Here is a 512,569-nt window from a genome sequence, read left to right as displayed (position 1 = left end):
TGAACACATCGACGCATGGTCACATGAACTGGAAGTTGTTTTCCACCTTGTCTATCCCTTGCAAGCGTCACTGGAATTCTAATATCCTGTGCGAAATCACTGACGGCTTCTCAGACCTTGAAGGGTGGTTGGGGGCGGTGGGCCATGCTGACGAGTTGAAAGTTGATGAGGTCCTCGCCGTCTGTGGCAGAGTTTTTATCATGTTTTTCGGGACATATGGCGCCTGCCATGTCGTGTATCGCAGACCACACTAAAACTTCCCGTGTTAATCACTGGCTCCAACAGGCTGCCCTGTATAGTTGTCTCACGCTAGCGACACAGCAAGCTACCCCACTGGTCCTGTCGATAGGAGGTAGTCCCCGTTTTGGCAAGTGTCTGTTATGTACTGGAGCACCAGACGAGGTCAGGCCCCGAATCGTATCTCCAACCTAAGAGCCGAGGTACATTACAAGCGAAGAACGGGAATCTGCCCCACAAGTATCATTCTAGTGGTCAGTGACTGGAGTGCTGGTGGCGAGGAAAGCAGAGTGCACGTGAACATCTTCTGCTTGCAAGCGGCGGCCATTTTGGTACAGCCGTGACGAACGGTTGTAACCGTGCAACGGGTGCCCTCGATACCTCCAGACACGACTCGGAATCTGAAAGAATTCTTCAAGTCTACGGTTCCAACAGGATTCCGCCTGTCCAAAATACCATGCTTCAAGCTCATCCGAGTAGAAACGCAGTGCGAGCAGGTGAGTGCCACAACCACCGCCGAATCAACCCGGTCGTGTGATTATCACATGGGTGGTGAGTGTCCTTGACATCGCATGAGCCCCGTGGGATGGTGCTGGTGGTGATGATGATCCACGCGTTCCGCTGGAATCGTGTTTACGATAACAAAGGTCCGCCGACGCGCTAGCACGTAAGTGCCCACGAGGTACGGTCAGGTGATTGTTATCTCGGGATGACGTCTCTGCCAGTTGAGATCAGAAATCACGCACAGTTATCGAATGGGTCTTCTACGTTGGTCATGACTCTACGTACTTGTGCGGTACTTGTCAGTAGTGGCTTAGCGAGGCTGTGAGAAGAATTTAGTAAGCCTGTGCCTCCTTGGGGTCGCTATGCGTGGCGATGGAAGGGGGTGTCTGGTTGACTGCATCACTTGCCCCCTCCCCGTAACAACAGTCGCACCGTACACCGCTGTTCAGCATCTCTTAGGACACACACAGCACCACAGGGCATAACAAACAATTGGCAATTGGGGTCCCGGCACTACAAACAACAGCATACTACAGCGTCAATATGGAAAGAGGAAACTACGAGAAAAGCGACGCGAGGACGAGGTTAATGCACTTGTCGTCCTGGTGTTCTCCGTGCTTGTTCAACGCGTAACCGTATGCCTCGTCGTGGGTAAGGGGGTCCTCTGTCGGGGGAGGAAAGTGGATGTCGGCAATGGAGCCATTGTCAAACGCTGTCGTTAGTGGATGGAACATCCGGCCACTTGCGTGCTACGACGGTCTCCAACCAGGAATCAGGATGGGCCTGGGCCTGCCATCGGCCTTTGTGACTGTAATGTAGTCAAATGCTTGGGACTGGATTGTCAGGGGGAATTACAAGGGCCTGAACATACCTTGATGGTCCGCTCGATTGATGGCTTGGCCGCTGTCACATCAAAGCCCAATTCGACCACATGGTGCTCGGCTGGGGTGAGGGAAGGGGCGGACGCACAGGCGAGTCCTCACGGTCCAGTAGGCGGTGACCAGGCCACCCATCATCAAAGTCTCAAAACGGTACCCCGCCTCGTTACGATACCGATCTGAGCAGACAACACCACCCATGTTGAGGCGCGGCGGTGTAGTGTCGGGAACCGTACCAGGCGGCACAAGTGGAGGACCAATGGAGACGAGACGAGGATCCCCCAGGACAAACTCATTATATGACGTCGCCACTCGGTCTCGTGATTTGAACCTCCACTCTCCACAACCGAGTCCCATTCCTCTGCCTGACGCGTCTCGATTTCCATTCCACAGCTTCTACATCGTTCAACCCTCAACTCGCATTCCCACATCCATCGTTACTCTTCTCAACCAGAAACAGATATCCAGAAACACAACAGAAAACAGAGAGAGAACCAGAAACAGAGAGAAGTAGAGTCCATGAACGCCCTCCGACGTATCCTCCCGTCGGCCCACCGACGCGCCGCTAGCACCATGACGATCGAGACGTCCAAGCTTAGTGGTGCGTTCTAGAGGCTGGCTAGGTGCATCCTCTCGCTCGAGCGGTGGACCGGTTGCTGCCAGCCATTCGTCAGTCTTGGCGAGAGGAGACACATTCCCAGTGGAGCTTCGCATACACGATCCGTAGCAACAAGCCACTGACTCCAGTCCTGCACGGCCCCCTCCAGCCCAACACCCGCGCGGGGGACGCGTCCCACCCGACAGGGTTCTACCGCGACGGCTACTGCTGGGGCTCAGAAGACGACGATGGCAAGCACTTTGTCGCCGGTGTGGTGACCAAGGAGTTTCTCGACTTTAGCAAGGCCAGGGGTGAGTCTCCAATGTGGACGGAATGTGGTTGCTGTGGAGCTGCTGGGCTTCCGTGTTCGCTCCGCTCGTCTGCACTCGGTGAATGCCGGAATTCCAGGACTGGGGAACACTGCAAAGGAACAGGCCGCGAGGGACTCGCTCACTGGCGACCTGATACCCATGCCCTGGTGCGGTGGTACTGTGCTGCCGCGAGTCCCGTACCGGTCACGCGACCCGGCAACCAAAACCAAAAGCTTGCTGCAATCTGACATTCAGGCAACGACCTCTCGTCTCCACGCCCAGGGTTCGAGGGGCTAAAGGAGGGCTGCCGGTGGTGTCTCTGTGTTGAGCGGTACGTCGACGTTCAACAAAGCTGACAGAAAAAGGTGGAAGGAGGCGCTCGTCGCGAGTGAACGTCTCGGAGAGCGCGTCGTCCCCCGGTGAGTGTTTACCACCTTTTCAATTCTGACGATCCAAGAGTCGACCTCGCGGCAACGGCGATGGATACCCTGCGATACATAAACATGGACGACCTGCTGCGCTTCAAGTGGCGTCCCGCCGAGCCCGAGGCAGCCGCGCCCGAGAGAGCGGGTGAGGGAGAGGGAGAGGGAGAGGGGGACGACGGCGCGCCCCCCGGCGGAGGAAACTGGGGATACCGCCGCGGATACGGGTTCCGCAACATGCTGTAGAGAACTGGCTATGCATGTATCATGTCGTATCGGTATCGTCTGTTGACCATCTCGCGAGCGAATAATGTCGATTTGTCGGACATCGGAGCAACTTGGATGGAGGCAACGACAGACCACACTTTCTTTGCTGTCAACGTGGTTGGCTGCAGCAGTATAGTTATTAACGTACCTCCGTACGCGCTTGAGCTAGCATCAGATGCAGTGGAAGTGGAACGCGTGCTGATGTCCCATCGCGCACGGCATGGACGGGTCACCCCCAGACAACATCGACGGGGTGTTACGCACAGAAAACTCTAGCATCATGGGTGGCGGCCCGATTAGCAAAAGCATTAGCAAAAGCTAATGCGCCCCCTTGGGCCCCCATTTGCTCTTGTCGAACCCTAGCAGTCGAGTTCCTCACGGGCGGTCTTTTGTTTAATGACTCTGGCCTGGCTAGTGACGCTACAGGCTCTGCCCTCTGTTGGAATCGAACCCCGGCAGGTGCCGGGGAGATTTATTAAGTGCAACCCTTATAGCAGTGTTAACGACACACGCAGCGACTTGGTGATTGTTTAGAAATTAACGCCCGTTATGAACCGCGTCGCGGAGGCCAAAACTTTTGAGATTACGTAACCACTTGCGCCACTGCAGTGTGGCACCGAGCTGACCGGAGAACGAGGGTACCGCACCAATGCTGCTCTTTCTGCTTCTTCATTGTCCTCATGCTTCTCTGTAGTGCTCGGGCCTCCCTTCTGTGTGCATATAAGCAGCTCTGTAGACGTCTATGCATCCCCATCCTCTTCTGAAAGACAAACTGCCAGCTTAAGACCATCGGTCTCGGGCGCTAAACGGCATCAAATCCCAACACAAAACAGGAAAGTTTACAGAATTCCGACGTTGATATCGGGCTCAAGGCGACGTTCATTGGGACCCAAAAATATGCGTCATCCATGTTGGCGGGAGGAGTGTGGCCTGTGGACATGAGTCAAAGGCTACTACGCGACATCCTGTGTACTTGCCACAACTGAGCGGGGCGCATGTACAGAATGAAGCGGCCGCGAGAGGAAGAGGCACAGGCAGCGAGCGAGTGAGTCGTGAAGGGCGGCGCTGCCAAACAGCCGCCATTTCCATCCACCGAACGCAAAGCCCTCTCACCACCTCGAACCTCCCGCAGCCGCCACATCCAGCCGACACTAGTATAGCTCTATACGTGTGCAAGTGCATGTAACAGTACCAATCATTGTAGATAGACCAGACTCTAGCCTACATAGTGAGCGTCTTGCCCTTGAGCCCGCTCGGCTTGGGTGCCAGCTTTGGCGCACTGGCCACGGGGGATGTGGCCGTACCTGTACCCGTGCCCGTGGCCGTTGGGCTGGTGGGCGACAGCGCAGCCGGCTTGGCGGGCACGATGGGCCTGGCTGGGGGCTTGGCTGGCGACGTCGCCGTCGACGTGGTGGCGGCCGATGACGTCGTTGTGTTTATGCTTGTTGTCGACGACGACGACGTAACAGGCCCTGATACCGCCGCCGACGACGCTGACGTCGCGTTGACGCTGCTGCTCGGGCTAGTGGGCTTCGGCTTGAGGGGAGGAGGAGGGTGTTTGGCCGACGCGGGCGCGGTAGTCGTCGCTGCAGCGGGTGCAGGTACGGACGCGGGTGCAGGCGCAGGGACACTGGCCGATGGAGTTGCCGCCGCAGTGGCACCGACGGGCGCCGGCTTGTTCAAGCGGTTGGGCACTGCGGGCTTGACGTTATCGGGCTGGGCGGGGATCCAGAGGCCCGAAGGAGGGGGGCGCGTCCATGTCCAGCGTGCCCTGCCTGCTGGGCTTGCGCGGCGGCAGCGTCGGGCGCGGTGCCGTGGGCAGCGGCGGGGTGGGGCTGAGACTGGGGCGCGCGGGAAGCGCAGGCGGCGCCGAGTGGGTGGACATGAAGCTCGAGCCTGACTGCTGGCGCATGGGGAGGAGCGGGGCGGCTACCCGCTTTGGCGAGGGGACGAGGACAAAGTCGCCTGTCGCGACTGGGGTGATTTCAGGACTGGCATCCTGAGGAAGACCAATCTTGCCAAAGTCGGTGGGACGTGGGGGAGGTGGTTTCCTGCGCGTCTCATAAGGCGTGGCCTGTTGCGGTGACGCCGGGGTGGTGGTGATGGTAGCGCTGGCGGCGCCATTCCTAGCGGGCAATGGTGGCGGTACACCCAGACGTGCGTACGCCGAGTTGAGAGCGTTGAGGGTCGCGTCTGTTGATGACGCTTTGGGCTTGCCAGGCTTCGAGTCCCTCGAGACCAGTGGTGGGACAGGCCTCGGCGACGGTGTCGGTGTAGGGTGCAAGGAAACAGAGGTAAACTCCTTGACGAGCGACTTGACGCCGCCCTGCGCGGCCTGTTCGACCCTAGCGTCCAACTTTGCACTGCCCGTCCTGCTCCGCGCCTTGCGAGTGAGCTCGTCTGCGATTCGCGCCTTTTGGGCCTCGTCGACCTCGGCAATGGTTACTTCCAGCACGGCATACACAGGGCGATGGTCGGACGTGCGCAGATCCGCACAGCTGTAGGCCCTAAGATGAACCTGGGGAGTGTCAGTACCAACAGAACACGGGTTTACACCGCAACCGCGCGGTGCCACTTACGCCAGCACCCTTGTATAGAACGCGGTCTACGTCGGTCAGCGTCTTCTGCGGCCTGCGCGGATTGGTTCATTGGTGACTCACCTGTCCAGGAGGGGATGCGCTGCTTTTCAGACGAATCGTACACGTCGGTTCCGTTATCGCTGTTGCGTCAGCACTGCAAAAAGGGTGTTGCGGGACTTTGGCAGCTCAGGGGGAGAGAATAGGGGCAGCGCTCAAAGACGTCATTCGAACACGACGAGGGTGATGACGACGACGATGACGACGGCGACGACCGCAACAACAACAAGCGAGACCCCACTGCTGCCAGTGTGGAGGGACTCTGGAACTCACTATTTGTACGTCGGGCGGAAGGTGAGCGGGCCCTCGGAGTAGCCGTTGAACACCTCGCCCTCGTCCCGCGCAAACGTGAGCTGGTCGGCAGAGACGAGCGCGTCCAGCTGGTCCGTCGTCGCGAGCTCGCGCGCCTCCTCGTTGGAGAGGTCGATGCGGTAGTTCTGGGGTCAGCTGGAATTCGGCGACGACCAACTAACAAAGTCTGCGGCCCACACAACGATACTGGCATGTCAGCTAATGTAGCGCTACCCAGCCGACTCACTCGTGGCTGTCGATAGTCTTGCCGCGGAGGAAATGCAGGCCATTGTCGATAGTCCTGTAATCCGCATTGCGGTCGGCATAGTTGCTCTGCCCCGCTGCCAAATGACAGGTCATGAGGCAGATGGTCGAGTCGAAGCAGTTGAAGCGGACGCCGACGCCGCCCTTGTTGCCGCTGAGACCTTGGAGACCCGTCTTCTTGTCTGCATACTCTACGTTGCGGATGGCAGGGAGGAGGGCCGACTTGACGACGACCATGAGCGCCGTGCCGACGAGCTGCTCGCTGCGCATGAGAATGTACTCTTGCGGCGCGCTGTTCTGGGCAAACGTGTCCATGATGTATCCCTCCCATGCGCGCCTGGAGCAGTCAGCTAAGCGTCTGTACGCGCCCTAGCTCACTTCTTGGCCGGGTCGGTGACGACGATCTGCTGAGGCGTCAACTCGACAATCTCCTGGAACGCAATGGCGTAAATGTCGGCCTTTGGCGTGCCATGCGGGAAGAGCCACGGGTCGAGGGGTTCGTTGGCGGCCTTGCCGTTGACGTTCCACGTGCCCGAGAAGATGACCAGGTTGCGGGGCACGGAATACTCGCTCTTGCGCGCGACGAGGGCCGAGTGGATCGAGTCGCCGACGGGGTCGAAGAGAATGACGGGCCGCTGGCCGGCCATGAGGCCCAGCAGCATGTCAATGGCCGTCTGCTTGCCCTTGTCCTGGAAATTGTTAATGTACGCGCGGCCGACACTCTTGGTCGCGTCGCTGAGCAGGCCGGCAAACGTTTTGCGGCCCGTGCGCGTGGCGCTCGTGTTGAGCGCGCCGGTGCCGGCATACGTCTTGCTGAGACGGTCGCCGTTGTCGGCCCACAGCTCGCGGTGCGCCGACCACAGCGTGGGCGAGTTGAGCAGCACGCTCCCATGTGCGGACAGGAAGCGGCGGAGGGAAATGGTCGACATGACTTCCTGTACATAGTTTGTCCTGTCGAGGCAGTCGAGGCAGTTGGTGCGGAACACGCCGTGCTGGTACTCGACGACCTCGCCCGTCGTCGCGTCAATGGCGGTGATGTCAAACTTGTCGACGGAGCGGTTGACGGCGTGCATGACCGCCAGGTCCTGGCGGACGGCATCGTGTCCGCCGAGACGGACGACGGCGTGGAAATCGTACGAGGTGTACACGAGGTCGTCGGCCGTCGGGTGCGTGTCGGGCGGGGCGCTGCCGGCGATAGCCTTGAGCGACGAGCGGAGCGCGCCAAAGTGGTCCGAATACGCCGACGACAGCATCGCCTCGGCGTCCTTGGTGCCCAGGAGGTTGATGGCGTGGACCGCCTCGTACTGCTCCAGCAGGCCCATAAAGTGCTTGTCAAACGCCGGCTGCGTCGCCTGCGGCGGGCGCGTAAGCTCCACTTTTTGCTGGAGCGTGCCGAGCCCCTGCTGCGGCTGCTGCCAGAACAGCGGCACACTCCCGCGCACCTGCGTGTACGACACGCACATTGCGCCGACGGTCAGGATGGTCTCGGTCTCGACAAAGTTGGCCACGTTGCCGTCGTCGTCTATCCCGCGCGTCCGGAACCGCGCGCCGGCGCGTTTACAGCTCAGGCGCGAGATGAGCGCCAGCGCGCCCGGGTCGGGCTGGCCGTCTGTCCACGACCCCATTGCGAGCGGCGTCGAGCCGACATAACCTTGGATGACCGGGAGGAGGAGGGCGTGCGCGTCCAGCTCGTCGCGGACCGAGGGGACCAGTCCGCGCCGGAACGCGAGGAAGGGGGCGAGCAGGGACGCGTTCCACACGAACCGCTCGTCAAACTCTTCCAGCGGCGAGTGGTGGTGGTCGCCCAGCGGACTACGGCCGTGCTCGGCCGCGATAAAGTTGTTGGTCCCGTCCGACCCCAGGCGCTTGGAGATGTCCCACCGACACGCCTCGGCATGGAAGAACCCCCCGTTCTCGAGATACTTCTTCATCCCCGCCGTGGGGTTCTCGATACCCTCTGCAGCGGCCTGCGAGAGCTGCTTGCCCGTCACGCGGTACGGCGAGTCATAGTCTTCTTCCTGCACGTCGGGGACCAGTCCCGGCGCGTCCCAGTACGCAGACGTGAGCGAGTAAAAGTCCACCTGCACGACGCGCGACGGCCGTAATGGCGAGTTGGGGAGGAGCGGGGGCAGCGGCGTCGAGGCCGAGAGGACGAGCAGGAAAACGTCCGGGATAGGTGAGCGGTCTGCGCGCGGAGCGTTGTCAGCAAAAGGGTGTTGCACACGACCACCGTACCCGTACTCACCACTCGGCACGCTCGTCACGCCCAGAACGCCCGCGACGCTGCGTCCGCGACACACATCAATGAGCCCGACCCTGTCCACCTCGCCAATGGGCAGAAACTCGGCCACGACAACGGACCGCGACGCCTTGCCGCCTTCCTCGGCGCCGGGTTGGCGAAACACCAGCGCATGCGTCTCGCTTAGCAGGAAGAAGGCGCGCGGCTGGGCGCGCAGGTACAGTTGTACAGGCATGGGGGTAGGTGGGGTGGGGGTAGGGGTGGTGAGGAGGAGGCGAAGATCGTGGAGAGCGGCGAGGGGGGGAGGGGGTGGGGTAGGGGAGGGAGGGAGAGGGAGAGATTGAGGATTCAATATGGGATGGATGGAGGCGGGAAAAGGCGGTGGCCGGTGGTGGACAAGAGGGGGCATTTGGTTGCGTCACCGAGTCTCAGGAGCACTGTCTCACTGTGTGGGGCACCAAAATGCAGCACACGAGGGTGCTGCACTTTATTCGCCACTGCACACTGCTTCTGGCCTCTGGCCCACGGCCGAATGGACTATGATAGAGTTTTGCATATGTGACTTTTGTACAAGGCAGGTGAATCTATCACCCTCGACATCCCAATCTCCCAAGTTGATCTCTCTCTCGTTGAAAAAAAAAAAAAAAGGCGGGAATCTCTATTATTGTTGGTTTGGGTTGTGTGTGGTGGTGGTGGAATGAGTGTGAGTATGGTTACAGCCGCTGCTTGATTGCACGGCTGATCTGGCGGGCGTACAAGAGACAGAACCCAGTAGCGATTGGGAGCGCGGTGACAAGTAACCAAAAGCCGACGAAGAGGAGGACGGGGAGCCAGAACAGGTACAGCATGCGGTCCTGCTTGACTTGACGGACCACTTCGCTGGCGCTGAGACGGCCCGAAGACGACTGCGAGTCGCTGCTGGAACGACGACGGGCGGGGCGCGCCTTGGTGGGCGTGCGTGGGGAAGCGGTGGTCTTCATGTGCGACGTGGTGGCGCCAGACTGGACGACGGCGTTGAACGCCGCAGCGGCCATGGCCTGGGTGAAGAGCTTGACCTCCTCGGGGCTGGTCATCTTCTGCAGCGTGTCCCACGACGGCGCCGGGAATGCGACCCAGCCAGGAGGAGCCTTCTCGCCGATAAGCGAGTGGATGCCGTGCCAGTCGGGGATGGGGTGCGGAATGTTGGACAGGGTGCGCGACATCCATGACTGGTGGTCCGAGGGAGCGTAGGGAGGCGGGTCGTCGGCTGGCGCCATGACACCACCTTCGAGCGAGAGACGGCGAGCCACATGCCGCGGGCTGGTGGTACGCTTCTCCACTGCGGCTGGGCGCTCTTTGCCCTTGCCCTTGGGGCGACGGGGGACACGACGGGGTTGCTGCAGCAGCACGCGGCTGGCGTTGCTGATGCTCTCGCCGTCGTCGTTGTCGTCGTGGTCAGAGTCAGAGCTGGGATTGTCGTCGTCAATCTCGCTTGACGACTCCATTCCTGAAGCAACGGACGGGGCATCGCGGTCGGCAGCCTCGTCGGGAGTGGTGGACCAAACGGCAGACAGCAGGATCGTCTCCACCTCGCGCTGGTCGTCGATCTTGGCCAGGTCAAGGGGCATCTCGCCAAAGTTGGTGGCAATGTCGTAGGACGCACCAGCCTCAAGGAGGACGCGAGCGGCAGCCGTCTGGCCGCACAGCGCCGCAAATGCCAGCGGTGTGAAACCGTTAATGTCCTGCAAGTCGAGGTGGGCGCCCACAAGAATCAGGCGGCGCAAAAGACTGTTGAAACCCATGACGGTGGCAATGTGGAGCAGGGACTGCTGTGCCTTGTTGCGATGGTTCACAACGCCCGACCGGCGCAGAGAACCCGGTGAAGACTGGTCCAGAGACTCGAGGAACGCAATGAGCGTCGTCTGCAGATCCGTCTCTGCCGGTGGCGTCGACGAACGAGACACTGGCGCCGAGCCCGCGGCGTCGAACGGAGACGAGCCATTGCCGCCGGCGGGACTCATGCTTGACCGGTCGCTCAGGTCCGAGTTGTGGTTGGAGCGCGCAATGTGGTCCACAAGGCGCACAGCGGGGTCAGACGACTGGTGCAACTGTCTCACTTCGAGCATGAGGCGCATCCTATAGGGTTCAGTCAGCTTATGATGTCACAGAAGAGAGTTTCGTTTCGGGGAAAGCTTGGGTGACGTACATTTCCTTGTCCATGCCAGTGTACTTGAACATCATGGCAGGAGCGGTCAAGTCGCGAGGCATGCTCTGGACCGTCACCTCGACCTCTCCGGGGTGAGGGCTGGGCGGAAGAGTGCACTGCAAGAACGAGTCGGAAACAAAGGAGGTGACGGCAGGGCGACCACCAAAGCAGATGACCGTCTCGGGAGTGAACAGACGACCGGCAATGGCAATTGGCGTGCCGCCGGCCATGTCGCCTTCGGCAGGAATGACGTGCGAAACAACCGGCACAGGCTGCTGGCGCTGCTGGCGTTGTTGGTGCTGTTGCGCTTGCTGGTGTGCCTGCTGTTGCGCCAAGAGGGCGAGGAGCGCCCTCGTCTGCGCGTCCGCGTCGGGCTGTTGCTGCTGTGTTTGCTGCGGTTGCGGGAGGCCGTTTGGGCCGAGACCGTTCGGGAGTCCGTTCTGGAGAGCCTGCGGCATACCGTTGTTCTGTGTGAACGGCAGCGGCGAGTGACCCACGCCGGCAAGGTCGAGCTGGCCCATGCCGACGGTAGGAGACAGGTTGAGGTGCTGCATGGGGCTGAGCGCACCCGTGCTCTCGCCGCCAGAGTAGTCGATCATGTCGTCCAGAGTGTTGTCGGGGGGCAAGCCGCTGTCGCTGAACAGACTGCTCTGCTGGAAGCCCGAGAAGACTGACGAGTCCTCGTGGAACGACGAGGCGACGGAAGCATGGCTGGAACCGCCAAACAGCATGTTCTCCAGTTCGCTCGCAACGCTAGCAACGTTGGACATGTCAACGTCCTCGCGTGGCTCGTTGCCAAACATCATCTGGTGGTTCATGCCGCCGTTGAGCGCGGACAGGTCGAGGGTTCCGTGCGACAGGTCGCCGTTGTAGAGGTCGTTGGCAGAGTCCAGCGTGCCGTTGCTGGCACCGATACCGTTGGACATGCCGTTCATGTTGAGACCGGCAAACTGCTGGGCCGGGCTGGGTGCGACCGACGAGTTGGCCGACAGCGCACTGAGGTTGTTGAGCGCGTTCGTCATGCCGCCAAAGTTGGGTCGACGAAGCGCGTCAGGGCTGACGGTCGACGAGCCTACGGGGTCGTTCCAGTTGCTAATGTCGGGCTGCGACGTGTACGATGACGTGGACTGCTGGCGGGAGAGACGAGGACGTTCGCCCGCGTTGCCGCTCATAAAGTCAAACGGCAGGTTGGCGGTAGACACTGCAGGCGACTGCGACGGGGGACGGTCGTATGGCTTGCCCTGGCGAACCTGTGGGGTCTGTTTCTGGACCACTGCTCCGACCTCGGAGGTGACGCTCATCTCGCTCTCTGAAGGAGCGGGCGACTGGCGCTGCGACGAGGCCGTGCTCATGCGGCCCTTGCGGGGACGAGGCTGGGGAGTGTTGGTAGACGTGAAGCGGTCGATACGCGGCTTTGCCTTTGCGTCGGTCTTGTGGTCGTCTGTAATCTTGATCGGGTGGGTCATCTCCGTGGCAATGATCTGGCCATCAAACGTGCGGAGGGTAAACTTGATCCGGAACCCAACCTTTTCGCCGTGACACTTGCAGTAGCAGATGACACGGAATGGCAGCCAGAAGCAACTGCCCTCCTTGCAAGGAACGTCCGGGGGCGAGTTGAAGAGGACAATCTCGTGACGCCAGTCGGGCAGTGTCGGGTCCCAAGGAGGCTCCTCGACGACCTGGCCCATGCGGTGTGGGTCATACTGGGCCGGGTTCTCGCCCGTAACATAGTCCTCGGTCGCAGGTCGCAGGCCCTGCCTGGGTGAAGGCGTTGCCGACGGCTCAGTGTCCGACGCAATCTGTTTTTTGCGGGCAGCGTCCTTGTTTTGACGGCGGCGTTCTTCACGGTTGCGGCAACGCTTGCAGGCATACACTCGCTTGCCGTTTTCGCCGCTCGTGTACACTGCCGTCTCCACGTAGGCAAGCTGGTGCTGGGGGATGGCGCCGGCCGCGAGCTGTTTTTTCGAGCTCGTCTTGGTCGTGGTGCCAGCCTGCAAACGCAGACCCTTAAAGTTGGCAATACGCTCAAACGACGCGAGAATGTTGCCCGCCGCGTCGTGTGGTGCCAAGCCGATGCAGCTGGAAGGAAGAGGGTTGGAAGGGGAAGGGGGGATGGTGCGCAGAATGTCAATGATGACTCGGATGGCAGTCTCGACGCGCTGCTTGTGGATGACCTGTGGGTCGCCTTGCAGCATCAATTTCATGCGACCACTGCGGGTGTCACGTCAGCGCATGTTGACGGTTTGCAGTATAGAGTTGCGCTCTACTCACTTTTGGTACGACATGTGCAGCTCGTCGAGAGAGGGAGTGGACGAGGTCAGGTCATCAGTGTCGTAGCTGCGCTTTGGTGGATCCGTTCGCGACCCGCCGTGGCCTCCGGCACTTCCACTGGTGGACGTTGCCGGACGCGACGCCTGCGCGACCTGCTGGAGCGCCAGCGGCTTTACATCAGCCGCTGGGACGGCGGGCTTGACATCTGGGGGAGAAGTGGGTTGGCGAAGAAAGTCGGTGTTGTTGAAGCCTTGTGCGAACGACGAGCTGGAGTGGGTTAGAAAAAACGAGAGAACAGTTGGTCCAGCGCGCGCGCCGCGGGCTTTGTCATCGTGTGTACTCACGCTCCGAGGTTGTTAAGAAGGGCCTGCATCCCCTGCATGAGGTGACCCGACGTGGGGTTGAATGCAGTATGGCCGCGCTGGGCGGTGGAAGGCGGCTTGTCGCCGCTGGAACGTTCAGGTGAAGAGGGGATAGTTGAGCGAGTGGAAAATGGAGAGGATGTCGACGATGACTCCATGCCTGCCTGCCTGGGCGGGGGCGGGGGCCGGGGGACAGGTGACGATGACGGTTTAGGCGAATGTATGCACGGAGGAGGGATGGAGATGTCCAGGTGGTGGGAATGGGAAGATGTCGCTTCGGTAGATCAGAGAGACCTGGGCGGAGATGGGTTGCTTCGCACCGTGCTGCGGGAGGAGCTGGAACGGACAAGGGACAGCGGGTGGAAAGGCTGTGGCGACACTCGGTGACGGTTGGAGTGGAGGTCGCAGCGGGGGGAGACGAGGCCGCGAGGGCGGTCTAGTAACGAGGCCGCGGCGGGGGGAGAGGTGACAGAAGAGATGTCGGGGGAGAGGAGTGGGGTGGTGCGAACACGCTGGAATGCAAAGGATGTACCAGGAATAGTGTGATGGAGAGAGGATGAGGAGAGCGCGCGCGCACGCGTGAAGGTCTCGGCCTCGGTGCGGTCTGTCGGCGTGGCCCCAGGGTCCAAAAAATGAGCACGGGCAGACGAGGGGGGTGGGTGGGCAGCTGTGCGGGCTGGAGGAGGGGGGCGGTGGCGGGTGTGGGTTGTGGAGAGAGGACGAGATGTGGTGGATATGGATGTGCGATGGAAGAGGAGGGATGAAGGACGGATGGAATGGATATGCAAATGGGAAGGGAGCAAACGTCAGTCATATGCACACAGGCAGTAGCCGGACGGAGGGGGGGGAGAGGGGGGGGGGGGTTTGTCTGTCCCAGCAATGAGAACACGAGCGTATGAGCAGCGGGGCAGCCAGGCGCGCGGGCGGGGGCGGCGGGCGGCGGGCGCGGGGCGGGAATGGTTTGGCCCAGCCAGGCAAATGGCTCTCTGTCTGCCGGCTGCCAGCCAGAGCGAGAACGCATGGTAGTGCGTATGGCACACAGCGACGACGGCCTCTCTCTCTCTCTCTCTCTCTCTCTCTGCCCCTTCCCCTCCCCCCGGTGCGCTATATGCCGTACCCCCGATCTCGTCCTCCGACTTGCTCTCACACACCCCGCTCTCCCTGGACCGGGCAAGTGCGTACATCCCACATGCATATGCACAACTGTGCGAAACGCCAACGTCGACCAGTGGCCAGTGGGTCCTTGCTGCTCTCGTCGTCGTCGTCGGTGTCTAGTCTTGCTGCTCGTGCCACCAGCTCTCTCTCTCTCTCTCCTGACATTATATCCTGGACGCCCCCCCGGGTCTCTCCCTGCATGTCGGTAGCTCGGATCTGGCCACAGGCCACAGTCTCTCTCAGGAGCAGTGCGCACGATGGGTACACGCTGGGTACTCTCTCTCTCTCTCTCCTGCCTGTATCGGTTAGTTGCGGGCACAATGCATATGTCAGCTTGGGCAGCGAGAAGAGAACGAGAAAGACTACGGGGCGCCGGGGGGTGGCGGAGTGGGGCGCGGCCGGCGCGGCGTGTGGTGGCGCAGCGGCGGCGGGCAGGTGTGGGAACGAGGAAGGAAAAAAAAAAACAGAGTTGGAAACGGCCGCCCAAAAAAGGCCCATACAGAACAGACATGAGAGAGCCATGAGAGAACCAGGCCACGGCCAGCCAGCAACGGCCCGTTTGAAATCACACCGTTGCTGCTGCGGCTAATGCCTTCCAGCAAGGCACCCAGCCAGGCAAGAAAAGGACAGCTCAGAGCCACCCCTGTGTTCGGCCTGGTTCCTTTTAGCAACATTGTCTCTCTATAACGTATCTGCCCAAACGCATTAGGTGGGAGGCAAACAGGCACAAGAGTCACGTTTCACACCACACACACATGGCTTCTCTCTCAGTCTTTTCTTTTTTGAGACTCGTTTGTCTCTGTTTTTGCCTTGGCCGTCTGCAAGAGATACATGCAGCATGCAGCATTTCGGCACCCACATGGCCCATTTGTGCACACGCGTCAAAAGAAAAACGAGTTGCAAGAATGCGCGGCGTTGAGAATCCGCCATCGGGAGCGAGGGAGAGCCTGGAAGCCACGCACTGACGCCGTTACGCCACACCGACGGCGCGACTGCCGGGCAGAGAGAGCGTGTCGCCACCACATGCAGCCTTTTTAAGCCTTTGCCGCGCCTCTCCAGCTTTGAGCCTTTCCTGGCGCCCATGGGGCCAACCGGCAGCAGCAGCGGGCAAGCAGGCAAGCAGCAGGCCTCTGGCGTCTGGGTAACGCCGCGTCGCATTCAATCGCGCAGACGGTCCAGCCAGGCAGCCAGGCCCTGCCTCGTCTGCCAATGGGTTCGGAGTGCCAAGACCCAGCGCGCTTGTGCACACCCATAACTGCGAGGTTTATCCCTCCCAGGCTTTCCCACCTTTCAGGCCCCGCAGTGGGTTTCTGCATTCCGCCACACACTCACAGGCGCATCTGTAGGCACGCACACCGTACAGACGTACTGAACCGTCGAGGCAGCAGTGCCGCCTGCCGCCGACCCAATGTTCCTCCTTTCCTTGTCCTGGCCGTGTGGGAGGCGTTTCCAAAATGCGCAGCTTGCGTGGCAGACGACGAGAGATACCGAGATATCACGATACCACAGATCCCAGACACATGTCTCGCAACACGCGGCGCACAGCAGGCGCGCACTGGGCAGAGGGCCAGAGGCCAGAGGGCCAGAGGCCAGAGGGCCAAGAGGGGGAGGGAGCACGAGGCCACGAGGCCACCATCGCCGCGGCTCACTGGTCCCATTCTGAATTCTGCGGCGCTGCCAACAACACAACAGAAGAGACGTATCAAACGTAAACAATCCAACGCCCATAATGCCCATTTTGAAAGCCCTCTTTTCATCACCCGTAATTGATGCCTTTGGGACGTTGCAACGTTGGAATCTCACCCGCATGAGGAAATAGGCGTGATCCGCTGGAATCCGCGCACACACGCACATGATGTTTGTGTCAATGACGCACCTGGCAATTTGATCTCCGTGTGGTGGGATGTGCGAGACCAAACAACGCCCACAACGATATGCGTGTGCGTATAATAAAACTGGAGCCGGTCTTGGTCACACATCCCGTCTTTGTTCTGTTTTCACACACTTGTCAAACCCCACTCACACATCCTTGTTCTCCCAAGCTGGCCTTGGCGGTCGCTCGCTCTTTACGACCACACAAACCACACGAACCGTGTCGCGCCAGGCCCACGATTAACGACCCAAACTAGTCCATTCTTTTCCTTTTGCCATCCGCAGCGTCCAGCCGCGGTCGACACAACACACACCCGCACATGGTTGGCGTAAACACATCCCCAAACGGCGACGACGCTAGCGCTGTGCACCCTCTGCACATGTCCCACGCCACGATCGACGAGGCGGCCCATGTCGCGTCCTCGGACGAGGACCAGACGCCAACGCCGCCCAGTACGTGCGGCCCGCATACGCCGGCCCGCTCTCGCACGCGTGCCGTCCCCCGTTCCCCACTCAAGCTCCTCACCTGGGACGAATACCGCGCGTATCGCCACTTCAACCAAGAGGACATGGACCACGGGGACGACGGGGACGGTGCGGACGATGCAGACGACACTGCATCGAGCTGCACACAGGACACCACCCCGTCGCACCCGGCGCGTCGTTGCGTGAGCATGGGTGCTGTTTTGCACGACCCCGTTTGGTCAGGCGCGTCGGATGACAGCGACGAAAGTGACCAGGAGGAGGAGTACCACACCGAGGAGGACGCGGTCGTCCCTGCTGCCCTTCGCGAGGCGACCGATAGCCCGACTTTTATCGTTCCTCGCCTTACCCCCTACCCAGGCCCGGACCAGTTACCATCGACTGCGCGGAGCCTTCACGCCGCCATCAACGTGCCGATGTTTGCCCTCGTGCCCACCAAGGCTTATCGCGTGTACCAGGAGGACTCGAGCACAAACAACAACAACAACAAGCCGGCCGCCGGCCCCTCCACGCGATCACGCATCGTGTCCGCGCCAGTGGTGGCGTCTTCCTCGTCCAAAAAGGCCGTGGTTGGCGTTGGCTCGGTCACCCCTGTTGCAGGCCACAAGCACAAACGCAATGACACGCCGGCGACCCCACGTACGCAGCACCACCAGAAACGCCGTCGTCCTCTCCTACAAACCAAGGACCAGAACGCGGCCTGAGAGGCCGAGCCCGTCGTCTCCAGAGCAGGCCAGCTGCAATGCTCGAGACGTATGTCGCTCAGAATCCGTGTCGCCAGGTCCCAAGTTTCGTCTTGAATCCAACATCCATCAACCCAACCCCAGCACCCCCTCAACCTCTGAAGCAACAGCGCTCCGGTGCCAAACCCTCCTCGGTGCCAAACTCTCCCTCCGTCCCCCTCTCAACCAGCGATCGAGCGTCGTGCCGGCAGCTGGGCATGACAGCAGACAGCAAATGCAGCACGCAAAAACTTTGAATTTCTGCAATTGCCTTGCCCGCAGATTGGCGCAAAAAAAAAACGTTGTCGTCGTCGCCCAAAAGAACACTCCCACCAACCCAACCTTGTCCTTGTGCTGCCACGTAAGCTCTGGAACCGGAGCCACGCCCCCGCCGCTATTCACGTGTACCATAACCGTCTCCCGCCTGCCCGCCCCTCCGCGTCTTGCAGCACCTCTTGCCTCATTCCCAATCCATGCACCCACCCATGCGCATGGTTGACGACCCCCCTGTGCCTCGCCTGGTCCCCCGCTCCAGCCGAGCGCCATGTACCCAAAAGAAAAGAAACAACCAAAACAATCCCCTCGGCACCACGGTCCACTGCCCAGGCCACACTCGTTCTTTAATGACTCGTTGTATTCGGTTTCTCCTCCCCACGTCACGCCCTACGCCGTACGCCTGTCCTCTTGTCCACCTATGCAGAAAATATTGTATTGTATCGTATTGCACCACACTGTACACTGGGCTTTCATCTGGAGCCACCACGAGCAGGCGGAAACTGACGCTGGAACGATGGCGTCGTTCGCCGCACATGCACATGCACTTGCATGCTATATCTGTGACCGAGGCACCTTCCGAGGTACACCCCCCCCCCCCCCCCTCCCTCGCTCGTCGCAGCACCTTGGGCGGCCGATGGGACGTGCACTGCACCGACACCCGACCTCCAGCGGCGGTTGCGGCGGTTGCTCTCCACGGCCTGATGTGCCAATGACGTCGGTCTCGTGTGCCGAGTGCCACAGCCCAACAAGTGAACACGGGCTCAGTCGCGGTCAGTCGTCCAGTAGTGGCCAATCTGTAGTAAGGACCCACGTCTGTCGATTGCGTGGCGGCTCCCGGCACCCGTTGCTTTGGCGCGTTCATAGTCGTCCACACGGGGGATATCGTACTTCCTGGACGAGGGTGGGTGGTACGTGGTGGGTGGTGGGTGTGTCTATGTCTGTGTCTGCCCCGCACTCCCGCCGCCGGTCGTCGGAGCGAGCGAGCACCGTCATGAACGTTTCAGGTTCGCGATTGTCTGCCGGCCGCTGGCCGCTGGCGGGCTCGTATCCTGATGTGGGGGGAGCAAGCGAACAGGACCCGTGCCGCGTACATTGTCCATGTCCATGTCGCCTCTGATCCCTCTCAGCCTTGGGCCAGTACGCCGCGTACATCCTGTACTCTTGTCCGCTTCTCTTTGTGGCAGTGACAGGGAGGAAGGCAGAGAAGAGAAAGAGAGGAAGACGCCAGACGGAAGAGCCACAGCCAACGCCCAAGAATACACACGGCACCGGCGTGTGTACGTGTTGCGTGTGCTCTGAACTGTGTGTGCTGGGGGACAACGGGGGTCCGCAACGCGGCTGGCGGCTGTGGCCGCTGCGGCCGCTGCGGCCGCTGCCAGGACAGGCACACTGCAGGACCGTTCGGAGCAACCAATGCCGCCGCCCCCGGCCCAGAAAAGTACACGTTGGGATTTCCTGCAATTTCCTGACACGATACCTACTTACATACGTGCTGGCGGGCGGTAGGTAGTGGAGCTGGAGCCACGAGAGGCCAAGCCAATGCGCACCTAGGTCCAAGCCAAGGACGCCGAGGAAGCAACAGCCCAATACGCTATGATGACGATGACGACAGCCGCGGTGAGACGAGACGGCTGGCCGCTGGTTGGTGGCACATCCATTGCGGCCCTCTAGGAAACCATCCAGGCGCGGCCTGGACCTCGGCGCAGCGGTGTCTGTGTTTATGTCTGTGTCTGTCTGTGACATGTGCTCTGTGTGGCGTTGACCGGCCCGTGTTGCTTTGGCCCAGCCTTCACATGTGGCGCCTGACCAGGTCGCTGTGTTGTGTGTTGTCGGCACTGTCTCTCGCTGTGCCTCCATCGGCCCCATCGGCCCCATCCCCACCCCCATCCCCATGCCCGTCACCACACGTGCGCCGCCGAGCCAGTGTTCGCCAGTGTTCGCCAGTGTTTGCCAGTGTTGCCAAGTGGGAACTGAGCGGACTAATGAGGGGCGCCTCCCCCCACCCCGCTCTCACCCTCGGACCTGTGTTCTCGTCCTCGGCGGTGCCCTCGCTGCCACTCGGCGTCAATAGCGCAGTACCGGTCCTCCCGGTCGACGCCAATTGCCACGCCACCAGCACTCCTGGGAATCCCGTGAGACACACAGAGTTGTGGACGGCGCGGACCGGAGCGCCGGAGCGTCGGAGCGATACCGGAGCGATAAGAAAACGCACACATCCTCCGCACGGCATCTCACACGCACTGTCGTGCTCTGGCCACAGCGCTCTGCCACAGTGCTCTGCCTCCCGTGTCCATGCGGCCCTCTATCCACATTCCTGCTACAAACTCATTGTGCTTCACGGCACGCGGAGACGGTGCACATGCAGCCCCCATTAAAAAAGCAGCGTGTAAACTGTGGGTTTCCGCCGAGGCACGCCCACGTTTGTCGCTGCCAAGCACCCAAAATGCACAACATGGTGGTCTGTTGAAATCAAACGCAGCGGTAAAACGATCGCGCGATATGCAAAGCAAGTACGTACGTAAGTACATGCCCTTACGTTGCGCTCTCGGAAGCTCTGGGCTCTGCATTCTGCACTAGCTCTACTGTACTGTAACTGTAACTGCAGCTCCTGGCCACGCCATTTCGCCGTCGGCACAACTCTTGCCCTCTTGCTGCGTCCCCCCATGTTCTGCGCACCGTCCCGTCCCGACACCCGTGCTGTGGATTCTATTCGCGTGTCTCTAGATCTCTGGATCTGATCTCTGGATATCTGGACCCATTTGCTATGGACGAGGGTCAGCGCGTGTGCCTCGCCCAGTGTCTACTGCGCCGCGCGGGGTCAAGGGTCCCCCCCGATGTGAGTGAGTGAGTGGCACATTCCCACGAACTCAGGTATCCTTCGGCTGGTGTGTGGTGCCCGACACCACAGTGCCCAGGAGCAGTACCAGTGGCCAGCGGCCAGAGTACCAGAGTGGCAGTGTGTGCGCAGCGCACGCGAGTGGACGGAGGGGAGGGCACGGCCGGCCGCCGGTCCTCCGAGACAGCATCTGCAGACAGTCGTACATCAAACGTGCCTTTACGGTTCTTCGGACCCCAGATACGGCGGCGGTGGGCCAGGGAGGATAGATATGGGGGGGGACAGACAGGGGGGACACTTTTGGTGGCTAGATACGATATGCGGCAACCTGCGATCCTGCGATAACACCCAGTGCGCACTGGCGCGCTGGACCCCATCGCGGCTGTAGACTGCCACAGGCCACAGGCGACAGGGCTACAGGGCCACAGAGTCGAGGCCGAGAGTGGGGGCCGGTGGGGGTGGGGGTGGTGTTGCAGGGAGGGTTGGGTGGGTGGACGCCGACGCCGGCTCGAGGCGTTCGTTGGGGGTACCTGGGAATTGGGGAATTGGGAACGTGGGTGGGGAGGGGCAAAGGGTGTGGTTGATGGACATGTGCGCAGTGGCCATGCCGAGAGAGTGAAGCACGAGGACGAGCACGACGACAAGCACGAGGGTGGACGGCCTTGGCCTTGGCCTTGGTCCTGGTCTTGGCTGCGAGGGATATCAAAGGGAACGAGGAGATAGGCTAGCGGCGTCGCGGTTGGCATGTGGCAGGTGCGCGCCGCCAGCCAGTGGGATGAGCGGCAGTGAACACCATTTCGGCCAACTATGGTGGTGGTGGGTAGGAACGTGGGTGAGGCGGTCAGAGTCACACGAGGGACGTACATGTGCCAGAGATAGTCCACTAGCCACGATCAATAGAAGGCGTGTGGTGCACGCTACGAGGAATGTAGACGGCGGCGTAGCTATCATATCACGTTGCCTCCAACCACGTCCGTACGTACGTCCACCAGCGACACATTTCACTCCTTTAATGGCGAGTTAATGGCGACCACTTGTGTTTACAAACGCCATCGCTGCCGAGGTCTAGACACTGCAGGATGCAGGAAACGACACTGAAAGTACAGACCGCCCGTCTCGGAGTATCCCCGCTTGACCTGGGCTGCCATCATCCTGACTGTGCCGCCGAACTGGTTCCCGGTTCCCAAGCCTCCGCCACCTCTCGCTACATACGATAAATACGATAAGACGGCTCACGAAACCGCGTTTTGACGCCACTGTCCAGACTGCAAACCATTGTCTCTGCGCCTGGAATTGGAATTGAACTCAGGAGTGGTAATGATTCAGACTGCGTCGGCGTTGGGATTGTTTAGCTGCGCTGGTATCCGGCGGCATACGATTGATTGGGCCGCGGCGACCTTGGCGACAAAAGGCCATAGTGAATCGTGGCTCGCTTGCTGAGGACTGGTCACTTTGTGTTGAACGTTCATTCCAACGACTGATCTCTGAGTGCTGTCTTTGCACGTTGCAGCTATACTTGACACGTTGCTTTCGGTTCCCAGCAGAGGGTTGGCCAGTGCCGCGGCACCGTGCCCACGCGGTGATGTACGACGACACGTAGCAGATGGCGTTGGATCGCGACTAAGAATGGATGGGGACCAGATCAATCAGATCTGTAGATCTGCAACATGGACTAACACAAACATACGCGTCCTTTGGGGTCACATACATACACTAAACATACGGTTGAGCACATGCCTCAGACACGTGGTTGCATATCTCTAGGAATTTCGCTGCACTGTGGCCATTAAAGGGGAATCCTGTGTGCTACGCGGCTGTATCGACGGCGATGGCGTCGATTAACAATGGGTAAATGTTGGAGTTGTGGTGGGTTCCGAGGGTGGTGTTGGGTATCGGTCCATGGTGCTTCGGCTGTCCATATGACTAGGTGTTGCCAAGCAGTGTCGCACTTTGGCACCCCGGTTCCTAAGACGAGATTCTAGCGCACTGCTGTGGTATCTTGCCAAAGTACCGGGATTACGACGAGCGCTCTATGCGTTGAAACGTGTTGCGTCCCAAGACGTCTCGCCAGTGTACGAGTAGCTAGTTGGTCAGCATTTTGGGTCGTCCGGAGTGCTGTTGGTGTCTCGGTGCGAACGTGCAGAACGCAGACGTGCGGGGACACGCGACGTGCAGACTGCTGGCTTGCGCGTGAAGAGTCTTGTTGCACGTTTGATCACACACGGTCACGCATACACGTACTTGAACGTCTGGTGCTGCAGGTTGTAGGTGGCAATTCGCCTCAACGGGTTCGGGTCCGGTGCGGGGACACCGCGGTCCACGGAAAGGTCGAGCGTGAGGTCGTAAGAACGCGCATTGTTGACCTTGAACCGAACCGATCCGACAACGAGCTCGCCACGGTTGACGGCCAGAGGCTCTGGAAGGAGGAGACGGGCTTGCCTGTGAAAGGTAAGTGGTGTACAGGTGCAACGACAGGTGTAGACTTACTGCCAGTGGGTGCGGGTCGCTGCGTTGTCAGCTTCAGCGATGTGGAATAAGCTCACCGTTGGGGCCCGTCGACAGTGTCACCTTGACACCCTTGCGAGGAGCGTCGGGAGCAGCACCCGGGTTGAGAGGCTGCTCAGCGCCGAGCCACGGGTATCCGGCAGTGGGGACGGGGAATGCCCATTGCGCCTGCTCAAGGTCGTCGGCCTCAGTGTCCTCGTCGGTAGGCTTGGTGGACTCGTGGGCGTCAAAGTCGAGGTCAAACCAGGAGGCGAGACCGTGCATGATAGCCGTGCGCGACGCCACAAAGTTGATGGGCACAGAAAAGTCGAGCAGGTCCTTGATGGCGCAAGTGTAAAAGTCAAACGTCGTCGGCTGGCATGGCGCCGACATGAGTGTTGTGGGAGGGAAGATGCCAACAACGGGCTGAGCAAACGCCTCCTCACGAGCTGCCTTGAACAACGCGTGGAAGTCGGTGCCGAACAGGGTCTGGTTGAAGAACGCTGCCTGGATCATGTTAGGACAAAGACAGCAGCTAAGCGGTGCAGCACCTACCTTTTGCTCGGTCTCGTTGTACAGCCCTTCGTCGGAGAATGGGCAAAAGTGGATTTGACCAGACGAAGGCAGAATGCTGCCGCCTGGCTTGAGGAACAGGTCGCGTGCGAGGAGGAATGACTCGACCATGCGTTCGTGCAGGAGCATAACACCAATGGGCTCGGACACGATCGTGTCCACCTTGCCATTCTTGAGCACTGCTTCCTGGACGTACTTGTCCTCGACCATACCGCGCACAATTCGCACCTTGTTGGCGAGATGCGGGTTACCCTCGCCGCGGTTCGCCTGGTCAACGAGCTGAACGTTAGTTAAGCATACGGCCGTGCCAACTCACGATCTGCATCTTGTCCGCCATCGATGACGCCTCGAGCGCGACCACTTCTTTTGCGCCCGCCTGTGCCGCCATGTACGACAGGATGCCTGAGCCTGTGACGCGTGTTAGTTGGGATGGCCACGGGCCAACTGATGCAGCACGACATACCCGCGCCGACGTCCAAGACGACCTTGTCCTTGATTGCCACGGCGGCATTGCCCAGAATTGCCTTGCGGTATGTGCCTGTCCTCGACACATCTCCAATCATGTTGGCCCTGTGAACAGCGTCAGTACGCACAGCCGTGTACATCACGACGGAACGCAATCGTCGTAACGTACTGGTTCTGGAGGTTGGAGTAGAACGAGAAGTAGAACGAGTCCTGCAGTGTGTCAGTCCAGTACACCAGTACGGTGAGGTTCATCCGTCTGCTACCTCGTCTGGCAGGATCGCACCTTGTCATTGTCGGCCATGCTCTTTTGCTCCCTGTACGATCAGTTACACTGTCCTCGGACATCCGCCATCACTTGTCGACAACGTACTTGGGCTTCTCCTCTGCGGGCATCTGGACATCTTGCTGTGGTGTAGACATGGTTGTTTTGTCAATGAACGAATCGAGGGGATAGGGGAGAAGATACGAGGTTGCGTCTCCCTTTGCTATAGCAGAACGAGAGCGATGCGATGGAGAAGTGTGTAGGACAAGCAGATCTTGGCACCACTGGGAGTTCCAAACACGCCCGTCCACGCGAGTGGCCCTTGCGGGGTCCCACAGTCGTCATACCTTCGTTGGGGTTTAACCACCAGAAGGGCACTTCATATTGAGTGCGGTGGTGTGCAAGCCGTGGACAATGCTATGCATGTGCTATACTTCTCATATTCACAGACGCTTGCTCAATCCATGGGGAATGTCGTGAAGTACCCATGTAGCTGTCTGTCGCCGCCGTATGGAGTGTCAGAAAAGCGCGCTTGGAAGCCCGGTTTACCGGCCGCAGCCGTCATGACGACATTGCCCACACCTCTGCCGTTTCATAGCCTCACCTTCCTACACATCCACTCTCCACCTCATACCCGCCATGGTCGTCACCGAGCAGCACACTGCGTACAGCTACAACACATTCAACATGTCCACCCAGGATCCCACTACATCGCCGCCGCCAATCCATGTCGCGACAGTGAACGTGTGCGTACACCGTGCCATACGGCCTTCCTCCCACGACTACCTGCGCAGTTCCGTGCTTCCCACCCAGCCTTTCTCCTCCTTCCTCCCACACCATCCCCTGCATTCACTGACACTGTCCAGGCGATACGATGGCCGTCGTAACAACCCAGTCCCTATCCCACCGTTGGGGGCTGTGGATGCTCCCCGCCGTAGGCCCGGAGAGAGCCCCTACCGCGAGCAGCCGTGGGCGGTGCGCCGCAGCAGGCTGGTCGACGCACTCTTGTCGACCGGCGAGCTCGACATTGTCGGCTTCCAGGTGCGTGGGAGGCCCTTGGAGTCTTGCTGACCCGCCAGGAGGTGTACTACTCTCAACTGCTCGACCTCGGTGCTCTCCTCGGACCCAGGTTTGCCAATGTCGGCGTTGGCCGCGATGACGGCAAGCGTGCCGGCGAGTACAGCCCCATCTTCTATGACAAGTGAGGTTGCCTCCCCATCGCAGAATGAACCTGACGTCCAGGGACCGGTTTGAACTCGTCGACTGGAAGACGGTGTGGTTGTCCAAGACACCAGATGTCCCCGGCTCGGTCGGCTGGGATGCAGTACGTTTCAGACCTCGCTTTTCCCTAACACCCCCCCGTTTGTTGACCCTTGTCAGAGCCAGACACGTATCGCAACTTTGCTCAGTCTCAAGGACCGTCGCGGTGGCACATTTGTCCACGCCGTGTGCACCCATTATGATGATCAAGGTGTTCGTGCTCGTGGCGAGAGCAGTCTGCTCATCCGCCGTGCCATTCGTGAATGGGTGGACGGTGTCGAGGCCAACGCCGGTCTGGCGTCCATGAAGCTGGCCCCGGTTATTCTGTTTGGAGACTTTAGTGCGCCTTGTTGAACTGGTTGTTTCCACGTCCACAAAGCTGACTGTCCAGACTCGCCTGCTGAAGAGGACGGATACAAGAACATCACTGCTGACAAGCCTCTCGCTGGTGGTGTTTCGTCGTTCACATTCCTCGACGCCTACGTCAATCTCCGGGCTCGCGGACCCAACCAACTTGGCGTCCAGTCTCGGCCGTATGGTCCGAACAAGACGTACACTGGATTTGACGCTCCTGGCCGAACGACAACGACGCGCATTGACTTTATCATGCTGGCCGCAGAGGACAATCCATCTTTGGCAGAGGCAGCACCTTCTTCCTCCACCCGGTCGGCTCCGGCTGAAGGCCGTGGAGGTTGGCGTTTTACTCAGTACGCTGTGCTTGATAATTGGGTGGAGGAAAGCGATGCGGACGGCTGGGAAGGCAGGTGGAGCGACCACCGCGCTGTCAAAGTCACCGTGGAGCGTGACTAAGGTCTCGGTGGAGGGCTCGTATCTTGCTGGCAGGGTCCTTGACAACTCGCTAGGACGTACCGCGTACAGAATGATATGGACACGTGTGAGCACCATGGCCGCCGGCCGCCGGCCCCCTCGCCAGCCGCTTTGTCACCTGTAAATTCATGGAAGGGACTGACCTGACCACATGCGCAGCACCCAGTTTAACCAGTTTCTTCATTCTCGCTGCAAAAGCTGGTGCAGGGGGGTTGACCCTGGGTTTATCCGAATGACGTACCGGTCCCTCCGCTTACCTCCTTCTAGATGCCGGCCGGCCTTGTGCGATACAATATTTTTGCACTCTCGCGTCTCACTCTCTTACACCACAGTGGATCGCAGGATAGTCCACCACGGAATGACGCTCTAAACCCCTGTCGCGGGCGGGATATCCTGCACGACCTTGAAATGGCCGTAGGGCTGCAGATGGAGGGCCTGCGAATGCTCAGCTTTGCGCGATTGACAGGGGAAGAGGATAAGCGATACCTCCACCGGGACTCAGCAATCCTGTTTTTGCACCTCCACTTCGTTGCGTCCCGACAAGATAAAAACACCATGCCGCCATTCTCAGTTTTGTTCTTCATCACCCACTCCCTCCTTTCATCGTCGTCACTGTCAAGGACTGCTCCTGCACCCCCAGTGAACACACTACTCTCTCAGACCTCCATTTTCAATCACCCATAATGTCTGCCACCATCCCCACCCAGTTCACCGGCCAGGCCGCCATGTCGAAGCAGAACGAGGAGAAGTTCGACCTCAAGGAGCACTCGTACACCCCTCGCGCCTTCAACGAGGACGACGTCATTATCAAGATCGAGTGCTGCGGCGTGTGCGGCTCCGACCTCCACACCATCACCTGCGGCTGGCAGGCGCACGACAACTTCCCCGCCATCGTCGGCCACGAGATTATCGGCACTGTCGAGCGTGCCGGCGCCAACACCACCCACAAGGTTGGCGACCGCGTTGGCTTTGGCGCTCAGTGCTCCAGCTGTGGCGAGTGCTCCAGCTGCAAGGCCGGCCAGGAGAACTACTGCCTGAAGGGTATGGGCGTGAGTACTGTTTCCATGACATGGAACTAGCAGCTGACAATGATAGGGCACCTACCAGGGCAAGACTGGTGACAAGGTCCAGCCTTACACCCAGGGCGGCTACGCCGACTACTACCAGGTAAGTACACGCTGCACGAGCAAAAGTCCAAGTCGGCATTCACAGGTGCTAACTGGTGTCGCAGGGCCCCGGCCACTTTGCCGTCCCCATCCCCGCCGAGCTCGAGTCGGCCGTTGCCGCCCCTATGCTCTGCGCCGGCGGCACCGTGTACGCGCCCCTCGTCCGCTACGGCGCTGGTCCCGGCAAGAAGGTCGGCATCATCGGCATTGGCGGTCTTGGCCACCTCGGTGTTCAGTTCTCGGCCGCTCTCGGCGCTGACACTTTCGCCATCTCGCACTCGGACAGCAAGCGCGCCGACGCTGAGAAGCTCGGTGCCAAGGGCTTTGGTGAGTAATAATATGCAGCACGCCAGACACAGCAGCTGACCTCTCCAGTTGCCACCAAGGACGCCAAGACCGCCCTCGCTGAGCACGCCGCGACTTTCGACCTCATCGTCTGCACTTCCTTCCAGGAGGGCATGCCTCTCCAGGAGCTCTACCTCCCCCTGCTCAAGCCTTTCGGCAACATGGTGATTGTGGGCATTCCGAACAGCGGGATCCCAGCACCTGGTTGGGCTGTTCTTGGCAAGAGCATCACTGGTTCGCTCATCGCCTCGCCCAGCGAGCTCACCGAGATGTACGCCCTCGCCGTCGCCAAGGGTGTCCGCACCTGGGTCGAGACCCGTCCCATGTCGGAGGCTACCCAGACCCTGCAGGACATGCACGAGGGCAAGGCCAAGTTCCGCTACGTCCTTGTCAACTAGAATGTGGACAGTGCTGCGTATAGAGGCGAGCTTGCTGTAAGAGACAATTTTTAGATGTACTCATATTTTTTGTCCGACTGGTTTTCATTCCGCCACACTCCGATGCCTCCTTTCTGGCCTCTGGCTACACTGACGGACACCAACAGAGACAGTCTACCTCTGGTTCTGACTTTTTCCCTTTCTAATTCTCTTGCATTGCGTCCAGGCAATGACAAAGCACGCGTCCATTCAGTGGACCTCAAACATCTGCTTCCTCGCTTCGACGCGTCGGTGGCTGGCTTTCTCCGACAATAAAATCAATAAAAGCCCAGGCGTCAAACAAACCCATAATCGCGATCGTTGTCATTACATGGCATAATAAAGTCCAATGCAACATATATCTGAGCTAAGCTTCTCCACAACATACGACCTAATCTAATGAACATCGGCGACGAGGGAGTGGCTTGCATGCCCGTGATCTCCGTCGGCAAGTCGATAACGCGGCCTTCGAGGAAGATTGTGTACAAAGAGCCGGAGTCCAGCGCCGTACCAATCATCTGTCGAATAACAAAAATGTCCACCGAGAACTGCTCCGAGTTGTAGAGGCCGTTGCACAAGTCCGCGAATATACTCCCATTGGCCTTTTGGTGACCGTGGCGCGTGTCCTTGATTCTGTCGACGGAATCGAGCACGAGGAATTCGTCGCCATCGTCCAGCAGGCGCTGGAGGACAGTGGGTAGGGCAGAAAGCGGAAGAACAGCAGCCGCCGTGGCCATCCACACACGCTTGGTATAGCGGGAGCCCCAGCTCACCACCGTGCCGCGCTGACGGTATGTACAGTGGGTGTGCGTCCCCCGAAAGGTCCTCGATGTCGACAGTGGACTCCTCGTCTTTCTGGGACTTGACATTCGGGGGAGACTTCATGTCGGGAGGGGATGGGGGTCTGGGGATCTTCTCTCCCGGGTTGCCCCAACCTGGTGGTGGAGGCGGAAGTGGTTGAATCCTACCAAGTTGGTGCTGGGGATCCCTGGGAGCGATGCCTGCCAGGCCAACCGCGTCTTCTCCGTTTCGGCCCGGACCCAACATGCATTCTCCGAGATCCGCAAAGCGGTCAAGTGGAGCACCGTTGTTGCTTTGGCGTACATCAGCCTCCCGGTCGACTAGCGCGTCGAGCACCTTCTGCGGGAGAACGAGGTTGCGGCGGCGAACGGAGGAAGGGAGAGGAGGGATCGCGATCGCCACGGCGGTGAATTCGTCCTGGACGTCATCTTCGTCACCATCCATGCAGAGACCGCCGTGCCGGACGAGCTCGTGGTTCTTGGGGTCATAAACCAGGAGGCGTGCGCGAGCAATGGGGTCGATGACGTCCACTCTTGAGGTAGCTGAGGTCGAAGTGCTCGAGGATGTGGCTGTGGTTTTAAGTCAACCTGGGTGTACCATTTTCGTCATGTGGTGTAATGTATGCCTACTGGGTTGCATGATGTGACGGATGGAGAAAGAGAGGGAAATAGAAAAGGAGGAGAGAGAGCTTGTCTGTTGTATTCGTTCAAGAGAAGCCGATGCAGGTCAACGGATTGTGTGCGTATGCTAAACGGGATGAGCCGATCAAGTATGGGTGTTTGTAATAGAAGCAAACCCCCGAGGTTCCCTGTAGGCTGCTGCAGTCTACATGCAGCTGTGAGGTTGCCAGGAGGCGCACGGGGCAATGGCGAAGGGAGCTGGGCTACAGCGGTGACATGGGGAAAAGAATGGTGGACAGGAAAAAGAAAACAAATCAAGCCAAAGTCAGTCGCGAACCACATAGACGGAATCAGTTTCTACGACGCGTGCAGAGTGCACCACTGTTCTTGCATCTTAGCCGTTGGACCTACGTTGCACAGAAACGAACCTGTTTCCTCAATTCCTCATGGCCTCATCGGTGCTCACCACATTACGCGCCGAGTCATTCTCAGAGAACAACGCCAGGGCGGTCCAGACTCCGGCGGGCGGTCGCGACCAGACAACACCCCAACTCAAGGGTCCAGTGCCATCATCACCAACAACAACAACAACAAGACTCAACTGCCTAGCGGAGCAACTGAGATCCTCGGCTCGACTCGGCTCACTTGGACCACCGCATCCAGCGCGAGCAGCATTGTTGCCGTTCAAGCTCTCTCAACCCCCGCTTCCTCCGCTGAGCATCACGATGACGGCAGCTGTTCAGCCCAACAGCAGCGCGAGCTCAACATCTGCGACAGCTGTCCCTCGCGGCGTCCCTTCTACGAGCTACGATGACAACGCCAATCTCAAGGGACTGGCTTGATTCCCAGACAAACTCGCCAGTTCTTTGACCCCAAACGGACACTCCATAGACCTTGAGAAGGTTGATTTCGGCAACAGCATCCCTGTGGGTGCCATTCGTTCCCTCTCGACTTCGTTCTGGTGCGCGATTAAAGATTTGCCGAACAAGCCATGGAGTATTGGAACTAAAGCAACGTCGTCCAGCGAAGGCCGCGCGAGGCAAATGAACACCCTTCTTCCAGCGTGTCGAGCAGTCAAGAGGCTGCTCACTGAGTCTAAGCAAACCGGCGATCCCGTCAAGTTTCACGTCGGTGGCGGCCGTGAAGCTCGACCGGGAACGATCATTGCTGCCGGCTCAATCGTGAGTCATTTTTATTCAAAATCGCTCTGCTCTGCTCACACATACAGCTGCGGTCGGCCACAGATGCTGTCAGCTTACGCGGAGGATATCGCTTGCGGTGTCTATGCCGCCTACGCCCACTTTCGCCTCATCCCCATCTCGACCTTCAGGCGCAATGTTCCAGTACCTCCCGCTTGCACAAGTCCAAAGGGACGCTTGCGCACCTCGTTGGCCTCGTGCGACTGTGCCAATCGCAATGCTGAATTGCTCGGGACCTACCTGTCGCGCCGTCACCCACACGGCAAGGTCGTATGGAGGGTAAGTCCTTCGCAAGCAAACCCCAGCTAACTGAACCGCAGTCTGTTATCGTCTGCTTCCGAACGGTGCGACGTGATTTTGGTCAACCAGCTCAGGAAGTCAAAGCGACTCCCTGCCTTGCTTGAGCTGCCACAGCCCCGGAGGCCTCTTGCACCCTGTTCGAGGGGCGAGCAGAACTTGGAGTGAGTCGCTGCGGCGTCCTCAGTTGACAGAGGTGACGTTCCCTCCAGCGCCTACCGCTTTGTGCGCGAAGTAATATATTCCCCCTGACAGCAACGGACGTTGTGGTGGCCGTGGACGAGGTGCACGAGCATAGCGTGGACCAGGACGTGGTCCTTTGACTTCTGAAGGAGGTAGGTGGGCCAAATATCACAGACACATGTGGTTGACTGTTCTCGAGCTCTTCCGGCGCCGCCGTGATTTGGTCATCTGCATGTACGCCACTCGCGACTTGACGGCACTCAGCACCTACTCCGAGCTTGGACCCGAGACTGTGGAACTTCCAGGAAGCCCGCAGGCAATTTGTGCAGAGTCACCTTAAAGGACGCCGAGTGCTGCTACCAGGCGCTCTTTCCAGGCATGGTCGCCTGGTTATACGTAGATTGTTCCATGTCAGCGAATTCCGACATTGTTTCCTCCTACTGGGCGCTGGTGGCTGTCATCTACCCGATTCATTACGCAGAGGCGGCTCTGCTCGCTTGCAACAGTCCACTCACTCCACTGAGGCAATGCTGAAGGTATCCATACTAGAAATGGGGCAAGAGGCCGAGGGTTGCAGGAGGTCAAGAAGAACATGGATGTGGTTTCCGTCTAGACTGCCGCGGCACATCTTTCTGCCGAGGAGCCCTGCTCACTGGGCACCCCATCAACCAACTATTGCTCCCCGACATTCAGTCCCCGTGACCGCTTCGCACCCGGCAACAAGGACTTGAGCGGTGTTCTTCTGGGGTGGTTCCTAGGTATGAGGCGAGGACTGGCCGGTTGCCCGTTGCTTCTCTCGGTCGCTTACTGCTGCCGGGCTGGGTTGGCTTCCTTTTGGTGAGTAACCGACGAGGCGGAGTTAGCCTGGAATTGGCCACTGCCCGCTGATCCGGTGATCCGCACGCTGTGGAGCAAACGGACATCGGACTTGCAGAGTTGATGGCCTCCTGGACGCTTTATCGAGTGTACAAGTACACAAGCTCGATGGGCACATGCACGTCCGTATGATTCTGGTCGTGCGAGCACACTGGTGGCAGAGAGATTACCGGGGGGTGACCGGGCTGGCCCGATTAAAGTGCGGATTCCCGAGATCCCGACCATCTCCGATCGCCGTTGGTGGGGGTGGATCGCCTACTGGTGAACGGGAGAAGGGCCAGACTGTGGAGATTCCAAGTCGATATTCCATCTCTTGTGACAACCCTCCCTCCACCTGTCTCTTGACACCGTCTCTCTTGACCCTCCCCACAAACAGTCCTCTCCAGCCCAGGTCGCCTTCGCCAGCCTCCCTCCTCGCCACCTCGTCTGCTCAACAGCGCCCGCGCGCGCCAGACTCCGCCCGAGGTACGGGCCTGCGGCATGAACCCCGTCCCCATCCCCTCCACTTGTCGATGCACTTTAACGTCTCAACGGCCGAGGCCCCCAGCACGAGGTTGAGCGAAGCCGCCGCCGCTGCTGGTGTGCCCACTACCGAACTCGCCGCCGCCGCCGCTGCAGCTGTACCAGCCCCCTTGTCCGCCGTGGCCATGAGCGTCGCCGCCAACCCTGCCCCCGTGGCCAGCGCTGCCGGGCACGCCGCACATCAAGTCGCCCACGCCGCTGTCAACATCCACCATCATCCGCAGCACACCTCAGTACCGACCACTGCACTCCCCCTGCATCCTGCCGTCCCCGCACCGCAGTATGAAGAGGCATACTATGAGGACATTGAGCGGGAGCCCGCGCTCACGTTTAGAGAGCGCGTGAGCGACTTTGTGCAGGACAACCAGACCGTCATCAACACGTTCTGTGCTGGTGGTCTGGCCGGCGCGGCTAGCCGAACGGCAGTCGCACCGCTGGAGAGGTTGAAGATTATCTTGTGAGTACACCACCACTCCTCCATGGCGGACTGTCGAGGGCCATGAGCCTGCGGCGACATCGTCGGTGTCGTTTGTCGGAGCAACCCCACGCCGGCGGAGCCGTAACCCCAGAGGCAATGGCAATGTCGTGCCTCGGACCCACCGGTCCGAACACGATGTCCGCGACGACGGATAACCGAACGAGCGAGCAGCATCAATCTGCCGACATGCCACCTACGAGAGAGAGAGAACAAGCACTGACTCTGCAAACAGGCAAGTTCAGAGCTCCACGCCTGGAGGCTCGGGACAGGCATATGGTGGCATCGGGCCGAGTTTGGTGCGGATGTGGAAGGCTGAGGGCTTTGCGGGATTCATGAAGGGCAATGGCATCAACGTCGTGAGAGTGAGTACCTTACAGTGGCACTTGCACGCGCAAGGCCTCGGCTCTGGGCACCCTGCGCTGGTCGTGTGCACCGCAGCCCTCGGATGAGGGTCACACGACCAGTTGGCATGCCCGCCCATCTATAGCGCAAGGCTAACGGCCAGATCCTGCCCTATTCGGCGTTGCAGTTCAGCTCGTACGGCGTATTCAAGACGTTGTTACGAACATGGAGCGGTGAGGAGACGCTCTCGGCACCCCTGCGACTCAGCGCCGGAGCAGGTGCTGGTATCGTCGCTGTTGGTGAGTCACGGCTGGACACCGCTCGCAATGACATCCGGCAAGATCTGCATTACTGACCCACCAGTCGCCACATACCCGCTTGACTTGGTGCGGGCTCGTCTGTCAATTGCGACAGCAAACATGGCCCAAACGGGCGCTGCTGCTGCGGCGTTTACAAGCGAGGATGCCAAGCTCGGTATGGTCGGTATGACCAAGAAGGTGTACCGCACCGAGGGCGGAGTGAGGGGTCTCTAGTGAGTACAGTTGCTTGATAGCCTTAGGAAGACCTAACTGTGCTAACTCTTCAGTCGTGGAGTGTTGGCAACAGCGGTCGGCGTGGCACCGTACGTGTCACTCAACTTTTACATGTACGAGAACCTCAAGAACCTCGTGTTGCCGGCCGACCTCGAGATGGGCGACGCAGAGTTTGCCGCGCGCAAGCTGCTATGCGGTGGCCTCGCGGGAGCCATCTCGCTCATCTTCACACACCCTATGGACGTGGTGCGCCGCAAAATGCAGGTCGCAGGCCTCGCGGCTCTGTCGCCGCAATACAGCGGCGCGATCGACTGTATCGCCAAGACGATCAAGTCGGACGGGTTCTGGAAGGGCATGTACCGCGGACTGGTGCCCAACTTTGTCAAGATTGTGCCGTCCATGGCCGTGTCGTTCTACACCTTTGACACGGTGATGGATCTCCTCCAGGACTGGCAGGCGCGGGATGACGACGATGACGACGACGTCGTATAAGTGTAAACAAGTATCGCATCGCAGGCCCCATTACCAGAACATAACCATCTGCTCAACCATCTGCTCGAGAGAGGATCGCCCGAGAAGTATATCCGCCATCTATCAACCCATCTACCCCCCTGGTCCCACACATTCGGCCGAACCCCGGTTGTCTCCCCACCCGCCCCCACCCAGGATCTTGTCACCATTATTCATCGCATCGTGACTGCACATGCATGGCATAAAGAAAAGAGAAAGAGAAAGAGCAGATAATGCACAATGAAAATAAGAAGTTAAAAAACAGGGGCTACTAAAAACGACTACTATGTGTTTACTCGACGACGGCGGGGTCCATCAAGAACCTCGCGGTCAGTCTCGTTTGTCTACAACTCTACTATGGGTTTTCTGACTCCGTGGTCACTCCACTGCCTCTCCCCTCTCCCCTCCCACCCCTCCCACTCCCACTCCCACTCCCACCTTGTCGACCCTCTGCGCTCGGTCCCTCCCCTCCCCAGGCAAACGCCAACGCGATCCTAGATCGGTCCGTGACTAAGGCTGAGGCTGAGGGGCTAAGGCTGGAGCAAAAGCACAGGTCGCCGCTGGCGCTGTCCCTCGCCCATCGCTTCTCACCCTGGCCGGCCCAGTTCCCATCCTAGTCTTCTTTGCCTCGCTTCCTGGGTGCTTTCGATAAGAAACGAACCTTTTTTTGTTTGTTTCGTCGTCGTTGTCGTCCGCTCGCTCTGGCCACGTCGGTTGGTGCCTGCACCAAAAAACGCGCGTAACGCCTCCCGCTGGCTGGCGCGCCCGCCGCGCCACCATGTCGACATCGCTTCCCTTCGTCCTTCAGCTTATCTGTGCAAGCGAAGTGATTCGCGTCGCCATATAGGAACGCTTATCGCCGTTCGAGGAGCGAGGGCCTGCTCAGATCCTGTCACCGATTCGGCGATGGCCAGATGCTCGGCCCGGGTATCAGTGCTTAGCGGCCGGGACGCCGTTGCCGTTGGCATGGCCGTTGGTGTGACCGTTGGCGTGGCCGTTGGAGAAGCCATTGGAGTGGTGGTGTGCGTGGCCGTTCACGTGGCCGTTGGCGTGGCCATTCTTGAGGCCATTGGCGTGATTGGTGTGACCGTTCGCGTGGCGGTGGCCGTTCGAGTGCGAGTGCGAGTGCGAGTGCGAGTGCGAGTGGCGGACACGAGTGGCCTTGACCACCACGGGGATCATCTCACCCGTTGACAGCGGGTACGGCTGGTGTCCGAGCACGGCGAGGAGGTTGCGGAAAATGGCGCCATGGCCCGTGATGCTCACGTCTGTCGTCGAGTCAGCACAGCACAGCGCACATGTTGGCCGCAGTCACGGAGAGTCTACGAGTGTGTGGCGGTCCGTGCAGCCGCAGTCACGATAATAGACCACGAAAATGAGCCGGCCGGACCGTGAGGTCGCCGTGGAATGGGACGCGTCACGGCAGTGGGCAGACAAGGCCGCAGGCGATTGCCGCGCCTTGCTTGCGCACAGGATAAGGGGTGTGGAGGTATCGCGAGCAACATTGCAAAGGTCCATTCTGGCGTCCGGACCAGAACGAGCCGAAGCAGCCTCCAGAGGCTTTTGGGGGGCTTTGGGGACATTTACTCACATGTCTCGGGAGCGGCGCCGTCGAACACGCGGTCCAATGCACGGCGCATGCGCTTCTGCATGGAGGTATCCGACTCGCGCTGGTCTGGGAACCACAGCAGGTCGTCCTCCTCGAAGCCTTCTTCAATGATAATGTTGGGGAACCGAGTGGCGATCGTAGACTGGTAAATTAGCATCAAATGTCTTGGAAACACAATGTAATAAGAGGGGCCGGGTTGCGCCACACATTGTGGCGTTCACGCCGTCGCGTGCCGTTTCAACGCGCTGGCGTGCGTTTGAGCGTGCTGGGCGCGCACTTGGCGCAAGCCTCAACGTATACGACCCGGCACCCACTGCCATGGTACCACTGGCACCACCCGGTTTAGCGCGAGTTCTGCTCACCTTTGTGCTGCGCTTGTCACACGTGTGCAAACCGACGATCTCGCGCCAGTCCTGTGGGTTCAGCCTTGTTGCCCCAACGCGCCATCTGGGCACCATTCGCCGTCGACTCCCCCCCCCCCCCCTTCTCCACAATATTGTGTGGAGCAGACGGGCCGCGTCGGCCTGTTGGGTCGCCGGTCACACCGCAGACGAGGACCACCGCGAGGAAGCGGCGTTGACCGCGACACGGTGAGCGACCAACGTCAGCGGCCCCAACCATGCCTGCGGCGCGTGACTGGGTACGTGGGGCGTGTACCACCTGCCGCCACTGGTACTGAATACAAGGGGAGACGAGGAGGACCGAGGGGGTTACGAGGCGCACGACTCTCAGTACCCGCCGCGGATGTGGCCGCCGGATGGCGGTGTGTACTCCGCCACGGCGCGACCTGTGCACGGTGGTATACTTCCATCGGGGAGAATGGAGGCGTGAACACATCCGGCGAGGCAGAGTGAATGTGTGGCCATGCGGCCAAGCAAGTCATGCACACTCGTGCACCGGCCACATCCGTTTTGGCAACAACAGACAGACGTCTCCCCTGGTAACCCCATTCACCCTCTCTCTCCGACTTGGCTCACGGCTCGTCACACTGAGACAGGGGTCTCAATGCGAGTAACCGTTTGCGGACGGGTCGCTACTGCGTCGACGCGGTCGCGGACAAGCTCGGGGCTGTGCCCATGCTCGCGGGGGCCGAGCACGTTTCCCCATGTGTAGCAAAAGCAAAGACTAGGAAATGCGACTCACCTCCCAAATTTCCGGTGTGGCACTGATCATTTCACCCCAGCTGTTGTACATGGTCTGGCAAGTGCGTTGCAGCGGCGAGACGAACCAGCGGATTTCTCCAGGGTTGATGGGCGCGCCGTGGGGACGCTCCTTTTGCCATGTCTCGTAGATTGCACGTGTCTGCTTGTGGCCCAGAGGGGTGAGCTCGGGGTCGGGACCCCATACCAAGTTGCCGTCGCCGTTCTGGCACGTCCAGTACGTCTCCCAAGACTGGAGAAGACGAGCCTGTCAGCAAGCCTGGTCCTTGTTTCTATCTGCGACGCCTCTGTTCCACCAGGCTCAATGAATCAATGAACGGGGCCTGGAGAGCACGGTCGCGACCGACCCAAAGACCCATGGCCCCTGGGTGGCCGCCACGGTACGGCTTGGTCGGCGGTCACCGGTACAGACCGAGAGGGTCCCGTTTCACAACCCGCGGCGGCCGCCCTGGCTACCCAGATGACATTCCACCCAACTTTTGGCGCACAAAGCCACCTCCTTGTGCTCCAGACAGACAGAAGAAACGCGTGCTCACCTCGACACCATAGCGCTCCGCACCATAGTTGTGCCAGCCCTGGCCGTGGCGGCCGAGGAAGAAGACCTTGTAGTGGACTCCCGCCGGCGCCTCGGCCTGGAGACGCGCGACGTCGGCACGCAGGTTGTGCCAGCGGTCGGGGGAGGTGTCCATGAGACCAAACGACTTGTCGAGCTGTGTGGGAGGGTGCCAAGCATTCAAGAGGGACACGGTGCGAGGTGTAGAGTGGGAAGAGGGGAAGAGGGGTTGCGTCAGCGTGCAAGGTCCGTGGAGCCACCGTAGCGTTACTCACAAGGTCCTCAAAGTCGTTGTGCTTGGGCTTGGGGCCAGTCTGGACGAAGAAGCCCTGCACCGACTCAAAGGTGAACTTGTGCGCGGGCTCGAGGAGGCCAGGCGACCTGAGGGGACCGCCGTCCTCAGTGTCGGCCACAGCCGGGAAGTCCGGGTGGGGGTTGATCTTCGGTACTTGGAGGGGGGCGACGAAGACCATTGTTGTTGGGAGTTGAAAAAGGGGTGAATTGGCCGATGTATGAGGATGGGATAAAGCAAAAGACAAGTTGCCTGGGGGGGGAGGGGAGAGGGGGGTTGCTGTTATAGCTGAATTCGTGTGTGCTGATGGGGCTCGCTGTGGGACGTGGTGGGTGATGAGGACGTAGTGCGAGTGTGAGAGGTGGGCCTGGGGATGATATGTGATGCGGAATGGGCAAGACTAGGGGGCCATTGAGCGGTGGATTCTTAGCACATTTATTGACTCGCTCTGTCCGTTGCTCTGGGCGACTGCGCGGCTCGCGACCGGGAACGTGGGTAAACGTGTGGGGCACCTGATATGCGCGCTTCCTGCAGTCAATGCCGTTTTTAGGCCCTACAACAAGGATGTCGCGGGCAGAGTCTGCCGTACGCCGTCCTGCAGGACCCAATGCATGGAGACACGCTCCGCTCCACCACGCGTGCCACCAGCGCGCGTGGCGTGCGCGGCGCTGTGGCATGTCGAAAACATACTGAGCACGGAGCAGGGCACGGACGCTTTGCGCCACAACGTCGCGCGCGTTACCCACAGCCAAATGGGCCATGACCTCGAGATCCCCCAAACTCCCCCCCCCCCCCCCCCAACCAGTCGGCTAATCACTCATGTATGGGCTGCGCATTGTGTGCTATCACAAGACATGTGCGTTTCAGGCTATTGTATAGCCCGTCGCGCAGTGCACATGACAAAGGGAATGGGGCAATGGAGCGATGCATAGGCCGCATTGGCTCTCGGCACATTTCTACGCCCACACGCTCTGCCTATCGTTGGACGACGACGACGTCGACAGGTTGCGCATGGCATCCGAAAAGTCCTTGTTGGTGGGCACATTCTGGCAGCGGTCCTCGCGGAGCTTTGTTGCCTGTGTCAAGGTGTTAGCACTACTAGGAGGGGGGTCTTTCTTTCTTTCTTCTCTGGGCGCGCGTGGAAGCAGGGTTGCGTACCTCGGGCTGTTCCTTCATAAGGGCCTGGTAATTAGCACGCAGCACAGCACAGTACACCATGCGCCATCGACGCTATCGTTGACGTACCTTGATCCGCTTGGCGTTGGCCGGATGAGTCGACATAAAGTCCAGGTTGCCACCGCCGCCGTCTGCGGCCGACATGCGCTCCCACATCCTGCCCCCATTAGCAAGTAACAAGGCAACGACACGACACCGTGCTCACTTTGGCGCCTCAGATGGGTGATAACACGCCTTGGCCATGAGGTTCAACCCGATAGTGTCGGCCTCGCTCTCGTTGGTACGAGAGTTGGGCAACCTGACAGTCAGTCCTGATTTCGTGATCGGCGGCCTTCAAGACAGGCTAAGCCATTGTTGTGTCGGCTGGTATGTAATGTAATGAACACGTACTGGAGTAGAAATGTCACCAGCAGCCTAGTGAGCCCCACATCGAGTCCAAGTGACTCGAACAAGAAGCTAATTCCAAAGAGCACCTTCATGGAGCTCATCCGTTCGGCGCCATGGCGTGCCACTGTCGTCAGTCGTGTCTCGGACCGAAGGATCCACTCACCGACGTGCGCAATTTCATGACCCATGACGGTGGCTAGGCCATCGTCGTTGGCAGACACCGGCAGGATGCCGGTAAAGACAAAGATCTTGCCTCCTGGAATCACAAACGCGTTCTTGGTCTTGGGGTCGTCGACCACAAACACTTCCCATTCGTTCTTGGTGCTGTTCTGGTCGTCGGCCCTGTCCCCGCTATAGATGTTGCCGTTCTCGTCGATGCCCCATTGGGACATTCGGGCCTCGACAGCACCGAGACCGGGGGCCGACTTCATGTGGCCAAGAGCGTTGCCCTCGACAATGCGAGTCGCGATTTCACGGACGCGCCTGGTGATGGGGTGGTTGGGTGGCAAGCACTTCATGCCAAACTGATCCATGGTCTCGACAAAGGACGCCTTGCCAATCTCCTGCTCCTGCTCTGGGGAGCAGTCCATGAACCGCAGACGGCCAGTCTCAGGAACACGTTCGAGGCTGGTGTGGCGGGCAGTTAGTCACAGTCTCAATTGACACAAACAAAAAAGCCACCACCCAAACGTCGTCAGTGGCACGCGCGGAAGACTCACTGTGCAATGTAGTAGATTACGCCAAACCCAGTAGCGACTCCAAAGACGATCATGCCGCGGTCTCCCCCCAAGCGCCGGCGCAGAAAGTTGGTGACATTGTTGCTTCCACCAGGCTGCCCTGAAGACGGAAAGTCGAAGCGTTCATAACGAGCGCTCTTTGGTGGGCTAGTCGTGAAACCACGCCGAGGGAGCTGCTTGAGGACGGCTGGACGCACTGTGCGTGCCGCAGGGATCGATGCCAGCGACTTGGCGGCGGGGCGGGCGATACGCGTGGCGGTCAGAAGGGGCCTCATGGTGAGATGAGTGAGAGGAAGAGTGGGAAGCACAGAGAAGCAGATGGAATCGGCGGGCTCTGCGATCTGGAGTGATGGCAGCGAATGTCGAGCGATCAAGCGAGAGGCCGAGAGGGCCGCCGATGACGACGCTGATGCGGGGCACTCGGCCCAGGCAGCGAGAGCGATAGCAACCGGCCCATCCAGCGCGCCTTTTTGATTTCAGCTCGCCTATTAATTTTTGGGTGCCCCGCACGCCTACCAAAACACACCCCGCCGGCTGCTAGGCGCGCACAGCCTGCCTCTGCCAGCCGCCGCTGTCCCCTCCCTGAGCCCGCTGTGACGCACGAGCGATGGCCGTCCTCTCCGTGTCGACGCCTCTATCAACAGTATCGTCAGTCGAGCATCGCAACACTGGCATTCATCCAAACATGCCGTCTGATCTCTCTTTCTGGATCGTATCGGTCCCCCTCCCCGACGGCGACCCCAACAGCGTCGTCGAAGACGTCCGCAAGGCTACTGGCGGCACCGTCCCCGTCGGAGGCTGGGAGATTCCCGAGCTCAAGGTGTGTCCTTCTTCTCCTCCTTGACGTGCGCCTTGACATGTCGTTGGCGTCCATGTCTCGGGAGGCCAGCTGCAACTGTTCTTACCACAGCTGGGCCACATGGACCTCGCATTATTACTGTCCCAAAGACTAGATGCTGACCTCTGCCAGGCCGGCACTCTCTCGTCGCTCATCACGCTCTCGGACTCGCTGCCCAAGACGGACGCTCAGTTCACGCAGACCGTCTCCAAGCTCCTCGACACCCTGCGCTCCCTCGTCAGCGAAGACAAGACCCGTCTTGCGCAACATGCCCGTGTCAATGACCGCGCAACAGAGGCCTACGTCCTCCCGGACCCCACTGGATCTGGCGGCTGGCGCTGGGACAAGGGACGCTGGGGCGACGGCGGCAAGGTCGGCGATGTCGTGACTGCCCTCACCGAGGTACGTGTATTGAGGTTGACGTGAGAGACAGAGAGATAATCGTGGACACTTCACGATGAAAGCAGTCGTGGCTGTGGCAAGGTGCCTGTTGGGCAGGACCTTTGGGTATGGTGGTGGTGAAGACCACGTTTCTTCCGTGGTCGCTGTCAGATTGTCTCCTCAAACCTGCCGGCCATCGTCTATCTCACTCAGCATCCACTTGACGCCTTGTCACTGACAAATTGCAGGAGATGACCACCATCGAGACCTCGCAGAAGCAGAAGACCCAGACGTACAACCTCGCCAAGGGCGCCCTTACTTCCCTGCAGAGGAAACGGACGTGGGTGGTAGTATGTCGATCGGCGCTGACCCACCAGTGGAAACCTCTCGCAGCGCTCGCTCGTCGATGTCGTCAAGAAGGAGGACATTGTTGAGAACTCCGAGTTCCTCGAGACCCTTCTCGTTGCCGTGCCCAAGTGGGTTCCCCTGTCTTGGATAGTGCTGACCCGCCAGGACCCTTGTCAAGGACTGGGAGTCCAAGTATGAGCGCCTCACCTCCATGGTTGTTCCCAGGAGCTCCCAGTGCGTATTGTTGAGCACGTTGAATGAGACACAGCTGACAGCGTTTTCTTATCCGCTTGCGTTTCGCCTATCTATCATCGGTTGCTGTCGTCGTCGACCTCGACCCAACCCCAATAATATCGGCCGCGCTTTACTGCACACGTTTCCTGTTTAATTCAACCCTTCAGCCAAGTTGCCGTGGACGACGAGTTTGCGCTCATGTCCGTTACCCTCTTCAGGAAGGTTCGCGACGACTTCATCCACAAGGCCCGTGAGAACAAGTGAGCTCCACCATTGACCCCGCCGCAGAGCGATTCTGACAAAGCAGGTTCATTGTCCGCGACTTCAAGTGGGACGACGCTGGTCTCGATAACCAGAAGAAGGAGCTTGCCCAGCTTGAGAAGGAGGAGAAGGAGCTCTGGGTGAGCTAGCGCGAACCGATTTTGAGCTGACACGTTAGACCGAGCTGCTCCGCCTGTCGAGGATAAACTTCTCCGAGGCGTTCCAGCTCCTCGCACACCTGAAGACCGTCCGCCTCTTTGTTGAGAGCGTGCTGAGGTACGGTCTCCCCGCCGAGTACGCCGGTGTCATTGTCAAGGTGAGTAGCAGGAAGGACTCTTTTCATTGGCCCATGATACCAATAGCTGACAACCTGCAGCCCGACCCCAAGACTGCCGTCAAGACCATCAAGCAGCTTGCTGCGCGCTACAACTACCTGGGGTCCGGCAAGAGCAAGGACACCAAGGCGGCCGCCAACGACGATGTGGTTGGCGAGTGGGCCAACGTTATGGAGCAGGAATACTACGACTTTGTGCTGTTTGAGATACCCAAGGTGGAGTTTTAGAGTAAGAGAAAGGCGATGCATGTTGTCCGTGATTTTTACAGATACACCGAGATACCCGCTATCGCTGTGATGTGGAGCGTTGCGACCATGAGCACGCGAGGGCAGGCCGTTGAGACTAGCATGTGTGGACGGCATATTCCTGCCACTCACCCGAATCTCGCCCGCAAGCGCAGACAACCGCCAGTTGCCGAGGTGGGCCGGCATTAGTCCACTCGGATACCGGGCCGACGTCCCGCCGGCCGTCCACATGAGGCCTACAACAGCAATGGAGTACGCTGTTTTCTGCTTGCGTTTCTCCCCACCCTCACGACTCTCTACTTGGACATAGACACCTCGCCGTACCCGCCATTCACAATGTCGCGTTATCACCAGCTCACAACCGAACAGCCCGCGAGCGTCGTGGACCTGAACCTGGCCCCCAACACGTCGTGTGTCCTCGTCAAGAAGCAGACCATCGAGGTCCGCCCTACCCCTCTGCCCATCCTTCAGCCCGATGGCATTCTCGTCAAGGTCATGGCATCGGGAATCTGTGGCTCAGATCTCCACAACTACCTCGCTGGCGGCGTCGGTGGGCGTCCTGTGACTGAGCCACTGGTCATGGGCCACGAGAGCTCTGGCGAGGTCATTGCCGTGGGCGAGTTTGTGACCACACACAAGGTCGGAGACCGCGTTGCTAGTGAGTGATATGTGCGCCATGGGCTGCAGGGAAGGTGTGCTTGTTCGCGACCCCGCCTACTTTGGGGGAGCCAGGGTAACGACAACTACGCCATGCCCCGCATTGTGGCCTTTAAACCCAAACTGCCTGAAAGCTGACCATATCTCAGTCGAACCGGGACTCCCATGCCGCAGGTGTGCCAACTGCAAGGCTGGCCGCATGAACATCTGCCTGGACGTCAAGTACTGTGGCGCCCCCGGCTCGGTCGGCAGCTTGATGCGTTATTTCGCCTTGCCAGCGGACATGGCCCCGCACCTCCCAGAGAGTCTGTCGTGGGAGGAGGCTGGTTCGCTCCAGCCTCTGGCTATTGGTGTCGCAATCGGTATCCGTGCCGACCTGCGCGCCCACCAGACCCTGGCCATCATGGGCTGTGGCCCTATTGGTCTCATCACCGCTGCCGTCGCGCACGCAAACTCGGCCAAGCTCATTATCGGCTTTGACATCAACCCCAAGCGCTGCGAGTTTGCCAGGAAGTACATCAGTCCCATTACTGGTCGTCCTATCTTTGACCGCGTCTTCCAAGTCGACAGCCTCCCGACGACTAGGAAGAGCGCCAACGGCGCCAATGGCCACGACGCGCACGACGAGAACGTCGGCGACGTCAAGTACGACGCGGCCAAGGAGCGTGCCAAGGAGTACCTTGCCATTATGAACGTCGAGGCAGATGGCGTGGACCGTGTCGTCGAGGCGAGCGGTGCCGAGGACGCCGGTCTCTTGGGTATTGCCATTGCCAAGCAGGGTGCTACTTGTGAGTCCCCTTTCCGTCTCCGTCCTGGCTAGGGACCTCCCCCTGCACAGCTGTTGTCACATTCACCATGCTCACACCCTCCCCAGACCTCGCTGTCGGCCTCGGCCACCACCAGACCAACATCTTCCCCACTCTGGCCGTCACAAATAAGGAAATCGATGTCAAGGGCATCACGCGCTACACGTCCACTTGCTTCCCCAACGCCATCGACCTGGTCCGCCGCGGTCAGGTCGACCTCAAGCAGCTCATCACCCTCGTCCTCCCGCTTACGGAGAGCAAGAGGGCTTTTGACGCCGTGGCGAGTGGCGAGGAGATTAAGGTTATCATCAAGAACCAGGAGTGTTGAGCAACGAGTTGAGAAGTCGACGAGATCCGGAGGGGGGAGGGGGCAACAGCACCAGCACACGCAGCTGGGGCGCTGCCGCAGACACGCATAGTAGGGATTCGGCTTTGTAACGCATATGAACTACTTGAGACAACCCGACAAGCGGCCATGACACCGACCTCGTGGACGATAAGCTCGAGATAAGATGCACAGACGCCACATGGTTGAGAGTGGCACAGCACCAAAACACTGGCTGACATGGCTGTTTTAGTTGCCGATCTGACCACGTCAGTCTACGTGCCTCGTCACCTACTTCTCACACTCCCCTTCCTCTCTCCTTCTCAACCGGCCGACGAGGTCACTCTTCACCCTGTCTCACTTGGCGTCACCTCGCGCCTTTACCAGCAAGGCCAAGAGCGGGTGTAATCGGTCTTTGGTCTTTGGTACGGTTTGTTCTTGGCGACTCGAGTTCCTCTGCTTGCAGCCTGCCACCTTCACACGTGCCTCCATCCCACGTTTGCCGTGTCCCGGCCGCCGTCGTATCCACCTACACCCGCCATCCTTCACTACTGGTCCCGGTTGCTAGTCTTATGATGTCAAGAATGATGTCACTGGGGTCTTGTTGTTCCCATATCGAGACAGATCCGGCTGGGCCGAAGGCCCCCTTCGTTGGGGAGGGGAGGGGGGGGGGCGTTGCACTACCACCTTCTTTGCGACTCTCACGGTCCACACCGCCGGTGCACATGTACAGACGGTGCTGCGTTGCCACTCTCACCGTCTCTCTGTTCACCAGTGCACGTCTCATTAGCTAGACCACAACTGTCAAACCGTCTTAACTCGCCCTTTCCCGTACACCTCACAAGCTCCCCATTCATAACAGCAAACATGTTCGCTGCTCGCGCCGCTCGTCCTGCCCGCCTCGCTGTTCGCGTACGTCCAGTTGCTCCCTTGGCGACAGACACATACGAGGTCGCTGCACACAGTGCTGTACTGACCTGACCCACAGCGCTACGCCACCGGTCCCGGTGCTCCCCCTCCCCCCGCGGGTGGCGTCGGCGGTGCCGCCAGTGGCGAGAAGAAGCCTGACAGTGGGTACTGATTGTCGCCTTCGACGCAGGTCGGCATTGGCAGCACGAGCTCCCTCGTCGGCAGGCCTCCTCATGTGCTTCCCTGCAGCTAACCGCCCTCCCCCACAGACACGCCCCTCCTCATCGCTGCTGGTCTCGCGGCGGCCGTCGGAGGCTACTACTTTATCAACAAGAAGGACGACAAGTCGGACGCCGAGAAGCTCAAGTCCCAGGCCAAGGACCTCACCGGCACGGCCCAGGACGTCGCCGCCAAGAAGGTGGGCGAGATCTCCAACCAGGTGCGTGTGGTTGCGGTGGCTCTAGCAGCATGTGGACGCGGGAATCCTCCCAGTCAAGTATTAACACAGCTTCAAGGTCCAGGCTGCCGTCAAGAAGTGAAGTCCCCACCAAGCGTCGTGCAGGGCTGGCTCCATCTGAAGAGACACGGGCCGCAAGTTGAGGAAAATAAAGAACCAAAAGTCGACCAAAAACAGAGAAGAGCGTGCAAGCTACTTGTGCATCATACTGTACATGTGATTGTCCGTGTCTCCAAATTCAAAGGGATCCTGCCCGTGAGGAGTGCTGCGGCACTCTGACAAAGTGGTGGTGGTGATGATGATGTGCGGTCGTTGTCGTGGGAAGCTCATTAAAGTGGGGGAGGATCCTGTACATCCTCCAGTGCTCATGGTGCCCGCATAGGGAGAGGCGATGTCTCCGGGTCGAGCTGGCTGAGCAGCTTGCTGAGCTTCTGCACATCCTCGGCGAACGGGACGTTGCTACCTCCTGTCGAGTGCGGTGACAAGGTACCATTGCCGTTGGTCGCGTTCAGGTCCTCCATCGCGAGCCAGCTGGTACAGTTAGACTCATCCAGGCTCGTATTCACTCACTGATCCAAGTCGCGCCTGAGATTCTTCGCCTTCAGCCTAAAATGGCTAAACATGGCCTGCTCGTCTGGTAGAGGTCAGTTGCAGGCCAACGATCCCGAAACTCACAAGGGAAAGGAGGCTTGGCCTTGTCTCCACCCTGCAACTCCTGCAGGCGCTCAAACATAAACTCCTTCTCGTCCTTGTCCTGCTCAATCTTCTGTCGCAAGCCCTGGATCTCCATCTCAAGCTTGCTTATCCTCTTGCCCTCGGGAGATGTCGGAGAGCCCGTGAGGTTGGACGGGATACCGCCACTAATGCTCAGGCTGCCGCTGTTGTGTCGCCGGGACGGCGTGAGCGGGGCCGTGTCAAGACGGCGGAGCTGGTCGGTCATGTCGCGACCGAGAGCTTCGTGTGACTGTTGCAATCCGCGGAGGAGCTCGGCACGCGAAGTCTGACCCTTGATGGTAGGCCCTCCGCGAGTGAGACCCCTTTGGCCTGCACCCAGCTCAGCTGCGAGGCGCTCATTCTCGGTGAGGAGCTTGTCCTGGGCCTTCTGGAGACGGGTGATCTCGTCCATGGCCCGAATGAGCTTGCCATCAGACGACCCTGAGACGGTGCGCTTGGGGCTGAGAACAGCAGTGGACATGCGGCGGCGGTGGTCCTGGAGGTCACGTTCGAGAGACGCGACCTTGGCCTCGGCAGCCATGCGGGCCTTGCGCTCGTCCTCGAGGGCCATGATGGCCGTCTTGTCCTCGGTGCTAAGCGATGCGCGAGCGGTACGCGCCTCCTTGCCCTTGGTCTTCTTGAGCAGGTCGTGGGACCGTTGGAGGTCATCCAGGTCGCCCTGGAGACGGTGGCGGTGGGTCTCGAGCGACTTGAGAATCTGGTTGAGACGCTTGTTCTCGGCGACTTGCTCGGCGAGCTGGCGGTCTGTCATCTTCTTGGCAGACTCGAGGACGTGGACGTGCTCCACAATTGTCTTGTTCTCGCGGCTGCGGAGAAGCGCCACTTCGTCGTCGCGAGCCTTGATGTCACCAGCAGCAGAGGCGAGCTCACGCTCAAGCTCCTGCATGTCATTGCGGTAGCAAGCGAGCTGCTCCTTGGCGTCGAGAATGTCGCGCTCCATGCGCTGGCGAGTGGCAATCTCATCCGAGAGCTGCTTGGTGGTCTGCTCCAGGCGCTTGCGAAGCACCTCGCGCTCTTGCTCGAGAGGGAGAAGGGCGTCCTCGAGGTCGGCAAACCGCTCCTCGTTCTCGGCGACCTGGCGGTTGAGACCTTCGCAGGTGGCAGTCATGTCCTGAAGCTTGCGCTCGGTCGTCTTGAGCTGGTTGACGATCGAATCGTGCTCGGCCTGGACCTGCTTCCTGGACTTGTCGGCATCGGCGGCAGCAGCCTCGAGTTTGACAACCTCGGAAGCCTTTGCCTTGAGCGTCTGGTTGGCGGTAGCCAGGTCCTTCTCTGCCGACGAGTGACGGCTGCGAAGAGCATCAATGTCGACACGAAGCTTGTTGGCGAGCTGTACTGCGCTCTCGCGTTGCTTCTCCGACGAGGCCTGCAGGTTCTCGACCTTCTTGCGGAGGTTGGTCATCTCGTCATCGCGGTTCTTCTCCACCTCGCGACGCTTAATGTCTTCTGAAGTCTTGGCGTCCAAGGTCTTGCGCAGCTCGTCGAGCGACTGTTGCAACTTGGTGCCCTCGGCAGTGCTCTGCTGGAGCTCCTTGTTACGCGCAGTAATGTCGGCAGTGAGACCGTCAATCTTGGACTGGAGGCGAGCCTTTTCGGCTTGAACTGCCTCATTGGCCTTGATAGAGGCGGAGCCCTTGGTTTCGAGCTCAGCAATGACCATCTGCTTGGCTGTGATGGTCGTCTCATGGGCCTTAATCATCTCCTTGAGGTCCGAGAGCTCGCTCTCCCGACGTCTGAGGTCCTTGGTAAGAGAAGCGACCTGGGTGTTGCTATCCTCGCTGACGGGTTAGCCCAACAACTTTTCCGTTTGTTCACCCACCTCTTCTTCTTCTCCTCCTGGATGAGCTTTTGGAGATCAACAACCTCGCCGTCCTTCTTTTCCTTGCTGCGACGTGTCTGCTCCTCCTTCTTGGTCATGTCCCGACGGAAGTCGTCGAGCTGACGAGACAGCTCCATCTTCTCATTCTCGAGCTTGGAGTGGGTAGCGGATTTATCCTTGGACTGGCGCAGAAGGTCGGCCTCACGCTCACGCCAAGCGGCGTTGTCCTTTTCAAACATGCGCACCTGCTCGGCGAGCTGGTCGTGCTTGTGCTGGAGCTTGGCGAGGTTGTCGCGGTGGCCCTCGGCAGTGGCGGCAGCCTCGTCGCGCGCCGCTTCGAGCCTTTCGAGCTCCGCCTCGAGCTCGGTGACGCGCTCCTGGAGCGTGGACTCGGCCTCCTTGGAGCGAGTCAGGAGCTGCTCCTTCTCGAGGGCCAGGTCACGCTCAGACAAGAGGTCTTTCTCGACCTTCTCCTTCTCGGCCAAGAGAGTGGCACGAAGCTCCTCCAGGCGCTTCTTCTCCTTTTCATCGCGCTCAGCACGCTCTTTGGCGATGGCCAGCTCGGCCGCCTTGCGTGCAAGCTCGTTATCGGAGCGGGTGGCGGCAAGCAAGGGGCGGACCTTGACGTAGAGCGACCACCAAGGCCAGTCACGAAGCTCATTGTAGGCACGAGCGTTGCGCTGGATGGTGCGGACGGCCTGGGCGCGGTTGATGAGCTTGTTGATTCTGCGGCGGCAGATGTGCATGCGCGCCGCCGCCTGGAAGCGACGGAAAATGTCCGTGAGGAGGCTGTCGCGGCGCTCCTCGAGCTCTGCGAGGATGCCGGCCTTGAAGAAGATCTTGGTGGCTCCGATAGCGTAGAACTCAGAGTCGAGCTCGAGCGCTTCGGCAATCAGGCCGGCAGCCTTGCGGCCATCCATGTAGCCCTGCGGGATGACACCAGGGGCCAGCACTTCGTAGCGCTGGCGGAATTCGGCAAACGACAGGCGGTTGGGGAAGCCAAGACGGGCAATACGGATACCTTCAATGACACCGTTGCAGCGGAGCTGGTCGAGGACAAGGTTGACGTTGACCTTGCCAGGTTTCTTCTCCGAGTTGGGGACGATGCAGCGCACAAAGTGGGGCTGAGTGGCAGCGAGTTGGGTCATGAGCTGACCCAACTGCTCTTTGTGGCGCTGACCGACAGTGCGGAAGGCACCGCGCTTGATACGCTTGCCACCGACCGGGGCGTTGACGTCCTCTGCGTAGTCGGCAAACATGATCTTAATCTTAGGAACCGAGGACGCGGAGAGGAGGCGAGCGACGGCATCGTTGATGGGGTCCTTGTTCTTCTGGAGCCAGCCCTCGGTAACATACTCGACGTCGCCGGCGTAGTGCTTGATAACGAACCCACGGCTGAAGCGGGTGGCACGGAACTTGGCAGAACCGGCGTGGACCTGCCGGTTTGAACCCTTGGGGGGTTCCCAGATACCTTGCACCTTGTCGGTGAACGTGACGTCGGTGGCCTTGGGCATGATACACTCTTCATCGAGTAAGGAGAGAATGCCCACAGGCTGGGTCGCCTCGATGAGGTCGATAGTGGGTTGGAGGTCGAGACCAAAGTTGACATAGTCCCACTTGATGCCCTCGCGGGTGTACTCTTCCTGCTCGAGGGTGAACATGTGGAAGTTGAAGAACTGCTGAAGCTTTTCGTTGGTAAAGTTGATGAGCATCTGTTCGTAGCTGTTCTCTTCAAAGATTTCAAAGCCAGCGATATCGAGGACACCAATGGAGAGCCTGTCGGTCAGCTCACAACTCATTGCCTAGCGTACTTACGACTTGGTGCTGGGGCGATCGAGAGCCTTGTTGATACGGTCAACCATCCAGCCAAACGTCTTCTCAAACATGAACTTGGACAGAGCGGCGAGCTCGTCCTCTGCCTGCTTCTTTGACCTGGCGTGGGTAACCCACTCGCGACCGGCGCGGACCTTTGGTGAAAGGACCGACTTCATAAAGTCTTTGACGGGGATACCAAGGAGGTGGCAGACCTTCTCGGCCGTTGGCTGCGACTCCGGGGGCATGAAACACTGGTCGGCCGAGCCGCCAACCAGGACAATGTTACCAATGTGAAGGATGGTGGCGACGACACGGAAGAGCTCAAACTGCTCGTCCTTGGTGAAACCGACAACGCCAAGAGCCTCCTTGAGCAAGCGCCACTCGCTGAGGTCGTCCACACCGTCAATCTGCTGCCTGGTCTTGTTGAGGACGTTGTAGTCTTCAGGGCCGCCTTCGATAAGGAGAGGTTCGCTCAGACCGGCCTCTTTGGCACCCTTGAGCAGCTGGTAGAAGACGTGGAAGGACCGCTCGCCAGAGGCCCGGGCAGTCACCCTGCTCTTCTCAAGAAGGTACCAGTCAATGTTGGCACCGGCAATGGCACCGGCAGGCGAGAAGAAGATGCGAACAAACTTGCCGAAACGCGAAGAGTTGTTGTTGCGCATGGTCTGAGCGTTACCAAACGCCTCGAGGATGGGGTTTGCCTGGAGGATCTGGCGCTCAAGGAGACCAAGCTCGGCATCCTGTGTTGCGAGAGATGCCAAGTCGATCTCTTCGGCGTCCCTGCCCTTGTAACTTGATGAGCGGGGAAGGCCAGTGATGGGTGCTGACGCGGTGGAGGTCGAGGGGTCGGACGCGCTCGCGATAGCGGCGAGGTATTGGATGACCTTCTTTGTGTTCTCTGTCTTGCCGGCACCGGATTCACCGCTGGTACAGGGTCAGCGCCGCCACAGTTCCCAAAGCTCGTTTGACATACGTGATCAAGATGCTCTGGCTCTCACGCTCCTCGCCAATCTGCTGCCATGCGCGTTCTGCAATGGCAAATATGTGTGGAGCGTTCTCTTCTCGCCTCTTTGTGCGGTATTGCGAGATGATCTTGGGGGTGTAGATGGGGAGCGGACGGTATGGGTTGAGCGAGATGAGGAATAAGCTGTAGCGTTAGGACACTGAAAGAGGCGACGTCACGAACCCTGAATAGGTCTAACCCGTCAGCTCCAGCACGAACGACAGACACTGCTTGGCAAATCATCTCAAGAGAGAGACGGAGATGGCCTAGCAGTAGGAAAGGTGAGCACTCACATAGATGCTTCCAGATCCGTAGCGTTGACGAAGGTCGTTCACCACGCTGGCCTCGTTGAGGTGGGTGAGCTCGGCAATGTCTTCAACGTTGTCAAACTGTGGAGGATTCATGGGCGAAAGCGTGTCCACTGGCACTGTGCGCATCTCGTTGGTGGTCGTGATGACCACTTCGGCAGTGGCATCTGGGCCAGTCGAGCGCTGCGCAGGCTCCGTCTTGATCCATCCCGGAAGGAAGCCCTCGACGGTGTCGGGGATCCAAACGCGCCTGTGCGTGTCCGAATTTCAAGTGGAGCCAAGCGAGCGGGCCATGAGTTGACGGGGAGATGGTTGGTAGTTGTGAGAGTCACAAACAAGGTTTTGGTCGAGAGGGAAGCGTGCGATGAGAGACAAGGAAGGACGTCGTCAGCACAGACCACGATCAACAACAACAAACAACTCACTTCTTCTCACTGAACTCTGCCTGCGCTGCAGCGTCGACCGCCGAGTCCTTAGAGGTCTTGGTCAAGAGCTTTGAGGGGTCCATGGTAGCGTCTGAGCGCCAGGGCTCGAGATGCGAGGTCGCTCGGGCGTGTCAAGGTGGCGGCCTGGCCAGTGTTTGCTGCTGTCTGGGACGACGGTCTGGGAGTTGGGCCCGGATGTGCCGTCGGGTTGAGCGTGTCGAACTGAATGGGTGGTGTCGCAGGAGCGTCTGCGTGAAGTGTGGTGTGATTCAAAAACACGACTCAGAAGATGAGTCCCAGAGATGGTGTAGTGGGATGTTGGGAAGTATGAGGGGGTCGATGAGAGGAGGGTGTGTGGTGTTGGTGTCGCTGGCTGATCCCAGGGGCGCGCGGCGCGGGGGGGTTGGTGGCTTGGTGTTGTTGACCCCGGACGCGTTACGTAAGATGGAAAGAAATCAGGCTCCACCCTTTGTTTATATGTGTGGCACTGCTAAGCGCGGCTAGCGCGGTGTTTGTGATAACAAGAGAGGCCATGTGGATTCTGATATACACGTCATACACGCGGCGACAGCGAAAGGCGGTAAACCGGGATTAGAATACTGGAGAGAGAGAGCCACAGTGCCCCCGTGAGCGCCCGCGCTTGTGCAACCTGGCCTGCGCCAACCGCCTCGAGAACGCCGTCACCCAACCACCATCATTCCCTCCCTCTCCCTCCTCATCACCTCAATCTCCACCTCTTCCTCAACCCCCCCCATCTCCCACCCCTCACCACCAACATCCCCATTTCTGCATCTCTAGAGGGGCCTCCCACCACAACAGTACTCTGTATCGGGGCCATCTCGCAACACCGCAGCAATTCCAAACCAACATAAACTCGAATACAACGTCACACAACCCACGCACCCACCGTAACCTCAACCCCCCCACTCCCCCCCTTCTTCCTTCCCATCACCATGGCGTCCACATCAACGTGAGTGCACCTTCTCTCTCTCTCTCTCGCAATTTGCCTTGTGCTAACCCTATGCAAGGCCCCAACAGGGCGACTACCGTGTCGGCCTCGTTCGTCCTCCAAAGGACATGCGTCCTCAGACCGAGGTAAGTTTCGATCGAGAGAGGATGCGCCTGCTTCTCGCAACAAAGGACCGAGCTCACCGCGCGCCCAGGACGTCACTGCCACCCAAGGGTCTTCCTTTGACGACTTTGGCCTGAGCCGCGAGCTGCTCATGGGCATTTGGGAGGCTGGCTTTGAGAGGCCATCTCCTATTCAGGAGGAGGCAATCCCCATGGCCATAACCGGCCGTGACATTCTTGCGCGTGCCAAGAATGGAACGGGCAAGACTGGGTCGTTCGTCATCCCCACCCTCAACCGCGTCAACCCCAGCATCAACCACATCCAGGCCGTCATTCTCGTCCCCACTCGTGAGCTCGCGCTCCAAACATCACAGGTGTGCAAGACCCTTGGCGCGCACATTCCCGGTCTCCAGGTCATGGTCACCACTGGCGGCACCACATTGCGAGACGACATTCTCCGTCTCCAGGAGCCCGTCCACATCCTCGTCGGTACCCCCGGCCGTATTCTCGACCTCGGCGGCAAGCGCATCGCCGACCTGAGCCGGTCCGGCATCTTCGTCATGGACGAGGCCGACAAGCTCCTTTCCGAGGAGTTCACCCCCGTGGTCGAGCAGCTGCTCGCCCTCTGCCCCCAGGAGAGGCAGGTCATGCTCTTCTCCGCCACCTTCCCTGTCCACGTCAAGGACTTCCGCAACCGCAACATGGTCCAGCCCTACGAGATCAACCTCATGGACGAGCTCACTCTCAAGGGTGTGACCCAATACTACGCCTATGTCGAGGAGAGGCAAAAGGTGCACTGTCTCAACACTCTCTTCTCCAAGCTCCAGATCAACCAGTCTATCATTTTCTGCAACTCCACCAACCGTGTCGAGCTCCTCGCCAAGAAGATCACCGAGCTTGGCTACTCGTGTTTCTACTCCCATGCCAAGATGCTCCAGTCCCACCGTAACCGTGTCTTCCACGACTTCCGCCAGGGTATGACCCGTAACCTTGTGTGCTCTGGTAAGTCGTATAGCTGTATTTGCCTGGAACATAGCTGACCGTTTAGATCTCCTTACCCGTGGTATCGACATCCAGGCGGTCAACGTGGTCATCAACTTTGACTTCCCCCGCACCGCCGAGTCGTATCTCCATCGCATTGGTCGTTCGGGCCGTTTCGGCCACCTGGGTCTCGCCATTTCGCTCCTCACCTACGAGGACCGCCAGAACCTGTACCGTATCGAGACCGAGCTCGGTACTGAGATCCAGCCCATCCCCGCCGTCATCGACCCCGTCCTCTACGTCGCCCCCGCGGCCATCGAGGAGCCCGCTCCCCCAGCCCGCTCCGCCCCCGTTTCCCGCCCCCCTCAGCAGCAGCAGCAGCAGCAGCAAGCCCCCGCACCGGCTCAGCCTGCCCCGAACGCTCCTGTGCATGCCCCCATTGCCCAGCCCGCCGCCCACCCGCCACCTGCCGTCCTTGCCGCTCAGCAGCAGCAGCAGCAGGGCTCGGGCTCTGCCACTCCGCAGGATGGCCAGGCCCGTTCGCAGAACAACTCGCGCCCCAACAGCAGCAACCGCACTCGCGGCGGCCAGCCTCGTCGTGAGGGTGGTGTCGGTGGCCAAGGTGGCCAGCAGCAGCGTCGTGGAGGTGCGAACGGCGGCGGCAACCGCGGTGGTCGCCAGCAGGGTCAACAGCAGCCCGGCGGTACGGGCACCGCCCCTGCTGCGCCGACTGCGGCTGCTCGTGCGGCCTAGACGCCGAGAGAGAAGTAGATCTCGAAGACTATCAAGACTGCGAGAGAACACCACAAGAAGACCGAGAGAGAGAGAGAGGTGGACGACGACGAAGACTGTCAAAGAGTGGAGTCAGAAGTCGCGCTTGAAGGGCCTAGGCTTTCTGCGCAAGTGACGGACGCGATTCAACTCGCCCGTTACCATAAGAGACACGAGGGCGCGAGGAGTGCGTGTGGCGGTGGATGTTGAGAGATAGGGGGGCGACTTTTCTTTTTTTTTTTTCTTTTTCGTTTTTTTTTTGGAGACCGACAGTAGACGCGTAGATTGCTCTGGAACCACTCGAGTGATGCATGACGTTTGTTGGTTGAATGCAAAGGGGCCAAAGGCGTGTGGGCAGCGAGTATACCTGATTACCTGAGCAATCAGCGCCTGGCCTGTGGGGGGGAGGTTCGTGTTCCCTGCAAACGGGGCTGGCTGGGGATGGCACGGTCACCGCCAGCAAATGAAAAGTGAGGTCTGATCGGGGGTCTGGAGCGATAAAGGCGCGGCGTGTAAGTGGCCATTAGGGGGTCCAGAATAGGGGAAAAGGTTCCGCTAATGAATTTTACTAATGTGACTGACCCACCCGTGAGTCGGATCTGAATCTGCGCGCTGGCCTTGGGTGAATCCCATATTGTTGTGCGAGCACGCTAGCCCCGGGGTGGATTGACGCCACCAGCGAGCGGTCGCAGTGTCCCGGGACTCCGCGAGTCACAACGGGCGAGTGAGCGAGTGGACTGATTGCCCTCGTCGGTCCAGTCAGTCCCCCCGTGCTTCTCTCTTGTCGTCGTCGTCGTCGTCGGTCTCCTCCTACTACCAAGTACACAACACAGTACACAACACACAGGCAATATCCCTCCCTCCCACCCCCATCCACCTTGTGCATTTCCCCTTTTCCTTCCCTTCCCATCTTCCCCTTACTTCCACGCGTCATCGTCCACACTCGCCCCATCCCGTCCCCCCCTTTCCAGTCCACCGCGACTCGAGCAAAGTACCCCAGCCTTCATCCTCGTCACCTCCCCGCGCGCGACACCACGCATACCGCGTCCTTTGCGTTCCACCATCACACCATCGCTCATTCACGCTGTTGTCGTAAAGCACGAACAACCCCGGGGACACTGTCCTCCTGATACCAGCACCAGCACCACCACCAGCACCACCACCAGCACCACCACCCCACCATCCACCCGAGACACACGCGTCCAATCGGAACTGCGGCCCCGCAATGAGTGTCCCCGCCACCTCGCCTTCGCCGCTGCCCAGCGATGCGGCGAACGCAAAGCCCATCCCAGCGACACGCGCCCGCCCGACTCCAATCGCCGGCGCCGCCGACTCGCCGCGCGGCGCGTCGCCGTCCGGCTCGTCGTTTCGCCGTGCTGGCCGCAGCGTGACCGGTGTCAGCCTCGGCATCGACGCCAACGGCCACAGCGCCGCTGAAGGCGACTCCAACTGGCGCACACGCGGCAGCGAGGTTGGATCGCTGCCCAAGGGCCGGTCTGCCGGCCCGGAACGTACAGTGGGCGGCTTTGAGAAGCGTGAAGTCCGTGGCGCCGCTGCGGCAGCCAGCGCGCTCTCGGGATCCAAGGAGAAAGGTGAGTGTACACGCGTTTGGATGGGTGGCGACGGGACGAGCAGTGCTCGTCGTCGCCGTCGTCGCCGCCGTCCACTTGCTCCGACGAGAGAAGCATCTGACACTCCACGCAGCCGCGGCGCTCAGCCACGTCCCTTGCCGCTTCTTCAAGGCCGGCGCATGCACTGCTGGATCTAGCTGCCCATTCTCCCATGACCGTGAGTGTTGAGATCTACACACAGAAAGAAGCCACACATCCAAGCGATCTCTGCTAACCATTCCTCCCTTTGCAGTCGGTGGCAAGCGTGAAGTGTGCCAGTGGTTCCTCAAGGGCGATTGCAAGTTCGGTCACAAGTGTGAGTGCAAGGCGGCTGGCAGATTGCGTGCGATTCCAGGCTGCGGCGTTTCTGGAATGGGGTCTCGCTCGGTCAATGGGGGCGTCGTTCGCTAACGCCCGCCTGCAGGTGCTCTCGCTCATGTCCGCCCTGGTGAGCCCATGTCGATGGACAGACGGAACAAGAAGGACCAGCAGCGCGAGGCTCGCGAACGCCATGGCGATTCGCTGGGCCGCTCGATGGGTGACGATCTCGGAACGTCCCCGGCAACCAGCTTTGGTGCCCGCGCATCGCCGATCCCTACCCCCATCTCGCACCCGGTCCCTATCAAGTCGGCCATCTCACAGTCGCTGCAGTCGGGATCGATCCAATCGCCGAGCCGCTTTGCCTCGTCGCCGTTGCGCGAGCCGTACGGGCCTCCTGCGGCGGTGGTCGCAGGGTCGCCATCGGCTGGGTTCAACCAGAACTCGCGACCCCTCAGTGGCGCCGCTGGCTTTGCGTCGTCGCCGTCGCGTCCGTCGCCCCTCTCGTCGTCGTTCAACGCCCGTGCCACCTCGGGCATGTCGCTCAAGGGCAGCTCGTTGGTTGCAGCCCACTCGCCGCTTCGCCCGCCCGCTACATCGGGCACGTTCTCGAGCTCATTCTCGCACACGTCCGCGTCGGTCGACAAGTCGAGCGGCCAGCTTTCGGCGTCGTTTGCCGGCGGTGCGCGCAGCATCTGGTCGCGTTCCGACACTCCCGACGAGCCCCTCCATCCTGGCGGTACCAGCGCTCGCCGTGGCGTCCCTTCCGTCTCTGCCCGTCTCATTACCGACGTGTTTGACGAGCACGATGACCATGGCGAGGACCTCTTGCCCTCTAGCCTCTCGGAACTCCTCACTCCCAAGGAGCGCGCCCGCCGCATGTCCCGCAACGACAGCCACGACTCGTACGTTGGTTCGCCGGGTCGACAGAACTTTATCAACCCGCACCAGTATGTCGGTGCCGAGCGTCTTGCCCAGTCGGCCAACGCCGCTATCCCTGCCGGTGGCTTCTTGCAGGCCTTGTGGAAGGAGGACGGCGGAGACGCCCGTGCCGGTGCCGATGGCGAGACCGTCACTCCCCCTCCTGAGAGCGTCAGCACGCCGACCGGCACCACCCCTTCGGACCCGCTCTCGTTCGCCCCTTCGCAGCCCCAGCCTCAGCCGGCACTCCGCCAGTCCCTCCTGTCGCAGCAGCGCACGACGCCTGGCTCGCCCGGCGTCCAGATCCGCCAGGTGGCCCCCGCTGTCGACGCGCCCTTCCTCATCCGCGGCACCGACCCCAGCTCGCCCACTGCCCGTGTCCTTTCCGAGCACGCTCCGGGTCAGTCATTGCCCGGTGGCCTCGCCGCGGCCCTCAGCCGCATGCACATGCAGCCCCGCGTTCCCTCGGGTCTCAGCGGGTCGGGTGCCCACGTCGCCACCCCGCCAGGCTTCAACTCGGCCGCTGCGCGCCGCGAGGACCACGACGAGGAGGCCCTGTTCCACATGGACGGTTAAGTTTGAGAGAGCATCCCACACTTGCACGCCGACACTACCGGCCAAAATCCACCACCACCACCACCGCCACCCACCTCTCCACCGCCACCCAGCATTTTCACTGTAACGCGATTCGACCGAACAAGGACCGAATAATGGCCACGACGAAGGGATCTACACAGAGAGAGATGAGAGAGAGAGAGGAAGAAGTCAAACAGAAGAAGAGACCAAAAAAAAGACGGTTCACGTTCATTTTCAGAGAAAGATAAAGAGAGAGAGAGAGAGAGAGACACTGCCATTTGAGTTTTTTTTGAATCCCCACCCCAAAAGAGAGTCTGTACTGTCGTCTTTCTGTACATCGCGAGCGACTATTAGGCTATACCCCCTCACCTTGATTTAGCAAGGCTTAAAAAACAAGTATGAATTGCAATGTCGTACCCACCCACCCACCCCAACGAAACAGCGGACACGGTACTGTGGCAATAACATCCTTGAAGCACCACTAATAGGCGCCTTGCGTCCTCGTCTATCAACAAGCCCCACCCCTTCTCCTCTCTCTGCTCTCTCCCCCGCCCAAGAAACGCCCTTGTCCGCGTTTACTCGTCGTTGACCCAGCGCTCGGCCACCTCGCCAATGTACGGCAGCCAGTACCTGCCCAGCCCTTCCTGTGCGTCCTTGTATGCGCGGTAGGCCGCGTACAGCGTGACGCCGATGCCGCCCAGGACGATGATCGTCTTGAGGAACGCGGGGAAGGGCAGGAGGAGGTTGGTCAGGAGGATAAACGTCACGAGCGGCGTGGTGAGCAGCGCCGACTGGTATGCTGGAAAACAGAAACGCGAGCTGTCAGCTGAGACTGCAGAGGACTGGTTAGCAGACACCACGTACCGTGGAAGCGGACGTAGTCGTTCTGCGTCTCGAGAATGAGGAACAGGAGAGCTGTGGAGTGTCAATACGGAAGCACACAGTCGCCATGCCGACGCCAGCGCCAACGCCAGACCCGACGCGCCTCCCTCCCCTCCGTTCCACTTACCAGTCACAGGGCCACCCAGATACGTTGCGGCGGCCATGAGGTCGATGCGCCACCCAAACCTGCTCTCCCAGGCATTCACGCGGCCCTCGTCGCTGCTGCCGCCCTCGATGCCCTGGCTGCCGCCGCCGCCGCCGCCGTACGCGTACGCGCCATTTGATGGGCCCGCGCCGCCCGACGACGACGAGTACGAGTACGCGTTGCCGCCGTACCCGCCGCCGCCGCCGGAACCGGAACCGTACGCGTCCGCCTCGGGGTCGTTGGTGAACGCCGTGCCGGCCACGGACGGGTCGCTGGCGCTGCCGCCGGCCTGGTAGCCCGACTGGTGGGACGCGTCGCGCGCAAACCACGGCCGGCCCTTGCCCTTTGTGTTCTTGGCCGCTGGGGGCTCCTCGAGGGGAACGTCGGGCGGTGGCTGGTCTGGACGATGAGTGTGAGTAGCGAAGAGGTGCAGGCCGACTGGGGAACAGAGGGGAGGGAGGGGGTGGAGGGAGGTTGGGGGATGTAGAGTGCAGAGGGAGAGCCCGGGGAGGGAGGACGTACAAGGAGAAAAGTTCATGTCTGGTGGGCGGATAGTGAGTGGTAACAGCAACAGCAAACGAGCCGACGACAACAGCAACAACGTATACCACACCACGGCGTAGACGATTGCGAGGCGAGCGTCACGGTGAGGACGGAAGCAATTTCTGGGACGGGAGTGACGTAGGGAGCTGGGGGGTTCCTGGGTGGAAGCGAGCGTCGATCACTGCCACTTTGGTGGTGGTACTTGTGTGAGCTCTCGACAAGGCGCGTTTTGGGGCTGGGATTGCTTGGAAGAAGAGTCCGTGTGCTGTAACCCATAGGACCATTAGCCATGAAGGAGGGGGAAGGTGCAGGACGAGCTCCGCCTATGGTCCATTGAGGCGGGTGGGAAACACCCTTTGTGTTCTCAGCCTCGCTGCTCCCCGCCCAGCATTTATGCAACGGCAATAAACGCGCCACCCCTTTGTCCGATAGATTCTGTGTCGTACAGTTGGATAGTTGGCAGCAGGTGCTAGGGCGGCGCAGGTAGCTATGACATGAGCCAGCTTCTCGTCTCCATACATACACGACGTTGTTTCTCTCTCTCCAGCCGTAAGCAAATACCCTCCGGTCAGAGGCTGTGGCGCCACACCGACGCTCAACATGCCAACAGGCCCCACTGGAGTCCGTTTTGCAGCGTCTCAACACATTAAGCTGCCATAAACGCTTGTTCGTCGTTTGTTGGGAACTCTTCTGAGGCTGTGCATGTGCTCAGTACGATTGTATTGGGCAGAAAAGACCGCAGCGTGGATTCGCCTAAAACGAGCCATGTCCAATATTACGTAACCCCGAATATGGGTGCGTGCGTGAGCGGCCTGCGAGGCGATGACGGCGATGACTGACAGCTGCGCATCACCGGCCAAGACAACTCTCTCTTCTCACTCTCGATCTCCTTCCAAACACCACACCGTCACACAGAGAACGCGCAATCGTCCTTTCTCTCTCCATCTCACTCATATATCGCTATTGGACCATCTCTAGCCCCTGCTTCAACTCGAGCAGCAGGTTACCGACAAGCGGATTACAGCGGACCCAGTGCCGCTTCACTCGATCACTGTTGCCTCGGCGCACCGACCCACACGAGTGAACATTCATCATGAACGCGGCTCTTATGCAACAAATCCAAGGTAAGCTGGGATTACCTGGGGCATCAGCTTACAATACAGCGGGAAAGGGCCTTAAGAAGACCCAGACCAACGACCGCTCGGGCCCGACCGTCGCCGGTAGTGCTGGTGGAAGCAGCGGGGGAGGAGGTGGGGGAGGAGGAGGTGGTGGTGGTGGTGGGGGCGGTGGTGGTCGTGCCGCTGGACACACTGCTTCGACCCCCATGTCGGGCTCTGACGGACCTGCTCAGCAACTTGCGGGAATGTTTGCTGGAGGGATGCCAACACTGAGGAAGACGGGTGGACCAGGACGTACGTCACCCCCAATGACTTCTCGGACTCGGACTACTGCTGACAATCTGTGCAGACGCACCTGCGGCCAACCTGGCCAAGCCGCCGCCCATCCCGGGACTCAAGAAGCCTACAGTTGCTCCACCTGCTCCTCCTGCACCGAGTGCGCCGAACCGTGCTCCTCCTCGCCCGCCTGCGCCGCCTCCTGCACCCCCTTCGGCGCCGAGCCGCACAGTCCCTGCCCCTCCCGGACGTGTACCCCCGGCTCCTCCAGCTCCTCCCCCTCCTCCGCCTGCACCAAGTGCGCCGGCGCGCGCAGTTCCCGCGCCGCCTGGTCGTATGCCGCCTGCCCCGCCAAGCGTTCCCACTCGCAATGTGCCGACGCCGCCTGGCCGTGTGCCCCCCGCACCCCCCGCACCTCCTCCACCTCCCCCACCCTCTGCTGCACCTGTTCGTGCTCCTCCTGCACCTCCTCGTCCTCCTCCCGCCGCACCCCCAGCGCCCCCTCGTGCTCCCCCAGCACCTCCTCGCCCAACGCCGGCGCCGCCTGGTCGTGCGGTCCCTCCGCCGCCGCCGCGCCCCGTCCCATCGGCGCCGAGCCCCCCAGCTCGTGCCGTGCCCACGCCCCCCGCGCCCCCTGCTCGCCCGACGCCTGCTATTCCCGCTCGCCCGACTGGTGCTCCCCCACCACCTCCTCCCCCAGCACCACCTGCACCTAGTCGTCTGCCGCCAGCTCTGCCAGGTCGCGCGCCACCCGCTTTGCCCGGCCGCGCACCTCCCGCTCTTCCTGGCCGTGCGCCGCCGGCTCTGCCAGGCCGCAGTGTGCCGACTCCTCCCCCGGCGTACGGCAACGCTTCATCTCCAAGCCGTAGCGTGCCACCACCCCCATCGCACAGTGCGGCCCCTCCGCGTGCTCCTCCCCCTCCTCCTCGTCCGACTGGCCCACCGTCGCTTCCCCAGCGAGCCGTGCCGGCGACTCCTGTGCGCTCCGTCCCGGCTTCACCGTCGACGCCTGAACCACCAGCGCCGGTCATTCCTCGCAGGCCAACGCACGCGTCGCCGGCCGCTCCCCCGCCGCCACCTCCCCCTCCCCCTCCTGCTCCACCAGCCCCTCCTGCGGCTCATGCGCCTGCTCCTAGACGCGCTTTGCCTCCGACAGCGCCAAGCGCACCCCCTGCTCCTCCCCCGGCGCCTCCTCGTCAGACTCCCAAGTGGACGGTCACCAATGCGGACGAAGGAGACAACGGCGACGCTCCCCCACCTCTTCCCTCGGGAATGAGCCCTGCTGCTCGTGCCATGCAGGCTGCTGGACGTGCCCGTGCGCCTAGCAACCCCCCTCCACCCATCCCGTCGGACGACGATGACGGACCCCCTCCTCCTCCTCCTGGAATGAGCCCCGCCACACTCGCGATGCTGGGCCGCTCGAGGTCGGGAAGCAACCCCCCGCCATCGCGCATGACCCCGCCCCCGCCTCCCATCAGCGCAAGCCGCACCCCGCCCACGTCGCGTCCCCAGTCGTTCGCTCCCCCGCCTCCTCCTCCGGGTCTCTCGCCCGCGGCCAAGTCCCGTCCCACCTCGATGGTGTCGCCTGGCACCCTCAACGGCGGCCACTCGATGGATGCCGACGACCACGACCGGTCCGGCACGCCCGAACCCCCTGCCAACGTCGGTAACTGGACGTTTGCGATGAAGGGCATGTTCCCCGCGCCGCGTCCTTGGAACGGCGGACACAAGACGTACGCGAGTGGCAACGAGACTGGCGGCGGGATCGGATACAAGGTGTAAACAGGATGAGAGAGACAGTTGCGTGCGATTAGGAGATAGGACCGGTGTTTTCTGTGATATCGATATGGCGCTTGTGTCTGGCTGTGCTGGGCAACTGAAAGCTGGAATGAAAAGCAACCTGGAATGAACCCGCGTGTGAACGTGATTGATCCGTGACTGAACCGAGCTGCAGTTGGGAATGAATAGGTTAATCACGCGAGCACACCTCCTCAATGAGGGCATTATTCGGGAGCGTGCCATGACGAGAGGGAGATGCATGCCGAGAGTAGCGACGGGAAGTGAGTGTGTATACGTGTATGGTGCATGTGGTTTGCCGGAGGAAAGCAGTCGCCGTCGCTCTCGGCGTGCGGGCCGTGTGGGGTCTCCACCCCCGTCCGATTTTGGGAATTGTTTGCCAAAACGCAGTGGCGTGATGACGACCAAAGATCAAAAGAGAGAGAACCAGTCGCCTGCTCCGTGATTGAACTTTTCCCGCGCGCATCTAGGCCTCTTTACCCCACTCTCCCATTGCATTTACCCCAACAACCTCGCACCTGCTCTCTCTTTCTCTCATCAACCATGGCTACCAACATCACCTTCCACCCTGGTGAGTCTTTCCCGCCTTTTGTTGCCCAGCTGGCCTCGGCTCGGACGCTTCGTCGGCTGACTTTATCCAGGCGCGGTCACCCTCGAGGAGCGTTCCGAATTCATCGGCCAGAAGGGCGCTACTGTCTGGTTCACCGGTCTCTCGGCTTCGGGCAAGGTGAGCACCGGTGTCGGGGGAGGGAGGAGTGAAGAGGTTCTGCTGGTCGAGGCCGAGCTGCGGTGTGGTCGTTTGTCCATGGGCGGCCGTCAATTGCCATGTGCTGGGTGGCACCATGCCTGGCCTGTATGGCGACGTCAGCCACCAACAGAACGTCTACAGCCACTGCCACTGCCAAGCAAAGCAGCCACTGGACTTGCTCTTCCCTTCCTAAACAACAGACTGTGGCACTGCTGACACACCCCAGTCGACCATTGCCACTGCCCTCGAGCAGCACCTCCTCCACAAGGGCCTCCACTCGTTCCGCCTCGACGGTGATAACATCCGCTTTGGCCTGAACAAGGACCTCGGCTTCGACCCCAACTCGCGTGTCGAGAACGTGAGTAGCAGAGCGACAGGCCAGCTGTATTATTTGCCCCCTCTGGTGGGAGTGTAGCTGGATCTAGCTGCCTTCTCCCGTCGAGCTTAGCTAACCTCCCACCCCAGATCCGCCGCATCGGTGAGGTCTCGCTCCTCTTCGCCTCGTCGTGCTCGCTCGCCCTCACCGCCTTCATCTCGCCCTACATCTCGGACCGTGACCTCGCGCGCGACCTGCACAACAAGGCCGGCCTCCCCTTCATCGAGGTCTTTGTTGACGCGCCCCTCGCCGTCGTCGAGTCGCGCGACCCCAAGGGCCTGTACAAGAAGGCCCGCGCCGGCGAGATCAAGGAGTTCACCGGCATCTCGGCCCCTTACGAGGCCCCCGTCAAGCCCGAGATCCACATCAAGACCGACGAGGTCGACGTCGAGGGCGCCGTTGCCATTGTCACCCAGTACCTCATTGACAACGAGATCATCAAGGCCTAAGCTGCGCGGGTTTCTTGGGTGTTGGGAGTAGGACACTTTTAAAACAAAAACGCAACAAAAACGCTCAACCTTGCGTCGTAAAGTGGGGTTAGAGATAGAGCATATGCATATGGTACAGTGCTAGCAGTCGGGCTCGGTGACTACAGCGATGCCGCTTCCTTGGTGTACTTGATTGACCTCCCTTTCCCGCGACGGCCCCATCCATCTTCACTCTTCCTCGCCCCACGCACACGCCGCGGCCTTGACGCGCCCGGCCATCTCGACAATCTGGCTCATGGACGCCAGAGCGTGCTGGTCTTGCCGGACAATCCGGCCAAACGTCTTGTCCATGCAGTTCATGGCCTCGTCCTCTGCTGCCTCCTCGTACTGTTCCTCGTCGGCCCACAGCCAAAAGTCGGCGCGCTCGGGACGAGCCGCCTCGGCCGCGCGCTGGCGACGGCGCTCAAGCACGCCCTCGAGCCATTGGAGAGTTGCCTTGGCGAGGTGGGTGGTGTTGGTGTCTGGGAGCGGGGTCTCGAGGACGCGCAGCGAGTCGCCGATGGACTGGTACAGCTGGCCAACGCCGGACGCCTCGAGCTCGTGTGGGATCGCGTTGATTAGTGTGCGGAACATGCTCTCGAGGTTGGATGCGTCGGCAATCCAGATCTTGGCGTCCTTGGCAGCCTGTAACAGGCCCGGGATGAGGTAGCAGGCCGACTGAGAGTTAACAAACCGCCGTCTAGCTGCAACTCACCTCGCGCACGCCGTCAGACCACTGGTACTGGATCGCGTCAAGGGCCACGCGCATAGTGTCGGCGAGGTATGGTGCGTAGGCAGCACGCATCTCGTGGACGTAGACTGTGAGCTGGCCAAAGGCCTCCTCCTTCTCCTGCGCCTCGGCAGACGTCGCTTGGTCGTAGCCATTCTCCTCGGGCTCGTCTTCCAGAATATCTGCAGCGTCAGTTAATTGCGTTCCCTGCCAACTCACTGGTAGGCGTCTGCGTCGGGGTGTAGCTTGCCGCCTTGATCACAGGTGGGACAACAAACTGGAGGAAGGGGGCAAAGTCACGACCCAGGACCTCGGCAATGACGATCCACGCTGATGTCAGCTACAATAGACAGGGGACATGCAACGCACCATCTGCAAGGTACCCCTTGCGAACGTCCTCGGGCGTTGTTATTTGGTTCTGGATAACCAACAGCGCCTGGCTGAGGGGGATAGCGTCTTTGAAGAAGGTCTGCGTGGTTAGTTGCTATCGCGAATGATGCTGTCGGCAGCTACTCACCTCCTTGCCCACCGCCTGTCCTATCAAGCTTGCACACCGCATGCTACGTCCCACCACTTTTTGCTCCTTCTCTGTCGTGTTCGTCGCCGTCAGGATCTTGAGGTTGATGTCCATAATGTCTCGGTAATAGGGGAGGAATACCTCGTGCGAGTGCGTCGCGATCGTGGCTGTGCGTGTTAGCAGTGTCGACTGCGGTCGAAGGAATCGTGAAGCCGACTTACAGATGGCAGAAAGCACCTGCTCCTGGATATACAGCGGTCCGCGCTGGAGGAAGGCAGTGACAAGGGCGGTGAGGATGGCCTTGAGCTTGTCCTCGAACAATGGGGTATCTGGGTACTCGAAGAAGTGCACGATGGCTGCAGCCGCAGCTTCACGCACTCGGGCAGCATCATCGCCCAGCAGCTGAAGGGCAATGTTGAGTACCGCGTCGGCGTACTCGGTCTGGATCACGCCCTCGAGGTTGGAGGACATGCGGCTGATGCAGTAGAGGAAGCCGTACCGCACTCGGGGGTGGGCATCGACCGCCGCGGGCGAAATGAGTCTGAAAAGTCAACGAAGTGTCCGCGGTGGTCCAGTACTCACTCGAGCAGTCCTCTTGCCTCGGGCTTCATCACCTGGTAGCAGCCTACCGAGACGCAGGCCAGCGCTGTCAAGCTGCAGTACTTTGCCCTCCATTCTGGGCGCTTCATGAGCGCGGTGGCCACTCCGCCCACGGCATGGATCACATAGTGATCCTCTGTTGGGTCAGAATAAAGTAGTGCAGGCCTATACCCACTGAGGATCTGTGACAGGCGGCCAAGCATCTCCTCGGCGTATGCCGGGTACGAATCGTCTTCCTCCTCGAGCTGATGATGTCAGTTTAACGACTTGGCAGGAAGGACAAACTCACATCTGTCTCCTCGAGCCATTCCTGGCAGTGGTCGTCCTCCAGCGCAAAGGAAGCCACTTGACGGCCGATGAGCGACCCCACAACGTCGCTCACAAAGTACCCGCCCTCCCAGCGCACGACGTCACTTGGGTCGGCAATGACGAGCGAGAACAGTACCTCAAAGGCCATGTTGCCCATATCGCACCAGCTGTTCCACTCCATTTCGCGGTGAGCGTAGCGGGTGAACGTGTGGCCCTCGAGTGTTGCGGGTGGGGCGATACAGCTGAGTAGATAAGGGACGACGGCATGGAGGGAGGGACGGAAGAGGTCGGGGAAGGACGATGCAATGTCGATCATTGGCTCGAGAGCGTGCTCCAGGACATCAAGAGGTAACACTGGAATAACCTGGTGGGTGAGCGAAGAGTACATGTCAACTACCCACCTCAAAGGCCGCGCCGACCAGACCCGAGCCGAACGCTGCGCGGTCGTCGGCCGTCATGCCGTCGTGCAGCACACCACGGGTCGCCTTGAGCGCCTCGATGCGGACGTCGACACTTGGGTCGTTGATGCCGCCCAGAAGCAGCTCGGCGGCCTTGCGCGCACCCACGGGCTGTCCCGAGTGCTTGTCACTCAAGAGAGAAGGTGCGGCGTCGAGGATCTGGAAGGGGGTGAAGCGATGGAATGGGCGGGGCGAAGCAGCGAGCTTGAGGAGAACGTCGGGGAGCGACACGGAGGGACCTGGACGTTAGCTGTGCGCTACCCATGATAGGACAGCTCGCAGGTGCGCGAGGTCGTTCACATGCCCGCCACCCGACTCACGTTGCCTGCGCTCGCTCGCATTGACCCACTCGCCAACACACACGCCAAGCCCCTTTCGGAGGCGGGTGTCCATCTCGTCTTCGAGACCCGCATCCAGCACACGTTCAATACGCTCTCGTGTGTTCTCTGGGATGACATCGAACGGGGCTGTCGGCGACGGGGCAGCTGGGTCGAGCGCGATGCCCGGGTGTTCCCGGAATGCGATGCGTCGAAGGAGGATGAGCGAGAGGAGTCGTTGCTGTTTGTGAGCTCATGCCCGCGCGGAGGGGAATAGGAAGCTCACATCGACCTGAAAGCCGCCTACACCTTGTGCACCGACTTGTGCAAAGAGGAGGAGGAGCTCAGCGGGGACGCGCACCGTGAGCTCGGAGAGTCGCGCCTCGGCACTGGAGGTGGTCAGCGTGTGGTCATTTGTTGGTGCGTGCTTGTGTCGTCGCGTGGGTGCGACTGAGACACTTACGCATGTCGGGGAGCGTTCTCTGTGCCTATGAGGGCGTCGAGGATGACACTGATGTCTCCAAGCAGGTGCTCGGTGGACATTGTAAAGGGGGAGCGGGATGGAGGATGTTGTGGACGTGTCTTGATGGACTCTTGAACTCTGAAATTGGATTCCATTCATGTCATTTCGTCACCCATCCCATCCATCGCCGCTCCGCTGATCCGCGCCCGTTCTGGCAACCTCCACACACAAATGTTTGCGCAGTTCACAGCCGTCACAGGCCTGTCAAGACGGGACACTCGTGTCCATTGACTCTATGAGTTCTTACAAGAGCGTCTTGTGGTCCTTACCTTACACCCCCCATGCATGTGTATACATACAGGCGGAAGCTCTCAACGATAGCAGACGACCAGGAACCGCCCTTCGCTCTCAAAGTGCTCACTGCCACGACCGCCGCCACCCCGCCAGACCAAGCCACGTCGATGGGGCAAGATCCTGCTTCTGTGTGAGGCGACTGGGCCTGTGCAGCTTGACCCCAGCATAACTGTGTGGTGCAACATGCACTCGCAAGTGTCGCGGCCAACTCGTCCAGCAGCTTTTGGTAGCTGTCAAGAGTGCTGGCGGAACCCTCTTCTCAAGCCTCCACTGGGGACCCGAGGCTTTACGACAGCGAGCCCTCCGTATCATACAACGCTACGGTATCTTCTTCACCCACATGACCTCATATGTGCGTTCTCTGATCTCTGACCGTCTTACCTGGCGACACGTGAAGACGACGGACAACGTCTCGGACATCTGCCACACATCGCCGCCAGGCACGTGATCCTCCACCAATGTCGGATGTCCGACGATGAATTCCGCGTCTTTGTCGATCCCAACTTGATTTCAACAACAAACCCACCACCACCCCTCCCATGCTCCTCACTCAGCTCCCCCGGGCCGTGGCGGGCTCCAGCCGCGCGGTGTGGGCCACTCGTGCCGTCCCCCGCATGACGACGCCGGTTTTCCGTGCGCAGGCGGTTCCCCTCGCAAGGCGGTTCCAGTCCACCAAGCGTGAGTCAAAACGTCGAGCTATCGTGCGACCCCTGTTGGGCAGACTTGTAGCTCGTGCTCACGATTCACAGCCGAGGTGACCATCTTGGGCAAGACGTACCCGCGCGACGAGTGGAGCAACACGCCCGCTGCGATCCAGGAGAAGCTGGGGCGGAACCTGCACTTGACGCAGGGCCACCCGCTGTCGACTCTGCGCGAGATCATCGAGGGCCACTTTGCGGGCTACACGGCCGTCCGCCCCGACTCGCCAGTGGTGACGGTGCACCAGAACTTTGACGAGCTGGGGTTCCCGCCCGACCACCCGGGCCGCTCCAAGACGGACACGTACTATGTGAACGGCACGCACATGCTGCGCACACACACGTCGGCGCACGAGGTCGAGGCGTACAAGACGGGCGCGGACGCGTTCCTCATCGCTGCAGACGTGTACCGCCGCGACGAGATTGACTCGTCGCACTACCCCGTCTTCCACCAGATGGAGGGCATGCGCCACTGGACGCAGGACCAGCTTCCGGGGCTCATTGAGGAGAACAAGCGGCTGGAGAAGGAGCTGTCGCAGATCCCGATTGTCATCGAGGACACGTCCACCATCGGCCCCGAGAACCCGCTGCAGGACTGCCATGACCCCGTCATCGCGACTGAGATGGCCAAGAACCTCAAGCACTCGCTCAACGGCATGATCTTCAAGCTCTTTGGCGACGCGGCCGCCCGGTCCGGCGAGCCGCTCAAGGTGCGCTGGATCGACGCGTATTTCCCGTGGACGACCCCGTCGTTCGAGGTCGAGGTGTGGTACAACGGCGAGTGGCTCGAGATCCTCGGCTGCGGTGTCGTCATCCAGAAGACGCTCGAGCGCGGCGGCGTCGGCCACAAGAGTGGCTGGGCGTTTGGTCTGGGTCTCGAGCGCATCGCCATGGTCCTCTTTGGCATCCCCGACATCCGGCTGTTCTGGTCCACCGACCCGCGCTTCCTGGACCAGTTCGCCACCGGCGACATCACCACGTTCAAGCCGTACTCGCGCTACCCGCCTTGCTACAAGGACATGAGCTTCTGGCTGCCCGACTCGGTCAAGCAGGCCTCGGCGGCGGAGATTCTGCCCTGGCACGAGAACGACTACTGTGAGATTGTGCGCGACGTCGCTGGCGACCTCGTCGAGAACGTGTCCCTCATCGACGATTTTACCCACCCCAAGTCGGGCCGCCGCTCGCTCTGCTACCGCCTCAACTACCGCAGCATGGACCGGTGAGTTGAAGTTGGCCGATGCCAAAGCTGGAAACTCGCACTGACACAAAACAGCAACCTCACCAACGAAGAGGTCAACGTCCTGCAGGACCAGGTCCAGAAGCGCGTCATCCAGGACATGGGTATTGAGATGCGTTGAGAAGGGATGTTGAGAGGAACATAGAGGAGACAATAAAAGGGATAGGCAGAGCAGCATGCAATCTTCACTCAGCAAAGGTGAGAGGGAGGTAAACCAGAGGCTTGGGTATCAACACAAGGCCGTTGAAGCCCGGTGCTCTGTGGCACAGCAAGGTCGCACAACAGTGTAGCTGGTAGGGACCTGCTTACACGGGCCCACAGCCGTTGTCGTACCGTAGAACCTCGCGACGCCGGAAAACACAAAGAGAGCCGAGAAAAGTGTGCATCTACGTCTAAGCCATGTATCCCTTCCGTCTGGTGTCATGGACTCTAACCCTGGCGCTGAGATCGTTAGCTAGCCGCCATCAAGAGACAACTTGTAGCTCACCTGCTTGTGCTTGGGGTCCTTGGAGCAGACGATATAGATCCTTCCCTTGCTGTGGAAAGCGTCAGCACAATGTTGAGTTGACGGTGGGACGCCGGACATTTCGGTTTCCTCCTCCGCCTGCCTGCCTGCCGCCTGTCTTCCCCTCTGTTCTCGTCCGCAATCGCCAGCACCCATCACACTCTGGGCGCTCGGGCACGGGTTCCTCTGGGTCGCCCACTGTCTCTGTGTCCCGTTCACACGTTCACGGTCTCGTCGTCGGCCCTCCTCTCCATCCACCCGTCTCTCCGCCTTCCCGTCTCTCCTCCGCTCTCCAGAACCCGAACCACGACCACGACTCACCGCCTAACGACCGAACAGCCATCACAAAACTTCTTGACGCTCGAACGGACCTTCATGCCGCGCACCTGGCCCAGCATGCGGAGGGCCTGGGACGAGGCGCCGACGGCCGCGCCGCGCGGGGCAGCGGCAAACGACAGGGCGGCGCTGGGCGCGGCGGCAGCGGTGCGCGCCACGCCGGCGGAGGGGCGCACGAGGGCGCGCGCGTGCGTCGAGCACATGCGCGACGGGCCTGCGATGAAGCGCAGGACGTTGGGGAACATGGTCGTCGCGGTGGGTGGTGGGGGTGGTGGGTCGTTGGTGGTTTTGTGGACAAAGTCGGGACTTGGACGAGAAAGATGGGAGATGAGAGGATGGGGTGAGCCTGAAATGCTCCCGCTGGAACGGGGTGAGCCTGACAAAAACGGCGAGATCTCCATTCAGCCAACGTTTCCCAGCGTTTCCCACTGTTTGTGGTCAGTGTCCCGACGGGGTGGACGCTGCCAGTGTCCATGTTCTGCATATCTACGCTTTGCTTGCATCAATCACTCGGTCTTTACGATCGTATGCTCCTCTTTACTACTACTAGGGTGGGGGGTTTGGGGTGGGACGAGTCCGCATATCCGCATGTAAGGTGAAAAAAAAAGGAATAAACCCGCCGTCACCGCCATACTGGGCCAAGGGGGTTGGAGACAAGGACGGGGGGTGGGATGGTACAGAGAGCCCGACCCACGCCACAGTGCCAAGCTGCTACAAGGTGCAGTTCATGGCACAAGGATGGCCGGGTCAACAGTGGCGGGCGGGGAGGCAGGTATCGGGGGACGTATCGGGGAACGCGGGGCGCTTAGGCCACGGCAGCAGCGACGGCCTGCTCGCCGGTCACGGGGCCCTCGGCGTCCTGTTGGGTCATGTCGCCGAGGTTGTGGAAGTCGAGAATGTCAGAGTACATCATGACCTTCCAGGTGTCGACGGGCAGGTCCGCGTCGTTGAACGACCAGTCAAAGACCTCGGCAGCGACGGGCTCGTCGGTGGGGTCGTGGTACGGCGCCAGGTACTCGTGCGCCAGGCCCTCCGTTGCGGAGATACGTGTGCGCGGGTCAAAGACGAGCATCTTCTCAAGCAGGTCGAGCGAAAGCGGGTCCGCGCTCGGGAACTTGGTCGCAAACGGCACCTTCTCCCTCTTGGGCAAGCTCTGCACGAAGCGGAGAGTCTGCAAAGGGTCAGTACGCGTGGCTAAAACTTGAGCACACTCACGTTCTCGCTAGCGATGGTTTGGATGACGTCGTCGGGGGGAGTGCCAAGCAGTTCGGTGATGATCGAGAACTGGTTGACGTCTGGCAAGGAGGTCAACAACACAGGTCACATGGACAAACACTGCGGTCAACTCACGGTCCTTCCCTGGGAACAGCGGCTTGCCCTCGAGCATCTCGGCAAAGATACAACCCGTACTCCAAATGTCCACTGCGGAAGTGTGAGCTGTGTCCCATGGCTGCCTAGTTACTCACCTGCAACGTCGTACTTTTGCCAAGTCAACATGATCTCGGGCGCACGGTAGTAACGCGTCGAGACGTATCCGGTCATCTGGGGGTCCTGGATGCGCGCAAGGCCAAAGTCACAGATCTTGAGGTCACAGTTCTCGTTGACGAGAATGTTGGACGGCTTGAGGTCACGGTGGACGACGCCGGCCGAGTGCACATACTTGAGGCCACGGAGGATCTGGTACAGGAAGTACTGGATGAACTGCTTCTCAAGTGGCCGCGACGTCAAGAGACGGTGCAGGTCGGTACCGAGGAGCTCGGTGACAAAGTAAATGTCCTCGAGAGGCGAGATGAAGATGTCGCTGAGAGAGATGATCTGTGTGTGTGACGGTGGGTCAGCGCTCAGTACAGATAGACAGACGGATGGTGCCTACGTTTTCATGGCGAAGGTGCTTGAGAAGCTTGAGCTCGCGGTACGTCCTCTTGCTCAGAACCGGGGTCGAGAAGGGCTTCATAATCTTCTTGATCGCCACCGACGTGCCAGACAACTGGTCCTTTGCGGAACTGCAGAGGGAGAAGCGTGTGAGCTGTGAATACCACGATGGGGGGGACGGCGGCGGCCGAGCCCGCGACGGACGGGGAGAGGGCGCGCAGGCAAGAAAGACCACAGCCTTGGACTCCCCGTTGAGAAAAACACGTACCAGACAAGGCCAAAGGCGCCCATGCCCACAGGCTGGAGGTCGACATAACGCGTCGTCACCTCAAAGACGGTTCCGAAGATTGAGAGCTTGACAAAGTCCGCCATGGTTGTGGGCTGAAAAGGACACGGCGATGGATGGGTGGAGCGAGGCAAGAGGGAGAGGGAGAGAGAGAGAGAGAGAAGCACCAAGAATAGGGAACGCGAGCCGGTAACGATGGCGGCGGGGTGGCGGCGGCGGCGCGGCGTTGGTGGGTGGGGCGGCGGGATGGGTGGTAATGTGGGTTGTTCAATTCAGATAGCAAGGGAAAACGACGTGTCAGCCGGGGGGTGCAATGTCTTTGAGAAACCGAGGCGGCGTGGTGGGCCGTAGAGAACGAGTCCTTACCTTGTCGAGGATGCGGGGGGGCGGCTAGCCAGAGGAGTGGGAGAGCGGGGATGCAAGGAATGAAGCGACTCGCACGCGGGTGGAGGAGAATGAGATAGTGTCCGGATGGATAGATGGGACGGGGGGGATGGCTATAGGGGACAACGGTCGTTGGCGGGTGACGGGGTAGAGGAAAAGGGTGGAGAGGGGTGGGAGCTGGTATGTGTGTGTGTGTGTGGAGTGCAGACGTGGGCGGCGGCGTTGGCGGCGTCGGCGTCGGTGTGGTTGGGAGGCTAGGAGGGGGGTGGGGGGCCAAGGCGGGGGGGGGAACGCTTGGATGGGGTGTGTGGGTGACGAGTGGTGTGGCTTGTGTTGAGGGATGTGTTTTGAGGGATGGATGCCAGTGCAGATGGATGGAAGGAAGAGAGAGGTAACGATTAATGAGGATGGACGATGGACGATGGTGGGATGGTGGGATGGTGGGATGGGATATGGGGCTACTGGGAATCAAACCCGAGAGAGACCAGAGAGGACAGGACCGGAGACCCGGGGGACTTGCGACTGCGCACACACTCGCTCGCTCTCACTCAACAGTCCCCCGATAGAATTGGGTGCATTTTGGCGTTGCTTTTCCCTCTGGCCTCTTGGGGGGTGGGGCAGCCCCACAGGCTATCACAGGCTCTGGACGCTACCAAGGTGTTCTGACCTCTCTCTGTCTCTCTCCCCCTCTCCCCCACACACACCGTGGCCTTGCATGCATTGCTCGAATATCGTAGCGCTCAAAAAGTAGACAACACAAGCCACCCAGGTCATCTCAGCTTGTCCGGCGGGGAGTGGCCCGGTGGTGCAGGAAAAAAAAAAGAGAAAGTCCCCGAATCTGAACCATATGGGCCGGCAGAGCCACGGCAAGCAGTGGGTGGTGGTCGCTTGTCTCTGTCTGTCTCCTACCCGGAGCGCGCGCCGAGGGGTGGGTGCGGATTGAAATGCGCGGTTTCCGGCCTCCGGCCTGTGGGGTGTTGTTTGGAATTGTTGCTGTGTCCCCCCGCGGCCCCCTTCCTGTTGTGCCCCTTTCGTACCCACCGACACGCAGGAATAACAACGGGCAGCTCTCCTGTCCCTCGCAAAACACACAACGCAGGAACAACAGAACCCCCCACATGACGTACGTGGCGTGCCCACACGCGCTCCAATCGTCCAAGAAGGTCCCAATGGATTACTGTATATCCCTCTCGACTTGGCCAGCTCGGACGCTTCGATACGTTGGCTCCAAGATAGCCATCCCGCATTCCACGACCCCAATGGGCCATGTTGCGTTAGACATGGAAAAAAGTTGCTGCGATTACTGAGTTGCTGAGCAAAAACGCGTCCAAAACATGCTGATGCATCTGTACTGTAGTATGTGTGCTTAGTGCCGTGTCTGGACCCCCCCTGTCTGCCATACACACCTGAACAGACACACAGGACCCACCCAACCCACCCGCACCCACGCACCCCCCCCCCCCCCCACCTTGCTCCGCCCCGCGCCCATGGGTACACCCTGCATCTGTACTCATGGGCCATGGGCCGTGGTCTCGGCCGCAGCGGACGACCCCGCAGGCCCGCTCGACACTTCAGGCACATCCACATGGCCCACATCCAGACCCAGACCCATGGGCAGCTCGTCGGTGGCCAGAGACGACGACGACAACGAATTATCGCTGCCGTCGGCGGCGCGCAGGGCTAGTGGTTGGCCGGGCAGCTGGCCAAGCAGGCGCAGCACTTCGCTGTCGTCATGCCCGAGCGACATCCAGCCTGCCCGCAGCCCGTTGTCCACCACCGTCTTGAGGGCCCGTTCCAAGCCAATGCTCCTGTGTGTTGGGAAAGAAAGAACCAGAAAGAAAGAGAAGACAAAAAAAAGGATCACCAGGGAGATCAGGACGGTTACACACCCCATGACGCGAGTGGCGGACGGGACGGGAAGTTGGGACCAGGGGACATCCAAGGTTTGTTCCAAGACAAAAAGAGGAATGGACACAATTGAACCCGACGACCCACCGATGTGAAGGAGTACGTGGTGCCAGGAATTGCCGGTGCACCGAGGGAGTGGAGTAAAAACGAGCCACACGTTCCATGTTTTGCAAGGTGGGAGGGCAAGAGAAAGCGAGGACGGGACACGTCAGCCTCAGTTCCGGACCCCACGAGAGTGCAAAACACCTAGAACGCGCAATCGACAACAGGGACAACAGCAAACCGCACCAGTTCGATTGCCCCGACTGCGCGAGCTCGGTGGGTGACTCACCGTTCTTGGAGCGCCTTGACCTGCTCGCTCTCCATTCCACGCAGTTGGTGGATCTCCTCCTCGAGGCTGTCCAGGCGGTCGGCCACCTGGTCTCGGCGCTTCTCATTCTTCCGCGACGTGCGGTATGTCTCGCCGAGGACAAGTCCCGCGCCGACCACGAACAGGAACGTTTCGGCCAGGTTGGACGCGCCGTTCTGCACAGCTCTGCACGTGTCAGTGACGAGCGGCGCGAAATGGGGGGGGGGGGGGGGGCAGAATGTAGGGACATGCAGGGCGCGCATGGCCCAGCACTAGAGTGATGGCCATGTGTCGAGAAGATTGGAGCATCGATGATAGGGCGGTGGTGGATATCTGGAACACAGGGACGAACAACTGTACAGCCTCGTGGTGCGTCCACCATGGATCTCTTGATCTCTTACTCACTTTGCGTCATTGAGAGGCTTGATGTTTTTCGCCTCCTCATTTAGCAGCCCCATGCGCATGCGCGCCTCGGCACGGTGGACACGCTGTTATCGAGAGGTATCAGCTACACTCCATCTCCCCCGCTGCATGGTCCTGGCAAAAATGACGTACCTGTGCGATACCAATACAGAGGTTGCGGAAGCTCTCGTGTCTGTGATACGCCAGTAGGAGGTGGGGGGGGGAAGAGGGGCACACGATCACAACAGGACGAGAAGAAAGACACAACGTCAGCGCCCTCGTTCTCACTTGCTCGCCACCACATACACAGGCCACTTACTCTGCTGCCTGCGCCTTGATCTGGTTGGCAATGGGTTTGGCGAGGGTCTGCCCGGGTCAGCTACTGCGTCCTCGTGTGTGATGTCAGAGGAGGGAAGGGAGGGGTGATGGTGGATGTCGGGGCGAAACGGTGGGAAGGGAGGGGAGAGGAAGGCGCACCTTGACGGCCAAGCTAAAGATCTTGATGGACGCCATCGTGTCTATGCTCGAGTGGTGATGACGAGGCGAGAGTGGAAGAGGTCGAGCAATGCAGTGTGTGTGTTGTGTTGTCAACAATGTCTGGTCGCTTGACCTGCGGCAAGGACGAGGTGTGCAAGATCGCCGCTCGCGCGTCACTTCGGCGCGCGGAATCAAAACGGCCGTAATCAGCAACCTGGGTTTCGGCTGGCTCCGGCAGCGTACGCGCTGTCAGTGTTACTCCGTTCATGATAGACAGCAGCGAGCGGACACTGCGGACTGGGGGCATGCTGCGTAGCGCTCTCTAGGACGACGCATATACGCTTGCAAGACCATGCAGGGAGGTGAAACCGCGGTGGAAGGTGTGAAGAGAAACGTGCACCAGCGTCTCTTCCCTCAGCCGCCGCCACCTCGCTTAGACCAGTACACACCATCTCGCCTTTCAGTCACTGCTGCATAAAACTGTGAGATGAACGCTCCCGCTGCTGCTGTACTGCTGTCCCTCTCAAGGATGTTGTTGTCAAACTACAATTTCCACATGGCCGCGCATACACTCTAGTATTTGCGGCTCGTTATCTTATCGAGTAATCTAGAAGCCATTGCCGCAAATAGTACCCCCAAGCAAATGCCACAGCTCTCATGATGTCACCGCTAATGGGAGGCACTGTTGGGCCTAACATCCGTTCTAGTGGGTGAGAACTGGCTCATCCAACTTCTCTCACCTTCTCGAACATCTCACCTTCTCGAACATCTCTCCTTCTCTACTCGGCCCATCCACAACCATGTCGACCCGGGCTGGGCTCCTCGTCCATTACACCGCACGCCAGATTGGCGCCACCCGCATCCGGACCTTGCCACCCGCCCACCGCCTGCTCAAGACAGCGACATGGCCTTCGACGCACTCGCGTTCTCCCTTGCCCTCCGCCGCCTACCCGTATCCACGAGCTCTCCACGTCTCTGTATGCGTAACCGACTCCAACGTTACACCGCCTGGCTCAACTGCCAAGCACCACGCCGAAACACAGGCGCCCGTGACGACGACGCTGCGGCCTGGACTCGCCGGCAACCCGGACAACCAAGCTGGCGTGGGCATCGCCGGGCATGGTGCGGAAGGCGCACATCCCGGCGACTCCCTCACGCGCGGCGCCATTGTCCCGGCGCCTGACCATGCGTACATGCCCACCTACACGCCCGAGGAACTGGATGTTGTCAAGGTCGTCGTCCGTCCGCCAGAGGGATTGGGAGACAAGACGGTTGTGGGCTTTGTCACGCTTGTTCGGTATGTACACATGTGCTAGCGACAGGACCCCACCTACATGAACTGACTGGTTCCAGTAAGACATTCGACTGGTTCTCGGGGTACAAGGCAGAGGTGATTCCCGCCTCGGCACTGGAAACCACCACGGTTGAGCAGCTCCGTAACGACAGCCGGCTGCTGAGTGACAAGCAATGGCTCTTTCGCATCATCTTGCTCGAGTCCATCGCCGGCGTGCCAGGTATGGTTGGCGGAGCGATGCGGCACCTCAAGAGCCTGCGGGCACTGCGCCGCGACGGCGGGTGGATCCACACGTTGCTGGAGGAGGCTGAGAATGAACGCATGCACTTGCTGTGAGCAGTCGCCCCACGTCGCTCCTCGCCTCTGACCTCGTGCACAGCACCTTCCTCGCCATCCGTCAACCGGGCATCATTCTCCGTTCCTTTGTCCTCGCCGGACAGGGCGTGTTCGGTACCTTTTTCCTCGCGACCTACATTGTCAGTCCGAAATCTGCCCATCGGTTCGTCGCCACGCTGGAGGAGGAGGCGGTGAGGACATAGTGAGCTGCCCCTGTCCTACGTACGTGCGTGGCCAGCCGAACTCACACACTCCCTACAGCACACACTGTGTACATGACGTCCAGTCAGGCCTGGTGCCCGAATGGACCAGTCTCGACGCCCCGGCCATTGCCAAGGACTATTGGCGCCTGGCGCCGGACGCGGTCATGCTCGACGTCCTCAAGGCCGTGCGTGCCGACGAGGCCACACACCGGTTCGTCAACCACACCCTCGCAGACTTGGACCAAGCCAAGGATTTTAACCCCTTTGCGCTCGCCGAGCCGGCGCCAGAGGTGCGCGGTACCAAGTGGGGTTTCACGCGCGACGAGAGCCGCGAGTTTGTGCAGGAGATTGGCAAGCAGCTGGAGCAGCAGGAAAGGCACAGCAAAGTGCATGGGATGAAGGGGCTTGAGGTGCCAGATGAGAAGGGTCGCGGTGCAGGGTAGAGAAGGAAGGGGTGGGGGTATGTAGCTGCTCTCAGAACAGTTCATGGATGGCAATGACGGTGGGGCTTTGGGTGCAACAGATAACAAAGTCGTTGAGGTTGGGACCGAAATAATTCGACATTGTGGTGTTGCGTTGCAAGGCGAATGCCGAGATGAAATCTGCATCAAAGGCTTCTCTTACCTTGTGGCTTGCATGCTGCACCTTGGCACATTGACAAGGGAGGAAAGAGATGATTGTCGAGTGCTGATTGTATATCGCGATAACACAGACTGGGGCGGGGGGTGCACACGCGACGGCCAAGAACCGGTGCCTGGGCCTGACATTCCGTTGCCCCGCATTTCGCACACCGTCAACCATCTGCCGACAACAACCGCAAGCGGGGGTGGTTGCTTCTTGCATCACATCCATGTCATCCGTACATATATCAGCACATACAACCCGTCCTCACTCCATACCACTACATCGTTGTTCCCCTTGAAGGGCTCAGTAGATAGAATAGCTCCAGGCCCCACACCGCCCGCCAAGGCACAGCGCAGGTATCACCAACCTCCCCACTACCACGCACAGGCCCAGTACCCCGTCCGCGCCCGCCCCAGGCCGTTCCGTTCCCCTCGTGTTGTTCGTCCTCTTTGCTTTAAACGACATACACGCGTCTGGAAACCTCGATGATCCCCCTTGTCCCAAACGTCTGAGTGTCGCGACCGGAATCACTCATGCCAGCCATATCCTACTACGCCGGCGACGCTCGCACCATTGAGGATGCGGTACGTCTCAGACTCTTCTCATCCCAACCCGCCCTCGCCATAGTGTGGTCACTGACAAAGTGGATCAGTACCGTGTCCTCATTCACGATCTCCGCATTCCCCTCTGCCTGCCGCAGGAGCGCGCCACGACGGCTCTCGCAAGTACCTCGCGTCAGGTGCATGCGGACCTCAAGTGTTTGCTGGACGAGTTCCCAGCCGAGCTCAAGGCGTTCATTGGGTCTGAGCCCGACGCCAGGCGGGTCTCGGCGGCTACCCAAGCGGGACCAAGGCTTCTGTGCTGTGGGAGTTCTCTCAGAGGTTGAAAGACTTCATCCAGGACAAGCAGCGCCATCAGGAGCGGCTCACGAGCGTGAGCGATCCCGACCTCCTCACCATGTCCCAGAACTCGCGGTCCACAGAGGCGACGTTGATCGAGGACGAGAAACCAGACGCCAAATGGCTGGAGAAGAAGCTCCTCGTTCGGCCAGGCTCAACAGGCCTGCAAGGCAGCACAGTCATCGACTTGGATGACCTCGACTCCCTAGCGTCCGAGTCTGACGATGACGACCCCAAGCGCGGTAGGTATTATCGGCCATGACGACTCTGACGTCGCAGAACCCTCGCCCACACCCGGCCGCTCCAGGGCCATATCGTCTCCCAAGCGCCCGGCGAGTGAGAGCAACCTGCCCTTGCACAACATGTTGGATCAGAGCCCCAGCAAGCGCCGCGTGATTGACCTCGGGCGGTGTGCGAGCGACGACCCTTCCGCCCAACGGCGCATCGCCCCTTTCCGGCACTCTGGCAGTGACGACACTAGCGAGCAGATGTCGCGAAGCCCATCCATCGAGTTCACTGGCGGCACCCAGCCAACGACACCCCAAAGGCGACCAGCGACCGGGGAAACAGGGATGACTGGTCCACTGGGGCGTCTTGAGCTCAAGACGCCAAAGCTTGGCCAGGTTGCCCCCTCTCCCTTCTCTATCGCCAAGGCCGCGCCCGAGGTCGATCTAAGCGGCTATGACCCAGCACACCCGTTGGTCGCCCCCGGTCTGGACGAGAGGTATCTCGAGGTCATCCCGCGCAACCCGTACCAGGCGCAGATGAACAGGAAGGGTATCAACTATTACGTCCAGTGGGGATTGTCGCTCCAGATGGAGTCACACGAGGCGGTCGACTGGCGGGACATTAACGTCAGCGACCTCGACTTGTTGATCGGCACGCCCAGCAAGATCTTGCCCAGGATCAGCCACGTCCTCGACGCAGTCGCTGCGCGCAAACGCGGCGAATGTGCTTCCGATGGCCAACTGCATCCAGACTTCCCTTCCGAGACGTCGTCCAGTCGCATGTTGGCGGAGATGGATATGGAAGAGGTGTCTATCAACGATGTCGACCTCCGTGGTGTCGGCAACGACAGTCAGACGTGGCCCTACGGAGGAAGCCTCGTCTTTGCCGTGGCAGTTCGGCGCGATAACGTGGGCATACGTCCAATGCAAGTCACTGCCGTTGACCAAGAAGCGGCCGACAACCCCTACCGCCGCTCTCCGACAAAGGCGATGGACCCTCCCAGCAACCCCTTCGGCGCTCGTGCTGCAGCCAAAAGCGCTCCCTTCCCTTTCCGCTTCCAGCTCCTGCCATTCGAGCCGCCAAGAAGGTCGACACGCCTCGCCCGTCGCTTTGGGTCACGTCGCGTCCTTACCATCCGCTTCTCCGATGTCCCGCGGGACCAACGCCCAAGACTTTTTCGCATGCTCCTCGGTCGCGCACTGGTTCTCTTTGGCCGCGTGTTTCGAGTCATTCATGCGCCGGCTGATGCCGACCATGCCACTGCCATACAGACGAACGAGGCTGTGCCGAACACCCCGTCGGCGGTCGTAGAGTCGGGCACCATGTCCTTCTTGGAACTACTGTCTGGTACGTCCAACAAGTCGATAAAGCTGACTGTGCAGCGTTCAATGGGCTGGAGGCAAAGCCCAACCAGGCCATGGCGAAGTGGGCCTCTCGCATGCAGCTTCTCCTCTCCGACTCGGTCCCGGCTGTCCGGGTCGACCCTGCGCGCATCACCACTATCCCGGACATTGTGTGCGACAGCGCCAAAGATCCAGATAACCCGGCGACTACTGAGATCTTGACCGATGGATGTGGTCTGATGTGTGAGTAGACAACTCTCTAAAGCACCTATGCTTACCTTCCAGCCGAGGACCTGGCACGCCAAATCGCCCTCCACCCCAACTTTTCCCAGCGACTCACTGGCCGACCGTACGTCGTCCAGATGCGTTGCGGTGGTGCCAAGGGTCTCCTCGCCGTCATGAGCCCCGAGCAGCGTCTCCAGTACCCAAACATGGATGTCGTCTTGCGCGACTCGATGGTCAAGTCGTACCCAGATGACAAGTCCAAGGCACACCTCGACCCGGCCCTGTGCACGCTCGACGTGTGCCGTGTCGACGGCCTCAAGATCGGCACCAACATCTCGTCGGAGCCAATCATCATCATGGAACACAACGGCGTCCCATCTGACTTACTGCTCGCCATGGCTGAGGAGAGTATCGACATGATCCGTAGGGCCTTCATCCCGAAGATCTGCGCAGATGTTGGTGAGGACGAGCGCGGCATGCGGGATAGGCTCATTGCCGCCATCTGGCGGTTCGGTGGTGTTGGGCAACAACGCAAAAGGAGAGAGTGCATCGCGCAAGGCCTCTCAACCAAGGTCGCCGGACTTTCGATCGAATCGACCTCGGTGTCTGTCTCGGGCTCGTCGGATGTCTTTGAGTTTGGTGACCCGGATGTGTCCAAGGAGGAGCAGTGAGTTTTGCGGTACAATTACAGTACTGACGGTCTCAGACTCTACAACACTTTGCTCGCGGGCTACACGCCGACGCCAATGGGTGCATCCTGGGCTGCGGGCATGCTGCGGTGTGTGGTGAAGTCCTTGGCCGACAACGCCGTCACAGACATCAGGATTTCCGTCGACCAGAGTGCTACCGCCATGATCGTGCCGGACACGTTGGGCGTCCTGGCCCCGGACGAGATCTTTGTGTCGTTCTCGGCCGATCAGCCCGTCGACCCTGTCACCTTGCGCCGCATCAACTTCCTCGAGGGCGACGTCCTCATTTACCGCTCGCCATGCAAGCTGCCAACCGACGTCCGCAAGCTCAAGGCCGTCGTGCGGCCCGAGCTCTTCCACCTCCGCGACTGCATTGTGCTGTCCGCAAGCAGCAAGCTGTGCACTGCCTCCCCTGCCAGCTTCCTCGGCGGCGGAGACTATGACGGCGACACAGCGACGGTGATCTGGGACGAACGCCTTGTGACGCCCTTCACCAACGCGCCCGATGAGATGGCGTTCCCGCCAGAGACGTTTGAGCAGGACAACTTCGTGAAGAAGACTGTCAGCGTTCGTGAGATCCTCGATGCGGTCGGCACCGAGGACGAAGCCGCCAAGATCATGAACGTCCAGTACTTTTTGCTCGCCAACATGCTGGACCAGCACTTGACGGGAATCTGTAGGTTCTTTGGATCTGTGCACGATCACTGACCTGTACAGATTCTGGACTCCATGACAAGGCCGTGTACCATCTCGGATGTGCCCATCCCGACACGATCCGTCTCGCGCACATGTTCTGCCACGTCCTCGACGCTCGTAAAAGTGGTCTCACCTTGCTTCCTGACCTGTTCAGCAAGGACTCGCGTGCCATTCGCGGCACGGTGTGGTGGCGTTGGACCAAAAAGGGCATTGACAAGACCTGTCAGGATAACGTCATCTTCGTCGAGCGTGCAGGTCCCAGAGCGTTCATTGTGAGTGCTTAACGCAGTGCTTGTCGGCCTTCAATACGGCGTTGACATGGTTAGATGGACAGGCTCCTCGAGTCGGGCCGCACCAAGACAACGGAGATTATGAGCGACTTTCCGGATCCCGCGAAAGGCTTCGTCGGCGACAACGACCTTGTTGGCTTGTCAAGCGACTTTACGCGCATACTGGAATTTGCCAAAGCGGACCAGGCACGACGACCGCAAGACGACCAGCACGACGCCGAGCTCAATAAACACATCAATAACCTGGTCGGCCACGTTCTCGCGTGCATCAAGCTGTGGCAACGCGTCATGTCAAACGATACCACGCCCATGTTCGAGAGCTACCGGCGGTTGCGGCTCAACCTGAACGACCCACAGCCGACCGGCGGCAAGAAGGGCGAGGTGCCCAACAGCGTCGTGGCGGCGCGCAAGCGCGAGCTCGCTGCAGTGTGGCGCACCTTCCCCGACATGGCCGACGTGGCGCGCATCGTGCCGTTTGGTGACCCCGACGCGTTGGCCACCCTCAAGCTGGCGTGTCTTGTCCACTACGAGCGCCATGGAGTCGGGAGTGGGCCGGTGCGCCCTGTCAAAGTCGCGTGAGTGCCGCCTGACATTTGGGTTGGAGGCCGTCCTAGATAGACGCTGGCTGGCTGGGCTGACGCTGACGCTTCCAGGTTTGAAGTCGATCTCGCGGGCGTGTGCGCCATGAAGGCCAGGAGCCTCGGCGCAACGACCATCTTGCCTGCCAGAGCTGCTGCGCGTCTCAAGCCGACCTGGAGCTATGACCCGGCAGTACGCGGTGGCGGTGCGTGAATGGTGGGTGGTAGGAGGGACTATCGGAAGCATTATGTCATTGTCATTACATTACAGCATGTTACTAGCTTGTGGTCAGCGCAGCGTGTGCAGGTGGACAGTAGGTGGACAGGGCAGGGCTTGGGAGGGAATGTTCGTGCCGTGTAGGCGGTGACGGACCAAAGGGAGGGAGCAAATGAGATTTGGTCAGTGAGGCGGTGAGGCGGTGAGTGAGGCCAGATAAGTCAATGAGTGCGGTGGGGAGACATGGCTCGATGACGTGTAGCAGGGTCACCCTAGTGTGCTTCTTCTTCATATCCTCTACTATCTTATCCTACTGTCGTGAAAAAGCGTCGTGAATAAAAGGCGTCGGAAAACTACATTACTGTCAGTATCAGTAGCCATACAGTGCCACGTACCTTAGAAGCGCTTCTCGACCTCGTAGAGGGCAAAGTCCTCGGCGGCCTTGACCTCGTTGCCCTCCATGGCGTTCATGACAGCTTGGCCCTCCATGCCCTGGGCGCCGCCCTGCATGAAGTTGCCCGCGAGACCGGCGAGGCCACCGCCAGACTGCTGCTGCTGCTGCTGGTTGTTGTTGTTACCGCCGCCCATGAATTCGCCAATGAGGCTGGCAGCGCCGCCAGACTGCTGCTGCTGCTGGTTGTTGTTGTTGCCGCCGCCAAGGAACTCCTGCTCGAGAGCCTGCATGATGTGTAGGTTGGTTTTGGGGGGTTGGGGGGGGGGGGGGGGGGGGTCGTTAAAGCTAGTCGAGAAGTCGAGAGTTGGGCGAGGACGTCGGGATACCGACCTTGACCTGCGCTCTTTATACGCGTGTGAGGCTCGCCCAGTTAATGCCACGATACACGATATCCCGCAATGTCGATCACCGTTCCAGAACGACCACCGCCACGACCCTCGGCCCTCGGTTGGCGACAGCCCATATCCCGCGCCTCGCACACCAGGCAGGTGGCTGAGTCTATTCTCGACCACACCTTGCCCACTGCCCACTGCCAGCACCAAGCTGCAATTCGCGCGATTGGTGTTTCAGTAGGATCAGTTCTAAACGAAGCGCAAATGATGTCATTCAGGCCACGCCAAAATCCGGCTTCGAGGGGATGGTTGTCGGTTCGCCCACACGTCCTGCCCAGGATCGCCAGGACCCCATACCGCATACCGGTCGCTAGGAGAGCCTTGATCAGGATCCGGAGTGTAACGGTCGCACGTCCCACATGGCTCGCAACGCCGCGCAAGGATACGACAGACAGCCTGAAAGAATCCTTGCTGGCCAAGACGCGACGCGTTTAATCCTGACCCTCGCCGCCAGGCGGCACCCCACCTCAACCCATCACACAGTCCTGTTCGGATACTGAGCGTTAATTAAACTGGTTACACTGGGGGGCCTGCGTTAATATGCTAAAAATCACTCCATGTGTCACGCTGGCGTTGGCTAGTTGGCTGAAGCCATGGCTTGCGGATGGGGACGGCCAGTCCCGAAATAGACGGCCACCCCCGTGTTTTCTTGTGCTGGATGTGACTGGCAAGACATGCAGACGACGGCCACATGGGGTATCATTTCGCTGCGACCGGGACAGTATCCAGTGGTCCCTGTCCAAACTAGTGACTTACTGCCAAGGCATGGGATTGTGATGCGAGATGCTTGTCAGTCGAACAGTGGTGAGCGTCAGTGGCGCCGTAGAGATATTTACTCTGCCGGGCCTTGTCGACTGGTAAGGACAGGTTTCGGTGGTGAGGCAGGGGAGAGTCGGGTGGAAGTCGGTTGCAGTTAGAGTTCATGTAAGCGGTAGCGTGTGTCACAGGATGTACACGAAGTCAAGAGATGGTCAATGGGGAGCGAGACATGTGAGAGCAGGTCTGTGAGTAGTTGTCAGGCAGGGGGGAGGAGTGCTCAATGACGGCATCAGCCCACCACCTCCCTCCGACTGACGACACGACCACCGTCTAGAGATGCAGCTTTCACCAGCAACTCAGTATGTACATGTCCTAGTCACACCCATGGTACTTCTCACTCTCTCACTCTCTCACTCTCTCACTCTCTCACTCTCTCACTCTCTCACTCTCTCACTCTCTCACTCTCTCACTCTCTCACATGGTACTTGAATCTCTCCGGCGGGACGTATCTGAACCCTTACTTGCTGGACTCCAACTCGGTCTACTTGAAAACAATGTTGAGAGTGACGCCAGTGCACAGCCTGACGGTGCCTCTGCTGTCAGGGAGCTTGTCGATCTTCTTCTGCACCGCATTGCCGATACACAGGCAAACGTGGAAGTCGCAGCAGTGTTCGTGAGCCCACTGCTGACCTTTGTCGTTGAGTGCTAAAATCGTCGACGTCTCGAATTCAGGTCCGCGTCCGCACTGCGGCCAGCAGCGATCTATGGCAGCAGCCATTGGTACCTGCTGGGGGAAACGAGCGAGTTCGAGTCTAGCCTCACCGCCGCCTCCCTTGTCAACATGGTACTGTCATCAAAGACTTACGATTCCAGGCTCTGGCGAGGGTGCGATAAGACACGTAGCGCATGCTACCAATGATTTCGGCAGCGCTCCAGGCAATTCCGAACGCGTGGTGAGAGTCGGGGAGCAAGTGGCGGCCAATCTTGAGAGCGGTGACAGAAATGTTACTCCACAGTGCACCCTCACTGCTTGTCAGGTTTTAAAACTCGCATTGTCGCTTACAGTTGAGCAATACCATACTTGACCGCATCGGTCGAGGTGAAGAGCAGAGCGGTGGCATTCCACGGGTACATCTGGACGAGTGCGTCGCGGTACATTTGCATTGCCGCCATCAACTTGCCTTCGCCATAGCTTACACTGTGCTTAGCTTTATACGGCCAAAGGAGGCGGATCCGGGGTACACGGTACCGAGAGTCAAATACACTTACAGCTTATTGGCGGTATCTTTCATGATCCCGAGACGTTCGATCAGGTCGGGGAGGGCCTCAATAGCAAGGCCGGTCTTGCGTGCTTTGAGTCCCGCCCAGTCCAAGCCGGGAGTGGCCTTGCCACCGATACGGTCGAGCACTCGGTCGAGCTGGAGAAGAAACCCGAGTTGCTGAGCATGATGTGCATAGTGGAGGTCGGTGAAAGTCGAGATGAGGCGAGGGCGATCAAATGTCTCTTCGTCGGTACTGGTGGGACAGATGAGTACATAAGTGTTTGTTGCGGGTAGGTCAATGATTGCACGATTACTTACAAGAGAGCCACAGACATCGCAAGCATTGAGGAAAAGGCGGCTTCAATCTCGGATGGACCGAAGATGGGGAATAGTTCCCAGATCTTGCTGTTCATGCTGGTGTCTTGTTGGGTGTAGTGCACCTCGGTGAGGGCTAGGCGGGGGACGGGAAGGGAGTCGCCGCCAGACGTGAATCCGGTCTCCATCAGCAGGCAGGCGGGTGGTTCATACTTGCGATTCTTGAGCACCAGGGTGACGGTATGGTCTGACATGGTGCAAAAGAATGGATGGTGGTGGTGAAGTGAATGGAATGCAAGAAGGCGGAGGAAGACAAAATGACGATGGGGGGAAGACGTTTTGGCCTTTTGGCAGGGTGTGGACGTTGGGTGGCGGACAGTCCAGTCACTCGCCGTCAACCCGAGGAAAGATCGGCGAGACACCACACTGCAGATCCACAGACCACACCCATCGTATACATTCAATTTACACTACAGGTCCAAGCATAAAGTGGTGACCAGAGGTCCTCCGGCCTCCATGGCGCTCACGCAACTCAGACTCGCAGACTCCCCTGTCAAGCAGCATGTTTGGTGACCATTTTCTGCACAATTAATAACATTTCGCTTTGCTACTACGCTATGCGCCTACAGTACCATGCAGAACGCTAGCAGAACTCCAGGCCTCCCACTCGAGCTTTTGGTTGCCCACTCCTCCCTTAGATTGGCTGGCACTCTGGATCTACCTGAAGCTGATCTTGAGAGTCACGCCAGTATAGAGTTGGATGACGGCGCCTCTATCGGGGAGGGCCGCAATCTTCTTCTGGGCGCGAGCAGTGGACTCGCAGATGTGAAGGTCGAAGCAGTCCTTGTGCACCCACTCTTGATCGCCACCATCGCCCAGAGCGAGCAGATTCGAGAGCTCGATTTCGGGACCGACACCGAGCCTCCAGTTGCAACTGTCGAAGAGCCTCAGGTCAGGGCGGAATTGCCCGATTTCGTGCGTAATCTCGGCCACGCCTGTTACTCAGCACAATGTCTCGACGGCTGGTGGCTGAAAGGTATGGCTATGGCTACTGCTACTCACGAGCTAAAGCGCGTGCCAGGGTACGAGACGAGACGTAACGCATGTCGGTGACGACTTCGGCGCAGCTTTTGGCGGTAGTGAACCAGTCGGAAAATCCGCCTTCCAGGCGACCGAGTTTGAGTGCCGTGGTCGCCATGTTGCTCCAGAGAGCGCTTTCGCTGCCTGTTAACCTCGAGAAGAACAGTGTAAACTTACAGTTGAGCAATCCCGTACTTGAATGCATTGGTAGAGTTGAACAGAATTGCAGAGCCAGTCCATGGGTACAGGGCGTACACTGCGTCACGGTACATCTGCATCGCGGCTCTCAGCCTGCCTTCGGAGAACCTGGACGCGGGTGAGTTGATTGTTTTGAGAAAAAGGAACAAACTCCAATGTTCAATGCTTGATTCCGCATCAACTCACAGGTTGTTGGCTTTGTTCTTCATCACCTCGAGACGCTCGACCAGTTCGGGGAGAGGCTCAACGGTGAGGTTTGCCTTGCGGATGCGGAGGTCCCCCAAGACCTGGGGAGCAATCACATGTCCAAGCCTGCGAAGGCCACTGTCGACATTGGTCAGACACATCAGGGTTTGCACCTGGTGTGCGCTGTCGAGTCCCAGGAACTCAGAAGCGAGGGCTTGGCGGTTGTAGGCCAACGACATACCACTACTGTAACAGATAACGTGTAAATGGCAGTCCCGAGTCAGCCGCTGATACAGTACTCACAACTGCGAGAATTTGAGTGTCTTCTGGGCATGGTTCATAGCGTTGTAACCTGTAGGGGTTACCTCCCCCTTCGGGCCCAGAGGGATGACGTTCCAGATTTCGTGGTTCAGGCTCTTGTCCTCTTGGGTATAGTGGGCATCTGTCAAGGGGAGACGGTTGACAGGGAGGGAATCGCCACCAACGGTGAAGGGTGTCTGGACACTTATCGGGCCGAAAAGGGAACGCAGTTCGGAGCCCGGTTTGACAGTAAGCTTGCGGTCGTGAAGCACCATGTTGATGACGGGGCCCGGCATGCTGAATGAAGTGCGTTGACAAGATTGAGGACGGAGAGGACATTGCTAGGGGCGCGCCAATTGTTCTTGTAAAAGGGGCGAGCTTTTCATGATGCACTGGTGCGGGCGTGAGAGGCAAAGCAGAGGCGCGAGCTGATGGAGTGCAGTGTCAGACTCTAGGGTGACTCACATCGCGTCCAACCCAGCTTCTCTACTTCCCATAATGTGCAAGCCTTGCATGGCAGGGGAAGCCAGTCGGCGCGTCACCGCTGCCATTTTCAGATATTTTCGTTCATTTATTAACGGGACGCTCACCAGTTGCAAGTTGGTGGCGTGCATCCATGCGGTGTTGGTCATATTATTTACATTGAAATCACATTGCAATCACAGAGACGCAGTCCTCGTCTACTATGTGGCTGTCCGCACAAAGGTCTGCTGTTGCACAACGCCTTTTCCCGGCTGCTCGCCCCTCGCCCTTCATTGCCGGAAGTCGCCACATCCCATCCCCGATTGCACCGTCCAATGTACACCTGCCATCTACTAGGGCGTGCATGGGTGCATCTGCTCACGATGTAGTTGCCATGGACACACTTGCCGCCTTCCAACACCATGCCATCCCGGTTGGGGGTTCAGAGGCTAAAGGTTCTCACGAGATTTTCAACCGGCCCAAGTGGACGTAAAACTTCTTGCGTGGCCGCACCGCTGGACTACCATGTTGTGTGTGATTCTCTGCCCTCGCCCCAACTCCCGCAACCCTTCAGCTATCACTATAACACTGGAGCACAGTGCATGTGTTCAGCGAGCCTATGCCACCTAGGCACTCGCAAGACGTTAGGGTGCCTTCCACCACGTGATATTACGTAATTTATTCATTTGTTGCTTGGCGCCTCCACCCGTGTGTTTCGAGGTCGGAACTGGGCACGCACCTTGTTCCTTCTGTTCCGTTGACCTTGCACTGCGCGCGTCCTTGGACGTGTTCACTTACCGCCTCTCAACGCTGCCAACGGAACTTCACCGACACTCAGGACCACGCCATTCCCTGGCCACAACATGCTGCCCACTTGGATCCAGAATGGACGACCAGTGGTACGTTTCATATCTCTGCAACCCATGCCCAGACTACATGGAGCTGGTGGTTCACTCGACCGTGTCGCTAGCTCGCTGACGTTGTCGCAGACGGTTCGCGTCGCCGGTCGCCCAATTACGATCCACGCCCTTCCTCTTGTTCTCATCGTCCTCGGACTGGTATACCTCGTGTACCCCTCAAAAGCCCCATCGTACGGCTATCTGCCTCGACAGAACACAGACGATACATTATGGGGTCTGCATCGCACCAAGTCGCCGTTCCTCGTGCCGCCACGCGACATCTTGCCCTTCCATCACAAGCTCCCCCAAATACCTGACAACTTCCCCGAGCCTGTCAAGCCCAAAACGTCGGGAATGCGCGTGCCCAACTCGGTCCACTATGTGTTCGGCTTCAAGGATGTGGCAGAGGGCCAGAGCCCCGACGAGCTGCCGTACTATGCCTACCTCGGCATGCGCAGTGCCCTGCTCAACCTCCGCCCTACCAAGATGTACTTGTGAGGATCTCGTGGGCAGGAAAAGTAAATATGACGGTGCTGACCGTCAGCCACTACAAGCACCTCCCCACCGGACCGTGGTGGGAGCTCATCAAGCCCCATCTGACTTTGCGAGAGATGGACCCGCCCGAGGAGATCTTTGGGCACAAGATCCACAAGTTTGCTCACAAGGCCGATGTCGCGCGCATGTACGCCATGAAGCGCTCGGGCGGCATCTACCTGGACATTGACATGTTTGTGTAAGTGTCAGCTGTCTCCGCACGCTTCAAGCTGACGCGCACCAGCGTCAAGCCATTTGACGACTTGCTGTACTACCCTACTACGCTGGGTATGGAGCTTGCGACCGACTCGAGCCGGTCCCCCTTGGACCCACAGGGTCTTTGCGTAAGCTTTCTGTCGCAGGGTTGAGCTGACGCCAGAACGCGGTGATCATCGCCGAGCCCGACTCGCCGTTTGTCGACCGCTGGATTGCGGCGTACGAGTCGTTTGACCCCGATGACTGGGCGTACCACAGTGTCGCCAAGCCGTGGCAGCTTGCGCGCGAGCACCCCGAGGAGATCCAGGTGCTGAACGCGACCGCCTTCTTCTGGCCCATGTGGCACGGTAACGAGGTCGAGAAGGTCCACGAGCGCGACGAGTACGACTTTATCCGCAGCGGCCAGTACGCGTGAGTTACCGGCTGGAAGCCTTCCTCCCGCAAACTTTGCAAACTAACTCCATGCCACAGTTACCACGCCTGGGAGTCGCTGGCGATGAAGTACCTCCGCGAGCTGTCGCCTCATTCCATCCGCACCGAGGACACGAGTTTCCACCGCCTTGTGCGGCCATTCATCGGTCCCGAGGACGACGAGACGTACCGCAAGTGGAAGCAGGGTGAGAAGTAGACACACCATCGCATGTACCATCACTATATTCTAGCCACATCGTTTTCTACACTAGGGATACCAGATGAAACCGTCGTATCATTAAGACGCCCTGTGGCATTTCAGTGGCCGCTATCAAGACAAGCTACCGCTAATTAAGAGTTTTGTTTTCTACGCGCACCACTCCTCGGTCATCACACGTGCCATACGACGGATACCCTCCTCCTGGAGGTCCTTGGGCTCAAACGAGAATGCGAGACGGAAGGCGCCGACGCCAGGCTGGCCATAGCTTGAGACGCCCTCGCCTTCAAAGGCGGTAAAGTACCATCCGGGGGTGAGGAGCACCAATGCCTCGACGAGACGGACCCAGAACTTGGCCTCAAACGCCTGGGTCGCGTCGCCGTCCTCTGGGTGCTCGGGCTTGTAGCTGGCCGCAAAGGACGCGAACTGCGGGTGCGTGCGGTAGTACATGCGGCACCACACGAACATGCCGCCGGTGGGGGGAACAAACGACATGAGCGCAGGGCCGGTGTGGGCCTGGCCCTTGGGGTAGGCGACCAGGCCGATGGCACCGGCGACATTGGTGCTCTCGGCGGGCACGAGGTCAAAGGACGCAGAGAGGGCGTCCAGCATCCAGTCCCTTCGCACGCGGTACTGCTCGCGCAGGTTGGTGATCCAGAGGAGGTAGCCGTCGAGACCCCACTTGTTGAGCAGCTCGCCAATGACAACCTAAGCGATAGTGTTAGCAGTGGAGGGGAAAACGCCTGAGACAGTCCAGCTCACAGAGGAGATACCCGAGGGCATCTGTGTTTGAACCTCGGTACCACGGAGCAGACGCTCAATGAACATCTTGCTGCCTGTGAACCAACCCAGGCGTGCACCGGGAGCGAGCGTCTTGGAGAAGGTGTCCAGACGAATCACGCGACCCTGCACGTCAATGGTCAAGAAACTCTTGACCATGCTGTCCAGGAAGGCGGCGACATCCTCGTTGGTCTTGGCCGGGACTGGCGGGTGGCTCTTGGAGCCCACCACCCATGGCTCAAACTGGAGAACAGTGTACGGGTCATCCTCAATGATCACGACATCTGTGAGAACAGTGAGTATTGAATCAGTAGCTGATAGGCAAGCACTAACCGTACTTGACGCAGACGTCGTAGATGGCCTGGCGACGCTGAGCGCCCATTGTCGTGCCCAGTGGGTTCTGGCCAACGGGAACAAGGTACATGACACGGGGACGGCGGCCGCGCGACTCGTCCCAGCCTGCAAGAGCCGCCTCCAGTGCGTCGGCACGCATGCCCTCTCCATCATCTTCAATGGGGAACGCAGTCACACCCATGGGAATGAAGCTCGCCTGAGCAGAGGGATACACCTGCGTTTCGGTGATGACATACTCGCCGCGTTCCAGGAGCATTGTAATGACCTTTGTCCACGCGTCGGTACCACCCGAGTTGACAAGAATGTCCCAGTCCGAGTACACGGGCTCCCACATGCGTTCCGTCAGGTCCTTGCACAGCTCGGCAAACTTGGCCAGACCACTGCCACCGGTGTACTGCAGGCCGCCTGCGATATCAAACGCCGTGTCAGACGTCTTGTGGCGGGGGATCACGACCTCGACCGAGTCGGCCGGCGGGGTTCCTGTCTCGGGGTCGAGGACCGTCGAGGCTGGGTACGCCGACGCCGACACCGAGTGGAAGGGAAAGTACGCGGCGGGAGGAAGACCGCCAGCCAGCGAAATGATGCCCGGCACCGCCATGTACCGGATAATGTCCTTGAGCGGGGACGCACGGCGCGAGCGTGCAAGCAAGGACAGGTGGTGGCTCAGGTCGAGGGCGGTGGGACGTTCATCTGTGCTGGTGCTGGTGCCGTTGGTGGCCGTGGCCTTGGAGCTGTGGCCGTGGCCGTTGCTCACGATCGCGTCGGTGGAGGCGGTCATGGCCGAAGTGGGCATGGAAGGTGTAGATAGAGGTGTTGACTTTGGAAGATGGTTGAGCCGAAAGGTAGCTCACAGCCTCAATGTTGGCAGAAGGGTACGACGTTGATAGTGCTGCTGTGTGTTGTCTTGAGCCCCAAGAGTGATGAGTAACAGTCAAGAGTGAAAAGATGAAAGCAAGCGATATTTAAACGACAGCACAGATCCACCCCTGTGTACCTGCGTGTTGCTGACGAAGGCCCCTCGACTCGAGGGCTATCGGCTGCGATGAGATGCGGGGTCTCCATCGGCTACAAGCGCCAGGCACGCACCACCAAAATATGAACACATGCTCTCGGACCCGAAAGCCCCCGCCACGGCGCAGCCGTGGCGGCTACGCGCGGCGGCAAGCGCCAAAGCGTCGGATTATGTAAGCCTAAAACGTTAGGTAATCTTTCCTTTTATGTAATCTTTATTGTTATGTAATCCTTTCCAATTACGTAGGCACTTTGCGCCCCGCGCGCCCGTTACCACTTTCTACGTTGTTCCTGGGGGGCTGAGCCATTTGATTCCGAAGGTTCGATGCGCACACGCCGCCTTCCTTTTTGTAACGGGATTTGTGCATTTGTGTCCCTCCCCTCGTTGCGGCGTGTCGGACCCTCGGAGCAACCCAGTGCTTATTTCCCGCCAAGCAGACGCTAGTATACGCTAGCACTGTGAGTATGCAAACGCAACACCGGTGTGGCCGCAGCCCAGCAAGAAGCCACCACCGGCCATACGCCACAAAGCACAGGCGGCACAGCGAACCGAAAGAGGTCGTGCAGGGCACGTCTCAAACGCAGCAGTGGTCGGGCCGGGGTATCACAGGCTGTGGGCGGTGCAGATTGACAAAAGGGGGATTTATGCTTCTCATTGAACCATGATACATTGATGCCTGAGGCATGAGAGGCGATGTCATGTACAGAAAACGGACCAGCGGGGCTGGGCAACGGCAAGGCTGGAGAGCTGTGCGTCTTTCTGATCGCGAGTGACTGACCTGGCGCGCTGGGGCGGAGGGGGCTGTGGACCTGTGGACTTGTGGACCTTGGGGTCTGGTGCTGGCCGCTGGAGGTGAAAACGTGCTGCTGGTGGCGTGTGGTGGCCGTGGGTGGGCGCCGTGTTGGGCTGTGATCGTTTGTTGAGTCTCCGTCGGCTGTGTGTGTGTGTGTCAAGCCACAACGTTCTCGGTGGGTCCCCAGTGCCAGCAATCCACATCCTGCATCTTGGAACGGCCATCCTGCGCGGCTTGTGCGGGAGGTGTCAGGACCAGCTCAGGATCGATAGGGGGGGGGGGGGAAGGCGACGCACCTCCATAACCAAGGGATCCCGCGTCATGTCACTGTCACTCTGTCCCAGCCAGCACCACATACAGCCAGAGACGGGGAGAGACGGCGACGGCTTGCCGCCGCTGGCTCTAGCTTCCTCTCTCTCTCTCATACCGCCAGTCCTGGCTCGGCCCCCATTGACTCAAAGGGCAAGCTGTGCCTATTGCCGGCTGTCTCATACCGTTCTTCATTCACTTCCACCGAGGTACCGGAGGTCGTGGTTAGGTACTCCTGTCAGCGTCAATATTCGTAGGTTTATTGAACAGGGGTTGCAGCCTGTATATCTGTCTCTGATCCTCTGAAAACTGGGTGGTGTGTGAGTTGAAGCAACGTAATCCTAGTTGATTGCTTGACGTTGAGCGCGGAACGGGGATGTGCTTGAGGGGACCCGCCACGGGCCACGGGTGCCTTCGGGTGCTGGCCCTTTGGGCGTCATGGCCTGCCGCTTCTGTTGCATTCCGCAAATGAGCGGCGTACATGGCACAGCCGGGGGACAACACCCAACCGATAGAGGCGGCAATAATGTATCGAGGGACGGCCTGGACAAAAGCTCAGAACCTAATGATGCGTAAAATGCGTGTTGAGACGGCAGCAGCGGGGCAGCGCAGCCCAGGCAAAACAGGTCTACCGCGGATGGCGCGGACGCCAAAACGTTTGAGCCTGGGAGAGCCTGTTGAGCCTTTTGGGCCTTTTGCTCCGCGGTGTTGCTGTTCTGCCGTTCTCGCGCCGCCCGCATCCGTCTGTCGCACCGCATATCACCGTCCTGAACAGTCGTTGCTCGCTCCAGAGCGCTCCAGAGCGCCAGAGCCCAAGAGCTCCACTGCCTGTGTGATGTGGAGGATTGGGAGCTGGCTGGGGCAGTGCGCGGCTTGCTCGCCTCGCCTCTGTGCCTATCAGTGCAAGAATCACACCTGTGGTGTGTGTGTTCCTCGTTCATTGTGTGTTGGGTGCAGGGCGTGCACCGACTGTCGTAGATATGCAAGAAGCCAGCCTGATGGATCGTCTTCTCCCCTTCCATTTCCCTCATCCCCCTTTTGTGAACGCACACTCGCACACTAGCACACTCTTCCTTCACGACCACACCTCTTGACGGCCTCACGGCGACACATCAAGCAACACCCCCAAACCCCTCTGAGCCCCACAACATGCTGCACGGGCTGGCCAAAGCCGCGGCGTTGGCGGCGCTCTCGCTCACCCCCACGGCGCTTGCCGCGTTCACCCCCAACGCCTATTTCAATGTCAGTTTGAACGCAGACTCTCCAGCAATCCAGTACGGCCCGGATGCCCTTGACCAACGCTTCAACGGGTCGTACTGGTACATGCAGTACACCAATTCGTCATGGGACTCGTACCAGATCAATGAGGTTGGCCAAGGTACGGCTCAGGCCGTCGCCAACCCCCCTGGAAACACCAGCGTGAACCAGTATCCAATCGTTGCCATCCCCTTCACTGGTACTGCCATTTACCTGTGGGGAACCGCCATCCCGGACTCGACAACTGTCAAGGCGCCACTGTTGTTCTGGGTCGACAACCAGTCGCCGACCAACGTCCCCGGCAATGGCGTCAACGAATCAATCTTTACATACCAAGAAGGCTTGGACTGGGGCAACCACATCGCCTACCTTGGGATCGTCGCCGGAACATTGCTGTTCGAAGGAGTCACCTACACAACGGCCGCGTTGACCACTGTGTAAGCTCAGACCAGAGGTGAACAGTGCTAATGGAGAGCTCTGATGCCGAGCAAGTCTTCGGAGACATTCACCCACTCATCGTCGGCAACTCGCTCAACACGGACATCTTTGCCTACGCTGGCAACTGGACCGTTCAGACTGAGGTCGGAGGCGGAGGTGGGTGGTCGAGCCTGGCATCACGGGCGCAGCTCCGCACCGCACAGCACAGCACGGCACTGACAGCTCGTTTCAGGTGATCAGACCGCCTACCCCTACAGCACGGCCATTGGCACAAACGGCGCCATTCTGCGGTTCAACGTGCCCCTCAATACCTCGTACATTATGATCAACGGCACCGTCGGGCCTGACCTCGGACTCATCGACTTCAAGGTGGAGCCCACGCCTGTTTATTCTCAGGTCTCCGTCATGAACCAGTACGACCCGTGGATCCAATCCGCCAGGCTGTACTACGTTCCCCTCGACCCCACGCTCGAGTACAACGTGACAATCTTCTCCGACACCGTTGGCTCTGGCTTGACGGCGATGAACAATGACAAGATTAGTCTCTACTCGGTCGATTTTTTCAACTATAACCAGTAAGTTGGCCCGGTCCTAAACCAGCTGACAGCCAGGGGTGGTCGCTCGGACAACAGCAACAACGGTACCTCGACTGGAGGTTTGGGCATTAGCAGTGGCACCAACGGAACCGATGCTACTGGTAACAGCACTACGACCGGAGGAGACGCAGCGTCATCGACCGCTGCCGTTACCAAGAAGAGCAGCAACACGGGCGCCATTGCTGGCGGTGTTGTAAGTTGTTTCTGGCGTTCTTTGAGAGACAGCTGACGAGTTCCAGGTTGGCGGTGTCGTTGCCCTCGCGGCAATCGCGGCAGCCCTCTTCTTCTTCTGCCGTCGTCGCTCGAAGAGCCGCGAGCAGGGGCCTGCTACTTTCGAGATTGACGAGTCGGCCGTCACGTCTCCTTATGTGCAACAGAACATGTCGGCGAAGCGTGAGCCCCAAAAACACCCTATCGTTTGTGGCGTTTTTGCTGACCATACTTAGCTATGACCCAGCAAGTGTCCAACAACAACCCTGGCGGATACTTCCCTCAGCAGGACTATGCCGGCGCGCCCCTTCTCGTCGGCAATGCTGGTCCGATGGCCAACCGCGGCTCGGTCGGCCAGGTCTCGTCGTCCGCCGGCTACCCCACGTCCTCTGGATACGCCTCCAGCGACATCATGGCCAGCAGCGCTGTTGGCGGCATCACCCCCTCCATGCTCAGCCCCGGTCGCGAGAGCAATGGCTCGCACTACGCCGCTGCTGGCGCTGCAGGCGCTGCCGGAGCCGCTGCTGCTGGCGTGTATGGTAACGAAAAGTCGCAGCCGATGCGTGAAATGGGCCAGACGCAGGTCGCTGCTCCGGGCGGCCCTTCGTCTGTGGGAGCCTCGCGCGCGCCCGCCCCCATTGCCGCGGCCATCCCGTCGCGCGTGTTCGCCCAGGAGGAGGACGCCGGAGGCGTGGAGCTCATCCCGCCTTCGTACCGCCCCGAATGGGCTGGCTCCTCTGCTGCGGGATCGAGCTCGGCTGGTGTTGGTGCTGGTGCTGGTGCTGGTGCCGCTGGTGCCGCTGCTGGCGAGGTCGACGACCGCCGCCCCTCGTACGCGACCAGCACAGGCACGGGTAATGAGGACTGGGCCACGCCTCGCGGAAGCCTGGAAAAGCGCTAGGTTCGTTCTGGACCCCCAACCGTTGCGGTGAACCGAGAGTGGAGCAAGTTGGGGAGAGGACGATGGGCGCGTGTGTGTGTGAGACAGAGAGAGAGAGAGAGCTTTGTAGTCGACATCCGTGATAATGCCGCTGTGGCGTGCCACGCTATAGGGTTTAGGGCAACTTTGTCCATCTACGTAAATGTTTTATGAATGTTAGTATGTGCCTCTGGTCGGCAGACGGACTCTGACAGGAGGACCACGGAGAGGGGTATTTTACCGTATTTTCCTAGATTTATCGGGCTCGTAGTCGGGGTACCGTACCTAGGTACAGTACAGTACTGCGGATTTCACTCGGTTTCACTCTCGCCCCAGCATTCCTTGCCCTTTTGCCTAGAATCAGCCCGCAGCAGTGCTGTGGATGTGGACAGGGCCAAGACAATGGTGGACGTAACCGCCGACATGCATGAACGGTGGCTTTGAGGGTGAAACATAGCACACACCCGCCCGCGTTCAGCCGCAGTTTGCATGTTGGAGACCCGTCAGGCTGTCAACCGCCAGCCCAGAGGCCAGTGGGTATGCTCAGCGCGTGGCCCACTGGGATACACCTTCAGCCATCTCGGAGAATCTGTATCGACATGGAAGAGCACTGCACATGCGCTGGCGAGCCGACCGAGCCTCGAGGAAGGTCGTTGCCGTTGTCGAGTTTGGTCAAACTTGGGGGTCTGACAGGGCCTTACTGCCCTCCAAACCAACTTTTCTGCTTCTCAGCCATCCCTGCTACTCGGTAGACGTGTTAATGCCTTTGATATCAAAAGGAAAGACCTCTGGCGAGCTCAGAAGAGGCCAGGATACACCGTAAGGGAGTCGAACCCCTGCCGCGTCGAGGGTTGCACTTGGCAACGACGCATGATACCGTTTCACCAACGGTGTTTTGATGTTGCTCGCCATTGCCCTGTCGCCGCTCGCCGGCCTTGGGAGCCTCAGGGAAAGCGTAGAGGCAGAGAAGGTGTAGCAGGTGTAAAGAGGGCAAAAAACTAGGTCGGAATGTGGAGAAGAAACTTGAAAGTGGCACTCGGCGATTTTCGTGTCCTCCTCCGTCAACAGCTCATATTCACCTTCTCAAACGACTGTCCGCGAGTTGGGTGAGTTAGGAACGCCTTCCACACCTTCCCAGGTGTCATAGATGTGTCCAGAGTAGCAAAAACTGGAGATGCGGTGAATCGAACACCGGTTACAGACAGTCTCATGGCCTCACCATCCGTCCAAGGACGAGGGGAGGAGATGCGAAGTCTGTGTCTTACCACTAGACGACATCCCCGTTTTGGGGATAGTGGACTGACTGTTCGCGCGCCGGGTGACTTTATAAAGGGTTGAGAGGTATAGTTTATAGATATGGGAGGTTCTGGGACACTTATTACGAAGGAGGTTAGTTGTGGCGGCTGTGGCGGAACCCTAATCCCTGGCTTGACGCACGCTCCTTCTCTCAGACCGGCTGCTGCTGCATCTCCAACACAATGTGGGAGTAACTTTGGCATGTATGTGGAAGGGCAGGCACTAATGTGTGGACTACTCTAGAGCACAAAGACGAGTGCCATTGCCACAACCGTAGGGACAATCATGTGCCCGTTCCATCCTGTTCTCCCGGCGGAGCTTCGCTGGTAAGTACGGAGGGGTTTCGTGCCAACCGGCTCGATAGAGAACAGGTCGGATACCGCTAGAACGTTGGACGTGACTGCATGTCAGTGTGCTGTACAGTAAGAGTCTCCTCACCGCAATTGACGTCGTTTTCACCACTGCCGTATCTGTCACACTCTGTTTCCCGAACCATCACGTAGTAGGTTTGACCCATGGCCAGGTAAGGTGCGGAGTAATACGGCCTGTGAGAAGCAATCAGTCGTCGTTACTTGTAGTTATGTTTTGGGACGCACATGTAAGGAATGGGAAAGACTGTGCTCGTGGCGTTCCCGGCTACTGTCAGCAGAGGAGGACATGAGTTACTTACTAAGGTTGTGGCCTGACACTCCTATGCCATTGAGGGTCAAAGTTGACGACATGTTCAGGTTGTATAGTTGATACGCCAAGGTCTTGTTGTCCAAGGGAGTGTTGGCAACAACGTTGTATTCACCCACCACCCCTAGTTCTGTCAGTACCACAGGATTATGCGCACACTCACAGTAATCTCCAGCGACAGGGAAAGTAATCTCCATTCCTGAGGAGGAGGCATTGGCCTTGGCAGCTTCGTACGTCGCGTAGCGTGGCTGAGCGGTAGCGTTGACGCTAACTGTTGTAGTCGGCTGGGAAGGGGGGCTATAAGTGGAAGTGGGTTCCGAAGGGGAGTACGACTCGCTGTCATCGCCCGCTTTGATCTCGAACAAGTCGGAGACGGCGTAGATGCCTGGCGTCAGTCGCGACAGCTGTACCTGTAGACTCACAGCGATCAAGCGAGGTACAGTTTCCAGAGGTGGACAACATAAAGTAGTGTCCAGTGCTGGGTCCGAGGCTGAGGTCAGCCACGCGACGACGGGAATACTCACTCGTGCGGGAAGGAGCTGTAGCTGAAGCTAATTGTGGACGTTCCGTTGGGAACTAGTTGTCAGCTCATACAAAACAGCCGGCTTACTAGAGCTGTTGAGCGTAACGGTCGGCGTCGTGGAAGAAATTAACATGAGAGTGGTCATGTCGTCCACCGGCTCCACTTGTACCTCGTGCGATCCGTTCAAGGTGACTGTAAAGTGTTACAATGGCCGCACGGTTCGGAAACACTCACTGTAGTCGCCTGATTTGGGGAACATGAACGAAGACCCATGGGCAATGCCCATATACGTGTTGTGATTATCGAGGAAGATCTGAGTGTAATTGGTTGTCGCAGCCGAGCTGCTCGCCGCTGGTGCAACTGTCGAACTGATCGCCGAAGCTACACTTGTGGCGGAAGTTGAGGAGGACTCCGAGGTGCTGTTCTGAGCAAACGTCCCAACGGCAGAGACCGCGAGGAATCCTAGTGCCAGCCTCATGATCGCGGGAGTGAGTATAGTGAGTATAGTGGACCAAGAACCGGACCCCTTCCATGACTTTATACAATGTGTCACGAGCCAAATCGAAATCGGGTGCTCTTCTTCAAGGCTTGGCAGAGGCGATGCGAAACCACTATCGAGGGGTGCTCAGGTGTTGAGGTGGGGTGCCTGGACACTGGAGAGCCGGGGGCGATGTATCAGCTTCCCGAGATATGCTACTGACGTGACAGTAGAGTCATGTACGGCAAGTTGGGAGACAGGGTGTTCACCCCAGCGGTCTGTGGGGTGCCTCAAGATGCACTTCCAACGGACATGTGCCTGAGCTTACCCCAGCCTGCTTAGACCACCATCCCCGCTTGTCGGCACTCCCTCCCCTCTCAGCCACAGAGATGAGGCCCCTCTCGGCTCCATCTGTGATACAAGGTCCATAGAATACGATTGCATTGGTTCTCTTGTTCACCTGGTCTGACTCCACGAGCCACCAGTTTGATTGCTGAGGTAAGATTGGAGTCAGGACACCTCGGTTGACCGGTGACCGCCACAATCGAGCAGGGAGCAGGCCATCGCCTCTGGCATAGTGGTGAGGAAAGCTGCATGACCCAGTACCAGTATACCAACAGCTATCCTTCCTCGCCGTGCTGGTCATCTGACTACGCGGGCATGAGTCGTTCTGTTTGAATTTTTCAATGGTGATGCGTTTCTTCCCTAACGGCGCCTCTAGATGTTGTCGGCGCCACATGTCGTTGTGGTACTTCAGCATGGCTTTTTATGGGTTCTTTTACAGCGGTACCAATAAACATAGCTCATGCCATGACGTCCAAGGCTAAAGAGAAAAAGAAAGAGGAAGATATGGCAAGATATGACAAGAAGGTGAGTTTGTTGCGGGCATCCGTCGCATCTCCGTCAAATGAGCGGGACCAAATTGCCACTCGCGGCGCCGCGTGCGGGGCGTGAGGTGTGCCATCATCATCCATTCGAGTCGCCCGTTCCAGCCAACTCCCAACACCTTTCTACCAACCTCCCACCTACCCCTCTTCCTACCCCCGCCGCTGGCCGTGCGAAGCGCCTACCAGTACTTCCAGTCCTTTATCTGTGATACCCGCCCGCCCGCGATATCCTCACAGCATCGCAAGCAGGCACAGGCATTGTCTCAACATTACACACGCGTCCACCAACGTTTCTCATAGCACATCCAACAAATACATCCCAACGAATCAAGTTCTCTTCATCCCTTGTGCTTGTAACGCTATTGTAGCTACTGTCCATCATGGGTGAGTGTCCGCTGCATTGAACAGAGCTGACAACGCAGGTGTCCCTAAGGTTGGTCTTTCGCCGCTGGGACGCGTCCCAAATGCTAATGTTTCTAGTTCTTCAGGTGGATCTCTGAGAGGTACCCCCTCACCTCTCAATTGATCACCCCCAACTCGATCCCAACATTTGACAACCTCTAGTGAGTAGCGTGCTTGTTGGCAAGGATTGCCCGCTGATATGACCCCAGCCTGGATATGGTGCGCTCATTCAACAGTTGATACCCGCTGGCACCAACTGATTTGCGCAGAACGGTATCATCCACAACTGTTCGCATCCCCCTTCGTCCGAGAACGACCCCCATTTCCGCATCACCGAGGAGCAAATGATCCTCGCCATTTTTGCGTACATTGATTTCCTGTTTACCAAGATCAAGCCTAAGAAGATCTTTTACATGGCCATTGACGGTGTCGCCCCGCGCGCCAAGATGAACCAACAACGCTCCCGTCGTTTCCGTACGGCCCGTGACGCTCGCGAGCAGCGTGAAGCCGCCGAGCGCAAGGGAGAGAAGCTCCCCGACGAGAAGGCGTTCGACTCCAACTGTATCACGCCTGGTATGTCTCCAACGTTCTGCAAGTTCACATGTTGACAATACACAGGAACACCATTTATGGCTCGTCTTTCCGAGCACCTCAAGTACTATGTGCGCAAGCGTATCTCCGAAGACGCCGAGTGGCGCAACGTCAAGGTCATCTTCAGCGGCCATGACGTTCCCGGAGAAGGCGAGCACAAGATCCAAGAATTCATCCGCATGAGCAAGGCTCAGCCGGACTACAACCCCAACACTCGCCACTGCCTCTACGGCCTCGATGCCGATTTGATGATGCTGGGTCTGCTCAGCCATGACCCCCACTTCTGCCTCCTCCGCGAGGAAGTGACTTTTGGCAGGAAGTCGAAGAAGTCCACTGGGTGAGTCAATTTACCAACTGCACTCCAGGAAGCTGATGGGTACAGTCTTGCCAACCAGAACATGTTCCTACTCCACCTGTCTCTCATGCGCGAGTACCTCGACCTCGAGTTCTCGTCCGTCGCCCACACTCTTCCATTCGAGTACGACCTCGAGCGAATCATCGACGACTTTATCCTTATGTCGATCTTTGTCGGAAACGACTTCCTTCCCAACCTCCCAGGACTTCACATCAACGAGGGTGCCCTTGAACTGATTTGGAAGATCTACAAGGAGAACCTCGCTGAAATGGGTATGTTTACATGTGAAAGCAACACCAAGGCTGACGTCAGGCGGCTACCTCAACGAGCACGGCACCATTTCGCTGCCGCGTCTCCAGATTATGCTCAACAAGCTTGCCGACTTTGAGAGGGACAACTTTGAGCAGGAGTTTGCCGATGCCAACTGGCACAAGGGCAAGCAGGAGAAGGAGATTGCTGCCCTCGAGAAGGCCCGCAAGCGTGGCAAGCTTAGTGAGTCATGGGACCCAATGCGGTAGCTGACAAGTCACAGTCATTACCAAGGACCAGAAGAAGCTCCTTGACCAGATCAAGACCTTTGTGACCAAGCACCAGTCTCGCCCCAAGGCCGAGGACCGTTTGGCCATTGTCAACACCTTCCCTGCCCGCGACAGGCGGTTCATCCAGGAGCTTGCCGACTCGCTCCACCTGCTTTGCACCTGGGACGAAGTCGACGACTACGGGCAGCCCCTCATTGTCCTCAGCTTCAACATGGACGGTGTCAGCGAGGACAGCCATGGCGAGGACGAGGAGGATGAGGGCGAATGGGAGTCTGAAGAGGACCCCGAGGGGAACATTGCCATTCAGCGCGTGTTTGGCAAATACGACAAGGCCAAGGTTGTCGACAATGCGCTCGAGGACTTTGAGGAGTCGTTCGAAGAGAAGGTTGCGCAGAAGATGGCCGAATGGAAGCGCTCCTACTACAAGGAGAAGATGGACATCAACTGGGACGTCCCCGAGGAGATGCACCCTCTCATCTACCGCTACGTCGAGGGTCTCCAGTGGGTCCTCAACTACTACTACAAGGGTGTATCGTCGTGGGGCTGGTTCTATGACTACCACTACGCCCCCAAGATCTCGGACATTAAGGACTTCGCGGCCTGGAAGTTCCCCTTCGAGCTTGGCAAGCCTTTCCTGCCCTTCCAGCAGCTCATGGGTGTCCTTCCTGCCGACTCCATGGAGCACGTCCCTTCCACATACCGGGACCTCATGACCCAAGAGACCTCGCCAATCATCGACTTCTACCCCAAGAACTTCGACCTCGACATGAACGGCAAGAAGGCTGACTGGGAGGCTGTCGTCAAGATTCCGTTCATCAACGAGGAGCGCCTGCTCCGTACAATGGCCACACGTGAAAACGGGTTGACCCCCGAGGAGAAGAAGCGCAACTCGTCAGGCAACCTGCCCGTCCAATTTGTGTACGACGAGTCCAACGAGACCAGTTACCCGTCGTCGCTGGCCGGCTTCTTCCCCGACCTTGTCGCCTGCCACTGCGACGCAAGCCCGTTCATCATGCCTACCCTCAAGGACGGCATGGAGCTGGTTCTTGGCCTCATGGACGGCGTCCACCTCGGTGCCGCGGCGCTTGCCGGCTTCCCTTCGCTGGCCACTTTGCCATACCACGGCACTCTGGGTTTCCACAGCGTCAATGTCTTCCAGCAGGACAGCAAGAACCAGTCGATGGTCATCACTGTCGATGCCAAGCACGACAAGAACAGCACCGCTGAGGTTGCCAAGCGCCTCGTCGGCCAGCGCACCTTCCATTCGTGGCCTTACCTGCACGAGGGTATTGTTGTTGCCGTTTCGGACGACATGTTCAGGTACGAGCTTCAACGTGTGGGCAACTCGACCAAGATCGTGTCCAACCCTCACGGTGACGGGTTTGCCGCCATCAGGTGGAAGAAGGAGGCCGACAGGCTCGAGCACCACTACTCGAAACGTTACGGTGTCCAGATCGGCAACGTGGACGTTGTCGTTCACATTCTGCCTCTCAAGGGTGAGCTTGGAGTAGGACGACCTTTTGCTGACAACCATAGGCCTCAAGCGTCTCGACACTGGTGCTCTTGTCAAGGACTACGAGGGACCGGACAAGGAGCTTACCCAAGCCTTGCAAATGTCCGTTCACCAGGTCACGTTCGAGGACGAGCGCTTCCTTGAAAAGGATGCGCCTCCCATGGAGCAGGAGTTCCCCCAGGGCGAAAAGGTCTTCTTCCTCGGTAGCATGGCCTACGGTGTTGCCGCCCAGGTTACCGCCACCACCGAGAAGACGCTCAACATCAGCCTCGCCTACTTCCCTGGCGAGGTCAACGAGACTCGCGAGTTTACGCGCCTTGTCCAGACCCGCCCTGCGGGCCACTACTACGCTTCCCACGCCCTCGCTAGGCGCCTGGGTATCTCGCCGCTTGGGCTCTCGCGCATCACCTCGTCGCTCATGGTCGCCTTCACCAGTGGTGGCCAGAAGACCAACATTGGCCTGTCGCTCAAGTTTGAGTCCAAGGGTCTGAAGGTTCTCGGTTATTCTCGCAAGGCCGACCGTAACTGGGAGTTCTCCGAGAAGTGTGCCCAGCTGCTTGAGCAGTACAAGGCTGCCTTCCCTGAGCCGTTTAGGCACCTCGACTCGCGCGGCGGCGACATTGTCTCGTCGGCTGAACTGTGCCCGAACGCCGAGAACCCCGACCAGGTTATCAAGGACATGCACAAGTGGCTCAAGACCAACGGTGTCACCGACCTCGAGCCCGTCTCCCTGTTTGCCGAGCAGCTCGAGAAGGAGACGGTTGGCCAGATCGAGTTGATGGCCAACCACATCCGTGAGAGGAAGACGCAAGAGTCCATCAAGCGCGCCGTCATCAACGGCATTCCCCGCCAGGCTGTCCTCAAGCCCTCGCACGCCATCTACCGCCTGCAGGGCCAAAAGTTCTTCCTCGGCGACCGTGTCATCATGGTCCAGGACGCCGCTGCCGGTGGTGTTCCCCTTTCGATGAAGGGTGTCGTTGTCGGTCTCGGCACTCGTGACATTGACGTCGTCTGGGACGTCCCCTTCATGGGTGGCGAGACCCTCTCTGGCCGCTGCTCCGACTACCGTGGCTCGACTGTGCCGTTCTCGTCGTGTCTGAACCTCACCCGCCCGCAGTTTGCTGTTGGCGCTGAGACTGCACCCAAGCCTCTCGGCCAAGCCCAACCGTTCCGTCCTCAGATCGGTCCTCGTCCCGTCGTTGCGCCCAACAACTACCGTCCGTCCATCCCAAGCAACAAGCCCGTGCAGATTATGCAGAACCCTCAGCGCCAGCGCTACCCTGCCCAGCAAGCCGGTGCCATGCAGTACGGCAACGCCGCCAAGGGTATCCGCCCCCAGGCTGCACCGGCGCCGAACCTCAACCACCGCGATCGTCTTGCCACCGCCCTCGTGGGCCAGCAGCAGCAGGCCCTTCCCAGGCAACACGTTGCCAAGACCCCGCACATTAAGCCCGTGTCGCCGACGCAGGCCCACCGCGCTCTGCCGCCCCAGAACGGACACGCCAACGGTGGACACGTTAACGGTGCCCCCGCTGGTCGCGGCCGCGGAGGACGGGGTGGTCGTGGCGGGCGGGGTGGACGGGGACGTGGCGGCGCGGCTCAAGGAGGAGCTGCCGCCGGTTCCGCTGGCGCTGCCCCCGCCGCTGCTCCTGCTCCTGCTCCTGCTCCTGCCCCAGCTCAGGCATAAACACCACTTTTTTTTTCTTAACAAAAGACAGGTCGACAGTGTTCACAAGTGTGTAAGAAGAAGAAGAGAGAGCGGGGCGGAACGGGCATCTTGCGAATATTACAGGCATTGTGAAGAAGCTAGCTGCACTACAGTAGTAAATGTATGCAACGCCACGAGCATCATGTAGCTGTGAATCGTGTCGAGTTGTGTGTGGTACATATGTGGTACATGAGTCTCTCTACTAACCACTACAACTACAGGACCCGTCAAGGGGTTGTTTTGGCGCTCTCCGCAGTAGTAGACATGTTGTTGTCCTGCTCGCGCACTCGTGGCGGCACGTTTAGGTGCAGTGCCATCTGCAGCATGTCGGTCCGCAGCATCTCGGTGCGGTGGTCAATTTTGGTGTCGAGGCGTCTGAACTTGTCGTCAATCTTGGCCGTCAGCCGCCACAGCAGCAGCGTGAGTGGGGGAGGGGGCCAGTATACAGCCTCGTCTGGGAATTTCCTCACCTCTTGCTTCAGGTCCTTGAGCTCTCCGTCCAGCCAGAAGAGCACGCCGGCGGTAAACGTCAGGATTGCACCGACCGCCGCCGCCACGGTTGGCGCGTGGAGGACAAAGTGGACCTGTTGCGGGTCCACTTCGTCCACGACGTCCGATGCTGGCTCAACCCACCCCTTGGGTCCCGGGGGTGATGAGAACGAGGTGGAAGAGGTGGAGGAAGACGGTGAGGCTCGAGGAAGGGACAGTGGCGACGATGCTGCAACGGGGACGGGAACGCTGGGCCTCAGTGCCCGCGTCGGCTGTGTGGTGGTCATGCGCCTGCTGGCCTGGACGCGGTACATGGAGGCACGTCCAGGTGCTGTAGGTGAAGCGAGAACGCGCTTCATGGATCATGGATGTTTCAAGTGTTGGAGAGACGCAACACGTCTCGGCTCGCCATGGTGTGTTGTGACAGGCGAGAGGTCGAGAGAGAGACTGGAGTCTAAACACACACACACACACACACACACACGGTTGCGGTAGACGTGCCGAGTGCATTACGTCACACAGAGCCGGATCGACAACGGCGGTGGGCGATCGACGCGTGTGAAGGGTGTGCCACTCTGGCGGAAATAGCGGGAATATGGAGCGCGCGTGGGGTCTGGTGTGGTGTGGTGCGTGCGATCGCCAGCGGCTGGGCGCTGGCGCTGGTGGTGAGAGGCCGTTCCAGGCATTTTGCTCCCGCTCTGCCCACAACCCACCGCCGCGCGCGCTCGCTCACCCACCACACACCGCCAGCCCCGCCAGCCAACGCCCCGGGACGGGAGACTGCCAGCACAGTTGTTCTCTTGGTCACCTCCTCTCCATCACACACCTAGAGACGGGTATAGACTCCCCACCACCACCACTGCCTCAATCCCCCCCCCCCCCCCCCCCCCCCTTACACCTGCCGGTCATCGCCTTTTCTGCGCACACAGCGTAGAACACGCATAACGAACACGGCGTAGAGAGAAAAGGAACGCGCCAGTACCCAACGGATCCGTTTACTCAATTACCTTCGCTCCCCTTATCCCCCCCTACCCCCTTCACTTCCACCACACACACTCCCGCATCCGCGTCGTGTCGGCCCAACATGTCTTCCAACGACGAGGTCGACGGCTGGGTTGCCCAGCTCATGCAGTGCAAGCCCCTCAGTGAAACCGAGGTCAAGAAGCTCTGCGACAAGGTGCGTCAGCTTGGGGTTGCACCAGGCGGGGAGGCGGGTTGGTAGGACAACAACTGCAACGCGCGTCACCAGTGTCGTCTATCTGCCAAATGACAAAGGACGGGTGCTGGTTGCGCGACGCGAGTTGATATCGCGAGCGCGCACCGCGCTGCTGTGATTGTCATCACCATGCCAGTTACGCGCTCGCGTCCCGTGCCAACGGTGCCATCTCCCCTCGCCCCCACCTGCTCTTCAACCGTCATCTATGTCCGAGTTCTCTCGCTAACACTTTCACAGGCCCGCGAGGTCCTTATGGAGGAGTCCAACGTGCAGCCCGTCCGCTGCCCCGTGACGGTGTGCGGTGACATTCACGGCCAGTTTGTGAGTGGCGTGGTTTGGATTGGCCTTGGGTGGAGCGAGCAGAGAGCCAAACTTGTCGCGCACGCACGCGCACTGAGCCTCCATGCATGCCGCGCGTGTGCAGATATGCGCTCCACGGTGTACCCTTGGCGCTAATCTATGTGTCTTGACTGTTCCAATGTTGACGCGATCAGCACGACCTGTCCGAGCTGTTCCGCATCGGTGGCAACTCGCCCGACACCAACTACCTGTTCATGGGTGACTACGTTGACCGTGGCTACTACTCGGTGGAGACGGTGACGCTTCTTGTGGCACTCAAGCTGCGTTACCGTGACCGTGTGACTATTCTGCGTGGTAACCACGAGTCGCGCCAGATCACCCAGGTGTACGGTTTCTACGACGAGTGTCTCCGCAAGTACGGCAACGCCAACGTGTGGAAGTACTTCACCGACCTGTTCGACTACCTCCCCCTCACCGCTCTTATCGACAACCAGATCTTCTGTCTCCACGGTGGTCTTTCGCCGTCGATTGACACCCTCGACCACATTCGCTCGATCGACCGTATCCAGGAGGTGCCCCACGAGGGTCCTATGTGTGACCTTCTTTGGTCCGACCCCGATGACCGTTGCGGTTGGGGTATCTCCCCCCGAGGCGCGGGTTACACTTTCGGCCAGGACATTTCCGAGGCGTTCAACCACAACAACGGCCTCACTCTTGTTGCCCGTGCACACCAGCTTGTCATGGAGGGCTTCTCGTGGTCGCAGGAGCGCAACGTTGTCACCATCTTCTCGGCTCCCAACTACTGCTACCGCTGTGGTAACCAGGCAGCCATCCTCGAGGTCGACGATGCGCTCAAGTACACCTTCCTCCAGTTCGACCCTGCGCCGCGCGCTGGCGAGCCCCTCGTCTCGCGCAGGCCGCCAGACTACGTGAGTTCTACACAGTGTTGTTGACACAACAAAAGTGCTGACCCATAATCCCAAAGTTCCTGTAAACTGCATCTCGCATCACTTAGAATACGAGTCAAACAAGCAAGATCCCTTTCCGACCAGTCTCTGTTTCTCCCCCCCCCCCCCCCCCCCGCCCCCTCCCCGCCCGTTATTCTCTATCTCGACCAGCCTCGACCATCATTCCATTAGTTTACCGAGTCTCGGTCTGTGGACGGACCGTAGAGGCTGTACCGGGGCTCGTGTACCAGGTTTCCCGTCCATGAAGAAGAAGAAAAAAAAGACAGTGATGCCCCCGTAGACTTGGCCGTCCTCCATGCCGTGCATATGTGCGCACAGTGTTTTGAAACGGCCTCTATACCCCGATTACAGTAGTCTGCATAAGAGATGTAGTCAATGGCAGCAGCATTATTTTTTACGTAATATGATTTTGTGGATGCGCGATTGCCTCCGGCTCCAAAAGTCGGGGGACGGCGAGCGAGATCGTCTTCGCTAGATGGCCGTTTGTCTTTGGACTCGCATTCCGACTCCACACACATATACCCAATAATGTCTTTCCGCCCGGGCCTGCTGGCCAGCACGTCGCGCTTCGTGGCGACCCCCTTCCACCCCGCGGTCGCGCCTGCTGCCTTTGTTCGCTTTGCCAGCACCTCCGCGAAGACGAAGAAGCCGTCCCAGAAGGGCTCGTTCCAGGCCGCCACGGAGGAGGCAAAGAAAGTATCGCAGCAGGAGGCCGAACGTTCTAGCACGCGCATGCCCGTCAACATGGACACGTCAACCTTGTACACCGACTTCGTGTTTGGTAAGTCTTGCACTCGCCTATGAGGCCCGACATGTCGGTGGCTAACACCATCGCCTCTCACAGACTCCCACATCGAACCCCCATTCCAATACAAATGGCTGCTTCCCAAGTACTGGACCACTGTTCTCAAGTTGCGGCTGCAGCGCCATGCTACGTCTGGCGACTCGTGAGTCGTATGGCCGGTGGTTTGACCAAGGGAGTGTGCTAATTCCCCGCTCCCAGGCTGTACCATGCCCTTGTTAACCCGTGGATGGCGACTGGCATGGTCCACGGCCGCATGAAGCAATACATGACGCAACTCAAGTGGAGGCAGGCAGCTGCCCAGTACCTCACCGAGTTTCCCGGCCTTTACAGCTCTTTCCAGCGTGCCCAGGCGGAGGGCGACGTCGCCGAGCTGAAGCGTATCGCCATCGGTCCCGCGCTCGCCGAGGGCCTCAACATCACCCGGAATGTCCGTGACGCACAGTGGTCGCTCGTCAAGACCCTCACCGCGCCCGAGTTCATCTCAGTCCGTTACGCTCCCGCCGAGCAGCTTCTTCCTGCGCCCATCTGCCAGGTCCTTGTGCGCTTCCACACCATCCAGTCGCTCACGACCATGACTCGCGGAAAGCCGAACAAGCGTCTGGTCGAGCTCAAGGAGGCCATTGTCTTTCAGCGCACCATGAGCTTTACCGGCAAGTGGCAGGTCAAGGCCAAGGTCAACCCCGAGGCAGCCAAGGAGGAGGTGAAGGTGGAGGCCAAGGAGGAGACCAAGTAGGAGCTTGGCCTAGCAAAATAGATTGGGTTATCACATTCATAGCATGCAACCTCTCCGTGTGTGTCACTTTGAGGCCGGAGCGAGCACACCAAGAGTGTCGTGTTCCCTCGTCCGTCCGGCATTTTCGTGACATTGCCGTGAGGCTGTGCGTGACTGGGCATGTGCTTGTGCTCTGCTCTGTACCAATGTGCGAGGATGTTGTGCATACGCAGCCCTCGAGAACAGAACTCAGTGCGCACCGAGCGGCAACTCTCCACAGCTTACGTAATGCTAAAAGGTCCATGTCTTCGTTATTGATTTCCCTCTCGCGTCGGTGACAAAGTGACGCGTTTCAACAACAAACCTCACTCACCACCAACAATGGCCGTCACACCGCGTCGTTCGACGCGTGGGCAGGTATTCACGCCCGTCTCTACGCCGTCGGTGTCCGTTGTCGGCGGCGGCGGCGGGCCCAACGTCAACATCCGCTACAGCTGGACGTCGTCGGCCAAGAACATTGCGTCGTCGAGCAACGACAAGCGCGTCTACTACAACTCGTTTGCACGGATCAAGAGCGCCAACGCGCCTGGCACCCCGTTCAGTCTCAGCGGGTCGGTGACGCCGTTGGGGGCTCTGACGCCCAAGAAGAAGAAGGTCAAGCCCGACGAAGAGGCGCGCTTCGCCCTCGGAGACGGTGTGGTGGTCACTGTCGAAGGCGGGAGTGATGGCATCGGCATGCTCACTGCGCTGTGGGACGAGCCCGTGGAGAGGGACGAGGACGCGAGCGAGAGCGGGGGTGAGAGTGGACACGGGGACGACGAGGTGCCTGCCATGCGCAAGATGGCACAGGTGCACTGGTTTCTACGTCGACAGGACTTGCCTGGCGTCATGCGCAACCTCAAGCTCGAGGACGTGAGTTGGCTAGTGAGCTAGAGTAAACTGACATCAGAACGAGGTGCTCCTCGCCGCCTCCCCCAACAGGCCCGTCACGACCGACCTGCCCCTGGAGCTACTTGTCAAGACGATTCCGATCTACTCCAAGGCCGTGTTCCGCGAGCAGTTCCCGGAGGAAGAACGCAAGACGAAATGGAAGGGCTGGGCTGTGCCCCTCGACAATGTCTTTTGGTGCTCGCGCGCATACGACAAGGGAGCCCGGGGTGGACGCGTGTGGAAGATTGACGTTGACGCGTGGAAGGGCCGTGGACGCGCCGGCGAAGGCTGGATCGTGCCCACCGAGCCCGACATGGACGACAGCGAGGCGCCCGACAGCGACGACGAGGGTAGCGGTAGCGAGGCCGAAGTGAGCGAGGGGGAGGACGAGGACGCCAGCAGTGGCGAGGACGAGGGCGAGGACGAGGACAAGGAGGAGGAGGAGCAAGTCGAAGCCACACCCAGGAAGCGCGGACGGCCCAAGGGATCCAAGAACAAACCCAAGGTCCCAGGCCAACAGCCTCCTCCCCGTAAACGCCAAAAGAAGGGCAAGGCAGACAAGGCGGACGCGACTCACCGCCGCCGCCGCCAACCGCACGTCAAGGCCTCGGCTTCCCACCTGCCCGGTATCGTGAAGATTGAGGACCTGCCCGCCGACCCATACGAGCGCGCCCTGCGACTCTTGCACGTCGGCGCCACGCCCGAGAGTCTGCCGTGTCGCGAGGAAGAGTTTGTCGACGTCCTCGCCCGCGTCGAGGAGGGTGTCGAAAGTGGCGGTGGAGGTTGCCTGTGTACGTCCGCTAGACACCGCGCGATTTTCATGCCAAAGCTGACAGACACAGATATTGCAGGTGTCCCCGGTACAGGCAAGACGGCAACTGTCCACGCCGTGGTCAAGGAGCTCAAGCGCAAGGCTGAGGACGGCGAGATTGCCCCCTTTTCCTATGTCGAGATCAACGGCCTCAAGATTCCTTCTCCACAGCATGCGTACTCGGTGCTTTGGGAGACCATCTCGGGCCAAAGCGGTACGAGCGCCAAGACGGCGCTGCGCGGTCTCGAGGCGCATTTTGGCCGCAAGACGACAGCGGGCGGCGTGCATGGTGTTCGCGGACCGAGAGGACATACTTTGTGAGTGTCAGCTGCAGGGTCACGGCTGCAGCAGCTGGACTTTGTCCTCCTCCACGTCGTCGTACTTACGCCCAGCGTCGTTCTCATGGACGAACTCGACCAGCTCCTCACGGCCAAGCAGGACGTGGTGTACAACTTTTTCAACTGGCCGACCATGCGTGACTCGCAGCTCTTTGTCATTGCTATTGCCAACCGCATGGACCTGCCACAGCACCTCGCTGCCAAGATCAAGTCTCGTCTTGGTAAGTTGGAACCATAAAGGCCCAAGCTAACCGCGCGCAGGCCTCCAGACACTCCTCTTCCAGCCGTATGACCGCGCCAACCTTATCGAGATTGTGCAGTCGCGCCTCGTGGCCCACCCGCTGTCGACGGCAGACCACAAGGTCCTGCTTCCCGACGCCATCGCGCTCGCCGCGACAAAAATGGCCGGAACGAACGGCGACGCGCGCCGCGTGCTCGACGCGTGCCGCCGCGCCGTCGAAGTGGGCCTCACACACACCCCGCCGCGGGCCGTGACGGCGCGCGACATGGTCGCGGTGCTCAACGCCATGTCGTCGTCCCCCGTCGCCATGTTCATCCGCCAGTGCTCGCCACAGCAAAAGATGCTGCTTGCCGCGCTCGTCCGTTGTGTCCGGCGCGAGGGTCTGCCCGAGATTGCGTGGCGCGCGGTCCGCGCCGACCACGATGCGCTCACGCGCAGCCTGCTCGAGAGCAACGACCTGCTCAGTGACGCAGAGCTCAACCTCGTCCGGTCGAGCCTGCTCGCGACGCACGCGCTGACGGCTGCTCCGGACGTGTACAAGGCGCCAGACGAGAGGCGGTTGGCGCTCGGCATGGAGATTGGAGAGGTGGGGCGCGTCCTCATGAACGAAGGCGAGGAGTGGTGCCGTGCACTGGCCGGCACGTAGGTGGATTTTTTTTTCTTAATGCAACACCCATGTACATGCAGACGAGAGCAAGACAGTGTGCGCAAAGGTCATTAGGGTCGTCACATTCAAGCAGACAGTACAGTACTACTGGCTACTGAGGAGTAGGGGAGGGAGGGAGAACGAACAGGGTGGCGGCGGGAGGGGGAAACATGTATGTGTGGGAGGGAAACAGGGTACGAGATCAGATGCGGTGTCCGTGTGTGTTGCGCGCCAAAGTACAGTTCCGAGTCTAGCAAGAAGAGAAGCCTCGTTTGAAGGGGGGCAAGGCAACTCTGTCTAGAAGATGGTGGCGAGAGGCTCGCCCTCGGGCTTGAGCTGGTTGCGCGACTGCTGCTGCTGGGGGCCAGCGTTGCGACCGAAAGTGAACCCGACCCAGTTGTTACGGTTACCCAGTCCCTTCTCCTCGACGGCCTCGACGTCACGCTGCTTCTTGAACACCTCGGCGTACTTGGCCATGTCCTCGGGGTTGGTGAACGAGTCAAAGTAACCGACATCAGTCTCGCCGTCGAGGACGGGGACGAAGGGTGCTGGGATCTGGCGCAGCTGGCCGAACGGCAGAGACGAGAAGAACGGCAGCGACTGGACGTCGGCGAGCGTCTGGATACGGTCCTTGGGGTGCGCAATGAGGCGGGTGACGGCGTCCCATGCAGTGTCGGTGAGGTTGAAGATGAGGTCCTCTGGACGGTCGTAGACCGGGCGACGGAGGACACGAGTCCAGTTCTTGAGGTTGGCCCAGGTCTCCTCTGGGGTTGAGCCCGAGAAGGGAGGGAAACCACAGAGGAACTCGAAGAGGATACATCCGAGCGACCAGTAGTCGGCCGAGAACGTGTACGTCTTGCCGCGCAGGACCTCGGGGGGCATGTAGTCGGGCGAACCAACGACCGAGTCGGCGTAGCGGGGCTCGGCCATGCGGATGGAGCGGTAGATGGTACGGCGCTCGAGGGTGGAACGGAAGACGAGGTCGTCGTCCGAGACCTGGTCAAGCTTCTGCTTCATCTGTTCAATCTTCTGCGGGTTGAGCGCACCGGTGGCGAGACCAAAGTCGGTGAGCTTGACGTGGCCAGTGCCGTCGACGAGGAAGTTTTCGGGCTTGAGGTCACGGTGGATGTAGCCGAGCTTGTGGAGCTCGTTGACACCGGCAAACATTTCGGCGGCGTAGAAGCGCGCGTGCTCCTCCTTGAGGACACCCGAGTTGTTGAGGAGGGTACGGAAGTCACCGCCGGGAACATACTCCATGGCGAGGTACACATGCTCCTGATCCTGGAAGGCGTAGAGCAGACGCACAAGCCAGGGGGTCTTGACAGCGGTGAGAATGTCACGCTCGACGAGAACGTGCTTGACCTCGTCCATCTTGGCAAGGGTGCCCTTGCGCATCTTCTTGAGAGCGCACACCTCGTTGGTGTCGACCTTGCGGGCGAGGAAGACGGAACCGTAGCCGCCCTGGCCAACCTGTGCAATCATGCGGAACTGGTCCACACGGAGCTTGGTGCGGCGCTTGCGAAGAATGACACGCTCACGGCCGTTGTAGCTGGAAAGCTCCTTGGCGTGTGCGTCACCGGTCACCTGCGCGTCGTCAACAATTGAACCCTAAAAGGGGGGTGGGTGGGTGGGTGGGTGGGTGGGTGTCGTGTTTACATACGTTACGGCGGACAGTGTCCTGCTTGAAGTTGTCGAGACGGCGCTTGCGGTCAGAAATGTAACCGAGCAGGTCAAAGTAGTAGTCGAGGAAGTCTGGGTGATGGGTCAGCCCATGTGTCCTTGTTGTCGTGGCGACAGTAAACACTCACAGATCTGAGCGACAGTTGCCTTGCGCCTGACCTCGGGCGACTCGAGGAGCTCGCGCTCCCAGAGCTCGAGGCCACGCTCCTTGGTGGTCTCGGCCTTGGCGGTGCGCATGCGGACGTCCTCTTCGTTGAAGCGGGCGCCGGGGACACCAAGACGCTGCTGCTGGGCCGGCTGAATGTAGTGGTACTGGTGGGGCTTGTCTGCCTTGTCGGCAGTTGCGAGGGGCTTGAGGCCGCTGGCGCCCTTGTACGTGGGCATGGGGACGTCCTCGGTAGCTGCGGGAGTGGCTGCGGCACCCTTGTCCTGCCAGAGGAAGGAGAGGTAGCTCGAGCGGTCGGTCTCGCTGGGAGCAGCATTCTCCTTGGTGGCGGACCCACCGGCTGGGCGGGGGATCTTTGAGGGGGAGGGGGGGATGGCCGTGTTGGGCATGCTGGAGGCGGACGAGGAGGGGTAGTCTGCCTGGGACGACTTTGCGGGAGACTGGGTGGCTGTCGACGCTGACGAGGACTGTGACTGGGTTGACTTGAGGACTCTTGCAAGCATGGTGGTAGAAAGCAAAAGAAGGAGAAAAGGAAAGAGGAAAAGGAAAGGCTAAGAGACAAGGGGGGGCTGGCCGCTGTGACTCTGTGATGTGGATGTTTGTGTCAAACAACGCTCGCTGGCGCCAACTCCTGACTGCCCCGGTTGTCCCGTCTCTCCCGCGCGCGCCTGCGGTCTGTGCGCTCCAGCCACTCCACAGACCCCAAAGGCAGTCGCGCATCACAGTCATTTTTGCTCCCGTTGTTGTGTGTGCAGAGAAAAGTCACTCTCCCACGGTCACGCCATGCCTCCCCTGCTCTCCTGCGCGTCGAGCCAAACAACCCACACGGTGGACAGCAATAACACACATCCCTTTTCCATCCCACATCACACATCACACATCCATCACCATGCCACCAGCACTCCTCCCAACACAGAAGGTGTCGCTTCACGACCTAATTGACCAGGCGAGGACACGCAGCCAGGAACCAGGCTACAATGCCGAGCATGGCGTGCTCGACCTTGGCTGGGAAGACTTCCACGGCCATGTCGACCGCTTCCTCAAGGCCGTGAGTTGGCTGTTTGCGACACATTTGGAGACACACTCACACCCTCGTTTTTCAGATTGACGAATACACCTTGCGCGCAAAGAAGGAGATTGCCGCCCGTGCGTCCGACCACACGGCCTCGGTCCGCGAGTTGGCGGCCAAAAAGGACGAGACGGAACGCCAGATCCAGCTCGAGCAGCAGCGCGAGCGTGACATGCTTATGAGTGGGTTTTTTGTTCCACCCACGGACGGAAGACTAACTCCCTCCAGCCATTGAGGTCGAACGGCGCACGATGACGGACATTACATCGTCTCTCTCGCGCCTGAACGCCGCTCTCGGACGCGTGAGGGACCAAGGCGCCGCGCTCGACAGTGACATTTCGGGCGTTCGTAAAGAGTCGCGTGCTGAGCGCGCGACAAAGGACCGCCAGGCCAAGGTCCTCGCCGAGATGCGTGCCCAAGACGAGCGTCAGCTCCAAGTCATCGAGGACGCGCTAGGTTTGACCATTACTGGTGTTGGAGGTGGGTAGACTTCGTCTGGGGTGCTTGCTAACCCACCAGCCAACCGCCTGTTACTCATGTTCACCCTCATCGACCCGGCCGCGCCCATGCGCGAGTTTAGCTTTGTCATTGACGTCTCGGGACAGGACTACAGCGTGCCGCAGTGCGACCCGCCCGTCGCCTCCATGCCCGACCTCGTCGCGCAGCTCAACGCCGACCGCGACCTGCACACGTTCATTAAGCGAGGTGAGTGCACAGTTGCCTGGTATGTCTGTTTGGGCTGCAGCTGACATCTCCAGTACGCAAGGCGTTTGTGGCCCTTGTTGGCCCCCCACCGGGCAAGTTTGACGACCTCTCTGGACCCTCCAGCCGAACACCACCTATTCCCGCAGCTGAATCCTCCACCCCGCCGTCCGCCGCCTCTCGTGCACCAGAGGCCACCCTCATCGACATTTAGCAAAAACGGTGAAGCGTTGTGAGGGTGGAGCTTGGAGGTCTGGGGACGTAGGCGGAAAGGAGAGTTGTCTTGGGTTGTCCTACACTTGTTGTATCCGTGTATTGTCGATAGAGAGCATGCGACGCGCATATAATGAGTCAAACGGCGTTGTGAGTGATTACATTCCCGGATGGGGCCTGGTAGAGCTTGAACTGGTCAGTCTCGGGTGGCCGGGCGGGATTAAGTTAAGCTCGATCCGATCAGTCAAATGAATTGGGCCAAAGTAAAGTGGATGGACGGGACGAGCCACTTCCCACAGCGAAACACCCTTTTACCTCGAGAGACATGCTGAATGGGGATGCAAATGTTCATAAATACAAGGACAGGGCGCGGAAGAGGGCGAAGGGAGTGATGTGGGGGCAGTGCTTCTCTGCTTCTGCCTCTGCCTTTTGGATAACGCATAGAGGACCTGGGACCTAGGTCGGCTAGGGAGCGTACTCGATGTCGCCGTTCATGTCGACACGGCCCTTTGTGATCTCCTCGCCCTTGGCGCGCATGAGGTCCTCGATGGTACGCAGCTTGCCGTCCTCGGTGCTCTCCTGTACCCAGCGTCAGCGGTGAATCCCAGACGCAGGATATGGATGTATTCGGTCCACATGGGCGGCTGAGGGCCCGAGTAGGGTGCGACCTCCCAGCCACACACGGGGGGGTACTCACGTTGAACCAGCCCAGCTGGTCGGCAATCAAGTGACGCGCCTCGCACTTGGGACACTGGACGATAACAACACCCTTCTCATAGCTGCGCTTCTTGAACTCGTGCGTGCTCCTGTGCCCGCACGTGGGGTTGCCCTTTTCGGCGCCGGCGGTGCACGTAAAGGTCATGGCGAGCATGGGCTCGATCTGGCCGATCTGCTGGCGCTGGGGCGCGCCCTCGGCGGGAGCCTCGATGGCGCTCGCGTCCGACGCGGGTGAAGAGGAAGATGACTCGGGGGTAGCTGGGGTAGAGGACGACGACGACGACGAAGACGCCGATGACGACCAGCGCAGCGACATGGCAGGCATGGCGCGGGGGACGGGGCGAGCGAGCGCCAGAACGGCCGGGCGCGCAGCCACGGGCCGCGGGCGTGCAGCGATAGCGAGGAGACGGAGGGACCTCATCGACATGGTTGTGGGTGTTTGACAAGAGAGATGACGATGGGAAAGGAAAGGAATCGGATTAAAAATCGATGACGAGCGACGGTGGCCGGTGGAACTTCTGTCGTCAAGTGGACCGCCAGTGTGTCGCCACCCAAAAGAACGGGTTGCCGCGCGGTGCCTGAGCGGTGAGTAATGACTTGGGTGGGATTCGGAACCGCTGTGACTTTGAGCGATGGGCTTCAGTGCGGACCGGCCCGATGTTGAGACTTTCTCCATCGTCCACCACTCCCTCTCGTCCATCTCTTTGTCGCCATGCACGCCCCGCTCGGAGTCCCAGAACGTCAGCTGGGTAAGTCACGCATGTCCCCTTCCATGCGGCTGCAGCGGCGCAAGCCGCGACTGTGCGGGTGTCATCCGTCGAGCTCTCGGTAGTGCTCCTCTGCATACTTCCGCCATGCCAACTCGTCAACTCCACTGTCCAGCTGCAGAACCCACTGACACCACCCGCAGCCTGCGCCGACCTCATCAAGGCCCTTCACGAGTGCCACAACGCATCGGTCTGGAACCGCTTCATCGGAGGATGCAACGACCAGAAGCAGGCGCTCAACATGTGTCTCCGCCAGGAGGTGAGTTGCGAGTTGGCAACGGGAGGCAGACAGGCGGTACTGCAACTTGTGTTGCTATGCACCACTACTGCTGGCATTGCGCAGTACAGTGAACACGCATATGTGTCGGTGTCGGACGGTGCAGCTGCCCGCATCTTTGGCAACGAGCTGCGCCGTCCCTCAACGCCAGCGTTCCTCTCTCACTTCGCTCCCCAGTTGTGCCAGCACGATCCCAATCCTAACGCCTCCAGCGCGTCGACCGCACCACGCGTAACCGTGAAGACTCCAAGGACCGTAACAAGAAGAAGTACGACGCGTGGGACAAGCTCAAGGAGGAGACGACCGCTCCCGACGCTGCTCCAGCAGCCGAGCCCAAGGCTGAGGCCTAGGGCTCTGGAAGAAGACGAGACCATAGACGAGGCAGGGGGCCTGGGGAACACTACTCTACTACTGTGCATTGCATTGATTACATTGTTTTTCTTTTCATCCTAAAATGTCGCATACCAACCAGACTCCAGCTGGCTGGCCTGGGACGGCGCTCGTTGCTCTATGCCCTTCCTGTGTACCTGGCCTCTGCGAGCTGCCCGGCCACCGCGCTCGGGGTACTCAGCGCCGCGGCCGTGCTGAAGTCATACTCGGCGCGAACCATGTCGTGGAACTGGCGGTACACGTCCACAATAGCCGCCTGCGCTGGGGGGATGAGCACGCGCACCGTCTCCTCGTCCTGGAGGTACAGCATGAGCTCGCGCTTCCACTTCTGGACGGCGTGTTCGGCCGTCTGGCGGAACTCGTCGTGGACGGCAGCGACAGCCTGCGGGCTGGCCCATTCCTGCGCCGGCAGATCGCCGCCGCCGCCACCACTGGCGCGGCTCGAGAGGTGCGCGCTGCACCGGTCGAGGAAGGCACGCAGAGGCTGCGTGGCCTTGGAGGTACATTGCGCGATGAGGTCCTCGCACGCGTCCTTGAGCTCGCGGTCGAGGTCGGCCTTGGCGTCTGGTGCAAGGTCACGCGCCGCGCCGCCACGGCCGTATCCGAGGAGCAAGGTCGCGTTCTCGAGGAGAGAGCGGAGGAAATCGGTGACGCCCGCCCAGTCGCGGTGCTTGCTCGCGCGCCCAAAGTCCAGTCCGGCAGTCGTCTCCTTGAGAATGAGCAGGTGGCGGACGAGGAAGAGCTTGGCGTCGGCCTGCTTTTCCTTGTTTGCGCCAATGAGGCCCGAGGCTGACGACAGCGACCGGCGACACGTGAGCACGGCCTCTTGTGCCAGGTCGGCAAAGACCGTGTTGTCAATGTACGTGTACAGACACGAGAGGACCCAGAGGGTGACGCGAAGTGTGGGGTACCACGTCTCTTGGGAGTCGAGGGGCGGGAGGGTAAGGAGCGCAGGCTCGTCATCCTCGTAGTCCAGCGAGATGGTAGCGCCGCGCTTGACAAGGGGTTGACCGGCCGCTGAATTGTTAGTTGAAGCAGCCCACTACTCCCAACTCACCTCCTTCGTTGAGCTTCTCGGGATAGTCGAGGTCTCCGGGCCTCGGGGCATAGTACTGAACGTCGGCCTGGATGAGGGCCTGTGCACGGAAGACGAGACGCGTCTGCGCGTCCTGGAGCACCATCTTGAGAAGGAGCTCGGTATGGAGGCGCGAGAGCGGCTTGCGTCCGCGCTGTCTCCTGCCAACGCCAGATGCGTTTGAGTTTTGGCGGTACATTGACGATGTTGCGCTTCCAGGACGCAGCAGCGGCGAGTTGCCACCAGAAAAGAAATAGTCGTTGCGGTCGCCAAAGGGTGACACGCTGAGTGTCGACTCGGGCGAGAACACGAGGGCCTCGTCGGGGTCGTCGTCGTCTGAGATTTCATGCACCATGAGCGCCTGGAGGACAGTGCACACCTCTTGCAAGACGGTGAGAGACGGTTCGTGCAGGATCCGTGGGCGGATATGGTCATACAAGTGGTCGCAGAGGCTCTCAAGGAAGCCGTACAGTTGGGTCTCGCCCGAGAGGAAGAATTGCTTGAACAGGTTGAACTCGTCCAAGCACGTCTGCTTGAGGTAGCTGCACCCGGCACGCGTGAGGTCGACGAGGTCACCCCGGCTGGGGTTAAGACGAGCAATCTCCTCGGCAACACGGGGACCCATAAGAGCCTGACGGGATGTGACCCAGGCGATGTGGCAATCCATAAGAATCTGGGGCAGCTCGTCCTTGTTCGACGGGATGCGCTGCTCCAGCTCGGCAAGAAGCGGCCGCAAGGAGGCAGAGAGCGACGAGAAGCGGTTGTACAGCAGACCACGGGTGGTCATTTCAGACAATGACTGTATGGGTTAGGACCTCCTGCGGGGCTCCCAGTACCTACCTTATCCGCCAGTCTCCTGCCGACCTCGACGGCGAGCGCCTTGACTGTGGCCACAAAGTGCAGACGAATCAGGGTCATACTACGGGTCATGCACTGCTGGTAGCGAAGACGGTACAGCTCAGCATCCCTAAAGTCGCGCTTATTGTCAGCTCCGATCGTCTGGCCGATAGCTCACATGTTCTCCCAGATAGCTGATACACTCGTCCAGGCGTCGAACCATCGGTAAGAAGTCTGGGCTGAGGACCAACTCGCCTCCGGGATTGTTGAGGATGCGCTGGGCCGTCTCGAGGAACGTAAAGTAGCTCAAACGGTGTGCCAGTTGCGCCGTATGCGTAAGCAGGTGCGTCTGAGAGGTTAGCACGAGGCATCCAAATGCGACCTCACCTGTTCTTCCAAGAGATCCTCGCAGGCGCCTCGCAAGCTCTCACTCCTCTCCTCGACATACTCGAGTGCCTTGAGCATCTCGCCAACCTCGCCCTCACCCTGTTCGAGCAGCTCAATGAGGCCATCACACTTCTCGCGCAAGCCCGAGATCTCGGCCAAGTGCTCGCGATACAGGCTGTCCTGCTCGTGTTCAGCCGAGAGCGCCAAAGCGGCAAAGTGGTCGTGGAACTGCTGCGGCGTCACAATGCTCGTGGGGTGCAGAGGGTCGGGGCGGCTGAGACCCGACAAGCCGGGCTGAGGAGATCCTGGGACGCTGGGCATGCCGCTTGCCGAACCTGTACGCGAGTGGACGTTGGGGAAGCGCATTCGGATGGGTGTGGTGGGACGCGAGCCTTGGGCCTGGGCGGATGACTCGGCATCGGTAAACTAGACGTGAGCTAGTTGCACAGGACATATAGCTCTTACCTTTTCAGGAAGTGGACGCTCGCCAAAGCGCTCCTTGACCACTGCAATGCTCTGGACCTGCTCGTCGGAGAGAGGCGACTTGGACTCCCATTCCTCGAGGGAGACGACCTGCCTTGGTTGGATGGGGGTGTTGGCACGGGAGGCGGTGGCGCTGCCCGATGTTATGGGCGCCCGTCTGAGGTTGAACCCTCCCGGGGTTGCCGGCCTAGACATGGTGGGGTGAGGAGGACGAGATGGATGAGTTGGCTGGTGGTTTGGATGGTGTATCGCTCGCTCTGGCTGTGCCTCCACAGCAGCCATGACACGCGTTGGACCACCAATCTAGCCATGTGCTAAAGTGGGGGCCATGAACAAACATGCACACGTGGCTCTGGTGGGCCCGCGCTGAGCGACGCGCTCTGATCCCCCCTTGCACCCTCCTCTCGCTCGCGTCTCGTGCGTGTGTCGTGTAAGGGGGTGCAGCGCAGAGAGGGCCCTTCCCGCGTTTCCCTTGCGACACCATCCACCCACACCCCCACCATCGTCCATTCGTCCCTCCTCTCACCACCTCTCTCCACCACCACCATCCCCCCTCCCCACCTCTCACCACCAACCCCCCACTCGCCATCCAGCGAACACTCTCCTTTGCGCCGTATCGCGCACTCACTCAACTCCCGTTAAACCGCACCACCTCGACCTTGACCCGTCGGACCGTGCACTCGAACTCTTCCACCACCACCACCCACACTCCACGCGTCTCCAACATCCGCCATGGTGTACCGCGCGTCTAGGGGAAGGAAGCAGGCCAAGAAGGGCGTCCAGCTCACCATCATGGTGGTCGGTGAGTATCATCTGTCCTGCAAAACACACGCGCGGATGCACACTACGCAACTGGGAGCTCCCTCAAGTTGGTGGACAAGACGAAGCGCGCGCGCACTGTACCACTGGTGCACAGACCCGCACCCAGCGCGGGGGCCGCGGGACGTGGAGGGCCCGATGGGTGGCCAGTTTGCAGAGTTTCCCGTCCCGCTGGCGAGCACATGCAGCGCACTGCTGGCATCGGCATGCACACACGGCGCGTGATGGGCGCGAGGAGCGAAAGCGGTGTGCGAAGCAGGATTCTGGATGTGTGCATGGGACTCGGAGAGAACTGACACTACAATTCCGCAGGCTCGTCTGGTACCGGTCGCACCACTTTCGTCAACACGCTCATTGAGCAGCCCCTCCTCCCGCACAGGTCTCAGCAGCTCCTCCGTGACCCCGAGAACCCTCGCTCCGAGGTCGACCCCACTCTCGCCCAGCAGGCCGCGGCCGACGCGCACATTGAGCGCAAGGTTGAGATCAAGCAGCACAATGTCGAGCTTGACGAGGATGGGATGCGCATTGCCCTCACCGTCGTCGACACCCCGGGCTTTGGCGACGGCATCGACAACGAGAACTGGTGAGCCTGGTCCTGTTAAATACACATCTCTCGGGTGAATGCTAACAGACAACCTCAGCTTCCAGGAGATTTCGTCCTACCTCGAGCGCCAGTACGATGACATTCTCGCCGAGGAGTCGCGTATCAAGCGTAACCCGCGTTTCCGTGACAACCGTGTTCACGCGCTCCTCTACTTTATCCAGCCCACTGGCCACGCCCTGCGCGAGATGGACATTGAGCTCATGCGCCGTCTTTCGCCCCGTGTCAACGTCATCCCCGTCATTGGCAAGGCCGACTCGCTTACTCCCTCGGAGCTCAAGTCGTTCAAGAAGCGTATCATGGAGGACATTGAGTACTACGGTATCCCCGTCTACAACTTCCCTTACGACCCCGAGGAGGATGACGAGGACACCATTGCCGACAACCGCGAGCTCCGTGGTCTCCTTCCCTTCGCCATTGTTGGTGCCGAGGAGGAGATTATGATCAACGGCGAGGCCGTCCGTGGCCGCCGCTACCCTTGGGGTATTGTCGAGGTCGACAACGAGGACCACTCGGACTTTACCCCTCTCCGTCGTGCGCTCCTTGCCTCGCACCTCACCGACCTCAAGGAGATCACCCACGACTTCCTGTACGAAAACTACCGTACCGAGAAACTCTCGCGCTCGGTCACTGGCGGCGACCAGAACGACCAGGTCCTGCCCGAGGACATGGCCACCCAGTCTGTCCGCCTCAAGGAGGAGCAGCTCCGCCGGGAGGAGGAGAAGCTCCGCGAGATCGAGCTCAAGGTCCAGCGCGAGATCCAGCTCAAGCGCCAGGAGCTCCTCGCCAAGGAGGACTCGCTCAAGGTCCTCGAGGCCCGTCTCGCCGCCCAGGGCCAGAACCACGAGTACTGAGTCGTCGGTACAAACAACGACACCTACTAGTCGTCGACCACCACCCACCTATTCGCCTTCGTCCCTCCCTTCCTGCGAGAAACCCGTGCGCCTCCCGTCGCGCGCGCGTTTATCGCAGGCTGCTATCTCTGAAAGCTCCAAGGAAATGTCCTTAATGTCCTCATGTCCCCCCCATGCCGCTCCTCAAAGTCGGACAGACCCCTCCACATCCCCTTTTAAACTATTTTTCTTTGCTCCCTTTCCTCTCTCTCTCTCTCTCTCGCTCTACTCGTACCCAACCCCCTCTCCGGTGTGCCGGCTGTCTCGGGCGCGCGTTTGCAACGCACGTCTCTCCCGGTACCTTCTATACCAAAGATGAATGCAAACGGCTGTTCCTAGTGCTCGTGCTCTACAGGGTCGCATACTTGACAGACTCGACTCGCAAGGCATGCTCGGTGGTTCAAAAAACACACAACGGGTGTTCAACGATATCGTTGAAACCTCCGGTAGTCTGTTTTCACCTCCGAACACACCGGTACGTGGTACACCGGGCCAGACCCATCCAAAGTCGAAAAACACATCACTGCAAGCAGCGGCTCCTCTGAAGGGGCGTAGTGTTTCTCGATAAAAGCCACAGTCAAGCGTGCAAGGGATCTGTGCAATACCATCCAGACAAGTCGTCTAGCCAGACTGGGCACTGTGTGCAAAAAGGAAACGAGCGCCATCACAGAATCGCACCTTTCATATCCAGTGGCCAGTGGCCAGTGGCCAGTGTGAAACCACCCAACACGTCCAAACCCAAACACGTTAGCACGTTCCGCAGGGCGCACCAACGGGTCGGGCCGTCCGGGATCCGGGAGGTCTCCTGGTCGCACCGAGCCGGGCGGAGGCATGAGCTTAAACCGGCAATGGAGCAAAAGGGGAAGCAAAGGCAGGCTCGCAGGCGCTAAGCGGGAGAAAAGTGCCACGAGGAGAGCGCTTTCTCATATTCTCATAATATCCTGTGATGGAAGAAATGTACTGTACTGCGTCTCGCGTCTGGTTCCCCTGCAGGTCAATCATGAATCAACAAGCAATGGCAACAGCCCTCGAATCGACTGGTCGACGTGCCGAGGTCTCTGGGTATATGAACTCCAACCGCATCAAGGATCGATCGAGAAGAGGTAAACAGTCGTAAACTAGGGCGAGTCATGAAAGAGTTCTGGGCTCACGAACAACGACAACAAAATGGCTGCCGACTTGACGAGCTCTCGAGAGACAAGCGAAAGACACGCGTGACAAGCTCGGTAGCGGCGTGGTCGGCACGAGGAGCACCTTGAGCAGCTCGGGGCTCGAGACGACGGCACCGCGCGTTGGTGGGCCAGACAGCACGGCATTTCGTATCAGACGCCCACCAGCTGGCCAGCTGCCAGCGCGCTTCTCCCCGTGGCCCGTTGCCGTTGGCCTGTGAGTTTTGAGGCACACAGGTGACGACGTTCCACACTGGCCACACTGCCACAATGGCACGCCGCCGGATGTCCGCTGACACTGACGGGGGCGACCTCCAGGTCACTCACTCCAGCCTCCAGGTCCATGGGCCATGGGGGCCTGACCTGGAACTCGTACGCAAGCGTTTCGGTGGATCGGTGGGTTTCTGTATTTTGCGTTATTTGGGCCACTGGCCACTGGCCACTGGCGTTCCTCGGTGTCCCGCCATTTGTGGACTGGGTTGCCTCTGAACTCGCTCACGTGCGTGCATGTGCATGTGGTCGTCATCGGTATGACCCATAGTCCCATGACAGTTGCTAGGAGAGGAGGAGTGGCGAATGGCGAGTCTGCTCAGTTTCACTGCCGTCCTGCTGGCCTGGCACTCGTGCTCGCCTCCTTGCTGGCCATTGCTACCCATACTATATACTGGGATGCGAGCGTGGCGTTTCTGGTTTCTGACTCACACATGCGTACCGTGTGGACACGTATCCCGCCGGGCGCTGCGCGCTGTGCAGAGGTATAGATGTGCACAATATGCGTAATGTGCGTAATGTGACGTTTGACGTGGGAGCCACGCGGCGGCGCGGCGAGGTGCCATCAAATATCAAAAGATATAGCCTCCAGCTTCCAGCACTGCTGGTTCGCGCTGAATGCCACCGCTGTGGCAGAGTGCCGACGAATCCTTGATCGTTGATGACGCTTGGCCTGGTGGGTTTGTACTACCTGGTGTATCGCTCGTCTTCGCTGGCAGTGGAGCAGTGGCAGTAGCAGGAGTGGACACGTGGTGCTCCAATGCACAACTTGTAAAACACATACAGCACTCGCTACAATGCACAATTTATAAACCTCTACACGTATCGGGTGGCGGCGGGGCTAACCCATCGCGGACACTTGAGGTACCGAGGCCATCCACCCCGCCGGCGGCAGTGGCCTTCTCCGCGGCAGTGGTCGTGTGCCCCATGTCGCGTGCCCCCCCCCCCCCCCCCCCCCCAGTCGTGTGTATCCTTGTTTGCGCATATACAATGCATACACTACGCGCAGTCCTCGGCACCCTCCGTTTTCTTCCTACAGATCCTGCAATGTTGCGGCGCCCGATCAAGCGGGGCTCGGTACAACGACAGCGCGGCTGCCTTACTGGCTCCTCGTCAGGGGAACTGGTATCTACAAGTGGGCATCTCGTCATCATCGCCTGCGTCCCCTTTGCTGTTCTTTTTGGGATTTTGGGATTTCGTGGTGTTCTGTCTCTCGACCTACGCCGCCACGCCTACTCCCTCTGGACTCCTTGATTGTGGTGGGGTGGATTGTTGCTACTGGTTGCGCCGCCGCGCCCGTTTCGTTTCGACTGCGCTGTTCTCGTCTTCCTTCTGATTCTCGCTTCTGACTTGTTGGTGACAACTTGTTGAGGGGCACTTCTGACAGCTTCACTGCTGCAAACGACCGGATAAAACGCCTAGAATGTGTTGTGATTGGGTGCGGTTGTGGTTGGTTGGTTGGTTGGTTGGTTGGTGTGGTGTGTGTGGTGTGTGTGGTGTTGTGTTGGTGTGATTGGATGTGGAAAGTGTTGCGCGGCTTGCTTGTGGTTGATGTGATGAGGATGGATTGGGGGTGTGCGATAGACGTGGTCACGGCCGTGTGCGTGACACATGATGACACAGGTGCATCGCACTGGCGCACTGGGAATCGGTGGTGGGTGGAAGGGTCGCTCGTTTCGATGGTGCGGATCGCTGACCGAGATCGCTGACTGGATCGCGGCCACTGTGGGGTTGCTTAGAAGTGGACCTGGTCACGCAGGATACGCTCGCCCATCTGTTTCGCTGTCAGTACTAGCCTCAATGAAGTAGCGTAGCACATGCTGATGACTTACGGGGCTGACACCGCGCCTGCGTGCGGTCGACTCGGAGTAGCGGCGACGGCCGCCACCGACGGTACCGGCACGGTGAACGTCCGCGGCGGGCGGGTGGGCGGCGAGGCCCTCCTGCGGCGCCATGGAGCCGATTGGCGTCGGGTTAGGCGGGCCCGGAACGGGAGGAGGCACTGCGGGCTGAGAATGTCAGTAAGGGCTGATCAAGGAGAGGCAAGGGGTGGATGGAGAAGGAGGTCGCCCTCGCGACAATCACTCACCCTCGAGAAGCCGCTGGTGAACGAGAGACGGCGGAGCACACCCTGGCCACGGGCCATCTTGTCGCCGAGGACACCGGTGAACTGGGGCGGGGAGACGCCAGCCTGGTTGTTGAAGCCGCCAGTCAGAGTCTGGCCGGGGCTCATGCTCATGGAGACGGCGCGTCGCTGGCCACGGGCGGCGGCGGCGGCAGCCCATCCGCGGTTCTTGAGGTCAGAAATGTCTCCAAACTCGAGGCTGTCGTGGTCAAAGTGGTCATCCTCGTGGTGGTGGGGGATGTCAATCTTAGGGGCTGGCGGGGAGCCTGCGGTCTGGCCGCCAGCGGGCTTGGCTGGGCTGGTGGTGGAGAAGGCGTTCCATTTGCCAAAGAGGCTGCCAGGAGTGGAAGTGCTCAGGCCGACGGCAGAGCCGGCAAAGGGGGTCTGGGGCGAGCCCGCGCCGTTGACCTGGGCGCCAGAGGTGGCGATGGTGATGGGCTCGGCAGGCATGCTAGGTCCCAGAGGCATAGGAGGTTGTTGCTGCAGTTGGTGGTTGGAGGGGAGCGCGTGTGCTGTGGTGGGCGGGGAGAAAGAGGTCACGGGGGGGTTACGTGGATCGTGTGGGCTTGCTTTGGCTGGGAGGCTAGTGGTGGGAGCGTGGAGTTGTTGTGGTGCCGGTGGTGGAAGGGGCGTGGGGTGGAGGTGGTGGTGGTGGTGGTTGTGTGGGAGTGAATGTGATGGGGGCAGGTGGATGAAGATGTTTGTGGTGGTGGTGGTGGGTGGTGTGTGTGGAGTGTGAGTGTGTGAGAGCGAGAGATACACGTAACGGGGGAGGGAAGGAGAGAAGCCCGGTCGATAGAAGGTATCCGGGGGATTTATACCACAATGGCCGCGCTGCTGCTGGAGCTGCTGAGCTGCTGACTGTGTCTGCCAGCTGCTGGGTGGCGGCGGCACTGCTGTGTGGGCCCTCCCTCTGGTGGAGTGCCCCGTCTGCCGCACACCGCACACTCACAGACGCTGACTGTGCCCATACGTCACATCTCTGCCGTTTACCCCGCAAGCGCCATCGCCGGCGGGTGGGGGGGGGGGGAAGAAGGGAAGTAGCGGCCAGGTTTTTGGGCCTGCTTTTTTTTTCGAATAGTCGTTGGGGCCTTCCCTCTGTGATTCGCCCACAAACCACACCCCACCACCCACTTTTTAAATGCGTCCAGATTGTACCTCATTCCAGACCCAGGTCCAGCGTTGCTCAGCCAGTAGAAGCGCGGGGTAAACAGCGGGGCCACAGCGGGGCACAACATCACCTCCTCATAGGACAGACCCAGCTGCTCGCCCCTCATGCAACAGGGTCGTGCTGCTCATCCCTCGAGGCCGGGAACAAGGTCAACACCGGACCTCAGTCCCAACCAGCGAGTAGCCTGTCGAGAACAGCAGACAACCTCTGGGAGCTATAGCCGACGGGCGACATCCGTGGCCGAGAGCCACCACAGCCGAGTCCCTGCAAACACAAAGTGACGAGAAAGCACACCGAGGCGGCGGCGCGACCGGGACACACGCTCCTCGCTACCGAGCTACCGACACATCGCTGGCACATGTGGTTCGGTCCGCCGCCGGTCCCGGTCCGGCCGGGACTTGCTGATACACATCAAATGCGAGGACGGTGGGTTCAATCTCGCAGCAGAGGGCCTGCGGCCTGCGCCGGCGAGCAGCACGACAATCAACGAACATATGGGCCGCCGCGAGGTCTGGTGACACGCCTCGCAGTCCGACAGCGCCATTGTCGCATGGTACACCGCTGCATGAGCGCAGGCAACCGGGCGTCTCAGGCCTGAGATATTTGGGCATGGCCGACACGCTCGGGCCGTGGCGGCGGCATGTGTCTAAGACCTATTCTACAAAGCGTTGCCTCGGGCGTGCACGACAAGACCGAAACGACGGTACCACGGGGGGGGAGACGCGCGAGTGCTCAACAAAGGTTCGTGGCGTGCGGATAGGTGGCGGCAGCGGGCACCAAAAGGCGTCTGTGTGAGGCATGCCACTGGCCACTGGGCAAATGGGCAATGGGTGAGTCTTGCGAGTGTTGGGAGCAACTGCAACAGAGAAAAGGGGCCGGCCGTTGCCGAGCTGGCCGAGTGGCGGTCGTGGCAGCGGCCAGCAGACAGCAGCCACTTGCACTTGGCGTTGTTGGGCGTTGGCCGCATTGCCGCAATTTGCTTCTGTTGATCGGGGGCGGGTCGAGCATGTGCACAGTGGGGCAAAGTCATGTGGCGTCCGGGGAAGATAGTGCAGGCGTCGGCAACGACGCGTATGCCTGCGGTCTCGTGATATCCGTCTCACGCTAAATGCCTGCGGGATATATCTTCGTTAGCTGTGGACGTTAACACGAATCAGTTCTTCAATCCCACTTTGCGAGTCGTATTTGCGACCTATACATCTACCTCCATGTCCAGCGACCTCGACTGAGTATGACTGAGCCACTGATGACCCGCCCACTCACTTGATTATCCCAGCTGCCTTATATGGGACCTTCTACTTCACGCCACATTCACCATTTCTGCCGACTACCAGCCGTCAACGTCCACCGTATTGGCGTCTCCGGCTGTGACAGAGGTCTCCTCAGGCTCCAGTGAAGCAGTTGTGTACCCCTTGCAGGAACTGAGGGAACTGCCTTCACACTATGCTCCCTTTGACGTTCCGAGCAGCCGAAGTGGGTGCTATGCTCCGGTAGGAATCGAGCGCCACTGGGACTACTCGCTTTGACCGCACCAGATAAACACTGTGGTACAATCCGTTACGAGTCGGCAGAGAGTACTGGTCCCGATAGATGCCGGCCAAGCTGATAGCGATCAGTGCGCACAATGGGACAGCGGCTGAGGTGTGGACCGGGTGTGGGAAGTCAGCTGCGCAGTTGCTCGGCGTGTAGGAAGTCGGATACGTTGGCCGTTATGGTTGCTATTTAGAGGCGCCACTAAGCCTGACATCTCTGGTGCATAACGATAAGCAGCCTCAATGCTGGGTGCTCTCTGTACCTCTGTAGATGTTGCTACATGGTCTCTCCCCAGTGGCACCGTCCAGTCAACTTGCCAAGTGGCGATTATTCCCTCCGCGATGCTTTCAGCCGTCTCGACACTGCAACACCGTGCATCTACCCACTCAACTAATCTAACCCCACGCATGGCCCAAAGTTGACCGAGATCCTTGCATTCGTCGTGGAGATGCCCTGGAACACACGCCATCGTCATTGAGTGGGGAAATGGCGATGGTGACTAACCACGCCGGCCGAGCCCGAACACAATGGCGTTCATTGTCTCAAATCCCCAACCGACCTCGTCAACGACCTGGCAACTTACGACTCAGTTTTGTCCATTGCACCAACAGCACTCTATGCGCAGCAGGGCACGGCTGGTCTGGTCGTGTGTTGTCCTCGTCATCGCATTCATGTTGTGCACAAACTACTCTCCTCTCACAAGGACCCACCTGTCCCTCTTTTCCACCTCGCTCCGATCAGCAACTACACGATACTTCATGTCCCCAGCCATCCAGCCCACTGTCATCGTAGTCGGTTCGGGCCTCGCAGGCCTCTCGGCAGCCTATGCGGCCCTCCAGTCCGGTGCGCGCGTGCACCTGCTCGACCGCAGCCCCAAGCTGGGCGGGAACAGCATCAAGGCCTCGTCCGGCATCAATGGGGCCGGGACACCCGCACAAGAGGCAGCAGGGGTCAAGGACACCCAAACTCAGTTTTACAACGACACGGCCCGGTCTGGCGGTGCGCGCTTCAAGACGGCCAGCACCATCCCCGGGTTTGACCGGGAAGCGCTCGTGACGCGTCTCTCGACCGAGTCGGCCGACGCGGTCCGCTGGCTCAGCGACGAGATTGGCGTCGACCTCAGCGTCGTCGCCCAGCTGGGCGGGCACGGCGTGGCGCGCACCCACCGCGGCAAGGGCAAGCCTCCCGGAGCATCCATCGTCCTCACGCTCCTGGACAGACTCAAGGCGTCGGACAACTTTACGCTCTTGTCCAGTGCAGACGTCACGTCGCTGCTGCAGCACGACGGCGCCGTCACAGGCGTGGCGTACACCCAGGACGACACGGAACACACTCTTGCGGGAAGGGTGGTCGTCGCCAGCGGCGGGTTCGCAGGCGACGCGTCCATGCTCGCGACGTACACCCCGGCGCTGGCCGGCCTGCCCTCGACCAACGACCCGCGCCCGGGCTCACACGCGCTGCTCACCGCTGTCGGCGCCCAGCTTCTGGATATGGACAGCGTCCAGATCCACCCTACGGGCTTTGTCGACCCGGCCACACCGGGCGCCCGGCTCAAGTTCCTCGCGGGCGAGATGCTCCGCGGCGAAGGCGGCATCCTTCTCTCTCCCTCTGGCTCGCGCTTTGTCAACGAACTCGACACACGCGCGGCAGTCTCCAAGGCCATCATGGACGCCTTCCCCAGCGTAGACGAGGACGGCACACGGCAGTGGGACATCACCCTCCTCCTCGACCCAGGCGCGGCAGCCGCGGCCGCCTCCCATATCGGGTTCTACGAATGGAAGGGTCTCCTGCGCAAAGTCAAGCTCGCGACCCTCAGCCCAGAGGTCGTCGCCAGCGTGCAGGCGTACGCTGCCGCCGTGGATGCGGGCTCTACCGACCCCTTCAGCCGCCCAGCGTACGGACACTGGAAGCTGAAGCCCGACGCCGAGTCGCTCGCACAGGCTGAAGTGTACATTGGCCGCATCACCCCCGTGGTGCACTACACCATGGGCGGGGCGGCGATCGACACCGGTGGCAGAGTACTCCGCGCCGCTGGCGGCGGCGTGGTGCCCGGTCTCTGGGCCGCGGGCGAGGTGACCGGCGGCGTGCATGGCGATAACCGTCTGGGAGGTAACAGTCTGCTCGAGTGTGTGGTGTTTGGCCTGGCGGCAGGTAATGGCGCGGCAAGGGGCGACTAGCACGTTGGGACGGGAGCATGTGGATGTATTTATTGTTGACTGTTGCGAGCGAGCCTGTGTCCACTAACCATTTGGTGGTTGTGCAGGCATCACTGTTTTCTCGTATGTCTCAGTTCGTACATGGCTCAGTCCGCAAGAACTGATGGTTGAGGGAAAGACGGAAATGGAGTGTGATTGAGGGCAGAGTGGCAGTTTAGTTTAACGAGGTGAACTCCTCGCATAAAAGACTATTTTAGTTGAGTTGAATTCCGCTATGGTCATCAGCCGCAAGGACATACATGGCCCACACGCCTTCCGAGCCGATGAGGACAACATATATGAGGACACACGGCCCATGGAAGGCGTGGTTGGAAGACGACTGGAGTAGGGCAAGGGAAACGAGGACAACCAGTGCACGCATAAATATGGCGACTGAGGCTTCATAGGCGAGAACCGGATGTTGAGGATCCGTTCCATGCAATGCATATGAGTGTTTGGCTCTGCCTAGTTGGATAATTACAGTGCTTCGTCCTGAGAGTTATGCAACCACTACGGGCTGGAAACAATCATGGGCAAGAACGGACCACAACAATTTCCACATCCTTTTATTTGCGCAACTCAAAAACAACTTATTTCTGTCTGGCAGTGGTCTAGCTTAACACCAACATCCTGAGACAGGACAGTCCTCGATACAGGTCGAATATCGCGTACAAACTAACCTGCGGGCAAACCTTGCGTGCGCATAACCCTCGAGACAGCTGCTTCTTTGTGGCAGTTTGGGTCGCTGTAAAACCATGGCGGCGAGAAAGCGGACATACAATTGCTTCAGTTGTTATCACCTGTCACACCCCAATCCCTTCTTCAACGGCTGTTCTACATCGGCCACGTCCTGTTCCTTTCAGTCCTATCGCATGCATGCATGTGTTGTGTGCCCGTGAGGAGGCGGATATAACTGCCTAATTAACGAATTGCTGCTGCTCTCTCCAGGGTCCTCGAGCTCGGATCGCCGTCGAGCAGAAAATTGTGATTGCGTTGGGTAGTGGTGTTGTTGGCATTTGCGTCTGCGCCAAGGCAGTGGGGTTGGTAGGGGTTTTGGATTTGGGCTAGGTAGTGCGTGAGTCGAACGCGGTGTCGAGATGAGGGAGTCGAGGAAGGCGAAAAAGGCGACCACGCACAGCCCACAGGCGTTGCAGCAGATCGTCTCCCTTGGCCTCCTGTCGACCTTCGTTTATTCGGGCTCTGTCCGAGGGAAGGACCAGCTTAACGGCCTCCGCCCATCATCTTCATCATAGAAGCCATGTCGGGCATGCCGCCGCCGCCGCCGCCGCCCATCATCTTCATGGCCTCTGTTGCTGCGTCAGCTTGCTCTACCTCGTTTACAGTCATGGACAGTCGGTATGATTCACGAAATTGACTGCCCATCGCTGTAGCTGTTGGTTATCCCAGTACTCACCCTGCATTTGGGCCATCGAGGGCATACCACCACCACCGGGAGCACCGCCGGCACCGCCGGCACCACCCATCATACCTTGCATCATGGATCCAAAGTCCATGCCACCAGGTGCTCCGGCGCCGCCCATACCGGGCATGCCGGGCATACCACCGCCCATCATCTCAGCCATCATCTTCTGGGCGCCTTGGGGGCCGGCAGCGCGGAGCTTGCGCATCATCTCTGGGGGCATGGCCTTCTACGCGGGTTAGCTAACGCAATATGATAACGGTACTCACCCTCATGGCCTCAATCTGCTGCTGGGAGGGCATGCCGTTGGCGCCAAGGGGCTTGCCGCCTGCAGCGGCCTGCATCTTCTGCATGGCCGACATCCAGCCGTTCTTGCCTCCGGCCTGGCGCGCCATACCGGCCATCATACGGGCCTGGGCGAGGAGCTCCTCGACCTCGCGCACACTGGTGCCCGAGCCCTGGGCAACACGGCGGGCACGCTTGTTGAGTCCCGTGGGGTTACCGGCCTTGTCGAAGCTGAAGAAGATGAGGCCGTCCGAGTCGAGCTCGTCGGTGCGCATCGCGTCGGTAATGAAGATCATGCGCTTGAGCTTGGCGGCGGCCTCGTCCTCGCCACCCTCCATCATACCCTGAGGCATGCCGGGGATCATGGACGCAATCTTGGACAGCGAACCCATGCCCATGATGTTGGACAGCTGCTCGCGCCAGTCGCGGATAGAGAACTTGCCCTGCTCGAGCTTCTTGGCGAGGTTCTTTTGGCGGTCCGGGTCGGCCATGGCCATGTCCTGCATGTGCTCCATGAGGCCCTGGATGTCACCCATTCCCAAAAGCTTGGAGATGAAGGGCTGGGGGGTAAACTTCTCGAGGTCGTTCAGGTGCTCTCCGGTACCGAGGAAGATGATCGGGGTCTTGGTCGCAGCGACGGCCGAGATTGCACCACCACCCTTGGCGTGGCCGTCGAGCTTGGTGACAATGATGGCACCAAAGTCGGCGCTGTCCTTGAACGCGCGCGACTGGCCCTCGGCAGCCTGACCGATAGAGGCGTCAAGAACCATAATGGTCATGTCGGGCTTGACGGCGTTGCTGATAGACACCATCTCCTCAAAGAGCTCGCTCTCCTGCTTGTGACGACCCGAAGTGTCGACAATGATCACGTCGAAGCGCTCCTTGCGGAACTTCTCCACACCCAGCGACGCAATGGCGACGGGGTCGGTCTCGGTGTAAGAGCCGTAGAAGGGAATCTTGGCCTTGGTCGCGTTCTGCTTGAGCTGGTCAAACGCACCAGCACGGAACGTGTCCGCGCACACGAGACAGGTGCGGAATCCTCGCCTCTGGTAGTGGACCGCGAGCTTTGTACACGTCGTCGTTTTACCGGCACCCTGTAGAGAGTTTGTCAGTGCTGTTTCCAGAGCAATTCAAGCAGCACGAGCAGCACGCGACTCACCTGAATACCAACGGCCATGAGGACGTTGACCTTGCCCTTGACCGGCTTGTATGGCTCAGTTCCGGGGTCCACAAGTGCGACGAGCTCGTCGTAGACAGCCTAATGGTTAACGATATCCAAAGGGTCTTAACCTACCTTTTGCACAACATTCTTCTTGTTCACTTCACGGCCGCTCGCCTTCTCGGCCTCCTCGAGGCTCTTCTTAACCTGTCATGTCAGCTACCAACCTTCCCAGTTCACGCAGCTACACACCTTGGCCTTGACCTTTGCCCTAAGCTGAGCAACGAGCTTGACATTGACATCGGATTCGAGAAGAGCGGCACAGAGCTCCTTGAGGAGTGCGTCAATAGCCTAAGGAAAGGTGTCAGATTACCGTCTAGGTCTTCTTCTCCATCGGGGTCACAAAGGTCCGTGCTGGCAAGTGGGGGCCCTTCGGACCCGACAAAAGGTCAACGTACAGCGTCGTCGATGGACGATGACTTGGAGAACTGGTTGAGAGCGCCGTGCAGGCGCGCGCCGAGGTCGGCAAGCACCATGGCGCTGATTCGTTTGTTGGTGGGGGAGTGAAGGTGTAAGGTGGCGAGGACAGAGACACACGACACGAGCTCCGTCGAGGCCGGCGCCGTTGGTCCATGTCGATGCACTCCAGTGGGTTCCGTGCCTGACGCCGATGACAAGGGTTTTAGGCCCGCAAGACAGATGGCCCGCCTACCATACATGTGGCCGCCAACTTACCAACGTGCCAACCCCGGCCTTCTTTCAGTGTCTATGCAGCTATGCATGCCGAACATACTAGCACTGTGTACTGTGTACAACTGGGACTGAAATTCCAGTCGGAACCGCTTGGTAATCGCGTTGGTGGCAAAGTCTAGTTTGGTGGGTGCAGATTTCTAGACCGTGATCGGACCTCTCGGGGCGTGGCCCACACGACACACGACAGTGACAATCACCACATCACTCTCACTGATTCTCTTTCATCTTGCAACTTTCAATATACCCCTCCAAAACAGGCAGACCTCACCCTCTGCGCGCTCGTTATATCCAGCGACACCCACTCCACTTCGATATTACCTGTCGCACCCCGCCGACCGCCACGCGTTCAGGCACACCACAAGAGCTGCATTCCGCGCTTGACGAGCCGGCGAGTGTGTTGACTCGAGTACTCTCAACACCCTCTCTACCTGATCTTCACACTCCCCTCCCCCCTTCCGACTCCAGACGCCACCGGCTCGTCCATGGATGGCACCCTTCGACCTCGATGCGTGCATCGACCGGCTGCGGGACAAGCAGCTGCTCGGCGAGGCGCTGCTGAGGGAGATCTGCGAGAAGACCAAGGAGGTGCTCATGCGCGAGTCCAATGTCGTGCACGTATCCTCACCCGTCACTGTCGTAGGCGACATTCATGGCCAGTTTCACGACCTGATTGAGATCTTCCGCATCGGCGGCGATGCGCCAAACACAAACTACCTCTTCCTCGGTGAGCTACTGGGAGCTGGACATTGTCAGGTGGCCGGTGACGACGCCGGCGTGTCCTTTCGCCAAATCATTGAACATGTGCTGACACCGCAGGCGACTATGTGGACCGCGGGTTGCACTCTGTCGAGACCATTTCCCTCCTCACGTGCCTCAAGCTGCGATATCCAGAGCGCATCCAGCTCATCCGCGGCAACCACGAATCGCGCGCGGTCACTCAGGTGAGGATTCCCCCCTTGGAGCTCGAGCTCGGTCGGTCGGCGGCGCAGCGATGATAAATTCAAAAGAGGACTCTGAGAGACTGAGAAAATCGGTCATGAAGTCCAGCGCTGGCTGGTGTACACTGCACAACGCAGGAACCCGCAGTGTTGATGAGAGAACGGATGTCTGAGCGCAGCAAACTTAAAACCCATCACGTTCCAATGTCGCACGCTGGATGCTGACTCTACACTTCAGACATACGGCTTCTACCTCGAGTGCACACGAAAGTACGGCTCGCCAACAGTGTGGCAATACTTTACCGACATGTTCGACTTTCTCACCTTGTCGGTGGTGATTGACGACGCCATCTTTTGCGTGCACGGCGGCCTGTCGCCGTCGATTCACCATATTGACCAAGTCAAGGTCATTGACCGGTTCCGCGAGATCCCCCATGAGGGGCCGATGGCCGACCTCGTGTGGTCAGATCCAGACCCCGAAAAGGAGGACTTTGCCATCAGCCCAAGAGGAGCAGGATACACGTTTGGCGCATCGATTGTCAAGAAGTTCCTCCACCTCAACGGCATGAACCATGTACTCCGTGCACACCAGCTGTGTATGGAGGGATACTCGGTTCTTTACGACGACCAGCTCAGTACGGTGTGGAGTGCACCAAACTACTGCTATAGGTGAGCTTGACAGCCGATTCTCCGAGCTGACGGTCAGATGTGGAAATATGGCGAGCATTCTCGAAGTGTCCCCCGGAGGACGACGATTCTTCAACGTATTTGACGCAGCACCAGAGAACGAGGTGTGTATGAGCCAAGGTTCCAATGGCTGCACAACTGACATTATCAGCGTGACGGCCCAGCACAGCAGCAAAATCAAGCAAAGGTGAGCTCTGAGACTTTTGAAATGCAATTACATAGCGCTGACCTTTACAACAGGCGATAGAGTACTTTTTGTAGAGAGGCAGACCAGAAGACAGACAGAGAGTTCAACCCAGCATTGTAACGTCCCAATCCGTATGTAATACCCATGCGCGACCATTATTATAACCCTCTACTTGCTAGTCCCACTCCAGTGCGGAGAAGAGCGACTCTACGAGCCCAAAGCTGCGGCCCTTGACCACACCGGGTGCTCCGCCCATGACCATGTTGAGGGATGGCAGCCGCCACTCGTCAGTCACCCGCCACCGGCGGCAGATGAAGAGTTTGACTTCGGCGTCCCACTTGCCGTCCGTCACGGGCTCTTGGCGGAAGTAGTGGGCAAACGAGTCAAAGAAGGACTCTTCAAGGTTAAGCGAGCGCGACTTCCCTGTCGGATTAGCTAAGTCGCCGGTGGGGGTGAGTTACAGCTACCCACATGCAATGATGATTTCTGGACCAAAGACGTCCGTGTCCACGGGGCCAGACGGGTCGGTGACCTCGAGTAGAGTCCGGAGCAGTGGCGGGTAGAGGTGGGGGAAGTAGACCTGGATGTGTGAGTCATGTCGCCATGTAGCCATTTGTGTGTGCAGCTCACTAGATCGCACAGAATAATGTGTGTGAATGGGCCATACTTTGCCAAATGACTTGCGTCCTCGCCCCAAGCCAGCGGCTGCGCGACAACGTTGGCATGCTCGGCCTGCTGGCTGCCCTCTCCCTCGGTCGCCCAAGTGTCGATGCTCTGTTGGCAGAGTGGCACGACGTTGGGGAGGTCCGTGAGCACCACCGTGTCCTCGGCCCTGAGGCGAGCCGCGAGGTGGAGACTGGCCAACGCCTGTCCGCTGCCGAGCTCGAGAACACGGTGTGGTCCCAGTGTAGTGAACAGCGTACAGGCCGGATCACCAGCACCGCCGGGAGTGAGATACTCGAGCAAGGGACCCGACGCTTCCCATACGCGTCCGGCGATGCCGTACCGCCCAATAGCCTCAGCCTGGTTGTGTGCGTCGGCGCCGTCGGTCGCCGCCGTGCCGAGGAGGTGGAGGGGGTGGATGTTGAGGTTGGCGGGGAAGTTGGGGTCTGCCGACGGCGCGACCATGGTGGCCGTCGCCATGACGTGTGTTGCGGGCGGGGTACGCGGGGTGGTGGTGAGCTTGCCGGCGGCGGCGACGGTGGTGGTGACGTCGTTTAGCGTCTCGGTGGCCATTCCGAGACAGCGGACATGATCGACGCCGCGGTCTCATTTTGGTTCCGTCCGACCACGCGACAAATGTGCCACATTCACCGGCGTTACACTGCACCTCCCGGCGAAATTAATTTGGCGGGTCGCCCAAACCGCCAACTGGATGCCCGCGCCGCCCAGGTAGATGGATGAACAGCTCGGCACCAGGACTCCTCTCAACCGTCAACATCACTAAAGTGCGTAGCCAGCACCCACACCCGTGCGCCAGCAAACGTCTTGCTAACCCATACTCCAGATGGCTCGCTCCGCCCCCATCTCGCGCAACGTCGGCCGTCTCTCGCGCTCGCAGGTCGCTGCCAAGCGTGGCCTCTTCAAGGGTGAGCCCGAGATCTGAACAGCGGGTCTCGGCGCGGGCACAAGCTACAATTTGAACACGCATCTTTAAAGAGTCCTCGAGGGATGGCTATCATGGTCGTCCATCGGACCCGTTTGGAAGTCATGGGGGTTGAAATTTCATGACTGGGAACGGGGCAAGAGATTGCTTTGCGCGTTTGTTGGATCTCGTCCTTGGGTGCTGCGTCGAATTTTGTCAAATGACAGACCCCTCCTGTGGTCTCGAGACATCTTTTGCCAGCAATAGCCCGAGACGTTTTCTCAGCAACGTGCAACACTCTTGTCCGCAAGACACTCTCCAGTGTCCTCTGCAAGAAAGTGCAAAGAGCCTGCCTGCGCCGTGCCAAGCCATTGTTCCCACAAAAATGTCATGTTCTAACTTTTTCCTACAGGCAAGAAGACCGCCAAGGTCTCGCCCAAGGCTGAGGTCGCCACCACCGTCGAGAAGCAGATCGGCGGCAAGGCCAACGGCGAGAAGCGCGTCATCCCCACCCAGAAGGCTTCGAAGTTCTACCCCACCGAGGACGTCCGTGTCCCCAAGGTCTCGCGCAAGCAGGCCGGCAAGACCAAGCTCCGTGCTTCGATCACCCCCGGCACTGTCCTGATCCTCCTCGCTGGCCGCTTCGCTGGTCGCCGTGTTGTCTTCCTTAAGCAGCTCGACTCGGGTCTCCTCCTTGTCACCGGCCCCTTCAAGCTCAACGGTGTCCCCCTCCGTCGCGTCTCGCAGGCTTACGTTATCGCCACCTCGACCAAGGTTGAGATCGCCGACGTCAAGGTCCCCGAGACCGTCAACGACGCCTACTTCGTCAAGTCCAAGGCCGCCAAGGCTACCAAGGAGGGCGAGTTCTTCGGCGAGGGTGCCGAGAAGAAGACCTTCCCCGAGGAGAAGAAGTCGGAGCAGAAGGCCGTCGACGCCCCCGTTCTTGCCGCTGTCAAGAAGGTCGACAACCTCTCGAAGTACCTCAAGGCTTCGTGGGGTCTCTCGAAGGGCGACCGCTTCCACGAGCTCAAGTTCTAAGCTCGTTACTACAGACCTTGGTTCGCGGGCTTGCCGGGCATGGTGATGCATGTACTATCTCCCTGCTACCTATTCCGCGCATGACACACACACATTTGCATAATTGCCCAGACCGAGCATAGTGAACTAACAAGAACTGACTGCTGGATGCTGAGGGCTGTCACATCCAGCGTTGCCAAGTGCAGTGCGCATGTCGCAGACGTTGCTGCATAAATTGAACTCCGAATTATGTACAAACACGCTACTGCTGCTACTACTAAAACTACAGCCATGGAGCCCAGCCGATATACATGCGCGACAAGTGGTCCGGCGACACTGCGTCCTTGATGAGCACCTCGACTTGTTTGGAAACAGTCATCTCCGTGTCGTTCATGAGACCGCGAAGCTTCTTATTGATCGGGTCGAGGTATTTTTTGCCTGCCGAGGACTTCACGTCCTTGTCCGACCTGCCAACCCGGTTCCGACTCGTTTTGGTCCACTCGACCAAGGGGTCGTGAACGAACGCCTGGAGCACAGACATGAGCGAGTCTCCGTTGGAACGAAGAATCTCCATTGTGATCTCGGCAGCTTTGCGGAAGGAACCTGTAGTTGTTAGATTAGACGCAATCACTTTGGTGGCGCAATTTGTGACTTACCGTCAACACCTGTCACACCTAGCGCGTCAACCATGTTTTGCGTAAGGCGGAACGGCACGCGCTCGGGCACCTCAAACGTTCTGGCCTTGTCGAACAGGCAGTTGAGGTCGACGTGCACCGTGTCGCCAGCGATACCGTCAAAGAGAATGTTCTCGCCGTGGCGATCGCCGAGACCCAGCACAAAACCGATCATGGACATGACAGCCAATGTACGCGCATAGTTGGTCCGGGCCGTGAGCCACTCCGAAGGTTCGGGCCAGTTGGTGAGGAACCATTCGTGAAACACGGTGGGGCGATACATGGGCAAAACCTTGTTGACGAACACGCTGGGGAGTTGGTGATATTCCTGCTTGCGCGCGGCTTCAAGATACTGGTGCACCTCGCTGGACTGATGGGTCAACATGGGCGCAGCAGATAGGCAAACGTACGTAAACTTTCTTCTTGTAGCGGTCGTATCCTTTTTCTAGAATGCTCTTCAGAGCGTTCGTGTTGCTGACCCACTCGATGAGTCCACACTCCTCATTGAGCGGCATCACCGCATATGTGCGAATGTACAGGTGGCGACGACGGGCAGTTGACGCCGCGTTGAGGAACTTGTTAATCATCGAGTTGAAGTCCATGAGTCTTGCGTCCTTGCGCAGGTCGTCGTGTGGCTTGCACAGGAACGGGTATCGCTTGCCATCTGTGCCCTTGAAGACGAGCTTCTTGGGCTGCTGGAGAGACGGCATAATCTCGACACGGTCGCTGACGTCTGAATGGGTTAGCCTTCTTGTATCAGAGTCCAGTTTTCACTTACCATTGATAGAAACTGCCATGGACGGGAACGCCAAGTGTCCCTTGAGAGGTGATCCGGGCGGTGGAAGCACGCAGGTGAGAGCGTCTTGGAGGGGCATGATCATGCTAGACGGGAACGCAGTCGTGACGTATTTGTACTTGGTCGCAATGGACACTTCGCGAGGCTTACCCTCCGGCTTGTCCTCGGCAAGCCTGAGCAACACGCCGGAAAGTTTGCGCGCGTCGTTGATACGGGCTTGAAGGTCTGCCCTAACGTCTTTTTGCTTTACGCCCTGCGGTAAGCTCCTGTTCGTGTTGCAACAACGTACCATCGCCTTTTGTAGGATAGTCTCGGCAATGTCTCGCCTGTCCTTGCGCGTTGACTGCATGGCACCAATGGTTGGCCAGAGAGCCTGGGCCGGGTAGTCGCGAATGACATGGTAGACGAGCCTGACGAGCACCTCACGGACCTCGAGGTTCGAGTGGGTGATGCGCGAGATCATCTGCGGGAACGCTGTAAGGAACTGGTACGTCATAATCTTTCCAACAGCGCGCTCCATGAGCCTGGTGATCTGTTGGACTTTGAGTTGGACGATGCTGTTCTTCTTGGTGATCTCGTTGAACTCGCCAAGGTCGAGCCATACAGTGAGGAGGCGGGGCATCGTCTGGTAGATATACTTGACGCCACGTTGGAGAGCTTCAACATAGTTGACACAGGTGAAGTGGTTGTGCGTCGCTATTGCCTCCGCCGCCTCCGCCGCTGCCTTCGCCACGTCCGCCGGCGACATCGTCTTCGTATCCTTGTTGGCTGCGGCTGTGGCTATGCTTGATGCCAGCGTATCATAGTATCGTCCGAGGTGGAAGAACGGTGCTTCTAGGGTCGCGCCGAGCTCGGTAGCCTTCTTAAACTTGCGAATGACGTCGTTCTGCTCAAAGCGGTCGGCTTCGTGTGTCCAGCGAGCTTCGAGCAGCAAAGCCTTTGCCAAGTTGCGTTCCATGCGGAAGTCTTCCTCTGTCTTGGGTCCATCGTGGTTGCCACCATTGCCTGTTAGGTCGATAACACCATCGCTGCCCGACTTTTTGTTTTCCGACTCGACGAGCTCTTCAATGGGGTGCGCGAGCTCACGCAATGCCTTGAGGATACCGCCGTGCATGTGAACGAGTTTGGCTTGCTGAATAAAGGCGAAGGGCGCGTTCCACTGTTGAGACTGCAGGGCAGCGCTGTACGCTGTCTGCTCGTAGCCAGCCTTGCGGGCAATCTTGGCACTCTGGATCCACCCTTGGCCCAGTTCGCCACGTAGGCGCTCAAAGTCAACAAGACTGAATGCAGCTCGGCGCTTGCTGAGAATCTCCTCGCTGACGCGGAAGGAGGGCAGGGCAGTGTTGAATCGGTCCGACAGGTTATCAATGAGGGTGTCGGCGTTACGGCGCATGATGGCCTCGCTGTTGGCTGAGCGGACGCTGTTGTTGGGAGGCAACATGATGGCGGCGTTCGTATTGTAGATCATTTCCACTTCACGAAGCATATGCAGCTGCAGGACCGTCTCATATGCGCGAGGATATTCGCGTGTCGTGAGACCGCTGCCGATCTGCTTGCGAGCCACCGTGAGGGCTTCGTTGACGCCCTTGCCAGAACGCATGGCCAGGAAAACGTTGGCGATGGGTGGGGGGTCACGGACCGCCTGGAGGGTCTCCCAGTCTCTAATGGTCCAAGCAGCTTCGGCCTGGAAGGCAGACAGCTCTTCGGCCCATTCAGGGTGACGGCTGAGAGCACCACGGATGTGAGTGCGCAGAGTGTCTGAGGAGTTTAGCTCTCGTGGCACAGAATACTCCCAACTCACCATAATGACCCAGGTTCTTGAGACACTTGAGCAGGCCCACATGATGTTTGACGTTCTCGGGTTCCTGCTGCAGGTTTACTTCCCAACAGCTCTGTGCCGATGTCCATCGACCGGTACTCTCGTGCTCGCGGATCTGGAGCTCTAGTGAGGGCGACACGACAAACGCCGAAACACCTTCCATGCCGTCAGGATCGTCGAGCTCGGCGTAGATCCGGTGCATGTTCTCAAAGTAGCCCTGGGCTTTGGGACTATTCTTCTCGCCGAGTTGGACAACACATTCTTCAATGTTGCGAAGAGAACGGGCGAATGCACCCGACATGAGCGCTGCCTTGCCAGCCAGCTCAGTGTCAATGTCTGAGAGTAGTTGGTCGACTGGACGGGTGGTCGAACTGCGTTCGTTGCGGTTGGCATTGCGGGTGAGGCGAAGCCATTTACCCAAGTGGTCCATGAGGTCAAAGACCACCTGGGCACTGAGCATGCGCTTCTCGGGCGCGCTCTGATGGCTTGAGCTGACCTGATCTTTCAGCACGACTTCGATCTCGGCTTTGATCCGGTGGTGGGCATCCGCGTCGCCCGATAGGAGAACGTGGAGTACGAGGTGAGGGAGAAGGTGGTGGGCGACGGCCACGTCCTGGTTCTTGGCCTCGCTGTTGAAGACACCAAAGATCCGTTGGGCGTCACCGGGTACGCCGGCCTGATGGACCTCCATGACGCGGCCAATGAGGTCGACAGTCCATGCCTGCACCCACTCGCGGTAGGTGTTCATTTGCGGGTAGATCGTATCGTCGAACTTTGTTGTCTTGACCTGGTTTTGCTGGAACTGTGCGTCGAGCAGCGGCGTGACAGTCTCAAGGACGTCCTTTGGCAAGGTCTCCCAGCGCTGACGCACTTTAAGATTGACGCCAGCACCTTGGCGGTTGACCAGTCGCTGATCAAACCCGCAAAACTTGAGAAGCTCCTGAATGGAAAAGGACAGATTCTTCTGGTGCTTGGTGTCGTTTGTCGAGCGGAAAGCGCTAACAAGAAGGTCACGAACAAGGTGCAGCGCGAAGTTGACAGACTCATCGTGGTCGTTGAAGTTGGACATGATGGTCATTGAAGCCTCCTCCTTTGCAGTGACGAAGCGATCGGGGTCCAGAGCACCAATGATGCCAAAGCACTCATAAGCCAGATCGCGCAGCTCATCGCATTCGCCGTCGCGCGTGACAGCGCCAAGGAGCGAGCGAACGAGACGGCCAACGATCGGATCGAAAGTGTCACCTCGAGCGAGCTGCATGATGTCGCTAGTCTTCTGCACGAGCAAGTTGCGCAGCTCGCGCATGGTTTCCGTTGAAATAGCAATATTCTTGTTGTCAATGCGCTCAATAAGCTTGCCGAGATACACTTTGGTCGTCCAAGAGTTGCGATAGTTGAGAAGCGGGCCGCACAGAGACTTGAGCTGTTGGATATGGTCAAAGCGCACAATGTCGTCATGGAACGCCTGGAGGTGGGCAGCGTTGCCAGATATGAGAGCGACAATGTTCCTTGCGGCGTCCTTTTCCTCAGACGAGAAGGTTTCCCAGCCGGCCACCAGCGCTGCGATTGTTGCGCCGATAAATGGACCCACATCGGCAAACTTGAGCAGCTCGACAAAGATAAACCATGTGCCGAGAGTCTGGAGTCTCAAGGCGGGCACATCCAGGGTGCTTTGCAAGCTGGCAATGATTTGAGGAGAGAATGAAGCCATCGAGTCGCCGACCAGAGAAATGAGCTTGCCGATGCTGCGGATGACCTTGCGCTTGTTGGCGTCGGGTGTGCGAGGCGTCATGAGCTGCTCCGTCATCGCTGCGAGAACACCGAGCATATGAGGTTTGAGGAAGGTTCCCAGATCGCCATGGCTGTCACCCGTGTGTTCAGCCAACTGAACAGCGTGAAGGGCTTGTCTCGCCACGTCTTGAACGCTTTCATCCTCATCACCAAGCTCAATGACGATCGTGACAACTAGCGGAACAATGGAAGCACGAATGTACTTGTCGAGAGTTGCTTTCGGCGGTGCTGTTGAGCTGTTGATGAGCTCGTTGAGCAGGGATCCTACGAAATTGAGAGCGGACACTGTGGTCGCGCGCGGAGACATAAAGATCTGGGCCAGGATAGGGGCACCTTCATCAATAAGAATCAGACCAAGACGCTGGCCCAAAATGTTTGACAGTGTCTCCAGTGCCGGGCGGTTCTGGCGAACAACAAGCGTCGGAATGACGGCTTTGCGAGCAGCCTCGAGTGTGAAGAAGGCCTGTCGATTGTATCCGATAAACTGCATTGTCTCGGCCACGACTTGCGGGTTCGGGACAAGCGATTCGGCTAGGAGCACACTGATGCGTTCGACGTAGGGTGATAGCAAGTTGTAAGGCTGCTTGTTGCGGTACGCTGCAATGTCGACAAGCTGCGTATACGCCAAACTGCGAAGAGGACTGCTTTTGGAACCGAGCTGCTTGATAAGGATTTCGAGGATCTCACCCAGGTGGTTGTCGGGGGCGATTTGTCCCAGGTCGCCCAACAGCAACATGGCTGTCTCCTGGATTGGGTAGCCGAGTCGTAGAAGGGTGTTTGGAATCTTGGCTATGATCTCCCGCTGAGCGCGTTGTGTGGAAGCCGGGCTGGCTGCAACACACAGTATCCGGTAGAGAGCAGACACAAGGTGGCTGGCTAGGTCAGCGATGGAGTTTCGAATGAGGACCTACCCAGCAGCCAGCCTGGTGCGACGATCTGGTGATTTTAGAGCCCTCCATGCACGCCACAGTGGCTTGGCCCATGTTGATGAGACGGAGACCTTCTCACTTGTGTGTGCCAACAAAACACCAAGTCCGCGCATGAGTGTGAGATCATTGGACAGCGAGTCCCATCCTGCAAACCACTTTGCACCAGCGTCCTCATTCAGGGGGTGATGTGGCAGGTAGTCCTCTCCAGTACAGTGAGCCAATGCGCAAAGAAGGTTCGGCGTGGACTCGATCAGCTCGAACTTGACAGTCGGGTCGAGTCTACAGTAAGCCATCAGACAACGGGAAATGACTCACTTGGCAATAGTCTCGGGAAGCTCTTCCATGATCGTTTCTTCGTCACCCTCGAGCTCGGGTAGCTTGCTTTGAAGGAGAGCCACAACCTTCTGCGCGGCACCATTCTCCTCACGCTTGCGCTTAATGGACGTAGGGGCGGGGAGCTTGATGTACTGCTTCAGACGGTCGCGCAGGTCGTTGGCGCCAGCACCTGTCGCCTCCGCCGCCCAGGCCTTTAGTGTCTTCGCGGACACAATCGTGGAGATGGTGCTGGACGGAATGTGAGGCGCGACTGGGGAGAGGAGGTAGAGTGCCTTCTGTCGTCCGACGGGTGTCAACACATCCAAGGCCTCGGCCTGGCCCCTTATCGCCCACCACACGTCACGGCGCAGAGCATCGTCTCCGTCCTTTTCGATCGCAACAATGACACTCTTGACGGACTCTTGCCAGCGAGCATTGTCGACCTCGGGCCAAGAGACAACGGCCGTGCAGGCGCGAGAGAGCGCGTGGCGGACGGGGACGGTGGGCACGGCAGCGGCGACGACAGACGCGTACCGGGCCTGTCTTGGCACGGATAATTGTGCGACACGTTGAGCAAGGTCCGACAGGACAATGGCGGACGATGTGTGGGTATCGCTGGCAAGGGGGGCTGGCGTTTGGAGGACAATGTGCAGGGCGAACAGTTGGGGGAGGTAGTCGAGGTTGGTTGGCATGTCTGGGTAACCAAACAGAGGCTGCGACTTGGAATCGAAAGAGTCTGTTTGTCAGAGACACTTCAAACACATGGCACTCACCTCTGGCAAACTTCCTCAATTCCCGCATAATGTTGACGACCCGTTGTGGCCCGCGCAGATACGCCGTGCCGACTTCGTTGAGGTCGCGGCCCAGGACAACGAGTACACCGACGGCGCCTTCACACAGCGATTCGACGAGAGGCGCTGCGCCGGGTTGGTCCTCATACCTTGACGCGGCAATAAGCAGACGCGAGATGAGCCACGCGAACACCGTGAAAGGCTCCTCTGCCTCTGTCGAGTTTGCGTGTAGGACCTCCACATGGGTGGCGGTCTGGCGCGCAACGATGGATAGGGTGAGCTGCGCACGTTCAAGGTCGACCTGGGATGGGGGAAGTGATTTCAATGGTCGCATGATGCACGCGTTGAACAAGACCTCGAGGAGCTTGCGAGCACGCGCCAGGATCTCCTCGTCGGCTGTCGCACCAGCATCCTGGTCGATGGCGAGACCTTCGCGAAGCAGCTGGTCGAGGAGCTCGTGTTCGGCTGCACTGGCGTCATGATCTGGTGGAATCACGTCCTCTGGTATGAGAGGATGTGTCATGGCCATGTCGGTGGTGTTGTTGGTGTCATGAACGGGGGAAGGTGAGAGTGAGTGTATGGTTCTTATTGACAGCAGTACAGTCAACCAGGAAAACACTGTTGAACGCGCCGCCAGGAGCCCCGCGCGCTCGCCACTCAATCTGCTCCCGTCGACGAATGGAACCCTCACTTTGGTCCCGCGCCCCTCCAACCGCCGTCGCCGGCGCTTGTGATGGTCATGTTTCCTCGCTCAACGAGGTGCATATAGACCAACAACAGTGTATCTACAGCGTCCACTGTGTAATCCAGTCGCCCACCATGTCGAAAAAGTCATCGTAGGTCCACCCCTCCATCAGAATGGCCCCAGCTGATTCCTCAGAAAACTCGATCTCCTCGTCCGCGTCCGCTTTGAGAACCCCATTCCCGAGCCACCCTTCCCGCCCAAGCTCCTCAATGTCTCCACCAACATTGCGCGTCTCGGCGAGCCGAGCTACCTTACCCAGCTCGCTAGCAGTGCTCCTCTCCCCATGCTCCTCGACTCGGAGATGGGCATGCCCATCGACCTGAACGAGTACGACGGCGTGTGGGACGGCAACGATGCGGCCCTCAACCCCGTGGCCGACTCGGCATACATTGAGCCAGCAGACCAGGAGCTCCTCGGTCCTCTGAGGATCTTTGGTGCCGTCAATGGCGCCAATGCGGCCAACGCAAAGCCTACCGAGGTCTCGTGGATGCGCAACACGTCGTACATGCAGAAGAAGGACCAAGGTGTGCGCAGGCGGCAAGCCGCCGAGTCGCGCGCCGAGGTGGTGGATGCGTCCGAGACGGCGCAGATTATCGCCATTGAGAAGACGTTTACGGACGTGCGTGCGCAGGACGCCACGGAGATGAAGCACCCCGACGCCAAGCGCAAGCACCTCAAGGTGGTGGAGACGTACGACATTTTGCCCGACGACGACGCGTGGGCCAACTCGTACATTATGATCAAGTTCCCCGAGCGACCAAGTGCAGCGACGGCAGTGAACCCTGGTGCGACCGCATCCAAGGACCGGTTGGAGCGCGCGGTCCTCCGTCCAGTCATGGAGGACGACCAGCAGGTCATGGAGTACTTCCTCCCCAAGGAGGACGACCTGTCGCGTCTCGGAGAGCTCGAGGGCCGCCCTCTGGACGGAGAGGCTATCGAGAGGCTCCGTGTGTTCACGGAGGGAGAGCAGGGCGAGGACGAGAAGATCGATGACATCTTCCCCGTGGGTTTCCCTTCACTCGTGACATTGTCGCTTACCCATCCAGAACGTTACCTACGAGCGGATACGCACGTACGAGGTGGTCATGCAGGCGCAGCCCCGGAAGGAGTTGCTCCTCACCTTCCACGAGGAAGAGGACGAGGACGAGGACATGTTCGGCGGCGACGACGACGACGAGGCACCTGCTCGCAAGAAGCGCAAGGGCGTGTACTTCAAGGACATTACCATGCGCACCCAGCTTCGCAAGACGCGCGCAAAGGGCCGTGGCGAGGTCGAGGCCCGTGCCGACCTCTGGGACAAGGTGCGCGTGGCCTTCCGTGAGCCGTACGCAGAGGAGATGGATGAGCGTGCGGAGCGTGCGCGTGGCGTGACTGAGCCAGCATGGACCAGGGAGCAGCTTGACACGCTTCGGGGAGAGACCACGCAGGGCGCGCACGACGAGGATGACTAGATATTTGTTTTATGCAGCATTAGAAGAAGACAGTCACACGGCTAACGCTGGACTGCGGTCCAAAAAAGTTGACGTTACCATCAAAGACAAAAGATCATGTGTTGAATATTAAAAGAGACACGACTATGCTAAAGGAGCCAGACAATGTCAACAATGGAGGGGTCATCTATCCGCAAAGCGAGCTGATGCTGTTGGTGTGGCTGGTGGGGTTGGAGGGAATCCAACCGCCAGCGATACCGGCCTGGTAACTCCATTCGGCACTGCCAGTTTCGGTCTTCCAGGCCCAGAAGATCCATCCTGCACTGTTAGCTGCATGTGTTGGCCTGTCGAGCTCACCTTGGCCGTTGTTTTCGAAGACCTGGGTCTGAACATCCCAGTAGCGCCTGAGGAAGGTCTTGTACGAGCTACTGATCAGCAACGACCCTCATCCACTCAATCGAGCCATTTACGTACCTGCTGAATGTGGAGCCAGCGCCCGAGAAACCGTCACAGCTGCCGACCCTCGTGGAGCCGGGATAGGTGCCGTCGTAGCGAGCGCCAATACCACGGCCGTTGAGCCATTTAGCGCAGTCGGTGCGGGCGAGAGACCACTCGCCAACGACGAGCCAGAGAGGCGCGGCGGCGTAGCTGCTCTGCTTGTCGCATACAGCGGCGATGTGCTGTGCCTCCGTCATCTGGTTCTCTGCCTGCGAAAAGACCTGATGACCGTCAGCGATCGTGCTCCTGTGCAATATTGACTTACGCTGTAGAAATGAGTGTCAAGTGCAACGGACTCGAAGTTCGGCTCGCTCATGTAGTTGGACCAGTACGAAAGAGGCTGGAAACCGTCGTGAATGACAATGAGGAGGCCAGACTTGGAGGCGGAGCTAGGAAGCCACGGCCAGCGAGTAGCGCCGTAGCCGTCGTAGTAGAACTGATGCGTGGTCGACAGCAGCTGGTCGTTGAGGTACGTGGCGGGCTCGTTGAGGAGGCTGAGGGCGGTCACGGTGCCATAGTAGCTGGGGTCACTGTAGGTCTTTGAAAGCTGTCCCAGAACGTTCTTGGTGCGCAAAACGTTGCTGCTGTTGGTTGCCCAGAGCGCGCTTCCCAGCTTGCCCGAGTTGTCGTATCCATTCTGGGAACCGGGAGCGCCGTGCAGGTCGATGAGAACCTTGAGACCATACGTCTTGGCCCATCCAATTGCCTTGTCGAGGTAAGGAGCCTGACCTTGGATGTAGGGCTCGCCATTGGAGATGTCGTAGGCCCACTGCGCCCGTTAGCAAGCATGGCCGGTACTGTGGCGCAGATTATTATTCCACTCACGTAGCCGATCGGAATGCGGACGTGGTTGAGACCAGCGGCTGTCCGCGTTAGTAAACCGTTCAAACCTCGCTATTCATGGGTAGCGACGCGACTCACCTGCGATCTGTCTGAAGTCGTCCTCGGTGATCCAAGAGTCCCAGTGACTCTGGAGAGCCGCCTGAGCGACGCTCTTGGACTGGAGCTGGCCAAACGTCCACTCGTCAATGATCTTATCATTGTTGGTGGCCGTGAAGAGCGAAGGGGTGATCCAAGACTCAAGGACAAGCCACTGTGCATTGGGTCAGCGCGTGAACTGTAAAAGACAACCTTGGCGCCATCAAAAAGACCACATGTGTCCAAGTGGCTTCTCGTCTGTGCTCCGCAGCACGGATGATGAACTCACGCCACCGATGTTGACACCCCTGATCTTGCTCGATCCATAAGGCCAGCCGACATTGACGCCGCGGGCCTCGTTCATGCGAAGCTTGGCATCGCGGGCGTCGGCGGTGGTGAACACGGAGAGAAGGAGGGTCAACAGCCCAAGGCTGCGGACGAGCGGGACCATCATGGTTGGTTGCTGGACCTCTGGCAAGCGGCGAGCGGAGAGAGTGGCAAAGAGCACAGTCGGGATGGAAAGTCTACAGACACAGCTTCAAAGGGCGGTCAACTGCACGATGATGGCAAGAGAGTGTAGGGGTATGGGTGTGAGGTGTGAAGCCGAAGGGGGGCAAAACACTACGTCGATGATGGCTTCGTAGCAAGGCGTTGGGTGTCGTGAGGTGTAGTTACCAGTGAGCAGTGCACGAAAGAGTGTGTCTACAATGAGAGTCTGGGGGAGGAGGGACGGTATTAATGGATGATGGATGAGAAGAGAAGGGGGGAGGGGAGGAATGGAAGGAGGAGAATGAGAGACAGAACTCGCAACTTGAGAAGGCTCAAATACTCAAACCCACTTCCTCAACCTCATGCGCGGCTGTAACAGCTAGCAGTACTGCCAGCCTGGGCAGCTGCCAACAAAGGGTCTCTCGGTGTCTGGCCGACCAGGCGTACGACAGACTACACAACCTTCGTACCTTTCCGCGGCGCGTGCTGAGCATGTGCGTGTGGCCCCCATGGGCCCATGGCGCGTCTGGGGCACGGCGGATGTCTTCTGTCGCGGCGGTGCCGTGCCACTCGCTCACACGCGATCACACGCCGGCCGCGACGCGACTTTGGTCGAGGACCCCGCTGGGCCGCTATATGCCGCTGTGGCCTTGCCCCGCATATGCAGGGGGCCCTGGATGTTTTGTGGGCTGAATCTTGACTGCGGGGGGTTGTGGAGAGGGCTGCGAGGACGCCCACATGCTCAAGCAGGAGTGCACTCGCGCGCTTGTTGTGATGGGCCGGGGGTGTGAGCAATTTAATTTGGCTCTAGGCTCAGGTCCAAGTGGGGGAGAGGGGTGAAGGTGGCATTTGGGGTCGACAAGAGAAGAATGAAACACGATAGTTTGTACCTCGCCCGCATCGCAGCATGGACACATGGCTGTCGCGTACCGATTGGGACATGTGGTCGGCAACCAAACATTCCTATGCGCATGCAATGGAGACTTGTAAAGTTAAACGTCAAGGCAACGGGACGTGAGACGCGACAATGTGCTGCTTCAGAGTACGCGTCTGCGTGTCACGTCACGTCTCTCTCTCTCTCCGCCGCCGCGGGCGCAGCCGCCGCCGCCGGCACACCCACTTTTGCCGCGCCAGGTACTCGGAAGATCAGAAGTCAGTCGCGTCTGCACGTGACCGACGAACGGGGCTCTGCCAGGGCTGGCGCCTCGCGCATGGGCCAGAGCGTCGACACTCGACACTCGGCGCTCACCGGCTGTTCTCCGATGTCGTTGCGACGAGTAAGGCGACCTCATGTTGTGCATGTGAGCTTGGAATTGGGACCGATACACCCATTTCCAACAGCGCAAGCTTTTTGTTTTCCAAGGCCAGACACCCTTATCATTCCAACACGGCCTTGACACGATGCCCACATGCCCACTCGGCCGACGACGCGCGCGTCCACCAGGGAACTAGGCAAGACGTTCGCTATATCCCCTTGCCACGCAGGCGGAGGACGCCGACAAGGAAACGGGGGGCACCGACAAGGAAACGGGGGGCAACGTCATGGGATCCGGAAATCAACCTCCAACACCATCGTGCCCACTCGCCCAGACCCCCCGCCCCCAGCTCCCACACCTCCTATTTAAAGCCCACTCAATGGCACGCGATCCGCTCCCCGCCGACGTCCGTCTCCTCATACGCAACAACATGGCATCTGCGCATCCACAAGTCCCAACGATCGATGGGCTCGACAGCAAGACGCAGAACGACGTCTTTACAGCGATCGACGCTATCAACAATGACATGCGGGACCTAAGCCTCGCAATTCATGGTGCGTAATCGTGTGCACTGGGGGGATCTATCCAACTGACTTGTTTATCAGAAAACCCAGAGCTCGGTTTCAAGGAAGTGTGAGTCTAACTATGAAACCGGTGTTGTGCACTGAAAGAGCTCCCTCACTGACCCCCCTCCCCGCAGCAAAGCGCATGCCAACCTCGTCAAGGCGCTGTCCAAACTCGGGTTCACGATCACCAACCCCACCTCGCTCGAGACCGCCTTTGTTGCTACTTGGTCGAACGGATCTGGCGGCAGGACGTTTGGCTTCAACGCCGAGTACGATGCGCTCCCCGGTATCGGCCATGCCTGTGGACACAACCTCATCGCCATTGTAGCCGTCGCCTCGGCCGTGGGCTGCAAGGCGGCCATGGAGAAGCAAGGTATCTCGGGCACCATCAAGGTCATCGGCAGTCCCGCCGAGGAAGGCGGCGGCGGCAAGATCATCCTGTTCAATGAGGGTGTGTACGACGGCCTCGACGCGTGTGCCATGGCCCATCCCGGTGGTGGCATGCCCGCCGACGGGTATGACGGCCAGGCCCCCGCCGAAGGCAAGCCCGCCTCGCTCGCCCGTGCAGGCTTCATTGTCGATTTCGTCGGCAAGCCTGCCCATGCGGGCGCTGCGCCGTGGATGGGCGTCAACGCTGTCGACGCGGCTGTCCTGGGCTACAACGGCGTCTCCATGCTCCGCCAGCAGCTCGAGCCCACCGTCCGTGTCCACGGCGTCATCAGGGGTCCCAACGACTGGGTCAACAACATCATCCCAGCCTCCTCGCACGTCGAATACGACGTACGCGCACCAGACGTCAAGCAGGCCATGGCGGTCCGTAACAAGGCCATCGCCTGCTTTGAGAGCGCCGCCCACGCGACTGGCTGCTCGCACACCACCCAGTCGAAGGACAAGGACATTTACGCCGAGCTACGCAACAGTATCCGCATGGCAGGCGTCTACGCCGACATTATGGAGGAGGTCTTCGACCAGCATATCCAGCGCGATGGCATGACGACCGCGTCCACTGATTTCGGTAACATCACCATCTCAGCATGCCCAGCCGTGCACCCGATGTATCTCATCGAGACAGACGGCGTCAACCACACCCCCGAGTTCACCGCCGGTGCGGCCACCATGGATTCACACGAGCGCTCGATCAAGGTCGCCAAGGGACTTGCTCTCCTCGGCTTCAAGGTCCTCACAGACGACGTGTTTGCCAAGAAGATCAAGGACGAGTTTGAGGAGCAGAAGAAGAGGCTTGGTGCTTAAATTTAGGTGGCGGGATGACCCGTGGGCGGGGAGCGGTCGCCCTTAGTGGCCAGTGGTTGGATAAAAAGGACTCCTGTAGCGCTGGCTTGCAGGTTAAGTAGATATCGGGAAATCACATGATAGACAGCGTTGCGCCTTCGTATATGCAAAATCCGGACGTATGTATCTTGTTATTCAAAGCTCAGCATCGCGCGGCACCTAAGTACTATGAGGTTTGCTGGGAGGTGCCACTGTGATTCTTGGGAGGTATGCTCGGGGATGTGCTCTGTGGCTGCTGGTTGGTGGGTGTTGACGGCATCAAGTTAGCACCAAAGAATGCCAGGAGTCCGCCAAAACACCATCCTTGGCTATATCGTTTCCCAGGAGTCACACCCATTGGTAACCTAGACCTATGGCGGCCAAGACAACTCGTGAACGTCTAATGTGACTCTAGACGGCGCGTGAAGAAACGGCCGAAAAACCAACTACGCGGCATAAAGCTCTTAATATGCCGGACTGTGAACTCGATAGTGCGTTATCCGCCCAGCGAAATAACCAACTACGCCGCCTAAAGCTCTTGATGTGCAGCACTGTAAAGTCGATAGTGCGTTGTGGCCACCGGCGGAAACCAACCTGCAACATGCGTTTGTGCTTGAAAAACAACCGTCTCGAGGCATAAAAACGTGCATTCCATTACTCATTTCTCTCCATCGCTTTCTAATGCCTTTCATAAGGTCCATCTCGGGGTGCCTTTCCTTCATGGTGGAACGAAAGTAAGAGTTCCAAGACCGTGGGGGTCTGAATGGAAGTTCCACGACATCATATGCATCAACTTCGCCCGCATACAAATGTAATTTCTGCCCATTTTCCCCATTTTCCCCATCCATCTCCTGTGTACCTGTGTCCAGCAAAGTCCGTCCCCTCATCAAGCGCGAGGAACAAACCTGATCTGGCCAGCCTACATACATCAGCTCGATATGTGTACATTACACTCACAGTACCAGTGAAGGGCGAGTTGGGCATGCCGCCGGGGTTGGCGTGCGGGTCCGTGCCGAACAGGTTAAACGGGAACCCGGGGTCGAACGCGGCCGACTGGTCCAAGGCGGCCATCTGCGCGTTGCTGAGGGTGATCTTGAGAGCGTCAATGTTCTCCTTGAGGTGCGTGGCGTTGTGGCCGCCGATGATGGGGAAGACGTAAGAGGCCTTCTGGCGAATCCATGCGATAAGCACTGAGGAATCAGCTTGTGGCACGTATATGCGGGGGGGCTATTGGCAGCTCACCTGAACTGACGGAAACACCGCCGAGCTCTTTCGCGATCTCTGCAAGCTTTGCGACAGCGCCACTGTCGTTGGGGAGTGGTGGGACGTTCATGTTCCTCTCCTCGCCGGTGTGGGCTGCCTGGAGGCGGCCCTGGGTGAGGACGCCCCACGGAGCTGGCCGGTCAGTTTGGAGACTCTTGAGTGCGCCAACTCACCAATGCCCATCTTGTAGTGCTGGCACATGGGGATGATCTCGCGCTCCATGTCTCGTTCACCCAGGTTCCATTTACCTTGGTAGATGACAAACTGGGCCATGCCGTGCGCTGCGGCATAGTCGTTGGCGGCCGCGACAATCCATGCGGGCGTGTCGCTGATCCCGAGGTAGTGGACCGAGCCGGAACGCACCACGTCGTTGAGGGACTGCATCATCTCGGGGATCGAGGTGGTGTAGTCCCAGTAGTGGACGTAGAGAATGTCCAGGTACGAAGTCTGCAGTGCCGCGAGCGACTTTTTGAGCTGCACAAAGTCAGATTGTTGTCTGCCATTCAAGCGCGTACCGAAAGCATGAGGCTCTTCTTCTGGTTGCCCGTGTAGTTGATCCCAATACCCTGGTAGAAGCCTTCCTTGCGAATCATATAGTTGGAGGTATATTTGGTGGAAATGACCATGTCGTCGCGATTACCACGGCGCTTCATCCATTCACCGACGATGTACTCGCTCTGGCCATCCTGGTAGTTGCTGGCGACGTCGACCCAGTTACCTCCACTGTCGTAGTAGGTGTCGAGGTACTTGCACGCACCGTCGAGGTCGAGCGTCTTGCCTGCAAACAGACCCGTCCACTGGGTACCGAGGTTCATGGCGCCAAGGCACAGGGGCGACACACGGACTTGGGAGCGTTGTCAGCACTTTCTTGAGTGGCAGGTGTGGATGTTGTGTGCTCACTTCCAGCGCTCGGGGAGAGCAGACGGTACACGCCCAGCTCGGTCTTGGGCTCGGGCGGGGGTTGGATGAGTGCGAAAAACGAGGTACGTTCCTTGGGGTCTGACGGGGTGTAGTCGTGGACACTGGTCTCGTGGAAGGGAGACCCAGCGGTAGTGTTGCGCGCTTTGAAGTCGTTGGTGGGAACGTTGGCCTCGGCGGGGTGGTCGTTGATAAAGGGCGACATGGCTGTACTGTACTGTCACTGAGTTGTTGTTCAAGCTGCTTGGGATGAAGGGGGCGAGTTGGGAAGCCGTGGGAGCAAGTTGAGCGATAGACTCCCTCTGGAACCGTTTTATACCATTTCCTCGACTGTCGATCCCAAGTTTGTCGCAACGTCAATGTCAATCGTCCCAGGTCCTTCACAACCAACAACCTAGGCCTCTCTGGCATACCTCGCCGATCCCCGCCTTCAAATCTAAGCGAGGCCCAGGCAGTCCAGAAGCACTGCACGCTCGTCCATGTGATGCCATAGCGGTATGCGGGCATTGTGTCTGGTGGTGGAATGGCAAGGAGCAAGTCTGGCAAGGGTCTATATCGAGCGTCGGGAGCTCCGCGGCAGGTACTATTATCTGACCGTGTGGTTGTTCCTTGCAGCCACACCATTCTCCGTGCCGTACTCTGTTTCTACATCAGATCTCAGATCTGGCATCTCTCCGTGTATCGCGGATCACACGCGTAATTCCAATTCCCGCGTCCACCTGGATACTACTGGGTGTGGATCACCCGTCCACAAATAGAGCAGTGGAAGCAAAGCGTCGAGGAGTGGTGGCGGCGGTAAGGCAAGATGAGAGTTCTGGATCGCATCCGCAGTCGCTTCCGAACTACATCCTTCTCTGCCTTCTATCCACACGAGCTACGATATGATGACCGCCCGCCAAAGTCGGAAATCCAGAGACCACCTCTCAGACTCCGACCCACCGCTTCTCCTCCCCGTCCTCCTCCACCCACGCGCCGCCATAGTCCGCCCAGCTCTTCATGACGTACACGATCTCCTCTCGGGCCTCGCGCATAGTGTCCATCTCGTGCTCTGTGAGCTCGTGGCTGGGTACGCGGATGACCATGAAGTCGCGAGACGGGACCGCGAGGCGCACAAAATGCTGTTCTGGACCTTGCACCGCGTGGTCTTCGCAATCGCGCCCGTTCCACGCTGCACTGATCTGGTTGACGAGCGACTGCATGATGACGCGGAGATGCAGCTCGCTTGGGTGTAGTGGCTTGGCCGGGGTGTTGGCCTCGTGGTACGCTGCCGAGGTCGTTGGGTATGGGAAGGGCGACATCCGGGACAACAGGGAGGGGAACGGGTCGTTGGTTGTATACTTTGGCGATGGAAACCTGCAGCTGTCAGCAATGTCGAGCCAGGCTCACGACTGGAACGTACATTGCACTAAAGTGGTTGACCACCACACGACGCGCCCCGATAGTGTTGGCAAACTCGCCGACATCGTCCGGCGTCGAGTGGCCTCGTGACTGGGCCTTCTTGCGCACCTGGATCCGCTTGGCCTCAAACTCGTCCTCGGCGGCAACGGCAGCAGCAAGCGTGTCATGCCTGCCGTGAAAGACCCATGGTTCACGGGCGACACCACGGTCCTTTGCGGCGAGTTCAAATTCTTTATCACGCTTCTTCTCCAAGCTCTGTTCCAAGCCCGAGGCGCGCACCGCCCGCCCCTTGTCTCCCTTTTGCACGGATTCGGGAATGGCGGCGTTGGTGCACTCGTGGATGAGCAGAGAGGCATTGCTGCAAAGTGCTTGCAGCGCCTTGTTCGGCGTTCCACCTGAACAGTCGCCAAAGATGACGAGCTTTCGGCCCTGCTCGCCAGTCGGCTCTGGTGGGTGGAGTACCTCTCCAGACGGAAGAGTGAAGGGTGGTGGTCGGGGAAGGGAAGTGAGGTGAGAGAGGACAGAGAGTGGGTGCTTGATGGGTGGATCCATTGCGGCGAGGGCCTTGGAGTTGGCCTGGAGTAGTGGGATAAGACGCTGGTGGTCCAGCGGATGCGTAGGATCGGGCTCCTTGAGCACGTAACCGATTGAGGGGACTGCCTGGTCAGCAGAGCACAGCGTGGCAAGACCAACCTCGATGCACCAAAGGCCCAGCATTCACACTCCAGCCCTTGTTGCCTTTGAAAAGCGCCTCGTCGACAATAGTTTCCCAGACACCCTCGGCGTTGGCGTAGATGTCCCTGCCAACAGCTTCATTGACGTGAAGCTCCTCGGGAGAGCAACCGGCAGAAGGTTGACTGCCCTCGGGAATGAGCTCGTGGACAGCAAACGCTCCTGTGAGCGTCGCAGTCGTGATGCGGAAGATGTTACGGATGAATTCGCGAAGACCGACGGGGCCGTAAATGTTGATATCGGCCTGGTGTGAGCTCCAACAATTGCTCATTATAACCCACCTTCTTGTTCACGCCCTGCTTGCGGAGCCTCTCCAGTCCTTCAGGCGTCTGTCCCACACCACTCATGACCACGGCCAGAATGGCCACGATGCCCAGCACATGGTCGGCATGCATGTGTGTGACGAAAATGCGAGAAATGTTGACCATGCGCAACGAGGACTGGTGAAGGCGGTTGTTTGTGCCATCGGCCGCATCGAACACTGGGGAGCGTCAGCGGAATGTGCATGGCGGAGGCTGCGAGATGAGACATACACCAAATGTTGTTGCCAAAGTCGACTGCCAAAGATGAGCAGTGTCGTGAGACGATGGGACCACCACCTTAATGTGAGCTTCAGTCCGCCACCAGAAACAGCTCACCACTACATGTTCCAAGCTGCGGGCGTGGTCAGCGTTTGTCACTGTTCGACTCAAGTGGAGCTTACAAAGTGCACGGACACGGGGGTCGGTGCCTTCTTGACTTTGGGCTGGGCAGGATTTGGCGACATTCTCTCCTCGTGAGAGGGCATGAACGGCGAGTGTGTCCTCTCGACCATGGTATGGGTGAGTAACTGATGTGTTGTGTACAGATGAGAGAGCGGTTGCATGTCACCCGACCTGCCGTCTATGGTCGTCGCAGTCTCGCCGGCCGGTCCCAGTCATCGCTGCGTTGCCGATATATATGACGTGCGGGGTCTCCACAGCTGCAACAAGAGGACGTTGCACGTGACCTGGCGCGGGATAAAATGCGGAGGAAATGTCGGGCAGAAAAATAATTCTTCGACGATTTTGGGCTGGTGCGGCCGGCGGGGGTGAATCTCTGCTGGTGGGACAGAGACTGGGTGAGGATTCAAGGTCTGCTCGCCGTCTCTGACCCGTTCCATACCATCCACCAAGAGGTTCATCTCTTGACACAAAAGCTTGAGCGACTATCCGCAAGCGCTCACCTCGCCCCGCTCAGCAAACCCCCATCCCGCGTCGCCAACCATGTCGGGATCCCTCACCCACGTCCTCTACGAGGGCGCTTCGGGCTACGCCCTCTTCACTGTCTCGCTGCAGGAGGAGATCGCCGCTCGCTCCAAGCAGCTCCAGGATGCCATCAACGACTACAACACCTTCAGCCGCATGGTCCAGCTTGCCTCGTTCATGCCCTTCACGTCGGCTGCTCAGGCTCTCGAGAACGCCAACGACGTCTCGGAGGGTGTCATGAACGACCACCTCAAGAACGCTCTTACCCTCATTATCCCCTCGCAGGGCTCCAAGGGCAACAAGAAGCAGTCGGCTGTCCTCCTCGGTGTCTCTGAGCGTGGTCTTGCCGGTGCTATCCAGGGCGAGCTTGCCATCCCCTGTGACACCGGAGAGCGTGCTCTTGAGCTCATCCGTGGCATCCGTCTCCACCAGGAGAAGTTCCTCGCCAAGGAGGGTCTCCAGGCCGGCGACGTCAAGATCGCCCAGCTCGGTCTCGGTCACTCGTACTCGCGTGGCAAGGTGAAGGTGTGTATTAGAAAGGCAGTGGGGGTGGTGGATTCTCTTGGGATATCGGTGCTCACTCTGTGCTCCAGTTCAACGTCAACCGTTCGGACAACATGATCATCCAGGCTATTGCCCTTTCGGACCAGCTCGACAAGGACCTCAACACCTTCTCGATGCGCTGCCGCGAGTGGTACGGCTGGCACTTCCCCGAGCTCTACAAGCTCGTCCCCGACGCCCACCAGTACGCCCAGCTCGCCGTCCTCATTGGCGACAAGTCGACCCTCACCGACGACTCCATCGCCGACATGCAGGAGATCCTCGATGACGACGAGACCCGCGCCAAGAACGTCCTTGACGCTTCGCGCGCCTCGATGGGTTCTGACATCTCCGAGGTCGACCTCCTCAACATCTCGAACTTTGCCGAGCGTGTTGTCAAGCTCGCCGAGTACCGCAAGTCGCTCCGTCGCTACCTCGTCGAGAAGATGTCGATCGTTGCCCCCAACCTTTCGGCTCTCATTGGCGAGACCATTGCTGCCCGTCTCATCTCGCACGCTGGTTCGCTCACCAACCTTGCCAAGTACCCCGCCTCGACTGTCCAGATCCTTGGTGCCGAGAAGGCTCTCTTCCGTGCCCTCAAGACCAAGGGCAACACCCCCAAGTACGGTCTCATCTACCACTCGACCTTCATTGGCCGTGCCGGTGCCAAGCACAAGGGCCGCATCTCGCGTTTCCTCGCCAACAAGTGCTCGATCGCGTGCCGTATCGACTGCTTCTCGGACGTCCCCACCAACAAGTTTGGTGAGGCTCTCCGCGCCCAGGTTGAGGAGCGCCTGAACTTCTTCGAGACTGGTGCCCCCGTCTCCAAGAACGCCGACGCTATCCAGAAGGCCCTCACCGCCATCGCCGCCGACCTCGACGACGAGGAGGAGGACGACAACGAGGAGATTGACGACGTCGAGATCTCCGAGGCTGTCAAGCAGGTCGAGAAGGACCAGGCCGAGGCCGCCAAGAACCGTGGCCCCATGGACGCCGAGTTGGCAACCATTGTCGCCACCCAGGGTGCCACCCCTTCCAAGAAGGAGAAGAAGGACAAGTCGGACAAGAAGGAGAAGAAGGACAAGTCCGACAAGAAGGCCAAGAAGGAGAAGCGCAAGGCCGACTCCGACTCCGAGTCCGAGGACGAGGAGGAGCGCAAGCGGCGAAAGGCCGAGAAGAAGGCGAAGAAGGCCGAGAAGAAGGCTCGCAAGTCTGACGTTTAAAACAACCGTCTAGACAATTGTGTGGTTGTTTTCTCCTCTCTTTGATGGTCTTCTCACTTTCGGATGGTCGATCGATCTTGCGCCCCGTGGATGGGGGCGATGGCGCAGGGATGTGGCGCTTGTCCATGATGTACTACTGGCTTCAATTCTTTTACCCCTTCATGCATGCGCATCGGATAGAACAGAACACGGAGGTACGGAGAAGAGCAAAGCTGGGAGGTCGAGCAGACCCACTGCTGACGTCACTGGCTTTATAATTTATGGAGAGCAAAAAAAATGTGTTCAGGCGTCGTGTGGCGCGTGTGGTCCATTTGGCCATTTGCGCTGTAAGCCTATTCGCCTCTAATGAACGGGACCGGAGTCAATTGCTTGCGACGGGAGCAATCTCGGACAACTCACGTGACCATTGTCACCCACCACTGATCACTGACTGACCAAAACCGTTGATGGGGACGTCAGTGTGCCCTAGCTGTCAAAGACGGTCACAGACATCTTCCAGCACTGTCCCGACGTCTACCCCTCTACAGTCTTCTCTAGCAGTTCCAATAATGGGGCGTCGTCTCATGCCCCATACTTGGAAACCATCTCGCCCGCCCGCCAGGTATTAGTTAACGCTTACAGCAAACCCAAATGAATTTCGCCGGTATTATCCGAAATTGATTAGGGAAATCCGTAATCAGAGCCTTTGCGGACCCGCAGAGTGTGGACCACAGTTTGAGCACAACCATCATCAGCCGGGCGTGCATTGCTGAGTCAGGGGGCATAGCTACATTGGCGTGCCAAGCATCAGCTCGTATGCCTCACATACAGCTAACATACAGACCTCTATTGGTCTTGACACTAGGCCATATGACCGATGCCGTTAGGACGGTATGCCACGGACCCGCCGACGTAGCCTCCGCTCGCCTAATCCGTCCTACATCGACTGGGCGTGACCCACGCGTATTGCTGAGCAGCTGACACGAGTGGTCTGCGCTCCGGCACCCTCTTACGGTTCAGGCATCGTGCACCTGCATGTATGCGTCGGCATGGGCAAGCATAATCCGGCATTAGGGCAATGCGACGGCAGGAATGTGGCATCAACCCTACACGTGTTCTTAGCTGGAGCTTGGTTATCGCCATTGCGGTGATAGCAAGTCAACCCAAACACTTCCGTCGGAAGGTCATCTGTTGATTCCTGGGACCGTCGTCGCCATGGATATCAGGTATGGTTCGGACAAGCCACTAGTGTTTAACGGTGTTGGCTGAGCCTGAGTCAGCACCAGCAGGATGGGCTCCGACTCGGTGCCAACACTTGCAGCTGGTACCATGTGGGATCGCCGTATTCCGGAATGGCAGAACAATGGAATGGTCAGCTCTACCCATTGTCCTCATGGATATGACCAGAAGATGGAAAGATCGCATAGACCTGGGGGAGCATCCACAACGCGTCATGGCGGCCTGTCTGTGTATGGAGCTGCACGACCCGGTCGGTCGCCGAGCACCACGGTTCGGTCTGACTAACTGGGGAGTTTCACGCTGGACACAGCTCGACACCACCTTACTCCTTTTCCAGGAGTACCACCTACACAGATATATAAGCACGTCTGTACACAATGTCGTCTTGAACCATCCCATGCCCCTCACCTCCATCTCTCTCCAGCCAGCATGACTTCACTTCAACCAAACCGCCACAATGACTCCAGACCATCCCCTGTGGCTGATCCTCCTCCATCCATGGCCTCCCCAGCGGACACGTCCGTCGAGCTGCCTGCCTACAAGGAGAAGTCACTCAATCGCAGAGCCAGCGACAACTCGCCACCCCCACCTTCCTCTCACAGTACCAGCTTCGAGGCCGCCCCCACCCAGGTTGTAGAACCCGACAAACCTTTATTCTCTCGTGGTCGAAAGAACGTCCTCCTCACAGTTTTTGCCCTGTCCATGTTTATCGATATGTGAGGATGTCCCTTGATTGTCGTTCCAGTACATACATATCTGACTCGTATTTTAGTTTATTTTATTCCGCCTTTTTTGTCCTGACCGACTCGGTCGCCAAGGACCTCAAAATACTGTTTGCTCAGCAGTCATGGGTCATCACATCATACTCTGTGACGTTTTCGGCCTTTCTCCTCTTTTGGGGCCGCGTCGCAGACTTGTACTCTGCCAAACCGGTCTTCACCTATGGATTCGTCTGGTTGGGTATTCTTAGTCTCATCATTTCGTTCCTCAAGGACAAGTATTCGTTCTTCGTCCTCCGCGCACTGGCGGGTATTGCCGGGTCGTGCTTGGTGCCCTCGGCATACCGCCTCATCACGCATGTTTTTGAACCACAGGAGCTGGCGTACGCGTTTACCGTCTATGGTATTTCTGGCAGTCTTGCGAGCGTATCTGGTATGATCGTCGCAGGGTTTATTGGATATATCGTGAGCCTCTCGTCGCCGTTCCCTCGACCTAAACCTGACTCCCTAGCCTGACGATGTCGGACAGCAAAACCAGGCTTGGCGCTGGTTCTTCCGTCTCATGGCCATTTGCATTCTCCCACTCGCTGCCTTGTCACTCTTGATCGTTCCCGAGGGCAGAGGTCATGAGGCCAGCAGTGCCAAAAACAAGTGGCGCCGCCTCGACCTCGTCGGTGCCCTGCTCATGCTCTCGTTTGTCGTCCTACTCATCCTTGGCCTCACCCTCGGGGCGTCATACGGCTGGAGGAAGCCCGGGTTTCTTGTCCCGTTCCTCCTCGCCTGGGTCCTCCTACCGGCCTTCTTCGTGTGGGAGAACTCGCTCTTGGACACACACGCGCTCATTCCGTCCAAGACATGGAGGATCCCCAACTTTACGCTGTGGATCGTCTTTTCCCTCGAGATCTATGCCTGGTGGAGCTGCAACTTGCTGCCCATGACAGAAATCTACCTCACGGTTCGAGGCGAACGTCCCATCGTCGCTGCGGTCCGCATGCTGCCATAGGGTCTCAGTTCCCTCGCGCTGGCCGTTGTCCTCATCGTCTTCCCCAAACTCTCCGCCAACCCCGCTGGCCCGTCACGATCGGCATGCTCTTCGCCATGGTCGGTTACGCACTCTTTGCTCAACCACGTCACTGGTCCAACGAAGAGTACTGGAGATACATCTTCCCGGGCATGGTCGTTGGTTCGGCCGGAGACATGGCAGTCATGACGGGCGCCAACGTTGGCGTCATGATGAGCGTGCCGCCTGAAATGTCCGGCGTCGCCGGCGCCATGCTTCAAGTGGGCTTTCAGGTCGGCGTCGCTATCGGTTTGGTAAGTTGCACCATCTGTAGCAGCAGAACTGAGCAGAACTGAGCAGAACTGACATGTCTCCAGTCCATCCAAGCGGGTCTCCTCACCGTCCAACCGGGCGGACTCTCCAACACGGCCAACATCCACGCCGCGTTCTACTTTCAGATGGGCTGGGTTATCCTCTGGCTCCTCATGTTCCTCACGTTCTTCCGTATGCCCAAGCAAAGCGTCAGCTCAGAGGAGGACGGTGCTGAGCAGGGCCCACCGACCGTAGTCGCCGAGATACCCAAGTAGAGTGGAGTGGTCTGAAACGTTTCCACCCTACCATGTTCTGCTCGGACAGGGCGCGACTTGATGTATATGAAGTGATGCAGTCACACGATCGGACCGCAGCAAGCAGCGTGGTCCCCATCACATGCCCGCTCACAGCATGGACTTGTACGGCATAGCTGTGTAGCCGCCACAACCCCTCCGATACCGGCACTGATACCAGTACTCTGGCACTCCGGTTTTTGGCCTCTGGGTAGGAGTTGATGTGACCCGTTGCTGGGAAACCTGGCGCATCTGGTCGGCGCCGGTGACATCTGCGGCGTCGCAGCCACCGTAACACCGCCAAGCGCTCCCCACTCCTTGGTGGTACCGCTTGCATGCTGATACCTGGAGCCGACTGGCCTGAACAAACATTGTACCCCTGATCTTGACCTCTGACCTCATCGTTATGATCGCGAGACAGTTTGGGTTCCCACCCGACGTCCAGGGGTCTGACATGGATGTTGCTTCCTGCACTGTTCACGGTCTTGGTGCATGGTAGTTCCCGCGGGGAGCTGGAGTTGATAATAAGGCCGACTCGGCGGTGCTGTCGCCGACAGAGGCTGTAATGTAGAGCAGCCCGCAGTGTCCATGTCAATGGCCATGTCCATACACATGCAACGCGCCTGGGCGTCGGGCATCAGAGATCCGACGACTTGAGGGATATGACAGGTGGCGGCGATGAAAAAGGCATTTCCGGAACGACGCGTCGGCCGTGTGGCGTTCGTGTTCGTGATCTCATGTTGATCTGGACGCGACAATCGTGCAACACGCTCTCTAGTTTTTCATGTCCTTGAATGCAAACATTGACAGGGACCCGAAGGGAGATTAATAAAGGTCCGATAAGACAGTGTACAGTGTGCTTGTGCTCTCTTGTCCCCTCAGACACCGGTCCCATCGGCCGACACTGGTAGACTGGCACGCGCGACGCGAACACAGTCTCGATCCTCGACGCGCGCGCGCGCGCCGGGGTCACGCCATGAGTTCAGGAGCTGTGACGCGCGCCTGACTTTTACGCGACGCGCGGATGTTTATTCTAATGTTTTGCGAGGTAAACATTGCTTCATTACAAACACACGTCATTGTTTAGCCAGGGAACCAAGCGTGCAAGCTGACTGTACGCGTCGCTGGCGGCGCCAGTGTGTCGATGCGTCCCCCCGCTGTGGGCCATAAAATCACTTTGGTCGCGTTCCCTTCTCCCTTCTTCTTCCATCTCTCCATCACCACCCACCCACCACCCACCCACACCACCACCACTCGGGCCCTCTGCTCCCACTCTCCATAGAGGACATCTATTCTCCTCTCCAGCCGCGTCGTCTCCTGTACCTGGCCACCGGTCCACAGCAACGCCCTCGCCCCTCTTTCACGGCGCGCCCCTCTTAACCACACCTTCCTACTCCCCTTCCACCCCCCTCCTCACAATGTGGGTTTACAAGCGTAGCGGTACCAGGGAAAAGGTGGCCTTTGACAAGGTGAGTAGCCACATCAGCAAAACAGACGGTGGTCGCATGACTAACAATTCCATAGATCACTGCCCGTCTTGCCAAGCTCGCCTACGGTCTGGACCAGAACTATGTCGACCCCGTCCGCGTCACCCAGAAGGTCGTGGCTGGTATCCACCCCGGTGTGACCACCGTTGAGCTCGACGTGAGTACCGTCATGACTACACAAGGAGACTCTGGCCAAATGGCCCCGGCTGAGAGGTGGACACTCTACGCTGGGGGTTGAAAAAGCAGCACCGCGAACCCTGTGATGGGAGCAAACATCGCAACGCGTCGTTGCACCCTCATGAGGTTGGCGAGACTATCCGACCAGACGTCCTTACATCCATTCCACCTGCAATGAACTTTGCCACTGACACTCCCAGACTCTCGCCGCGGAGACTGCTGCTTTCCTCTCATCCCTCCACCCCGACTACTCCATCCTCGCTGCCCGCATGTGAGTATTACGTCAGCTGCATATCGCACATTTGAGCTGACCCAACCAGTGTTGTTTCCAACCTCCACAAGGAGACCAAGAAGGCGTTCTCGGTGGTTGTTGAGGACCTCTACAAGTGGTGCAACCCCAAGACTGGCAAGCACAGCCCCATGATCAGCGAGGAGGTTTACGAGGTCGTCCAGAAGCACAAGGATGTTCTCGACTCGGCCATTATCTACGACCGTGACTTTTCGTACAACTACTTTGGCTTCAAGACCCTCGAGCGCTCGTACCTCCTCCGCATCGACGGCAAGGTCGCCGAGCGTCCCCAGCACATGATTATGCGTGTCGCCATCGGTATCCACGGTGACAACATTGACAAGGTCCTCGAGACCTACAACCTCATGTCGGAGCGTTACTTTACGCACGCCTCGCCCACCCTCTTCAACGCCGGTACCCCTCACCCCCAGATGTCGTCGTGCTTCCTTGTCGCCATGAAGGACGACTCCATTGACGGTATCTACGACACCCTCAAGACCTGCGCCCAGATCTCCAAGACTGCTGGCGGTATCGGTCTCCACATCCACAACATTCGCGCCAAGGGCTCGTACATTGCCGGTACCAACGGTTACTCCAACGGTATCGTCCCCATGCTCCGCGCCTACGATGCCACCGCTCGCTACGTCGACCAGGGTGGTAACAAGCGCCCCGGTGCCTTTGCCATCTACCTCGAGCCCTGGCACGCGGACGTCTTTGACTTCCTTGACCTGCGCAAGAACCACGGCAAGGAGGAGGTTCGTGCCCGTGACCTGTTCTACGCCCTCTGGATCCCCGACCTCTTCATGAAGCGTGTCGAGGCCGACGGTGACTGGACCCTCATGTGCCCCGCCGAGTGCCCCGGCCTCGCCGACGTCCACTCGGAGGAGTTTGAGACCCTCTACGAGAGCTACGAGCGTGCTGGCAAGGGTCGCAAGACAATCAAGGCCCAGAAGCTCTGGTTCGCCATCCTCGAGGCCCAGACCGAGACTGGTGGCCCCTTCATGCTCTACAAGGACGCCGCCAACTCCAAGTCGAACCAGCAGCACCTCGGTACCATCAAGTCGTCCAACCTCTGCACTGAGATTATCGAGTACTCGTCGCCCGACGAGGTTGCCGTCTGCAACCTTGCCTCGATTGCCCTCCCTGCCTTTGTCGACATTGAGAACCAGTCGTACGACTTTAAGAAGCTCCACGACATTTGCAAGGTCGTCACCAAGAACCTCGACCAGGTCATTACCAAGAACTACTACCCCGTCCAGGAGGCTCGCAACTCGAACATGCGCCACCGCCCCGTCGGTCTTGGTGTCCAGGGTCTCGCCGACGCCTTCATGGCTCTCCGCCTGCCCTTCGACTCGCCCGCTGCTCGTGAGCTCAACCTCAAGATCTTCGAGACCATCTACCACGCTGCTCTCGAGGCTTCGTGTGAGATGGCCCAGGAGAAGGGCAAGTACCCCTCGTACGAGGGCTCGCCCATCTCGCAGGGCAAGCTCCAGCCCGACATGTGGAACCGTGTCCCCACCGACCTCTGGGACTGGACCGAGCTCCGTGCCAACATTGCCCAGCACGGTGTCCGCAACTCGCTGCTCGTCGCGCCCATGCCCACTGCCTCGACCTCGCAGATTCTTGGCTGGAACGAGTGCTTTGAGCCCTACACCTCGATGCTTTACGCCCGTCGTGTGCTCTCGGGTGACTTCCAGGTCGTCTGCCCCTGGCTCCTCCGTGACCTCATCAACCTCGGCATCTGGGACGAGGAGATGAAGAACCTCATCATTGCCTCGGGTGGTTCCATCCAGCACATTCCCAACATTCCCGACGAGCTCAAGGCCATCTACAAGACTGTCTGGGAGGTTTCGCAGAAGGCTGTCATTGACCTCGCCGCCGACCGTGGCGCGTTCATCGACCAGTCGCAGTCGCTCAACATCCACCTGTCCAACCCCTCGTTCTCGCAGCTCACCTCGATGCACTTCTACGGCTGGAAGCGCGGTCTCAAGACTGGTGCCTACTACCTCCGCACCCGTCCTGCTGCCAACGCCATCCAGTTCACCATCGACGCCTCGACGCTCAAGAAGGCCAAGAGCCTCCAGGAGGCTGGTATCGCTCCTACCAAGACGGCTGCTCTGTCAGCCGCCACTGCCGCCAGCCTCGTCGAGCCCCTGCGCAAGGTCTCGATCTCGACCACTGCTGCCACCACCGCTGTCCCTCCCGAGGTCACTGCCGCCTCGCAGGCCCGCCGCAGCGAGTCGCCTGCTCCCCCATCTGAGAACGAGGAGATCACCTACGAGGAGGCCAAGCGTCGCGCAGATGAGCTGGCTGCCGCTGCCCTGCAGTGCAGCATTGACAACAAGGATGCCTGCCTCATGTGTTCGGGATAGGCAGTAGTGTTAACAGTAGTGACACAACGTGTTGTACATATGGACTGTTTCGCCTCGTAGTTCTTCTTCCTTACATGCATTGATTATTAGAACTTGGTACTTGGATGGGTGGATCGGCCCCGATGAGAGTGACTAGGGTTGGGACAATCGAGCGAGAACCGAGCCTGGTCAACCACCCTAAAACACGCGTAGATATTGCGTTGCGAAAGGTGGTGAGCGGCAGTGCCCCTGTCAACAACGGCGTCGACACAGAATGCACAGAACAGGCAGTACAGTATAATAACGACGACGCGGGTTTGGCTCCCCTTGGAGCATGGGATGGTTGCCGCCGTTTGATAGCACCGAGCGTCTTTTCAATCACCGAACCTGATAAGCAACACACACAATTATTAGGTTACGTAAGATAATGCCTGCACTTTGCTTGTGCAACGCTAGATCAAAACAAGCATGGACCGCTCCGGTTCACTCCTCAGCAACCATTCATCAACAATGACAAGACCGGTGGGCGATAGGCAGGTCGTGGCCGACCTTCTAAAACACATCACTCTACTGCCCACCCTCGACCTTCTTGCCCCACAGACTTCCGCTCGAGACGCTCCTCGCTACTCATCCTCCTCTTACCTCCCTTCCTCGGACCAACTGGACATGATCAAGTCGATCCCGTATGCCCTCGACTTCAAGGCGGACAATTTTAAAGCTCACTTGAACGCTGTTCTGGACAGATCTCTCTCCTCCATTGCCGCAGTCGCGGACGCCGCCATCCCGGTCCTCGACGCATCGCGTACCGAGGCAGCAATCTATGCCACGAGACCCAAGTCAGGAGAGTTGGGAGTCACCGACTTCTTCTGTCGATTCGTTCTTGGACCCATCAACCACATCCTGTTCCTCATGCTCAAGGGCACTGGCCAAGACCTTTACTGGGATATTGTTGGAAATGGTCCAACGGGCAAGCCAGATGTACAACTGCTGTGGCGTGCTTCTCGTTCTGCCCGGCCGACTCCGGTGGTCGTAGTGGAGTTCAAGACCAAACATGCCTTTCCGAATGCGGCGATGGACGATCTCCTAGATGCTGTTGCCGACCGTAGCCTCGTCATTTTAACAGACGGCAGCACAGCACTTCGGTTGGATCTACAGACGGCCAGAGACCGCAGGCCCAAGTATTGCCGCGTCGTCGATCAAGTAAGATTGTGGTTATTCCCACCTGAAGAACCGTTCTGATGGCAGATGCGCGTACAACAGTTTGCACGAGACGCGGACTGCGTCTTTCTTACAAACTACGATCGCATACTGCCATGTTCTCTGAATCGTGGCACTCGCACGCTTGAGTTGCAGCATGTCATTAACATCAGCGCGCCGGTGTTGACGACGCACCTTGCTTCATCTCCAGCGGGCATGTTGCTCGGTGTAAGCCTTGCGGCGATTTTGGATCGTAGTCCGTCTCTTCGCAGCGTCCTCCAGCCAGCAGCTCCAGGCCCAAGCAACACATCTGTGGTCACCCCACACCCGTCCTCAGATTCTGGACCATCCTCTTCCATGCCCCCACCAGCACTTCCCACACGCACTTCAAAGCGCCCCAGAACACAGGGTTCAGTGGCAACGTCGACCACCACCTCGGCAGCTACCTATCTTACAAAGGCCCCAACACCTCCAATGGCGGAGCTAACCGTTCTCAAGCAAGACCACACCAAACCTCAGCCTCTGTCACCGACTCCGCCACGCGAGTCATTGCAGCTGCTAGGCACTCTCCGCATGTGTGGAATGCCAGATCAAGATGAATATACACTACACATGTCAGTGTACAAGACATTCGTCCAACATGATGAACACGACTGCCCCAACAACGCCGTTGTCATTGACCGAGATTTGTTAGGTCAAGGCACTTTGTGGAGGGTGTATACTGCAACTATACACGCCGCGGGGTCACCGCCGCGCCGTTGTATGGCCAAGCTCCTGCACACCCACGACGTCAATGGCTATCCGGAAACCGACCGCCGTTCGAGCACGTACCCTACGGCCAAGGAAGCGCTCACAGCTGCTGCACGCGAGGTCGGAGTCCTCCAGCGCGTCGCGGCCACTGTGCCAGCAGTGGCGCCACGCGTTTTCGGACACGGCCAGCTGTCCAATGCCTACTGCGTGATCATGGACGACGCTGGGGACCAACTGCCGCTAAGCTATGCGACTGACCTGGACTATCAGTGCGTGACGGTCCAAGTCGAACGACCATGGAAGATGTCTGTATTCTGTTTGTTTGCTGACAAACACGCCCGCAGGGACCGTATCCGCAACATGTATGGCAGCCTCCACGCCGTTGGTGTTGTCCATGGCGACGTTGAGTGGAGGCACATTCTACGCAAGGACGACAGACTGTTCATCATCGACTATGACAGAGCGCTGGTTCAAGAGGAATCCGAGGAGGATGGGGTGTGGGACCGGTGGAAAGCTCGCGAGCTGGCCGATGTCCAGACCATGTTCAGATACATGTCGGAGCTGGCTGCTGATGGGTACGACCAATTGCTGTAGATGGTGGCAGCTGTTGTACACAATATAGCCTTTATGTTCGTAAAACGTTGTGATGTGATGATACAGAGCTCCTCTCGCAGTTGCCTGTTTGGGCTTGGGCAATCACTGGGCAAAAATGACAGTGTCACCTGGGGGATCCCTTTTGCAGGGCATTTGTTTGGGCCCCGCCTTTGCAGCCAGGGCGAAACGCGTCCAGCGTCAACACAAACGATCCCTCAACAACTCCATTCCTCCACCTTATTCCAACACCCAGCCCCCATGCTCCAGGCGACGGTCCTGGGCTCTGGCCTCTCCCCAGGCCATGTCCTGCATGCGCGTGCAAGCACGCGCGCGCGGGACGACCCGTTCCCTACCTTACATTCTGCGCCCGTCCACCTCCTCGCCCAGCCGCGATACCTCCTCCCTTCATCGGCTGCAGGACCCTCCAGCTCAAACACCAGCTCGTCTTCCTCCTCCCGCGTACCACTCAGCACCTCCAAGCTGCACTCTTCCGCCCTCGATGGTGACGAGGCGCTGACATGGTGCGCCAGCGAGGTGACTTGGTCGCGCGGCGCCGAGGTGGTCCGCCGGTTCACCTACGAGCATGAGCGGACTGGGGTCGACTGTGCGGCCTTTGCGTGGTTTGACGACGTCGAGTTGACGGGAAAGACTGGCGGCCGGCCATCGTCGCCCGTGTCACCTGCGGGATCGAGCTCGAGCGGATCAACACCAGCTCTGAACGGACCACCACAACTACCATCAGCGTCCTCTTCGGATCCCACATTCGGCCCGTTCCACACATCCCAGAACGCGTCGTGGTCGCCACAGCCCTGCCCCCGCGAGAGGCAGCATGGGATGTCTCGTGCCATTGTCGTCTTCCTCCGTGGCAGTGCGCGCATCTACTTTGCTACTGGCGAAGAGTTTGTCGTTCACCTCCCCTTTGTGGTGGATGGCTGCTGGGCCTTGCCAACTGGCGGCCTGCTCATCCAGCGCGCTCTCGAGGCGAGGGAGAAGCTCTCGTCAAGAAGAAACCGCCAGTCGTCCATGTTTGACCGTACGGCCATGAGCGTCCTCGACGACTTGGACGAGGAGCCCGACATGCCCCTTCCCCGCCTGTACACTATTACGGACCGGTACGGCGACCTCAACGCCGTGGTCCAGGCGCCAGTTCGACACTTGGGCGATGTTCCGCGTCTGGCTCCCAACGCGCCCACAAGCTCCATTCCGCCTTCCCAGACCGTTCTGTACGTTGCGCCAGACCCGTACCCCTTCGTCGTCGTGTACGACCGTCAGGACGGCCAGATCATCTTTTACCGTCGCAACATTGTCCCCCTCGAGTCTGAGGATACCCCGGCTCCCCCACCACCCGTGACCTCTCTTCGCCCCGACGAGCTCCTTCGGCAAGCGGACGTCTCACTCGCGGCGTCTACGCGGCGCAGCGGGCGCGCATCCCTCAACCGCACCACGGCCGCTGAACGCCGTATCTCGATTGTCGGACCGGACCCGCTCGACCGTACACGTCGACGGACATCACGCCTCTCCGCCGCCAACGATGAAGAGTTTGGCTTGCCAGCATTTGTGCTTCCCAACACTACTGTCGAGGGCGCACGACTGTCCCGTGGCAGTGGAGGACCCGAGGGTGGTGCCAAGGGCCGCCGCGTCAGCGGGACCAGCATGCGTGAGGACCCCTTCGAATTTGGCAAGACGGCTCTCGCTGTCGTAGCGGAGGACCTGCGTGAGACAACCATGATGATGGGTCTTGATCGCGAAGAGGTTCGGCGTTCAGAGATTGTCTTGGAAAGGATTTGGACATGGCGTCCGCCAGGGTGAGCTGGTGATCTCGCAGGTGTATGCAAGGCTGACATTTACCCAGTCCCATCGACCCTTCCTCCGCCCACATCTTTCTGTCCGAGAACCGCTCACCTGAGTTCATCCTCCTCAACCTCGTCCTCAACGTTGACGGGTACTCGACCACCCTGTACACTTTCCACGTGGCAAAGTCCAACTGGCGCTACGTCTTCCACGAGCTCCGCGAGGTGCCATGTCTCGCCGCACAGCCTATCATTGCCACTCGCTCGGACGTGCTCGACACGCTCGTCCTCACTGTTGAGGGTGCACGCCTCCTCTCTGCTTCGGGACACGAGACTCCAATCGACATTCCACGCGTGCCAACTATTGACGGAAGGGACGAAGTGGCGCGTCAGCTCGCGTCGAGTCTCAGCATGGTGCTTGACGGCGACGGCGCGACGTTGTCACGCAGGAGTGTAGTCGACCTTGTTGACCCCTCTGGATCCCGCGTGACCGTGGTATACAACGACGGAGAGCGCGTCCGTGTCTCATTTGATTTTACGCTACAGCCTGGTCTCCCGCGTCGTGCGCTGGAGGCGCTCTCGTATGCTCTCTCGCCTGAAGAGTACGCCGAGCTCTCAGAGACATACCTCCAAGAGCTGCAAGCACGTCCTGCCCCCGAGCGCCTGGATCTGGGATGCCAGTGGGAGACGTTTGCCGAGGTCTTGTGCACCAAATGTGGACTGGCACCTGCCACCCCAACCGATAGCCGTAGCAAGATGCTTTCCGCCTGGACAACCCAATCTGACCCCATTCTTCGCCTCCTCGCCCAGCGAGTCCAGGCTTCCAGCTCTCGCGCGCCTGAGCCATCTTCTGTCATCACCCCTGCGACTTGCACACCGAGTGCTCTCCTTGCCCTTCATTTCGTAGCACAAGATTGTCGACTGTCGTGCACATCGGAGCCAGAGCTCAGCCTCATCGCCCCCGTCATCGCCCGTCTGGCGGCTGCCGTTGGCCGCATGGACTGGGTCGACTATTGGCGTCGCCTGATGCCCTCGGCTCTTGCGGGGGTGGTGCTCACACAACCTGCAGTAACTGTTGACACGTCGGTCCTCGACGCATACAACGAGCCCGCCGATGTGCTCTTGTATCTCGGCCGTCGACTGGTGTGGCCCACCAAGCCATTTCCTTGTCCCCAAACGGCATTTGGTCAGCCCTCGCCCCTTGGCTCACCGTCGCCGTGCAGCCAGACAGAGCTGCTCTCGGCAATCTACGCGCGCATGACCCCACCAACCGACAAGCGTTCACCTAGTAGCACCGAGAAGCGTGCGCTCGCGGTGGTGTCGTTCATTGTCGACAGCGGACTAGACGCCAGCTGGCTTGCGGACCTTCCACCGTCTGTCGGCGTGCCCATTCTCGAAATGATCCGCGTGTGCCAGCTCAAACCGCCCAAGGACGGTTCCGAGGCCATTTTCACATTTATTGGCCGCGAGGACCTGGCCGCAATGTACACGGAACGGGTCACGGTCGACTTGCCAATGGGCGCCGAGGATGGTCCTGACGATCCACCGACAGTAGCCCAGCTCATGAACGCCGACGCGTCCAACAAGCACTCCCACTTTGCCGCCCTGCCTCATGTGCGGTTTGGTCTCGACAAGCGACTGGACGAGGTGGACCGCATCATGCAGACTACGCGACAGAGGACGATCACTGTCGACGCACCCAAGGGTTCAAGCGAGGGAGACGTACAAAACTACCATCAGAGTGTCGTCAACACGATTGCCCACCGCACATTGGCGGTTACTGTCGGCCAGGGCATGTTCATGTATGGCTCGCGTACAGCCCCCATCACCGACGCCTGGCAGATTCCTCTCATCGAGCTTGCTGTCAAGGTCATTCCCGGTAACAATGTGCTCAAGGCCCAGCTGCCCGACGGTGCCGAGTGGCCGTGCTTCCACAACGGCGTCAGTGCCGCCCTCTCCATCTCGCCAGAGTGCACTGGCATCACCGCCAGCTGGATCTCCTTCAACCGCCCCAACCCGCTCAGCGCCGAGCACGGCGGTTTCCTCCTCGGTTTGGGTCTAATGGGTCACCTACGTCTCATCAACTCGACCCAGGCGTTCAGCTACCTCGAGCCCCGGCACGACATTACCTCTGTCGGTCTCTTGCTCGGTATTGGTTCAAGCTTTGCTGGCTCGCGCGATCAGATGGTCACCAAGCTCCTGAGTCTGCACACGCACGCTCTCTTGCCTATGGGCGCCATGGAGCTCAGCCAATCAGCCATTGTTCAATCGGCAGCGCTGGTGGCCCTTGGCCTCGTTTATGTCGGCTCCAAGAACCTTCGCATGGCCGAGATGGCGCTGGGTGAGATTTCTCGCAGCGACATGCACGGTGTGGAAGGGTTTTACGACCATCGCGAGGCATACAGCTTTTCGTCTGCCATGGCGTTTGGTCTCATCATGCTCGGCCGCGGAGGGCAGGAGACGAGCGAGGTGGAGCGCAAGATGCTCGCGCAGCTCAACCTCCTCATCCACGGTGACGCGCCAGATGTCCTTGGCATGCCCGGCAAACGCAGGACGAGCAATATCGACCCGACCATTACGTCGCCTGGTGCCACGCTGGCCCTCGGACTCATGTATCTCAAGAGTGGACGCAAGGATATTGCCGATATGCTCGAGATCCCGCAGACTGAACTGGAACTGGAAAGCGTCCGCCCCGACCAGCTGCTCGTCCGTACGTTTGCGCGCGCGCTCATCATGTGGAACGACGTCAAGGGTACCACTGAGTGGGTCGACGCCCAGCTCCCGCCGTTTATCCGGGAACTGCACAACGACCACAAGCGGAATGGCATGGAGCTCAACACCGAGCTTGCCTACCTGAACATTATCGCTGGTGCATGTCTGGGTCTCGGAATCCGGTACGCCAGTGCGGCCAACGAGGCCGTCCACCATGTCATCATCAAATTCTTCAGCGTGGTGGGCAAGGCGGTTGGCGGCCAGAGCATGACCTACGAAGCCAAGATTCGCCGCAATGCAGCGCGGCAGGCGCTCAACGTCGTGACCATTGCCGCTGCTGTTCAGATGAGTGGCACGGGTGAGCTCAACGTGACGAGGCGACTGCGCGTGAGTCACGGTCAAGAAGGTGCGTCGGTCAACTATGGCTCGCATATGGCCATGCACATGGCTCTGGGTCTCCTCTTCCTCGGCCGCGGATACTTTACACTTGGCAACTCCAACCTCGCGATTGCGGCCATGAGTATCGCCTTTTTCCCGCGCTTCCTCTCGTCACCAGGCGACAACAGGGCCTACCCCCAGGCCTTTAGACACTTGTGGGCTCTGGCCGTCGAACCCCGCTGCCTGATTGCGCGCGACGTGGACACTCGCAAGTCCATCTTCCTCCCCATCAAGGTCAAGGTGCGCGGCAAGCCGGGAGACAACAGCTTGATATCGCCGACGCTTGTTGCGCCCTTTGAGAGCGTCGAGTGCATCACCGTCGACTCGCCGCGCTACTGGCCCGTCGTGTACAACCTCAACAACCCGCGCGACCGCAACAGTCTGGTCCGCACGCGTACTATCTGGGTTAAGCGCAAGACGGGTTTCCTGGACTATTCAGCCGACCCGCGAGGCTACCGCTCCATGTTCGTGCGTGCTGGGACCATGAGTGGGTTCGATATGCACTACGACCTCATCTCGCCCGCCGCCCCCCTGGCTTTACCGCCCGCCGAGGGCATTGATCTCATCTCGAGTCACACGGACGACCCCGTCTTTGTGGCTCTCGCCGAGCGTTTCTCGGGCGATACGTGGTTTGAGAGTTTTGTCCGCTGTGTGCTCTTTGAGTGTCTCTCCCTCGACAAGCCCAACATGCTCAGCATGTACCTCGGCCTCGGGTTGGGCCTGCAAGCGCGCGACGACCTCAGTCTCGAGCGCGTTGCCCAGGCCGCCTTCCTCAACAAGTTCTACCGGCCGGGCGTCTACGACAAGCTCTACGTCTCGAGCACGACGAGTTCAGACAAGCGCCACCCGATCGTGCGCCAGACGTTCATCCAGGCCATCACTCGTCGACTCGCTGCGCTCGGCACTGGTGCTGGTTCTGGTTCAGGCTCCGGGTTCCTCGGGATGGGCTCGACCGACGCCCCGCCCTCGCGCGCAGAGTACTTTGCCGGCCTCCCGCTTGCTCTCCACCCAACTGAGGCGGCGGCGCTCGCGGCCTACCTGGCGCGCAACAATGTCCCACCTCTGCGTCTCCTCGAGGCGCTCCGTGACCGTGTCAGCCTCGTCGCGGATGACCCCGTGCAGATGGGTCTGCTCGAGGTCAAGGCCCGTGCGGCAGCTGAGCGTTATTGGTCGGCCGTGATGGACCAGTATGACGAAGTGGAGGAGGGGCCGACGGAAAGTGGGCTGTGGAAGTTGGATAGTCTGCACGAGGCGTTGGAGGTGTGGACTAGTGGTGGTGTTGCCTAGTCAGCTGTAGCATGGTCGTAGACCCCTTGGATATATCATTTAGTGAGATCAAGCAGTGCTTCAGTGGGCCACGCGGCACACAGCGTCAAAGGCGAAAGCAGATACAGTGCATACAAACATTACACAAACCAGGACTCGTAGCGTCGTATCCTCGTGTACGCCGCTGGGAAACTAGAACGCCAGCGTGTCTTCGCGCTCAGCCTCGCCGTCGCTGACGCGCAGCACCTTGGCCCACTCGATGTAGTTGAAGCGGCCTTGGCGGTCCGTGAACGGGCCCTTGAACAGACGGTCAATCTGGAACCCCGCAGTTAGCATCGTCACAGCGGCCCGTCTTTTCGCCGTTTCTCTTTCCACCCACCTCGTCCTCGTCCATGCGGTCACCCATTTCGGCGAGGTACTTCCTGACCTCCTTGACGTCGACCCATCCCTTGTCTCCGTCGTCAAAGCAGGCAAAGGCCTCGAGGAGGTCGTGTTCCGGGTCGAGGTGCAGAAGACGCTCGCCCATCATGGCGAGGAACTGGGTGAAGTTGATGCCGCCGTCCGCGGGGCCGGTGGTGCGGCCGGGGCGCGAGGTGAGGAGCTGGTCGAGGAGGGGGGCCGTCGGGGTCTGGCCTGGACGGTGTCAGCCTGGTTACCATGATGCATTGGACCGAGAACCAGCCTCGCCCAGCTGCTTGCAAAGTTGGAGTCGCTTGCAGCCGGGCAAGTACCCTCCCCAAATGTGCTCACCAAGGTTGGACAGCATGGCACGCAGGTCCGGCTCTGTGACCTGTCCGTCGCCGTCCTGGTCAATCATGTTGAACGCCTCCTTGAACTGCTTGACTTGCTGCGGAGTGAACATGGTGTACGCGCCGCCCGAGACTTCGCGGAACGCAGGGCGGGACACGGTCGACGGGAGACCGCGGCCAAGGGGGTTTGGCTTGGACTGTGGGAGAGCATGTTAGCTGGTGTGAGAGGAGGTGGAGAGAGGAAAGGTGTGGTGGCAAGTGCAGCTGTGCCCATTCAACGTGGCGACCAGCTGTTGCTACGGTGCACAGTGTATTGTATTGGAGAGTCTCAAACATCTTGTCGTAACTCATGCGCACGAGCGCATAGATGCTGCACTCACCATTGCTTGAGAATGACGTTGAGGATGTTGTGGATGTTGATCTTGGGTCTGTCAACAACAAGACGCCTTGGAAGAGCAGTCGCGGTGTTTTGATCCCGCCAATTTGATCCCGCTACCGTCGTCCGCTGGTAGAGTGGTGGTACCAGTGGAGTGTAGGTTGTGATCGTTGCTGGACATGATGAGCAGGCATGCATGCATCGCCGACACCCATGCTGACTACTCGCCATCTTCGGCGAGTCCCAACAAACAATTTATTAAACAATCCACCAAAACTACTGTCTACAACTTGCCATTCAACCTGCCCTTGAGCACCAACGCGCCGCCACTGTCCTCGTCGTACTCGCGGCCCTTGGCCCACCCCAGCCACGCCTCGAGCACCCCCTCACCACCAGCACCAGGACTGAGCGGAAATCCCGTGTACCCATCACCCTGTACACCGTCGCCCTGGCCAACAGCGGGGCCAACACTCTGGTTGGCACCTCGCTTGAGCGCAAACATGGGCGTGTCGGCGAGAGTGATGGCCGGGCGCTGGTCGCCCTCACGCTGCTTGTCCGCCTCGAGCTCGGGATACGTGAGAATGGGCGTGACACACGCGTCTGTGCCGTCAAACACCTTCTCCCACTCGGCACGCGTCTTGGAACCAAACTTGTCGGTAAAGATCCTGCGCAGTTCAGGCCAGTTGGCTGGGTCGAGGCGGCGTGTGGCCCATGTCCCGGGATCCACACCGAGACCGCGGAGCATGGCAGCAAAGAACTGCGGTTCGAGGCATCCAACAGCAACATGCTTGCCATCGGATGTCGCGTACGTGTCATAGTAAGGACAGCCGCCGTCGAGGATGTTGGTGCCACGCGGCTGGGAGCCGAGCGGAGTCTTGATCGCTTGGCGCGGAAAGGTGGCGAGGTAGTTTACTCCGTCGACCATGTTGGCCTCGACGACTTGGCCCCTGCCACTTACACTCCTGTCAAGGAGTGCAAGGAGAATTCCCTGCACGAGCATTGCGCCGCCGCCTGCAAAGTCGGCCAAGAGGTTGATGGGCGGGTGTGGCTTGTCGCCTGCTCTGCCCAGCATGGAGAGCACGCCCGACACGGCTAGGTAGTTGATGTCGTGGCCGGCCATGTCGGCGTACTTGCCATCGCGTCGGAATCCCGTCATGCGAGCGTACACGAGTCGTGGGTTGAGCTTGCACAGCTCCTGTGGTCCGAGGCCGAGCTTCTCGAGCACACCGGGGCGGAAGGGGTCGATGAGCACGTCGGCCTGTGCACCGAGTTTCTTGACCAAGGCGACACCGCCGGCCGACTTGAGGTCCACAACGATCGAGGCCTTGTGCCGGGTCAACATGTCGCTGGTGGGCACTGCCTTGGCCCCAGCAACAGCGCGGTCGATGCGAAGGACAGATGCGCCCGAGTCGGCCAACACCATGCCTGCATATGGGCCTGAGTGTGTTAGCTGGAAAGTGCGTAGCCCGTCAACATACCTGGTGCAAGGCCGGCAAACTCGAGTACCTTGAGGCCAGTGAGTGGTGGTGGTCGATACGCCATGGTGGTGGGCAGTGGGAAGATGTTACATCGTTGGCATCGTTGTTGAGAGCGTTTGACCGTCGACGGAATACGGACATGAGCGATGCCGAGTAACCGGAAGACAGTCTGTCGGCTCACATCTCGGGCGATCAATTAACCGACGTGCCGACCGTGTTCATAATCACGGCTCCTCATCGTTGCCAGCTTCCTAGCCATGCTTACATGCCACCGGGGACGAGCCATTGCAGTACGTATACGCAGGATTCACCGGTTGTTCCAAGCCAGTTGCAGCTTCTGGCTTGTGCTGCTGTATGGCCATGCGGTGGTAGCCACTGCTCGACCAATGTTGCGGCGCTCTTCCGCCACAAATGGCCTGGTTGACGCTGCCACTGCATCGTCCCCGACACACTCGTATGCACCCATCCATGCCATGCCAGCATCCCCATTCACAACCTGCCTGTCCTCATTATCTCCTGCTTGAGGCGACGACGTTGCCATGGCCGAAAAGCTTGGCGCCATCCCCCGCCTCTTCCAACCTCCCACGCCGCCACCCGCCGCTGACGTTTGCACGTGACTGTGATTTGCTGCAATCGAATGACGGAAGTGGCCGCCGCATGCCTCTTTGTTCGCCATCGCTCTCTGTCTCTCCGTCGCTCCCATCGCCACCCGCAACCACCACCGCTCACCCCTCCCCATCCAGGCCAATGCCGTTCGCGACGTCCACTCGGTCGCTCGGCGCCAGGGCGGTGCCCCTCGCCACGGCCGCGGCACTCTCATTCACCATCTACGCCACCCACTCGTTCTCCCACCCGGCTCGCAATGACGACACTCCCGTCGAGACGACAGTTCTGCACGCCAACGCAAAGGCAGGCAGTGTGCCCACGGTCAAGGGCAAGATCCTGCTGTCTGGTGCGTCCGCCCCGCTCACTCCTCTCGGGTGGGGGTCTAACACGTACCTCACCGTTCTCCCGGATGTGGCCCGCAAGACGATCAAGCGTCCCACGGCCATGAGCCAGCTTGGCGCGACGCCGTACCGGGACCTGGCGATTCACGAGAAGTATGGTGCAGTCATTGACGCGCGTGGTGATCTCTGGATGTGGGGTGCTGGCTACGACCCCGAGGGCGAGGTCGGTCGCTCCCTCCGCGGCAAGGTGAGCTTGAGACGGTAGAGTGCCAAGCTAACCTTGACAGAGACTCCGCAAGCTCGCCCCAGGCCCGGGCAAGCTGTTCTCCCTCAGCAAGGACGGACGGCTGTACGTCGTCTCTGCCGATCGCGCGTTCCAGGATGCCCACAAGAAGTCCCGCAGCTGGTGGAAGAAGCTCGTCACCCGCGACCCCATTGTCGACTTTGTTGAGCTGCACGCCAAGGCGCTGAACTGGGGCGAGCACTTTGCCGGCGTGGCCGTGGGCCAGCACCACCTCTTGGCCGTGACCAACCACGGACGTACCTTCTCCCTGCCGCTGTCGCCGGCGGCCAACACCCACCGCCAGCTGGGCACGAAGCAGACGTTCCCCGTGGCGGACACGCCCAAGGAGGCCCTCGCCCAGTCGCCCGACCTCCCGCCCGCGAGCGACCCGCGCTTCGCAACGACGCTCACTGAGATCCCGGCCCTGTCGGGTATCCAGATTGCAGAGGTTGCCGCGTCAGAGCGCTCGTCGTTTGTGCGCACGACCGAGGGCCGCGTCCTCGGCTTTGGCGCAAACGACTATGGCCAGATCGGTCTCGGCCCCACCACCACCGTCTCCACCGTCCCCACCCCCGTCGAGATCTCGCTCGGCAAGGCATACCCCAACGGCGCATCTGTGCGGTGTACAGGTATCACGGCCGGTGGCCAGACTACGCTGTTCACTGTCGAGTCGACGCTTCCCGGCGCCTCTACTACGCTCGTGGACGTCCTGTCGTGCGGCAACGGCCAGAACGGCTCCCTCGGATCGGGTATGTGGTCGTCTGCGTCGTACGCTCCGGCGCGCATCAAGGCCATCTCGAGCCTCCAGGAGTACTCGGAGAAGGAGGGCAAGACAATCCCCATCGGCATCTACTCCCTCTCCATGTCTCCCTCGCCCATGTGCCACGCCTTTGCCGTCCTCGACACGGTCCGCAACGCCGACGCCAAGGGAGCCGGCGAAGGCCTGTTCGGCAAGGATGTGCTCGTCTGGGGCGGCAACAGCGACTACCAGCTGGGCACGGGCAAGCGGTCTGCCCAGGCCACGCCCCAGCACCTCGCCTCGGTCATCCCGCATGCCATCGACACGCTCGTGGCTGACATTGGCACCGAGGAGGTCGAGGGCAGCCCCATCCCCGTCACCCGCCTGCAGTTGCACACGGGCAAGGCGGACGCCTATGACCCCATGGGCAAGCTCATCAAGCGCGGTGTCAAGGTTGAGGAGACGCTGGTGGCTGGATACAACTGTTCGGTGCTGTACAGCAAGATTGTCAGCTGAGTGCGAGTTCAGAAGCAAGCAGCAGCAGTAGTGGTGCGGACATCATTTTGTACAAAGGGTGTGATGCAGGGGTTTTTGGTTTTACAGGAGACGTTGCTACACAGAGAGTGGTTGTGAGAGTGGTTGTCGGTCAAGTGCGCGTGCGGTTACGGCCTCACAAGTCCATTGGGCCACGCCTCGTGCGCCGTCTCGTGCGCCATGACCTCGGGGATGGGGACGTTGACAAGGGGTACCTGCTCGGCATGGTGCGCCGCCTCATCGCCACCCACGTTCCAGTCGTCGTCCCAGATCGTCGGCCGCTCCTGTCCCAGAGTCTCCACCAGCTCTGCCTGAGCGGCGGCAACTCGCGGGTCCACTTCGTATCCGTCAAAGAAGCCCAAATTGTTGATCACGATCCTGTGCTCGGCATACAGCCATTTCCGTACCACCTCGTGGCTCCAGGCTTGCTGTTCCATCAAGCTCGAGTCTGCGGGAACAGGCGGCTTGTCGTCGAACAGGTTGCGTGCGTTGGTGATGAGGCGCATGAACTCGTCCACGTCCGGCACGCGTTCAGCAATCTCAGGCTCGTTTTCAAGTATACCCTCGATAGAGCCGTGGGCCTTGATCAGCTTGAAGGCGCGTACGGCGCCAACGTTGTGGATTCGTGGCGAGGCGTCGGTACCCATCAAGACGCATAGATCGCGGAACGAGGTCGCGGACAGACCTGTGGCTTCGCGTAGGGCCGCAGATTCGAGGACTACGAGCGGTTTGCGCGCGTCGGTAATGTTGCGCAAGAGTGTTCCCTAATCTCTGTCAGTTGTGCGGTACCGTTATCAACGATTCAACTCACGCCATAGGCAATCACGTCCGAGTCCTCTGTTCCGACATAGTCCACAATACCGGCGGTTGCAAGACTCGACGCGAGCCCCTCAGCCTCGTACGGCACATTTGCCCAGATGATGGGCACACCCATCATCCGGAGGAGCTCGCGGCACTGCTCGTGGTCCCCTTCGAGGGGCACGTTCAGCGCGCTGTCATACGTCTTGAAGATGGCTTGGAGCTGTGTATCGATGCTGTCGAGAATTTCCATCCCCTCCTTGATCGCAAAGCCATCCAAGTCAAACTCGCACTGCTCGTCAAATACGAGGTCGTAGACCTGTCCCTCTGAGTCGGAGAGCTCCTTCTGTCGCGGAGACTCGCGATACACCGTCGCTGGCTCCAGGGCAGCCAGGCGCGCATCGAGGTAGGGCATGTTGTTGGGCTCGGAGAGCCACAGGGCTGTCGCAACGATCTTGTCGGCTGCGCCCGACGCCGTGTCGAGCTCGAGGTCCGTCTCCTCTGCGCGTTCATAGCCGGTGATTCGGCGAATGTCGAGCTCTTCCTGCTCAAACGCTTCCAGCAGCGTCTCCTCGGGACCCTCGTGGAGTTCGGGGTTGCTGTCAAACTGGTACGCCTCGACAATACGCGTCAGGCGGGTGAGATGGATTGCGAAGCGGGACACTACGATGGCGCTGGCAATCGTCGTTGGAGCATCCGCCACCGGAGGTGGCAGCCGTGCAGACGAGGCAACGTCAAGAGCGCTGATGTCACCTTCCTCGATAGCCTCGCGGTGCTTCCACCACAGACGTATTGCTGACTGCTCCACAGGGGTCATTGTGGAGAACGTTGTCAACTCGCGGCGGAGCTGGACGAGGCGCATCTGTCGTCGTTCCTCGTGCATCTTGCGTGCCATGTTCATTGCGCGTGCCGCAAGACGCTTGCGAGCCTGGTGGCTTAGTTACCACTACACCATGCCACGTACCCACCTCTGGTGCCTTCCATTGACGCTCCCCTCGCTCATCCCATACGGCAATAGGCTGAACGTTATGTTCCTTCATTTGTTTGATGAGGCTGGATGGGTCAGGAGGGACGTACAAGCCACGGATCCACGGACACCCACGAATACCATCCTCTGACTGCTGGACTGGTGCGTCCATCTCGTGCCCGGTCTCCCAGGTGGAACCGGTGGGTTAAGAGTGTACCGTCTCTGTGCGTGCGTTAGAGCAGAACGACGCCGCTACAGCGAGCCGTACGTACAGAGCTACGCGCTTGTTCTTGAGAGCCTTCCACCGTTGATCGTAGGGGACGTTCAAGTGTGGGCTGAAAGGTTAGAAGACAATGTCCACATGCAAAGCTCACTGTACTTGGCGTACCCAGTGCAGAAGGCCCTTTATGCCCATTGCGACGACGACGAGGTGGGTGGAACAACAACAACAACAACAGCAGCAGCAGCATTGAAAGCACTTCACAAGGGGTGGTGACTGGACTTTGGGTCGTGTGGAGACCCCACCCAACCCCTTCTGCCATTTCCAATTCCCAATTCCCAGCCGCCGTCTTCGTGCTCGCGAGATTATGAGAGACCTTCCCTGGCCGGTGCATCGACCGCATCGCGCGACTTTCAACACTGCTTCCTCTCGCTCTTGCTTGCACGCGACACCCCATCACCCGTCAAAGGACATTGCCCACCATCAAATGGAGGGGGACCCGCTACTCCCCAAGATGCCTAGCATTCGCGCACTCTCCGGCGCTCACCGCTACATCGTCGGAGTCGGCCTGCTCTTGACCGTCGTTCTCGTACGTTTGGGGTTGAGTTGCTTCTTCTTCCCCGATTTCAGCCTCCCACCGACCCATGAGGTGCCGCCAGTCATGCTGACATACAACAGCTCTGGACCGCGTCCAACTTTATCACTGCCGACCTCGAGACGGGCGACGATGGGTGGAACAAGCCGTTCTTGTGCGTACAACATCCCGGGGAGTCAGGATCGTCCGTTGAACTGACACGATAATACAGGATAACTTATCTGAACACTTCGAGCTTTGCCTTTTACCTCCTCCCAGGCCTGTACCGGTACTGGAAGAAGGGAACGTTTGCACGCGACCACCCTCATGACATGTGGGTTTACATCCGCTTGCCTATCAACGCTAACCCTCAGCTCCTCGCCAGAATACGAGCCTCTGGCAATGGACGACGACGAGCCCCCTGCCCGATCGTCATTCAGCCTCAACCGCTCAGTGTCGCCATGCTCGCCACGCGCTCCCCTTCCCCCAGTCGAGGACGTGCAGCCCGATGACCCGCAGGGCCTCCCAAAGCTCACTGTCCGTGAGACGGCCGAGGTTGCCGCGTGGTGGAGCGCCGTGTGGTTCCTCGCCAACTGGAGTCTGAACACTGCGCTGGCTTGGGCAAGTGTCGCGAGCGTCACCATCCTGAGTAGCACGACTAGTGAGTCTACAAGCGCAGCTTGGGCCAGGACCAACGCGCAATGTACCAGCCCAGCGCTGACCAGCTTAGGCTTCTTCACTCTTACACTTGGAAGGATATGCGGCGTCGAGGACGTGACGCGCGGCAAGGTGTTCTCTGCGCTTGCTAGGTGGGTTGCATCTGGCTTGCTCTGTGCTAACCCAATTAGCTTTATCGGTGTCGTCCTTGTGACACGTTCCGACATGTCAATCCAGCCCTCCGAGGCCACCATCCAGCCCTTGAACCCCATCTGGGGCGACCTGCTGTCTCTTCTCTCGGCCGCCTTCTACTCGGTCTATGTCATCCTCCTCAAGGTGCGACTGGGCGACGAGTCGCGCGCCGACACGCAGTTGATGCTCGGCTTTGCCGGCCTGTTCAACATTGTCTGCCTCATCCCCGTCTTCCCCCTCCTCCACTACATGGGCTGGGAGACGTTCGAGTTGCCCCCCACACGACAGGCATGGACCATCTGCATCGTCAACATGTTCATCACCCTTTCATCTGATTATCTCTACGTGCTGGCCATGCTCAAGACCACCCCAATGCGTTAGTTCAAATATAGCCTTGCCAGAACCTCAGAGCTAAGCTAACTTTGGTTTCAGTGGTAACGATTGGTCTCTCCCTCACCATCCCCTTTGCGCTCCTCGGCTCACTCCTCATCCCCTCGGCGAGCACGGACAGCATCACCTTCATGTCCCTCACCGGCGCCGCGCTCGTGGTGGCATCATTCCTTGTGCTCGGCTGGCAAGGGTGGACAGAGAGCAACAACGAGCACCAGCACCAGGTGGCTCGTCAGGGCGACAGTTCCGTGCTCCACCACCGCCACCACGACGACGACGCTTGAGAGAGGAGCGACGGTAGCACTATCTTTGGCTTGGATTAGACAACAATATCTTTAGATACCCCGACCCCACCTCAACGGTGCATGTTCTAGATTTTAACAGCGGATGTAACAACTATTTTTCTATACAGGTACCTGTTTGTTTGGTTGCAGAGAGGGGGCCAGAGGGGTCGATCGAGTTGTGCTGGCTGGAAATATCTCATCTCAGTGGCAACGGTGGCAAAATCTCCCTCGGTGGCACCCCTGACTTCCCTCAACTTTTCGACCCTCAACTCGCTTTCCAGCCGGCCCAGGCTCCAACGACCTCTGCCATGCATGCGAGAACAGGCTGACGGCCATCCTGGACATCGGCCCATCGCCATAGGACCACATGCATCCCCCTGAGAGCGCTCAGGCGCGAGAAAACACGACTTGTCCCCGAACCGCCCCGTGTCCGCCAGTGCTCTTTCATCAGCTACACCGTTGGTGAAACGGTATCATGCGTCGTTGCCATCGACGCGGCAGGGGTTCGACTCCCTTACGGTGTAGACATCAGGCTGTGCAGACAGGTATCCACCTTGTCTGCGCGAGTTTTTAAGAAGACAACCCACAGGGGAGACATGATGAACCAATCTTATATTTGCTACTTCAGAGGCTGTGTGCCCATGAGATGTATTTCCACCAAGATCTCTGATCCCTCTTCTTTTGTTATTGCTATTGCTGTCGCGCGCAGCGTCCTCATATCCCATGTCTCATTGTGCATTCTGCTGACTTCTACGGACATCTAGTAGTAGCTTCCCTTGCCGGCATACGTCGCCTGCTCGACGGGCGGCGCGCTGTCCTCGGCTCTCTCGTCGTCAAACCCCGGGCCACCGCCGAGGTCGTCGTCCCGCCGCATAGGCGCGAACTTGGGCTCGGGAGGCGAGAACGCCTTGGCAGCGAAGATGGGCCGGCCGGGTGGGAGCGTGAGGGTACCGGCTGCGGGAACTGGCTGGAACGCGACCTGTGAAAGATGTCAGCTGAGCACTCCGTTTTCCCGTTTTCCGTCAGCTCACCGTATCGTTCAGCTTGGTGTATGACTGCACCCAAGCAGCCGTGTCGTTGACCTCCCTCTCGATGCGGCCCTGTCGCGCGCGCCTGGCCTCCTTCCTCCTCTCAACGTTGCGTCCGATCGCCAGGCCCTTCATCTTGTCGGCGACCTTGCCATCTTCCAACTCGGACAGGCGCGCGGATGCCTCCTTGACCCACGCGAGCGCCTCGCCAACCTTGCCGTCGCCCTTGGTGTTCTCGCCGGCATCAATGCCGAGCCATTTATAGCCCAGCGCGCTGGCCAAAAGCGACTCCTTGCGGAGATACCGCCGCAGCTCGGGGACGACGTCGCTGTCGACCGCGTCCGTGTCGGGGGCGCCTGATGAGGTCTTTTCCTTGCGGCCAAACAGCTTCTTGCTTCCAGAGGCAGTGTTCCCGCCGCTCGCCGGGTCATGGACGCGCAGCAAGGCCGAGGCGGCAGTGTACAGGCTCGCGACGTGCAAGTAGAGCTTGGCGAGGAGGGCCGCGCTGGGATGGTTGCTGGGGAGCGGTGGGCCTGGCGGCGCAAACAGCGCGTGGCCCAGGACAGGGAGAAGGAGCCTGCGAATGGCCGTGACGTGCGCGTCGGCGAGGAGGAGCATCGACAGGGCCCTAAATGCCTCTGAACCCGTCTCGACCGGCCATTTGGCGCGTCCGACCCGTCCGCCGGCGGCGGTGCGCGGCGCCTCAAGCTGCGGAGTCGCGTTCACGCTTGCCCACTCAGCCACGCCCGCGGCCTGCGAGAGGAGGTCGACGGCGCGCGCGAGTCCCGCGCTCGTCTTCTTCTCGTCCTCGGCGGTGATGTTGGGCACGCCCGAGCCGCCGTTGGTCTCGAATGTCGGCAGCCCTGCGAGGATCGAGTGCGCATAGTTGGACAGCGCGAACGTGTATGTCAAGAGCACAAAGTAGTGCTCTGCGTGGATGGAAGGCATGGGAAGAAGAGGCGCCGAGACGGCGTAGTGCGTCAGAGACGGCCGCCAAGGGAAGACTGCAGTACAGTCAGTGGGCCAACTTCAGTAAGGATACGAAACCTACCTGGGTCGCCCTTGAAGAGCAAGTCGTCGGTGTCAATGCACGTGATGATACTGCGCAGAAACGGGTAGTACACCTGCACAGCCTATATTGTCAGCTATGTATAACGCACTGTAGCTCACCTCCAACACGGCCAGCGCACTGCCGCCGGGCTCTCCCCCAGCGGCGGCCTTGAGGGCTACTTGGAGCCGAGTCCGCGCGACGGTCGCATCGGCCAGTTCGGTCGTGTATGCCTGCGACCTGTCGAGGAGGATGTTGGAGAATGCCACGGGACCCGTGATGGGGTATGGGAAGAGGTATGGGGCCATGGCGAGGATGATGTGGAAGATGGGATGTGAGAGATGGTGCCAAGAGTCGGCCAAGACTGACCCCCGCAGAGTGAGATTGCGTGCGGTTGGCTCCAGGCACCCAAAGTGGAGGTGGGTCAACCAACATCGGCTTTCGGGTTGTCTGGACACCCCCCCAAGAGCTGGCTGCAGGCGCGACACCGCGACGGAGACCAGCTGGCTGGCTGAATGTGTGACTGATGCATGGTATGTACGGTTGGATCTACTGCTTGCCCTTCTTAAAGTTCTTCTGGGCATCGTCGAAACGACGCACAAGAACCGAACACTGGGTGACGGCACAGAGCTGGCGCGACTTGGTCTTGAGGTCCTCGTTGAAGAGCACAACGCCCGCAAGGCGCTCAACGGTCTCGACTGGGTATTGTCAGCTCGACAAACACGGAGTAGTAGCTCACCAGGTGCGATGAACGAGCGCAGGTCGGCTCCGTCGGGAATCTCCTTGTTGGGGAGGATGAAGGCGCCCATGGCAATCTCCTTCATGGTCTGGCTCGAGGTGACGGTCTTGTCGCTGGGGTTGGGCTTCTGGGGGTAGGCAAAGTCGGGACGCGACGCAAGGATAACCTTGGCAAAGTGCGTAGGGACCGAGACGTTGGGAGGGTTACCGATAACCTCGTAGGTCTGAACGAGTCAGCTTAAGAGGGCGGGACGCCATCCAAGCTGTCCACTTACCACACGCCACTTGCCGTCAGGCTGCTGGGTAGGCATGTACAGGGGAATACTGGCAGGTTAACAGACGTCGTGCTTTCCGTCACCTACGTGAAAACGTAGACATCCTCAAAGTTGGAGGTAAGACGGCGGCAGAAGTCCTCGACGTAGGCCCAGTCTGTCGGTTAGCGGGATCACTATACCGGTAACGTACAGTGACGGTTGAAGCCATCGCCGACCTGGGGGGCAATGTTCGACAGGTAGAAGGTCTCGTCCATGGCCTGCTGCGAGATCTTGGCATCGGCAGCGGGCACCCTGTCTGTCAGCTGAGGACCGATGACGGTACAACTGGTCATACGTACATGTGACCGCGATCGTAGCCGGAACGGAAGTCTGGGGGGTCAGCCTGTATGTCATAGCGTCTGCACCCACAGTCAGAAAGCTTAGCACGGAAGATCTCGGGAACGGTGGTGTCCTCCTGGAAGGTCGACTTGGAGCGGTCGACCTTGGTCTGGGGGGCGTCGGCGGCACGGGCGGTCTCGAGGGGGACGGGGTGGGCACCGGGGGCAGAGGGGGGAGGAGTACGCGAGAGCGACTGAGCGGTGAGGTGCTCGGCAGTCTGGACGTTAGCTGCAGTGCAAGACGACGGAGGGAAGACGGCGAGGGAAGACATACCCATGCGGGGTGCTTCATGCGACGGTCGTAGGCGGCGGTGTAGGCCTGGCGGCGGATAATGTCAAAGGTAGGACCTGGAGACGTCAGTTGAAGCACTGCGGCATCCTTGTACACGCTCTACATACCGGGGAAGCCGCCGGCGAGGACGACACTGCCCATGGGTGTCGGGAGAGCGACGCGCTTCTCGGCCTCGCCAGCATGGTCAGGCGAGACGACAAAGGGGACGTTTGCCGGGACCTTGACGGGAGTGGCCTCCTTGCGAGGGATCCAGAATCCACCGGCGACGCCGACGGTGAGGCCGACTGCAAAGAGCAGCGAGGGGCCGAGGGTTGGCATGGTAAGTGGGGTTGTGATGTGATGGAGCGAGCGTCAACAGCAGCGGCGACGACGTGCATTTGAACGGCGGCCACCTCCACTTTCGTGAAATCGAAATCTTTGTAGGCCGTGTGCCCTAATTTGCCCGCCAGGGAGTGAAAAGGGTGTGTGGTGGTGACTGCCCGCGTTCTGTCTAATGTCGAGGCTGCTGATGGCGTCGTGAGCCATCTGTCGGACAACTCTGTTGCCAGAAGTGGACAAGCTGAGCATCAAGGTATTCTCTGTGCTACTCAAGAGGGGATCGAGAGCGCTGTGCATGGTGAGGGAACGGGCAATGGGGCACAAGGGAGGTGGGCGCGCCAAAGACTCGTACCCCGCTGTTTCGTGTGCCCTTCCTTTCGATCCTTTCCTTGCTTCTCTTCGTTTGCACACCAAGTTGACAAACGTTTGATTACACAACCACCACCTGTTGGTACCTCTGACACTGATCCACTGAGCGCATGCCCGTCGAACCACGCCGCGTGCTTGCACAGCCGCTCCCACAGCTCTAGCAGTCACTCTCACATTTGCCCACATGGGCCAGCTTGGCGCCCCACGGAGCCCACATGCGACATCGAGAGCACAAGACCGAGATGCTCACGGCGTCGGCCGTGGCGCCAGGAAACCCACCAGCACTAGAGCAAAAGGGCATTTGGCACCCTCAACGCCGGCCGAGAGACGACGGGCGACGCAGGCATCGTAAGCAACATGTTGGTATAAACCTTTTCTCCATCCCACCTCTTGCCCCTCGTCGCACACCTCCAGCCACCACCACCACCAGCACCTCCCCATCGTGAGTCCCTCGCTGTCGTCACTGTTGCGTGGCGTTGCTGACAAGACAAAATAGCCATCGCAGGATATACCCATTCAACGCGCGCTGAGACAACCCATTTGCCGGGCCGGGCCGAAAGGAACGCCCACTTCATTCCACATCTCGACCGAGTGCCTCGATTCCTGCTGCAACGGGCAGACGTCGCTTCCAACGCCGCCGCCGTCGCCGCCGTGATATACCGCCTTTCGCTTCCACTTCGCGCCTCCCCCCACAAGCCCACAACTCGACGCATGTCGGGTTCCGCGATCACTCCATCTGCGACCACTCGCACCTGTTGTTCGCCACTGCCTGCTCTCCTCGGGAACCGCCTGTGACTAGACATTGACAACGGCAACCCGGACGGCGACGACATGTCAGGCAACAGCAGCACTGTGGCCACGCCCACATCTTCGGCCGGCGGGTTTGCGGCCTCGTCGAGCGATGCGTCGACCTCATTAGGAACGTCCCTTGTCGGCCGGTGAGTCTCCAGCTGGACATGGCCGTACTCACTGTCCACGACCCAGCTGCTGACACCCCGCAGCCAAAGCGTGTACTTGTACGGCTTCATGGCGACGGTCGGCCTCTTGGCGGCAATCGCACTCGGTCTCGTTGTCCGGGCCTACATGGTAAGGCGCCGGTACAGACAGCGCATGATCGTTGCCATCGCCAATGGCGAGGTAGTACCACAATATCACAGTCCGTGGTATGTGCGGTACAACGATCCCACGCCGCCAGCGAAGAAGCTGCCAGACTTTGGGCCCATGCCGAACATGTGGGAGAACGAGATGCGGCTGCTGGACGGTACCGTGACTGTCAACGAAAAGGAGGCTTTGGAAAGAGCCAGAGTTGCCCAGAGCGAGGACTGGAGCTGGTTGACAGTGAGTTGATTTGCGATGGGGGGAACGCACAGCTGACATGCGCAGCCCATTTCTGTCAACCACATTCACCCTTACGTTGAACCACCTCCACCCCCACCACGCGTTGTCCCCCAGATCCCAACTGTTCGCGCCGAGATGCTCGAGGTCCTCTACGACCTCTTTCCCACGCCAAGGCGGCGGAGGGCTGCGGCGGCCGCGGCGGCCATGCCCCGTCCAGAACGGCCCCCTCCGGCGCCGACAACAATGTCCCCGCCCACGGTCGCCGAAGTGCCTCCACCAGGCTCGGACGTGCGCGTCGGCGTGCTCATCGCCCTCCCATGTGAAGGAATGGGCAAGGCGTGGGCACCGCTGGATCCCGAGGAAGCAGAGGTGCCCGAGGTGTGTCTGGGTGTGATGGAGGCGTATGTCGTCGAGGAAGGTGGAGCTGTGGGCGATCAGTCCAGTGGTGGGGATATCTGGAGGTCATCATGATGAGCTGCGCTTAGATTAGACATTTGTAGAGAGTTCAGAAGTGGCCGCTATGCAGGCAGGCATCGTATCCCAGGATGCTGACGACATGATTGACGATGGCTGATGGCATTGCGTAACAGCTGTGTGGCTTCTGATGACTTCGCCCCGTGTGCACTACTTTCACAGCTGATGTTAATAAACGCGCAATCCCCCCTTCTGTTCTTTCTTCTCGTTCTCACGTTCACTCTTCGCTACTCACACCCACACCCACTTCTACTATGCCTCCAGCTGCTCCAACATCCAACAAGCGCAAGCGCGAGCACGAGCGGCATGCGGCCGAGAAGACGGAGCGCATCTGGGGTCGGATGAAGGGCGCGACAACGACTTGCGCAATCACGTCACTCCGGCGCACCACCGTCAAGAACGGCCTTACCCCCAACGGCCTTGCCGTGGAAGTGGGCGACCTCGTTCAGTTCTCTGGACGAGACGGTGCACCTCGGGAGGGCCTCGTTCGCCGCATCTTCAAGGCCGAGTGGGAAGCCAGAGGCGAGCTCGAGCGGCGGGCCGTCTACTGCCACCTCCACTTGGTCCAGAAGTCGCTGGTAGCGAACGAATGGGACTTGGTCCAAGGACGCTGCGCCAATGTTAACCGCGGTCTCCTCAAGCGAAAAGTCCCGGGCCTTGTTCGATATGTTGCCAACAATGCTGGCGTGTGGCGGGAGCCGCGTCCATCCGGTCGGTCACCACGGGATGCCAAGGACACCGAGTCGGACCCCTTCAGGACGACCAGCTGCGACTCGTGCATCTCGCGACACCTGTCTGACCTCCGCAGACCTGTCCTGCACATGAATGGTGCTTTCGACTACAATGGCGAAAGCTTCCACAGGGGTGACTTGGTGTTTGTGGCTAGCAAGGACGACGACGGCGTCCACACCCTTGGTGTGATGACGAGGGCAGCGATACAAGCGGACGTGGTTACGATCGACCAGGTCCTTCCCTCGAATGTCAAGACGACGTTCGTCATGCAGCGCTGCGAGAGGACACAGAGGTTGGCCGGTGACACCAACAACTCTGAGGTAAGTAGAACATGACAGAGTTTGGCTGACGTGACAATAGCGCTCAATATATCTGACCAACGACTTTGAGCGCCGTTTTGTCTCGGACATACAAGGCAAAGGAGTTGTAAACGTTCCCGGCCATTACCTCAACTTCGACCTCACCAAAGTCCTGCCTCGCGGTGCCACCAAGGACGTCGCCGCCCTCCTCGACGCGGATGTCCAGAGGTTCTGCGCCACTTGCCACGACCAGGCGGCCGCGGACGTCCAGTTCACGGACGTGCGCCTTCCCTCTCAAGACCTGTATGCCGGTGGCGGAGGCAGTGTGCAAGGCGCAAAGGGCCACTTCGACGTTCAGTTCGTCGTCGACTCCGACCCGGTCAGTTGCCAGACAATACAGGCCAACCACCCATCTACAAAGGTTAGCCAGGCACCAGTGGCAATTTTCTCAAACGGAGCGGCACGATACAGGTCGAAACGGGGCACGATGGCACTGGTCTTCGCAGGCCCTCCGTGGTGGGTATCCAATATGGGTTCCTTGAGAGCTGCTAACCCGTCCAGCCAGGGCCACTCGCGCGCCAATCACGCCCGGAACGGCCAAGATCCCCACGCCGACCCGCGCAACGGGGAAGTCTTTGTCGCTCTGGCGGAAATCGAGCGCGTGCAGCCCGACGTGGCGGTGCTGGAAAACGTGCCAGGTATGATGGACGAGCGCGAGGCGGCCCACGGCGGCCGGGTCAACTTCTGCGAGGAGACCATCAAGCGCGCGCTGTACATGGGGTACCAGGTGCGCGTCGGCCTCCTCAACGCGCGCGAGTATGGCAGCCCGCAGGACCGCGTTCGTCTCATCATCATCCTGGCCCGGAAAGGGATCCCCCTTCCTGATTTCCCTCCTGCCACTCATGCTGCCGCCCCCCGCTCCACGGTCCTTCCCTTCTGCAGTGATCGAATATTCGACCCTCTCAAGCGGACCTACCTCGGTTCGGCGCCGTTCGCAGCCATCACTTGCGGCGACGCAATCGGTGACCTCGACGGCAAGTGTTTCCGCGGTTTGCCTGTGGGGTGGATGCGACTAACCTGACCACAGCGTGGAGTTACAACCTCCGCGACCCCGGCTCTGTATTCGCGCCGGGCCACTCAACTGTCGTGGGTGAGGAACGCTCTCGATACGCCCGGCCTCCCATGAACGATTTTCAAAGGTCCATGAGGTCGGGCAGGGAGTACGTGAGTTACCACATCACCCACGACCCGTCTCCGAGAGAGATGGAGGTGTGAGTTTGCTCCGTGGAAAACAAAGATATCTTGGCCGGTTAGCTGACGAGACGAGCATCATGGCCTGTGACGCCGCCCACCGCCGAGGCCAAGGACGCCAAGGAGAAGCGCGCCCACATGAACCAGGGCGTGTACACACTCCTGACCTCGTCCAAAGTCGGCGGCAAGTCGAGCTACCCGATCCATCCAACGGTGAGCTCCCGCCGCCACCAACCACCAGAGTACCCAGTGTGGAGTTGTTTTGACCACTTCTTCCAGGCATTCCGCACGTTCACGCAGGCTGAACGAAAGCGGTTCCAAGGATTCCCGGACGCGTACAAGTTCGCGGGAGACGTCGGGGACGTGAGTAGGCCGCCCCTGCAGCTGACAGACGTCTAACCTGCTGACATGAGAACCAGATTGACCGCGTGATCGGCAACGCCGTCTGCGTCAACATGGCCAGCGCGATCTGTCGGCAGATCAAAGCCGACGTGTATCAGGCCTTCTGGGAGGCGCACGGTAGGCCGGACACGGCGCGGTTCTGGCGACTGTGGCGCGAAGCTCACCCCGTGCCACACGCCACACCGGCTCCCGCCAACGTCATCGCCAACAACGCCGACCGCCAGCGCCGACAACCGCGCCCTGCCACTGGCGTCGAAGTCATCGACCTCACCCACCTATAGACACATCTTGTACTTATAGGCCGCCTCTTCATGCAATGGTCTAGAATGAGTGCATAGATTGCTGTGCTAAATTTAAACTGCGGTGGGGTGGTTGGGTATGTCATTCCGGGGTATCAGACGGTTCCGGTATGGCGGCAGATGCGGAAGACGTGGGCGTGGTGTCATCTTTTGGTGGTGGGGGAGGGCCTGGAGATGGCGATGAAGAGGGAGGAGCATTTGCCTCGGGCTCAAGCTCAGGGGTTGCTGGGGTCTCCTTGTCGGTGGTCTCGGTCGTCTCCTCAATGGCCGGAGGAGCCTCAACCGCAGCCTCAGGTTCAGGCTTGGTCTCGGTCACAGTTTCAGTCTCGGCCGCGGCATTGGGCTCCTCGGGCTCGAGGGCAACAGCCTCCTTGGCAGGCGTAGCGGGGGCGACATCTTCCTGGGCAGGCGTTTCAGGTGTTGGTTCGGTGGGCTTGACTTCCTCGGCCTCCTCGACCTCCTTTACGGGCTCCACGGGCGCCGGCTCCACATCCTTCTCTGGCTCCTCGCCCCGGACCTCGTAGCCCCAGGACGCCTTCTTGGTGGGGAATGGGCGTACAACAGGAGACTTGGCGGGCGACCTAAACGGTGAGGGAGGGTTGGAGAGGCTGGACCCGAGCACTGGTGTAGTGGGCATGACGATTGGGGCAGGAACCGGCACAGGCGCGGGGGCAGGCCCTGGGGTGGTGGGGCGGGAGGCTGATGGGGATGCAGGCTTTGTGGGCGATCCGAGGGCGAGGGCGGCAGGCCGACTAGGGGAGGCGACCTTGACAGGCGATGAGAGCTTGGTGGGGGAAGACGGGCCACCGAGGCGCGGTGTCGACGGACCAGGTGACATGGGGTTGCCGTCCTGTGGAAGAGGGCTTGCGGGCGGAGCATCCTCGGTGACCAAACCGCCGCCTTCCTCGTCAATCTCTTCTTCCTCTGGCACGTCGCCGGGGGCAAGCGGCGTGTCCTTGTCGGCAGTGCCGTTGCGGCGTAATAAGCCGCGCATGGCTGCTGCGACGGCCTTGCGCGGGGTAGGCTTATCGCGGACAAGCTTTTCGAGTCCAGAGATGGAGGTCGATGTCTCGGAAAGCGGGGTAAGACGGGTCGCAATGAGCGCAACGTCCTGTAGCATGCGCTGCTTCGCCTCGTCGCTCTTGAACTCGACCTTGGTGTACTCTTCACCCAGGCGGTGAACGCTCGCAGCGAGGACCTGGGACATGACCACCTCGACAGTCTGGGGAGCGAGGTACTTGGACAGCACCTTGTGCAGCGTCGCAGTCTCCTTGACAAGCATGAGGGCGTACCCACGGGGTCCTTCCTTGTCTGGAGTCGCCTCCCAGTCGATTTCTCTCAGCTCGCCGCAGTGCACGGCTAAACGATCGGCCATGATGGCGACGAGCTTGGCATGGATCTCGTTCTGGTGCTCCTGGTAGTCGCGCTTGATCCTGTCAAACTCGACAAGCATGACCGCTTGCCTTGGGTTGAGGTGACGGCGGATAAATTCGCGAATATACGGGATGAGGGCGACGACGACGGAAAGGGATTGTGAGGCGAGGGCGAGGTGCTTGGCAGTGATGTTCTTGAGACCTGCCGAGCGCATGGCGCCAGCTCCCAAAACGACCTGACACGTCCTCGAGTTGAACGACTTGAGGAATTCGACAATGCGCGACATGACGTCGGTGACGACCAGTTCCAAGTTGACGACAATCCACAGATAGTCGCCTAGGAGAGTGAGCGACTCGGCAGTGGCCTTGACCACAAAGAAGGTCTTGTCTTCGACCGAGATAAACTTTTGCACAGAGCGTGGTGCCTCGCCGTTGGTCGTGCCGTTGGGCCTGGGCGGGATGAAGCACTCGTCCGGATCCTGAACTGCCGCAGCTACGAGGAGGTCGACCATGTGCTGTGTGCGTGGCGAGACGTCAATCTGGACCCAAGTCTCCTCCTCGACAAACTTGGCCGACTTGGTGAGTCTCTCGGCGTGGTACTGGACGAGGAACGACTTGGCCTGCGATGACAAGACACCGCGGAGCGAGACGATCATGCGCCTTGCCAGGCTCTCAGTGGCGACAACAAACGACCACGACTCGTTGAAGATGGCGACAAACTGGTCGAGGGGCAATTCGGCGTGCTGCTCGGAACGGACCGAGATGATCTTGGACGCGCGCGTGTTGGCCAACTCGCACGCAGAAGTGAGGACCTCGGATGGCTCGAACTGCGCCTTGGACGTGGTGGGTGGGGTCGTAGCACCGCGGGCCGTGATCGATAATGTGGGAATGTCGCTGTGCTCGGACAACATGGTGGCCATCTCCTCGCCCATCTGCTGAACAAGATGAAGACGGGCCAGCATGGACGCGTACATGACTTCGGAAAGTGTGAGGAAGGCGTGGTGGTCCATAGTCTGCAGCGACTGTGCCAGGCTCTGGCCCGATTGTTGCAAGCCACCAGTCTGCCTTGTCTCGATATCGTCCTCGTCGACTATTGGGAGGTGTTGTCTCAAACCTTGTCGGATGGCGTTTGTCACCTCATTGCGCCACACACCGGCAAGGGCGTCCACGCATCCACATCGGACCAAGCCGATGAGCATTGGGCCGACTGCATTGCGGAACGTATCCTTGTCAAAGTCGCTGGTTGTGCTGAGGAGAGACAGGAGCGCGGCGGACAGAGAAGTCTCGACCTGAGACGCAACGTTGGACGTGAGTGCCGCTATTGATGTGGGCAGGTTGGCGAACGCCGGGAGAGTCGTGAGCGGGAGAGACTCGTCGTCCCCGTTGCGTTCCCACCACTTGACAACATCCTCAACACAGCTCAGTGCGCCTGCCCAGTCGCCACCATCGGCCATTCCCTTGGCAATGCGGAGGCAGTCGTGCAGCTCGGCAACACGCTTGATGCCTCCTTCTGTCACTCTCAAGGAGCGGAGACGGGACTGGGCGTCGATGATCTCCAGACCCTTGCGAGCCTGCTTGCCGCCTACATCGGCCAACGACCCCTTGAGGTCGGCGATTCGAGTGAGACAGGATGACGACTCGGAGTTGAGGTCTTGGAGGTTGGCGAGGGCGGAGAAGAAGGAGGACGAACGCAGGGTAATCTCGTGCACCAGGTGGCGTTCGAGGTTGTCGAGGCAGGTCGAGAGCGAGTCCTGGATCGCCGCGTCGCCTGGTTTGGAGCTACTCTCAGCCATGTCCATGACTTGTGTCCAGTTGTTAGGGTTGGCGATGTCAAAGTTGGAGTCGAAGAACATGGACGGGATAGAGTTGAGGGAAGGCAGGTCGGCGGCCTTGCTCGCTTGCAAGTCGAGCTCGGACACTGGCGTTGATGACGACGCTGCAGCGGCAGCTTGACTCTGGACAAAGGTCTCGTACAGAGGGGCAATCTGCTTGAGGTAGCCGTCATAATGAGAGGTCGGAAACGGTTTGGGGAGAATGGGGGCGGGCTGAGCGAGGGCAGGGAGTGGCTTGCGGCTCGCGCGCAATGGGTTGGCCTTCCTCGTCGGGTGGTTGAGCACGGTCGAGATAGCTGGCGTGTAAGCTTGCGGATGAGATTAGTAGCTCACCATTGAATCCACGCTTGTCGACACCATCGGTGACTTGGGCATCGACACCGAGCTTCCAGCTGACAATGTTGAGGGCACTAGCGTCTGCTGGTGGCTCCCATCCGTCGCCGAATGTCGTATCGAGGACGCTACCGGCTGTGCCGTCAAAGTCTGAGAAGAATGATTCGGATGGCGGAGGCGACGACAGCACTGGCGTGCCCGCCGCTGCTGAGGCGGGCCTGGACATTGTAGCCTGAGTGCTGGCGCGTTGGCGCTGGGAGGGGGGGAGTGTTGTGTTGTGGGTGTGTTGTTGGTGACTATGGATGAGCGTCGGTTGCGTCAACGATCCCGACGTGGATCGTGGACGGCCAAGGCGCGTGGAGAATACGTTTACGTAATGGAGAAGGATTGACACGTGACATTCACCTGTTTTCCTTTCTGAACTGTTCATGACGTGTACATGTGAGTAAATCCGCGTTATCAAATATTCCAAAATCTTTCCGTTAGCGTCCTTTGCTTGCCGATGGCAAAAATCTGATTCCGTGTGCTCCTGGCTGTCGTCCTGAGTGCGCGCAAGGGGAGTTCGGCCCCAGCCGCCCTGGGGTCTCTTTTGGAGGATCGCGAGTCGATCTCAACTTTCTTAACCTCTCCATGTATCCTCTGTTGCTCCATTAAACCCCTCCCCCGTCTCCAGACAGTAAGCAGCACTGCCATCAAGGGCATCTTCTCACCCTCCAGTGTGTGGTATCCTTGGTCTGCTCCTCCACGACCCCCTCTCGACACAGACGTGTCAGGCGGGTACGGAAATGTAAGCACCGGCAACCTGGCGCGCGTTGTTTGCTATGGTCAGCGCGCGTCACACGACAAACCGTAATCATTTTTTCCCGTTTGCTGACCACCGTCTACAGCGCCGAGGGCCTTTCGCTTCTCCAGCACCGGTACGTAGTTTGGCACTGATCGGTGGGCGGGCGCGATATTTTCCATCTCCATCGCTCCCCTCCCCTAGACCATTCATCGCAACATCGCGCCACCGATCCGGAATCGGAAAACCGGATTTTGCCGCTGACAATAATTTCAGTGGCCAGGATGCGGCGGGTATCGTCACCTGTGGTTCGGGCGGTCGCTTCTACCAGGTCAAGGCCAACGGCATGGTCCGCGACGTCTTTGACGCGCAGGGCATTGCTGGCCTCAAGGGCTACATGGGCGTCGGTCACGGTGAGTTATCGAGTCATTCGTTTTTAATGGCCTCGTCCCCCCCCCCCCCCCACATTTGTTTAATGAGGGGGACCCTCGTTATCAGCTGACCCTTTTACAGTCCGTTACCCTACTGCGGGGTCCTCTGCTCATGCCGAGGCGCAGCCCTTCTACGTGAACTCGCCGTACGGTATCACCTTTGCGCACGTGAGTACAGCAGCGAGAGCGCCGTGCAGTTGTTGCCCGGTGGTTTGCAGAGCTAAGCGCGCCCCGTCCACGCCCGTTACACTTGACTGACACAATTCCAGAACGGTAACCTCATCAACACCCCTGCCCTGCGCCAGTTCCTTGACGCCGACGCCCACCGTCACATTAACACCGACTCGGACTCGGAGTGTCTTTTGAACGTTTTGGCCGACAACCTCCAGAAGACCGGCAAGTTCCGTATCAACGAGGAGGACACCTTCAAGGCTGTTGGCGACCTCATGGCCGCTTGCAAGGGTGCCTACGCTTGCGTTGGCATGCTCGCCGGTTTTGGTCTGATTGCGTTCCGTGACCCCAACGGTATCCGGCCTGTTGGTCTTGCCACCCGTAAGGGTGCCCGTGGTGGTATCGACTACCTTGTCTCCAGCGAGAGCATCTCGGCTCAGGCCCTTGGCTTTGACGGCTGGGAGGACATCAAGGCCGGTGAGGCCATTATTATCACCCGCGAGGGTGGCCTCTCGCGCCGTGTTGTCGCCGAGCCCGCTCCCTTTGCTCCTGACATTTTCGAGTATGTCTACTTTGCCCGTCCCGACTCGACCATCGACGGCATCAGTGTCTACCGTGCCCGTATGGCCATGGGAGACGCCCTCGCCGAGGAGATCAAGCGCGAGCTCGCAAAGACCAACATCGAGGTCGATGTGGTCATCCCTGTCCCTGACACTTCGCGTGTCGCTGCCCTTCAGTGTGCCCAGCACCTTGGCATCCCTTACCGTGAGGGCTTTGTCAAGAACCGCTATGTCGGTCGCACCTTCATCATGCCCGGCCAGAGCGAGCGTCGCAAGAATGTGCGTCGTAAGCTGAACGCCATGCCCATGGAGTTTGCGGACAAGACTGTCCTCCTCGTCGACGACTCGATCGTCCGTGGCACCACCTCCAAGGAGATTGTGCAGATGGCCCGTGACGTCGGTGCCAAGCGCGTCATCTTTGCGTCGTGCGCTCCCCCTATTCGTTACTCGAACGTCTACGGCATTGACATGCCGTCGCCCCACGAGCTTGTCGCCTACGGCCGTACCACCGAGGAGGTTGCGGAGCACATTGGTGCCGACCTGGTCATCTACCAGACTCTGCCCGACCTCGTCGAGTCGTGCCGTCAGTTCAACCCCGAGATTAAGGAGTTCGACTGCTCGGTCTTCACTGGCGAGTACGTCACTGGTGGCGTTGACGAGCGCTACCTCGAGCACATTCAGCGCCTCCGCAACGACAATGCCAAGGCCAAGAAGAATGGCCAGAAGCATGACGCTGAGCACGAGGCCACCAACCCGGTGTCGTGCTCGGGCCCCATGAACGGTGCCGACTCGCTTATCGGTCTGCCCAACCACTCGCCTAAGCTCGGTCCCCAGGCTATGGCTTCCCCCAACGACACTGTCGGCCTGCACAACTCGTGGTACGGCCAGTAAAAAGGAACGATCACAGCACCATCATTTCATATCCAAACCAGAACCCACACAGTTTAGTCGTAACACTTGAAACTGGGTGTGCATAGAGAACAGAAAAAGAGTGTACGCTCGCAACATGTTGTTAAACCGTATGCATTCGTAGGCGCCAGAGCATTGAACAAGAGCGAAAGCATGGAGCAGATTCAGAGTCCCAGCTGCCGCCCAGCGCGTCGTCGTGCCTCTCACCATGTATGCATCGGCCACTCAGCACGCAGGGATATCAGATGGTCGGCGGCCTGGGTTGGGATAAATTAAATAAAAGCGGCCAAAACTAATCCCGCACCCGCCCGCCCGCCGCGACCCAATCGCCCACAAGCCATTGCCCCGTTGCCTGCAGCGCAGCGAGCGCTCGTCGGTCGTCGTCTATCCTGGCATACACGTCCGTTCTCCATCTCTATATACCACGTACACTACCATGTCGGCTCTCCGCACCGCCCTCCGCCCCGCCGCGCGCGCCGTCGGCCGCCGCACCATCTCGTCGTCGAGCGCACGGAGGTCCGACAACCTCATGGTGGTGCGTCCTGCCTGGCCCCTTGGGCAGCTCTCGAGCGTGTGGTTGTCTCTTTACTGACGTCGGCTTCAAGCACCGCGACTCGGCCCACAACAATCCCTCGACCCCCTTCGAGTTCAACGCCGACTCGAAGAAGCAGATTGAGAAGATTGTCGCCCGCTACCCCGTCCAGTACAAGAAGGCCGCCGTCATGCCCGTTCTCGACGTTGCCCAGCGCCAGAACGGCGGCTGGGTTTCGCTCACTGCCATGAACGCCGTCGCCAAGCTCCTGGACATGAACCCCATGCGCGTGTACGAGGTCGCGTCCTTCTACACCATGTACAACCGCGAGCCTGTTGCGCCCAACTTTGTCCAGCTCTGCACCACCACCCCGTGCATGCTCGGCGGCTGCGGCTCGAACAAGATCCTCGAGGCTATCACCAACCACCTCGGTATCACCCCCGGCCACTCGACCAAGGACGGCAAGTTTACCTTTATCGAGGTCGAGTGCCTCGGCGCATGCTCGAACGCGCCCAGTGAGTAGACGCGTGGCTGTCCTGTCGTGCTGGTAGGCTGCGCTGCCGTGATCTTTGCAGCCAAGAACCCAAGCCAAGGATACCACCCATGTGTTCCCTCCCCATTGCTAACACCTCTTTGCAGTGATGCAGATCGGCGACGAGTTCTACGAGGACCTCACCCCGGAGACCACCGTCAAGATCCTGGACGCGCTCGCCAAGGGCGAGAAGCCCAAGCCCGGCCCCCAGTCTGGCAGGCACACGTCGGAGAACTCGGCTGGCCTGACAACACTGCTCGAAAAGCCCTATGGCCCTGGCGAGCACTGCCTGCCCGAGTTCCAATAGACAGTGTGGAAAACTACGGAATGGGAAGGGACGCCCCGCACCCGAGCAAACGGGATGAGATTATATGCATAGGTACAGGCAGAGAGGAATGACCGACCGGGTGCCGCAGGCGGGCATAGCTGGGATGGCTGGGACAGGTCGTGGGCGAGGGGATCGACACTGTCTAGGCGACGTCTGGGACTCTGCCGCCGAGCTACAGAGCTGGTTTTGCACAGCGCAGCGGCCCTTGCTGATACATAATAATGCGTCTGACCGACGTAATGGCCAAGTGACGACTAACTGACTGACCTGCCCGTTTCATGCCTTTACTGTGGCCTACGCGCACACACTCAATTCAGCTCCATCACCATCTGCGCAAGTAATCGCCTTGCCGGGCAGTCTGTCCTCAAGACTGGACATGACCGCAGCTACGACATCACCACTGAATGTGCAAATGTCGCGGGCGCCAAATATACAGGTGGTTCGGTCAGAAACGTTGGACCTCGCAAAGACTGGGACAGGTTACACCAAGTCCTACATACCAAGCCACAGGTGACAGAGACACAAGTGTAATCCTTTACGTCCCAACTCAGCGCTGATTGCGGTACTGGTGCCCGAACTCGACGGTTCGGCAGGCCATTCGGTAACACGAGTGCTCGGCGTTGTTGGCGTTGCCGTGGGGCTGGCCAACGCCGCCGGGACCCCAGTCGGTGGCTAAGGCATATACCCCGGTGTAGCTTATGACAGAGACGACCTCTGGCCATGAGAAAACTGGAAATCCGTCTCGCCCAGGACGAAGCGGGGACAGTGACGGATGACCTCGAGGGGGAATACACGGTTTGCAAAGAGGAGGGGTACAGGATCTGCAAGCCCATGTGGAGGTGCCTATGGGCTCTACGGAAGGTCTCTGGCCGCAGTGCTTAAGTGGCAGCGTGCGTATACCTTCAGCAGGCGGGAGAGCCAGGTGTTAGCGGTGTGGCGGAGATTAGTGTGGGGGATGGTCGTCTTCGCCACGAGCACCATCATCACTTCATTACTCCATCAATACTGTCAATATCGTTCCAAGACTTTCTGTCCCAGATATGTTCAGCAGAGGGCCTTCGTGTACGCTCGTTTAATGCATGCACGATGCCTTAGTACACGTAGACTTCTGGTCTCTACCTTGCGGGGTCTTGCGGTTGCCAAAGGGACAAACCTCCTCAATCTGATTCCGTTTCCGCTTCCGGTCGTCCATACGCAAACTCTGCTCTCTTCCATCGTCGTCTCCCTCCTCTTCTGAGCGCTTTCCAGCTCTGCAGAAGGCCAAAAAGACTCTTCAGGGGATCGAACCCTGGACCATTGCCACACGAACGAATCGGAAAGCAACACGCTAAGCCACTGCGCCAAAGAGTCCTTGAGAAGAGGATCGCCGAGCAAGCAGGTGTTGCGGACGAAGAAAAAAACGACTCCATCGCCATTGAAAATTGACTCTTCTGGGGTACAATCGATTTTTAGACGTATGCTCACACTGGCTAGATTGTTGCCCTCTTTCATACGAGCTTACTGGTGCCAGAAACTGGCTGAATCATAGGCAGACGGTCGAATAACGGTGGTTTGTGATCGGAGGTTGGGCAAGCCGAGGGGATGAACAGCGGGCGTTTCTACGGTGAAGTTGAGGCGTCTCTGTCAACTCAACATAAGTGGCAACCTCCACAGGGAAGGTCTGGTCGGAGAGGTGAATTATGCAGCATGGCTTGTGCGGATACACACCAAACATTTACGGGGAGTTGGCTGGGGCATTGTCGTTGAAGAGCGTCGAGAGATACGGCATGTCAAGTTGAAGTAATGACATGGTAGATTGGGAAAAAAGGGCTTTCTTTAGTCGCTTCTTGGTCGCATCAGGATCATTTGGATCATCGCCCTACCCTCTATGCACTTCACCGTTGTCTTGCTTACAGTGCAATGTTCACTTGAGCAATAGACAAGGGGATGGGTATCCGAACAGGTGTGTTGTCACTTGTTGTATGGCACTGCCACTGCCAGGTTGGTGCCAATAGGCCCCATCTCGTACTACACAGACCACTGTGAATTGCTACCCTTGCTGAAGATACTCCCTCCGGCATGCATCGGACTGCAAAAAAAGGACGCAGTACCCCAGCAACCGGTACTGTGGCAAACGGGGCGGTGTTGCCATCGGTGCTGTCTTGACACACCTCTCATCGACTGTGTTCCTGGCATCCACCGGCGCTACGTACATACATACGGTAATAAGACTTGAGTAGTGAACTTCTGCCTCGAATTGGACAAGGAACCTTTGCGTCCTACCCCTCATGCATTGTCACTCACGTTGACCTGCGTTGCTGGGGCTTTGAGGGTTTGCAAAGAGCGATGTGAGAGACGTGTCGAAAATGCCCCCGAATGCAGCCCACGGTGTGCCACACCCACACATGCCCCAGTTGCGCCCTACAGAAGCGGTTCGCCACCGATCTTGTTTCGTTTGCCACCAAACACACAACACAACAACAACACAACTCAACTCAACAATCCACTCCACGTCCCTTCATCCACCATGACCACTCCTCTACCAACGAAACACCTCGTACATCTCTCCAATCTTCTCTACGGCATCAATCCAGACCAGCACCGTTACTACAGTCTGAACCCTCTCGGCAAGCCCACTAGCGACAACCCACAACAACAAAGCCAGAACCCACCGCCTATCCCCTCCGCACCGCCTATTCCCTCTGTGCCCTTGTCGGAGTGGACTTCATTCAGCGACGACATTGCTTTTGGTATGGAGGCGTTTGAGACCTATCTGGAGCCGGATCAAGAGACCAGAGCGCTTCTCAAGACGGAAGTAACATCCCTTCGTCCTCCCGTCATCCCTCGCACGACTCACTCAAACGGCAATGCCCTTGTTCTCTCCCGCCTGCTTTCGCAGGTCCTCCCGGCTGTAAACTGCCTTTTGGAGGAAGGCCCAACTCGCTTTCAGCATGTGTTTTGGTGCCTCGGAGACCAAGCCAGCAACACTGCCGCCTACCAGCTCGAGCTCCGTCATTCGTTTCCGGACTCGGACTGCATTGACACAATGGCGGTGTGCACCGTGGTTCCCAATGTCGCCGTCTCAAACCTGAACGCGGTAATGGAATGTCGCATCACGAAAGACGGTGTGGTAGTTGCGCACGAGCAAGAGGTTCCGGAGCAAGAGGACAAGCCACCCCTTTCACCTGAAGAGACGTACAAGAAGAGCTGCAAGAATCGCGATCGCCAGCAAGCTGGCCGAATCACATCGCTTCTGCAGAACGTGAGTTCAAATTCACCAGCGGACAGTGGACAAACCTGACGCGTCCAGCATCTTTCGCAGCTGTCAGGCAACATCAAGTATGGCATCATGACTGATGGCATCATGTTTGTGCCCTCTCGTCGCATTGGAGACTCCACCGCCACGACTGAATTCCAACTCGGCCACGAGATGAAGCCTGCTGTCGGAGCGCTGCTGGGCATCACCTACTTGGCACTTCAAGGTGCGGACGTTCCGCTCTATTTCGACGACGCCCTTAAGAAAGAAACGGTAGACCATACCAGCACTCAAAGCACCATATGGGCGGCACTCGCCAGGGCACAGAATGATGTGCATGTGGACCAGTCCGATGAGTCCGATGAGTCTGACGCCATGGAAGGCCTCGACCCCCAAGATGTGGCAGTGGCGGAGACCCTCGAGGGTCCCGAAATCGGCATCCCAAACGGCTACGAAGTGAACGTTTCGCCACCAGTGGCAATTGGCGGACCGTCCTCCCCCGACCCTCTCGCCGACAACCAAGGCAAGAACGAACTTGCTGGAAACCAGTGCAGCACCGCGGCTGAGCCGCAGCCCAGCGGTGAAAGCTTCGAGGCCACTCCTGTGGCGGCAGACAAGGCTGTTTGTAAGCAAGCTACAGCTTCCGGGAGTGACACTACACCTGCCCCATCCCCCGAACTGGATCACAAGAGTATTTCCAGCGACGCTGAAGACGTACCCAAAGACGTGAGTGCCCGCATCTCCCACATCCTTTCCCATGACTAACTCGTCGCAGCAGATATACACACTGGTGATCGAAATGGACTCGCCCAAGCTCACGGATCGTGGAGACCATGCCTTCGAACACGTCCACGAGCTCAAGTACCCCTTCATTGGCCCCGGCGACATCACGAACCGCCACCTCCCCAGTCCCGAACAGCCCCTCGTGTCGCCCCCCTCGATCCGCCTGACGCTCGCCGAGTTCCGCTCCCAGGGCACGGTATGGGACTGCTTCACAACCTCGCCTCACGGCATTCCGGGCCACCCTCCTCTAATCGTCAAGCTCACCGACCCGAGAGCGTCCAGCAGCTCTTCCAAGATTCTTCCGCGTGTCCGCAACAACGTCCTGGGCGAAGCCAAGCTTGCCGAGGGTGCGCTGAAGGAACTTCAAGGCAAGGTGATTCCGCGCTTTTACGGACTGTTCGGCTCGCTCCAGCCGACATGGGCGTACGCGTGGGACAAGAACGACATTTGGGCCTCGGTGTGGGAGGACGCTGGTGTAGAGATGCGCGATGAGTACCAGTACAACGGCCATGTCAAGTAAGTAAAGCCTTCCCAGGCCAGAACCAGCGTCCACCCAATGCTGACGTTCGCAGGCGTGCGGTGCTCAGACTGTACAACGACCTGCACGCTGCCGGAGTCGTGCACGGCAGTGTCAAATGGTGTCACATCCTCAAGTCGGGCGACCAGTTCCGTATCGTCGACCTTGAGAGGGCGACGACGCGCGCCGACTACCGTCAGCCCGAGGACTTTGAGCCCAGCTGCAAGGAGGAAATAAACGCCGTCCTCCGTCTCTTCAAGTGTTAGTGACAGCCACGTCGCTTGTGTATAACGACAACCAGTCTGCGTGTAAATACCCCCCTCCCCCTTCCCCCTTTCGAGCTCATGCGGACCTCCCCGAACGGTTTGTCGTTCTTGTCCGTCTTGACATTCTCCAGCATGTGCATGGCCTTGAGACCCCCGGTTGATGGTTGGCCGTGGTCCCCGTCGAGTGTTAGTTAGGAGCCCGCCGTCGTATGTAGACAACCAGTATGCATGTATATACACCCTCCCTATTCGAGCGTGATGGACATCATGCGGACCTCTTCGAACGGCTTGTCGTTCTTGTCCGTCTTGACATTCTCGATCGAGTGGATGACCTCGAGGCCGCCGGTCGCGCGTCCAAACACACTGTCCTGTCAGTTTTTTTTCGTCTACTCGGCCATCGTCTAAACTCACGTGTGCTTGTTGTCCAGCCACGGCGTGGGCACTGTGGTGATGAAGAACTGCGATCCGTTCGTGTTGGGACCGGCGTTTGCCGACGAGAGCGTGTACGCGCGCTCGTGCGTGGCGAGCGGGGACAGCTCGTCCTCAAACTCGCCGCCCCAGATACTCTCGCCGCCGGATCCGGTGCCCGTGGGGTCGCCGGCCTGGAGCATGAACTTGCGGATGACACGGTGGAAGATGACATTGTTATAGTAGCCGTTGCGGGCGTGTGTGACAAAGTTTTCGACCGTCTTGGGCGCCACGTGCGGGAAGAGCTTGAGGTGGATGTCGCCCATGGACGTGTGGATCGTGGCGGTGGTCGGCAGCGCCTTCTTCTCCTCGACGACGACGACGGTGGCCTCCTCGGCCGTCGGGCGCTCGTTGAACACGTCGCGGTCGCCGCTCTTCTCGTTCTCCTCTTTGCCACGGCCAAACATGTAGAAGCGCTGCTTGCGGAACGCGGTGGCGAACAAGGTCGGGTCGCGCGCGGCCTTTTCTTGCAGCAGCGGGTTGGTGGACGCGGCCATGGCCAGCGTCTGGATACCTTGCTTGGCCGGTGCGCCCTGGAACAGGGACAGGTCGAGGAAACGCAGCGTCTCGTCCTTACCAATCACGCGGGCCACCTTGTTGGTGACCGTGTTGACCACTTTGACACCAAGGAGGGTCGGGTACAGCACAAAGTTGCCGCTCTCGTCCCACACGGCCGTGGCGGTTCGCAGTGCGCCGCCGGGCCCACTCTCGTTCTGGTCCAGGTCGCGCTCGATCGCCAGTCGTCGCCCAAAGTCCATGTCGTCAAGCTTGAACACTGCCGTGCCGGCCTGCTGCATCTCGGAAATGGCCTGCAGCGACTCGTCGTACGTGCGCGTCAGCTTGCCCGTGAGCGTGTTGAAGATGTGGACCGCGCGAGACGGCAGCGCGATACACGCAAAATGCGAGTTGTTGGGCGAAAACGTCAGGCTGGTCGGGATCGTCTTGGTCTTTTTAAAGTGGAACATGTCGGTCGATGACTTGAACTGCCACATGCCCGGGATGGAGGGCACACCCCACGGCTCGCTGGGCTGCCAGTACTCGAAGAACCCTGCCTCGTCGGCAGACACCACAACGTCAAACTTGGGCGAGTACTGAAAGCGTTAGTTGGTTCCAAAAGAGCGTAGCTAGACTCACGGCCATGAGATGCACCGGTGCGCGGTGGATTTTTGTCAACTCGTGCAATGCCTGGCCGTCTCCTCGTCCGTCGTATATCCTGATGGTCGGGCTCGACACATCCGACACGGCCAGCATCGACTGGCCCGCTCCGGGCTCGTGCACCCAGCAACACGTCTTGGGCGTGTATCCAAACTTGAAAATGTTGATCATGTCTGCCGTGTGAGCTGAGTGTTTACGGGAATACCAACTCACCAAAGTTGACGACGTCAAACACGCGTCCCTCGCCGTTCGCGCTCACAGTCGCAAACAGCTTACCGTCGTCACTCGCGCTGCACGCCACAATGGCCGAGAGCGAGGTACGGTAGTGCTTGACAAACTCGATCCCTTGGTCCTGCTTCTTCCAGAGCTTGAGGTGGCCGTCCACCGACGTCGTGATGATAAAGTTGGTCCTGGGGGTGAAGTGTCAACAACCGGCAAACCCAGGTTTCTGGCGGCGGGTGGTGCGGGCATCGTCTAGCCCCACCCGCCCAAGCACATGGGCATGACGCTGCGTCGCATACTCCGAGTAGACTCACTTTGTCACATTCACAAAGTTGACATTGTCGCGGTGCATAAACGACTTGTAGTACCGGTCGCTCTCGGGCAGGTGTTCCAGGTAGAGCCGTTCGTGCGGGAGGACGGCGCGCTTCTTCCTGCGCGCACCGTTGCCGGCGCCGTTCGCGTCGTCGCCGCCATCTGGCACCGGCATGGGTCCTGGACAGGGCCGTCAGCACTGAACCAGGAGAAGATGAGCACCGGCGGGGAGGGGGGGGGGGGCGAGGTCCCCGACTGGGGGGGGGGCTCATGTTGATCACACTCGGAATGCCGTCTACGTACCGATCTCATCGTCCGAGTCGTCGTCCACCGGCGGCGCGGGTCCCGGCTCGGGCGAGTCGTCGTCGCGCACGCGCTTGCCCAGCGTTGCGCGTTCTTCGTCGGACATGGTTTAGGTGGGTCGGTGAGATGGGTGGAATGAATGGACGATGGACGTTTGTTTCTGCGAAATGGAGGTCCGGAGATGATCGACATTTCGCTCACGTGGTGCCGATTAGGATCACGTTGTAATGCCAATTAGGAAGGCGGTTTATTTATCATTGTGTTGCTCTTTGTTGTTGTGGCCATCGCCTGCCATCCCACGCATTACTATCCCAGCTGCACCAGCTGCCAGCTGCCATCTGCCATCTGCCAGTTGCATTAAACATTGCATTAGGGCCACATCCATAGTCTAGTTGTCAAAGAACCCCTGGGCCTGCAGCTCCTCCTCGACGCTCTTCTTTGAGCTCCTGACGGTACCGTCGACGACCTGGCGGAAGATGGGCATGACAATGGCCGAGAGCGCAGAGTACACGAGGTCCAGGGGACCGTTCCACGGCACGGGACCGGCAGTCGCCACGCGCACCATGTCGGTCATAAAGTCGTTTGTGATCTGGTAGTTTCCCTTCTCGATGCCGCGGACGAGGTAGCGGACCGCGGCCTCGGGGGAGATGGGCGTGTCGGACTCTTCAATCTTCTTGGTGATGGCGTGTTTGGTCTTTTGCTCGTTCTCGTAGCCGGGCGACAGGATGCCGGCAGGCATGTACAGGTGCACCTTGATGTCGTGGAGGAACATTTCGGCGCGCAGGCTGTCGGCCAGGCCGCGCAGCGCAAACTTGCCAGGAGCGTAGGGCGAGTAGCCGGCGATGGCGGCGTAGCCCACAAACGACGACACAAAGGTGATGGTTCCCTTGACGCGCTGCTTGACCATCATCTTGACGACGGCGTGCGCCGTCCATGCCGAGACCCAGTAGACGCCGTCGAGGCCCTGGTCGTCAGCTGTGGACACCCATAGATGAAGAGTCAAATAGCTAGGAGGACCCAAACACTCACGCTCTTGAGATCGGCCGCCGTGGCATTGACGAAGAGCTGGGGCTTGCTGAATCCCGCACAGAGGAAGACGTAGTCTGGCGCACGCCCTCCAAAGGCCGCACACGCCTCGGCGAGCGCGGCCTCGCTCGCCTCCTGGGACGTGAGGTCGGCCGACACGGCGAACAGCTTGCGCTCGGCATCTCCGCCGGCGAGCTTTTTCAGCCCCGCGATCGTGTCCGCAGACCGGCTGGCGTCGCGCGCAACAATCACGACGTGCGCGCCGCGGCGGACCAGGTCCTCGGCCAGCGCCTTGCCCAGACCGGCAGACCCGCCGGGGACGTAGCAGAACTTGCCGCGCGGGTCGAACGAGGTGCTGCGCGAGAAGAGGCCCATGGCGAGCGTGGACACGAGGACGGCGAGGACGGCGACGGCGGTGGCGAGGACGTAGGGCTCGGTCAGCCTGCTGGTGATGGTGCACATGTGAATGGGGGCGGTGGGTGGAATGGGCCAGCTCGATGTGGACGATTGAGCAGATGATATGACCCCCGAGCGGCCATATGGTGGCTCGAGCCGGCGCCTCGTCGACGACGCGTGTAGGTCACGCGTTGCGTTGCCCCCAAATGCAGCCGAGGCACCGGTGCGTCCCAACCTTGCGCGCTCTCACTCCACACGTTTGTTTCGTTTTTCGCTTCTTCTTTTTCTCAGCCCGTGTTCACTTTATGCATTACGACTCTGCGAGACCTTTGAACAAAAAAACGGAGCCCTAGTGTGTGTGCTTTGAGACAGTGTCCTGTTGCTCTTCCCCGCGCCCCCCACGCCTCCGCCCTCGTTCCCCCATTCTGGCCTCTTCGTCCTCTTAAAAACTACTACACCCGCAACTGGGAGCTTCTAAATCGTACATTTCAGTCACACGCCCACTTTATGGTGTGACTCGTTGCAAATTCCTTTGCCGCCAGACAGCTTTTCTTCCACCAGACAGGACACTTGAAACTGTGCAAGAATGGGAGGGGTATAGCGACGTCGTGGGGGGTCTTGAGCGCGCGCGAGAGGTAAAGGTTTGTTTGTTATTGTTGGTGTGGTTTGGTTGAGTTGGTGGGTCTGCGGACATGTGCAAGCAAGACTGGTTGGTTGTAGGAGGGGTGAGGAGCGCCGCTTTCTCGACGGCGCTGGGATTCGGTGGGTGGAGGGGGGTTTCGTTGAGGGTAGATGCTGGCTTGTGATTGCAATGCAGTTACGCCCAAGCGCCCGAAATGGTTGGGGATAGAGGCAGGTAAGGAAGACAACAATCATGGTACCGGAAACGTCGATGCGCGGGTGTGTGTGTGGGGGTGGGGTTTGGGGCCTCAGAGAAGCTGGGGAGGGGGGAGGACAGAGAGCTCGCTCGCTCGCTTAGTAGCTCTGGGCCGTCGGGTTGTTGGGAGGCGACTGGTGGTTTTGCAAGCTCTTCCGCTTCGACTTTGTCATCTCCTTCTTGAGCGCCGCGCCATCGAGGGGCTTGAGCAGCTCAAACGAACACAACAGGTCCTCTGAAACCGACATGACCGCACCAAAGTTGTCAAACTCGCCACAGTAGCTGTTTGGGGTCAGTCAATGACATTCTGACATGGGTTTGGGGGATGACTCACTTTGGCGCCGAGAAGACCGTCACCAGCGTCCTGTCGTTGTAAAACTCGTAGCCGTCCTCGACCACCATGTGTGCTCGGCAGATGAGGTCCATGTCGTGGGTGGCCAAGAAGGCGTTGATGACGCTCTTGCCGTAGCAGAACGACACACCGCGCTCATTGTCCTCCCAGTCGAGGGCCGTGTCCGAGGGGTCTGACCAGACCAGGTCGTTCAAGAGACCATAGTCGGGAACGTCCGTGGGCCGCTGGATGCGGCGAATGTCGTCCATCGACTGCAAGCTCGGGGAAAGACCGCCGTGGACACAGAAGATCTTGCTGGCAACAATCGAGGCAATCGGGAGCGCGTTGAACACGTCGATAAATGTCTTCCAGGTCTTGATGTTTGTCCTGCGCTTGCACTCGTCGTAAAAGCCGTACACGCGGGTCACGTTGGCGCACTCGTGGTTGCCACGGAGGAGGAAGAAGTTCTCGGGGAACTTGATCTTGTAGCAGAGTAGCAGCAGGATCGTCTCGAGCGACTGCTTGCCGCGGTCTACATAGTCGCCAAGGAAGAGGTAGTTTGCCTGGGGAGGGAAGCCGCACATTTCAAACATGCGGATGAGGTCGGCGTACTGGCCGTGGACGTCGCCGACAATCTTGACGGGCGGGCTGAGCTCGATGAGGGTGGGCTGGGCAAGGAAGATCTCGCGCGCGGCAGCGCACACGGCCGCAATCTCGGCGTTCTTGAGGGGAGGCGACTTGGTCACCTTTCCGCTGTAACCAGCCTCCAGCAACCTTGAAATCATGCTGTCGACATCGAGACCTGATGCGGGAAGAGCGGTGATGCTCGAGCGGCTGACTGTCTGGGTCAACGCGTCACCAGGTGAAAGCGACGACCCCGAGTTGGTGTGAGCATGGCCCGAGGGGGATCCTGGGCGTACGCCTGGCGAAGCCGGCGACGCGAGGGGAGGGGGAGGCGAGGATCCCAGGCCGGGTCCGCGAGGAGTGAGGATGGTGGGGGTTGCGGGGGACGTGGGTGTGTCTGACGCAGCTGAGCGACCAGACGCCGAGTCGTACGAGCCCTGCTGCACTGGTGTGCGGATGCTGGGGCCGTTGGCTGCGGGGGGGCTGGGAGGGTGAAGTGTCAGTCACGCGATGCAGGTGGAGAAGGCAGGCAGCCGAGGCGTTGGTCATCGCGCGCAGTACTCACTTTTTGCCATTACGGGCAGCATCGGCGCCGCCGGCTCCACTGGCAGCGTCGAAGCGGTTAGGCCCAGAGGACAGCTTTGTAGCTGCGAGAGAGTCGGCAAGGTCGTTGGCCGAGAGTTCCTTGGACCGGGTGCGGCCCATCTTCTTGGATGGTGTCTGACCCATGGTGAATGGGGGGGATGCGGTGCGGAGGTTGGGGAGGAAGGAAGGTGGGGTTGGGCGGCAAGAAGGGGCCGGGGGGGGCGGGGATTGTCAAAGGAGTGGGTCCGAGGTTTTGCGAGTGCGCTCGGCGATGCACGGAGGGGGGAGGGGGTGTATGCGCCCTAGTGGATGGGTGCGAGGGGATGAGGATGAGGACGAGGATGGAGAGAGAGAGAGAGAGAGTGTTGGACTAGATGGATGGGCGAGACGGGATATGGGCTTGACGCGTTCAGGCTCCCGAGTCGGTTCACAGCGCGCGGTGTGGCTGGGTGCGGGGGTAAAAGGGAGAGTGAGGAGCGGCGGGGGCGGCTACCACATGTATATGCACGATGCGAGTCGTGCGAGTGTGTCGGGGTGTGGGATGTGTGGAGGAATGGGGGGTGTTGGGGGGTGGATGGGGGTGGTGGTGGTGATGATGCCAAGGGAGTAATGGACGGGATGGAAAGAGAGGGGGATGGGAGGGGGGGGGGGGGGGGGGAGGGGGCTGTGGGTGTGTGTGGTGGGTGGGTGGTTGCAGGGGACAGAGAGAGGGGGAGGGCCGCGCGCGCGCGCGGGCGGGGCGGCCAGCGGCGGCGGCAGCAGCAGGCGGTCGGCGGGTGTGGTCGATGGGAGGGCCTGGAATCGCACTCGCTCGCTCGCTCCGCCCCCGTCGACGTCCGCCGCTCTGCCGTCCACGCCTGCGCGCGACAGCTCCTGGCCACATGGGGGTTTCCCTCATTCTAATGCAGGTCATTAATAGCCAAGGAGCCTGCGCATCTACCCGCTATGCAGTGCTCGCTGTCGGCGGTGGGCCCATAGTCGTTGCAACAATGCCCGCACGGCTGCACTGGTGTAACCGAAGACCCAGCGAGAGAGAGAGTGACCGGCATTCCCGTTACGCGAACAGTGAGCCAAAACGTGAACAGCCGTCAACCCCCGAGTCGCAGTCGTCACAACCGCGTCACCAGTTCACCAGCGATCCAGCGAGTCTCGGGTCAACCAGCCAGCTGCCAAAAGCCATCAAAAGCAAAAGCCCACAATGCCCCCCCCCCCGTCTTCCTGCCAAAAGCGGCATGTAGCCATTGTGCCACCACCAGGCCACCAGACCACCAAGCCAGCCTCGACTACCCGCGTACGCAGAACACACAAGCACACGTACGCCAAGACGCTCTGCACTGCTATCGGCTGTGCTGTATTTCTCCGTAAGTGGGACGCGCATCCTGGTGCGCGCGCGCGCGCCTGCTGTTTTGTTCCACGCTTCTGTGAACATCTGCGATCTGCGATCTGTACTGTGTGCGATCTCGTCTCTGCCATCAGCCATTAGCCATGGGTCCCTGGTCTGGCGTCCCGGCGTCTATACGCCTGTAGCCTTGTTGCGCATGTTGCGGGATAGCCGACACGCGACACAACCCTGTACCAACACCACCCGATGTCCGACGGATGGACACCCTACATGAGCTCTCCCGAACAATGACGCGCTCTCTCTCTCTCTCTCTCTCTTGCTCTCTCGCTTCGCTTTCTCCAATATTACACGGACACGCCTCTCCTGCCAGTTCCCCCGCGAGATTTGCTGTGCATGCTGGGGGCCATAATAAGCATACACGTGTCGCCACACACGTGAGCATGAGCGCGCGTGGGGGCAGCATGCAAAAAAGAAGGACGAAATCGACTCTCACATTAGCCAATTCCTAATCAATAAGCGAGTTGGTAATTACCCAGTCCTATCCGGTTTCTGCCGTTCCAAAATAACGGAAGGAGCAACCCCTTGCGGGAATTCCACTGTCAGTGAAAACCCGTTAGCTTCCCGGCTAAGTTGGTCCTGGATTGTCAGATTCTGCACCCTGGGAAGGTCAGAGTTCGAATCCGGGAGGGCGAACACGTTAAAACACCGGCCAGTGTGACCACGCCGTAAATCGCGCGTGGGGACCACATGGGGTCTGAGCCATGGGACCGAGTGGGGTCTGTACCACACGACCACCATGGGGTCTGAGCCATGGGACCGAGTGGGGTCGGTACCACCGGGAGGGGGGTAGAGAGCGGGAAGGCTCGACCAGGAGCGAGCAGGGGGAGGCTCATTAGGAGAGAGCAGAGAGGCTCATTAGGAGAGAGCGGAGTGGCTCATTTGAAGGAGGGCAGGCGGCCCAAGTTCTTTTAACCCTTTTGCAGACGGTAGGGCCGGAAAACTTACGTAATTTATTTGAAAGCTTCCGGTCACAACAACATAACCCTTTCAGAAGAGCGCCAATCTCGCCCCGTTGACACTCCACCATATACCATCACCAACATCGCACGCATCCTGCGGTACATCGTCCTCCTTCACCCCTTTCCCCAGCCATGGCGCACCCTTCCTCACACGACACGCTTCCCTCTGCGCTCTCGTCGCTTTTCGAGTCGCCTCACCACCACTTCCTGCCCGCTGGCGGCGACGAGAATGACATTCTGATCGACCCCTCGCTCGAGGACGCAGCCGCCGCAGTGGCAGTCGCACAGCCTCCCGTCTCCGAGTCGGTTCCCCATGCCGATACTGATGTCGATGTCGATGCCGCTGCAGCCGCCGCAGCGACTGCGCTCGAGCTGGCCGAAAGCGATGCTGGGGCCGACGTCAAGCACGACGACAACCGCAAGACCCGCGGTACACGTCGGTCCGACCCCAACGCCCTCGAAGTCACGCTCATGTCTCTCCGTGGCGAGAATGACCGTCTCCGCAAGATGATCGCCGCCCTGGAGGGCACGATAATGCCCGGCCCGACCGACCTGGACGGTGACGACATTATTGCGCAAAACACGCTGCGCGAGCTGGCCACAGCTGCTGTCAGCAGTGGTGAACTTGCCGGGTTTGGATTTGAGAGTCTCCAGCAGCACCTGGAACAGCAGGCCCACCAGCTCGACGTCCCCGAGCCATCCCTCTCCGGCGTCGGCGATATCGGTGGCGGCATCGGCGGCGAAGACGGACCCAGCGAGGGGACTGCCGCCGACTTTCTCCACGGACTCGTGACGCAAGTGACAGAGGCACAGCCATTGCCACACGCCGAATCGGATCCATTCTGGATCACGCGTGTCGCGCTCGAGAACGAGATTGCTGCCACGCGCGCGTTGATTGCCGCCAAGGAGTCGGAAATCAGCGCCTTCCGCGACGGCACGGTCGCGCTCCCCATCATCGAGCCCGTGGACCGCGCCCAGCTCGATGCCCAGGTCGCCAAGACGGCTACCGCGCTTGATGCCAGCAGGAACAAGGCCGCAGTGCTTCGTGACATTGCCGAGCGCATCGAGGAGAACCGCCTGGCGCTGGAGCTCGAGGTCAGCGAGAAGCGCGACGAGCTGGCCTCGTCGTTTGTCCACGACGGTGAAGAAAGCGGCGACGGACACCGTGCCCTCGTCGAAGTGCGGTCGTACCTCGAGGGCGTGCTCAAGCTGTGGAAAGATGTAAGCCGCAGCAAAAGAACCTGACATGTTTGGCTGGCTTGCTGACCCTATTATTACAGAAAGGCGCACTCCCACCTGCCCCACTCCCGTCGTTCCCAATGCTCCTCCGTGCCGAAGGTAATCTTCAACCACCGCCTTCGACCTTGCCCAAGAAACGCGGACGTCCCGCCCGCTCGACCCAAAAGCCCTCCGTCGTGCCCGCCGCCCTCGCCCACCTCGTACCGGACACCGAGACGGTCCGCCAGCGCGAAAAGGACATGCCTATCCGACGCAAGGGCATCAAACGCAACAAGGTTGAGCTGGAACGCGAAAAGCAGCGAGAGGAGGAAGAGGGCGAGATGCTCCGCAGCCTCGTTGGCATCGGGGTCTGGACTCGCGAGCCCGGTTACGTCGAGGGCGAGCTGGAGGCATAGGAAGAATGTACAGAGGAGGTCTGGCCGGGGGGGGGGGGCGCGAGAGAGCATGCACTGTATCTGTAGTCATTGACTGACATGCCGCTAACTGCCGCGCGGCTATCTACTGTTCCTCATTGTGGCCAAGGCTGGCTCAGTAACAGTGGTGTTCTACATTCTGACTACCCTGTCCGTCTCCAGAGACGACGCTCGCTGGGTTGTCCAGACCACCCACCTCCACACCCTCACCCTCACCCCCACCCCCACCCCCTCTCCCCGTCACCGTCTCCCGCCAGCCACCGGAATTGCCCGTCCGTGGCACCTGGACCTCCCCATCCGTCATCCGTCGGATACTCGGGAACGTCCGGCGATGCCAAGACGCGTGAGGATCGCCCCCAGGGCCTTATGGTGAACATGTAACCCTGATCGACGCGGTCCTCACACCATGAGACCTGTGAAGAACAACGTCGCCGTCGCCGTCGGTCTCGACGATGACGACGGCCCGTGGCGTTTGTTCGCAGACGTCTCGCTGGGCACTGCGTTCCATTCCCTTCCCGTGTCATTCGTCTGCTGCACCCTTCCCTTCGGCCTTCGCTTATGGCCCTTGGGCCCAGACTTTGTCGAATGTCAGGAATACTGCAGGAGATACCATGTATCGATTGCATGCGCAGACCAAATGCTATACACTAACTAACACGTGCTGAAAAATGTGCCGAGAAATAAAAAGACGATGGGTAAACGATCTCTGGATCGCTGGGGTCTAGGGCTGTACTGTTGTCTACGCCTTCTCCTTGTCCTTGCCACCCGCGACCTCCACTGCCTCACCTTCCTCATCCACCACACTGCCGTTCTCGGCATCCACCGTCTTGTCCTTGCTGGGCGCTTTACCGTCCTGGCCTACTTGGCTGACAATGCCGATACCATGCAGCGTCGCCGCGGCCAGCGCCAGGGCCGTGAACGCGCACGCAGCAGACAGCCAGAAGCTCGCGTGCAGGCCCTCGAGCAGCGCGTCCACTTCCTCCACGCCGCGCGCCAGGGCCTTGTTCTGGTACGCCGTGGCGATGACCGAGGTGAGGGTCAGGCCGAACGAGCCGCCCAGCTGGAGCAAGGTCTGGAAGAGGGCTGCGGCGACGGACTGTTCCTCGGGCAGCGCGAGGCGCGAGACGAAGATGGCGCCGGTGGGCATGAGGCTGCGGGCCATGTTAGCGGGGTGTGACTGGAAACGCTACGCTCTCCACAGCTACCGTGACCGCTCTCTTCTCTGGACTCACAAATCAGCGCCGATGACGACGAGCCACATGGAGCAGAACGGCAGGCCCCAGTAGTTTTCGTCGCGCTTCGAGATGGCCATGAACGTCGCGGCCAGGCCGGTACAGATGAGGCCGAAGCAGATGAGGATCTGTGTCGGGACGCGGTGGACGACGCGGGACACGACGAACGCGCACAGCAGGCCCGAGATGGGCGCCGGCAGGAAACGGAGGAGCGCGCCAATCGTGCCCGTCATCTGCACTTGCTGGTAGAAGAGCGTCGTGTGGTATCCGATGCTGACAAAGCCGAGCCACGCGACAAAGCCGACAAAGTAGATGGCGCCCAGGCGGCCGTTGGCGCGCGTGAACAGCGAGAGGCGCATGAGCGGCGCCTTATTCGTGTAGTGGATGGTGTAGTACTCCCACGCAAAGAAGGCCGGCAGGAGGATGAGCGACACGGCGAACAGCGCCGGGATGTACGGCGTGCGCCAGCCGTGGGGCGCACTCATGCCGTCGCTGACGGTGAACTGGAGCAGGACGAGACCGCAGGTGACGAGCGCGGCGCCGATCCAGTCGATGCGGCGCGCCTCCTTGCCCGAGGCCTCCTTCTTCGGGTCGGCGGGCACGAAGAAGACGGCCAGCGCGACAATGACCACTGCGACGCCGGTAAAAATCCACAACACGGTGCGCCACGTGTAACTGGTGTACGACGACAGCACACCACCGAGAACCATGCCCATCGCGCCGCCAAAGGGTGCGCCGGCCGTGAAGACGGCGAACGCGGTCGCGCGCGTCTTGCCGTGGATGTTGGCGGCGATGATGCCCATGCCGGACGGCAGGCTGCGGCCCGTCAGCGAAAAAAAAAAGGTTGCCACACTCATGTGTGTCATTGTGATGCTCACCCCATAGCGGCGCCGATACCGGCCAGCGCACGCGTAACAATCAGCGCGGCGCCAGAGTGCATAAAGCTGCCGACGAGGCACCAGATGGCATACCAACCGAGTCCGACGATGAAACACTTTTTGCGGCCGTACGCGTCCGCCAGGCGGCCGGCCAGGAGCAGGAAACAGCCGTTGGTCAAGGCGTACGCGCTCGAGATCCACTGGAGGTTGGACTCGAGGATGCCCAGCTCCTCCTGGATGATCGGCAGGGCAATGTTCAGACCCTGCTGCGCGGCCGACGACATGGCCATGGTGAATGCCACAATCACAATCAGCCCCACGCGCCGTGTGGGCGACAGCGTCATCTCCTGGTCGTGCACGCCGCGCTCGCTGGCCGCAGGCGTCGCGCTGACGGCTACGGTCGTGTCGTCGCTCTTCTCCGGCGCGCTGTCGCTGGCCACTGGCATGACCAGGTCAGAGCCCGAGTCGCTCCCCCGCCGGGATATCTCGCCCAGGCCCTTGTCATCCTTGTCATCCTTGTCGTCGTAGGATACTTCCGAGCCCACGACTGTCGGCGTCGGCGGGTTGCTCAGAGTGGCGACGCGCGGGAACGATGGCAGCTGCGGGGCCTCCGATGTGGAGGTGGTGTTTTTGTTGTTGTTGGTGGTGGTGGTGGTGGTGGTGGTGGTGGTGCGAGTGCTGGTGTCTGGATGCAAATCCAGCGATGAGGCCGCCATGTGTGATGGCGGGCGTGGGAAGGATGTGGGGAGTGTATAGTAGTCTTGCCTCGTGCGTCAAGATGGACAAGAGCTCTGCAGTGGGCGTCGGTGTATCGCTCAAAGTCGAAAGTTGACACTGGGTGGCCGGAGGGTAGTGTGACGGTCGTTTATCGCCGCCTAGGGTGGTTGGTCGTGCGTGTTGCGCTGCAGATCTCTCGTCGCAGCTGGTATTCCAAGAAACCAACGAGATATGGGTAATGGTTGAACAGTGACATCCACTGCGTTTCGACGGGAAAGGTATATACGGAAGACCGAGAGGAACCCACCAACGCCTCGGTATCTCGCCCATCGGTTGTCCCCGAGAGCCTCTAGTTTTACCGCCATGTCTCCGGACGGTTCGAGCCCCACTCTTTTTCTTCCCCCTCGCCGCCCAATGCATCCCCGCTACGCCTCCGCAGCAAGCCATGTGCATTCAGACTCTAGACGAGCGCGTTTCTCTGCACGTCTGCAGTGTGCTTGTCGCACGCATCACACGCCAGCGCATACAACGCTGCGTGGGGAGAACCCCGCGGATGTGCAATTAATTAACGGATTGCGACGAATATTGTGGGCTCGGAAATGGCCGACAGAAAAGCACCGTGCCTGCGGAGGGTGCTGCGGCAACCAGTTGGGTGCAGCTGCTGGTGGGTGGTGGCTCGCTCGGCATGCTGCTTTCGCTCGTGATGGTCTTGGCTCCTCGTCTCTGCTTCCTAATCATACCCATCCAAGTCTTCTCGATCTCGGCTCCTTCGGTTCCATCCCCGGTTTCTTATGCTTTACCCGAGAAGTGCAATCAATGCGACTGACTGGGAGGGAGTCATTGCTGATCACAGATCACTGGGACCCAAAATTTCCTTCTATCGTGAAAACGCTGCGTCTCCCAGTTGATCTCCTGATCTCCTGATAGCCTCTGTACACCTCTGTGTATTCGCAGAACATTGTCGCCCATAAGTTTGAACCGTCCGAGCTCACAAGACGTGCGACAGACTCCCAAATGCGTGCTCGCCAGCCAGCCTTCGCCGTGCTAGGTTGCCGCCAGGAGGGCTCCCGGAATATCGGAATCGGAACAGGGCGTAATTCCTCACCGAGGATCCCGTCAGACGACATGAGCCTGACATATATGCCCATCTCAAAAGACCGAGATGAAGAACAGTAAGCCTGTAAATTACGTAAGAGACTCTTTAGATCACGTGACTTGAGGACCCCGCCGGCCCTCCGAATGGAACGTCGACGGCCCCTCGCGTGCAGCCAACGATGCTTCGATAGAACAACTCTGTCGATAGCTACACCAACCGACTCACCTTCTCGGCTGCTCACGATGGCACCCAGAACCCAGACCAGGGCCCCCGCAGCTCCCGCCGCGCAGCCCAAGACTGCCGACGGCCGTCGCAAGTTTACCCCTCGCGCGCCCGCGACCGTCGCCGAGCGCCTGCCCAAGCTGTACCGCGCCCTTACGGACCAGGTCAACGACGGATACTTTGACAATGCCAAGAAGACTTGCAAGCGCAGTGAGTGGCCGTGGTGCGGATGCCTTGCATTGAGCGTGTAATTCTAGCTGTCACTGTCTACAGACGCAGCTGGAGATGCAGTCATTCAAGACTCGCCGCTAACGCACAGTCCTCACCCTCGACGCGGCCTCGACGTCTGCCTTCCAGACCCTCCTCTTCCTCTACCTCCACACGGACGACTACACCTCGGCCCTCGAGCTGGTCAACAACCCGCCGGCCCCGTCGCCGCCCGCCCTCGAGTTTGAGCGCGCCTACTGCCTGTACCGCCTCAAGCGCGAGCGCGAGGCCCTTGCCGAACTCGAGAAGATCGCCTCGCGCGACAGGCAGGAGAAGCACCTCGAGGCCCAGGTCGTGCGTGCTTGCTGCTGTGTTGTTGTCTGTTTTGGTCATGCTGACGATTGCGTTTTTAGCGCTACCGCCTCGGCGAGTACGACGCCGCCCAGGCCGTGTACAACGAGCTGCTCGCTTCCGCTCCTCCCGTGAGTTGTTCGCCGCCTCCACGGATGATGAGCTCAACTGACACTCCCACAGTCGTCGTCCGAGGCCGAGGACATCCGCACCAACATGGCCGCGACGGCCGCGCACATCTCGTTCATCACGCGCAACTATACCGCGCACCTGACTGCCCCCGTGGTCGACAACGGGCCCCTCAGCGCCGGCATCAAGGCGTACACGCCGCAGCAGGGCGAGGTGGAGAGCTACATCCCCACCGTCCCCACCGGATGGGCGCGCGCCCTCGCCGCCGCCGACAATGGCGGCAAGGTGTCCACTGCCGCCGCGGCGTCGAGTTCCAAGAAGCCCGCAGCTTTTGCCGGCGCCGCCGCCGCCGCCGAGAAGAAGCGCGACAAGCCGCGCCACGCCCTGCCCAAGGGCGCGGTGCTCGGCAAGCCGTTCACCCAGGACGTGAGTGGTGTGCAGCTGGGACATCGTAAAATGCGTAGCTGACAAAACCTCACAGCCCGACCGCTGGCTCCCCCTCCGCCAGCGCGCGAGCTACCTCGCCCCCACGGCTGGCAAGGGCGGCAAGAAGAAGGAGCTCACGGGTCTCGGCACGCAGGGCTCCACGAGCGGTGGTGGTGGCGGCGGCGGCGCAGGCGGTGGTGGTAACAAGAAGAAGGGGAAGAAAAAGTAGAGCGGGCGTTGAGAGCCGGGCCCGCCCCCCTCGCTGAATGATGTGGGTGGTATGGTGCGGAGGTGATGGAATGATCTTTAATGCTGCGACGTCGCCTCTGTACTCGCCCGCGCTGGCTACTGACAAGGGCTCATTATTCTCCAGAAGTGCGCACCTTGTGCAGACTACCACCGAGGCGAGCCACCATGTGCGCATAGGTTTCCGGACTCAGCCAGCAGAATCCCAGCACTGCCCCCAATGACACAATGATCCTCTATACATGAACATGACAAGCTAGCACGACCCATGCCCTTTGCTCTAGTCTATCGTCCTCTGGCCTCTGGGCTGCCCTTGTTGGCGTTTATCTCTACTGTACTCCGTTCTCCGTATTGTCCGTACTCGTCTTGTTGGTTGTTTTGGGGGCCGTTTTTGCTTTGCGAGGTCGGGCCACCACCTACTTCTTGGACGGCTTGGGGAGGTTCTTGTAAATGACAAGACCGCTGAGAGCCAGGACGTAGCCAAAGACCTGGACGGGGGTGACGGTGCTCGCGAAGAAGAGCACGCTCGAGGTGATGAGGAGAATGTCCTGTTTGTCAGCTTGGGCGCGTGGTATTAAGTTAGCTCACCTTGAAGACTCCCGCAAGGGTGAGCACGAGGCCGCCTGCAGCGCCGATGAGGAACACGGCGGCGACGTTGAGGCCGAACGCCACCATCGCGTTGGTCGACATGACAAAGAAGCCGATGCGCGGGAGCTCCAGGAAGGGCGCCCAGCCCTCGGTGAAGGGCAGGAAGCACGCGTTGATGATGGCACACACGGGCGCGTAGTAGTGCAGCGAGCAGAGTGGGTCCATCTGAAGTGTGAGCGTGGCTCACGGCGACGATATGACCGAGGGCCTGGTCGATGTCTGACAAGTAACTCACCTTGAGTCCCTGGAGGAGGATTTCGATCATGACGAGGCGTGACGATTCAAACTGGTGGGTCAGCGATAGCACCGTATGTGCAACCCACGGCAACAGCGCTGGTCTGGAAGAGGAAGCCCATAAGCTCAAAGTGCATCTCGCCGTATGCAGCTGGACGGGTTAGCTTTGTACTACTTGTGCAGCGACTGGACACCCACCGAGAGCGCAACCCAGGGAGATGAGCTAGGACAGGTCAGCACCCAAAACCATTCTTGGAGTCTTCCCTGTACGCACAACCACGATCGCCAAGAGCTTGGTGTTGAGGGGCTGGATCTTGAACGCTGCTGAAATGAGGACAATCGAGACTGGCGTAAAGGCCTGCACCGTTAGTGAAACGCGCTCCGGACGCGGGAACTGCCGGGTACAAACCTTGAGCATCTGGATAAAGGACACGCTGAGACTGTTCTGTCAGCTGCGGAGTCTTTTGACCAGCTCACGTCAAGTACGCCGAGTTACTCAGAATCAGCGATCCAGAGAACAGAATGCCGATGGGGACAATGGACTTGAAGTAGACCTCCCTCTGGAAATGTCAGTTAGCCTCGCTAAGGATAACTCACAGTCATGGGGATGCGGTCGAGCCCATCCATGAGGTTGGTGGTCAACCGAAGGACGCGCGTGCCGAGCGCCTGGAGGTCAGCTAAGCAGACAGTCTGGAAAGCGGATACTTACAGCCATTCCCAAGTGGTACGAGGTGCTACACATTAGCAGGCTTCCAACATCGCAGGCGGTGTACTAACAGGAAGACGGGCTGTGGAAGTCAGTACTTGCGCCTTGCTAACCAGCTGGTTGCAGAGACTCACATAGGGAAAGTCGAGGTTCGAGTACAGGTACTCTTTGGGCCATGTCAGCTGTGTCTGTTCCCCCGGTCTGCTGCTGCTCCCATGCCAACGTACTGTTGTAGATGATGACCGCCGAGGAGAGGGCGATCCAAATAGGCACTGTATGTTAGCTATGTCGACCGAACTCCGGCAGGCAGCTACACACCGATAGTCGCCGCCTTGAGGTTTATGCGCTTGGGCTGCCTCGTGTCTGACAGATCGATGGATCCTGCCTTCTCCTCGTAGTACTGGCTGGTCAGTAACCCGTGGGTAGCCCCCCCCTCGTTCCGCGCGGGTCCGGTGTCCGTGTTGTCCGGAACGACACCGCCAAGACTCACTGCATGGTCACTGCCTCCGTTGTGGTCGTCGCCAAACGTGCGCTGAGGCGAGCGGTCCCGCGTCTTGGAGCTGTGGATTTCCGCGTTGAAGAGGCTGGCAGGCGTCCCCACCGGGCTCGATGGCGAGTGTGTAGGGAGGATGGGGCTGAGGTTGGCCTTTGGAGCCATGGTTTATGTGTGAAGGAAGGGCGGTGTTTGCTCAGAGAGAGAGAGAGAGAGAGGGGGATGGAGGGGCAGTTGTGGGGGCAAGCAAGACACACGGGGGAGCTGCTGCGTGTCTGTGTTTTTGGTGGGGGAGGAGGCAGGAAGGAAACGAATGTAGGCGAACTGGGTGATGGTGTGCTTGATAGTGGAAACGCGGGTTTGCACGAAAACCACAGGATCGATAATGAGAAGCAAGCCAAGCTGGGATATGGGCTATGGCGGTTCCCGTGGAACAAGAGTCGTCGGTACACGCGGTACGCGCAGTACGCGAGAGCTACTGTAATGCGTGTGTGGTGGAGGGCTGATGGATGGCGGCGGCGGCAGGCGCCAAGGCTGTGGGTGGTGGCCGTGTGGGTGGTGACTGCAGGGCAATGAGAGGTGACGCAAATGGCGCGCGCGCGTGGATTGCTGCGGACGAGTGTGGGGTGGAAGAGAGAGGGTTGGGTCTGGGCAGTTGCACGACCTGTTTTTCTGTGACAAGAGACGTCGTGGTGGGGTGTGCAATGCAACAAGTGTTGTTGGGCGGCCTGTTTGGTGAGCCTTTGTGTCAGGACGACCGCGAGTAGTAGAGTGTTGCGGTCGATGCATCAGAAACATGCACAGTGTTCCCGCGCGCGCCTCAAGAGCCCTGTCTGTCCCGCCATGCCCGCCAGCCAACTCGGCAGCTTGAGACACGCCTTTTTCAGGCCACTCTGTGCTCTGTGCATCGACGCCGAGAGCGCTCTCTCTCCCCTCGTCTCTCTCCCCGTCCTTCCCGGCGCACCCGCCATCTTTTGACCGTTGCCCCGTTGCCCCGTTCCCGGCGCCGTCGCTCGTCGCCCGCGATCGCCCGTCGCCCGTCGCTGCCGGCGGACCGGCGTCCTCGGTTTCCTTGGTTTCGTCCCTGTGATGCATCTCCCAGGATAGAAAAGCAAGCAAGTGTTCCCTGCACCACCCCGCCCCCGCCGGGACCAAATATATCCGTGCAACCACGGAGATTCCCTCCCAACTCCATCTTTTGCCGCCACCACCACCCTTCGGCCGACGGACTGTGGTGGGTTGTTCTTTCGGGATGCTCCGTTCGACGCGATCCTGCTCACCCCGCTCACCGCGTCACGCCAGGCCAGAAGCAACACCTCTTTACAAACGACACAGGGTCCATTTGCTTCTCACACGTCTCTCTCAACACATCGCCCACTCCTCACTCCATACCAGGGAGGTCCCCCCCTCGCCCCCCCTTACAACAATGTCCGCAAACGACTACTTTTCGGCAAGTATTCCGCTCCTCTCGGCCCCCTCGCGTATATGCTGTATGCTGACATCCGCTCCAGGTAGTCGCGACCTTTATCGCGTTGCGCGAGACGCTCGAGGCCGGCATTATCAGTACGTCATAACAGGTGGCCACAGACCTGGTGCAGCAACACATTTACTAACCTGGCTCCTCCAGTCGCCGTGCTACTCGGCTTCATCGAGCAGCTCATGCCCCACCGTCCCGGTGGCAACAATGAGGAAGCCACCGGCAGCCGCACGGAACTCCTCGCACGCGGCAGCACCGCTAACGAGTCTGCCGAGCCTGCCTACCTGACCTTCCCCGACGGCACGCGCCGTGAAAGGCGCAACAGCGAGCGCTGCCCCGACATTCCCCCCGAGCTCCTGTCGCCGGCCGTCTCTGCATTCTCCATCGCCGACACGGACGCTGTCGACGTCAGCGAGGGCGAGAACACTGACGACGAGGGCGACGGCGGACCTAGTCGCCACCCCAAGCACAAGTACGACCGCGAGGCGCTTGTGCGCTCCCTCAAGACGCAGGTATGGACCGGAGCGCTTCTCGGTCTCGCGGCCGCTAGCGCGCTCGGCGGCGTCTTTCTCTACATCGTGAGTGTCCAAATAGCACGGCAGGAATAGCACAGCAACGGGAAACCGGCCAACTGCGCAAGGTACCGCGTGTGCGCGTGCCACTGGACCATTGGAGACCGAGGGTCACCGAAGCCTTCGGACTCTTGGAACCGACTCTTGGCATCGGCCGGGACACTGCAGAGAAGCTAACGGTGCTAGTTTTACACCTTTGCCCACGACCTGTGGCAGGACGCCGAGAACCTCTGGGAGGGCATCTTCTGCGGCATTGCATCCATCATGTGCGTATCTGATAAAAACTGGGGTCGCTGCGCAGCGCAGTCTGGCAGTATGGGACTATACTGACCTGTGCCAGTATCTTGATCATGGGCCTGGCGTTCCTCCGCCTCCCACATGCGCGCACAAAGTGGCGCCTCAAGCTCCTTTCGGCCGTCGAGGGGTCGGCCGGCGTTGACCGCAACGGCCACCCTCGTCACCACCACCATGGCAACCACAACAGCGAGCACCGCCGCAAGGTGCGCGCGCGTGCTGCTCGCGGCTGGATCCTGTTTGGTCTCCCGTTCATCACCGTCCTGCGCGAGGGCCTCGAGGGTGTGGTCTTCCTCGGCGGCATTGGCATCACCGACAAGCCGCGTGCCATCCTCTTTGGCGCCCTCACTGGCTTTGCCATTGGCGGTTTCCTCGCCTACACGCTCTTCTCGCGTAGCGAGACCATGTCGCTGCAGCACTTTACGACGTTTTCGACCATTGTCCTCTTCCTCATGGGCGCCGGCCTCGCGAGCCGCTCAGCATACGCCCTCGAGCGCCAGTACTTTATCAACGGCGTCGGCGCGGCTGCCGCCGAGTCTGGCGACGGTCCGGGCTCGTACCGCGTCGCCGGCAACATCTGGAAGCTGACATGGGGCAACCCCGAGATCGGCCACGAGGGCTACAGCGGCTGGTACCAGCTCGCCCAGTCCCTTGTGGGCTGGAACAACATTGGCACCGTGTGGACCGTCGGCACGTACCAGCTGTACTGGATCGTCATCACCGCCGTCCTCATCCGGATGAAGTACAGGGAGGGCCGCACCGAGCTCTTTGGCCACCGGTCCAAGCGCGGATGGGCGATTGAGCGCCGCCGCCGGATCGCCCGTCGCGAGGACGGCGAGGAGGAGGGTCTCCTGTCCGCCCACGGCGGCGGCGAGGCGTCTGGATCCAGGCCGAGCGAGGAGGCGCAGTAGTGTGTTGTTTGTACGTTATACCACAACCCCCTAGCATCAGTAACGACCCCCCCCCCCACCACAAATCAAAACGCCCCACGCCACACCCACCACCGCGACTCTCGCACCCATCTGCACTCTAATGATTACCTGCCGTAGATTTGCCACGTTATGCAGTGTACAGCGACGCCTGCGGCGGCGCTGTAGCACCCGTCTTCCAATTCCTGCTGCTTGTGGCCTGTTGTCTGCGCAAAGTCTCCCCGGTCCATCCAGCTAATGTGCACACAGTGGCATGACATAATATTCGTAACATAAAGACTGCTGTACACATAATCAAAAGCGGATCTGATACGTCCCGTTCGCTTTTGTGAGGAACCTGACCTGGGGAGGGTTAGCTCATGGCCACGACTGTTGGTTGGGATAACGAAACAACCTACCCATTTAACCGAGTTGTAGCCGCTCTTCTCAAACACCTTGAGGTAGCGGACGAGCAGACCGGACGCGGTGAACATGACGACAGAAAAGTCGAGCTCGATGGGCGGTCGCGACCAGGCCTGCTTGGTGGTCGTCATGGCGAGGTTGGCCTCGGCCGTGAGGGTACACTCCTGCATGCCCTGTATCCTTGAAATCTTCCACACAATGTGGTTTTCTCCAGGGACATACTTTGCCTTGCCCATGCCGACCTTTGCGTCGACCTTGACCGTGTTGAGCGGGGTGGGGATGCGGATGACGACGTTGTTGGCGTTGAGCTTGGAGTCGAACGCCGCCTTGAGGTGGATCGTGTACTCGACGCGGTTCTTGGTCGGCTCGTTGACGTGCGTCTGCAGCCGGAACGGCAGGTTGATGTTGGACGTGGAGCGGTAGCGCATGAGCTCAAACTCGCCGTCGGGCGGGATAAAGCTGATGGAGCGGTCCGAGTCAAACTTGCCCAGGCGGACACACTGGTGGAACTGGCAGTCGTCCAGCTCCACCGCGCCGTCCGTCTTGGCCTGGTCGCCGCGCTTGTCAAGAACGAGCTTGTCGTTGAGGCCAAACTTGCACTCGGGCATGCCGGAGAGGTACGCGCGCATGAGGATCTGGCCGTCGACATCCGCACGCAGGACGGCGCCTTCTTTGCTCATAAGCATGTTGACCGTCTCGATGACGTCGACAAAGGCCTCGTTCTTGCGGTACTTGACGTCGGCTCGGCGCCACGACGTGGCACCGGTCGCCTGGATCGTAATCTTGGACGAGTCCTCGCGCTGGGGAAGAGTTCAGCAGTGTACTTCACCGTAAACAAAAAACTCACCACTGCCATCTCCGACTTGATACCCTCGGTGGTGATGTACATCTTGAGCGTGTCAATCTCCGAGTTCTGCGGGTATCCAAAGTCGATGATCTCTGTGCGGGTCAGCGAATGGTGGCGTCGCTACCCACCGTCAAGGAGCTCATAGATCAGAACAAAGTTGCTCTTGACGCTCTCCTCATCCAGCTTGCCAAAGTAGCTGCGCGAAATGGTGATAAAACGGTAGAGAAACTCAAACACGAGCGCCGCGTTGGCGTTGCACCTGTTGTTGTCAGCAACAACGTCTGGGATGCTGGCAGAGGGTTTCCTCCCAGGTCCACCCTGTCCAGAGGGTTCCCATCGAACGCGCGATGCCTAGCGCCGAGGTGCTCAACTCACTTCGTCACGGCAGTCACGAAGACGTTGTTGATCTTCACATGGAAGAAGCTGGTGCTGTGGAATGGTTAGTCATGAAATGACAGACCAGTGGGCCTCCTTATCTCGCCAACTCACCTCCCCAGAGTGATGATGGGCGACCGAATGTCGGCATTGCTAATCACTTGAATCCTAAACACGTCCGCGATGCTCCGTCTGCGGTGGTTAGCTAGATGCCCTGCTGGGATGAGTCCACAACAGCACTCAGACGCCCAGGACATGTGATGGGCCGCGACGAGGTCGTCGTGGGTCCCAGAGCTGTCCTGCGACTTTGCAAAGGCGTCCAATAATCAAACTCACTTGAGATCGCTTCGGAACAGCCTCGAAATGAGGACCTGGGAGGGTCAGCATGGTCCCAAGTCGCCTGACATTGGATCTCGGCCGTCGAGGACTCGGGGACTCTCCCCCCCGGTCGGTTCAACGCTCAACAAGACGAGCAGAAGCAAGCGAAACGCACCTCTCCCTTTGTGTTATAAATGAAGAACGCCTGCTTGTTAGCTATCTCCTGGCAAAACAACGCACCGAGATCATCCTGGTTGACGGGTGACGACTGGAGAGACACAGGTGGTCGATGTGGATGGCGGTGGCCATGACATGTCGCGACGCACGCCCACAACCACGGATGTCGCGTTTGGTTCCGCGCGTGACGCCGGGGCCCACGGGTCCCTGTGTTGAATTAGGATTGTAACCTAATGGGGTATCCATCGACAGTGCCTTAAACCATTTGAATAAAACGTAATCAGTTCAAATGCGTCTGTTGGTGGCGTCAGCCCACGCGGCCACGCGGCAGTTGTGATGCAAGACGACCACGCAGTCGACTCAGTCTCGTTATCTCTTGAGTCGTATCTTAACACATGTGTCTCAGTGATACATGGTTCGGCCGCGCTCGCGATTCACGCACGATGTTGTAAGAAAACGAGGAGTGGACTAAAACCCCAGTCTAGTCGCCACTGGCCGCCACCACAGCGCACCGTCCCATAGTGTTACGTAATCAATATACAATGGCTGGAAAATGCCTCCGCCGCTGCACACTCGTTGAACTGATTTCGATTTCGAGTCCGACAGGCGACACGGACAGTCAGAGTGATCTCACCAGTGCACACCGTCCATCACCGTCCTTGACTCGCTCCCAGGTGGTGTATGCTACGCCAGCTTCTTTTCAGCACCCAAAAGCTCGCACACTCTCCCCTCTCGCGCCGACTCGCCACCACCCACCGCTATCGGCTTTCACCCCTGTGCTCGCTCCATACCATTACTTTAAAACAACTACACTACTCCGCACGCACCAACATGTCTGCTGAGGAGGTCAAGGCCCCCGCCGCCGAGGCTGTTGCTCCCGCCGCCGCCGCCGCTGCTCCTGCTGCCGACGAGCGTGACCCCAACTCGAAGAAGGGCGGTGAGTACATGACCCCCAGGCTCCAGTAGGACCTTTTTGTCTTGTTGCGGCAAAAAGTCGGGTGGCACTTTGTAATGTCAACAGACACTGACCTCTACCAGCCAAGAAGGCGGCCAAGCTCGCTGAGAAGCTCGCCAAGCAGGCTGCCAAGGGTACCGCTACCCCCACTGCCCCCGCTGCCGCTGCCGGCGGCGCCAAGAAGGAGAAGAAGGAGAAGCCCAAGAAGGCCGAGGAGAAGCCCGCCGAGGCTTGGGTCAACCCCACTCCTGCCGGCGAGAAGAAGGACGTCTCCGGCGACTTCCCCTCTGGCTACGAGCCCGCCAAGGTGGAGGCCGCCCACTACGACTGGTGGGAGTCGCAGGGCTTCTTCAAGCCCAAGTTCAACGAGGACGGCACTCCCATGGAGAAGGGCTGCTTCTCGATGGCCTTCCCCCCTCCCAACGTTACCGGCAACCTTCACATTGGCCATGCCCTCACCGTTGCCATTCAGGACGGTCTCTGCCGTTGGAAGCGTATGCAGGGCTACTCGGTCCTCTTTGTCCCCGGTTACGACCACGCTGGTATCGCCACCCAGGCTGTTGTCGAGTCCCGTCTGTTGAAGAACGAGGGCCACTCGAGGCACTACTACGGCCGCGAAAAGTTCCTTGAGAAGGTCTGGGAGTGGAAGGAGGAGTACCAGAAGAACATTACCAACCAGATGCGTCGTCTTGGTGGTTCGTTCGAGTGGGACCGCGTTGCCTTTACCATGTCCGACCTCCTCACCAAGGCCGTTGCCGAGGGCTTCTGCCAGCTCCACGAGAAGGGCCTCATTTACCGTGCCAACCGTCTCGTCAACTGGTCGTGCTACCTCAACACCTCGCTCTCCAACCTCGAGGTCGACCAGAAGGCCCTCACTGGCCGTACCCTCATGAACGTTAAGGGCTACGACGAGAAGGAGCGCTTCGAGTTTGGTGTCATCACCTCGTTCAAGTACCCCATCGAGAACTCTGACGAGTTTATCGTTGTCGCCACTACCCGTCCCGAGACCATGCTCGGAGACACTGCCATTGCCGTCCACCCCGACGACCCCCGCTACACCCACCTCCACGGCAAGTTTGTCATCCACCCCTTCAACGGCCGCCGCATCCCCATTGTTTGCGACGGCATCACCGTCGACATGGAGTTTGGTACCGGTGCCGTCAAGATCACCCCTGCCCACGACCCCAATGACTTTGAGTGTGGTATGCGCCACAAGCTCGAGTTTATCAACCTCATGAACGACGACGGTACCTACAACGACAACGCTGCTCCCTACGCGGGCATGAAGCGCTTCCACGTCCGTAACGAGGTCCTCAAGGCCCTCAAGGAGAAGGGCCTCTACGTCGAGGCGAACGACAACGAGATGCAGATCCCTATCTGCTCGCGTTCCGGCGACGTTGTCGAACAGATCATGAAGCCCCAGTGGTGGGTCAGCTGCAAGCCCATGGCCGACGAGGTTCTCAAGCGCACCGCCGCTGGCGAGATTGAGATCAAGCCCAAGTCGATTGCCACCGACTGGATCCGCTGGATGGAGAACATGCAGGACTGGTGTATCTCGCGTCAGCTCTGGTGGGGCCACCGTTGCCCCGCGTACCTCCAGACCTTTGAGGGTGAGGTTGCCAACACCGCCGAGGGCTCCAACTGGATCGTTGCTCGCTCCGAGGAGGAGGCCAAGGCCGAGGCCGAGAAGCGCGCCAACGGCCGCAAGTACACCCTCTCGCAGGACGAGGATGTGCTTGACACCTGGTTCTCGTCGGGTCTCTGGCCCTTCTCGACCATGGGCTGGCCCGAGAAGAGCTCGGACCTCGAGCACTTCTACCCCAACACCATCTTGGAGACTGGCTGGGACATTCTCTTCTTCTGGGTTGCCCGCATGGTCTTCTTTGGCAACCAGCTCACCGGCAAGATGCCCTTCCCCGAGGTCTACTGCCACCCCATGGTCCGTGACGCTTGGGGACGCAAGATGTCCAAGTCGACCGGTAACGTCATTGACCCTCTGGACGTCATCACTGGCCAGAACCTCGCCAAGCTCCACGCCGACCTCCGCAAGGGTAACCTTCCCGAGAAGGAGATCAAGAAGGCCGAAGACGGCCAGAAGAAGCTCTTCCCCAAGGGTATTCCCGAGTGTGGTACCGACGCTCTCCGCTTCACCCTCTGCAACTACACCTCGGGTGGCCGTGACATCAACCTCGAGATTGGCCGTGTCGAGGGCTACCGCAAGTTCTGCAACAAGCTCTGGAACGCCACCAAGTTTGCTCTCTTCCGCATGGGTCTCATCGACCTCGAGGGCAAGCGCCTCCCCAACTCGTTCCACCCCAAGGCTTCGGCCCTCCCCACCGGCCAGGAGAGCATTGCCGAGAAGTGGCTCCTCCACCGCCTCAACATTGCCTCTGCTTCGGTCAACAAGGCCCTCGAGGAGCGCAACTTTGCCGAGGCCACCGCTGCTGCTTACCGCTTCTTCCTGAACGAGCTCTGTGACGTCTTCATTGAGGCCACCAAGCCCATCTTTGAGGCCGAGGGTGACTCGCCCGCCAAGGACTCGGCCCGCGACACTCTCTACACTGCCGTCGACGCCGGTCTCCGTCTCTTCCACCCCTTCATGCCCTACGTCACCGAGGACCTGTGGCAGCGTATGCCCCGCCGTGCTGGCGACGAGACCCCCTCGATCATGGTCGCCGCGTTCCCCGAGGAGATTCCCGAGTACAACTTCCCCGAGGCCGAGGCCGACTTCAACCTCACCAACGAGGTCACCTCCAAGGCCCGTACCATCATCGGTCTCTACTCGCTGCCCACCAACGGCAAGACCCTCGAGGACAAGATCACCCTTGTCATCGAGGCCAAGAACCCCGAGCAGCTCGAGATGCTCAAGACCCAGGCGCCCATCATCGTTGCCCTCACCAAGGGTGCTGGCCAGGCGCAGTTTGTCGCCTCCACCGCCGACGTCCCCCACGGCTGCGGTACCGAGACGGTCACCGCCGACGTCCACGTCCACATCCCCGTCAAGGGCAAGGTCGACGCCGGCGCCGAGATCACCAAGCTCGAGGGCAAGGTCACCATGGCCCAGGCCGGCCTTGACAAGGTCGTCAAGAACACCCAGGCGCCCAACTACGAGACCACCATCCCCGAGCACGTCCGCGCGGCCAACACTGAGAAGATGACCAAGTTTGAGGCCGAGATTGAGACCCTGCGCACTGCCATGGAGCGCTTCAAGCTCCTTCTCTAGAGGAAACGAGACCACATATCTAGCGTAGAGTGCGGCAGTCTTGGTGCATGTCGGTGAAGCAATGCATCTATTATTCCAGTCATGTCGCGTGCGGGGTCAGTGAGGGGTATGGGGTGGGACGGGGCCGGGTGGATAAAGACGGCTTACACCCCAATGTGGCACCGGCTCCTGGCCACCAAGATGAATGTCGATTCGACCAAACGCGTCCTTGATGCGTCCTGGCACAGTCTCCTCGTGTAGTACCTCCTCCCATATCCTCCTGTAGGCGGTGCACACATGACGACGTGTGATGAGCGGACGCTGCTTTCGTCCCTCGGACAGGATATCCAGTGCCAGGACAGGACAGGCCAGGACACAGGTACACTCTGACCGCCTGACTTCAGGACTGTTTTTGAGACACTGTCCAAACCGTACGCAGTGTGTTTCCTGTCTCCCCGTACCCCCGTGATTATGGGCCGGGGTAACGGCCACACGGGGATAGCCAACATGGCATATGCCTTGACCTGAGCCTGCACATGCGCCGGCACCGCTGACACACACACACACACACTTGGCACCATATGAGACACGCCAGCGGACGGGGCTGGGTGCGTTACAGCATTAGTCCCGTTTATGGCCCCCCCCTCTCCCTATACCTAATTGCAATCAATCTCTGCTACGTTTTTCGGCACCGTGTGTGTTCGGACGACAGGCATGTATGTCTCTCACTGTGGCTGTCGCCGGTAACGATGGCCGTGGTCGCAAAGGTGCTCGACGCTAGCGGCCAGGCCGCCATGCACGCTCAAGCAAGTGGCAGCCACGTAGGTAGACTACTGACTGCTCCTACCGCAAATATGTGTACCCTCTCGGCCGCGGGCATGGCCGATATCCGAGCCACCAACCCTCGGATCGGAACACGTACACGTACAACCGCAGCAGCAGTGGACGCATGCTGCAGGTGTGCAGCATGTGCAGGTCTGTGACCATGTCACCGGGGATCCCAAAGCCCCTGCACATGTCCCATGTCATTGTACTGGATCCCCCTTCCAGCTCCACCTCCACCCTCGTCGGCGACCGCCTTGTCCCCGCCGCCGCTGTCCTCGGTGGAAGCGGTGGGTGCGCTGGGCTTGTCCCCGGTGTTCCAACCCCCAGGTCCCAAATCGCGACCGATGTATATCAGGGTCCCAAAAAAAAGAAATCAGGAAAAATGGCCGAAAAAAGGTTTGGTGTGGCGTCCCTGTCAACAACACCCACCACCCCCGACTTTTTTTTTCAAACGCTCGTCGTTTGTGGGCCCCTTCCCTGGCTCGTCTGGCGCGTCTCGTGTGTTCTGCAGACGACGGTTCACCGGATCGACCGGGGCATGTCGTACCCATCCATATGGGTGGTTCGGGCCGAGGAACGATGCTGGATGTGGCCTGACGGCAGATTTTTCCGCACACACCCAGACCCACACAAACCCCACCCCCGTCACTGCGTCACTGTCACTGTCACTGTCAGATGGCAGTCAGGCTGCCGTGGCGCGGGGCTTGGTAGCCAAAGCCCGTCCTAGATGAGTACATTGCTTGGTCAAGTCCCCGTATGGTGCAGCTTCACTCAAGTGGAAACTATGCATGTGTGGCCCGAAGGCATTTTGTGTTTTGACATGATGAGGTAGGTGCCGTGGCGGTGGAGTAATGAAAGGGAGGGGAGGGAGGGGAGGTATGAATGCAGTGTGGGGGGGTTGTGTGGTCTCCACCGGGTTGCTTTTGGCTTTTGCTTCGGGGTGTGTCTCTTGCTTCGATCTTTCGCTTTTTGCTTCGCTGTGTGTCTCTGCTTTGCTTTGTGGCTTCTTTCTTGCTTGGTGTGCCCCCGATTGAGGCGCGTGTGTGTGTGTGGACAGGGGAGAGGGGGGGTCGTGTGTCGGGGGGTCGTATGCACATGCTGGAACGGACAAGTGTTGAGGAGCTGGGTCTAGCCTGTCTAGTGTCTAGCTCTAGAACGGACGGAGGGGTATCTACCACAGCGGCGCCTTCTTGCTCAAGACATCAGAGATGCTGCGCTTCATGCCGGCAGTGGAACCGGCGACGCGGCGGGGCGTGGGCTGGTCGAGACCTGTGCTGGTACCCGAGAGCGCGGCGTGGGATGACGGCACGGCGTAAGGAGCAGCACGGGACGACGAGGCCGAGACCGAGCGTGCGGTAGCTGGTGACGAGACAGTGCGGACAGCAGCAGCACGAGCAGGGGTCGAAGCGGCAGAGGAAGATGGCGTAGACGCAGTCGAAGAAGCACCGCTGGCCACGGCGGCAGCAGTGGCCGCAGCAGCGGCAGCTGCAGGAGCACGGCGACGGCTGCGACCGATCTCGACAAGAGACGTGAGGGCAGGGTGCTGCTGCTTAACGTGGTTGACCATCTTGTTCTGCTGTCCGTAGGCCTTGTCACACCCGGGAGCAGGGCAGGCGTATGGACGCTCGCCACGGTGAGAGCGGATGTGGCGCTGAAGATCGGCGTTGGAGCGGAAGGTGCGCGTGTGACGAGCGCACTCTTCGTAGGGGCAGAGGTGGAGCTTCTTGACCTTGCCGTCGGGGCCGATGATGGTGTCCGCCACGGGCTTGTCGGTGTCGTTCTGGAGCGAGAACGAGGAACGAGACGAGCAGCGCGAGTTGGAACGAGGCGCCGGTGTCGAGTCGACGGTGGGGCACGCGGTGAGGCCGGGGGTAGGGGAGAACTGGAAGGCCGGGGAAGCGTAGCTGCTCGAGCCGGCGAGGGGGGAGTGAGCCGGCGTGATGTCGAACATGTCGAGCTGGAGCGCGTTGTTGGCCTTGTCCGTCAGGGCAGGAGCACAGGCCATGGTCGAGGCACCTGTCGCGGCGGCAAGGGCCGACTCGAGAGCGGCCTGGGGAGCTGAAGAAATGCCAGGGATGCCAGAGTCAAAGATGGCAGTCTCTGGGAGGATGGGGGAAGGAAACTTGATGTTGAAGAGAGCCTCAAAGTCGTTGTCCATCGGCTGGTTGCCGGTGGTGTTGGGAAAGTCATACGGGGCAAAATCGTCCGCTATGAACTTGGGCACGGTTGAAGTAACCCAAGTCGCGGTAGAGCTGTGGACGCTCTCGTCGAAAGCGGGGAGGAGGGACATTATGGAAGGAAGGGGGGAGGAGGTGCCGTGTTGAAGGTCGAGGCTGTGGGGGCAGTGGTGGGGAGCGGAGGTCGAAGGTTACCGCGGGCCCAAATTTTGGTGGTGGTGATGAGGTTGACGGTGGTGATGATGGGTGCCGGAATGAAAGGAGTCTTCTCTAAGGAGGGACAAGAGACGGAGGGAGCACAAGTGCTGCACACGAAGGGGTTAGCGCCGTCCGGGGATGGAGAGCCTGCTGGACATGGGTATATGGGGTGGATGGGTGTGGTGGAGATGATGGGAGATCCAACTTCCAGAAATCTCAAAGCCGGTCGGCGCCCAGCCAGCGAGCGCCGCCGCCGTCGAAATTCGCTGCCGCCCAGCCAAGCCGCCGCGTGGGCCAAATGGGGGGTCCCCACATTCCGCAGCCACACTCACCAAGAGCGGGGTCGTCCTATGCAGGAGGTGGGGGATTATAGGCTAGCTACTTGGAAAGACCGGGGATGGATTATTGTTCTGCAGGGATGCAGAGTGGTGTGAGGGAAGGAAGGAAGGAAGGAAGGAAGGAAGGAAAACGGTGGTACATGGGGAAAGAAAAGGATGTCTCGTCGGTCAGATCGGCGGTTTAAAAGTGCACCTCCTGGGCACCTCGGAAAACGGAGACCTCCACAGGTTCCCCGTTTTTGGCTATCACGTCGTCCTACTCGACACCACGGTACACACACACACACACACTTACACACGCACGCCACAGCGTGCATGTCCCATCCCCTCTTCACCTTTCCCTCGTTCCCACAGTGGAGCCGTCGGACCCAGTTCTTGACTGCTGCAGCCTCACGCCTCCCTCTTGAGCCTGGTTCACACGAACCCCCCACGCCACCATCGAGTTTGCAGCATGGCAGATGTCCAACTGACGAAAGCTGATGCTTGCTTACCGCTGTTTGAGACCGGTTGAGATTCCAACGGGTGGCACATCTTATACGTGATAGTAAAAACTCGACCTCGACGCCTTTCCAAGTCTCTCTCTACTGATCGGGGCCTTGATTTCTAGTGAGAGCCAAGGCTTACGAGGCACCATTGACGGTAAGACCCGTACACAATCACCTCGAGCACATGCCATGGCCCGACGCCATGCACACAACCGCCGCCGCCGAGCAATAGCACCCTCCTTCTTCCTGTCAGTCCCACGCACGGCCCGCAACTTGCTGCTAGCAAACCGCATGAATGTGCAGGTATAGGGACACACTGCCGGCCAGTGTGGTGTGGCGGAAGGCCAAGTCGTTGCCAAGGTCACTGTTTGTCGCCGTCGGTCACTGGACCAACAAAGAGGCCATGGGCCAGGACGCGGCTCAAGCAGTCAGCATGGGACAGCACAGTCGTCTTGCGGCCAACCGTGTACCTGCGGCGTCCACACGTCCACGCCGCCACGCATCACCGTTTACTCAATCTTCAATCTGTGGAGAGGCGCCTCATAAAATCTCCGATTTTTTTCCGGTCCGAAATCAGTGTGTGCCCAGACTGCCATCCCGATCTGCACCGACAACAAAAGGCCCAGACGCCCTCTATGCATGCAGTTTGGACCACTCTCCCCGGGCTGGTCGGGTTCCGGGGCGCACAGGATAGCTGCGGACGCCCCACAGATTCTCCAGAGTTTGCGTTCATAGGGCATAAATTACCGCAGTGGTGGGAGCGCACGACCCAGGATCTGGTGGCGGCTCGGATCTAATTTCATGGCCCCCTATCTGATACTTGCAACTCTTGATGGCGGATTTGACGTCTTGACGCATGCTTCAGGCCTTGCCGTCGTGTATCATTGTCTGTCACGTAGGTACTGTTTGGATGCACCCGGGACGTCGACTCGAGTCTTGAGCGTTGACCTTTTTTTTCGCTGAACACCGTCAACCCGTGACGAGCGATACCGCTCCAGCGATCGATCGACCGCCACCGCCACGGTCTCCCATGGGGGAGGTACCGTCTGTGTTCCCAGCGTTAGGCCGGGCCTGGGGGACGTCGACCACCAGAACAATGATGAGGTGTGGGACACAGGTCACCATGTCACCATGCAAGGACAGTTCCTACAGAAGCTTCGCTGTGGTGAGAAACGAGACATACAGCACATATATAACGCCATTGCCGCCCTAAGACTACACTTTTGCTGCTGTCGTCGGTCGGACAGTCACTGCCCGCTCAACACCCTCGTTCGGGCACGGGCCAGTCTTGTGCCTGAACGACTTGCTCGTTCTCATGTCACAGCAAAGCAGACTACAAGACTCCATGTGAATGAAGGAATGCTTTGGGGTTTGGATCAAAGGACACGCAGTGGTCGAGTAGGCCAAATGGAGGCGGTTGGCCAGCGGTTGTCCGGCTGTCAACCCCCGACCCCAGACTCCGGTAACCAGATCTCATGGAATGTGGGGGCATATGTGTACGGCCCGTCCATGTGTATGTCTGCGCAGTGGTTGATGGGTGGACGAATCCATGCCGGGTCCAAGGGGACGGGTATGGGTGGACGGCCCCCCCCCCATTTCCCGTCATTTCCCAGGATTTTTCACTTTTCGCCTATCCAATCGCCTTCAAACTGCAAACGGCAAGACTGTCCAGCCCCATTCCAATCTTGGACGAGTGACAAGTTCTGTACGCTGGACGTTGCGCGTGTTCCAAATTACCAGGGTACTACATCATGCATCACCCATACTGCCTCCTGCCCCCGTTCCCTATTTGAAGTTACGTTGGAACAGCTCCGGGTTGGCCGCCACCCTGCGATCAAGAGCGCGCAGCGTCTCGGCGTCGAGGGGGATCTTGTCGCCGAGCCAGGTCGCGCGTGTGGTGTGGTCCCCGGCGGCGTCTCCAGTGTTGGGGTGGATCAGGACACTGCATGTTAGCGGAGACGTCACTGCGTTTTGTTGGCTCACGATAGTGGTCCGCGGTTCTCGACGAGGTACGAGAGGAAGGCGCCGAGCTGGACCGTGTCGAAGACATCTGTCTCGAACATGGGGACCGGCTGGGGTATCAGCTTTGAGTTTGACTTTTGCCAACACTCACGTGAGGGCCAATGGGTACCTCCCAGAAGCGATACACCTTGAGTTCGGGAAATTCGCGCCTGATCGTGGCGTGCAGCGCCCGCGCATAGTCCTTCTCCCCGAGGTTGTTTGGCTGTACAGGGGATCAGCAAGAGTCCACGCTGCACAGTTCTCAGCAGCAGCAACGCACCTTGTAGTAGATGTGCACGTCCCAGTTTGACTTCTGCCCCGGCTTGGGTACACGGCCCTGATACAGCGGTCCATAGCTAGGGCTCAGGCCGCCATCAGGACGGGGTGGGTTGGTGTGCTGTCCGCGGCCTGTGGGGTTGGGCGAGAGATCACTGGATAGCGCGGGGAGCGCGTCCGCCGGGATAGACGTGTACGGTTTGCCATAGTCGATGAGGTACTTCCTTGTCTCGTACACCCCCGGGTTGGGGTTGGGAACCTCTTCGCCGTCGTTCCAGATTGTGGCCGGCACCGCCGGGTGGGTGCCGTTCTCGTTGGCCATTGTCGGGTGTGTGTGATGAGTTCTCTCGCTCACCAAGTCTTGGGACATATGTATACCCGCGATTATTACCAAGACGACTCTACGAGGCGCTCGGCCATCGTGTGTTGATTATGTCGTCAACAGCGACGGCGTTTGCGACATGTCCGCCGTCGCCGTGATTGTTGTTGAAGTTCCAGCTCACATTGTCAATCTTGTCCCTCAACTCCGAATGTTGCTCGTGGTCGTTATGAGTCATCCGTACATTCCTGGAAGCTTGCCAGAACACTTGCTCGGTGCCGTCCGTGCCAATGACCTCTAAGACGATGAAAATGACCCGAGATAACACGTATTGAGAGAGACAATGGCGGAAGACAGAAGCTTTCGGCCACTTCCGACTGACGCCATAAGGCGATCCAAGTGCCTCATCAGCGATCAGCTAGTAACTTTCGGCGGAGTTGTCACTGTTCACCCCAGACGACCACACACCGCACTTGGGTCGAGTTTCTGGAGCCATGCATGTTCTTTTGGCTTACCTCACACAGCGATGCAGGAGCACGCCATGCCGTTATCGGATGCCGTGAAGCAAGACGTGCTGGAGATGTTGGACATGGTCGCCGCAGTTGCAGCTACAACATACTGTGGCAAGTGGCGTTTTTGCATATTTCCGTACTTCCACACTTTGCTCTTGTTGCTACGCGCGGCTGGCCAAGACGAGTGGCAGACCATTTATAGGCCATGGCCAAGGATGGGATGCCTTGTACGTACCACGGCACTGTGAGGATGACTACCCCAGTTCTAGCAGACACCAAGGGCGAATCGCCCTCGCCGACCATCGTGTACGATGACGAGAGCAAAGGCGACGAATCCGACATCCAGCTGCGCAACCGCCACTATGAGCCGCCAGACGAGTACGAGTCCAAGCATCGCTGGGACCCGCAAGCCACATGGACCGCCGAGGAAGAGAAGAAGCTGTATCGCAGAGTCGGTACGTATGGGATATGCGTGGTGTGCTTACCAAGAACAGACGTGCGCGTGGCCCTCGTCGCCTGTGTCTGTTTTGGCTCGCTGTGTCTGGACCGCAGTAACGTGAGAGCCGACGGGTGTTGGCTGAATACTAACTAACATTGCAGCTCGGCAATGCCCTCTCTGACAACTTTCTCAAAGATCTCGGCATGACCACGGCAGATTATAACAAGGGCTCGACGATCTTTTACGTCTGCTTTCTCGCGGCCGAGGTACCCTCCCAGCTAAGTATGTATGTCGATTTCCCTTCAACTACGACTGACCCCGCCCCAGTCTCCAAGAAGCTGGGAAGTGACCGCTGGATCCCGATCCAGATGATGGCGTGGTCGCTCATCACGCTCGGCCAGACGGGTCTGTCGGGCCGTGCGTCCTTTTTCGCCACACGCGCACTGCTCGGCCTCTTCGAGGGCGGGTTCATCGCCGATACCGTCCTCTACCTGAGTTACTACTACACTGCGGCTGAACTCACCATCCGCCTGGCGTGGTTCTACGTCGCCTCGACAGTAACGGGGATTATCGGTAACCTGCTTGCGGCAGGGCTACTCGAGCTGCGCCACCGCACGTCGTGGCCCGGGTATCGGTGGCTGTTCCTCGTCGAGGGACTGCTCACGTTCCTCATTGGCCTGTGGGCATTCTTCTACCTCCCTCCTGGCCCCACGCAGACTGCCGGCGGCTTCTTCAATGTGCGCGGAAAGGGGTGGTTCACGGACCGCGAGGAGACCATCATTGTCAACAAGGTGCTCCGCGACGACCCCACAAAGTCGGACATGCACAACCGCGAGGGTCTGTCGCTTGGCCAGTTGTGGGAGACTCTGAGGGATTACGACCAGTGGCCGATGTACCCCATCGCCTTGCTGTTTTGGATTGCGCCAGCGGCTGTCGGGGCATACTTCTCGCTCACGCTCAAGTCTCTGTGAGTTATGGTGCAACTGCAATCCCCAACTGACACGCACCCAGCGGGTACACGACGTTTCAGACCAACATGCTCCAGATCCCGTACCAGGTAGTGTACATCTTCAACAACCTCGTTCTTTCATACTCGTCCCGAAGGGCCAGGGAACGCTTCTCCATCGGCTCCCTCAGCTCGTGGTACGCGCTTATCCTCTTCATCCCCATCGTCCTCATCCCAGACGCCACGAACAAGTGGGCCAAATGGGCCCTCCTGTCCCTCGTGATGGCCACGCCGTTCTGCCACCCGATCATGATGTCGACAGTGAGCGCCAACGCCGGATCGGTGCGCACGCGTACCGTCGCGAGCGCGCTGTACAATACCGTCAGCCAGGCAGGGCTGATCATCGCGTCAAACGTGTACCAGCCTTCCGACGCGCCGTATTACCATAAAGGGAACCGCGGGCTCATTGGTGTGCTGGCAGCCAACATTGTCTGCATGTTTGCGGCCAAGGCCTGGTACGCGTGGCGCAACCGACAAAGGGATAAGGTCTGGGGAGCGTGGTCGGCCGACGAAAAGGAGGAGTACCTCCGCACCACCACGGACGAGGGGAACAAGCGGTTGGACTTCCGGTTCGTTCACTAGACATACCATGCACTTGGATTGCACTTGCCACTTTGAAGAACATCCGGCTAATTGTGTGCCACCCGAAATTAATTGCGAGCAATATCGGCAACTTGCCAGCAAACTGTTACTGTTGACACACGTCCCTCACCTGTCGCCAAGGACATCCTCTGCCTTGGTGTTTTGATTGTATGTAACCTGGGTGCGCCCAAAGCCACAGGCCGGAGGCCGGAGGGTACAACACACACTTGTCCATGTGTGGCTTCCGACAAGTGTGTAACCAACTACGCGCGTGCCAAGAACCCGAGTGTCCCTCCGTACGTTACAGCAATGCAGCACACACACATGTGGGTGGTCTGGCCACGGTCCACAGGTCCACAGGTCAACAGGCGACTCGCACGGTGCGCGGCATCTATCGCAAGGCGCAGACGCCCTAGACGAAGCCACTCCATGGAGGGCGGAGGCAAATTGGGTGAGCCACACTGAAAAACACAGGGGGGTACTCTATACTATTGACCGGGTAGTGCGTTTCTCCGATGCCCGAAATACGCCCTATACGATTATTTCTTCTTCGGCGACGGAGCTGTGCCCGGCAATTTTGGCAAGGGTTATAGTTGTACTGCAGTACTGGCCCGCAGCCACGAGCACAACGATACAAGAGTTAGACTACATGATAGAAATGCGGAGCATGTGTTAGGTAATTCTGTTGGTGATCTGTTGATCTGTTGCAGGCCGTAGAATCAACGGTGCAGCAGGTGCAGGCAGCAACGAGCTGTGCTCGGCATTTGAACTGAGACCGTGGCTGGAAACCTGCAGCTGTGCTGCAATAGTGTGGGCAGTGAGAGACGCGTCTCACAGATTTGTCAACACCTTTGCAAGTGAGACTCCAGTCATCATCTATCTCGTCACCTCAGGGCTGCGACCAAACTGCGCTACACGTCTTGCTCGTTCTGTGGATATGTGGAGGAAGCGTCGGCGATGGCGACGTCGGAAGTTGTTGCATGTGCGTTGCACCAACCACTTTGCCACCCAACGCGCTGCGCAGCAGTCTGGACTCTGGTGCACCATGGGGCCTCGGCACCATCATTTCCGCAGAGCCGTTGTCGTACACGTTGTTCAGCCTCACCTTGGCAAGCGCGCCCACTCCAGGCTCATTCTGGCCACGGAACAGTGCCCCGTTGGCGGCGGACAGAGCCTGGACGCCGGAATGGCATTGCTCCGCCGTCGCCCTGGCGCCGACGGCGGCGCAGATCAGCTCCGCCGATCCCTTTGGCCTTTTGGGAGGTGGGGGGGTGAAAGAAGCTGGTCTCCTCTTTGCTCGACCTGTGGTGCCAAGCATTGTATTGCTGTGTCATTGCTGCTAGACCCCAAAACCAGCAGGGAGACGAGGCGATGTGCAGGATTTAGGGGGTGGTTGTGCACGTGAAGAATGGGAGCAAGGGTCGAGAGAGTGGCCAGGGGCCGGAGGGGGTGGCCCGGCGGCAACGGCAGCGAGAAGAGAATGTGCGGAAGGGCGGACCACACGGTCGGACTTGTTCGGCGAGTGGGTGGCGGGTTTAACTCACTGTCGGCCATCCGTTGTGCCGTCAAGTGGAGGGATCTGGGTGGGCTCTCCATTTCTGCACGTCGGACTCGGCGGCGCCGCAACACAGCAGCAGCAGCCAGAGCATGCAGCGCTGGTGCGCGCGCGCGCGTGCATGCATGCCACATCAAAGATTGCTGTCTCGGTATGAATCCCCTGCATTAATACTGGCTCCCGTCCTCCTCACCATCACCCATCACACCCACCCAGCCTTCACTACATACTACTACATTGAATTCGCGTCTTTCACCACGCACTTCTTTACCCAACAGCCACAGGCCTCACATCCGGCCACCACCACCAGCCACACACCACCCAGCCATTCCACACACGTTTCCGTGCTGCCCATTACCAGCTCCACAACCACAGCGTGTTCACATCCTCCCATCACCTCTTCTCCTTCTACATCACCAACAATGTCCAGTTTCACGTCCATGCGCCGTCGCTCGTCGACCTCGATGGGTTCAGAACCCTCCACCCCGGCCCACTCCCCGGAGACCTCACACATCGACGACCGCCTGAATTCGCTGCTCGCCAGCTTCGACGCTGGGACACACTCGTTCTGCCGTGCAGAGAGGACAGAGGAAGGTGAGTACATGCTTGCTTGGGCTTGATGGAGCCAGTGGGTGGTCTGCATGGTCTGGGCAGACATGCACGTTTCTGGCGCTCAGCGCCATGACCCCTCCCCCTCCTGCCACTCCGACCATGTCGGCCCATTCCCAATCAACAACAAGACGTATCAGCCGCTGACCCCCTTTGCAGCCAAGCTCCAAGCCCAGAGCACCGTGCCCGCACCCAAGGCCCTCCCGACGTCGTCGGCACCGACCACGCGCCGCCCGCTGCTGTCAATGCTCTCCCTCACCCGCCCCAGCATCCTCAAAGAGCCCACGCGCCACTTTGACCCCTCGCGCGAGCCCAAGCTCCACGGTCTCCCTTGAGCAACGGCACGCTGTCGGGTTGCACGTTTGTCCTCGCGTCCGCACACACCAGAGGTGCCAGACACTTGCCACGCGTCATCACGTCCCTCTTCGACCTCTTCGGTCTCGTGCACGCCGCACACACTCTACTCCACTCGCCCCGTGCGCCCAACCATCATTACCCCGTTGTCCCACTTTTTCACTGTGCATATCCCCCACCCGCCATACCTGTTGCCATTGCCACCCACCCCCACTTATCTATCATTGTAAAACCCCGCGTTCTCTCATATGCATTTCTATAACTCGTGGAACAAAAACTGAACGCCGGGGGGATCTGTGGAGCAGAGACGCGCGAAAAAACAACACACCACTGGCCACTGGGCCACTGATCGGCGGTGGTGGTGGCACCATCTCGTGTTAGCCTCTGCGCTTGTTGGCGCCTTTTTCAATCGGTGCCGTGGTTGATTCAGGCACTACCCCCGGGGGGTGGTCAAGGCTGGGCTGGACGCTCAACCTTGTATTCGGGTACCCCGTCATGTTCGGGGCAAGCGGCCGCTATGGTGGCAAATGCAACGTGCGATGCCAGCTAGGAGCAAGTGAACAATGTATGGAGAGACGGGCAAGTGATGCAAATGAACTGGTGCCCCGCTGTTCTGAATCCTTGAGTCACTGCCACCTGGACGGGTGCCAACAACGAGTCCTCCGGCAGTACTCTCGCTGCACGTCTCTGCGCTCTGCCAAAAGCTGCCACAACTGCATCTCTAAATACAAACACAAATCGGTGAAAGAAAGTAAATAAGAAAGGGCGCCTTCAAGGCTACGACAGGATCTGTGGCAAGCGTCAGATATCGACCTCACAACACTCCCTATCTGAACCAGCTTACCGCAAGGAGGACGACCATGATGACAATGACGAGGATGATGAGCAGACACGCAGCGCGGCGCCCGGCCTTGCGCTGGTACTCGTGTGCGGTGGTGAGCTCCTCGGCCGCCGACGTGGTGTGGTCTGCGACGTTGACAATGTTGGACTCGATGTTGTCTGATGGGGTGTGAGCGGGAGTCGGGATGGCAGCAGAGAGGGTGCGCGCAGCTGATACTGTATGTAGAGTTGCCAGCTGCCCAGTGCGTCCCAGCCCGGGAACTCACCAATCAGGCCACCTTGCTCCTGGATAATAGCGCCCAGGTCGCGGAAGATGTCGTTGAGCTCGTGGATGCCGGTCTCAATCTCGCGGATCTCGCCCTCGCGCTCGGCGATGAGCTGCTCCTGGAACTCGAGCTCGTGCTGCGTGATTTGCGGGGCAAGCGCCTGCGCCTGCGTCTGCACTTGCTCGAGCTCGACAGAGTTGCGTTCGTCGCCGATAGCACTGTGACATCGTCAGTTCATGAACGAGTGGAAACAGGGATCGATCGCCGTTGGGAGCGCGGGTAGGTCGCGCTAGAGTTCACAGCACTGGCCAAACGCCATACACGCTCAACACCACTGCCCATTCCATTCCCGCCGCAATTGCTCACCTCTCCTCAGCCAGCTCGACAGCGCGCTTCTGCACCTCGACGGCTCCGCGCTGCTTCTCGGCGCTCAGGCGCTGCACCCGCTGGAACCCCTGGAGGGCCTGGGTAAAGTCGCGGCCGAGCTTGGTCTGGACAGCCTTGCGGTGACCCTGGGTTGTCAGATGAGTTCCAATACGTGTCACTGTCATTGCGGTTTCTGTAGCTGGAGGTCCTACAAGCGCGACAGGTAGACATGACGCATGTTGACAAGACAAGCAAGCCCACTCCACTCACCTGGCCCTCGCCGCCAGTCGGGAACGACGCCAAGCCCTTGACGTCCTCTGTCGACTTCTTCACCATGTCGCGCGTCGCTTCGGTGAGGTTATGCCTGTAGGTTAGTACCGGCATGAAAAGTGGCCCACGCTGGAACTTGAGTGGTGAGGACGAGCCAGCCACCTTTCACTGCTTTCCACCTCGCCACAGTCCTACCCAGTTATCCAGACTCACAGCGATGTCCGCAGCTGCGTGCTGTCCGCCCCGGTACCGAGCTTATCAATGAGTCGCTGGATACCGACCACATTACTCTGGATCTTGAAGATCTGGATCGACACCGAGTCCTTGACCTTTGTGAAGTCTGGGTCGTCTGGGGTCAAGGTGTCAGCTAGCTACCAGGTCACGAAAGGGATTTCCAGCTCACCTCCAGGGGGACCACGGAGGGGCGCGCCCTGCCCGCGCTCAAGGTCGTTGAAGCTCATTGTGGGATGATGTCAACAACGGATGTGGGAGTGAGACTGAAAGACAATTGCGTGTTGCTTCGTCCGCCTGCTATCGATGGCATCACATGAGGTAGTAGTGAGGCCTTGGTGGCGACGGGCGGAAGCATTTCCACGTGCGCCGGCGGCTTGAGACGTCGAGACCCGGTCGTCGACCTCGACCATGTCATACCTCGATCCCCCTCCAACACCGTCTGTCCCATCCACCATCGACGCACAATGTCGGCCCCCTCCGACTTCCCCGACCTCCCCTCCGAGCTGGGCATGGACGCCGCCACCCTCGCTCGCCAGCAGCGCCGCGACGCCGTCCGTCGCCGTGTCCGCGCGTCTGTCCCGCCCATCCCCGAGCTCCGCTTCGAGCAGGCGTACCTCCGTTCCGTCATGCCCGCGCTGCACGCGCGTAAGGGCGACTTGCTCCTCGGTGCCCCCGGCGCGATTGAGGCTGGTCGCGAGGTCGACGTCAACTGGCGCGCGGTTGCTTGGATCACCCTCAAGGACCAGGTGAGTAACGAGGGAGGGCGTAGGAGGTGTTGCGGTGGTGGGGCGTGTGCAGCGTCGTCAGCTACGCATGATCCGACTTAGCTGTGGTTTATGCTGTAGCCCCCATAGCGCATCACTTCTCCCCCAACTTGCGCTGCACGACCAGCCAGTGATCGCTGACCCCGCAGGTCATCTCGCCACTCATCCAGGGCGTGTTCTGGGGCCTCCTCTCCATCGCAGGTGCCGGCGTCCTCACCTCCATGCGCGCAGGACTCGGCATGCCTACCCGCACAACAGCGGCTCCTGGCCAGATGCGGGACGGCGGCGCGCAGAGCTGGCGCAAGTTTGCGCAGAGCCCCGTTGGTGCGGCCGAGGTCGCGACTGTCGGCACTGTCATTTAGACGTTGTGGCTTTTTAGACGCAACACTCAGAGGAAAAGGTAGCATAAAGTACACACCACCACACCACACCACACCACGAGAGAGAAAAGAGCGAAGCGACAGAAGAGTTCGGTAGCCTGGGTTTTTGTCTAGTCGATTGCATACCTGCACAACTACAGCACCACAACACGTTTCAACTGATGCGTTCTAACTCGCTCATCTCCCCGACATATACGCGCGCTCTAGTCCTTCTTGACCTCGACCATGCTTGGGCGCAGCTCCGAGACCTTGTTGGCGCCCACGAGTCGGATGGCCAGCTCAATCTCGCTCTTGAGGACTGGACCACGTCAGCTATTGCAAGGGCCCACAGCGTCCCGCCCGTCTTGTTTTACTCACTGCCAACGGCGTGCTCGACGCCCTCCTCGCCTGCGACGCTCTGCGCGAACAGGAACCCACGGCCAATACCGACACCGTTGGCCCCGAGGCACAGCGCCTTGACGACGTCGGTACCGCGCTTGACGCCGCCGTCGATGAAGATTTCGAAACGGTGCTGGAGGGGCCCGATCGCGTCGGGTTCGTCCTTGGCCGTGAGGCGCTTGGGGTCGGCGAGCAGCTCGCGCGACGCGCCCGTCGAGCCGCGGAACTCGGGACGCAGGAGGTGCGGCGCCCACTGGCGGATCTCGAGGAGCACGTCGAGGGCCGGGCGCGTCGTGTCCAGCTGCCGGCCGCCGTGGTTGGAGATGATGATGCCGTCGCACCCAGCCTCGTAGGCCATCTGCGCGTCCTCGACGGTCTGCACGCCCTTGACCATGATGGGGATGTTGGTCAGGGTACGCACCCACTTGATGTCCTCCCAGCACAGGTTGGGGTCGACGCCGGCAAACATGGCCTGCGAGACGCCCTGCGTGTCGTCGCTCTTCTCGGACACGCCGCCGGCGGGCCCCTCAAACTCGCCCTTGAGCCGCAGGTCGCGCTCGCGCTTGCCACCCACGGGCGCGTCGGCCGTCAGCATGATGGCGTCAAACTTGCCCGCATCAATCTTCTTGATCAGCTCGGCGGCCTTGGCGCGGTCGCGGTTGACGTAGAGCTGGTAGAAGAGCGGTTGGCCTGGGAGACGCTCCTCGAGCATCTCGTCCATGCCGCACGACGCGTTGGAGGAGATCTGCGATGCGTGTGAGCTATTTTATCGTCCAAAAGATAGCTCCACTCACAGCCTGGATAATACCCGTGGAACCTGCTCCGCGGGTGAGGTTGATCTCGCCCAGAGGGTGGCCGAGCTTGGCCATGGCTGCGGGCGCGATGAACACTGGCAGGCTCGAGGGGCAGCCCATGAGTTCGGTGCTCGCGTCGCACTCGGCGACCTTTCGCAGAACGCGCGGGCGGAAGAGGACCTTCTGGTATGCAGTAGCGTTGGCGATCTTTGCTGTGAGAGGGTCAGCGGGTGGGAACGATGGCACTTGGGGGAGGACATCCAATGGATCCAATGCACCGCCCGACCCGACCGATCACGCGACCGGGCCGGTCCACCCGTCCTCTCCTCCCCAAAATCCACACCACAACACTCACTGATCTCGTCGTCGCCGGCGCTGGCATAGTACGCCCATGCGAGGCTGGACAGCAGCGGCTCGGCGACCTTTTCAAAGTCGGCCATGTTGATCACGGACCCAAGGCCCTTGGCCTCAAACTCGGCGCGGGCAGTGCGGATGCGCTCCTCCTCGGCGAGCTGCTCTGCCGATATCTTGAGCTTGATCTCTTCCAGCTCCTCCTCGGTGCCCACCAACGGGCCGATCTTCTTCACGGACGGAGGCAGGTTCTCGCCGTCCAGCTGGTTGGTCGGGTGTCGCGGCGCAAAGAGCGGCGTGACGTCGTGCGACTTGTTGGCGACGATGACGTCCCGGCCACCGGGGTGGTCGTCGAGAAACTCGGTCATGCTGGAACGCGGTTAGAGCTGCAACAAGGAGGAGACTAGTATAACCTACTCGTAGACATTGCCGTTGATCACGACCCACACCTCGGGTCCGTCGACGCGCTTCAGCAGCTCGGAAACGGGCACGCCCTTGCCAGTTGCGACGGTCTGCACCTTGGCGGAATCGAGGCGGATAGGCTCACGCGAGAGGAACAAGTATGCCTGTCACACAACGTCAGTAAACTGGTGGAAACCTCGGTCTGAGCTGCACGTATACGTACAGGGACGGCGACGGCAATGGACCCAGCGACCCAGCGGGACTGGGGCTTGCGTGCCGCAGTTGCAATACCCCGTCGGAGCGGGGCAGCGGTCTTGGCTGCGCCGCGAGCACGCGAGGCAAAAGTCGAAAAGAGTCGAGAGCTCATTTGAGAAGTGCCGGTGGGTATAGTGTACAGAGAACAACTAGAGAAAGCAAGATGGCATAGACAGATACACGCTGGGTCGAAGTATAGCAACAAGCTCGCCCGTTTGACTGGACCTCAGGAACTCGGAAGAGTTGCTATACCGAGAAGCCGAGGCGGAATACCCACGTGGTGGCCCGGTAAACCACGCCAAAAGTCGGCGTCCGGTTGTTATCATCCAATGAGCGTGTGCAAGTTGACCCACACAACCCCCGCAATGGGTTAATGTGGGGTTTGCGGTGCGCCGTCTCTCCGCAGCAGATGGCCCGTACCGACGATGGAGTAAGTGGTGTGGTGGGCGCTTTGCAATTTGTGGCTCGGGCCTGTGCGCCGTTGCTAGCGGATCACGGACAATCGCCAAAAAGCCAAACTGGAGCAAAGATAGGCAGCGTGTGGCCAAGCGCCTGGGTTGACCTGTTCGTTGTGCTCAGAGAGGGCCGTCGCGCTCGCCACGGTCGAACAGCGCTTCGTCAAAGTAACGCACAGACTAATGTCAGTTGCTACTTCGCATCCGCAACTCACCAGCTTCTTGCCGCCGAAGAACCGTCCCTCGAGTTCACGTGTGGCGCGCCATGCGCCAGCCATGCCGGAGAAGACGACGAACACACGGAGCGCGTCCGTAGCGTCCTCGGGTGCAGGCTCGACCATGTGCAGGACGACACGCTCGACAATACTGGTGTGTCAGACTCGTCGCAAGGTAATCACCCACCCATGCCGGGAGCACTCTTCTCCAATCTCGTCACTGAGCTCCTCGCCGGCATCGTCGTCGTCCATGCCCATGATGCAGATGATGCGGCTCGCCTCGCCAAACTTGTCGTGTTCCTCCCGTTGCCGCTCTTCCTCGTTGGCATTGACGATCCGGCCGCGCGAGTTGGCCGCCTGCGTCCACTTGCGGTTCTTGGCGTTGGCGGCCGCAGCGCGCTGTTTGGCGCGTTGACGTTTGGAGAGCTTACTCGTGTCCATGGGCTTGGCAACATGCTCGGCGGCGAGGGCAACCTTGATACCGTCTTCGCGCACGCCGAGGCCTGCACCTTCGGTATGGCCCCACCTGCGCATCACTGAAGAGTTAGTATGGTCGCATCAAGGCTCTTGTCAACTCACTTCGTTCGGCAAATGTACCACTTTGACTGAAGGGTCAGTAACTACCAGCACATACCAAACCTACTCTTCATCTGCAACAGGTTGAGGCGCTGGTTTGGGCGTCCCAACAAGCGCGGCGAGTTTGGCCGCCACAGCGGCTGCTGCTCGCTTCTTCTCATCCAGCTGACGCTCGTATTCAGGATCCGTTCTAGGCGGAGATGGCGCCGAGTACCGATGTGGGTGTGGGGTAGGAGGCTCCACCGGAGCCGCGGGATGTGGCGAAGCGTGCCCGACAGGTGGGGGCAGAGGAGCTCCGGCCATGAGATGGGCTGGAGGAGGGCGGAACGGTGGTGGACCACTGGGGACCGGTGGGGGTGCACCGGCGAGGAGGTGTGCAGGTGGTGGGCGGAAAGTAGGAAATCCGCCAGGAGTGCCGGCCGGTGGGAGACTAGGCGGCGGGAGGCTGGGCGGTGGAGGACCAGGCGGTGGGGGGCCTAGAGAAGGAACACCATGCGTTGCCGGATGGAACGAGGGCCGCGGAGGAGGAACGTGGTACGCAGGCTCTGGCGGTCGGACCGACATGGCTGCTCGTCGTGCAAACGCATCGTCACCTGTTGCGGCTTGAGACATGACAGCTCGACGGGCATAGGCGTCGTCCCCAGAAGCTGCCTGAGACAACGCTTGGCGCCTAGCATACGCGTCATCTCCAGTAGAGGCCACAGTCATAGCTACACGCTGCGCATAGGCGTCGGCGCCGCTGTCTGGGGGCGGGGAAGGCTGTCTGGGCCGCACAGCCGGGGGCGAGGGTAACCTTGCCCGTACTTGACCAGGCGAGTACAGCGTCTTTGGAGGAGCAAACGCCTTTGGTGCTGAAGTAAGCAAAGCACGGCTCTGGGAAGCTTACCATCACGTCGTGGTGCCTCGACACTGCTGTCACTGTAATAGCTGCTGTCGTCGCTCCCGCGGTTCGCATCGGCAGCAGCCCGCTTCTCTTCGCGCAGGCGTCTCCTGTAGTGTTGATACTCGCCCAGATCGTTGGGCGTGTTGGGATCATACTCCTCATCTGGCTGGAACGTGTGCACTACCTGCTGCCTTCTCTTCTGCATAGGTCAGCCCCTGCAACATGGTGCGAGAGAGAACCTACCTTCTTCTTCTTCTTCTTTTTCTGGCTGTCAGCCTTGCGCTTGCCGTCGCCCTTCTCCTTCTCAGCTGCTGCGAGGGTCATGGCTGGTGCGCGGATGATGGGCTCCCCATCAGTGCCCATAACAACCTCAACTTCCCTTGAGAGGGAAGACGACGAAGATGACGCATTGATGAGCACGGGTGCGGCCTCAAGGACGGCAGCGGACGTGACGGTCGATGGTGCCCAGTACGATGAGCCCGAGGTAGCGAAGCCCCGCTGTGGTGGTTGTGTTGCCTTTGGTTTGTTTGTCTTTGCCCTAGGCGCAAACTGGAGTGCTGTAAGTGGGGCAGTCGACTTGGACGTGGAAGGTTTGGGCGCAGAGGAAGGCCCAGCAGCTCCGGGCGCATCCGTCGTCGAAGGCGCCGAGGTGGAGGATGTCACTGGGCTGGTCCCATCTGCCGCTGCGACTGCAGCAGCACTCTCAGCTGCGAGCGACTTGGCCGTGTCGGACGAGAACTTTATGCCCGAAAAGAGGGACATGGCCTGGCGGATGAGGGCCGATGGGAGGGAGGTCGAAGATGTATCAACAGAAGTGGAGGACGATGTGGACAATTGGGCGGCGGGTGGATAACAATCAATCAACCGAGTTTGAATGCGGACATTGGGAGAATCAACTTCCGCGTCACATCTCCCGTCTCTCATCCACACCATCCACCACCATGTACGTCCAGCTTCCAATTCTTCGAAGGCAGCTGACACAACAGGCCACCACGATTTGGACGCGGCGGCGGACCACGCAAGTCCAATGCGAGCACACCAGGACCTGTAGATGATGGACCAGTGAGTTGCCGCTGATGCACTGCGTCACCCCCCTCGCCATCCTTCGTTACTCTCACTAACGTGCTCCTAGCAACTGGTAGACAGGCTCAACTACGCCGATACCCCGCGGTCATTCAAGAACACCAGCTTCACGTCCAAGCTCCCAGCGCGCACAGCGTCTGCGGCGGGCGCGAACGGCTTCAAAAAGAACGTCAAGCAGATCCTCACGCTCGAGCGCGAACGTGTGGGCGGCGGCGACGGCTTCCTGTCTGCCGCGCAGACGTCGGCCAAGGCGCGCGGCGAGAACATTGAGCCCGTCAAGAAGAAGAAGAAGGAGAACCCCGTCGGCAAGCCCCGCCCGCCAAAAGGACGCCGGAGCGGCGTTGCTACCCCGTTGACGCTCGATGACGACAGCAACATTAGCGGCACGGCGACGCCGATGGACGAGGACGGTGATGCCGACGAGGGCATGGATGTGGAGGTCGACAATGGCGTGCACCGCGAGATCATCACCTGTGAGCTTTGTATGTGCGAGTACCGTAGCTGATGACCTTGTCAGACCACACCCCCGCCGCTCCGCCTTCCCTCTTGCCTGCAAAGAAGTATTGCGACATCACTGGCCTGCATGCCGTGTACACCGACCCAAGGACAAAGCTGCGCTACAAGGGTCTCGAGGTGTGGGGCATTGTGCGGAACTTGGTGAGTTGTCATTTCGTAACGCATAGCTAACAAACAGGGTCCCGGTGTCGACCAGGCATACCTCTCGCTTCGTGGCGCGCAGACGTCGCTCAAGTAATCGTCGCCAGCCGTGCACGCAGGGCAAGTGCTCTAGCTTCTAGCAGAGGCCAGCTCAGAGGGGTGCGTCATGTTGTCCATATACCAATCCCACTGCGCAGATATCTCTCTCCCCCTTTCCCGTCGCCTCGCGCGCGTGCCCGAGCGCCAGCGTCTGCATAATACCACCACACCCGAGCGGGTTATCTATAGCCACTACGGAGCACATGCACCCTATGTACTGTACAGTCTAGGTGATGATGAGTCTGAGTTTAGGCCATTTTACTTGGAGACAGACTTGACGGCGGCGACCTCGGCCTGCCTGGCCTTCTCGACGGCAAGGGCGCCCTCGACGGCGGTGATCTTGGCCTCGTTGGCGGTCTCGTCAATAGCCTCGATGGCCGCGTCGGCGGTGATGAGCTCGGGCTTCTTCTTCTCACGGCCACCAAAGTACCAGTAGTTGACGAAGCGGGCCTCCTGGAGCGACTGGGCGGCAGCGTTCGTGGCGTGGCACGCGAACAGGAGGTAGTTGCGGGGCTGCACGCGCCATGCGAAACGCATGAAGATCATGCTGTTTTGTGGGGTCAGTTGTGGACACGCGGAGCACGAGCGAGTGTCACAACTCACGAGTAGACCGCAAGGGTAGGCGACATGACGCCGGAGATGTACTCCTCGTCCTTGTGCATCACATCAGCGATGGCAGCAAGGGGGAGACCCCAGTTGGCGACCTGTACGTGTTAGCGTGCGCCCCAATGTCCTGATGTCCTCCGCTGCCGTCGTTCGAAGAGGGACCTCGTCGACTCACTGGTCCCCAGAAGTGGGTGCCTATATCGGGTCAGCCGAATATCTCGCGCACGTACATCATGTAGCAGCAACAACACCACGTACTGAAGAAGTAGGAGCGCGCATCAGGCGACTTGAGCCAAGTGAAGAACCTGCTACTGTTTACGCATCAGCATCACTGCTCTCTTTGTGCGTCCAAGGTGCAAACGTAACGAGTGTGGGATGACGAACCGGCGGCAACGGCCCCGCACATCCCACAAAGTACCACCTTTTGCTTGGCTACTCACCCAGTGGACCTGCATGTTGGGACGCGGGGGAAACGTTCGCCGATGGGCAAGAAGAGCGCGCATGTCAGTGCCGTTGTCTGCGGGACCGCGCTCCTCGCTGGTGTGGACTCACGCCATGGTTGCCGATGATGGTGGTGTGCGGTGTGTTCGACTCGTCGCTCATGCAAAGAGACCCCACAAAGAGCTCCGTCGCTGGTGCCGCGGCCGCCGGGCGCGCCGGGGAAGAGGTGCCACACGGCAGGCGCCAGACAAACGCCGATTACAAATTGAATGGAGGGGGCATTAGGCTCCTTATGACTCCGTATTAGAAATGACGTATGGTGTGTTTAACCGCGCACTCGGTTGAGCCGCACAACGGATGATCGCTCCTCCGTCTCCGCAACCGAGGTGGTACGGGGATCGACAGCGGGCCCACGATAATGGTGGTGTCCGGTCCTCCGGTCTCTCCCTTATCAAAACGCACAACCGTGTTTGCCCGCGCATGCCGGCCACCCGCTGCAAGCTCTGGCAAGCTGTTTCTTGTCCCTGCAGCCCGTGCAGTGGTGCCCAAGTCATCTTCATGCAACCCCATCCTGCTCCAGGCTGCGTCATGGTCGTCCATCGGGCACAGCAGCAGCCTCCACCGCGCCGGCACAGCCGGGTACTTGGTGCCAAGTCGTTCCGATTGTCCTACGCGACCTTCTGGTTGTCGTTCCCACAACCGCTCCTTCTCTCATTCTAGCATCCACAACAGCACAATGGCAGACATTTCCGCACAGCTTCGCGAGCTGAGCACATGCGAGGTGCGTTCGTGCATTATAGACCTCCAAGGACGCTCTCCGTTGCTGCCATTGCCGGTCCCCCCAGTTCCCAGTTCCAAACGACTAACAACCAGATTTCGGATGCGCTCATCAAGATGGGTGTGCCGAGCGGTGGTCTCGTCCCAGACCTCAAGATGTACTCGCCTGTTTACGAGGCGGGCGACACTCGAGTCGCTGGCCCTGCATTCACCGTCGAGGTGAGTTGATCGTACCCCAGGCCAATCAACTAACAGTGAAGATGGTACCCGTCGGCCACGAGGACAAGAGCAAGCCCGCGCAGCACTTTGTGAGCTGCGCGCTAGAATGGGGAGGGCATCAGCTGATAGACAGGTCGATGCCGCGCCTCCAGGTAGCGTCATCTTCATGCAGACCCCACCAGGTAGGTCAACTTCAGCTTAACAGACTCTAACTCGTTCCCAGGCGTGCGCTCCGGCTGCTGGGGCGGTCTCATGAGCACCGCCGCCAAGACAAAGGGCGTTGTCGGCGCCGTCCTCGACGGCGGCTGCCGTGACCTCAACGAGCACCGCGAGCTCGGTTTCCCAGTCTTCGCTCGTGGCCACTCGACGCTGGGTCCGGGCACGTTCACGCGTGTGCGAGCTCTCAACGCGACTCTGACCATCCACCCTGTCGCCCCCGTCGCGGACCCGCCCTTCCCCTCCGTGACTGTTCGCCCGGGCGACATTGTGGTCGCTGACCTCGATGGCGTTGTCGTCGTCCCGCCCGAGATGGCCGAGGAGGTCCTTAAGCGCGCCATCCCTGCGCGCGAGGCAGACGAAAAGGTCCGCGCCGACTTGCTGCTTGGCAAGGGCGTTTCAGAGAGCATGCTCAAGCACCGTGGAAAGGCCCCGTAGAGGACAAAGTGGACGAGGCATAGAGCACATGGTAGTGATACAGATGAATGAATGCAGGAAGGAAGGAGGGTCTGGTGCGTGCACCCAAATGCTGCCAGGCAAGACGTCTGCTGTCAGCTTCATTGGGTCTTCGACTAGCTGCACGCACCCTCATTTCTTGCTGAAGCCAGTTGTTGGCCAAAGACAGCGGCACGCTCTTATCGATGTTTGCGGCACCGAACATACAGTACGCAGCGGTTACCTATGTCTCAAGGTAGTCCGCCGCAGTGAGCCTGCATGTCAGCTCGGGGTTGCTCGGACGTACGCTGAACTCACAGCTCGAGGGCAATGTAAGGATCAATGCGGTCCTGGAAGTCCTCGCGGATGTCGCTGCTGGCAAAGTCGGCGTACTGGACCTTGTACTGCAGATACTCGATGACCTTGAGAAGGATGATACCACTGATATAAAGCGTCAGCGTACTATCCTTTAGTGAAGAAGCCGGCATGATAGGACGTACCGGTATTCGAGCCTGACGGTCTTGTCCTTGGCCTCCTGGAATGCGGCTGATGGGGTTAGCTCATGCTCTCTTATGCGCTAGCTGGGCGATGACATGTTTGGGTCGCTGCTGTCTCGCGGTGTCATAGAAGATACAGCGGCAATCTACCTTGGCTCTTATCCTCATCGCTCGCGCGACCTATAGCCCACAGCGCTGAACGTCAGAAAGACACTCACAGTCCTCGTCCAACATCGACCTGAGCGTCTGGCTCGCCATAGCAATACGACGGGGAACGGAGAAGGTGTACCCGTCCGAGGACTCGAGGAGGACGAAGTCGGTGTCCGCCATGGTGCAAGGCTTGGTATATGGGTGATGATGATGGTTGACGCGACTGGGCAAGTTCAGCTCAACAACATTACGCGACGCGGAGGCAGATTGGGGATCGGGATTGTGAAATCCCCAGGTTGTACTGATTTTGAGGTCCACTGAACTTCGTCGGTAAGATGCGTGACTTGTAACGGGATACTGGGGCAGGCTTTAGGGACATAAAATGTTCATCTACAGTAAGGAAAGATAGTGTACTCTCTAGACCAACCGGTTGGTTTGAAAGAACAGGGCAAAGCTGTTACGACGGGCAACAGTCGCGTGGCCATGGGGAGATAACTTATGCACATGCATGCTATGCGATTTCTACCAGATAACCCTTCTTATACATACATACACGGGAGGAGCAGTTGGGATGGACCCCTGTCCCCATCCCTTGCACAACCCCCAAATGCGGTTCAGACGCGAGATCCTTGGGGTCTCAATGTGCTCCCACATTCTTCCCCCTCGACTCCTCCTGCTCAATCTCAGCAGTCATTGTACGCTCACTGAGCGGCACCGAGGGGGAACCGCTGTGACCCGTGTCGGCAGTGACGGTGCCGATCGTCTTCTCCTCGTCCGAGTGGTCACCTTCTCCCTTGTGGCTGCCCTTCTTGCGCTCCTCGAGCCACGCCTTGGCTTCTTCCTTGAGACGCGCTTCGTCGTCGCGCTTGAGGGACACACGCTTGACAAAGAACAGGGTGATGAAGAACGATATGCCCGAGATGGGGATACAGAACCAGAAGCAGCCATTGATGCCCTTGGCTGTTGGCTAGTTAGCAATCCGCATCCAAATGCCAACTCACAATAGGCCAGACGGACATACTCGATCTGCGAGTCTGTGAGGCCAAGCTCTTGGAGTTCTGTTGGTGCCTGGAGGATCTTGCCCACCATGTCGGCTGTGAACGCAGCGTCGAGCTTGGAACGTGCAATGTTGTTCATGATCGCAGCGCTGATCGCCAGTGCCACCGTACCGCCCAACATGCGAAGGAAGTTGCGTAGACCTGTGGCGATGGCCATGTCCTGGCGCGCAACCGAGGCCTGGATGGCAATGAGGCTTGTTTGGAACGTGGGGCCCGCACCAAGACCAATGATGACCTGGTACCCGATAAGGTGGGCCTTTGGCGTCGTGGGGTTGACTGTTGATATGAGGCCAAGGCCAATGGTCCATATGAAGAAGCCGATGAGGAGGGTCCATTTGTAGTCGCCAGTCTTGGCAACCATAAATCCAGAACTGCACAGTTAGTCATTGGTATGGGGAAGATTGACTTACAAGAAGACGAAGAAGACCTGGACGAATGTCAAAGGCAGCATATCCACGGCCGCTTGGATTGGGGTCTCTCCACGGACAACCTGCAAGTATTGTGGCAAATAGTAAAGCGTCACAAAGAAGCCTACACCGTTACCAAACGTGGTCGCCATGGATGCCGAGACCGTCTGGTTCTTGAAAATGTACATGGGCGCTAGCGGGAGGGGGATGAGCTTGGCTTCCATAAAGACCCAGAAGGCAGCGAGGAGGAGACCGATGATAAGTGGCGCGAGCACTGCCGCCGAGGTCCACGAGTACGTCGTGCCAGCCCATGACAGGGCGAGGAGGACGAGCATGGCCCACACAAGGGTGAGGACTGCGCCGTAATAGTCGATTTTCTTGAGCTTTTCCTTGGCAGACCCAGTGACTTTGCGCAAAGGCAAAACGAAGAAGATGACGACAAGCGAGAGACCCGTGATTGGCAGATTGATGTAGAAACACCATCGCCAGCCGATCTCTGAAAAGATGCCTCCCAGTACGGGACCAAGCGAGTTTGCAAGTGCCACGACGCCACCTGAAATGCCTTGAAACTTGCCACGGTCTTTCAGTGACACAATGTCCGCGACTGGAGGATTGTCAGCTTTGGCAAAAGTTTGGCAAGAGCTTACTAATGATCAAACTGAGAGTGAGGATGCCTCCCGCGCCTAGACCCGAGATGGAGCGGAAGACAATCAGCTGGATCATGGTCTGGAGGGTGAGTTGGTGTAGCAACACGGGGCAACTCACCTGTGCGCACGCAGCACCGATCGAGCCAACCAGGAAGATCATAATGTTGGCAAGCAGCACCACTTTTCTCCCAAAAATGTCAGACAGGCGACCGTACAGTGGTTGGAAGGACTGGCAAGGTCAGCTTTGACAGGAGGGGAAAAGCTTACAGTAGATGTGAGCATGTAGGCGGTGCCAACCCATGATGAAATGTCCGTGGCGTTGAACACCTTGCCCAGTGTTGGCAGAGCCGTCGTTACACTAAGGTGTCAGCTGATATTCGTCAGATTCAACTCCAACTAACATTGTCTGGTCCAGAAGAGCACAAAAGAGGGCGCAGCTCAGGCCAACAAACACGACGATGACCTGTTTGATGGGGAGCAAGTTGGTTTGGTCCTGGAGCGCATACTTGGGATCGACGGCGGAGGTGTCCTTGGTTTTACTGCCGTCCCCATCCCCGACAACATCTACTTCTACTCTTGTGCAGCGACACTCGGTGTCGTCTTGCACATCGTGTGACTTGCGAACAGTGTCGGGTTTGGCCGAATCGAACTCGGGGTCACGCGACTCGTCGCTCGGGAACTTGTGGCAGTGTTGTTCATGGACACGCTCGCCCACAGCGCCGCTCCGCGGTTCCCTCTCGTCTGCGTGGCGGACATGATCATGGTCGTGCTCGTGGTGTTCATGGTGCGTGTCGAGGATAGACTGGTCAATGTCGTCGACAGCGTATTCGCCCGTCTCGTGCGTTGCCATGCGACGGAAGGACTGGCCGGCCAACGCCGAGTTTGTCGACCCAACGCGACTGAGGGGGACGGGTTCCAACAGTGTGCGGGCAGCAGCAGTCCGTTGTCGACTGGTAGATGGTCCTGGGTCCCGATTCTCTGCTCGAGGCTCACAGGCCGTCGAGGCTATCGATTCTGCCCTGTTGGCCATGGCTTGATGTTGTGCTGCTCCCTGGGTATCTCATTCAGGGGATATCCACACAATGTGGGGCCAAAAGAGTTGATCCTAGAGATCTCCAGAGCCCACGGTGACAAGCAGTGGTGGAAACTTGGATTTGAAGAGCGCACAAGAGTCGTAGAGGTCGCGCAGTGACACGTAGTGAGGTTACAAGAGGGAGCATGCAGGTTGTGTTGTGCGGTTAAAGCATATGAACTCGGTATTCTGTGTGGGCAGAGCAGAATGTCGGCTGAATCCGACACCCTCCACCCGGCGATGGCCGTTATGTGAAATGCTCCCGCCGCTGTTTCTTCCAGATATCACTGCTGACATGTGACAATCAGAGCCGCGCTCTCCTGAGGCCGTACATGGCGTCTACATGCCCGCTGCTGCTGCGTAGAGTGACCGTCTCTGCAATTGTTGCAGCGGTTCACAGTGTCTTACGAATTCCACAAACGGAACCAGTCAGCCACCCGGCCACTGATCCACTGACGACGATCAGTATGGATCTGCCGCGGTTACTACGCAGTTCTTCCGGTGTGCGGCGGCCGTCCCGATGGCCGCCTCACGCTGCACACATTCCTGCTACGCTGACACTACGTGATGCGAGAGTGGCCATTGGTGTACAAGTCTCAAGAGTCCTTAATGTGGGAGGGTGCGAGATTGCTAACCGGCTGCCAGATCGTCGTACTGCCTATAACCTACCCTAGCTAGCTAGCTACCCTATCCATCCTCGTTTCACGAAAGGCCGAGCTTCACGACAGCTCCCATGGCGGCCCGTACCAAGCACTCCACAAGCGCTGACGTTTCCGTTAAAACACAGGGGTACAACAGGTTGCTACATTCTAGTAGCCTACCACGGTAAGAAATCCGTTTCAGTCGAGCCAGTCGAGATATTCCTGCTTGACGCTCTTCATTTTCTGAATGCTCGCCGTCTTTCCAAACCCGGCCCACGCCTTCCGTAAGGGCCGGCCCACACGGTCGAAGTCCCACCACGTCTCGTTGCCGAGCATCTTGGACTGGTTCCACGCCGCCTCGGTCCCAAGGATGAATGGCACTTCCAGGTTGTGCGTGGCACCCCACACACTGCCTTTGGGTTCGTACTTGAATACGTAGGTGGCAGTCGGGTTGTGTGCGTCGTGCATTTCGGCGTCGTTGGCGAGGGTTGAGTTGACATACTCTGCCAGAGTAGCTGCAGCAGCCTCAGACATGTTGGCGCCCAGCCTGAATATCAGCTTTGTCTGCACCCGGATTCAATGAGACACTCACGCCCGCATGTCATCTTTATTCCACCCATTGACCAAGGGCAAGCCGTGTACAGTGATGGGCCCGTTTGCATTAAGCGGAAACCACGGTACCTGCAGTCCGTCACCTCCGTACGCATCCACCCTCCAATCGGTGGTGTTGGACGAGGCCTGCAGTAGAGCAGACAAGTTGGCTGTGTATATGTCTTCGTTGAGGAAACTTTCAAACTTCCTGCCGCACTCCTCTGCCCAGCTGAGGTTGTGTGCCGTGAGCTCTAGCGGCGCACTCTCCATGATGCCTGCGTGGAACAGACCCTTGGCCTCTGGAGTGCGGTACAGGCAATTGACACTGAGTGCACCTGCACTCTGGCCAAAGATGGTGACCTTGTCCTTATCCCCGTCAAAGTCACCAATGTGCTCCTGCACCCATTTGAGTGCCTGCACTTGGTCCCCGATACCGGTTGGCGTAATGTTGCGTTCAGGCATGTACAGGAATCCGAGCGGGCCCAGACGATAGTTTATCGTGACGACGACTACCCCTTCCCTGGCGAGCCGCGTGCCGTCAAACCACGACAGCACGCCGCCGAGGTACATGTACGAACCGCCGTGAATGTACACCATGACGGGGAGCTTTTTACCAGTCCTTTTCGGTGTGAAGACCCGCAGTTGGAGGCAGTCTTCGCTTTGCAGTGGGTTGCCGGGAATCGGACCAAGGATAGCCTGAAAGGCTGGAAAGGAGGTTGGTAATTGCGGGCAGATGGTCTCTGGCGCCGGGTCGAGATATGAGAGGTACTGCGACGGCGCAAAGCGCTCCGCCACTGCGTACCGATAAGGACCAAGGTTGCTGATATGGGTAGGTGCCATTGCAACTGAGTAGGAGATTTGGGTAAAGACACGCGATGAAGTTGGTATAAATAGCCCACAGCAGCCAGTGGCACAGAATACGTTGGAGCATCTGCTGACACAGGCCGTCGCTGATATTGTTGCTCAGAAGAACACCTGACAAGAAAAGCGGAGTTGTTAACAACAGTGACATCCACAATGAGGATCACATGCTAATAGGAATGGACGCAGCATAAGTCCGAAATGGCGTTTTAATCTGTGCGTTTGGCTGCAGTGACCTTGAGGTACCTGTCGAGTCCCGCCCACCAGCTGACGACTAGCTCCAGCCTACGTAGTCTGACAACACCTCCTTACGGCGCTGGCACAATCGTGAAACGCGTTGAAGGTGTATTTGATTTCTTATTATGCTCGGTTCTACATACGTGGCATGTTCAATCAAATGACCTCAACGTTGGGGATGTGGTCGGTGCCTACGATCACCATGTGTTGCGGGGGTACGAGTTTCCACTCGTTCCGGTCGTACGTGCTGGGCTCGCTGGCAACAATCACGTGCCGCCCGTGTTCCTTCCTGGGCTTGGGGCCCTCACGCTGGCAGTGCCCAGGGAGTTGAGGGTAGCCTTTGTCCGGATGGCCTTCGTACAGCCTATTCATTGTTGCACCTGCAACAGTCGATACGTAAAGAGAGGGAGGTTCGCGGGGCTGTGGAGACGCGTAGCGGATAGCAACGAGTGACGAACCGTCCGTGACCACGAGGTTGAGGGCCGAGTGCGGGGCAACGCCATTGCAAACGGCTGAGCTATCCTCCTCCTTGTCCTCTTGAATGCACTCGGCAACCCAACCCTCGAGTTCGGCCAGGACCACGCGCATGGTGCTTGCCAATTGCTGCACGGGGTACTGCTTTCCCTCCAAAAGCTCTGCCCAACCGGCTGCCGTTCCGGCAACAAGACGATCGAAGAAAAGGGCAGCCATGTGTTCGCTGTCCGTCGTACCAAGGATGGCATTATGGGCGGCTCGCCCACGCAGGGAGGTGAGAAGGCGGAGCTTGAGCTCGGCATAATGCGACAACACCCCGTTATGCGCAAACGCATACCGGCCGAAAATGAATGGGTGGTTGTTTGTTTCGACCACCGGTGTGAGACCCTGCAAACAATCAGCGGCCGACGCATGATACCGTACTCACCGTCCCAGCTCGGATATGGGCCAGTAGACCTTTCGAGCTCGTCCCGGCTGCCAATGATTTGAGGTTCAAGTCGTTCAGCGCCGGGCGAATGCTCTTGTAAACCACGGGGCGCATCCTAGCAATGTCGGAACTGCTCTTGCTGCATGGGTCAAAGTCGCTGGCGGTGGTCGTCCAGTATGCGATACCGTAACCGTCCATATTGGTAGTGACATTCGGCGAGGATGTGCTATCGGATGCCTGGAACTTGACGTGAACGTGAGGGAGGTAGTGGTCATCAACTGCCGTCCCGTCAGCCATCGTTCCGCGTGCGCCGGACGCACTTACTCTGTTTCAGCAGGGAGTGTCTCGGCCGTACGAGCATGTCCTCGACAAGAGCCTCCTCGTCTGATACCATACAGAACCAGCGACACATGTTGGAGATGAGATGGATGGTTCGGGATGGAGCAGGCCAGAGGTTTAGTAGGGGACGCGGGACGGGAAACAACCAACAACCACTACGTCATGTTGCCCAAAATACCGCTCCCATCACGTGGGCCACCAACACCATTCCGCTTGGGACAGTCGGTTTGAGATGATACCGTCTGCTGAACTGCATGAACTGCTACCTCACTGATGACGCTCCATGTGCGTGCAGGCAACAAAGTGGAGAAACTGTAACATCGCTGACCCAAATGTCGGCGAAATCGCCCCGTATCTCGGACACTAATTCAGCCGCCGGAAACAATCCACACACATCGGCAGTGGCACATCGGCCTTCCTCCGACCAACACCCTCTTACAAAACGTCCATTTTCTCATGCAACAATGCACACACAGCTTGCATATCGACATCCACGGCATCGTCTCATGCAGGAGAACACAGCATGGCTGGCAATGTGGCGGAGTGGTTAACGCGATTGACTCGAAATCAATTTCCTTCGGGAGCACATGTTCGAATCATGTCATTGTCGGATGATCTTCTGGGAAGCTTCTCAGAGGAGAATTACCTTTTGGCTAGTGAAGAGAGGCATCCGGGGAAGAGGTGGGGGCTGTGTAGAGTACGAGGTAGTTGAGCATTTGTGGAACAAGCGCTGAGGTGACCAGGTCCATGGCACTGTCCGTCGAGGCTCTGACGGTCGGTCGGTTGGCGCTCCCTTGTGTCGTGTTCTCTACCGGGCGAAGGGTGACCACCGCAGGGGCCAAATTTCGTCCCCAAACGGGTCAGACCTTGGGATTTACAGACGTGAAAGAGACAAAGGCTCGCGGTGGGACGTGACGGAGCATCAACATCGCCTCTTCGCTAGTATATCGGTTAGTATAACCGCCTCTCAATAGGGAGTCTTCCTAATAGGAACATCGCGGTAGAGCAGGGTTCAACTCCCTGGCGGAGAAGAAGAGCTAGTTCAACTGGTCTCACCTTTTTGCAGGTGAGCGCAGCAAGGAGAGGGTTCGAAGACGAGGGCAAGGACGTTAAAAGCACCAGAACTCGCCTGTCGTTTATGTTTTCACGCAATATGCAGTAGCGTAGAACTCGCAAGCATGTACTGTGCCGTAAACGCAGCAAGCTACACCTACGAGAGACTGTGGTGCACCGAAATAGAGGGAAACGGCATGTTGGGTTGAAGAAGGTCGATGAAAGTGGCTGATCGGCGATTTTCCCTGAATTTTCGCCGAATTTATTCTTCAGGTAGTCTTTCAGGTGTTTGGTGACCCCACAGTCGTCCTGACCAGCAGTTCGTCTCGAATGACTTCCAAATTGACACCAAACGTATCTTATGCCCCCCAGCACTACTGCAGCCCTCTCCTCAAGCTTGTAAACTTCTTAGAAGGCCAGGAAACCCTCGTCGAGCGCCGATCACGAGCTTCAACTCAACATCGCCACACCGTTGGTGAAACGGTATCATGCGTCGTTGCCATGCGCAACATCGACGCGGCAGGGGTTCGACTCCCTTACGGTGTACATGAAGCTTCTGGAAACACCAGAGGTCATTCCTTTTGGCCTCCAACGTTTCGGGAGGGACACGGGTGACCCAGCGGGTGGTGGTGATGGAAAGTGGCAGGTGGTTGGTGTTTGTCATTTGGCTGCCGACTATCCGAGGTTCCGGGCATGGAGATGGGGAACTGGTATGATTACCAGTCAATGATATCTCTAGGCAGAGCGACAATATCGTTATAGGGAGCATCAGGGGATACCTAGTCTATTTACAGACAGCATGTTAATTTCTGTATCTCAAAGCACGCTGCCTAGATCGTCGTATGTTCGGTAAAGATATCTGGGGTCTCTCACCACAACCTTTAGATCCTCCTTCACCTGTGCTGCAAATTTATTCTGCAATTTGACTTGTAATGGGCCCGACAACCAGATTGCCATGCGTATATGTGGAGACTTGTCGCTGGCCCATTTCCGCTGGGCCGCCATTGTGTTTCTTTCACACTGGCCTCTTTGGCTGCACCAGCGTCTGCTTGGGCAACACGTTCTTCCGTCTTTAAGCCAAATCCGCGATGTGTCCTCTATTGACCGCTTGTTGACAGCTTGGGAGCCAACATTGTGCCCGTCAGCAATCGCAACGTTTACCACAAGCTTTGTCACCCAAGTACAGTACACTGCCAAACTCTAGGAAAGGTGAGAAATGAATAGTGTCATGGTTTCGGGACATCTTTAGAGAACAGTGCGGTGAGTGCCTCAACAGCTGAATTCTCCGCATGGCGGTACCATAACAAGTGGTCTGCAGCGACGAGACGTCCCTTCGGCCGTCCCCGTGGACACTAAGCAAGCGGGTGGCAAAGAATTCCGAACCACCGTTACTTCCATTGCAATTCGTTGCATTACTGGCCTAACACTGTCCTTGCACAAGGTAATGTCTCGCACCAGAGTATCGAGTACGTAGACCTACTGCATACTGTTTCCGGAGGCAGTTGGCCTGTACTACATAATGGCACCAAACACACCAGGGCATAAAAAACGCACGGCTCCGGTGGTGTAGTAGAAGCATGCCCCCTTCGGGCGGTCTGCTGTCCGAGATGTCTATCTCATTGGGGGTGGTCCTGGGTTCAACTCCCAGCCGGAGCCTTCCTTTTGCCATTATGGGACTCTGTAGGACAGCTTTTGGACGTTGGACACGTAGGTGAACCGAATTGGACGTCGAACGGATGAAATGGACTCCGCGGAGCAGGAGGAAGGAGATCTGTCTGTGTACGTGCAGCACCTACCTCGTTGCTTCGCGATATGCATGTGGCTGTCCATATACTTCTATCCGACAACCTTTCATCAGATCAACACAAGTTATTCCCAGCAGCGTTGGTACCGTTGGGGTAGTGAATAGCATGTCCGTGCTCGAGCGTCCCTTGCCCTCCGCCCCCTCGCGGGGGTTTCCGGGATTCTGTTTCTTCAGTGTATACCTTTTCCCTCACCGACCTAGCCGACCTCTAATTGTCCACGCTTTCTATCTCGTCGGGAATTCGCCTCACGAGCAGCTTTCGCTGCTCAAGACCGACGATCTGCCCTCGCGAGAACAGATCACCTGGGAGTTGAGTTGACCTTGAGACGCAGCAGAATTCGTCCCAAGACCATGGAGCCCCCGTGGTACCCCAGTGGGGCTTGAAAGGCTCGTTGCCCTATGACTTGGCATTGCCAACTTCAAGCTCGGCGGTCAACGTTATTCGTCGAGGAGGGGTCGCGGCGGGTGGAGACATACGATTGTTAGTCGTCCGCGTACCACTTTGAATTCAACCTACAGGGGCCCAGTGGTTGGGCACTCCCTTGTCGCCATGGGCCTCAGATCTTCGCCAAAGAAGTCTTCTATCTGCGGGACATGTGGAGCATTGGATATCGGAAAGAACCAGAAGGCATCCGCGCTTCCCGAAACATCGACCCCGAATGTGGCACTCCACCAAACCTCTCGGAGACATCACCTGGACTGTCAACCATCATTCCTATGCATACAGACACCCAAAAAGGTTGGCTTGGGAGGCAATGAAGCCCCTTTTGACGAGAGTGGGATTCGAACCCACGTCCGAAGACTGCGGATGAACTTCCTCAAGAAGAAGAAGAAAACCTTAACACAGCGCCTTAGACCGCTCGGCCATCTCGCCGATACATTTTTGTCGTTGCCCGCTGGAACGCGCCCGTTCGTCATCCATGCTGTTTGAAAGTTCACGTCCAGGCCTATGATGACAAGGGCTGTGGACGAGCAAAGGGCACAGGAGAAGGATAAGAGGCGTGTGATAACGTACCTGAACAGCTCGTGCAGTTCGTTATTCCTTTCTCGGCGAACATGTGACGCCCTTCGCGGCGACGGCTTTCACAACAGTGAAGGACTGCCACAGTCCCTATGGCCTCTGGCGTTGCTGCTACGATATGAATGCTGGCGGGAAGTATCTCTTCCTTTGTGAAAACGCTCTAACACTGGAGCTTGAAGTCATGAGCAGCGATCGACAGAGCACTTGCTCGCCTTATCAGATGTGCTTGATCGTGGCCTCACGTAACTTGCGGCTGCAGGAACCAACTCTTGTCTCACACTATCATTGATCTGTACTTGGACGTATTCCCCATCCTCGATTGCACTGGAACCACACACGCACACACACACACACACGCCCTCGCCTTAGTGACGGCCTTCCTCCTCGGCGCCTGAATAGTCCGACGATGTGTCGTCACGAGGATCCTCATAGTCGGTTTTGTCCTCCTTCAAGAGGCGCTTGACGTCCTCTTCCAGAATCGACACACGAGCCTTGAGAGTCCCAATGTCGCTGGCCGTCTCATCGCGCTTGGTGGTGCGAGCTGAGAGGACTTGGGAGGCAGCAAAGGTGGTGGGCCCGGTGGTGTGTTCTGTGTACGTCAGCGCTTGCCGACACACACGGTGTGCCGCTGGCACAGCTACAGGGGAGTGGTGGGAATCTCACTAGGAGTAGGGGGTATGGAATCCACCCGAATCGCCAGTTGGTCGAGTTTGGCCGACAGCTGGGCAATGGCAAGGTCGGTCCCCTGTGAAGAGCGAACGAGGTCGCCTGAAGCCGTGACGTCGGCAAGTTGCTCGGCCGGGATCTCGCTGGCAGTGTCTGGTTTGGTTTCGTGGAACGGATGTTCTGAAGTTGTCAGGATCACAAAGGTACGTAGATGCATACCGAGGGCTGCATTGTATACCTGTTCGGCAAGGTCATGCGCTAGCTCGACCTCGGCAGAGTGTTTGTCCTTGGCGCTGCTGCGGAGGACGTTCAGGAGGTCGAAGATGGCAACGAAATGCGCTGGGTCGACTGGAACAGGAACCCCACCAAAGCACGCAGCGGTCGCACGTAACGTGTTGAGAGAGGCATTCCCGTGTATGTCAACAAGCAGGAGCTTGAGGGGGATGTGGATGGGTTCAGGCATGGTAGGCGAGATGAAGCAGGAGATCACAACCTGCGGGAGAGACAAATGTGAGAAGCGTCAATGGCCCAGAGTCAGTCGGTGAGGTGACGAGGGGACGGAGGCACAGCACACACACCCTGTGACGAAGTGCTCACAGGTGTCGTCATACTCACACTGCACTTGCTGTTGTGTGCCCGATACAGTCACATAGTTACAACAAACAGATAGGAAGCACACAGAACTTGCGGTAAGGGGACATACACTACTCTCTCCTGTTGCCTGACAACATAGAGTTTCTCGCTTCCAGCATAGTCAGCTGGGACGTGAGGCTCTCAATCTGGCTGGCAAGGTCGTTACGCCAGCTGCTGCAGGTCGGACAGGTACATGGCCTCGAGTGAGAGACTGGACTCTGGACGGTGGGGCTCTGCGCGGGTGTCGCCATGCCATAGCGAGACGAGTGGCCAACCGCGGTGTCTATGCGGCTAGAGAGTTGATCCAACCTGTTGTCCATGTCGGTGCGGATTTCGTCCAGCTTCAAGTCGAAAGGTGTGGAGAAGTGGTCCAGCCGGCCGTACAGTTGATTCAGTTTGTTGTTCAACCGGTCAAAACTGGCTGGGTTGACGCCAGGTTTGGTCCCAGCAAACGGGTTGCCTGATGGGTCAGCCGTTTATCTCAGCAAAGGATACCCACCGTTAGAGGCCTTGCACGAATCCAGGAGGAGAGTGTCAAGGGCTTTCTGGACCACCATGAATCTAGCCCCGTACCGGTTCTTGGCCGTGGTTTGCTTGCTGGTTTCGTGACATGCATCCCAGATGATCTTGAGGTGGTCTCCCACCACAGGGGCCGGCATCCCACCATGCTGGCTGGCAATGGCTCGTAACAGGTGGATACCGGCGGGTGTTGGGAGATCCGGCTGCCAGGGGAACCAAGCGAGGATGACAGGGTCGATAGGAAGCACCGTGCTGGCGGCGAGGAAGTTGAGGGCCGACATGGAGCCTTTGCCCCTCGCATGGCCAAACATGGGGGTGGATGGCGACATGAATGTGGTCTCAGTATGGTGTTACGAGCATGAGAGAGAGTGTGTATGTTGAAACAGAAGATTGCTGACGGAGACGAGGCACACGGCGTGGCCACCGGTTGTCATGAACGGGCCGTCTCGATCGGGACGGTCCGCGGGTCGGTGTTTTATAGTGCGACGACGGGAAGCTTCTCGCTAACCACAAAAGGTGCTAAGCCGCTCCACAGGGTTCATGGGATGTGACTTCATAGACCTTTTTTCCAGGAGCAGATATCAGAAATACATTCGGACGCATGAGAACTTGGAGAGCATCGACAGTATTCCGGCGTGAGTACGGCTTGGCGGCCGGGAAGGTGATGTCACCTAGTCACCTGCCTCTTTAGATTACGGACCGGTGAGGCACGGCGTCGTCTCCGAGATATTGCCGACGTTAACTTTCGCGGGTGGCGGAGGCGATGGTCTGATGGTCACAGATTCCACCCTCTTGTGGCAGGCATTCGAGTTGTTCTCCAAACTGGGGCGGTGTACTGTCCTACAAGACGACGCTATGGGATCAATCTGCCATGATGTTACTGTCACCAGTCACTGTCCACGGGGGCCAAACGCCCATGTTCTGCCCGCCCGCCCGCCGCATTACCGATCGAGTTCCATGTGACACATTGCATTCCGGTCACCACTTGGTATGGCGACACGTCAGTTGATGGCCCACCCCCGGTTGCCCTATGGAGGAGTTAGCCACTACGGAGTCTCTTGGTAGCACGCTCCACATCTCTCTCCTTCTCGAGCGCCGTAATACGATCCTTCAATTGCTGGTTTTCTGACACGAGACGGGCATTCGTCGCACGGTAGTCGCTGGAATCGGTTTTCCCAACGAAGGAGTTGAAGCGGTCGGTGAGATGGTCCAACTCCTTGCGCATCTTGATAAGATCGACATAAATTTGCTTATTCGTGGGTTGTTCCATGGTGAGGTCTGACTGCGTGTCCGAGTCGGCGGGATCGCCAGAGAATTCCTTGTTCGACGCGTCGGTGCATGCGCGGTCCTCTTCATATTCGAGCCTCACACGTGCTGTTGAGCAGTCAGCTTCTGAGTTTCTGCGGACTTCGCCTGCGTACCCCACCGCACTCTGTCCATTCGTTTAAGTAGTTTCCACAGTCCCACTATCGCTTCCGCTGCACCATCCATGATGCCAGTACTGTGCAAATACTTGTAGAGGCTGGACACCGCAGCAAAATGTGGTGTCTGGACAGGTAAAGGAATGCCACCATACGTGTTGTCGAGCTCCTGCAACGTTCGAATGGCTGGGCAGTTGGGATCTGTTAAGTCGAGAAGGGCACGGTCGATAGGTACAATAGGTAAGGTAGGCATTGGGAAGCACTTAGGAAGAGTATGGGTGAAAGGTGCCAGTGGCTATGTGTGAGAACCTGGACCGTTCGTCATGAGCCTATCGTTAAGACGAGCGTGCGACACGACACGACACGGCACAACAACGGCTGCGCCCGGATTCTCGACATCATCCGTCACACAGAAGGGGCTGCTAACTAGTAAATCGACGACAAACAGCCCTACCACGTCACTATCGGCCTACGTTGTCCCCCCACCGTCAGCCACTCAAGAACTGCACAACTGCAGGGCCATGCAGCGAAGACAGTGGCCCAAACCGCTCGCGTTGTTTGGACTTCCAGTGGTCATGTTTGTGCACGTGTCGGGCGTATTAGAGGTTCCATTAGAAAATTGCTCCGACAGCGTTACATGGTTCACGTAATGGCTACGTATTTGTGCCTGGGTGCAAACTCTGGGTCTCTCCTGTTTTACCATCACACACTTCACCTTCAACACGTTCAAACACCGGCCCGCCCTTCCGCATGCGCAGCAAGGTCCTCATCGTGGACTCTGGCATCTCTGGCTTTGTTCTCTCCATCACTCTCGCCGACATCGGCGCCGAGGTCGCGATTCATGAGCGACTGCGGGCCCCCGAACGCCACAATCACCGCCGCCCGTGGGTCATGTTTGACCGTTCGGCCATGGACATACTTCGATCCGTAGACCTCGCTGAACCGGTTGAGTTTGTCAGTGAGGAGATCAAATCTAGGCCAGAGAGCAATGTCGAGAGTGGAGGGATTGGTTTGGAGGTGATTCCCAACCCGGCACGACCACGACGGGTAGTGGAAGACTCTCTTCTCCGCGCCTTTGCCTACGAAGCGTGCCGCCGGGGAGCGACAGTTGTACCCGTGCGCAGCCTCCCCGTCATGAGCCGCCCAGAGAACCACAATACTCGAACATACTTCCCCACTCGCACCTGGGATGGCGGGAGACCCGATCTCGACAACGAGTTGAAGGAGGCCAAGACCATCGGCGACGGTCGTGTCGAGGTGACCTGGGCGAACGGTACCACGTCAACGGCCGACGTTCTCATCGCAGGCGAATCGGTCATGGCACGAGAACACACCTCGACGTTCTGGCGCAGACGCTCTGTCAAGCCTGTACCATGGTACAACGATAAGAACATGCTCATCTTTGGCGACAGCTCCATGGGACAGTTGATGCCTGTCAAGGATGCCATCCGACTGGGCCATTGCATGCGCGACTTCGTTTCAGTGTCTCGCGCCCTTGCCAAGTTTCGACGGGGATATCAACCAACGGAGCCACATACATTCGATCCCAACGCGACCACCACATCTTTCTGGACTGCCCACAGCCACTTATCATAATCATAATAATCACACGCTACCGTAATCGCACATGTAACATGCCGTTTGTCTTATGTTGACTGTCCCGTGCGGACCTGGGCGACGGAGTGGAGCCATCCCGCGCCGGGACAGTAGGGGTTCACGAGCTTGCTCGGGTGGGTGTGTACACTTGCGTGTGCGCTTCTTGCTGTCGTATGCAACCACAGCAAGACGTCAGCAGTCTACAGTCTATCCGTGTTCCATGTGTCCACATGTGTTTGGGCCATGACCATTGCCTGTTTACATCCGATGGGTTTGCACAGTGCGTACCAGTCCGCCAAACCTAAACGGCCAACATGACGTCACAACAACAACATTCGGTTCCATACGGCTGACCAGGATGTGCAAACAGGCCATCTTCATTTATACATTGCTCATGGACCGCATAAATACACGAGTGACGTTTATTATTCGTTTGGTCGCTCACCGCCACCACTAGTTCACAGTAAGCGGTCAATGGTATCCCGTAGTCTTCCCTGTGGGCAAACGTCAGCGTTTGACTGAAGTTCCGGCAGGTACCAAAAATGATACTGTGGGCAAACGTCAGCGTTTGACTCAAGTTCAGGCCGGTATACATACTGGGGCGCGACGATGATCCCGAAGCTACGTGACGATTGGCTACTGTGGGCTCCGGAGAGGGCGAGGACCGCCTGTCTTGAGACGTCAGTGGCGCTGTGTGTAGTGACAAATAGGTCCACTCACGGTAGCTGCCGTTGTTCAGCTGCACCTCAAGGGATTGCATGTGCGTTTTGATCTCTTGAACGTTGTCGGATATGTTCTTGGAGTCGTTGGCAGACTTAGCGAGGTCGTCAATTGATTTCTGGAAAGTGTTGACATTCTCAGAAAGCTCCTGCTGTGTCTTTCCAAACTTCCCCACTAGCCTTTCAAGGTCCTCGATGTCGTCGGAGGTACGAAGGTAGTTCCTCAGCTGGGCTGGCTTGATGGTCGGAGTCGCACCGCCCTTCGGGTTGTCTTTGGTGAGCAGGATTTCTGTCATAACCTCAATGCGCTTACTCTGGGACTCGCGGTACAGGCGAGAACGGAAGTCCTTCGCCAAGTCCTCCAAGGTCGCATTCTTGGAATCGATAATAGTGTTCACGACTTCGGCACAGAGGGCGAAGTGATCCGGCAGAACAGGAATCGGGATACCCCCAAAGGTTGCATGGAACAGTGGGATTTCGGGGTAGATCTTGATAACAGTGGGGTGGAACACGATCTCCATTGGGATTTCGATGACTGCCATGGTGCTGAAGGAAGGTGAGCTCCTCCTGATCTCCCAATGTATTACGGTTAATGGGTTGCCGTAGAAGATGTGACGAGTTGATGGTGCCGGGTATCCGCTCGGCCCAATCCGGGTTGTACTCTGGAGGCATGAACTCTACCCGCTCGACAGTCCCCCCATCTCGTTCTCGCTCATATCGCACCCGTTCCACATGTGTGTGGAGGGGGCTATTGGGTGCGTTCGGACGTGTTGTCATACTGAAAAAGGTGAGCAACGGACGACTGCCCAGCTTGAAACGTACGCTGGTGAAGTATTCTTCGAGATTTGCGTGGTGAGGTGCTGGCTTCTCCAAATCGTAGGGAGTATACACTGCAGCGTCTCCACTCTCGTCTATGACAAACGTGCCAGAGTCATTTTTGTGGCTGGGAGACAATTAACATGTTAGCCAATGGACGGCTCACCGTTTCTGCTGACGATGTCGGATCAGGCGTTTGCCCACGAAGTACGCCAGGAGGGCGCCCAGAATGACACCAACGACCCCACCAACCTGTTCGTCAGTCATCCTGTCGGTATATTGGTACTCACGACTGCTCCTGCGATAGTACCGGGACTGGTTACGGATTTGCTACTTTCTTGGGGGTTGCTCTCATTGTTTCCGGTGCTGTCTGGATTGCTCTGGTTGGTGGTGTTGGTCGTGTTGTAAGTAGCGTTCCAGAAAGTGACGCTGTGCAAGCCAATTTCGGACAGATCGTACTCGTTAGAACTGTTACCGACAATGGTAACATTGTAGTCCGTTGCTGGGTCGAGGGCCGCGACATAGATCACGGCGTCGCGGGCAACCCACTGGTGGTACGTTTCATACCACTTGACGCCGGTGTTGTTAACGTTGTTGTAGGCATCAGGAGCCGGGGGCGATAACTTGACTTTGGCATTGTACTGTGTGGGTCCCATGGTACCGTTGATCATGATTAGAGACGTGTTGGCTGGGACCAAAAACGAAGTTTGCGGCGTGGTGCTGGCAATACTCGCGTTACCGACGAGGTGCTCATAAGGGATAGGCTGCTGTCCGCCTGTACTGTTAGGTCGCTGCACCCTTTGATTCTGCGTTTACGTACCACCACCACCGATCTGGTGCACCACGGTCCAGTTACCTCGGGATGTGAAAAAGGAATTCTGCGCTCCGTTCTGGACCCAGTACTCGACGCTGGAGCTCATGTTTTCAAACGTCAGGCAGTACGTCAGTGGAGTCCTTTGTAACAAACTTACGCATCGGTCTGGATACCTAGTGCCAGAGTGACAGCCTTAAATGTCGATGTGCCTCCCTTGTTGCGAAAGGTCACCGCGTAAGGTTGAACGTTCAGGCCGCCGACGCCCGCCAATTCACCATTGCTGGGCCGATCCAACGCTTGCAGCTCTTGGTTGAGAGTGAGGCTGAATGGCTGCCGAAAAGGGTGGTAACCATCCTCCCACAGGTCGTTGGTCTCGGAATCCACGTCACCGTGGAACCACACCCCACTTCCGTACATCGACAGCATGATGGAGGCGCTGACACCCGACACCGTTGTGCTAGCGTTGACAGTGGTAGTTGTTTGTGATGGGCCCTCACCTGCCATCCCTGCCACATAGCTGCTCCACGGGGAACCGGCAAACGTAGTATTCCATCGTGGTGTAACGGACATGTCCATCGTCGAGTAGCGCGACGGGTTGATGTTATAGAACGGGTGCATGTCGGTGAAGGTGAGGTTAAACACGCGGGTTGGTAGCATTCCCAGCGCTGGAACCGCCACCCACGTGACAAGCAGTGCAATGAACACCATCTGGTTGTGGGAATGCCGAGTCCGTGGCCAGTGGCCAGTGACAATGTTCAATGACAGACAAGTCGAAGTAGGACGTTGGTGAAATGGGTGCTCGTTCTTGTGGAGCTCAGTGAGGTGTGCTGTGAACACGTTGAAGTCAGTCTCGGCAGCGCAGCACATAGCCCTCGTGTCCAGGACGAAACATTGCCAAGGCGTGGTGGGCAACGTTGGGCATGTGGGTTTAGGTTGACACGGTCGCTGAGCCCTTGTCTGCGAGAGGGGACGATGGCTGTGACTCGAGCAGGTGTGTGCCTGTCGAGTGCACCTTGAGACTGCCGCCGAGGCAAAGTCTTTCTGCTGTTCCTTCCGTGGATCCGTGGACGGCACTGGAGTCTCAGCGCACCGCACCGAACCATATCAGAGGACTCTAGCAGCAACACCAGGGGCTCGGAGGCAGTATGTATGCTTATGGGCGTTTGTCTCTGGGTGACGCTCGGGTGTCATAAAGGCGGTGTTGAAACACGGCACAACGCAAAGAGACCTGGCGAGAACAACTGAGTGCGTCATGAGTGATGGGTGACGTTATCCCGAGAGATCGTAACCAACGGCCTGGGCGACCGAATCGTCGGTTGTCCATTGCCCAGAGACAGCCGGGTGACACTGTAAGAGGGGGTCCAGGACGCCACGCCTGGCACTCCTCCTCTGTGTGTTGTGCACATCCTGACGTTGCGGTCTGCAGAGAAATGGAAGCTTTGACCCTCTGGTCGTCGGCTGTATGTGCATCTCGGCAATTCCTACTCCACATTCCAGCCGGTCCTTCAGCCTTGGAGGGCGGCCAGCTCGGCCAAGTCATCGTTGATGGCTGCCTCGTTCTTCTCCAGTGCCCTGATAACCGCCTCCACAGCCTCGCGGTTGGTCTCGAGCGCAGCGTCAATGCTCGCGATGGCGTCCCTCTTGGCCCTGGCCGACGCCTCGAATCCCGACGTCATGGTGGAGGGAAGACGCCTGAACTGCTCGCCTTGCAGGCGGTTGAGCTTGATCACGACCTTGGCGCGGTTGGCCTCCATGCCGCGGTGCATGTCTTGGAGGAACGCCTGTTCGGCTTTGAGGAACGTGCGGGCGGCTTGGCGCTTGGTGAGCCGGGCGTCGATGCAGTCCAGTTCGGCCAGGACGACGGGGACGAGCTGCGCTGCGAGCTGCGCAACGAGAGTGTCGGGAGGGGAGGTGTCGAGGATGGCCATGAGCTCCTTGATTGTGTGGCGGCGCGGAGGGTCCATGGCTGGGAGTCGAGAGGGTGCGGGTGGCGAGTGCTGTGTGGTGGTGCGATCACGGATTATATGAGGTGGCGTGGGGCCCTTCATCGTCATCCAAGCCGTCCAAATCGGTCTTCTGGATGCGCCCTTCGTACACAAGTGGAGTCCAACTAGCTCCACCGTCTCCCAAACGGGGAAGAGCGGGGTCAAGGACACTGCTCAACATGGCGTTTAGCAATCAGGCTTGTGCGTCCATCAGTCCACCCACAGGTTCATGTCATGTTGTCAGTCACCGCCGCGGATCTCATCGTCAACGCAACCCCAGCACAATCTCACATACAGGGTCCATACGCTCTACAGTCCATTCAGTGGGGTTCACTCCGTGTCCGACTCGGTAGCCACCCAACTCTCGGCATCGCTGTCCACCCTCGGGGGCGGCCTACGTCCAACCCCAAGCCCTACGCCAGCAGCGAACGCGGCCTCGAGAACAGCGAGGCGCGCCGAGAGAGCCTCGACCTGGCCCTCGAGGGAACTTGGGCCCGCCTTGCCTGCACCCGTTGTGTCAGTAACTGCCTATCTCTCGCAAAGGCCCGCATGAGACGACGCACGTTCGATCTTGTGGACGTTGCGCTGGAGGCCGTACACGTCGCCGCTGAGGCGGTCTACTTGCGCTGCGAGGTCGCTTGGCGGGACGATGCCCTTTGGTTGAACTGTACGTCAGCCACGGGTCGTAGTCAACAGTTACAGCACGTGCTAAGCTAGCCCATACCTCCGCACACAGCGCTCGGTACTCACTCTTCGTCTCATTGTACAACCTGCTCACCAAATCCGTCGCCAGTTGGTGGTTCTGCGGCGCGGAAGTGTCCGCCCAAATCTCCCTGGCAAACTTGACACAGAGAGCAAAGTGCTCCGGGTCCACAGGCAGGGGGATGCCGCCGTGAGCTGCGTGAACGGTCAGGATGGAAGGGTGCTTGATAGCCGCCTCGGACACGAGAATGTCGAATGGAATCGACACGACGGTGGGTGTCGGCTTCATGCTGGACGCAGTTGGCGTGGGCGGCGAGCTGATTGCGGTGGGCATCGTCACTTTGTTGCGAGATGCGAGGATAGACGTGCCAAACAAGGTAAGAATGGCGGTGGGAAGACCACGTCGCGGGCGGGGGGGAGTGGCGAAAACACTTGCGGTGGGTGGCGCGGGGTCGGGCAATTTATCAATGGGCAAGATTGTGTGGGGCATGACGAGGGATGATAACATGGGAACCGGTCGATAACGCGGCGCACCGCACCACCATCGTCTTGCGGTTTGCCCCACAGTTCCTGCAGCCTTGGCAGCCGGCGGCTGCTATCGCGCCAGAGATCAGAGAGCGTCAGAAAATCAGGATCAGAGATCAGCATGGAGCCCAACAGCACCGCCCGTGTGGGTGACCGCCGGCTGCGGCGGAAAATTCAGTCAACCCCGCGCCATCCCCACCCCGTGCCCACGTTGAATGATGTGCTATCGCGTCAGCATCTCGGATCCAAGTTTTGTTGGATACGCCCAGGTACTCACTGAATAGTGACATGTGGATGCTATGCGAATGGTATAGTCTAGTACATACATCGTGTTTCTGCACACGTGGAACATGTGGACAAGATCAGCTCACTCACGTGGTGGCGGCCAGCTCGGGCGCCACCGCGTCGTCGTGGAAAGATAGAGTCTGGATCGCGGCAGTGAGGTCATCGTCGTGGGGATCCTCCGGCGTCGTCGGCGCAGAAGCGTTGGCGCTAGCGGCGTTCTCCCTCTCCTTGCGCCTACGCCGCGCCGCGGCCCGCTTAGCGGAGGTTGTGGGGTACTTGGGAAGCATCTGGGCCGGGAAGCCAGTAGGGACGACCTTTGGCGGTGAGGCCGGCATGGGTGATGGCGTGGATGCTGGCTCGCTCGTGGGGTCCGACGAAGCGGGGTTCTGGGTTCCTGCCGGCTGACCCGCGGCCGGGCTCATCTTGGGTATATCCTCCTCGCGCTCCACCATTGGCGCGTCCCACAGAACCTCGCCTGGCTTGCCCATCCATGCCCACACCTTGGCATTGTTGCGGTGAGGGAGGTGTGCGTTGGGCTCGATCAAGACGTTGCGGTTGGCAACCTCGATAAGGATACGCGCCATGTTTGTCGCGTCCTGGTCGGTTAGCGTACAGCATTAAACCGGTACTCACGTCGATTCCAGAGTGCTGCCTTCCAGAGAAGGTACCCAGGCCCAGTGCTTGCAACTGGCCGGTAATGTTGAGGTAGACACTCTGCCCCGCCACCTCCTTGACATATTGCCTCTTCTTGCCTGTCGTGATGCGGAGGCTGCCAGAGTCGCTATCGCTGAGGACTGTGCTGACGGCACGCTTGAGGTTGAGGTAGGGTCCGAGGAGGTAGGTTGGGTAACGCGGAGGCGAGAGAGGGGTGATGTGAAGTTGCTTGGGGATCTGATGTCAGTTGCCAAGAGCCAGTTGAAGCTCACAAAGTCTCTGCTCGAGTTAGTTGACGTGTCAAACAATTGAACAACTCACCTCAAGTCCCAGGGGCCATCAGTGACCCAAATCGCGTCCTTTAGCCTGTCGCCATCACGCAAACCCCAAGAGTCCAGCCATTCTTCGAGCTCGTCAATGACCTCCGGGAAGGTCGGCGCGGCATCAACAGTGCTCTGAGCGGGTCAGCAGTGGCGTGATGCTAGTAACCCACCTGCTGAATACCCGTCAACCCGACGCAAAACTCGCTCAACCTTGGACGCCAAGTGGGCTTGACGTAAGAGTGAAATGTGTCAATGATGGTGAGACGACGGGTACGGCGGGGGTAATACGAGCCCAAGGTGGAAGGCGAGGAAGCTGTCATGGCAGACGAGGTCGTGGGCGAGTCCGGGATGGCCGGTTGCTCATCTTCCTCGTCATCCTCAACCCATTGAAGGAGGACGACCGGGAATTCCTGCAGGTCAGCGGGGTTCCAGAGCAATGAGGGGATGGAAAGAGAGATGGAGGAAGTCGGCCACGCCAGTACGGCCCAGCTTGCTCGCAGGAGGTCGCAGTCCAGCTGGGCTCGCCGTGGCGTACTGCTGGTATGTAGCTGGCCGGACAAACTGCCCAGGAGAGTCACCCCTCTGCTAGCATGTGTGTCATTTCCACAACCCTACGACTTGGGTTGGCAGCTGCGAGTCTCGAGACAAACAGCTGTCTTCTTGGTCGTCCCTTGCCTTTTCCGACAGCTCCAACCCGCTCTCTTCTTATCTCGAACAACTCACAATGATCTCGTTGGGATAATCAAAGTTGGTCGCCGCCTCGCAAGAACCCTCGACGTCAAAACAGAGGTACGAGATGTACGGCTGCCTCGGGGGCCGGGGGCGAGCATTGCGTTCGGCGGCCAGCGCAGTCGCTCGCGCGGCTTCTTCTTCGTCCTTGAGGCGGGTGAAATGCTTGAGGAGGCGGCTGGTGAGGGTGGTTAGTTTGAGGGTCGAGAGCTTGTGGACGAAGGCCCGCGGGGATGGAAGCGCCAGGCGGGAGCTAGAGGAGGGCTTGGAAGAGAAGGTGGAGAGGGCGGGGAAGGGGGAGGGAGAGACGTTGATAGGGGCCGGGTGGACGGTCATGGTGTCGCGAGAGTTGAGACGCAAGAGATGTGGTTGAATGATGAAGGAAGGTGGGAAGGGAAGATGAAGAGGGAAGGCGGCGAGGATATAGAGGGAAGGCAAAGTGGCAACGACGCGCCAGTGCGAGCCAGCCCGCCCAACGGCCACCGTTCGTTCCCACTCTCACACCCCAAACCAACAAAGTGGTAGCAAGCCTAAGCGTGTGGGTCATGAGAACCGCACAGAAACTTGAAGCCGCACACCTATGCCTTCACGGCATGTGTGGTGCAAAGCTCTGGTCGCCAGCACAATCTACATGACCACGCTGACGACCTGGCCCGCTTTCCTCCCAACGACCACCGCCCACAGCCGACAGACAGTCAACACGGCGAAACTCACTTATACAGTGTATCCTTTTTCCCGGTCGCGTCAAGCTTCAATGCCTCACACTGGGTCTTCAATTCCGATACCTTGGCCTTCTTACTAGGCCGCTGCACCGAGGCCGCTGCCAATGCCGCCGCTTCCGCAAGGGCCTTGGTTTCGAGGACGTATGCGTTGGCGCGTTCGATTTCCGTCATGGCCCACGCTGGCAGCGAGGGAGGCTGGGCGGAGGCGAGAGAGCTGGGCGCCGGCGCCTGTGGCAGCACCTGTGGAAGTGTTCGTTGTGCCGCCTCGGAATCGTGGCCATGTCCGTTGGTCTGGGTGTACGGCCTGTCCGTGCTGTCGTTCATTGTTGACGATTTCGAGTGGAAAAAGGGTGGAGAGTGGGGAGGAAACGCTCGTTCCGGGGTTTCCGTGTCCGGTTGTTTGCAGTGTGTCAAGAAGGGCGTCGTGTCCGTGTGATAGTGTCACGCCCCGCGATAGACTATCACACGAGGGGGCAGCGGTGTAGCCAAAGAAGAGAGAGGGAGAGAAGCAAACGACAAGAAAAGGGTGTGGTGTGGAGGTCGTCGAAACGGCGTCGCCGACTGGAAAAGAACCGATGACGACAGAGCCCGACTCGGCGCCGGAAGAAAACCGACCGATCACTTGAGGCTCTGCTTCAGTCTTGCGACCACGCGTCCCTCGCCGCCTCTCGACGCGTCGGTACGTGCACTCGACTGTAAGGCTGAGGGCCCATGGGTTGCTTGTTATGGAAAGAGGGTGAGATGCACGGCTTTCGGTCTCGGGTCTCGGTCAATCCTCCTCGCTGTATAGTTTCCTCCTCCCCATCGCACTTCTTCCTCCCCCCTCCTTCTGTCAACGGCCCACAGGCACGCCTGTATGTGTAAAGAGTACATTCGCCAGCTGTAAGGAACCACACCGCACGCCCGATTCTCATCGTCTGTCGCCTCACTCTCTCGACACATCTCTCCAGTCTCTAGGGCACAAGAATCTCTCAATAAACCGGCTGCCGCCGCCCACCTCTTTAACAGGGCGGGCATGGCGGCGCAAGGTTCAGCGGCGCATGAACCACCGTGTCGTTGTTCTCTCCGCCATTACAGGGTTGTGGTTGGTGTGTGTGATCATGAAACTCGCCCCCCTCGCCTCGCCTCGCCTCGCCGCCTGTCGCTAGTATCTGCTATCGTGAATGTCCGGGGTATGGGGACACACACTTTAGCAGCACTTGCCGCCCTGCTTGGCGCCGCCGTCGTCGGCCGTGGGGGTGACGAGGATGGTCTCGCCGCCCGAGGGCTTGATGACGTCGCCTGACGACTCGAGCGATTTCGAGGACACGATGCGGTAAATGTCTGGAACAATGTCAGCTCAGTCGGCGGCCGACTCCGATGAGCTCACCGGTGAGGATGTTCTGGAACGCAGACTCGACGTTGCTGGCGTCCAATGCCGAGGTCTCAATGAACGAAAGGCCCTGCTCGGTCGAGAAGGCCTTGGCCTCGTCGGTCGAGACAGCACGGAGGTGCTTAAGATCGGACTTGTTGCCGACGAGCATGATCACAATGTTCTGGTCCGCGTGGTCGCGCAGCTCCTTGAGCCAGCGGGTCACGTTCTCGTAGGTCGAGTGCTTGGCAATGTCGTACACGAGGAGAGCACCGACGGCGCCGCGGTAGTAGGCAGAGGTGATTGCGCGGTAGCGCTCCTGGCCAGCTGGAGAAGATTAGCGGGAATCCGGATGGGGTAGCGACAAGAGATGCGGAGCACAGTGAAGGGATGGGCTGAAGGACAGCGGCGGCGGACTGGCGCACCCAGGCAAACAGCTTGGTTGTCCTCAAAACACGAGTGACAGCTGTTAAGCGACGCCGCATGCACAGCAACAGGCAAACAGGATGGCTGTCTGTCCCCAGTCAAGGACGCGCGGGGGAACGCACCGCCGAGCGCGCAGCCAGCATCCCCGCAACTTCCCACACCAATCACACCATCACACAGGTCTCTCGCCGGGAATAAAAGGACGCACCAGTGTCCCAGATCTGCGCCTTGACAGTCTTGCCGTCGACGTTAATGCTGCGGGTAGCAAACTCGACACCAATGGTCGACTTGGACTCGAGGTTGAACTCGTTGCGAGTGAAACGCGAGAGAACTGGAGAATGTCAGCTCCATGAATTCTCTCTGTCAATGTCCGCGAAGGCGGGGTTGGTGGGTGCTTGGCGGCGGCGGCGGCAAGGTGAGATGGAGCGAGGAGCACGAACGCGCACCGCGCCGCGCATTGAGTAAACAGCGGCTGACGGCACATTTGCGCGCGCTTCACGCTCTCCAAACGTCGAGGCTAAAGCCTGACAACCCCCACGCGTAGCGTCGAATCATACGCCGCCGCCTTTGGTGCGATCCCAACAACCAACAACCAAGGGAGAGACTCACGGTTACTGTAGACATGCGAAAGATGGACGAAAGAGACGTGTCAGTATGCCAGTGTGTTGGTTCCCCCATCGCCCCCCCTGCACTGTATCGCGAGGGCCAAGCACTGGTGTCTACTCACGACTTGCCGACGCCCGAGTCGCCGATGAGCACAACCTGCCATTGTCAGCTTGCCTTGTCTTTGGGATTTGTGCACGACCACGCGTCTCGCCGTTTTCAGCTGCGCGTGACGGGGCTCTTGGCCGCCCCAGGGGACCCACATACCTTGAAGAGGTAGTCGTAGTTGGATCCCTCGGCCATGATGAAGGACTAGGTGGGTGGGGGGGATGGTGTTGGTGGGTGAGGTGGTGGAGATGGTGGTGTGGAGGGAAAGGGAACGACAAAGGTAATAGTGTTCGTGGATTGGAGTGATGCGTGGAAGCGGAGGAAGGGAAGGAGGGAAGGGGGGGTGTGGGCGGGGGGGGGGGGGCAATGGGATTCGGGAGTGCCGGGGGTGAAACGGTGGCGCGGGGTGGCGGAGCCAGAGGTGTGTATTGAAAGCGTTATGTGGGTGATAGTAAGACCTTGTAAAGTGTACTAGGGGGCACTAGGGCCTGGGATAAGGACTGCTGGTTATATATACGTGGAGGGGGGGGTGCACAAGGTTGGCGAGGGCACACAATTGTGTGTTTGAACGAGGGACGATGCATATGGTGGCCACCCCCCCCGGTTGCAATGTGTGCTGACGCTGGGTGGCACACACCAGGGGGGTGGGGAGGGGAGATTGGAGCCAGGGTGTATGTGCGCACATCTCACTGTACCACTGTGGCTCACACGCGCCAGCCAGCTGCCGGCCAGCTATAGCACAGCCAGGGAGACATGGCACCACCTTTACGCGCGCAGCCTGTGGGACCTGGGCCCGGCGCGTCCACACATTACCCCCGCGGCAATGGCCACCTGGCTCACTGGCTGGCAACGGCGTTTTGGCGTTGTGGCACCTGGCAACCAACGCACACTCTGGGCATTCGACTCACAACCAGGCCACCACCAACCGCCTACTCATGTCGGTACTCACTGGATCACTGGATCACTGGCCAACTGGCTCAACCTGCACACCTCGTACACACTGCATATGCACACCTATACCTAAAAGCCGAATCTCTAAGCAAACACCTTGTCCCTCGCCAGCTCGTCCTCGGGCACGTCCTCGCGCATACGCTTGGCCCTCTCCTCACGCTCGACCTCAATCTCCTTGCGCTGGCGGTACTTGTCACCGGCCTCGCGCTTGACGCTCGCACGGGTAGCAGCAGGAGTGACAAACTCCTGGTTGGCAAACACGGTGGGGCCACCAAACGAACCCTCAAAGATACGGATGGGGGTGAGGACGAAACGGGGACCAATCTCGACCAGCGAGGTCTGAGGAGCGCCCTGAGGTTGGAGAGGGTCCTTGTCGATGATCTGGTAGTTGCGGAACCAGATACGGCCGTCGAGGATGGAGAAGACGAGGATGTGGTCGATGAAGGGCTTGAGTCGGCGCGAAGTGCGGGGGACCGAGAAGATCTGGAGGGGTCAGTTGGACGATCACCGCACAACTGGGGAGAACAAAGGCAGAGACTGGAGCCCAGGTGTGTGTGTGTGTGTGTGTGTGTGTGTGCGTGTGTGTGTGTGTGTGTGTGTGTGTGTGTGCGTGTGTGTGTGTGTGTGTGTGTGTGTGTGTGTGTGTGCGCGCGCGAGAGGGAGCAATGCAGTCCAGCAACTGCAGTTCTCAGGCTGGGCACAGACAGTGGCGGCGGGGCCCAGATGGAGACGTAGTCCACATGGGGTCCCGCGAGCTGGCGTCCATACAGTTCAGCTTGCAGTGGCCGTCGCCACAGCTGCAAATCCGACAATCCAGAGCAGCTGCGACATGTCGCCCACGCCGGGCTCCTCTCGTTCACCGCACGCCTGCCACTTGACTCCTCCCCACGGCTTCTCCTTTCCGTCACAACTCACATGCGAGAACATCTCCTTCAAGAGCTTGTACTCCTCGTTCTGCTCCCACTCGCCGTCAAACACGCAGATACCACGCGAGCCCTTGAGGCAGTTTCCGGTCATCTTGAGCTCGTCCATGGTGTGAATGTTCTGCACGTGGCACTTGACCGAGGGGCCGTTGGGAGTGCGCGAAGCCCACATGTACAGATCCTCGTGCCTGCGCGCCTCAAAGTAGAGGGCGTTCGAACACGAGTGCAGGTCGGCGAGCTCGTTGAGGAGGTGGAGGGAGGACTTGGAGTCGAGCTTGGAGTCTGTTGGAGTGGGAATGGGAAGGTTACGCGAGTTGAGGGCCACGTGAACGATAAACAACCAGGGAGGGCAGAATGGTGACGGCGGGGAGCGACCAGATAGTAGTGCCAGCAATGAGGACAGATGCGGGGTCATAGTCGAGTTGATATTCGAGTAAAAGGCCACAGCCGAGTTGTCCACGCGCGAAGATGACCAACGCCGAAGGAATCGTGACGAATAGTGACGTTTACGACATGCCAGAAGTCAAGGTAGAGAGGAGAAGCAAGCATCAGCAACGGGGTTCTCCAACAGACAGACAGCCCTAGGCGGTTAGACGTACCCTTCTTAACATGAGGCAGCAGGCTCTCAAGGTCGAGCATCAAGTGACGCATACGGCCAGTAATACCACGGCTGGAAAGCATGAGGACCTTGTCCTTGCGCTTCTTCTCGACGGCAGACGAAGAAGGGCCAGCCTCGTCCTCGGCGGCACGCTTCTTGCCCTTGTTGCCCTTGATGGCACGGTCGGCCTGGATCTTCTCGGACGCCTTGAGGAGAGACGCCATGGTGGATAGTTGGTAGAGATGGGTGTTTTGGTTGTTGTGAAGGGTTTCAAACCGTAGAGGTGGACCACCGTTCGAAAGATTTTGGATTTCTGGGTGGAGGGCTGGCGCTGGCTGGGAGACGGGTGGCGCGGAATCTAATTTTCGCTGGTTCAGCGGTGTTCCCCACGGGGTAGTCATGACACGGCCACCAAATGAACACCCTCAAGCTTCTGGCCTCTGGTCCATGCATGCTGCGGCGACATCTGCTGAGCTGCTGTCCGCTTGTTGACATTTGTGACGTAAGGTAGCACGTTGCACGTTGTCTGTCATCCCAGGTAGCTGGCCCCACTCTATGTACCTGTACTCTGGCTTGAGCTGGATTCAAAATGAGTCCGCACTGGTTGTGCCACCCGAAGTACCCGCCAGTCTTACGTCCAACGTTGTTGTTCTCGACCAACCATGCATGCTGCAGGTGACGACCAAGGATATGTATCTACTAGATCTTATTGTCTTGAGACTTGTGGATCTCATCATGCTTCGTTGGCCAGGGGTTTGCCATCCTCATTGTCCCCACCGCCACCATTCTCCTTGCGCCTGCCCTCTTCGTCCTCGTCCCCGGCAGCCTCCGCCCCCCCAAGTTGCTTGGTGAGAAGGCTGGTCCGCGGCCTCACAGGTGACAAGCGATGGGCACCATATGTGTTCGCACTTGTCCCGGCACCCTGTGCCGTGCTTGAGTGCTTGAGGCCGGCTTGGGAGAAGGAGAAGGAGGGGCGTGCGAAGTGGCAGAAACACTGCGCCACGCGACCCGCCGCTGCCCCCCATTCTCAACACCCGCATAGCTCCCAACAGGGGTGTTGTGCGGTGCTGGGGGAACGTGTGAGGTGGTAGACGCAATAGAAGCCGGGCTGGGGTTACGGGTGTTGGAACTGGGGCTTGGCGAAGCTGCAAGATACGGCGTCTTGAGGGAACGAGTCGTGTCGCTCGCGTAAGACGATGGTCGCGTGTGGGCTTGGGACGAGGACACGGGGTATGACTCGTCACTGTCCGCGTGGATGAGGAGACGGGGGATTTCACGCCGGTCGTACAGTGGGTGAAGCGCAGGCATGGTGAGGGCGAGTGGTGGGCCTGTGAGGAGTTCGACTGCGTCGCGCTGGGAAAAGGAGTGCGGAGTTGAGCTTGGAGTTGGGGTTCGAGCCCGGGCCCGGACGGGAACTGGCACAGGTGTGGAACTTGAGGCGGCGGTGATGGAGAGGGATGGAAGTGGGATGGAGGAGAGGGAATGGTCGTAGGAGGTAACCTTGGGCGACGGCGAGTGAGAGGCAGTAAACTTGTGTGACGAGACGTGGTTGGCGTCGGACAGTTGGGTGTTCACGGCACACGGGGTCGTTGGCTCACTTGACGAGTCGATGAATGAGAGGTGAGCAAACGATTGGGGCATGTTGAGTCGCTTGGACATGGTTGCGTGCTTCGGACAAAGACACTTGATGGCGGTGATGGATGATGGGGGTTCTGCGACTGGGGATTGAAGCTGAAACGAGGAGTCGAGACGCTTGTTTTGTTCGTCGCGTTGCCTGATGGTGGACTTGAGAGGCAGGATGCTGAGATAAGGAAGAATCGAAGAGGTTGGTGCTGGAGGAGTCGCATAAATAGGTCTCATTGTCGTTGCGCCCTGCGCTTGCTGACTCGCACTGTCGGTGGGAAGGCTGGGACACACGTCTAGTTATGTGGCGGTTTGGAGAGCAGTAATGTGGCATCCAAAGGCATCAACTGTTACAATGCTGTCAGAGCAATCATTTTACCCTATCGTCAGTCGTCGTATGCGATCAGTCTGAATGCCAAATGTGAACATGCATGCAAACCTTGCCGAATCCTACACCTCTTACACACCCTCCACAAGACTGCCATAGTACGCCGTGACAGCCTTGAGCTTGTCGCCAACCCATTCCTCCTCCATCTCCACCCACTCATGTTGCCTCTCGCTCCCGTCGAGCGTATCGTGGACACCGTTGCCATCGCCCAAGGAAGTCGCCAGAGCAGATACTTCCTCAATGTCGACGTTGCGCGGCAGAAAGTAGGCAATATTGGGCGAGACGACGTGTGTGAGCTTAAACAGCTCGTCGCCTGGGATGGGAAGGATGGCGCTCAGTGGGTATGAAGGGTGCTCGCCAGAGTGGCTCGCGCCCATGGACAGATACTCTGGCCCGCCTGATTGTCAGTTAGACGTATCCAGAACCCCAACGGGACTCACCCCATGGCGGACTGAGGAAGACGACATCAATCTCTTCTCTCTCTCCTTTTCCTCGCTGCGCATACTCCCGAGCCCACTGAACGTAGTCGCACAGGATAAACTCGATACGGTCCGCCACACCATAATGCAGCGCGTTATGCCTGGCGAGTTGGAGCCTGACGGGGTCGACGTCCATGGCAATCACGCGTTCGCAGGTACGTGCAAATGCGATTGCGTTGCCACCGACGCCGCAGAATGCGTCCAGCACAACGTCGGATCGACAACGTTCGGCAATGTGGTCCGCGATACTGGCTGGAGTGACGCTGAACCATCCCGTGTCGTCCATGAGGAGTGGGAGGCGAGAGTACGCTGGGAAGAGGGCATGGCGCTGGAAGAAGTCTGTGCGCTGGTCAGCAAGATGTACAGGCGTAACCAGGCGTGTTGATCCCCAGCACACTACGTTGAACTCACATTTCTTCAGATGCTTTGGCACCTCGGACGCATCGGTATAGCGCGGTACGAGTCCTGTGCAATCCCACGGATGGCCCTCGTAGAGGTTCTCGGCCTCCTCCGACGCAGGTTCCTTTGCCTTGCCCTTGCCCTTCTGGCGCTTGGCCGAGGGGCGTCCTCCTTCCCACTCGCTTGATCGCTTGACAGCGCGGACGATAGAGGATGACCCCAGTGCAGACCTTGAAGGCGCAGAGTTGGAGCTCGACGCAGCCGCGCTGGACGTGACAGTTGGAGTAGTGGAGCTCGAGGGCACTGGCGCGAGCTCTACAGCGGTCTTGGACACTGGTGCGGCCTCTACATCACTCGACTTGGTCATGTCCATATCGCTGCTTTCTTCTGTTGGCCGAGTTACTTGATCGCTTGGCCCGGGGTCGTCGCCAGCATCATCGGGGCGCGGTGGTTGAGTTGGGAGGAGGTCGGCTGGGTTGGGCTCACGCGAGGCTTGTTGCCGGACGACCTCGGGCTCTGGCGGACTGTCGACTCGTGCTGGCTGGGAGCGCAGTTGTCTCTTGATCTCCACGGGCAGGGCCGTGAAGAAAGAGCGCGACTTGGGCCGCTTGGGCATGGCTCTCGATTGGGGGTAGATGGGACGGAAAGATTATGACGAAAGGGAACTGCAACAACATTGAAGTGAGACGTGTCACGTGACCACCGGGTTTGGAGTTCCGGTGGCCAAGCGCTTTGAGCCTGAAATTTAGGTTCCGTTGTGCACGCCGTCGTTTGGCGGGCAGCCGCGCGAGACGGTCCGATCGGTTTGAGTGGTCTGAGTGGGCGTCTGGGTTTTTCGAGTCAGGTGAGAGGGCCGTGAAGGGGTGAAGGAGCGGACGGACGCTGGGCCTTATCATTCAGTCAGGAATTCTCTTTCCTCTTCTTTCCATCAACTACACATCCCAAAACACATACACTATCATGTCTCCCTCGACTGAGAAGAAGGGCAAGGTCCTCCTCGCCTACTCTGGTGGTCTCGGTACGTAGCCCCCCCCTTCGACGTCACCACTTGCCCCCCGCCTTTGCGCCCCACAAAGATCCACAAAGATTTCGGGACGGAACAGCGAAAGCTCCTGGCGCGCGCTCATTCTGCCGTCTGAAAAGGTCACTGACGCTTCTCTTTATAGACACCTCGTGCATCCTCGCCTGGCTCATTGACGAGGGCTACGAGGTCGCTGCCTTCATGGCCGATGTCGGCCAGGAGGAGGTACGTCTTTACTTGGCTGGGTGTTGTTTGCAGTGGCTGACAGAATCAGGACTTTGAGGCCGCCCGCACCAAGGCTCTCAACTGCGGTGCTTCGAGCTTCAACCTTGTTGTGAGTAGTTGGACCCGACTATCAAGTGTCTGAAACTGACCCTCGCAGGACCTCAAGCGCGAGTTCGTCGAGGAGCTTGTCTACCGTGAGTTGCATTTCCACGACTGGGTGAACAACAACTGACATCTTCCCCAGCCGCCGTTCAGTGCAACGCTATCTACGAGGGTGTCTACCTCCTCGGCACTTCGCTTGCCCGCCCCGTCATCGCCCGCGGCATGATGGAGGTTGCCCACAAGGAGGGCTGTGACTTTGTCTCGCACGGCTGCACCGGCAAGGGTAACGACCAGGTCCGCTTCGAGCTTGCCTTCTACGGCCTCGACCCCAACATCAAGGTCATTGCTCCTTGGCGCGACCCCGTCTTCTACAACCGCTTCGCTGGTCGCTCGGCTCTCCTCGAGTACGCTGCCTCGAAGAACATCCCTGTCACCCAGACTCAGGCCAAGCCCTGGTCGACCGACGAGAACCTCTTCCACATCTCGTACGAGGCCGGCATCCTTGAGGACCCCAACCAGACTCCCCCCGATGACATGTGGAAGCTCACCACCTCGCCCCAGAAGGCCCCCGACGCTCCCGAGCAGGTCCAAATCGAGTTCCTCAAGGGTCTCCCCGTCAAGGTCACCTACCCCGCCACCGGCAAGGTCGTCACCGACTCGGTTGAGATCTTCCTCTCGCTCAACGCCCTTGCCCGCAAGCACGGTGTTGGCCGTGTCGACATTGTCGAGAACCGCTTCATCGGTGTCAAGTCGCGTGGCTGCTACGAGTCGCCCGCCGGCACCATCCTCCGTGTCGCCCACATGGACCTCGAGGGCATGACCCTTGACCGCAACGTCCGTGCTCTCCGTGACCAGTTCATCACCATCGAGGTCGCCAAGATCCTCTACAACGGTTTCTGGTTCTCCCCTGAGCGCGAGTTCCTCACCGCCGCCATCCCCGCCTCGCAGAAGACCGTCAACGGTCTCGTCCGTCTTGCCATCTACAAGGGCAACGTCGTCGTCGAGGGCCGTGACGCCGACGAGGGTCTCTACGACGCCAAGTTCTCGTCCATGGACGAGCTTGGTGGCTTCGAGCCCACCGCCACCTCGGGCTTCATCGAGATTGAGTCCATCCGCATCAAGGCCTGGGGCCGCGCCAACGCCAAGCGTGGCCAGGCTGGTGTTTCCCCCCAGGACGTCTACCACCGTGTTTAAGCGCGCGTTCGGTTGCGTCAGTAGTTGAACGATGGGAGACAAGCATCTTTCAATGTGACATGCATAATGTAGTAGCAGTAAACTGGAGGAGCGTGCATAATGGCTGGGCTTCATTTCCTCGACTTGTCTCCGTTGGGCGCGCCAACTAACGCAACTGCGAGTGCCCAGTTTCCGATTGGGCGTTGTCCCAACCAGCTGGCAGCAAACCCATGCCGCTACCTGTCGTTTCTGCTACGACTAGTGGCCCGTCTTGGACCCCACAGAGCAGAGCATGTTGCACACATATAGTCAAAGAGGCCGTGGCCTCCAGAGCCACGTCCCAGCTCAGCGTCCATGTGTTCTTCCCTCACAGCTAACTCAAGCTCCACCGTCGTGACCGCAAGGATACGGTTGTTGAGGACATTGGCTGCGGGGACTACAACCTGGAGGGTGTGGTGAATTTACGGCGTGGGCTCGTTGACCTTTACGCATGCCAACAGGACACTCGAGGTTGAGATAGATTGTCAAGTGTGTGAGTGCTGAGCTGCATCTTTGTTAGAGTTTGGAGCCAAGTTGTGCCACGTCCAAGTAGCACGATGCGTCGCGGGTTCCTTGTCTGCATACGATCCCTCCCACCTTTTATATCCACTGCAACGCATTAGCACGCTAGCCCACCAGCTGCCACACGACACATCGACCTCCAATCAATGTGCTCCCCTGAACGCCGGGTCAAGGCATCCAACCATACCCAGCAGCCCACAGGCCACAGGGACAGCAGACCCTCTTGACTCTCCGCCAAACGGCAAAATGGCGCCACAACCCACCAACCAGACTCCCAAACTGGCAAGTCAAAAGCTCTTGGCTCTTTGTGGCATTATCGTGTCCCCATCGTGCTTGACACCCACGCGTCGGCTATGACCTATTACGTGTGACACACGCACCTGTGTAACCGTACAACGGTGCAACCGTGCACTCTCGCCCACGCTGCCCATAACGTGTCCAAGGGGTGCTGGCCGTTGGCCGTTGGTCTGCGCTCGACCGAGACGTCACATATCCAGGAAGGGCAAGGTAAGGGCTTCTCAAACCGACCGTAGCGCGATACTCACATGCCGGCCACGCCAGCACATGCGCCATACCAGCCATGGCAGCCAGCCACTGGCCACTGGCAGATGGCCCGAGAAGACGCCGGGGAGGCGCCAGGAGGCGGGCAATGCATCCTGGCCTTCTGCGTCCTGCGTTTTGAGTCCTGCAGTGTCCTGTCTCTTGCAACGCAACGCCAGCGGCCAGCGTGAGGGCGGCGATCCGGCGACGAGGAGAATAAAAATGGGCCGGTGCACGACGCCCTCGCCCTCCCTCTATAACCCCCCTCTCCACCCGTCTATACCCGTCGTCTCATACAGTATGCCCCTCGCGAAGCGGGTGGGGAGTGGGACATGGGACAGCTGACAGCGGCATGGACAACAACTGGCTGCGCCGGGTGCGAAGACGAGTGGAGGGCTTGGGGCGGGGCGGAGGCGGGGCTCTCGTTTGGGTAAAGGGAGTGCCAGTTCCGAAGACCTTCCGTTGCCACAGCCTGGGACGTCGATAACCTTGGGAGTGAATTGAAGTGCAGATGAGCGAGATATACCTGCTCTTTATGCACATGGCCCGGCTGTACAAGTGCCGTGTTGCAAGGGCGATGACAAACTACACATGCGGCAGGACTCGTCGACAGCGAGATCGGTTGGAAGTGAAGAGAGATAACAGGCGTCGCGCCCTTGAATGTCAGTGACGAAGCTCTCCTAACAGACTGTGTGCGCCGTAACCGCCTCAATGCCTCAAGCACGACTCCATCGCGCTCGCGTGACCAATTCTATAGACAAGGAAGCGGGTCGGATGCAAGGCTAGGCTCATGGTGGTACAGAAAGGAGAACAATATCAAGAGCGCTTCGTGGGGTGTGAGAGACGCGAGAGCGACAGCGAGAGAGGGAGAGAGAGGGAGAAGAGAGAGAGAGCGTGCGGCGAGTGTGTATGGGGGGAGGGAAGAGAGGAGTTGAGAAGGGACAAATCCCAAACGACAGTTTTGTGCAGGTGGTGCGAGACATGTATGGTGCGCATGCGCGGCCGCAGGCAAGAGTCGTGGGTCGCGTATTAGGTGGGAGCAAGAGGCGTGGTGAGCGTGCTTTGGTTGTTAATGAGGTCGTAATCGTGCGTGTGGACGTTCACATGAGGACGCAGCCACTTGACTTCTTGGCCTTTCCGTTGCGGCGACCGGGGTTGACTGAGGGCGTTAGGAGGAAACTTTGGTTCTGCCTGAACACCACACCACTGGCACTCACGGACGGTGCGGATTGCCTCGTCAAACACATTCTTCAGGCCGACCTGAGTGAGCGCTGAGCACTCAAGGTATCGGGCCGCCTTGATGTCGTTGGCCATTGCCGTACCCTGCGAGTACTGAATGGGCGCCTGTCGCCTCTCGCGAAGCCTCTCAGCCTGCATGGGGTCCTCCCGCAGGTCAAGCTTGGTGCCAACGAGAATGATGGGCGTTCCGGGGGCTACAAGTCAGTTTCCTTCCGTGTCCCCAGAAGTGCCTCGGGTTGCTCACAGTGATGTTGGATCTCGGGCCACCACTGGGAGGACTTGTCAGTTACAGCCCACACAAATTAGCAACTACGCACCTTGGTCCTGATGTTCTCGAACGATGCAGGGGAGACGACCGAAAAGCATAGCAGGAAGACGTCGGTCTGGGGGTACGAGAGGGGACGGAGACGGCTGCAGGGGGATCAGTACCATGTTTGGTGGCGTGTGCGTGTGCGAAGCACGAGCACGAGCGCGGATCGCGCCAACCGCGCCGAGGGATAGTACTGACTCGTAGTCTTCCTGCGGGGGGTGTCAGCGAACGTTGCCCAGCTGCTTCTCGAGGTTGTCACGGTAACTCACCTGTCCGGCTGTGTCCCACAGACCAAGGCTAACGGTCATGCCATCGACAATGACCTGGGACGAGTAGTTGTCAAACACGGTTGGCACGTATTCTCCGGGGAACGCGTTGGTTGTGTACGAGATAAGCAAGCATGTCTGTGCGGGGTCAGCAGAAGCACTAGCGCCATAGAGACAAGGAGGCGGGCAAGACACAGGTGGGGGGGCTAAGCGGCGGGGCACTCGGACAGTAGAACACCGACACTGCGTGCGCCGCCGCTTCGCACTGTCCTTCTTGTTGCACTGGCTGGCCTTTCCCGCTCCGGGAATCATTGTGCCGCCATCGCGCGTCTCGGTGGGCGGAGAGTTACACACCTTGCCGACAGCACCGTCTCCCACAACGACACCTGTGAGCAAGCGTCAGCAAAATGAAATCTATCTGGACAGTGCTGGGGCTAAGGGCGGTGCGGGGGACGTAGACAGAGTCTCATCACACCCTCGTCGCCCAGTCCATGGCTGGGCGGTGTCGCGGCGCGCGTGCAGGGAGGGCAAGGCGACCCGAGCGATGGGGACACGATCGCCCGCCACGCGCCGTGCTGCCGCCTGTGGAACGGGATGCGTACATTTGATGCTACGCGTAGCGGCAGCCATGATGGAGAATTGAATCTGTCGGTGTCACGGCTGGGAGGAGGTCGCAAGCGGCGACGGCGCGGCGGGCTAAGTGCGGGTGGATGGGTGGGTGGGGGTGGGTCACTGCGTCGGTGTCGGGCAGTTGGTGCGAGGTGACCGAAGTGTGGAGTAGAGTGGTGTTGGGGGATTGGGGGGGAGGAAGCCGTGGAGGATGACGGCTGGAGGGCGAGAGGGCGAGGGGACGATGGCGAGGAGGGAGAGAGAGATGTGGATGAGATGGAGAGAGACGGACCCACTGCACGCGCTGGCGGTGCGCAGCGGCGTCGCGGCGCGCGTGGAATCACCGGGGAGAGAGAGAGAGGGCGGGTGCCAGGATTGGACGGAAGCAAAATAAGCCCAGCCAGGCAACCCGCGCGCGCCTGGGCGAAAACACACTACGCACCGGAAAGACGCTGGTACGCGCGGCTCTGTGCGTTTGTGTCCATCCAGAAGCTGAAGGAAGTAGCAACAGGTCGTTCCGCTTCTCTTTCTCTCTCTCTCTCTTCACCAGCGTCTTCGCCACAGCTACCTACTATCCCCTGGTCCTCTACGCGCCTGCAGCGGGTGAGAGTGCGCGTCGTTCAAAATTGGAACGCAGCCAACCAAAGCCAGCAGACATGTATGTGGCCTAGCGACACAGAACCCCTTCAGAACTGTGCACCCTAGTCAATCCCTTCTCTCTCTCTCTCTCTGGCTCTTCCCACTCGTTCTAGTCCCCTTCTTCCTCCTTGTCTCTTCTGCCACACCGCGTCCCCTCATCCCATCCACCCGTTACCATTCTGCAAAGCTCGTGCTCTAGATTACGGAAATTGATGCTCTCGTCCGAGCGGCGTTCACTGGCTCGTCATCATTCGGCTATCACCGCGGCAGATTGACTGCAAGCTGTCAACAACCTGTGACACGGACTGGGGATTCATTTATTCGTCCTTGACCGTCTTTCACCTTCGACTATTACCTTTCCATGCCAGTCGAGAGCCCTGCAGTGCTCGGGAAGCGCTCCAGATCGGGATGCGTAACGTGCCGAGGCAGGCGGGTACGTCTTTGGTGTCCCGCGACGGTCTACTTCCAACGCTCTTCCTCCTGCTAATGTCCGTTAGGTCAAGTGCGATGAGCGCCGGCCCGTATGCGAGCACTGTACGAGGCTACATCTGGCTTGCGGGTGGGACGAGGTGCGGCCACAGCAGAAGCGTAAGCGAAAGTCGTGCGAAGCGTGTCGCGCAAGGAAGGTAAGAGACTCCCTTGCAATGCTAAGCTGATTCGACAGTCCCGCTGCATTGTTCCAACTGGGGACAAGTCCTGCGAGCGATGTGAAGCTACTGGGATCGAGTGTATCTGGACCTCCCCGCCACCATCACCGTCATCACTGTCTTGGCCCGACACTTCGACACTCGGAGACCACCAGAACACGAATAGCGGCCGCCGGCCTGCTAGTACGAGCCTGATTGACCATGACGATGGCCCTCCACTGTATCCACTGTCCGACCAAGGGGGGATACCATCGGTGGCCACATCAGTGCCCACTCCCGTCTCCGCTACCCCAGGGCAACAAATGCCGTCGGCCGCAACATCATCTTGGGAGGGGGGCGGTCTTCCCGACCACCCACGCTTTACTCATTTACTCGACAAATATTTCGAGACGGTCCATTGTAAGTACGTGCACAGAGCTATCCCTGCTGACAGCCTAGATTACGGGTTCCTAACTTTCATACACCGGCAACACTTTACTATCCTGCTGCGGCGCGGCAGAGTTATACGTGAGCTGCCGCTGCTTATGGCAGCCTGCACTGCACGGTAAGCCGAAGAATCTGTCAATCTTAGCTGACCACAGACTTGGAACCCAGCCACCCATCGCAGGTGACATTGAGCTCGGCGATGCATGGGCTGATAGCGCCCTCCAAACTCTACTGCCGAACATTTATCGCAACTTTGGGGCTGAGAACATTATGGTACGCAGAGGCCAAGGCTCCCAAACATACAGTCGCTGACACTCACCCCAGGCAGTAGTGCTCGCACACGTCTATGAGACTAGTCGAGGTAACTACTCCAGCGGCTGGCTTCTTGCTGGAAACGCAGCAAGAATGATGCAGCTTCTTCACCTCCACACATTCGACGAAACGTACCGCAACCAATTGCCACGGAATGTATCGCCTCTTCTTCAGCCCGAGGCCCTGCGACGTCTGGCCTGGTCTACTTTCTACATCGACGCGACGCTCGGGAACGGTCCGTTTGCTATCAGATGCTTGACAGAGGACCTCCTCACGATCCAGCTTCCTTCCAGGGAAGTATTCTTTCTAGGCGATGAGCAGGTGACTACCGAGCGACTACACGAGGGTGACGATGGTGGCAACGGGAAAGGTCTCCTCCCGGGCACCGGTGTACCGGGCGGCGGAGCGGTGGGACTGTCGGGATGGTTGCTCCGCACTGCTGCTGTGAGGCGGAGGGTCATCGACTTGACGAACGAATTCAAGGACACTACCAAGAGTATTGGCCAACTCGAAACCGAAGTGGCGGCCATGACAGCCGATCTCGACGGTGTCATTCGAGGCCTCCCCAAGCGACTGCAGTACTCGGACGACAACCTCGTCCTAAGCCGTGACTGTCTCCCGGCTTTCATATTGCTTCACGTCGTGCGCCACGATTGCTTCTTGAGCATCGCCCGACTGCACCTTTGCATGGCGACCAAACTGCCGGGAGGACTTGATACGCCAACGTCGGACAAGCATCGTCTGGATCGTATTAACCACGCTGTGCCCCTTTCGCGTATCATTGAAGACGGCCTCCGGCGGGGCATTAGCTTTGATCCACAGATCGGTGTCGTCGCGTACGTGGCACTGGAGAGTGAGTCAACCTGTGCGTTGTCCTTAACTTATCCGCAGTTTTACTATTGGAGCCACCGCGACTAGCGCCCAGAGACCCAACCATTGATCCCAAGTCGCCGGTCTATACTGAGGCAATGGTTCCCTTGCTGACCATTCTTCGTCTCATGGGACATGCAGCGCGAACGAAAAGCCGACTGGTGAGTCCTACTCCTCGAACAATGCCGCTCTTCTGACACCGCCAGCATGTAGAAGCCTGTCATCGCATCGTGTGCGTCGGTCTCCAGGATCTTCTCACTGAGGACGACTGGCTGTCCGTCAGACGCGAGACGGATCTTATCCGACCCAACGACGGGGAGTTTGATTTCGCCCAATTCAGCTGGACAGATATCGAGCGGACCGACAAGTTTGGTCATGCCCATCCATTCCCAGGTTCACTCCTGGACTCGAACATGGGGAAGGCCGCGCCCTCGGCGGCCCCGTCACCTCCGGGGGAACTCGACGCCAGCTTCGCCATCGGCCGTGTTGACCCGGCAGGTCCAGCGCATCAGTCGGAGCAAGATATTGAGACCGCCGGATCGAACCCCGACCCATGGCTGTTCCTCCAGTCCGACGATATCCTCACTTGGATTGCCCAGCAGGAAGCCATGGATACGACCATGTTCATGCCGGGCCACCTATTTGGCGGAAGCACAGGCGGCTGACATCGCGGCTGATGCAACGGTCCTGCTGGGGCCAGACTGTCGGACATAGATGAATCGGTGCTCGTTACGATCTCCGACTACTGGCCAATATGGAGCAAACTGTGTCGTTTAGCCTGCCCACGACCCCACGGCCTCCGATCATGTGCGGTGTGCCAGGATACGGCGGTGCGGGGTCACATGCTTGCAGTGGTGGGCAGTGTGATCGGTAACTGCGCCGCGTAGCATGTCGAACTATTGTGAGTGAGGATTGCGAGCTTTGTCCTGTGCCTACCTCTCTAACATGATAGTCCCTCGTTCCTCGAGGACTCAGCAGCCCTAACATGGCACATGTGGACGCTCTCCGCGCCATCATGTACCTCTATGCCATTGCTGAGGCGGCTTCACTCCCAAATGCCCCATTCCGGGACATGACATACACGCAAGCCTGTCGTTCAGGTTCAGCGAGAGACCTCTGGTGATCGGCCAGTGATCCCAGTGAAATGCGATAATGGCGTTGTTGTGCAGGCTTCACACTTGACGCGAGACATGAGGCTCATGGTGTGTGTGGGTGCGCTCGGAGTGACTCACAATACCGCACATCGATATCGAGTGGATATGACTTACCGCAAGCGATTTGACACCACGGCAGTCAACTAGGACGACACAGTGTCTCGCGAAATGGAACCATGGCTACTTACCTACTGGGAGCTCACCTACTGACACCGACAAGTGACCGCAGTATCGATGCACATGTGTCGTCAATGGTGCCGCTCGTGGCAATTTATGAATAACACAGGAACGCATGAATAGCAGACTCCCTTGTTATTTATGTATTTACTGGGACTGCATCACTGTGACGGCATACTGTACTTGATCCTTGGTCATATTCACACACTTTCGCACCTACGCACAACAAGCACCCAGTCATGCTTCACCGACCCCGCACTCGGCGGTGTGAACTTTGTCTGCCTTGGGCACAGCTGAAATGGCGCCTCTGTACCAGTGCGTGGGTCGAACCACGCAGTGGTGACACTGTGCTCGCCAAAGACGGCTTCAAGGTCAATCTCGAAGGCATAACCTGAGCCCGAGTGGGCGATAAGAAGGTTGCTGTAGTCGGCAGAGACATCGCGCATAACGTCGACGCGGCCGTCAGTGTCCCGCGAGGCCTCTGGTGCCGCCGACGAGAGCAGGACGTCTTGCGCAGGCTGGAGGTTCATGTCCGCCGGGAGAGTTCCGAAGAAGGACGCGAGGATGGCGATGTATCCTGGCCCAGGCACGTTCAGAGCCTCTTTCCAGCTCTCGCTCGCCTCCACACCAAGAACCGGCACAATCTGAGGGGCGACTTCCGTCAGCACTGTCCTGGATTTCACTCGACATACTTTTGGCGTGCTCTACGTCGTACATCTGCCACACGGTGTTGTGGCCATAGACGACACCGCACGCGCCCGAGAGGACGCTCTGCCATGCACCCGAACGAATGTCGTCGCCGTTCCACTTTGCGCCCGACCCAGGGGCAAGGTTGACGTACATGCCCTCGTCTGGTGGGTTAGCTGCAATGCCACAGACGTTTATTGAGATAAACGCACAGTGACCTTCAAGGTCCAGAACCGGTCGCTTCCCAACGGACTGGGCCACCATTTTGCTAATGGGAGCATGGGGGGCGCGTGCGTTCCAGAAATGCATGGGCGGGTCGAATACGAGGTTGGGTGTGTCCGCATGTCCGCTCTGGCAGGCGTCGAGGGTGAGCCACCCGTCGTCGCCGAAAAACGACGACGCGAGGGCGTCTGGCGACCACGGCAGCCACAGCGCCGTGGGGTGGTAGGTGAGCAACGGCGCCCCAGCTTGTCCCCAAAATGGCTTCTCTGCGGTGGCGATAGCTTCTCCCATAGAGCGGAACACATCAAACCACTCAAGCCTGGGCAAATCGAGTGTGGTGGGAATCGGCACGTCGTGCACCTCTCGCCCGTTCGCGCGGAAACGACGCCAGATCTCCCGTGCGTTTGTCCAAATAGGGTTCGAGTCACCGCCTAGCATCTTGGGGAGGAAGGGGTATCGTTCGCCGAGGAAGGCGCCGAATGACGCAGCTGAATCGTTATCAAAGAGCAGCGAATCGAAATTGCCCTGCCAGCCTAACTGTTAGCATGTGATCCATAAAGAGGGCACTCACCTCCGTTGATCCACCGCGACCACGTAGGTACGAGGAACACCAATATGCCCCGCTCAGCTGCCGCTTGGACGACCCAGTCAATGTGCGAAAAGTACTTCTCGTTGGGGGTGCGCGGGCTAAGTGCGCATCAGCAACTTTCCATCTCTGTCGGTGCTCACTCGTCGTTCATCAGTGGCACCTGGCCGTAGCGGTTGGGGTGGAAGTATTTGGAGTGGAATGTGTCAGACTGCGCAGAGTCTGCACCCAAGTTCTGCCCGTCGGGGCCATGCGCTTGGCCCAAACCACTGATAACAGTCAGTCATGTCTTCTACAGCACCAACGCAAACATACTCGAGCTCGGGGGAGCGCGACGGCAAGGACAGCGTTGAAGCCCTGCCGCTTACGAGTGTCGAGGTAGTGGACGACCTCTTCACGGGTAAGCCGGTGAAAGAGCTCCCAGGCTGCGGGAGTCAGTACGTTTACAGTGATTTGAGATTCCAATCCGCAAAGGAAGGCATAATGCAAGCAGCAAGGACGGGCTGGAAGAGGACATACCAGTGTCACTGAACAGGAAGAAAGGCTCCCCAGTGGCTGCGCGCTCCAGAGTGGATTTAGTAGAGCTGGGGCGCACTGCCAGCTTCTGGAGGAGGTCGTGGTCGAGCATGGTGTTCTGTGGATTGTGAAAGATGCATGATGCGATGGCGAGGTGGACTGTTATGAGGATCAGTCTCAGTGGGATGTCGGCGATCGAAACGACCGCCAGGGATTTATCCGGCGAATGCCCGCCTTGCGTGTTATCCCCAACGCGGGTCATCCCCTCCTCCCTTGGTACGCTCCGAGCTGAGAGCTGTGAGCTGTATGATGAGACCACATCTTAGCGACGTATCAACCTTGCATGCATTGCCGGGCATGGTACCGGTCGCAGAGCCGCAAGAATAGATCAGAGGGTGGGCAGGAAGAGACCGAGATCCGGTCCAGGCTGCTCAGGGATAACGGCGCTCGTCACGACCTCCGATCTTTTCATCCATCCTTTCTCGCCGTTTCTTCACTACTCCGGTGGTTCCCCCGGTGTAGCCCCACATGCCCCGCAGTTATATGCTGATCCCCCACTTCCTCTCCCATGTTGCGAGAACATGATAAATAACAAGGCCGACGTGGAGGGAAGTCGACAGCCCAACATACCCTCTCACCTTCGCGTTCCAACCTCATCCAATGTCCCACCGGACACCGACTCAAGCCCAAGCCATGACCAACGACCTTCAGCTGGAGCGCAAGACCAGCATCACACACGACGAGAATCCTCTGGACCACAAGGAGGCTCCCGATGCCGATACCATCAGCCCCCCTGTCTCCGCATTCCGGCATCTCACGCAGGGGGAGGTGGTGCGCATGTTCTGGAAGACAACACTCTTCTGTCAAATGGCGCTCTTCATCGCATGCGCCGACGGCTTCCAGTATAGTCTTCCGGGAAACCTTATCGCACAGACGAGCTTCGTTGGTAAGTCCATTTTGGGTCACAGAACAGGAATGGCAAAGGACTCACCCCTCAGAACAGTTTGGCCGCTCGGTGGTGAATGGCCAACCTGCGCTCAATGCCAAGGACGTTTCGGCCTGGGGCGGCATCTACTCTGGTGCATACATCGTTGCCCTCCTGCTGGGTGGTTGGTACGTTCTTCACCCCTGTCCCTTCGTGCAAGCACCTCCGCATGGCGAACGAACTTGCAGAGTCTCCACATCTTACGTGGTTGTCGCTGACGCTCCAGGCCCGTTGACTACTTTGGCCGCCGTGCGTCCATGCTCACGCTTTCGGTGCTTATGATCGCCGCCTGTCTAACTGAGATGTTTGCCCGTGAATGGGTTGCATGGGGAATGTCCAAGCTATGTGAGTCCTGTGGCAGGCACCCACCTCAGTGATCCCTCACTGATGTCACTTACTTCGTCTCGCTGACACGTCCAGTGAACGGCCTCGCGATTGGCTTAGCGCAGCTTACGCTCTCGACATACGTCTCGGAGCTCGCCCCCGTGCAGCTGCGCGGTTTCCTGCTGGTATCGTACTCGTTCTGGTGGGGCTTTGGGCAGCTTATCGCCGCTGTCGCCACCTTCATTATTCAACAACAGCCCAACAAGACGCGTCTCTACCTCGATGTCATCTACAGCGAGTGGATCTTCAGCGGCCTTTCTCTTATTATCATTGCCATCATCCCCGAATCGCCATGTTGGTACCTTGCCAAGGGAAAGCGCGACAAGGCTGTAAAGGTTCTGCAGCGTATGAACGGCAAGATTCCGGGCTACGACGCAGAGCACGAGACGACTGTGCTCGAGTACGAACTGGCCGGCCAGCGGGCCATCCAGGAGGAGGCTCAGAAGGTGTCGTATTTCGACCTCTTCCGTGGTGTCAACCTGGTTCGTTCACATAACTGTCACCTGAGTCACAGAACTGATTGTTACAGCGCCGAACTCTCGTTTCATTCTCCATTATGGGCTGGCAGCAGTGTGTCGGCATTTCAATTGTCTTCGGATACAACTCGGGTGAGCTGCAGCCATTGTGTTTACCGCACCCGTGCTAACGCCACACCACAGTATTCTTCAAGGCCGCTGGACTCAAGAACCCCTTCCTCGGCACCGTTTGCATTTCGTGAGCACCGGCGCTTATATCCGACGCTGACTTGCCTCAGGATTATCCTCCTCGTCACAGTGTTTTGCTCCGGTTGGGGTGTGGACCGCTTTGGTCGCCGTCCCCTCCTGCTTGTCGGTGGCAGCCTCATTGTCATCTTGCTTGTGGTCATTGGCTCGCTGGCCTTCCTCAAAATCACACCGGCCGTCGGTGGCGCCACGGTCGCCGTCATGTGTCTTTGGGTGGTGTGAGTTATCCCCTAATGCCGTGTTGCTGCTGTTGTTCTGACTCCTCCAGGGCGTACTCCTTCAGCGTAGGCCCATGTGGATACCTGCTTCTCGGCGAGAGCTCCGCTCCCGCGCTGCGCGCAAAGACGGCTGGTGTCGCTGCGGCTGGTAGCGGCATGTTTGGCCTGGTTTTCAGCTACTGCACCCCTCTGATGATCCTTGACACCGTGAGCAATAGCCTTGTTCGTAGCGACCACCAGATGCTGACGGTCACAGGGTGGCGGTGCCGGCTGGGGCATTAAGACGGCCTACTTCTACGCAGGTACCGGCTTGATTGGCCTTATCCTCGTCTACTTTTTCGTCCCAGAGCACAAAGGCCGCACATACGCCGAGGTACGTTACTGGTGGAAGTACTGCAATTGAGCTGGACGCTGACCCACCGCAGCTTAATGAGCTCTACGAGAACCGCGTGCCGGCCAGAAAGTTCCGCACGACCAAGACAAGTGTCGACGCCGTCGCTGCCGCTGCCGCCGGTGAGGCCTAAGTTGGGCGACTTTGTGGGTCTGTTTGAGAGGCAATGGTCGAGAAATGAGTGTTGAGAAGGAGTTGTCGAGACGTGATAGGGTTAAGAGGGTTAAGTTGGCCAATGTGATGAAGATGACGTTACGGCGTTTACGGTTCCAAGCGGCCTGCGCGCGATTGCTCAGTTGAGCTTCTTGTCAGATTGTGTTCGGGTCCTGAGCAGTTGCTGCGCGAACGTGTTTCTGGAAGCTCGGTGTTAACTAGGTATAGATGACAGCATGGACTTTCTCGCGTTGGTTTCGGCAAGATGAGGTCGACCACCATCGCTGCAGCCGGCTGCCTCCTCAACAGATCATTGCCTGCAGTGTGATTCAAGTGTGGGTGCAACTGCTGCTCCTCTCGATTTGCACACTGGTTTGTCTTCGCCGTCTCTATGTCTCATTCACCCATGCGCACCACGTTCATGACTGGCCTTACCCTCCTTCCTTCTTCTATGCACGCTCATCACTGATCAGCCGGTATGTACCCCCGTTGCACCTGCCGCCCTTTTGGCGCTACGTTTCTCCCTTTGAATTTCACTCTCTGACACTCGCCCACAACCTGGTCATTTTACAACAACCATGCCAATCAACATCCCCGGCAGTCCTAGTGAGGACGAGGGTGAGAATACAGAGGCAAGTGTTATCCAGCTACGTTCATAACCGCTGACTTATTCAGCATGACGGAGCCAAACTCCCCCAGGATCCACCAACCGCCAAGTCCAAGGAGCAGCTCAAGCGCGAGCTCGACGAGAAGATAACCAACGACTTGCCCGAGATGGCCCTATGGGCTCAGACACTCCAGTACCTCGCTCAACACGTCATCCACAACCAGCTCCTTTCCGCCGAGCACCAAGACATTGTCCGCCACCTGGAGCACTCCATGCAGGAGGTTGTTGACGCGTTCCACCAGCTTCAACACGGCCGCCACGACGTGGACCATGACGAGCTCAAGCACGTGTGGGACGCTCTCCTTCATTCACTCTTGGCTCTAGCCCTCTATCTCGGCACCGCAGCACAGATACTGAAAGAAGCCGCCCGGAAAAGATTTAAGCTACTCCTGGGTGAGTCTGCATTGTCGGCCATTGAGGTATCACTCTGACCGCCGAATAGTCGTCGCTGCGGGTTATGGTGCCCTTTCACTCCTGTCCGGCCTCATTTTCTACCTTGGCATCCTCGGTGTTAGCATTCAGTAAGTTGAGCAACAATGGGCCAAGATGCTGACCGGTGGTAGCAAGGACGTCGTTCGCGTTGCTTGGTTTGCGTGCCCGGTTTACGTCTTGTCAAGTTCCTGCCCACCTTTAACAAGCTTGTCCCCATGATTCGTATGTAGTGGAAGCGAAGGAACGCCCCTACGGTTTTGTATATGATATGCATGGATACAGAATACAGAGTAGGGCTGTAGACGTTGCTTGTGCGTTGTTGTTTGCCATTGGAGGGATGTCGTGGGCGGTGGGTGAGGAGAGGGCGCCGATCAGTTGAGTCATCTCCACTCACGCGTTTTAGCGCCCCTTCCCCCGAGTTTCGCGTCGTGTCTTCCTTTCACAAACACTCCATCACCTCGTCCACCATGAATATAGTCGACACCTCCGACGTTGGCAACAGCCGTCTAGACGACGTGAGTGTCGCTGGGGCCATCGGTTTGGAATGCAGCTGACCAGACCAGAACCTAGCCGTGGTGGAGCCACAGCAACCAGAACTCGAAGCCAACACCTACACCAGGCATCTACAGCACTACTTGAGCGTAATCACAGAATACACAGAGGCAGCCAAGGGCATACGTCTCCACCTCCTGCAGGTTGGTAGCGCCGTCAAAGATGTCCAGAAGAGCATCAAGGAAGTCGAGCCCCATTGGTCGCCACACGTCAACAGGCTACTGCAAAAGCTCCAGTCTGCAATCCACGAGTTTGATCAAGCCTTTCAAGACCAGCTGCAAGCTATCGAGAGGGGTATAGAAGCTGAGACCGAGATTCCAGCTCCATTCAGGGCCATGGCAGGTTCATTGCACAAAGAACCACCCTCACCCGACTCCGTTCCGACCGCGAGCCCGCCGACCCTCTCAGAGCAGGCCGACAGCATCGTGTTGGCATGCAAACACATGAGACTTCGCATCAAGGAACACCGGGTGGCGTTTGTGCGCATCCAGTTGGCACTCAAAAACGTCAACGGAGCCCTGGCAGATTACAAGGAGGCTCGCGTGCGATTCGACTGGATCCGCTACTGGTGTGGGTACTCCTGTCTGCGTTGTCGTTCGCCAAGCTAACGGGGCCAGGTAGCATGGCGATTCTCAGCGCCATTTCCATCATCATCCACATCCCTCTTGCGGGCCTAGAGATGGAGTGAGTGATTGCAGCCCAGTCTTGACACTGAACTGACACATACAGTGCTTGGTGGATGTGGCCTCTCTACGCCATCTACATTTGGGGCAGCCTCTTCATATTGGCGCAGAGGCTGGGTGGCGTGATTTAGGTGGCGAGAAGCCCCGGCTACGTCCCAGGTCGACAACCTGAATTCTTGCAAGTTGGGTTATGAGAGGGAACTAGGCGTATGGTGGTATGTGAGGAGAGATGTTTCATGTATGTTCATCAGAAGCACAAAGGCAGCATCACTGATCACTCCCGGCATGCCGGAAACCCATTGTTTGAGTCCCAGTCCGCTTCTTACTGTTGGCGACGGCTAAACATTGGTTCAAACGTCTCGCCATCTATCACATTCTCCTCTACAGCAAACAACAGCCATGGACTCTCTCAATGGTGCAGCCGCCGACGTTCCCCGCCTCAATGCTGAGGTGAGTACGCTCCTCGAACCCCACCACATACGTAATAATCCGAACCCACCAGGATCCCGCCTGCCAGTCAGCCGAGCGGGAGCTCCCGTAGCCAATTCCTCGCCTGGGTCGTACATTCGAGTGGCTGCTGAGCCACCTGAGTGAGGTGGCTACCATGATCAGGCTCGTAGAGGAGTTTCTTGTCCAGGGCAGTACCATCTTGACCGCGCCACAGCTGTTGGTCGAGGTCAAAGAGTATCAGCGCAACAACAACATTATCGTGCCAGCTCTGAAGATTGCGGTCAAGGGAATTAAGGACGACGACAGCCTGGGCGCATTTATTCAGCGAATGGACGCGGCCAAGCTCCTTGACGCCATCAAGTACAGCGACGAGCTCGTCAAGGTTTTGCTGGAGAAGATGGACGAGCGGAAGAGTGGTGGCCCGGTGACCTTGCACAAGGTGACTTACTGGACCGTTCGGCTCGTCAAGCCGCGCGCACCCTCCTGTGAGTCGTCTCCTCCACGTTGGTGGGTTTCATCACGCTGATGGTATTGAAACAGTGGCGCTCGTTACTCTGACTGCCTCGTTGATTCTTCTCGGCCGCATGATGATGACGGCGGTCACAGTGTGAGTCTCCTACACTGAATGAGAGTCGGCATTGATGCTGTACCGTGGACTGCAGTGGCTGGTTCATGGTCATCGACTTCTGCCTCGTTATGGTCTGCATCCTCGGGAACACGGCTGCTTGGGTCAACGCTTCACAATAGGAAAGAAACTTGAGGGTCAGGCGTCGTATCCGAGTACCAGAGCTGTACTTGGAGTAAGAAGGCGGATATGTAGTCGAAGGCCTGCACATGCAAGAATGGACTGCTTAAGCTTGTTGGCGGAGAAATGAAGGGACATCCGTATAAAATCCTCCTCAACTCTTCAACACGACACCTTCCTTTGCCACAGTCAACCTCCAGACGCTTGGGGGCCGTTTGCATTCACACGATAGCTATCTCTAGGTAGCGCACCGCATGCACAGGCGACTTCATGTAAGGCCCCCACAGCAAACTATGGCATTCATCCACCTCGACACTTCGCAAGCCATACCAGCCATTCTCGACTGCTGTCACCTCTCCCGACGCATCGACCTCTCCTTACCTCTCCCAGTTCCTCTGGGGACCTCTACACATGCGTAGGAGGCTCCAGAGAGCTCCAAAAAGGTCACGACGGGGATCGAACCCGCGATCTCCTGATAATCGAGATGAATCGTAGTCAGACGCCGTACCATTTGGCCACGCGACCGGTTGATGTTGTGTTCATGCCACTATTGTGGAGCTCGGTGACCATCCAGGCACTATGCTGCCCCGTCGACGAGTCTTGTCTGATGGCGGAGAGAACAATGATACAATGAGCGAACAATGCCAATGAGCACCTCTTTCAGACTAGGGGAAGTGCAGTGATGACACCAAGCCATCAGCCGCCGTGTTTGCAGCGATCAGGACGAGGTCGCCTCCCACTTGCAGGTAAACCACTCTTGCCCCTCTGTTTTCCCTCCATCACCCAACCTCACATCACTATGCGGTCTGGTCAAGATCCTGCCCTCGACGAACACTTCCGCAAGGTCGTCCAGCAGATGACCACGTATGTAAGGGACACGACTGCCCTCGTTGAACGCTTCGCTCGGAATCCGACCAGCCTCAACTCTGCCGTGGCGCTCATTGTGGAGGACTTCCAAGTTCACATAGGCAAGCTGATGCCAGCATTCAAGCGTCGTCTGGAGAGGAACCAGGACCATCCCGACCAGCTTCACCCTTTGCTGGTCGCGTTGGTGGCGGCGGCAGATGAGTTTGACGTGATCGCCAAAGGGTTCTTCTGCAGCGTCAGCGGGGGCATGAGTGAGGGCCCGGCTACCTCTCATGCCATTCCTGATGCCAATGGGCAGTAGTACATAGCGCCGCGTAACTATGTATGCAGTAAGATGAAGTATGGAAGTGAAGTATGGCCGACTTGCACGAACTCCACATTCAGCAGTCTCAATTGAATTAAGACGAGGTGGTCCAGCGAAGCGGACCAACAACACCAAGCTGGGAGCAAACCCTAAGGGCATCCTCTTCACCCATTTCCTCAACGATCATGCCGTCCTTGAGGCGGAACACGGTTGTGCCGGTGAAACGCATAACCTTGCCAGTGTTCGGCTTGTCGAGTTCGCCAAGGGCAAGGTCCTCAAACGCGGGGCCGGTGTGGGTACCACCGCCGTCCCAACTGAGAGGTTCAGCTCAGTTCGTATGCTCTTCTTCCACACAAAAACACTCACCGTCCAACGACGAAGTCGCCATCCACAGAGTTCTCAGCAATGAGAGGCCCAACAGGCCAAAAGGTCAAGTCGGGAAACGCGGTGCGCAAGTCCAGGAGCATCTTCTTGGCGGCCTCGCGGCCTACCTGCATTTTGTCGGCCATCACCCACTGTAGCGGCACTTACGATGTCACCGTGCATGGGGTAGTGCATCTTGTAGTCGGGGACGCAAAGGGTGTCAACCTGCAATAGTCAATACTGGGTTGCCGAGCACCACCTGCTTTGCTCACAATGTCGACGTTCCCCTTGCCCCAGAACTCCGTAAAGTACTGTCCGACGATCTTCTTGTTCTGTTCGATAGACGTGCCGTTCATTCTGTAGTGTGCGTTTCTGGTGGTCTTGATGAAGGAGTAGACTATCATGAGTCTGTTGGCGGGAAGAATGGCCACCGAGAACAGGGGGACACGGGCCTTTTATATGCCAGTGATGCGCAGTTTTCCAGACGTCAAACTTGACGTGGGTTGACTAGACCGCGTGAGAATGCATGCATGTTTGCCAACAATGTCACACCTGAGAGACTTTTACCTGGAATTCCGCAGCCTTCGAGCGGAACACCTGGTCGAAAAGCGTACACCTGATTGCAGACGGTCACTCTGGTCGCAACGGGCGCCACTCTGATCGCAACCGCGTACACTCTGAAAGCAACGCGTCAACTGAATGCCAAAATAATCCGTCCACCATTCCACACGTTGAAACAAACATGTGATGCGTGCCTGTGGATGCAATGACGTCTGTAATGCAGGCAGAGGTGACGCAAACGTTGTCCGGTTTAGATTGAATGCCAAAGGCCGACACAACCAGTCCAGTATGTGCATGTCACTGGAGATATAAATGAGTGCTTCTGTTGGCCGGAATGGTGTGGAACGGCCCGTACCTGACGTCGCACAGTCACTCGTCATGACCTACAGTTCTTCGTAGCTTACCTTGCCATTATTGCCATATACCGTACCACGTGCATATGTAAAGTCAGGGGCTCACTCGATCACCCCTTGCGAATTGAGAATACCACTCGCCCCGCTTCAAAGAGAGACACCTGCCCCCATGAACAAGGATGGCAAGGGAAAAGCTCACGTCCGTCAATAGTTTCGCCTTCAGCTCGCGCTCTAAAGAAAGCCGTCACCAACTGCTCGGCCGATGATGCGTTTCCGCACTCTAGTCATACATATATATCCTAATTATCTGGGCAGTGGTGAGGTCCGCAGAGGTACGGCTGGTGTGGCACAGCCGCCGGCCCCAACTATGTGTTCTGTTCGGGGTGGACCATCATAGGCCACACCGGTCTTTCGCCGCCGATTGGTGGCGTGCTGTCAACGTTGAGCACCCCATGAGGCCATAGCTTCCCAACTGGTCTTGTTAACGATGTTCTGGCCTCCCAGGTTGCAAATACTCACTGACGAACGCCAGAGTCGGTATTTGCTGTAGTTTTGGCGACGGAAGGCTCAACGGGCTTGGATGAGGTCAACTCCGACAACGAGTTGCGCAATGCCGCGACCACCTTCTTGGTACCAGACTGCACAGGTAAGCCATCGCTCATAGCTGTGGCAGGTACTCACCACTTTGACGTATTGGGGCTCGTCTATCATCTGGTATTCCGGCGCCCAAGGCTCGTCGTCCTTTTCATGCGGCTTGGTCCCAGCATCTACATTTTTCTTGTTCCAGTGCTTGGTGAAATACTGTCCCAAGGACTTCTTGTTCTCAGCAGAGTTGGTCATAGTGGTTGTGTGGTGCACGTTGGCAGGTTCAATAAACTGCGGGTCTTGATGGTGTACGCGATCGCGTTGGTGGCGGGATTGTGATGACCATCAGAGCCACAACGAACGTGGTATTTATATGCGCGGTGGGGCTCACCCAACTCAGCTGACAGGATCGACTCAGTTGACTGGATCGCGTCAGAAAGGATGCATGATACTGCATCCATGGTATCCATTGTTACGCGCTGACAAATGTGGTGCTCATTAAGAGTGTATGATACCGCATGGTGTTCTGACAAACCGCTGACAAATGTCCATTGCGCACTAACGGACCTAGCCGACAAACAGCACGCTCTGGAAATCAACGAGTCACGATAATCTCACAGTCATCCATCCACACATTGGAGCAAAAGCTGATAAATGCATCCGTTGGTGTGAGCACGTTTGTGCTGTATCGGGACCCAGAGACGTCGTGTTGGTTGCATGTGAAGCAGAAATGACGGCACCACCGCACCGGAGCCTACCCGAACTGACCGTCAGCACCGCGCCACCCTGATCGCCACTGCGGCGCTGCACATACACACGCCCCACCAAGTCGTAAGAGACGCACACCTCTTTCACACATAACTGCCCTTGTATACGCCACGAGGTGTGTTCAATCACTGTTTGGACAACACAAAGCGCCCTGCGCTGACAGGAGTGAACAAGGCTGTCCTGTCCATCTACCTGCAGTTGTCGATCGTCGTACCCTTTGTGGCTGGGCTCCACGTGAACGACATCACACTAGCTGGACCGACATCTGCAGTGGCCGGTTCCAGCAGCTGGAGCATGGTCGCCCACCTCATCGTCTCCGTCCAGCTCCTGGATGGCCGAACCGTCACCCCCCCCCCCCCCCCCGACGAGTGTCACATCTTACTGCAGCTTCTCCTGCCACCAAACTCGTCGCGATCCAGCACCTTGCTCCGCTCACTCGCTCCTCGCCAATCTCGCTTTCGCGTTGTCGAAAAGCCTATGCATACCGATTGACACATCCTGGCCGTGAGATAGTCTATGAGTGTTCGTTCCAGGGTTTTGTGAAAGTGGAAAATAAAGATCAAGTAGCAAAGCTGCAGAAAAGTATAGCGTCAGTTGTGTCCAGCGATATATGGGGAGGTGAACAACTCACATGCCAAGCATCTTGAAGGGAGGGGTACGGGTTCCGTCGGGGCCGAGCAGGAGACACTCGACATAGTGGGGGCCCGCCGAGACATGCTCGTTGATGACAGTCAGGGTAGGGGTGCTGTCTCCAACGTCGCCCATGCCACTCAGCATGGCGCGGCCGGCAAAGTCGTCGTCAACCCAGCAGGCGGCCATGCCGAGGGGCTGGTTCTCAGGCTGCTGGAGGTAGTAGATGGCGACCTCTCCGGCCGAAATAGTCAGAGGGACGCGCATACGCGAGCCAGCAATCTCCGAGTACCAGTAATGGTAGTCTTCCGAGATGCCCTTCTTGGGGTGGTGGGCGAGCCAGCCCGAGCCGTAGAAGTGCGAAGGGGGGAGGGGGTTGACGAGGTCGTTGGCCGACACGCAGTATGGGTGGACTTCGCGGAAAGTGAGAATGTCCGAGGGGCGGTTGGAGAGGCGAGCGTGGGGGACGCGCATGACGCGCTGCTTGGCGGCCAGACCGCCTCCCTGGGACTCGAGGTCGTCAGCCGAAGTGTCCTCCTTGAGGCTGTCCTGGGCGCCCATGTAAGGTACGTCAAAGGCGTGGCCCATGGTTGTGGCCCATCCGCTGCAGATCTGGTTCTCGAGATACGAGACCAGGAGGTCGGACATGAGCTCGTGACCACTGGGCGAAGCGAGGACCATGTCTGAGTAGAAGCTCTTGCGGGTGCCCTCGGGATCGGTCATGTAGTCGCGGTACAGGAAGCCCTTCAACGAAATGTGAGGGACATCGTAGAACTGGGCGACAACATCGTGGAAGAGGTCGGGACCGGCGAAGCCGTTCTGGACAAGGACCTGCGGGGCAAAGTGGCCGAGGAGGATGACAGCGGGCTGCTCGGGGCGGATAAGGATGGAGCGGACGAGGAGCTCAAAGTGGTTCATCCACTGAGGATCGTTGGGGTCGCTAGCGTCAAACTCGAGGATGACCAGGTCTGTCTTGTCGGGCAGGTGGTGAGCCGAGCAGTAGGCAAAGTATGCCGAGTCGGTACGACGGGCCGCACCGTTGGTGAGCTCTGAGTTGGCATGGGGGAAGACGGTGTTCCACCACTCAAACAGGCGTGCCGGCCAACAGCGAGGCGAGACGACATCGTCACCAGCGCCGTGACATGCCGACACGGAACCACCCAGCACCGAAATGGTGATGGGCTGGCCAGCCATGGCCTTTTGAATGACGCGCTGGATACGCGCGCCAGAGCCCGAGTGAATACGCGAACGCAGAAGGCCCGTCTGACCCCACTTTTTGGCAACCGCGTCGTTGGGACCGAAGACGGGGCAGAATGAGAACGGAGCGGGGTCACTGGCCGACGCGTTCAGGTAGTCCTTGGCCGTCAACAGGCCCGGGGACGCGGTGTAGTGACCCGTGGGCAGCGAGTATGATGGTCCGGCTGCAAAACGTTCAGTTGACCGTTTGAAACCGAGGCAACTCACAAGAGAACGCGCGGGACAGCAGCATGAGACCCAAGCAGCCGCCAACAAGAGCCCATACGCGACGCGAGAGACCTGTTATCCCGTCAGCTCTTTGGTCTTCATCGCGCCGTTTAATGGTCGTGTACTCACCGAACACCTTGTTCTCCTGCGCGCCTGGGAGGCGCAGACCGTCCTTGGACTTCTCTGACAACATGTCGGTTGAGGACGCTTGCGGCGAGTGCGGTGTGCGCGTCGCAGCCGAAGTGCGCCTCGCAAGCCCGTTTGTGGGGGAGTGGGTTTCTACGTCTGACGACGTGATGGGCGAGAGTGTGAGAGGGGTGTGGGGGGGGCGATGAGGAAGAGGCGGATACGGGAGAGCGAGAGCGAAAGAGAGATCTAGAGAGAGAGAGCGACGAGACCGAAAGGGACGATGAGCTGGAAGAGACCGCGGTTCCTGCTCGCTCGCTCGAACGTGAAGCGCCGCCAAATGAATGGGCCCTGGATCGCGCACAATCGTAGGACGGAAGCAAATTATGCAGCAGTCACCCACCCTGCCAGCCGTGATCGTCCGCCAACACCGTTGTGGTGATGAATGGATGACCGGGCGCGACGCGTCGACAACACCATATACATATCCCCAACTCTGTCGTCGCCACCATGGCCCTCCCTAAACACCTCCAGGCAGGGCTCACTCCAGATGAACTCACGTTCATCGCAGAAGAAGACGTCATCGACATTGTTCCCCTCTTCTCAATGTCCCGTGTCCGTCTCCTCTCCGGCATCTACGGTCCCTTTACGCCTCCTGGGCGAGCACAGGTGCCCCTCTGGCTCGCGCTGAGTCTCAAGCGTAAGCGAAAGTGCAGGATTGTGGCCCCAGAATGGCTCCAGGTCGGTGAGTATGTGTGGGAGGTGCTGTCACAGGTGGAGCGAAAGGACTCAAAAGGTCTCTGCGAGCTGTTGTCTGTCTCCATCGGCACCATACGTTTCGTCAGCTTACACTACTTTGCAGAGAAGCTCCAGGTGCTACTCAGGAACGAACGCGATACAGTTGAAGGCTTTCAGGCCCTCCCTCGCCACTTCATCGAGATCTCAAAGGTCCTCCTCGACGTGGCGTCTGACGACCTCCAGCAGCCAGGCCAGCTGCGCTCCTTGCTCAAAGACCTGCGCGAGCTCCGCCAGGCCAAGACGCGTACCGGTATGCAGAGCGAGGGCGTCATGCGTGGAACGCATCTCGATGTGAGTGTTGACCAGGCACTTCGCCTGTTGTGCTCAGCTGACACCAATCGCAGGTGACAAACATGACCCCCCTCGAGCTGTGTGAGGTCAAACCGTTCATCATCAAGGCCATGGGCATGATGCAGAGCCTCGAGCCCGAGGAGGAGCAGGATTAGAAGAGCACGGGAGGAGCGACCCATACGGCATTTTCTAGACACACATTCTGTTGTAACCATCAATGTAATTTCTCTACCATGATAACTGTACATGCTGCTACTGTCTCTACGTCCTATGCGGCGGCGGCGACGGGGGCGCTGGCCTCGGGAGCCGCTGCAGGGGGAGCAGCGGCCGCGGCCGCGGCAGCCGCCTCAGCTTCGGCCTTGGCGGCCTTCTCAGCCTCAATCTTGCCAATGGGGTCCTCGGCGGCAAGGTCAACCGTGTGGATACCGTCCTTGTCGATGATGATCGCGTTGAAAGTAAACTTGATCGACAGGCCTGTGGAGTGAGTTAGAACAGCTTACGAGGTACATGCGTTACAAAAGCTGCTACTCACGGTGCTGGGCCTCGGCGATGGCCTTCTTGAGGACATCAACGCCATCCCTGCGGTCCTGGTTGGGGTGCCAGTACTTGTCCATGGTCGACAGCGAGACGTGCATACCCATGCCGTGGGCAGCGTAGGGAACAACGGCCTTGGTGCCGAGGTAGTCGATCCAGTAGAGGTGTGGGGTGTCGTCGGTGGTGTCAAAGCCTGCGAGGAGGAGGTTGACAGAGTACGGCCTGCGGGAGCGGATCGAGTCGGCGAGCGAACGGCGGATCCAGCTAGAAGCAGCGTGAGGGAGGAGCGCGTGGTGGTGGCGGATGTGGTACAGGCGCATGTTGCGCTCAATGTAGTCGGCAAAGTTGTTGGTGTCACCGGGCTCGCCGCCGTACGCCATGGCAAGGTGAGGGCCAAGCTCCTTGATCTTGTTCTCGTCCGACTTGAACTGCAGGATCGAGCGACCGGCAGACATGTCCGAGGCGAGGAGGACGTAGTCCTTGCCTGTACGGGACAATACAGCGAGTAGACATAAGTGTGAGAGAAGGAGTGGGTAGGCAAGGAAGGGAGCGAAAGTTGTCAGCTGCTGTGGAACACGTCATGGGAGTCATGATGGAACAAGAACGCACCAGTGATGCCAAACGAGCACTCCATGGCGAGACTGGTGAGGCGAGGGTAGAAGAAGAAGAAGGGGTAAGAGGGAGAACAAGCTAGAGCGGAATCCTGTGCCGAAGGAGTCTACTCGTTTAGAGGTGCTGTTGTTGTTGTTGTTGGAGGTGGATGGTGTGTATATGATGCTCTCTGTCGCTCGCTCGCTCTGTGCTCCAGTTGTCGTCAGCGCGCAACGGTTGCGCGTCTTGCAAGCATCATCGTGCAAAGGGGGAGGACGGGATAGATAATGAGGTGGGGTAATTTAAGCGTTCATGCCACGTGGAATTTGCTCCCGCTCCACCTCTCCCCACCCACCCACCCGACCCATAATCGTCCCCTCGGTCCATCGTGTCGCGGGGTATTCAGCGCGTTGGCGAGTTCCCGGTGGTCGTCGTGTAACACACGTATACATCGTTCAACTACCTCCACGTCCTTCCCTCCTTACTTCTTCCACCACTCTTACACAAAGGGGCAGCGGCCCTCCTCGCAGCCATGTCCAGCATCCTCGACCTCTCCCCGGTCACCCTCCTCCTCCAGGAGGTCCAGACGGTCACCTCGGCAATGCGCAGGAACCAGCGCTGGGCCTCAGTCCCCGCCTCGACCTACGCGTCGACTGGACTTCCAGCGTCCATCTCCAGCCGCGGCAGAAGGGACTCGTCGCTGTCACCGACTTCGACAACAGGCAAACGCCGTACCGACGATGAGGGAGACCTCATGCTTGGCTTTATCGAACTCCGTCGCACCCTCACGGGCGTCAGTGGTAAGTCCATTTGGTTTGCTGTCGTTCAGGTCCCCGGCTTTGAGCTCAGCCGGAGCGAGCTACATGACCGACTTGGCGGAATCTCTGCAACAGTTGACTGACTCGCTACAGATATCACTACCCTCGTGCCGCTCACCATTGTCGAGCCGTTTATCGCTCTGGTGCGCTCGCCGCTCACCTCGGGTCCCATTACGTCTTTGGCCCTGACGTCGTTGCATTCGCTGGCGCTCCACGTTCTGCCGCTGTACCTCCCTGCCTCGCTGCCACCCCCTATCGGCCCAGCGAGCCCACTCCAACTCATGATGGTGCACATGACCTCGGCGCTGGCTCAGTGCCGTTTCCCGTCGTCGTCGCCTCAGCAGGACGAGCTTGTGCTCCTCCGCCTCCTCCGCGTCATTGAAGCTCTCACGACACCGGCCGCTCTGACTGTTGCCTCCAGCAGCCGCCAACCCCAGAGCCTTCTCGACCACATGGGCGACGAGAGCGTCTGTGAGCTCCTCGAGGTCGGTCTCGGCATGCTTGCGCGTGGTCGCTTAAGCGAGGGATTGAGGAGCACAGCCCAGCTCTGTGTCCAGGCCATTACTCGCGCGTGCTTTGTACGTCTCAAGAGTCTGAGACCTGAGGACGTCGAGTTGGCTCTCAGCAACCGCTCCCACGACATGGACAAGGTCAAGGACAAGGTCACTGTCCCCGACGAGCGCCAGTCGCATGACACTACCGCTGCGCCAACCTCACCTCCTCCCGGCGAGGAGCTCGAGGAGCAGCAGGCAGAGGAAGACAAGGAGGGTCGTTCGTCTCAAGAAACCGCAAAGTCGTCTGGGACTGCCAAGGGCGAGGACTCTTCCAAGCGGGATAGCAAGGATGAGTCTGAGGCCAAGGCTCCCGCACAGGCGGAAGGTCCGCCCCAGTTTGCGCCATACGGTCTGCCGACAATGCTTGAGCTCCTGCGCGTGCTCATCGCACTCTTGAACCCCAACGATGCGGCTCACACAGACTCCATGCGTCTGTCCGCCCTCGCTGTCCTGAATGCAGCCCTCGAAGTCGGCGGATCGAGCATTGGCAACTGGCCCGAGCTCCGCGAAGGTGTCCGCGACGAAGGGTGCCGCTACCTCTTCCAGCTGACGCGCTCCGACTCGCCAGTGCTTCTTGCTCAGAGCCTCCGCACCACGTCCACCCTCTTCTCTACACTCCTTCCCCAGCTCAAGCTGCAGCTCGAGCTCTTCCTCTCCTACCTTGTCGACCGCTTGACGCCGCCGACGCCTTCCCCTATCCCTCCCCACCTCCTGCGTTCCGACTCGCGCCCCTCGCGCCCAGGTACTCCTGTCTCGCACGGCGTGACCACCGCCGATGGCGGCGTCGAAGAGTCGAGACCAGAGACTCCCGTGGCCACCCCCAAGCCTTACGCTGGTCTCCCTCCCATCCCTGCCGAGTCTAAGGAGCTTTGGCTCGAGACCTTGACGCAGATTGCAGCGCGACCGAGCTTCATGGTCGACTGCTGGGTCAACTTTGATTGCTCGACCGACAGCGAGGACATTTTTGAGCGTCTCATCGCATTTGTGACCCGCGGCGTCTACCCCAGCGGACCTGCCAAGACCGACGGCTCGACTATGTTTGAGGGCCTCGACAGCGCCCAGCTGCTGTGTCTGGAGATCCTTCTCTCGTACATCAACTCGATGGCTGAGCGCCTCGAGGATGGCGACGAGCCGTGGCCCAAGGAGGCCGTCCCCGTCGATGAACTCACTCTGTCCAAGAGCCGCAAGGGTCTCCTTATCGCCGGCACAGTCCAGTTCAACATCAAACCCAAGCTCGGTATCCAAATGCTCGAGAAGAGCGGCATCATCGCCGCCGACGACGGCGAAGGAACCCCGGAAGAGCGCCGTAACCGCGCTATTGCTCGTTTCCTCCGTTCGTCCTCGCGACTGGACAAGAAACTGCTTGGAGAATACATTTCCGCGCCTGCCCAGGAAAGCCTGCTCAAGGAGTTTATGGGCCAGTTCGACTTCAAGGGCAAGTCTATTGCCGATGCGCTCCGTGAGCTCCTGGAGACTTTCCGTCTCCCTGGCGAGTCGTCACCCATTTCCCGCATTACCGAGGTGTTTGCCAAGCACTTCTTCTCTTTCAGCCCACCCGAAATTGCCACTGAGGATGCCGTCTACGTCCTGGCCTACTCGGTCATCATGCTTAACACGGACTTGCATAACCCGCAGAACCGCAAACGCATGACCATCGACGACTACAGGCGCAACGTCCGCGGTGTCAATGACGGCAAGGACTTTGACCCCGAATACCTCGCAGCCATCCATGAGTCGATCCGCAAGCGCGAGATTATTCTCCCGGAGGAGCACGTCGGCCAGCACGGTTTCGACTATGCCTGGAAGGGGCTTATTCTGCGGTCACGTACCGCTGGTCCCACCATCAGCTGCAACACGGCCCAGTTTGACGAGGCCATGTTCAAGTTGTCGTGGCGCCCCCTCGTGCAGAGCATTGCGTACGCTTTCACCATGTCGGCCGCAGACGAGCACGTCATCCAGCATGCCATCACTGGATTCAGGCAGTGTGCCACTCTTGCGGGCCACTTCCAATTGCCGGAAGTGTTCGACAACATTGTCCAGTCCCTTGCTCCCGCCACTGGTCTGCTCGACGACACCGAGGACGGCTACCACATGGGCAACTATCCCTCGGTGGAGCGCGACGGCGTGTCGCTTACGGTGTCACCGCTGGCAATCCGCTTTGGTCACAGCTACCGCTCCCAGCTCGCCACCGTCGTTCTGTTTGCAATCGCCAACGGCAACGGCAATGCAGTGCGAGAGGGCTGGAACCACATTTTCGAAATGTTCCAGACTCTCTTCTTGCACTCGCTTCTGCCGGCGCCCATGCTGCAGATGGAGGACTTCTTGGCCGGCACGACCACCATTCCCCTCAAGCTCGCCTCACCTGCTGCGGCGCCCGAGCGCCGCCCCGAGGGTGGTCTCCTGTCCACCCTCTCGTCGTACCTCCTCAGCCCGTACGGCTCGTCGAACGATGCCCTTTCGGTCGAGACGTCAGAGGACGACGTCGAGGCGGCCCTTGTTGCCGTCGACTCGCTGGCCTCGTGCAAGCTCGAGGAGCTGTACGCCGAGATTCTCCACCTCGACGTTGACGCCCTCATCCCGGCTCTCCGAGCCATCCGCTCCCTTGCCGAGGCTCGTACCACGCACCGCCTCGAACCCCGCGCGTCTCCCGATGGTCCCCACCGTTTCGAGGGCCAGCTGCCGTACGACCCTGCGTGTGTCTTCCACCTCGAGATGATGGTCAGCCTCGCTGCCCACGGTCCCGAGCACGTCGCCGAGACATGGCCCATCATCTTCGAGTACATCTCGGCCCTCCTCTCGAGCGCTCAGAGCTACAGCGTGCTCCTCATTGAGCGTGCCGTTGTCGGCCTCCTTCGCCTCTGTCTCATTGTGTCGGAGCAGCCTGCCCTCCGCGACCAGCTGTACATCGCTCTTGATGTGCTGCGTTCGCTGCCTTCCTCGGTCCTCAACGCCGTCTCGGAGCAGCTTATGGCTGGCGTGGCCAAGATTTTGGAAATGGACCCCGGAGTGCCTCGCTCGCAGACCGAGTGGGGACTCATCATCGCCCTCTTCCGCGCTACTGTCGCTCACCCCGAGGCGTCCAAGGTGACCCTCACGATCGTTCAGAAGATGGCTACTGGCGGCGAGCCCGGTCTGTCCCCGGACAACTTTGCCGGTGTGGTTGCGCTGCTCGACGAGTTTGCTACGGCCGCCGGTGCGGCTGCAGCCGGTCGTCTCCAGCTCAACCGCCGCACCTCGGGCGGCGTCGTGCCCACCTTGGGACCCACAGTCGAGCGCGGCCTCACAGCCCTCGACTCACTCTACGAACTGCGCAACGCCATCCCGACCTTGATCGCGGCTAGCGGCAAGAACCCCCACGACGCGTTCGCGGCATTCTGGCTCCCGCCTCTTCTCGTCATTGGCAAGCAGTGCGTCAACGGCTACCGCGAGATCCGCCAGCGCGCCATCTCGTACCTCCAGCGTCTGCTGCTCTCGCCACAGCTCCTGAGCGCAGACGAAAACACCCTCCCGATCATCTTTGACCGCGTGCTCTTCCCCGTCCTGGACGAACTCCTCAAGCCGTCGTCGTATGACCGCGATCCCGCCGCCGCCGTGGAGATGCGCCTCCGCGCCGCCACTCTCCTGTGCAAAGTGTTCCTCCAGCACGTTGTCGCCCTCACGGAGACTTCCGCCGTTGTTGGCGTCCAGTTTGTGCGCGTCCTCGACAAGCTCGAGCGCTTCATGCGTGGCGACAGGGACATGCTCAACGAGGTCTCGGAATCGCTCAAGAACGTCGTGCTCGTCATGCACTCTTCAGGTCTGGTCATCGCGCCCTCGGAGCCAGACACCCGCACGCCCGAGCAGCGCGAGCTGTGGGCTGCTGCAGCGCCCAGGATTGAGCGCATGGTGCCTGGATTCCTAGGCGAGGCTTTAGCTCCTCCGCCCCCAGCTCCTGCACGCGTGTCCGAGTCGGGCGGCGGCGGCGACAATGCCGAGGCGGGCAACAAGGATAAGGAGGCCGACCATGTTCACGCCGAGGGACAGACGGTCGAGGCATGAGTGTGAAGAGAGAGAGAGAGAGAGAGAGAGAGAGAGAGAGAGAGAAGGAGGTGGAAGGTAACGACAGAGTGGAGCATGTGCCGATGATCAGCGAGGGGCAAACAGTGACATTGGAAGGACAAGAGATGTTTGGTACAGTATAGAAAGCATAGGGTCACAAATGCAACTTGCTGCAGTTTTAGACAATAGCAGCTCCCGTGGCCCGTGTCCGTGCCCTAGCTGTATCTTGCCTGATTATTCACCACGGCTTCGCCGGCGCAGCTGTACACGTTTCACGCGTTCACGGCGATCCCGCGGCGATGCAGGCGCCAAACCCAGCGGCTGATCACCACATGCGTCAGGTCTTGGCCGCTACGAAGCGTCTGATTCGGTGTTTTGATCTATCTCTGGTGATTAATCGCTGGCGCCGCGCGTCCCGCGGCTCGCACCCAGCCAGACTCGGGGGCTCTGACGACATGGGACACTATGTCCGGTGCCAAGTTATCTTTCCTGCGTTTGGCCCTGGCAAAAGTCCAGCCAACGCCCGAGTCCTTGGGCTATTGTTTACAGCAGGAGGGGTATCATGGTATGCGGTTTGTACCGATGCAAAGCATAGTTCTGTGCACATTGTAGAAGGACGAGGTGGTGAACAAACGATAGCCTGCACGAGCAAATGGAGACGTCCAAGTCTGAGGAATCTAATCGTTTGGTGGAATGGTCCGCGGATGTCTCGGGGTTGACCTCATCACGGCCAGCAAACTAGCAGTGAGCGTCAACCCAGCCCCGCCTGATTTCTGTGCATATGTCTGAACACAACCCTCCCACGTTTTGCACAAACAACATGCTGGAGGCCAAGATGGTCATTGAAGCCAGGCTGCGTCACACCAAGCCACATACACCTTCGTGGAAGACGCGTCCCAAGTCGGAGGCATCAGCATCGTTTGAACGACAAAACGGCCGCGGGCTCCGTTGCTTGCGCACACCAACTGTCAGTCGCTGATGCCAGTGCCCCCTGGGACACTGGCTGCTTGTTGCCGGCTTACGGCCGCGTGACCGCAGTACCACCAAGGCATGCGCACCTGATTGACGACAGTCTGCCATACGTACATGCGTGGTCACGAGAATCGGTGCAGTGACTGGGGACCACCGGGGCTGTCGCGGGACGTTCGGCCCCGCTACCCGCGGGTTACGTCGTTGGGTGGCCTGGCTGGCGTCACCGGGTCATTTGCCGCCATGTTGCCGGCCCCATGGTGCCGACGGTAATCACGGCAACGAGAGATATATCACTGCGCCTGTGATCGTCGCTCCATCGCTTCTGTGTATCATCGAACATTTCACTAAAAACAATGGCAAGCAGCAGCAACAGCAGCAACAGCAGCAACGTCGACGTCCTCATTGTGGGAGCGGGCCCCGGTGAGTAGGACAGGCCTTTAGGCGACCAGGGAGCTCGGTGGCGGCAGCAGCGGTGCCAGTACCGTGGGCACTGCGTCTCGTAGAGTACCAGCAATGTTCTCACGAGCCTCAACCGAGCTCCCACTAGGTCTGATACCCCATGACCGAATTGCTGACACTAGGGTAGCCGGCCTGTTCCTCGCAACACAGCTCAGCAAGCTCAAGATCTCCACACGCATTATCGACAAGATGGCCCACCCAGTTCTCCGCGGTCACGCCGACGGTCTGCAGTGCCGTACCGGCGAGGTTTTCGAGGCGATGGGCGTTCAGTACAGGTTTGACCTTGAGAGCCACGAGTGTGCTGGTGAGTGATGAGTGACTAGTGACATTGCAAGACGCCGGTATCCATGGGACTGGTCCGTTCTGGCCCAGCGCATCTGCCGGCGTCAAGACAAGAATGCGCCGGGGAGATCTTGAGACTTGTGGCTGACGTACCGCGCAGAGGTGATCATCTGGGAACACGACGACAAGGTTGGCGGCATCAGGGAGGCCAGCCGAGTAGTGGACACTCTTCCCGGCCTTTCGCGCATCCGACACGTCAACCTTGGCCAGGACCGTGTTGAGGGCATCTTCATCGATGCCATGAAGGAGAACAACGGTCTCGAGGTTGACCGTCTTCTTGAGCCCACCTCGCTCGTTGTCGACGAGAAGAACCTCGGCAACCCCGACGCCTTCCCCGTGACCGTTACCCTCAAGAGGCTCCCAGCTCCCAAGGAGTTGGCCAACGGCGACGTCCAGAGTGGCATGTACCGTTCCAACCTGTTCACCGACGAGAGCCAGACCAAGGGCAACGACGTTGAGGGAGACCACTCGGGTGAGGAGGTCGTTCACTGCAAGTACCTCGTTGGTTGTGACGGCGCTCGCTCGTGGGTCCGCAAGACCCTCGGCTACCGCCTCGAGGGTGACTCGAACAACGTTTACTGGGGTGCCTTTGACGCTGTCATTGACTCGGATCTGCCCACCGGCCGCATGAAGCACATGGCCCATTCAAAGGACGACGGCACTGTCCTTATGGTGCCCCGCGAGGACTCGATGATCCGTATCTACACCCAGATGGGTACTCTCGCCGACGGTGAGCGTGTCGACCGTGAGGCTGTCACCCTCGAGAAGCTCTGCGCCAAGACCCAGGCGGTCCTCAAGCCTTACAAGATTGAGTTCCCTTACGTCGACTGGTACACCTGCTACGAGATTGGCCAGCGTGTTTGCGACACCTTCACCGCGTACGACGACCACGTCTTCATCGCCGGTGACGCCTGCCACACCCACTCGCCCAAGGCTGGCCAGGGTATGAACGTCTCCATGATGGACACGTTCAACCTCGGATGGAAGATTGCCTCGGTCCTCCGCGGCCAGTCCAAGCCCGACATTCTCCACACCTACCAGCTCGAGCGCCAATACACCGCCAAGGAGCTCATTGACTTTGACTACAAGTGGTCGCGTCTGTTCACTGGCCAGATCAAGCCTGGCAAGGACGCCGATGAGGGCGAGATGCGTGCCGCTTGGGAGCAGTCGATCAAGTTCACTTCCGGTACCGGTGTCGTCTACGCCCCCGACGGACTGCTTGTTCTCGACCAGCCAAACGCCTCCAAACTGGCCAAGAACATCACCGTCGGTGGCCACTTTGAGAACCACCAGGTGGTCGGTGCCTTCAACGCCCACTCCATCAAGCTTCAGGCCGAGCTCAAGGCCGACGGCAGGTGGCGTGTCCTCATCTTCCCCGGTGATGTCCGCGAGTCGGACGCGCTCGACGCCCTCACCAACCTCGGCAACCAGCTCCAGACCATTGTGCAAAAGTACAACTCGAAGGACGCCGACCTCGACGAGGTCATCCAGGTCCTTACTGTCTTCAAGACTGCTCACCGCGAGATCCAGTATCTCGCCCAGTCGCTGCCCGAGGTCCTCATCCCCCGCCGCAAGCCTTACAACATCCGCGCCTTTGACACCCTGTACTGTGACGAGCCGTCGCACCACGACGGCGACGGCAAGGCCTACGCGGGCTACGGCATTGACCCTTCGTTCGGCTGTGTCGTCGTGTGCCGTCCCGACCAGCATGTCTCGGGCGTCTTTGGCATGTCCCAGGGCAAGGACATTGCCGCATTCTTTGACCGCTTCATGGTCCAACAGTAGGAGGAGTCGCATATCAGTAGTCAGATCGCACAAGCAGTTTAAACGTTTCATGATGCATTGTATTTGTCCAGAACTGTGCATTACCAGCAGCACGCGCATCAGAGCGGCGTCCACTTGGAACCACCACCTCGACATGGTGCGGGACTTGCCCTCACGCCCTATGTCACCTCATTGCTCCTTCATACTCAAACTCACTGACCAGACTGACCACACCGTCGCCGCTCTCCGTTCAGGACACCTTACGGACCTCTGACCCCACCCCGACCCTCCACCTACCGACCCTCGGCGTCAGGCCAATCACCCCATTTCCAAAACTCCCGAACAAACATCCTCGGTTTTAGAACCCCCACAGCTTGTCCAAAACAGCTGCAATTTGCTTCAAACACGATGCGTTCGATGCGTGAGATGCTCGCCTTGCACGCTATTTGTACACAACCTATGCATGATGGTCACGTGGGCTTCTATCGTCTAGTTGGTTAGGACGTAGGTCTCATATTATCCAGATATGAGCTCTAATGCGAGTACATCCTGCAACCGGAGTTCGAATCTCCGTGGAGGCACACCTTTTGCTGTTTTGGACACCTAGGGGTGGTTGGGACATGCATACGTGCTTGGGGGATGCTGTTGAAGCTGTTGGAAGGTGAGTTGGATGGTTGGAGGTGTGGTGGTGGCGCCGGTCGAATGTTCTGGTCAAGTGCCACAAGTGCGGTTCGGTGTGTGGCGCGTTCAGGCTTGGTTCCGATGTCATACAGAGCGATAGCAACATCTGTCACCCCGCCGATTTGAAGGAGAAGGCGTGCAAGGCGTGCTTACCTGCTTCTTACCCCGAGGTCTGTCGGATTGTTGTGACCCCCGAAATGCTCAGTGGGCGAGCGGCCTGCTAACCGATCTGTGAGACAACTTTGGCAATGTAGACACATAATCAGCCGTCACGCACGATTGTACTCTCACAGGTCACCACATCTCAGTCCCCCAATACCCATAAGCATCACGTCTTCTATCAGGACGACTGTTGGCGCTGATCAGAGAGTGCGTGGCGGTGCGCTTCCGATTCCATGGGTTAACTCGAATTTCTTCTCTAAGGCGCTCAAGAATCTCAGGTTTTCGTTCGTGGACTGTTGTCTACATCACAGTTAACGGCTGGACGTTGTTAATGTGTCCTGAAGTCTCGTCGGAGTCGCCAATGGCGGAGAGCACGATCCAACCACCTCTCAGGAACGACAGCCGTTGGAGATGGACAGCCTTGTCGGTGGATCGTTCCGGGAGGGCTGTGGTGCCATATCTCCAGCTCCTATCACACTATTGTGGCGCGCACACGGTCTCACGTAGCATATCAGCGACAAATTGCTTCTCCTGTAGCATTCCGAGGGCGAGAACCGCCTTCACTGTCAGGCGAATATCATGAACATCAGGCGATTTAGCTCAGTTGGTTAGAGCGTGTGCTTAACACTAGCAGCCCCTCTTCAAAGAGTGCTGTAGCGTTGCGCACAAGGTCGGCGGTTCGACCCCGTCAAACGTCATGCATCTGGACCTCCTCTGTCAAGAGGATGTCCCCTTTTGCATCTCTGAGTTGTGGAAGTTGTTGTGGGTGACCCCGACAAGTGTTGCCGACTGTAGATCACGCAATCATCTCTGGTTCGGACCTGACGATCACTTGAGCCACCTGCCGCTTCACAGTTATCCGGCTATCCCCTTGTGCTCAGCCGGTATGTCGACACGACACGCCTGCGAGCACTCACTGTCATGATGTCGCATGCCAGATCTCGGCTGCTTCGTCTGTTGCCTCGTCGGAGATGACACATTAGATCAGCTGGACACTTTAAACCTTGTTGTCGGCGGATCAGTATCAGTGGCAGTGCATCACACCGCCATGCGCAAGGTGACTTACGGCAGCCTTTTGCTAACGTTGCCTTTCAGCCGCTTGCAATTCATGCCTTGCAGCGTGTTTATCAATCCGTAATCCTCGGAGCCTCCCACATTCCTTCAAAGAAATTCGACCGAAGTCGTTTGGCTACCATGGCCAAACCATGGCGCATTGCCGCCAATTCCGCGCCCTTGCAGCGCTTCTCGTAAGGTGGATGTGTCAGAAGGCTGAGACACTGCCTGGGATACGGCGACCACGAGGAAGCCTGTTGTGGCTTTCGTGCAGGTCAGGTGGCCTGGTGGACGGGTGGAGCTGGAACCCACCGTCATTGTGCAGTGGCCTGGATTGGCACCGCCCGGAGCCAACGTTGTGGGCTCTACACTGCGCCATCCCGAAACCTTCCTGCACTCCCGCAGGGCAAACAACTGATTATGCATTTACAGTGACTTTTCAGGCACCCATTGGCAGCCGAACTAGAGCAGTCCCAAGGCGCACCGAAGAAACCGGAGTTCCTTCTGAACCACCGCAGGAACCCGAATCATTTTGCGTATCCCACCTACTACCACACGGAAACGTAGTAGCGCTGGTGTGGTGCTTGGCAGCCAGCGGCAGCCAAGCGGTACCCGGATCGGTTCTAAAGGCCAGACCCTGTCTGTATCCTGCTCTGTTCATGATTCCCACTCCTTGACCGACTCGCCATATACGGAGACAGGGAGGCTCACTTGGCGGAACACCATCCCGAACTCCAAGTATCTGTCCTCGTCCTTCCAGACAACAACCTAGTCATCACCAGGAGCCCACAATCCCCAGAATCAAGTGCACCTAGCAGACATGCGTTTCCAATGGCTCGTCGCGGCCGCAGCCGCTGTTGGGATCGCTGTCCCCGTCGCAGCCCGCTCCGAGTTTGACAACATCAAGGTAGTCGACAACTTCTCCAAGAACTTCCTCTTCCCAAACTCGCTCATTCAGGCCCATGCCATCAACAGCACTCTCTTCTCTGAAGACGTCCGCGGTACCGTCGATGGTGAGCGTCTCCTGGTTATTCCTGTGCTCCAGCCAGCACGCATTCATTAGGATTACACTTGTTTTGAGCAATGCTGACGGCCAGCAACGACCAAGTAGGCCTGCATGCAAGGCATGTCACTGACCTCAGCTTCGATGGTCGCGAGCTCAACACCGAATACGTCAGTACAGCAGGCAGTTGTCGTCCAGAAGCTGACGAAATAGATGTTTGGGTTGTTCGCCCGCCTCAACGAGACTGGCCCTTCATTCCTTGGCACTCCTGTCAACTACACTGTGAGTTGCCCAGGTCTGTTAGTGCGGCTGGAGACTGACGGTTAGGTCAATGGTATCATGTCGGAGAACGACAACATCCTTGCGAGCGTCGTTTTTGACTGTGAGTCTAGGAAGGGCACATGGTGCTCGCGCTGTCGGCACCCGACGTCCACTGACATCCAGTTCACTACCCGTACATTGATGAGATCTTCCCTCTCGAGGTAGGTGCCACTGACCTTGTGTGACCACTCACCCCCCTGCAGCTTATTACGTTTTTCACCATCAACGAAGCTGGCGAGATCTCAGAGTACTCGACGACCTTCCGCCGCTGGTCCTGGGCTTCCGACATTGTCCTCCCCAAGCAGGTTCCTGCCATGGCCAAATACATGAACATTACAGATTGGGACGACGACGCATGGCTCATTCACCACTACATGTCGCACCAGACTTGTGTTGGTGCTCAGGCATTCTGCCATGGCGATAACAAGCAGTACCAGAGCTATGACGACTGCATGCACTTCCTCACCAAAAAGAAGGTTGGCGAGATGTACCGCCTCGGCGACGATAACCTTGCCTGCCGTTTCCTCCACGTCGGCATGCTGGAGCTCCGTCCTTCCATTCACTGTGACCACGTGGGCCCTTCTGGTGGCGACATGTGTATCGCCCGAGAGTAAGTTGTTATGTGACTGGTGCGGCCTAACCCGACAGCTACGACGAGGTCGTTAGGGCCAACCACTTCCTGCACGGCTTCATCGCGCCCGCCGTCATCACGCCCGAAAACAGAAAGCTCCTTGACGGCATGGCGATGACGGCTGGGGCCACGATCCCCTCCTTGCTCGAAATCTCAATGAGCCTCAAGGACGTTCACTCGTGGGACGCTACCGCGTTCACCGCCAATGTCTTTTGGCTCATGGCCCTCATCTGGCTCACCACCAAGTTGGTCGACTTGTGAGTGCCACTGCAAAGGAGCCGCCAATTCTGACGAACCAGCCTGTTCCACAGGCTGCACACTCGCTTTGACTTTGAGGAGGTGTATGAGAAATCCGCCATTGACAAGCAGCGCGACGTCGTGATGTGTAGGTGATGCTGCCGACGTCTTTATCACTGACACCACAGACTGCGTCAACATTTTCTTCATCACCGTTGCCCTCGCCCTTCTCCTCGCCACAACCCCAGCTCTGGGAGGTGTTTATGAGCTTTGGATGCTCCAGCTGATGCGCTTTGCTGCACTCACTATCTGCTCGCTGTACATGTTTGAGCTTGTCTTCCGCTGGAACCTCCAGCCGATACTGTAAGTGTTGTCACTTGGGTTTTAGCTGGAGGCGAATGTCGCGACTAACGGACACAGTATCGCCCACCGTCTCTTGACCATCTTCATTACAGCCTTTGCATACGCCTCATTCGAGTACTGTCAATCGCCCGTGTACCTGATCTCGCTTGTGATTTGGCTCATCCAGTCGACGACCGACCAGATCATGTACCTTGCCCTCCTGGGGGACACTCTCAAATGGGACCATGTCGTCGTCAGCCAGCTGTACAAGATCGCCGCTGTTCAAACCGGTATTTTTGATGTGAGTCGAGGTATCATTTTTCAAGGCAGCCCTGACTCTTCTCAGATTGGCAGCATCATCGCCCTAGTTGCTTTCTGGGCAGTTGCAGAGAACTACAACTACCGCCCCATCAACGCAGTCTGGACCGCATCTGTTTGGATCTCGGCCCTCTGCGTACTCGCTGCACAGACATGGGGCTCTTACGTGCTGTGGAAAGAGGGAGAAAAGCACACTGCAATCAGGCTGGGAGGCGACTCCTCCGCCACTGTTCCACTCCTTGGTGGCTCAGCCAACGGATCCCCCCGCACCTCGCATGAAAACAGAGCGTAAACGGTGAAGTGAACAGATGAGGAGCGAACTGTGCAAGACGGGCGATTGATTAATCGTGTAAATTATATAGTTTCAGTGAACATATGTCTTATGTGTTGCCACTACTGTTCACACCAATACCCCAAGGTGACTGACTGTACAGTCCCCAATTATGGTGACTGGAATACAAATCAGTCTTGTAGTTTTATACTGGTGCACATGCACAGCTGACCCGACTTCTGCGCCGAGGGAGACTACACACCAAAATGAGTTACATGGATTCCAATGCGTGATGCTCACGTTAAGACATATGTAATTGACATACTCGCTAAAGCAAGTAAAGACAGCACGAAGCTCTCCCGTCAGCCCGAAGCGCAACACCCTGTTGATGTGTGCCACACACACACGGTCTCAAATACACCCCCATATCTAGTATTTAAATCATAATTTCCTGTAGTTATATCTTCGCTCTGCATTCTTCTTCATTCCGACACACCCATCCCTCTCCAGAAATCAGCAGCAGGGTATCGTCAGCCGGAGGAACCTGCTACCCTAATGAATGCGTGACCGCCATGGCGACGGTGGACGGCTCGGAAACAATGGTCGCGACGCTCGTCGGCGAAGTCAAGCGACACGAGCTAGATGCTACCGACGCCATCCGCGAGGTCAAGCACACTGGGGCTGCGTCCCAAGGCATCATGTACCTGGCGACGGCGTACGAGTGGCCGGTACCTGGCTGTGCGAGATGATGGTCAACAGTCGCTTCGGCAGGGGCGTGCGTGATGGAAGTTGACGAGATACTTCCGATGGTGAGGCGACCCAGCCCTGTTCCGGCTGACACTCACAGCTGGTCAAGCTCAATATGCGCCCTCAGCCGACGGACGACCGCTTTCCACCGTTTGTAATTGCGCTGGAGCACTCGAGCCCTGTCTCCCCGTCTGGCCCCATCTCTGTCACCACGCTCAAGGAACTCATCCGGCCGAGGTCGGTGAACCGCGGGGACCTTCTTCTCACGATTTGTTTAATCTGTATGATCAGAACAGCAAACCGAGGCACGATGATGCTGGCGACTACGATTTCAAACTGCCGACCGTTCAACTCATCTGGTCGACTCTCGTGACAGCAGTTGAAGTTGCTGCGGATTTGCCATTCGGAAAGCCTCTTGAGCGCTTGTGGCGGATCCGGACCGCGTGGAGGTGGCGGCAGTAATGGCGGACCAGATGATGAACCGGGCCACCATGGCAAGCGCAGACGCATCGACACCCAGGCCGAGGACAGTGGTCCCCACGGCGGCGGCATGCCGGACCCCCAACAACTTGGCGCTGCGGCCACAGAGGAACCACAGAGCGACAACCCCCAGTTCCGAGACCCGTCCCTTACGCAGCTTCCTCCCTCCCCCCACTCGTCGCCACCACGCCTGGGCCAGCGTTCACAACATCACGCCTCAAAGGAGGTTGTCAGCGAGGACGCAAGTGTCCACCCCCCGACCCCGTCCCACTCCTGCCACTCGCTGCGTGCTCCCAAGAACCCGGCCTGTTCCTCCGACTTGGAGAAGACCATTCAGTCCTGGCGATCAGCAACTTTGCCCGGCTCCTCTCCGGCCCCTGACGCGGGCGCTGGCGAGGTAGTGGGTGTACCCGACGAGCCATGGGAGAGCGATGCTGCGTTCGCTCCGGATAGGGAAGTGTACGTGGTCCTCATTCCGGCCGACGCCATGACCACCCTGATCCGCCTTCGTGCCGGCCGGTAGGGATGGCAGTGTAATAGGTTGGTGTAGGAGACTAGAAGCAGCAGTGACGTGTGACAGGAGAGTTGTAACAATAGTAAACTTGTAGAGCTTCCCCGCACGACGTGCTCTGGTGGTCCACTGGCCCACCGTGGCTCTAGGTAGAAACATGTGAACACGCACCCCCCATGATGTACAACGCGGCTTTCAGTACGCAGCATTCAGTATGCGACATACATTACGCAACATACAGTACCGAGGCGATTGGCAAAAGCCTCGCGAATTCCCCGACACCTCATCCGTCCATACATCTTTGCACTCCCTCTCGCTGCCTCCAAAACACTTCCACACCCCTTCCCTCCCTGCTCAAGGTCTCCAAAAGCAAAGGGAACACTCATACAGTGTCCAGCTTCTCCGCCAGGGAGTTGAACCCTGCTCTACCGCGGTCTATTCCGATTAGGAAAGACTCCCTATTGAGAGGCGGTTATACTAACCGATATACTAGCGAAGATCTGTTATTAATATGCGCGCAAGAGCGGCCGCGAGCGGCCACGGCCTCTGACAGCATCGCCAAGAGGTGTAGCGATCGCCAGAGCCGCCTTTTGGAACAGGACACGGCGAGGTTGAGCGTGTGTGATGCAGTCGGGAGCAAGATCGATGCTCCGAGGGACGTTTGTTTTGAGGTTTCGGGTCCCGACGGAGGCCCGGCGGGTCCACTCGGGTCCTACCTGATAAAGCAGTGGCGAAGAGGTGATACAGCCTGAAGTGGTGACTGGGAGAGGCATAACGAGCGTGATGAAGCAGTGTATGTGTTTTATTAGAGCGGCGCGCTTGCTGGGTGGTGCGAGTGTGGCGCCCAAGCTGCCGCCGTTGACTGCAGTGCCACCATTGGTTCTCTTGCGTGTGTGAAAACATCGCAGCGGTCCATGCCACCACGACCTGCCGTGTGACTGGAGACGGCAAGGAGAACCGTCCGTGTCCAGAACGGCCCGCTTTGAGAACCCGTCTTGCGCAAGACGCATCGAACGGCGGCCGAGCAGGAGATCGTTGACACAAATAGAACCGCAGTGTTGTTTCCAGCAGCTGCCGGCCCGCCGCCACACACCTCCACTGCAGCGCTGTATGTATCCATCCGAAAGCCCAAACCGCGAGCAGGGATCATATCCTAAAAGGCTGAAGGGGTTGGAAAGACAAAGACGCAGTTTCGCACTGCCGCCGCAGCTCATTCTCATGCCATGACAACGATGCCTCCATCAGTCACGCGCTAGACTGCCACGGTGCTGCGGATTGTGGGTTGGGTTGAGGGGGGGCTGGAGCTGACTGGAGGCCAAGCAAATGAACTGTGGACTTCCTTGGAGGAATTGAGAAGATTGCGCTGGTATGTACATAGGTGCGCAAGAAGGAGGCTTGTGACAGCATTGGAACTGGTCGTTCTGTTTCGACGACACCTGTCTCGATGTTTCGCCAAACGCACGACACGCGGTCGGTGTCAGGCATGTCAAATCAGTTACCGGCCAGTGGCCAGTTTGAGAGTGTCCGTCGTGGGTTGTGACATCGACTGTTCCTTGGCCAGAATAAAAAACGCTTGCCCTGCTGTCATGCGTCAAACTGGTTGGTATTGATACAGCCTGGACGAGTACGACGCCCTAGCAACTGTTCGATGCATGATGGCCCCGACCGTGGCTGACGACGCGCCTCTCATGCCGAGAACGGCGCTGCGAGTGAGTCACATTCGTCGTGCAAAAACCTGACCAGCTGCAAGAAAAATGACCTCTGTTTCACCGGGGAAAAGCACGTCCTCGTTTTCGTCACTAGACTAGATGCTGCCTCGTCGGCACATCTTGAGTTGCCGGGGGAGTATGGACCCCGAAAGCTGGACACTGTAATTGGAGATCGAGATCTAGAGATCTTGCATGGCCAGGCTTTCCTACTTTCCTACCTTGCCTTGTAGTGTACCGATGCCGACCGAGCCAGTGCGCGCCAGTGGAGCGCCAGTGCCCACTTGGCACTTGGCACTTGTTCGGGCTTTGGGATTCACATGCCGCAGGTGTATGTGGGTGAACGCCGCGGGCAGAAACAGAAACAGAAACAGAAGCAGAAGCCGCATACAGTCTTTTGGACCCTCTCGCTCAAATGTCAGACTCCGACTCGTGTGGACCCTCAAAAAGTGCTCTACTCCAAGCCAGTCCCCGGTACAGGGACGAATGTCAGACAGTCCACACTACACACCGACATATAGGAACACACCCCGTTCTGACGGTTCGCAAAGCTGCTGTTGGCTGCTTTGGCCGGCACACCTTGGGCCACCCACCACTGCACATCGTAGGGGTCGGTCGATAGGGACCAAGCAAAGGCAAAGGAAGAAAAGGTTGGAAGGTTCGGATTAACTTTATCAGACGCCACACACATAATGGTCCTGGCCCACCGAAATCGATGGCAACCTCTGCGCCGTTAGAAGGGGTGAAAGCGAACCTTTATCCACTCCACTGCGCTTATTGACTAACATGACTAACATCTGGTCCGTCCACTGTTCCACCGAGGTCGGCGCCGACGTCGTGAATTTCAGCTTCGGGTTCGTTGTCCCCTCGCGCTGTCCGTTCGCGGGTCCAGCCAGACCCATTTCTGACTGGAGAGCTTTCTTAGTGGACGAAAACTTGTACAGTGCACTTCGAGGTGCAGGATCGCCAGGAACGGTCCGAGACAAGCTTCCTCGATGGAGAGTCAAACTACCATTTGTGATCATCTTGCCTGTGACCATACTCCACCGTTGTTGTTGCGTTGTTGTGATGAGCTCAATAATGGCATACGCGTTGTATGCAGACCGAGTCCCGATGCCGTAAGGCCTATACCTGCTGCATGTGGGGCGACGAGTTCTGGCTTTCATCGATTGGAAGGGTGGAGAGTGGCCGTTGAGGTGAAGTGGTCATGGGATCACAAATGTGTTGACTTTACTGCGCCCCTCGGCTGCGATCTGACCCAGCTCCGTCTTGGTTTGTTTATTTTGGGAGACGACAAGCACAGCTGTGAGTTGGGACGGATGGCACGTTGGCACGAATGATGGGACGTGCACCGAAGTGTTTCGAAGCCAAACCGACAAAGACAAGCTCGTGTACGCGTGTGATGTGGCTTTGTGAAACGCCAGTGAGAAAGAGTTTGTCGCATGTGATGTGGGCAGGTTGTGCCGTCTTGTACAGACCCAGTGTTCTGGAACTGCACGTCCTACACCTCGAGGTCTCGAGACCCGTCGTGCGGTCCGTTCAGCTGCGGCGAGGTGGGAAGCACGGAAGGGGTCCGCAAGCCCAGACCCCATCAGATGCGAAACGCGAGGAACCAAGGTTACCGATCACTGGGGGAGGGGGGGAGGGAAGAGGGCGACGACGAGGAGGGTTCAAGCTTCAAATCCTTGTCTCGTCTCTCTGCGTGCAATGGGCCATGAACCGAACTGGCGTACTGACGTGGCTGCTGCCTGACTTGCATGGCTACCAGCTGACCACGGGACAAGACGAACATTGTGGAGTGAAGATCTGGCCGTGCACCCGGTCGCGGGGAGATACACACTACAGCAGGTTGATGAACGAAAACCTTGTCGTCGAGACGTCCGTTGTGCGTTTCGGGTTTGGACACGCACAACACCGGCAGTCTCCACGGGCCTCGCTGCGAAAAGCACACGCACACCAACGGCCAACGGGCCGGTGCACAGGCCCGAGATGTTGTAACCAGGCTGGCTACGGACGACCACAGCATGATGTTTGCAGCGAGCGTCTCGTCTGGCATGCTTTTGCACTGCAGAGCTGTAGGATGACAATGGCCATCGTCGCGGCCTCTCGTAAATTGTAAAGCGAACCGGCTCGTCCGGAAGGAACCGAGTCCATCCATACGTTTTCTGTGCATGTTTCAACCTCCCAGTGTTTTGGTCGGCGACGGCGACTGCGAGCTTCAGTTGCCCACTGGCCACTGGCCGCCGACGCCTCAGCCCTTAACCCCCAGCCCGCCCCTCTTGTGTCCCACATGCATATGACGATATGGTCCCTCGACCATGGCACCGAGACAGGCTAGACAGGCTAGACAGGCTAGACAGGCATTGCTGGGCCGCAATAACGCACTGTCCGCCCAGCCGCCGGCGTACGCGGCGTCGTGACACGGACTGTGAGGCGCAGCGCGCTCGCAGTCGCCGGCGGCGCCCACATGCACTCAGTGTTATTGCATCCTATGTCCTGGCTGTCGAGGTTCACCACCACACTTGCAGGCTCTGCAATGCTGCGAACGAAAGGGTGGACGGGGGGCCACTAGCGACTGGGGGTGCAAAGGCATCATCAAATCTATCGTGCAACGCGAATGCCCCAGTCATGGCCAGTCACTCTGCAACCAGCAGCAAACTAAACCTAGCTGCTGCGCAGGCAAGGGGGGGAAGGTGTGCAACGCGTGTGTCTGCCCGGCCAATGTTCCGATACGCGTCAAAAGCTTGATGGCTGGTTATGAATTGAGGCTTAGATAGACTGCGGTCCGACATGACTCCAACGGGATAGTGTAGCACTTTTTAGGTCTTGCATGGACACCGAAAGGTTGCAGCATGGCAGCAGCAGCATGGCAGCAGCAGCAGCGGCGGCGGCGGTGGACAAGTGTGTTGCTGCCAAGAGTACAAGAGTGTGGAATATGAAGAAGAGGGGCCCGTGCACACATCGGCAGAACAGAGCGCACAAGGCCGCAGGCAGCAGTGTGCCCGGGCAACACACGCGCGCGCGCCCGGGCGACGCGCCACAGGCCACAGGGAAAACGGGTGCTTGTGCGCGCCAAAGGGCTTTTGTGTGTGCAGGGTGCAGGGTCCAACACATGGCTAATTCTACTGCCCGCTGCCTGCCCTGTTACCTCTCCGCGTGCGACCACCCGGGGGACATGCCTCCCACCTCCCACACCTCCCACGACCCCTGTCTCGTCTCCCTTGTCTCTCAGTGTCTCTCTGTGTCTGTCTCTCTCTCTCTCTCTACACACACTCACTCTCTCTCCGTCTCTCCACACGGCCCCCCATTCTGAGCTTCTGAGCGCTGCTGGCACGCTCTTGAACCTCGCCGTCGCCGCCCTCGTCCCTCTCAACCCGGCCCCCCCCCTCTCCCCCCACCGACACACCCATCGACAACAAGCTCTCGTGGACACCGCTGGTCGACCCACCCATCAAAGCTTGCTCATTTCCTACTATATCTCTCTCTCCCCTCCTCGATCTCTCGTTCGCCATCTCCCCTGTCTAACCCCTCAACGCGCTGGCCGCACATCCTCCTCGCCCCATCCGACAACAAACGACCCCCGAGTCCACAAACCACCACCACCACCACTACCACAGTCCACACGACGTTCCCTATCCACATTTTACCAAACGACACTCGCCCACAATGGCAACCCCCAGTGCCGTCGTCGGCTCTGCCGTCAACGGCGGCTCGTCTGGCGCGACCGCGACCGGTCTGATTATGAACTCGGGCGCGGCCTCCGGTACTCTTGCCGAGACTATCGCCTCGATGGCTGCGACCGCAGTCGCAAGCGCCGCCGCCTCCCCCAGCACCTCGATGAACGCTACGGTCCTTGAGAAGGCCCAGCAGGCTAAGCGTGATGGTGAGCAGCTCCCAACAGACACACACAGCCCCTGGGGTGACAAACATGCTGACACCGTGCAGAGGACACCCCTCGTGACCTGGCGATCGGCCTCGCGGCGCTCCTTGTCCTCGTGATGATCATTGTGCACCCCGAGTTCCTTGCCCGTCTCTTTGCCTCGATGCGCCGCAAACGTGTCGAGCATGCCGAGGACCTCGCCCGCCCCTCGTATGTGTTCGACATGCAGGCCAAGAAGAACCAGCAGCAGCAGGACGTTGTCGCCGCTCCCCGGGTTGTCGCTGGCGGCGACCTGTGGACTGGCTGGTTCCTGCGTGCTGGTAAAAAAGGCACTACCAGCGCGTTCCGTGCCGGTGGCTCGTCTACCGCCGTCGACCGCTTTCCTCCCAACACTGAGAGTGGGAAGAATGGCGTACAGCCTCGCTCGGCACTTGCCCCTCCTCCACACATTGCTCCTCTTACCAGCCGCCTGCCGTTCGGCTCATACCTCGACAAGGCCCCGTTCGCACGCTGGGCCAGCCCCTTCACCACCCGTGCCAGCGTCAGCTCGCTGATCGTCATCGCCATCTACCTCGCCATGACCCTCGTTGCTTGCATCTACAAGTCGAACGTTGCAAAGAAGACCTCGGCCCACGGTTACGGCGAGGACTACACGCGTACCGGCCTCGTCGCCATGGTCCAGGTTCCCCTTGTCATCGCCCTCGGTGTGCGTGGCAACATTATCGGTTTGGCGACCGGCCAGGGCTACGACCGTTTGCGCATCTTCCACAAGATTGTCGGCCGTGTCTGCTTTGTCTGCTGCGCGATCCACACCATCTTCTACCTCAACAAGTGGGGCAAGGCAGGTACCCTGGGCAAGTCGACAAAATCCAACGTCTTCATTACCGGCATGCTTGCGTTCGCCGCCACATGCCTTATCATCATCACCTCGCTCCCAGCCATCCGCCGCAGCGCCTACTATTTCTTCAAGATTACTCACATTATCGGTGTGATTCTCCTGCTGGTCGGCCTGGCTATGCACGTCACTGTCGCCGTCCCCTGGGTCATTGCCAGCGGTGCCATCTACCTGTTCTCGATCATCATGCAGCTCATGAAGACCCGCTTCGCTCGTGCCGAGCTGGTGGCGTTTGGCGGCTCGACCACTACCCTCATCACCATTCCCGGCATCACCGCCGGCTGGCGCGCGGGTCAGCACGTCCGTCTCCGTGTCCTCAACCTGCCCTACAACAAGTGCGCCGAGGCTCACCCCTTTACGATTGCCTCGGCACCAGACTCGGGCGGCCTCGTCCTCATGGCCAAGGCTGCTGGTGACTGGACGTCGTCTCTTTACCACCTCGCGTCCAGTGGCGGCGACAATGACGGCGAGGTCGGTGTCTGGAAGCGTAAGGCGCACGTCATGGTCGAGGGCCCCTACGGTGGTCTTGGCCACACCCTCCCCACCGCGTTCTCGTCCATCGTCCTCATTGCTGGCGGCTCGGGTATCTCGCACTCGCTTTCCCTGACCCAAGACCTCATTGAGAGGTCGCCCACGGGTGTCGTTGGTGCCCGCACCATCGACCTCGTCTGGGTCGTTCGTGTCCAGCAGACTGCTCGCGCCCTGATGCCTACCCTCAACACCCTTGTTGAACGCGCCCGCGTGTGGGAGAAGCGCGCCCTCGACGGTCGCCGCCACGGTGCCGACCTCGCTCTGCCCATTGCCGTCCGCATCCACATCTTCGTCACCCGTTGCCCCGACAGCTCGCCGCTCACTCTCCTCAACAGCCAGCCCAGCGGCCGCAACAACATGCACGAGAAGCTCTCCCCCTCTGCCTCGGGCCACGGCCGCAGTAACAGTGTTGATTCCTCGGACAGCCACGGCTCGGACGAGAGTGGCCAGTACACCACCGACGACCACTGGGCGCTGCCGGTCATGCCCGGTGTCCTGCCCGCGCGCCTTTCCGCCCGCCTCTCGGGCATCTTCCAGCCGACAGCCGCTCAGCACACCAAGGCCGACTGGCTCGCCAAGAACCCCGACAACGTCCGCCTCACGCAGGTCTACTCGCGCCCCACCGACCCGCTCGAGGCCATGTCCGAGATCTTTGCGTACCGCGGCAGGCCCGACTTGAACGCCATCATGGCCAGCGTGACCGACGAGACCATCTCGCGCCATGGCCGCACCCTCACCGACCCGACGGGTATCTTTGTGTCTGCGTGCGGACCCGAGTTCCTCGTCAACGACGCCCGCGACGCCACCCTCGACGTCAAGCGCTGGAAACGCAACGCCGTAGGAGGCACAGAGTTCTCGGCAGAGTTCTTTGGCTTCTAAACGAAAACCGCTTTACGCGTCCGCGTTCCTCCCATCGTCGTCTCCCGGGTCTCATCATTTGTTTAGTCGCGTCTTCCTCTATATTTCTTGCACACACACCACACCGCACCACACCGCACCGCACCACACACACACCGATACACACTACATACAGCGTCACACCTAGCGTGGACCTCCCACTCTCATTTTTCATTCGCTCCCCAACTTCCCCAACGCCCACCCGCGCGCGCGCTCTGCTCTCTGCACGGCTTTTGCGTGTATTTGTAAATACATAAATAAAACGCACACACACACACACACAGCCCTGTGAAATAGCGCATATGCACATACACAAACGGTATGCTCCGGCCATATGTATTCTGTGCACAATGTGCGCACCTCGAGCATGGAGCATGGAGCATGGAGCATGGACCAAGCACGGTAGGCACATTGCGAACCGTCAAGGACACGTCGTCTGTCGTCTATTCTCGCATTTTTCGCATTTTTGGCCGGTACTGTAATTTGTGTTTGTGTGCCCCGTTGAAACAAACGCCTTTCGTGCGACCCGGGGCCCATACGCTCCACCGTGTATCCATCCGACGCGTCGTCCGTGCCCCTCACCCCTACCCGCGGTGACCAGATGACCAGATGGCCAGATGGCCGATGGCCAGATGCTACCGCCCGACAAGCAAGCTCTGCCGATCGAATGGGCATGAACTTGGCACACTTGCACACTTGCACACTTGCACACTTGCACACTTGCACTTGACAACAACCGGTTCACGGCGAGCGAGGCACGAGGATGCCGGAATGGGGGGGAAGAGGCACCCATGGTGGAGCTTTGGATGGGCGTGCATGTGCTCGGTTTCATAGGTAAGCAAATACAGCACAGTAGCGTACTGTACAGTACAGTAGCGCACAGACATGTGCAGGCAAAGCCAGCAGCACATGTACTTGCCTCTGGCCTTTTTGGCCGAACGAGGCACCTACCACATACTGTACCTACCTGCCTTGCCCCGTCCGTACGTCCGCCTGTGAGCGACAGAGTACATACAGTACAAGCCAGCGTCCATCGGCTAGCCGCACAGTTACAGTAAGCAACAAAGCACCAGCATGGCATCTTTCGGTCCCCCCGTCCATGAGAGCCCCCCCCACCCCACGTACGAGCGCCCGGCGTCCCATTTGCATCACCGCCACATTCCCCACTCTACGGCCTGCGCTGATCAGCAAAACCCTCTGGCGCGTACGTATGTGTACGTATCTGAGGGTCCCTGTTCACAATAACAACTGCTCAGGCGCACTGGGTGCTGCGCGCCGGCGCGCCGCCGGACGCCGGACGCCAGACGCCAGACGCCGGACGCCGGACGCCAGACCCGCTATCGCTCGCTCGCCAACCCGCCAACCCGCCAACCCGCCAACTCGGCATGGCATGGCATGACCTCGCCACAGCGGCGCCCGCCGCCGCGCCACCCCCGCCGCCAACTCGCGACGATACCTGACCGTGCGGTCCGTGCTGCACCTGCACGCCTCGTCCTGTTCCCGAGTCTCTGAGTCTCTCAAAAGCTCAATGGCTCACAGCTATTAGCCATAGCCGCGCGCAAGGGCTCTACACGTGCTACGCTCTCTCTCTCTCTCTCTCTCTCTCTCTCTCTCTCTCTCCAGACACACCGGAATGCATGGATGCACAACAGGTTTAGCGGTTTCCGATGGGCTCTTTCTAAATGGGGGGTGAGGGTATATCTATAGCAATGTACTGTTGTTGGGGTTGGGGTTGGTGGTACGCTGGCGAGAGCGATAAAAAAGTGGGGGGGGGGGGGGGGGGCAAAGGTCCGAGACTGCAGTTGATAGAGCCACATGGAGGGGCTAGGCTTGGCTGCGCGGTAGACGGAGGCGGAGAGAAAGAAAGAAAAAGAGGTAAAAATGGACAGAAACCACCGTCCCCACTCGGGAAGGGTGGCTTTCCTTTCTGGTTTTCTGGGGTATGATTTCCAGGCTCCAGGTTTACCTGTCGCCAGGCTTGTTGAGGAGGGCGATGCGCTCGCTCATGTCCGCGAGAGCCTGAGCGACGTGCGGGTGCGCGTGGAGGACGTCGGCCATGGGCTCGATGATGGTGCCCTGGCCGTCGCCGTACGAGTTCGGCGAGTCGGCAAGGCCGTCGGGGCCCTTGAGCTCAATGGCGAAGCAGTCGCCGGTAAACTCGTACAGCGTACGGACGAGGCGGGGGTCGAGGATGCCGTCCTCGCGGGGACGCTTGGCGTGCGAGAAGAGCTTGTCGGGCTGGAGACCGTAGCGGTGCTTGGTGAGGATCTGGTGCAGGAAGGCTGGGACAGGGTGGTACGACGTGTCGTAGCGCGCAGATTCGGGCGTGAGGCCCCACTGGATCACTGGGGAGAGTTAGAACGGTTCGTATGGATTCGAGACAACTCACTGGCGTGGCCACAGAAGTAGTCAGGCGACGAGGTGCCGTCCTGGCGCTGGTATCCACCGACAGACGCGAACATGCGGGGTGCCTGCTGGTAGTCGAGACCAAGGGCATAGAACGAGTAGCGCTGGGATGTGTCAGGCTGCTAATCTCGGAACTCGGCAACAGATAGCAACTCACGTAGGTGTCCTTGTCGCCGTACGAGAGGAAGTCGTACATGTCCGCGTTGTCCATCATGTGGTTGGACAGGTGGAGGACGGCGAGGTTGAGACCCTGGTTTCCGCTCTTGTCGTAGACAACCTGGCCAGACTCGGCGGGCCAGTGCTCGTCGGTGCACTGGCGGCCCATGATACGCCAGATCGAGTTGTCGGCTGTAGGGGGTTAGCAACGCTACGCGACTGATAACCCACGGTGGTCCTTGTTGAGGTCGGCCCAGAACACGGAGCCGCTCTGCTTAAACTCGACGCTCTCAAAGAGCTCGGCAGGGTCCATGAGGGGAATGTTGTCCGAGTCCATGTAAACAAACTGCGTAAACTTGGTGTCCAGGAATGAGCGGTTCTTGATCTCTGCAGCCGTGTGTCAGTTCTCAAAAAAGGCCGCCGCACATCACGCGCAGCGAGGCAGGGTATGGATACCACCCTGGACTGGACGTGCACCAACACAGTCGGCCTGTCCAGCAACCCACACCCCCGCACAGGCCACTCGCAGGTACTCACGCCAGCTCTTGCCGTCACCCTTGCGCGCGTTGCTCTCGATGAGGGTGACCTTCCACTCGTTGGTGAACTCGTCGCGGACCTTTTGGTCCGCAAACTCGCCGGGGAAGTAGTAGACCTCGACGGGCATGGTCGACTTGATAACGTTGCGGAGCATGTGCAGCGAGAAACGGAGACGCTCGAGGGTCTTCTGTAAACGAGTTAGCCGGGATCCAACATATATTCGCGTCTCAACTCACGCCCTCGCCGCCGGTGTAGATCAGACCGCGGCGCTGGTCCACGGGGACGTCGGCCTCCATGGACTTGTCCCAGACAATGGGGATGGCCTCACGGTCCAGAGCACGGAAGTAGTCGACAATCTTCTGGCGGTAGCGACGAATGTCGTCGCGCGACACCTTGTGCCACCGCTCGTCTTTGCCCTCGTGGAAAAAGTACGTGTTGCGCGCATAGGTGTAGAACGGACAGCCGTGACGGTTGGGCAGCTCGGCCTCGTACTGCTCCAGCGCGGTACGCTGGAGGAGGTGCTTGAGACGTGCCTCCAGCGTCATGGGCACATCCTCGTCGTCTGGGATGCCTCCAGATGGAGGTGGGATGTGCGAGGACAACGATTCCGAGTGCCTATACCCTGTTCCAATGCGGGAACCCATATAGTCGGACACGGCTGCACGACGCTCCTGTCCGGCCAACAGTGGGATACCGATAATCAACGCAACACCAGCCAGAAGGAGGAGCTGGAGGGGCTTGACACGCAGACGCAGACCGCCAGCAACGGCCACCCCTTCCTGGGTCGGCACGGGGGAGTAGGCAGAGACCATGGTTACAGAGTTTCCAAAGGAAGTGACGGGGAAGGAGGGCGGCGGGGGGAGGTGGGAGGGGGGGGGGGAGGCGAGGAGGCGACGCGACGGCGCTTTGGGGGGAACCGAGACGTGCTTTTGCGACGCGCGGGAGCGACGAAGAAAGAGGACGGGCGAAAGCGAAAGCGAAAGAGAGAGGGAGAGAGAGTGTTTGTGAGAGTGAGAGAGAGAGAAAGAGTTGAGACGCCGTGATCGTGGCCAGGAGACAGGAGAGCCAGGATAGCCAGGACACGGTGCACGGGAAAGAAGGGACCGAGAGAGATCCAGGCAGACCCAGCCAGGCGCCGGCGCGCGTGAACGCCTCCTGGGGGCCTTTCAGGCGCTCCTTTCGTTTGGCACCACCGGGAGAGCTGTCTTTGCTTGTGCGTTCCTCGGTCCCGTCCCTCCTTTCCTGTCCTATAAACCAGGCAATCGACGGGACCAAATTTTGTATTTCCCCCCATCCTCCACTTGCCTCTTTGGGCAATTTATGCCGCTGGCTTTTGGGTTGCCGGCAACCAACGACTTGGACCACCGTGTGTAGATCGCAACGCGCGCACCACCTCCGTCCGACCTTGTTGCTGTCATTGCCGTGTCTTGGTGTGTTCCTTGTGTCTCCCCGTCCCACAAGTCGCCTTCACCCCACACCTCTCGGGGGCCAACACACAGACACGTCGTCTCCCTTCCATCCATACCATCTCTATTCACAAGTAACGACACCCACCCGCACATACACGAATCTCTGGCACACGAAACATATCGCATTGCAATCACACACACCCGTCGCAGGAGACGCGGACAGCACACCCCACTGTCCCACCACTTTTAATCCCTTGTCGCATTAGCCAACAACTGCTCTTTGGCTCCTGCCGCCAACAGCAGCCATGCTTCCCTTTGGCAGTCTCATTCGGAGACACCGATACATCATCGCGTGTCTCGTCGCCATTCCGTTCCTCTTCTACTTCCGTCACACCAGCGGTCAACCTTCCGTGTCAACAAGCAAGTACCGTACAGGCGGGCTGGGCACCAACACATGGGACGACAGCGACTGGGTCGACGACTCGCTGGTAGGCAACCGCTTTGCCGACCACACAGCTGGTGGCGGCGGCAAGTGGCTGCCATGGACCAAGCCAGGACGCAGCATCCTCGTCACTGGCGGCGCAGGTTCGCTGGGCCACGCCATTATCCCAAAGCTCTTGAACCAAGGGTACATTGTCCACGTTGCCGACTTTGTCCCGCAGCCCGTGACGTTGCCAAAGGACGTGCTGTACCACCGCGTAGACATTCGCACGTCGGCACTGGGCGAGATTCTCGAACACACACAGTACGACGGTGTCCTCCATTTTGCTGGCGTCAGCCTCGAGGGCTGGTGCCTCTCCAAGCCGGAAGAGTGCACAAAGGTCAATGTCGGCGGCACCAAGAACCTCATGGAGGCCATCGAGGTGCAGTCCCGTAAGGCGGCAGGCTCCAGCGGCGCATGGACAAGGGGCGTCACTGTCCCATGGATTGTGTACGCATCGAGCACCGAGGTCTACGGCAACCCCGATAAGGGTACCATCGAGGAGAGCAGCGCGACCAACCCCGAGTCGAGCATTGGCAAGACTAGCCTCGCCGCCGAGGAGCTGGTGCGTGACGCGTTTGACCGTTCTCGCCGCGGCAAGCTTGCCGGCGAGCACAAGCAGCGCGACGACGACGAGGACGCCGACGCCGACGACGACAGCGAGGGTGGCTCGACTGTTCTCCGCGGTGCCGTGATCCGTCTCTCGCAGGTGTACGGCTTTGCGCGTGAGTCTGCCATTCCATCGGCATTCATCCCGCACCTTCTTCAGCGCTCCGTGTCGTCCCTCCCGATCCAGTACTCGTCCGACGAGCCTGCTAGCGACTTTTTGCATGTCAACGACGCTATTGACGGTATCCTCCGCGTGATCGACTTTGTGGGCCGTTCGGAAGGCGGCGAAGCTCTGGAAACGTTCAACCTCGTCAAGGGCGGCAAGCGCTGGATGCAGCAAGAGGTCGTCGACCTCATGCGTGCCGAGACCAAGACCATGTCGCCCCTCCGTGACATTGGCGACAAGAAGGCCACGGTCAGCTCTGCGCGGTATTCATCCAAGCGTGCCACCGACGTTCTTGCCTGGACTCCAGCGGTCGACCTCCCGCTCGGCCTCGCACTGGCCACGACCGCCCTTGCCGAGGACTCGGTCGAGTACGCCAACAACTTTCTCAGCCGTCACTGCCCGCAGTACGGCGCGGACGTTGGCGCTATGCAGACTCCCGCGGTGCCCGAGGACCAGCGTAACCGCGACTTGTGGAAGCTGCACAACTGCACCGTCAACCTCGGCTTCAACCACGACGGCTGGCTGCACCACGTCAAGTGCCAGGACGGCAAGAACTGCGGCGCCGACAACAAAAAGGTCGTGTCGTACAACTGGAACGCTACCGTTTGGAACATTCACGTCGTCCCGGAATCCCACAGCAGCAACGGCCGTGCGCAGGTCAAGTTTGCCCAGGAGAACGGTGCGGGCTGGCTTGGCATCCGCAAGACGGACATTGCTGGCGGTGGCGAGGTCGAATGGGCTCTCTTCAGGGACAATGACCCCGAGCCGTTTGTCAACACGTTCGAGGTCGAGGTCGCGCCCGACTCGTCGGCTCTCCGCATCATGCTCCCCGGCACGCAGCCTCAGCCAATCTACGCCCATTCCAAGGGCGAAGAGACCATCTTCAACCTCGAGACCATCGAGGCGGCCGTTACCGAGCCGCACTATGACATGCGCATCAACATGCTCTGTTGCCAGAGCGAGGGTGACTGGCCGCTCCTGCTGGATGACCACGAGTCTGCCGACCAGCGTTTCGGCAACGCGGGCGACATTGCCTTCAACGCGTCCCGCCGCTTGCACCTTTGTGAGCGTGCTCACGCTGCCCAGCAGCTGTACACTACCATGATCGAGACGTCGCGCAAGCTCGTCGACGAGGTCAGCGCGCAGACTGGCGACGCAAAGTCCAAGTCTGCTCCGCCGTACACTGTCAGCAGGCACCCTCACAACTGGCCGCTCAAGCCTCTCGAGCCCTGCTGGAACGACTGTAACAGCCCCACCACGTGTGTGCAGACCGGAAACTGCCGCTGCGTCCAGGCCGACAACTGCCCCCGTCGTCGCGAGAACCCCCTCATTGTGCTGGCACGCGGGATGCGCCCCACCGACCAGAAGAAGGTCTCGCCTCTGGGAGACCTGGGAAGCTTCGACCCCGTCCTGCGCAAGATGGTGGAGAAGGTGGACTGGCGCGACATCCTCCTCCCCGAGGCACGTGCATACTATGCCGCTCACCCGGAACTCATCAAAGTCCACGTTGTGTCTGGTTACGAGGGCGAGAAGGAGGTTGAGGCTTCACCGTGCCACAAGCTCCAGAAGACCCACTGCTTCAGCGCCGACAGCATCATGTACCGCGCCATGCGCCACGTCTCGGTCCCTGCCACCGAGGCGACCCTCGTCGTCCTTCCCGTCTACCAGCACTGCGTGGACAATGAGCAGAACAGCGCCGACTTCCTCCTCCACAAGGTGTGGAGCCACGCGACCAACACCATCAAGAACTTTTACGACGACAAGGTGCCCCTCGTCATGATGACCCACGACTGGGGAATCTGCCTGTCGTTTACCTGGGAGATCTGGTCATCCCGCGAGATGCGCGAGGGTAAGCCCACCCTGTACCCGGACCACCTGCTCGACAACACCATCGTCTTCTCCGTCATGGGTGACTGGGACACGAGGTGTTACCGCCCTGCGCAGGACATTGTCGTGCCCGCACGCACCTGTCTGAGCGAGCAGCTCAAGGACCGCTTCTCGGACATTCACAACGTGGCCCCGGCCCACGAGCGCCCTCAGCTCATTACGTGGTCGGGAACGTTCTGGGGTACGGGCAAGACGGAGCGTCTCCGCCTCGCATGCCACCGTGGCGGTGTGGCCGACGAGGAGCTGGTCAGCGGCGGTGGGCCCCAGAGCAGCTTCTACAACTGGGAGTATCTCAAGGAACTGAATGCCGCCAGGTTCTGTCCTCAGCCCAAGGGTATTGCTGGTAAGTTTTGGCAAACGTCACACTCGAGCGCTCAGCTGACGCAACTCTTTCTTTTTTTCCTTCAGGCTGGTCGCCCCGTGTCAACGACGCAATCTACGCCGGCTGCATCCCCGTCCTCATCTCCGAGGGCTCGCACTACCCCTTCGTCTCGTCGCTCGACTGGTCGCAGTTCTCGGTGCGCATCCACCCGACGGAGCTGGACCAGATCGAGCACATTCTCGGCGCCATCCCGCTCGACCGCGTCGAGCAGCTGCAGGCCAACCTGATGGCTGTGCGCGACGCCTTCATCTACTCGTCCGACGAGCACCCCGAACAGGAGATGGACCGCCGCGGACCCATGTTCTTTGGTCTCCTCGAAGCCGGTATGCGACTGCGCACAAGGTATCCCGACAGGCTGGATAAGGCCTATGCCGCGGAACACCCGGACGAGGCCAAGGAGTAGAAGAACAAAAAGGAGTGGTGGAGAGGGAACGCAGCGTAGAATGGACGATCTGTTTGTTTTGTTTCCTTTTGTTGGCGAAGCAAACAGCAGCTATGTGTCTCTTGGTATCCCACGCTCTCCATATGCATATAGATTCGCATTTTTGTCGAGGCCAATGCTGCTTGCAAAGGATCAAAGGGTCAAAGGACCTGGTGGGGTGGGAGTGAAACGCGGAGCGAAGAAGAGTGCAAGGAGAAAACGACATTCGTGCCACCTGCCTGCACCCTCTTTTCCCATCTCTCCACGGATGAAGCTGCATGCAATTCCGGCCCAACCTCGACCTAGAGCAACATCTCGACCTCCTCCACACGCACCCGATCCCCCAACCCCCTTCCCCAGCACGCAAACGAGCGAGAAAAGAGGGCTCTCCGAAAGCGGTCCCAACACCCACTCCAACATCATCACAGGTCGCGTGGCCAAATGGTACGGCGTCTGACTACGATTTCAGCTCGATTATCAGGAGATCGCGGGTTCGATCCCCGTCGTGACCTTTTTGGCGTCCTCTGGAGGCCTGCTATGCATCCCAGAGGAAGTGTGAACGATGCAGAAGTCACGAAAAGAGGAGAGGAGAGGACAGACAGGTTAGATGGCTTGCTCGGACAGATTGGTTTTTGGTGAAGCGATAAAGCTCCGTTTTTTTTTTTTGCATTTTGGGGGGGGGGGGGGGGGGTTTTCTATGGATTCGGTCTCTATTGAAAGGTTGCCCCAACACACACGCCGGACATGGGCGGACTGGTTGCTGGATTGATGAGTACAGGAACACACTGCTGGTCAAGGTGCTTGGGAGACAAGTGGCGCGGATGCGAGTCAGGTTCGGTGCCGGCGTCGGCGGACCAGGCCAGGTGAAGGTACGAGGGGTAGAGGGTTCCAAGAACTATTACCTCGTAAGGTAAAGAGAAGGCGCCTCACGTGTTGAACGGGCTGGAACGGCAATGTCCATTGTCCCCGCTGCCGAGGTAACTTTGACCGTCCAAGCGGGCAGTCGAGGAACTGCTTGTGAGGGGATAACACCCTACCAGGACGCGAAAGGTGACGATCAAGGACAATGTCCAGAAAGCGCACTCCGAGCCCATGTCCGAAGAGATAATCACAGGTAGTCTGCGCGACGCACACCCACCGCCAACAGAGGGAGGGCAAGGGCAAGCCCGACCCGTATTCCTGCCAGCGGTCACCTCCCTCAAGAACTCTGCTCATCGCCCCGATGCCCTCGAGGACCTGCATCACCACAACCACGGAGCACAAGCTCTGAGGGAAGGGTGGTCGTTGACCGAAGGTAGATCTTGAAGGTGTGGGAGATGGGGTAGACGACGAGGCAGGAGCGTGACGGTGAGCCCGTTAATGACAGGGTGGTAGCAGGTGGACGGGGTCAGGGTGATAGGAGGAGCTGGGCTGGCCGTCGACAGTCGGCGCCTGGGGCCCAGAGAAGAAGCGGTCCGGGAGATGAACAGAACAAAAGACCCGACCGAGTAACTTGAGGACAAAGTGGATGACTCCTCCCCAGTCGTGCTCGGCTACGTTCGTCCCCCTTTTCAGCACCGCCTCCGGCTCGTAGCGGACCTGCCAAGTCGGCAGCAGGCGACTTCAACCGGTGAGTGACGCTTCCAGGACCCTTCTCTTACATGGCCAGGAGAAGAAGGTCGGGTCAATGACGGGCGTGGGGACAGGTAACAGCACTTCCATGGGCGTGGCGTCGTGGTTATCGATGAGCTCGGGATCGATGACTGGCCGTACCATTGAGCGTGTTGTCGAGGGCTGAAGGACGCCACTGTGGGTCCACCACACACCGACGAGGAAGGGGTGGTTGACGGATATCGGCTTTCCCATTCATCGCCCAGGGAACTGGCCAGAAAAGGACAGACACCATGTGACGTTTGTCTTTGGCTTTGCAGTCTCCGTCGCTGTCACTGTGACCTCCAAAACGGCATTCTTTTATCTGGGCGAGTTAGCAATGTACGTTTTTGGAGCCTAGGAGGTAAGGAAACAAAGGACTCACGGCGCGGCACAAGCGACATTCCTGCTACTCCTCCTCCCGACTTGCGGCTGACCATTGACCGTTGACCGTTCTTGTTCACCACATATGTACACCGCTCTCCTTGGCTTCACATTTCCCCGGCACCCCAGCCCGCCTCAACACTCCCGCACATGATCTTGTCTCACGCATGTGGGCCCTGATGAACTACCAAGAGATACCTTCCTGCCACCAATGTTGCTCCACCAGTGGGAGGATGTATTGTCCGCGTCCACTTTCAGGATTGGGTCAGGCGGTAGACTGGGCGGGAAAGGAAAGGACGAAAAGGATTCTATATATTTTTGGAATTTTTGGCGATTTTATGTTTTTTTTTTTTTTTTTTTTTTTTTTTTTTTTTGTTGACTTTTATACTTTTCGTTAGCGTTGAACTACCCAAGCTCAACTCACATTTTTGAATTGCGCATCTATGAAAAACAGCTATACATCTTTGAATTAGATGTACCGGCTGAGTCCCGTCAGCGTTGTTGCTTTTGCGTTCTTTTAGATTCGACGACACTCACCTGTGGCCCTCCCACACCTTCTTGACCCGCGTGGTGGTAGGCGTGGGGCTGTGGATGTGGTACGAGTATCCATCCTCGAGGTGGGGGAGCTGGAGTGCACTGCTACTTCCGCTGACCATTGTACGAGGATAGACGGGGCCGTCGGGGTGGTGGTAGGGCGCAGGCGGGGCATAGTACGGGACGGGCATGGGCAGGGGAGCGGGGCGGAGGGGACCGAGAGGAGGAAGCTGAGCGAGAGGAGTGTCGTGTACGGTGACGGACGGATACGGCCCGGGGACGTCCGCGTAAAGGGGAACGGGTACGGGGGCTAAGTAGGGAGGAATAGGAAGAGGAGGGGGAGGGGGAGGAGGGAATCCATACGGTCCCGCGGGGCCGATCTCCTATAGTCCGGCTGCCAGTAGGGCCGGGGGAAACACATTGAGGGAAGCTCGTGCGAGTTGCTGTGCTTCACCTTGGGCTTGAGGCGAGAGGATCCCTTGGAGGTGGAAATACCCTCGTGCCGAGAGCGATTGCTACGATGGGGAGCGAACAGAGGGACGGTCTCCTCGGCGAAACGAACCTTGGTGGGCCGAGGAGTCGGGGGAAGAGGCTTGTCTCCACGCAAAGGCGCCGCCTGAGTACGGGGCGTGTCCTGCGGAGGACGGGATGCCTTGTTAAGAGGAGCTCCCGGGGCGCGATTAGCGGTCGGATGAGGAGAGCTGAGCTGAGGAGTCGAAGAGAGGCTGTGGGACATGGTTTAGAAATGTTGAGGGCATTTTTTGGACTATTTTATACTATGCTGGCGCTGTCATCGCGTCGTCAGTTCTGCTGTCAGGCGAGGATCACATTCCACGCCTGCAACGGTCTCAATGTCAGTCCAGATCCTCACTGAAGGGCTGAGTAGGTCTTAAACGTCCACCAAAGGTGATCCCCAAACTTCATTTCAACGGACATGACATGAGATTGATGGCCGACTGCCTGGGCCCCGCCCATCACTGACATAAGCCACTCCCACGTGCTTCAACCTGCACTTCCCGATTTCCGCATGGTCTGCAGTGACACAGACTGACATGTACCACGGATTGGGAACTGTGTTTGCACAAGGGTGCTCGATGCGTAGCTGCTGAAACCTGTGCACGCGAGGTGGAACATGTCAGCCACCTTGCGGTTGTGGTCCCCTGAAACGTTGTCAACCAACCCCCCTCTCCCCCCGTGATGGTGATAGCCACCTGGTGCATGGAAACGGGTATTCGTTCTAGAACGGGCAAGTGACTTGATCCGGGGGTGCCGGGTAAAGCAAAGGCCTTGCGGGGTGTCCGGTGCTTCAGCTCGCGTCAAGGATAAGCAAAGCAGGACGTTTGCCACTCCTGGTTTCAAGTGGAGGCCGACCACCAACAGGGCGATTATCCCCGGTGAACCCTTTTTCTGCAGCAGGTCCATACCGGAATGGGGGTGCTGGTGCTGATAATTCACTTACCGCGTTTGTCGTTGACAGCGGCCCGGTTTAGTGCTTTGTGTCCAAGTTGGGACTTTACATGCAACAACCGGATGGAACGAAGCGGAGTATCGGAGTATCAAAATACATTTGGGTCCGTAACAGCTTCAGATCAGATGATGTAGTCCTACAAAACAGGGGTGCAAACGATGGCAGGAGCGACCCAGTCGCTCCCCCTCGTACTCGCACCAGGGGTCGTGTCGTGTCGTCCAGTACGCAGTACTGGTCCGTCATATCGTCATGGTGTAATCAAAATCGGCGGTGCACAGCCTGGTGCGAATAGCCATACGTCATCGGCGCGCAAGCAGGACACTGGTGGCCGTAACCCATTGCGTGGTGATGCGGCAGTGTGTGTGGAGCGAGCATGAGAGGAGCTGGAGGGAGCGGAGGCGCCATCGAGACGTAGCTCATGCAGTTCATACAGTGGCAGCCCATGCCTGTGTTCTCTGTCAGCAACAGTGTTGTGTGTGTTTACGACTGGGTACCGCATGACCGACGTACCATGCGGGCCGGGGTGTCCCAGTGGGACGGGCCCAAAGTCCGGGTGGGTGAAGGGGTATGCCAAGCTGCCCTGGGCGTACATCCGAGACGGGGGTGGTGGCGCCGGGTTTTCGTACGTCGTGCGACGGTGGATTGGCCAGTTGGACTGCTGGTCAGTTTCGTTTCAGTTGCGTAGTCTCTTACCTGGGGGGCAGAGATGGAGTGAGAGCGACGGTGGCTCCGGTGAGCCACCTCAGTCGTGTGCTGCTGTAATGCCGACTTGCGGACCACGGCCTTGACTGAGCCCCAGTTAGCAGAGGTTAACGTCAACGTCGTGGACAAGCTTACGGTCAAGTTTCTTGTCAACGAACGGGATAGACAGGCGCCTGTCCCGTACTCGGGAAGGTGGGCCGGGAGATGCACCGCCGCTCAACATTCCTTCGCAGGCGGTATCGGTATATGAGGACCAATGGTCCTGGTCGTTAGTTCCGAGGCCTAATATCAGGTGGCGAGACCTACTGGGTCAAAGATGCGACTTGTGGTCGTCTCCGAGAACGAGACTCGGCGCTGGCGGGCTGAACGTCTGGTGGGAGTGTATGAAGACATGGTGGGGTGGAGAGAAAGTACCAAGCACCTTGCTTATATGGTTGATGCTGCGTGAAACTGGGTCTCGTTGCGCGTTGCATGCAATGTGCAGAGAGGGCTCACGGAGAGGGTGCCCGAGGGTACAAAGGTGTTTTCAGGAGATTTCCGCCGATTTGGGGGATTTACGGGTGCCCAGCAGGCCCAGAGCAGGGCTGCGGGGTGGTCGTCGTCCTGCTGACTCTGGAATCCCCTCAAACACCGCCCCGAGGTATTGGTGAGGTGAAGGGGCTGTGAGTGCTCTGCATGTACAAAACAAGGTCCATCTGAAGGTGACGTTTGCTGTTGACCAACTCGAGTATCTTGGAGACCTCACATGACACGCGACACCGGCGACCTCGGCCAACATGGTCCAGAAAGAAACACCCCCTGAAGCCGAGATCTGAGCCACCACGTCCCATGGTGGCTGTCTTTGCCAAAGCCGGTGCTGGTCTTGGCTGGCATATATGCCTCATGTCATTGGATCATTGGAGGGGGTGTCCCATGGCATGGCTGCGGGCCGGAGCATTTGTTTGGAGTTCCCAGGTCGTGTTAGAGACTGCTGGCCCCACTGCTAACAATGAGCAGCATCTCAACAGTATGCAAGGCCTTTGTCTTTCAGTCTGGGCGGGAGAGAGGCACATCTCCTCAATGAGGCGGCTTGGGAGGCGGCTCGGCATGGGCCGTAGGCGTAGGCGCGTGCTGCTGTTGCCCGGCGCCAGTGAGTGCATGAGTGATCTGCGAGCATCGGAGCCTTTCCATCAGGGAAACCGGGCCCTCGTTGCGTCAAAGGCCCCGTCGGCCGCGTCAGAGCGGGTGGTGGGCCGTATGGGCGTACGTTGGTGGCGTGGCATGCATGCGCGCGTGGGGGCCGCGTTGCGCGTGTCGTCCGTGCCACGAGCCAAAAGTCCGTCTGGTGTGGCCTTGGGACGCGTAAGATGACGAATTCCGGACGGTATGCGCCGTGGCAAGCTGCCTTGTGGGTCTAGTATCACTCTGCCTCACATCACGTTGTGTTCGCGTTGTTTGTTCAAGAAGAGGGGGTTGGAGGGGGTTGGAGGGGGTTGCTGGGGTGGACACCCGAATGATTTTTGACTGTCGTGCCTTGCATTCACCAGGGAGGGAGGGACCTCGACCATCTGGTGTTGCTGCGGACCCTCCTCAAAGCGCTGGTCAATTGGTCAACACTCCTCCCTGTGACGGACGTAGTCTTTGAGGACCGGCCAGTCTATTGGGAATGGAAAATAACGCAAAGGTCAGAAGACAGACCACGTCATGGCCGGAATGACTATGTATGGCCAAGTTCACCCCCCCAAGATCCACCCATGCCACTCTTCAGCTTTGCATTCGCACCATTGATTTCTTTCGACTAACACTTTACTTGAAGCCCTTGGGCATCTTGGCATCCTTAGGTGCCGGGTTGTTCTTGCGGAAGTCGTCCGCAATCTCCAGCATCGTAACCCACTCAACACCCTTGTGCGTGTTGACCCAGGTGATGAAGCGCTCGAGCATCTTGAGGACGTCTGACCGCTGTGTCAGCTACCATTGTAGTCCTACGGCAACTGCATCAAAACTCACGAGGACGACCAGACACATCAGGGTGCACAGTGATGGGCATGATGAAGCCCTTCTCCCTCTCGTTCTCCCAGAGGTACTCGAACCAGTCCTTCCACTTTTGCTCGATAACGTGTGCGTCAACGAAGCCCTGCGTGCTCTTGGCGCCCTTCATAAACATCATGGGAGGAAGGTCATCGAGCTGATATGTCAGCTGTGTTTTGGGAAAGGCCATGTTAGCTCACATCCCAGTTGACGGCAATCTCGACCAGTCCAGTTGGGGTGCCGCGCTGCACGGGCACCATCCAGCTCTTGGCGTCCTTGCTGTAGTCGATGTTGGTCCAGCTGTCGCCCGAGCGGAGGTAGTACGCTTCCGAGTCGCGGTGCTGGAAGCTGTGATCTGAACACGTCAGCTCCTGGTGATTTTGTAGTACAGTAATCTGTGGACCCACCGTACGTGATACCTTTCTCGAGAAGGAGATCGATGCCCTCAGCGCTGGCCTCCCACCATGGTGCCACGCTGCCTTGAGGGGGCTTGCCAAGGAACTGGGTGACCTGGTCGAACGTGTGCTCCAGAATGTCACGCTGCTGCTCAATAGACAGAGCAGTGGGGTTCTCGTGGCTGTAGCCGTGGAGACCACTGACGAGTGAGCTCAGTGCACGAGAGTACGCATTCTCCCATCACCATATGACGTACATTTCATGTCCAGCGTCGCGCACTGCCGCCATCTCATCGGGGAACGTGTCCAGGCTATGTCCCGGCACATACCAGGTTGTCGTGATGCCAAACTTCTTGAACAGCGCGAGCAGACGCGGAATGCCTACTTCGCCTGCCCACATACCTCTGCTCACGTCACCGGGCGAGTCCTCACCACCATAACTGCCCAGCCAACCGGCGACCGCATCGACGTCGACACTAATGCTGATCCTGTCAGCTGCTTGTACGCGAGGACAACAACTGACCATATAAGCGCACGGCCGGGCATCTTGGACTTTGATTGAGTTCAGGTTTGTTGTCAGGTCGGGGGCTGATCGTCGAGGAATGCGTGGGATCAACACGTCAAGGACAAGGAGAGGGGGGGATACATTCATACCCGTGCTCCCAAGAGCACCTTTAGTACCTTTAGTACTTGAGCACCATCAGGTGACAGATCCCGAGGCCAGGTGACCGAAAATGCCCACACGACGATTGTGTCGTGAGAACCACCAGTGTGAGTGCCGGCCGGACTAGTGGGCGGTAACTGACACAAACGCGCGTAACGAAAATCTCGCCCGTAACGAGGCCAGAACCGAAGTCTCCGTTGGCGGATTTCGTGGGCAGACACAAAGTGGGCTTCGTCGCGAGCATCGTTATCAACGCCCTGCTATCTCGTTCTTCGTGCTGGGCTGGCCTGTGGGGCCTGGCAATGTTTCAAAGCGGGTTGGACATCGGAATGTCCGCGGCGCATGCCGACTCACTGAGGCATGATACAGGATCAGGACTAGGCCGATGATCCGTTGAGCGGTCAACACCACTCGATATCGCCGAGATTACTCGCCCCTCTTCAATACCTTCTATCTTCCCCAACAGACCAGCCATGCACTTCAATCTTTGATTCGAACATACTCTCATGTCGCGAGTTTCAATTGGGTGGTTGTATAACGTGAGCGCTCAGCATTGGTCGTTGTGGTTCACCCCAACCTCACGATCTTACTCCAACTGCGGTTGTGCTCAGCGGGGGAGCACACCATCCCTTTGGACACTGTTTGGCATATCTGAGAGCGCCACACATGTTTCTGGTATCTTATGTCAGCTCTAGTCAATTTGGGGCTGCCTGCTTACTCATGTCAGTGGCCAGTGGCCAGTGGGGTGTTGCGATATGGGTCACGGATCGCGGATTGCTTCTGACTTTTGAACCGTGACGTCAGCGGAGTTGGCCGAGCGTGTACCCTCGCGGACACGGATGCTCGATCCGGGGCCGACGACGACTCCATATGGTTGCATCCCCGCTTGCAACAAGCGTGTTCATAAACATTTCTGACGCGTTATCTTGGTCGCCAAACTCACCAAACTCATCAATGACGGTCAGCTCTGCAGTGACAAACGTCCTTGTCATCGGCGGCGGCCCCGCGGGCCTTTCGACCGCCCTGACGCTGGCACGCACGCTCCGCAGCGTCACCATCTACGACTCGGGCGAGTATCGTAACGCTCGCGCATCGCACTCGCACACTATCCCAGGCTTCGATGGAAAGGACGCCGCCGACTGGCGTTCAGCTGCGCGCGCCGATCTGGGCAAGTACCACAACGTTGAGCGGCACCATGGACAGATTGTCAGTCTCGAGAGACTGGCCGGCGGCAGCGTATCGGACCCGACGCCGACACGGTTCCGCGCCACCGACGACGAGGGCAAAGTCATCGAGTGTCGCAAGGTCGTGCTTGCTACGGGCTTGCAGGACGTGCTACCCGATATTCCTGGTGGGTAGCTCGTGTTTTTCCCTTACCCACAGACTAACGTCTACAGGCCTTGCCCAACAGTGGGGCAAGCGCGCGATTCACTGCATCTTCTGCCACGGCACAGAGACCGCACATGGAGCCATGGGTTTCCTCATCACCCCTCAGCAGGCGGCACTGAATCCCATGATCGTCGGCGGAGCGCTGACCATGTGGCCGACCTTGGACCACTCGCGCAAGGTGTTCCTCACGCATGGGCTGGACCCGGACGTCGAGGCGGACCTCAAGACATCTGGTCTGGAGCCTCATTTGAAGATCCTCAAGGCTAGGGGGTAAGTCAGCTTTGCATATACAGATAGACCAAGCTGACCGTGTCCAGTTTTGAGATCATCTCGGACCCTATCGCCCAAGTCGAGGAGCACAAGGACGGCCTGCACTTCACGTTCACGACGGACCGTGAGCCCCTCGTCCTGCCATACCTCATGGTGATGCCCGAGAAATCGCACCCGCCAGCCAGCGTCGCCTCCTTCCTCACCCCGTCCTTCCTGCACGCCCCACTCGACCCGGGTGGTACCGTTCCTCCCGTCCCAGCAGACGCACCACCTGCCCACATGCCCCCTCGCTCTGGTGCCGACCCGCGCACCCCGGCCCGCGGCGTGTTCTGGGCCGGCAACGCCGGCAGCGCGGCGGCCAATGTGTCCATGAGCGTCGGACACGGACAGGTGTGTGGCGTTGTTGTTGCTGGAGAGCTGGGCGGAGAAGACTTGGCCGCTGAGGCGGCGGCTCTGGCCAGCGAGTGATTCTGGTGCCAGTGAACATGCAACAGTGTGCCTTGAAATAAACGAGCAGAGCCCCGCAACGAAATCGGTTGCCTCATACCGTTGTGGCACGTTGGAACACTAATGTCGAAAACCCTGGTGCTTGGCACCGCCAGTCTCCTCCAGATGCTTGCATATTCGATAAGGATAACAGATAGGATGTCACGGCGCGACAGGAGACGAAATAACACTGGTAAGGTCATGCATAGAGCAGCAAGAGGACACATCCATTACGTAATCATATCTGTTCATGATGCCTCCTTTTTTCTTTCTACCATGAAGCGGCTGTAGTGTAGGTGGTTATCACTGTTCGTTGTGGCTGATTAGATCATAACTGAGCCAACCGCTGTTCGACTCAGCGCAGCCGCATGTTTTTGGAGTTCAGCATGACCGAGAGAGTGTGCAGAAATCGCGTGTTCGGCCCGTGGAAGGCACAGAAGGTGTGCGGTGATGTCGACGAGAGGTTGTTGTTGAAACGATCAGCGCGCGATTCGTGTAACGCACTTCTGCACGTCCACACAAACACACTCGTTTTTGGATCTTCACACACTCTCCGTCTTTCTCTCCACCCACCATGTCCGCACCCGCGACAGAGCTGCCCAACGGCAGCACCAACCCGCTCGCCGCCTCCACCTCGGACGTCGTCCACGCACCCCCGCCGCCCGAGATCGAGGCGACCCTTCAGCGTCTCTCGGCCTACCGCAACGTCCGCGGTGTCATGATCCTCGCGCGTAGCTCGGGGCAGGCGGCCAACGCGCCCACCCACCCCGCGAGCGGTATCCTCCAGAGCACCGGCGCCGTATTCGAGGGCGAGAGTGGTCGTCGTTATGCCGGCGCGCTCGAAGCCGTTGTCAACGCTACGGCCGGAGCTGTCAGCGCGTGCGATGAAGGTGTGAGTGTCAAAGGGTGACGGAGGGTGTGACGTATGCTGATGCTGCCTCTCTTCTCCTTGGTGCTGCTCGACCCCACGCTTCCTCTGTCGTCCTCTCTCTCTCTCTTTCCGATGCCTCCTGCCATGACTTTACTTCCCTCGCATCGCAGGACGAGCTCCGTCTGATGAGGATACGCACCAAGCGTCACGAGCTCATCATTACACCTGGTGGGTTACCCAGTTGAGACAGCCGTGCTAACAACCAGATGAGCGCTACCTCCTTGTTGTCCTCCAGGACCCGCAATAGATGCCATACGGCCCTCTCCTCTTACCACCCACGGCAGGCATGTGTCATACCTCTTCAAGGCTGCCCGGCTTGCCTGTTTAATACGGCTCGGGTGCCGTGTCTGTTGCCAGCAGTGCCGGCCTCATGTCGCGCTGGCGTCCGCCGCACGGTGTCCCTAGCGAATACTCTCCTCATTGTCCATACCCCCCTCGAAACCCTTTCACCTGTTGTTATGCATGAACCCGGCACCACATGTGCTGCCGCACGCACATATGAGTTTGCATGGGCCACTTGCTGCCAGTGACATCCGTATCGCATGTGCATGGGAGGAAGGGAGTGAGCCGTTGTGCCAGCTCCCGAACTGGGGCCGATTCCGCCTGGGGGTGGTGTGTGAGTGGGGTGGATGGCTCACACACAGAGGCGGGCCTGCACGTCGACACCTTGAATCTCTCCAACATTCATCCCACTTGCTCCTTCACAACCGACACCTCTCCCGTCACCCATCCCCGCACACCCATATCCTTTCCCTCCCTCATGGCTCTATACACGTGCTGAGTTCGACGCATACATATCCATCCCTGGCGGCCTGCGCTCCCGCTTATCGCCAGCGACTTCGACCCCACCCCTCCCCTCCCCCACCCCCCACCCTTCTCCAATATCTTGTCCGCGCCGTCCCTCCAAGCGCACCCTCCAAGCGCACCCTCCAAGCGCACCCCGGACCCATACCGACAGCGTACTGCACGTAGCTCACAGACACGGTTCTGTAGCTCAGTACCCTTCCACCACGCCTCGCACCCACGATGGCCCCCTCAATCTCGACGGGGACGACGCACTATGCCCTCGTCGTCGATGCCGGCTCGTCGGGCTCGCGCCTGCAGATCTACAGCTGGCGCGACCCAGGCCTTGAGCGAGCTGAGATCCTCACCGAGGTCCGCGAAGCTCGCGCTGCGGGTCTCGCGGACGGGTCTGGGCGCGCAGAGAGCTCGAACTCGTGGTGGTGGTGGGACAGCCTGAAAGGCAAGGGCAAGGCCTCGGTGGAAGAGATGGAGCTCCGAGCACTTCGCCGCCTCGCGCGTGTAGGCAAAGGTGTGGAAGGAGACGACTGGGTCAAGCGCGTTGAGCCAGGTGAGTGTCCTGAGGAGAGGCAAGCACCAGCTGGGCACGACCTGCCGCTGAGGTGTCAGCTGGAAGGCAGCAGTGGGTTTGACCATTCACTGACAACTTGCAGGAATATCAACAATCTCGCCAGAAGATATCCCAGGCTACCTTGCGCCATTAATGGCACATGCGCTGGAACATATACCGCCATCACAGCACAAGACCACGCCGATCTACGTGCTTGCTACGGCAGGCATGCGACTGTTGTCGGATGACGCCAAGGCGGCCGTCTTGGGAGCGACATGCGAGACCCTCCGGCGCGACTATCCATTCACCCTCGACGAGGCCGGCCCCGCTGGACCATGTGGCGACAGCGTGCGCATCATTTCGGGCGAGGAGGAAGGTATATGGGGCTGGGTTGCTGTCAACTACCTCATGGACGGCTTTGGACACGCTCCGGAACTGCAACACAAGGACGGCCAGTCTGACCACGACCACCTCCTTCCCTTGGCGTCTATCGCCCGTCCAGCGCACCCAGGCAAGAACGACGGCCTCACTCCTGTTGACATTAACCACCACTCGCCGACGTTTGGCTTCCTCGACATGGGCGGCGCGAGCACGCAGCTCGCGTTCAGCCCGTCGCCAGAGGAACTGGCGCACTCACGATACCCCGCCGCAGACCTTGGCAGCGTGAGCCTCCGCCTTCTTTCAGGCGAGGTGGTCCAATGGCCCGTGTTTGCTGCGAGCTGGCTTGGGTTTGGCACCAACCGAGTGCGCGAGAGCTACATCGAGGCAGCGGTCAAGGAGTGGACATTGAGCCGCGACCCAGACGTCGACGCGGCCGAAGACCGCATCGTCGACGCCTGTCTCCCCGTCGGTCTCGTCCTCCCATCACCGGACCCGTCCAAGCACCCCGACTTTATCGGTGCGGGTAACTTTGCCCAGTGCCTGCGCGCCCTCAAGCCGCTCCTCGCAACCGACGCTCAGTGCCCGGCCCAGCACTGTCTCTTTGGCGGCATCCCCACACCGCACATTGACTTTGCGCGCAAGGACCAGCGTGGATTCATCGGCATCTCCGAGTACTGGTACACTGCTCAACAGGTGCTGGGTCTCGGCGGCGTGTGGGACTGGGCTGAATGGGAGCGTGGCATGAACGAGTTCTGCGCGCAAGACTGGACGCAGCTCGAGGCCAAGTTCAAGGCGGGCGAAGGCTGGCATGGCACAGAGGTGGGTTTGAGATCGTCTATGCAGCACCGCTGACCCACCAGGTGGAAGTCTCCCGACTGCAGATGCAGTGCTTCAAGGGCGCCTGGATCTCCAATGTTTTGCACGAGGGCATCGGTATCCCGCGCCTGGGCGACGCTGGCGGAAACGACACGCTCACGGGCGGCAAAAAGGGCGAGACCAATGCCGAGGCCGAGCAGCGTGCTCGCGAAAAGGGCCTGTATGACAAGCCCCACTTCCAGTCCATGGACGAGGTGGGCGAGACGGCCATCTCATGGACGCTCGGCAAGGTCGTCATTGAGGCGAGCAAGGCCGTGGGCGCCGTGCCCCAGCGGGCATGGCGGCCGTCCATGGCCATGGCCGACCTCGACCGCGCCATGTGGGGCTACGTGCTGGTCGCTGCCGCTGTCCTGATGCTTCTTGCAGCTGCGCTGCGCAGGCGCGGCGTCCGCTCCGGCCGGAAACGCAAGCCAGGCCGCTCGGCCACCATCCTCGGTATCCCCATCCCGTTCACGGGCGAGCCGGACGCGTACGCGTTCGAGGAGAGCGGCGAGCGTTTGGGCGACTTGTACGGCGGCCGCAGGCAACCGGCTGCAGCGTCGCGCCTGCGCCTGTGGAGCCGGCGCGTGACCCAGGCGCTGCGCCGGAACGTCTCCTTTGGCGGGCTCGACCTGCCCCGCCGGCAACGACACGCCAGCATGCCCCTCTCGGCCAACGGCTACTCCCCCACGCAGGGCTGGCAAAGCCAGCCGTCGTCGCCCCGCGGCGGCGGCGAGACGTCTGGTTTCTCCACCTCGGCATACTCTACGCCCGTGTACAGCGCGTCGGCGCGCAACTTTAGCATGATGGACATTGGCCAGCACTCGCCCGCGCCCGGCTCCCCGCCGCGCCGCGCGCCTCGACCACGCACCAACTCGGCCCAGAACAGCCCCTTCCTCGGCCCACAGCACGGCGCGGGCGGCGCCGGCGGAGCGGGATGGAACGACCCGCCCATGAGCATGTTTGGCAGCCTGGCCACGGCGTCTGCAGCCGCCACGGCTACGGCGTCGAACGCGACCGCCACGACCACGGCCACTGCCAACTCGAGCGTGAACACCACCCCCGTATTGCCGTCCGCCCGCGACTCGTCCGGCGACGACGAGTGGCCCCGCCCCACGCCCGAGCGCAGCGCGACCCTCGGCCCCAACTGGACCGTCCCGGCCGGCACCGGCAGCGGCGTGCTCACCCCCTCGGCGGGACCGGGCGGGGACCATGTCCTGTCGCGCAACTCGTCGCGCGTCAACCTGAGCGATATTGGCTTGGCACAGCGCAGTCGCGCCAACACGCCGCATCTCGGCCACTCGGAGAAGATGTCCATGTGATGAGCGGGGAGGGACCCGTGGTGGTGGTGGCGGCGGCGCCCCGGAGAACACTGATAGGGACACTATGTACACACAAAAGGTGGTAATTATTAGGCATAGCGACAGACACAATACACACCTGCATGCATCGGTCATTCAGAATTGTTCACTATATCAACGGGATACGTAAGGAGAGAGAGAGAGAGAGTCCAAGATAGAGCGAAAGATCGTGAGTTTAGACGGAAGGAAAAACAAGATACTACAAAAATAGAATCACTAAAAACAAAACGCACGTGCAGCTAAAACGCTACTGCGTGACGCGCTTTTGCGGCGAACGGATGATGAGCTGGCCCATCTTCTTCTTGAGCAGCAGGCGCTTGACTTCTTCCCAGATATGTTCGCGGAGCTTGCCGCGGTCGTGCTCGTGGTCTGGGTGGATGCCCAGTAACAAGTTGCGCCCAATGACGGTCGCGCGCAGCGACACGTCCTCTGCAAACTCTTTGGGCAGGATGGACGGTTTGAGGACCTGGGCCATCTCGTTGGGGTCGGGAATGTTGCGTTCGGGCCACGCGCGCTTGATGGGGTGCCACCACATGAACGTGCCTGTGGGTGTGTGTCAGTTGACTGGGGGAGGATATTTCAACGGGTACCCACGGCCATCAATGTTGGGGCGCTCGGGCATGCCTGCGTGAGTGACAATGTAGGACGTGCACCGGTGGGTGGTGAGGTCGTAGCGGTTCGCGAGCCACGCGCCCTTCTGCGTGGGTCAGCTCTGACACCGCGCAACAGTACCCACCTGAATCCCATGCTGGGCGACGGAAATGATCACGCGCGGCGGCTGGGTGAATCCGAACGACTTCCACAGCTCCATGAGCATAAGCTTGGCGTCATCGTACAGCATCTGGCGTGTCAGCTTTGTCCCCTTCGAACAGGAGAGAATGAGCTCACGGCGTGGACGGCGACGTTGATAGCCTCGGCAATGTTGGGCGGGACGAAGAGCTTGTCGCACGCCAGGGGCGGCGTCTTGGTCATGCGCACTTGGAGGTTACGCTTGAACGTGACCATCATGAACACGGTGAGCGGGAAGGCTTCGAGCTGGGGCATGGGTCAGAATCTTCCGTCTCGGTGTGAAAGTTACCCACCTGCTTCCCGAGTGAAATGTTCAGCAGCGTGTTCTGGAACAGCTCCTCGTCCCACACCAGTGCCCACGAGTACAAGCGCTGCGCCACGAGGTCCCAGGGGGGCACATAGTCGGCCGTGTTGACGCTGCCGCTGTACGACGAGTGCCGGTGGTGCTCGGCAGTGATGGTCGGCTGCGTCTGGGACAAGGACTGCGAGTTGGTCATGTTGTCGTACTTGTCCAGCTGGTACATGAGGGACGGGTCCGATTCGCCGAGCACATCGTTGGGCGTGATGTACTCGTGCCCGTTGTCCTCCTCCTCGTAACCCTGAGTGCTGACCGAGTGGCGCAGTGCGGACGTGGGACGCGGCTGGTACTGGTTCTGGCTTTGGGTCTGGTTCTGTGAGTATACCGAGTCCGGGAGAGGGGGCAAGTCGCGGTTAAGGTCGGGAGGTGCCGCCGACTCGAACGAGGCATTGTTGCTGACATGCCAGTGGTTCAGCGAGTCGGGGGGCGACGGCGACGCGTCCTGAGTGGCGGCTTGTGCGGGCTGCCACTGCGTTGATGGGGTGTGCTGCGACCGTACGTGCGTAGTAGGGGAGAGCACGTCGATGCGTGGCCCCCAGTTCTCGCCACTGTTCGCAGACCGCGTGGGGCGGTTCACCCACGCGTCGTGGGTCGTGGCAGGCTGCATCGGCGTCATCTCACCCGTAGCGCTTCGCTGACGCTCGTCACTGCGTAGTGTGTGGATCGACCCCTCGGTCACATCGCCGTAAGGGTGGCGGAGAGTGCTTGTCTCCGTCTGCGGGTCCGGGTTGTTGAGAATCAGCTTGAAGCGCCCATCGAGCTGGAGGCCAGTGTAGCTCTGGATCGCGCCGGGGATGTACGTTCCCGTGGGGTTGGGGCCGGCCTGGAGGTCCTCGCCAAAGTCGGTGGGGACCGAGCTGTCGAGCATGCGGCTCATGGACTGTGCGGCCTCGCTCGGCGTCAGTGGCGCCTGTGAAGGCGACCCTCGAGTCTGCGTGGTCGCTGGGACGTCTCGTGACGCATAGGCTTGCGAGTTACTACCCGGCAAAGTGGGGTTGAAACCGCTTTGAAGGGGCTGGGTTGAGGCTGTCTGTGCTGGCTGGGCGTATTGCGGTTGAGGAGCGTACATCGGCTGGCTGTTGTAATACAGTGGCACCTGGGCAGAGTTGGGCACGTCGGGTGAGTAGTTGTACACCGGCGCGGAGGGCGCTCCCATGGGGACCGAGGGCATCGCCGGCATACCCATCGCGGGGGCGTAGGCGCCCGGATTGCTGAACATGGCATTGAGGCCCGGGATACCTGGCAGCGGTGGCAGTTGGACGCCGGGTGCGACCGGGTCGACGGGGGTACGGGGCAGGGGCTCAAAGAGGTGGTCCTCGATCCGATCGAGCATCTCGTCCGTCAGGTGGTTGACGCGCCCCGTCCGCTCGACGTCGAGCAGTTCCCGCAGGTCGCCACTGGTGGCAATCTTGTCCTTGGGAATGAGGTGCGAGAGCAGGCGGGTGAGCTCGACGATAGCTTTGCCTGTGTGCGAGTCCAGGTCGTCGCCCGTGTCCTCGTCACCATCCTCGCCCACAACCACATGCGGTGGTTGGGGTTGGGGCACAGACCGCTCCGTACGGCGTGGCTGGATCTCGAGGTCCTTGGGCTTGGAGTGTTTGCCGCTGACCTTGCGGCCCGAGCCATGACGGTCAGACACCTTGCGCGTGGCCCTGCGCTCACCCGATTGAGGGTCCGAGCGGTCGGACACGCGTCGCTGGCCGTCCCTCTTCTGCCGGCGCTTCTTGTCAATGACAAGCGGGGCGGTGTGAGGGCCAATGGGCAGGCCCTTGCCTTGCATGTCACGCAGCTCGATAATGCGAGCACGCGCGGCGCGGATAAGCGCCTTTTTGGCCTCCTCCCCGATGAGGTTGAGCTTGGCCGCGTCGAGATACTGGCACAGGCGCTCATCGTGGAAGTGGCTCGTGGCGAGCATGTTGTCCACTTGGATAGCGGTCTGGCCGGCCTGCGAGACAACGGAGCCACGGTCACCGGGAACCGCGCCCGACATCTGGTGCAGTGCAGGGTCGTGGATCAAGTCGGCGGGGAAGCCCGTCTGGTTCATAAACTGCGAGTAGTGCTGTGGGGGAGAGAAGGCGCGGACTGTCGCTTCGTCAGTCGCGTCCGAGCGCGCATACGTCGTTGTTTGGGCTTGGGTAGACGCGTACTTGTCAAAGTAGGCTGCCGATTGCTGCTCGGCAACGTCCTGAGCCCACTCCTCCGGAGACGCCCTGTACGTCGAGGCCGATGAGCGCGAGCGCTCGTCGTCACCGAGGGAAGTGTCGTTGGCGGCGGGGTTGGCGAGGGACTCGGTGCCCGGCCCGGTGGTGGCGACCCTCTCACCGCTGTCTTGCCGGGTGGCATTCAGGCGCGGTAATTGGGGAGGCGGAGACAGCGCGTTGGTGCCCTGCTGGGTGCCCGACCGCGAGAGGAGGGTAGACGGTTGTTGCGCAACCGCGGGCACAACAGTGGACGACGTGGGAGCAAGTGGGGTAGCGGCACGCGGAGTAACAGCACGCGCCTGAGCGAGGGCTTGCGAAAGTGCCGGCAAGGGCTGGCCCATCTTGATTGTGCCGTCCTGAGTGACAAAGAAGGTGTCGCCGGCAGCCGTGAGCAGGTCGACGAGGCTCGGTTCAGGTTGCTTTTGGAACGGAAGTGGCGGAAGACCCGGTGACCGCCCTGGTGTCTCGTCGCGCTGTTGTCGTGGTAAGCTGAGAAACAGTCTCATCACAAAAGTTCACTCACGTCGGTCTCTGTCGACACATGGGCACTCAAACCAGGACCCGCCCGTTCAGAGGGCTGCCTGTTGTCCGAATACATGCTCTGCTTGGTGTGCTCTGATCGCTCGCTAATGTTGGGAAGTGGCGAGGCGTTGCCACGGTCGTTGGGCATGTTGGCGCTGGACATGCGGCGCGGGAACATGCGCGGAGCCGTTGCGCCTGGTGGCACGCCAATGCCAATGTTGCCGTTCTTGGGCAGAGGGTTGACCTGGAGGTTGATGGGGAGGGGCTCGCCGTTGGCATGGAGGATGTGACCAAACGACGCCGTCGACTGCGTCTGGATAGTCTCCATCGTCTGGCGGGATCCCTTGGCGGTGTTGGCTGCCGTCTTGTTCTGGGTGGACGAGCCATTGATACCTTCGGTCGACGTCGAGTTGTGCTTGGGGTTCAACTCGACAATGGCCGCTTCGCGATGGGACGTCTTTGCCTCGAGCTTGGCCAGCGCCTCGGCCCGCGCAGACTCCATGCGGACCATCGTGGTCGGTGACAAGACGCCGTCGACGCTCTCCTTGGTGCGCGTCGTGGTTGACGACGTCCGCCCCTTCTTCTTCTCCTTCTTGCGCGACCGCCGGCTCTCCTTGTCCAGCCTAGAACTCGCGACATCGGTGCCCGTAGCCGCCTGCGTCACATCAGTTAGGTGGTCATGACCATTTGAAGTCGCGGCACTCACCTTGGGTGCAGGACCATCCAGGCGCGGACTCATCAGTTCTGGAATCTCCATCTCGGCGCCGTCCCCAAAGAAGCTCTTCAGTCCCGCCTGACCGTTGATATGGTCGCTAAGCTGCCCGTCGGCGCCGTCCAGGTACGAGTGTGCGCGCTGCTTGGCGGCAAACGGGTGCTTGGGCATCGGCAGTTCGCTGATGACGGGTTTTCGTCCGTCCGACTTCTTCTTTTCCAGCTTCCAGTGATAGTCCTCCATCGTGATCGGGGGTCGCCTGGGTGGGGTCTTCTCAATGAATGAGCCTGAGAGAGGGGGGCAAGAGTCAGTCGCTGATGGGACATCTTCATCAAAAGGTAGCTCACCTGGCGGCTTGTACGGCCCGACAAGACCTTCTGGGATGATAAACTCTGCTTGGCTCGTTTCTGCTGCCCATCTCTTGGCTGTTCGGGGTCAGTACGGGGGTGGATGCAGGAACGCACCGTCTCTGCAGACGTCAGTGTATGTTCTCATGGGACAGTGGGTGATGGGCGATCAACCATCAAACGGGGCCAGTGATGGGACACCACTGGCTGATGGCGAGCCCCAAACAACACACACGCAGACACAAACTCACAGTTTCTTGCTCTTGTTCTCGATGGCTAGCACCCTGTCGAGTTCATCTTCATTCGAGAGGTCTGCGCGGTCCCGAACACCTATCAAGCGGGCTAGGAGGGCAGTATCAGCGTCTGATCCCTGGGTGGCGACGGATGCAAGCAGGGTGGGTCCGGGGTTGTCCATTGGGAGAGTATCCATCCACCGCGCGGCGGCAGTAGACGACTTGATGGATGGAGAGAGATAGAGAGAGAAGGGAAGAACAAGGTGGGCAGAGACAACTTACCAGTGGCTTGGTCGAGCTTGGGAGGAGTGGGCTCGCGAACGACAGGTGCGGGTGGTGCGGGTGCTTCTGCAGCAAAGAGGTGCGCCAGTGGCGCTGCCGCAATCGCAGGCGTCTCAAATGCCGAGGCGAGGACGGCGTTGTTGTAGTAGTCGGGAGGCATCATGGCGGTATGTACTTGGAAGGACTGAACGCGTTGGGAAGAAGGAGCTGGTCGTTCCGGGCCCCGCGAGGATGGTTCCATCCCATGCAGTCCGAGTCCGAGCGACGAGGCCGGGCGCGGGCGATCATGCGGCCGTCGTTGGTGGGACGACAACGACGACGTCGATCGCTCGTCGCCCTTGCTGTCGGCGGTCGGAGTCCAAAAGAGGTTCTTGACCAACGCGCCGATCGGCGTACGTCTCTGCGGCTGCGACTGCTGCGGGCGCACAGTGGTAAAGTGGTTGGGGTCGTAGCTGCCCTCAGCGGCGACGGCAGCCGACATGTTGTGCGCCGCGGCAGAGTTTCTCCAGCGGTTGCCGGAGAGTGGGGAGGAAGAACGGCTGCCAGAGGCCTCTTGGAGGTTGAGGAAGCTGGATGATGTGTGGAGTGTGCGTTGTCGGTGCGTGTCTGCCCAGTAGGTGTCTGGTGTATGGTTGTTGACGGCACCGGATGGATGTGATGAGGTGTTCATGTGAGACGATGGCGACGGACGGGATCAGGCAGCGACAGCGATCCGGTTACGCTGGCAGCGATGACGGGCAGAGACGGGCAAGCTCTCCTGCTTGCTGCTGCTGCTGCTGCTGCTGTTGGCTGCTGGACACACACGCCTTTCCGATCAGCCATTGCCGCCATGCGCAGCCAGGCCCCCTTGGAACTCACCGTTATGTCCAAGGAACCGAAGGATGTGAGACGGGGAGAGAAGCAGCACAAAGGTCGCGCGAGAGAGAAGGAGGAGTGACTGGCTGGCTGGCTGGCTGGCGGCGTATGGAATGTGAGAGAGTAAAGGGAGGTACGAGATGAGATTGTGAGGACATGAGGATATTGGGGAGAGGAAAAAAGAGTCCACGCTAGACGGTGGGGGGAGGGGCGGGGGGGGGGGGGGAGTGCAACCTGCGACGAGCAGAGCGGTCTGTGCGTCATTGTCGCCGGCGCCGTCGTCGTCGCCGTCCGCCTCCTCTGCGCTGCCGGCGCTAACAGACACAAATAATAGACCGCGCGGCGCTGGGGTTACACGACGCGCGACATTTGTTGCGTCTTCCTTTGCCCTTCCTTTGCCCTTTGCCTTCCCTCGCCGCCTTCCCTCTGCCCCGGCTGGCCCCCTGCATACGCCATGCGCCATGCCGCGGGTGACCGGTGATTTTCCCTTGTTCTCTGTCCGTTTTCCATCTGCAAAGGTGGTTCAGACGCAGAACAGCAGAGCAGCACAAAGGGAAAACATCACACACACACACTAAAACGAGTGGGTCCGAGCGTCCATTCCAGGTCCGTGGCGCCGCCACATGTGCCCACAGACCGCCAGACCCACTCTGTGGCTCACCGTGTGGTGCGCGTTCGATCCCCCCGCGCCCCGCGGCGCCGACGCCAGTGGCGCCCCGGGCGCGACGGCCGTTACCCTGTGCGTGTTCCTCGCTGTTCTCGGTGTCCCACAGCCGCACCGTTGGCCCGTCGACCCGTCTCCGCTCCGGCCACCGCAGAGGGGGGGGCCAGGTTGCCCACGGTCGACCACATAGTGGGACCTCCTGTTGTGTCGATTATATCTTGCTGGCCGCATGATGACCTCCGCTCCCGCCAAGACAGTCGTGCATGCACGACTGTCCAGCTCAAAAAAGCACACTGGCATAGCAAAAACTCTACATCCCAGCCCCGGTCCCAACTCCTCCTGACACCATGGGGCTTGAGACAAATGACAAGACAAACAAAGCAAAACAGCGTCCCTCCTCTCCCTCCTCTCCCTCGTCGCTCAATCCCGGCACATTACTCATGGAGCCACAACAACACCCTCCTCCGCCTGCCACTCACGTCTCGCTCGCCGCTTACACACTCCCGCGCTTGGCGGCCAGCACTGGCGCTGGCGCCGGCGCCGGCGACGTGGCCTCGACCTCCTCGTCCACCGCCGCAAGCAGGAAATCGGGATGGGGGTCCTTGCGCAAGTGCGCCGGGACGGTCGGGAGCGGACTGACGTCCAGAGCAGGCGACGTGCCGCCCACCGTCGACCGGCGGATACGCGGGCTCACGGTCGCACCCGCACCCGCACCCGCGCCAGCGTTGATGTCGGGACGCGCACCGGACACGGTGGCGCGGCGCGGCCGCTTGACTGTCTCGGGCACTTTTTCGTCCACGCCCAGCGCCTTGCGCAGCTTGGCCTCGACGGCGACGGTCTTCTTGGTCCGCACGCCGCCCTGCCAGATCAGCACGGCGGCGGCGATACCGCACAGGAACGAGCAGGGGATGAGGGTTCCCGTCGTCCACGCCGGACGCTGGTGGCGGTCTGCGTGGGGTGTCAGCTAGATGTAGTGCGGTTGGGCATTTTCGCGGCGGTACTGGGTACTCACTCATGCCCCACATGCAGCCGCAGAGGATACACTGGAAGAACGAGTTGCCGTCCATCAGAATCGTGTTCCACAGCGCCAGCGTGATGGGGAACGCGCGGTGCGTGGCCGTCGCGTGCGGGCGGTACCATGTCTGGCTCTGGGCAAACTTCTCCTGTTGGTACTGGAGCTGCTTCTCCTCCTTGTCGGTGAGCACGCGCTCGTAACCGGGGACGAGGCGCGGGTCGGGCATGTCGTCCTCGTCCTCGATGGGCGGGAGACCGCGCTGCTTCCTCCGGCGGCGGATACGCATCTTGAGTGTGTGGATGATACTCATGCGGTATGTGTCCACTACGCGCCACGGGATGAGTCCCACACCAGTGACCGTGAAGAGACCGTTGGTCACCTGCGAACTGATCTCGACCCAGATATCCTGCGTGTTCTTCGAGTTGGTCGGGATCCAACCAAGAAGGAAGAGCACAATGGCCGCGCCCCAGAACGCGACGAGGAAGCCGTAAATCGCAGTGATCGCGCCCATGGGGGTCTTGAGGTATGCCCACAGACCACGTAGCGCACGCCGGGCTTTTTGCTTGCGCTCAAGCACGTGCTTGACGTGTCGGTCCAGGTCGTGCTCTTTGCTGACCTCGTCGGCTTCCTCAGACAGCTCTTCGTCGAGCTTGTTGAGCGCCATCATCTCGTTCAGCTCCATCTCGCCCGGCGCCGACTCGGCGCTCCCCCGCCGCACTCGCTCGGGCGTGGGCACGGAAACAGTGGTGGTGGGCAGGAGGTCTTGCTGCTGTGCAGATGCCTTGCGTCCGTACAACGGGATCCACGAGGTCATGGTCGACGCGCGTCCCCGGCCAGCGTGGGGTGAAGCAGGCGATTGGCTACCATCTGCAGCCAATTCACTACGAGGGGTCAGAGACAATAGCGATGGGCCACACATGAAGTGACTCACGGAAGGGCTTGGTATGACGCCTCATGCTGGATCGTAATGTTAGGCCTGCGAGTCCAGAACATGGGAATGTTGGGCACCATGATACCGTTTGTGATGTTCTGCAAGTGGTTCACTGCGGATGGGGTCAGAAAATGCCTCCAGGGGTACCAAACATGAACATGATGGGTTGCAAGTGACGTACTGGTTCCGACCTCGGGATCTACACAGTCCAGCAAACCGACCATGTCGTCGTTGAGGTGGCCCTGGTGGTCGGCGACGTCTGTGTCGTGCGCCTCGGGCACGGTGACGATGATGCTGTTACGGGGCGACGAGAACTCCGAGTCGAGCCCCCCATGTTGCGCCTCGACGTCGTGAGTAGAACTCCTCGGAGGCACCGATAGTTTTGCCCCGGTGTGGTGGAGTCGCGATGGCATGGTGACCGAGACAGTGTGGGCACGACTACGACGCGGAGAGGTGCCGCTGCCATTTGGCGACGTGTTAAGAAAGGCAGAGGCTGCAAAGCTGGTCGCTAGTGGGGTCTGTGGAGGCGTCTTTACACCGCTTGGTGTACTGCCTCTGCCAGTTTGCAGGGTGGTGGGGCCCTGGGCGGTGTCGATCCCTTCCGGGAGCGTGGGGAGGTGCTCCGCACCCACTCCCACTCGTTCAGGTGTCTCCTCCCTAGCCATCGGTGGTGCGACTTGGATGGCCTCGTAGGACAGGCAGCGGCTCGACATGCCTGGCCGGGAACGCGACCCGGATCGCGGCCTGGTTCTGTTTGGTGAAATGGGCGACAGGGCCGCCGACAGTGGTGCGATGCCCGTTGTTGTGTCTTGGGAGGACCCCGATGCCGAAGGAGTGGAGGGCCCAGCGGCGGCGCCGGTGCCCTCCCCGTCTCCAAACTGTGTGTCAATGGCGAGTGGTGTCGACATTTATGTGGACATGTGGTAGACAGGAGCGAGACGGTCGGAGCAAGAGAGAGAGAGAGAGACAAGGGAATGTCCCCACAGTGGTGTTGGGTGTAGGTTGTTGCTGCGGGTGCGATTGCCGTCGACTTGCCATGTACGGCGACGATCGAGAGGCCTGGCCGTCTGGACCGTTCCGCGTACTTATTTGCGTCGTGTTCCCCCCACTTAACCATTCAATGGGATCAATGGCAGCCGACGGCGGCCGCCGGAAAAGGGTTTCGTTAAGATCTCGGTAGATGCGATGGCTGGGGATACGTCCCCCGATGACGATGGGTCGGGGGTGCGGGGATGCCGAAGCAGAACAAGTGGTGTGTAATGTTGGTGTGGTGAGATGATGAGATGGAGGCTGCGAGAGAGATGATCCCCCCGGCGAGAGGGACGGCGAGGGCCCGACGGCAACAGGCGGCGGGCGCGGCGGGGAAGACTTGGCACACCCAGGGCCCATTAGGATAGACCATTACAAATACATGTTCTAAACAGGCCTAATGTCCATTTGAGATGTATTTCGCAGGGAGGGTGGAGGTCGGCGCTACTTGTTCGCCGCCCAACACCAACTTTGGTTCATCATCAATCCATCCTTCTCCACTCTTCGACGTTCTGACAAGTCACCATGGTGAGTAGCTTCGCGTTCCAGGAAACTGTTCTAGGTAAAGCTAACACTCTCAGTCGAAGCATCACACCGGTACGCACCCTGCAATCCTCGGAAACATCACCTGCCCGGTTCAAGTGCTGACAAAACAGACCTCTTGATGTGTCGTCGCCAGCCTGGCGTGGGTGAGTATTGCCAGTGGGGAGCTGGTCGGTCCTAGCGAAACTAGCTCCCTGTTCACAACAGGTCATTGCTAACATTGCAGCTATCGGCCGCTTGTGCGAGAAGTGTGACGGCAAGTGGTGAGTGCAGCTAATCCTGTTTGGGACATGAAAGCTGACCTTCAGCCCCGTGTGCGACTCGTATGTGCGCCCCATGACCCTCGTCCACATCTGCGAGGAGTGTTCTTGTGAGTAGATCTGGTGTCGAGGAGAATGAGACATATCCTAACCAGACCAGTCGGTAACGGTGCGAACCGCTGCATCGTCTGCGCGTCCACAGGTGAGTTGTTGCTTGTGGCTCAACAGCTAACATCCAGCCGTGTCGGACGCCTACTACTGCACAGAATGTGAGTTAATAAAGCTTGAGGCGGGAAGTTCGTACGCTAACTTCTACAGGTACGCGGTTAGAGAAGGACCGCGATGGCTGCCCCAGAGTGATCAACGTGAGTAGCGTCGTTGGGCCGCCGACCACGAGCACGGACAACACGCTAACGCCTGTGCAGTTGGGAGCATCGCGCGTAGACGCATTCTACGAACGAAAGAAACTCAAGTGGGTGTTTTCCCGCTGAAGTGTTTGCGATTGCGGCGCTAACCCATCTCAGTCAGCAAGGAGGAGGAGGGTTCAAGAAAGGATAGACTCGAGACGATGCATTTTCACTGTACAAGTTTCGTTTGCTGAGCAAGCAGCCCGCGCCGTGAAGGAAACAGTGATCTCGCAGCAATCCACGGCTGGTCTGGGACGGTATGCCTCAGCGGTATCCCTGGACATGCATTGGCTGACCACTGGACATCATAACTGACTCAGCAACGGATGGGGCATGGCTGGTGGTTGCCTCAACCGCTGCCACGCACCACCCCTCACGTTCCTTCAACCCGGTCTCACTGTCCCACTATCATCCAGAGTCATCCATCCGCACCTGCCGCAGATTCATGCACGGGTTCCTCGCAACGACACTGACAACCAGTGTCCTATCTCATGCCATCGACAGCCTCAGTTTTCCAGGCTGGACAGACAAGGGTACAACATTCTACTTCCTACAACACGCCTTACCCGCCAAGTACACAGCGACCGGGGTGAACGGCACACCACTCTGGCTGGAGGGGCTCGGCACGCACGCCCTTCTCGACAAGGCGGTACCGCATGTCGTGCATGCGCGGGAGGGCGTCTACCGCCGAACGGGGAAACGTGCCGTCGGCGTTGCCGCCCGACCACCACAGCTCGGCGACGGCCGCCGCGCGCGGCCACATGACCGTCTCAAAGTTGGTCTCGTCCGTCTGCTCGCACCACAGCGACGCCTGGCCGCCGAGAACGAGTGGGCGCTGCACGGCCGTGACGTTGGTGTACGGGTTGAACGAGTACATGCGCGTCCAGGCCTTGAAGGGGTCGCACCACGAGTTGGAGCCGACGTTCTCGGTGATCCACCCGCCTTGGCCGCAGTCCTGGTTTGTCAGCGCCGGAGGAAAGGCAAAGGGAAGAGAGAGGGTTGTACAGCTTTGGTAGAGATCAAGGTCGCTGTCGACTGGGGTCAACTCACGAGGTAGAAGTAGTCTGACGATGCGTGGACCAGCCTGAATCCCTTGTCGAGGACGGCCCCGACGTCCGCAGACGAGATCCACACGTCCACGATCGTGTTCTTGTCCAGTTCCAGGTCACCGTGGGCGAGCACCATCTCCTGCCAGACCATGGGCGTGCGCTTGGCCGAGAGGAGCGTACCGTGCGTCTCGGCGGTAAAGTTCTTGAGGGCGTCGTTGAGTGTCCACCCGTTGGCCTTGAGGACACGCTGTGTCGGCTGGTCGGCGTCCATGCACTGCTCATTCAACTCGTCGCCGCCAGTGCCAAAGTATGCGCTCTTGGTGAGCTTGATCGCCGCAGAGAAGATACGCGACGTGAACGCCGTCACGGCCGGGTCGGCGAAACGCAGCTGGCCGGCGGGCGGCTCGTTGGCCCACCCCGTCCATGGTTTATGCGTGTTACACGCAATCATGTCCGGGTGCGAGTTGCCAATGACGGTCGTGTGTCCGGGCGTGTCAATCTCCATGACCACGTCGATGCCGCGTTCCCCCGCAAACTGGATGATCTCGGCCACGTCCTGCTCGCTATACGTCTTGCGCGGCGTGTAGGCGCCCTTGGCAGCCAGCTCGGGCAGCTCGTTTAGCGCCAGCGGCCACGACTGCGAGTCGGTAATGTGCCAGTGGAAGACGTTGAGCTTGACGGCACTCATCGTGTCCAGGAGCTTGAACAGACTCTGTTTGGCGAAGAAGTGGCGACTGGTGTCGAGCAAGATTGAGCGCCAGTGGAAAGCCGGCGCGTCGTCGATGTGATACGGCGTAAAGGGAAGGTACGCCGTGTCGCCACCCTCAGCGACGCCGGGGGAGCTTGGAAGCGAAAAGTCAATCTTGAAGACGAGGTTCTCAAACGTCGTGATAGCACGGAAGAGGCCCAGGGCGGTGGATGCCGTGGCAGTCGCGGCACCGCTCGTGGGGATGGTAAGGGTGTAGTCCTCCAGCCCCTTGCGCTCCTCGACGGGCTTGATGGCAAGGTCGAAGATGGACAGGCTGTGGTCGGACGAGAGCGAGAGGCGCAGCTCGGTGACCTCGCTCTCGCACTTGAGACTGGGGAAGAACTCGGTTCCGCTGGTAGTGGTGAGGTACGTGTGCTGGCTCTTCTTGATCCTCTCGAGGACGCGGTCCGACGCGGCACTCAGGTCGGCGGGCACGTCCGAGTCAAACTGGATGGAGAATGAGTCGGCGAGGCAGGCGGCCTTGCTGCCTGTGGTGTACTTGACAGGAATGGGAAGCGCGTTGATCTCGCCGCTGCCGTTGGAGGTCGTCGCAAAGCTGGATGGGGAAAAGACCCACAGCGCCGCAAGCAGTGGGACCAGGACAGCTGTCATCGGTGCAAAGGTTGCCAATGTTGATTTCTTGGGTGTGCCAGTGGTTGGGAGCTTTGGGGAGGGAGATGAGGGAGACGATGACACTAGAATGAGGGTGTCAGTTCAAATCGAGTGGCTTATAAAGCCTGCCAGGCAGCCATGCGGGTGAGGGCCAGACATTCAAGTGCGGTTTGCTGCTAGCTCTAGCGCAGAGATGAAGCAGCAAGGCACCCCCACTTGCTAACTTACTGAGTAGCGATTTCGGCTCACAGACCACGGAGCACAGCGCAGTACCCTTTGAATAGGCCAGGTAGTGTAGAAGCCCCAACGTCTAGTCCCCTGCAGCTGGATGTGGATGTGTTGCAAGGTGTGACTGGATGAGCAGGCTTATAGCGAAGACAGCTGTTGTCGATGTTGAGGGTGGGGGACAAGTGGGGGCGCCGTTGCTCTCGCGTCGACGTCATCTGTCGGCGTCTTTCCCGATCGGCATATCCGGAGGCGTTGGCCGTAACGACCCGTGGCAACAACCCACACGATATCAGGATGGGCCGCGAGGATACCCATGAGACGCCATCACAAATTCACAAAAGTGCTGCACGAAGCTCCAGACAACTGCGATGCACATTACACACTTCATCCGCGTGCGACAACTAGCAATACCAGACAATAATCCGCAGATATCCTCCTCACAACTCGTAATGTAACCGTTCGTTCTATACCCCTAACCTACGCCACCCTCTCCTTAAACACTGCGAGCGAGGGCAAGACGCTCACGCAGCTCGCTTGGGCCGTGATAGTTCTTGCGGCCGTCGGTGAACCACGTCGCGGCGCACATGATGAAGACGATGGCCACCACGACCGAGACATAGTTCATGCTCGAGCCGGACACAGGAAGGGCAGGAGGGAAGAGGAAGCACACCGAAGTGACAATGATGAAGATCAGGGCCGAGCCAGTGACGAACGCTGTGGGATGTCAGTTGATGTGGCTCTTCTATCGGAGGCTTTCAACTCACGACGCAGCTTGCCAAGAGACCAAGTGAGCTGGACGTCCGGGTTGTTGTCAAGGACCTTGTGGCCGCGGAAGAACGACAGGGCAACTGGGTGTGTGAGCTGTTGGGTTCGATGAAGAGGAATGGTCGGACCACTTACTGGGGATGCCGTACGAGATCTGGAGCATCACAACTGAGCCTGAGATAATGGCGTTGAGAGCGACCGACGAACCAAGGTCTGTTATTTGTCAGCTAGATCCAGACAGCTGTCAACTCACAAATGAGACCGAAGATCACGACCCAGACAGTGGAGAAAATGATGGCCCATGAAGGGACGAGGAGCACGGGGTGAACGACGCCCAGCCACTTGCTGAGGGGACCAAGACCGCGGTCACGAGCGAACACGAAGACGATACGCGAGGCAACGGTCATGACACCCTGGCAGGCGGCGAACATGGCCACGAGGTTGATGAAGACTAGGCAGGTGGCCTGAGAGGTTAGCAAGACGACAGAGTAATGCACAGCTAGTACTCACGCCGGCAACGTTGTTAGTGGCCTGGTAGTAGATCTGGAGGAGGGGGCCGGTGGCGGCCGAGATGACAGTGTCGAGGTCCTTGAGGCAGAAGAGGAGGACAACGGTAAAGATCCACGACGTCGACGAACCAAGAAGAACCGCAGTGATCATGACCTTTGGCGCGTTCTTGCCTGGCGCAGGAATCTCCTCGATCATGTGGGTAGCGGCATCGAAGGCAGTGAGACCGAAGACGGACTGCAGGAGACCGAGGATGAACGCCATTCCATCGGGCCAGCCCGTCTCGTTGGTCCACTGGGCAAAGACGCTCTTGGCGGGCATGTAGTTGCCGTGGGAGCAGGCGAGGCAGGCAACGATCACGACGAAGAAACCGGCAATCGACCAGTAGAACGCAGCCTTCTCGAGAGCGGGCAGGATCTTGACGGCAAACATGTTCAGGCAGAAGGCGACGGCAGTCCAGGCAATGTAGAGCAGGAATGTCTGCCAGTTGGCGGCGGAGAAGTCGGGGTGCGCAAGCGAGACCATGCCAATGACGAGGTTGGCGCAGATCGACGAGTTGCACGCAATGAGGGCGATCCAACCAGCAGAACTCATCCAGCCAGCAAAGAAGGAGAGAGGAGCAGCCAAGCCCTCAGGAGCAAGAACGTACTGGAGTAATGTCAGCATAGGAATGGTGTGGCGTTTTAAAGATGGGGTCGCGACATGGTTGGACTGTGTGCGCCAGATTTCCAACCAATCTTGCAACTCTGCCCAGACACTTGATGCAGCAAGACACTCACTGCCCAGTCATATTGGCCACCAGTGAGGGGGTAGGCGGCGCAGATTTCGGAACTGTTGGTCAGCAGAGAGCAGAGTGAACAACTGCAAAGATGGCTCACAGAGAGATGACCATGAGGAACGCGCCGACAGATGAGACCATGATACCGTAGACCATACTGATGGATCCACCACTGGGGAGGACGACCTGGAGCGACGAGGCCCTGCGGTAGTGTCAGCATGTGCGATACAGGTACCTTTGCAAGACATCGCTTGTTGATCGCAACAACTCACATGGCTGGCCGTTAGCACTATACCAACACATAGCCCATCACTCACCAGTCCAACTGTTGAGAATAGCAAAAGCGATGCCGAGACAGGACATCAACGAGAAACGGCGCTTGAGGTGGACGATCTCATGGCCCTCCTCGTCGACGTCCAGCTTGTGGAGGTCAACCTTGTCGACTTCGGAGACGCGGGCGACATGGTCGCCCTTGCTGTTGGCAACAATGGCCTTTTCGTGATCCATGTTTAGGTGCTGTTCTTGGGTGTAGGATTCGCCACCAAGTTGCCGATGTTTCGGAGGAAAGAAAGTTGGTGTGTGGGGTGTTGCGAAGAGTGTGATGGATAAAACGCAATTTCAAGAGTAGATAGATATCAGAAGTACTCCTGAGCCGTGGCAATCGGTCGCTCGGTGTCGCCGCTTGGTCGTGTGGGCTCTGCTGCGTCGCAAGCAGTTGGGTTCAGTGGAGCTGATGGGGTGGGTAGGTCGGGTGCCTTTCATCTTTCTTTTCCCTCGGCGCTTGATATTGATAACCAACCGGCCTTGCGCTGTCCATCTGTCAACCCCTGGCCGTTCCAGTCGCCGCAGTCCCCTCGCATTCTCGCCTCAAAGGACTTACCCGAGTTGCTGTGGGACGCCTCGTGTGGCTTGTCGCCCACTATCGAACTCACGAAACGCGCGGCAAGACTGGTGAGAGGAGAAGATACGAACAGGCCGCGGGCGAACGACAGGTGGAAGGCGCCGCCAGGTTGTTCACTCCCTTGAAGTGTTTAGTTGGACCTCTGCTCTTGTACCATCCCCCCGTCCCCACGCTTCCCCGCCGGGCCCCGGTGTTCTGTGGCCCATTACCGAGGTGATTGGCCGTGTCCCCAGCCCATTGCTGCGCGTGTGTTGCATAGGACGGTGGGCAAGGGTTGATGAAGGGAGTCAGAGAGTGGTGGCATGGGTGGACGAATGGGTAAACGCGCCTCAATCAGGCTGCACTCCGGCTCCCGGTTTAATTCTCCTAGCGAGGTGATTACACTCGCAGCCATGCAGCAGATGTGGCAATCACATGTCCAGATTCAAAGAGGTTGTGGGCAGCTGGTTGCTGGAACATCCGCAGTGTCAGTCTGGTTGTAGAGCTCGGCAACAAACGTACATGCATAAACTGGGGTTGGGACATGGCTGCTATGCATTCGTCAGTGGACGAGATGCACGATAGCTCACTCTATTCGTGTTTCCTTCTTCAGGGTAGCCAGCACAGACATCCCTTTACGTCGGCGAGGAGGCCTAGCGGGTCTGGCATGTCCATGCCTCGGGCCGACTTTTTTCTGGGTTTCTCATGTCCGGTCAGTCGGACCAGATTGTAACGACTTCCCGATTGGACTCTGAAATTCGATGTCTGCAGCACGATGGTGGGCCAACGTCATGGACGATTACCAGGTCCTTGTCAACTTGCACTCGTTGACATCAAAAGCAAGTGATCAACAGCCCGTGAATGACTTAATCGCTTAATCGCTCGCCTCACTCTGGAGCCGAATCATTTACTGAACCTGTGCCCACCACGGATGTGCGTGGAACGGATGTGCGTGGAATGTCGCTCAACACCGATGTGAGACCCTGTCGAGCGTAATGGCATCCACGTCCAACAGAGTCGGCGAGGATATACAATCTCCAACAACCCCTGTGGTAAGCCTTTTGGTTGCGGCATTGTTCACCCGGAATCTGGCCCGTTTACCCGGTTCCGTCCCCCTCGATATTGTGCACACGCGTGCATCAAAGGTTGTGGTGCACCGTGAGCGTGGACAGCAATACCGCGCTCCCCACACTTGATTGGCCCCTGCGAACAGAGTCGAACGAGTGAGATACGGTGGAAACCCGACAGTACGGTCGCGCGACCGAAATGTCCAGTCCAACATTAGCAGTCGGCAATCTATCACTACTGTCGCTCAACATGGCGAGCGTTTGGAAAGTCGCCAGGTGAAGCCAGCCGGTGCCTGCGCGGTACCGCCACCACCCTTTGAGCTTGCGTAGGCCGCGCTCATGGATATCGTGTGCATTCTGCCCGCCACGGCGTCCGGACAGATAACAGTTTTCCATTGTGTCATCCAGTGAGGATTGGTCGTTCACCTCATTCCCAGTGCGTAAGCCACATTCCCCGTCAGTGAGTAGCCTAGTCCAGCAGACAGTCCAAGTGTCGGGACAACTTCATCGCCTACTTGTACATTGGGCCTGCACGACTTCCGACTATCATCCCATCCCTCAGCAAGAGTACCGGAAGTGCGGGTTTTCGATATCAGTCAGGTCATTCTCGCCAGCAAGACGGAGCTGGAGCTCGCGCTCGTCATGGCTGATCCCCGAGGCGATAAACGCTTCCTCACGCTTACGGTTGGTGCTGACATAGTACCGCCACCAAAGGGAAGTGTTGACCACACTGATGGCGAGGACAATGGCGCAGGTGACGAGGCCGTGGCGGTATCCAGGGGCGTCCCTTGCTGGAGATGGGTCAGCTATGTACCGACGATGTCAAATAACTCACGGAGGAAGATCTGCGAGCCAACAGTGTTGCCCACACAGTAGGACATGAGCGACATGGCCGACAGGAACGACTTTTTGGTACGGCCAGCGACGTTGACGGACATGAGGGGCCAGAGGATGAAGATGGACACGACAAACGTGTGGCAGAACAGGAAGGTACCCCAGCGCGCCCAGCGGGAGGTTCCATCCGGAGCGACACCGACAAAGAGCCAGATTGCCACACCGACGATTTGGGTGAAGATGGCAATTGGGAAGCGGGTGTGCGGGTAGTAGCGAATACAGACCGATGCCGAGACAATGAGGACAAAGTTGATACCGAACATGGGCAGAGAATAGAGAATCGTCTGGAGCGAGGTGAACCCAAAGCTCTGGAAGATGATGAACTGGAAAGTGGTGAGGGCGCCGTTGGGAATCAGGCTGAAAAAGTTCATGGCCATGGCGTGCCAGAACTGGCGGTCACGAAGGCACTCGCGAACCTGCTCCCACTTCCACGGGTGCTGCTCAGAACCACCAGTCGAGTTTGAGACGATACGGGCGTGGGCCATGAGCTTCTCCCGCTTGGACAGCCACCACACCTCGCCCGGGTTGCCGATGAAGATGACCATGAGAAGCCCAATGGCCACGGTGGTGCCGCCGAGGAAGAGGTTGATGACGCGCCAACCGGACATAGTGCCATGTTTCTGGGTGTAATCGGCAATCTTGTAGATTCCGACACTCATGACGATGTTGACAAAGTGGTCTGCATGTGTCAGGTGCCATTGCAGGAGAATGTGGTGGGACTGCACACGCAATGACATTGAGTGGCCCTTTCATCGACAGCTCTTGACTTACTCATCGAGTAGTAGATGCCCTGGCGAAGGGTCTGCTCGTTACGCAGATACCATGACGTGGTGAGAATGGCAAACGCAGGAGTGACCACACTCTCAAACCATCCGATCAGGAAACGAACCGCCACAAGCTGCGAGTAATTGCCACACGCCGCGAGGCACATGACGCAGCCGCCCCAGATGATAACACAGATGCTGAGGGTGCGTCCGAAGGGCAGCTTCTGAAGGATCCAGCTCATGGGAATCTGAGCGAAAAAGTATGCCATGTCTGAAATGTCAGTGTTCCGGAAGACGGGTGGCTCTCCGTTGAACCTACAGAAGAACAGTGTGAGGTTCGCGTACTCGTTTCCTTTGAGATGCGTCTCCTCCTTGAGGCCGAAGATCGCACCGCTCGATAACGACGTCTTGTCAATGTATTGCAGACCGTACGCAATCATCAAGAGAGGCATGAGAAACAAGTCGATCTTGCGCAGAAGCTTCTTGTACTCCTCGGGACTGACGGCGGTCAGAAATGTTCCAAAAAAAAAAGGACGAAAACACTGGCAAAAAAAACTCACGTAAAGTCGTGTTCGGCAGCGATGACCTTCTGTGCCTCGCCCTCCTGGTCGACATCCTCGACATTCTTGAGGTCGATGTCCAAGTTTTCCTTCTCGTCGATATCGTTCTTGAGGTCGTTACCGGCTGACATGTTTGTCGAATGGCAAAAGGTTTGTGTGGTTGGGGGTGGGACCCCGCTGACCCCACGTCCGCTTTTTATACGTACTGCCTCTATTGTCCAATCTTTGTCGACCTTCGTGAGCTCCCTCGACCTTCCCTGTGTTGCTCAAGCTAAGGCTGTTGCCGGGTATGCCGGCGGCATGATATCTCGTGTGGGGAAACCGACGAGCGCAGGCACGTTGAACACAGCTGCTCGGGGCGTAGGCTTTGCTCGGCCTGCTTCCTTTGGCGGGGGACAGCGACATGGACGAGGTACCGGCTCATTTCCCACACTGAGCAGTGGCCTGGGTTACGGTGCTTTGATGAAGTCGGAGACACATCGGTGACCATCCGAATGCCACTTACGCCCGCACCACGGAGGTCCGGTGGCGTGGGGGATTGTCTTCTCCGACACGGCAGGCAGCGTGGTGCCCCCGGGTCTGACATGTTACCGGCGGTCAATAGCGCAGTCATCCGTCAGTTGCCGCAGCAGTGCTTCAAACTCCGTCGCCGTCGCCGTCGCCACGCTCAGTCATTGGCTGCTGCGGCGCGGCAAGCACCCATGGCGAACTATAATTGTTTCGCCAAGTTCGCCAATCTGTCCGCCACTCTCACCCGTACGGTCGTGCCTGTATACTGTGACTGGTGCAGTGTGCACCCGTCGGGTGTGTATCACATCACTCTACAGTACATGTGTGCGGTAAAACCAATCCGGGGATCGAGGACGTGGGTGGGGGAGAAGTGGGGCCCGGATGGCTCACGCTGGTCAATGAGAATCAAACTCGACATCTTTCGGCGGAATGCCCGGCCAATATAGACCCGATGCGGAGAGTTTTTGTTGCCGACTGGTGTAGACAATAGCACAGACGGTTGCTGTCAACGGCACAAATGGGGCGGTAATCTCGAATGACGGAGAGCCGTGGTAGACGCAGCCGTGCTGGTTTTAGCTGTGTTGCCACAATCGCGACCGCTGAGTGGACGTAGAGGGGGGGATGTCGTTGGCGTGTGAATCACGTTATGACGGGCTGCTTTCTTATTCGTGCGGTTAGTAGCCACTTCGCATACAGAGCTACAGAAACGGGCCTTTACAGGCTACCTATTCGGAAAGGTATGTTTGAGAGAGGGCGAATGCCGCGCTGATCGATGTGTACACTTCAGAGGCCAGAGGCGGGACAGAGGCCAGAGGTGAGAGCGTAAAATGTCTATGTGATCTTTGCTGGATCAGCTCATTGCAGGTTACGCTAGTTGTCTGTTTGCATTATTTTAGGATATGTTCCAAATGGCTTCACGACGCCGTTCCTCTATGTACGTACCGTTGATCGGCCTCCGACAAAAACCGCCGCCACTGCGTTGGAGCAAAACTAGATGAATGCTGGTGTAAGCTCCACACTTGTGACACGGCATCTAGCGCAGCAACGAGGAGAACCGCTGTCAGAGTCGTCGCCACAGGGGACACCGTCATGATGACTGCGTGGACGAGGTGGTATATTGCCTCGTGACTATCAGTGACCGCAACATCCTCTGGGTCACTGGATGCGCTCGTTTCCTTTGTCGAGACAGGGACGACGCCGCAGTTGGCAACACCGTGCTCGATGGTAGCGATGAAAGCAACAACTGCATGTATCTCGATGCATACCTTGAAGCATCGGTCTGCGATGCGATAGCAGGGAGGTGTGGTGAGGGGCAGCAGTGGCATTGTGCGCCCACTGTGGTGAGGCCGTCGGGGCGCCTTCTTCGGCACCGATACGCGGAGATCTAAGATCGACGGGGCAAAATGAAAGGATGCACAAAAAGCCGCCACTCTTTAACTGCCACATGGCACGACCACCCCGTGCAAGCAATCTTGAATCCACCTTAAATGCCAGCTGTGACAGCCTCACCCCTTCCCTTATCAGGCGATCTGGTAGGTCTTGGCGCGAGTTGCAAAGCGCGTGTTGGCGGAGGTGGCGCCAAAAGGTCTTGGCCGACGGGAAACGGGGGACTGGCTATACCCAAACGACGTGTTCCTCAGTCCATGGCTTGGCGTCCCACTTCCCCATCGTCCCCACTCTGCCCAGCCAATCTAACTCGTCTTGGCGGTCAGAGGTACGTCACGTATCGCCTTTTCCCCACGTAAAGTCTCAGCTTGGCATGTACCCTTACCAGGTTGCCAGATGGGCGAGTTATGATACCGCACAGACGTGTAGCTTTTCATGTTTCTTGGCTAGAAATTGAAAGGCAACTGGACCAAGAGCGTTCATGTCCGGCCAAGGTGGCTAAGAGCCCTGGAGCGTGGCCCAAGTGCATCCCTATCAGAACGTGGTCGTGGTTCTTGGCCGTGCCAAGTGTCTGACTGGGACATGCCTCCGCGGTATTGAATGGGCTGTTGGAGAATAGCGAGGGTGGCGATCGGTAAGGACAATGGCGCCCTTCATCCTCACGCAAAGTGGTTCTACAAGTTGTGATGCGTGGTCCTAAATCAAATGTAAATAATCCTACAGAGGCAGTGGGGCGCCTTGCCACCCCATACACGGTCGAGGCTGCCGACGTGTGTCCTACAAACCATCGCAAAACCATCAAGCTCAGTGTACACTCGCAACGACTTGAGCGATATTCCTTTAATTGGTACTTTACATACAATACAGAAAACTATCTTTACAACGATGCAAACATGACCCACAGAAAGGAACACACGCCTAAACGCGCTCCTTGCGCTCGGCCTCACGAACACCCTCCAGCAGCATATCCAACCCGGGGGCCGGACGACTCGAGTCGGACGTGGACGAGTGGGAGCGCTTACGGACCGCGTGCTCCTCGCGGAGGGGAGCCAGGCGGTGGGCCTCACGGGGGTCACGCTCGCGTTCGCGTTCGCGTTCACGCTCAGAAGGGTAGCCTACGGGCGGGGCGAGCGGGGCGAGGTGGATCCGTTCGTCGCGGCTGGGCTCGCGGAGGTCACGGTGATCACGGGGGTCGCGAGCGCGCTCGCGTTCCCTAACGTCCCGCTCACGCGGCTCACGTGGCTCGCGGTCGCTACTGTCATAGGCCCAACGCGGAAAGTTATGGTGGTGCGGTGGGGGCGAGTCGACGGACGCCTGCGAGTCGGTGAGGGACGGCGTGCGCTTGGGGCCGGGAGGAGGTGCGGGTGACTGCTGCTGCTCGGGGAAGGGGTTCTGGGCCTGCATGGCAGCGACGTTGAGACGGGCCTGGAGGATGGTGAGACGGGTCTGGATGATAGCCGTCAGACGCTAGTGGCAGTCAGCACATGGTTGTTGCATACTAAGCGTTGCGGTGCCACAAGCTTGCTTTCGCCAAGTGCCACCCAGCCAGCGGCCGTGAGAAACGGCCGGAGAAATGGGTGGCAGGGCTCAGGTGCGCTTAGAGTGGCGGCCGATCACGTACCTCCTCCTCGGATTTCTTGGCACCGAGAATACTGAGCAACAGGTCACGGTCACCCTCGCCAGAGCGGCGGAACGAGTCGAGGATGCTCTTGAGCGATGCGGGTGGCGGAGGCTGGCGTAGTGTCAGACTGTTGTACTTTGGAATGCATGGGCGTGTTCGTCCACCCATTAATTGTGCACGGTGGCCGGTGGCGAACCACTGATCGGCGCGTACACAACAAACAAAAATGCTCACCACATCGTCCCAGTAGTTGTCTCCGTTGTCAAACTTGGCCTGCGTAGGCGGCGAGTCTTCGCCGCGGCTGCGAGCGGGGGAAGGAGGAGCGGCACGGGCGGGAAGGGGAGGGGGAGGGGAGGAGCGACGCTGACGGCTGTGGGCGGCGTGCTGGGGGTGGGCATACGGGTGGTGGCGGGGGGCAGCACCGTTGTATGCCGGAGCAGGGTGTATGCGTGGCGAAGACGAGGACATTGTTGATAAAGTCAAAATGGGCGGATGATGGACAGTTGTGCAAGAGTGAAAGGGGACACGATGCTTCGCAGGCCTTGTTATATACAAAGGGGGTGCTTGTGGAGAGAGCCGGATGCCAAGAACAGGTTATCTTGGGGGCAGATGCACACGTTGTGGGCAACTCCGGCCACCGTTGCGTACCGATCTCGGGGCTTGGCTCAACTCGATGTTTGGGCCAAGACATTCACCTCGCCGCATGCCGTTTGGGCAAGTCTGACCCCGATTTCGCGTCCACAACTGCTCACGGGTCACGTCAAAAAGCGCATGCATGTGTCGTGCATGCAGCAGCACAACATAACGAGTGACCAGCTGCAATATTCGCGCGTGCAGATGGTTGGGTGACCCCCAGTGGAGCTTGCTGCCATCTTTTCTTGGCAGGCGCCAAGGCTTGCGCTGGAACGAGGACTGTTGCCGTGTGCCTGGCTGGGTTCTATGGCGGCGCTCACGACCCCTGTCTGCCGGACCGTCGAGATCCCCAGTCTCTTGCTCTCGTCTCCTGCGCTGCCTGCTCCTCAATTGACAATGACCGGCCTTGGCGGACTGTACATTCGTTTCTCCTTCACGGGGTGTACGCACGTCCGCAGTCTAGAACTGCTGTTGCACGCGCAGAGCCGCAGTTCGGTAGTTCGGTTTAGGAGGGGGGTTGTGTGGCAAGGCCGGAAATGGGAGGCCAAGAGATCGGGTATACAAGCTGCTCCTGGCATATGCTGCACGGCCGACTGTTGTTGGCCGTTGCAGTTGTCTGATGGGAAGCCCCAAGATGTGCATACGTGGTCTGGTGATACATGTCTGTGTCTCGTTGAATACGTGCCCCCGATGTTCACGGATCACAGCAGGCGGTGACGCTGCGTAGATTGTCTCACTCCGCCAACAGACTGTGGCACTCCAACACATTTACAGCCCTATGGTGGCTATCCGGGAGGGCTCAACACAACTGAACATAGAGAGGGTCCCTGCCGTGTACATGCAACCGAGAGAGGCTATCAAAAGTCATCGCTAAACAGTTGTCAAGGCAGTAATGAAAGACAGTCGGCCGAGCATACCTATATCGAGGAGGAATTCTGATGGAAAAGACCTCATCCAGGGATGGAAAAACTCACCAGGGACCGTGCGGTGCTGCAAGCCCTTGTAGCTCATGTCTTTAGTGTGATCCTTGAACGTGTATGGAAGCACCACCCATCAGCCTTGTCATAAGCGCTGAGGGTGGCAGCGACGACATATCTCTCCATTGACCGCGAGTACTGGACGCGCTTCTTCAATCGTAGTCTGGCCAAAACAACGTCTTGTGCATGCCGTAGAACACTGACGGTGACACCCACAACTACTCTCCACGCAGAATTAGCACCACTCTGCTTGAGTCACCCCGAGTCCCGTTAATGGTTCCCATGCAGCAACACATCCCAGCGCTCCACTTGCCAAGAGACCAGCAGTCCAGTGTGACCCCAAAGGCCGAGGTTGCTCGCCAAGACTGCCGGTGGCGCGGCTCCGCAGGATGTAGGGTATGTCGTATTTGGCTTGGCCTTGCTCACGAATCTGCAGACCACGGTCCTCGGACATACCGAGTCGTCCGTGGGCAAGGTGATATCTGCGGGAATGCGTAGTGACGGTGAAGGCTGCGGTGGCACACTAGACGCGCCATGTTGGAGCCCGTCACGTATGTCACCAGTCCGCAGTCTGCTTCACCCGGCCGCATCGACACCTTGGCTCGTTCAAAAAGCACTAACTGGCCACTTCCCACCTGCTGGAGCGGCCCGCCTGTGGCGTCGCCCAGGCCAGCAGACACCACCGCCGTCTTGGCTCCAGCAAGAGTTTCTGTGGAGCGCCTTCTTGGCCCGAGAGTCGTCTCGTGTCGTGTCTTGGCTGTCTTCACCAAACGTACCAGCGGTACTGGACGGGTCGACCTTGGCGCGCCAAGGGCCGGGGTCCGCTTATCGTCGGAGAACCGGCGTGTTCCTAGTCCCACCTGTCATGTTGGCTGTCGCAGTTAGGCGGCAGGGCGTGTCTGCTTGCCTACTTGTCTGCTTGCTTGCTGAACGAGGAGAGCCACATGGATGCAGGGCTGGGCCGCTTGTCAGTCGCGTCAGTCAGTGTGCCTCCACCGGCGCGACCGTCTCGACGCATCCTCCAGCCCGACATCTTCCCTCCCAACAGTCATCCACACCATCCCATCCCAGCGCCGCCGGGGTTCCGTGTTCTCGTGGGATCCTCATAGCATAAATACAGTTTACCGAAACACAACGACACACATCTACCTGCGGTCGCGGTCCAGGGCTGGGCGATGGGTCAGCAAGGTGCCGCTTGTAGTACCCATTCCATGTCACGCTGGAGTGGCCTGGAGGGGTGTACTCACGGTTGTAGAGAAGGAGCTTCTCAATGAGGTCGACGTGGGTGAGGACCATACGGCGGCAGCAGTAGCGCTTGAGCTGGAGCTTGTCGAGCGCGTCACTGGTAGATGGGTCAGCGTTTCCGCATGGCGACCCTGTCGAGCGCTGGGTGGTGGCAGGTCTGAGGTCTGGACTGCTCCGCAGCTTTTAACGGCTATCAAGGCCAAAGCTGCTGTGCAGGGTGCAGGTGTGATGAGGAACCTGTCGAGCTCGCTGTTATGGCGGGACAGGTTGAGACACACCCGGCGGTTTGTAACCTGTCCAAAGCCCACAACCTCGAGTCCACAACCACTCCCCAAAGGCCAAGGTCGGATGCACACGCTGTATGCCCTCCTTGCCCATCACGGCCCGTAACCACTGCAGACCCCAAAGCCAGGCCAAGCATCGGCCACACGCCCGCCTTGCCCAGCCTTGCCTTGCTCGCGCTCGCTCGAACTCACCCCTCATCCACACCCGCGGCGAGGAGCTCGAGATACGACTCCCAGAGGTTGCCGACAACCTTGCCGCACGAGAAGCAGCGGACGGGGATGATCTAAGAGACGTCAGCGCCCATGGCCAGTTGGAGGGGTGTCGGCATGCGTGGTCGGCCCATCGAGGATCGACAATGTTCAACACGGAGACAAGGGCGCGGCACAATGAGCTCCGATGCGCTGGCGCGCGCACATTGCCCGCAACCGCTGAAGTCGTACCGGTGTATCCTTGTTGTCGCTGGCTGTCTCGATGGGCACGCACGAGAGGGTACGTACCATGGCGGTGGTGTTATGACGGGTTGGAGGTTGAGTTGCCGCTCGGAAACATGAAGAGGAGTGAAATCATCAGGTTGTGATACCGGTTGAATCTGCGGTGAAAATATGGTACACGTCATTGTTTCAGGTGTTGTTGAAAGTCGCGTTGCCTGGAACAACAACCGTACTGTATCTGTTTGTGAACTTTGTGAACGTTCAACAACACTGCAGCTCGACTCATTCACAACCGAGCATGATTAAATGGAAATGGGTTAATGTATAATACAAAAGAAAAGAAGTGTCCCCAAACAGCAGCTCCTCCTACTCCACCGCCAGAGGCACAGCCACGGCCATGCCTTCCTCGCCCTCGCCCACGTCCTCGTCCACTCCCAGCCGCTTGGCACTCCACGCGACGGCCTCCTCGCCGCCCTTGCGCATCCGCACGCGCATGAGGACAGGAACGGGCAGCGCAAGCATGGTCGCGAGGAACAGGAAGCCCAGGCGGATATTGCCCGTGGCGTCCTTGATGAGGCCGACGATGGCGGGGCCCATAAAGCTCGCAGACTTGTCGGTGAGGGAGAACAGGGAGAAGAAGGTCGATTCGTGGCCCGGCGGGATGAGCTCGCCGTACACGGCGCGTGCGTAAGAGTTGAACGGCCCGTAGAGCTGGAGCGTCAGTTTGGTGTCTCACAAACGAGGAGCTGGAGAACTGGACTCACCATGCCAAACCACACGGCCGCAATGTACATTTCCCATTCGGTTCGCAGTCCGCCCCAGGGGAAGACGAGACCGAGGCAGGCGTACACTGGGAGCACCTGGGCCGCGAGGACGATGCGGACCAGCAGCCCGAGGTTGCTCTTGCCCCATTTCCGCTGCAGGACAGGCGCGTAGATGCTCGAGAAGACGGCGGCAAACTGCATGAGCAGGCCAATGACCATGACCTTTGTGGCGGACATGTGCAGGTGTGCCGAGGCGTACAGGATGGCCGTGTACGTGGTGGTGTGAAAGCCTGGGGTCAGCTTCACTTATCTTCTTTAAGCTCACCATCAGACAGGAAGACCCATGCGAGGAGGTACGTGAACAGGTTGGGCAGCTCGCGCATTTCCGAGGGACGCACCATGCCCCCGACTCGGGCCCACGCGCGCCGGAGCCAGTGGTGCGGCGCGTCCTCCTTCCTTCCGCCCGGCAACCCGATGATGGCGGGGATGGAGAAGACCCCCCACCACAGGCCGCAGAGACCGAGTGCAAGCTCGAGCGAGCGTGTCTTCCCCCCACCGAGGGTCACGGGGATGAGGAGGAGCAAGAGCATGGCCCAGCCCGAGAAGAACCCGATGGCCGTGCCCGTGGACGAGAGGCGGGACATGGTCGTGGACAGGAGCGCGGCGTACCGCGTCGTCGCGCGTTCGGACGCTGCATCCCCCGACGCGTCCGGGAGCAGGGCGCGCGCCTCCTCGTCCACGCTCTCCCTCACCTCTCCCGCCGCGCCCTCGTCGTGTGCGCGCTCGGCGGCCTCCGCCTCGTCTCTGGCCGCCACGACCTGCGGGTCCTCACGCGCGAGGCCGGGGAGGAACGCATTCGCGCAGACAATGCTGGCGGCATAGCACACGTTGCCGACGAGGGTGATGAGGGCCGCCACGACGGGCAGCCACCCGTGCGGGGTGCCCGGGAGAGCGAGGAAGAGCGCGGCCGCGAGCGAGCCCGTAGCTGCAAACGTCCCCAGGAGGCGTTTACGCCAGTACCCGCTGTCGGCGAGGGTGCCGATGGAGATGATGCCGAGGGCCTGGAGCGCAACCGCCGTCGACTTGACGTACATGCTGCGTGCGCGCCGTGAGCCACGAGAGCGTGGGTACCGAACAACTGAAAGCACCCACCTAAACGAGTCGGTACTGACCCATCGGCCCAGGATGCGCGCGCGGCAGTCGACGTCCACCACGACGCCGTCGGCACCGGCGGGCGCCGGCGCCGTGAGGGAACATGGCTGGGTGTAGTCTGGTCCAGCAAAGCCGATCTCGCGCGCCATGCCTGTGCGTGTCAGTGATAGAGCAAGGGTCGGGAAAAGGGCCAGCTGTGGAAGCGGTAGTCGATAGCTGTCTGGAGTGAGGTAGGGGATGTCGCGAGGAAGGAGGTACACTGGAACGCGATGACAGCTGGAGCAGGCACAAAGCACCTGGACAACCGGCCCCGGCTCGTGGCCTCGAGGAAGATGGGAAAGTGGGAAGGTTGGCGGTGTAAGAGGCATGCCAGCTGAGACGCGATGATCGCCAAACAGCTGCCAGAAAGGTACACCGATAAGGAAGGCCGCCCGCAGCACCAGTAACACCAGCTTCAGGTGGCATTGGAAGCTGGGCCGGTTCGCCATCGTACCTCCACCGCGGGGCGATGGGCGCGGGACACGCGACACGGGGCCCAAGGACGTAAGGACACGAAGACGCGACGACACCAAGTTGCAAAGACACGACAACACGCACGCTCAAGCGTAATGGGCAAGAAGATGGCCTGGACACCGTCAGCGTCGCGCCCACGGACGGCCAGAGACCAACAGCAGCAACAAACATACCAGGGCACACGCGGCGAACACCTCTGCAGCGAACGCGTACCAGTACCACGCGCGTACGTGTGGTTCGGGCCACTTCATGGTCGGGCTCATCGAGGCCGGGGGCGCGCTGTGGACAAAGGTGGGGGTATAGCGGCGAGGCACAAGTAATGTGGTGGGTGGTGGGTGGGTGACAAGAGTACAAGAGTCGAGCGTCAGCACGTTCCCTTTGTGTGGTGGCGACACCAACCGCGTCACCTCTCAATCTCGGTGCGTGCCTGACTGCCTCCACTTTCTTTACTTTCCATTCGGGGGGGTTCACATGATGCCTTCTAAATCACAATACGATGATGTCTTGTCTTCTGGGCTACTGCTATATACTGTCTCTTTCTCTTGGGATCTTGTGGAGTTGGGTTGAACTGCTTGGGTTGGGTTGGGTTGGATACTTCTCTTGCTTTATCGTTTCCAAAAAAAAACACTCTTTCATATGCTTGGGGGAGGGGGTGGCTGCTTTTGCGTGCGCGTCATAATTCTCGTCCGGGACAAAATGGATGGTGCAGTTGCGTTGCGTTACGTTGCGTGTGTGCGTGCGGTGCGGTTTATGCATCTACAACGAGTCAGCTCCCACTCTTTCTTTCTCTCTCTTTCTCTCTCTCTCCATCACTCTTCTCTTCTCCACTTACAGTATGAATTACCCGCCTGGGCATAGTTCATCAAGGCGAGCTGGTCCTCTGTCATCCTCTCCTGGTACTTTTCGTGCGTGCGCTTAAACGACGCAATGCACGACCGGATCGTAGCGCTGATGGGCATGGGCTCGGAGACGCGCGGGGCAAGCGTGTCGGCCAGGAGGGGCGGGATAAACTTCGGTACGGTGTATGGGAACGCCTCGACAATGGCCACGGCGCCCAGGACGGCGGCGTGCAGTTCCACGAGCTTGGACTGGTACGCCGGGTTGACGTTGCCCGGGCTGAGGACGCGGCGGGGCAGCTTGATGTTCTCCAGTTCGCGGGAGAAGCGGTCCTTGAGGACGACGACCATGGAGCGCTGCGAGCACCGCAAAAAGCTTCCAAGGGTCACCGAGGCCATTTCGCGCACCTCTTGGTTCTGGTCCTTGAGGCAGCTGGAGATGACGTCGAGACACTTGGCCTTGCACGGCTCGGACAGGAGCGAGAGGTTGCGGAAGTATGTCAGGCTGAGCACTGGCATGCAGTGCATCTTTGTGCGCCAGCTCGTCGAGTTTTGCAGGATCGAAATGAGCTGGTACATGAGCGGCTCGATGAGGGAGAATGCGGGCGTGATCGAGGTGATGAGCGCAAGGAGGCGGCCGGCGTTGCTCTGCATCTCAATGTTGTCGTTCATCTCGCGCAGGTCAAAGATCTCGGGCAGGATCGGGACGAGGTACGGGTACGTGCCGACCGAGTGAACGTCCGAGAGCTCGATGGCGAGCCAGTGCATGAGCGTGACGGCCGTCGTGTCGTGCGGCGAGAGGATGGCCTTGGGGCCGTGAGGACGCGTCTTGCGCAGTTCCTTGAGGTTGGCGATAATCCCGTCCAGCTGTCTCTGGAAGGGCACAGAGCGGATGCCCATAATGTCCTTGCTGCCCTCTGGGTCGGCGAGAATGTCATTGACCAAAGTGGTGGCAGTCGGGTAGGATGCGTTCCACTTGAGCTGGTCGAGCCCGTTGAGGACCGATCCAATCAAGGCGCGGACCTCGGCGTACGGGCAGTCGAGAGCCTTAAAGTACAGCTGCTCAAACTCGGGGGACCACGCAGCAAAGCGCCAGCGGAGGCAGCGTAGGACCGAACGGCACAGCTGCACGCGGCGCGTGAGGTCAAACGCCGAGCCGCCCTGGAAGTCGGCGGCGAGCGCCGTGTTGAGCATAAAGTCCACAAGGGGCTTGTAGCGGCGCGGGTCCTGCTCATGGAGGACATACTCGACGGTAATGTCCCAGCACTTGACCGTGTCCTGGCGGATGTTGCGGAACAGCTCGGGGAGCAGAGGAGCAAACCAGTCCCAAAAGTCCTGGCGGTCCTTGCCCGACCACTCCCACGTACCGCGCAGCAGACCAGCAAGCAGTTCCCAGACGGCACGGGTAATGTGGCGGTCGTACACCTTCTTCTCCTCCATGCCGGCCACCATGCCCTCGACGAGGGGACGGATCTGGTCAAACACGGGACGGCCAATGACCTGGCACAGGGCGAGGATGAGGTCAATGTGGTTGGCCGAAGGGTAGTTGCGCGTCTCCTCCTGCGACCAAAAGTCGGCCAGCATCTTCCACCAGGCCGGGTCGGCAATGGCGGCGTCGACGCTGCCAACAGCAGGCTTGCACGCCGCCTCGAGGTCGAAGACGGTCTCGTCCCATCCCGAGAAGCGCGAGACCTCCATCTTGCGGCCCCAGCACAGCCATCCAGAGTCGATACGGTCCTGGAGGACAGAGTTGGGCTTGGGGTCCTCGCGGAACGCCTGGAGATAGTTTGTGGTGAAATCCGGCGTCATCTCCTTGGTCAGGTCGAGGACAGTTGCAAAGGGGTCAAAGGGTTCTTGGAGGAACAGACGTTCCGGCGAGTCGACCGAGAATGACCGCACAGTGGCCTGGAAGAGCATGCGCGTGAGACCGGCCGAACCATAGTCGCGAATACGTGGGTGGGCGTTGCCGACGTTGCCGAGGAAGAACTGGAGCAGGCGCGGGTCGGTGGGGCGGTCGCGACGAGTCATGGCGTACAGGAAGCGCGCAGCTGCCTGGAGGTAGCGCCAGTTGAGCGTCGGGTCGCGAGACTTGGCAATCACATGGTCGACGAGCTCGTCGTACTGGCTGTCCTGGAACTGGAGGCGCGCAACCTCACCAGCGTCGGTGCGCTTGATCAGGTCGGCGTTGGGCTGGTTGGAGCTGTTCAACTGGGTGGCCACCTCGTCGGCGGCCTGCTCCGTAGGCTCAATACGCAGGTTGAGGCGGAACGTGACCGGCTCGCGGAGCTTGGAGAGGAGCTCGTCAATAGTCTTGGTGACGAGGGCCTGGACGGAGGCCTTCTGCTCGTGGTGGGCGTTGAGGAGGCAGTCGACAAGCTGCACGAGGCCGCGCCAGTCACGCGACATGCGGCTGAGACCGACTGCGTTGTAGCGGAGCACGTAGAGCGCACCCTTCATGCGGTCGGGGTCGGTACCAGACTGGAGCGAGTCGAACAGGGTCGGGAAGCACAGGACCCATGCGCCGCGGTACGTCTTGGTGATCGAGTCGAGCTGCGACTGGGCACGACGACGGACACGGACGAACGGCGACAGACAGAACTCGAGCATGCTCTTGATGATCTTGTCATCCAGCTCACCGCGGGGGCGATAGTAGCTGGCCGTCATGAGACGGTTGCTGTGGTGGACCTGGGCAGCGCCAAGGAGGACCGAGCGGTGCTGCTTGCGCTGGCCATCGTACATGCGCTTGCTGGCCTGGAGGTTGTCGTACGCCGACGAGGCGCTCTGGTACTTTTTCGAGCGCATGCCGTACGACGTGAGCCACGAGCCCATGGTGGCAACAAGGAGCTTGACGCTGTCGACACCACTGTCCGAGTCCGAGTCACCACCAGCAGTGCGCATAATGGACGCTGCACGGTGGAGCATGTTACCCGCACGAGTGCGGAAGGCAACAACACGCTGGTAGCGGGGGTCGCTGGGGTCCGAGAGGAGGAAACCGGCCTTGTAAGGACGGCTCAAGGCGGTCAGCTCTTCAGGGAGGAAAGTGGGGGCCTCCATGCCGTCCTTTTTGATACCGGGCGCCTCGGCAATGAGCGAGTAGGTGCCGAGAATCACCTCGTCGACAAGGTTCATGGCGCGGCAAAAGTCGTTGATCCACTCGAGCTCGCTGGTGCGGTTGTCGAGCAGACCCTCGATGGTGGTGACGGCCTCGTCGGCAAGGCCAATGACCTCGAGGGCCATGTCAATCTCCTCGTTGCCAGGCAGCTGCCACTCGGGCATGCCTTCGCACGCGCGGTACAGCTTGCCCCACCAGAGGGTGTGGTTGAGCTTGAAGTCTTCGCTCTCACGGTCGGGCTTGTTGAGAAGGTGCATTTCCTTGAGGTAGAGCGCCGAAAGGCAGCTGAGGGTCTTTTCGACAATCTTGCCGGTCCACGCCCAGCCACGCTCAGAGTATGTGCAGCGCAGCATGGTCTTGATGAGGTCCATGTACTCTGCGCGGTGCGCAGTGAGCGAGATGCGGCCGGGGACGAGGAAGCCGTAGAGAATCGACAGCCACCAGTGGAGGGAGGCGTCCGACGGGCGGGGGATCGATGTGGTGGTCGTGCGGACCGACGACGCGCCGCCACGCAGCTCGGAGAGGATACGCTGGCGACAGATCGGGAACAGGCGCTCAAACGTCTTGGTCGCGTTGGCAGCCGAAAGGTTCTTGACCAGTTCGCCAACAGCGTCGACGGCGTTGGAGCGAGTGGTCGTCGTGGCGTACTCGACAACCTGCTCGAGGGCAGCGTCAAAGAGCTGGTCATCGAGAGCCGCAAAGATGGCACCGCAGGTGTGCAGCACGCTTTGCAAGGTCAACATTTCAATCTTGCCACCTGCACGACCGGTCTTGCCACCTTCCTCGGGGAGGTTACCGATGAGGAGCAGGACGCGGCCGAGGAACTCGGGCACCCAGTCGCGGAACGCCTGGGTCGACATGCGGATACGCTGTTCAACCTCCTCGGGCGAAAGGTCCTCAAACTCCTGGCCGATGGGGTCGTTGGGGTCGTCCTCGACAAAGGTGCGCGGAGAAGTCCGCACAGCGCGCGATCCGGGAGTGACGGCCTTGCACTTGGCCTCGTCATACTCTGAAATGTCTGCAATGCGGATGTGGTCGACCATGTTGCAAATAGCCATGCACGAGAGACCGGTCTTGGTGGGGTCGTTGAGGTCGATTCCGGGAAGCAAGAGGGTGAGAATGTCGGCAATGTACATGCCTCCGTAGCGCCAGATGGCGCGGCCAGAGAGGGGCCCAGCAACAGCGGCAATGGCAAAAGTGACCGAGGCCGTACGCTGGGTCTCCTCGAGACCCTGCAGCGACGGGACGGCGCGCTCCATGATAGCAGGCATGATGAGGTCGGGCTCGAGAATGGCCAAGCGACGAAGAGTCGAGATGGCCGGCTGAGCAGAGTCCATGTCCTTGTTGAACATGGCCGTGAGGGCGACGGGGCGAAGACAGAGGACAAACGAGCGCTTGATCTCTGGGGTGAGACGCCACTCGGGTGGGGTCTTGCAGGTAGGCTCCTCCTCCTGCTTCCAGCGCTGCACAAAGTTGTGGGTGAGGTGGGAGAGGAAGACGGTAAGGAAGGTCGACCAAGGGCCCGAGTTGGAAGGGTGGAAAAAGGTTTCACAGCTGGTGATGAGACGCGACAGGTGGTCGAGCGCCTTGGAGCCAGCGAGGTACTTGTGGTGCAGCTCAATCCGCTCGCCAGCAGCAGCGAGAGAGTCGGTGCTGCTCATGCGAGTCATGTCTGTGGCACCGTTCCTCAAGCGTGCAATGGGGTCGGCAGAGGAGGTGTTGTTGCCGGCAGGGGTAGCATGGCCGGGTGCAGGAGTGGCCGAGCGGGTGGGAGGTCCGGTTCCAAACGGCGCAATGGGCGAGTCCTCTGCCATCGAGTAGATGATAACCTCGGCCAGGGACTGTGTACGGTCAATCGGCTTCTTGGCGTCCAGAATCTTCTTGCTGGTACGAGCGTCCGAGGCAGTGATGGACATGCTGTTTGCCGAAGCCAGCGAGCCACCGACGGGCACGTTGAGCGAACGGAGGCACTTGGACATGACAAACTCAAACTCTTGCTCGGTGAAGATGCCGACGTCCTTGCGGATACCGCGCCAGTTGGGGTCCGAGTGCTCCTCCTCGGGAGGCAGCAACGCCGGGTCGACCCAGTAGTTCAGGCCATCAGCGTCGTGGATGACCTTGCCCTCGACGTCGAGGAGGCGGTGCTTGTGCATGCGCTCGGCACGGCGAACGCTGGGGTTGTTGGCCTGCTCCTCGGGAGTGTTCATGCGACCGTGCGGGATGCGGGCGAGGAGTGACGGGTCTGAACGAGCAGGGTCGACGTGGGCAATGGCAAGCTGGCCGAGGAGGTCGGAAGCCTGGTCGTCCCAGAGACCACTGTTGAGGCCGTACCAGAGGCGGAACATCATCGGAAGCCATTTGGTGCAGTGTGAGATGGGCAAGAAATGGACCAAGAAGAGTTGGGTGGCAAGGATAGAGTCCATGCTGGGGTCAAACTGTGGGAGAATGACGTCAAGCATCTCGTCCACCTCGGAAGGGTGGAAGAAGCGCTGTCCCATCTCGGCAACGTTGAGATACACCGGTGCCAGGTTGACCGAGTGGCGGGCGAGTTTGTTGGGGTGGGGGAAGAGCTCGTTGTAGAGGGCATCGTACAGGGGGCGCCATGGCATGCGAAGGTCGTGGATGTTGAGGGAACGGTCGCTGAGGAGAGCAATGAGGTCGTTGGCCCTGTCCTCGATGAACGAGGTGCTCATGCCAGGGATGACTGCGCAACGGGGTCAGCATCAGAGTCTGACAGAAAAGAAGCATCCAAGGATCCCATCGCTCACACATGATCTCGTAGAACAGGAAGATGAGGCGGATCTTGATCTCCCTCTTCATGGGGTAACCCATGCTCATCCAGCTGTGGGAGTTGGTTGTCAGCAGAGGTCTCCTATCACATGGCACACGGATCCACACAAAGAGTCACACTCACATGTTGAGGGCCGAGTTCCATGTGCGAAAGCCGTGCGACCACTCGCACGCCTTGACGCATTCGAGGAGGCGGGTGACAATGTGTTCGAGACGGGCGTCCATGTCCTCGAGCGACTCGACCTCGTATGGCAAAGAGAGGGGGAGGCCTAGGCACGACCGGCGGTCGTCATCAGGCTGGCCAAGTGGGACCGTACATGGGACATAGCGCGAGTAGGGTTTGTCGTCGACGTAGTGTTGGTGTCGCGCGACAGGCGGACGAGAGGTCCCCAAGAGGATGGCGGCGATGCGTGATTTGGGCATTGTTTTGGATGTTTTCCCGACAGGGTGTGGTTGTCGTGTGGATGGTTGGGATGGTTTGAAGCGGGGCATTGGTTACAGAAGAGGAAGTGGGAGGAAGAGAAGTATAGTGATCAGCGTACGAAGCGTTTATGTGGTTACGTGTGTGTGGAGGGGGGTTATGGTAACTCACCGCAACGGCTGTGACTGAACCGCCGTCCGCATTCCCAGCGAGCCGGTTATCGGCAGGTGATGGCCACATGGTGCCGTCAATGTCGCAGTAGACACCGTCTGTGTGGTGCAAGGCGGCGAGCGGGATATGGTGTATGGAGAGTATGGGCAGGGGGGATATGGATGGTCCGTCGTTGTCGACGCCGCCGCGTAATCGTATGGGGAGGGAGGCGTGGTGGGTGGGTGGGTGGGTGGCGTTGGATTTCGGAGCGCGGGGGTGGCGGAGGCGGGGGTGACGGAGGCGGGGTGACGGAGAGGAGAGGGTGGGGGCAAACGCACACAATGTTGGCAAAATGAGATCATCGTTTAGCGCTAGATAAAAAGACAAGGGCTGGCGACCACAAAGGTCCTCACAAGCAGCCGTAGCACCAGCTTGTTTGCATGCATGCAATCACTCACCGTAGTCGTATTCAGAGTCGTCGTCTCCAGCGAGATCGTCGTCGTATTCGCCTTCGTCTCCTTCGCCTTCTTCGTAGTCGTCGTAGAGGTTGCCGCTACCAGACTCGACTGTCGAGTCGTAGCCGTAGAACGGGCGTGTGATTGCACGGTGCGAACGAGGCAGCGAGGCTGTGGTGGGATGGTGTGGTCAGTGACAACAATGATAATAAAAACAACAACAACAACAAGCAGAGTGATGGCAGGGGGGGCGCTGACCGTGTTTTGCTGGCTGATGGAGCCGGCCACGGTGCAAATGATCAGGATACTCACGCGCGAGGAGAGTGGTCTCTGCCTGTGAGCCCGCAACCGCCGTCGTCATAGGCAACTTCGAGAGGTGGAGGCGGGGTGGGTGGGGTGGGTGGGTTGGGTGGGGGGAGGATGGCGGGGTGGAGAGGGCGTGTACAGATGTTGGCTGCTTTTGTGTGTGAGGCAAAGAGTGTGTGTGTGGAGAGAGAGAGAAAGAGAGAGAGTTGAGGCTCGGAGACGGGAGCTCTCTGGGCGTGTGTGTGTGTGGAACACTGCGTGCGGCTGGAACGTAAAAGGGTGTACGAGGGAGTGCAGCGGCAGATCCAGAGAGGAATGAATGGGTGGGTGGTAGCAGCAGCAAGCACGAGAGCCAGCAGAGAGGATCACCCAGAAATCATCATCGCGGGCCTGCGCTCTGTCCATCAGCGGCCGCGTCAGTCACCCACGGTCATCTATCAGCAACAATGACATGTATTTATTTAGACGGCATGAGTGTTAACGGGAGTATATGTATCAACCCCCCCGGGGTTCCCGCAAAAGCGCCCAAAAGCTTTTTCGTTGTGTTTTGGACGGACACACAGACACATGCTATTCGGGTCCCCCTGTTAAAAAGGTACACACAGTCTCTTCCTTCCTTCTGCGCTTCTGCCAGGGGCTAATGTCAGAGAGGAGAGAGCGAGGAGCCAGACCGCGCGGCCAAGAGGAACAGACACAGAGATCACAGACAGACAGCAGAGAGAGACCAAGGAACAAACGGAACCCTTTTTGCACCAGATGTGGGCGAGAGATGGAGACACTCTTGTGTGGGTGTGGGTGGTGTGGAAGGAAGGGAGACCCCTTTTTCCGACAGTCGCTCTCTCGTTTGCCTGCCTGCCGAGCGCCTTCAAATAATATGCATGTGCCACACGCCCTTGTTCTCTCTCTCTCTCTCTGCACATACACCTCGATAACACCTACTGCTGGCTGCAAGTGCTCCGACCAGTACTTTTTGCACACACATAGGCCGGAAACCAACGAGCTGCAAGCACGAGCGCAACCCACCAGCATCACCACCACCACCACCACCACCACCACCACCACCACCACACGGACGGCACCAAACGACCCATATCTCATATCTCTCTCCCTGCGCGCGCGTGTCTGGCCCCTTGCTGGCCCTGGTCTCTCCCTCTCTCCCCCCCTTTTGGCCTAACCTGCCGGCGTCTTGCCCCCCCCGTCCTCCCATCCCTTCCCCCCCCTACCCCCCCCCCCCCACGCCATTCAAGCCCAACGCCGCGCCATTTCCTCTGTGCTGGACACATACCCAAATCGGGCAAACGACCACTGTTACCACCACTGCTACCACAGCACACCAGTCGATCCTGCCCAACAAACTACACGGCCACCCTCGCTGCTCGCTTCTCTCTCCCACCACGTACCACCCTCCTCCTCGCTGCTCTCGGCGTCACCCACCCACCCACCCACGGTTGCACGGGGATTCCACACAGGTGCACTCTGTTCGCTCGCGCCACTTGTCATCACTGCTGCCCTTGCCCCCTGTTGTGTGTGTGCACGCGTGCGCGCGCCAGACACCACCCACCCACAATCAAATCAAACCGCCCGGCGCGTCCCCCGCACCCACCCACCACACTCGAGACCCCCCGGCCGCCCGCCCCCCTTGGACTCTCCCTTCCCGCGTCCCTGGCGCCCAAACCCACATCCATCCATCCATCCACACACACAGAGGACACATTCATCCTATCCATCAACCTCTCTCCCTCATATCCATCCATCCAGCCAGCACCCGCTCCTCATCATTGCTCTCGCTCTCCCTCCCTCCCCCTGCTCGCCAAACCCCTCCCGCCCACATCCCCACATCCCTCCCGCCAGCACCCACACCGCACCCCAACCCCCCCGCGTCCTGCAACTCAAAGTCATCCCCTTTCCACCCAATCCAATCCCGCCATCGCGAAAGCGCGACGCTCTCCTGCTGGCAGAAGACAACGCACGCAAACCGCCGGGTCCATTGGAAGCAGCAGCAGCAGCAATACGCGTCCGAGCTCCACCACCGGCTTCCGATAGGTCTCCGGAGTGACTGCACAGTCACCCTCCCCTCCCACTTGTCTCCACCTCGTCGTCCTCCCTCCCCCACCCCCCGGCTACCCTCGACATGTCGAACACCAGCCCTAAGCGCGTAGGGGTCGGCGCGATTCGCCATCCTCAGGCCGAATGTGAGTTGCTGGGCGTTCAGGCTTCAGGCCCACACACCCATCCTCCCCCTCCCCCTCCCTCACCCCCTCTCGGCGGCGACGGCGGAACATCGCACTGACATCTCCACGTAGACACAGGCGCCACCCCCATGGCGACTGGCACCGACCTGCCCATCAGCCAGGCCTTTACTAGCCAGGCCTACACTGCAAAGCCGTCGCGCAACTCGGCTTCGTACGGTCTTCATTCTGACATGTCACTCGGCATGCAAGTCTCGCCCAGGATGCCCCCCAACAACAACCAGCAGGCGGTCAACCCGCCCACCGCGTACACCCGCCAGGACAGCAGCAATGGTCCCAGCCTCTACCGCCAGGACTCGTTCCGCTCCTCCCAGCAAGCCCAACAGCAGCAGCAGCAGCAGCCAGACCCGTATCGTACGCAAGAGCCATACACGTTTACGCAGCCCAACTTTGCGGCCCCTCCTGCGTCGTCGTCCTCGCGACACGACCAGGACCACATGGTGTCGCCAGGTCTGTCGTCTGGTCCTTCGTCGCGCGTCCCCACAATCTACGGCTACTCGTCTTCCAACTCTCCCAACCTCAACAACCGTCACTCGTACACCACCGGCAACCAAGGCCAGCAACCCCAGCCACCGCGTCCCACTCGCTCTGGAACCATGCCCGCTGGCGAGTACCCAACGTTGAACGGGAACGGCGTTTATGGCCGTGAAGGGCGCAGCACGTCCGTCAGCAACGCTTCGGGTCAGACAATGGCCATGGGCAGCGGCGGCAACATACCCCCGGTTCCCCCAGTCCCCTTCCAGCCGCAGCCCCTCGAGCAGAGCTTTGAGCAGACGCTCGGGATGGGTCCGACCATTCCTGTCCAGATGAACCAGGACGCGCCCAAGGGCGACACGCCCACGATGCGCGCAAGGAGTGGGACTGGCAAGAGCACAAAGGACAAGAAGAGCATGTTTGGTGTGTTGAGTGACCTCCTCACAACAACCAACAACAAGACGCCCGTCATCTCGACCCCTTACGACCCCATCCACCTCACCCACGTCGGCTTTGACTACAACACGGGTCAATATACAGGTATGCCCCAGGAGTGGCAAAAGATTCTCGACGACAATGGAATTACGCGTGCCGAGCAGGAAGAGAACCCCGACAAGGTCCTCGCTGTCGTGCAGTTCTTCCAGGACCGTGACAACTCGGAGGCACCAGACGACGAGGTGTGGTCCAAGATGCGCAATGCTGGCCCAAGCCATCAGCACCCGTCGTCTTCCGAGTCGCCTTCGCCCCAGCCCCCCTCCGCCGACATGTCGCGCGAGAACAGCAACGACGGTGGCTTCATCTACAGCAACCCCCGCGCCGCCCCAGCTCCTCCAGCCAAGACTGCTGCGCCTCGAATCCAGGCCGAGCGTGCGGCCCCGGCAAAGCCCCAGCGTCCTGTGCAGCCCCCGCAGACCTCGCCGCAGCTGCCACCCTCGACGTCCTCGGGGCTCGACCGTTCCACGTCGGCGCGTCTTCCTCCAACCAGTCACCAGTCGTCGTCGGCGGCACAGACACCAAAGAAGCCCCTCGACAGGTCTGTTTCTTCGCGTGCCCCTCCCTCCAACAGCAAGCCCTCGCCCCCTCTGCACAAGTCCAAGTCGCAGTCGGGCCGTAGTCGCGACCAGCCCCCCGCGGGCGGTGCCAGCTCGGGTGGCGTGGCCCGCTCCACGACCAAGACGCGCGACCAGGGCACGCGCCGCCGTGACAAGGCCAAGGAGAACGAGGAGGTTATCCGCCAGCTGCAGACCATCTGCTCTCCCGGCGACCCCAACCAGATCTACCGCAACCTGGTCAAGATTGGCCAGGGTGCCTCTGGTGGTGTGTACACGGCGTACGACAAGTCGACAACGCCCGTGGCCATCAAGCAGATGAACCTCGAAAAGCAGCCCAAGCAGGACCTGATCATCAACGAGATTCTGGTCATGAGGGAATCGGCTCACCCCAACATTGTCAACTTTAAGGACTCGTACCTGTGGAAGGGCGACCTCTGGGTCGTCATGGAGTACATGGAGGGTGGTTCGCTCACCGACGTCGTCACCGCCCACTGCATGTCCGAGGCCCAGATCGCCGCCGTCTCGCGCGAGACTTGCGAGGGTCTCCGCCATCTCCACTCCAAGGGTGTCATTCACCGCGACATCAAGTCGGACAACATTCTCTTGTCGCTCAACGGTGACGTCAAGCTTACCGACTTTGGCTTCTGTGCGCGTATCGCGGACCCCTTGTCGACCAAGCGTACCACCATGGTCGGCACTCCTTACTGGATGGCGCCCGAGGTTGTCACCCGCAAAGAGTACGGCCCCAAGGTCGACATCTGGTCGCTGGGTATCATGGCCATTGAGATGCTCGAGGGCGAGCCTCCTTACCTCAACGAGAACCCTCTCCGCGCGCTGTACCTCATCGCGACCAACGGCACCCCCAAGATCAAGGACTGGGACAAGCTCTCGTCCGTGTTCCGCGACTACCTCCAGGCATGTCTCACCGTCGACTCGGAGAAGCGCCCCACCGCCGACCAGCTGTTGCGGCACGAGTTCTTCAAGTACGCCGCCAAGCTGTCGTCCCTGTCCGGCATGATCCGCAGCGCACGCAAGACCAACTAAAAAAAGCATGGGCAACACGGCGCGGTCTCGGTCTCCCCTTTTTTTTTCTATTCCTTTCTTCCTTCCTTCTCCGGGTTTTTACGTCGTCGTCGTCGCGTGCGGGTTTGGGCCGGCCCAGCCCCGTTGTCATCTCGTCAATCAACAATGTCTTTGTCTGCATCCTTGGCCCAATGCCTCGTTCCTCGGTCTCCCGCGCACCATGCAGCGCGCGTCCGCCTCACCTCCACCACACGCCGCTCGACGGACACTACGGCTGAGAGTTGGGCGAGAGAGAGGGCAAGATGGTTGCCGTCTCCGTCTCCTCGTCCCCCGTCTGGCCAACACGGGAATCCCACGGGAACCCCACTCTTTCCCACCATCTACATATCCCCGCCGCTCAGCCCTTCTCTCTCCCCTGCCTCTGTCTAGCGCGTTTGTATACAGTTTTTCCACTCCTCCTCCTCCACCCCCTCCACCTCCTCGTCGTTTCTCCTTTCCAGCAAAAGCAGAATACATACCACCAACCCACCACCCCGTTCACCCTTCCACCACCATGTGCCGCCCGCGGAAAGAACCACCAAAGTATACACACTTTTCCCTTTTATGACAGGAGCGCGCGCGAGAGAGAGAGAGAGAGAGTTGGCACCGCATGCAAATTGATACTGCTTGACATTGGGTTGGGGTCTACATGCCTGGTATGCTGTGGTCTGGGATCTGCGTGTCTGGGCCGCAGGGACGCGCCAGGCGTCAGGCGTCAGGCTATAGGCTGGCTATAGGGGCCATACGCCAACTAGCGCGACCAACTGCAACTGAACTGCGCTATGGACGGGAGTGCGTGCGCGTATATGTACATATGTGCACATGCAAAAAACAAAATAAAAACAAAATAGTCATTTGGCACACAGAACAAAAAAGAAAGAAAGAGGGGAAAAAAGGAGCTAAAGCATTTACTGTACTTACTGTACGCGCGACATTGAGATCTGGCGGAAACTAACTTTTGCGCGTGCGCGCCAGCACGGCACCGCAAGGGTGGCTCGGCACATGGGCACATGGGCACGCGACACGTCCCACACGTTGCACGTTTGCACGTCTGCACGTTGCACTTTTTTGCACTTTGAGCGCAACGAGCGTACGAGCACTTGATGGTCGACACGGCGTTGAGGGACCATCACTGACCACTGACCACTGACCACCGACCACCGAGCACGGAGCACCACCGCCGCCACCGCCACGTACGAGGCACCACGCTCTGCACTCTGGTGTGGCCGGTGGCCGGCCGTGACGACGTGACTGGCGCCATAACCTGCGATCCTGCGATCCTGCGACGACCCGGCCTAGCCGGCCTGCAGCGCCGGCGCGCTCAGACATGCCGAGGCTAGAGGGGTTTGAGCGGTCCAGCGGTTGAGGGGTTCAGCAGTACGGCGAGCGTGAGCGTCAGCGTGTTTCAGAGCATGCCGGCGGCGCCGCGTTGGCGGCCAGCAGGCGGCCGACGCTGAGCGCTGAGCGCTGAACGAGCGAGCGAGGCAACTACAGGCAGGCAGCAGGCAGCAGGCAGCAGGCAGCAGGCAGCTTGGATCGCTGCAGAGTGTGCCAGTCTGCCATGCACTCACTCCACCGTCCTGCCTGCAGCTGCCTGCCAGACTGAGCACACGACCTGCTGGTCCCATGGTCGCCGTCGCCGTCCCACGCGAACGAGGTACAGTAGCAACAGCACTGACGCGTTTATGGTGACGGCATGGCATGGCATGCGTCCATACGAGAGGCCGCGCCACACCTTGCTTTCCGCTGTGTCTCCGTCAATCACGGCGCGCACTGGTAACTCATATGACTGCGCTTCGTGTTCCGCACATGTATGTAGCGCCAGCACGAGGTGGTGTTTCGCGTTTTGACACCAATGTCTACACAAGAGTTGCGGTGCTGTGGTGTTTGTGTACATACCCCCACCCCCGGCTTTCAGCCTCCTGCCTCCAGCCTCTGGCCAGACAAACCCAGCCAGCAGACAAAGGAAACGAACCCATGTCTGATTCGCATTCCGCCGCTGATGTCCGTCCGGTGCCTCCGGAATGGCCTGAAGCTACCACTGACTTTTGGGTCGGCTCTCGCTACCATGGAGGAGCCGGGTACGTCGGGGGTGGGTGGGTAGGTGAGTGGGTGCGCAAGCTGTGGAGCGTGGAGCGCACAGTCCGGAGCGCACAGTCCGGAGCGCACAAGGTCAGTCTGCGAGCGTGGCGCAAGGCGGCGCGGCGTTGACGGCTGCGTCTACAGTGTGCCGGTGTGCCGGTGCCGCAATGTGCGTATCGAGTGTCGGGTCAACATCACTGCATCACTGCATCACTGCATCACTGCATCACTACCGTCGGCGTACAGCGGGTCCAGACCCCGGTGGTGGCGGTGACGGTCCCCGGTCGGTGGGATCGGTGGTTGCCTGCCCGGCACCTGTGCGTTGCGTTGCGTGCGTGGTGTTCGCGGACGCGACAGGTTTCTTGCATGCCACTCATCCTCGCTACAGACACGAGCCACCGACACTACACAAGAGTTACTGGAGTTACTGGTTCTTCTGATATGTTTGTGGGTTTGTTTTTTTTAGTTACTTTGCGAAACGCAGCCTGAACGTGAGCCCCAGCCTTCCTCACACCTGAGTGAGGCTGGAGTTTGACGCCGCGCCACAGTCGCTCAGCGGCGCCGAAACGAGAAAAGAGAAACGAGAAACGAGCCCAGACCGCCCAGCCAGGCAACCAACTGCCCAGCCCTGGCAACTACCGGCAGCCAGCAACGCCTCTACCCAGCGAGGAACCTGCCCCGCCCCGTCGCCTTGGGCCTGAGCGCGCCGTGCTCGGTGTCGTCTTGCTCCCACCCCGTCTGGTCGAGGTACACGGCGACGCTCTCGAGCATCTGCTTCTTGGCGTCGTGCCGCACAAACCGGTCAGGCCACGCCGACGACACGGCCCCATAGTCCAGGTGCTGGATGGACTGCACCACTTTGAGCATTTCAATCGGTTCGAGCGGCACCTGTGCGGGGGCCGTGGTGGGCCGTGTCAGCGCAATGTTCGTTACAGAATGTCTCGGAGCTGGGACTCGGACGAGGATGTGGAGTCTGGGAGTCTGGGGTCTCGAAAGCAAGGGCAGGTGCCACGCTCGCGCGCTCGAGCTCGAGCTCACGCTCACACTCGCGCTTCTGCTCTCGTCTGGCCTCTTGGTCTTGGTCGGTCTTGGTCTTGGCTAGAGACCAGCAACGTGCCTGGCGCCGCGCCGGTACCATGGTGTGATGGGTGATGGGTTTGGGGCCAAGCCCACTCCGGTGTCGTTGCGCCGAGGAACGGAGGGGACCGGGCGGGGACCAGGTTGACGCAACGAGGCGCCGGGCGTGGCGGTCCGCAGCCTGGTCCCCACACCAACTGGCGAGCACACCGTGATGCCCTCCCCTCGTTGCTCCGTTACACGGCGCCACAAGAGGAGTGCTGCGTGTTTCGAGCCTGGCCCAGGCCAGACGCGCAGGGTGAAAGGTACGGCCCAAGAACCAAGGTCTCCCTGCCCCCGCTTCGCTTGGGGTCACCCCCAAGTCCCACTGTACGAAGGCGGGGAGCGGATAGATAAGATACCGCAGGCGCCGTATCTCCGACCACCGTACTCACCATGTTGGGGTAGCTCCACATGAACGTGAAGCCCTTCTGGGTGGGCTGGACCATGATCGTGTCGGCCGTGAGGAGGAGGCCGTTCGTCGGGGCCGGGGCGGATCCGTCGGCACTCTTCGCGCCGGCGGGCTCGGCAGCGCGATCCCAGAACAGGACAGACGAGCCTGGAAAGTGTCTGATGCGAGCGTCAGTGGTCGGGTGGGAAGAAGCTTTGGAACAAGGGTGTTTCACATGAGGACACGCCGCCAAGGTTCGAGGGCCATGAGGTTTTGCTTGTCGTCGCGCGCAGCTCATCTTTCTCACCCACCGTTCCAGGACCGCACTCACCCGCCACACTGAACGAGGGTCACGCCGGGCCCAATGTCCTGTTTGCCATTCCAGAACTTGACCTTGTCCGTGGGCTTGAGGTCGTCGTCGCGCTGATACCAGTGTCGGTCCTCGCTGTTGATAAATAGGGAGACGCCGAGGACCCGCGACCAGGTCAACGACGTGCTGAAGAACTGGAGCGAGCGTCAGAAAGGTACACTAATGGTTACGCTGACATACAGCTAACGGAGTAAGGAACTGTGAGCTGAGTGACTTACGTGAGGGTGCGAGATTGCCATGGCCTTTAGAGGCGTCTTCAAGTGAGTCAGGTAGTCGACGAGCGCGGGCGTGAGTGTTCCCATGCAGTCCCAGATATACGACCCGCCGTTAGTCTCAATGAGGAAGGCTGTCGAGGTGTCAGTTACGCTTTGCTTGGTATGCAACTCACGGCTCTGGGAGATGGCAAACGAAGGGACTGTGCCCAGGAGCTTGATCCTCTCGTCCTCCTTGTCCTGCATGACGATATTCTTGCGACCCTCTTCAATCAACTTGCCGAGAGTCGTCCACGCCTGGCCTGAGCCGGGCACGTACTGACGCGGATCGTCACAGACGGGGCCTGAGGGAGTTAGTGTTGTGACCGTGTATCTGCCAGGTTGGGGTGGGACGGCTGCTGCAGGCCGGCAGAGTCTGTGTCAGTCTGGGATGCGTGTGGTCGACAGAAGGCGCGCACCGCGTGGGTCTTCGCAGATCGGGCCTTCAGTCAGCCATACCTGGCACACAGTTATCCCAAAAGACATGGCAACAGAGACATGGTGGGATACGCCGCAGCCAAGGTGCCAGACAGATGTCACACACGCTACGCATACGCTCGTGTGAGTTTGCCTGTCCTAGCCGCCGCCACTTGACCACCTCCGACTGACTCGACCTCACACTGCAACACTCACAATTGCGGCGCGGGGCAGGATATTGCGTAGCGCAGGTCGCGCACATGGGCAAGTCGGCGTCGGCAGCAAGCGCCGCCAGCGCCGCGGGGGAGACGCGGCTCGCGTCGGAGAGCTCGGTGACCTGCATGTGGATATGCTAGTAGGTTGTATGCAAGTGGACGTGTAGTATTTTGTGTTCGCTCTTGTTTGCGTGCGTCTTGTGATCTTGTGGATGTGCATCGTCGTCGATGCTAGGCCATGTGCTATATATTGTTTGTGTGTTCTGGTATGGGTGGCCAAGACAACATCCGAGAGAAGGAGACGTCGTGCCTGTGACGCCATTACGTGTTCGGTTTGCCGGCACTGCTTAATAAGGTGCCCCCCAACTCGTCGACGAGAACAATAGAAAACGCGACACTGACAGCGGGTATCACCATGCGGGCCGCATGTGGGCATTGCAATCAGACTCGATTTCTACGCTAACGTAGCGATCGTACTGATTATCTTTGTCAACAAGGGCGGGATGGTTGCTAAGCGCACAACATGTGATGTGGCCCAGCATGATCACACTCTCGTGGAAACACCCGCCGTCGCTCTCGGAGAAGTCCGTTTTGTACAGCATCCAACAACGTGTTGCATCTCATGCTCCCCATACCCAAAAACCATGCTCGTCGCTAGACTGGTCCATGACGGTTCCCTCGGCGCTGCCGCCCTCGGGGATAGTGTAGATTGATCCGTCAGCGCACACGAGGTGACTCTTGGCATGTGTGCTGTCGGTCGGAGCCCACTTGAATCCTTTACACCGGAACGTCTCCACGGTCACGTTCGTGTCTCCCGGCTTTGAAGCCGGCACAATCTTGCCCGACTCGTCATACACGAGGCGTACATGCTTGCCCTCGTCGTAGGCGGCGGTGAGGACCTCTGAGATTCGAGCAGGCCACACGTCCGTCCCGTCTCCACCAGCAGCGAGCGCTGCCTGGACTAGCGGGTCGCGGTGTGGGCGCATAACCACAATGTCCATCGTACCCTCGCCGGGGTCGGCCACTGTGGGCACAATGACAAACCTGGGCTCAAGACGGTCGGTCGTCACGGTAGAGAGGAAGTAGGCGAACGGCCCTTCCAAGACGTGCTTGCCTTCGGGCGCGCCGACGCCGCTGTACGCCGCTACCCACGCACCTGTAGCCGGGTCGAGCTGCTGGACTCCGCCATTGGCAGGTATCAACTCGACGCGGGCCGGGAAGAACACGGTAATGTTCTGCGCGGCGGCGGCCTTGAACCGTTCCAAGCCTGGGATGGCGGCGCGGAGGGCCTCGCTGTCGTCCAGGAGAGCCGCATGGAGGGACGTTGAGAGCACGATATGGCTCGGGATCGGGGCAGGGGGTTGTTCAGAGGATGCGTCTTTGGCATTGGGCTGGAGTTGCGTGAGGACGATGGGCAGCTTGCGAGGCTTGGCGTCTGACAGCGCGAGGATCAGAGACGCCAGTTTCTGCCGGTCCTCGGCGGACTCCGGCACATATGCTTCAAGCTGGGGAGGCACGGCAACTGGCGGGCTACCGGGTGGGAAAAGTGTCGAGTGGAGGGCGTTGGCCTGAGTGGGTCAGACGACATGGTCAGGTCACAAGACAATAGAAGGGCGAGACAGGATAATATGTCTTGAATGTCTTGGATGTTGGGCTTCGGAGCGACTCACAGTTCCGAGAGGAAGCACTGCCAGGTCCCATTTCCCGACCTCGCCGTCGCCAATGATGCCCTCCATCATCTCGTGAGCGGTGCCGTCGCCGCCTGCGATGATGACGCGGAACGGTGGGGAATGTTCAAGTTTGATCATTCGCCCAATACGGCCGGCGTCGCCAGTAGAGCTAGTGGTGTGGACGTGGTATCGCGAGTTGACGGCATCGAGCAGCGGAACGACATGGTCCTCCACAACTGAAGAGTTAAGCAGACAGCAGAACCCGCTTCAACTCACACTTTGGAGCTGATCCCACACCGGAGACAGGGTTTATAATGATGTGGTAATCCAAGCACTCTTCGGGAATGTTTGGCATGTTGTCGTCGTAAGAGTTGAGGAGAGATAGTGGGAGAATGAGAACAATCGATGGGTATATCACCGCTGATGATCTCATGCGCTTGCGCAACCACTCAGCGGGGCACCACACATTGTGCCGCAAACAACAGACAAAAGAGACATTCTCGCAGGGAAGCATACGGCACTTGCTCTCATGCATGGCTGGAAATGACGATGATGGGAAGCATGCGGCTGCACCGTGTACCCAAATGGTGTATGCTTGGTGCCAGCCCAATGGCGCTAACCATCACCAACCCCCCCAAGATATAGCCAGAGGCAATTCGCCACCCAGGGGCGCGAGGCCCACGATGAGAGAAAGGGACAGGCGCGCGACGCGCCTTTCTTCTTGTTGTCATTTTCCCAACCCATCCATATCCACAACACTCTTTCTCACCACTAGGTCACACCACCACCCACCATGCCGTCGCTGCGGCTGGAAGACGCGTCATGCGCCATCTGCATGGACACGCTCTTCAACCTCAAGAATGACCTGGACGAGGTCATGCCTATCGCGACCCCAGACTGCGGTGAGTACCTTGGTCGGCTTCGGCTGGTTTCCACTTGCCCTCCCCGATACCTTCTTCTGCCTGCCGCACACCCGGTGCTGACTTCGCAGGTCATGTATTCCACGAGAAATGTCTGCTGGACTGGTTCAAAATCCAGTCAGACCAGTACGTCGCGCAGGCGCTCGAACAAGGCATGTGGTCCCCAATCGCCGGCGACGCCCCCGCCGAGTGTCCCCAATGCCGCACCGAGTGCTTTGCAGACGAAGAGACAGGCAAGCCCATGCTCCACCGCCTGTTTATCAACTTTGGCAGCGACGATGGCGGCATGCTCGCCAGCTCCCAGCACCCACCTAGCAGCCCCGCACCTGGCCCCTCGACCCAGCGGTGGGGGCGCAGCTCTGATGCGGCCGCGATGGGCCTGGCACGCCGTGCGCGCAACCTCGCCAACGAGGTGGATGGTTTCACGGCAGAGAGCGACGAGGCAAACGTAAGGGGAACTTTGAGGCGTGCAGAGACGCTCGCGGCGGACGGGCAAGCCATGTCTAGCAAGGCGGGGCAGGCGCTCAAGGTGGGTACCGTGTCCATCAGCCCTCTGACCCCTCAGAAATACGTTGGCGGGCTCAGTGTCGCGCTCAACAAGTTCACAGACCACCTCGAGTCCCACCCTCTTATACCGGTGCTCCAAGCACGCGTCGCGTTACTTGAAGAGGCGAATGCCGGTCAGACGCGCGAACTGCGTAACCTGGAGGACGTTGCGCTTCCCCGCGCTGTCAAGAAGGCTGTCCAGGCGGACCGACTCAAGTCAGAGAAGCACATTAAACGTGCAAATGACGAACGGGACCTCATCCAGCGCGAGCTGGAGAAGGAGCAGGTTGCTCGCGTCACCTTTAAGCGCGCGATGAAGGAGCGAGAGGACGAGCTCGAAAAGCGGATTTCGGATGCGAAGAGGTAGGTCTCAGGGGTCATACTGTCCTATGCTGACCTGCCAGAGCTCTGGACAAGGAGCTGGAGGAGCGTGTGGCTCTCACCGCCACCCTCACCGAGCGTACAAAGATGCTGAAGGTGTACCAGGTCAAGGTGGGTTCCGGGTCCATAAGGCCGTGGTTAACCTATACAGGCCGACTCGCGCAAGGAGCTCAAGGCCCAGATCGAGGCACTGAAAGCTGAGAACGAGCAGCTGAAGGCCTCCGCAATTGCGAGCCCACCACCGCACCCACCACATCTCTCACCGGAGCCCGCCAGGTCAGCTCGCCCATCTGCTGGAACAGCTCGGTTGCTATCGTTTGAGGGAAGCGACAACGACGATGGGAATGAGTCTATGGACATCACCGAGTTAATCGCCTCGGCTCAGAAGAGACGCCGAGCCGCTGCGGCGGAAGAGTCGCTCTACATCGAGCCACCTTCCTTTCTGTTTGACAGCAGCTTCGATGATGCTGGGCCCAGCAAACCCGTCGGTCGATCGACAACATCGAGGACATTCACGTTTGATGTCGACAAAGGCCGTGTGTCGGAGCGCAAGGCTGAGAAGAGGAAGGACAAAGAGCGCGACAAGGAGTGGAGCCGGGACAAGGGTAAAGCGAAGGAGAAGGCGCAGGTGAACGACACCTTACGAGACACTCGGTCGGCGAGGGAAATAGGCAAGAGCAAGTACTTTTTGGACGACGACACCCCCGACCACGCCCACGACATTCTCGTCGCTCCGTCGAGCCCTGTGCACGACGACGTTCTTGTTGCTCAGTCGAGCCCCGTGCGCCTGCCGCGTCGTTCACTGCCAGTGTCTCCCATGGCCTTTGATAACGACGAGTCCCCACCCAAGCGCCACCGCCCAAACCCATTCGCTACTTCCGGGCCCACTGTCGTCGCCCGTCGTCCCCAGTCGGTTGCCGTTGGTCCCAGCAAGCCGGTTCCCAACGTCCACGAGATCCTGGACCTCACAGGTTCGTCGCCTCCCGCCTCGCCTCTTCCCGTGCGTAAGACCTTCAAGCAGCCGCTGCGTCCGAGCGGTACAGGTCTTAACAAGAACCGGACTCCGACCATAGGGGACTACATGTCTATTGCGGAGGGTAATGGCAAGCCGAAGAAGAACTTGGCCATTGGCGCCAAGGTGAAGCGTCGTGCATAGAGAGAGGGGGTGAGAGAGACGGCTTTGGGAGCATTAGCATGTGTATTCTCGTAGATTGGACTATAGTGTAGCATTGATAGCAGCATGGACTGGCCGTATGTAAGGGAACTGTCCTCCACGCGTCAGCAGCAAAATGTGCCTCTGGTCTCTGACTGTTATGGTCCGATCTATAGCATGCACAACCTCTACGACGACAGAAATATCTAAGCGCCAACATTGCCCATCGACTCGACACGGCCCTTGCCCTTGGTCTCGTCGTTGACGAGGTCGGTGATGGCGCGGAACGACGAGGGGCTGATCTTGACAATCTGGCAATGTCAGCTGATGTGAAAGCGAATTCGGAGTACGCAGCTGGTACTCACCGTCTCCCACTCGGCATCCATCTCCTCCTCCTCAACCTCGTCCACAAGAGCCACGACCTTGTCCTTGATCCGCTTGGCATCCTTGCTGGGCATCGTGATCCTCACGCGCATGCGCACACGCTCGAGCGGGAGGACCGAGCCAGGCTGGGACAGCGTCTTGATCAGGTCGAGCGCCTGCGACTTGGCGGCCTTGTCCGCGCGAGTAGAGTATCCGAGCTCGGTCATGGCCTTCTCCACCATGCCGACAGTGTGCTTGCGGCCCGTGGCGGGGTCGACGGTCATCTCGGCGACGAGGGTGGCGATCTCGCGCGAGAGCGCGGCCAGCTGGTGGCTGCGCTCGAGGTTGTTGACTTGCAACTCGCCCTTGCGGAGAATCTGCAAGTCAGCAGGCGCACGCCGGGAGACAGTATGGGCGGTACCACGAGTTATGTCAACGGCTATTGAAGCTGGTGAGGAGTTGGGATCGAGCAGCTTCATAACCGTGGCCATGGCCAGCGCCTGCCGCCGACTCTTGTCCGCTGGAAGCCTCTACTCACTTCCTCAATGACCTTGTTCATGTCGTCGGTGCCGAATGCCTTGGTCCAGTCCTCCTTCTTGGCCGCCTGGCCCTTGGGCACGTTGGTGAACACCTGCTCAATCTGGAGGACCTCGGACAGGTCCGTCTCGACACCTGTACGGAACTCGTTGACCTTGTTCTTGTAGCATGCGATCTGGGTGATTGTCAGTGACTGTTCCGACCAATTCAAGGGCAACCTGAGAGCTCAAGACCTAGCAGAGTGGTGAACAGCTCGTCGCAGTGGCAAGAGATCTCACGACAGGAGAACATGACACTGACCTCGAAGCGCTTGCCGCCCTTCTTCATCTTGACGATGGAGACGTTGGTGAGCCTTGGTCTGTCAGCTTCGTCTGTAAATATTTGAGCTGAGGGCCTACTTGATGTTTGTCCCTGGTTGCCTGATCATGGTTGCGTTGGTGGTGGTGTGGAGAGTGGATGACAATCAACTTTTGCAAACCTCGCGACGTCATGACTGTTCTTCCCTCTTCCCTTTCGGTCCCGAGTGGCGGGCGGCAGACTCGTGTCTTGCTTTGGAACGTGGCCCACTCGGCTCCGTTGCAGTACCAGAAAGCATCTATGCAGGCAGAGGCGTATATGCCATTCATTCATTCATGCATGCTGTGCTCGCTGCTGATGCATGCAAGACCCCCATGGTGGGCAGATGGGGCAGCAAGATTGTTTGTGACAACTTAACGGTTTACGCCAATAAATTCTCTGTCGATCACCAAACTTGGATTCGACGACCGCATGTCAACTTGTCAACGCCATCACAACTGTAGCCTCCATCTCCCCTCACTCTCCTCCATCCCCACCACCAACATGCAGTCCAGCACCTACGGCGGCTACCAGGGCCCCACTCGCCCGCCTGCGAGCTCCACTCTCACTAGCCTTCTCGCTCAGGCAAACTCCCTCAACGACGTCGACCATGACCCCGAGCTCCCGCAGATCCGCTTCGGCATCGACGAGATTGAGCGCATGAGCGAGGCTGTCGCTGGACGTGGCAAGCGTTCCAAGGCCGTCAACGGCGAGGGGTGAGTGTACTGTGGCTACCAGGTTGTATTACCTCTCACTGGAAGCCATTGTGCCGCTCGTGATGCTGACCTGCTCCAGCCACACGCTCTTGTCCAACCTTGGCATCAACACCTCGCGTCTGTCGCACGAGATTGCCGCTCTCCCCGCTGCTACAGCTGAGCAGTCTCGCCCCAAGCGCCGTAAGCGTCTTGCTCCCCTCGGTGACCTCGGACCGGCCTACGCCGTCAGCGACGGTGACGTTGGCGCATGGGGCCGCAACTGGCACGAGATGGTGATTCTGTCGGGCATCGAGGTCCAGCGCCAGAAGACTGTCAAGTCGTTCCAGGCCCAGTTCCAGCAGCGCATCTTGTCGCAGTGGGACGCGGAGAAGAGCCGTGTCCTCCAGGATGAGCTTGGCGTGACCGACGACGAGCTCGCGCGCCTCTCGTCCGGTGCTGGTTCGTCCAAGGACGGCGCTGGCCTCCTTGGCGTGTCGGCTCTGGGCGCTTCGCGTCTCGGTGCCAGCACCCGCCGCTTCCCCCTCGCGCAGTCCAGCTTTGGCAAGTCGACTGTTGAGGCGCGTGAGGGTGGCCTCGTCATGCACAACAAGGCGATGAAGTACGAGAAGGTTGTGTCGACTCTCAACCAGCGCCGTCTCCGCAAGGAGCCATTCCAGATCTGCCAGGCATTCGAGCAGACCGCCAAGGGCGACCAGGTGAGTGGTGTGAGCAGGTCTACCGAGACGTCACAATACAGCTGCATACTCGTCCTGGAAATTTGCTTACACTTTACAGAAGTACCCCCTCCTCCCCACTGCCTACTCGATCCTGTCGCACATCACGCAGGAGGCGTCGGTCAGCTCGACTGGCGAGACCGTCGGCGAACGTCAGTACTCCAAGGCGTACTTGGCTGCTCCCAACTCGAACCAGTCGGTGCTACTCAACGGCCGTCTCGCCCAGGGAGCACGGAGGTACCTTGAGGTTGCGTTTGAAAAGTACATCGACGACACCATTGCCAAGAACCCCAAGGAGGCTGCTCTTGGTGGTGTTCCCGGCATCACCAACAAGGTGCGCGCCTTCGTCGACGTGACCCTGCGCTCCAAGGAGACTCAGGACGCATACCGGTGCGAGGTTGTTGGCGGTATCAAGCTGTGGGCGCAGACGTACTACCTCATGCGCGCCGGCTACGCTCAGGAGGCGCTCGCCCTGGTCGAGACTCACCAGCACAACGTCAAGAAGGACGACTGGTCGTTCCCCGGTAGCTTCAAGACATACCTCTCGTCGCCTGAGCGTCGTCTGCCCAAGGCCCAGCGCGACCAGCTGATGAACGACTTCAACGCCCACCTCCGCAACAGCACTACCTGCGACCAGTTCAAGTTTGCCTTGTACAAGCTCATTGGCCGCATCGAGATCAACCGCCGCGTCCTCAAGGTGGCCCCCACCACCGAGGACTGGGTTTGGTTCCAGCTGGGGCTTACCCGCGAAAACATTGACAACGACGCGCCCCAGGACCGCTTCGACCTCACCAACCTTGCCGACCTTGTCCTCAAGTACGGTGCTGACAAGTTTGACGCCGGTGGCACCCGCCCCATGGCTTGGTTCAACCTCCTTCTCTACACTGGCCAGTTTGAGCGCGCTATCGCATACCTCTACTCCAAGCCGGCGCTCAAGACCGACGCCGTCCACTTTGCCATCGCTTTGCAGTACTATGGTCTCCTCCGCGTTCCCGGCCCCACCGCCGACCCTGCCATTGACCTGCTCACCGTCGACGAGGACACTGCCTATCTCAACTTTGCCCGCCTCACCCAGCTGTATGTCGCTCCCTTCCACAAGGTCGAGCCCCAGACCGCTCTGCAGTACGCCTATCTCGTGGCCCTTGGCGCCGATGCTCCCGCCCCCACTGGTGCTGCTCAGCGCCAGGCTGCCCTCGACCTCGTCCGCGACATTGTTGTGGGCTCGCGTAGCTGGTCCAAGCTCCTTGGCTCGGTTCGCGCCGACGGTTCCAAGGAGCAGGGCATCGTTGAGCGCGACCTCGCCCTCCTGGGTCTCTCAAGCGAGGACGACTACCTGTCGTCGGTTGTCCTTGCTGCCGCCGACCAGGCCTCCGCCGACGCGAGCCTCGCCGACTCGGTCGAGCTCTACCACCTTGCTGGCGCATACGACAAGGTCGTCGAGAGCGTCAACCGCGCCCTGGGCCACAGCCTCGGCACCGCCGGTGCTCCGTACGACGCCGCCCAGGCGCCTACGACCGTCGGCCTCTCGGGTGCGTTTGGTGGCGCCACCGACCTCGAGGACCTGGCTGCCCGCGTGCGCTCCCTGTACGCCCACGACTTTGCCAGGCGCTCGCGCATCTCGCAGCGCAACTGGGAGACCCTCGAGGTGCTCCTCAAGCTCAAGCTTGCCATGTCCCAGTTCCTGGCCAACCGGCCAGACCACGCGCTCGAGACGCTGCGCTTGACCAACCTCTTGCCGCTGGACAACGACACTGCGTCCATCTCGCGCTACGCCCAGCGCTTCCGCGACATGCTCGACCAGCCCGTCGTGTCCAACCTCGACGACGTGATTGTCACCACCATGAAGTGTCTCCTGCAGCTCAGCAACGCGCTCAAGGAGAGCCCGTACGGCGACCACGGCCGCATGCAGCAGCTCGCAAGCTACAAGCACCAGGCCCAGTGCTTGATCCAGTTTGCGAGCACCCTCCGCCTCCGTCTCGGTCCCGACGTGTACCGCCAGCTCTCGAGCATGAGCGCGTTCTTCTAGGCCGGCTAGCGTGGACGAGTTTGGCGGTGGAGTACAGGAGTAGTAGTGATAGGGGAAGAGAATCGAGATAGGTGCTTGTTTGGAAGGGGTTAGATGATGCACTACATTTATAGGTTACCTAGCTGTGCATGTCGACCGATGCACGCCCAGGAATCGCTGCGCCCCAGTGAGAGTGAGCATGTCAGACGTTTAGGCACTTGCACTTGGTCAACCTCCTGGCGATTCTTGGTGCCCTGCCCACTGCAACGACACACAGCTCTCAATTGTGGATGTGTTCAATAATGCACTACATGTGATCGTCCTCGGGGTCTTCTAGTATATGGCTTGGGCTAGCTAAAAGCCAAGGCGTCTGCGGCTACGTTTGGGTATACGGTATACACGTATAGTTATAGAAAAGAGGCAACCAGACAGCCAGCCTCTTGACACTTGTGGTGGTGGTGGTGGGCGGGGGGGCAAGTCCGCGCACGCTGCGCTTTGCGCTTAAGCACCACCGCCCGAACGCTCGACGGGGATGCGGGCGGCCTTGGAGTCCTCGTCCAGCTTGGCAATGTGGGTGAAGGCGTTGTCGAGCTGGAGCTCCTTGAGGCCCGCGGCAATGTCGAGGAAGTGCTCAAAGTCGACGGCGCCGGTACGGCCAAAGTCGACCTCGGCGAGGATGCCGTCGGCGGTGGCCGTGTTGGGCGTGTAGCCCATGTTCTTCATGGCGTGCATGAGGTCGTCGCGGGTGATGCGCTGGTCGTTGTCAAAGTCGAGCTTGGCAAACTGCTCCTTGAGGCGCGTGAGCTCCTTGGGCGAGAAGGCAGAACGGGCGTAGACGGCGGCCTCGGTCTTGTTGATCAGGCCAAGGACACCGGCGTTGCCGCCACGGCTGCGGACCTCGTCAAGCGTGAGCTTGGTGGTCTGCGGCAGACCCATCGAGTAGAGGTACTGGATGGCGTTCTCAAACTCCTCGCGCTTGGTCTTGCCGTCCCAGCCGAGCTCCTCGCCCATAATGTCAATGATGCGCGGCAGGGCCTCGAGGGTGACCTGGACGTTGAGGAAGGAGAGACGGGTACGACGGCCGACAAAGTCGGTGGCATGGAGGGCAAACTCGTGGCGGACGGCGTAGCGGGCCTCGCCCTCGAGGTAAGGGTAGAGGGGCGACAGACGGGTGCCGTGGATGGGCCACGAGAGGCCAGTGGGCTTCTCCATCGAGGCCACGGCCCAGGCGCGGTCTCCGTACGACTCGGACAGGTGCTTGGCAACGTCGGTCTCAAGACCGAACTGCTGGATGAGCTTGATGTACATGGTCGGGGTCCATGCGTGGGCGCCAATGAGCTTGATGCGGGCAGTCTGCGAAGGGCCGTTGGGCTTGAGGTCAAACTCCTTGATGGCAGCGTCGACAGTCTCCTCGGCCATGGCACGGCTGATACGTTAGCCACAGTCACAAGGGAGGAGGGGAGGGCAATGGTACAGCTAACACCTGGGGGCGCGAAACCCAAGGCACCAATCGTTACTCACTACGTGGTCCACTTGCCGCCGGCAATGGTCAGGAGACCGCCCTCGGAAATGTTGATCATGTGGTTGCGAACGAGCGACTCGGTGTTCTTGGCCGCGGGGTCGCGGACGAGGGGGCGGATACCGGACCAAGCCGAGAGGACGTCACCACGACGGACCTTGATGTCGGGGCTCAGGTAGCGACGGACCTCGTCGAGGATCCACTGGATCTCCTGCTCCTGGGGAATGGGGTTCTGGTCGACGTCGCAAGGCGAGTCGGTGGTACCAGCGATGACGTTACCCTGCCAGGGAAGGAAGAAGATGACACGGCCGTCCGAGGTGGCAGGGTCGAGCAGACCCATGGTCTTGGGGCCGTAGTAGTTCTGTACAAGTCAGTAAACGTGATGACGTCGGTTTGGGCAACAGCTGCCCTGCACCACAGTCGCGGTAGTCACTTACAGGCAGGGTGATGTGAACACCGGACGAGGGGGCGACAATGTTCTGGATGGTAGGGTCGTCGAGCTTGCGGACACCGTCAGAGAAGGGGCCGGTAGCGTTGATGACACCGCGGCAGCGGACAACAAACTCCTCGCCGGTCATACGGTCCTTGAGGGTCGCGGCGTGGATGCGGAGCTTGCCAAGCTTGGTGGGGTCGATCTGCTTGTGGAGAGCGACGACCTCACACTGGTTGGCGACAATGCCGCCGTGCTGGACAGCGGTCGAGACGAGGGCCATGTTCATGCGCGAGTCGTTGTGCTGGCCATCATAGTAGACGACCGAGCCGACCAGACCATCGGTCTTGAGCATGGGGAAGGCCTCGAGCGAACGACCGGGGCCCATCCAGTACGCGCTCTCCATGTTCTCCTTGCCGGCAAGGAGGTCGTACATTTTGGAGCCGACGTAGTAGTAAGGAAGCTGCCACCAGGTGTAGACGGGCAGGAGGATGGGGACCATGTTGGAGAGGTAAGGGGCGGTGGTGAGGAAGATCTTGCGCTCACGGAGGGCCTCGCGGACGAGCTTGTACTGCTCGTAGTCGAGCTCCATGATGGCCTTCTGGAGGTAGCGAACACCACCGTGGACGAGCTTGGTCGACTTGGACGAGGTACCCGAGGCAAAGTCGTCGCGCTCGACCATGGCAATCTTGAGACCACGGGATGCCGCGTCGAGGGCAGTACCAGCACCAGTCGCACCACCGCCGACAATAAGGAGATCGAAGACGTCGTCGTCGTCGCTCTCCTTGCCAATCTTGGACAGGTCGACGGTACCGGGCTCGGGGCCGCCGTGCTCGGTACGCTTGATAAAGACACCAGAGGTACGCAGGTGGTCGAGCATCTGCTTGCGGGTCATGGGCGCCCAGAGGGGGCCGGGACGACGCTTGGTGACGGGTGTGTTGCCCTCGAGGGCGGTCTCACGCTGGGTAGCGTAGAGCGTCCCTGCTGCGACCACCGAGGTGGCCGCGACGAGGGCGGCGCGACGCGACGGGAAGAGAGCCGCGCGGAACATGGAAAATCAGGTGAGGGGGAGTGGGTTGTTGTGAGAGGAGGATGCGAGAGCAAAGATGGATAGCTGTCGCTCGCTTTCGGCGGGTCGGGTCCGACAGAGGTTGTGAAAACTCACTGATAGGTGGTCAGCGACGTCTCCTTCGGACTGGCTTTTCCTTGTGGTTGTCACACTTGGGGAGCGGGGTTGCGGGGTACGTACAGTCAGAAAAAACGAGTCACACGTGTGCCGAGCCACAAGCAAGGTTCGTGGTGGAGAGAGTAACCGAGAGAGAGAAGAGCGCGCTGGTGGTGTGCTCTGTTGCGAGGCCAGTTGCGAGCACTGCGGGTAGTGGGCAACCGGGGAACGTGTGCGAGATGGGAGAGAGAGGAAATGGAGACGGTGTGTTAACCGACCGATGCCTCTTTGTATGCCGTCGTGTTTCCAATCTAACTCCTACCCACCTACCCGCCGCCGCCGCGCCGTCCTGGCCGCTGCTCGCTGGTTTCCTCGATGTGCACCCTTGCCGAGAACTCGGCGTGCATGGCCCGCCGCTGCCGCCCCGCCGGTGTCGGTCCGGCCGGCCCGTGATCGGGACTGTCTGCTGTTTTCTGTCCTTTGCACGGGCAACCCTATGCTGCCCATTGTCTGCCTGTGCTGCAAGTCCTGCGTTTATGCCAACCGTGGCGTGCTATTCCCAACCTGCATAAGAGAGTCTCGCGGAGACGCGCGGTCGTGGGCAATGAGGAGCCATGGGGCCATGGGTGGGGCTAGCTAGCACTTTAGGCCCAGCGACGTCGCTGGCAGTTTGTAACTCGCAAGGCACGGCGCGGCCACGGTTACCGGCTGGCAATATGCAACAACGCGGCCACGAGGACAGGCAAATAATCAAGGCAACAACGTTCTGTGCGCACATGCTCTCTCTCGTCAAGGGCAGGCCGTTCAGCGTGCCAGCGTGCCAGCGGCTGCCCTTAGCTAGTTGCTAGTTGCAGCTAACATGCCTGCTGCTGCGACCTTCCGAGCTTTGAAAAAAAAACTTGAAAACGGGTAAACCCTCTCGAGGCATGGGCGGCCACTGCTCTGCTCCTCTCCTGTGCTGCAGCTGTTCAATGGCTCAATGCCGTTGATCCTGACAACAACCAATGCCGAGAAGGGCCAAGGTGGGCCTAGAGGCCTAGAGTTGAGTGCCTGTGGTGGGCTCCCTCCCCAATCTCTCCAGCCATTCGCAACACATGAACGGGATGGCCCTGCATTATCATATCGGTGAATGTGACACACCTCTTCTCGCTCGGCGGCCATGACTACTGCCGCCAGAGCAAAGCAGGGCCCGCATACTACATACAGGATCACAGGATCGCAGGATATACAGGACCGTACCTACAGGACGCGTGCACAGGGAGCACCCACCATACGGCCAGTCCGGCCAGACCGGCACATTCGACGCCGGAGACCGCCGGCCGCACAGCTGATGTCATATCTCGCACAACTCTTCCCAACTTTGGCCTCGCTATCCCCAACAGCCGTGCCTGGGTCCATGGCAGCTATCCCCAACTTGCCTTCTGCTATCCCCAACTTGCTCCTCACTATCCCCAACTTGCTCCTCGCTATCCCCAACCTTGAAAAACACACATTGCAATGCAGCCATTTAGACCATATCACCTCATCTGCAGGCCCACGTAACCCCCACCGCCTGCATTTTCACACCGCGTCTAACCGATGGATGCAACCGCGCCGAAGGAACGGCCGCCACCCGACCCCGCCGGACAACATACACCGGCGCCAGTCGTGTCCTAGTTGGTGTACTGTGCGTTCTTCATTGCTGCCAGACTGCCCGTCGCACGTGCAAGCGCGACCGAGGACCGGGTGGGCGCTTCGTCCGCTTCAGTCGTCGATCCCGGTGTGCCGTATCCGCCGCCACCGGGCGTGTTGATGACAATGCGGTCGCCGGGCGACATGACACACTGGTTGCTGCCGCCCAGGTTGATGACAGTGTACCGCGCCTCGTCCTCCTTGTCGTCCTCCTTGTCGTCCTTGAGTTTGCGGTACCAGAAGTTGGCGCCGCACCCACCGGGCTCGCCGCCTGCCATGCCGTATGGCGGAACCACGCGGCGCTGCGACAGGATGGCCACGTCGAGTTCCTCGGTGAACTCGATGTCACGCACACAGCCGTCGCCGCCGCGGTGGCGGCCCTCGCCACCCGAGTGGTGGCGGCGAGAGAATTCGCGGATGATGACGGGGTACACGCGCTCGGTGAGCTCGACGTCGCCAATGGCCGTCTGGACTGGGTCAGCCGATTGGTATCGCGCGCCGGGCGCCAAGCTATACCCACGTTTGTCATGTGGACGTGCACACAGCTCTGGCCGTCCCAGTTGGGACCAGCGCCTGCTCCGCCGCTGAGAGTTAGCGTCGTTTCATCCAATGTTAACTCACGCAATGGTCTCATAGTATCCGAAACCATTGATGGTTTTGCCGTCAATCTCGCGAGGTCCAATGCCGAACGTCAGGCTAGATTATGTCAGCTGGCGATGGATAACCCTTCTACAGCTTCCACTCACTTGTTGCAGCCACCCTGACTGGCAGCACACGACTGGAACGCCTTGAAGATGACGTCGGTGACACGCTGCGAGCTCTCCACGTTACCTGCACACACGGCGACATTCTCGCCCGGCGCCAGGACGCTCTCGGGTGGCACAACCACCTTGATGGGGTTGAGACAGCCCTGGTTGAGCGGCAGGTCGCTGACGATCAGCGAACGCAGAACGTAGATGATGGCCGAGTAGAGGATGGCTGTGGGCGTGTTGAGGTTGTTGTAACTGGCCATGTCAGTTGGTGCTGCACCAGCGATCGTCCAACTCACGTCTGGGGGCTTGTGCCCGTAAAGTCAAACACGGCATCGCCGGCCTCGCCGTCGATCGAGACCTTGAGCACGAGACGGGTTCCGTCGTCGAGATAGTCTACAGCTTCGAGGGGCTTGCCCTCGAACCGCTTGCTGACTTCACGTAGGAGATCGCGCACAGCGCGCTCGGCAGTGTGCATGATCGCCTTCATGTAAAACTCTACCGTGTCGAGAGACTGCTCGTTCACGAGCGCGTTGATGAGGACGGCACCACGGTGGCAGGCAGCCACCTGGGCGTGCAGGTCGGAAATGTTGTCGCGGAGCGTACGCGTCGGGCTGCAGCCGGGATACTTGCCCGGCGCGTTCAGGTGCTCAATCAGACCCTCCTCGTCAAACTTGCCCTCGTTGACCAGCTTGAACGACTTGAACTGCGCACCTTCCTCCCAAAGCTCCTTGGAGAAGGGGGGCATTGAGCCGGCACGGATCTGGGAGTGTCAGATGTGCTTCCTTTCATCAGCGCATCTGACTCACGCCTCCAATGTCAGCGTGGTGGGCACGAGCCGCCGTCCAGAACACAATTTTGCCCTCGTGGAACGCCGGCATGATGACTGTCAAGTCGGGCAGGTGGGAGCCACCAGCAGCCGGGTGGTTGGAGAGGAGAATGTCACCCTCCTTGAGGGTGTTGCCATGGATGCGGGCCTGGTGACGGACGGCATGTGACATGGCACCGAGATGGATAGGAATGTGAGGAGCGTTGGCCACCAGGCCGCCGTCGACGTTGAAGATGGCACACGAGCTGGTGGGTTAACAAAAGTCTTACCACTGTTCACCCACTAGTCAAGACGCTCCTTGATGTTCAGCGAGATGGAGATCTTACGCAAGATGTTTCCCATCTGCAGGGGTCAGCGACTGTCCAGGGCCTAAACCTCACCTGCTCCGCAATACCCATGAGCCTGTGTCCGTATACCGACAGCTGGACAGGGTCGACCTGGTCAAGATCGGTAGTGTTCACCTCCTTGGTCACGACCTTGTCCTCGATGCGGTCAATGATGACATGTTCAGGCAGCGAGGTGGCCATGTCAGTGGGCTCGACAAGGATGGTCTGGGTCTTGTCAAAGATGATTGCGGGGCCCTGGTGGTGTCAGTTACAGTCTTAGAAAAGGATGCTGTAACTTACGCGGACCTGCTCGCCCTCCTTGAGCGCCAGCAGAGGAACCACCTGGGTCTCGATCCAGCCCGAGCCCTCAAAGTAGACCTGCTTGCTCTCAAACGACGACGCGTCGTAAGGACGCAAAGTGGCGTTCTCAAAATCGGCGTACGGGCTGCGGACGGTCGATCCCAGGCTCTTTCCGACAGCACGGATACGGATGTCGTCGACCAGAATGTCGCGCTCGAGGTTGAAGCCAAACTCGTGGCGATGTTGGTCCACAAACACCTTCTCGACATCGCCGTCCTCGGGCAGCTCAACCATGAGCTGAGTGGACGAACCGCTGTAGCGGCAGTTGAGGTACAGCTCGCAAACGATACGGTCCTTGGGGAATCCTTGGGCCTCGAGCGTTTTCTCTGCGGTAGCAACGAGGGCCTTGACGCGTTCAGAGATTTTCTTAATGTCCCGGTTGCCAGTGACGATGAACGCCGCTGGCTCGGAAATCTCCTTGACGACGTCAGCAAGCGCCATGCCGTACGCTGAGAGGAGCGATGACAGTCGAGGGACAATGATACGTTTGATGCCCAACGTCGACGCAATAGCGCAGCCGTGCTGTCCACCAGCGCCACCAAACATGACCAGATGGTGCGCCGAGCTCTCAAACCCGCGGGCCTCGGTGAGCCTGGAGAGGTCAGCAGGAGTTTAGTTTAGCGAGACCTCACGTTCTGATGGGACGACACATGGTCTCGTTGGCTACGCGAAGGAATCCTGCAGCGACCTCTTCGAGTGTGAGTTTGTCAGTCTTGCCCGAGTTGATCTCTTCCCTGAGCTGGGCGAACAGCGTCTTGCTGGCCTCGATGTCGAGCGGTTCGTCCTCGTTCGGACCAAAGATCTTGGGGCTGCGGGTTAGCGGATCCATACAGAGTCCTGTACCCACAAGTGCTCAGGCAGGAGGCGCCCGAGGATGAGGTTGGCATCAGTGACAGCCAAGGGGCCGCCCTTGCGGTAGCATGCAGGACCCGGATGGGCAGTTGCGGACTGCTGGGTTAGAGATGCTCGTCGCGGTTACCCACCTCAGGGCCAACGACAAACATGCCGTGGCGGTAGAACAGTCGACTGCCACCGCCGGCGGCGACGGTGTTAATGTCAAGCTGGGGTGCTTGAATGATGACTGGCGTCAGCTCTGTTCCTGGAGTAGGATCTCACCTTCAGCCGTGGTCGTCTCAAACACATGCTCGAGCTTGCCGTCGTAACGAGAGACATCAGTGCTGGTACCTACGCCAGTTAGTGTCAGGACGAAGACTCCGAAACTGACCTCCCATGTCAACGGCAATAAGAGCACTGCCACGCTCGGCATCGTAACAGGTCTTGGAGTAGCCAATGACACCTCCCGCCGGTCCGGAAAGAATAGCACGAAGGCCGGAGAAGCTGTCCCACGCACACAGACCGCCGTCAGACTGCATGAAGAGGAGCTTTTGGCCAAACGCCTCGAGGCCACCGGCGAATCCCGCACCAAAGCCCTCAATGTACCGCCTAGTTACGGGAGTGAGGTAGGCATCGGCAATGGCCGAGTTGGCACGCGAGACGAGCTTGATCATGGGCTGGAGCTGCGCAGAGACGCTGACCTCGAAACCCATCTCCCTGGCGATGGCTGCCACCTGGTCCTCGTGCTCGCCCCAAAGGTACGAGTGGACAAAGGCGACGGCGATGGACTTGATGCCCTTGTCCCACAGAGCCTGTAGCTTGGTCCTGACCTCGGCGGGGTCGGGGCGGGACAGGACGCGAATGGTCTCGCCCGTGGTGGTCTCGATGACAATGTTGGCGTCACCAGTGGGTACAGGGACGTCAGGGGAGACGAGGGACTGCAGGGGTGTGATACGCTCGTCTACCTGATGCAATTAGATTACACACGCTTGTCCAACCACTTACCTCGACCACCTCGTCATAGAGGAAGGCGAGCTTCTGGATACTCAGGTCGAAGATATCCGGACGAGCTGATGTTAGTGGCTACCGACGAGGTTCATAAGCTCACCTTGCATGCCGATGAGAAGAACATCGCCCCAGCCCTTGCTGGTGATAAGAGCACAGCGCTCCCCATGGCGTTCGAGAAGAGCATTGGTCGACACAGTTGTACCCATACGAATCGACTCGATACGGTCGAGGCTGAGCTTTTGGTCCTTGGGGATCTCCCTGCCCTCGAGCTCGCTGAGGACACGGCGAATTCTGATGGGTGAGCGGTTTAAACAGGCATATCACCCACGCCTCAGTTGGAGCATCCTTGTAGTTTGCTGGGTCGACAGAGAGGAGCTACAAGGTGAGTAAGCGGAAAGGTGGGGGGAAGGCAGGAGGACTCACCTTTATCACAATGTCTTGGTGTCCCTTGCACGAGGCATGTAAATCGGTAAAAGTGCCTCCGCGGTCCACGGCAATGCGAGCAAGAGCTCCCTCGCCTTGGGATGTCATTGTGGTGCAAGGAGGGGGTGTTGAGGATGGTAGAGGCAGAGGACGAGATTAGGGACTGTACGGACTGTGGATGTCGACATCGCGCATCGCGGCGATCGCCGGGGGTGGAGGCGGGGCAAGGGGAGGGGGTTAATGGGAGCATCCTTATCATTTCTATAAGGTGAATATTCACACGTGTATATAATGTTAAGCATTTAGGAAAACAATGTCGTAATGGAGAAGCTAATGGACAAGAAGCGAACCGGGGGGTGTGTTCCTGAGGGAGAGGCCCCCCCGTATGGCGGGTGGATGGGATGGATTCCCCCCCTGTAAGCCTTCATCAATCGCTCCATTAACCCGTCACAACAAACGCTGGTGTCGTGCGAGAGTGCGCACTCTCTGCAGTCCAGCAATTGCCACCCACAACCAGCCAGCCAGGTCGTCGGCTCTCGCACAAAACTCTATATTCCCAAAACATACCCCGCACTTCTCCAGCCAGCCTCCATCGCCATCGCGCAATCCAAAGGCCGCTCCACCCATCATGGCGGGTATATCTCCCTTGACCTTTGCCATGTACGACACCCCATCTCTTTCGTCGTCCACACAGTCAATCCCCACTCAGTTCGTCAGCGACGAGTCCATCACAGACGCCTACGCCTTTGACGTCGACGACTCCGAGTCCGAATCTGCCTCTGCACTCGACGTACCCGCAGCCAACATGAGCGACGATCCCGTAGTCCTCTGCCCGTCCTGTGAGAAGCCGCTGCCGGCCTCTGTGTTGGAGGGGCTCCATGACGCCTCACGAACCCCTCGTCGGCAAGCCTTGAAGACGCCCCACTCGCACACCGACGAGGCAGTGACCCCGACAAAGCCTCAGTTTGGACAGATCGTTTCCGGGAGCCCCTCAGATGCCAGGTCATCTGCATCTGTGGAGGCCGCACGCACAGACACACCAGTCACGACCGAGTCGCTAAAGGAGTCACTCAACACCGCCGACGACGCCGACGCTTTGGCCGCAAAGCTGGTCATCAGCGACGACGACATTCGCCGGTGGAGCTCACTCGCTGGCGTCAAAGTCGCTGGACCGCCCAAGACTTCGCCACCAACAAGCAACATTGTTGCTCCCATTCCGACTCGCGCCGAGGCCTCTAAACCCTTCCCCCTCCTGCCGCCCCCACCTGTCACTGCCTCCAAGGTATTGGCCAAGTCATCTGACTCGCGGTCCTCGTCCCGGTTCGGGTTCTTCTCACGGAAGAAGACGGCCGAAGATGAGAGCGAGGACGACTCTGACGACGACGGCCCACAGGGCTATGCAAGATTAGGTGCGCCCGGCTCGGACGATGACGATGACGGGTACGAGAGCGATAAGCCGTTCTCAAAGAAGGTCTCCAAACCCGAATCCGAGCCCGAGGCGACAGAACCCGAGGGAGATGTGAAGCAGGAGGAGCAGCCCAAGACGGTCACGCCCCCACCAGCAAAGGCGGCGGAGGAGTCGACCAATGGGTCTGACGCCGACTTGCGTGCTCTGTTGACAGAAGTGCTAGGACGAGTTCAGGCCTTGGTGGGTTCACATCGTGAGGTGCCTCGCTAACCCCACACAGTCCAAATCACACGGGGATCTGTCCACATCACACGCCACGCTCCTGACATCACTCAAGATCGCCCGGTCCAACCTCGTCATGGCAGAGGCGAACACAGAGATGCTCGAGGAGGAGCTCAAGCGAGCCAAGGCTGCTGTCACATCTGCTCCCCCCACTGTTGGCCGGTTCACCCAGCCCGGTGTGCCCCGCGGTTCGACCGACCAGCCCCGCGCGTCATCAATAGACACCAAGGCCCGCCCTGCTTCCATCCAGATGGCAGCCGCAGCCAGTGGACCACCTAACGGCAACAAGAGCGGCGGCGGTTTTGGGTTCTGGAGCAACGGCAAGAAGAAGAATGGCCTTGGCTCGCCTACCGACTCTGAGCACCCCCGCCCATCGGCATCGCGTTCAGCCTCGACCAACGCCGGCGCCAGCGACGACGACGAACTGCGCAAGCTGCGTGAGCAGCTCCAGACGCAAAACACCGAGCTCGAGGCGCTCAAGGTCGGCAAGAAGGAAATTGAGGCCGAGCTCGAGGGCCTTTCACAGGCACTGTTCGAGGAGGCCAACAAGATGGTTGCGGACGAGCGCAAGAGGCGCGCCGAGATTGAAGAGAACCTTCGGGAAGTGAAGGACGAGCGCGAGGCACTCCGCCAAACCATCAAGGTGCTGGGAGGACCCACCCCGCTCCCTGGTACACCCATGGGCGAGTTGGCAGACGACCCGCAACCACGCGACCTTGACATGCACTATGCTGCCTTGCGGCGGAGTATCCACCACGTCGTGGACGGTCCCACGCCAGAGCCGAGCGACCCAACAAGCGACGACGAACGAGGCGACACGGCGACAACGGACAGCGCGTCAGACGCGGACCGTATTGACTCTGACCTCCACGAGTCCGAGTCCCCTGCCAGCACCAGGCCGACCCTTGCAACAGGTATTCCCGAGCCACCCCACGCGGCATACGAGGAGGCCAACCCATGGGCTGCTGCCGCCGCGCCGCAGGCCGTGTTGTAATCGTAAGGGAGTGCGGCGCCGCACCACACAGACGCACGGAAGGACAGTTCTCCTTATGTACTATACGTATCGTTATCCCCGGGTTCTAGGTCATACGTAGTGTCCGGTGTCTCTACCATTATTCAGTCTGGTATGCGGTCATAGAGAGCGAGCACACGACCACACATATTACGTAGTTTGGATGGGTATATCCTCCCATTACACCATTACAAGTGCATTTGTAATCCCATTTAGCAATACCGAGTAGGCGTGCCAGCTTCGCCACACGTGCCTATCACTTTCGGGCTTTTTTCGCGGCACCAAATGGGCGTCGAGATTTCGGAGACTCTCGTCGATGCAAGCTGCCTTTTCGTGAACCATAGAGCGTATACCCCTCATCTACACTTTCACGACCACCACCATGAGCGTGCGTACAGCGACCACGACAGCACACGGCACGACATGCCCGGCGCGCAGATACGGACCCTATCGCGACTTTGGGCGCTGCCCCTCCCGCAGCGCCCCGTCCCGTTTTGCGTCTTTGAGCGTCCGCGCGCCGGAACGTTGCGCCGAAGTGTTGAAGTGTTCAAGTGTCCAAAGCAAAGGCCGGCCGCCCTCCCCCGGCCCGTCCTTGTGTTGGTGTATCACCATGCTGACATCTACGACAGGCTCCCAGGACTGTCCTCCGCGCCCTCCGCGCCTCGTCGTCGCGCGCCGCCTACCGCGCCCCCGCCCGCGCGTTCTCGGTCACCCGCGTCGCCCGTGAGGAGGCTGCCCCTGCCGCTGCTGTCTCGCCCAAGATTGCCAGCATTGTCGACTCGGTCGAGGGCCTTACCCTTCTTGAGGTCTCGGAGCTCGTTTCGGCCCTCAAGGTGTGTATTTCTGGATAATGGGAGAGTGGACGGAGAGGCGCAGAAGAGAGACGAGGATAGGGATGGGGAAGAGGTTGTCGGGGACGCCAGCGGGCTGGGTTGGAGCAACGAGGAGGACGTTGGCCAGCTTTGGCAGGGCGTCCAGCCTCTTACGCTCCTCGTTGCTTTCCGACTGGCGTCGGAGCCCTTCATTCTGGTGGCTTTGGGTTATCAACTTGCCAGAGCATCGAGGATTGAAGGCTCCATCGGCACCCAAAGCCTTCGGCACAACACTGAGATGGGAGAAAACAAAGTTGCTCAGAACCTCGAGCTGACCCTTCTCTCAGACCCGCCTCAACATCACCGAGGTCGCCATGCCCGCTGCCTCCGCCGCCCCAGCAGCCGCTTCGGCCGCTGCCGCCGAGGCCCCCGTCGAGGAGAAGCCCAAGGAGAAGACCATGTTCACCGTCACCCTCAAGGCCATTGACGCCTCGGCAAAGGCCAAGATCATCCGCGAAATTAAGTCTCTTAACTCGACAATGTCGCTTGTGGAGGTGTGTACAGTGCTAGACCATGCGCCGGCTGTTCGCTGACTTGTTTTTTTTTCTTTCCCCAGGCCAAGAAGTTTGTCGAGTCGGTGCCCCAGATGATCAAGGAGAACGTGCCGAAGGAGGACGCCGAGAAGCTCCAGAAGACCCTCGAAGGCCTCGGCGCCACTGTCGAGCTGTCATAATTGCATTTCTCGATATGACGAATGGCATGCACACACATTTCTTAGGGAAAAAAAGGCCACATGCGCGCGGTTCGTCATTGAGAAACACCAACGAGACACTTGGGAGGCAGCCTGGAGATCTGGAGAAACGCATAGAGTCGCCGATCAAGACTGTAGACGGTAGCATGCACACATTCAACTCACAGCGGACCCATGGTGCTGGCTGGCTGACCACGGCTCTGATAGTTGGCTGACGTTTGGTGGCATTTCGCAACACATCTATAAACGACAGCTAGCAATGCCCTCCCTCGCCTTTACGCAACGCGGTTCCTCGCTCCCTTGCCATCCAGATAGTCTCTGATAATGTCAATGGCCTCGTTACACCCCATCTCCGTGGTCGCCTCGGTGCTGCCGCCCAAGTGGGGCAAGATGACCACGTTTGGCAGGTCGCGCAGCGCGCCCAAGTTGGCGCCGAACGCCGGCTCGTGGGCCATGACGTCCAGGCCCGCACCGTAAATCTGGCCCGTGGAGAGGGCGACCGCGAGGGCGTCTTCGTCGATCATGCCTCCGCGCGACGTGTTGATGAGGACGCTCTCCGTCTTCATCAGTGCGAGCTCGCGCGCGCCGATCATGTTGCGCGTCGACGCCGTCAGCGGGCAATGGAGCGAGACGACGTCCGCCGTCTGCAGCAGCTCGTCGAGGGACGCGGCACGGGTGTGCGCGACCGCAGTGGGATACTGCTCGCTGGGGACGTTCCAGCGTTCAGGTGGGGACGTGGGTGCGTAGACAATGATCGGGCACTGGAATGCCGCAAATAGCTTGGCAGCCTCGTACGCGATCGAGCCCATGCCCACCAACCCGACCGTCTTGCCACGGAGACCGATGCTGAGCGCGTCGATGGAAGGCAGCTGCTCTCCACTGCGGATACGGTTGTTGGTCTCGACGACACGGCGCATCACGGCAAGGGCGAGGGCGATGGTGAGCTCGCCAACAGCCTGGACGTGTCAGCTTTCACGCGATGAGCAGCTGGGGTGGATGAACGTACCGGCGCATTGCCGCCAGGGACGTTGGTCACAATCACGCCATGCTCTTTACATGCTGGCAAGTTGATGGAATCGTATCCCGTGCCGTTACGAGCAATGATCTTGAGGCGCTTGCCCTTCGCAACGTATTCTGCAGGGTAGTCGAACACGCGGACCACTGCAGCCGTTCGTTAGCCCCCAGTCCCACACTCTCTGTGTTCCACGACTTACACGCGGCGTCACACTCAGTCAGACACCTCTCCAGAGGCCATCCATCGACGTTGGGCTGGACGACACGCTTAAACACGCGCTGAGCGTACTCCAAGGATTTGCGATGGATCCGACTCGCAACGAACACTGTCGCTTCGCTGGCTGGGGTTGCGCCGACAGTCTTCGCGTCTGGCCCTGTGGCAGTGTCGTTTGCAACCATATTGTTTGTGCCGGTATCGTGGGTCATCGTGACGGCGAACTGTGATGCAGTGTAGGAGAGAAGTGGGCTATTTATGGGGAGAAAGATGTGGAGAGTGGATCGGACAGGCCGAACGACTCTCACTTTCCACTCCGGACGGCTTTAGGCCAAGTAGCAGCGGGTCATTCGGTGATCGCCGATCCGCAAACGTGCCGTAGATAAGGGGGGACCGCGAAAGGTCCGCTTGGCGACTGGACCAACACACATTTTGCGTCCCGACAGATGAAAATACATGCATTGGTATGAGGCGCGCTGTAGACTGCGCCAATACTACACACAAGCGCAAGGCCATACACAACGACGGCGATGACGACAATACAAATAGAGATCAGGATACTTGTTTCGACGTGGGAGCTTGGTCTGTGGTCTGTGAAAAGTGTCAGTCCCGCTACCGCTCAGCTGGCATTTTGCCTCTTCTAGATGTGATCCTTGCCCGAGCCGCGACCCAGCCAGCCTCATGGATCAAGAACAGTTACCTTGACGGGTAACCGATCTGTCCGCACCAATCCTCGCGCTACTGTCCATAAAACTCGGGACAGGCGCTGATACGGCGCGATTCAACATGTCTCTCGAGGGTTCCCCACGCGGTCGACACGCTCGAGACCGCGCAGCAGGCCTCGAAACCCGTGAGCCGTGGAACCAAGTATGCTCGTAGTAGAGCTGTCTTGGATCCCCGGTGTGCACTCAGGCCTTTGCCATCTCCCCTGTGAATCTCCGAGGGGAAAGGTCTATGTCCGAACACGATTGACTGTACGTTCCCTTTTACACCACCGACGCATGAAACTGTAGCGTGGCGGGACAACATAAACGCTCCGGCTGGCGGGTTCACAAACGCTTTGGGCTCACACCTTTTACACTTGACACATCATCGCGGAAGGGGACTCACTGAGGTGAAAGACATCGACGAGCCCAGGCATGGACATAAGAAACGGTACGAGGTGGTTGGTTATACGGCCTGTTGGTCAGCATGAGCGCGTGCCGTCGTAGCTCACCCCTGCCAAAATGGCCACAAAGTCATCCGCTGAAACCAGTTCAATCTGTATTGTCAGCCTTAAGAAGAGATCGACAAAGCTCACTCCTTTCTCCTGGGCCCTGTTTCGCCGATCCACATTGAGGCTCAATTCGCCGATGTAGATGTAGCGGCGGTATGGCACAATGTGCGGGCGAAGGCGCATGCGGGCCATATCACGCAGGCCTTGCTCTTCGATGATGTGCAGACTGAGAGGCTCGCCGCTGGTATCTTTTCCGGCTGCAGGTGATCGGCATCCGCTGGCTGCACTGCCGCCCTTGCCAGCCACTACTTGCTTGCAGAGGCCGACGAGCTCCTTCCACTCGTCACACTGGGTGACCTTGGTCAACCATTCGAGCCACCTGGCGCAGTCGTTCCGCATTTGAAGCTGAGGGGGTGCAGAAGACACAGCGAGACCACCTGCACATGCGCGCAGCTCGCCCAGCTCGCCATCAAACAGCGCCGACGTGAGTGTCGTGTATGCCTTGTTGCGGTCGGGACAGCGGACAGTGTTGTTCCACGATTCTTCACACCACATGATGGTTGACGGGTGGACGTACGCAGCCCAGCCAGGGGTCTCTTGAATGTTGGCCATAATGGCGGCGACCTTGTCAGGGGATCGCAAGACGAACGTGGGTGATAGCATTACCAGGCCTCCGCCCGTCCAGATCTCACGGAGACGCCAGTGTGAGATGGGCAGCTGGAGGTCAGGTCCAAGCGCATAATAGCGGGTGGCCGGTTCGGTGAGATAACCCCTGACTGAGGATGACTTGATGTTGCGTGCCCAGAGCCCATTCAAGAGCAGAAACGTGTTGGGCGGCCTGTCTTGCGAAAAGCCTTGCAGTTGGTACTCCTTACACAGCTCGACGGTTTGAGCATACAGTCCGGTGTCGATGCTCTTGTAGATAGACACAGTTCCACGCTCCCGAAAGTTGGTAAGGACCTCGCCGTTGAGTCCATAGCTGTCGGCAACATTCATTGCGTCCACAATGGGCGGCAGGAGCTCTTGGTCACTTTGACCTGTGACAAAGTCCGGCCTAACGGGGTTTGGAAGCATTGGGATGGAGTGTGATTCAAGGGGCATGGACAGGACAATTGCAGTCATGCTGATGCCATCCTTCTCCCGCCCATTCAGGCCGACCTTTTCGATGGGGGCATGGGATGGTAGGACAAGGATAATGATGTTGTGCGCCTTGATGGGGGGTTGCGTCCGTGCTTCCTCTCGGCAAACAAACATCTGAGGGGTTAGCTTGTAGAACGCCCATCAACTCACTTTGCCATTGCGCATGTCCTTTTTCAGACCCGCCCAGTTGCTCTGGGCTGACTGAGGCTTCGGGTCCGCATCGCTTATCACGGGCTCGCACCACTCAACAAGGTCCGCGCCTTGCGCAAGGGCCATGTCGATACACTGGACTGGCGCCTCGTCAAACTCGAGACGGTGGCCAGATACGACACCCAAGAGGTACTCGTGGCTCTTGGTCGCGCCAGCCTTCAAGTCGAGTGTAAAACTAAACTGGTTTTGCTGAGAGTCGGTGACGACGGCGACCACGGAGCCGAGAGGAAGACCATTTCGAACAGCGGGCTGAGGTGAGGATGGGCGGGGAGGCGACTGTGGCCGGGTGGCCTGCGCAGGTTGTCCCTGCTGTTGGTTGCGCCTGCGAGGGTCACGTTGGTGGTCAACAAAGGCCACCTGCTGGATCGGCGGCTGTGGTTGAGCGGCTGGCTGCCATCCGGATGGCCCAGCGTTCCCAGGCCGGCCCCCATTTGGAGCGCTTATAGGCGACTGACCGTCTTGGACGTATACGGGGGAGCGTCCGCCGTACTGGTTAGGCGAGCGCCGGCCATTAGCGATGGGCGAAACTCCCCCGTATGGGTTGATGGGCGATACACCACCGTAAGGGTTGATGGGTGACACACCACCATTCGAAGGCAGGGGGTCACCTGGTCGAGGCTGGTAGTTTTGGTGAGGCTGATGGGACTGGTGCGGTTGGTGGGGTTGGTGAGGTTGGTGAGGTTGGTGAGGTTGGCCGCCACGTCCACCGCGGCCACCACGGGCGCCTCGACCATCGCGTCCTCCCCGTGCACTGGCCAGAGCTTGATCCTGGGGAGGCAGAGGTCCATGAGCTCGGCCGGCATTCTGCTCATTGAGGTTATGGATGACTCTTGCGACAGGGGACACTGCTTGGACGGCGGGTCGGTTGACGGACGGCCCACCGAGAGTAAATGTCGGGGCGGGGGTTGCCGTTGCCAGCTTGGCGGCACGCTTCTTGACCCTTGCTTCACCCTCCGGGTCCTTTAGCACGTCCATCTTCACAATGCGCTGAGGTTGCTGGTACAATCCGTGTTCCTTGGGCTGCTTGGACGACAGCGAAGACTTGGGAGGCACAGTCTGGGTCGGCGTGGCACTGGTGGCGACCGGACTTTGCACCGTTGATGTCGATGGTCCTGCCGCTGACGGTCCACCTCCTGTGTTCTGCGTCCCAACGGTAAACCGTGGGCGGCCCTTTGCGGGAGCAGTCTGAGTAGCTGGCTGTGACGGTTCCTTCAGAGGGGTTGCTGAGGTGATGGTAAGGGCTGGACCTGCAATCTGTTCGGTCGGTGTGGACGACGGCAGTTCCAGGGGAATAGATGGCGCCACCAGCTGCATGGGTGACGGCGCATCAAGAGGGGCACGCTGCGGAACCCTTGTCGCCGAACTTTTGTCGGCAGCGATCGCGACTGGCGAGTCGTCAATCACGATGGGTTGGTCTGATGAGCCCGCCTCGTTGGCTCGGTCGTCAATCACGATGGGCTCCTCTGACGAGCCTGGCCCGTTGGGTTGGACAGACTGTGACGGCACCCTCTCGGCCCTGACATCGACACTCGGCGCACGAGCGGACAGCGAGCCGGCTGGAGAGTCGGCGCCCCCAAAGTCGAACAGAGGCTCCTGACGTTGTCGCGCAAGGGCAAGGGGCACTTCCGGAGAGGGTGATCGCTGTGAAGCAGGGGGGTTTTCGAGAGCACCAAAGATGTCTGGATCAGGTTCACCAAAGAGTGCCGGGGAAGCTACGGGCGTTGCGTCGCCGTCATCGTCTTGAGGTTGCGACGGTGACGTAGCAGATGGACCGTCCGCGGCGGGTGGAGCAGGCAGTGATGCAGGGGGAGGCTCCGCAACTGGGATCATGGCCGGAGGAGCTGTAGCGAGAGGTGCGGGTAAGGAGATGGGAGGCGGCTCGGTTGATGAATCGTTCTTGGCAATCTTCATGCCCGAGAGCATCTCAGCTGTCTCCTTGCGATCCTTCTTGCGCGCCTCGGGTGAGGCGGAAGGCCAGTCGAGGGCACGACGTCGCTTGGCTGCGCGTTGGGACGACGGACCGGGGCCTGCCTCAGGTTTCGTGGGTGTCATGGCGGGCGTTCCGCCAACACTGCCATCGAAGAGTGAATCAAACGATGGTGCGGGGCTCACTGCCCTCTTCTCGGGAGACCTCTTTGCAGGAGATGCAGTTTCGGTTGCCGGAAGTGTTGGTGGACCCATGTCGCCCTTCTTCTTGCCCTTGTCGGCTTTCTTCCCCTCAGTGTCCTTGGACTTCGGCTTGTCCTTCTGCTTGGACTTCCCCTTCTCCTTGGGCTTCTCCTTCTCTTTGGGCTTCTCCTTCCCTTTGCCATTATCTTTATCAGCGGCGTCGTTGTCCTTCCTCTTCTTGATAGGGATCGCAGGCAGCTCGCCAGCCGCACGTTTTTTCGCGTTGTCGGCCTTCCTCCTCTTGCGCCAATAGTAGTCGGAATCGAGCTTGGTGATCTGTTCGCCTGCAAGCTCCTTTGCACGTCGCCGCTTGTACGTCTCATAGTCGCGGCGTGGCTTCGAGTCCTTCAACCACATTTCTGATCGTCAGCTGTGTGCCTGGGGCACGTGAATGAGAAACGCACTCAACAGCTCCTTGGGAGCCTCGACAACCTCGTTCATCTTGCCACCGGGCTCTATGCGGCCTCGCAGGATATTTCTGCCTGCAGTCTTCCAGAACCTGCACTGTCAGCGAGCTCTGGCAGCACCCTATCGGGGAACCCACAAGTTGACCATGGGTGTGTTGCCCTCGTCGTCCTCAAAGCTAGAATGCGGCTCCTCGCTGCTCATCAGCTATGCACATATGGGTCTACTCACGTATCCGAGAGGGTCTTGAGATAGTTTTGCCACTGCTGGTTAGCATCGTCTTGGTCGTCGCTGAAGGCCGACTCACCATAACGCCATAGTGCTAGTATCGTCGTCAGCACTGCGCCCCGTTTGTTCTCGCACCCGCGAGCCAGCCAACTCACCCAGCCGATATACCCATCTGAACGCGTCGAATTCGAGTCTTTGTAGACTGCATACTTGATGGCATCTGGCCGTAAGCCCAGTGACACGGACGAAGCAGATGAGCAGACAAGAGTACTCACCTACTGCGTAGCCCTCGTCTGGATCGTAACCAGTGTCTGAGAGGTCGGACTCCGGGTCGCTGTCGCTGTCGTGTCCGTCACTTTCGACGCTGTACGCCCGTCGCGGCTCGAGACGGACCTTGTTCAGTTCGGTGGTAGCCCGGCCGTTTCTCATCGCACAGGTTGTGCCATGCAGTTGTTGGTGGCGATGGGTGGAACACTGAGTGGAGGGAAGGGATGGGTTTGTTTGTGGAACCAAGAGGCCAGGTGCGTGCGCCTTGGGCTTTCGAACCCGTCGTCCAATACCGCCGGCTCGATGGGCCGGATGCGGACACTATTGGATTCCCGACGAGTTTTCTAATTCAGGTTCACTAATCACCTCTCGTGAGGTATATATCCCTCCCAAAAAGGATGCCTTCAGCGAGCTTCTGCGCACTGAAAAGAGAGGTGGTCTAGATACATGGCTGCAGATACAAAGTCTCTAGATGTACTGCATGCTTAGGCGATGCCGGCGTACGCCATGCCGATGAGGTTCTGCCAGTCCCACTGCTCCGGCTTCTCGCGGAAGTCGGAGAGCGCCTGGTGGCGCTGGATACGCTCCTGCTTGGCCTTCGAGTCCTCGCCGGGGACAGCAAGGTTGGCGCAGTAGAAGCGCTGGAGAGCAAGGGCCAGGAGCTGAGCCTGGGGCTGGGCGAGGAGGAAGCCCGGGTTGTCGAGGCTGCCGTTGGGACCCTTGGCAGACTCGGGACTGATCTCACCGCGCATGAGGACGGTGTTGTGGCTGCGGGCGAGGTCCGAATAGAAGGTGAGGGTGAGGAACGGCTCAGCCCACTCGCCGGCCGACTTGAACTCGGCGAGAGGGGTGAAGATGACGCTGGCGACAGGAGGAAGGGGGCCGTTGTTCTTGACGTCAGGAGGAGGAGTAGGCGAAGGGTGGAAGAGCCACTGCATGTAGAACATTTCAAAGGCGTCGCCACCGTCGCTGCTGTCGCGGGGAAGAGGAAGGACAAAGAAGGGGTTGGCCTTGGCGACCTGGAGCATGGACTCGTAAGTGGGAGTGGGGAGCGAGGCCGAGAGGAACGAGTTGGCAAGGGTCGCGTGGGTGGTGTGGTAGGTGGTCCAGATGTTGGCAATCGCCTGAGCATCGTGGGGGGTCATGAGAATGAGAGGGAGGTTGATAATGGAACCGAGAGGCTGAGGTTAGTTGACGCACCGCACGCATAACTCACCTTGACACCAGCACGGTCACCCTCTGCTTGGGCAGCTCGAGCAGCCTCCCTCTTTGCTGACAGGTCCTCTGCCTTCATATTGGCGGCCGCCTTGCGAGCAGCTTCCTCAGCCTCGCGCTTAGCCTCGGCCTTGGCAGCCTCCTCCTCGGCCCACCGCTGAGCATTGATCTTGGCCATAACACTTGGGGCCTTGACCTTTTCTTTCAGCTCGTCAAGGTCAGACACGCCCTCACTGGTTGTCAGTTACCAGTTAAAAGGTCCACAACTCACGCAGCAGCCTTGTTCTTGAGCTTGTCGCCATACTTGGCCTCAAACTCCTTGCGCTTCTTCTCGACCAGCTCGCGAGGGGTGATCTGCTCCTCCAGCTTGGAGAGAAGGTCCGAGCGAGCAGCCGTAGAGCTCAGTGCGCGAGTTGGGAGACGCGAAGACGACGCAATCGAGCGCGGGAGACGAACGAGGGACGAGCGAAGCATGGTCAACGCAATGGTAGAGTGGAGAATGGTCGCAAAGGATCATGCAGTCATGACCATCTCATAGGTGCCTTGACTTTTGCCCGACTTTTGACCCCGCCTCCACTTCGATCCATCGTCAGGATCTTGTGCAGTCTTCACGTCTCATCAACAACAAACGCTTTCATCTCACCCACCATGGCGTCGCAAGCACAGCTCTTGCCGTCGCTCTACGCGCTGTTACCAGCAGACCAGCTGGACCTAATGCTGTCCCGCCTCTCGCTCCTCGCACTGCACGCCGAAGGCTATCAAGTCCGTGACGACGTCTACCTCGCAACGCACCCCGTCATCCCAGGCCAAAACAGGACACTTCGCCTGCGTGCACGCCGCCGTCGTCGCCGTCGTGTATCCATTGGCAACCCCCGGTGGTCAGGAGTCGTCGAGAACGCCGACCGTCCGGAAGGATGGGCCTACTCCCTTGCCTGGGTCTCGCCTCCACTGTCGGGCCGCGAGCACTCGGAGATGCGCACCCAGGCGTATGTCGGACTCGACGTTGCTGGTATGAGCCAGCGTGAAGACATTGAGAGCTTTGTCGAGGCTCTGGGTTTCAAGTGAGCTCTTGAATGGGCATGTACCTTCAGCTGACACTACAGGCACTCTCACACCTACTCGCGTAATGGCCACCTTTTCCACATCCCCGTCCCCGGCCAGACGCAACACACGCTTCACCTGACCATCACACGCGTGTTGGGTACCGATGACAAGCACGTGGACCACTCGTCTGAGCCCTACCTCGTCCAGCTCCAGCCTGGGCGCCCCGTCGGCGCTGTCGCTCCTCGCGGAGAACTCAGTCTCCAGGACATGATGCGCGTCATGCAGGATGTGTCCAGTCGTATCGACGGTCTCGAGTGGGAGACTGGACGATGAGGAGGATTTGGACGAAGCGCAAGTGACGAGAGATAGAGGCTAGAGGTCATGATGGCCCATGATGTATGTAACAAGTTGACACCTTCCCTGTCCAACGCCGTTCCCAACCCCGACGTCCTAACGCCCTTCCACCTGGTTGCTCTCCTCGACGCAAGCGACCAGGCTGCATGGTTTCCCACAAGGGGCCTGTCCCCCTTATATGACCTTGAGCGGCTCGCTTCTTGTGAAGCAGCGGCCATTCTCGGTCTCGCAAGCGACCAAGCGATCAGACGACCCGAGGCGCAGTTGTATTCCAATTCTTGAGAGACCACGCCTCATTAGGGCTGAGGACGCATTTTCTAATAATGCATTAGTACCCCGGGCCTTTAAAAGAAGGGGGATTTGCGCCGATCCGTAATTCGCCCGATTTGCGTAGTCCTACACTCGCCTAATGGATAGCGCCCCCGCCGTCTGGTGCGAGGGGGCTGGCTATTTGCTCCCGCGTTCAGTCCACCAGTGTTCGACTCCCACACATCCTCCCTCGCTCCCTCCGTTGTTTAAAATTCAAAGTCCCCTTGGTCCACTCCCATATCCCATCCACCACCCATCCGGTCCACCGCGACTGCTATCACCTACAGAACCCCTCCTGGCCACCGCTAGCTCCCCTGCGATAGCTACACCGCACGGGTAGCACTCACTCGCCACCCCCGTCTTCCTCCTTTTTGCCCCCCTCCCCCACCTCCTCGTCGTCACTGCCTCTCCTTGCCACCCTACTCCCTCCGTCACCATGGCACCTCCCGTGAGTGTCTTGGTCCAGCCCCCCTCCACCTCCACGCAACTAACCTCCCCAGCGCGTCTGTCCAGGATGCAAGTCGAGCGACATCAAGACCGACTACTCGGCCGGTAACGCTGTGTACGTAGTTCTTTGAACGACGAGCATGAGCTATTACTGACTGCGCAGGTGCCAGAACTGTGGTCTCGAACTCGAACAGGGCATTCTCGTCTCCGAGATTGGCTTTGCCGAGGGCTCGGGTGGCCGTGTCCATGTACAGGGAACCTTTGTCTCGCACGGCTCCAGTATGTTTGGCTATGCTGGTCTTGATCCAAGCTGACAATGTAGCCGGTGGCATTCGCGGCAACGGAGCGTCGGTTGAACACATCAAGGAGGAAGGTGCGCCCCCCTTTGGGCAAACCAAAGCCCCTTGTACTGTCTCGCTAACAGAATCTACACAGGTCGCAAGCGTATCCAGCTCATCTGCTCGCAAATGGGTATTCTCCCTTCGGTCCAGCGTGGTGCCCAGCGTTTCTACTCGCTCGCCGTCGACAACAAGTTCAACCGTGGTCGCCGCACAGACTACGTAGTCGCTTCGTGCATCTACCTCTTCTCGCGTTTTGAAAAGGATGCGCTCATGCTCATCGACTTTTCCGAGCGTCTTCAAGTGAGTTGGCCTAGAACCGTGGAACACATAGCTAACCGCCCCACCCCAGATCAATGTTTACGAGCTCGGTGCCACTTATCTCAAGCTCCGCTCCGCTCTCAACCTTGACCAGATTCTTCCCGAGATTGACCCGGCCGTGTACAACATTCGTTTCGCCAACCGCCTCGACTTTGGCAACCAGGCCAGCGTGGTTGCTCGCGACGCCTCACGTCTGGTGAAGCGCTTCAAGGCCGACTGGATGACGTCTGGACGTCGCCCGGCTGGTATTTGTGGCGCTTGTTTGGTCATTGCCGCCCGCATGAGCGACTTCCTCCGCACACCAGAAGAAGTCGCCCAGGTCGTCAAGGTGTCTCCTTTGACGATCAAGAAGCGTCTCGTCGAGTTTGCGCAGACTGCCGCGGCCACCAAGACTGTCGAGGAGTGGCGGTCGCTCACCGATGCCGATCTGGAAACTCCCGACCAGGCCGAACTGCCTCCTATTATGAAGAAGGAGAAGGAGAGGCTGGAAAAGGAGCGCATCAAGCGCGAGCGTGAAGAGACTGCCGGTGCCGAGGCGGCCGAAAACGCTACTCCCACGCCCAAACGCCAGAAGCGCAAGGCGGACAATGCACTCCAGGACGCTGCCGACGACGTTGACGGTGAGGATGGTGTGGCGGGCGAGGACGGCGAGGACGAGACCATGGATCCTCTGTCCAAGGAAGACTACGTGGTCGACATTCAGAAGGCTGGCGACAACTCGACCGATGCCAAGGCTGTCCGTGCTCGAGAGAAGCGTCAGCTGCTCTCTTCGATGCGCAAGGCCGACGGCAAGGACGACGACGACGACGATGAGGAGGAGCTTGTAGCCATTGCCGACGAGGACGGCCAGGAAGACGAGGACGATACCGCTGCCGACGACAACCCAGCCGTCTTTGGCGGCTTCCGCAACATTCCTGCCCCGCCCGACTGGAGCGACAAGAAGGCCGTCTACGCGTACATTGAAGAGCACTTCTTCCACGACCAGGACGCGCTCTATGGCGGCAACAAGCCTGCCCTGCACGCCCGTATCGACCGCTGGTTGCAAGGCCGCACGGCCGAGGAGGTCATTGGCGAGATGCGCCGCGTCGAGTGGGCTCACCACGAGCGCGAGTGGTTTGCCAAGCACCACCACGAGTCGCAGTTTGAGGACCTCGACGACGACGAGCTCGACATGTACTGGGTGATGGACGACGACGAGCGCCAGGCCCGCGCCCGCATGTGGCTGTCGCACAACGGCAAGTGGCTCGAAGAGGACAAGGAGCGCCAGGAGAAGAAGGCGGCCTACAACCGCGCCCACGGCATCGATCCCAACAAGCCCAAGTCGAAGAAGCGCCGTACGGGCGCCGGCCCGGCGCGCAAGGGACCCTTCCCGTCGGCTCGCGACGCCATCGACTCGTTTGCCACGCAAAAGAAGTTTTCCAGTCGTATCAACATGGACGCCATCCGCAAGCTCGGCAGCGGCAGCATGGCCCTCCCGCGCGCGAGCCAGTACGCTGGCTTGCAGAGCATGGGCGACGACGACAAGTCGGACGATGGCGATGAGGGCTACTACAGTGAGCTACACTGTCCGCCACGAAATCCTGGGCCAACAGCTGACACCATCACAGATGAAAAGTACGATGACAAGGCCGACTACGAGGAGGACGACGAGTAGATGCCCTTCCCTTCACACCAGTACCAGTCACTCATCCAGCACCATGCTCGCCACCTACATACGTTTGTATAATAGACCCACACTCACACACCACACCGGGATGTCCTTATTTTTGTAACTATGTACCATGTCATCCATGCAGTGGACGTGTTCCATGCACCAGTGGCCAGTGGCCAGAGGCGAATGTCGAGTAGCTCGCGCGAGTTGAATTGCCTCGTGCATCGTACAGCGTGTAATGTTGGTACAGGCAGGGGGAAGGGGCAGCGGGAGAGGGGCTGTCGCCACAAAGAGCAGCGCGTCGTGTTCCCTTGACCCCCCCACCCCCCACCGCCCCTGCCCCGCCCATTGATTGCCACTCTCGGCACTGGTGGTACGTCTCAGAAACAGAAACACGCGGGCGGCGGGGCGGCGGAATAAGCTCTCGGATCTCGGGTTTTCTGTGCCAATGTGGCAGCTGGGCAGCGTTTCATGTGATTGGCACCAAACTTACGGCACAAAGCGTTTACGAGGACACGCGTCCACGCACCGAGACATGCTGTATCGCGCGCGATCCCGCGCGGTTCAATGTGTCTGGCCCCCGCTGCTCGCGATGCTTCTGCTCTGCTCCTGCTACTGCTACTGTGCAACCCGGTCGCAATCATACGTTATGTGCATTTCCGTGTGCGCGCAACGCCCGCCAGACAGGCTCGCAGTATGGAGGCTGGCCGGACAGATAATCCGCGCGACGCGCTTACGCTGACAAGTTCATAGGTAGGTTAAGAGGGAGTTAAGAGGGTCGTTAGGCGCGAGTGGGGTGTTGGTTCGCAGGAAGGGCCCGGGGTATCATAGGTAATCGGGAAAGGGTTGGTTTCGAGAGCGCGAGGTTGAGAGAGAGAGAGCGAGAGAGAGAGAGGGAAGAGAGGCAACGGCCAGCGCTAGTCGCTCGCTGGAGGGTGGACAAGATACGAGGGAGGACACGGAGCAGACGGGAGAGAGACGAAGTGAAAACTAGAGCACGGAAACTAGGGTGGGTCCGTGTGCGGTTTACTTGCCCAGGCCGAACCGCTTTTTCTGTAAACCAACGTTAGCGCCGCTGCCTTTCCGCCACGTTTGCTGTAACGTACCGAGCCCTTCTCGGGCGTGAGCGGACGGCCGCTCTCGATGCGCCTCTTCTTGTCGTCGAGCTCGAGACGCTGCTTCTCGAGGGCCTCCTTCATCTCGCGGTGGCGGGCGTACAGCTCCTCCTCGGACTGCTTGAGCTTCTGCTCCTTCTCCTGCACCTTCTGCTGGAAGACCATCTTCATCTCGGCCTCCATCTTGGCGAGCTTCTCGTCGTGCCTCTTGCGCTCCTCGGCCTGCTTGGCGGCAGGGTTGGTCTCCTTGAAGACGCTCTCGTCCTGGGTGACACCCATGGCGCGGAGCTTCTCGGACCGGTAGTCCTCGTACAGCACGTCGTTGGTCTTCTCGCGGAGCTCCTCCATGTGGGTGCGGACGAGCATCTGGCGGAGCTTGACAAAGTCACAGTGCTGCTCGTTGTCGACCTCGATGACACCCCACGGGTACGAACGGCCGCGAACGTTGCGTCCGTCGGGGGCCTTGACGACCTGGTCCGAGCCGACGACGGCGAAGGGGATCTTGCGGATAATCTCCTCGTTCTCCTGCGCAGTCTCGTCGTCGTCGCGGTCGTACATGGGGGGGCTGAAGATGTTGATCTCGTGGTGCTCAATGTCGGCGAGGACACGGCGCTTGAAGAGCTCGACCTCCTCCTCGGTAAGGGTGTCGGCCTTGGCAATGACGGGGATGAGGTTGACCTTGGTGTGGAGGCGCTTCATAAACTCAATGTCAATGGGCTTGAGGGCGTGGCCAGTGGGCTGGATAAAGTAGATGCACGCGTGGACACGGTTGTCGACCATCTTGAGGCGGTTGACACGGTTCTCCTGCTCCAGGTACGCGTCGTAGCGGGCCTCAATGTTGTCGAGAATGGGCTTCCAGCAGTCGTCATTGTTGACAAAGTCGCCGAAACCGGGGGTGTCAACGACAGTGAGCTTGAGGCGGACACCGTTCTCCTCAATCTCTGCGGGCGGCGAGTCAGTTTCACGTTTTACGCAGACACCACAGCAGCGGTCCATGACACGACAGCGCATTGGCGGCGGCGCAGGTTGGCGTTCCTGGCACTATACCGCGTATGGCAACCATCCCCAGACCACTGAGAGAGCTCAGCTCCCTTGCACTCACCAGCAGCAGTGCTCTGGATCTCGACCGTCTTGCCACGGTCGGTTCCGGGCTCGGGCACGACCTTGGGGGGCGAGAGGGTGGTCTCGAAAATGGTGTTGATGAGAGTAGACTTGCCGAGGCCGGACTCGCCTGCAAAGGGTCAGCACGGGCCACCATGTGCGCGGTCCGCTCCCAGAAAGAGGCGGAACACTCGGACAACGCACCGACAACCATGGCAACAAACTGGAAGCCGCGCCTGTGAGGGGAAATGGTGGTCAGTATACATGATGGTTGATGGGGGTGCGAAGCGGGGGATTGCGGTGGTGCACACACATTGCACGCGCAAAAGGACACACGACATGTGTCGCGCGTCGCGAGGGAAATGTGCCCGCCCACCCACCCCCGAGCCACTTTGGTGGCCCGCGCGCGCGCATTCTCTTGCAGCGCGCTCATGCAGCTCACCTGACACTGCGACGGTGAACCTGGTTGGGGAGGTTGGAGAAGCCGACCCAAGACGCGAGGGTCTTGCGGATCACGGCTGGCTGGGGGGAAGCGCCGCCGTTGAGGCCCGAGAGGCCGTTGGCGGAGCCGTTGGTGGCCGCGCCATTGGTGTAGACGTCGTCCTGGTGCTGCTCCTGCTGGTCGACAATGTCGTCCTGCTCGACCTGCTCGGTGACGCCGTTGGAGGGCTGCTCGTAGGCGTAAGACTCGTCCATTTGGGGATGAGGGAGTGTGGGGGATGGATGGGGAGGAGAGGGGGAGGTTGGTGAAGAGGAAGGGGGGAGGATGGAGAGATGTGTGAGAGAGGTGGTGCCGAGGTGGAAGGACACGCTGTGCGAGAGGGGACGACGGCAGGAGCGGGCAGCGAGGACACGGGACGACCACCGCAGGTGCACGCGCGCAGGGCCCACAAGTCGCGTCTCGTGGGCAGGGAGCGCGCGGGGAGAGAAGGGGAGGGAGGGCAACGCGGGATCAAATTTCTCCCACCCGTGTGATGAGCATGGGCCTCCACAGGCATTACGCAAAGCATTTTATATCCGCCACCCCGTTAAAATGTTGAGGGGGGTTCATTAGAGTGGGAGGCTATGATTATATGTCCTAATTGGGCTAATGTCGTTTCCTAATGTTTCAATTCTGCCACATGCCCGTATCGCCGTTCTCCGTTGGCTGAGGCACCTGCCGGAGCTGGGTGATGTTCAAGTTGCTATACACACGCAACAACAGTAAATACACCGGCCGCAGCATACGACATTCCCGCCATCCCAGACGCACAAGGCAAGCTCTAGACACCACAACACACGAGCTGCATACAGTGTCGTGACATAAGCCCTCTGAAAACCCGATCCACGGGACCCCTTGTCTAGCTCAAACGACCCACCCATCAACTAGTTGGCATCATGAGGCTCACTCCCGAGGTACGTTACACATGCTGCCACCATTGCGTGCCACTACCGTTCTTGTGTACTGACTGTCTACAGTTTGTGTCCAGGTCCCAGTCGGTTCGTACTACAAGGCTTGTTCGAGGCTGCGCGCGCGTGTACCGGTACTGATGAATGTAGCACCTCAACCCGCTCAAGGAGCGTGAGCTCGACTTGCGAGGTGAGTATCGGCGTCTTCCTTGAGCAGCCTTGCGCCTTGACTATCTTGCTCACCTACTCGTAGGACTTGCCATTCCCGTGATTGAGAACCTCGCGAGCCACCAGGGCACATACGACACGCTCAACCTCACCGACAACTCGATCACTGTGCTGGGCAACATTCCGCTCGCTACGCGTTTACAAGCGATCCACGCTGCCCAGAACCAGATCTCGTCCATTGCCCCCTCGCTGCCGACCCAGATTCCCAACTTGGTCACATTGGTGTTGACAGACAACGCCATCTCGTCTCTCGCCACTTTGCTTCCTCTTGCCGACTTGGCAAACCTGCGAAACCTCGTGTTGCGAGGCAACCCCGTGACCGAGCACGAGCACTACAAAGAGTTTGTAGTGTGCAAGGTCGCGCGCGGCAAGCTGCACACGCTCGACTATGAGCGGATCAAGGACGAGGTCCGCGACCGCTCCCGCCGCCTGCTCACCGACGCCGAGACCGGCCGGCCAAACGAGCTCGCCAACAAGCTGTCCATCCCCTCGTCGTCGGCCGTTCCGGGAACCACGGCCATGTCGGCCGCTGCAAAGGCTGCGGCGCGCGGCGCGGCCGCAGGCGACAAGGGCCGCCTCATGACCCCCGAAGAGAAGAAGCGCGTCCTCGAGGCCCTGACGCGCGCGTCCACCGCCGACGAGGTGCGCAAGCTCGAGCGCATGCTGGCCGACGGCCTGATACCCGAGGGCGAGAGTGTGGCTGCCATCACCGCCTGAGTGGAGGCAGTGTGAAGTAGCGCAGCGTGCGAGAGCGGGGAGGTACGACGGTTTCTGGCGGTCGCAGGTCTGGTCCGAGGACAGAGTTGGTTGGGGTTTGGGCTTGGTGGGAAGCCTCTCTGATATGATGAGCAGTACAGGTAGAAGGGTACTAGTAGAATATGGTAGCACACATCGGTTGGCATGTTACAGCGCTGCATTTGTCTTGTCCGCGCCCAGGGGAACCGCCCTGGGAGCTTTATCTATGGGGGGGGGAACAAGGGGTATCAAGAGGAATGGGTGTGGGTGGTGTGCCATTCTACAGCCGGCTCACGAACCCGTCCCCGTCCCCATCCCCGTCCTTGCCGTTGTCGACTCCGGGTCCTGCCTACTTGAGCGCAGCCGCGAGCCAGGTCTGGAGGTCGGCAATCTCCTTGTCGCACGACGAGTGGCCCATGCCCGGGTACGACTCGAAGCGCAGACCGGGGCGCGCAAAGGCCGTTCCTGCCGGGAGGCGGGTGAAGCCGAGCTTCTGGAGCAGCTCGACCGACTCGACGCCGTCTGTGGGTTGTGTGTGAGCGGGTTGTGTGCGACGGGTTGGTGAGGAAGGGAAGGGGCGATGTGAATGGGACCGACAGAACGTCCCATTTCCAGTCGGTCGTGCGCTTGGCTGGGCCCAGCTGAGATGGGCACGACATCCCTTCGCCAGCTGTGGCATAGACTTGCACCCAGCTGGGACACAGGGCCGCCATCGCCTCTCCTCACTAGCCACAGTCGTGATCCACACTGTGGTGCAAGTCGTAACAGACAGTAACCGCATATCCTCCAGCTGGAATGCGATGCTGACAGCTGGGTGACGGTGTTACGCCGCGCGCGGCGCCGAAGAGCTTCTGCGCTTCGCGTCTAAACCAACCAACAGCGCTCCCTGCCCCCCCCCCCCCCCCCCCTCCCCCCTCTCACTCCCAAAGACACTTTACACCGACACTCACACTTGTACTGCACGACCTGGTCGTCCTTTCCATGGCCCCAGAAGTACGCTGCGTCCTTTGCGTCCTTGTTTGCCATGTCGCCGACCTTGTGCGCGAGGGGCACCCACGTCGAGAGCGACACGTAACCACCAAGCTTGCGCTTCGTCGTCAACGCAGTCAGCGCCGAGATGGCACCACCTTGCGAAAAGCCGCCAAGGACAATACGGTCCTCGGGGATACCGGCGTCGACCTCGGCCTGGATGAGCGCGTCGACGGCAGCGACGGCGGCGAGCATGCCGGCCTCGTCCTCGGGACGCGGGGAGACGGAGCGGTCCAGCGTGAAGATGTCAAACCAGCCGGGCATGCGCATGCCTGAGAGAGGGCTGTCAGCAAAGCGGAGACGAGGGGAGAGGAGGGCAATGGACAAAGTAGTCGATGACGGTCCATTCTCAGCCGTGCGCGTACTCACCGCCGTTGAGGGTGATGGGGATGCTGGGCGCGTGAGGAAGCACCCACTTGACGTTGGGCAGCGAGTGCCACAGCATCTTGGCGACGGGGAGCCATCCGTGGCCTGTGTGGTGAGATGTACAATGGCGGTAGCGTAGTCGTCAAAATGTCAGCAAGCACGGACGAGGCGGAGGCGCAGCGTGGGGTCAGGCCGTCAGCGAGTCAGAGAATCGCGAGATACAAGTCGAGAGTGAAGCGTGGCCGTGAATAGCGCAAGGGCACGAGGGAAGGGATGCGTCAGCAAACAAACACCGCACGCACGCCGCATCTTTATCAGCACGTACCGCTGTCACCGAGTCCCTAGCACGTCCGTCAGCAACAAAGGACACGTACGGGTTGCGCGCACCCAGCCAGCTGCTACTGAGAAGAAGCCTTGACCAGCTGGACTCTTGACTCACGTGGAGGAAGATGACGGTGGCGGTGTGGGCCTCCTTGGGCATGATCTTGAGGTGCTTGAGCGGAGCGCTGGCCATGCTGACGGGCTGGGGCTGGAGGTTGGCTTGGGAAGGAGGAAGAGGACGAGTGTTGGCCTGGGGGGAGGTCTTCACAGTCGTCGCGGTGGTGCGAGAGAAGGTGAACGACGAAGAGAGGTAGGTGTACAGTAGGGCCGCAAGGGAGAGCGCGGCGAGGATGCCGAGGAAGGTTGGACGCCGAATGGTGGAGGGTAAAAGAGCAAGAGGATGGGACGGAAAGGAGGAATGAAGATGAGCTGTAGTTGGGTGTATTAGAGGGCGCGGAGGCTCGATTTGGCAGGTGCGGGGCGGCGTCTTCCTTTCACGACCTAATGGGCGGGGACCGCTGTTCCCGTCAGGTTGTGCCTCAATCGATCATGTTCTGTACAGAGCCCCACATTCTCCCAACGCCTGCACGTCATGAGGACATGGTGACGCTCCTGGCATGCATGCGGGCGATGCAGAGACATTCTGACGGACAGGAAATGACGACCGGCTCTGTGGCGTTCTTATTATGTCTGTCCGAGAAAAAGAAACAAGCGAGAGTTATAGGCATTCATTCCGACAGCGCCAAAGGGGGTATAAAGCGAAGAAGGAAAGATAGAGATAGGGAACCTCTTGGATACAGAGTTCCCAAGAAAGAAATAAACAGTCCGTAAAGAGAGGAAATGAGAGAGAGGGTAAAGATACATTGTCGAAAGGAGCCGACCAGGCGGGGGGATTCCTGGCGCCTTTAAAACCTCGCTTTGTTTGTTTAAGCGACCATGATAAAGGCGACGGCACCGGCGACAATGGCGCCAAAGGCGGGGAGGGCCTGGCGACCAGCGCCCGAAGCGGTGGCGGTGGAGACACCGGCCTCGGCGTTGATGGCCGAGACAAACGACGAACCACAGGTCGAGCCAATGGCGGACCAAAGGTCAGACTGGCCGCCGAGGATGGGCGACGACGAGAGACCGGGGCCGTAAGGGGCCTTGTACTCCCACTTGATGTACGAGACGAAGATCTCACGGGTGCAAGGAGTGCAGAGGGCGGACGAGGCCATCGAGGGCTGGAGGAAGAGGAAGGGGAGGTTGGTCGACTGGTAGGTGGTGGCGTTGGGGGTGATGATCGTGGCGAGGTCGGAGGTGGCGGCACGCTCAAAGCCGACACGACGCTTGAGCGAGGTGACGTACTGCGAGAGGTAGCTGCTGGCGACCGAGATGGCGGCGGTCAGGTCCGAGGTCTGGGCAACGAGGCTGGTCGAGTTGGAAACGGCCTTGTTCGAAGACGACGACGAGGTGGTGGTGTTGGAGGCAATCTCCTTGACACAGTAGGCGCCGGTACCCGAGTCCTTGGAGCAGATGGCCGACTGGAGGGGCGAGAAGACGTAAAGGACGTCGTAGAGCTCGAGAACCTTGGAGTTGCCGGCCTGCAGCTCGGTGGTGCACGCACCCCAGAAGTTGTTGAGCCAAGTGCGGACAGTGGCGTCGTCACATCCCGACGACGAGACACAGAGGGTCTTGAGGGCAGCGTCGACCTGGGCCGAGGTGGCAGCGGTGCTCGCGGTGGGCGAGAACGCCGAGGTGGCAGTGATCAGGGGGTTGATGCACGACTGGAGAGTCGAGTTGGTGTCGAGGGTGGTCAGGAAGGTCGAGCAGCCCGACGAGATGCCCGAAGGGATAAGCGACGAGGCGGCCTGAGCAATGTCAGCATTTGCGCGCCATCACGGCATATAGTAACACATCGCGGACAAGAGCAAGAGAGCAAGCAAGAGCAAGGAGGTTGTAGCCGAGACGAGACGCGGTGATGGGCCCAAGCGTATTGTGCGCATGGACCATCACTTAATGGCGTCTGATCGTGACCAAACCTGAACTGCGCGCTGGCGGGAGTGCATGTCCTTGGTGCCAAGTCCATGTATGCTTGCCACCGCGGATCCCCACAGAGGTCTTTCTCAACACCGCTGGGCGGGCGTTGCGACCAGGACGAGCCTGTGACTCGCATGCACACGACAAAACGGCACGGTGACTCGCGCGGACGACACAGAACGTGTTGTCGCGTACGAGTGAGACAGGCTGAGGAATGACACAGGGGGGGAGGTTGAACCCGCTTTCTCGCTGTTCCCTCTCTCCCGCCCACGCCACGCGACCACCCCCGGTGCGCTAACGCCTCCCTGCGCCTCTAGCGACGCGGCACGCTGGTGCGTCGTGCAGCGCGCACAAATGGTCGTTGTCGGGCATGCTCTCAATGCTCTTGCAGTCGATGGAGGTCGAAAGGCGGCGGACTCACGTTGGCGCCGACGGCGGCGAGGACAAGGGCGGCAGCGTACTTCATTGTTGGTTGGCTGGCGGTTGAGCGAATTTGAGTTTAGTCAAGTCCGTGTTTGTGTGTGTGTGTGTGCGCGCAGGCGAGGTGTGCAAACAAATAGAGCGAGTGTGTCGTCCAAAGGATGGTGGTGTGCGCAGTCGACGGAGAGAGGTCGAGAGGGGGGAGGATGGAGGAGGTGTAAATGAGGGTGAAGGAGTGTAAAAGAGTGGAAAGAGAGTCGAGTGATGGTGTTGGTCTGTGGTGTGTGTGTCTGTGTACTGGGTGGGGTTGGGATGAAAAGAAACGAGGGTGGTTGTTGCAAAAGGGGAAGAAGGCGGGCGAGCCGTGGGGGGGGAGGGCAGAGGCGGCCACAGGCGGGCGGGCCGCGCAAGGCCGCACCAAAGGGGCACGACCCATGGACCAAACCATGCTGCTGGTCCTGTGGCCTCTGGCCTCACGCGTCTAGCAGCGTCTATAGCAGCGACAAGCATGAGCCGTGCCGTGTGCCAGTGTCCTTGATGGCGCCCCCACCGCCCAGAGCCGGGGCAGCAGCCAAGACGAGAGCCCGGTTGCCAGCCAAGAGAGCGCCAGAGCGATGAGACCGCCACGCGCGGAAATAAGGGACCCATCCAGGAAAGAAGGGCCCGTCCAACAGACCACCCCCGTCCTGGCGGGCCCACAGCGCCAGAGCGCCAGAGAGCCCCGGCCGGCGCCAGAGAGAGAGCGGCGATCTGCACACACACGCTCATAACGGGCAACGAGAGGCACCCAGACACCCCGGAAAGCTTTAGCCACAACGTACAAACCTCTTGGCCCCTATTGCCAGTTACGGTATATACACACAGACCCCCCCATTTCCTCGCGCTAAAGAGAACACCCCCCCGGGTCATTTTCGTTCCCGAAAAGCAACATCGAAAGAGAGCAAGAGGGGCCTGTTCTAGAATTTAACCTTCTTCCTAATAAACCTCACAGGCACGCCTATTAATTAGGCATGCAACACAGTTAGGCTTGCTGCAAACCAGTATAGACGCCCACGTGGATTTGATTCCGCTACCTCCACGCCCCGCTGCCGGCGGTACGGGTCGGAGGCAGGCATCGGCCAGCCCGCATGCACCGGTCCGTGCACCGAGCATGGTGACGATGGTCATGTTGTCATCTTCCTTGCCTCCTTGCCTCCTTCCCTCATCATCTAATAGATTTATACATCACAACAATGGGTCTCCGTCGCATGCCTAGGGTCTACCTCATTCGCCATGGTTAGCTTACACTTTGAAATCGTTAGCTGACAGCCGCAGGCGAGACCGAGTGGTCCCTCAATGGTGAGCTTGCCGTTGTAAACTAATGTTTGGATAAGCTGACATGCAGGCCGTCACGTACGCTACGACCCTGTGCTATAGCTTACACCAGACTGGTACCACCGACATTCCCCTCACCGCCAACGGCGAGCGTATGGTCGGCGAGATGGGCCCGCGCATGGTCGGCCAGGACAGTGAGTTGCCGTCTTCCTCGCATACTCTTTAACATGCACACCTTCCCCTCCCCCTACCCTGGTGACATGAGCTGCAACCTCCTGGAGATACGAGCCGCCCAGCTGACAGTATCCTCCTCCAGAGCTGATCCACCCGGAGCAAGTCCGCCACATCTTTGTCTCCCCTCGCCAGCGTGCTCAGCGTACCGCGCAGCTCATGTTCGCCGAGAACCCCCTCCCCAACTGCGTTGTCACCACCGACCCCGAGGTCGCCGAGTGGGACTATGGCAAGTACGAGGGCATGTTGACAAAGGACATTCGCAAGGAGAAGCCCAACTGGGATATCTGGACCGATGGGTGAGTCGTGCGCTGGAACAAAGCTGGAACGAAGCCGGTGCCAACAGCCAGCCGCGTGTGGAGCTTCTCCGCTGACTTGTGCCCAGCTGCCCTCCCGGCGAGACCCCCGGTGAGAGCCCCGAGCAGATGACCGCTCGCGTCGACCACGTCATTGCGCGTATCCGCGAGATCCACGCCCAGGCCACTGCCGAGTCCAACTCGCCCGAAAAGGTCGAGCACTCGGACGTCATCATCTTCAGTCACGGCCACTTCACCCGCTCGTTCATTGCCCGCTGGTGCGACCTGCCCATCACGGCTGGCTACCACTTTGCCGCCGATGCCGGAGGTGTGAGTGGCGTTTAACAACAACAACAACGGGGCGTAAGGAACACTGCTGACATGATACACAGCTCGCGGTCCTCGGCTATCAGCACAGCTCGCTCAAGGAGCCCTGTGAGTACATGCCCCGCCCCGCCCTGTTCCTCCCAATGGTTCCTCCAGTCGGAAATGGACGGCGATCCCGGAAAAGAATAAACAGCAACTGACGCATGGCGCAGCTCTCCTCGGTCTTAACTGGTACACGGAGGAACAGATCCGGGGCAAGTAAAGCCGTCAGTTCCGTCGCGGGCACAGAGTTGGCCAATGGGACCCGGGGGCATGCCCGGGCACGTCTGGTATTATTTCTTGTTCACTCTGTTTCTGCATGTGCGTCATGGAAGAAAAAAAATGTTGAAAAACGGTTGCCCGCCCTGCCCAGACAACGCCACGAGATGGATTGGGTTGGCCGAGAGTACAGGTGCAGCGGGTTATCGGGGCCGATAGAGACGAATGACTGGCATGCTGGGTCTGTCGTGCGGGTGGAAGCAAATTTCCCACTTATCAGATTACAAAGACAGCGCGCAAACGTCCCTAACCGCCACGGGACCAACTGTGGCCATGATGCAAAGCAGAGGGGTCCCAACTCCACTGCATACTGGCACAAGACATAGTTTTTGTCTCTGTTAGATCTCTGCGGCATGCGTGTACAGACCAGAGTTGCATAGACAGAACATCTTGTGCGTTATGCAGCAGATCAGCAGACGAAACGGGCGATAGAAATGGCTGGTGCAGGCTGTGAGCTGTGGCAAATCGGCCGACGGAAGCAAAATGTAGACTGAATCGCGCCTTTGGGAACCATGCAGCAGCCCCCCCACGCTGCGCGGCTGCGCCGGTTCAGCGGCGAGAGGGGCGACGACTTCGGTGAGCGACGGGGTGCATCCGTATCTCTTCTTGCTAAGCCCCCGCATAGCCATCTCTGTTTTGCGCTTGCATACTCACACTCGTCCTCGAAACACACCAGACGGTTTGGGCCGCTCTGCACCAGAGTTCATTCGCCTATATCACGTTACTGGCCTACATTGTGGGACGTGTCTCCCGCCCTCCACCCGTTTCACGCTCCCGGCACTTTACGCTTGGAACCCGCCCTCGTCGTGCTCTGCGCGCAAAAGGTACGACCCACCCACCAAGTTGACCTCGCGACGGACGGCAACGACCGATCCATCTCGTGCTGCTGATCGCGCCTGCTTCACGTCTCTCTACACTCTCCACAGCAACAACACACGCGGCCCCCACCTTTGATCGACACCTCACGCACCCCCACGCCCAACATCCACGATGCCAGCGCTCCTCACAAGTAACAGTGGCAGGCGGCGACGCACCTCGTCCGTCTCGGACGTTGCCTCGGTCTTGCTCAGCCCTATCCACAAGGTCCTCCAGTTGACCAAAGAGGTGACAAGCGAGCAAGACGACGCGCCGCTGTTGGGAGAATCGAGCGCCGCCGCACTGCTGCGCCATCACAACGCCCAGGCCGACGCAGAGCTGCACAACTTGAACCGTAACCGCGTCGAGCTGCGTATTGGCGGCATGACCTGCGGCGCGTGCGTCGCTGCCATCGAGGGCCAGATTGGAAACATGGACGGTATCCTCTCTGTCCAGGTCTCGCTGCTGGCCGAGCGTGCGGTCGTCGAGTACGACGCCGAGTACGTCGACGGCAAGGGCGAGCCGTGGTCGGACGGCAAGGTCGCCTCTGAGATTGAGGACGTCGGGTTTGACGCAGAGGTGGTGGCCAAGAGTGAGGTGGCAGCAGTGGAGCTCACAGTGTATGGGTGAGTAACCCCAGTCCTTTAAAGTGAACAATGTTGCTGACTCTCTGCAGGCTCTCGGACGACAGCATCGTACCCGACGTCATCAAGGAGACTGCGTTGTTGGCCGGTGTGACAGACGTCTCCCTCGATCCCCCCTACGACCAGCTCAGCTTCCTGCACACCTCGACCCTCACATCGCTGCGTGCCGTGGTCGACCACCTGGCCGAACGTTTCCCTCAGCTGTCATTCTTGCCAGCATCCAACGCCAACGCTACCCAGCTTGCCAGCTTGCAAAAGCACCACGAGACGCGTAAATGGCAGCGCACCTTTGTCCTGTCGGCCTTCTTCGCCATACCCAATTTCATCATTGGTATGATGCACATGTACCTCCCCTTTATGGGGTGGACACAGTGGAAGCTGTGGACCGGCATCTATCTCGGCCAGGTGGTCTGCCTGCTGCTCACCATCCCTGTCCAGTGCTTCTTGGCCAAGGGATTCTACATCAACGCATACAAGAGCCTCAAGCACGGTTCCGCCACCATGGACGTTCTCGTCGTGCTGGGCACCAGTTCCGCGTTTGCATACTCTGTCCTGGCAATGTTCTTTGCCATGTTCTCCTCGGACCCAGACTACATGCCCCAGGTCTTCTTCGACACGTCGACCATGCTCATCATGTTCGTGGCGCTCGGCCGATACATTGAAAACTTGGCAAAGGGCAAGACGTCGGCTGCCCTCACCGACTTGATGTCGCTCACGCCGTCGTCGGCGACCATCTACGTCGACCCCAAGCACATCTCGGACGGCGCGCCCACGCGCAAGATCCCCACCGAGCTCGTCCAGGTCGACGACATTGTGCTTGTTGTCCCCGGAGAGAAGATTGCCGCAGACGGTGTGGTTCTCTCGGGATCCACTGCCGTCGACGAGTCCATGGTCACTGGCGAGTCGTTGACCGTCACCAAGACGCCCGACTCGCACGTCGTTGGCGGCACCGTCAACGGCCTGGGTACCATTACCTTCCGCGTCACCCGCGCCGGTGCGGACACCACCTTGAGCAACATTGTCAAGCTCGTCGAGGAAGCGCAGACGTCCAAGGCCCCCATTCAGCACTTTGCCGACCGCGTAGCCGGTATCTTTGTCCCCGTTGTCATCTCGCTGGCCTTGCTCACCTTCTTTGCGTGGATGAGCATCGCCATGTTCAAACGCCACCTTCCCCCCGCATTCTACGCACCGGGCGTGTCCAAGGTCGGCGTCTGCCTCAAGCTGTGTATTTCCGTCGTGGTTGTCGCCTGCCCCTGCGCGCTGGGTCTCTCGACCCCGACAGCTGTCATGGTCGGAACCGGTGTCGGCGCCCAGAACGGCATCCTCATCAAGGGCGGCCGCGCGCTCGAGGCGTGCAAGGGCGTCAAGCGCGTTGTCCTCGACAAGACGGGTACCGTCACCATTGGCAAGATGATCGTTGCCGACCTGTGCTGGGCGTCCGCCCAGGTGCCCGTCACCGAAGCCGGCCTGAGCAGTTCCCAGGCTCTGAGCCTGACGACCGCCGCACCTCCACTCCAGCGCCACACTGTTCTCGCGCTCATGTCCCTGTCCGAGTCGCGCTCCGAGCACCCGCTCGCCGTCGCCGTCGCGTCGTACGGCCGCGAAATGATCTCGGACGCCGGCCTGCCCGCGCCCTCTGGCGAAGTCGTCGCATTCGAAGGGGTCCCTGGCCAAGGTATCGAGGCGTTGGTCAAGCTGCACGGCCACGAGGAACGCGTCCGCGTCGGAAAGGCAGAGTACGTCCTGGCCGAAAAAGGCGGCGAGGGCATTGCGAACCTGCCCCCTCGTCTGCAGCGGTTCAACGCCGAGCAAGGCGAAGCGGCATGCACGGTCGTGTTTGTCGCCGTCGTGCGTAACGGCGAGTCCATCCCCGTCCTCGCTCTCGGCCTCAACGACACCCCCAAGCCGACGTCCGCCCAGGCCGTCGCCGCCCTCCGCGGCATGGGGATCAAGGTCACCATGCTCACCGGCGACAGCGAGGCGACGGCCAAGGCCGTGGCCCGCGCCGTGGGTATCGACGAGGACGAGGTGTATGCCGGCGTCTCGCCCAAGGGCAAGGCCGTGATTGTGCGTGAACTGAGCCTCGAGGGCGGCGTCGCCATGGTCGGCGACGGCATCAACGACTCTCCGGCCCTCGTCGCTGCGTCCCTCGGCATGGCCCTTGGGTCCGGCACGTCTGTCGCCATCGAGGCCGCCGAGGTCGTCCTCATGCGGTCCGACTTGCTCGACGTCGTCGCCGCCCTCGATCTCGGCAGGTCCATCTTCTCCAAGATCAAGGCAAACCTCATCTGGGCCACGTGCTACAACATTCTCATGATCCCGCTCGCCATGGGCGTGTTCCTCCCCTGGGGGGTCCACCTGCACCCCATGATGGCCGCGCTCGCCATGGCCTTCAGCTCCGTCTCGGTCGTGTGCAGCAGTCTGACCCTCAAGGTGAGTAGAGTATTCCACCGCTTGTTTTTTTTTACCGTATACTTTGACAGGAACTGACGCTGTTTCTCAGTGGTGGCGCCGTCCCGCGACCGCCATCGCCCCCGGGGAATACTACGAGGCCGGCGGCCTGTCGCGCGGCTGGGCCGAGACGCGTGCCGGCAAGGACGCGGCGATCGCCTCGGCCAAGGAGTTTGGCCACCGCGTCGTCGGCGCGGCGCAGCGCATCCCCGCGCTGTCGTCGCTCATTAACCGCTCGCCGCTGGCCAGGTTTGGCAGGCCGGCAATCACCATTTCGGCAGAAGACTACGAGGCCATCCCGCTCACGGACGGCATGAACGATAGGTCCCCCGTGTAGATAGATGGGAGGGATAGGGAGAGGGAGAGGGAGGGGTGTGTATTTGGCATTTTCGCATGTTCATGTATCGGGTTCTTTTCTGCAAACTCGTGGCCACAGAGGTGGTTACAATCTTGGGTGCATCTCACAAGTTGGATAAATGGGTATCAAACCCAAATCTCGTTCTCTCACTCCCTCCCTCTCCTCTCCTCAACACCTGTATTTCTCTTATGGACTCTAGTGTTGGATGTTGCCCCCGTGGCCCCACTTCTCCTCGAGGTAACTCGTCATCCACTCGTACAGCTCCCGGTTCGCGCCGCGGGTCATGATCGAGTGTGAGCTGGGACACGGTTAGCACACAAAACAGCCTGGGTAAAGCCGCGTCCCGCATCATACCCACCTGTCAGTAAACATCCTCATGCGCCATCCGCGCACTTGGTCCTGGGTGAGCTTGTCCACCAAGCTGGCCATGTTGGCGAAGTGGACATTGTCGTCGCCCGTGCCGTGCGCGAGGAGGAGGTCGATGCCGGCAAAGTTGGTCACGTTGTTGACGGCAGACCGCACGTATCCGTCCGGGTTGGCCTCGGGCGTGTTCATGTATCGCTCCGTGTAGATCGAGTCATAGTACCGCCAGTCGGTGACAGGCGCGACGGCCATGCCGAGCGTGAACAGGTCGTGACCGGCCTCGAGCGTCTTGAGCGTCATGTACCCGCCATAGCTCCAGCCCCAGATACCCACGCGCTGGCGGTCAATGTACTTGCGCTTGATGAGTTCGCGGGCCAGCGCGAGCTGGTCCTCGACCTCCCAGTGGCCCAGGTCGTCGCGGATGGGGTTACGCAGTGCCCGGCCCTTGAAGCCTGTGCCGCGGCCGTCGATGCGCACAATGACGTACTTTTGCTCGCAGGCGAGGAACGAGTGCCAGTCGCGCTTGAACGCGTTGGACACCATTTGCGAGTATGGCCCGCCATACACCTGGATGAGCAGAGGGTACTTTTTGCGGCCCGACGTGTCAATGTTGGGAGGCAGGATCTCGATCATGTTGAGCTCGTACTCGTCCGTCTGGAGCGTCGAGCGCGTCTCGATGGGACGGTGGAACTCGGCCAGCGTGGCGTTGAGCTCGGCGTTGTCTTCCAGCATGATGTTGATGCCGTCCTCGCCCGTCTGGACGAGACGCTGCCAGGGGACGTTGGGGCCGCGGTACGCCAGGCCGTAGAAGCCAGCCTGAGGGGAGAAGAACGCGTCATAGTATCCAGGCTGGGACGTGTCGGTGAGCGCAATAGGTTCGGGCGTAAAGTCTTGGAGATTGTCCTTGGTCGGCAGGGCGACAGAGTACAGGTGACGGTCGATGGACGGGTTGGCAGCAACAAAGTAGACGATGCCCTTCTCGTGGTCAATACCCGAGATGGAGGCTACCTCCCACTCGCCGCTAGACAGCCAAATGGGCTCGGTGGCAGTGATGGGCGAAAAGAGAGCAATGTGGTCGTAGCCGTCGTTGGGAACAATGTCGACGTAACCACCAACGCCAGACTTGACAGGGATGACGTCCTGGCCGTGGTCGATCCATCCATCGTCGCCCTCCTCGCCGTCCTTGCCGAGGGTGCGGACCACCGTGCCCTCCGACTTGCCGGCAGTGAAGACGACGACCTTGCCAGAACGCGCCGCACGGTCAATCTCCTTGATCATGAGGCCGTCATCGGCGACCCACGCAACCTCGGTGATGATGCGGTCCGTCACGGCAAGCTCGCCGTCCCAGTGCAGGTCGCGCTTGGAACCAACCGCACCAGTCTCAGCGTAGCTGGCGAGGCTGAACGTGTGGACGGTGACGCGTGGCATGGCAGTGCCAGGCTTAGGGTAGCGCATGTCCACCTCAGTCGGGTATGGGTTGACAGAAAACGCGTCGCTGCTGGGGTTATAGTACTGGAGCTTGAACTCGGGCACCTCGCTCTCGTTGCTGCGCAGGTAGGCGACCTCCTCGGCATTCGGCGACCACCACATGGCGTAGTCGGTGCTGAACACTTCCTCCTCGTACACCCAGTCGGGGACGCCGTTGAAGACAACTGACGAGCCGTCATGCGTCACGCGGATGGCACGGGGCCTGGCAGCAGCGAGCTGGGCGGCAGTGAGGACGTAAAGGTCATTGTTCGAGACGTAGGCAATGGCGTGGGACACGGGCGACCAGCTGGCGTGCGTCACGGAGGGCATCACATCCGCAGGCGACGGCTCGTGTACCGGGAACGTCGCCTTGTCACTGAGACGGTGGACCCAGTAGTTGCCGTGGCTCGAGTGGCGCCACTGCTTGCGGTAGTCGGTGCGGAACATGACATACTCCATGTCGGCCGACAGGCGCCACCAGTCCCACTCCATGCGGTTACCGCTACGAGGGTCAACGACGTCGCTCGAGGCTACGAGGAGAATCGAGTCATTGTTCAACACGTTGTGCAGGATAATGTTGCCCTCGGGGTCGATCTCGCTGTACGTCCCGTCGTCGGCCTGCGCGACCCACTGGTGCGACTGGAAGTGAGGGCTGAAGGTGCCGTTGAAGACGTGATCCATCGTAATGTGACGATTGCCGCTCTTGACTGCAAACGAGGGTGCAGAGTAACCCGAGGCCGCGAGCACACCAATGGCCGCCGCGCCGGCGACGATGAAGATCAGGACAGCGAGGATCTTGCGCGAACGCTTACGGGGTCGGAGCTGGTATGTTAGCTACGGTTCGTCATGGCTATCGCTCTACCAGCGCTAGAGCTGCTATGCCAGTCATTGGTCAGCAACATGGCACTCACCCTGCGCGGCTCAACCACGAATCCAGGCTCCTCGTCCTGCTCTTCATCACGGAAACCGCTCTTCTCCTCAAAGGGATCCTCCTCTGCGATATCGCGATAGACGAGGTCGGATCCCGAACCGACAGAGTCGAGCGAGTGGCGCGGGGATGCACCGAGCGCGAGGGCACCTCCACCCCCCGGGGATGTTGGGGGGTAGGTTGGCTCCTCTGTAGATACGGGGTCGTACTGGCCCGGCATCGATGGGTTGAGAGGATGTTGTGTGAGAAGAAGAGAGGAGGAGAGAATGAGTTGGGTTCCCTCAGCGGGGCACACTAGGTGGCGATTCGCGGTTCCTGTGCATCACGCGCTTGAAGCGACACGGCCCACGCGCGCCGCCCTCTGTCCCTTTGGCCGGACACTTCCACATCGTCATAACCACCCGTCCGTCCATCCATCTCTACTCCTCTGCTCAGCAAGCCCAGTAACGACCCCGCCCATTGCGCCATTGCACGACGTGCACACTATCAATTACTCCATCACAACCTAGTCGTGCCCGCACCCCACACCACCAGCACCGCGACTTCGGCGTCTCCTTACAGCTCCTTCCCTAAACCACTCAACCTCCTCGACAATGATCAAGTTCATTCTCGTCCAGAACAGGCAGGGCAAAACCCGTCTGTCAAAGTGGTATGCGCCATATGAGGACGACGAGAAGGTGCGTCTACAGCTGCGCTTTTGGATTCACCCGCAGATAAGCTGACATAGACCAACAGGTCAGGCTACGCGGCGAGGTGCACCGTCTCATCGCGCCCAGAGACCAGAAGTACCAGTCCAACTTTGTCGAGGTGAGCAGATTGAGCGCGAAGGGAGGTGGTCCTTGGGACTGGGTTGCGGACTGTGGGGACGTGGTACCGGCTGGGGTACTGCTGTCGGCAATGGCGACGTCTGCCCTCGGCGTTGTGAGCACAACAGTCCGTCGCAGACCCACTTGGGGGGACGATGGGCGAGCGAACATGTGCCGCGAGTGGACGCTCCAGTATGCGCCCCAGCTGCTGCCTCCCCCCCATGGCCTGGAACTTGAGTGCAACAGTCCCTCCACCACCCGTCGCGACCATTGAGCCGTCGGCTGACATCGCCAGTTCCGCAACGACAAGATCGTCTACCGCCGCTACGCTGGTCTCTTCTTCTGCGTCTGCGTCGACTCGAACGACAACGAGCTCGCGTACCTCGAGGCGATCCACCTCTTTGTGGAAGTGCTTGGTGAGTGTCCTCTGGTTCTGTCCGCACCGGCGCGACGCGTTCGTGGTCTGAGCGTTGCTGAGCCAGCTTCCGCACGCGCTTCGTACGACAAGCTGGCTCCTCTCTTGGGTCCCACATCCAAATGAACCTCCTCACAACCTCGTCGTACTGACACTCCCAGACGCCTTCTTCCAGAACGTGTGTGAACTTGACCTCGTGTTCTCCTTCTACAAGGTAAGAGCACAGTAGTGCAGGCCGGCGCTGACCTCTCAGGTGTATGCCATCCTCGACGAGGTGTTCCTCGCAGGCGAGATCGAGGAGACGTCAAAGACAGTCGTCCTCGAACGACTCGACTACCTTGAAAAGCTCGAGTAAACATTGCCTCAACTACTATATTGATTTCGCTCGTTGGTAGATGGTTCTCAGCCAACGAATGCAGTGTGTTGTACTAGTGCATAAGAGTTTGAGTTGGGTGTAAGGCGACCCGCTGAGGGTGCGCGTGGGTGGTTTGTTTCTGCTTTTCTTTTCCTGCTGTCTTGTCTCCTCTTCGAGCCTGTCGAGCTGTCGTGTCGCTGGAGCAGACTGTCCCCGCCTGCCAATGACGACGCTCAACCGCCCTCTCATTCGTCACTGCGTCCTCGCCAGCCGCTCCGCCTCCTTTCCTCGCGCCTGTAATCCAGCACAGCGGCGAGCTAAATGGCACCCAAGTTGGGATCTCAGCTAACACCGTTGAGGCGGTCCTGCTTTCGCTGCTCAAGCTAGAGATGGTCAGCTAACGGTCACAACGACCTAGCCGTACCCATTTCTTCTTGCACTCGCGGTACGCCAGGAAGTACTCGTAGCACTGTATGTGTGTCAGTTGAACGCGTCATTACATGCTGCCGCAACTCACCTCGCCCTTGTTGTAGTGCGTCTGCTCGAGACACTGGAGCGACGCCTTGGAGGCCTTCTTGCAAGGGTCGGAGAACTGGAGGTCAGCGTCCTTCAAAGGCAACCGTTGCAGAGGTTCAGATGTGACAGCGAGGAGATCCGCAATAGGTGGCTTTCGCACAGCTGCCGCTCTCGGACTGCTGCACTGGATGATAAAGAACACACCTTGCTAATGCTCTTGTGTGACTGCATGGGTTAGCGTTTACATCGCAGACGAACCCACCTTGTGCACGCTGAACGCCTCCTTGTAGTCTTCGGGCTCGTACAGCTCCGCCGCTGGAGGGAGGGGCCTGTACTGCTCTGGAGTGAGCTTGGTCGACGGGGGCACCTGAGTAGCCATGGTCGTTCAGATGTGCGAGTGTTTGGGAGAGATGGTAAGGAAAGGGAGGCGGAATGACAGGAGATGGGAAGTGGACTTGGTTCCGAGTGCCCATTGCTGCATCTGTGCGGGGCCGCCGAAAGCCGTATTGTTGTGAAATCATGAACTCGGCCACATTTACCTCCTTTCCTCCCACTAACTCATCATCCACGCTAACCTTCTAGCCACTGGCATCATGGGCATCGTCGCTACTGTTGCCTCAGTAGGCATGGCCGTTGGGTAAGCTTGCGTGCACGCACTTGCGTGTCAAAGTCTCAGCTCACTGACCACCTATCGCGCAGCCCGCCGCTGGTCTACGTCGACCAGGTAAGCTGTCATATGCGTGTCGCTGCACAGCTGACATTTCAGGCGGTCAGCATTATCAGGAAGAGGTTCGATTTAATGCTATCGAGTGTCTAGCTGACATGCAGGGACTCGTCTGGCTTCTCCAAAGGTACATATCCACCCCCACGGCACCACCGCATGGACTGACGCGACAGACGTCTGCGGCGTAGTCATTATCGCCAACATTGTCCGCATCTTCTTCTGGCTCGGCGCACGCTTTGAGACTCGTCAGTTGACACGCCAGATTGCAGACGCTAACATAACAGCTCTCCTTGTCCAATCCATCCTCCTGATCATCTCCCAGCTGGTCCTCCTGTACATCTGCCTGTACTACGCCCCTCACAAGGGTGCCCGCGCAGTCGGCAGTGGCGATGACAATGGCGACGAAGTGGAGACTGCGCTGTCGTCTCCGGGCTATAGCCGCCCCTTGGGGTTCTGGCAGTGGCCCACGCTCGGCAGCTACCTCGAGTTCCTCGCGGCCTTGATTTTGCTTCTTACGATATTGCAAATGGCTCTTGGGCGATTCAGCTGGTGAGCACGCTGAATTCCATGCTACGCTGACACTCTAGGTTTATCAACGCGTACGGCTAGCAGATAGACTTTATAGCTAACAATCAGACTTGGCTTCATTGCGCTCACGATTGGTGAGTAGCTCCGACGTAACGTCTCCAGAGCTAACATCGCACAGAGTCCACCCTCCCGATCCCGCAGTTCATCTCCAACTACCGCCGCAAGTCGTGCTACGGCTTCCGCTCGAGTACACTCGCCGGCTGGGTCTTTGGAGACTCGTTCAAGTGAGTGCTAGGTGTACAACACGCGCCGGTTCCAGCTGACGTTCTCAGGACGGTATACTACTTTCTCCGCCATAATCCCCTCCAGTTCAAGGTGACCGGCATCATGACGATCTGCTGGGACGTTGCCGTCCTCACCCAGAGGATCTATTACGGCGCCAAGCCTCCTTACGAGGTCGCGCTCGAGGAGCGTGAGGCGTATGAGGAGCACGAGGGGCTCAACAGGGAGCGTACAGAGGAAGTCTAGACCACAACTCTTGCGGGCACTTTAGAGACCAGGAGACCGATGCGAACTCTCTCATGCTACATGCGTTGCTTGGCTTCACTACTCCGGCTTACTGCGGAATTTTGCATGTGGGTTGGGTTGTTGGGTAGGTAGGGGGGGTTGGTAGGGGGGTTTGGCTCTAGATAAGCTACGTGAATTTAAATAGCCTTGCGCTCGACCTCGACGGTGTCCCAGCTGTCACGCTCCTGGATCTCCTTGCTGACACCCTCGACAAGGGGGGTAAGGTAGCGGACGTCGTCCTCGGCCTTGACCCACTGCTCCTTCGGGAGAGGGCGGCGCATGAGGTCCTGCTGGAACGCAACACGGAAGCGGTACACGCGGTCGTAGGACTCCTGGGCCGAGAGACGCGAGATGGCCTGTGTACGTGTTAGTGTTGTTGCTTGCGGTTGGCTGGGCGGGCGGCCAGGCGAGCGGACGCTGCGGGAACTCTGGCACTGTGTTCCAGGTGGGAAGGGTCGGGGACGCTGAGAGCAGTTGAGATCGGCAGACAGGAGTGCTGCGACACAACAAAGTCGGGTACTGTGTCCTCGGACCGGCAGCACTCCAACCTTCAACAGTCCATGCTTTCCTCATCTTCCTTGCCCTCTCCCTTGCCCGCAATCTCCTCCGCTCGCTCCAGGTCGATCTGCCCAATCCCGGGCGCCATCTCTTCTCACCTTGGCGACGTCGTCACGCTCCTCAACAAGGAGGTCGTCGTACTTGAGGCCGACCTTGCGGTAGCCAGCGGCGCGAGCGTAGGCGTTCGCGACGGGCTTCAGGAAGTTGTAGAGGCCGAAGGCCTTGACCTGCGAGACAAGCCTGTACGCGAGGATCCCGGTAAAGAGCGAGAGTCAAGGACGTCGACGTAGGAGAGGCATGAAGGGAGTGGGGAGGGCAATGACGAAGGACAAATGTCACGGTTCGGGATGGTGGCAGAATGGACAACCGGGACAGTGGTCCGAAGGCATGGTGGAACGAGGAGGATGTCGAAGAGGATAGGGATGAGGTAAAGCGCGAGGGGAGGGGGGCACAGTAGAGCGTAGGTGTGCAGCAGCAATGACGCGGACGCGAGAGGAGGACCGGACGGATGAGATGTGGATTGTGTCGATGGCAAGGTGGAGACGAATTGGGTGTGCACGCGCGAGGAGGTGTAGACGAGTATCGGAAACGAGGAGAAGGACAGTCAGTTGACGATAACCACAGTGCATGTCGTCTGTGCGACTCACGAGATGCCGGTGGGGCCGCCCAGGAGAACCATGTTGATTGCTGTAGAGTGGTGGGTTGTTCAGACGAGTTCACTGCCCTCAACGCTGCTGAGCTCCTCTCGGGACCTTCCTCCGACCAGCTCCCTTCCAATGACCCGCACCGTGAGTGGTTGAGGCCTGCTCACCACCCAGGACCACTGCCGGGGATTTGGGCGTTTCGGGAGGACGCGGAACGTGGCACTTGTCCCAGTGGCATGCTTTTGCCAGCCAGGTCCCAGCCATTGCACCTTTCGACCACTGTATGCATGCATACAGCTTGACGATAACGGTCCTAGAACTAACAGAGTTCTCTTGATATGGGTCTCAGGAGGTACAGCGTCGGCAGCGTGTGAATGTGACCCTCCTGCACGCAACATTACGGTCAAATCGAGATACATGTGGGGACGCTCTGAAAACAGTCGGGGTGCGGTGGGTGTCTCTCAAGATACGCTCTACTACAACCACTGCTTCACAGTTAAGCTTCACTCTTCACTTCTTGCTCCTCATCCTTCGGATCGGCCCATTTCTCTGTACAAAGCTGGAAGGTGCCGCCCCTGTGAAATGTCAGCCAGCGAGACTCTGCAGTTCCACCCCACTCAACGAACTCAAAAGTCATACACATACTGCCCGCCCTTGCAGTCCCGGATAAGCTGCTGCCAGTTACCATTCTTTTGCAGGGCATCAGTGGATCCCAGGACCAAGCGCGAGTACTTGGCGCGGGTGAGCCCCACGATGGTGCGGGCAGTTGACAGGAAATCGACCGCCTTGGTGCGGACGGTTGACAGAATTACGATGTCAGCTTCCTGGCCGTGGTAACCATCGACGGTTGGAAACCTATGTCTGTCAGAGTCACTTTTGGCAGTTTTGGTGCAAGCTCACTGGATGTCTTGGATCCGGTCGTAGCCGAATTCGCTGAGAAACGATTTCTTCATGCACTCGTTTTGCCCCGAGTAGAACGAGAGAATGGCGACAGAGGGCTTTGAACCAAGGGACTTGGTGGTGTGGCAGATCAACCTGTAGAGCTCGATTGCCGCCTTCACCTCAGACTCGTTCTTAAAGGACGTGAAGTCGACAACGACCTCTTTACCCAAGACATGGAAGAACATGGATGCCCCCAGTCTGGGTTCGTTGTGCCATGCGGCACGACGGGCGATTGCCATTCCAGGAGCGTCTTGGACTTGGTGACTCGTGTGGTCGTTGCGAGGAAGGAGGGAGGAGGCGTGACCATAGATCAGTGCGGGAAGCTTGGATATCGCTGGGTTCATGCGGTATTGAACGCTACATTGTTAGCACGTCACGAATGTCGAATATGCACGACATTCCTACTTACTCGAGGTACGGCACATGGTGGCTAGGTGCTAGACGGTGAAACAGGCTTTTGTCGTAACCCTTGACTTGGCAGTTGCTCGAGAAAATGGGAGGCGGTAGGAGATTCCGGTCACCCACAAGAACCACTCGGCGCGAACCGAGGCCCAGTGCAATGAGTGTGTCCAGTTCGCTGGCTCTCGCTGCGTCGTCGACGATAAGAGTGTGGAAGCCAACGCTGCGCAAGGCCTTCTTGGCACATGAGGCGAGGGTCGAGCACACCACGTCGACACTGGGATCGGCCAGAACGGCAATCTCCTCCTGGACGACCGCCCGCTTCCGCCTCTGGAGGGACAGCTTGGACTTTTTAACCTCAGAGAGAGCCTCCTGGTGCTGCTTCTCGAGGGTCGCGCAGTCGCGGACGAGGTCGTGGTGCCTGGGATTGCTGTCGCCCAGCTGGACCATCTGGCGACGAAGCGCGCCAAGCTTGTCGCATATGTTGGCAGCATCGGTAATCAAGGCGTTGAGTTCCGCCTCTGCGTGGGACAGTCGAGTCTCGACCAACGCCCCCAGTGATCTTGGCCACACCGATTCGGCCATGACCTCACGGTCGCCCAGGCGAACGATGTTGGGAACAAAATTCTCTCCTGTCGACGAAGGGATACCTGCCATTAGGGCCCGACAGATACTGTCGAGAGCCTTGTGGCCAGGAGCGGTCACAAGGATCTTGGTCCCCGGTGGAGACGAGGAGATCAACTTGCCGACCAGGTAGCTGGCCGTGTACGTTTTGCCGGAGCCCGGAAACCTTGAATCGATGTAAGCAGCCACACACTGCAGTGGGCCAAGGGAGAGAGCTCACCCTTCGAGAAGATGAAACCCGTCATCTTCAATCGCGAGGATGGCCCTCGCTTGGGCCTCGTTTGTACCGATGTACACATCCATTGCACGCTCAACTTGTGCCCACGGAGCGGGCACGTCAATTCGAGGGGAAGGGAATCTGAAAGCATTGAACATTTCGCTTCGGATTCTCGGAGATATTTTGAAGAGCGCGAACAGTGCTTCGCGCTCTGCGAAGTGGATGGCGAGACTGTTCATTAGCAAACCATCTTGTCCGTCTGCTTTAGGCTACCCACTTTTTGCAAGTCCACAGTTGAACTGGAGTACCTGAAATTGTTGGGAGGCGATCGTTGAATGCAGTCAACGTTTCAACAATGAGACGGCGCCACACCTTGTGCGTGCCGTCACTGTACTCGTCATCCTCGACCTCGAATTCCTGCACCACCACGAGAGCCGGCAGCCGACATTCGCTTATAACAACAATAAGGCTGTCGCGCGTCCACTCGTTCCTGGAGCGCTGCCTCCGCTCCCACTCGACAGCGCTGAGAACCAGCGTTGGGAGAGAGATCCACGCTGTGGTGCAGACCGTCCCCGTGGACACTCGGGCGAGAGTGGCATCGACTGGTGGGTTGGAAACGTCTACCGCCTGGTGCTGGGCGGCGGCCTGTACCTCGTTCAAAGTACCACGGACATACTCGACACTGTCCCTCACTTTGACCCACAGTTCGTAAACGAGGGGGTTGAGCATGAAGGTGCGATAGTTGTCTTTGTTGACCATGTATTCTTTTATCTTTTCCGCCTCCTCGAGGGCCTCGACGAGTTTCGGAGGGAGCACTGGGAGCTTCTTGCTGAAAAGGGCTGAATTCTCTCCCAAAAGATGTGGAGCCCAGAAAAGGACCAGTTGGATCATATCGGCTCGAGAGTCAACGCCGCGAAACTCGTAGGGGAAAGGAGCGAGAGGGGTCGGAGGCTTGAGTTCCTTTAGACGTCCATCGTCGTGGATTTGCGCAACGGTGTTCTCCCAGAGTGGAATTATGTAACGCAGTGGCATTTGAGAGATGCTGTGCGGGGAAAACCAGGAGGTGTGATCGGCGAAGGGAAGGAAAGTGGTAGAGGTGAAGGGCAGTAGAGTGCTAATGCGAGTGTAAGTCGTCGCTGGAAGCAAGTGACGGGCGCTGGGCCCAGGAGAGTTGACGAGTTAGGGCTCTTACCTTCAAGTCATCCACACCAGCGTCTTGGCTCCAAAGCAGAGGGATGTTGTGGGTTGCAGAGGGATGTTGTGGTCGGATTGGCCTGCGTGCTGGATGGATGGTTGTGGGATGAGAGATGAGAAGAAAGAAGGAGGATGGGGAAGAAGGGAGACCAGTGATACAGTGGCCAGTGGTCAGTGCGGTCAGTGATGAGACAGAAGCCGCAGCGTTCATTGTCCGTGGGCCGTGCTTGTGGACCGTGGGAGTCTTCTTGCTGATCAGTCCCACGCAGGACCCCCTTCGCAGGCGATCAGTGTACCAGTGTACCAGTGTGTCGTATGCAAAACAGCATGTGCGGATCTCTCTGTTTTGACGCAGACCCGTTGTGCTCATTTGGTGCCAAGGAGAAACACACTTGGCGCCGTCGAAAACTGCGTCTCCAGGCGTTGTATGTTTCTCGTCAATGTGGCGATTTCGTCCTCCTGGCGCCACTTTTCTTAGCACTCCCAGACCCGGGGCATCACTCTGTGTGTGCTGATGAATGATGCATATTACATGAGTTGAGGACCCCTTAGAACGGCAGCGACGACTTGGCCTTGGCCTTCTCCGCCTTCTTAGTCTGTTTCCTATCAGCACCATCCCACTGCATTCTGACTTACCTCCCTCCAGTCGGCAACGCGCTTCTCCATTCCGGCCATACGCTCCGCACGCTGGGCGTCACGTGTGCGGCGCGTGCGCTCCGCGGTGGTGCCCTTGAACATCTTCTTGCGCCTGGGGTACAGGCTCGTCTTGACCGCCTCCTTCCACTCGCCAACCCACGCGACAACAGTGCCATCGGCGAGCTGAATAGGGAGGTTGGACTTGAGAGGGTTCGTGGGCGATGGTGGCAGGACCTCGGCGGGGTACTGGCTCAAGAGCTTCTTCTGCCTCCGAACGGGGAACACCATGGGGATCTGGATACGCGAGGTCATCTCGTCGACCGAAATGTCATGACGCCTAAGGTATCGGTTAGCCGCGAAACAACCCAAACGTTTGAACAACAACAACAAAAACGCCGGAGAACAACTCTACTCACAGACCCGGAATCAGCTTCTTGTGCGAGTGGACAAGGAAGGGGTTCCTGATGTTGAGCGGCGATGTCAACTCGATACCGGACTTCGCAGCGTCTTCTTTGGCGATCCGGACTTCACGGTCAATATGCCGCAGAAGTGTTTGGGGGAGGGAGGCGCTGGGAAGGTAGGAAGGGTTGCCAGCGATGCTAGCGACGCCGGTGTTGGTGCGAGCCGGCACCGAGGAGAAGAGCCGGCGGAGGAACATGGCCGAGGAGGTGGTGGTGGTGGTGGAGGTGGTCAACGAACAAGGTCGAGACGGGTGTGCTCTCTTCTGACCTTGTCGCTACCACCGGCCGTGACTCTGGAAATCTCGGACGCGATCGACAAAGGCCACAGACCTTATCAGGCCGTCCCATCTACGCGGCGACGATGCCACATCGAGGACCTTTGCGACTGTTGTAATGCCGATTTTCACCGCTGGCAGCAAGCGATACCCATTGGGTGGATGGCCCACCTTGACGGACTATTGGGCCGTCCGGTGCGAGGGCCACCGCTCCGAAGCCACCCGCGCTGTCCGCCCAGCCCCCGTCCCCCCCCTCCCACTCGCTGGCCCCATTGCTCCATCTCCCTCCTCTTTCTGCATCTTCACTCCCCTCTCATCCCCCTCCTCCTCCCCCTCCCAAAACTCGGCGACATGACTCTCGTCACCCGCTCTGCCCTCCGCGTCGCCCGTCGCAGCGGCGCCAAGACCGCTCGCGCCAACGCTGCGTTCTTCACCACCGCCGCTAAGACTGCCGCTGCCCTCCCCGAGGCCCGCGTCCAGGCTTCGCGCCCCACCGTTGCTTCCAAGCAGGGTGAGTAGCAAGGCTTAGAAGCATCTGCTTCACCAAGAGCACGTCGCCCATCGCCCTGCAGTGTGACCGCATCGTTCAACGCGTTGCAACGTCGTTTTTAGGCGGCCATCGCACTGTGTTCGGGTTTTTCGAACCCAGGGTTTTTGGGCTACGTGTTCAAAAGCCAAGGAACCCCTACCCGCATCTACTAACATCCCCAACAGTCCAGCAGACCCGCTCGTACGCTACCCCCGCCAACCTCCAGACCGGTGCCATCAAGACCATCATTGGTGCCGTCGTCGACGTTCAGTTCGACTCGGAGGAGCTTCCCCCTATCCTCAACGCCCTTGACGTTCAGTTCACTGAGGGCCAGGCCAAGCCCGAGGGCGGCCGCCTCGTCCTCGAGGTCTCGCAGCACCTCGGTGAGAACACCGTCCGTTGCATTGCCATGGACGGTACCGAGGGTCTCATCCGTGGCCAGAAGGTCGTCGACACCGGTGCCCCCATCACCATCCCCGTCGGCCCCGAGACTCTTGGGTAGGTTTTATTTTTCCTCCTATCACTTTGATAAACGCCGGCGATCGTCACTGACCAGTTCTTTTTAGCCGTATCATGAACGTTATCGGTCAGGCTATCGACCAGCGTGGTGAGATCAAGGGTACCGCTACCCGCCCCATCCACGCCGACCCCCCTGCGTTCGTCGAGCAGTCGACCGAGGCTGAGGTTCTCGAGACCGGTATCAAGGTCGTCGACCTCCTTGCCCCCTACGCCCGTGGTGGTAAGATTGGTCTCTTCGGTGGTGCCGGTGTCGGCAAGACCGTCCTTATCCAGGAGCTCATCAACAACATCGCCAAGGCCCACGGTGGTTACTCCGTCTTCACCGGTGTCGGCGAGCGTACCCGTGAGGGTAACGACCTTTACGCTGAGATGCGCGAGTCGGGTGTCATCAACCTTGAGGGTGCCTCCAAGGTCGCCCTTGGTGAGTAACCAACCGTGTTTGATTTCTCGCTTGGAAATCATCCGCGAATCTTTCTCCGTTTTTTTTCGGGGCTGACATGATAAACAGTCTTCGGCCAGATGAACGAGCCCCCAGGAGCCCGTGCCCGTGTCGCCCTTACCGGCCTCACCATCGCCGAGTACTTCCGTGACGAGGAGGGCCAGGACGTCCTTCTCTTCATTGACAACATTTTCCGTTTCACCCAGGCCGGTTCGGAGGTCTCTGCCCTTCTCGGTCGTATCCCCTCGGCTGTCGGTTACCAGCCCACTCTCGCCACCGACATGGGTGGTATGCAGGAGCGTATTACCACCACCAAGAAGGGTTCCATTACCTCCGTCCAGGCCGTCTACGTCCCCGCCGATGACCTGACTGACCCCGCCCCCGCCACCACCTTCGCGCACCTTGACGCCACCACCGTCCTGTCGCGTTCGATTGCCGAGCTCGGTATCTACCCCGCCGTCGACCCCCTCGACTCCAAGTCGCGTATGCTTGACCCCCGTATTGTTGGCCAGCGCCACTACGACATTGCTACCCGCACCCAGCAGATCCTCCAGTCGTACAAGTCGCTCCAGGACATCATTGCCATTCTCGGCATGGGTTAGTTTAATTGCAGCAGTTTGCTTCAAAGTACATGCTGACACCTCCCCCAGACGAGCTTTCCGAGGAGGACAAGCTCACCGTCGAGGTACGTTAACGAACGTGGTTGTTTGGTGGCGGGCCGCATTTAAGGAGCGGGGACACACTTTTGTCCCCCCACATAAATTTGGTTCCGTCACCGCCACAACGTGCCACATCCGCCACAGTGTGGCACTTGCTCAACATCTACTAACATCAACCTTCAGCGTGCCCGTAAGATCCAGCGTTTCATGTCGCAGCCCTTCCAGGTCGCCGAGGTCTTCACCGGTATGCAGGGTCACCTTGTCCGCCTTAAGGTACGTTTTTGATTCCGTTTCCATCACCACTCGGAGCTTTTTGGCTGACATACCTCCAGGACACCGTCGACGCCTTCGAGGAGGTAAGCTGACACATTTCTTCATCAACCTGCACAAGAACAATGCTGACTCGAGAAGATCCTTGATGGAAAGCACGATGCTGTGCCTGAAGCCTGTTTGTGAGTTTTTGGAGCTGTAGGAGGGTCTGGAGCTCTCGAAAGAGGGTTGGAAACTTGAGATTGTGGCTCCGGAGCTTCCCCCTTTTCACTTTTTCACTTTTTTTTTTTTTTTTCGTTACTGACTTGCTCCAGCTACATGGTCGGCGACATCGAGTCGGTCAAGGCGAAGCACGCCAAGGAGCTGGAGGCGTCCTCGTAAGGATTTTTTTAGCGTCATAAGACAAGACCAAGAATGCAACGGTTTGAAAGAGTGCTAGATGATCAACGGTGCAGTCGTTGTTGTGTGGCGTTGTTCCTACTTGATGGAGGTCCGATGTCCCGGCTGCTGTGTTGGAGGCCGACTCCATGCGGCGCATGTGCTGCCTTACTGTACGATACGGTGTCAAGTGGAGTAGCAGCTCTCGATCTTGCATCGACGAGGCGTGGATATCGCCGTTGACTATGGTGGGTGGTTGCCAGTGCGCGCCGGTGCCTGGATATCACTGGCCTCCCACGTTGCCGGCCACCGTTGCATCGTTGGTGACAGTATACCGAGGCAGAGGAGCTTGGGGGCTTTGTCATTCCCAGCTATTGGTACAGGCTCGTAGTGGGCACCAGGAACGGACATGGGGGTGTTCGAAGGGATGTCTTGTTTTCAGTTGGGTGGTTGGTGATCGGGTGTGGCACACGTAGCACACGATCAGCCATTCTGCCCAGATGCCCAGATGCCCAGATGCCTATTGGGGCCCGCCTGGCGCGCCTGGTCTGCATAGCCTTGCCAGCATGCCGGTAAATTAGCGCCCCCGGCGGATCAGCGGGGTGTATTGTTTACATAAATGCATAGCACCTCTGAGCCTGCAGACGTACGTGCAGGTGCGTCATCGCCACCCTCAAATACACAACCCGACTTTGTCTCTGATCTCTTCGTTCCATCAACCGCATCATTCTTCACTATTCGCATCTCTTTGAATTCCCACTTCACTCAAACAACACAACCGTCACTCCTTCCTACTCGTCATCTCCACACACAACCAACATGGTGACCCAGCGACGCCATGGTCACCAATTCCGAACTGGCGTTTGGCTAGAACAATCTCTTCAGCCTTTGTATCCCCAAGCTCATCGACACCGTCATCCCTGGGTTTGCGTCTGGTGCTGTAGCCCTTCTCTCAAGGCCTCGCAACTCTCGCATCTCTATCAACAACAACCTCCGTCTTCTCCGCCCAGTTGATCCCACTCGGCTTCGTTTTTGGGGTGTGTACCTCAAGCTCGCTATTCCTCGCAAAGGGTTCGAGCACCTCGTCGTCACGACTCTCTTCGGTGCTCACTCCATCCTCTACAACTCGCCTTCTTGGTTTGACCTTCGTGGCATGACGGTTGTGCGCTGCAACAAGGCCGATCCACTCAGCAACTTCAGGCCCTGCACCTTGTTCGCAGCCACCTGTGCCACCCATTTCTGCCCGACCTGTGCCAAGCCGTTCAGCAACGACGTCGCCCTCAGAAGCCACCATACCAAGCCTTGCAAGGTTTTTGCGCAACTGTATCCTTGCCCCCAGTGCTCTGGCGTCCGACTGGCGTCCGACTGGCGAGGTACCCCTGCTGCGACTGAACGTGCAACGTTTGCCACATCACGATTGCCGTCCTTACCAGTAGCCCAGAGTTCCGCCCCCGGGCGAAGTTCAAGTAGGACATTGACCAGCGCCGCGCTCGTGGTGGTGTCTGCCCCCAGGTGCGCAACCAGCCTCAGGGCGACGCGTACCTGGTCTTCGAGCGCTGTGGAGACGACCACCGCCAGGGACGCACGAGTATCAGTTCGATGAAACTGGCCCGCAGTCGTCACCTGAAAGCGATTCGCGACAAAGGCACCTGCAAGCCCCGCTCCTTCAAGCACGCTGAAACTTACATCTGCCCATACTGCGCCAAAGCGTTCGACCACCCAACTCACCGCAAGCGCGACTATGACAGTCACATCGCCGACGTTGTGGACAACCAATGCGCGTACATGGAATGCGCCTGCCTGCCACCGTCGTTTCGAAGGCGAGAACCGCTCGCAGCAGCTGTCGTCCCACGTCAACAACTACTGCACTGGCGTTCCCGGTCCACTCACGTGCCACGGTTGCGGTGATGTCTTCGACTACGAGACCGACCATTATTGCCGCGACCACTACCGCCACCACATTTGGACTATGATGACTTCACCGACACTGGTGCTACCCCCTTAACCCCATTCCTTTGATTATAGCTTATGTGAATAGCAATAGGTGGAATCGTTTGATAAACGGTGGTCCACCAACAGACGATGCATGTGTCAAAATTACCAGAAACCCGACAACAGTCCTTTCACCGTCGTTTTTCTTCATTTTTTAAAAAATGAAAATAATATAAATCAATACGCAAACGTTTCTAGTCCCAGCTGGTACCGTGCTGATCGGTATGTTCCCTTGGCCGCTGACTTACACGACGACCATGGCTGTGAAAACGCGAAACGGACGAGAGACGTACCACATCCCTAGAGGGCCCGTGCAGCTCGACGCATTCCTTTGGTTCGCGCCAACCCGACTGTGCCTTTTGGCTCGAGGGCGGCAAACGTGACCTTCGTTCGACCCTCGGCGATGCCTGTTGGCAGTTGCGACTCTTCAGGCATGCCACATCACTCCGTGACCTCAAATGGGGGGCGGGTACAGCAGATGTCCAGAGGGACAGTATCCGGGGCGGCATGCATCGCCGAAAGCCGCAGCCATAAGGCATGCACTGGGAGAAGGGAACCGGAGGGAAGCGGTCATCTGGGGGACACTACCAAGGAACTGCGGTCTCTTGCACCGGCACACTCAACGGCACACTGTCATCCAGGCGGCATTCCGGCAGAGGGGCTACAATTTACATTGAAGGGCAGCAGCACCCTCCGGGTTAGCTGGACTGTTGCGAAGGCAAGAGAGGCACCTAGGTCAAGCGCTCGTCTGATGGTTTGCAGCTTGGAGCGTGATATGCATCTGTGTACAGTCCCCACAGTCTCACTACGCTTTGCGGAACATGCCAGTGCGGCGGGTGTGGTCTATGAGACTGACCCATGGGTTGGTACCATCGCTAGCAGGCTTCGAGAATTTGACCATGTAGTCTGCGTCACCAACCAGGATGACCAGGTGCCGGGCGCGCGAGAGGGCAACGACCAGGCGGCGGGTGTTGTCGAGGAAGCCGATCGTCTTGCCTGAGCTCCGACCGACGGAGACGCTGACGATGTCTTTCTCGCGCCCCTGGAAGCCGTCGACGGTACTGATCCTGACGGTAAGTTAGGAATACTGGGACTGATACAAAAATGCTTACTCGGGACACCAGCGGGCAGGATCTGCCTCGATCGCAGAGTCGAATGCTTCCTGGAGCTTGTGCCTCTGTGCAGCGTAGCTGGCGATGACACCGACGGAAGGGGGCGTGTGGCTGCTGCCGTTCCTCTGGAAAGCTTGCTGTAGCTGGTTGAGGACTGAGAGGACGACGGGAACCTCGACGAAGCGTGTTCGGGACTGTGAAGCCGTCCGGTAGTCCATGCCCGTGACGTCGTACCACATGATGCCCGAATCGCCACCCCAAAGCTTACCCATCTTGTCGACAGACGGGTGGGACAGGAGGCTGTTGTCGTAAAAAGTACTCGACAAGAACTCAGCAATTCTACGACACATCCTGTACTGCTCGTTTAGCAGGTACACGGTCTTGGTGTAACATCGGGAGAGGCGCTCGAACAATGATTGTTCGAAGTTGAAGTGACGGGCGGGCCCATGGACGAGGGCGGACAACTGTGACAGATCTCCGATAAGGATGAGGCGGGTCCTTGCGTCGGCCAGAGCGTAGGCGGTGAGCATATCCACCTCCGTGCACTGGGCGGCTTCCTCAACGAAGATATAGTCGAACGCCAGGCGGTATTGACGGAGGATATCCGCTCCAGCGAGAGTTGTGCAAATGATATCGCTCTCCGTCAGGACCTTCCGACGCTGTCTGTCGACCGTCTCTCCGAAACGGATTTCGACCAAGGTGTCCAGAGAGTGCGAGCTCATATATTGCGAAATGGCCTGTTGGCGGCCAACTCGCACGAGAGAGGGGGCGAAGGACGATCCATCGAGCAGCTTGAGCTCGCGAAGGCGGGCGGCGGCCTGGTCGACGGAGGAGTTGGACGGGGCAAGGACGAGGACCCGACGATGAGGGGTGTGGGACAAAACGAGACTGACAATCGCGGCGGCAGTGTGCGTCTTGCCTGTTCCCGGGGGACTGACGGGGGTGAGCTTTGCAACTAACAGGGACCAAACCAAACTGCACTAACCCCTTGATGAGCATCACACGGTCCAGTGTTGAAACGGCGGTGGCCACAGCAGCGGCCTGAGACTGATTGAGCTGCCAGTTGTCGGCGATTTGCTTGACGAGGACAGGGTCTACAGGAGGCTGCTGGTCCTCGGAGACACGACGGCCCGTCAAGGCCTCTTGAACGAGACGTTGGTCATAGTGTTCGATGCCCATGATGGCGGTGGCAACAACGTTAATAGCCGTAAGCCTGTTGGTGTCAGAGCTGTCACGGGGGTCTGTCACGGGGGTCGTGGCCGACTTGCCTAAAGCACTGGATGAGATAAAACTCTGGGGCTTCCTGGAGTTCTGGTACGTCGTCGACCAGGCAGTGGACCCGCAGGGCGTTGTCGCTCCAGCGGATGACGATGACAGGCACAAATTTGCCTGAAGGACGATGGAGGAGGAGAACAGAGCCAGCCTCGCGATTGATCGTTGTCCAGTCGTCATCTTTGGGCCTGTCCACGTCGGGTACCAGCCAGTTGATTTTGAGGAAGACACAGCACACGCCATCACAATCACCTTCCACCTTTTGTAAGGTAGCTGTCACGAACGGTGGTGCCCGATCTGGTGGCTGCTTGAAGGGGTCAATGGCCGCGTCCGCCGCCGCGCGCAGGGAGTGAAAGAACTCGGCGAAGAACAGAGGGACAAAGGTCTTGATAAACTCTTCCACGCTGTGGATGGGCCCTGCAGGCACATTGGTGAGCAAAGACATCTCTTCTTGCAAGCGCGGGTAGGTCGGTTCGGCAGAGGAGGTGTCCAGGATCCATCGGAACGTGAGGTCTCTGACGGACCACCGAGTCAAGAAGCTGAGTGGGTCCGACTGTTTGACGCTGCCCACGAGCTCAAAGACTTCCTGGCGGGGGATGATGTCATGGGGCAGCGGCTCAGAGAAGCGGCCTTTGTCCAAACACTGTATGAACCAGTGATGGCGCACGAATTGAACGGGCTTGTCCTGGGCGAGTGATTGCTGCATGTCGGAGATGGCGGTCGAGGAGAAGGTGTACAAGGTATGCGGCGCGAAGTCGTCGCCTTCCCAGAGCTCGTCGCGGGCGTCGACAGGGAGGTCGTTCCAGTAGTCATCTGGGTGGAGAACGACGTACCGGGCTCTGTCGTTGCGGAGTGAAACTTTTCCCAGTCGCCTGGGACGCGTGAAGGCGAAGTCGGCTGTCTCGCTGCGCATGGCAGCAGCAGTGCGGTTGAGGATTTCCCCCATGTTGTCGGAGACGACACGGACAGGAGGGAAATCAGTAGGTTCGAACGCGATCGGCTTGCACAGGGGGTGGGAGCTCTCGTCTGGAACGACACCGGTGGCAAAGAACTCGTTCAAGCCATATCCGGTGACGACGCTGAGGCCAGTCTGGCGTGCGTAAAGGGCCGAGGCCACGTCGTCGGCGGGGAGATCAAGGGCAAGGTCACTGGGGACGACATAGATGCAGCCGATGGGGACCGGTTGGCCTGAAGCTTGAACCGAAACAGTCGCTCCTATAAGGTCAGCTTTGTTGGGAGAATATTTACTTACCGAGCTCTGTGGCGCGGGCGCCCATTTCGAACGCGACAACTCGAGGGTGGAACACAACCGCCTGGCCCGGGGCAGAGTGTGGCTTTTGCGGCAGCTCGTAATACTTGCACACTGTCTTCGTCTGACACCGCTCTTTTTGAGTCTCGTTGGGCGGGGCAGCCGCAGGGGCAGCTGTCGTGGGTTGTGTTGTGCCACCTAGGTTGGCGGTTTTGAGTTGTTTGGCGGTGAAAGGGGGCTTCGGCTTGACTGTGGTCGCACTGTCTCGCGGGTGGTCGACACGCCAACCTCCGTCGCTGTCCTCGGCGGCGGCGGGGGGTGTACTTGACGAGGCGTCGGTCGCGCTAACATTGGGCGTCACGGCCGGAACGCAGGTACTGTCTGCCTTGTGGACTGCAAGCTCCTCCGACTCGTAGTGCTGTTCACCATGTCAGCAAGCCACCGAGGTTAGAGTGCTCATCGGCTGCCACGATGTGTGGTGCTCACTGTGTCAATGGGATCACGAGAAGGGGGTGCCGTCACATGGGAAGGGGTAGGTGGTGTGACAGGTCGTGATGGGGTGTTGGCGACAGCAACGTGCTCATACTGCACCGAGGGCGTAGGCGTGTGCACGGAAAGGCGGTGCTGATGGGTGGGCACGTTGGGGGAAGGGGGGTCGGGCGCGGTTGCGGACACTGGTTGTGACACGAAGGGCGCCTGGGGTTCGGTCGGTCCCGCGTGCACTGGACCAGGCGGGGGGTGCGGCCAAGAGGCGACGGCGGGCGGGTGCAGGTCGTGTTGCGCATGGTCGTGAGGAGCGTACGGGGTGACAGTGTACTGAGTGGACCGCTGGACATGGAATGGGCGGCCATACGAGTCGTAGACGATGCCGTCCGCGCTCACGTGCGTAACGTCACTTTGGTGAGGGGAAAAAGGGGGCAGTACGTCGACAGAGCTTAGGACAAGGAGTGGGGCCATGGACGTGCCGGTGAGGTACGTGGAGTTGTTCAGGAAGGCCGGAATGCCGGCTGGAGAAAGATGTTGGGTTCCAAAATGCTCGCCGAAGCGAGGTGTAGAAAAGTGGTAGATTGGCGGGGGGTTGGCGGCGTTGTACTGGTGGTGCTCACGACCGGTGTCGACGACACGCGGGGGCTGAGGCAACGGGCGAGAGCGGGAAGTCGAGGGGTCTTGGGGCCTGCCGAAGCAGGTGAAATGGGTGGGAGTTGGGGTTGGTGGGGTTAAGGGAGGCCGAGAATCACGCAGCGGCGTGCGCACTGCAGGCTCTGACTGAGCCTGGGCAGTACTGGAATGTTGGGGAGTGGGGGTACCAGTCACGTTGCTCGAGGTAAACGAGCGAGCAAGTGAAGGGTTGACCACTGGCGGCGTGTTGAACTGTCTGCCAGTGGCCTGTGGATCGGTGGATGATTGTTTGCTGTTAGAAGACATGAGGGGAGTGGAAATGATATAAGGAGGGAGGAGTGTGAGAAAGAGGAAGGAGTGTGAGAAAGAGGAAGGAGTGGGGAGACGGAAAGGGCGTCCAAGAGTGATCAAAGCGAGAGGGTCGTGACGCACAGCAGAAGCTCAGAAGCTCAGAAGCCACAAATCCTTTGTCACGGTCAGACGATCAGACGGCTCCATCAGCATGGTCCGCCTTTCACGATCCGTGCCATCAGAGGCATATGCAATCCGGGGCAATGTGTGACGGTTTTGCTCATCGGCGGTCACGAGCAGGGCTGTTTTCGACACATGGATGGACAGCTCGCAAGGTGTCTGCGCCCTCGACTCGTGTAACGACTCGAGAGTGGCGGCCTGCCCACCTTGCGCGTCGGCAGTTACGGCGCCGATAAACTGAACATCTGTGCGGGCACGCAGCACTGCTTTCGAGATCGTGAGAGAGATCCATAGAAGTGGCCTGACGGTGCGAGCGACTGACCCCGAAGGGTAGACTTGAACACAGTGGTACAGCACTGGCGCACTGGGTGTGCCACGATTTGCGTTGGCGAGAACAGCACAGCTGGATGTCCCAACTCACGATAGGCGAGGCCACGAGACTAGCCAAGAGGACTCAAGAGTCTGCGCACAAGGGATATGGCCACTGGCCACTGGATGTTCAGGAGGTACTGTTGCGCATCGAGGACAGCGGTACCGCCCCCCCGAAGGTGTATGTGTTTCAAAGAGGCTGGGGAGTGATCGTTCAGTGGATCAGTGGAGTGGATCAGCTGGAATGTGTCATGCCTGGCCCATTCTCTGCTTTCTGCAAAGGCGAAGGCGGCAATCGTCGACTGCGACTCTGCGGACCAGTGCGACAGTGAAACGGTATGGGTGGAGATTGGAGGGGAGTGGGGGCCCGTCGTGGAACGAGTGCAGGAGTTGGGGTCCAAGGTGTCGAGATGGTGCTCCATCCTGGTTGTGGGCTCACAACTCGCGCTCAGAAGGTGTGGATGTGGTGCCTTAACATTACGTAAATTAATCACATGACTCATATGGGCAGTGCGTCCAACTTATGGATGGCTGCCGTCTCTCCCATGTCGCTCCTGTATATCTCATGGCAGTTCTGTAACTATCTGTAGTCTTGCGTCTTTGGTTTCTCCAAGCCATGCGCCTGCGAGTTTCTGTGTTCCACAACATGTCTTGGTTCTAAGCACACCCCATTTCCATTCTTAATTGCCCCGCAGCAATCCAGATGTTTCCAACTGGATCAGACTGGATTCCCCTCGTCCGCCTCCAGCGAAGGACCCGAAACACTCATGTATCACTTCTCAGATCATCTCGGATCTCGCGTGTGACTCTATGGTGTCGGACGGGAGACCCAGTAGTCTGTATGCAGCTACGCAAGAAGAATGTGTCAGCTCGGGAGACTGCAAGAGAGGACAACTGTGGCGGTGCCATGTCGCTGACTTTGTCCTCACAGTACACCTCAGCGAGGGCTCCCATCCCAAGACAACCCCAAGCCACCTTGGGTGTGGAACACCGCTTACTGGCACCAGAAACTCAGAAGGATACAAGCACAAGACGGACCCTTGTGCCAGTCACACCGACAATCTGAAGGAGAACAGGGCTCCTGCAAGCTGGGCCAGCTGACACAAATGCTCCAAGGATTCTTTTCCGAAAATGGTCGGACTTGGTGTGCAGCACACCGGTACACCGACTTTACTGGCTGCTCGGCGGCAATTGAGGCTCAACTGTCACCCCCCTACTACTATTTGATCGGAAGAGTTGTCGTCGCACTAGCCACCAGTTGGCCCAAAGAATAAAATAATCATTTTAAACGACGCCTCTCAAGGAAGAGATCTCATGTGTGCCTGTGTTCACGTACTAACCACACACTACATACTGGAAGGACAGTGCCATATAGTCCAGGGCAGGAGAGATGGTGCAGTTCTGATGTGGCCTTGCCACGCACTGATCCACTGATCGCATTGAGGGCAGGGACCACAATCGACCACAATCGGTGGTTGAATTATACATACATGTACACACGGATATCCAATGCAGCTGGACACGGTATAGAGCACCCCTGTCCCCTAGGCTCCCTTCACCATCCAGATGTGGCTTTGTCATGTTCTGTCGCACCCATGCAGGGCTACTGCTACTGTGCACGACACCGAACAACCCATCTGTTCGGGGCAGTCATGGTGCGCCGGATTTCCGACCCCCGCGCTCCATGGATGCCAAGCCTATGGTGGCAGGAAATTGGTTCCGCCTTTGCTATCTCTATCTCCGCCCCGTGGTGCGAGAGATTACAGCTCCTGACAACATTGCCCTTACGACCGCACCAACCACACCCCACTGGCCACTGGCCACTGGCCACTGGCTTCTATCCATGCCCCCACTTGCATCTGTGAACTGGAACGAAACGAAACCTGCGGCACTCCACTGTGCGAGGGCTTGACACGGCCGTGTCTCATCGAAGCGACCCTGTGCGACCTCTGCGCCACGGACAACTGAATGGCAGGGAAGGACTGATTCCGGTGGGGGTGCATGACGCCTTCTGTACCCCCAACAGCCTTAAGCCTTACTCTATCACATCCGCGGGGCATGAGCGGGCATCTGCTCGCCGAGCAGCGCAGCAGCCCATATGTCTGGGCATCAGAACTGGGACCGGTGGCGTCGGCATGTGCCTCCGGTGGGCATAAACTCGGCGTTGCGGCGCCTATTGAACGGGCCATTACAAAACAGGTGAGCACGATGAGCTTGCCAGGGATTCGGGGCGATCTGGGACAGGAGAGTGAGGCTTTTCGGGCCGGCGGTACTCGCCGCGGACACAACGACTGCGCGACTGGCCGACTATAGGCCTATAGGTCGGCATTCCCAGACGGTATTCCCAGCCTCCATTCCTCAGCCTCGGGGTTGCCGGGGTGTGCAATGGTGGAGCTCGAGGGTGCTGAGCTGCAGAAGTATCTTTATAGGAAAGCAGGAAGCCTGTTCCGGATACACTTTACTGATGTGCGTCCGAACTGTGCCCCGGGGAACAGAGAGGGTGATGGATGGCGGTGCGCCTTGGTTCTCACCAAGGCAGGAGACACACACACATGTGGCCTACAATGGTGGAGCCTGGGGACGGGGAGTAGTGACGCAGACATGTGTGTGTGTGTGTGTGTGTGTGTGTGTGTGTGTGTGTGCGTGCGTGCGTGTGCGACCAGATGGTAGCCGCTCGCTACGTAGATACTGAGCTACACGACTTACTAAGAACAGAAAAAGCGCGACACAAGACCTCATCCTACTCTCGCTTGGAGAAGAATCGACACGCTCGTCTAGGCTGGCCGTCACTTGCTCCGATCCTCCGATCCGGCCTCGTGCAGTGCTGCGCACCACCGTCCCGGCCAGCGCCCACCCAATCACGTCGCCGACGACACGATGGCCATCGACTGGTCGCTTGCCCCTGCAGGTGCATCTGCATGTGCATCTGACCCAACCTCGTTGTGGTTTGTGCTAGACCTCGAGTGAGTACTAGTGGATGAAGGTGTTAAGGCGGGGGTGAGATTCTCCGCAGTCTGTCCCCCGGCCTTTTTTTCGATCGCGTCCTGAACCATCGATCTCATCGAACAATCTTTCCGCGCGTGTCGAAAAAGAACTTTGCTGATTATGTGATTAGAGAAGACCTCTATCTCTCTGTGCCGGCATCGCGCGCACTGACCCCCTCTCCGACCTCGCCCTCAGACTGGACCGCAGCCGACTGGCCGTCGTCACCTTTGAGCGTGCCGCGACGTTTACTGTCTCGTTCGCATTCGCCTTCACCAGACAACTCGTACCTCGAATTCCCCGCCGCCGCCGCCGCACAGGACAACTGCCCTCCTTCTAGCTCATATTACACCACTCGCACCTCGCCGACGCCTTCACCGCCATTCGACGACGCCAAGACAGAGCTAGCACCTTGTTCAGCGCCTGAATTAGCTGTGGTGGTGCCCGGTCCGCTTCTGCAACAGCTGGACACGTCAAGTCGGCGCCCGCAGTCGTGGCCATTGCCGAACGTCAGCCGCGTGCCAGCCTTGAACCATTATCGTCCAAGGTCTCAATTCGACGTTACGCACTCGACCACAATCCACTCGATGCGCCCTCCCGCCGTCAACGAGTCGTTTGAAGCGCTCTTCGACGAGGCCGACACTCCGACACGCCGGCAAGACAAGCGTGTGTCGCTGTCGTCGCTACGACGGACTCTCAGCATCAATGGGCCCAGCGGAGGAGGCCTAAATAATGGTGTCCAACCCCGAGCAGCGTCTCCTGCAGGTGGTTCTGGGCATGCATTCGCACCGCATGGTTCGCGGGGGGAGGCTGTCGGTTATAGCAGGCCGCCGTCGCGTAGCAGCAGCGTCTCGACGACGACCAGTCTTCGGCACGACTCGGCGGCAGCGGCAGCACCACCACCGCAGCGCCACTACGCGCCAGGGTCTGCACCACAGGGCATGTCCTCCTCCTATACCTCCTACCAGCGAGCTCATCCGCATTCCCCTTACAATCCTTCGGCCCTGCGATCCCAGATTGTGTCAACGACGACGAGCCAAGCACACCGTTCGGCCCTGTCAATGTCCTCCACCACCTCGTCGTCCTCGTCCTCACGCCCCCCTTCGCGCGGCTCGGTGAGGGCACCGTCTCGCCAAGGCAGTCACAGCTACACCAGCCATCTCCCCTCTGTGGCCGAAGGACCGCCCTCGTCCCGCTCGTCGGTGGCGACGCTGCGACCGACGCCAACGTTTTTGGAAGAAATCTACGGCAACGGGGGCCGCCACTCGCCGAGTTACAACGATTTTGTGTCACCACCCCACGACGACCACTACGACGACGACGACTACCCGAGCACCGGTGCCTACGATCGCGTTCAACAAGACGAGGTCCACCACCCCCACCCCCACTACGCGGGCACTGCCCCGGCCTTGGCCCTGGCGCATGCCCTAGAGCACCCCAGTATCACCAGTCTCCGGGATCCCAGCGGCGCCATGTCGAACGCCTTCAACGGCGCCTCAGGCACCCGTCGTTGTCCTCCGTCGGGGCCCTCGTCCCCATTGCCGGAGCATGACCTCGGCAGTGTCGCGGACGAAGAGGAGCTCGAAGAAGCAGACGAGGCCTTTGACGGCGGTCACGACCTGCTTGTGCACCTGAGTGGGGGCCAGGGTTACGCCGACACGGGGTGCGTCCCGCAGAGCCCGTCGGTGACGAGCTCGAGCCCATACGATGGTGTGCAGAGTGGAGGAGGACGTGTTGAAGGAACAAATAGTGCACAACCCAGCCACCACCATCTCACCAACTGGTCCGTGCCACCGCCGCCCCTTCACTCGTCAGAGGCCGCCCTCAGTCCTCGCTCGACGACGAGCTCGAGCCCCAACATGACCCTCCCCGATTTCAGCTTGTACGATTTTGGGCCAGGCAAGCAGAACGATCTAGAGCCAGGGCCCCAGGACAAGCAGGACAAGGCGACGGGCATTACGCACCATACAAAGCTCGACTTGTCTCCAACACTCTCATACCCAGCAGCAGCAGCAGCAGCAGCAGTAGCCGCCGGCAGCACTGGCGCCGTCTCCTCGCCACCGTCGGCCCCGTACTACCCCGCGTCCCCTTCCATCCAGTACGAGTCGTCGTCGTCGTCGTCGTCGTCCGCCAGCAGCAGCCGCGCTGCCAAGGCCCTGTCTCCGCAACCATCGCCGCACCACTCGTCCTCGTCCAACCACTGGCGGCACTCTATCCAGTCTCACACGCCCCATCATCACCCTGCTGCCGCGCCCCGTGCCCTTTCGTCTGGTCTGACAGTCTATCCTCCGGCCGCGCCAGCTTCCCCACAACCCACTCTATCCTCACGAGCCGCTTCGCCCCAAGGCTCCCCACAGCTCACGACTCCTTTTGAGGAGCGCAACGAGGCTATTGGCATCGAGCATCTCATCGCGGCCTCGGGTTTCTTGGACGATCCCTCAACCGACCCCGCCAACATGATGCCCATTGGGGTGCCGTTGGTGCCATCCCGTCGCCAGTACGAGGAGCACTTGCACCTTGTGCAGCAGCGGCAACAGCAACTGCAGCAACAGCAACAACAGCAGCAGCAGCTGCAACAACAACAACAACGTCGCCTGCAGGCGCCCGACTCTGTGCCCTCGTCGCAGTCGTCTGCTTCTCCCAAGGGGTCCCTTGGTTTCACTGGCCAGCAGCGTCATCCTGAGGAGACGACTAGGGGTCTCAACATCAAGAAGCGCAACCCCGAAGCATACCGGCATCACGATCGCCACGAGTCGTTCATGGGCGGCTTCTTTGACGACGGCAGTCACGATCACCGTAAGTTTTTTCTTTCTATCCATCCATCCATCCATCCATCCATCGATCGCGCATCGTCTACCAAACTTCTTTACTCACACGACATTTTCACTCAGGTCACAACAATCGCGCTGGCGGCCTTGTTGTCGAGATTATGGACCGGGCGGCCCAGCCCAGCCCGCAGCCACAGGCGCCACCGGCCCACCCATTCCACCCTTCTGGCCGCGCGCCCGTCTCACCTTACGACGTGCGCTCGGACCATTCCCCCTCGTCGCCAGATCCCGCCATGGGAACAATGCACCACCACCACGGCCACCTGCAACAGCAGTACCAGCAGCAGCAGGACGCCGATGCCGCTTCTGCCAAGCGCTACGCCCGGTGGTCGCAGGTCACGCAGTCGTCTGTGGGCAGCGACTACTCTGCGATGACGTCCAACACGACGTCGACGACGGGCCGCACGACGGGCAGCAGCAGTGGTGCGCCGCTGTGGTCTCCGCTCGTCGACCGCGGCCCTCTTTTCGCCACCGTGTTTGAGGACGAGGAAGCACTTGATTCCGGCGCGCTGGCGCTGGAATTCCGCAACGACGCTCGTGACCCGCGCGACGCCCCCCGCGACGCCTGGGGTGGGCCCAGGGGAGAGCCCAGGGACCCAAGGGACACACACGGCGCCCTGGGCTTGTCCACCGTGCCGCCGCCGCCGCCTCCGTCCACGCGCGGCACCTCGGCACGCCACGGCGGCGGGGGCGGCGCCCTGGGGCCAACCTCCTCTGCCGCCACGGCCTTGTCTCGCGTGCACCGAGCGCCCAGCAGCAGCGTGTCGTCGGTGTCGTCGTCGTCTGCGCAGCAGCAGCAGCAGCACCAGCAGCATCTTTCCCAGCAGCAGCAGCAGCAGCATCCGTTCGCGAACCGTGCACCACCACCATCGGCACCAGCACCATCACTGGACCACCACCACAGAGGGTCCGAGCACCTCGCCCGTCCGATAGGCGCCGGCCAGCTGCCCAGCGTGCAGCACTCGCGCTCGTCCCCATCCCTGTTTGATCAATACAACATGACAAGCGACAGTCCTCCTCCCCAAGTCGCACTTCTCTCACCCATGGAAGACCAAGACGCACAAGAGTGTCCAGTCTGTTGCGAGAGCCTCAGCTCGACCTATCGTCTGCCAGGCGAGAAACCCCACATTGTCCCTGAGTGCGGACACGCTCTTCACGAGGTGCGTACATTCACAGAGAGAGAGCGCGCGCGGTTTTCCTGTGGGTCGCCCTTTTCCGGGACGAGATAACGATATCGCAACGGAATTTGGGGGCAACCAACCACAGGTGGACGCGCGGGGGTGGTGTCGTGTGCGCCTGTCGTGTGTATCGGCTGACGCGTATCGCAGGAGTGCTTCGTCACCGTCTATGGCAAGGTCCCTCTCGATGGCTCGCATCGCAACATTGGTGTCTGCGGTGTGTGCCGCCAGCAAATGCGCATTGGGTTGAGCGCAGGCAGCGATCGCCCACCTGGAAAGACTAGCAGTACGTTGTTTTGGGGACCTGGAACCACCTCGGAAACCACCACGTTCCATGCTGACTGCTCGCGCAGAACTCGCTTCGCTCACGGGCGGCGACACTATCGACTCTCCACACCACATCCTGCAAATGGCCGCCATGTCGATCCACGGGGACGAGCACGAGTCGGACGACCCGCTCATGCCGTCCTCCCCCACGCTCGGCCCGATTCCACTCACCACTTCTCCCGACCAGCCGGTCAAGGTCGTCGTTCCCAAGATTTCGATTCGGTCCGAGCTTCCCTCCGTTCGTCGCGCCCAGGGTGGCCCACCCGTCTTGGCCATGATCACCATCGAGGTGCCCCCTGCCGCAGACAGGAATCCCTACGTCGCTCGCTCGCGCAAGGACAGCCTGGCCGCCCGCGCTGCCGCCGCCTCTGCAACCGAACCGTCACCCCAGCTGCCACCGTCGCCCATCTCGTCCTACGAGGCCACCTTGCCCGGTAGTGGTTCGATCCACTCGCGTGAAGGGTCCAACTCGGCATTTGTCCACGTCCAGGCCGACCTGCGTCGTCGCGTGCAAAACTACAAGCACTCGGGTCTCGAAGTCATTGGCCCCCTTCACCTCTTTGACATTCTCAAGGTCAAAAAGGGCCCTGTTCACCGCGACTTCCACGTGTACCTCTTCCAGGAGGCGTTTGTGTGCATTGTCGAGGAGAAGAAGGCCGGTGGCATTGGGAACATTTTCCGCAAGGAGACGGCGCAGCAAAAGCAAGGCATCCTCAAGCTCAAGGGCCGCATCTACCTGCGCCATGTCTGTGCTATCAACGACAAGTCTACAAAGGACGAGTACGTCCTCACCCTCCAGATGGAGTCCGAGGTCGACGGCTCGGACACCTTCTCCATTTGCTTCCAGGACCGCGGCAGCCACGAAATGTGGAAGTCGACTCTCAACAGGCTTGTCGCCGAGGCCAAGGACCCCAACAACCCCAACGGCCAAAAGTACAAGCTTGCCCAGCAGCTGTCCCGCTCGAACAGCACCGTCTCTGCCTCGCCCAGCGGTCACAGCTTGACCCCAGTCTTCAATGACCACGACACCCCAGCTCCTCCCCCTTGCCCCGCGGGCTGCCTCGGTTGCCAGGCGTACCATGTGCCCCTTGCACCCCATCACACTCCGCTCGACCTCGTTCTCGTTTTGTCTACCCCTGCGCCGACGTCCAACAATGGCTCGTTGCCCCTCAAGATGCGTCTCATGCGCACGTCCCTGCAGTTTGTGCTCGCCTGCATGGGTCCTCGCGACCGTATTTCCCTGGTGGCAACCGAGCTTGGCGTGAACGGTACCGTTCGTCGCACACCATTTCTCAACGCGACCGTCCACGACAGCCGTCGTCGTCTGGAAATGTTTGTCGAGGCGCTCGGTACGGGCTTCCAGGAGCACGACGACTTTGAGGTCGAGATCTCGCCCGACGAGCGCCAGGACGTGGTCACCGCCGTCAACGTTGCCCTCGATGTCATCCTCCAGCGCAAGGTCAAGAACCCCCTCACCGGCATGATTGTCATCAGCGACACGTCCGAGCTCATCAAGCGCTCGCAGATGGATCTCGTCACGGCGCGCCTGGACGCTGCCAAGGTGGCCGTTCACTGCCTGGGCTACGGCAAGGCACACGACCCGTCGCCGCTCTGGATGATCTCCAACCACACCGCTGGTACCTACACTTTTGTCAAGGAGTGGTACCACCTGCGCGACGCGCTCGCCGGTGTCGTTGGCGGCCTCATGTCGATTGCTCTCACCAACATGAAGCTCCGCCTCACTGTCCAGGATGGCGATTTCAAGATTGCCAAGATTCTCGGCACGCCCATGCTCATTACGTCCACCGCTGGCAAGGAGATTGACGTCGACCTCATGGCCCTCCGCCACGGCGAGCGCCGCGAGCTCATTGTCCAGTTTGACCTCGACGCCGGCGACGCTGCTGCCAACGAGCACCGCCTGTCTGCGTCGACCGACGACAGCCGCGGCAGCATGTCTCGCCACCAGGGCCTCAGCAATGGCGGTACCAGTGTGCGCAGCCGCCCGAGCATCAACGGTGGGCCTGGCGGCGGTGTCGACCTCTTCGCCTACGGCGGCAGCGTCAGCAACCACCAGGGATACGACGAGTCGTTCCTTGACGAAGTGCCTGTGGTCGAGGTGGACTGCAGCTTCCACGACCCGCTCGCTGGCCGCAGCGCGTCGCGCCTCGCCAACCCCGTCCTCCTCACCCTCACCATGCTGCCAAGCTCCACCGAGCAGTCCAGTGCCCTGGGAGACCCGGCCATCATCCGCCGCCGCATGGAGCTCCTCGCCGCCGACATGATGACCCGCTCGTTGCTCATTGCCTCGCGCAAAAACTTTGGCCAGGCCATCCGTGTCCTGCGCGACACCAAGCGCATCATCGAGACCATGGCCGACTCGCTGCGCGCCAACCTGCCGGCCAGCAACCAGATCCGCTCGCGTCGCGACGTGGCCACGTACAAGGCTGTCGAGGGCCTCACCGCCACCTTGACCGACGTCGACATGTTCCTCGACGGCCTCGAGGTCAACAAGGAAATGTTCGAACTCGACCACCGCAACTATGCCGCCCAGCAGGCCGTCATCCTGCGCACCCAGCGCAGCTGGACGGCTCGCACGCCCACCGAATCAAACTATACCACGCCAGACGTCCAGGCCCTCATCCAGGCAAGCACCGACTACGCTGCGCGTTCATAGTCGGGTTAAAGTAGAACAGAACCTCAACCACGTAGCCCCCCCTCCTCCGTCATCCTCGTCCCCCCACCCGCCCATGTCACACACAAACCCACCCGCACCCGCAAACCGTCGTTAATTCACACTCTCTCTTCTTCATCATCTGTAAACACATCAATCAAAGTATATATATTTTTGGGCAGTTGTCTACAGGTCATCGTCTATGTGTTTGGATATGCATACAGTCCGCAGTAGCAAGAGCAAGAGCAAGGGGCCACGGGGCCGGGGCCATGGGGACTGATGAATGCGTTCTAGGTGCGTTCCAGTTCCAGTAAGGCAAGTGGCAGCATGCTCGAAATTATAATGTGCTCGACCTTTTGAAACGTGTGGTGCCGCATACCTGGCAATTTTTGACACAGGCCACGGGTAGGCAGCAGCTGTAGTTGAGAAGGCGTTAGTTAGCCTAGACGCCTACTCGGGTACTCGGGATCGTGACAGTATGGCGGTTGCTGGTGGCGGCTGGCCTGGTCGTGGCTTGAAGAGGGAATCAGTCCAATCGTGTTTCGATTAGTGCCACTCCCCTACGTGCTCGTCCCATGGTCCCATGGCCCAGTCTACGCACGCGCATCTGTCACGACAGATGCTGCTCCCAGTGGCCAGTGGGCGGGCCGGGAATCTACTCCCCAGCTGGGTATATACTTTACTTTCATAAACAACAAGAAGGGTGTGTCCCCATATTATGCAATCGTTCGTTTAAGTTCTCCCCCTGCAATAATCTACTTCTAGTTGCCCAGCAGCGCGGCACGCTCGTCCTCGCTCGGCTCCGCCTCGGGGAGTGGCTCTCCAAAGTCGTCGATGCCCAGCAACTTTTCGCGGCGCCTCCACATGAGGCAGATGATCTGGCAGGTTAGCGGCGTCCCACGATGGTTTGAAACCTACCATCAGAGTAAACTGCATAAAGCCGGTGATGGCGTATGGCAGCCAAGACGTCCAGTCTGTGCCCTCGCCGGCCATGATGGATGCGCAGAACAGGATGCTCCCGGGAACCTGGATGGCCATGGTTCCCAGGGACAGCGCGCCGACAAGTCGGGCATTGTACGTCTTGACGATCTGTGGTGCGTACTGGCACACGGCGAGGGCCGTCGCGCTTAGGCCGCAAAACGTGGCAAGTTGGCGCAGGACGGGGTGTTGTGGGCGCGAGGGAAGGACAAAGAGAAGAACGATGGAGAGGAGCGTGAGGACGACGCTGGGCACGTCAGTGCAGCACGCGGTCTGGGTACGAGCAGGAAGGACTTACAGATGGAGAGACACGAGCCACGACATGCCGATGGCCTCGCGCCACTCGAGCTTGTTCTTCTCCACAGCCACTTTGCGGCGCTCGACGAGCTCCTCAGGTGTGTCCTCGTCGGCACCGTTCGTGCCGTATCCCTCGTGCTCGGAAGGAGGCAGCATGTGCGGTACACGCGGGAAGTAGACCAGGTAGAGGATGAGGCTGTTCGCGTGCGTTAACAAGGTGTCCCCTTAACACGCACCTGCTAACTGGCCACACTTGCTACACTCACATGATGGAGAACAGGAGCCACTGCAGGAACACTTGGAGGAACCTCATGAGGCTCTCGGCGCACTGCCCACCGCTCACCACCCGGCAGCACTCGATCAGTGGCCACTGCATGATCAAGAGGTTGAGCATGCCGCTTGCCGACGATGTGGCACCGAGGAGGAGGAAGAACTGAGGGGTTAGACAAGTCATCGCGGACACAATTCAGCTACGTACCGGAGAGAGACCCTCTGATGTCCCAGCGCTAATGATTCGGATATGCTTTTGTTGTCAGCTACACCTGTGACGAGCCAGCTCACCTGCGGGAGATAGCTGATGACCAGACCCGTGCAGAGGAAGATGGACAGGCCTAGTGTGAACGGATCATGGTTCTGCTCTGTCAGTACACAGTGTGACCGCAATACTGCTCACGTTTGGGCACTGGGCGGGGTCCGGGGCCGGGAGCATGGTGAGTTGGGCGTTCATGCAATGGATGCACGTTGTCGCTATGACCATGACGGGTATGTGCGGACCACGGTTGGAGACCCCGGATCCCTCAGTGGCAACACCGGAAGCAAATAGTGCCACACTCGGAGAATGTGTGTCAGTCGAAACACCGTGGGGTGCGACGGTCGCCCGTCGTGCGGCAGGTGTGGTGGTGGTTTTTGCCTATGCAAACGTCCATCTTGAACTACCTCAAGTCACCACCAAAAAACCAACATGGCTCCCAAGAAGGTTCGCGCTCCCCAGGAGGCCGCTGTTTCGCTCGGCCCCAACGTCGCCGAGGGCGAGAACGTCTTCGGCGTTGCTCACATCTTCGCCTCGTGAGTCTACGACGAGTAGTTGGCGAGATGGGCCAAGAAATTTGGTGGAAGGAGGAGAATGCGCGTGCAGATGTTCTCTGAGCGTGTTTTCTCTGTCCCGTGTCTCGCCAACGGCAGCGTCAAAAGTCTGGTCGCAGAGCGTTGTTCTAACGGCTGTATAGGTTCAACGACACCTTCGTTCACGTCACCGACCTTTCGGGCAAGGAGACCATCTCGCGTGTCACCGGCGGCATGAAGGTCAAGGCCGACCGTGACGAGTCGTCGCCCTACGCCGCGATGCTCGCCGCCCAGGACGTCGCCGCCAAGTGCAAGGAGGTCGGCATCACTGCCCTCCACGTCAAGCTCCGTGCTACCGGCGGTACCGGCACCAAGCAGCCCGGCCCCGGTGGTCAGGCCGCCCTCCGTGCCCTCGCCCGTGCCGGTATGCGCATCGGCCGCATCGAGGACGTCACCCCCGTCCCCTCGGACTCGACCCGCCGCAAGGGTGGTCGCCGTGGTCGTCGTCTCTGAGCGACTGCGCTCATTGCGTCTGTGTGGAGCTACTTCTCCCCACTTCGCTTGTAGGCATGGATTCATCTGGGTCCATCCTTTGGTCGCTAGACGAGCACGCACGATGCCAGTCCGTGGCTTGTCAATGGGATTTGTGCATCACACTTGTGTGGCTGCGATTTGACTAACCGTTGCATGGCACATTGATGGGGCTTAGTGCGAGGAAATGGTGTCAGAATTTTGCGGGTCAGGGCAGTAGGGCAGTTGAAGAAGACTTGGTTGGCGTTCGGTTGTGTTCTGTGACAGGCAGATTGCGAGGGAGCTTGCCGCGTCTGTGCAGCAGTATAGATGCGATGCGGCATGGCTGTTCGATGTGGTTTGGCCAGCTGCTCCTCACCAGGCAAATGAAGGCGACGTCGTGATGGCTTGCGACTTTGCAAATTGGATTTTGGCAGCCCAGGGAATGAAATGGTGATTACCCAGCACCTGATAAAGGCTCAGTTTCCTAATTGCAACAGTTGTCCAGTAAGCTTTGGGCGCCCGTTGGATCGTTTCGCGCCTCACATTCTACGGTGGCATTCACCGCCACTGTAGACATCGTTTGTCCGCCAGACCCCGTGGACATCGTTGACCTGCGTTTTTTGGATCCCGTAGTGGTATGTATGGAGCTTCCTGCTACTGTTCAGCGCAGCCACTCGCAGTAGCTGTGAGCCTGGAGTAAACGCAAGCCAGCCGAAGGGAAATGTGAAAGGACATATGTGTATCGGCCCCCATGGCTCTATTCTTTCCGGTACACTTTGCTGGCAGCACGAGGCTGACGCTCACACAAGTGTGCTCCAACCTGCGCTTTATCGCTGCTCAAGTCCGCATCCCTCGGGATACCATCATCTCGTATGCGTTCAAGCTGGGCGCCACAAGTGACGGCAATATTTGTGAGTGTGGCGGACGCGTGGCAGCTGTGAGAACAGGGACGTGGCACCAAGCGAGTGCCTCCGTCGTACCTGCACACACACGAACCGGCTGTTGGGTGTCATGGGACAAGTGGCCATGTGGCTGGACCAAGCATATCTGGGGATCTGGGGTTCAGGCTGTATCGGACAGCCAAGGGTGCCGCCAAGCGTGGTCGTGTGCCGTGGCAGTGGTATAGGTATGTGGACGGCCGTAGGCACAAGCTTGAAGATGTCCGGATCGTCGGACATGTTAGGGTCGAGGGCTTGCTGGTACCTCCGAGGTACTCTCACAAACCGGTTCCCCCACTCTGGAAGAAGGTCGGCGCGGGAACGCTCTGCGGGTCAGCCACGATGGACAGACGTAATGCAGCGAACAGGTGCGTATGAGTACACGCCCTCACCAAACGTCTGTGGAGCCAGCCGGCGAGTTAAGGGTGGTGCTGCGAGCCGCAGGCCCTGTCGCTCGCACTCGCCCTTCGCCGTCTACTACACTTACAGTTTTCTCATGGTCCGTGCGCCGGCACGCCGCGTCGGCGGTCCAAGGCGTCCCGGAGGACCGAGATGGCGACAGCCTGTGGCCTGTGGGTTGTGGGTTGCAGGGCTTCTCCGAAGCTGCCGGGCAGGCCGCTGCGCATGCCGCCGCATTCTTGGCACGCCGATCCTCATGCCCAGACTTCTGGCCCCAACTGCAAGGTACGACCCTCTTGGACCACACCCTTTCTTGTTGGAAGATACTTGGCCCGCGTCGAGAACCAGTGGCCAGTGGCGCGGCACGCAGCGGCCCGTTCACCCCACCAGTCGGCAAAACGTCTCTGCGTTTTCACGTCCACCCGTCCACTACGCTTCCGAACCCTCCCCTCCGGCACTCGTCGTCTACGGGCTTTGCCACCTCCACAGTCGCACCCCGAGGCGTTTCCCAAACGCTCGGGCCGGCATTGCCCATGTGGTGTATAGCTCAGGATACACAAAAAGGAGGCCGGAGGACGTGTGGATCCTCTTTGCGGGTGCGCGACAACCGGACGGTTGAGTGGTTGACCGGGCGCCCCCCGCCTCTGGCTCCCACGGTTTTGGGGGACAGTCATGCATACGTGTTTGTCGCATGTGGGCGGATGGACAGCAACATGCCCTTGATACCTGGCACGAACTGACAAAGAGTGCATTGAACTGGTCGTACAGCAGCAGATGAACAGACGAGGCTCGATTTTGCGAATTCTTTTTAATGAAAATAACAACATTGGCAGAGGGGTGTAGGTGGGGCTTTGCTGTTTCATCTCCCAAACACCTCCATGTCTCATCCAACGTCCCAGCGGTACCTCATGCACCAGGGGCACGCCGAACGTCCAGAAACGCAGTCTCCCCCTGTTCGTGCGATGGAGATCGCACACAGGGGCCTACTGTGCCTTTGTCGGATAGCTCCTCGGTACTCCATCCCCTTTCCAGCAACTGCGAGAGGTGTAGCAGCCACAGCCACTCCGCAACCGCAGTACCGGTGCCCCAAGGGCAGGCTGGCCCAGGTGGCCATGTGGCATCCTATGGAAACGCAGACGCACGGTCCTCCCTCCCCCATGTGTGTGGTGACCGCCAGTGCACCACCTCTTTTTCGTCCGACGTGTTTGTGGCGGCCCAAAACGGCACCGTACGCCACGAAGAGTGCCTTCCTTTGACGCCAACGCGCGCGCCTCGAGTCCACACGACGCGCATGGCATGGCATGTAAAAAGTTGTACCTCCACGGCTTCTTGTCTGGAAAAGGACCTGGCCGTTGCATTGTGCGTGATGATCTGTCAGATAAGCGTGCAGGACGATGAGACATCCGGGGGCCGGTCTCGTCTGGCGATCCCTGCCTGAAGAGCGTGATGGTTTTGGGTCACGGTACAACAATGTATCCCAAGATCCCAAAACATGACCTGGGACACTCGGGGGCATGATAGAGGGGACTAGGTACGAGGGACGAGTGCATGCTCGCTCAGCTCTCGGCCCCTCGCCCCCAGTTCCTTGCGTGGTCTCGGCGACTTGATCCGTAAGGTTTTTTTTTGTTCATTTTTTTTCTTGGCCGTCGTTGCCTCATTGCTGGTGGTGAGGCAGGCTCAGGCCGAGGGCCTCGACCGTTGTCCATGACTGCGACCAGTTGTCCCCTTCCTGTTCCAGTACCAAAGAGAAAGAGACATACGTGGCACTACTCTGTCAGATGACGGGATGACGAGGGGTGGTAACCGTCGTGCTGCCGCAAGCCATATACTACCGAGGCCATGAGCTTCCTTCGAGCTTGCTGCGAGTCCCACTCGCACGCGGAGAGTTACGACGAGGGCGACTGAAAAGACGGTAGGCCGCGGCTGAACCAGTGGTAACGCTGCTGCTCGGGGCCTGGGCACGACTCTTGTTCGCCATTGATACGGCCACAAAAGTTGCCTCCTTCCCATGGCCGCGTGGTTGCACATCATCACAAAAGTGGCCGTTGCGGCATGTCGCGGCCGAGTAAGCTTCACTTGCGTTAGCAACCCGTTGTGGCGGGACGCAAAGGAAGAAGAAAAAAGAGAAGCGGGAGACCTGGCAGGCCCAGCCAAGGCAAGGCGATCACTGCAAGAATCCCGTGAAGGGATACCGAAAGATCCAGTGAGCTTAATGAGCCGCAGCCTGTCGTGCCTTGACATCGCCGGCATGTGCACACAAGGATACAAGGTTCGTTTTCTCGGCATTTGCTGGTCACTCATGAGTGACAAGTCGGCTCGGCTCTTGTTGTTGTTGCTGCAAGGTGTGTGCGTCATCGTTGCGTAAAGTGGCCGCAGACATAAGAAGCAACATGGCTAGGAGAGTTGCACGGCACTGGCCGGTGGGGTTGACTTCATACAGTTCTTCTACATCTACTCATCGGTTTGGCTCTCCAGGAGGCACGTGTCATGTAGTATACAAAGGTGTACTATGGTGTCAAAGGTGGGTCGTAAAGGGGTCATCGGCCGCGGGGAACCGAATTATTGGTCGGTGTTCATGTTACTGGCACATGGTGCGTGGCGTTTGGGGTCGTGGGCAAATAAAGGTAGGTGTAGGGAGTTAAGGTTGCTCTAGGCGACGCTCTGTCACTCATGTTCATGGAGAGACTGTTTGCGCAGTGGTCGATGACTGTTGTGGTTGGCAGGAGTTTAGAACGGCACGCCAAACTTTGCCGGGCGCACCGACACGCGCTTCGCGGGCGGCATCGTCTGCGCGCGCTGCTTGGGAGGGAGAGGTGGTGGACGGTCGAAGAATGGCTCCTCGGGCACGTCGTCTGGCGTGAGGGGGCCTTGTTCAGACGAAGGTCCGCTGGAGTTGGTCCTCCGTGGGAGTTCGTCGGACAGCGACCCAGCCGTGCTTGCGCTGTGCTGTCGTCCGTGGGTGTAGTACGTTGTTTCGGTAACCGGGGCAGCAGTAGTGTTAATCTCGAGGTTCAGGTCCCATGGGAAGTCGAGCAGGGAAGACGGCGCCACGAAGCCGAGTGCCTTTGTAAAGTCTTGCGGGGGTGCAGCAGAAAAGTCGATCTGGGCCTCTGGCAAGAATTCGACTTCGGTCAAGCCGTGACTGGATTCCGACCCGGATGCAACGGACGCCGAATCGAGAGTGAAGTGGGAGGGTGCACTTGACGAGGTCGTGCTGGCCAGCGTTGCGAGGGAAGGCTTGGACTCGAGTACCTTGACTGGCGAGACACGGCGAGGACGGTTGCGCATGGAAATGGGTGGGGGAATAGGCCAGTCCCAGAATTCGGCGGCGCGGATGGCGGCAATTGCCTCGACGTACACTTCGGCGGGCGTCATCTGTGGTGGACGATGGCTAGTAGAAGGACCCGCGACAGGTTGTTGCTCGTGGACAGCGAGTGTCTTGTTCTTGATAGACTGCGACAGGCTCTGCTGTGCAATGACAGCGGGTCCAGAGTGAGAGCGAGGGGATGGGGTACGCGAGTCGCTCGGGGACTCTGGCGGTGGTGGAGGGGGCGCGCGAGTGGGAGGTGGGGCGCGCTTGGGAGAAGGACGTGGTGGGAGAGGACGCATTGGGGGCGGTCCTGGCAAGGGAGGAGGAGACGCCTTGGGAGTAAGGAATGTCGAACGAGAGGAGGAGCGCTTGCCAGGGAGGGCGATGGGTGCAGGTGGAGGGGCGCGACGTTGAGGAGGAAGCGATGCCAGAGGGGTGAGCGGCTGCAGCATGACGGACGATCCCCGTGAGGAGGGGCGCGATGACACCGCAGAGCCTGCGCGTGGGCGTCGAGGAGGTGGTGCGATGCGTGACAAGGGGTGGCTCTCGCCGCCGACGGACTGGGAGCGGCGATGGGTGTCGAGAAGAAGAGTGATGGAGGAAGAAGGTGACGACGACCTGCTGCTGCTGGAATCCGAGTATGCGAAAGGATGAGGATTAAAGGGCGCCGAGCGGGTCCTTCTCCTGAGCGCGACGGCGGCGGCTTCCGCCATGCTTGCGAGCTCGTCTTGCTGGACGGGCGATGGGAGCGGCGGCGCGTCTGGTGGTGTTTGGGTCGTCGTGTCTGAAGCTAAAAGAGCGTGTCAGTCAACAAATGCAATTCAAACAGATAGGGAGGACGGGAGATTTGGGAGTCTGGGGTCACAACGCACGAGCAGTGGCTTTGTCCGTCATGGGCAGCGGGGGCGGGCGACGCTTTGGCGAGCGCGTGGGGATGGGCGGCCGGCCAGCCAGGCCAGTGAGGTCAATCGCAGCAGCAGCAGCAGATGCACGCTTGGTGGACGACGCAGCGCGACGCAGGGCAGACGGGGCGTGCACTGCTGGCGCGCTAGCAGCTGCACTAGCCAGGTGGTTGGACGAGCTATATGACATTCGCATGTGCCTCGCCGCCATCTCCGGCAAACGCTTCTGGTCGTCCCGGCACTCGTCGTTGTACATGGCAAAGGCTGGCAGGTCGTGCAGTGGAAGAACCGGCGACTCATCCGGGATGACCGTTGACGGCGAGTTGAGAACGACCGTTGTCCTCTGCTGTAGGCAGGTGAGTTTGTGCTCCCGAAGTATGGCCGCCTCCAACACTTACTTCTCGGGTGGGGTACTGGCTCACTGCGACCCCCCAGTCAAAGGTAGAGTGGTAAGACGCGTGTGGTGTCTGCACATGGGTGCTAGACGATGAAGCCGGGGAGGACTCGTGGAATGTTGATGACAGTGAAGTCACACCCCACGACGAGCTCGCATAGTCGACAAGGGCCAGCGAGTCCGCTGGGACCGTCGATGCCGAGGACATGCGCGGGGTGGCAAACGATGGGCCGCTGGCCGCAGCAAATGGGTGTACCATGTCTGTCGGGACTGCGCGAGAGTGGCCAGAGTTGGTCAGGCGCCCCGGCGGAGATGATGTGTGGTGAGAGATCGGTTGGCGAGAGCAGGTGCGAGCGCTGCTCAGCACACTGTTTTGCAATCGACCGGGTGTTGTGGTTTTTCAGACAAGAGTAATATGTGCGACTAGGAAGAGACAGGTCGACTTGGGCTCTTGCTGTTGTCTACGTCGTTGCGTGCACACGACGTGCCCCGGAGCAGCAGCAGCAGCAGCAGCAGCACCGCACAACAAGCGAGCTGTTCAAGATCTTGCCTGACTCTGTCTGTGGCCTGCTTCCACGCGCGCGCGCGCTGGGCACACACCTTCTGGGTCAAGGGACCGGCCGGACCGTGCGAGCGCGCGCAAAGGGGGGCCGGCGCTGGCTGTCGGGCGGTTGGCGGCGGTCGTACCGGTGGCTTGGAACAATGGCGACAACCACCACCACGCACAGGGAAAGCAGTTTCTGCCAGCTGCGAGAAAAAGGGAGCGAGAGAGAGGGTCACAACGTCACAAACCCCGCAACACACAGAATGTGGGCGTCCTGCGGGGGGCGGCGCGTGGACACACTGTTCGTGGCAGGTCGCGCGCAGTCCGAGGCGAGGCAGCGGCCAGGGGGGAAGAGTCAAAAGTGGTGTTCTGTCGAAAAGTAGTAGGGGGGAAGGGGCGGCGAGAGGGGAAAGCTGTTCGTTTACCAGTCGAGAACAGCAGGGAGGAAGCACTCGTTCCGTCGAGGTCGTCTATCGTGGCAGGGTCATGGATGTCGTCGAGACAAGGAAACCGATTGAACAAGATGAGCAACAAGAAGCAAAGGATCACTGCAGCGCCGCGCATCACAAGACAGCTGAGAACGCGGCAGTGGACGCAGCAGTTGTGGATGGCATTGCCTCGATGTTGCGGGAACCTCTACCCAGCTCAACTCCTGAGACCAGCTGTGCCGTAACGGCTAACGTCACACGTCGGATAGGGAAGGGAGCGCGCACTTGAACAGAACAGCCCGTCACGTTGAGGCACCTCTCTGGGCATTCCGCGTGCTCGGTCGCTGTGCCGCGCGCGCCTGGAGATTATGGACGAGCGACAACAGTCTGTTTGGGGGGGGGGGGGGGGGGTTGCTGAGCTTCCGGCCACAGGGGACCTGGAAACTCGGCTCGGTCCCTTCTCGTTCTCCAAAGGCCTGCTTCAGCCGGGGCGTTTGCCTGTCTCATGTCTACACGCGGTTGCTTCACGACGTACTGTATGGGCTCTGCAGTCGCTCGTCTCGGCACAGGCGTGCCTGCAGCCAGTCTTCCCCTCTCCCCTGACCCAAGATCCACCTTACATTAGTTGCACGCGAGGCGACCTGCCGATCCCATCTACTGTGTATATTCAAGGACATGGCCTGCTTCTACATGGACAGTCGCCACTTGCCACCTATCTTGAACATTGTGTTTGTCTCAAAAGCTCGAGATGTGATCTCCCCGCTGCAAAGACATGCTAGACACGGGGCGCGGGTGGAGCGTTTCGACCTGTTGCATGACAGGGCAATGACCAACACTGCTTTTACTCCAGTCAAACACCTGGGACTTCCCGCGGAACGCGTCTGCATGTGCCTTTGGAAGACCCCCATGGCCCGTCGCACTCCGCCCAGCAGACTCGGGAACACGACTGGATCATTCTTCCTGCATTAACCCCTGGTCCTTTTGGTATCATTAAGCAGGGGGTCCGCTGTTGCTTGCTCGGGTCACACATCGGGCATTTGAAACGTAGTTAACGTAGCGTGCAGTGGCAAGACCGGCGGTAATACGACAGTGCGTCTCGATCTCCAATGTGTTCGCGTCAGACGCAGAGAGGGGGCTCTGCGCGAGAAAGCACGCGTTCAGGTCGCACGAGGATGCACTAAGCGAGGCCTTCATGAGGAATTCCACTGACCCACATGGCCTTAGTCCTCTCATCAGCGAACATGGCGAGGTGGCCGCCACACGTCCTTCAATGGGGCACGAGGCCATTTGAATGGTGCGCCAGGTCTTCTCACAGATGGGAGGTATCACTGTTGCGGACAGCGAGGCCGCCACATGGCCACATGGCTTACTTCGTGGCTTCCATTTGGTCTGCAGTGTGCGGCCGTTGTGACATGTTCTGTCGGCAGTCAGTGCGCAGGATCAGCCTCACGTTTCTGTGTCCAACCTTGCTCTGTCGCTATGCGGTCCGAGGCCGTCAACGCAGCGCAAGGCCTGTCGCACTCCCGCGGCGTTGGTGGCAGGCATCGTCGTACCTGCCGACGACCCGCGCGCCTCGTTGGGAATTCAGATCAGCTGGAATCTCGCCGAACGCCATAGTCGTGAATAATCATCACACGCTGTCTACTCCACTCCGCATTCCTTGGCACCCAAGAAGCAAAGAGACAGCACGAGGCGATGAAGTGGGTTTGAACAGAAGCCAACTGTGACGTCGTGCAACGGCCG

The 512,569-nt window shown here is 59.3% G+C and overlaps 186 protein-coding genes and 14 non-coding genes across 200 annotated transcripts; 94 read left to right on the top strand and 106 right to left on the bottom strand.

The window, feature by feature from the left end:
- Window positions 1–1,298: 1,298 nt before the first annotated feature.
- EHS24_003052 (uncharacterized protein) lies at window positions 1,299–1,820 on the bottom strand (the record flags this gene model as incomplete). Its single annotated transcript, XM_028618758.1, has 4 exons — window positions 1,299–1,453; window positions 1,508–1,574; window positions 1,613–1,678; window positions 1,725–1,820. 4 exons carry the CDS (start codon window positions 1,818–1,820, stop codon window positions 1,299–1,301), a joined length of 384 nt encoding a protein of 127 aa, XP_028473125.1.
- Window positions 1,821–2,192: 372 nt separating this feature from the next.
- Window positions 2,193–2,825, top strand: EHS24_003051 (uncharacterized protein; the record flags this gene model as incomplete). Its single annotated transcript, XM_028618757.1, has 3 exons — window positions 2,193–2,220; window positions 2,367–2,528; window positions 2,626–2,825. 3 exons carry the CDS (start codon window positions 2,193–2,195, stop codon window positions 2,823–2,825), a joined length of 390 nt encoding a protein of 129 aa, XP_028473124.1.
- A 1,613-nt stretch (window positions 2,826–4,438) lies between these two features.
- On the bottom strand, window positions 4,439–8,882 carry INP52_1 (inositol polyphosphate 5-phosphatase; the record flags this gene model as incomplete). The annotated part of the gene is made up of 9 exons (XM_028618756.1): window positions 4,439–4,995; window positions 5,060–5,735; window positions 5,797–5,822; window positions 5,878–5,936; window positions 6,127–6,263; window positions 6,327–6,351; window positions 6,392–6,745; window positions 6,787–8,593; window positions 8,654–8,882. 9 exons carry the CDS (start codon window positions 8,880–8,882, stop codon window positions 4,439–4,441), a joined length of 3,870 nt encoding a protein of 1,289 aa, XP_028473123.1.
- A 478-nt stretch (window positions 8,883–9,360) lies between these two features.
- SPT23 (SPT3 Dosage dependent suppressor of Ty-induced promoter mutations-like protein) lies at window positions 9,361–13,623 on the bottom strand (the record flags this gene model as incomplete). Its single annotated transcript, XM_028618755.1, has 4 exons — window positions 9,361–10,762; window positions 10,833–13,043; window positions 13,104–13,370; window positions 13,448–13,623. The coding sequence occupies 4 exons, from the start codon at window positions 13,621–13,623 to the stop codon at window positions 9,361–9,363; spliced, it is 4,056 nt and encodes a 1,351-aa protein (XP_028473122.1).
- A 3,189-nt stretch (window positions 13,624–16,812) lies between these two features.
- On the top strand, window positions 16,813–17,679 carry EHS24_003048 (uncharacterized protein; the record flags this gene model as incomplete). The annotated part of the gene is made up of 1 exon (XM_028618754.1): window positions 16,813–17,679. The coding sequence occupies one exon, from the start codon at window positions 16,813–16,815 to the stop codon at window positions 17,677–17,679; it is 867 nt and encodes a 288-aa protein (XP_028473121.1).
- Window positions 17,680–22,839: 5,160 nt separating this feature from the next.
- Window positions 22,840–24,751, bottom strand: EHS24_003047 (uncharacterized protein; the record flags this gene model as incomplete). Its single annotated transcript, XM_028618753.1, has 10 exons — window positions 22,840–22,891; window positions 23,051–23,248; window positions 23,297–23,315; window positions 23,353–23,800; window positions 23,849–24,133; window positions 24,183–24,274; window positions 24,330–24,436; window positions 24,501–24,541; window positions 24,615–24,645; window positions 24,702–24,751. The coding sequence occupies 10 exons, from the start codon at window positions 24,749–24,751 to the stop codon at window positions 22,840–22,842; spliced, it is 1,323 nt and encodes a 440-aa protein (XP_028473120.1).
- A 481-nt stretch (window positions 24,752–25,232) lies between these two features.
- Window positions 25,233–26,663, top strand: EHS24_003046 (uncharacterized protein; the record flags this gene model as incomplete). The annotated part of the gene is made up of 6 exons (XM_028618752.1): window positions 25,233–25,339; window positions 25,460–25,634; window positions 25,673–25,794; window positions 25,836–25,917; window positions 25,974–26,193; window positions 26,245–26,663. 6 exons carry the CDS (start codon window positions 25,233–25,235, stop codon window positions 26,661–26,663), a joined length of 1,125 nt encoding a protein of 374 aa, XP_028473119.1.
- A 701-nt stretch (window positions 26,664–27,364) lies between these two features.
- EHS24_003045 (uncharacterized protein) lies at window positions 27,365–28,590 on the top strand (the record flags this gene model as incomplete). Its single annotated transcript, XM_028618751.1, has 4 exons — window positions 27,365–27,730; window positions 27,777–27,848; window positions 27,913–28,174; window positions 28,223–28,590. 4 exons carry the CDS (start codon window positions 27,365–27,367, stop codon window positions 28,588–28,590), a joined length of 1,068 nt encoding a protein of 355 aa, XP_028473118.1.
- A 409-nt stretch (window positions 28,591–28,999) lies between these two features.
- Window positions 29,000–30,048, bottom strand: EHS24_003044 (uncharacterized protein; the record flags this gene model as incomplete). Its single annotated transcript, XM_028618750.1, has 4 exons — window positions 29,000–29,004; window positions 29,120–29,393; window positions 29,713–29,978; window positions 30,039–30,048. 4 exons carry the CDS (start codon window positions 30,046–30,048, stop codon window positions 29,000–29,002), a joined length of 555 nt encoding a protein of 184 aa, XP_028473117.1.
- A 1,024-nt stretch (window positions 30,049–31,072) lies between these two features.
- Window positions 31,073–31,632, top strand: EHS24_003043 (uncharacterized protein; the record flags this gene model as incomplete). The annotated part of the gene is made up of 3 exons (XM_028618749.1): window positions 31,073–31,210; window positions 31,274–31,507; window positions 31,549–31,632. 3 exons carry the CDS (start codon window positions 31,073–31,075, stop codon window positions 31,630–31,632), a joined length of 456 nt encoding a protein of 151 aa, XP_028473116.1.
- A 1,068-nt stretch (window positions 31,633–32,700) lies between these two features.
- EHS24_003042 (uncharacterized protein) lies at window positions 32,701–34,951 on the top strand (the record flags this gene model as incomplete). Its single annotated transcript, XM_028618748.1, has 5 exons — window positions 32,701–33,563; window positions 33,817–33,946; window positions 34,072–34,225; window positions 34,290–34,458; window positions 34,513–34,951. 5 exons carry the CDS (start codon window positions 32,701–32,703, stop codon window positions 34,949–34,951), a joined length of 1,755 nt encoding a protein of 584 aa, XP_028473115.1.
- Window positions 34,952–35,899: 948 nt separating this feature from the next.
- EHS24_003041 (uncharacterized protein) lies at window positions 35,900–38,764 on the bottom strand (the record flags this gene model as incomplete). The annotated part of the gene is made up of 6 exons (XM_028618747.1): window positions 35,900–36,237; window positions 36,561–36,720; window positions 36,893–36,991; window positions 37,722–37,970; window positions 38,275–38,448; window positions 38,567–38,764. 6 exons carry the CDS (start codon window positions 38,762–38,764, stop codon window positions 35,900–35,902), a joined length of 1,218 nt encoding a protein of 405 aa, XP_028473114.1.
- Window positions 38,765–39,539: 775 nt separating this feature from the next.
- Window positions 39,540–41,158, bottom strand: EHS24_003040 (uncharacterized protein; the record flags this gene model as incomplete). The annotated part of the gene is made up of 7 exons (XM_028618746.1): window positions 39,540–39,659; window positions 39,742–39,765; window positions 39,829–39,916; window positions 39,965–40,057; window positions 40,150–40,270; window positions 40,310–40,773; window positions 40,866–41,158. 7 exons carry the CDS (start codon window positions 41,156–41,158, stop codon window positions 39,540–39,542), a joined length of 1,203 nt encoding a protein of 400 aa, XP_028473113.1.
- A 332-nt stretch (window positions 41,159–41,490) lies between these two features.
- On the top strand, window positions 41,491–43,507 carry VMA5 (Vacuolar ATP synthase subunit C; the record flags this gene model as incomplete). The annotated part of the gene is made up of 9 exons (XM_028618745.1): window positions 41,491–41,703; window positions 41,854–42,123; window positions 42,351–42,442; window positions 42,480–42,578; window positions 42,616–42,684; window positions 42,852–42,944; window positions 42,992–43,085; window positions 43,124–43,261; window positions 43,322–43,507. The coding sequence occupies 9 exons, from the start codon at window positions 41,491–41,493 to the stop codon at window positions 43,505–43,507; spliced, it is 1,254 nt and encodes a 417-aa protein (XP_028473112.1).
- A 354-nt stretch (window positions 43,508–43,861) lies between these two features.
- EHS24_003038 (uncharacterized protein) lies at window positions 43,862–45,316 on the top strand (the record flags this gene model as incomplete). Its single annotated transcript, XM_028618744.1, has 3 exons — window positions 43,862–44,183; window positions 44,332–44,970; window positions 45,021–45,316. The coding sequence occupies 3 exons, from the start codon at window positions 43,862–43,864 to the stop codon at window positions 45,314–45,316; spliced, it is 1,257 nt and encodes a 418-aa protein (XP_028473111.1).
- An 864-nt stretch (window positions 45,317–46,180) lies between these two features.
- On the top strand, window positions 46,181–46,761 carry EHS24_003037 (uncharacterized protein; the record flags this gene model as incomplete). The annotated part of the gene is made up of 4 exons (XM_028618743.1): window positions 46,181–46,225; window positions 46,302–46,383; window positions 46,492–46,661; window positions 46,738–46,761. The coding sequence occupies 4 exons, from the start codon at window positions 46,181–46,183 to the stop codon at window positions 46,759–46,761; spliced, it is 321 nt and encodes a 106-aa protein (XP_028473110.1).
- A 283-nt stretch (window positions 46,762–47,044) lies between these two features.
- Window positions 47,045–52,867, bottom strand: EHS24_003036 (uncharacterized protein; the record flags this gene model as incomplete). Its single annotated transcript, XM_028618742.1, has 9 exons — window positions 47,045–47,210; window positions 47,250–47,313; window positions 47,355–49,183; window positions 49,234–51,009; window positions 51,049–51,972; window positions 52,022–52,195; window positions 52,235–52,245; window positions 52,345–52,609; window positions 52,785–52,867. The coding sequence occupies 9 exons, from the start codon at window positions 52,865–52,867 to the stop codon at window positions 47,045–47,047; spliced, it is 5,292 nt and encodes a 1,763-aa protein (XP_028473109.1).
- Window positions 52,868–53,737: 870 nt separating this feature from the next.
- Window positions 53,738–55,589, top strand: DHH1 (DExD/H-box ATP-dependent RNA helicase dhh1; the record flags this gene model as incomplete). The annotated part of the gene is made up of 4 exons (XM_028618741.1): window positions 53,738–53,754; window positions 53,813–53,879; window positions 53,948–54,857; window positions 54,904–55,589. The coding sequence occupies 4 exons, from the start codon at window positions 53,738–53,740 to the stop codon at window positions 55,587–55,589; spliced, it is 1,680 nt and encodes a 559-aa protein (XP_028473108.1).
- A 1,243-nt stretch (window positions 55,590–56,832) lies between these two features.
- On the top strand, window positions 56,833–59,032 carry EHS24_003034 (uncharacterized protein; the record flags this gene model as incomplete). Its single annotated transcript, XM_028618740.1, has 4 exons — window positions 56,833–57,199; window positions 57,312–57,395; window positions 57,471–57,533; window positions 57,642–59,032. The coding sequence occupies 4 exons, from the start codon at window positions 56,833–56,835 to the stop codon at window positions 59,030–59,032; spliced, it is 1,905 nt and encodes a 634-aa protein (XP_028473107.1).
- Window positions 59,033–59,607: 575 nt separating this feature from the next.
- Window positions 59,608–60,597, bottom strand: EHS24_003033 (uncharacterized protein; the record flags this gene model as incomplete). Its single annotated transcript, XM_028618739.1, has 4 exons — window positions 59,608–59,831; window positions 59,897–59,947; window positions 60,042–60,458; window positions 60,582–60,597. The coding sequence occupies 4 exons, from the start codon at window positions 60,595–60,597 to the stop codon at window positions 59,608–59,610; spliced, it is 708 nt and encodes a 235-aa protein (XP_028473106.1).
- A 1,098-nt stretch (window positions 60,598–61,695) lies between these two features.
- On the top strand, window positions 61,696–63,778 carry EHS24_003032 (uncharacterized protein; the record flags this gene model as incomplete). Its single annotated transcript, XM_028618738.1, has 3 exons — window positions 61,696–61,726; window positions 61,766–62,014; window positions 62,070–63,778. 3 exons carry the CDS (start codon window positions 61,696–61,698, stop codon window positions 63,776–63,778), a joined length of 1,989 nt encoding a protein of 662 aa, XP_028473105.1.
- A 558-nt stretch (window positions 63,779–64,336) lies between these two features.
- Window positions 64,337–65,366, top strand: MET14 (Adenylyl-sulfate kinase; the record flags this gene model as incomplete). The annotated part of the gene is made up of 4 exons (XM_028618737.1): window positions 64,337–64,364; window positions 64,435–64,520; window positions 64,768–64,899; window positions 65,007–65,366. The coding sequence occupies 4 exons, from the start codon at window positions 64,337–64,339 to the stop codon at window positions 65,364–65,366; spliced, it is 606 nt and encodes a 201-aa protein (XP_028473104.1).
- A 207-nt stretch (window positions 65,367–65,573) lies between these two features.
- EHS24_003030 (uncharacterized protein) lies at window positions 65,574–68,858 on the bottom strand (the record flags this gene model as incomplete). The annotated part of the gene is made up of 13 exons (XM_028618736.1): window positions 65,574–66,029; window positions 66,100–66,296; window positions 66,334–66,444; window positions 66,484–66,583; window positions 66,632–66,798; window positions 66,853–67,172; window positions 67,214–67,367; window positions 67,407–67,476; window positions 67,521–67,904; window positions 67,942–68,237; window positions 68,319–68,556; window positions 68,602–68,704; window positions 68,779–68,858. The coding sequence occupies 13 exons, from the start codon at window positions 68,856–68,858 to the stop codon at window positions 65,574–65,576; spliced, it is 2,676 nt and encodes an 891-aa protein (XP_028473103.1).
- Window positions 68,859–69,671: 813 nt separating this feature from the next.
- On the top strand, window positions 69,672–71,188 carry EHS24_003029 (uncharacterized protein; the record flags this gene model as incomplete). Its single annotated transcript, XM_028618735.1, has 3 exons — window positions 69,672–69,810; window positions 69,882–71,049; window positions 71,104–71,188. 3 exons carry the CDS (start codon window positions 69,672–69,674, stop codon window positions 71,186–71,188), a joined length of 1,392 nt encoding a protein of 463 aa, XP_028473102.1.
- Window positions 71,189–71,496: 308 nt separating this feature from the next.
- On the bottom strand, window positions 71,497–72,153 carry EHS24_003028 (uncharacterized protein; the record flags this gene model as incomplete). Its single annotated transcript, XM_028618734.1, has 3 exons — window positions 71,497–71,508; window positions 71,555–71,603; window positions 71,894–72,153. 3 exons carry the CDS (start codon window positions 72,151–72,153, stop codon window positions 71,497–71,499), a joined length of 321 nt encoding a protein of 106 aa, XP_028473101.1.
- A 560-nt stretch (window positions 72,154–72,713) lies between these two features.
- Window positions 72,714–74,152, bottom strand: HOG1 (MAPK protein hog1; the record flags this gene model as incomplete). Its single annotated transcript, XM_028618733.1, has 6 exons — window positions 72,714–73,079; window positions 73,124–73,203; window positions 73,259–73,330; window positions 73,375–73,723; window positions 73,782–73,911; window positions 74,049–74,152. The coding sequence occupies 6 exons, from the start codon at window positions 74,150–74,152 to the stop codon at window positions 72,714–72,716; spliced, it is 1,101 nt and encodes a 366-aa protein (XP_028473100.1).
- A 1,808-nt stretch (window positions 74,153–75,960) lies between these two features.
- EHS24_003026 (uncharacterized protein) lies at window positions 75,961–77,622 on the bottom strand (the record flags this gene model as incomplete). Its single annotated transcript, XM_028618732.1, has 6 exons — window positions 75,961–76,258; window positions 76,690–76,893; window positions 77,113–77,195; window positions 77,263–77,302; window positions 77,429–77,475; window positions 77,587–77,622. The coding sequence occupies 6 exons, from the start codon at window positions 77,620–77,622 to the stop codon at window positions 75,961–75,963; spliced, it is 708 nt and encodes a 235-aa protein (XP_028473099.1).
- Window positions 77,623–78,386: 764 nt separating this feature from the next.
- EHS24_003025 (uncharacterized protein) lies at window positions 78,387–79,862 on the top strand (the record flags this gene model as incomplete). The annotated part of the gene is made up of 4 exons (XM_028618731.1): window positions 78,387–78,883; window positions 78,940–79,212; window positions 79,260–79,418; window positions 79,478–79,862. The coding sequence occupies 4 exons, from the start codon at window positions 78,387–78,389 to the stop codon at window positions 79,860–79,862; spliced, it is 1,314 nt and encodes a 437-aa protein (XP_028473098.1).
- Window positions 79,863–80,576: 714 nt separating this feature from the next.
- Window positions 80,577–85,205, top strand: EHS24_003024 (uncharacterized protein; the record flags this gene model as incomplete). The annotated part of the gene is made up of 10 exons (XM_028618730.1): window positions 80,577–80,627; window positions 80,696–80,866; window positions 80,923–81,184; window positions 81,222–82,517; window positions 82,553–82,756; window positions 82,799–83,405; window positions 83,445–84,103; window positions 84,145–84,395; window positions 84,450–84,988; window positions 85,067–85,205. 10 exons carry the CDS (start codon window positions 80,577–80,579, stop codon window positions 85,203–85,205), a joined length of 4,179 nt encoding a protein of 1,392 aa, XP_028473097.1.
- Window positions 85,206–85,604: 399 nt separating this feature from the next.
- EHS24_003023 (uncharacterized protein) lies at window positions 85,605–88,644 on the bottom strand (the record flags this gene model as incomplete). Its single annotated transcript, XM_028618729.1, has 6 exons — window positions 85,605–85,886; window positions 87,598–87,641; window positions 87,679–87,839; window positions 87,877–88,005; window positions 88,083–88,328; window positions 88,394–88,644. The coding sequence occupies 6 exons, from the start codon at window positions 88,642–88,644 to the stop codon at window positions 85,605–85,607; spliced, it is 1,113 nt and encodes a 370-aa protein (XP_028473096.1).
- A 463-nt stretch (window positions 88,645–89,107) lies between these two features.
- On the bottom strand, window positions 89,108–90,450 carry EHS24_003022 (uncharacterized protein; the record flags this gene model as incomplete). The annotated part of the gene is made up of 5 exons (XM_028618728.1): window positions 89,108–89,385; window positions 89,453–89,604; window positions 89,648–89,776; window positions 89,855–89,992; window positions 90,158–90,450. 5 exons carry the CDS (start codon window positions 90,448–90,450, stop codon window positions 89,108–89,110), a joined length of 990 nt encoding a protein of 329 aa, XP_028473095.1.
- Window positions 90,451–91,479: 1,029 nt separating this feature from the next.
- On the top strand, window positions 91,480–92,893 carry EHS24_003021 (uncharacterized protein; the record flags this gene model as incomplete). The annotated part of the gene is made up of 6 exons (XM_028618727.1): window positions 91,480–91,515; window positions 91,606–92,009; window positions 92,060–92,248; window positions 92,294–92,393; window positions 92,429–92,676; window positions 92,737–92,893. 6 exons carry the CDS (start codon window positions 91,480–91,482, stop codon window positions 92,891–92,893), a joined length of 1,134 nt encoding a protein of 377 aa, XP_028473094.1.
- A 150-nt stretch (window positions 92,894–93,043) lies between these two features.
- Window positions 93,044–94,805, bottom strand: EHS24_003020 (uncharacterized protein; the record flags this gene model as incomplete). Its single annotated transcript, XM_028618726.1, has 3 exons — window positions 93,044–93,601; window positions 93,656–93,957; window positions 94,007–94,805. 3 exons carry the CDS (start codon window positions 94,803–94,805, stop codon window positions 93,044–93,046), a joined length of 1,659 nt encoding a protein of 552 aa, XP_028473093.1.
- A 2,485-nt stretch (window positions 94,806–97,290) lies between these two features.
- On the top strand, window positions 97,291–99,543 carry EHS24_003019 (uncharacterized protein; the record flags this gene model as incomplete). The annotated part of the gene is made up of 6 exons (XM_028618725.1): window positions 97,291–97,835; window positions 97,874–97,992; window positions 98,069–98,411; window positions 98,448–98,625; window positions 98,672–98,825; window positions 98,879–99,543. 6 exons carry the CDS (start codon window positions 97,291–97,293, stop codon window positions 99,541–99,543), a joined length of 2,004 nt encoding a protein of 667 aa, XP_028473092.1.
- Window positions 99,544–100,374: 831 nt separating this feature from the next.
- On the bottom strand, window positions 100,375–100,455 carry EHS24_003018. Its single transcript has one exon. It is a non-coding gene; the product is annotated as a tRNA-Gly (tRNA).
- A 641-nt stretch (window positions 100,456–101,096) lies between these two features.
- Window positions 101,097–102,536, bottom strand: EHS24_003017 (uncharacterized protein; the record flags this gene model as incomplete). Its single annotated transcript, XM_028618724.1, has 9 exons — window positions 101,097–101,239; window positions 101,296–101,402; window positions 101,454–101,472; window positions 101,528–101,659; window positions 101,699–101,920; window positions 101,958–102,025; window positions 102,060–102,111; window positions 102,146–102,250; window positions 102,293–102,536. 9 exons carry the CDS (start codon window positions 102,534–102,536, stop codon window positions 101,097–101,099), a joined length of 1,092 nt encoding a protein of 363 aa, XP_028473091.1.
- Window positions 102,537–103,346: 810 nt separating this feature from the next.
- On the top strand, window positions 103,347–108,510 carry EHS24_003016 (uncharacterized protein; the record flags this gene model as incomplete). The annotated part of the gene is made up of 11 exons (XM_028618723.1): window positions 103,347–103,406; window positions 103,792–103,807; window positions 103,846–103,856; window positions 103,904–103,986; window positions 104,035–104,044; window positions 104,095–104,398; window positions 104,444–104,753; window positions 104,799–105,043; window positions 105,084–105,263; window positions 105,304–106,806; window positions 106,847–108,510. 11 exons carry the CDS (start codon window positions 103,347–103,349, stop codon window positions 108,508–108,510), a joined length of 4,386 nt encoding a protein of 1,461 aa, XP_028473090.1.
- A 248-nt stretch (window positions 108,511–108,758) lies between these two features.
- Window positions 108,759–109,379, bottom strand: EHS24_003015 (uncharacterized protein; the record flags this gene model as incomplete). The annotated part of the gene is made up of 1 exon (XM_028618722.1): window positions 108,759–109,379. The coding sequence occupies one exon, from the start codon at window positions 109,377–109,379 to the stop codon at window positions 108,759–108,761; it is 621 nt and encodes a 206-aa protein (XP_028473089.1).
- A 725-nt stretch (window positions 109,380–110,104) lies between these two features.
- PPH1 (Serine/threonine-protein phosphatase PP2A catalytic subunit) lies at window positions 110,105–111,530 on the top strand (the record flags this gene model as incomplete). The annotated part of the gene is made up of 4 exons (XM_028618721.1): window positions 110,105–110,197; window positions 110,474–110,557; window positions 110,731–111,465; window positions 111,522–111,530. The coding sequence occupies 4 exons, from the start codon at window positions 110,105–110,107 to the stop codon at window positions 111,528–111,530; spliced, it is 921 nt and encodes a 306-aa protein (XP_028473088.1).
- A 502-nt stretch (window positions 111,531–112,032) lies between these two features.
- Window positions 112,033–113,042, top strand: EHS24_003013 (uncharacterized protein; the record flags this gene model as incomplete). The annotated part of the gene is made up of 3 exons (XM_028618720.1): window positions 112,033–112,285; window positions 112,349–112,451; window positions 112,508–113,042. 3 exons carry the CDS (start codon window positions 112,033–112,035, stop codon window positions 113,040–113,042), a joined length of 891 nt encoding a protein of 296 aa, XP_028473087.1.
- Window positions 113,043–113,402: 360 nt separating this feature from the next.
- On the top strand, window positions 113,403–115,987 carry ORC1 (Origin recognition complex, subunit 1; the record flags this gene model as incomplete). The annotated part of the gene is made up of 5 exons (XM_028618719.1): window positions 113,403–113,933; window positions 113,971–114,742; window positions 114,794–115,079; window positions 115,155–115,321; window positions 115,362–115,987. 5 exons carry the CDS (start codon window positions 113,403–113,405, stop codon window positions 115,985–115,987), a joined length of 2,382 nt encoding a protein of 793 aa, XP_028473086.1.
- Window positions 115,988–116,284: 297 nt separating this feature from the next.
- On the bottom strand, window positions 116,285–118,336 carry EHS24_003011 (uncharacterized protein; the record flags this gene model as incomplete). The annotated part of the gene is made up of 3 exons (XM_028618718.1): window positions 116,285–117,571; window positions 117,648–117,739; window positions 117,796–118,336. 3 exons carry the CDS (start codon window positions 118,334–118,336, stop codon window positions 116,285–116,287), a joined length of 1,920 nt encoding a protein of 639 aa, XP_028473085.1.
- A 386-nt stretch (window positions 118,337–118,722) lies between these two features.
- Window positions 118,723–119,818, top strand: SPC25 (kinetochore-associated Ndc80 complex subunit spc25; the record flags this gene model as incomplete). Its single annotated transcript, XM_028618717.1, has 5 exons — window positions 118,723–118,881; window positions 118,937–119,084; window positions 119,131–119,382; window positions 119,422–119,607; window positions 119,661–119,818. The coding sequence occupies 5 exons, from the start codon at window positions 118,723–118,725 to the stop codon at window positions 119,816–119,818; spliced, it is 903 nt and encodes a 300-aa protein (XP_028473084.1).
- A 464-nt stretch (window positions 119,819–120,282) lies between these two features.
- On the bottom strand, window positions 120,283–120,961 carry EHS24_003009 (uncharacterized protein; the record flags this gene model as incomplete). The annotated part of the gene is made up of 2 exons (XM_028618716.1): window positions 120,283–120,396; window positions 120,515–120,961. 2 exons carry the CDS (start codon window positions 120,959–120,961, stop codon window positions 120,283–120,285), a joined length of 561 nt encoding a protein of 186 aa, XP_028473083.1.
- Window positions 120,962–121,246: 285 nt separating this feature from the next.
- On the top strand, window positions 121,247–121,928 carry EHS24_003008 (uncharacterized protein; the record flags this gene model as incomplete). The annotated part of the gene is made up of 3 exons (XM_028618715.1): window positions 121,247–121,283; window positions 121,445–121,560; window positions 121,791–121,928. 3 exons carry the CDS (start codon window positions 121,247–121,249, stop codon window positions 121,926–121,928), a joined length of 291 nt encoding a protein of 96 aa, XP_028473082.1.
- Window positions 121,929–122,086: 158 nt separating this feature from the next.
- Window positions 122,087–124,945, bottom strand: COG3 (Golgi transport complex subunit 3; the record flags this gene model as incomplete). Its single annotated transcript, XM_028618714.1, has 6 exons — window positions 122,087–122,985; window positions 123,026–123,842; window positions 123,884–124,010; window positions 124,059–124,114; window positions 124,268–124,693; window positions 124,733–124,945. 6 exons carry the CDS (start codon window positions 124,943–124,945, stop codon window positions 122,087–122,089), a joined length of 2,538 nt encoding a protein of 845 aa, XP_028473081.1.
- A 537-nt stretch (window positions 124,946–125,482) lies between these two features.
- EHS24_003006 (uncharacterized protein) lies at window positions 125,483–127,024 on the top strand (the record flags this gene model as incomplete). Its single annotated transcript, XM_028618713.1, has 3 exons — window positions 125,483–125,552; window positions 125,882–126,152; window positions 126,211–127,024. 3 exons carry the CDS (start codon window positions 125,483–125,485, stop codon window positions 127,022–127,024), a joined length of 1,155 nt encoding a protein of 384 aa, XP_028473080.1.
- Window positions 127,025–130,237: 3,213 nt separating this feature from the next.
- On the bottom strand, window positions 130,238–131,077 carry EHS24_003005 (uncharacterized protein; the record flags this gene model as incomplete). Its single annotated transcript, XM_028618712.1, has 3 exons — window positions 130,238–130,276; window positions 130,335–130,511; window positions 130,592–131,077. 3 exons carry the CDS (start codon window positions 131,075–131,077, stop codon window positions 130,238–130,240), a joined length of 702 nt encoding a protein of 233 aa, XP_028473079.1.
- A 3,012-nt stretch (window positions 131,078–134,089) lies between these two features.
- Window positions 134,090–135,508, top strand: EHS24_003004 (uncharacterized protein; the record flags this gene model as incomplete). Its single annotated transcript, XM_028618711.1, has 1 exon — window positions 134,090–135,508. The coding sequence occupies one exon, from the start codon at window positions 134,090–134,092 to the stop codon at window positions 135,506–135,508; it is 1,419 nt and encodes a 472-aa protein (XP_028473078.1).
- Window positions 135,509–136,747: 1,239 nt separating this feature from the next.
- SRP54 (Signal recognition particle) lies at window positions 136,748–138,926 on the bottom strand (the record flags this gene model as incomplete). The annotated part of the gene is made up of 7 exons (XM_028618710.1): window positions 136,748–136,833; window positions 136,941–137,175; window positions 137,216–138,325; window positions 138,391–138,474; window positions 138,526–138,591; window positions 138,643–138,741; window positions 138,849–138,926. The coding sequence occupies 7 exons, from the start codon at window positions 138,924–138,926 to the stop codon at window positions 136,748–136,750; spliced, it is 1,758 nt and encodes a 585-aa protein (XP_028473077.1).
- Window positions 138,927–139,629: 703 nt separating this feature from the next.
- Window positions 139,630–141,029, top strand: PPG1 (putative serine/threonine protein phosphatase; the record flags this gene model as incomplete). Its single annotated transcript, XM_028618709.1, has 6 exons — window positions 139,630–139,867; window positions 139,960–140,084; window positions 140,320–140,750; window positions 140,788–140,872; window positions 140,920–140,955; window positions 141,009–141,029. The coding sequence occupies 6 exons, from the start codon at window positions 139,630–139,632 to the stop codon at window positions 141,027–141,029; spliced, it is 936 nt and encodes a 311-aa protein (XP_028473076.1).
- Window positions 141,030–141,130: 101 nt separating this feature from the next.
- Window positions 141,131–142,083, bottom strand: EHS24_003001 (uncharacterized protein; the record flags this gene model as incomplete). The annotated part of the gene is made up of 3 exons (XM_028618708.1): window positions 141,131–141,378; window positions 141,427–141,535; window positions 141,586–142,083. The coding sequence occupies 3 exons, from the start codon at window positions 142,081–142,083 to the stop codon at window positions 141,131–141,133; spliced, it is 855 nt and encodes a 284-aa protein (XP_028473075.1).
- Window positions 142,084–142,355: 272 nt separating this feature from the next.
- On the top strand, window positions 142,356–143,578 carry EHS24_003000 (uncharacterized protein; the record flags this gene model as incomplete). Its single annotated transcript, XM_028618707.1, has 3 exons — window positions 142,356–142,403; window positions 142,463–142,544; window positions 142,953–143,578. The coding sequence occupies 3 exons, from the start codon at window positions 142,356–142,358 to the stop codon at window positions 143,576–143,578; spliced, it is 756 nt and encodes a 251-aa protein (XP_028473074.1).
- A 262-nt stretch (window positions 143,579–143,840) lies between these two features.
- Window positions 143,841–151,198, bottom strand: MEC1 (serine/threonine-protein kinase M1; the record flags this gene model as incomplete). Its single annotated transcript, XM_028618706.1, has 10 exons — window positions 143,841–144,160; window positions 144,214–144,601; window positions 144,642–144,964; window positions 145,010–145,271; window positions 145,317–146,785; window positions 146,829–149,506; window positions 149,546–149,570; window positions 149,664–149,842; window positions 149,879–150,614; window positions 150,652–151,198. 10 exons carry the CDS (start codon window positions 151,196–151,198, stop codon window positions 143,841–143,843), a joined length of 6,927 nt encoding a protein of 2,308 aa, XP_028473073.1.
- Window positions 151,199–151,488: 290 nt separating this feature from the next.
- On the top strand, window positions 151,489–152,865 carry EHS24_002998 (uncharacterized protein; the record flags this gene model as incomplete). Its single annotated transcript, XM_028618705.1, has 3 exons — window positions 151,489–151,505; window positions 151,550–152,417; window positions 152,461–152,865. The coding sequence occupies 3 exons, from the start codon at window positions 151,489–151,491 to the stop codon at window positions 152,863–152,865; spliced, it is 1,290 nt and encodes a 429-aa protein (XP_028473072.1).
- A 166-nt stretch (window positions 152,866–153,031) lies between these two features.
- On the bottom strand, window positions 153,032–154,714 carry EXG1 (exo-1,3-beta-glucanase; the record flags this gene model as incomplete). The annotated part of the gene is made up of 7 exons (XM_028618704.1): window positions 153,032–153,162; window positions 153,202–153,269; window positions 153,319–153,563; window positions 153,608–154,111; window positions 154,168–154,205; window positions 154,264–154,435; window positions 154,550–154,714. 7 exons carry the CDS (start codon window positions 154,712–154,714, stop codon window positions 153,032–153,034), a joined length of 1,323 nt encoding a protein of 440 aa, XP_028473071.1.
- Window positions 154,715–156,384: 1,670 nt separating this feature from the next.
- On the top strand, window positions 156,385–157,822 carry EHS24_002996 (uncharacterized protein; the record flags this gene model as incomplete). Its single annotated transcript, XM_028618703.1, has 3 exons — window positions 156,385–156,559; window positions 156,611–156,638; window positions 156,706–157,822. The coding sequence occupies 3 exons, from the start codon at window positions 156,385–156,387 to the stop codon at window positions 157,820–157,822; spliced, it is 1,320 nt and encodes a 439-aa protein (XP_028473070.1).
- A 904-nt stretch (window positions 157,823–158,726) lies between these two features.
- EHS24_002995 (uncharacterized protein) lies at window positions 158,727–160,226 on the bottom strand (the record flags this gene model as incomplete). The annotated part of the gene is made up of 6 exons (XM_028618702.1): window positions 158,727–158,759; window positions 158,798–159,030; window positions 159,083–159,235; window positions 159,277–159,577; window positions 159,619–159,947; window positions 160,004–160,226. 6 exons carry the CDS (start codon window positions 160,224–160,226, stop codon window positions 158,727–158,729), a joined length of 1,272 nt encoding a protein of 423 aa, XP_028473069.1.
- A 718-nt stretch (window positions 160,227–160,944) lies between these two features.
- On the bottom strand, window positions 160,945–162,965 carry EHS24_002994 (uncharacterized protein; the record flags this gene model as incomplete). The annotated part of the gene is made up of 7 exons (XM_028618701.1): window positions 160,945–161,374; window positions 161,421–162,075; window positions 162,113–162,395; window positions 162,433–162,632; window positions 162,685–162,708; window positions 162,790–162,805; window positions 162,855–162,965. The coding sequence occupies 7 exons, from the start codon at window positions 162,963–162,965 to the stop codon at window positions 160,945–160,947; spliced, it is 1,719 nt and encodes a 572-aa protein (XP_028473068.1).
- Window positions 162,966–163,395: 430 nt separating this feature from the next.
- Window positions 163,396–165,140, top strand: NOP56 (snoRNP complex protein nop56; the record flags this gene model as incomplete). Its single annotated transcript, XM_028618700.1, has 2 exons — window positions 163,396–163,902; window positions 163,971–165,140. The coding sequence occupies 2 exons, from the start codon at window positions 163,396–163,398 to the stop codon at window positions 165,138–165,140; spliced, it is 1,677 nt and encodes a 558-aa protein (XP_028473067.1).
- Window positions 165,141–166,787: 1,647 nt separating this feature from the next.
- EHS24_002992 (uncharacterized protein) lies at window positions 166,788–168,080 on the top strand (the record flags this gene model as incomplete). The annotated part of the gene is made up of 3 exons (XM_028618699.1): window positions 166,788–167,074; window positions 167,131–167,542; window positions 167,589–168,080. 3 exons carry the CDS (start codon window positions 166,788–166,790, stop codon window positions 168,078–168,080), a joined length of 1,191 nt encoding a protein of 396 aa, XP_028473066.1.
- Window positions 168,081–168,163: 83 nt separating this feature from the next.
- EHS24_002991 (uncharacterized protein) lies at window positions 168,164–168,664 on the top strand (the record flags this gene model as incomplete). The annotated part of the gene is made up of 2 exons (XM_028618698.1): window positions 168,164–168,391; window positions 168,455–168,664. The coding sequence occupies 2 exons, from the start codon at window positions 168,164–168,166 to the stop codon at window positions 168,662–168,664; spliced, it is 438 nt and encodes a 145-aa protein (XP_028473065.1).
- Window positions 168,665–170,100: 1,436 nt separating this feature from the next.
- On the top strand, window positions 170,101–173,007 carry RNR1 (ribonucleotide-diphosphate reductase subunit rnr1; the record flags this gene model as incomplete). The annotated part of the gene is made up of 4 exons (XM_028618697.1): window positions 170,101–170,151; window positions 170,207–170,326; window positions 170,547–170,617; window positions 170,667–173,007. The coding sequence occupies 4 exons, from the start codon at window positions 170,101–170,103 to the stop codon at window positions 173,005–173,007; spliced, it is 2,583 nt and encodes an 860-aa protein (XP_028473064.1).
- A 489-nt stretch (window positions 173,008–173,496) lies between these two features.
- On the top strand, window positions 173,497–175,527 carry EHS24_002989 (uncharacterized protein; the record flags this gene model as incomplete). The annotated part of the gene is made up of 3 exons (XM_028618696.1): window positions 173,497–174,186; window positions 174,340–175,202; window positions 175,278–175,527. 3 exons carry the CDS (start codon window positions 173,497–173,499, stop codon window positions 175,525–175,527), a joined length of 1,803 nt encoding a protein of 600 aa, XP_028473063.1.
- A 258-nt stretch (window positions 175,528–175,785) lies between these two features.
- APC1 (Anaphase-promoting complex subunit 1) lies at window positions 175,786–181,754 on the top strand (the record flags this gene model as incomplete). Its single annotated transcript, XM_028618695.1, has 2 exons — window positions 175,786–177,332; window positions 177,380–181,754. 2 exons carry the CDS (start codon window positions 175,786–175,788, stop codon window positions 181,752–181,754), a joined length of 5,922 nt encoding a protein of 1,973 aa, XP_028473062.1.
- Window positions 181,755–181,925: 171 nt separating this feature from the next.
- EHS24_002987 (uncharacterized protein) lies at window positions 181,926–182,595 on the bottom strand (the record flags this gene model as incomplete). Its single annotated transcript, XM_028618694.1, has 3 exons — window positions 181,926–182,048; window positions 182,113–182,366; window positions 182,484–182,595. The coding sequence occupies 3 exons, from the start codon at window positions 182,593–182,595 to the stop codon at window positions 181,926–181,928; spliced, it is 489 nt and encodes a 162-aa protein (XP_028473061.1).
- A 546-nt stretch (window positions 182,596–183,141) lies between these two features.
- Window positions 183,142–184,400, bottom strand: EHS24_002986 (uncharacterized protein; the record flags this gene model as incomplete). Its single annotated transcript, XM_028618693.1, has 2 exons — window positions 183,142–184,283; window positions 184,337–184,400. The coding sequence occupies 2 exons, from the start codon at window positions 184,398–184,400 to the stop codon at window positions 183,142–183,144; spliced, it is 1,206 nt and encodes a 401-aa protein (XP_028473060.1).
- A 683-nt stretch (window positions 184,401–185,083) lies between these two features.
- EHS24_002985 (uncharacterized protein) lies at window positions 185,084–186,821 on the top strand (the record flags this gene model as incomplete). The annotated part of the gene is made up of 2 exons (XM_028618692.1): window positions 185,084–185,530; window positions 185,571–186,821. The coding sequence occupies 2 exons, from the start codon at window positions 185,084–185,086 to the stop codon at window positions 186,819–186,821; spliced, it is 1,698 nt and encodes a 565-aa protein (XP_028473059.1).
- Window positions 186,822–186,967: 146 nt separating this feature from the next.
- Window positions 186,968–189,019, bottom strand: EHS24_002984 (uncharacterized protein; the record flags this gene model as incomplete). Its single annotated transcript, XM_028618691.1, has 5 exons — window positions 186,968–187,603; window positions 187,651–188,556; window positions 188,606–188,690; window positions 188,877–188,939; window positions 188,979–189,019. 5 exons carry the CDS (start codon window positions 189,017–189,019, stop codon window positions 186,968–186,970), a joined length of 1,731 nt encoding a protein of 576 aa, XP_028473058.1.
- A 172-nt stretch (window positions 189,020–189,191) lies between these two features.
- On the top strand, window positions 189,192–190,921 carry EHS24_002983 (uncharacterized protein; the record flags this gene model as incomplete). The annotated part of the gene is made up of 7 exons (XM_028618690.1): window positions 189,192–189,413; window positions 189,503–189,573; window positions 189,631–189,732; window positions 189,773–190,059; window positions 190,129–190,207; window positions 190,247–190,623; window positions 190,680–190,921. The coding sequence occupies 7 exons, from the start codon at window positions 189,192–189,194 to the stop codon at window positions 190,919–190,921; spliced, it is 1,380 nt and encodes a 459-aa protein (XP_028473057.1).
- A 453-nt stretch (window positions 190,922–191,374) lies between these two features.
- EHS24_002982 lies at window positions 191,375–191,445 on the top strand. Its single transcript has one exon. It is a non-coding gene; the product is annotated as a tRNA-Gly (tRNA).
- Window positions 191,446–191,681: 236 nt separating this feature from the next.
- Window positions 191,682–194,997, bottom strand: EHS24_002981 (uncharacterized protein; the record flags this gene model as incomplete). The annotated part of the gene is made up of 14 exons (XM_028618689.1): window positions 191,682–191,900; window positions 191,953–192,953; window positions 193,001–193,073; window positions 193,120–193,230; window positions 193,367–193,508; window positions 193,551–193,695; window positions 193,737–193,959; window positions 194,011–194,059; window positions 194,098–194,164; window positions 194,207–194,301; window positions 194,349–194,379; window positions 194,419–194,605; window positions 194,662–194,735; window positions 194,787–194,997. The coding sequence occupies 14 exons, from the start codon at window positions 194,995–194,997 to the stop codon at window positions 191,682–191,684; spliced, it is 2,628 nt and encodes an 875-aa protein (XP_028473056.1).
- Window positions 194,998–196,197: 1,200 nt separating this feature from the next.
- EHS24_002980 (uncharacterized protein) lies at window positions 196,198–200,143 on the top strand (the record flags this gene model as incomplete). Its single annotated transcript, XM_028618688.1, has 10 exons — window positions 196,198–196,304; window positions 196,368–196,704; window positions 196,750–197,122; window positions 197,443–198,230; window positions 198,271–198,588; window positions 198,775–199,258; window positions 199,297–199,359; window positions 199,537–199,673; window positions 199,740–199,823; window positions 199,880–200,143. The coding sequence occupies 10 exons, from the start codon at window positions 196,198–196,200 to the stop codon at window positions 200,141–200,143; spliced, it is 2,955 nt and encodes a 984-aa protein (XP_028473055.1).
- A 100-nt stretch (window positions 200,144–200,243) lies between these two features.
- EHS24_002979 (uncharacterized protein) lies at window positions 200,244–203,925 on the bottom strand (the record flags this gene model as incomplete). Its single annotated transcript, XM_028618687.1, has 2 exons — window positions 200,244–203,662; window positions 203,700–203,925. 2 exons carry the CDS (start codon window positions 203,923–203,925, stop codon window positions 200,244–200,246), a joined length of 3,645 nt encoding a protein of 1,214 aa, XP_028473054.1.
- A 202-nt stretch (window positions 203,926–204,127) lies between these two features.
- Window positions 204,128–206,533, top strand: ADE4 (amidophosphoribosyltransferase; the record flags this gene model as incomplete). The annotated part of the gene is made up of 6 exons (XM_028618686.1): window positions 204,128–204,140; window positions 204,417–204,486; window positions 204,587–204,616; window positions 204,757–204,893; window positions 204,994–205,079; window positions 205,181–206,533. The coding sequence occupies 6 exons, from the start codon at window positions 204,128–204,130 to the stop codon at window positions 206,531–206,533; spliced, it is 1,689 nt and encodes a 562-aa protein (XP_028473053.1).
- A 454-nt stretch (window positions 206,534–206,987) lies between these two features.
- EHS24_002977 (uncharacterized protein) lies at window positions 206,988–207,922 on the top strand (the record flags this gene model as incomplete). The annotated part of the gene is made up of 3 exons (XM_028618685.1): window positions 206,988–207,086; window positions 207,157–207,598; window positions 207,723–207,922. The coding sequence occupies 3 exons, from the start codon at window positions 206,988–206,990 to the stop codon at window positions 207,920–207,922; spliced, it is 741 nt and encodes a 246-aa protein (XP_028473052.1).
- Window positions 207,923–209,209: 1,287 nt separating this feature from the next.
- Window positions 209,210–209,293, bottom strand: EHS24_002976. The gene has a single exon. It is a non-coding gene; the product is annotated as a tRNA-Arg (tRNA).
- Window positions 209,294–210,449: 1,156 nt separating this feature from the next.
- On the top strand, window positions 210,450–212,744 carry EHS24_002975 (uncharacterized protein; the record flags this gene model as incomplete). The annotated part of the gene is made up of 4 exons (XM_028618684.1): window positions 210,450–211,184; window positions 211,233–211,904; window positions 211,954–212,477; window positions 212,534–212,744. 4 exons carry the CDS (start codon window positions 210,450–210,452, stop codon window positions 212,742–212,744), a joined length of 2,142 nt encoding a protein of 713 aa, XP_028473051.1.
- Window positions 212,745–212,989: 245 nt separating this feature from the next.
- Window positions 212,990–215,310, bottom strand: EHS24_002974 (uncharacterized protein; the record flags this gene model as incomplete). The annotated part of the gene is made up of 6 exons (XM_028618683.1): window positions 212,990–213,107; window positions 213,156–214,303; window positions 214,347–214,540; window positions 214,581–214,777; window positions 214,904–215,081; window positions 215,205–215,310. 6 exons carry the CDS (start codon window positions 215,308–215,310, stop codon window positions 212,990–212,992), a joined length of 1,941 nt encoding a protein of 646 aa, XP_028473050.1.
- Window positions 215,311–215,592: 282 nt separating this feature from the next.
- Window positions 215,593–216,692, bottom strand: TSC10 (3-dehydrosphinganine reductase; the record flags this gene model as incomplete). Its single annotated transcript, XM_028618682.1, has 2 exons — window positions 215,593–216,168; window positions 216,234–216,692. 2 exons carry the CDS (start codon window positions 216,690–216,692, stop codon window positions 215,593–215,595), a joined length of 1,035 nt encoding a protein of 344 aa, XP_028473049.1.
- A 909-nt stretch (window positions 216,693–217,601) lies between these two features.
- Window positions 217,602–219,187, bottom strand: PZH1 (serine/threonine protein phosphatase Pzh1; the record flags this gene model as incomplete). Its single annotated transcript, XM_028618681.1, has 3 exons — window positions 217,602–217,785; window positions 217,838–218,941; window positions 219,024–219,187. 3 exons carry the CDS (start codon window positions 219,185–219,187, stop codon window positions 217,602–217,604), a joined length of 1,452 nt encoding a protein of 483 aa, XP_028473048.1.
- Window positions 219,188–221,536: 2,349 nt separating this feature from the next.
- Window positions 221,537–223,038, top strand: EHS24_002971 (uncharacterized protein; the record flags this gene model as incomplete). Its single annotated transcript, XM_028618680.1, has 2 exons — window positions 221,537–222,625; window positions 222,685–223,038. 2 exons carry the CDS (start codon window positions 221,537–221,539, stop codon window positions 223,036–223,038), a joined length of 1,443 nt encoding a protein of 480 aa, XP_028473047.1.
- Window positions 223,039–223,795: 757 nt separating this feature from the next.
- Window positions 223,796–225,882, bottom strand: EHS24_002970 (uncharacterized protein; the record flags this gene model as incomplete). Its single annotated transcript, XM_028618679.1, has 3 exons — window positions 223,796–224,207; window positions 224,289–225,104; window positions 225,167–225,882. 3 exons carry the CDS (start codon window positions 225,880–225,882, stop codon window positions 223,796–223,798), a joined length of 1,944 nt encoding a protein of 647 aa, XP_028473046.1.
- A 1,339-nt stretch (window positions 225,883–227,221) lies between these two features.
- Window positions 227,222–228,543, top strand: EHS24_002969 (uncharacterized protein; the record flags this gene model as incomplete). The annotated part of the gene is made up of 5 exons (XM_028618678.1): window positions 227,222–227,411; window positions 227,521–227,762; window positions 227,822–227,890; window positions 227,943–228,314; window positions 228,370–228,543. The coding sequence occupies 5 exons, from the start codon at window positions 227,222–227,224 to the stop codon at window positions 228,541–228,543; spliced, it is 1,047 nt and encodes a 348-aa protein (XP_028473045.1).
- A 433-nt stretch (window positions 228,544–228,976) lies between these two features.
- On the bottom strand, window positions 228,977–230,806 carry EHS24_002968 (uncharacterized protein; the record flags this gene model as incomplete). Its single annotated transcript, XM_028618677.1, has 15 exons — window positions 228,977–229,108; window positions 229,149–229,373; window positions 229,444–229,494; window positions 229,532–229,593; window positions 229,641–229,665; window positions 229,717–229,800; window positions 229,852–229,876; window positions 229,920–230,002; window positions 230,040–230,108; window positions 230,152–230,176; window positions 230,220–230,230; window positions 230,283–230,314; window positions 230,376–230,420; window positions 230,467–230,548; window positions 230,639–230,806. 15 exons carry the CDS (start codon window positions 230,804–230,806, stop codon window positions 228,977–228,979), a joined length of 1,119 nt encoding a protein of 372 aa, XP_028473044.1.
- A 1,261-nt stretch (window positions 230,807–232,067) lies between these two features.
- Window positions 232,068–233,895, top strand: EHS24_002967 (uncharacterized protein; the record flags this gene model as incomplete). The annotated part of the gene is made up of 5 exons (XM_028618676.1): window positions 232,068–232,095; window positions 232,157–232,204; window positions 232,269–232,696; window positions 232,877–232,956; window positions 233,031–233,895. The coding sequence occupies 5 exons, from the start codon at window positions 232,068–232,070 to the stop codon at window positions 233,893–233,895; spliced, it is 1,449 nt and encodes a 482-aa protein (XP_028473043.1).
- Window positions 233,896–234,207: 312 nt separating this feature from the next.
- EHS24_002966 (uncharacterized protein) lies at window positions 234,208–236,164 on the bottom strand (the record flags this gene model as incomplete). Its single annotated transcript, XM_028618675.1, has 9 exons — window positions 234,208–234,255; window positions 234,312–235,115; window positions 235,163–235,254; window positions 235,291–235,421; window positions 235,538–235,591; window positions 235,652–235,729; window positions 235,874–235,908; window positions 236,031–236,060; window positions 236,096–236,164. 9 exons carry the CDS (start codon window positions 236,162–236,164, stop codon window positions 234,208–234,210), a joined length of 1,341 nt encoding a protein of 446 aa, XP_028473042.1.
- A 699-nt stretch (window positions 236,165–236,863) lies between these two features.
- EHS24_002965 (uncharacterized protein) lies at window positions 236,864–240,210 on the top strand (the record flags this gene model as incomplete). The annotated part of the gene is made up of 2 exons (XM_028618674.1): window positions 236,864–236,969; window positions 237,071–240,210. 2 exons carry the CDS (start codon window positions 236,864–236,866, stop codon window positions 240,208–240,210), a joined length of 3,246 nt encoding a protein of 1,081 aa, XP_028473041.1.
- A 1,975-nt stretch (window positions 240,211–242,185) lies between these two features.
- Window positions 242,186–243,304, bottom strand: EHS24_002964 (uncharacterized protein; the record flags this gene model as incomplete). Its single annotated transcript, XM_028618673.1, has 1 exon — window positions 242,186–243,304. One exon carries the CDS (start codon window positions 243,302–243,304, stop codon window positions 242,186–242,188), a length of 1,119 nt encoding a protein of 372 aa, XP_028473040.1.
- Window positions 243,305–245,997: 2,693 nt separating this feature from the next.
- EHS24_002963 (uncharacterized protein) lies at window positions 245,998–246,811 on the bottom strand (the record flags this gene model as incomplete). The annotated part of the gene is made up of 4 exons (XM_028618672.1): window positions 245,998–246,154; window positions 246,196–246,284; window positions 246,326–246,436; window positions 246,494–246,811. The coding sequence occupies 4 exons, from the start codon at window positions 246,809–246,811 to the stop codon at window positions 245,998–246,000; spliced, it is 675 nt and encodes a 224-aa protein (XP_028473039.1).
- A 714-nt stretch (window positions 246,812–247,525) lies between these two features.
- EHS24_002962 (uncharacterized protein) lies at window positions 247,526–249,347 on the top strand (the record flags this gene model as incomplete). Its single annotated transcript, XM_028618671.1, has 5 exons — window positions 247,526–247,547; window positions 247,590–247,771; window positions 247,921–248,041; window positions 248,087–248,726; window positions 248,771–249,347. The coding sequence occupies 5 exons, from the start codon at window positions 247,526–247,528 to the stop codon at window positions 249,345–249,347; spliced, it is 1,542 nt and encodes a 513-aa protein (XP_028473038.1).
- An 889-nt stretch (window positions 249,348–250,236) lies between these two features.
- EHS24_002961 (uncharacterized protein) lies at window positions 250,237–250,665 on the bottom strand (the record flags this gene model as incomplete). Its single annotated transcript, XM_028618670.1, has 1 exon — window positions 250,237–250,665. The coding sequence occupies one exon, from the start codon at window positions 250,663–250,665 to the stop codon at window positions 250,237–250,239; it is 429 nt and encodes a 142-aa protein (XP_028473037.1).
- Window positions 250,666–251,324: 659 nt separating this feature from the next.
- EHS24_002960 (uncharacterized protein) lies at window positions 251,325–251,846 on the top strand (the record flags this gene model as incomplete). Its single annotated transcript, XM_028618669.1, has 2 exons — window positions 251,325–251,496; window positions 251,671–251,846. 2 exons carry the CDS (start codon window positions 251,325–251,327, stop codon window positions 251,844–251,846), a joined length of 348 nt encoding a protein of 115 aa, XP_028473036.1.
- A 796-nt stretch (window positions 251,847–252,642) lies between these two features.
- Window positions 252,643–254,068, bottom strand: EHS24_002959 (uncharacterized protein; the record flags this gene model as incomplete). The annotated part of the gene is made up of 7 exons (XM_028618668.1): window positions 252,643–252,654; window positions 252,710–252,864; window positions 252,972–253,189; window positions 253,338–253,483; window positions 253,608–253,701; window positions 253,821–253,956; window positions 254,011–254,068. 7 exons carry the CDS (start codon window positions 254,066–254,068, stop codon window positions 252,643–252,645), a joined length of 819 nt encoding a protein of 272 aa, XP_028473035.1.
- A 237-nt stretch (window positions 254,069–254,305) lies between these two features.
- On the top strand, window positions 254,306–254,967 carry EHS24_002958 (uncharacterized protein; the record flags this gene model as incomplete). The annotated part of the gene is made up of 2 exons (XM_028618667.1): window positions 254,306–254,587; window positions 254,755–254,967. The coding sequence occupies 2 exons, from the start codon at window positions 254,306–254,308 to the stop codon at window positions 254,965–254,967; spliced, it is 495 nt and encodes a 164-aa protein (XP_028473034.1).
- Window positions 254,968–255,188: 221 nt separating this feature from the next.
- Window positions 255,189–257,277, bottom strand: EHS24_002957 (uncharacterized protein; the record flags this gene model as incomplete). Its single annotated transcript, XM_028618666.1, has 6 exons — window positions 255,189–255,283; window positions 255,343–256,108; window positions 256,158–256,369; window positions 256,513–256,877; window positions 256,926–257,074; window positions 257,134–257,277. 6 exons carry the CDS (start codon window positions 257,275–257,277, stop codon window positions 255,189–255,191), a joined length of 1,731 nt encoding a protein of 576 aa, XP_028473033.1.
- Window positions 257,278–257,649: 372 nt separating this feature from the next.
- Window positions 257,650–260,056, bottom strand: EHS24_002956 (uncharacterized protein; the record flags this gene model as incomplete). Its single annotated transcript, XM_028618665.1, has 7 exons — window positions 257,650–257,778; window positions 257,836–257,986; window positions 258,038–258,371; window positions 258,415–258,434; window positions 258,479–259,214; window positions 259,298–259,493; window positions 259,538–260,056. 7 exons carry the CDS (start codon window positions 260,054–260,056, stop codon window positions 257,650–257,652), a joined length of 2,085 nt encoding a protein of 694 aa, XP_028473032.1.
- A 292-nt stretch (window positions 260,057–260,348) lies between these two features.
- On the top strand, window positions 260,349–261,131 carry IES6 (chromatin-remodeling complex subunit ies6; the record flags this gene model as incomplete). Its single annotated transcript, XM_028618664.1, has 4 exons — window positions 260,349–260,356; window positions 260,441–260,850; window positions 260,895–261,034; window positions 261,072–261,131. 4 exons carry the CDS (start codon window positions 260,349–260,351, stop codon window positions 261,129–261,131), a joined length of 618 nt encoding a protein of 205 aa, XP_028473031.1.
- A 260-nt stretch (window positions 261,132–261,391) lies between these two features.
- Window positions 261,392–262,296, bottom strand: EHS24_002954 (uncharacterized protein; the record flags this gene model as incomplete). The annotated part of the gene is made up of 5 exons (XM_028618663.1): window positions 261,392–261,680; window positions 261,737–261,837; window positions 261,915–261,934; window positions 261,998–262,050; window positions 262,292–262,296. 5 exons carry the CDS (start codon window positions 262,294–262,296, stop codon window positions 261,392–261,394), a joined length of 468 nt encoding a protein of 155 aa, XP_028473030.1.
- A 620-nt stretch (window positions 262,297–262,916) lies between these two features.
- EHS24_002953 (uncharacterized protein) lies at window positions 262,917–263,830 on the top strand (the record flags this gene model as incomplete). The annotated part of the gene is made up of 5 exons (XM_028618662.1): window positions 262,917–262,961; window positions 263,054–263,176; window positions 263,218–263,265; window positions 263,310–263,358; window positions 263,400–263,830. The coding sequence occupies 5 exons, from the start codon at window positions 262,917–262,919 to the stop codon at window positions 263,828–263,830; spliced, it is 696 nt and encodes a 231-aa protein (XP_028473029.1).
- Window positions 263,831–264,071: 241 nt separating this feature from the next.
- EHS24_002952 (uncharacterized protein) lies at window positions 264,072–264,654 on the bottom strand (the record flags this gene model as incomplete). Its single annotated transcript, XM_028618661.1, has 4 exons — window positions 264,072–264,102; window positions 264,146–264,268; window positions 264,328–264,373; window positions 264,543–264,654. The coding sequence occupies 4 exons, from the start codon at window positions 264,652–264,654 to the stop codon at window positions 264,072–264,074; spliced, it is 312 nt and encodes a 103-aa protein (XP_028473028.1).
- Window positions 264,655–265,111: 457 nt separating this feature from the next.
- On the bottom strand, window positions 265,112–267,436 carry EHS24_002951 (uncharacterized protein; the record flags this gene model as incomplete). The annotated part of the gene is made up of 7 exons (XM_028618660.1): window positions 265,112–265,434; window positions 265,476–265,903; window positions 265,943–266,543; window positions 266,587–266,665; window positions 266,705–266,815; window positions 266,854–266,944; window positions 266,988–267,436. 7 exons carry the CDS (start codon window positions 267,434–267,436, stop codon window positions 265,112–265,114), a joined length of 2,082 nt encoding a protein of 693 aa, XP_028473027.1.
- Window positions 267,437–268,497: 1,061 nt separating this feature from the next.
- Window positions 268,498–269,730, bottom strand: EHS24_002950 (uncharacterized protein; the record flags this gene model as incomplete). Its single annotated transcript, XM_028618659.1, has 2 exons — window positions 268,498–268,846; window positions 269,003–269,730. The coding sequence occupies 2 exons, from the start codon at window positions 269,728–269,730 to the stop codon at window positions 268,498–268,500; spliced, it is 1,077 nt and encodes a 358-aa protein (XP_028473026.1).
- Window positions 269,731–270,144: 414 nt separating this feature from the next.
- On the bottom strand, window positions 270,145–271,301 carry EHS24_002949 (uncharacterized protein; the record flags this gene model as incomplete). The annotated part of the gene is made up of 3 exons (XM_028618658.1): window positions 270,145–270,849; window positions 270,890–271,167; window positions 271,214–271,301. The coding sequence occupies 3 exons, from the start codon at window positions 271,299–271,301 to the stop codon at window positions 270,145–270,147; spliced, it is 1,071 nt and encodes a 356-aa protein (XP_028473025.1).
- A 456-nt stretch (window positions 271,302–271,757) lies between these two features.
- Window positions 271,758–271,838, top strand: EHS24_002948. The gene has a single exon. It is a non-coding gene; the product is annotated as a tRNA-Ser (tRNA).
- A 323-nt stretch (window positions 271,839–272,161) lies between these two features.
- Window positions 272,162–272,259, top strand: EHS24_002947. Its single transcript has one exon. It is a non-coding gene; the product is annotated as a tRNA-Glu (tRNA).
- Window positions 272,260–272,747: 488 nt separating this feature from the next.
- EHS24_002946 lies at window positions 272,748–272,827 on the top strand. Its single transcript has one exon. It is a non-coding gene; the product is annotated as a tRNA-Gly (tRNA).
- A 1,009-nt stretch (window positions 272,828–273,836) lies between these two features.
- Window positions 273,837–273,937, top strand: EHS24_002945. Its single transcript has one exon. It is a non-coding gene; the product is annotated as a tRNA-Pro (tRNA).
- A 916-nt stretch (window positions 273,938–274,853) lies between these two features.
- EHS24_002944 lies at window positions 274,854–274,959 on the bottom strand. The gene has a single exon. It is a non-coding gene; the product is annotated as a tRNA-Leu (tRNA).
- A 512-nt stretch (window positions 274,960–275,471) lies between these two features.
- On the bottom strand, window positions 275,472–277,253 carry EHS24_002943 (uncharacterized protein; the record flags this gene model as incomplete). Its single annotated transcript, XM_028618657.1, has 5 exons — window positions 275,472–275,695; window positions 275,770–275,952; window positions 275,992–276,265; window positions 276,681–276,865; window positions 276,905–277,253. The coding sequence occupies 5 exons, from the start codon at window positions 277,251–277,253 to the stop codon at window positions 275,472–275,474; spliced, it is 1,215 nt and encodes a 404-aa protein (XP_028473024.1).
- Window positions 277,254–277,963: 710 nt separating this feature from the next.
- EHS24_002942 (uncharacterized protein) lies at window positions 277,964–278,598 on the bottom strand (the record flags this gene model as incomplete). Its single annotated transcript, XM_028618656.1, has 2 exons — window positions 277,964–278,298; window positions 278,346–278,598. 2 exons carry the CDS (start codon window positions 278,596–278,598, stop codon window positions 277,964–277,966), a joined length of 588 nt encoding a protein of 195 aa, XP_028473023.1.
- A 497-nt stretch (window positions 278,599–279,095) lies between these two features.
- EHS24_002941 (uncharacterized protein) lies at window positions 279,096–279,941 on the top strand (the record flags this gene model as incomplete). The annotated part of the gene is made up of 1 exon (XM_028618655.1): window positions 279,096–279,941. The coding sequence occupies one exon, from the start codon at window positions 279,096–279,098 to the stop codon at window positions 279,939–279,941; it is 846 nt and encodes a 281-aa protein (XP_028473022.1).
- A 471-nt stretch (window positions 279,942–280,412) lies between these two features.
- Window positions 280,413–281,202, bottom strand: EHS24_002940 (uncharacterized protein; the record flags this gene model as incomplete). Its single annotated transcript, XM_028618654.1, has 3 exons — window positions 280,413–280,435; window positions 280,539–280,613; window positions 280,662–281,202. The coding sequence occupies 3 exons, from the start codon at window positions 281,200–281,202 to the stop codon at window positions 280,413–280,415; spliced, it is 639 nt and encodes a 212-aa protein (XP_028473021.1).
- Window positions 281,203–281,408: 206 nt separating this feature from the next.
- EHS24_002939 (uncharacterized protein) lies at window positions 281,409–282,908 on the bottom strand (the record flags this gene model as incomplete). The annotated part of the gene is made up of 6 exons (XM_028618653.1): window positions 281,409–281,438; window positions 281,483–281,603; window positions 281,643–281,728; window positions 281,767–282,251; window positions 282,297–282,385; window positions 282,448–282,908. 6 exons carry the CDS (start codon window positions 282,906–282,908, stop codon window positions 281,409–281,411), a joined length of 1,272 nt encoding a protein of 423 aa, XP_028473020.1.
- Window positions 282,909–283,795: 887 nt separating this feature from the next.
- On the bottom strand, window positions 283,796–284,254 carry EHS24_002938 (uncharacterized protein; the record flags this gene model as incomplete). The annotated part of the gene is made up of 1 exon (XM_028618652.1): window positions 283,796–284,254. One exon carries the CDS (start codon window positions 284,252–284,254, stop codon window positions 283,796–283,798), a length of 459 nt encoding a protein of 152 aa, XP_028473019.1.
- Window positions 284,255–284,605: 351 nt separating this feature from the next.
- Window positions 284,606–287,829, bottom strand: EHS24_002937 (uncharacterized protein; the record flags this gene model as incomplete). Its single annotated transcript, XM_028618651.1, has 9 exons — window positions 284,606–284,778; window positions 284,839–284,940; window positions 285,026–285,294; window positions 285,878–286,383; window positions 286,421–286,669; window positions 286,714–286,720; window positions 286,763–286,896; window positions 286,935–287,174; window positions 287,488–287,829. The coding sequence occupies 9 exons, from the start codon at window positions 287,827–287,829 to the stop codon at window positions 284,606–284,608; spliced, it is 2,022 nt and encodes a 673-aa protein (XP_028473018.1).
- A 374-nt stretch (window positions 287,830–288,203) lies between these two features.
- Window positions 288,204–288,539, bottom strand: EHS24_002936 (uncharacterized protein; the record flags this gene model as incomplete). Its single annotated transcript, XM_028618650.1, has 1 exon — window positions 288,204–288,539. One exon carries the CDS (start codon window positions 288,537–288,539, stop codon window positions 288,204–288,206), a length of 336 nt encoding a protein of 111 aa, XP_028473017.1.
- Window positions 288,540–289,404: 865 nt separating this feature from the next.
- On the bottom strand, window positions 289,405–290,450 carry RAB11A (Ras- protein Rab-11A; the record flags this gene model as incomplete). The annotated part of the gene is made up of 4 exons (XM_028618649.1): window positions 289,405–289,538; window positions 289,585–289,893; window positions 290,201–290,323; window positions 290,429–290,450. The coding sequence occupies 4 exons, from the start codon at window positions 290,448–290,450 to the stop codon at window positions 289,405–289,407; spliced, it is 588 nt and encodes a 195-aa protein (XP_028473016.1).
- Window positions 290,451–291,738: 1,288 nt separating this feature from the next.
- BRX1 (Ribosome biogenesis protein brx1) lies at window positions 291,739–293,399 on the bottom strand (the record flags this gene model as incomplete). Its single annotated transcript, XM_028618648.1, has 3 exons — window positions 291,739–292,137; window positions 292,570–292,859; window positions 293,177–293,399. 3 exons carry the CDS (start codon window positions 293,397–293,399, stop codon window positions 291,739–291,741), a joined length of 912 nt encoding a protein of 303 aa, XP_028473015.1.
- A 509-nt stretch (window positions 293,400–293,908) lies between these two features.
- On the bottom strand, window positions 293,909–294,834 carry EHS24_002933 (uncharacterized protein; the record flags this gene model as incomplete). Its single annotated transcript, XM_028618647.1, has 2 exons — window positions 293,909–294,019; window positions 294,226–294,834. The coding sequence occupies 2 exons, from the start codon at window positions 294,832–294,834 to the stop codon at window positions 293,909–293,911; spliced, it is 720 nt and encodes a 239-aa protein (XP_028473014.1).
- Window positions 294,835–295,257: 423 nt separating this feature from the next.
- EHS24_002932 (uncharacterized protein) lies at window positions 295,258–296,680 on the bottom strand (the record flags this gene model as incomplete). The annotated part of the gene is made up of 3 exons (XM_028618646.1): window positions 295,258–295,583; window positions 295,627–296,004; window positions 296,077–296,680. 3 exons carry the CDS (start codon window positions 296,678–296,680, stop codon window positions 295,258–295,260), a joined length of 1,308 nt encoding a protein of 435 aa, XP_028473013.1.
- A 344-nt stretch (window positions 296,681–297,024) lies between these two features.
- Window positions 297,025–298,606, top strand: ARG1 (argininosuccinate synthetase; the record flags this gene model as incomplete). The annotated part of the gene is made up of 5 exons (XM_028618645.1): window positions 297,025–297,082; window positions 297,231–297,310; window positions 297,360–297,419; window positions 297,468–297,504; window positions 297,555–298,606. The coding sequence occupies 5 exons, from the start codon at window positions 297,025–297,027 to the stop codon at window positions 298,604–298,606; spliced, it is 1,287 nt and encodes a 428-aa protein (XP_028473012.1).
- Window positions 298,607–300,786: 2,180 nt separating this feature from the next.
- On the bottom strand, window positions 300,787–302,131 carry RAC1_1 (Rho GTPase protein rac1; the record flags this gene model as incomplete). The annotated part of the gene is made up of 8 exons (XM_028618644.1): window positions 300,787–300,845; window positions 300,904–301,119; window positions 301,170–301,194; window positions 301,243–301,336; window positions 301,434–301,444; window positions 301,505–301,639; window positions 301,856–301,887; window positions 302,104–302,131. 8 exons carry the CDS (start codon window positions 302,129–302,131, stop codon window positions 300,787–300,789), a joined length of 600 nt encoding a protein of 199 aa, XP_028473011.1.
- Window positions 302,132–303,256: 1,125 nt separating this feature from the next.
- Window positions 303,257–305,669, top strand: EHS24_002929 (uncharacterized protein; the record flags this gene model as incomplete). Its single annotated transcript, XM_028618643.1, has 7 exons — window positions 303,257–303,337; window positions 303,414–303,799; window positions 303,928–303,940; window positions 303,991–304,095; window positions 304,147–304,987; window positions 305,026–305,165; window positions 305,211–305,669. The coding sequence occupies 7 exons, from the start codon at window positions 303,257–303,259 to the stop codon at window positions 305,667–305,669; spliced, it is 2,025 nt and encodes a 674-aa protein (XP_028473010.1).
- Window positions 305,670–306,482: 813 nt separating this feature from the next.
- Window positions 306,483–308,458, bottom strand: EHS24_002928 (uncharacterized protein; the record flags this gene model as incomplete). Its single annotated transcript, XM_028618642.1, has 8 exons — window positions 306,483–306,512; window positions 306,560–306,990; window positions 307,028–307,186; window positions 307,235–307,732; window positions 307,816–307,931; window positions 307,974–308,041; window positions 308,146–308,255; window positions 308,350–308,458. 8 exons carry the CDS (start codon window positions 308,456–308,458, stop codon window positions 306,483–306,485), a joined length of 1,521 nt encoding a protein of 506 aa, XP_028473009.1.
- A 581-nt stretch (window positions 308,459–309,039) lies between these two features.
- Window positions 309,040–311,179, top strand: EHS24_002927 (uncharacterized protein; the record flags this gene model as incomplete). Its single annotated transcript, XM_028618641.1, has 10 exons — window positions 309,040–309,292; window positions 309,345–309,459; window positions 309,558–309,676; window positions 309,752–310,197; window positions 310,245–310,323; window positions 310,375–310,429; window positions 310,470–310,655; window positions 310,706–310,862; window positions 310,912–311,028; window positions 311,081–311,179. The coding sequence occupies 10 exons, from the start codon at window positions 309,040–309,042 to the stop codon at window positions 311,177–311,179; spliced, it is 1,626 nt and encodes a 541-aa protein (XP_028473008.1).
- A 598-nt stretch (window positions 311,180–311,777) lies between these two features.
- Window positions 311,778–312,600, top strand: EHS24_002926 (uncharacterized protein; the record flags this gene model as incomplete). Its single annotated transcript, XM_028618640.1, has 6 exons — window positions 311,778–311,817; window positions 311,885–312,259; window positions 312,309–312,387; window positions 312,430–312,439; window positions 312,484–312,520; window positions 312,593–312,600. 6 exons carry the CDS (start codon window positions 311,778–311,780, stop codon window positions 312,598–312,600), a joined length of 549 nt encoding a protein of 182 aa, XP_028473007.1.
- Window positions 312,601–312,765: 165 nt separating this feature from the next.
- EHS24_002925 (uncharacterized protein) lies at window positions 312,766–313,664 on the top strand (the record flags this gene model as incomplete). The annotated part of the gene is made up of 4 exons (XM_028618639.1): window positions 312,766–312,813; window positions 312,862–313,420; window positions 313,468–313,534; window positions 313,580–313,664. The coding sequence occupies 4 exons, from the start codon at window positions 312,766–312,768 to the stop codon at window positions 313,662–313,664; spliced, it is 759 nt and encodes a 252-aa protein (XP_028473006.1).
- A 268-nt stretch (window positions 313,665–313,932) lies between these two features.
- On the top strand, window positions 313,933–314,730 carry EHS24_002924 (uncharacterized protein; the record flags this gene model as incomplete). The annotated part of the gene is made up of 4 exons (XM_028618638.1): window positions 313,933–313,983; window positions 314,075–314,468; window positions 314,524–314,590; window positions 314,646–314,730. 4 exons carry the CDS (start codon window positions 313,933–313,935, stop codon window positions 314,728–314,730), a joined length of 597 nt encoding a protein of 198 aa, XP_028473005.1.
- Window positions 314,731–315,169: 439 nt separating this feature from the next.
- Window positions 315,170–315,253, bottom strand: EHS24_002923. The gene has a single exon. It is a non-coding gene; the product is annotated as a tRNA-Arg (tRNA).
- Window positions 315,254–315,527: 274 nt separating this feature from the next.
- Window positions 315,528–315,896, top strand: EHS24_002922 (uncharacterized protein; the record flags this gene model as incomplete). Its single annotated transcript, XM_028618637.1, has 3 exons — window positions 315,528–315,592; window positions 315,647–315,830; window positions 315,894–315,896. The coding sequence occupies 3 exons, from the start codon at window positions 315,528–315,530 to the stop codon at window positions 315,894–315,896; spliced, it is 252 nt and encodes an 83-aa protein (XP_028473004.1).
- Window positions 315,897–315,993: 97 nt separating this feature from the next.
- Window positions 315,994–316,618, bottom strand: EHS24_002921 (uncharacterized protein; the record flags this gene model as incomplete). Its single annotated transcript, XM_028618636.1, has 4 exons — window positions 315,994–316,213; window positions 316,266–316,390; window positions 316,431–316,487; window positions 316,535–316,618. 4 exons carry the CDS (start codon window positions 316,616–316,618, stop codon window positions 315,994–315,996), a joined length of 486 nt encoding a protein of 161 aa, XP_028473003.1.
- A 993-nt stretch (window positions 316,619–317,611) lies between these two features.
- EHS24_002920 (uncharacterized protein) lies at window positions 317,612–318,016 on the bottom strand (the record flags this gene model as incomplete). Its single annotated transcript, XM_028618635.1, has 3 exons — window positions 317,612–317,648; window positions 317,696–317,814; window positions 317,858–318,016. 3 exons carry the CDS (start codon window positions 318,014–318,016, stop codon window positions 317,612–317,614), a joined length of 315 nt encoding a protein of 104 aa, XP_028473002.1.
- A 1,072-nt stretch (window positions 318,017–319,088) lies between these two features.
- On the bottom strand, window positions 319,089–320,816 carry CAP64_1 (capsular associated protein; the record flags this gene model as incomplete). Its single annotated transcript, XM_028618634.1, has 4 exons — window positions 319,089–319,101; window positions 319,161–320,580; window positions 320,624–320,695; window positions 320,753–320,816. The coding sequence occupies 4 exons, from the start codon at window positions 320,814–320,816 to the stop codon at window positions 319,089–319,091; spliced, it is 1,569 nt and encodes a 522-aa protein (XP_028473001.1).
- Window positions 320,817–321,259: 443 nt separating this feature from the next.
- On the top strand, window positions 321,260–321,993 carry PSF2 (DNA replication protein psf2; the record flags this gene model as incomplete). The annotated part of the gene is made up of 2 exons (XM_028618633.1): window positions 321,260–321,838; window positions 321,892–321,993. 2 exons carry the CDS (start codon window positions 321,260–321,262, stop codon window positions 321,991–321,993), a joined length of 681 nt encoding a protein of 226 aa, XP_028473000.1.
- A 113-nt stretch (window positions 321,994–322,106) lies between these two features.
- On the bottom strand, window positions 322,107–323,006 carry PRE1 (Proteasome subunit beta type-4; the record flags this gene model as incomplete). The annotated part of the gene is made up of 3 exons (XM_028618632.1): window positions 322,107–322,312; window positions 322,371–322,856; window positions 322,982–323,006. The coding sequence occupies 3 exons, from the start codon at window positions 323,004–323,006 to the stop codon at window positions 322,107–322,109; spliced, it is 717 nt and encodes a 238-aa protein (XP_028472999.1).
- A 489-nt stretch (window positions 323,007–323,495) lies between these two features.
- Window positions 323,496–328,373, top strand: GEA2 (GDP/GTP exchange factor for ARF; the record flags this gene model as incomplete). Its single annotated transcript, XM_028618631.1, has 2 exons — window positions 323,496–323,763; window positions 323,875–328,373. 2 exons carry the CDS (start codon window positions 323,496–323,498, stop codon window positions 328,371–328,373), a joined length of 4,767 nt encoding a protein of 1,588 aa, XP_028472998.1.
- A 1,325-nt stretch (window positions 328,374–329,698) lies between these two features.
- EHS24_002915 (uncharacterized protein) lies at window positions 329,699–331,931 on the top strand (the record flags this gene model as incomplete). The annotated part of the gene is made up of 3 exons (XM_028618630.1): window positions 329,699–329,765; window positions 329,932–330,108; window positions 330,247–331,931. The coding sequence occupies 3 exons, from the start codon at window positions 329,699–329,701 to the stop codon at window positions 331,929–331,931; spliced, it is 1,929 nt and encodes a 642-aa protein (XP_028472997.1).
- Window positions 331,932–332,388: 457 nt separating this feature from the next.
- Window positions 332,389–332,491, top strand: EHS24_002914. The gene has a single exon. It is a non-coding gene; the product is annotated as a tRNA-Met (tRNA).
- Window positions 332,492–333,342: 851 nt separating this feature from the next.
- Window positions 333,343–333,451, top strand: EHS24_002913. Its single transcript has one exon. It is a non-coding gene; the product is annotated as a tRNA-Val (tRNA).
- Window positions 333,452–334,626: 1,175 nt separating this feature from the next.
- EHS24_002912 (uncharacterized protein) lies at window positions 334,627–336,950 on the top strand (the record flags this gene model as incomplete). Its single annotated transcript, XM_028618629.1, has 11 exons — window positions 334,627–334,819; window positions 334,888–334,979; window positions 335,023–335,091; window positions 335,137–335,191; window positions 335,254–335,291; window positions 335,334–335,740; window positions 335,779–336,018; window positions 336,061–336,146; window positions 336,187–336,361; window positions 336,419–336,641; window positions 336,687–336,950. 11 exons carry the CDS (start codon window positions 334,627–334,629, stop codon window positions 336,948–336,950), a joined length of 1,842 nt encoding a protein of 613 aa, XP_028472996.1.
- A 551-nt stretch (window positions 336,951–337,501) lies between these two features.
- On the top strand, window positions 337,502–338,679 carry EHS24_002911 (uncharacterized protein; the record flags this gene model as incomplete). The annotated part of the gene is made up of 4 exons (XM_028618628.1): window positions 337,502–337,657; window positions 337,777–337,913; window positions 337,973–338,125; window positions 338,181–338,679. 4 exons carry the CDS (start codon window positions 337,502–337,504, stop codon window positions 338,677–338,679), a joined length of 945 nt encoding a protein of 314 aa, XP_028472995.1.
- A 386-nt stretch (window positions 338,680–339,065) lies between these two features.
- Window positions 339,066–339,166, bottom strand: EHS24_002910. The gene has a single exon. It is a non-coding gene; the product is annotated as a tRNA-Glu (tRNA).
- Window positions 339,167–344,039: 4,873 nt separating this feature from the next.
- Window positions 344,040–346,558, top strand: EHS24_002909 (uncharacterized protein; the record flags this gene model as incomplete). The annotated part of the gene is made up of 2 exons (XM_028618627.1): window positions 344,040–344,256; window positions 344,319–346,558. 2 exons carry the CDS (start codon window positions 344,040–344,042, stop codon window positions 346,556–346,558), a joined length of 2,457 nt encoding a protein of 818 aa, XP_028472994.1.
- A 1,980-nt stretch (window positions 346,559–348,538) lies between these two features.
- Window positions 348,539–350,487, bottom strand: EHS24_002908 (uncharacterized protein; the record flags this gene model as incomplete). The annotated part of the gene is made up of 6 exons (XM_028618626.1): window positions 348,539–348,921; window positions 348,966–349,086; window positions 349,140–349,330; window positions 349,370–349,525; window positions 349,676–349,862; window positions 349,912–350,487. 6 exons carry the CDS (start codon window positions 350,485–350,487, stop codon window positions 348,539–348,541), a joined length of 1,614 nt encoding a protein of 537 aa, XP_028472993.1.
- Window positions 350,488–351,389: 902 nt separating this feature from the next.
- On the top strand, window positions 351,390–355,012 carry EHS24_002907 (uncharacterized protein; the record flags this gene model as incomplete). The annotated part of the gene is made up of 2 exons (XM_028618625.1): window positions 351,390–354,570; window positions 354,636–355,012. 2 exons carry the CDS (start codon window positions 351,390–351,392, stop codon window positions 355,010–355,012), a joined length of 3,558 nt encoding a protein of 1,185 aa, XP_028472992.1.
- Window positions 355,013–355,457: 445 nt separating this feature from the next.
- On the top strand, window positions 355,458–355,542 carry EHS24_002906. Its single transcript has one exon. It is a non-coding gene; the product is annotated as a tRNA-Arg (tRNA).
- A 1,970-nt stretch (window positions 355,543–357,512) lies between these two features.
- EHS24_002905 (uncharacterized protein) lies at window positions 357,513–358,313 on the bottom strand (the record flags this gene model as incomplete). Its single annotated transcript, XM_028618624.1, has 3 exons — window positions 357,513–357,525; window positions 357,581–357,887; window positions 357,941–358,313. The coding sequence occupies 3 exons, from the start codon at window positions 358,311–358,313 to the stop codon at window positions 357,513–357,515; spliced, it is 693 nt and encodes a 230-aa protein (XP_028472991.1).
- A 990-nt stretch (window positions 358,314–359,303) lies between these two features.
- On the bottom strand, window positions 359,304–360,140 carry EHS24_002904 (uncharacterized protein; the record flags this gene model as incomplete). Its single annotated transcript, XM_028618623.1, has 5 exons — window positions 359,304–359,491; window positions 359,556–359,700; window positions 359,739–359,833; window positions 359,883–360,009; window positions 360,054–360,140. 5 exons carry the CDS (start codon window positions 360,138–360,140, stop codon window positions 359,304–359,306), a joined length of 642 nt encoding a protein of 213 aa, XP_028472990.1.
- Window positions 360,141–361,532: 1,392 nt separating this feature from the next.
- Window positions 361,533–362,695, bottom strand: EHS24_002903 (uncharacterized protein; the record flags this gene model as incomplete). Its single annotated transcript, XM_028618622.1, has 6 exons — window positions 361,533–361,678; window positions 361,734–361,911; window positions 361,955–362,109; window positions 362,162–362,349; window positions 362,407–362,625; window positions 362,673–362,695. The coding sequence occupies 6 exons, from the start codon at window positions 362,693–362,695 to the stop codon at window positions 361,533–361,535; spliced, it is 909 nt and encodes a 302-aa protein (XP_028472989.1).
- A 1,072-nt stretch (window positions 362,696–363,767) lies between these two features.
- EHS24_002902 (uncharacterized protein) lies at window positions 363,768–364,940 on the top strand (the record flags this gene model as incomplete). Its single annotated transcript, XM_028618621.1, has 3 exons — window positions 363,768–364,164; window positions 364,211–364,472; window positions 364,520–364,940. The coding sequence occupies 3 exons, from the start codon at window positions 363,768–363,770 to the stop codon at window positions 364,938–364,940; spliced, it is 1,080 nt and encodes a 359-aa protein (XP_028472988.1).
- Window positions 364,941–365,239: 299 nt separating this feature from the next.
- Window positions 365,240–365,327, top strand: EHS24_002901. Its single transcript has one exon. It is a non-coding gene; the product is annotated as a tRNA-His (tRNA).
- A 205-nt stretch (window positions 365,328–365,532) lies between these two features.
- EHS24_002900 (uncharacterized protein) lies at window positions 365,533–365,868 on the top strand (the record flags this gene model as incomplete). The annotated part of the gene is made up of 1 exon (XM_028618620.1): window positions 365,533–365,868. The coding sequence occupies one exon, from the start codon at window positions 365,533–365,535 to the stop codon at window positions 365,866–365,868; it is 336 nt and encodes a 111-aa protein (XP_028472987.1).
- Window positions 365,869–366,915: 1,047 nt separating this feature from the next.
- On the top strand, window positions 366,916–369,798 carry YND1 (Golgi apyrase; the record flags this gene model as incomplete). Its single annotated transcript, XM_028618619.1, has 3 exons — window positions 366,916–367,240; window positions 367,344–368,440; window positions 368,482–369,798. The coding sequence occupies 3 exons, from the start codon at window positions 366,916–366,918 to the stop codon at window positions 369,796–369,798; spliced, it is 2,739 nt and encodes a 912-aa protein (XP_028472986.1).
- A 286-nt stretch (window positions 369,799–370,084) lies between these two features.
- Window positions 370,085–375,762, bottom strand: EHS24_002898 (uncharacterized protein; the record flags this gene model as incomplete). The annotated part of the gene is made up of 10 exons (XM_028618618.1): window positions 370,085–370,380; window positions 370,432–370,534; window positions 370,574–370,678; window positions 370,726–370,872; window positions 370,920–373,658; window positions 373,709–374,362; window positions 374,414–374,706; window positions 374,767–374,837; window positions 375,018–375,108; window positions 375,282–375,762. The coding sequence occupies 10 exons, from the start codon at window positions 375,760–375,762 to the stop codon at window positions 370,085–370,087; spliced, it is 4,980 nt and encodes a 1,659-aa protein (XP_028472985.1).
- A 1,531-nt stretch (window positions 375,763–377,293) lies between these two features.
- Window positions 377,294–379,159, bottom strand: EHS24_002897 (uncharacterized protein; the record flags this gene model as incomplete). The annotated part of the gene is made up of 4 exons (XM_028618617.1): window positions 377,294–377,748; window positions 377,813–378,696; window positions 378,747–378,858; window positions 378,928–379,159. 4 exons carry the CDS (start codon window positions 379,157–379,159, stop codon window positions 377,294–377,296), a joined length of 1,683 nt encoding a protein of 560 aa, XP_028472984.1.
- A 1,141-nt stretch (window positions 379,160–380,300) lies between these two features.
- INI1 (Pre-mRNA-splicing factor ini1) lies at window positions 380,301–381,136 on the top strand (the record flags this gene model as incomplete). The annotated part of the gene is made up of 10 exons (XM_028618616.1): window positions 380,301–380,303; window positions 380,357–380,372; window positions 380,432–380,464; window positions 380,545–380,581; window positions 380,627–380,688; window positions 380,739–380,780; window positions 380,818–380,847; window positions 380,897–380,943; window positions 381,004–381,050; window positions 381,103–381,136. The coding sequence occupies 10 exons, from the start codon at window positions 380,301–380,303 to the stop codon at window positions 381,134–381,136; spliced, it is 351 nt and encodes a 116-aa protein (XP_028472983.1).
- A 411-nt stretch (window positions 381,137–381,547) lies between these two features.
- On the bottom strand, window positions 381,548–383,394 carry NAG2 (N-acetyl-glucosamine-6-phosphate deacetylase; the record flags this gene model as incomplete). Its single annotated transcript, XM_028618615.1, has 2 exons — window positions 381,548–381,940; window positions 382,036–383,394. 2 exons carry the CDS (start codon window positions 383,392–383,394, stop codon window positions 381,548–381,550), a joined length of 1,752 nt encoding a protein of 583 aa, XP_028472982.1.
- Window positions 383,395–384,115: 721 nt separating this feature from the next.
- Window positions 384,116–386,179, bottom strand: EHS24_002894 (uncharacterized protein; the record flags this gene model as incomplete). The annotated part of the gene is made up of 9 exons (XM_028618614.1): window positions 384,116–384,336; window positions 384,387–384,470; window positions 384,523–384,600; window positions 384,641–384,851; window positions 384,898–385,542; window positions 385,674–385,725; window positions 385,773–385,874; window positions 385,945–385,948; window positions 385,990–386,179. The coding sequence occupies 9 exons, from the start codon at window positions 386,177–386,179 to the stop codon at window positions 384,116–384,118; spliced, it is 1,587 nt and encodes a 528-aa protein (XP_028472981.1).
- Window positions 386,180–388,177: 1,998 nt separating this feature from the next.
- On the bottom strand, window positions 388,178–389,968 carry EHS24_002893 (uncharacterized protein; the record flags this gene model as incomplete). The annotated part of the gene is made up of 5 exons (XM_028618613.1): window positions 388,178–388,410; window positions 388,455–389,192; window positions 389,285–389,548; window positions 389,597–389,775; window positions 389,838–389,968. The coding sequence occupies 5 exons, from the start codon at window positions 389,966–389,968 to the stop codon at window positions 388,178–388,180; spliced, it is 1,545 nt and encodes a 514-aa protein (XP_028472980.1).
- Window positions 389,969–392,651: 2,683 nt separating this feature from the next.
- On the bottom strand, window positions 392,652–393,822 carry EHS24_002892 (uncharacterized protein; the record flags this gene model as incomplete). Its single annotated transcript, XM_028618612.1, has 3 exons — window positions 392,652–393,200; window positions 393,355–393,465; window positions 393,589–393,822. 3 exons carry the CDS (start codon window positions 393,820–393,822, stop codon window positions 392,652–392,654), a joined length of 894 nt encoding a protein of 297 aa, XP_028472979.1.
- Window positions 393,823–396,109: 2,287 nt separating this feature from the next.
- RPB10 (DNA-directed RNA polymerase II subunit L) lies at window positions 396,110–396,994 on the bottom strand (the record flags this gene model as incomplete). The annotated part of the gene is made up of 4 exons (XM_028618611.1): window positions 396,110–396,132; window positions 396,212–396,306; window positions 396,686–396,777; window positions 396,935–396,994. The coding sequence occupies 4 exons, from the start codon at window positions 396,992–396,994 to the stop codon at window positions 396,110–396,112; spliced, it is 270 nt and encodes an 89-aa protein (XP_028472978.1).
- Window positions 396,995–397,291: 297 nt separating this feature from the next.
- On the bottom strand, window positions 397,292–397,926 carry ATG22_2 (Autophagy- protein 22; the record flags this gene model as incomplete). The annotated part of the gene is made up of 2 exons (XM_028618610.1): window positions 397,292–397,636; window positions 397,690–397,926. The coding sequence occupies 2 exons, from the start codon at window positions 397,924–397,926 to the stop codon at window positions 397,292–397,294; spliced, it is 582 nt and encodes a 193-aa protein (XP_028472977.1).
- A 65-nt stretch (window positions 397,927–397,991) lies between these two features.
- ATG22_1 (Autophagy- protein 22) lies at window positions 397,992–399,605 on the bottom strand (the record flags this gene model as incomplete). The annotated part of the gene is made up of 4 exons (XM_028618609.1): window positions 397,992–398,784; window positions 398,842–398,992; window positions 399,439–399,466; window positions 399,528–399,605. 4 exons carry the CDS (start codon window positions 399,603–399,605, stop codon window positions 397,992–397,994), a joined length of 1,050 nt encoding a protein of 349 aa, XP_028472976.1.
- Window positions 399,606–400,102: 497 nt separating this feature from the next.
- Window positions 400,103–406,515, bottom strand: EHS24_002888 (uncharacterized protein; the record flags this gene model as incomplete). The annotated part of the gene is made up of 5 exons (XM_028618608.1): window positions 400,103–400,110; window positions 400,187–400,547; window positions 400,599–406,006; window positions 406,071–406,144; window positions 406,217–406,515. 5 exons carry the CDS (start codon window positions 406,513–406,515, stop codon window positions 400,103–400,105), a joined length of 6,150 nt encoding a protein of 2,049 aa, XP_028472975.1.
- Window positions 406,516–407,113: 598 nt separating this feature from the next.
- On the bottom strand, window positions 407,114–407,479 carry EHS24_002887 (uncharacterized protein; the record flags this gene model as incomplete). The annotated part of the gene is made up of 2 exons (XM_028618607.1): window positions 407,114–407,289; window positions 407,431–407,479. 2 exons carry the CDS (start codon window positions 407,477–407,479, stop codon window positions 407,114–407,116), a joined length of 225 nt encoding a protein of 74 aa, XP_028472974.1.
- Window positions 407,480–409,555: 2,076 nt separating this feature from the next.
- STE20 (signal transducing kinase of the PAK) lies at window positions 409,556–412,243 on the top strand (the record flags this gene model as incomplete). Its single annotated transcript, XM_028618606.1, has 2 exons — window positions 409,556–409,616; window positions 409,728–412,243. The coding sequence occupies 2 exons, from the start codon at window positions 409,556–409,558 to the stop codon at window positions 412,241–412,243; spliced, it is 2,577 nt and encodes an 858-aa protein (XP_028472973.1).
- Window positions 412,244–415,000: 2,757 nt separating this feature from the next.
- On the bottom strand, window positions 415,001–417,231 carry EHS24_002885 (uncharacterized protein; the record flags this gene model as incomplete). Its single annotated transcript, XM_028618605.1, has 6 exons — window positions 415,001–415,231; window positions 415,855–416,029; window positions 416,182–416,354; window positions 416,439–416,566; window positions 416,609–416,776; window positions 417,105–417,231. 6 exons carry the CDS (start codon window positions 417,229–417,231, stop codon window positions 415,001–415,003), a joined length of 1,002 nt encoding a protein of 333 aa, XP_028472972.1.
- A 492-nt stretch (window positions 417,232–417,723) lies between these two features.
- On the bottom strand, window positions 417,724–419,128 carry EHS24_002884 (uncharacterized protein; the record flags this gene model as incomplete). The annotated part of the gene is made up of 3 exons (XM_028618604.1): window positions 417,724–418,671; window positions 418,774–419,009; window positions 419,050–419,128. The coding sequence occupies 3 exons, from the start codon at window positions 419,126–419,128 to the stop codon at window positions 417,724–417,726; spliced, it is 1,263 nt and encodes a 420-aa protein (XP_028472971.1).
- Window positions 419,129–419,566: 438 nt separating this feature from the next.
- On the top strand, window positions 419,567–421,776 carry EHS24_002883 (uncharacterized protein; the record flags this gene model as incomplete). Its single annotated transcript, XM_028618603.1, has 5 exons — window positions 419,567–419,675; window positions 419,765–420,222; window positions 420,259–420,602; window positions 420,644–420,731; window positions 420,772–421,776. 5 exons carry the CDS (start codon window positions 419,567–419,569, stop codon window positions 421,774–421,776), a joined length of 2,004 nt encoding a protein of 667 aa, XP_028472970.1.
- A 203-nt stretch (window positions 421,777–421,979) lies between these two features.
- Window positions 421,980–423,100, bottom strand: EHS24_002882 (uncharacterized protein; the record flags this gene model as incomplete). The annotated part of the gene is made up of 5 exons (XM_028618602.1): window positions 421,980–422,084; window positions 422,139–422,513; window positions 422,675–422,848; window positions 422,974–423,025; window positions 423,072–423,100. 5 exons carry the CDS (start codon window positions 423,098–423,100, stop codon window positions 421,980–421,982), a joined length of 735 nt encoding a protein of 244 aa, XP_028472969.1.
- A 413-nt stretch (window positions 423,101–423,513) lies between these two features.
- On the top strand, window positions 423,514–426,464 carry EHS24_002881 (uncharacterized protein; the record flags this gene model as incomplete). The annotated part of the gene is made up of 3 exons (XM_028618601.1): window positions 423,514–423,725; window positions 423,805–424,420; window positions 424,500–426,464. The coding sequence occupies 3 exons, from the start codon at window positions 423,514–423,516 to the stop codon at window positions 426,462–426,464; spliced, it is 2,793 nt and encodes a 930-aa protein (XP_028472968.1).
- A 480-nt stretch (window positions 426,465–426,944) lies between these two features.
- GUT2 (mitochondrial glycerol-3-phosphate dehydrogenase) lies at window positions 426,945–429,443 on the bottom strand (the record flags this gene model as incomplete). The annotated part of the gene is made up of 3 exons (XM_028618600.1): window positions 426,945–427,869; window positions 427,965–428,323; window positions 428,400–429,443. The coding sequence occupies 3 exons, from the start codon at window positions 429,441–429,443 to the stop codon at window positions 426,945–426,947; spliced, it is 2,328 nt and encodes a 775-aa protein (XP_028472967.1).
- Window positions 429,444–431,209: 1,766 nt separating this feature from the next.
- Window positions 431,210–435,865, bottom strand: EHS24_002879 (uncharacterized protein; the record flags this gene model as incomplete). Its single annotated transcript, XM_028618599.1, has 18 exons — window positions 431,210–431,695; window positions 431,749–431,812; window positions 431,850–431,924; window positions 431,975–432,232; window positions 432,277–432,740; window positions 432,787–433,051; window positions 433,090–433,148; window positions 433,187–433,387; window positions 433,433–434,084; window positions 434,125–434,301; window positions 434,340–434,401; window positions 434,476–434,561; window positions 434,609–434,677; window positions 434,718–435,291; window positions 435,332–435,396; window positions 435,435–435,607; window positions 435,663–435,709; window positions 435,758–435,865. The coding sequence occupies 18 exons, from the start codon at window positions 435,863–435,865 to the stop codon at window positions 431,210–431,212; spliced, it is 3,885 nt and encodes a 1,294-aa protein (XP_028472966.1).
- A 520-nt stretch (window positions 435,866–436,385) lies between these two features.
- Window positions 436,386–438,441, top strand: EHS24_002878 (uncharacterized protein; the record flags this gene model as incomplete). The annotated part of the gene is made up of 2 exons (XM_028618598.1): window positions 436,386–437,405; window positions 437,446–438,441. The coding sequence occupies 2 exons, from the start codon at window positions 436,386–436,388 to the stop codon at window positions 438,439–438,441; spliced, it is 2,016 nt and encodes a 671-aa protein (XP_028472965.1).
- A 400-nt stretch (window positions 438,442–438,841) lies between these two features.
- EHS24_002877 (uncharacterized protein) lies at window positions 438,842–440,004 on the top strand (the record flags this gene model as incomplete). Its single annotated transcript, XM_028618597.1, has 4 exons — window positions 438,842–438,847; window positions 439,089–439,292; window positions 439,619–439,825; window positions 439,888–440,004. The coding sequence occupies 4 exons, from the start codon at window positions 438,842–438,844 to the stop codon at window positions 440,002–440,004; spliced, it is 534 nt and encodes a 177-aa protein (XP_028472964.1).
- Window positions 440,005–440,297: 293 nt separating this feature from the next.
- Window positions 440,298–441,462, bottom strand: EHS24_002876 (uncharacterized protein; the record flags this gene model as incomplete). The annotated part of the gene is made up of 3 exons (XM_028618596.1): window positions 440,298–440,978; window positions 441,029–441,183; window positions 441,237–441,462. 3 exons carry the CDS (start codon window positions 441,460–441,462, stop codon window positions 440,298–440,300), a joined length of 1,062 nt encoding a protein of 353 aa, XP_028472963.1.
- Window positions 441,463–442,420: 958 nt separating this feature from the next.
- On the bottom strand, window positions 442,421–447,047 carry EHS24_002875 (uncharacterized protein; the record flags this gene model as incomplete). The annotated part of the gene is made up of 12 exons (XM_028618595.1): window positions 442,421–442,429; window positions 442,467–442,511; window positions 442,551–443,720; window positions 443,757–444,188; window positions 444,425–444,620; window positions 444,691–446,344; window positions 446,390–446,484; window positions 446,530–446,586; window positions 446,622–446,653; window positions 446,698–446,712; window positions 446,774–446,838; window positions 446,894–447,047. The coding sequence occupies 12 exons, from the start codon at window positions 447,045–447,047 to the stop codon at window positions 442,421–442,423; spliced, it is 3,924 nt and encodes a 1,307-aa protein (XP_028472962.1).
- Window positions 447,048–447,370: 323 nt separating this feature from the next.
- On the bottom strand, window positions 447,371–448,574 carry EHS24_002874 (uncharacterized protein; the record flags this gene model as incomplete). Its single annotated transcript, XM_028618594.1, has 3 exons — window positions 447,371–448,009; window positions 448,102–448,333; window positions 448,372–448,574. The coding sequence occupies 3 exons, from the start codon at window positions 448,572–448,574 to the stop codon at window positions 447,371–447,373; spliced, it is 1,074 nt and encodes a 357-aa protein (XP_028472961.1).
- Window positions 448,575–448,748: 174 nt separating this feature from the next.
- EHS24_002873 (uncharacterized protein) lies at window positions 448,749–449,477 on the top strand (the record flags this gene model as incomplete). Its single annotated transcript, XM_028618593.1, has 2 exons — window positions 448,749–449,161; window positions 449,204–449,477. 2 exons carry the CDS (start codon window positions 448,749–448,751, stop codon window positions 449,475–449,477), a joined length of 687 nt encoding a protein of 228 aa, XP_028472960.1.
- A 766-nt stretch (window positions 449,478–450,243) lies between these two features.
- BRF1 (transcription factor TFIIIB subunit brf1) lies at window positions 450,244–452,567 on the top strand (the record flags this gene model as incomplete). The annotated part of the gene is made up of 7 exons (XM_028618592.1): window positions 450,244–450,255; window positions 450,308–450,369; window positions 450,418–450,533; window positions 450,577–450,627; window positions 450,690–450,895; window positions 450,945–452,466; window positions 452,521–452,567. 7 exons carry the CDS (start codon window positions 450,244–450,246, stop codon window positions 452,565–452,567), a joined length of 2,016 nt encoding a protein of 671 aa, XP_028472959.1.
- Window positions 452,568–453,590: 1,023 nt separating this feature from the next.
- EHS24_002871 (uncharacterized protein) lies at window positions 453,591–455,476 on the bottom strand (the record flags this gene model as incomplete). Its single annotated transcript, XM_028618591.1, has 5 exons — window positions 453,591–453,617; window positions 453,671–454,620; window positions 454,782–454,910; window positions 454,985–455,016; window positions 455,223–455,476. The coding sequence occupies 5 exons, from the start codon at window positions 455,474–455,476 to the stop codon at window positions 453,591–453,593; spliced, it is 1,392 nt and encodes a 463-aa protein (XP_028472958.1).
- Window positions 455,477–456,157: 681 nt separating this feature from the next.
- Window positions 456,158–457,114, top strand: LEA1 (U2 snRNP complex subunit; the record flags this gene model as incomplete). Its single annotated transcript, XM_028618590.1, has 4 exons — window positions 456,158–456,175; window positions 456,239–456,259; window positions 456,320–456,359; window positions 456,423–457,114. The coding sequence occupies 4 exons, from the start codon at window positions 456,158–456,160 to the stop codon at window positions 457,112–457,114; spliced, it is 771 nt and encodes a 256-aa protein (XP_028472957.1).
- A 367-nt stretch (window positions 457,115–457,481) lies between these two features.
- On the bottom strand, window positions 457,482–459,041 carry EHS24_002869 (uncharacterized protein; the record flags this gene model as incomplete). Its single annotated transcript, XM_028618589.1, has 5 exons — window positions 457,482–457,654; window positions 458,083–458,433; window positions 458,531–458,632; window positions 458,853–458,868; window positions 458,967–459,041. The coding sequence occupies 5 exons, from the start codon at window positions 459,039–459,041 to the stop codon at window positions 457,482–457,484; spliced, it is 717 nt and encodes a 238-aa protein (XP_028472956.1).
- Window positions 459,042–459,774: 733 nt separating this feature from the next.
- EHS24_002868 (uncharacterized protein) lies at window positions 459,775–461,330 on the bottom strand (the record flags this gene model as incomplete). Its single annotated transcript, XM_028618588.1, has 2 exons — window positions 459,775–460,695; window positions 461,286–461,330. 2 exons carry the CDS (start codon window positions 461,328–461,330, stop codon window positions 459,775–459,777), a joined length of 966 nt encoding a protein of 321 aa, XP_028472955.1.
- A 1,186-nt stretch (window positions 461,331–462,516) lies between these two features.
- On the top strand, window positions 462,517–463,714 carry EHS24_002867 (uncharacterized protein; the record flags this gene model as incomplete). Its single annotated transcript, XM_028618587.1, has 7 exons — window positions 462,517–462,559; window positions 462,599–462,636; window positions 462,711–462,792; window positions 462,915–463,128; window positions 463,215–463,455; window positions 463,518–463,560; window positions 463,665–463,714. 7 exons carry the CDS (start codon window positions 462,517–462,519, stop codon window positions 463,712–463,714), a joined length of 711 nt encoding a protein of 236 aa, XP_028472954.1.
- Window positions 463,715–464,760: 1,046 nt separating this feature from the next.
- EHS24_002866 (uncharacterized protein) lies at window positions 464,761–468,057 on the top strand (the record flags this gene model as incomplete). Its single annotated transcript, XM_028618586.1, has 3 exons — window positions 464,761–465,251; window positions 465,302–467,702; window positions 467,773–468,057. The coding sequence occupies 3 exons, from the start codon at window positions 464,761–464,763 to the stop codon at window positions 468,055–468,057; spliced, it is 3,177 nt and encodes a 1,058-aa protein (XP_028472953.1).
- A 216-nt stretch (window positions 468,058–468,273) lies between these two features.
- EHS24_002865 (uncharacterized protein) lies at window positions 468,274–471,056 on the bottom strand (the record flags this gene model as incomplete). Its single annotated transcript, XM_028618585.1, has 3 exons — window positions 468,274–468,376; window positions 468,437–470,730; window positions 470,820–471,056. The coding sequence occupies 3 exons, from the start codon at window positions 471,054–471,056 to the stop codon at window positions 468,274–468,276; spliced, it is 2,634 nt and encodes an 877-aa protein (XP_028472952.1).
- A 373-nt stretch (window positions 471,057–471,429) lies between these two features.
- APS2 (AP-2 complex subunit sigma) lies at window positions 471,430–472,412 on the top strand (the record flags this gene model as incomplete). The annotated part of the gene is made up of 5 exons (XM_028618584.1): window positions 471,430–471,513; window positions 471,572–471,643; window positions 471,938–472,058; window positions 472,219–472,271; window positions 472,311–472,412. The coding sequence occupies 5 exons, from the start codon at window positions 471,430–471,432 to the stop codon at window positions 472,410–472,412; spliced, it is 432 nt and encodes a 143-aa protein (XP_028472951.1).
- Window positions 472,413–472,753: 341 nt separating this feature from the next.
- Window positions 472,754–473,307, bottom strand: COX23 (Mitochondrial copper homeostasis protein; the record flags this gene model as incomplete). Its single annotated transcript, XM_028618583.1, has 5 exons — window positions 472,754–472,795; window positions 472,837–472,881; window positions 472,930–473,004; window positions 473,133–473,153; window positions 473,191–473,307. 5 exons carry the CDS (start codon window positions 473,305–473,307, stop codon window positions 472,754–472,756), a joined length of 300 nt encoding a protein of 99 aa, XP_028472950.1.
- Window positions 473,308–473,521: 214 nt separating this feature from the next.
- EHS24_002862 (uncharacterized protein) lies at window positions 473,522–474,708 on the top strand (the record flags this gene model as incomplete). The annotated part of the gene is made up of 10 exons (XM_028618582.1): window positions 473,522–473,565; window positions 473,628–473,652; window positions 473,695–473,717; window positions 473,757–473,779; window positions 473,826–473,897; window positions 473,937–474,201; window positions 474,240–474,251; window positions 474,289–474,314; window positions 474,359–474,464; window positions 474,513–474,708. 10 exons carry the CDS (start codon window positions 473,522–473,524, stop codon window positions 474,706–474,708), a joined length of 792 nt encoding a protein of 263 aa, XP_028472949.1.
- A 176-nt stretch (window positions 474,709–474,884) lies between these two features.
- On the bottom strand, window positions 474,885–475,984 carry QCR7 (Cytochrome b-c1 complex subunit 7; the record flags this gene model as incomplete). The annotated part of the gene is made up of 3 exons (XM_028618581.1): window positions 474,885–475,103; window positions 475,404–475,545; window positions 475,953–475,984. 3 exons carry the CDS (start codon window positions 475,982–475,984, stop codon window positions 474,885–474,887), a joined length of 393 nt encoding a protein of 130 aa, XP_028472948.1.
- Window positions 475,985–476,445: 461 nt separating this feature from the next.
- Window positions 476,446–479,536, bottom strand: SEN1_2 (DEAD-box type RNA helicase; the record flags this gene model as incomplete). The annotated part of the gene is made up of 7 exons (XM_028618580.1): window positions 476,446–476,524; window positions 476,595–476,804; window positions 476,850–477,248; window positions 477,301–478,080; window positions 478,135–478,362; window positions 478,409–479,091; window positions 479,324–479,536. The coding sequence occupies 7 exons, from the start codon at window positions 479,534–479,536 to the stop codon at window positions 476,446–476,448; spliced, it is 2,592 nt and encodes an 863-aa protein (XP_028472947.1).
- A 337-nt stretch (window positions 479,537–479,873) lies between these two features.
- On the bottom strand, window positions 479,874–480,619 carry EHS24_002859 (uncharacterized protein; the record flags this gene model as incomplete). The annotated part of the gene is made up of 3 exons (XM_028618579.1): window positions 479,874–479,921; window positions 479,962–480,298; window positions 480,378–480,619. 3 exons carry the CDS (start codon window positions 480,617–480,619, stop codon window positions 479,874–479,876), a joined length of 627 nt encoding a protein of 208 aa, XP_028472946.1.
- Window positions 480,620–481,048: 429 nt separating this feature from the next.
- Window positions 481,049–483,494, top strand: ATP2 (atp2, beta subunit of the F1 sector of mitochondrial F1F0 ATP synthase; the record flags this gene model as incomplete). Its single annotated transcript, XM_028618578.1, has 9 exons — window positions 481,049–481,208; window positions 481,412–481,724; window positions 481,793–482,166; window positions 482,254–482,781; window positions 482,835–482,869; window positions 483,027–483,116; window positions 483,176–483,199; window positions 483,255–483,295; window positions 483,428–483,494. The coding sequence occupies 9 exons, from the start codon at window positions 481,049–481,051 to the stop codon at window positions 483,492–483,494; spliced, it is 1,632 nt and encodes a 543-aa protein (XP_028472945.1).
- Window positions 483,495–486,288: 2,794 nt separating this feature from the next.
- Window positions 486,289–490,541, bottom strand: SEN1_1 (DEAD-box type RNA helicase; the record flags this gene model as incomplete). The annotated part of the gene is made up of 6 exons (XM_028618577.1): window positions 486,289–486,544; window positions 486,596–487,528; window positions 487,581–487,808; window positions 487,873–489,061; window positions 489,120–489,534; window positions 489,603–490,541. 6 exons carry the CDS (start codon window positions 490,539–490,541, stop codon window positions 486,289–486,291), a joined length of 3,960 nt encoding a protein of 1,319 aa, XP_028472944.1.
- A 3,411-nt stretch (window positions 490,542–493,952) lies between these two features.
- EHS24_002856 (uncharacterized protein) lies at window positions 493,953–501,064 on the top strand (the record flags this gene model as incomplete). The annotated part of the gene is made up of 6 exons (XM_028618576.1): window positions 493,953–494,038; window positions 494,191–496,853; window positions 496,949–497,455; window positions 497,898–498,049; window positions 498,214–498,349; window positions 498,417–501,064. The coding sequence occupies 6 exons, from the start codon at window positions 493,953–493,955 to the stop codon at window positions 501,062–501,064; spliced, it is 6,192 nt and encodes a 2,063-aa protein (XP_028472943.1).
- A 758-nt stretch (window positions 501,065–501,822) lies between these two features.
- On the bottom strand, window positions 501,823–503,045 carry EHS24_002855 (uncharacterized protein; the record flags this gene model as incomplete). The annotated part of the gene is made up of 7 exons (XM_028618575.1): window positions 501,823–501,939; window positions 501,980–502,286; window positions 502,338–502,532; window positions 502,603–502,769; window positions 502,815–502,842; window positions 502,898–502,947; window positions 503,010–503,045. 7 exons carry the CDS (start codon window positions 503,043–503,045, stop codon window positions 501,823–501,825), a joined length of 900 nt encoding a protein of 299 aa, XP_028472942.1.
- A 252-nt stretch (window positions 503,046–503,297) lies between these two features.
- Window positions 503,298–503,911, top strand: RPS14 (ribosomal protein S14, S11; the record flags this gene model as incomplete). Its single annotated transcript, XM_028618574.1, has 2 exons — window positions 503,298–503,401; window positions 503,563–503,911. The coding sequence occupies 2 exons, from the start codon at window positions 503,298–503,300 to the stop codon at window positions 503,909–503,911; spliced, it is 453 nt and encodes a 150-aa protein (XP_028472941.1).
- A 4,064-nt stretch (window positions 503,912–507,975) lies between these two features.
- On the bottom strand, window positions 507,976–510,113 carry EHS24_002853 (uncharacterized protein; the record flags this gene model as incomplete). Its single annotated transcript, XM_028618573.1, has 3 exons — window positions 507,976–509,348; window positions 509,431–509,806; window positions 509,859–510,113. 3 exons carry the CDS (start codon window positions 510,111–510,113, stop codon window positions 507,976–507,978), a joined length of 2,004 nt encoding a protein of 667 aa, XP_028472940.1.
- Window positions 510,114–512,569: the final 2,456 nt, after the last annotated feature.

This window comes from Apiotrichum porosum (genome assembly GCF_003942205.1).
Source record: "Apiotrichum porosum strain DSM 27194 chromosome Unknown scaffold_14, whole genome shotgun sequence".
In the NCBI taxonomy this organism is placed as follows: Eukaryota; Fungi; Basidiomycota; class Tremellomycetes; order Trichosporonales; family Trichosporonaceae; genus Apiotrichum; species Apiotrichum porosum.
Note: the sequence above shows the minus strand (reverse complement) of the source record. Positions and strands in the feature narration are given on the sequence as shown.